The following is a 576,716-nucleotide window of genomic DNA, read 5'->3' as shown; positions in this document are numbered from 1 at the left end:
AGTTGCTTAGGAGACGGCGAGCTGTATGGAGCTGCGTCGCCCACCGCCCTCTGACGCTGCATAACCAACGAAAAGGTAATGAACGCACGTGATGCCGAATTTTTGAGCGCATAAGGCGTCGCCCAGAACTGCAGAAGTCTCATCTGTTACACCCCCGTTTTGCGTAATACTAGTGTCGATCGTCAATTAAAGCTCATGATATTCACATTTGCTACGTAAGTTAAAATCTGAAACGCGATGATTTTTCTGTTATATAATTACTGAGAAGCCACATCAGCCACTGTAATCTACGACAAGTTAGATAAGTAATTAAAGATGATTGAGGGTCACTGTAGACCATTTTGATAGATTATAGATGTGATATGGCATAGGTCATCCTTCGATCCATTGTAGAACTTGGAAACCCACTCAGGGAATATTCGTTCTCATTTTTGTTGAACGCAGTTGGCTTTTATCATCCTGTATTAAAATATTTCCTTTTATCAATAGTGCAATTTATAAACAATGTTTTGTGAGTAGAATAAAATTTCCAATGGTAAACTTAACTGCTTTTTCGACGTTATTTTACCAGCTAACTAAAAATAGGAGCCCGCATCTCGTGGTCGTGCGGTAGCGTTCTCGCTTCCCACGCCCGGGTTCCCGGGTTCGATTCCCGGCGGGGTCAGGGATTTTCTCTGTCTCGTGATGGCTGGGTGTTGTGTGATGTCCTTAGGTTAGTTAGGTTTAAGTAGTTCTAAGTTCTAGGGGACTGATGACCATAGATGTTAAGTCCCATAGTGCTCAGAGCCATTTGAACCATTTTTTTAAAAATAGGAAAGCCGTGAACCCCTTCCACTAAATTTAGTTAGTATTAAGATTCTTTTACAGGGAGTGCAGTGGAGCTGACGCTGAAATCATTAAGTATTTGATTATACCATCGCTAGTCTCACTGAACTCTTCTGAACTCTACATGTCATGTGTGGTCTGGCGTCTCCTTACCAGCAACAGGTTCCAGGTTCAAACTAGTCAATTCCCTAAAAAAAAAAAAAAAAAAAAAAAAAAAAAAAAAAAAAAAACGCGCGAAAGTGGTAGGGATACACGACGTATAAGAACAGACACCATGCAGAATGTTAGATGTTGTCCTTACCTTCGTACTGTCTTAACTGACACGAAAATGGCTTGCATGGCGTCACATCATTGGTGTAAGGCTATACAACTTCGTACAAAGGTATGGATTGGCCCTATGAGTAATCTGGAACTGTTGAAACAATTGTCGTACTTGCTACTGTTGAGATGGCTGTAGCGGCACGTCCTGAATGCTAAAATTTTGAAATGAAAAGCAGTTCACCTGGAAGACGACGTGGTTTTATCATTTGCGTGATACCATTGGATATAAGAAAGAGGATGGAAGTAGGCAATGTAAAAGAGCTTCTGCATTTTGTGAGCCGGCATGTTTTTCAGAGGTAGCGAAATTCAGTAAACTAGATACATGCGCACTTAGTTGTGAGTAGAGTGCAATCTGTTGCTTAAAATTATAGCGTTGGTCTTGTGACGCCTACTGTAGCAGCTTTAGTCATATCGGGCTAGTTACGGGAGAGCGGCTGTCTGCCGTTTCAAGACGTTGGTGCTGGTTTCGCAACACTGGAAGTGTTGCCAAGCAGACAACAAGAATGACTTAGAGTACTTTTGCTAATTACTTGCTTTCGATCACGTTTCTTCGTTTGTGAATACACAAGCTTCAGCCTGTTCTGTAACAAGTCCGAAATCCTGATCATTAAATATAATGTCTTGAACAAAAAACGCTAAACTTATCAGTGTAGAATGTTGTCGCGATGGACAGATCTGATTGTATATGTACAACGTTCCTAAGTAATAACCGTTCTCTTAGCTGAAATTAAATACGACGGAATTCTGGAACTTGTATTTGAACGAGGTGAAAAATGTGTCTTGCAGTTTCGCTTCTCAGGTATACTTTTCCCTTTAAGGCTCCAGGGAAATGCTGACAAAATACTCTAAAGGAGAAACTCCGGTTGTATACATAAATCTGCTACGAGCACTCTTGTTTATTAGGGAGAGAGAGAGAGAGAATAAGGGAGGAAATAGGTTTGCTCGTGGCTCAAGGAGGGCGGAAAGAAAGACAGAGCAAAGCAGATTCAAATTAAATAGGATTACTTTACGTAAATAGGTGAATCACTGACAGGTTTACGGCACTTCTGTTGATGTTACGGCTACATGTTAAAGTGGAAGACGAGATTTAAGAGAATTAAAATCGCCACGAGCATTTGTTCGACTAATAGTGGAAGAAAGTCGTAAAAGTAGAACAACGTTTCCAGAAAGGAAAAGAAGAAAAATAGCGAGGAAAATAAAACGCAAGAAACTCCATTCGCAATGGATTCATAAAAGTGTCACCGAAATAATTTGCTCTAAATGTAGCAGTCATTTTGAACATTACTCTAATTTATATTTAAGCCGCGAAAAAGGTGATAAATGTATCAATATTATAGCGGAAGCTCAGTATTTGATGCAGCTAAATCTCAGTACTCTCTTAACTACACAAGAGACTTCTTTAGTCAAGGCCACTCCAGGTACCTGGAAACAAATCAGGATATCACAAATCTCATTTCTTTCGTACTTGAATATAGAATATACAGACGTATTTATCCCTAAAGGAAAAGTTAATTATTCTCGATAATGAAGACTTGTTATTCCTGATATGAAGACCTAAAATGTTCCGTCGCCCATCTGCAAATGTGTCCGAAATTCTACTGAAGATAAGTTTAGGTGAGCTATATTTTACCACTATATTTGGCAGCAATAGCGTTGCCGCTAACATTTCTGCAATATGCTCCACTAGACGGCAATTTTGTAGCACTGGTCGTCAAACAGCGCCCCGTCACTCTCAATCGTATTTGACAATAATATCCATCTACCAACTAAAAGTTAAATTTGCAGAATTATCTTTTGAGTTGAGTGTATAGGAAGTCCAGGTGAGGTAGCAGGTCCTGTGAGCAAAGATTAGTCTGTGGTCGGAGAGACACCGCAGTGTGCAGTTCGGGAAGCTCTCATAGCAGTTGTGTGAAATAAGAGTTGACTGTGTAGGACGCTCAGACGCACCAACCAGCATTCCTATTTAGCCCACCACTTCATAACAGAAACCCTTATAACTAAGTAATAAAATAAGTAGTCGAATGAATAAGATTTGAGTCTCACCAGCGGTCTTCTAACGATGACTTTTATTTGACTCCTTCTTCTTGTCAGTTCATATCCATTCAGTGAACACCTAATGGCAAAATATGTTTCATGTTTCGTTAACAATTCCCTTCACCGCTTATCCGTACTGAGAATATACGAAACAAAACCTAACAATTGGATATTACACAATACTTGATATCAATGAATAACCAGCGCAAAGAGAGCACACTACATTTGTGATATGATACTTATACACACATCAAAAAAGGTTTTGCATCATCCCGGTTCCCAGAACTCCTGAAGATAGTCGTTGGCTCTGGATATTCAATCACAGACACAGTCCATTTGACTGTTCAGAGATGTCACGAAACCCGCCCAAAGACGAAAACAACCATTCATGAGAAGCGCCTATTAGACGGAGGGGTCCGAAAGCCGATCAGTTCCACTCAATCCACCAGGAAGGAAGTACACGGCTCGTGTTTTCTGTAGTTCAACCAAGCCTAGACGGTCAATACCGCAATTCGATCGCTTCCGCATTGTTACATTGTACCAGGAAGGGCTGTCAACAAGGGAAGTAACCAGGCGTCTCGGAGTGAACCAAAGCGATGTTGTTCGGACATGGAGGAGATACAGAGAGACAGGAACTGGCGATGACATGCCTCGCTCAGGACGTCCAAGGGCTACTACCGCAGTGGATGACCACTGCCTACGGATTATGGCTCGGAGGAACCCTGACAGCAACGCCACCATGTTGAATAATGCTCTTCGTGCAGCCACAGGACGTCGTGTTACGACTCAAACTGTGAACAATAGGCTGTATGTTGCGCTACTTCATTCCTGAAGTCCATGGCCAAGTCCATCTTTGGAACCACGACACCATGCATCGCGGTACAGATGGGCTCAACAACATGCCGAATGGACCACTCATGATTGGCATCACGCTCTCTTCACCGATGATTGTCGCGTATGCCTTCAACCAAACAATCGTCGGAGACGTATCTGGAGGCAACCCTGTCAGGCTGAACGCCTTAGACACATTGTCCAGCGAGTGAAGCAAGGTGGAGATTCCCTGCTGTGTTGGGGTGTCATTATGTGGAGCGGACGTACGCCGCTGGTGGTCATGGAAGCCGCCGTAACGGCTGTACGATACGTGAAACCCATCTTCCGACCGATGGTGCAACCATATCGGCAGCATATTGGCGAGGCATTCGTCTTCATGGACGCCAATTCGCACCCCAACGTGCTCATCTTGTGAATGATTTCCTTCAGGATCGACATCGCTCGACTAGTGTGGCCAGCATGTTCTCCAGATATGAACCCTATCGAACATGCCTGGGATAGATTGGAAAGGGTCGTTTATGGGCAACGTGACCCACCACCCACTCAGAGATCTACGCCGAATCTCCGTTGAGGAGTGGCACAATCTGGACCAACAGTGTCTTGATGAAGTTGTGGATAGTATGCCATGAAGAATACAGGCATGTATCAACGCAAGAAGTCGTGCTACTGGGTATTAGAGGTACCAGTGTGTACAGCAAACTGGAACACCACCTCTGAAGGTCTCACTGTATGGTGGTACACCATGCATTGTGTGGTTTTCATGAGCATCAAGAAAAGCGGAAATGATGTTTATGTTGATTTCTATTCCAATTTTCTGTACAGGTTCTGGAACTCTTGGACCCGAGGTGATGCAAAACTTTTTTTGATGTGTGTATTATCGTTGGTCGAGCAGTGGCGTGCTGCCAATATAAATAATTACCCCGGTTAACATATTGAACTGCCAGATCAGACAAGAAAATGAGTAAAGTGACACGTAGCGTGGTCCCTGCGGGATTAGAGCATGTCTGGGAAAGGGAGGAAATCTTTTATTGTCTCGTAAGTCCATACATGACGGTTGTAGTACTTTGATTGTTCAATATGAAATGTCAAATCATAACAACAATCAGCTGTATCTATTTCACATTTTATTTTACTTATGCCAACAGCTTCAGCGTTTCACTACACCATCTTCAGGCCCCCTGACCAACGTGCAGGAATAATCCAAACTCATGTGCAATAAAAATAGGGGCCAACATTCGATAAATAGATATCCGTAAACCTCTTTCTTAATAAGGTGATCACTCCTTTGATCGGCTGCAGACCTTTTGTTGTGTGTCTTCCAGCACTGACAAGTCATGGCCGCGCGAATCTTTATCGATCAGCTTCTGTGATATAAATTCTCACGCGGAAGGAACATGCGTTCGTGAACGCCCATTACACTGATGGCCATTTTAAAATGTGTTACGTATATGTAGAAAGGAACATTAAATTATATGAGACTGTTGTGAAACAGTGCAGTGAGTAGAAGAAAACTGTCATTTCAATCATTTATCAGACTTTAGGGCACTTAAACATTAGTACAAGTACTACTTCTACTGCATTTTCCGTCGGTGCTTGACAGAACATGATAATATTAAAAAACAAAACTCTTCCTAATGTTCTGCAAAATTATATTTATTTTGTTACGAATCGGCTTTCGGCTTCTCAGGCCATCTCCAGATACCATTATTAACAAAAGTGTTGTTCGCATACATAGTAAAACCAACAACACATCACTAATTCAGCACGCAACTGAAGTGTCACAACTGTGAGATCGCTGAGAGTGGTAACAATCTGAAACAGACCATAGTCAACACGAACCGTTCCGAATGGTGTCGACTTCTTACGATCAGTCCTTACTATATATCTAACTAGTACCTAATACGTTCACAGTTAATAATAGTAGGATAGATACATATACGGCCCGAAATGCCACACGACAATGTCAGTACTGGCTCTTGAGCAAAAAAGTTTAACAACCACTATTTTAAGAGTGTTGTAGACAGTTGCCGATGTATTGTTGCCCACCACGTATAGACAAATTTTCGTACTGCGGGGCCAAATCTATCTCTGTCCTTGTTTGTAAATACGTCGCTCTTGTTCTCGATTTTGTTTCCTACTTCTCTGACCGTCAGCGCTGTAGTCGTGTGTGTGAGTGGAAACAATATCGTTTCTATTTTGTTCGAAAATTTGCGAGAGCCCATAGTTACACAAAGCCTCATTAGTTTGCTGTGAATTTATTGTATCCAGCAATGGAGCAGTGAACAAACGAGAGAACTATGAATGTTACTAGTGCGAGTCTTCTACGACTAGAGCTATGGGACATCGAAAGTAATGTATACAATGATCGCAGTGTGAAAAAAGTTCAGTTGGCAATCTGTTCCAGATGAGCTAAGAATCACGTTTGATAAAGTACATCAAACGTTCTGAAGTCTTCGAACCTATGCCAAATACGAGGTAAAAACGTTACATAAGAAGAATGGAAACGCAGGTGCGTCTGCAGCCACCCGGTTTGCATTTGGTGCTATGAGTTTCGTAGTCTCTGACCTGAAACAGTTATTGATGGTGTAAGGAAGTTTGTGTACTGGCGAACAAAAGTAATATATAAATTATTTTCTTACTTCAGACATCCCACGATATCTTTAAAGTCCTTCTGCTAAAGTATTCCATATTTCTGGTGCCATGAAATTAATTGATGAATACTGAAATTTAGAGGTAGAGCACATTAAACTTCTGTACGAATCACTAGAACTACTAGTAAAAACAGAAGGCTCATCGCCCATCTGGTTGTGATTGGTACACACTATATCGAATTTCTATAGGGTTTTGCAGTTCTCGGACCAATTGCTAGTATATAATATTCGAAGTGGTGTTTCGACATTCCGGTAAAATTCTGTAACAGGTATGGATCCACCAATAGTTCACTAGTTAAATTTTCTGAAGCATTCTGCTTACATAACAAGAAGGAAAACATCCAAAAAGCCCGAATTCTCTTATTCTTTCTAATTGCGATCGCTGTGTGATGTAAATGTAACAGATCCGCACTCACTTCCACTAACAAGCGTTCGTCCATTTTGTGACAATAATCTGGCCCCTAGTAAACATTTCAGGCCCAGAAATGTATCGTCGCAAACATTGCTGGGCTGTAACGGCCGTTAAAGTCTTAGAACATGAGATTGTAATTCGTGCGCCAGCAGTGTTGCCAGACAGCGTTTCCGAGATACATTATCGACAATATGCATTTATTATGGCCCATCTAAACGTACATTTGTGAAATTTTAGCCGCAAATGTTTCACAGAAGATGGGGAACGCTTCCCGTTACATCTATATAATGACCCTTCATTGTTTTCCTCTGGAAACCACGCACAAAGACGTTTCGCAGTGGTGCCGTACGACCATAGATACATCTCGCCTGGACAAAATACTTTTTCACGTCCGTATTCCTCAGATCGAATACTGTCCTTAGATGAATTTGGCGAACTCCTTACTTTTTTTAGTGTTATGGTAAATTTGGATTATTTTTAGGATTCCGTCCCTCAGTCGGAAAACTGGAACCCTTATTCTGCCACCGCTGTCTTTTGAGTTTCTGTAAATGGTGCTCTACCTTGTATTGGATACAGCGCAGAGAATCATTTAAAATTGATTGTGCCATGATAATTCTTGTGACTCTAAGGCCATTATTATCCTTCACAGGATGCATCATCTAATTTTTTGCCGTAACCGTTGTTGTCGTTGTTGTTGTTGTGGTCTTCAGTCCTGAGACTGGTTTGATGCAGCTCTCCATGCTACTCTATCCTGTGCAAGCTTCTTCATCTCCCAGTACCTACTGCAACCTACATCCTTCTGAATCTGCTTAGTGTATTCATCTCTTGGTCTCCCTCTACGATTTTTACCCTCCACGCTGCCCTCCAATGCTAAATTTGTGATCCCTCGATGCCTCAAAACATGTCCTACCAACCGATCCCTTCTTCTAGTCAAGTTGTGCCACAAACTTCTCTTCTCCCCAATCCTATTCAATACCTCCTCATTAGTTACGTGATCTACCCACCTTATCTTCAGCATTCTTCTGTAGCACCACATTTCGAAAGCTTCTATTCTCTTCTTGTCCAAACTGGTTATCGTCCATGTTTCACTTCCATAAATGGCTACACTCCATACAAATACTTTCAGAAACGACTTCCTAACACTTAAATCTATACTAGATGTTAACAAATTTCTCTTCTTCAGAAACGATTTCCTTGCCATTGCCAGTCTACATTTTATATCCTCTCTACTTCGACCATCATCAGTTATTTTACTCCCTAAATAGCAAAACTCCTCATTTCCTAATCTAATCCCCTCAGCATCACCCGTTTTAATTTGACTACATTCCATTATCCTCGTTTTGCTTTTGTTGATGTTCATGTTATATCCTCCTTTCAAGACACTGTCCATTCCGTTCAACTGCTCTTCCAAGTCCTTTGCTGTCTCTGACATAATTACAATGTCATCGGCGAACTTCAAAGTTTTTACTTCTTCTCCATGAATTTTAATACCTACTCCGAATTTTTCTTTTGTTTCCTTTACTGCTTGCTCAATATACAGATTGAATAACATCGGGGAGAGGCTACAACCCTGTCTCACTCCTTTCCCAACCACTGCTTCCCTTTCATGCCCCTCGACTCTTATAACTGCCATCTGGTTTCTGTACAAATTGTAAATAGCCTTTCGCTCCTTGTATTTTACCCCTGCCACCTTCAGAATTTGAAAGAGAGGATTTCAGTTAACGTTGTCAAAAGCTTTCTCTAAGTCTACAAATGCTAGAAACGTAGGTTTGCCTTTTCTTAATCTTTCTTCTAAGATAAGTCGTAAGGTTAGTATTGCCTCACGTGTTCCAACATTTCTATGGAATCCAAACTGATCTTCCCCGAGGTCCGCTTCTACCAGTTTTTCCATTCGTCTGTAAAGAATTCGCGTTAGTATATTGCAGCTGTGACTTATTAAACTGATAGTTCGCTTATTTTCACATCTGTCAACACCTGCTTTCTTTGGGATTGGAATTATTATATTCTTCTTGAAGTCTGTGGGTATTTCGCCTGTCTCATACATCTTGCTCACCAGATGGTAGAGTTTTGTCATGACTGGCTCTCCCAAGGCCATCAGTAGTTCTAATGGAATGTTGTCTACTCCCGGGGCCTTGTTTCGACTCAGGTCTTTGAGTGCTCTGTCAAACTCTTCACGCAGTATCTTATCTCCCATTTCATCTTCATCTACATCCTCTTCCATTTCCATAATACTGTCCTCAAGTACATCGCCCTTGTATAAACCCTCTATATAATCCTTCCGCCTTTCTGCCTTCCCTTCTTTGCTTAGAACTGGGTTGCCATCTGACCTCTTGATATTCATACAAGTGGTTCTCTTCTCTCCAAGGGTCTCTTTAATTTTCCTGTAGGCAGTATCTATCTTACCCCTAGTGAGACAAGCCTTTACATCCTTACATTTGTCCTCTAGCCATCCCTGCTTAGCCATTTTGCACTTCCTGTCGATCTCATTTTTGAGACGTTTGTATTCCTTTTTGCCTGCTTCATTTACTGCATTTTTATATTTTCTCCTTTCATCAATTAAATTCAATATTTCTTCTGTTACCCAAGGATTTCTATTAGCCCTCGTCTTTTTACCTACTTGATCCTCTGCTGCCTTCACTTCTTCATCCCTCAGAGCTACCCATTCTTCTTCCACTGTATTTCTTTCCCCCATTCCTGTCAATTGTTCGCTTATGCTCTCCCTGAAACTCTCTACAACCTCTGGTTCTTTCAGTTTATCCAGGTCCCATCTCCTTAAATTCCCACTTTTTTGCAGTTTCTTCAGTTTCAATCTGCAGTTCATAACCAATTGATTGTGGTCAGAATCCACATCTGCCCCTGGAAATGTCTTACAATTTAAAACCTGGTTCCTAAATCTCTGTCTTACCATTATATAATCTATCTGATACCTTTTAGTATCTCCAGGATTCTTCCAGGTATACAACCTTCTTTTATGAATCTTGAACCAAGTGTTAGTTATGATTAAGTTATGCTCTGTGCAAAATTCTACAAGGCGGCTTCCTCTTTCATTTCTTCCCCCCAGTCCATATTCACCTACTATGTTTCCTTCTCTCCCTTTTCCTACTGACGAATTCCAGTCACCCATGACTATTAAATTTTCGTCTCCCTTCACTACCTGAATAATTTCTTTTATCTCGTCATACATTTCATCAATTTCTTCATCATCTGCAGAGCTAGTTGACATATAAACTTGTACTACTGTAGTAGGCATGGGCTTTGTGTCTATCTTGGCCACAATAATGCGTTCACTATGCTGTTTGTAGTAGCTAACCCGCACTCCTATTTTTTTATTCATTATTAAACCTACTGCTGCATTACCCCTATTTGATTTTGTATTTATACCGCTGTAATCACCTGACCAAAAGTCTTGTTCCTCCTCCCACCGAACTTCACTAATTCCCACTATATCTAACTTTAACCTATCCATTTCCCTTTTTAAATTTTCTAACCTACCTGCCCGATTAAAGGATCTGACATTCCACGCTCCGATCCGTAGAATGCCAGTTTTCTTTCTCCTGATAACGACGTCCTCTTGAGTAGTTCCCTCCCGGAGATCCGAATGGGGGACTATTTTACCTCTGGAATATTTTACCCAAGAGGACGCCATCATCATTTAACCATACAGCAAAGCTGCATGCCCTCTGGAAAAATTACGGCTGTAGTTTCCCATTGCTTTCAGCCGTTCGCAGTACCAGCACAGCAAGGCCGTTTTGGTTAAAGTTACAAGGCCAGATCAGTCAATCATCCAGACTGTTGCCCCTGCAACTACTGAAAAGGCTGCTGCCCCTCTTCAGGAACCACATGTTTGTCTGGCCTCTCAACAGATACCCCTCCGTTGTGGTTGCACCTACGGTACGGCCATCTGTATCGCTGAGGCACGCAAGCTTCCCCACCAACGGCAACGTCCAACCGTTAGCCTAGTATAATGAAATTTGCCAAAAAGCACGATTTCATAGTACAAGTAAAGGAAAAAATCCGAAAACTGTTAATTTTTGATTATATTTCACGAACGAAATATTTCTTTTGTCTTTTTTTATCCGACGTTAAACTTGAAATTAAAACAATCGTAACCTAGTCACACCAGTTTGCGAATGTTTGTTTCACATACGACTAGAAACGCCTTATCTACTTGCAGTAACCGCTCCTGTATACCTGACAATGGATAAATTCCGAAACGTGTCATATGAGCAATAACGTCATTCCTCCGTCTGATGTTTCACTTTTACCACTGCAACTCAGCTTGAATGCAGAACTGATGACTATTAAAACGGTCGCCTCCCTCCTCCATGATGTTATGTTACGTTTATACACTGAAGATCCAAAGAAACTGGAAACTTCCCTAACATCGTGTCGGGCCCTCGCGAGCACGCAGCAGTGACGCAACACTAAGTGACATGGACTCGACTAATGTCTGAAGTGGTGCTGGAGGGAACTGACACCATAAATCCGTAAGAGTACGTTGCAAGCCATCCCAGATACGCTCAATAATGTTCGTGTCTGGGCAATTTGGTGGGCAGATGATTAAACTCAGAAGAGTGTTCCTGGAGCCACTATGTAGCCGTTCTGGGCGTGTGGGGTGCCGCACTGTACTACTGGAATTGACCGAATCCGTCAGAATGCCCAATGGACATAATTGGACACAGGTGATCAGACAGGATGCTTACTTACGTGTGACTTGTCAGAGTCGTATATAAACGTATGAGGGGTCTCACATCCCTCCAACTGGACACGCCCCGCACCATTACAGAACCTCCGCCAGTTTTAACAGTCCTCTGATGACATGCAGGGTCCATGAATTCCTGAGATTGTTTCTATACCCGTACACGTCCATCCGCTCGATACAATTTGAAACGAGACTCGTCCGAACAGACAACATGTTTCCAGTCATCAACAGTCCCATGTAGGTGTTGAAGAGCCCAGGTGTGGCATAAAGCTTTGTGTCGTGCAGTCATCAGTCGTCGTTGGCCCCGTGCTCGCAGGGTCTTTTTCAGGCCGCAGAGATGTCGGAGATTTGATGTATTATCGGATTCCTGTTGTTCACTGGACATTCGTGAAATGTGCGTACGGGAAAACCTCACTTCACCGTTACCTCGGAGATTTTACGTTCCATCGTTCGTGCGCCGACTATTATACCACGTTCAAACTCACTTCAATCTTGATAACCTGCCATTGTAGCAGTAGTAACCGATCTAACAACTGCGCCAGGTCCGTATCTTATATAGGCGTTGCCGACAGCAGCGCCGTAGTCTCCCTGTTTACATATCTCTGTATTTGAATACGCATGCCTATACCAGCTTATTTGGCGCTTTAGTGTGTTATTGAAATTAAAATATGCTCTAAAAATCTTGGAAACCCTGGAAATAATATTTTGCCAATATCAATGTCGATAACACGCAGATGGTCGAGATTCGCGATTCCCAGAATGGAAGAACTCTCTATGTATATACGAGGATTGCCCATAAGTAACGCACCGCATTTTTTTCTTCAACAATTCTGTACTGAACAAAATGAGAATTACACATACGAAAGAATAATTTTTTATCTACACGTTTCTAGCATTTGTAGACTTAGAGAAAACTTTTGACAATGTTGACTGGAATACTCTCTTTCAAATTCTAAAGGTGGCAGGGGTAAAATACAGGGAGCGAAAGGCTATTTACAATTTGTACAACAACCAGAGGGCAGTTATAAGAGTCGAGGGACATGAAAGGGAAGCAGTGGTTGGGAAGGGAGTAAGACAGGGTTGTAGCCTCTCCCCGATGTTATTCAATCTGTATATTGAGCAAGCAATAAAGGAAATAAAAGAAAAATTCGGAGTAGGTATTAAAATCCATGGAGATGAAATAAAAACTTTGAGGTTCGCCGATGACATTGTAATTCTGTCAGAGACAGCAAAGGACTAGGAAGAGCAGTTGAACGGCATGGACAGTGTCTTGAAAGGAGGATATAAGATGAACATCAACAAAAGTAAAACGAGGATAATGGAATGTAGTCGAATTAAGTCGGGTGATGTTGAGGGTATTAGATTACGAAATGAGACACTTAAAGTAGTAAAGGAGTTTTGCTATTTGGGGAGCAAAATATCTGATGATGGTCGAAGTAGAGAGGATATAAAATGTAGACTGGCAATGGCAAGGAAAGCGTTTCTGAAGAAGAGAAATTTGTTAACATCGAGTATAGATTTAAGGGTCAGGAAGTCATTTCTGAAAGTATTTGTATTGAGTGTAGCCATGTATGGAAGTGAAACATGGACGGTAAATAATTTGGACAAGAAGAGAATAGAAACTTTCGAAATGTGGTGCTACAGAAGAATGCTGAAGATTAGATGGGTAGATCACATAACTATGAGGAGGTACTGAATAGGATTGGGGAGAAGAGGAGCTTGTAGCACAACTTGAACAGAAGAAGGGATCGGTTGGTAGGACATGTTCCTAGGCATCAAGGGATCACCAATTTAGTATTGGAGGGCAGCGTGGAGGGTAAAAATCGTAGGGGGAGACCAAGAGATGAATACACTAAGCAGATTCAGAAGGATGTAGGTTGCAGTAGGTACTGGGAGATGAAGAAGCTTGCACAGGATAGAGTAGCATGGAGAGCTGCATCAAACCAGTCTCAGGTCTGAAGACCACAACAACAACATCCTATTTTTCCACGTACTCTCCATCCGGTTCTATGACCTTTCTCCAGCGCGAAAGAAGGACGTGTATGCCCTGTCGGTACCAATCCTTGTCCCAGTAGTGGAGCCAGTGCTTCAGTGTGTGAATCACCTCCTCATCGTTCTTACAGTATCTTTCACGAATGGCATTATTTAATGGCCCAAACAAGTGATGTCTGAGGGGGCTAGGTCGGGGCTGTAGCGTGCATGAGGCAACACTGTCCAACTCTGTTTTGCGATATGTTCAGCAGTCCTCATACTTGTTCCGGGCCGAGAGTTATCGTGTTGCAGCAAAACATCTTATGGGATGCTGTGGCGCGGAAGACGCCGGAAGCGCTCTTGAGGTTTGTTAACGTTTTGACATACGCTTCTGAATTAACGGTATCGCCTCTTGGCATCACATCAATGAGAATCACACCTTCACAATCCCAGAACACGGTGATCGTGACCTTGCCGGCGGAAGCAGTTCCTTTGAATTTTTTCTTGTAAAGGGAGTGGGAATGGTGCCGTTCCATTGACTGTCGGGCTCAAAATGGAGAACTCAGGTTTTATCATCTGTCACAATCCGGGGCAAGAAGGCCTCCCCCTCACCCTCAAAACGTTGCAACAAATCTGGACACATGTTTTTTCTGTATTTTGCACACACTTTTGAAAATCCAAGAGTACGGATAATTGCATCCTCACTTTCTTTGCTGACTGACAGAAGCAGCGCCAACTGCCCAGTCGTAATGCGTCTGTCCTCTCAAATGACAATATTAGCTCGTTGCAACATCTCAGGTGTGACAGCCGTGGATGGTCTCCCTGACCGCTGCACACCGTGGAACTTCGCCGAACCGCCTCACCCTCCGTGCCCAGCGACTAACTGTATTTCTGTCCACAGCAGATGCTCCACAGACTTTGCACAAGCTTTTGTGAATATTCTGCACTGTTTCTTCCTTCCCAGTGAGAAATTGGCTAGTAACGTACATCACCTACACAGGACAGTTTGAAACTGTCCTGCAGCTACACCATCTGTCTGAAGTGACGGAAACTTAGTGAAGTGTTGGCAGAAGAGCCAACACCGTGTTGCTAGAGGAGGCCGAAAGGCACGCGTTTAATTACACGCAGACTGGCGTGAGGTCTGGAACAGGACAACGTCTTGAGAATAAAGTACGTAGATGATGTAATACTTAACTTTAATCCATAATTGGTGTACATCGCTCTCAACTGTACATGCTTCAATACAAATATCAATTGAATACGGCGCCTTGCTAGGTCGTAGCAAATGACGTAGCTGAAGGCTATGCTAACTATCGTCTCGGCAAATGAGAGCGTAATTGTCAGTGAACGTCGGCTGTACAACTGGGGCGAGTGCTAGTAAGTCTCTCTAGACCTGCCGTGTGGCGGCGCTCGGTCTGCGATCACTGACAGTGGCGACACGCGGGTCCGACGTATACTAATGGACCGCGGCCGATTTAAAGGCTACCACCTAGCAAGTGTGGTGTCTGGCGGTGACACCACACTTAGCATGCTCTCTCAGGAGGCTTCAAATAATACATACGTACCGTGTCGCGTTCGTAGCGTTGTATTCGACTGAGAAAAAAATTAGGTGCATTACTTTCTGGGCAACACTCGTAGTTAAGTTTGTACGGAACCCTCAGTGTCTGAGTCCTATTCGCATCTGGCCAGTTTTTATTTCTACCACTACTACCCACATGTCCAACGGATTCAGACATTCTTTAGGATATATGAACTATATGAGTAAAGAACCAGCGAGACAAGAAAGACTTTCATTTTGTACAGTAAATTGGCCTTAAGAAGCAATGATAAGTTGTATATTAATTGCCCAAGGCATTTTTTTTAATATACCGCAACGTCGCGTGGACGATGAGGTCATTAGAGAAAAAGCAAAAAAAAAAAAAAAAAAAGCTCGTCTTTGTGAGTATTACGATATGAAATTGACTATGTCTTTTCCAAGTAACCAAAGTAACCAACCCAGCGTCAGAAGAGTATTCAGGAAATCCACTGAGAACCTAAACGATCGTAGTTGACCAAGAAATCGTGTCGTTATTAAAATTGTAGCTTTCTGGACATTCAATGGTGACGTCAGAAGCCCCTGATGTATAAGAATTTTTCAGAAAGTTTAATGACATTATTATCCGGGATTTTCCATTGTTTGTTTCTGAACGTTTAACCATTTCATTTCACCTACTTAATGAACGCTTATTTCGACATTCCCTTGCGCACTATTAACTCAAGTCATCAGTTGCTTCCAAAATCATAATCAGCCTCAGTCGCTGTCCTGGGTCGAACTTTGAGACATGGTGCACAGGATATTAATTCATGTTATCTACCACTGCGTCCGTGAGGGAGAATTTAGGTTGTCAATTCAGATTTCAGCCACCTTCATTAATCAATATCAGGGGTTGGGTTTGTTGTTGTTTTGAATTAAAGATATTAATGATACAAGAATTTCCTCAATTACATCCTCACGGCATTATCATCATCCACCATCCTAGTGCTCAACTGGCTGACTTCAAGCATCATTGTTCCAACTGGATACAGTTTAACAAGTTACGCTGTGCTGGCGGAAGAAGACTTTCAGCTGAATATTAGTGAGGTTAGTAAGGGTATCTTGCTTATGATTGTGCTGCTAAAGTGAAAATCTTGGCGCCCATCAGTTAATTGATGACGGTAGGGGTTAGTTCAGTTTAGCACACCTCACAACAGAGTAATAATGGAAGAAGACTGATTGATTTCCTCCCATTCACCAGATGCATATTGCGAGAATGGTATATGGTGTCCACAAGTTCATCAACGCTATGGGTTCCGCACGACCTTGAACTGGCCCATGGGTAAGCAGACTTAATCAAAATAAGTTGTGATAAAAGGTGTTACTCAGCAATATGTCAATCTGCTGCCAGAATGAGAGAGTCGCATGCCTCTTTCTAGGCTTTGATAATCCGCTCAGTAGTAAATATGACAATTAAGGATTTGGTATAATAGCTGCTTAACCCATTTGTTTCCAGATGTGAATATAAATTAAGGACAGTTTGACCATCATACTGTGATCCTCTGTTGGTGTGTGAGCGTTCATCAGTATAATGTAAAAGCTTTACGTCGGGATTTAAGACGATGTGTCACTTTGTCGTGAATAAAACAAACAAAATTGTGTTAAACATTAAACCCTGTGGAAGTCTTTGTTCGTTGGCCTAGGGTCTGCTTCAGAATTCCTATTTTTCGTTTGTGAACAGCGATTTGTCAGCGAGTACTAGCAGCATCTTGTTCAGAGTTTGGAGTGTCTTCAGTTTCTTGGTAAAAATGCAAGCGTATTTTATCATATGTATTAATAACGATTAAGCTTATCCATTACGGGTATTCTAGAACCCGTGACTGTTAATTGAATGTAAATATATAAAACTGCAACCAGTCAGATTTTTTAATAGTTATTTATTATCCCACGAACCGTTTTCCGAACCTTTTCAGGTTCATCTGCAGATAGTTTTCTGGAAGTTACACCACTATTTCACCGAGCGAGGTGGCGCAGTGATTAGCACACTGGATTCGCATTCGGGAGGACGACGGTTCAATCCGGCTTCCGGCCATCCTGGTTTAGGTTTTCCATGATTCCCCTAAATCGCTTGAGGCAAATGCCGGTATGGTTCCTTTGAAAGGGCACGGCCGACTTCCTTCCCCATTCTTCCCTAATCTGATGAGATCGATGACCTCGCAGTTTGGTCTCTTCCCCCCAAATCAACCCAACAACAACAACAGCACCATTTCTAGCATAATGCTGGATGCTGGCTTGCGACAGTATGGGCAGCTTCTTTCTGTTAGTGTCAATCTGCCTGCTTCCATTTTGTTGGCCAGTTGGTACATCACTTCACGCACTTTTACACAACCTGTAAGCATTTGCACTGTGATAGCGAAACTTTGCCACCATCTAGCACATGAACAGAAACAAATACATAAACGATTATATACAGGGCGTTCCAGGAGGAACGCTTAACATTCAGGGACATGACATGGACGATCATACCAAGCAAGTAAGTGTAACAAGCATGGCCTCTAATTGCATACTTTAAGAGCTATGAGCATTTCTTCATCTCCGAATCTGTAAAACAAATATGTTCTACTCTCTTTGATTTCCGTATTTTGAAGAGGTGGTAGTACGGATCAAGACAAGGAAAGAAGTCCAGTAAACATAGCCCATAACGTGCTCACATTAAGAGTTTTATCATCTTGGCTGCTGTGAAACACATCTCTTCTAATGAACAAGTGCTCATAGGTCTTAAGGTATGCATTTTGGAGACCATGTTTACTAGACTTTTTTGTTTCGAATGATCGTTCTTGTGGTATCCATGGGTGCTGACCATTTCTCCCGTGGCTAGCTGTAATTACTTCAGCAGAAAAATTTAACTGATAGTCAACAACACTGTATTCTGCTTAGCTGGCTAATTGTAAAACTAATGTGTCAACTCACTCAGCTTTTAACTGCTCTACATCTACATGACTAGTCTGTAAATCACACTTAACTGCCTGCAGATCGTTCATCCAACAACCTTCACAATAATCCTCTATTATTCCACTATCAAATATCGCGAATAAAAACGAACACCTATATCTTTCCGTGCGAGCTCTGATTTCCCTCATTCCATTAGGATGATCATTTTTCCATATGTAGGTCAGCTCTGATTTCCCTCATTTCATTAGGCTGATCATTTTTCCCTGTGTAGGTCGGCGTCAACAAAACATTTTTCGCATTCGGAAGAGAAAGTTGGTGACTGAAATTTCGTGAGAATATCCTACAGCAACGAGAAATGCCTTTGTTTTAATGATGTCCACCCCAAATCCTATATTATGTCTGTGACACTCCCCAATTTCTCGATAACACAAAACGTGCTTCTCTTCTTTGATCCTTCTCGATGTACTCCGTTATTCCTATCTGGTAAGGATCCCACACCGAGCAGCACTATTCCAAAAGAGGATGGATGAGTGTAGTGCAGGCAGTCTCTTTAGTAGATCTGCTACATCTTGTTAAGTGGTCTGCCCATAAATCGCAGTCTTTGGTTCACCTTCCCCACAACCTTCTCTGTATTATTTCCAGTTTAAATTGTTCGTAATTATAATTCCTAGGTATTTATCTGAATTTACGGCCTTTAGATTTGATTGATTTATGGTGTATCCGAAGTTTGACGGATTCATTTTAGCACCCATGTGGATCCTCACACTTTTCATTACTTAGTGTCAATTGTCGATTTACTCACCATACAGATATCTTTTCTAAATCATTTTGCAATTGGTTGTGATCTTCTGATGACTTTATCAGTCAATAAATGACAGTGTCATCTGCAAACAAGACTACTGCTCACATTGTCTCTTAAACGCTTATATAGATAAGGAACTGCAGAGTGCCTATAAAACTACTTTGGGAAATGCTAGAAATCACTTCTGTTTTACGTGATGACTTTCCGTCAGTTACTATGAACTGTGACCCCTCTGACAGAAAATCATGAATCCAGTCGCGTAACTGAGACGATATTCCATAAGGACGCAATCTAATTACAAGCCGCTTGTGAGAAACTGTGTCAAAAGTCTTCTGGAAATCCAGAAATACGCAGTCAGTTTGGAAACACTTGTCGACAGCACTCAGCACTTCGTGTGAGTAAAGAGCTACTTGCGTTTAACAAGAACAGTATTTTCTAAACCGGAATCGACTACGTGTCAATAGACCGCTATCTTCGTAGTTTGTAATTCATAATGCTCGTACACTATATATGTTCCAAAATCCTGCTGCATATCGATGTTAATTATATGGGCCTGTAATTTAGTGAATTACTCCTACTGCTTTTCTAGATTGTTCGTGTGGCCTGTGCAACTTACCAGTCTTTTGAGTTCATCTTCCGTCGAGCGAGAGGCTGTATATGATTTTTAAGTATGGAGCTGTTGCATAGTGTACTCTGAAAGGACCCTAATTGGCATACAGTCTGGACGGGAAAAGTTGCTTTTCTTAAATGATTTAAGTTGCTTCACTACTCTGAGGATATCTACTTCTAAGTTACACATGTTGGCAGCTGTTCTTGATTCGAATTGAGGAATATTTACTTCGTCTTCTTTGGTGAAGGAATTTCGGAAGGCTGTGTTTAGTAACTCTACTTTAGCAGCACCGTCATCTATAGTATTTCCATGGCTATAGCGCCGAGATGGCATTGATTGTCTAGCCGCTAGCGTACTTTACATACGCCCAGAATCTCTTTGGATTATCTGTCAATCTTCGAGACAAAGTTACGTTGTTTAAACTATCATAAGCATCTCGCATTGAAATCCGCACTAAATTTCGAGCTTCTGTAAAAGATCAACAGTAATGGGGATTCAGCGTTCAACTGAGTTTGCAATGTTTTTTCGTTGTTTCAGAAACAGTGTTAGGGCTTGTTTCGTGTACCATGGTGGATCATTTCCGTCGTTTGTTAATTTATTTGGTATAAATCTCTCAACTGATATCGATATTATTTCTGGTCTACACTGTCTATATTGTTACTTTGGAGGAATGGCGATTGTCTCTCAGTAAGGTCTGAATGGAACTTTTATCTTCTATATTGAATAGATATATTTTTCACGTTTTTTTGGTGTATTTGTGGGTTAGTATTTAGTGTCGCTACGAAACCTTGCGCTCACTAATCGCTGTATCCGTTATGGTGCTTGTTATTAGCTCAGAATTAATTGTTGCTATGAGGTCCAGTGTGTTATCACAACTATTCGAGTGGGCTCGTGAACTAAATGCTCGAAATAATTTTCAGACAATGCGTTTAGCACAATTTCAGATGATGTTTATTTGTACCTTGGGATGTAAATATTTATTTTCGCCCACGTATCGAGGGTAAATTGAAGTCACCACCAACTACACTCCTGGAAATTGAAATAAGAACACCGTGAATTCATTGTCCCAGGAAGGGGAAACTTTATTGACACATTCCTGGGGTCAGACACATCACATGATCACACTGACAGAACCACAGGCACATAGACACAGGCAACAGAGCATGCACAATGTCGGCACTAGTACAGTGTATATCCACCTTTCGCAGCAATGCAGGCTGCTATTCTCCCATGGAGACGATCGTAGAGATGCTGGATGTAGTCCTGTGGAACGGCTTGCCATGCCATTTCCACCTGGCGCCTCAGTTGGACCAGCGTTCGTGCTGGACGTGCAGACCGCGTGAGACGACGCTTCATCCAGTCCCAAACATGCTCAATGGGGGACAGATCCGGAGATCTTGCTGGCCAGGGTAGTTGACTTACACCTTCTAGAGCACGTTGGGTGGCACGGGATACATGCGGACGTGCATTGTCCTGTTGGAACAGCAAGTTCCCTTGCCGGTCTAGGAATGGTAGAACGATGGGTTCGATGACGGTTTGGATGTACCGTGCACTATTCAGTGTCCCCTCGACGATCACCAGTGGTGTACGGCCAGTGTAGGAGATCGCTCCCCACACCATGATGCCGGGTGTTGGCCCTGTGTGCCTCGGTCGTATGCAGTCCTGATTGTGGTGCTCACCTGCACGGCGCCAAACACGCATACGACCATCATTGGCACCAAGGCAGAAGCGACTCTCATCGCTGAAGACGACACGTCTCCATTCGTCCCTCCATTCACGCCTGTCGCGACACCACTGGAGGCGGGCTGCACGATGTTGGGGCGTGAGCGGAAGACGGCCTAACGGTGTGCGGGACCGTAGCCCAGCTTCATGGAGACAGTTGCGAATGGTCCTCGCCGATACCCCAGGAGCAACAGTGTCCCTAATTTGCTGGGAAGTGGCGGTGCGATCCCCTACGGCACTGCGTAGGATCCTACGGTCTTGGCGTGCATCCGTGCGTCGCTGCGGTCCGGTCCCAGGTCGACGGGCACGTGCACCTTCCGCCGACCACTGGCGACAACATCGATGTACTGTGGAGACCTCACGCCCCACGTGTTGAGCAATTCGGCGGTACGTCCACCCGGCCTCCCGCATGCCCACTATACGCCCTCGCTCAAAGTCCGTCAACTGCACATACGGTTCACGTCCACGCTGTCGCGGAATGCTACCAGTGTTAAAGACTGCGATGGAGCTCCGTATCTACGGTCGCAGGTTCGAATCCTGCCTCGTGCATGGATGTGTGTGATGTCCTTAGGTTAGTTAGGTTTAAGTAGTTCTAAGTTCTAGGGGACTGATAACCACAGCAGTTGAGTCCCATAGTGCTCAGAGCCATTTTTGAGCTCCGTATGCCACGGCAAACTGGCTGACACTGACGGCGGCGGTGCACAAATGCTGCGCAGCTAGCGCCATTCGACGGCCAACACCGCGGTTCCTGGTGTGTCCGCTGTGCCGTGCGTGTGATCATTGCTTGTACAGCCCTCTCGCAGTGTCCGGAGCAAGTATGGTGGGTCTGACACACCTGTGTCAATGTGTTCTTTTTTCCATTTCCAGGAGTGTATAATTGTGTGAGTCCGGTACGTGTTTAAAATTGAACTCCAGTTTTATTTGAACCTTCAGCAATTGCATCATCTGGGTTGGGAGATCAGTAAAAGGATCCAATCATTATTTTGTACCTGTTGCCTAGAATGACCTCCGCTCATACTAACTCATAGGGACTATCGAATTCAATTTTGGTACAAGATAAACTGCTTATAACAGCAACAAACACGCCACATCCAACTGTGTTTAGTCTATCTTTTCTGAACACCGTTAGGTCCTTCGCAAAAAGGCTGAACTTATCTCCGGCTTTAGCCAGCTTTCGGTGCCTATAACGATGTGGGTCATCAGTGGTTACTGTCAGCGCTTGGAGCTCTGGTGCTCTCTCAATATAGGTACGACGATTTACAGTTGTTATACAGATGGTTCCTAGACTAGATCTACTTTTTCCGGTGTTCGACATGCACCCTTTCAGACTGAAGCACTTTCTGTGTTCCCTGAGGCCATAAAACCTAAAAGTGTCGCACAGCCCATGCCACAAAGCCCCAGCTATTCAGGTAAACGCCTGCTATGTATAATAAACTCCTGATATGATTAGTGGATCCCGAAACTCCACCACCATATCGTGCAAGACGAGGACTCTTCAGCCTACACTGTCGCAGAACCGGCTGAGCCTCTGATTCAGACTCTCCACTTTGTTCTGTACCAGAGGTCCTCAATCAGTCCTGTTGACTATGCTGCAAATGGTGAGCTCTGCTTTCATCTCGAAAGCGAGACTAGCAGCCTTTAGCACTTCTGACAGCCACTCGAAACCAGGGAGAATCTCTTTCGATCGAAGCGACACAAAACACTGGTAACTCTCTGAGCCACCATCTGCTATGTATCCAGAAAGACCCGTCCAACGTCTAGAATGACTCCACGCGGTATGCACATGGAGTACACACTGCTTTCTCCCTCTCCTTAGCAGCGATGTCCCAAAGGGGACTCACAATGCGCTAACGTTCGAGCTGCCAACTACCAGAAACACGACCCCTGATTTTGCAGGCTGAGAGGTTTCGTCTGAAACAGGGCAAGTGACTGCATCTGACTGAGGGACATTATTAGCCATAGACAACATATTTGTCAGACTAACCTGGCAGGCCTTACGATCGGCCCCAGGGAAGTCTTTCGCAGCCTGCAACACACCGAGGCGACCTCCCACTCGACCTCAATGCGAATAGTAAGTAGGCTGGCCACTGGTGCGGACAGATCCGATCGGCGGACATCCGTTGGATCCCCATGGCCGGTTCATAACAGTGATGCCCATCCACTGCAGCCTCAAGCTATGTAACCGAAGCCAAAAGAGCCTGGAGGTGAGAGCGCACACAGCAATCACAGTTCCTGTCCATATTAAAGACCATGGAAAATTACACTACACAGACAAACAAACGGCTATCGGCACACACTGCGGAACTCTACTATAAACACTGATGAAAATGCAAAAACTGTGTCTAATCAATTAGATTAACGCGCTGAGATACAAAAACTAAACTACCAAAGTACAAAGAGGAACTAAGTTATTCGTTGCTACACTATGTGATCAAAAATATCCGGACGCCTGGCTGAAAATTACTTGCAAGTTCGTGGCGCCATTCTTCGGTAATGTTCGAATTCAGTATGGTGTTGGCCCACCCTTAGCCTTGATGACAGCTTCCACTCTCGCAGGCATACGTTCAATCAGGTGTTGGAAGGTTTCTTGGGGAATGGCAACCCGTTCTTCACGCAGTGCTCTACTCAGAAGAGGTATCGATGTCGGGCAGTCAGGCCTGGCACGAAGCCGTCGTTCCAAAACATGCCAAAGCTATATGATTCAGGTCAGGGCTCTGGGAGGCCAGTCCATTACAGGGATGTTACTGTCGTGTAACCAATCCGCCACCGGCCGTCCATTATGAACAGGTGCATCGCCATCCCCGAATTGCTCTCCAACAGTGGGAAGCTAGAAGGTGCTTAAAACATCAATGTAGTGCCACGCAAAACAACAAGGGATGCAAGCCGCCTCCATGAGAAACACGACCACACCATAACACCACCGCCTCCGAATTTTACTGTTGGCACTACACACGCTGGCAGATGACGTTCACCGGGCATTCGCCATTCCCACATCCTGCCATCGGATCGCCACAATGTGTACCGCGATTCGTCACTCCACACAACGTTTTTCCACTGTTCCATCGCCCACTGTTGACGCTCCTTACACCAAGCGAGTAGTCCTTTGGCATTTACCGACGTGATGTGTGGCTTATGAGCAGCCGCTCGACCATGGTTCAAATGGCTCTAAGCACTATGGGACCTAACATCTGAGGTCATCAGTCCCCTAGACTTAGAACTACTTAAAACTAACTAATCTAAGGACATCACACACATCCATGCCCGACGCAGGATTCGAACCTGCGACCGTAGCAGCAGCGCGGTTCCGGACTGAAGCGGCTAGAACCGCTCGGTCACAACGGCCGACCGCTCGTGTGATGGTCTGGATAGATGTCTGCCTGTTGCACATTACGATCCTCTTCAACCGTTGGCGGTCTCTGTCAGTCAACAGACGACGTCGGTCTCTATGCTTTTGTAGTGCACTTGTCCCTTTACGTTTCCTCTTCACTATAACATCGGAAACAGTAGACCTAGGGATGTTTAGGAGTGTGGAAATCTCTCTTACAGACGTATGACATAAGTGACACCCAATCACCTGACCACGTTCGAAGTCCGTGAGTTGCGCGGAGCGCCCATTCTGCTCTCTAACGATGTCTAATGACTACTGAGATCGCTGATATGGAATATCTGGTAGTAGATGGCAGCACAATGCACCTAATATGATAAACATGTTTTTTGGTGGTGTCCGGATTGATTTGATCGCATAGTGTATTTGCAAACTCGTAAAATGTCACAGAATCGGTTACATCCCTGTTGCTGTGTTTCTCGGCCGGCGGCTCACCGGTACAAGCGGCCACTGCTGCAAAATTTGTTGCAAACAGAGTTAGCGGTAAACGAGTAATCAATTGAAACGTCGTGCCTGATGCAGAAGTTTTACTGCACGAACAGCGAAAACTTGGGGAGCGAGAGACTTATTTCCTTTCACCATTTTATCGAGGGGAGTCCAAAAAATGGTTCAAATGGCTCTGAGCACTATGGTACTTAACTTCTGAGGTCATCAGTCCCCTAGAACTTAGAACGACTTAAACCTAACTAACCTAAGGACATCACACACATTCATTCAGATTTATAACAAAAAGCTCTTCTCTCTCTTCTAGAATGCAGTCTAGTTTCCACATCTGAGTTTCAGCTTTTTTCCACCACACGAAGGGTGGATTAGTTCCAGTTTTCTGCAGTCGCTGTTCTTACTGCTTGTTCTGACAGTTCAAATAACTTCTGACATTGTGTATGTACCGTTTTTACGTTTTTTTTTTTTTTTTTTTTTTTTGCTGTAACGTTGCCAAACTAATTTGATAGTTTTACCTGAGTATTCATTGTCTGTCGGTTCATTTTCTTCAACGTTTTCTAGTAGTTTTTTCTTCAAGATACGCTCTTCAAAAGCGATATTTTTATATTTCAGCCATTCTGATATATCATGCTTATTGGTATTCGCATCAGCAGCCTTTTCTTTTCGGCGCTTTTCGGCGAGAATGGTACAGCACGCTATCAAGAACAATAACTGTTTTACCCTTTTTTCCGGAAGCCGTGGGAGAACATCATTACACCACTTCTCCAACGTATCGGCGCACATCTCGTCATGACAGTCTCCACTCTTTCTTGGAATCCAAAATCCACAAACAGCCTTCGACGAAACCTGCTTTGTTCCCAGTGCGGGAGATTATGACGCGTTTATCTCTGTCCGTTGGGCCCTTGTTTCTAGCGGACAATCCGGAGTGAAACGCTTGTTTAGAAAATTTTAAGGAGTTGTCTACCCTGACGTTAATTCGGCTATATCCTACATTCAACTATGTTTCGTCCAAATAGTAAACGGGTCTTCCTTAGTACATGGGTCTTCCTTCACTTAGACCTCTCAACAATTTAATGGTTCATAGATATAGCTCGCGCAGGGTACGGTGGCCGCTGCGCTGCGAACAGACTTCCTCCAAAGCGCTGGACGAGTTCATTCGTTTGTTCAGAAGAGCAGCCCGTTAAGTGTTTTGCGCCGGTCAGCGATGACAGAATAGAAGCGCGGACCATGCAACCTTTTTCAAATTTAACAGAAACTATAAGGTAGAAGAAAATCATTTTTGATTTACTGATAGCTTTGTATGTCAGGTTCATGATGATGTGCCCATCATTTCGTTAATGGTCATAGTTACTGTAATACATACGTGAAAGTAAGACAGTGCGCGGAATTCGGAAAAGGCTGCAATGAAAAATACACGTTGCTATGACTTTGCGTTTCGTGAATACTATATAATACGTTCTTGCGTATGAACTGTAGCTAACATATTGAATTTTTCTTTAGACTTGGCTAGAGGTATCTATCTGTTACCAATCGCGAGGAAACTGATCTGAATTAGCACACTCATTTGCGATCGCGCCGTACCAGCGATAAAGCCAGAGTGAAATATCCACAACATACCTCATATTTCATAAACGCTTTCAGATATCGAAATGAGATTTTGGTAAATGATGGCACGCAAAGAGGAGAGTATTTTACCATATTGATATTATGTGAAACTTCATTATCTAGCGCGTAATTACAATAACTACAAACTGTTTTGATAACGGAATGTAATTTTTTGAGGGTCGTCGACAATTGATGAAACGAGAAATGCTATGGGTTTTGGAACACGTGTGAATACATTACACGTTTTTTTTTGTATCAAGGATGTGTTTTTTCATAAGATACTGATTTTACGTTTCCTCAGTTCCACACAAAATAAACTTAATAAACCACTGTTTCAGAATTCTCTCGCATTTCTGCCTGCACAACATGTTAGTGAGGTGAGAGTGTGTAAACTCCGCTGTGTTTTGGCAAAAGAAGCAAATTTTGACGTGGCAACCAGAGAAATGTGTAGGCTTTACTCAAAATTCACCAATTATCACGCCTCTCTGAAATTTAAAAATGATTAACAAGCTAGGCGAAAAAAAATATCGCTGAATTTTCGGCGGAATTCTCTTTAGATTTGAATGAAAGAACGGTGACAGTAGATCTTTTTGAATGGTCACTTTGTGGGCGTAGTGGAGCCCCACTAAATATTTACAAAGAAATGTGAACATAGGCTTCAGTTTAGAGCGTCATTTCGTCTTAGGTGCTAGACATTTCCCTTACAGCGAGCTGAGTAAGGCTGGTATTACATTATCAAATTCCTTTGTCAAAGATTTGATCAAAGATGTGATAAAAAATTCGTCAAATATATTTGACAAAGTTCTTTGACGTGGCACTAAAAAGGGGTATTACACTGTCATATTTTTCGTCAAAGTTCAAGATGGTTGACAACAACAACATGTTATTAACCACAGCAGTTGCATGTACCACAATTGCACTGTGTGCACATACGGAAGAGAAGCGGGGAAAAATAATGAAACGTACCTGGGTGAAGCCGTGGGTTTCACGACGACACAACAGAAGCATTCAACAAAACTTGTTACGTGAGCTTATAGTGGAGGACGACAAGTCGTACATCAATTACTTAAGAATGGATGAGCATACATTTAAGTATGTGCTCAGTGAAGTGTATCCTCATATGACAGAGCACAATACTCACTTAAGAACTGCTATATCTGCAGAAGACAAGCTCACTGTAACACCACGATTCCTTGCTACAGGAGAGAGTTAGGTTAGGTTAGCATAGGTCTCCAATCTTCTTAATCTATTTTTGTATTCAGGGTGCCTCACGTTGTAAAGCGCCTAATCAGCTTCATACATCGCTATTAATTTAGTCGTTGTCAGTACACACCAATTGTATTTACCGTCAATGTTTATAAAAACACTACAGATGACAAAACGCTGCAGCGATGCTAGCGCTCCACGTGATAACGTATCACAATGCAGTGAACAGATGACAAGCGACTTCTTTGATCATATCTGCAGCGAGGCCTAGATTTGATCAAATTTATTTGACGACAGACGAGATTTGACAAAGTTCCCTATTACACCATCAAATTTCTTTGACATAGATATTTGCCAAAGATATTTGATAGTGTAATACCGGCCTAACCCCACCCCCCCTCACGCGCGCGCGCACACACACACACACACACACACACACACACACACACACACATACACAACTCCGCTCCACCCACGCTTCCCCAGACGACTGCGCTTCTAGCGACCACTGCACTTTGCGCGCACGTAACAAAAAACAAAAATATTCATGTTCTTTCCTTCTAACGCATTTCTATAGAACACATCAACACTTTCTGAAAGCTTCTGTGGTGATTTTTCTTTCTTGGGAGACTTCAAGAGAGCGTGTAGCCTTGTATTCATTTATCATAGGATACACTGAAGAGTGAAGAACACCTGTACATGTTTTCAGAAAAATGTCGGTCTCTGACTACAACAGCTCCGCTTTATACACATTAAGAACCGTGTGTTTTTCTGCAGAACTTAATGATATCTCTTGATCGTTTCTTGGGTAGACTCAAAACTAATATGAAGACATCGCTCACTGTGTCTGTGGAGGACGACATAACGAGTTTACTCGTAAGTGATAGTAATGAGAGAGAAAAGAACAGCTACTGGGTGGGCGCAGAATGAATGCTGAGTACGAACACTGATACGCTAAAAATCAAAAAGTCTTTCAAACGTGATGAACTTTACAATCACATTCTAAGATCACACACTAACGACTTACAGGCTACTCGCTACAATCACACTAAGTGAGAGCTCCCTGTGTTGTTCACCTCTCGACGGGAGCGCTGTTGTCACGCACCTTTATGTTTTCAGCTTGCCTCTCGATTCGGTGAATGGTGTTGTAATAACTTAGACGTAAACATAGAACATCAGCAACAGCCGACAAAATACCTGTTATCAGAGTCTTATTCCTGCTTCCTGCCAACATGCACCACGTCAGTGTTCAGTTGCATTATAGTGAACTGTAATTCTTGCCTGTCTGTCATTTGTGATACTTACTATTCAGCTTTATTATTTAAGGGGCTCCGGAAAGGCTCAAAATCATGAAAAGTTCAATTTTTACTTTTTTGCGTTTTCTGAATCTTTTAATAGATATATAATTTATTCAATTCCGAAGACTACAACTATTTTTAAATTTTTTTTGAAATGTGTTCTACATGGGCGTGACCCACTGTGGCGCTGTTAAACTGCTGTCAAATGGTGTTGTTATTAACGTCCGTGTTCATCAGGTACATTTTAGTGATGTGAGATAAAGTATGTGTTGTGGCTAACCTGTGATGGTTCAATATATATCGCTGGTGTGATTGTCGATTGTTTCATGTTTATTTACTCTGTCGTTATCTCGAAAATATTCGTAATTAATTCTGTTTCTTGAGTCTCTGTTTTGTTCAAGTATAATAATGAGTAAAAGTAAAGTTATTAGAAATCCTCTGAAGGCTTTTAAGAAAAGGAGAAATGTTGGAAAGCCAAAGGTATGTGTTATTACTGTAAACAATAAAGACGATGAAAATCCCCAACATAGCTTGTGTCCCAAAGAAGAAGACAGTTGGTGTAAATATAACAAAGGATTGCTAACTGATGAAGTGTACACTCATAAGCATAGTCTGCCTCATGCAATAATGGAGGTGATAAAACCTATTTTCAAGGACTTAGCAGCACCTGAACTGTTGAAAACGTGTATTCACGGAAAAACTCAAAACCCCAATGAAAGTGTAAATAGTGTTATATGGTCGAGAATCCCCAAGACTGTATTTGTTGGAATAGAAACACTTCACTTTGGTGTGTATGATGCTGTTGCGACTTTCAATGATGGCAACACTGTAAGGTGCAAGGTATTTAGAAATATGGGAATAAAGATAGGTTCTAACATGGTACGAGCGATGCTTGCTTTAGACAAGGAACGCCTTCGGGCTGCAGACAGGGCTGTAAAGAGTCTAGAAATACAAGCAAGAGTAAACAGGAGGAGGAACAAGAGGAAGCTGGAGGAGGAGTTAGCAGAGGATGAAGATAATCCATCCTATGGACCTGGAATGCACTAAAAAGTTAATCCAATCTTTGTCGCTCGATTCCCAAAACTTTTATTTTCTCATACTAATTACATGTTTTCTAAGGATCTTCCAAACATATTTGTTTCAAACTTTCAGTAAATGTTACACAGTACCTTCTGCATAATTTAACACAGCCTTTTTCCAAAAAACTGTATACTTTTGAATATATAAATAAAAAATTGCAAAAAATGTTGTGAATTTTCATTACAATTGAAAAAAAAGCATCTTTAATAACTGAACTAAAATTTTGTAAAATCCCTGTGTTAAGTTGTAGCCCATATTCCAATAAATAATCTGTAAAAAGTTCAACTTCCTACCGCAAATACTTTGTGAGGAAAGATGTAATTATAAGCGTTATTTTAACAATGCAAGTATAGGGCGTTCCGGAGCCCCTTAACATAATGTCTAACCTACTAATTTCGTTTTGGTTTGATGAATTGCTGTCCAGCACATCGCACCAAAAGGATTAATTACATAAGTTATTATTGGGGCTACGATTATTGTTCTGTCAGCCTGCATACTGTGTGACTGAATGTCCTGACATAATGGAAGGCGGCCGGAGTGGCCGTGCGGTTCTAGGCGCTGCAGTCTGGAACCGAGCGACCGCTACGGTCGCAGGTTCGAATCCTGCCTCGGGCATGGATGTGTGTGATGTCCTTAGGTTAGTTACGTTTAATTAGTTCTAAGTTGTAGGCGACTGATGATCTCAGAGGCTAAGTCGCATAGTGCTCAGAGCTATTTGAACAATTTTTGAACATAATGGAAGGTGACTAAATGTGTAATTTTTCTAATTCATTTCCTGATACTGGTAAATTGGCGTTGCTTTGTTTTCTATTTATTGGTGGAGATTGGCTATCTGTTTTTAATCTCCCAATGTCATTGCGTCTTTCAGTCGACCGCCTTTTTCAGAAATAAAACAAGAAATAACTTATTTTCTGTAATTAATTTTGCTATCGCAGCATTACGAACACACCGTTGGATACGGGAATAATAAAATCTATTACTAATAGACCGACCGCCATCTGTATGATGAGAAGATACCCACTGTATGGAGGAATTTGTGTAAATGTAAGTCTACGCAAAACTTCAAACAAATAAAAAGACACACTGCATAATTTACACGCCACAAAATGGGCAGCGTTTAATACTTAACAACATCGGTTTCTGTTAGGGTGCGACCCTAATTATGCTGGACTGCTATAGTAGCAAAGAGCCCTTTAGTGTTATAAACCATCTACCAAGTTCCCCTGCCTTAATGCCGTCATGCAAGTGCTTACGTAGTTAGCACTATGCTTTCCTTGCACGCCATACCTACCGGTACTTCTCGTTTTGAATATTATATGCTATGCAGCCGTAACGTTTTCCTCGCACAAAATCGAGGGATAATACCATAAATTTGTACCACTGGAAAGGAACCTATCATTAACCAGCTCTCTCTAAAGTAAACCTGATTCTTTCATGCTCACTTACAAGGGAACCTCCCCATCGCACCTCCTTCAGATTTAGTTATAAGTTGGCACAGTGGATAGGCCTTGATAAACTGAACACTGATCAATTGAGAAAACAGGAAGAAGTTGTGTGGAACTGTGAAAAAATAAGCAAGATATACAAATTGAGTAGTTCATGGGCCACATAGGCAACATCATGGACAATGTGAACTCAGGAGCGCCGTGGTCTCGTGGTAGCGTGATCAGCTGTAGAACGAGAGGTCCTTGGTACAAGTCTTCCCTCTAGTGAGAATTTAACTTTCTTTATTTTTGCATAGTTATTATCTGTCCGTTCGTTCATTGACGTCTCTGTTCACTGTTATAAGTTTAGTGTCTGTGTTTTGCGATTGCATCGCAAAACCGTGCGATTAGTAGACGAAAGGACGTGCCTCTCCAATGGAAGCCGAAAACATTTGATCGCAAGGTCATAGGTCAACCGATTCCTCCACAGGAAAACACATCTGATATATTCTATACGACACTGGTAACGGCATGTGTGTCACATGACAGGAATATGTTGTCGAACCACCTAACTTGTACACTTGGCGAATGAGTAAAAAGATTCTTCTACCTTGCCCGATTTAGGTTTTCTTGTGGATGTGATAATCACTCCCAAAAAAGTGATGAAAACATAAGAGTTTGTCACATAAACTGAAAATAAAAAAATTAAATTTTTCACTCGATGGAAGATTTGAACCAAGGGCCTCTCGTTCCGCAGCTGCTCACGTTACAACGAGACCACGGCGCTCCTGTGTTCCTACTGTCCTTGATGTTGCCTATCTTCCCATGAACTACTCAGTTTGTATATTTTGCTTATTTTTTCACAGTTCCACACAACTTCTTCCTGTTTTCTCAATTGCTCTGTGTTCAGTTTTTCAAGGCCTATCCACTGTGCCAACTTATAACTAAATCTGAGGGGGGTGCGGTGGGGAGGTTCCCTGGTGAGTACCTACACACGATGCGGATCAGCAACGCACTTATCTTTCATGACACGAGATGAAAAAAATAAGAAATTGCAATAAATCTGTAAATAAATATTGACCAGTGCGTAACGCATTCCAAACTGAGCGCAGACTATCAAAAAATGTGACATTTTCCTTCGCAAATGCGGTTTATCTTGGTGAACACATATCAATGATCATTTAAATAAGTGAATATGCATAATACAGTTGTTATAGGCAAAAGTAAGTTTCTGTCCGCGAGAGCAAGGATATGTTTGTGTTAGCGATAATGCTGTGTGATGTATCTCTGACGCTAGCTTGAATCGTATATGCCACTACTGTCCTATATCGATAAAAAGCATTTGAATACAGCAGAGCACCGTAGACACTGACGGCGCTGGATAATGTACGTTAATTTTAAATAAACTATTGCAGAAACATCTACGGCGCAATAATATCTGAACTGTGAAAATAATGTTCGGCATCACTTTGGAAAAGTAGAATTTCTAATGAGACCGTTGTTTGGTCAAATACGATGTGTACAATTTTACCATTGCCTTTGCCAGGAATATACAGGGTTATTACAAATGATTGAAGCGATTTCACAGCTCTACAATAACTTTATTATTTGAGATATTTTCACAATGCTTTGCACACACATACAAAAACTCAAAACGTTTATTAGGCATTCACAAATGTTCGATATGTGCCCCTTTAGTGATTCGGCAGACATCAAGCCGATAATTAAGTTTCTCCCACACTCGGCGCAGCATGTCCCCATCAATGAGTTCGTAAGCATCGTTGATGCGAGCTCACAGTTCTGGCACGTTTCTTGGTAGAGGAGGTTTAAACACGGAATCTTTCACATAACCCCACAGAAAGAAATCGCATGGGGTTAAGTCGGGAGAGCGTGGAGGCCATGACACGAATTGCTGATCATGATCTCCACCACGACCGATCCATCGGTTTTCCAATCTCCTGTTTAAGAAATGCCGAACATCATGATGGAAGTGCGGTGGAGCACCATCCTGCTGAAAGATGAAGTCGGCGCTGTCGGTCTCCAGTTGTGGCATGAGCCAATTTTCCGGCATTTCCAGATACACGTGTCCTGTAACGTTTTTTTCGCAGAAGAAAAAGGGGCCGTAAACTTTAAACCGTGAGATTGCACAAAACACGTTAACTTTTGGTGAATTGCGAATTTGCTGCACGAATGCGTGAGGATTCTCTACCGCCCAGATTCGCACATTATGTCTGTTCACTTCACCATTAAGAAAAAATGTTGCTTCATCACTGAAAACAAGTTTCGCACTGAACTCATCCTCTTCCATGAGCTGTTGCAACCGCGCCGAAAATTCAAAGCGTTTGACTTTGTCATCGGGTGTCAGGGCTTGTAGCAATTGTAAACGGTAAGGCTTCTGCTTTAGCCTTTTCCGTAAGATTTTCCAAACCGTCGGCTGTGGTACATTTAGCTCCCTGCTTGCTTTATTCGTCGACTTCCGCGGGCTACGCGTGAAACTTGCCCGCACGCGTTCAACCGTTTCTTCGCTCACTGCAGGCCGACCCGTTGATTTCCCCATACAGAGGCATCCAGAAGCTTTAAACTGCGCATACCATCGCCGAATGGAGTTAGCAGTTGGTGGATCTTTGTTGAACTTCGTCCTGAAGTGTCGTTGCGCTGTTATGACTGACTGATCTGAGTGCATTTCAAGCACGACATACTCTTTCTCGGCTCCTGTCGCCATTTTGTCTCACTGCGCTCTTGAGCGCTCTGGCGGCAGAAACCTGAAGTGCGGCTTCAGCCGAACAAAACTTCATGAGTTTTTCTACGTATATGTAGTGTGTCGTGACCATATGTCAATGAATGGAGCTACAGTGAATTTATGAAATCGCTTCAATCATTTGTAATAGCCCTGTATAATTACGTTACGACACACAGATCAAGATAGCAGCTGCTTTCGAAGAACTACTTTGACTGTACAATTTTAGTGTAGTTTCAGCATTAAAAGTAGCTTATTTAGGTACGTTTCTGTATCCTGAACACTAGTTTATACGAAAGACAGTTAGGCCTACCTAAACATATAATGTGATCAAACTTGGTACTGTTTCCTTACAGTAGTTTTTTTTTTCAGACTCTGAGGTTATTCTTATCGAAATCTGTTGTAATTCACGTACTACCGACACCACAAAATGACTGTACTGTCCCGCATTGTTACAGGTGCGTTAACTTAGTAACTGAACAACACAAATATGATTCAATGTGATTATTAACAAATGCACAAGATAGCTTCTTAATAGTAACGCCAAATAAAAATCCGATTACTAAACATATGGCGTTGAAGCTTATTACACAGGTAGGAAAGCTGTTATCTTCTGATATGTTACATTGATCCGAAATGTGAATGATTTCACCTGCCGAATAAAATACTGTTACCTTTTTCCGGTTGTTAGGCAATTTAACATTTGCTGTAACGTCGACGTGAGTACAAAGATGGCTCCCAGCAATAACTGTCCGACGCAGGCGGCTGGAATCGACGTTTTTAGTGTCTCTGCTCCCCGGCAAACGTTCTGCGTTGCTTGTTTCCGATCTTTACTGCTAACTCCGTCTCGAAAATAGTCATATAAGCTTTGCTGTCTCCTTTGTTGCTGCAGTCCAGTTGCGAAGCAAAAGTCTCCGAGAGAAACAGATATCCCTCTTGTCCACTTAAACAAACAAGTGCAGAAGGAAGGACTAGCTGCTGCTCGATATTTTATGCTGATTGACAAACGAAAATCGATTTCTACCATCACAATCGTCCAGAGTATCCTCTTTAGAAGAGTATAAACGACGCTGACAATTTATCATTACTTTTCACACGCACATTATTAAATTACTTACAATGACGTAATGAAGAAACCGTAATCATGTGCTGATTGACATGTAGAGTGTTGGATTACGTCATGGACACTATGTGATCTAAAGTATCCGGACACCCCCAGAATCATACGTTTTTCATATTAGGTGCATTGTGCTGCCATCTACTGCCAGATACTCTTAACAGCGACCTCAGTAGTCACTACGTCGTGAGAGAGCAGAATGGGGCGCTCCACGGAACTCACGGACTTCGAACGTGGTCACGTGATTGGGTGTCACTTGTGTCATACATCTGTACGCGAGGCTTCCCCACTCTTAAACATCCCTAGGTCTACTGTTCCCAATGTGATAGTGAAGTGGAAACGTAAAGGGACACCTACAGCACATAAGCGTACAGGCCGAACTCAGCAGTTGACTGACAAGAGACCGCCGACAGCTGAAGAGGGTCGTAATGTGTAATAGGCACACATCTATCCAGACCATCACACAGGTATTCCCAACAGCATCGGGATCCACTGCAAGTACTATGACAGTTAGGCGGGAGTTGAAAAAACATTTCATAGTCGAGTGGCTGCTCATAAGCCACAAATCACACCCGTAAATGCCAAACGACGCCTCGCTTGCTGTAAGGAGCGTAAACAATGGACGATTGAACAGTGGAAAAACATTGTGTGGAGTGAAGAATCACGGTACACGATATGGGATCCGATGGCAGGGTGTGGGTATGGCGAACGCCTGGTTAACGTCATCTGCCGGCGTGTGTAGTGCCAACAATAAAATTCGGAGGTGGTAGTGTTATGGTGTGGTCGTTTTTTTGCCTGGCACTATCACAGAACAGACCTACACTGATGTTTAAAGCACCTTCTTGCTTCCCACTGTTGAAGAACAATTCGGGTATGGCGATTGTATCTTTCAACACGATCGAGAACCTGCTCGTAATACACGGCCTGTGGCGGAGGGAGTGGTTACACGGCAATAACATCCCTGTAATGGACTGGCCTGCGCAGAGTCCTGACCTGAATCCTACAGCACACCTTTGGGATGTTCGGAACGCCGACTTCGTGCGACGCCTCCTCATTGCAGCACTCCGTGAAGAATGGGCTGCCATTCTCCAAGAAACCTTCCAGCACCTGATTGAGCGTGTGCCTGTGAGAGTGGAAGCTGTCATCAAGGCTAAGGGTGGGCTAACACCATATTTAATTCCAGCATTAACGATGGAGGGCGCCACGAACATGTAAATCATTATCAGACAGGTATCCGAGTACTTTTGATCACGTAGTGTATATAATGTAGGTTGCAGGTTAGTCTTTCTCGTGACTACGCGTTATTTCTACATTTACATCGCATTATTTACTTGTGCAAAAATGAGTTTCGAAGTAACAGCAGTGTCTGTAAGCCGCAGACCGTGGGGCTGTTCCCATCTGAGGTTCGAGTCCTCCCTTGGGCATGGGTGTGTGTGTTTGTCCTTAGGATAATTTAGGTTAAGTAGTGTGTAAGCTTAGGGACTGATGATCTTAGCAGTTAAGTCCCATAAGATTTCACACACATTTGAACATTTTCTTTTGAAGCCGCATGTTTTCCCAGTAAGTATTCTTGTTTGTTTACAATTAAATTTGTTTTCAGTTTCAGCGTCCTCAATAGCCTCACATATTAAGCTACACTGAGGCAAGTATTACCGAGATTTCTGTTACATTGAAATCGATAACCAGATCACCTTTGGTGCATGTGCAGTTAGGGGGAACTCACCTGCTTTCAGTGCCTTTCTTGTTCCTGCTTTCAGTGCCTTTCGTGTTCCAAAAAACAAGTCACTACAGAAATTCACTTCATTCTCAGGCACACTTATCTTTGGATACAAGGAATGCAACGTACTTTCGATAACATGATTTTCTTACTCGTTCATAGCGTATCTCAGATGCGCACTAATTTGAGCACGCTCCTACTCCGCTCCTACTCATTAACTTTATTTGTCGGTTTCTGAACTTCTTTTATAGTGTACTTCATCAAAATGCAACCGATACTGTAATTCTACAGACTTAAGGAAGGGAAGTGTCTCCAGTGAGGATCCTCATTTAAATTTGGTTTTTATGAACATTCTGTTTCCATATAATTTGTTTTTAAATTTCGATCATACACTCCTGGAAATGGAAAAAAGAACACATTGACACCGGTGTGTCAGACCCACCATACTTGCTCCGGACACTGCGAGAGGGCTGTACAAGCAATGATCACACGCACGGCACAGCGGACACACCAGGAACCGCGGTGTTGGCCGTCCAATGGCGCTAGCTGCGCAGCATTTGTGCACCGCCGCCGTCAGTGTCAGCCAGTTTGCCGTGGCATACGGAGCTCCATCGCAGTCTTTAACACTGGTAGCATGCCGCGACAGCGTGGACGTGAACCGTATGTGCAGTTGACGGACTTTGAGCGAGGGCGTATAGTGGGCATGCGGGAAGCCGGGTGGAGGTACCGCCGAATTGCTCAACACGTGGGGCGTGAGGTCTCCACAGTACATCGATGTTGTCGCCAGTGGTCGGCGGAAGGTGCACGTGCCCGTCGACCTGGGACCGGACCGCAGCGACGCACGGATGCATGCCAAGACCGTAGGATCCTACGCAGTGCCGTAGGGGACCGCACCGCCACTTCCCAGCAAATTAGGGACACTGTTGCTCCTGGGGTATCGGCGAGGACCATTCGCAACCGTCTCCATGAAGCTGGGCTACGGTCCCGCACACCGTTAGGCCGTCTTCCGCTCACGCCCCAACATCGTGCAGCCCGCCTCCAGTGGTGTCGCGACAGGCGTGAATGGAGGGACGAATGGAGACGTGTCGTCTTCAGCGATGAGAGTCGCTTCTGCCTTGGTGCCAATGATGGTCGTATGCGTGTTTGGCGCCGTGCAGGTGAGCACCACAATCAGGACTGCATACGATCGAGGCACACAGGGCCAACACCCGGTATCATGGTGTGGGGAGCGATCTCCTACACTGGCCGTACACCACTGGTGATCGTCGAGGGGACACTGAATAGTGCACGGTACATCCAAACCTTCATCGAACCCATCGTTTTACCATTCCTAGACCGGCAAGGGAACTTGCTGTTCCAACAGGACAATGCACGTCCGCATGTATCCCGTGCCACCCAACGTGCTCTAGAAGGTGTAAGTCAACTACCCTGGCCAGCAAGATCTCCGGATCTGTTCCCCATTGAGCATGTTTGGGACTGGATGAAGCGTCGTCTCACGCGTTCTGCACGTCCAGCACGAACGCTGGCCCAACTGAGGCGCCAGGTGGAAATGGCATGGCAAGCCGTTCCACAGGACTACATCCAGCATCTCTACGATCGTCTCCATGGGAGAATAGCAGCCTGCATTGCTGCGAAAGGTGGATATACACTGTACTAGTGCCGACATTGTGCATGCTCTGTTGCCTGTGTCTATGTGCCTGTGGTTCTGTCAGTGTGATCATGTGATGTATCTGACCCCAGGAATGTGTCAATAAAGTTTCCCCTTCCTGGGACAATGAATTCACGGTGTTCTTATTTCAATTTCCAGGAGTGTAGGTAAAAAAATTCGTTCACAGAAAACAAATCTTATATTCTATGTGTCCTAGAAGTACCTGACTTGACTTTGCACAATGAGTAAACGAATAGTTATTTCACTCGTATCCTAAGTTGAAGCTTATGAAAAACGTGGTTGTCAAAGTTGTATTGTTCTGCGAAGTATGCCTAGTGCATGGGACACAATTACTTTACCGAGGAGCGCATTGTGACGTGCGTGAGTGGGTGCACAAATGACCAAGGACAGGCAAACGGTGACACAGAAAGTTAAGTGGGTTTAGATATTGCTTTGGAACGTCCCCCGTGATCTAAAAAAAAAAAAACAGACTATTGCTTCAGACAGCGTCAAAGACAGGCTACTTCCTAGGCTAAGGAAACTTGAGAGGAAATGTGGGCCCACATCATTCAGTAAATAGAGTAGTCTCTAATGAAACCTGTCTTCAAAAAAGTAACTGAACTTGACGTACCGCGGTCAGCATTGAATGACTACATAAGAAACCGAAATCATGGAGACCAGCGATGCACAGACTGCGGGTCAGATGCTGCCCGCCTTTGATTTGATCTCGGCCCACCCGTCACCGTTCGTTACTGTAATATTTTTTTTTTTTACTTTACTCACATTTGATTCCCTCTCGAGAAGGAGAGAGCGAGCTCTTGTAAAATTTAATTCTTTCGTGCCCAGTATGGTTAATATTGGGGCAGGGGGATACTAATACGGAATAATAAGTTTTATTTTAACTTGCCGGAATTACGTAGTCACAGCGAGAAATTTGCGTCCCGGGTCGTAACACATCTGTACACCCCTGACGTAGACCGATTTTGGTGAATATAAATCGCGTGAATGCTGCGTCTTGCGCGTTCTGGCGAATGTGCGATGTGTACCGGTTCGTACAGTTTCCTGATCTATCCTCGTTATGTGCAAGAGATGGAATGGAACATGCTCATGCTCTGATACGTGCCACGCTGTCATCACGATATCTTTTCAGGCCACTTTTTCTGAAGATTTCGTGGATTGTCAGTTCTTATTACAGGACTCTTTTCTTGACCAAGGGGTTCGGGGACTTCCCGGACAGACTCTACAATCTCGCTTTAAAATTAGCAGAAAGTGCCTTGCCTGGTGAATGATCTGCTGAGCTGAGAGCTGAGGGTGAAGACAATAAAACACTTCGTAAACCTTAAAAACTATGTTTACCATTGCGATTTACATCTTCCAGCGGATTCTTTTTTAACTAACTTTTTACTAAAAGTCGTTGTATGTTGCATACTTCAAAGTGTAACGAATGCATAATTCTGCTTTTACCCCTCGTCGAAGCAAATTTGCTTCTAGCGTCAGACCATTGCGATTTACATCTATCGGAGATTTTTTTTAAAATTTTTTTTTTACATGTAACTTCTTGGTAAAAGACGTTGCATGTTGCATACTTCAAAGTGTAACGAACGCATAATTCTGCTTTTACCCCTTGTCGACGCCAATTTGTTTCTAGCGTCAGACCGTATATACTGATTGTGGCCGAAGACTCTTTGCACATGGGCATTGCTGCATGGAACTGCCATTATCGTTTTGCTGATTTACAAATCAATAAATAAATTAATAATGTCAATGAAATTATGAAAATAGGGAACCACTCATACTTCGGTACCGAACACTGGACTGAAATACCGTACAATCTCTAAAAAATCGAACACTTGACATCAAGCATGGAACACACACACACACACACACACACACACAAGTGTAAGCGCTGATGACGGCGCAGTTGAGCGCTCTAGAAACCGAACACAAGTGTAAAATGTGGAGAGTGCTAATTATAGCTCTTGGCCTGTAGGGGCAAACATTTGATAATGATAGATTGTGCATGTATTGGTACCGACTCCTCGACTTGCTACACACATTTTTTATCCATACCTTCCGTTTAGCATGTGAGGACGACGTCAGGAAATACTATATTTCTGAATCAAAGCTATATTCTAGGATAATCACTTAAGAAAGAATCTGCTCCAAGTAATAAAAATTTAGTTGGCAGATTTATACCTTTTCCGGGAGTCACTGTCCTCTTCTTTTCCCAAAAGCCGGCCGGAGTGGCCGAGCGGTTAAAGGCGCTACAGTCTGGAACCGCACGACCGCTACGGTCGCAGGTTCGAATCCTGCCTCGGGCATGGATGTGTGTGATGTCCTTAGGTTAGTTAGGTTTAAGTAGTTCTAAGTTCTAGGGGACTTATGACCACAGCAGTTGAGTCCCATAGTGCTCAGAGCAATTTGAACCATTTTTTTCCCCAAAATATAAAATATTTATTTTTACTTATATCCTTTTGATAGTTTTCTATTGTTTGAGATATTTCAATCGAACAAAAATGAAAGGTTTTTTGGAGAATTGAAAGAAAATTTCATTTTATTTAGTAAGGAAAGGTTGTAAGGTGTATGCTTCGCCGGCGATGGGCGAAGCATGACAGAATCTTTGACCAGAGAGTAGTTTATCGTTAGTTGTTGCTTGTCGCGAGTCTGCGCTAGTCTGCGCGAGTCGACGGTAGAAGTCAGTCTGCGCGAGTCCACAGTAGAAGCTAGTCTGCACGAGTCTGCAGTAGTAGTCAGTCGGATACAGTAGTAGCGAGTGGACGGACAGTAGTCTGCGGGAGTCAGCACGCGTCGGCTGTCTGCTCTGCTCGCGACTCTGGTCAGGATTCTGGACGATGAGTATTGTTGTAGAAGGTAAAGAAACAGCATTGCGCATATTTAATAATGTATGTTAATTGTAATTTAATTTGTTCAAAAAAAATGCCCCAATAATAATTTTTTTTGTAAAGTAAATCTTTTAAATAAAAGTAATCATTTCAATTTAAAGAATTTTTCCACTCTCTTGAAGAAAAAGCATTCATTTCAATTTAAAGAATATTTCCTATGCATTCCATCCAAGAATAAAAAAAAAAAATATACGTCAGCATTGCACGAAGCTGTGTCTATAAATAAGAGCAGACATATAGTTGCAGTTTTTATTGAGGTAAGAATTTTGCTTTTGTTATTCAGAATACAGGGCCGAAGGTCAGCGCTGCTGTCCTTATAAAATTTACCAGATATTATTATTCCTGTTGAGAGGTTACATTTGGTTCATGGTTCATTATTTGATTAATATTATTGTGTGGTTTTTGGTCAATTTTCATTCCTTAATTTTTGTGGGGAGTTTAAGCTTGGCTCGAATTTCACATTTTTTATTAAACATTATTCTGTTGGGAGGTTACATTTAGTTCCATTTTCAATTATCATTTAATTATTTACGTGTGGGGAGGTTACAAGATTTTCTGTTTGCCTCTATCCTACTCAAAATGTCCATTCAAAATAACACATCCCACCAAAAGACTATTTAGATATTCACGATATAAGATTTATCGAATCATTGATATTGTGTAAGTGAAAGAGACTCATCTCTGGACACCCCGTAGCTCAGATGCCTAATGGGTGATCAAAAAGTTTGCATTCGAAGGCTGTACAGTCCAGAATCGGTACGCCAATCAGCCAAAATCGTCTTGAGCAATGAGATTGAAGATACCCGTTTGTTAAAGCATCGTGTCCTGCTGCCTGGTGAAGTCCGTAACTGTCTGCTGCACATTCACGTCCTTTCAAGGTCTTTTCTAAGGAACCGAAGGAGTGATAATCGCATGGGGAGAGATTTGGACTACTGGGCAGGTGTTCGCCAGTCTCCAACGTCAGTTGGCGTTACGACATTTGAGGTATGTGGACGTGCGCTATCAAGCGACAGACCTGCTGCCCCATACACATTCTTCAATCTGCGATGGATGTCTACCAGTGTTCATCCTTCGGCAGCCAAGAAAACAACAACTACACGTTGGTCCTGTTTGGTCGCATTTGGTAATAATGTCAAATTTCCGCATTTACCGTAAGCACGTCGGATAGACACGAATGGCACACTGATCCCTTGCTTACACGTCTGTGCTCATAACCCGCCTCGCCGGCCGTGCGGTTCTAGGCGCTACAGTCTGGAACCGCGTGACCGTTACTAAATACGGTCGCAGGTTCGAATCCTGCCTCGGGCATGGATGTGTGTGATGTCCTTAGCTTAGTTAGGTTTAAGTAGTTCTAAGTTCTAGGGGACTGATGACCTTAGAAGTTAAGTCCCATAGTGCTCAGAGCCATTTTTGAACCCGCCTCGGGGTTGACTACGTTGCATAAACGCTACTGCAACGCCATCAGACGGAAAATGTTTGATTTCTCCGTGTACACGCGCATTAAGGAAGAAATAGGTTAACGAAACAGAAAATGGCCCTGTTATTTTCTAACAAATTGTCTTGGCATATTCCCGAAGTGAACCGAAGAAATATGGATTACCTAAACCTAAACGGCTGAATGAAGATTTAAACTCCGCAACGTCAGTATAGGTGACCACTGCTTTAACAACTGATCCACCTCACTCGGTAACACATGTTCCTGTTAAAAGTCCGTCTCAATCGAATACCAAATGCTCCACGTACACGAGAGATGTTCATAAAAAACCAGAGCATTATTCAGTATCGATGGCCTATATATCAGCTATAGATTCTTATTTACCCTGTAACAACATAAGTTCGTACAGTGAGCTTTGACTTCTTGCCATAGGTATAAAAACGCCTGGACTCCACTGTTAGGGGAAGACGGGCGGAACGGAACCACGTGACAGAACGGAACTATGGGTTTATTTTGGCTGCAAGGTGGAGCACTGCAGAATCACTTTCAGGAACTATTATCCATTCGACAAGCATGGTAAGAGGCCGTTGCAGAAATATTTATATTTCACTGTTATGCCAGTTACGTGTTTGAGCTTGTTTTTCGCTTGTATTTGCAATCCGCAGAACACTGTATCCACTAGTTTTAGCTCTCTTAAAATGTCAAAACGCAGGCCTTTTATTTTAGTGCGTTAAGACGATGTGTATTTTTCGAAGCGCTTTGTGGGTATGGAACTGTACTTACGTCACACGTTGCGGCGGAACGGAACAGTGCGAAACGGACTTAGGCTTCGTTCTGTCTCAGTTTGCGTACAGTACCGCGCTAGTGTTTACCCTTTAGTATTCATATTTATTCTAAAAAAAAAATGTTCAAACGTGTGTGAAATCTTATGGGGCTTAACTGCTAAGGTCATCAGTCCCTAAGCGTACACACTACATAACCTAAATTATCCTAAGGACAAACACACACACCCATGCCCGAGGGAGGATTCGAACCTCCGCCGGGACCAGCCACACTGTCCATGACTGCAGCGCTTTAGACCGCTCTGATATTTATTCTAACACGTCTTATGATACATTATTATATTTCATGTTTTTCATATTGTTACTAGTGACAATTCTTCTTTTTCCATAGATGGGTAGAAGATACGAACGCTAACTAATCGTTGTGCTTCTACTGAAACGTGGAAGAGGTAGACTGTTGCCAAAAACGAAATGCGACTTAGGAAAGCCACTATTTCGATCACCGTTCCTAAAACAACCCTTTAGAGAGCAGTACACAACAAACTTAAAAATGAGACCTTTGAAATTGACAAAGTGAAAATTTTGTCGTGTTTCCTCGAATGAACAAGAGCTAGAGCTTCTGGCTTATTTAAAAGCATGACATGAAAGTCAGACCGTTTGGATGGACAATGAAGGTGTTCAGAGCTTTAGCTTTTCAGTTGGCAGAGTAAAAACAAATTGAATCACCCGTTTAATAAAGAAGTGAACATCTTTCTTTCGAGGCATACTGATTTGAGTATTAGGAAGGTGGAGCTACCTCAAACGCTCGAGTAATGGACTGCAATCGTGCTAACGTTTCGAAGTTTTTTGAGCTTTTGGTTCGAGTTTTCGGTAATACAAGCTGTCTGCAGACGGTACTGTGATATGTGTCCCATAGGGGCATTCGATGTTAGCTGGTCCCCGAGGAAAGCAGTAGGCGTTCTAGGTCATTAGAGAGCGGAGAAATAGCAGCAATATGTGGCCAAGGTGCCTATGCCTACATACCTACCATGCTGATATTTCCCAGGAAAAGGATAAAGATGTAGAAGGAGTTCCAGCTGGGTCTTCCTAAGGGTGTCTGCGCACGATGCAGTGAATCAGGCTGGATGGACACGGAGATTATCACCAAGTGGTTTAAGAAATTAGTAGTGTTTTACAGGTCAACTAAAGAAAATGTGGTGGTATATTCTATATTACCACTCAACGCAGAGAAGGAAACTCCATGTCACTGACATGGCGACAGAACATTGTGTGGCTATGTTATGTCTTCTTCCTCATTCTTCTCATACATTTCAACCCCTTGATGTGTCCCTAAAGAAGCCCCATAGCTCACAGTATGAGCAAATTATTCGAAAGTGGCTCAGAACACACCCTGGAAAAGTCACACTGTAACAAGTAGCATTTTTTTCGTTTGGTCAACATTTCTAAATGCTGAAATGCTGCGAGCATGTGATCTGCTGTCACAGGAGTTGAAGCGACAGGAATCTGGCCTGTCAACATGGGTGTCTACATCGTGCAGATTTCTTACCGTCAGCACCATCTGATCAGCCTACGGAAGAGAAGGCGCCAAGCCCACCAACTTAGTCTGACACTGTCGTTGAACCAGCAGTGACTCCTCTCACTGATAGTTTCCCAAACCAGACTGCACCAGAAGACACAAGTAGGCTTGTCGGAGAAACAGTTTCAATTTCGAGTTCCACAACATTTCCCCATCTTTCTCCACAACATGTTGTCGACATTACAAAATTTAATGCGAAAGTAAGGAGAGTTTAAAAAAAGGGTAGTGCTGTGTTTCTGATTTTGTCTTCCCACAAGAATGAACGTCAAGCAGCTGTTGGAAGTTCTAAGAAAAAAAGGCAAGATCAGGATGAAAAGGCGAAAAAGAGACAGAAATTCATTCCTGAGAAAAGGAAAAGTACCATGAAAATTAGAAGTAAGAATAAAACAAATGGGGAAAGGGAGGAGACGGGACTGACGCTGAGTGTCTGTAGTGCAACGATTTATATTCAAGGTCGACTGAAGATTGGGTGGCTTGTGTTTCGTGTCAAAAATGGCCACACAACTGTTGTGCAAGAATTGACAGTGAAGATAAATTTGAACTCATGTGTGAATTGTGTGCCCGAAATGACAAACATTCTGCCACTCGCAAACTCACATGCCTATTGAGTTTTATGGGGGTTCCCCAGAAAGTACTGCACCGCATTTTTTTTCTTTTGCAATTCTTTCTTGAACACAATGAGAATTACACACACGGAAGAATGGTGTTTTATCTAAACACCCTATTTTTCCACGTAATCTCCATACCGTTTTATGGCCTCATCCAGAACGAAACAAGGAGTTGTATGTGCTATCGGTACCAATCCTTGTCCTGGTGGCTGAGACATTGCTTCACTGCGTGAATCACCTCCTCATCGTCCTCAAAATGTCTTCCACAAATGGCATCCCTTAATGCCCCAAACAATTGGAAGTTCGGTGAGGCTAGGTGAGGGTTGTAGGGTGGATGGGTAACACTGTCCAACCTTGTTTTCCGATGTGTTCAGCAGTTATCAGGCTTGTGTAGGGGCCGAGCGTTATCGTGTTGCACCAAAACATCTCGTGGATTGCTGTGCCACCGAAGTCGTCGGAATGCGTCTTCAGTTTTGTTAATGCGTTGACAAGTGCTGAGTTAACGGTACTGCCTCTTAGCATCACATCAACGAGAATCACACCTCACAGTCCCAGAACACGGTGATCATGACCGTACCGGCGGAATCAGTTGCTTTGAATTTTTTCTGCTGGAATGGTGAACCCAGGTTTAATCATCTGTCACAATCCGGGACAAGAAGGCATCTCCCTCAGCTTCAAAACGTTGCAACAAATCAAGACACATGTTTATTCTGTGCGATTTGTTATCCACCTTTAGACACCGCGGGACCCATCGTACACACACTTTCGAATATCGAAGAGTGCGGATAATTGCATCCAAATTCCTTTGCTGATGATCCACGGACGCAGCACCAACTGCCGAGTCGTAATGCGTCTGTCCTAGCGAATAACATCAGCTCGCTGCAACATGTCAGGTGTGACAGCCGTGGATGATCTCCCCGACCGCTGCAAATCGTGCAGCTCCGCCGAACTGCTTTTTGATGACCTGATCCTCCGTGCCCAGCGACTAACTGTGCTTCTGTCGGCAGCACAAGCGTTTTTTAAAATTCCCCACTTTTTCTTTCTCTGCAGTGAGGAATTCAATGAGGGCATGTTGCTTGCAACGTACATCAGCTACAGACGCTATTAAACTGTCCTTCAGATACGCTATCTGTCTGAAGTGGCGGAAACTTGGGGCGCCCACTCTGGAGACTTCAAATAATACATACGTAACGTTTCGCATTCGTAGCGTTGTTTTCGGATGAGAAAAAAATGCGGTGCATTAATTTCTGGGCAGCCCTCGTAGTACGTTTTAGGAAATATGATTAGATACTAAAGCTAAACTTATAAGGAAATAAAATTAATAATAGCCCTTACACTGTACAGGGTGATTCAAAAAGAATACCACAACTTTAAAAATGTGTATTTAATGAAAGAAACATAATATAACCTTCTGTTATACATCATTACAAAGAGTATTTAAAAAAGTTTTTTTTCACACAAAAACAAGTTCAGAGATGTTCAATATGGCCCCCTCCAGACACTCGAGCAATATCAACCCGATACTCCAACTCGTTCCACACTCTCTGTAGCATATCAGGCGTAACAGTTTGGATAGCTGCTGTTATTTCTCGTTTCAAATCATCAATGGTGGCTGGGAGAGGTGGCCGAAACACCATATCCTTAACATACCCCCATAAGAAAAAATCGCAGGGGGTAAGATCAGGGCTTCTTGGAGGCCAGTGATGAAGTGCTCTGTCACGGGTTGCCTGGCGGCCGATCCATCGCCTCGGGTAGTTGACGTTCAGGTAGTTACGGACAGATAAGTGCCAATGTGGTGGCGCTCCATCCTGCTGAAATATGAATTGTTGTGCTTCTTGTTCGAGCTGAGGGAACAGCCAATTCTCTAACATCTCCAGATACTGTAGTCCAGTTACAGTAGCACCTTCGAAGAAAAAGGGACCAAAAACTTTATTGGCTGAAATGGCACAGAAAACGTTCACCTTAGGCGAGTCACGTTCATACTGAGTTGTTTCCCGCGGATTCTCAGTGCCCCATATACAGACATTGTGACGGTTGACTTTCCCGTTAGTGTGGAAAGTTGCTTCATCACTAAACACAATCTTTGAAACGAAAGATTCATCTGTTTCCATTTGAGCAAGGATAAAATCACAGAAATCGATTCTTTTAATCTTATCAGCTGCAGACAGTGCTTGAACCAATTTCAGACGATAAGGTTTCATAACTAACCTTTTTCGTAGGACTCTCCATACAGTTGATTGTGGAATTTGCAGCTCTCTGCTAGCTCTGCGAGTCGATTTTCCTGGGCTGCGAACAAATGGTTGCTGGATGCGTGCTACATTTTCATCACTCGTTCTCGGCCATCCAGAACTTTTACCTTTGCACAAACACCCATTCTCTGTAAACTGTTTATACCAACGTTTAATACATCACCTATCAGGAGGTTTAACACCATACTTCGTTCGAAATGCACGCTGAACAGCTGTCGTCGATTCACTTCTGCCGTACTCAATAACACAAAAAGCTTTCTGTTGAGCGGTCGCCATCTTAGCATCAACTAACGCTGACGCCTAGTCAACAGCGCCTCAAGCGAACAAATGTACAACTAAATGAAACTTTATAGCTCCCTTAATTCGCCGACAGATAGTGCTTAGCTCTGCCTTTTGTTGTTGCAGAGTTTTAAATTCCTAAAGTTGTGGTATTCTTTTTGAGTCACCCTGTATTATAGTTTTCAATGTGATTTCGTTCCGCCCCAGGCCTTGTCAACCTTCTTTAACTTTTTGTATTGTTCGCCTGTGTGCTTTGACATCAGATTTCTTTGATTCACTGTTTAATGTATTTATTAAATATTACACTGCAATCATTGAACTATTGTCATTTTAATGTTAGGGTTATCGTTCTACCCCGGGTTCTCCTATATGATCTACATACGTATTTAGTCTTTGCAATTGGAAACCCGCTCTGGAATTGAGTCATTAGCGAACAACCTCTTTATTTGCTGTAATTTGTTTGCAAATCACGCGCTGCCCATTTGGCGAACGTTGATTGATTGCTGGTTGTTCCTCACTCGCCTTAAATACGGAGCACAGGTCAGTTCGTTAGTGATTAATGGCAGCGGATAGACTGGAAAACAGGCATATCGGTCACCACCAGTCCACAGAAAATAATTTGAAAGTGAATAAATTAATGTAACAATAATTAAGCCACCCAGTAGTTCGCAGGACCGTCAGTTATGAAACATTTGTTTCTTATACGTATTGCACCTGTATAACAGTCACGTCCTTCTTTTCTGAAGATGATACACAGGTCACGTAGCCCCAGAAACTGTACTACAAAAATCACCCATTTCTTTGTGCACTGCTTGGTTACACTTAATAGTTTGTTCATTGCCGAATATGGTTATGACTTATATTCACTACTATAAATGAAGCATTTAACAATGGGTTAATCGTCAAAAGTACCACCAATTATAATAAATGTTTTGTGATAGTTTACACTTTTAGAATGGTACCACTATTGTCATTTTATGTTGTATTAACTTATCTGTGGACTTGTTACTTCTTAAATTACATGACAAATTTTGCTTGCTTACTTACTTCTTAAATTACGTGACAAAATTTGCTTGCTTACAAGTCACTAATTACTGACAAACTACAAAAACATTTACTAAATTTTTGGTATCATGGTAACCGATGATTTTTCGTTCTGGTTATTAGCAACCAGTGTTGAAGATAGAAAACAAACAACTTTGCGCTAGATAACCGTAAATTATTATTTACCTCTTTAATTCAGTTCCTCCTTTGCGCATCGAAACTCTAATTTCAGCTAATATTGTCAATCATCTCATATATCTCTATCCGTCTTTCGTAAAGGATATAAGTTTTTCATGTATCATCACCATACCGAAAGTCTAGCTATTGACAGTCTTTTATATTTCTTTGCATTCTTTCAAACAGCATACTATTAAAAGATTAAATGCATAAGATGTTAAAGTGATCGTGCGGCATTCTCCAACTTAAAAATAAACTGCTCGAATGACACGGTTATCCAAGACGTGGTAGACTGAGAAATGTGTTGGCAGTACAGACTAATTAGCATAAATCATTCCATATTATAATATACCGTATATCTAATTTTTATTGATTACGGAGATACACTCGGTTGTTTTCATTTGGCGTGTTGGTACTCCGGTTGCTATGGGTTTATTTATGCCTTGTCCTTTTTGTTTTGAAGCTATACTTGAGATCACACAAATGCATTTTTAAAGTGTGATTGTGAATGGTAGGAAAATTCTAAAAATAAAGTTTAAGCATGTGGCACGTATTTACAAATACTGAGTATGACGATATGGTATTAGTGAATACGTTTTGTAATGAATACACTGCTTGTAGAGCATACGATAGACGACTCCTTCCAGTAAGATACATGAAAAGATACATATTTCATCTGAACGCGAAAATGAACACAGAGTTGATTTAGATAGAAGGCATAAATTCAGTTGATAGAACGAAGTAATTCATCAGTCGTATGCAGAAGTTCCACACGTAATACGAATATGATTTACGGCGGATTCAACATCTGAGGAAAGGAGCTGAAGTAGACGATTGGAATTCTGTCGTTGGCTAATTGCCGAGTAATCTCATTTGACGAATCCACCTTCACTTGTGACGGTAGCAATAATTCTTTTAACTCAGATCGGTGGTCCGACAGAAACCCACATGCTTTTGTGGAGACGCATGTTTTGAAACACTTCTCTGTGCCTGTATGATGTGGTATAACCGACAATAAGTAGATTGGACATGTTGTGTTCACACATCGTCTTACAGGGCCCCTTTATGCAGACCGGGGTTTCCCAAACAGTGCTCTGCGGAACACTGGGGTTCCGAAGGAAGTCAATAAGTTCTCTGCGGAAACTATTACTAAATTGGAGGGGCTCACCGACTTTTTGACGATAATTGTTATTTCTTAATCTTATTATGATATCTGTGCTATTAGTTACGATTTGAAATTGAAGTAATGGCTGAATAAAACAAGTATTTCTCATTTTTTAAAATTTTATTGACCTTCAAAATAAAGAAGATGCTGCTCCATCAGAGTATCAAGATTCTGAAGCCCGCCCGGCTAGCCGCGAGGTCTAACGCGCTGCTTCCCGAGCAGGAAGGCATGCGGGTCCCCGGCATGAATCTGCCCGGTGGATTAGTGTCGAGATCCGGAGTGCAGGTCAGCCTGTGGATGGTTTATAAGGCGATTTTTCATCTGCCTCGGTGAATGCGAGCTGTTTCCCTTTATTCCGCCTCAGTTACACTATGTCGGCGATTTCAGTGCAAACACTGTCTCCACGTACGCGTACACCATCAATTACTCTCCGCGCAAACATTTGGGGCTACACTCGTCTGGTATGAGTCGTTCCCAGGGGAGGGGGGGGGGGGGGCGGGGCGTGCACTGGAGGCCGAACCGCACAATAACCCTGGTGGGGCGGCGGTGGGGCGAGTGGACTGCTATAGCCTGTTGAGGGTTGTGAATCACTGAGGGCTACGGCGGGGACGAAGCCTCACCGTCGTTTCTAGGTCCACGGTTCAATACACACAATACACATACACACTAATATTCTCAAATTTTTTCGTCATACGAAACGTTTGGGAACGACTGATCTAGACTGTCTGGAAAACGAGCTTACAGCAATATTGGAAGAGGTTCCTTTGGCTACAAGGATGAATATATTAATCTAGCACGATGGGGCCAGTGAATATTTTTGTCGTCAGGTATCACATTATCTAAACCTAACATTTCGCGGGAGATGGGTCGGCACAAATGGTCACTTCACTTGGCCACCAAGCTCTTAGGACCTTGCCCGCATCTCGTGGTCGTGCGGTAGCGTTCTCGCTTCCCACGCCCGGGTTCCCGGGTTCGATTCCCGGCGGGGTCAGGGATTTTCTCTGCCTCGTGATGGCTGGGTGTTGTGTGCTGTCCTTAGGTTATGACCACAGCAGTTGAGTCCCATAGTGCTCAGAGCCATTTGAACCATTTCTTTGGACCTTACGATTCTAGACTTTTCCTTGTGAGAATAGTCGGCAGACGAAGTCTACAAAGTAAACACAAGGGACGAATTAATCTCATGGATTAGGAATTGTGACGAAGCACCCTTTATGGACAGCAGAGGATCCTAAACTGAGTAAGATGAGAAGGGTAACTACGAGGCTCACCCCAAAAGAAATGCACACTATATTTTAAAAAATCCATCTTATATTCTACATGTTTGAAAGTCTTACAGTGTGTAGATATATCCTTTAGGAACAATATTTTCATTTCTCCACATAATTTCCATCCCTCTCAATTGCCTTACGCCATCTTGGAACCAGGGCCTGTATACCGCACGGTAAAATTCTGGACCAACCTGTTGGAGCTACTGTTTGGCAGCGTGCACAAGAGGTCATCATCTTCAAACCTTGTTCCACGAAGAGAGTCTTTCTGTTTCCCAAAGAGATGATAGTCACATAGAGCCAGGTCAGGACTGTAAGGAGGGTGTTTCAGTGTTGTCCATCCGAGTTTTGTGATCCCTTCCATGGTTTTTTGACTGACATGTGGCCTTGCATTGGCGTGCAACAGCAAAATATCCTGCTTTTGCCGATGTGGTCGAACACGACTCAGTCGAGCTTGAAGTATCTTCAGTGTAGTCACATATGCATCAGAATTTAATGTGGTTCCACTTGGCATGATGTCCACCAGCAAGATTCCTTCGGAATCGAAAAACACCGTAGCCATAACTTTTCCAGTAGAAGGTGTGGTTTTGAATTATTTCTTCTTGGGTGAATTTGCATGATGCCACTCCATTGATTGCCTCTTCGTCTCTGGTGAAAAATGATGGAGCCATGTTTCATGACCTGTCACAATTCTTCCAAGAAATTCATCTCCACCATTCTCGTACTGTTCTAAAAGTTCGGCGCATATCGTTTTTCTTGTTTCTTTGTGAGCCACTGTCAACATCCTGTGAACCCACCTGGCACAAACCTTTTTCAACGCCAACACTTTCAGTATTCTGCAAACACTTCCTTCCCCCATCCCAACGTAGCGTGACAATTCGTTCATTGTGAAGCGTCTGTCAGCAGTCACCAATTCGTTAACTCTCTGTACATTGTCTGGAGTGAGTAGTACGAGGCCTGCCGCTCGAGGACAAACCTCCATATTGCCGTGCCCGCTTTCAACACGTAACCTGCTTGCCCACCGACTAATTGTACTGCGATCGACAGCAGCATCTCCATACACCTTTTTCAACCTGTTGTGGATGTTCCCGCTGTCTCGTTTTCACAGCACAGGAATTCTATGACAGCACGTTGCTTATCACGAACGTCAAGTGTAGCAGTCATCCTGAAGACATGCTGTGACGGCGCCACTCACGGGAACAGGGTGAACTAAGTTTGAACACAAGCGGGAAGGATGTATCTACACACCGTAAAACTTTCACACATGCAGAATGAAAACTATATTTTTATAAAAATAGTGTGCATTTCTTTTGAGTGACCCTCGTATTTAGTACATCAGGTGGTGCGAGGTCGTGACGCACGTATTTCTAGGGTGTTACCATGTGATAAGAAAAAAGTACCTGGGATGTTGACGTTGGAGATGTTACTTTGGAAACCAAAACACATTGGTCTGTGATATGCCCACTTTTTCGCCGATCGCTGTGGCCGAGCGGTTCTAGGCGCTTCCGTCTGGAACCGCGCTGCTGCTACTGTCGCAGGTTCGAATCCTGCCACGGGCATGGATGTGTGTGATGTCGTTAGGTTTAAATAGTTCTAAGTCTAGGGGACTGATGACCTCAGATGTTAAGTCATATAGTACTTAGAGCCATTTGAACCAATTGAACCCACTGTTCCAAATTACGAATGATTGCCGAAAATGAAGCAGACGTGCATTTATATCGAAAAGCGCGGCAGATTGTTGTGTGCAAGAAACAAAAAGAGTGTGGAGAGAAAAGTTTCACGATCGCAATCATGTTAAACTGAAGAAATTTTCCGCCATATTTAGAAACTTAAGAGAAACTGGATTGTTCAAGCCACTCAGAGATGAGGAAGTATGTCGACAAAGAAGTTTTGTTCAAAAATGGCTCTGAGCACTATGGAACTTAACATCTATGGTCATCAGTCCCCTAGAACTTAGAATTACTTAAACCTAACTAACCTAAGGACAGCACACAACACCCAGCCATCACGAGGCAGAGAAAATCCCTGACCCCGCCGGGAATCGAACCCGGGAACCCGGGCGTGGGAAGCGAGAACGCTACCGCACGACCACGAGATGCGGGCTGTTTTGTTCAAGGCTGACTTTACAAAGTTGGTGTGGAATTCTGTAGCAGAAGTTATCCAGCAATAACCAGTCATCTTGGCCGTGAAATACACGATTCAAAGCACAAAGTGGGGAGACTCTTGGCGGACCAGCAGTAAGGTCTTGATTGCGTTGCGCATTATACAATAAACAGGTACATTATCTGATCAACAGTATCCGAACACCCCTATGTAATGCGGAATTGACCACGAGATGTAACTAGAGGCAGTCCCACCAGTACAAAATTAGACAGGAACTGTCATGTAGTCAGTAGCGATGCAGTAAAGGCAGAATTCGTCGGTCAGCATAACTCAGTGGCCTGGTCGATGGATGTCGTCTACGTAACAAATTAATCAGTGATGTTTTGACCTTCTGAAGCTGTACAAGTAGTAGATGATGTGATTGTGAAGTGGAAATGCGAAGGAACAATCACAGCTAAAACAATACCAAGCAGACCACATGTACTGACGGACAGCAGCCGTCTGGCATCGAGCAGTACGCATCATCACATGAAATCAGCGGAAGGGTCGCTCGTGAGTTTCAAAGAGCAAGCAAAATGTCTGTGTGTAGGTAGTCAAAAAGAATGGGGGACAATTGGAGAGCAGCTCCTCGCAAGTCAAATATTTCTGTAGTCATGCCTAAGTGTCACTTGAGGTGGCGAAAAGAGCGACGACACTGGACGATGGATAACTGGAAAAAAGAGTGATTTGGAGTGATGAATCACACTGAAACCTGTTGCAGTTCGATGGAAGGTTTTAGGTGTGGCGAATGCCTGTAGAACGTTACCTACCATCATTTGGAGGACCAACAGTGAAGGTATTACGGTATGAGGGCGTTTTTCGTGGATAGGATGTGCTCATCTTACTGAACTTAAGAAAACGCTAAATGTCGAAGAACATGATGAAATTTTACAGTGTTCTATACTGCGTAGAGTGGAGGAACAGTTCGGAGAAAGTGACTGTTTTTGACAGCATTTAACATGCATCCTGTCATACAGCAGCATCTGTTGGGAATTATTTGTGGACGATAACATTCCTGAAACGGACTCGACTGCCCGAATCCCGATCTCAACCCAATGTGAAGCCTTTGAGATGGACTGGAACACCAGTATCACCCAGACCCCAGCGTCCAACGTCACCATCTTCCCTTGTCATTCGTCCACAGACATTCAGACATCAAATTAAAAGTGTCCCCAGCAGAGCCCAAGAATAAAGCCGAAGTTTGGACACTCCCCATATTAACGTCCACTAACAGATGTCCAGATACATTCTATCAAATAGTTTGTATATAAGTGAGACACAATATTATGCGTTATTTTGATGCAACGATGGGATGACCGGCGTCACTTAGAATCATTGCCATAAGTGGTTGCCGAAAGATGTGAGTTCTTTATTTCTGTTAGAAAGTAAATAATTCCAGATTACCGACCGAGGTGGCGCATTGGCTAGCACACTGGACTCGCATTCGGGAGGACGACGGTTCAATCCCGCGTCCGGCCATCCTGATTTAGGTTTTCCGTGATTTCCCTAAATCCCTCCAGGCAAATGCCGCGATGGTTCCTTTGAAAGGGCACGGCCGACTTCCTTCCCCGTCATTCCCTAATCCGATAAGACCGATGACCTCGCTGTCTGCTCTCCTCCCCCAAACAACCCAACCCAATCCAATTCCAGATTGTTATTACTTACCTCAAAGTACTCAGTTTTGATTCCATAACTTATCAATTTTAGTCCTAAATGTTTGGGACGTACTGCAGTAATCCAAAAAGCACTTCATCTTTTTTATTGCACTGTTACACTCGGAAATGTCGTTTAGTTAGGCTTTTTCTAATTGCAGTGCGGACGCATCTAACTGCGCTGCAGGATTCCCTATCACGGGTATTCGTTACGTGATGTCGTTTCTAAAATTTTTAAAAGCTGTGGAACACAGTCAACGAAAAACGCTTTGTTATTCCAGTGCGCTTCTTCTAATTGTAATTACAGAAGTGTATCACTAAAGTTTATGTAGACACACTTGCTACCTTTCCTAAAGCGGCTATTATGGATCATGAGTGTCCAGTGTGTATTCAGTGTATAGAGTTTTTGGAATGTGGCGATTCTTCCGCCATGAATAACATTTTGTAGAGTTAATAGGGCAGCTTCACTCCAGCGATCATATCATCCATCAATTTGTAATTGAAGCAAGTCTTCGACAGCGATATTATTCTAAAGCAGTTAAACGAAATCCGTGCGCGTTAATTATTACATGAAAATTTTTGAGAGACTGCTTGCTTGGAGAGTAAAAGCAATGTTCGAGTCGGTCGGGCACACAGTTTTAATCTGCCAGGAAGTTTCAAAAGCAATGTTGATGTACTGGACGAAAATGAATGTTCGTAGATAGCATGGTTGGCGCGCGGAAAAATGTGCTTATTTTGTGAGCTAAGGAGAAGGAGAAATTTCACGAGGAATCATTTTAACTTTCTGCTACCTTTACAGTACATCTTGCTAACTTTCTGCGTGTGATGATTTATATTACTGGCAGTCAAGATTGCCACCTGTCTCGATTTATAGGGAACATCCCTAATTTTCCATAATTCTTCCGTGTCTACATGAATATGATGGGACAATGTGTAGGGTAAACACTGTTAACTTTTCCTGTTTTAAGTTTCAGTATGATATTCGCAGTTTAGGTTGAGGATAAAATATTTGCACACTTATTATGTTAGGTGCTACCTATTGTTTTAAGGGTACCCAGTTTTGACTTGTTTAAGGCGACAAACCAAACCCACTGGCGTTGCTGTTACGTGAGTGTAAGTAAACAGTCATTAATTGCAATTTGTGACTGTTTTCGATACTGGGCCAATGATCTTAGTCCTGTTAGGCCGGTATTACAATATAATATTTCTTTATAAAAGTTGATGTGTCAAATATTTGTGTCAAAGAAATTTGATAGTGTAATAACGAACTTTGTCAAATCTCGCATGACGTCAAATAAATATGATCAATTCTAGGGCCTCGCCGTAGATTTGATCATAAAAATCGTTCGTCTCCTGTTCACTGCAATGTGAAATGTTACCACTTGGAGCACAGGCGTCGCTACAGCTATTTGAAGTATCTGTAGCGAGTTTGTAAATATGGCTACAAAATTGGTGTGTTAATTCGACTCGTTTTTTACTAAACTTGTTTCGACTAGGGTGGGGGGTGACCAAGGGGCACAGTGCATGTTATTAATTGTGTGTTGGTGGGCAGCTGGAATATGCTGCAGGCGTCTTCGTGTCCACAACCACAGGTACAGTCATCCACCTCTACATCTGGAAACATACAGCCACATTTTCAGCAAGCTGGAGTAGAGGATGTGGTCACACTGTAAAATAAAAAGTTCTTTCTTAGCTTTCCATGCTACTTCGTCTATTTTTTGAACTCTGGGGGCCACAGGGTAAAAAGCGCTTCATTTCTTTCGTACTTTGTATTAATTTTGTAGCTGCTGGAACACTAATTCCATTTTAATTAAATTATTCAAAAGTAAAAATAGTTCTTATTGCCCATATAGTATACTAAACATTTATGTACCTTCATATATTCCCCTTTTAGAGCTTTATAAATCGCTTCACACGTTTCTAAAACTATTTTGGTTAGTATGGAAATTGATATTCGAGTGCTGTGCTGTAAACTAAAGTAGCTCTCTCCTATATCAAGAAATCGCAGTGTCATTGTTTGCCTGTCTTCTGCACAAATAGCATTTCTCAAGAGAGTATTTTGTTTTATAATATGAGAAGACACTTTACTGAGCAAATACTGAAATACACTTTCATCCATTCGTAAGTCGGCTGGTTGGTTGAGCTACGTAATTTGCATATTAAAATTTCACTTTCTCCACTTGCAGCTCTCCTAACAAATTTTGCTGAAAGCTTTTATTATCTCGACGTAACAGCTATGGCTTTACCGAAGTTATGTTTCCTTTTTTCCGCCAGTTTTCATCCAAATACACACACAATGCACCTGTGGTTCTAGCGGTTGGAGAACATAATAACAATTTGTTGTCCGCCAGCTTGAAATTTGACGAAAAATATGACTACAGTGTAATACCCCTTTTTAGCGCAACGTCAGTGATCTTTGTCAAGGAAATCTGACGAATATTTGATAATATTTCTTTGTCAAAGACGTATGATAAGTGTAATACCGGCCATAGTTAAGCTGAAGCTAAGCGACAATGCAGATTGGTGTTAATTCATAGGCGTTCCGCAAGGGTGGAGCAAGTGCCTTCAACTCGCTTTGTCCACAGATCTTTATAGAGCCTACCCAACTAAAAATTCCCACGCATTTCCGTACAGCAATGGGCGAGGATAATCTCTGACAGGGGCAGCACTGTTGCCAGCTTTCAGCTGCGAAGAACCAACAACTGCAGGTGAAAACAATAGTCTGCTGTAGTGCGGCAGTAACAATGAAGTGTTGCCACAGAGACGTATACAAAAAGGTCTTCCGTGACTTTTTGAGATGAACGCGCAAAGCAGCCGTGCTAATCGCACTGCAGCTGTCTGGCGTATGATCTCTATGATCTCGCCGAGTTTACTGTAGCAATTATTGTCCGATTCTACTCAACTGCTTATGTAACTTTGCCTGACGTGGAGGGGAATTTCACTTGGCTTGTCTGCACAATAATGTGCCACACTGAAGAGACGAAGACCGCATTGGTTCAATCCCAGGTCGTTAAAAATCGATTATACTGGCGAATTTGAGTGTTGTTTACCGAGGCTTTCCATAACCTCCCAACTGAATGCTAGCTACCATTGGGTAAATTTTTCCCAAGCAACAAGGCATGAAAATAATCCATTAAATCAGTTAACATGGCTAGTGAAAAGTCTTGTACGTAAATTTTATAAGCGGCAGTAAGTTAAACAAGTGTATTCGAAATTAATTTCCGTTTCTTCACATTGAGATTCTTTAATAAGATAACTCTTGCTAATTGATACATTATAGAACGTTCGCAGTCATTACGAGTTTTTTTCAGTTTTTTGTTTTTAATTTGCAGTGTGAACTTACAATATTGGTTCATAAATATGAATGTTTCTTGTTCATTATGTAGTATACTCGTTAAATGCCCATTATTTAATCATAATAAGGATGAAATTTCATATCACTGAATCAAAAATGGTGGCATTCATATTCGTTTTAGTAATATAAACAAGAAAAGTACATTGCATAAACAAATAAAACAACTTCTTCTTAGGTAGGGTATCAAAGTAATTAACATTCTCTAAGTGGCTACTTAATCAGTCATTTGAGATATAATACTCTTTTGTGTACTTCCTGTTAAATATGGTTCTTAGGCCTTGATGCTTTCTCAGACTGCCGGGATCAGTTTTTGGCAACTGTAGAATCTTGCCCGACTTAGGTAAATTAATTAGGAAACTGATTTGTTAATTTGTGATGCAAGTGATATATGGAAAGACGGGTTACTCCAGATTTAGTCTGATGGGCTCTAACCAGTAGCTTTCTTCATAAACTTCAGTAAAGTAGACATAATAACTTTAATAAAAGGTGCGAGGCGGTTTACAAGATACTGAATTCGGCATTACTTATATTGTTACCACTTAGGTATTGTTTGACAGGACAAGATGCTACTCACGACGTATCATGTAGATCGGTGGTAGTGAGCCTAGTCCCTACCTCCCAACAGTCTTCTCGGCTTTCATGGTGGGCGGTAGCCAGTACTGATTTTAAAATCATTTTCATTATGTTTATTGTAAAATATGTTATTTGGTAAACAATTGTAATTGTTATATGATTTAACTTGTTGAAACTTTACACATTTTATAAAGTAAACTTACTTCCCTACCTTATAAATCACCATACTGTGGAGATAAGAAAGTAGCCGGTGGGTAAAAACGACTGATTGTCCCTGAGGTAGATGACATGAGGCATAAAGAGAGCAAAGTGACACTTTTCAGATTATGAGAAAATTAAGCTTTCAATGTTTACAGATCAGAATTAATTCTCGGTAAATGCTTCATTCTACAACTTTACATTTCTATCACAACTAAGGTTTTATTTATCTCTTTGCATATACGTAACGTTATTCAACCAATATCCACCCCGATAGCTGAGAGGTCAGCGCGACAGATTGCCGTCCTACGGGCCAGGGTTCGATTCCCGGCTGGGTCGGAGATTTTCTCCGCTCAAGGACTGGGTGTTGTGTTGTCATTCAACTGCTGCAACTAGATTCCTCATCAGACGCTATTTACACTCAAACAAGTCATGTCCTGTAGACCCGTGCAGCTGATTAGTACCGTTGCCAATCGAATCATTGACAAATTTCGGCGTTAACGATCCATCCTGACAATTTCACCCTCGAAATCTCTATGCTGCCTGACGCTGCAATTTTCGCGTACAAGAGTGTAATTTAGCAACGCCACAAGCTGTACGACGCCATGTAGCCGATAATTAGAACAGATGGTTGTTCACCGTCGCCTCTTTGTGTTTCGTGTTACAGTGTGATCCCGGTGTAGGCGTGGACGCGTTCTTCCACGCCCTGTACACGCAGAACTCGACTCGCACCGTCATGCTGCTGGGCTCCGCCTGCTCTGACGTCACAGAGAGCCTCGCCAAGGTCGTGCCCTACTGGAACATCGTCCAGGTACGGTAAGCGACTGATGTCTGCGCACTACGTTTAGTCTCATTGCCGCACAGCTTTCGAATTGCTATCAAACAGAATCTGCCATCAAACATAAAGTTCTGTATTACAAGTGGCTTAACAACTTAAAATGCTATATTTTTTATGTGTGAGGTACTGGAAGGATTAAACAAAATGTTCGAGCGCTAGTCATCTTTTTTTATTTAACTAACGCGTTTGATTGTGCTGAACATAAACTATTGCTCCAGAAGGTGGATTACTATGGAATATGGGGAGTAGCTCACGACTGGTTCACCTCTTATTTTAACGACTGACAGCAAAAAGTCATTATCCACAGTATTCAGAATGGCTATCATGTGGGGTCTGAGCGGGACACGGTTAAATGGGCGGAGGGCGGGGGGGGGGGGGGGGGCTGCCCCACGAGTCTGTACGGGAGCGACTCCTGTCCCTCATTTATATAAACGATATGCCCTCTAGTGTTAAGGGTGATTCTAAAATATTCCTGTTTGCTGATGTCAGTAGCTTGGCAGTAAAGGATGTGTGCAACTTTGGCACTGTTTCAAATAGTGCAGTGTGCAGTTCATGACATAAGTTCATGGATTGTAGAAAATAAACTAATGCTAAATCACAGTAAGACTCAGATTTTACATTTTCTAACGCACTATTCAACAAAATTTTAATTTCACAGAATGGGCATATGATTAGTGAAACTATAAAGTTGAAATATCTAGGCGTTCAAATTGATAGTAAGCTGTCGTGGGAGGTCCACGTTCAGGATCTTATTCAAAGACTTAATGCTGCCATTTTTACTGTTCGAAGGGTATCTGACTTAAGTGATAGTCCGACACGAAAAGTAATCCACTTTGCTTAGTTTCATTCATTTATGACGTATGGTATTATATCTTGGGGTAGCTTTTCCCGTTCTAAAAGGATATTTTTGGCTCAAAAACGGCCTGTTCGGGCAATAAGTGATGTAAGTTCACGAACCTCTTGTAGACCCCTGTTCATTAGCCTGGGTATTCTGACACTGGCTTCTCGATGTATATATTCTTTACTGTCTTTTCTTGTTAACAATATCAGCTTATTCCCAAGAGAATTAGCAGCTTTCACTCGGTTAATACTAGGCAGAAATCCAATCTGCATTTGCATCATACGTCCTTGACGTTTGTGCAGAAAGATGTGCAGTATACTGCTGCATCCATTTTCGATAAGCTACCATAAGAATTCAAAAATCTTAGCAGTAATCGACGCGCTTTCATGCCGAAACTGAAGAGTTTCCTCATGGGTCACTCCTTTTCTTCGGTCGAGGAGTTCCTTGAAAAATTAAGCTGAATCCTGTGTTATATTGTTGATAGCGTTTACTTAAACTTATGGCTTGTCTTTTTTGGGTTCATAAGCATTTTATATTATCTGTTATTACTTTTATGTTGTAATTTCATGTACTGACATGCTTCGTTACCTTGGAGATTTGCTCTTCAATTTGGTCCCACGGAACTAGACGTGAGACGTGCTTAAACAAAAAAAAAAGTAACTTCAATCAATATCTGAGGAGCGTAGTTGCAAATCGTAGTGGACGGATCATAATATCATAATTTTACAGGAAGCGGTAAAACGTTAGCGTCGTAACCAAACGAGGTAGGTCAAAATTCTCAACGGCAGGACCTAAGTATTTAGATTATGTTCCGCAATTAGTCATGACTGAAATCATTTACGAATGAATGAAGGCGCCATTTTAATATTTAAATTACACTTAAAACGTTTTGAACCAATTCGCTGAACAAAATGCGTTTTGATCCGATAATGCTTTCACATAATATGCTTTGAAAGCATCATTTCAGTTTTTTTATTGATTTTATTTTTATTCACAGTCCGTAACGCAAGAAAGAAAGTTGTGAACATGTTGTTGAAGGGGAAGGCCTCAGACACGGCCAACCGATTCGGCTCAGATTTGGCAGGTCGCTTGTGTACAACCTAAAACGAAGGAATCTAAGATATTTTGGGTCAACACCACCACGTTTTTGAGAAAATCGCCCCTGAAGGTTATGACGAGCGATCGACTCATAATTGGCGGGATCGATAGATAATTATAAATAGAGCATTTTTGACCATCAGGTATGGGGTCCGAAAACGCATACTTTTCCAGAAATCGAGCTAAGAAACTTTTACAACTGCCCCGTCTGTACCCACATGGTTAACGCCTGTCGCCGATAGCGCAACGGCCAAGGTAACTGGCTGGGAATCGGAAAACCGGGGTTCGAATCTCGAAGAAACCTAGCGGATGTTATTCTTCTCGTTTGTATTTTTCCATATCTCAATTGATAGGGATAGAAGGGTTAACAAGGTAAGTAAATCAATAAGGAATGATAATAATAAGGTAGGCAAACTAATTTCCCAAACGCCGTGAGTTAGTAAAGTATTAAACTTTTAAGCCTTGTCACATGAAAATAACTCCGAGTAAAAGTGCTGCGACTTCCTCCCGAGGGATCACAGATAGCCAACCGTGCGACACTTGTTTACAGCGAGGCACGGGATAGAATGCACGCGGGGAGAGTTACGTTGTCCCGGTTGCCTCTTCGTCATATCATAGGGAAGGAACAGTGTAGCTTCCGAAAGACTGCATTCATTAGATGCTCTTGGTGCCGTGAGTATATTTGTTTCGAATGTTTATATGACAGGTATCATCCATCTAGTTGTTAGAAGAAAAGTGAGGACACGTAACAGAGACTGGAAGAGCCATTGTAAAGTGACCTGGAGTAACATTTTAGTTGTTTACTATCCCAAGAGGTTTGAGCAATTTATTTGCCTGCCTTAATATAATTCCTTATTGATTTACTTACTTTATTAACCCTCCTATCCATATCAATTGAGATATGGAAAAATACAAACCAAAAGAATAACGCCCACTACGTTTCTTCGAGATTCGCATCCAGTTACCTTGGCCGTTGCGCTAACGGTGCTGTCGGCGAAAAGCGTTGACCATGTGGGTACAGACGCGAATAGTTCTAAAACTTTGTTACCTCGATTTCTGGAAAAGTATGCGTTTTCGGACCCCATACCTGGTGATGAAAAATGCTCTAGTTACAATCATCTATCGATCCCGCCAACTTTGAGTCGATCGCTCGGCTTAACCTTTCGGGGTGATTTTCTCAAAAACGTGGGGGTGTTGACCCAAAATATCTTAGATTCCTTCGTTTTAGGTTGTACACAAGCGACCTACCAAATTTGAGCCGAATCGGTTGGCCGTGTCTGAGGCCTTCCCCTTGTTAGTCTCTCTTCCTAGTGAAAGAGAAGGATCCGGTACCAAACTCTTATTGTTCAACAATAATGAGTTACTCAGCTCTCTGCTACAGAATGATGATGACGTTTCAAAAACAACGTAACGAGTCAACGCTTTAGTAGCAGTATTACAAACAACGCTGTAACCTATCTCATAAGACATAACTATGGAATTTCGACTGTGCTTCGCAGCTTTTCATCGTTTTGGAGATATAACATTCATTATATACATGAGTCAGCAATCTTGTTCCATTTTCTTCGGTGCTCCGTACTCCTATAGTTTTTGCTTTCTCCAGATAGAATACTGGGATGCTTGCACACTTGACTCTACCTTCTTTGTGATTACAAGGGGGCTAAACATTACTTTAATGTGGATCTCGGTTGAAGTCTTCTCAAGTCATAACTACACACAGTACGCTCAATCACAGCATTAAAACATGCAGTTATGCAATCTTTTCCACGCTAATAACACATCTCTGCACCGAAATTAGAAATTTGACTGAAAATGGATCATTCGCAAAGAACACCACGTGTTATTAGTTACTGAGCTTCCTTTTCACGCTGTTCTTAATTTCACAGCTCTAATTCTCATTGTACTTCCTTTCGATCGCTCCCACGCTGACAAACGGCCCCCAACCCTCACTTCCCATCCCCATTGGTGATCGAATGAGCAGTCATGCAATCAACACCACACTAAGCTGCAAGACCAAAACAGTAGGAACAGCCAACAAAAGAGCGGGCTACTAACGCAGACTGGAAATATGTTTCGAACATAATACATTTCGAACTGGAATACTCTTGAACAGAGACGTAAACTATTCCGACAAGGTCTATTAAGTAAGTTTCAAGAATCGACTTTAAATGATTACTCTAGGAATATACTGCAACCCCCTACGTACCGCTCACATAGGGATCGCGTGGATAAGATTAGAATAATTACTGGCCGGCCGCGGTGGTCTCGCGGTTCTAGGCGCGCAGTCCGGAACCGTGCGACTGCTACGGTCGCAGGTTCGTGTTGTGGACTGGCAGGAGCCAATCCACGGGGTTTGCAGGAAGCCGAAAGGCATGCGTTTAAGCTCACGCAGGATGGCGTGAGGTCTGGAACAGGACAAGGTCTTTATAGTAGCAAAAATAGTACGTAGCTTCTGGAATAATTAACTTTAATCCATAATTTGTGAACATCGGTCTGACGGTACATGAATCACAAGATAAATAGCAATTGATAATGGCGCCTTGCTAGGTCGTAGCAAGTGACGTGGCTGAAGGATATGCTAACTATCGTCTCGGCAAATGAGAGCGTAATTTGTCAGTTAACCATCGCTAGCAAAGTCGGCTGTAAAACTAGGCCGAGTGCTAGGACGTCTCTCTAGACCTGCCGTGTGGCGGCGCTCGGTCTGCAATCACTGATAGTGGCGACACGCGGGTCCGACGTATACTAGCGGACCGCGGCCGATTTAAAGGCTACCACCTAGCAAGTGTGGTGTCTGGCGGTGACACCACAGCTCGAATCCTGCCTCGGGCATGGATGTGTGTGATGTCCTTAGGTTAGTTAGGTTTAAGTAGTTCTAAGTTGTAGGGGACTGATGACCACAGCAGTTGAGTCCCATAGTGCTCAGAGCCATTTAAACCATTTTTGAAGAATAATTACTGCACGCACTGAGGCATTCAGTCATTCTTCACTCGCTCCATACGTGAATGGAAAAGGAAGAATCCCTAGTAAAAAAATGGCTCTGAGCACTATGGGACTCAACTGCTGAGGTTATTAGTCCCCTAGAACTTAGAACTAGTTAAACCTAACTAACCTAAGGACATAACAAACATCCATGCCCGAGGCAGGATTCGAACCTGCGACCGTAGCGGTCTTGCGGTTCCAGACTGCAGCGCCTTTAACCGCACGGCCACTTCGGCCAGCAAACCCTAGTAACTGGTACAATGGCACGTACCCTCAGCCATGTATGCCACGGTGGTTTGCTGTGAAAATTGTGATACGATTTTATCCGATTCATGTTTTTCAGCAATAAATTACAATTGCAAAGGATACCCGATCTAACTCAACAGAGTTAAAGAGCATACCAGAAGCGGGGTGAAAAAACATCAGACTGAATTTTGACCACGGCTGCATTGAATACGTTTTGAAACGACGCCCTTCACAGAGGCCGCGACTTTATCTGAAGGGAAAAAGAGCCGGTTTTGCAAGCCACTGAGTAATGCATGTACATATTATACCCTATTAGCCAGAGAAGTAAGAGGATAATTCAAGGCTTCTCTACGGATTACCCGAAGACGTTGGAGTTAACAGCTCAGATTCGAGGCCTTAGAGTTACATCAGATTCTTCAAAATATCGAAATCTCCTGTATAAAACAGCTTCAAACTTCTAATTGTTCTACAAACCATTTAATATGTCAAATACATGGTGTAATAGAAAGGTATGAGCAACCTTTCAGGGAACATTCATCACACGTGGAAGAAGAAAATACTTATGTCGTATGGACATGGATCCTGAGACGCTTTATTTCCCTGTTAGAGCTCAGTTTCTACAACTCTTCTACACATTAATCATGGGAAAGACATAGGAAAAGAACCTATCAACACAGTATGAAACACTTTCCTAAATGAAATTTACACCTTGTACTGGGGATCTGTACACAAAGTGCTTTCAAATGACCCCACAAATAAAAGTCTAGTAAGTTTGGAACCGGGAGCTTTCAGGCGAAGGGGTTGGGTCACCTCTACTTATCCATCATTCACGGACTCCGTTATTTAGAAAGCTACGACCATTGACACTGAGTGAGGAGGACTCCATCGAGGATGAAGTGCATGTTCTGTCGCTCCAGTAGAGGCACCTGTTCTAGCGGAAGAGGCAGAGTATTCTCTAAGAAAACGTTTGGCCTGGATGGAAGAACGTGAGGCCCTGACAAACAGTAACCAACAATGCCGCTCCTATAACTGACAGAAAATCTTTGTTGATGGCGTGATTGCACGATTTCATGAGGATTCTCGACTGCCCATACATGCTGATTGTGAAAATTTACAGTATGATCTCGTTGAAACGAAGCATAATCGGTGAAAAGGATATTGACATCGGTGCGAGGATTGACAAATCGTTGATTGAACCTTTTGCAGAAGTGAAAACGTCCAGGAAAATCACCTGGTAATGCCTGCACTCAGTACATGATACGTTTGCAGCAGTTTCGAGACATGTTATCAACATTACTTGGTACAGCTAATCGTCTTACGTTAACCCTCGGGTTGTCGCCTTTCTAAATCTCCTCCAGTCGCGAGTAATGATAGTTCAATGCTCCCTAAGACGACGAAAAATTGTTTCAAAGGTGTTCCTGTTTCTCTAGGAAAGCGTTTCATGCCGTACTGATACATTTTTCCTATGTGTTTCCCATGATAAATGTGCTGGAGACTTGTAGAGTCTACTAGGCTCTAACATGGAAATGACCATTTCCGGATCCATGCCCATGCAACATATCTTCTTCCTCTACATGTTAGGAATGCTTACTGAAAGTTTGGCCATACCTATTCGTTACAATTTGTTTTTGGCGTTGTCACCGGCCTTGCCGCAGTGGTAACATCGGTTCCCACCAGATCGCTGAAATTGAGCGCTGTCGGGCTTGGCTAGCAATAGGATAGGTGTCTGTCCGGGTCTGCCAAGCGCTGTTTGCAACCCGAACGCACTCAGCCCTTGTGAGGCCAACTAAGGAGCTACTAGATTGATAAGTAGCGGCTCCGTTCTCGAAAACTGACAACGGCCGCCGTCCGGGATGGCCGAGCGGTTCTAGGCGCTACAGTCTGGAACCGCGCGACCGCTACGGTCGCAGGCTCGAATCCTGCCTCGGGCATGGATGTGTGTGATGTCCTTAGGTTAGCTAGGTTTAAGTAGTTCTAAGTTCTAGGGGACTGAAGACCTCAGCAGTTAAGTACCGTAGTGCTCAGAGCCATTTGAACCATTTAACAACGGCCGGCAGACGTGAGCTGACCCCAAGTCCCCAGTATCCGCATCCCGTGATGCCTATAGGCTGATGATGGCACGGTGGTCAGTCGGTTCCGTTGGTCTTCCGAGGCCTGTTCTGACGGAGAGTGAGTTTGTGTTTGACGTTACGAATGTATCCGAGAAAAAGTTTGCAAAAGGTTTGAAATTAGATTTAAAGTTTGTTGCAAATCGCTCTCACTGTAAAACACTGCATGAATAGTAGCCTGGGGGTATTTGCGCTCCGTTTTAAACAAAAGCTAGTTTTCCATATATCTCAGTCTATGACGTCATATCTCCAGAATTACGTGTCGTACATATCATGTAGGTCTTAGGTACATTTAGTGTTGTTACATGTTGACAGTCCCTGGAAAACGTGTCGCGAATAGAGTTAGTTTTAAATGTACAAATGTGTGTGAAATCTTAAGGGACTTAACTACTAAGGTCATCAGTCCCTAAGCTTACACACTACTTAACCTAAATTATCCTAACGACAAACACACACACCCATGCCCGAGGGAGGACTCGAACCTCCGCCGGGACCAGCCGCACAGTCCATGGCTGCAGCGCCCTAGACCGCTCGGCTAATCCCGCGCGGCAATAGAGTTGATAATAAATTAAAAGGTCATGCGTGATGCGGAAGTTCTACTGCATGAACAGCGGAAAGGTAGCAATAAGCTTTCTTCCTTTTCAGCGGTTTGTGGGCCGTTCAGCGAGAAAAAGTGTCGTAAAGGATTTAACTTGTGTGTTATATTTGTTGGAACAGAGGACAAATATAGTCTGGGTAATTTGCACGGTGTGAATTACGCAGCGCCTTGGGCTCCTCTGTCTAAAGGCATGTACACAAATTCTGTTGACACATGTATTACAGTGCTAAATTTCTGACATAGGATTATGCTTTTTAATGAGGATATTATGACTGCATTACAAATTTTTGAATTCGATTAATAATTATATGAAATTTTGAAAATTAACTTTTGTTGCCCCAGGGAGCCGTTACAAAGGCAACCTATAAATATGACTGTGCACCGTGAACTATGAACCAGAAGTTTCTGCTCATCAACGTACGCCAAATACACAAATGACACATAGTAATGGAGCTCTAGCAGTCACCGATATCTGTAGCTAGTTTCCACTTTCGCCGAAAGTTATGTTAGTGCAAAGTCACCATAATATAATTTATCAGAACCTTCAGCACGAATAGTAATTGGTGGAACAGAAGCAAGTCGAATATAAAGCTTATTTCAATCAAAGCTCACATAAGCTGCGTATTTCCTTCCCTGATTAGTCACAGCCCATAAACAGGTCTTAGTCGATGGCTTCGACAAAGCAGACCAGAAGCCAGTATCTCCATAACGCTCCTACTAGAAGAGTCGAAGCCTTATGGAAATGTTGACCTCCAGCCCGCTTTGACAAAGACATCAGCTAAGAACAGTTTATCGATACTGTATGAAACAGTTTATGTAAGCACTGATTGAAATCGGACCGTGCACGACACTGCACGGTAGTGATACGTTCCAAGACTGCTGCGCGCGAATATGGTTCTATTGAACACAGATAAGGGACCAAGTATTTTGGATAGCCCTTGGCCTATCGGAAGAATGGGCATGTTGTTGCTATTCTTCAGTATAGGGTCAAAAATTAAACACACTTCCGTCAGCCCAAGCAAACTGAGTAAACCGGTTGGTGCTTTTGCATTAGGGGTGGTCTACGATGATATCCAGTCGGCTTATAAGAGAACCATTTCTTCATGAGCGGTTCCTGAGGAAACCCAGACAACCCACGATTTTTGGTGCGAGAATTACCAATTATGGGGTGGCCACTTCTATAATTTCCGTTCAAGACCGACAGTCGAAAATTTACGTTAGCTTCTTTAAATGAAAGTCTCCGGGAACATCGAAACTTTTCGGTAATCGTTATCCGTTACCGAGATCCAGAGATTAAGTTATCGTGCTTATACAGAAAACCACAAAAACCGTTTTTAGACGTTTTTGCACCGTGGGTCGCAATTATCTACACAGCAAATGCCTAAAAAAAATTCTGTGCGTTCTTTAGACATTCATCTATAAATGCCATTTTTGTAAATTTTATCCATTATCAACATACACCCGAAAAGCCGTGATTTTTGGATACGAAAAGTGCCTGTTGTTAGGATACCCATTCCTATAACTTCTATTCGTGGCACATCGTCGAACGTTTTACCACATACTCTTACGATGTTGTACGTGGGGAATCTTAAAACGTTTTACGTGAGCATTGTCCGCTACCGAGATCCAGAATTCAGAACTTAAGCATGTAAAATATGCGCGTAATATCCGTTTTGCGGCGTAAATGTAGTTTTAACTGACGTAATGAATGCATGGCAAGTGTTCTAGACTCATAACAAGACTTATGAGGCCACCAAACTACGTTTTTAGTGAGCAATGTTTCAGCAATAGCACTTTATGTCGCGCTGTCTCAGTGCAACGGACTCTTCACGCCTATACAAATAAGCGCAAAGTGGTACTGCAGTGAGAAAAGTGCGCTGAAAATTGTCTCAACATGTCTGAAAAGAACTTAAAATTACTGCAAAAAATATGTAAAACTATAAGGACTGCAAATTCTTTCTAACAACAATTCTGATCTTTTGAGATACAAATCATAAGTCGGGCCGAATTGCGATCACTGAGAAAGTATACAGAAAAAATGTAAAACAAATGATTTTGCGTTTAATTTACATTATGCATACGTATTTATTGTTCATATGGGTCAAAGTACGTAAATGTTTCGAAATAAATGAATAAACTGTCAAAACTTGAGTCGCCCACGGAATTCGTTTTATACGGTGTGTTTCACAATTCATGTTACACAATTCTGTAGGTTGTAGAGAGGACTTAGTACATCAACTGTTACATGGGAATTCATGTCCGTAAACATCATCCAACGTTACAAACGACGTTATAGAGCATCAAAGCTATAGGCGCCGGTGCCTGAGAATGTGTGTATCTATAGAGTGATTCCGTGATGATGTTACAAACTTTCAAGGATGACCGAGACGGATAAATGTATGAGTTTGAGGGAAGGGTCTCTGTACCGGCAACGAACGAGTCGAAATCTAATCTGATACTGCTGACAATGGAATACATGTACCGATACTGTTGTTCTAAGAATGTGGGATAATGCAACTTTCAAAGGGTGCAGTATGGACTAAGACAAGAACAAGTATCTGGTAGACATGGTCTCTAGAATGCATAAAGGAGCTGTGAGCCCTTGTTCATCTTCGCTAGTGTGAAACACATCCCCTCTATTGAACAACTGCTCGTAGCACTGAAGTTACGCATTTTAGACCCCATGTTTATAAACCAACACCTGTGAATGTTGCCTACCCTACAATCCTAGCAACAACGGCACTAGTAAAGGTATTCCACTGTAAGAGGTATTAGAATGATTTTCGATTATAACTTCCCACTCGTTCGTTTGCGGTACAAGGACGTTACCTGAAATTGATACATTTGTCCTGCTCCACCATGCCTGAAAGTTCGTAACATCATGGGATCACCTGTATAGACATACATTAGGGGCACCGGCACCCATATCCTTGACGCTCTGTATCGTCGTGTTGGATGACGTTATCGAATATGCGTTTGTTTGTAAGACTTCATCTAAGTGCCCTCTGTAACATCTAGAAATACGTAACATGAATTGCGAACACCCAGCATAATCATCAGACCCTGCTGCGACAGAGAAAGAAACGAAACCGCGCAAAAATGATGCCATCAGAGGGAAAAAAATGCGAGTGTGTTCCTACTTAAAAGACTGACAGAAAAGTGGGAAACTAGCTGTCTCATTCCTTCTCGCTCACCAAAAATTTTAGCTTGCGAACTTATTCGTGCTTAGAATGAGATTTTCACTCTGCAGAGAGATATTGGCGGAAGCTGTGAGGAGGGGGCGTGAGTTGTGCTTGGGTAGCTCAGTTGTAGAGCACTTGCCAGCGAAAGGAAAAGGTCCTGATTTCGAGTCTCGGTCCGGCACACAGTTTTAATCTGCCAGGAAGTTTCTTATTCGTGCTTTTTTATGTTGATACAGAATAGCAGAGAGAGAGTCAGGTGGAAGAGAAAGGAGATTGTGTAAATGAAAAACACAGATGAGCGGAGACCATACACAGGCTTGGGGGCTAGGACCACTGAACTTTAAGACATAGGTATAGGGGAGAGCGTATTCTGATCTGAAATTTTAAACGCGTTGGTATTGGGGGGTGGGGGGGTGGGAAATAAGCTGGGGCCCTTCAGAATATTTGAGCTGCCAAGGTGTGTTGAAAACAGTGGCGGTGGTAAAGAAAGACAAAAGGAGACGTGTGAGAGAGGAGAGTGTCACTGGGATACACTGTCTGTCCATGGGAGAAGAAGGAGTCAGTGAAAGAGAGACATTATAGACAGCGGCAGGTTGAGGGAAATGCTGAGTATGACGGCTTAGCTACAAAGAGAGTCTGTATAAAAGGATGTAGAACGTTGTGTTAAAAGAGTGCGAATTCGTCGGCCTGCCAAAATTTTTAGTGAGGAAGGCGGAATGAGGTTTCACGCAGCTGCTTCCCAACTTTTCTGTCAGAGTCGTTTAAAGAGTGTCATATTCACCTTTTTTGTGCTCCGACAGGGACATTTTTCAGCTAGTAAACTCAATACATAAAACAAACATGCTTGTTCATCCTCTTTGCCGCTAGCTAAGCAAATATTTTTAAGAATATAGTCACAGCATGCTACGTAAATGCCTTTGGGGGAGTCCCAAAGCGAATTTGGCGATTGTGGACTCCCTTTTTAACAAAACGTTTTATTCGAATATCATCCATGAGCAAGTAGTACACTGATGGTTATTTCTACAGCCTAGGCATACTGCCTAAGGGTAACGCAATACCCGTCTGATAAAGGAATTTATTTTTCATGCTTCGGGTCACACAAACAGTATCATAACCGGAACCGGGTTAGAATTTTAGCAAATCGTCGTCAAATGATCTGTTTAAAATGAAAGACAGAGGGGAATACTAAAATACTACGACAGCAAATTACAATATCAAACTAACTTCCTTACACAACTACGCGCACTTGAATATATTATATAGTAACCCGTCTAAGTACGCAGAATATTGACTCGGCAGACAACACAACAAGCCTCATTCCCATTCCTAGCCTTCTCAATTGCATTCTGACACGTTATATAGTTTTAAAGTTAATGTGATTATGTACAGAATTTGAAATTTAGTTTCCTTGTATATATTTTACTGCGCCCATTCGTCCTTTATAGACAGATCATCTGATGTTTAGATTATAAAGGTATAAATGGCTTATGATACCATTAACGTAATCCGAGGCTGGAAAAATAGAAGTGAAATAAAGGAACGTCGATTGCTATTTGTCCACAGCCCATCGAAATAAGAATCATGAAACAACAAAAAATATTAATCAAATATGGTACATGTGGTCACTTCATGTATCATTACTATCACGAAACCGTAGTTCTCACAAACGAGTTTGGTGAACGGGTAACTGTTAGGGTTTATTGTTATGTAAGACTAAACTGGACGAAACTGGTTTCCCACTCTCTGACTTTCGTTTATGTCTTTGTTGAACGTGATCCTGAGCAATGCAACATGTAGGATTACATAAACGCTGACTGATAAAAAAAGAGGCCTAAACTATCTGAAACTGTATCTGAATTAGCTTTTAGGTAACGCCAACTATACCTTAAAGAAGCTATACTGTGAAATTATTTATTGCGCAGCGTAGTAAATAGCGCTACAATGCGTGACGTCACTACGTATCTCTGCATTTCCAACACACAAAGCCAACAGAATAAAAGTTTTACATAAAATTACAGAAGTTAATTTTGAAATAATAACTGTCCAAAGTCCTTCTGTGAAAATGCCCTGTAAATTTATGTATGCTAATTGACTAAATAAAATTCTAAACATTAAACGACACACACTGCAACATTGCCATATAGGGATGAGACTTTCTGCATAAGAAATGAGGTTAGCGTTGAACTATACCGAAACTGAACCTGATAATAATTTTCAAATGCAATACTGAACTGTAAATCATCTTCTTGTGTCCTGCCTGTGATGCTAAACTGACGCCAACTAATTTTCATGGCTTTCCTCTGGCAAAATAACCTCGGTACTGCTGAAAAAGGGTGAAAAAAAATGTAGCGCAGCAGCAAAGCAGCTAAAGAAAAGAAACCCTTGTACAGTGGACTGCAAATATTCTAAGCACATTAAGCTTTGGCTGTGTCCCGCGAAATACAATGTGGCAACACAAAACTACAGCAAAAAACTTTCGTGTGGAGGTGGTGGAAGATATTTCGTTTACTGAATGATGCAGAAGTGACTAGGACTCCAAACTGTATTACGTTAATGAAACTCATTCCTTGACAGTTACTACCATCTCTACAAATATTACTTCTTATTAAAACACTATTATTCTGCCACGAAATTAGTTTATAGAATAACAGAGGATTGGGGGTCTACAACACCAAGCGCAAGCCATATCAACGAATACTCTTATGACACTTTTGTTTAAAGAGAAAATCACCGAAAACTGACCTTTCACAGACTTGTCACAAATTACGCGTGAGCAAGCAATGCAGCCGCAACGTTACCTGAAAATCTTTAGAGTTCTCAAATCAGTCTTTATTGAATCATTTTTTTCAAAATTCAACATCTTCTATGTTTGTATCTCTCTGCTGTGCTAGCTGCTTCCAGATCACTCAGTAGTGTGACGTACACTTACTCCTCACAGAATGCTACTGGCAACGACAATGCTCTCTCTCTCTCTATTCGTGTAGTCGGTTCCGACTCTTCGTGACCCCATGAACCAAGTCACGCCACTTTTTCCTGTCTTGCACTTTCTCCCGTAGACCTTCCAGGTTGGAACACATTGCTTCTGTGATGCCATCGATCCATCTCATCCTCTGACGTCCTCTTCTATCTTCCCCAGCATTAATGTTTTTTTCCAGCGAGGCATGCCCTCGCATTGTGTGTCCAAAGTAGGTCAGCTTTTGTTTTAACATTAGACCTTGCAGGGAGAAATCTGGTTTCATTTGCTCCAATATTGATCTGTTGGTTCTCTTTGCAGTCCATGGAACTCTAAGAAGTTTCCTCCAACACCACAATTCGAAGGAGTCAATTCTTCGCCGTTCGGCCTTTCTAATGGTCCAGGTCTCACATCCATACATCACAACTGGAAAGACCATAGCCCTCACAATACGTATCTTTGTTGCTAGTGTTATATCTCTGGACCTTATAACCTTGTCAAGGTTTGACATCGCCTGTCTACCGAGCAACAGGCGTCTCCGGATTTAATGGCTGCAGTTGCCATCAGCAGAGATCTGGGAACCGAGATAACTGAATGTGGTCACTACCTCCATGGTTTCTCCTGCTATATCCCACGAATTGGTAGGTGTAGTTGCCATAATTTTCGTTTTCTTCACATTCATCATTAGACCGCCCTTTTTCACTTTCGTCTTTCACCTTCAGTAAGAGTGTTCTCAATTCTTCTTCACTTTCTGCCAACAGGATCGTATCATCCGCGTACCTGAGGTTGTTTACATTTATTCCAGCTATTTTAATTCCTGTTTCTCCTTCATCTAGCCTCGCATTCCTCATGACATGTTCTGCATACAGATTGAATAAGTACGGTGACAGTATGCAGCCTTGCCGGAACCCTTTCTGAATCTTTATCCATTTCGTTGTTCCATACATAGTTCTCACCGTGGCTTCTTGGTCAAGGTATAAACTCTGTATCAGATGAATGAGGTGATCTGGTACACCCATGTTTTTCAGTACGTTCCATAATTTGTTGTGATCGACGCAGTCAAAGGCTTTGGCGTAGTCAATAAAGCAGAGGTACACATCTTTCTGGAATTCTCTCGCTTTTTCCATAATCCACCGAATGTTAGCAATTTGATCTCTAGTTCCTCTTCCTTTCCTAAATCCAGCTTGTTCTTCTGGTAGCTCTCGATCTAGATATTGGCGAAGTCTATTTTGTAAGATTTTCAACATAACTTTGCTAGCATGTGAAATAAGTGCGATTGTTCGGCAATCTGAGCATTCTTTAGAACTTTTCTTCTTTGGAATGGGGATGAATACTGATCTTTTCCAGTCTTCTGGCCACTGCTGCGTGATCCATATTTTTTGACATATTGAGTGCAGCACTTTCACTGCATCCTTTCCAGTGACTTTAAACAATTCTGCTGGTATTTCATCATGACCACTAGCTTTTATGAAACTTCCTGGCAGATTAAAACTGTGTGCCCGACCGAGACTCGAACTCGGGACCTTTGCCTTTCGCGGGCAAGTGCTCTACCATCTGAGCTACCGAAGCACGACTCACGTCCGGTACTCACAGCTTTACTTCTGCCAGTATCTCGCCTCCTACCTTCCAAACTTTACAGAAGTTCTCCTGCGAACCTTGCAGAACTGGCACTCCTGAAAGAAAGGATATAGCGGAGACATGGCTTAGCCACAGCCTGCAGAGTGAAAATCTCATTCCACTAGCTTTGTTATCAGCCATATTTTCAAGGGCTCACTGGATTTCGCTTTCCAAAATATCTGGCTCTAGTTCTAAATTAACATTAACATCAGCAGTAGGAGCCCTGTCATGATGCAGTTCTTTCTTGTATAGGTCTTCTACATATTCTGCCCATCTTTCCTTAACATCCTCGGCTTCACTCAGATCTTTCCCGTTTCTATCTTTTATCATTCCAATTTTTGCCTGGAATTTTCCTTTAATTTCTCTAATTTTCTTATAAAAATCTCTTGTCTTCCCCATTACGTTACTATCTTCAACTTCCTTGCACTGTTCATTAAAGAATATATTTTTATCTCTTCTAGCTAATTTCTGAAAATCTTTATTTAATTCATAGCTGATCTATCTCCCTTGATTTTTGCTTTCCTTCGTTCTTCTGCAACTTGCAGTGCCTCAACTGATAGCCATCTAGCCTTCTTACTGTTCCTTTTCTTGGGAATGTGTTTCTATGCGGCGTCCTTGACAGTATTAGCAACTTCTGTCCACATCTCTTGGGAGCTTTTGTCCTCCAGCTGTAATACATTAAATCTGTTTTGTACCTCTACAGCATAGTCGGAGGGTATAGAGTTAAGGTCGTATCTGCAAGTTGGGATACTTTTTGCTGCATTCTGAAGTTTCAGCCTAAATTTTGCAATCAGGAGCTCATGATCTGATCCGCAGTCAGCCCCAGGTCTTGTTGTAGCTGACTGAACCGCGCTCTTCCACCTCTGATTACAAAGTGTGTAATCAGTTTGGTTCCGGTGTTGGCCATCTGGCGAAGTCCAGGTATATAGGCATCCTTTTTGTAGTTGAAACAGTGTATTAGTCATTATCAATGAATTTTCTTGGCAGAATTCTAGGAGTCTCTGTCCAGCTTGGTTTGTTGTACCAAGACCATATTTCCGTGTTATATCTTCTACAGCTTCATTTCCCACTTTTGCATTCCAATCTCCAACTACGAAGACGATATCCTTTTTTGGTGTTGACAGTAGTAATTCTTGTAAATCTCCATAGAACTGGTCAATAATTTCCTTTTCAGCATCGGTTGTTGGTGCATAAACTTGAATTACTGTGATGTTGAGGGGCTGACCTTGAAGTCTGATGGACATCATTCTATCATTTTTATATTTGCATCCCATCACAGCTTTTCTCACTTTATCACTAACTATGAAGGCTACTCCATTACTTCTGTTGTTATCGTGCCCAGAATAATACACCACATGGCCATCCGAAGCAAATTCTTCCATGCCAGTCCACCTCATTTCACTTATTCCCAATATGTCGATGTTAATTTTCTCCATTTCTCTTTTCACTGTGTCTATTTTTCCTTGATACATGGATCTTACATTCCATGTTCCTATGCAGTGCTTCTCTTTGCACCATCTTACTCTTCGTGAAGCTCCTCTCAACCTGGTTCCCCCCGGAGATCCGATCGGGGAACTTGAAACTCCGGAACATTTTGAGCTGAGCGAAGCCATGGAGTTTTCTTGGGATAGTTCAGTGGTGGTTTCCCGTTGCCTTCCACTGTCCTCTAACTCCTATCTGCTCACCGACTCAGTTTCCCGCTGGGGTTGGTTACCCAACCTTCCGCTGAGTTGCTCGGCTTAACAGGGGCACTACGTGTAGGTAGGAAGTTGGAGGATTGAGGTGAAAGAGGCTGTGAGAACTCTCTTGCTGAGTTCTTGTAATCGCGTATCACCCCCATTTTATGCCAGAGTCTCATGATGTCTGCAGAGACCCCCCCAGGTCATTTCCTGGGCCCAACGACAATGCTACTGACCACCAAAGATCACTTTGGTTGTACTCAGAACCTCTGTGGCGTAGCATATCGACAACTGAGGATTTGTGTTTGAAAAATGTTCAGTACATGAATATGAAGCATGACACATGGAATAAAAATCGAGTTTACATCACTTTCATTGAATACCAAAAGATAAACTAGAAACCTTACTAACGCAAGCAGTGTTACATTGGCTGCCGAATCATTATTTAGTGTCTGTGAGAACTCTAGAAGGCTTCAACAAATGAAATATCGGAAGTGACTAGGCACTGACGGAAGTGAAGAGACCTTAACGAAAGTTATTTGACGGACTGATGGCAGAAGTATGAGATCCCTTTTGTTTGTCTAGACGCGTTGTGGTGTCATTTGGTCGTGTTTACATTTTACATGTTTCTGATACCTTTCGACAGCTCCAGAAAATCATTGGGATGATTTGTCCGAAATAGGTACCAGACGTTTAATTTCAGATACAAAGGACTGACAAACAACCAGTGGGTACAAGGAAAACTCCTGAGAAGTCAACGCTCATTTGAGAGACGTTTATGTGGAACATTGCGACAACAGAATTATACGAAGCAAATTCTCTGTCACTCGTAAGGTTAACGCTGTTCTTGTGCCTCCCTGACCCATGGTAGTCCTAACGAGCATGCAGTGTGATCTGATCTGGTAATGGTTTTTGACATCTGATTTCAAAGAGTGGCTGTTAGCACAAGGTCGTTTTTAGAAGATTGTTAGAGTTATCATGTAACTGTTACAGAAATCAAATTTTAGGTAACATGTTAATAGATTTAAAGTCTAAGTATCCAAAATTAAATACTAGTCCACTTAACCTTTCATTCATTCATAACATATTGTATTGGTAAACCACATCATGTGAGAGAGCCCTTCAGTTTTACTGCAGGTTTGGCAACAATAAAATTAGATGAATCCCTTTCCATTATCAGCTAGTTGCTGTCCAATCAACAGTGGGAAACTTCATGGCAGATTAAAACTGTGTGCCGGACCGAGACTCGTAGGGAAGGGCTCTTCCAACTGAGCTACCCAAGTACCACTTACGACCCATCCTCACAGCTTTAATTCCGCCAGTACCTCGTCTCCTACCTTCCATGACGAAATCAGGAAACATGCCATTTCAGTGAAAAATGATTAATTTTTGCCATGTAGACTAGGCACGGCTTCTTCCAGAAGAACTATACCACGAGATGATCGTAGAATTTTTCGACTGGCTTTAACGGATAGACAAACGAAGAGAGTTGAAATCCAAGCAGAGGATGCAGGCAGAGTGTCACCTATGAACGTCGAGAACTGTTTACAGGAAGCTGGTTTGATATATCGAGTTTCCATGCATCATTTACCGTTGTAACCCACCACCGAGATCTACACGACGTAGGACCAAAATGAACTACGGCAGTATGGCAATAAGTGGCATTCTGTGGTGCTGGAGTGTTTCTTCTATAGATGTACCTGTAAATGTTTGTGGGTTTGACATCACCGTTTTGCAGATAGAGAAAAGGGATGGGAAGGAGGGATTCTCGTGACTCATACGCTTCCTACAATCATGATACGGCGAGGTATTGTATATGACAACAGGACTCCTTTGGTAATCGATGGAGGGATGATGGTGATGCTCAACTGCGCGGTTATCGGCGCCCGTACAAATTCCCAATCTTGTCTCAGCCCAATATCGTCACTTTCATGAAGGAAGATGAAATGATGAGGACAACACAAACACCCAGTCATCTCGAGGCAGGTGAAAATCCCTGACCCTGACGGGAATCGAACCCTGGACGACGTGTCGATGAAGGGAGGCTGAATGTTCGCCAATACAGAGCAATAACGGTAAACACTTTTTTGTCATACCTTTTTTGTCTAGAGTGCCAAATTCCAGCAGGATACTGCGAGCCCCCGGGCTTCAATTAACATCACAAACTCCTTGAAGAATATTCAGATTCTTAATTCACATGCCCAGTACCTTAATTTCTCACAATAGAGCATTTTGGGGATGTGATGGGAAGGCTTATACTTTCATGCTCATGTCCACCCCGAAATCTTGATGAAAAGATGAAGAATGTGTTTCAGACATGACAAGGAATTAGGTATCATGACATTTGTAAGCTAATTACATCCATGCCACAGTGAATACAACAATGTATTCACAACCTTGGGAATCTCACCTCTTACTGTAGTTAATGATGGAAATCGTTTAATACCCACTATGAAACAAATAATTCCACGAAGTCTGATAAATATCGGACTGGTACTTCACTGCGTAACTACCGTCCAGCTCTGTTGTACTTGTTCCCGACTCTTCGCAGACTGCAGGGCTGATTAACAGGATTAATCGTTTTAGTGTCACTTCGCTTAGTGCCAAATGCGTATTTGGCACTCCATTACAAATTTACGATCTCAGGTACCTCCCTTTCGTAGACTGGAGCAGTTGTAGTCAACCTGGTCCCTACTGACCACTAATTAGAGCACCACATTTAATGGTGTGTGGGAGGCGGTAGCGATGCTAAAAGCATTTTGATAGATTTTCATAAAATTTTACATAGAGTATTTGGCAAGTAATTATTATGACCGGCTTTAAATTGCTTTAACGGTGCTTTACAAAAAAAATTACAAAGTAATTTACTTCCATATTTTAAATACTACCATTACTGTTTAACCGGTGGAAGGTGAGAAATTTTTAATACTAACAGAGGTACTAAACTGGTAGGTAGGTATAAGAGATTTACGCCCCTGTATTAGAGGTTTCAAAACGCTCCCTAAGAAAACTTAAGTGGATTAAAGGCTCGATATCTAAAAGGGGCAGTCAAATGAAGACGACACACACGGAAAAAGGAAATAAACTGTCTATTACTCCTAAAATAATAGCCATAATTGTTAGTAGGTTCATTTCACGGTAAGCTAATACACTCAAAGCCTTCAAGGAAAAATGCTTGCAGTGGTCTACGGAACCATTATTGCACCGAGGCGTGCATCTTTTCGTCCGAAGCAAATCGATGGCTGCGAATGTCAGGGTTACAAAATATGGAATAGACGTGAGGAGAGATCGGGAGTGTATGGAGGATGTGTAAGGCCTTCCCAGTGAATCTCCAACCGCTTTGTCGAAATAACAGGCACGTCAGCTCCAGGAAAGTCGTGGTCACCTTTTCCTTTGACTGCAACGGCGCGCTGCTGATTGACTGTCTGAAACACGGCGCCGAAATTCAAGCACAACGGTACGTGGACACTTCGGAAAAAGTGAGGCGCACTATGAAGTCCATACGCCCACGGAATGTTGATCAGTGACAACATTCTTCTGCAGTATAATGCCCGCCCACATATTTCCAAGGCTGTTCCGACGTTGCAGCAGAAGTTTCGCTGGGAAGCCCTAATACACTATATGATCAAATGCATCCGGACACCTGTCGGAAAATGACTTACAAGTTCGTGGTGCCCTCCATCGGTAATGTTGGAATTCAATATGCTGTTGGTCCACTCTCAGCCTTGATGACAGTGTCTACTCTCGCAGGCACACGTTCAATCAGGTGCTGGAACGTTTCTTGGGGAATGGCAGTCCATTCTTCACGGGGTGCTGCACTGACGAGAGCTATCGATGTCCGTCGGTGTGGCCTGGCACCAAGTCGACGTTCCCAAACATCCTAAAGATGTTCCATAGATTCAAGTCATGACTGTGTGAAGGCAACTCCACTACAGGGATGTTATTGTCGTATAACCACTCCGACACAGGCCGTGCGTCATCAACAGGTGCTCAATCGTGTTGAAAAAAGCTATCACCATCCCCGAATTGCTCTTCAACAGTGGGAAGCAACAAGGTGCTTAAAACATCAATGTACAAGCCCCTTCCATGAAAAACACGACGACACCATAACACAGCCGCCTCCAAATTTTACTGTTGGCACTACACACGCTGGCAGATGACGTTCAAATGGCTCTGAGCACTATGGGACTTAACAGCTACGGTCATCAGTCCCCTATAACTTAGAACTACTTAAACCTAACTAACCTAAGGACATCACACCACACCCAGTCATCACGAGGCAGAGAAAATCCCTGACCCCGCCGGGAATCGAACCCGGGAACCCGGGCAGGTGACGTTCACCGGGCATCACCATACCCACACCCTGGCATCGGATCGCCACATTGTGTGCCGTAATTCGTCACTGCACACAACGTTTTTCCACTGTTCAATCGTCCAATCGCTCCTTACACCAAGCGAGGTGTCGTTTGGCGTTTACCGGCGTGATGTGTGGCTTGTGAGCAGCCGATCGACCATGAAATCCAAGTTTTCTCACCTCCTGCCTGTCATAGAACTTGCAGCGGATCCTGACGCAGTTTGGAATTTCTGTGTGATGGTCTGGATAGACGTCTGTTCATTACACATTACGACCCTCTTCAACTGTCGGTGGTCTCTGCCAATCAACAGACGAGGTCGGCCTGTACCCTTTTGTGTTGTACGTGTCCCTTCACGTTTCCACTTCACTATCACATCGGAGACAGTGGACGTACGAATGTTAAGGAGTGTGGAAATCTTGCGTACAGACGTATGACACAAGTGACACCCAGTCTTCTGACCACGTTCGAGGTTCGTGAGTTCCGCGGAGCGCCCCATTCTGCTTTCTCGCGATGTCTAATGACTACCGAGGTCGCTGATATGGAGTACCTGGCAGTAGGTGGCAGCACAATGCACCAATATGAAAAACGTATGTTTTTGGGGTGCCCGGATACTTTCGATCACACAGTGTACATCCTCTACACAGCCCCTATCTCTCTACACGCGATTTAGATATTTTTAGAGCACTGAAGAAAGACATTCGTGGCCGCCGATTTGCTTCGGATGAGCAGGTCCACGCCTGGATACAATCATGTTTCCGCAAGCAAGCTCAAATATTTTTCCACGAAGGCACTGACCGTGTTGTCTCACAGTGGGATCTACATCTAGATCAACATCTACATAGATACTCAGCAAGCCACTGTATGGTGCGTGGTGGAGAGTACCACTCGCAAATAGACCGAGGGAAAACGACGGTCTGTGTGTCTCCGTATGAGCCCTAATTTCTTGTATCTTATCTTCGTCGCCTTTGCGCGCAATGTGTGTTTGTAGCACTTGAATCGTTCGGCAGTCAGCTTCAAATGTCGGTTCTCTAAATTATATCAATAGTGTTGCTCGAAATGAATGTCGCCTTCCCTCCAGGGATTTCCATTTGAGATGCCGGAGCATGTCCGTAACACTTACGTGTTGTTAGAACCTACCAGGTTAAATCTAGAAGCCAGCCTCTGAACTGCTTCGATGTCTTCTTTCAATCAGACGTGATATGGATCCCAAACACCAGGGCAGTACTCAAGAATACGTCGCACCAGCGTACTATATGCGGTCTCCTTTACAGGTGAACCACTCTTTCCTAAAATTCACCCAATAAACCTAAGTCGACCATTTTCCTTCCCTATCACAGTTTTCGCATGCTCGTTTCACCTCATACTGCTTTGCAGCCTTATGTCCAGATATTTAAACGACTTGACTGTGTCAAGCTGGACACTATTAATACTGTTCCATATGTCTTCGTTAACAGCCTGCAATGTGACACCGTGCCGAATGCTTCCAGGAAATATACACAAATCAAAAAAAGTTTTTCATCACCTCGGTTCCGAGAGTTCCGGAATCTGTACAGAAAATTGGAACAGAGGTCAACATAAATCATTTCCGCCATTTTATTGCTCATGAAAATCACACATTGCATGTTGAACCACCATACAGCGAGACCTTCAGTGGTGATGGTCCAGATTGCTGTACACACCGGTACCTCTAATACCTAGTAGCACGTCCTCTTGCATTGTTGCATGCCTGTATTCATCGAGGCATACTATCCACAAGTTCATCAAGGCACTGCTGGTCCAGATTGTCCCACTCCTCAACGGCGATTCGGCGTAGATCCCTCAGAGTGGTTGGTGGGTCACGTCGTCCATCAACAGCCTATTTCAATCTATCCCAGGCATGTTCGATAGCGTCCATGAGCGTCCATGTCTGGAGAACATGCTGGTCACGCTAGCCGAGCGATGTCGTCATCCTGAAAGAAGTCATTCACAAGATGTGCACGATGGGGGCGCGAATTGTCGTCCACGAAGACGAATGCCTTGCCAATATGCTGCTGATATTGTTGCACTATCGTTCGGAGGATGGCATTCGCGTATCATACAGCCGTTACGGCGCTTCCATGACCACAAGCGGCGTACGTCGGCCCCACATAATGCCACCCCAAAACAGCAGGGAACCTCCATCTTCCTGCACTCGCTGGACAGTGTATCTAAGGCGTTCAGCCTGACCGTGTTGCCTCCAAACACGTCTCCGACGATTGTCTGGTTGAAGCCATATGCGACACTCATTGGTGAAGAGAACGTGATGCCAATCCTGAGCGGTCCATGTCGTTGTGTCGTGGTTGCAAAGATGGACCTCGCCATGGAAGTCGGGAGTGAAGTTGCGCCTCAGGCACTTTATTGCGCACAGTTTGAGTCGTAACATGACGTCCTGTGGCTGCACGAAAAGCATTATTCAACATGGTGGCCTTGCTGTCAGGGTTCCTCCGAGCCGTAATCCGTAGGTAGTGGTCATCCACTGCAGTAGTAGCCCTTGGGTGGCCTGAGCAAGACATGTCATCGACAGTTCCTGTCTCTCTGTATCTCCTTCTTGTCCGAACAATATCGCTTTGGTACACTCCAAGATGCCTAGACACTTTCCTTGTTGAGAGTCCTTCCTGGCACAAAGTAACAATGGGGACGCGATTGAACCGCGGTATTGACCGTCTAGGCATGGTTGAACTTCAGACAACACGAGCCGTGTACCTCCTTCCTGTTGGAATGACTGGAACTGATCAGCTGTCAGACCGCCTCCTTTTAATAGGCTCTCCTCATACATGGTTGTTTATATCTTTGGGCGGGTTTGGTTCAAATGGCTCTGAGCACTATACGACTTAACTTCTGAGGTCATCAGTCGCCTAGAACTTAGAACTAATTAAAAATCTAACTAACCTAAGGACATCACACACATCCATGCCCGAGGCAGGATTCGAACCTGCGACCGTAGCGGACGCCCGGTTCCAGACTGTAGCGCCTAGAACCGCACGGCCACTACGGCCAGCTTTGGGCGGGTTTAGTGACATCTCTAAACCGTCAAAGGGACTGTGTCTGTGATACAATATCCACAGTCAGCGTCTATCTTCAGGTGTTCTGTAAACCGCGGTGATTCAAAATTTTTCTTTATGTGTGTAAAAGTATGAAATCTACCTGTGGTCCTACATCCACAGTTCTCAGCATATCACGTGGTAACAGTTATGGCGATAACTTTTGGAATAAGTAACAGTTACTTACCTTTTTTCCAGCTGTCTCGTTTTCACTGTCTCTTATAACCGGTAATGTCACATGGCCTGCACATACTTTGAAAGAAGAAAAAAAAAAAAAGAGTTGCATTTCGGCGTCTTCCATGAACCACATTTTCGTACGATAGAGCAAAGTATCTTCTTCTGTTGACGTCAGTAATGAAACATTCAAGATCAAATATATCGATCCAAGTGATAGCACGTATGACAGTGTGAGATAATAATCGATAACGTCACACCAGACAATGACACAGTACTTTTGTTGCTACCTATGCAACTGCGTGTGTGTAGTGAGTGATTTTTACGTCTTCTTGTGCAGATTATGAAAATTAATTCACTGTAACTTCGCTTATGAAATAGACTGTTCTTTGAATATGCTGGTCTTGCTTCAGATGACAAGTTTCACAAGTGCACTCACTGCTTATGGATTCATAGTAACAACGCATGCGTTATCTGCATGAGAAAGTGATGGAATTGCATCTGTGCACCACTCTCACAACAGTGTTTCGTGATGTTCCTAATGCAGTGCTGAATGTTGCATGGGGGCTTAATTAAAATAGAATGCAAATACTTTTAATTTTTCGTGATTTAGTAGCTGTCTGTTCGGTTACGAAGTCTCGTAACGGTTGGCCCTGACTAGTATTATTACGCTATCTGACTGCAAAGAACAACAACAAAGAATGAAATGGAAATTTTCATTAACACAATTAATTAATTAAGTCCCCAGCAACTATAAAACCTACGAAACCAAAGCACAAGTGTAACTGTTCTGTGTGTGGAAGTATGACTCAACGTACGCATCTGGCACGGTTCTTCTTCAACAACACAAGAAATTTTAAATATCATTTATACTGAATTAATTAAAGAAAATAGAAATACCATAATTACTCAAGAAAACCAGAATTACACTCTAATACAAGAACACAAGCCAGATGCTTTGTTGACTGAACCTTTAATGACGCATTATTCAGGACATTGAAATAATGAGAAAGAAAAGAAAAGTAGTTTGTTACCTTAATTTATATTGATGAAAAGCACTCTAGACATTACAATCTCTCCACACTGACTCGCTACTATCACATCTCAACAAGAACTTTTCAGTATCACATCTCAGCAAGCACTGCCTACTAGCTCATCTCAACAAACACTCCTCACTACGACATCTCAGCACTGACTACCACGAGTTCTCCCAAAGCACTGCCCACTACTAGTTCTCAATAATCACTGCCAGTGGAGGCGGCGGAACAATGCTCTCTAGCGCGATCTCTGGCGCTGTGGCTCAGTGTAGCCACCTTTCATATGCCCTTCCTCCACGGGCTAGAATTTGATGGTATTTATGCCAACATTGGTGGTGAAAATACCACCAAATTCGAAAAAAAATACAGACAAAAATAAAAGATAATATTCATGCGTAAATATCATATAACTAGATAAAATTTTGGCTTTGCGCTGACCTTTCAATAACCTAATATATAAAATACAGTAAGCAATACAAATTCTTTCATACATGTGACTTTACATAACAGTTTACACAGGTATTATGTGGTTAAACAGTTCAATCAATAGCGTCAGCAATGACGAATATGTGGAGGTAAGAGTCTCATAACCTTTCACAAACAGTAATACACAAAAAATCAGTTTATACAAATATTCACATAAACGCTTTCCATAGCTCAAGAATAAGCAGTTACAGTTCCATCAGTAGCACCCAGCAATGGTCAACAGGTGCAAATACCAACAAGTGACATTTTTTCAGTAGAAACAGTCCATCAGTGGCACACAGTAATGTTGAGCAGGTGCCGACACCAACAAGTGACATCATTTCGGTAGAAGCAGTCCATCAGTGTCACCCAGTAATGTTGAATAGGTGCTGACCGCAGTCCATAATATTCACTTTCACTAATCACACTGTTCATCAGCAGAAATTAAACATGTCCTAGTGGCACGAATCATGTAGAAAAAGTGCAAGTAACAGTCCATAATATTTACTATCACTGATCACACTGTTCATCAGAGTTTATAAGCAGAAATTAAACATGTCCTAGTGGCATCAATCATGTAGAAAAAGTACAAGTAACAGTCCATACTATTCACTATAACTAATCAGACAGTTCAGGCATGAACAATAGTTTGAATACACATACAATGCTTTTACACTAAACATACAAATCATAACAAACACACAAATGATATCAGATAATTTTCCTATTAACTATTACAATACACAAATACCAGTAAACCTATAACATTTATGGGTGTCAGTGCAAGCCACTACCAACAAATAAAATAATATTTAGGAGATAGGTGGGTAGGATTAGGAAAGGAAAACACACAAAACACACTCACTCATCTTTCATCCACATTAAGTACTACTGTGTAATTGAATAGTGTTAACTGTGTAAATGTAACTCTGTCCAAGATTTGATGTTCATCATGTGTACCAAGTAGTAGTGGCAGCAATGTATAACAGTCAATAATAGTTAAGTCCACGTCATAGTCAACATGTCAAGACCAATGTTTGCCAAGCCAGATCAAAATGCACGGTTGCTGAACAACTGTCAGTGTACCAAGATATGCAAATGCTTCCTCTCTCAAAAAAAAAAAAAAAAAAAAAAAAAATTCTGCTTTGTGATTTGACAAAGTGTGTGTGTAGACAATCTTCCTTCTACTTGAGTGTTCTAGTGGTTCAAGTGGCTCTGAGCACTATGGGACTCCACTGCTGAGGTCATTAGTCCCCTAGAACTTAGAACTAGTTAAACCTAACTAACCTAAGGACATCACAAACATCCATGCCCGAGGCAGGATTCGAACCTGCGACCGTAGCGGTCTTGCGGTTCCAGACTGCAGCGCCTTTAACCGCACGGCCACTTCGGCCGGCCTGAGTGTTCTAGTCTGCCATCTTCATCCTCCTTGTTCCATATGGACCAACAAAAAAAAATATGCTCCTCACTTACTTTACCTCTTATCCACCAAAACTCCAATAATCATCAGCATAGTCTCAATACTTCACTAATACCTCTTCAATACGTCGATACATATAAACCTTATCATCAATATCATTTACCTTACCTCTTGTCCACGAAAACTCCAATAATCATCACTTAATCTTAATACTTCAATAATACGTCTTCACTACGTCGATATATATAAACCTCAGCACCAATATCATTTCACTTCCATAACAACTCTTTCCTCTAGTCAGTCTCCTCGAACAAGTACAGACAAAATCCTAGTGCAACTTCAATTCATCATCCCATACAATCCGAAGACACAGTGTCTACACACAACCTCTGTGTAATCCATCTGACCCAAATCTTCTACTCATTATAAATTGTAAGATACATTTTGGTTCCTTGTCCATCATTAAATAAAAGAAATGCATACATGACCTCTAACAGACTTAGTTCGAATAACTCTCAGTAATTAAGTACGATTACGGAGTGTGAATGATCATAATATTTCACAGTGTGTACACCACTTCAAGACTTATGGCAAACAGAAGCAAACATGTGGAGTATTTCTTGTGTTAAATGTCACTTCCTATTTCAATTGCTCACGAAAAACGCAGTGTAATAACTGTCAATGGTCTAAACCTAGTTTTGGTATGTCATGTCGTTAGCTTCCTTCCTATTAGCATACATTTATACAGCTTTCATAAAACCTCCAGCTCATGTGACTTCTATGAAGTTTCTTGTACTAATGTCGTTTATGTCGAATTACTGCAGTTCATTTTCTTATCTTAAAAATATAAGGCACTGAGCATAAGCAAAACATGCAATAGCGAGTAAATATACCAGTAGAGAACTGAATGTCAACAAGTGGATGCAGCACAATTCCTACAACGAGGCTCTGCCAAGCGAACAATCTATAATTAATACCACAGTGTAACCTAAACTCTATGTTTGTACACAGTATATCAGCATTTCTATATACCAACTTATAGTTATGACAACAAAACAGAAGTGTGTAAATATGCAATCCATACGCACAGCAGCAAACATATATCTTACGTAATAAACAAGTTCAAAATGGTTCAAATGGCTCTGAGCACTATGGGACTCAACATCTTAGGTCATAAGTCCCCTAGAACTTAGAACTACTTAAACCTAACTAACCTAAGGACATCACACACACCCATGCCCGAGGCAGGATTCAAACCTGCGACCGTAGCAGTCCCGCGGTTCCGGACTGCAGCGCCAGAACCGCTAGACCACCGCGGCCGGCAATAAACAAGTCATTAGCATCATTCAGCATAAGCAAATAAATGTTCATATGTAATCTTAATAAGTAAACATGAAGGCGCAAGCAGATAAATCACAAAGTATAACTTACATACATAACCATATCAGCACAATTAATCAGGTGACAATTATAATTTTAAAAAAATAAGCACAGCAGGCACATAATAAAAAAAATATGACATCAGTGAAAAAGCAGTGCAGCCAAGCGATGCATAATATATACAAATAACAACCCTGTTCATTAATAAAACATTGACAAAAATCAGCAAATGTACGCAAGCACGTCGCTTCACAAGTAAATTCATAGAACATGAAATTAGCACAAAGTATGAATCACGTAATCGCGAGCAGCAAATTACGTCTAAAGTACGTACCTAAGTGGAATTATGTTACCTGAAAAATAAACTCAATTAATAATTACCCTTTTTAATTTATTACTTTTTTTTCGAAATTCCATTCTTCCTGAAATTTTCTCCATAGCAAGTCGTCTTAACGTCAGACACGCACAGAATTTACCTGAAGGTCTTAAATATTTTACACAACCGTATCCTGAAAAATACTGAACGTTAATAACATAATTTATGAAGTCACCATAGCTTTATACAGAATTTAGTCGGAGAAATTAGACTGTGTATTTGTTTACGGCTGTCAGTGCATTCACACTGAGCGCTCGATCAGCTGTAGGCGCGTGACATATGAAGTAATTGTTTGCGGTCAACGACTGCCTTTTGCGGCGCGCAGACTTCACTCTTGCTTTGAGTATCTGCCGCCGCCGGAACACGGCGCGGTATCCTTGCATTCTCCACCTGTTTACGTATAACTGTTGGTTTCTCAAAAGTATGTCATTCCACAAAAATTTTAACGTTAGATATGTGATGTATTCCCTTAGAGCGTCGAGATTTAAGAGTTTCTACTTCAACAGTGTTATCATGGATAATTTTGCGAATTCTGTATGGACCGTTATAAAGCAGAAAAAATTTGCGACATAAACCTTTTTCGTTTATGAGACAAACGATGAGACTTAATTAATACCTTCTGACCAACTGACAAGATTTTTAAATGACCAGGACGTTTAGCTGATTTCTCTCTTCTAGCAGCCGCAGATGCAATATTTTGTAGAGCCAGGTTGACAACTTCAGAATGCCGCAGTTTCCGTGAAGGCGGAAAAGGAACAATTTCAGAAATGCGATTAGTCGGTGTTTTGTTTTTTAATATCAATAGAGGCGGTAAAGAAGTTGAGTCATTAGGAAGTTCATTCAGAATGTTTTGAAAACTATGAAGATACTGATCCCACGTTCTGTGATTCTGATGACAATAAAGACGGCACAATTTATTGATTTCCTTCATCCATCTCTCTGAAGCATTAGATTGAGGGTGAAAAAGTGAAATGAAGATTGGTTTAATTTTACGACGCCGTAGAGTACGAAGCCAAATTTTAGAGCGAAACTGTGATCCATTATCTGATATAACCTTATCAACATGACCCACTTCTTTAAGAAAATGTTTGATGAAAGCATTAGATACTGAACGAGCTGTTGCTTTGCGTAACGGTGTAAAACACACATATTTTGATGTCAATTCCACTGCTACAAAAATGTACGCAAAACCATTAGTAGATCGAACCACTGGACCGAACATATCAACTGCAGCCATCTCCTTTAATTTCGCTGGAATGATAGGAAACAACGGTGCTCTGTGAGAACTTGTTGGCGGCTTAGCCTTTTGACATAATTTGCATTTGGCAAGAACAGATCGAATACGTTTTTCCATATTACTGAAGTAGCAATTTTCTCGTAATTTATGAAAGCATTTTCTGGGACCAAAGTGCGCATAACTAAAATGTGTGTACCAAATCAATTTATTGACCCACTCATCAGGAATACAAACTAACCAAACAGAGTTGTCGACCGATTTTCGTTTGAAAAGAATATCATTGCGAACTAAATAATACTGTCTGATCGCTACGCTTTCCTTTCTCCTCCACTTCTCCTTAATGTCCTTCCAGATTGGATCCTTATTTTGCTCCTTAGCGATGTCCTGGAGCGAAGATAAAATAAAGTTCTCAAACGCAACACCTTGAATGTACATCAAACAATAATGGTTTTCTTTGCAGTCCTCTTCAGCACTTTGTTTCAAACCCATAGGTGCATGTGATAAAGCATCAGCAACAATATTTGAAGATCCCTGTATGTAAACAATACTAAAATCAAATTCCTGTAGATACAGCGCCCATCGTGACAATCTGCCATGAGTTAATTTTGTCGACATAAGAAATTCCAAAGCTCAATGATCAGTGTAAACCTTAGTATGTCTACCAAACAAAAATGTGCGAAATTTTGTGAAAGCCCAAACAACAGCCAAAGCTTCAAGTTCCGTAATCGAATAATTCTTTTCGGATTTAGAGAGAACACGACTTCCAAATGCAATAGTCTTCTGTACTACAACGCCGTTTTCTTCTATCTCTTGAAATAAATGTGCACCTAGGCCTTTGTATGATGAGTCCGTCGCCAAACAAAAATCTTTAGATAAATCCGGATGTGAAAGAAGTGGAGCAGCAACTAAAGCGTCACGAAGTTGTTCAAATTCTGACTGAGCTTCCTCATCCCAACACCAGTTAGAATTCTTTCCAGATAGTTCACATAAACGAGGTGTGGCCAAATTGTCCAATCTAACAAAGCGTCTAAGAAAATTACAGACACCAAGGAAACTACGAACATCACGTTTTGTGGTAGGAACAGCATAATTACGAATAGCGTCTAGTTTTTCTGGATCAGGAAGAATACCTTCTGTAGAAATAATGTGACCGAGAAATTTCACCTGAGAACGACCAAATTCAGATTTTTTTTTAAAGTTCACTGTAATGGCAACTCTTGCAAAAATACGTAATAATGATTCCAAAATTTTGTTATGCTCACTCCAAGAACGTTTAGCAATAAGAATATCGTCAACATATGAAGTAATATTGTCACGAAGATAAACAGGTAAAATTTCATTTAAGCTACGAATGAATGCTGCTGAAGATACAGTAAGTCCAAACGGTAATTTCCGAAACTGGTAACAGTTACCAAAGGCTAAAAAGGCAGTATATTTTCTAGAATCAGGGTGGAGTTCTATTTGCCAAAAACTTGCGCGCATGTCAATCGTGGATAGAACTTTAATTCCATGGAATGTTGAAGAAGTTCATCTAAATTTTGTGGACGGTCAGTTTCAGGGATAATAATATTATTTATCTGTCTGGAATCCAGAACCAAACGAATTGATCCATCCTTTTTAAGAACAACGTGTAATGGGCTGGTATAAGGGCTGACTGCTGGCTCAATAATGCCCTGATCTAACATGTACTGAAGTTCATTCTTAACCTTGTCTCTGTAAGCCAAAGGAATAGCGTACGTTTTTCCGCGAAATGGTGTGTGTTCTTTTACTTTAAATAAATATTGTAAGCCTTGTATAGTTCCTGTGTGATGACTAAACACTGTAGCATGTGAAGTCAAAATATGGTGCAGCTCTTCTCTTGCAACGTCATCTGGCACTTCAGCTTTTTTAACTTTTTCATTAATTAATTCTTCGCTACTAATTATATCCTGCATCGCGTCTCTGTATCTATTGTCATTGTTATGAATAAACACACTGTCGTCATAATGCTCAACGAAAACATCAGAAGTAAGAAACCTTAAACATTTTGTATCTGATTCAGATCTTACTAAACACTCGAAAAATTTCAGACATTTCGGCATTCCGGCAACAGTCAAATTCACACTTCCTTCTTTAAAGTTCAAAATTGCCTTATGTGTGTTAAGAAACTCCATACGTAATATAATCTGTGTACTGAGTAATGGAACAATAATAAAATTAGCAGACAATTCGTATCCTTGACAAATGAAATTTAGGTTGGTCTGTTGTTTACCTTCCACACCTTTTCCAGAAATCGCTCCTCGAATTGTAGTTTTAGAAATAGGTAACACAGGACAGGCAATAGTTCTTTCACATATACGAAAAACTGATTCACTAATGACGTTCAATGGGCTCCCAGAATCTAGAACTGCAGTGAACTTATTCTTACCCACACATACTTCAATAACAGGATGTAAAAATGCGTCTACATTATTCTCCTTTTCGCCTAGCAAAATGTCTCTCATATCTTCCAGGCGTACGTAGTGTAAACTTGTAGTGTCATTACTTTCTGACCCGTCTATATTGCTGCCAGAAGCCGAAGCTGCTAGTCATTGTCGATTGTTTGCGTCACGTCTTTGATTATTCCCGACATTTCGCGGATCAATTTCTACTATTTCCACTTGTCTCTCTGAATTTCTGTCACGCGGAGGATGCCAATTAGGTCCTTCCTGTCTGTTAGATGCAAATTCTTGGTTGTGTCTGTTATTAAAATTTCTGTTTTCCTGTCTGTTTGCATAACTACTTCTTGTATAATTTCGACTGTCACTTCTGTAATTATTGTTGTATCTACTACCCTGGTCATTTCTGTAGTAAGAATTTCTATTATTGTATGGATAATTTCTGTCTTGATGATACCGATTACTGTTTCCGTATGATTGATCATTCCGGTAAGAATTACCGTTATTATAATTGTCTGTGTAATTTCTGTTAGAACGTCTGTTATTGTCATAAGGCTGGTATCTATTGTCCTGTCTGTTACGTCTGTCATTCTCAAAATTACCCATATAACGCCCGTTCCGATCACTATCCCTTTTCTCTGAAAATCTATCGTAATTACTGTTACTGAAAAAGTTACAAGAAGTCCCGTCGTCGTTGTCATACTCAAGTTCTTGTAACAAAGTCTTAAAAGTCTCAATGTCGTCTTTACATCTTCCGCCTAAAGCAATTTGTCTTATGGATTGTGGCAGCTTAGTTAAACAAATGCGAATTAATTCAGTCGGGCTATAAGGGTTGGAAAGGAACTGATTCTTTCGAATCATTTCTTCAAAATATTTCGCTGGCGTGCGGAACTCAGACTGTTTGAAATTACGCTGCATAATAAGACTGTTTGACTCTGTCTTGCGTGTTTTCGGACCAATATGCCGATAGAAATGCATGATAAAAATCATTCAGATTATTACAATCTCTAATGAGTGCGCGCAACCGCGTCGCCGGTTCATTTTCTAAATATCCACACATAAATTCCAGTTTGTGACTTAGTGGCCAATTTGGTGGGAGTGCATACATAAATTGATCTAACCATGCACATGGATGTATGTCATTCTTAGAATTGCGGAAGATCTTAAATTTCCCAACAGTCAAAAAGTGTTTATAGTCAAAGTTTTCGCCTCGTGGCGACAAAGACCTACCGCGTCTGTCCCAGTCCCAATGTTGATTATTGTCAAGTTCGCGCGCCTGGCTCTCCCTTGTTGCATCCCGTAAATGAAACAAATTATTTTCTTCAAACCCCTCCGCTAACTGTGATTCCAAATTTCTTTTGCTGTCCTTTCCTACGATTTCGCCTTCAATTTGTTTGACTTGCTTTCGTAATGCCTCAACTTCCCTTTTAACGCGTTCATTAAATTTTCCCTGATTTTCAACATGCTTACTTATGTTCTGGTACTCTTCGGTTTCTGCAAATGGTAATGGAGCTGTATCATCTGAATCTCTATCCCCATTTAAACTAAGACTTGTCAATTTATCTGAAATCTCCTCAACTCTTTCCGATAAGTCACCTATTTTTTCTTTCTGTTTACTTACGTCTTCCGTAAGTGTCGCGGCTCGGGTTTCAGTATTGACACATTTGTTAGTTAACTGTTCATACTGAATGAGATTTTCACTCTGCAGCGGAGTGGGCGCTGATATGAAACTTCCTGGCAGATTAAAACTGTGAGTACCGGGCGTGAGTCGTGCTTCGGTAGCTCAGTTGGTAGAGCGCTTGCCCGCGAAAGGCAAAGGTCCCGAGTTCGAGTCTCGGTCGGGCCCACAGTTTTAATCTGCCAGGAAGTGTCATATCAGCGCACACTCCGCTGCAGAGTGAAAATCTCATTCTGGAAACATCCTCCAGGCTGTGGCTAAGCCATGTCTCCGCTATATCCTTTCTTTCAGGAGTGCTAGTTCTGCAAGGTTCGCAGGAGAGCTTCTGTAAAGTTTGGAAGGTAGGAGACGAGATACTGGCAGAAGTAAAGCTGTGAGTACCGGCCGTGAGTCGTGCTTCGGTAGCTCAGTTGGTAGAGCGCTTGCCCGCGAAAGGCAAAGGTCCCGAGTTCGAGTCTCGGTCGGGCACACAGTTTTAATCTGCCAGGAAGTTTCAACTGTTCATACTGTTGTGTTGTATTATTTATTCTGTCATTTGGTACGGATTCCTCGATTCTCTCAAATATTTCTTCCTTATCATGTGCACGTTGTAAAATTAACTCTGAAAATTTTTGTACTATCACGCGATCTCTTTCCTCCTGTTCTCTATCCTGTTCCCTTTGTCTAATCTCTACTGCAATTAATCTACACTCCTGGAAATGGAAAAAAGAACACATTGACACCGGTGTGTCAGACCCACCATACTTGCTCCGGACACTGCGAGAGGGCTGTACAAGCAATGATCACACGCACGGCACAGCGGACACACCAGGACCCGCGGTGTTGGCCGTCGAATGGCGCTAGCTGCGCAGCATTTGTGCACCGCCGCCGTCAGTGTCAGCCAGTTTGCCGTAGCATACGGAGCTCCATCGCAGTCTTTAACACTGGTAGCATGCCGCGACAGCGTGGACGTGAACCGTATGTGCAGTTGACGGACTTTGAGCGAGGGCGTATAGTGGGCATGCGAGAGGCCGGGTGGACGTACCGCCGAATTGCTCAACACGTGGGGCGTGAGGTCTCCACAGTACATTGATGTTGTCGCCAGTGGTCGGCGGAAGGTGCACGTGCCCGTCGACCTGGGACCGGACCGCAGCGACGCACGGATGCACGCCAAGACCGTAGGATCCTACGCAGTGCCGTAGGGGACCGCACCGCCACTTCCCAGCAAATTAGGGACACTGTTGCTCCTGGGGTATCGGCGAGGACCATTCGCAACCGTCTCCATGAAGCTGGGCTACGGTCCCGCACACCGTTAGGCCGTCTTCCGCTCACGCCCCAACATCGTGCAGCCCGCCTCCAGTGGTGTCGCGACAGGCGTGAATGGAGGGACCAATGGAGACGTGTCGTCTTCAGCGATGAGAGTCGCTTCTTCCTTGGTGCCAATGATGGTAGTATGCGTGTTTGGCGCCGTGCAGGTGAGCGCCATAATCAGGACTGCATACGACCGAGGCACACAGGGCCAACACCCGGCATCATGGTGTGGGGAGCGATCTCCTACACTGGCCGTACACCACTGGTGTTCGTCGAGGGGACACTGAATAGTGCACGGTACATCCAAACCGTCATCGAACCCATCGTTCTACCATTCCTAGACTGGTAAGGGAACTTGCTGTTCCAACAGGACAATGCACGTCCGCATGTATCCCGTGCCACCCAACGTGCTCTAGAAGGTGTAAGTCAACTACCCTGGCCAGCAAGATCTCCGGATCTGTCCCCCATTGAGCATGTTTGGGACTGGATGAAGCGTCGTCTCACGTGGTCTGCACGTCCAGCACGAACGCTGGTCCAACTGAGGCGCCAGGTGGAAATGGCATGGCAAGCCGTTCCACAGGACTACATCCAGCATCTCTACGATCGTCTCCGTGGGAGAATAGCAGCCTGCATTGCTGCGAAAGGTGGATATACACTGTACTAGTGCCGACATTGTGCATGCTCTGTTGCCTGTGTCTATGTGCCTGTGGTTCTGTCAGTGTGATCATGTGATGTATCTGACCCCAGGAATGTGTCAATAAAGTTTCCCCTTCCTGGGACAATGAATTCACGGTGTTCTTATTTCAATTTCCAGGAGTGTATTATTGTGAACATTCAAAATCGGTTGTACTTCTTCTCTGATTTCTTTCTTTAATTCATCTTTCATGTTTTTGAAACATGTCCCTATTCGTGAGTCTAACCGTGTTTCCATTTTTCCCATCTGTGTTTTTAATTCAGATCCAAACCGTGTTTCCATTGTTCCCATATCGGTTTTTAATTCAGATCGTAAAGTTCCCATCTCTGTTTTAATTGTTCCTATTTGTGATCCCAGTGATTCCATTGTTCCCCTCTGTGTTTTTAATTCAGATCCAAACCGTGTTTCCATTCTTAATATAGCACTCATCAACTGCTCCATAGTAACTGATTCGAAACTCCTTTCGCCCCTAACATTTCCCGCAAAACCAGTTTCCTTCGTCATAGCTGTAAAGCTATCTGTGTTCGATACTATTTCAGACTCTTCTATCGTTAAACTCGTATACTGTGAATTTCCTGATTGAGAAAAATTTTGAAATGGTTCCGGACTATTTTCCCGACTTATTAAATTGTTTTCCACTCCATTATTCATCATACTGTTGTCCTGTGTTGGCGAGTTCGCCATGTCAACAATTTCGTCATTCTCACTGTCATCGACCGCGTAATCATTTACAAAACATACAAAACTCGTCACTATATGAAATTACACACAATGACACTTTATCTCCAACAATACCATTCACACGAAATGTTTCCCTCAAACACGATTAATCGAACAATTGAAATAATTGCACTAATTGTCAAACCCATAGACAAGACAACAGAAATGAAATTTTGCAAAAAAAAAAAAAAAATACCATTAGAAGAATGACAATTACCAAATCTACACATGCAAAATAGACTACAATTGCTAAACTACAAATTACTACAACAATACTACTGTCTACTATTTTTACAATCAGAAGATTCCAAGGGACGATCCGAAGCAGCGGTCGCCACGTGCATGGGGGCTTAATTAAAATAGAATGCAAATACTTTTAATTTTTCGTGATTTAGTAGCTGTCTGTTCAGTTACGAAGTCTCGTAACGGTTGGCCCTGACTAGTATTATTACGCTATCTGACTGCAAAGAACAACAACAAAGAATGAAATGGAAATTTTCATTAACACAATTAATTAATTAATTCCCCAGCAACTATAAAACCTACGAAACCAAAGCACAAGTGTAACTGTTCTGTGTGTGGAAGTATGACTCAACATACGCATCTGGCATGGTTCTTCTTCAACAACACAAGAAATTTTAAATATCATTTATACTGAATTAATTAAAGAAAATAGAAATACCATAATTACTCAAGAAAACCAGAATTACACTCTAATACAAGAACACAAGCCAGATGCTTTGTTGACTGAACCTGTAATGACGCATTATTCAGGACATTGAAATAATGAGAAAGAAAAGAAAAGTAGTTTGTTACCTTAATTTATATTGATGAAAAGCACTCTAGACATTACAATCTCTCCACACTGACTCGCTACTATCACATCTCAACAAGAACTTTTCAGTATCACATCTCAGCAAGCACTGCCTACTAGCTCATCTCAACAAACACTCCTCACTACGACATCTCAGCACTGACTACCACGAGTTCTCCCAAAGCACTGCCCACTACGAGTTCTCAATAATCACTGCCAGTGGAGGCGGCGGAACAATGCTCTCTAGCGCGATCTCTGGCGCTGTGGCTCAGTGTAGCCACCTTTCAATGTAGTGGTGCTTATTCTTCGGTCATTTGTAGCAGTTTCCAAAAATTCTTCTGCGCACTGTATATTGATGAGCAGTTCCTGCCCCGAAGTCCTAAGGTTGTCACATGTGTATCCCACACAATGAAGCGCGTTATCTCCTGATCAAAATATTTTCGCACATGGGATAACACTAGACACACTCAGGTGGGATACACAAATTCCTTCCCGACAGTGGTGACGGGCACAGCATCTCGATATCCTCTACCGCTAACACAGCCAAATCGAGAAATTTACATGCCAACGCCGTGAAGATGCGGGATAAGGTGAGTGAAAATAAGAAGAAAGCCTCCATAGCAGCCATTGGTGTGGCGTTTATCAACTAGAACGAACAACGCAGTGCAGTTGTAAATAGGACAAACAGGCCGGATTCTTACTTGAGCTATTGGCTGTTGGTACCGGTTACAGCGCTAAATTCACAAAACTCGGTACTGTTCACTCCGCCATTATCGGTAAAGCTTCTTAGGGTTCGCCTCGGCAGATGCGCGGTCAGCGTGGCTGATTGCTAAGCGATGGGACCTGGGTTCGATTGTTGGCCAGGCCGGTGATTTGCCCCTCTCGGGGACTGAGTGTTGCGATGTCCCTACGTTCTCAGCCATGTTAATAAAATATCGATACATCAATATTCCTCCAAAAAATGTGGATATACATCGGTTTCGCCCCCTGTACATTTCTGCCCCGATATAGTGACATCAAGATCCCAATATGGAGTGCTAATATTTTTATTTTATATTACATTCTTTTCACAGTTTGTTCTTCTGAAATTATAGTAGAACATAATTTTACTTTCACTGTGTGATGGAGTCTTACTTCTTTTTGAGCTTTCGTCACGTCCAATCTTTCTCGTTGATTGTGTTAGCAAGTATATGTGGCTCAATAGAAGAAGTTTGATTGCATCGTCGAATGGCGGTGTGAAAGGAATAACAAGATTTCCGACGTGAAGAAATAGACCATCACTTGCGTTAAAAAATAATTTTTTACAGAACTAGTGTGCCATTTCTTCACTTTGTCATTCTTCAAAAACAGTTGGTGAAAATGGCGAACATATATCTGAGTGACAAGATTGGTCTTTGTGGGTGGGCGGAGACGTGTGAGGGGAAATGCTGAAGTAATCGGCGCTCGGCGCTACCAGGAGAAGCTGCAACGTTTAGCTTCGCCACGCAAATTCGACACACAACTACGGGTTTACTGTCGTTGGCAGAAATGAAGAATCAGGAAAATCGACTTTCCGGACAAATCCGATCTGTGACGAAACACAACAATGGTCCCATTGGACACCTAATATTGTGCCACTTATATGTAGTTACCATTCTTAGCAGAGTGGTTATCGTTGAGCGTTAACGTGCATCCTTTTACTTTCAATTCTCGCTCTAACAGGGATAGGCAGATTGCCAGCTTGTTGATGTACAGAAAATCTAATAACAAATCAATACTTACTATACAGCTCTAAAACCGGCAGTATATTTACGAGGTGCATTCAAGTTCTAAGGCCTCCGATTTTTTTTCTAATTAACTACTCACCCGAAATCGATGAAACTGGCATTACTTCTCGACGTAATCGCCCTGCAGACGTCCACATTTTTCACAACGCTGATGCCATGATTCCATGGCAGCGGGGAAGGCTTCTTTGGGAATTTGTTTTGACCACTGGAAAATCGCTGAGGCAATAGCAGCACGGCTGGTGAATGTGCGGCCACGGAGAGTGTCTTGCATTGTTGGAAAAAGCCAAAAGTCACTAGGAGCCAGGTCAAGTGAGTAGGGAGCATGAGGAATCACTTCAAAGTTATCACGAAGAAACTGTTGCGTAACGTTAGCTCGATGTGCGGGTGCGTTGTCTTGGTGAAACAGCACACGCTCAGCCCTTCCCGGACATTTTTGTTGCAGTGCAGGAAGGAATTTGTTCTTCAAAACATTTTTTTAGGATGCACCTGGTACCGTAGTGCCCTTTTGAACGCAATGGGTAAGGATTACGCCCTCGCTGTCCCAGAACATGGACACCATCATTTTTTCAGCACTGGCGGTTACCCGAAATTTTGTTGGTGGCAGTGAATCTGTGTGCTTCCATTGAGCTGACTGGCACTGTGTTTCTGGATTGAAAAATGGCATCCACGTCTCATCCATTGTCACAACCGACGAAACAAAAGTCTCATTCATGCTGTCGTTGCGCGTCAACATTGCTTGGCAAAATGCCACACAGGCAGCCATGTGGTCGTCCGTCAGCATTCGTGGCACCCACCTGGATGACACTTTTCGCATTTTCACGTCGTCATGCAGGATTGTGTGCACAGAACCCACAGAAATGCCAACTCTGGAGGCGATCTGTTCAACAGTCATTCGGCGATCCCCCAAAACAATTCTCTCCACTTTCTCGATCATGTCGTCAGACCGACTTGTGCGAGCCCGAGGTTGTTTCGGTTTGTTGTCACACGATGTTCTGCCTTCATTAAACTTTCGCACCCACGAACGCACTTTCGACACATCCATAACTCCATCACCACATGTCTCCTTCAACTGTCGATGAATTTCAATTGGTTTCACACCACGCAAATTCAGAAAACGAATGATTGCACGCTGTTCAAGTAAGGAAAACGTCGCCATTTTATGTACTTAAAACAGTTCTCATTCTCGCCGCTGGCGGTAAAATTCCATCTGCCGTACGGTGCTGCGATCTCTGGGACGTATTGACAGTGAACACGGCCTCATTTTAAAACAATGCGCATGTTTCTATCTCTTTCCAGTCCGGAGAAAAAAAATCGGAGGCCTTAGAACTTGAATGCACCTCGTACAATGTTCAGTCGCTATATCGGATTCCAAATATTTTTAAAAATATCAACAGTCCTAGTTCGTAACGGCGAAATTGATATCCCACTCTAAAGTTCGCTGAATGGGCACATCACAAAATCCTCCCTCTCCCTCAACCCCCCACCCCTCAAAAAGAACTTGCAGGATACGAAAGCAGTGACCAGTTTTCGTCCAAGGCGGTGGGCTTGCTCATTCGTTTGTTCGACAAGAGGCCAATAACTGCTTTTCCACCTTTCCACCTTTCAATGACAGAATCGAGGCCATCACCTTGCAATCTTTCTCAAACAATTTTACAGAAACTATTCTGTTAAAAAATCATTTTTGCTTTACTAATAGCTTTGAATGTCAGGTTCGTGATGATGTGCCAATCATTTCGTTAATGGTCATAGTTACTGTGTTATTTACGTAAAAGGAAAACACTGCGCGAAACTCGGAAAAGTGTGCGATGAAGAATAGAGGTCGCTATGATTTTGCGTCTGGTGCACATTATATAATATGTTGTTGCTCAAGAAATTTAGCTAATACATTGAATTTGTCTTTAGACTTGGGTAGAGGTGGCTACCATTCACCAATCTGGAGGAAACTCATCTGATGTAGCACACTCATTTGCGATCGCCCGGCGGCTGCGATAATGCCGAAGTGAAATATCGACAACACTCCTCATATTTCATAAACGCTTTCAGATATCGAAATGAGATTTTGGCAAATGATAGCACGCAAGGAGGAGAGTATTTTACCACATCGTTATTACATACAACTTCATCATCTAGCGCGTTATCCAATAACTACAGACCTTTTTGGTGAAATAATGTAATTTTTAAGAGCCATCGACAACTGATGAAACGATGGGTTTTGGAACCACAAATGTGACTACATTATAGGTATTTTGTGTCGAGGATGTGCTTTTTCATAAGATACTGACTTTACTTTCCCTCACTAACAAATAAATCTATCTACAATCACAATATTCATCGCCCTGTGCAATAAAAAAAACTGAATGAAGTTCACTGATGAACTTGAAGGTGTGTCACGTGACGTCTGCCCAGACCAAAGGACGAGGGAGGTTCAGGACACTCTCTTGCCCTTCAGGTGAGAACCTGCTCCTAAAGGTGCAACAATCAGCAATGATCAATGGCATGAGGGTGCAGAAGGCAAAAGGAAACCGCTGGATTAAAGACACTTAATGTGTATCCATAGGACATGTGGCCTGTAATTAGGGCCAGTTCGAGAACATTTTTACAGAGAAACAAGTTATCATTTGGCGCTCCTCTCCTCCCCACCCCACCCCTCAATTTCCCTTAGTTTTCCCTACTAACAGTGATATGCACTACATATAAATCTTGCACTGGGGCCCCCTGTCGTCTTGGCACCTCAAGCACCAGCTTGCGTTGCTTGGCCCTTAATCCGGCCCTTCCTGTAATTGAAAAAGTGTCATGTTGAATCCTCCATTGGCAAAAGATTCCGGACTAGTTCCACATTCGGATGTCCTGGAGCCGACTGCCAAAGGGCAGGTGACCTGAACAACCAATGAAAGGGTAATGTTCTACAATATGGGGCGTGGAATAACAGAAGTTTGAACGTTGTAGGGAAACTAGAAAATCTGAAAATGGAAATACAGAGGCTCAGTTTAGACATGCTGGGGTGAGTGAAGTGGTTTCGTTCAAAATGGCTCTGAGCACTACGGGACTTAACTTCTGAGGTCATCAGTCCCCTAGAACTTAGAACTACTTAAACCTAACTAACCCAAGGACATCACACACACCTATGCCCAAGGCAGGATTCGAACCTGCGACCGTAGCGGTCGCGCTGTTCCAGACTGTAGCGCCTAGAACCGCTCAGCCACCCGGCCGGCGAAGTGGTTTGGGAAGAAGACCATTTCTGCTCAGATGAACATACGGTAATATCAACGGCAATGGGAGTAGGATTCGTTATGAACAGGAAGATATGGCGGAGTGCCACCTACTACAAACAGTTCAGTGATGGCGTTGTTCTCATCAGAATCAACAGCAAACCAGCATCAATGATGATAGTTCCCATATATATGCCAACGTCGCAAATGCAAGATGAAGTGATAGGAGAAATATATGAGGACAGTGGAACGATAATTAAGTATGCAAAGTAAGCTGAAAGTCCAATAGTCATGAGGGACTCGAATGCGGTTGTATGGGAAGGAGTAAAAGGGGTATGCGAGAATTTGGGCTTTATACTTGGAATGAGAGAGAAGGAAGATTAATTGAATTCTGCAATAAATTTCAGGTAGTAATAGCGAATACTCAGTTCAACAATCACAAGAGGAGGAGGCACACTTGGAAAAGACCGGGAATATGGGAAGATTTCGATTACATTACATCATGGTAAGCCAGAGATTCCAAAATCACTTAGTGGATTGTAAGGTGTACCAGGTTGGTTCAAATGGCTCTGAGCACTATGGGACTCAACTGCTGTGGTCATAAGTCCCCTAGAACTTAGAACTACTTAAACCTAACTAACCTAAGGACATCACACACATCCATGCCCGAGGCAGGATTCGAACCTGCGACCGTAGCGGTCGTGCGGTTCCAGACTGTAGCGCCTTTAACCGCTCGGCCACTCCGGCCGGCTAAGGTGTACCAGGGGCAGGCGTAGACTCATATCACAAATTTGTAACGATGAACAGTAGGCAGAAGTCTGAGAGGTAGCCAGGAAGAATCAATACTCAAAGAAGTGGGATAAGGAAGTATTAAAGAATGAAGACATACACTTGAAGTTCTCTGAGCTATAGATACTGTAATAGAGAATAGCTCGGTAGGCAGTTCAGTTTGAGGAGTAACGGACATCCCTAAAATGGCAATCACAGAAGTTGGAGAGAAAAATGTAGGTATAAGGAACGTAACAGTAAAGTAACCATGGATAATGGAAGAAATGCTTTAGTTGTTCGACAAAAGAAGGAGTGCAAAAATGTTCAGAGAAATTCAGGAATACAGAAATGCAAGTCACTTAGGAATAGAATAAATAGGAAGTGCAGAGGAGCTATGGTGAAATGGCTGCATGAAAAATGTAAACAAATCGAAAACGAAATGATTGTCAGAAGGACTGACTCAGCATACAAAAAAGTCAAAACAACTGTCGGTGAAATTAAGAGTGAAATGCGAATTCCACTTGAAACACGTATGTTGTGCGGCAGCGATGCTGAGACATTGTAGAATCTCTGACCAGAGCAGTTGCGCTCGAGGCGCAGTGCAGTACAGTAGTCTGTCGGCAGTTGTAGCCGGGTAGAGTCAGTCAGTCTGCAGTAGTCAGTCCTCAGTAATGCTTGGAGTCGGTTGCTAGCAGTAGCGGAGAGCAGTCGGCGGGCGCCGGCATCGCAATGGTCGAGATTCAGGACGAGGTATAATTTATTTAAATAAATAATCATGCAGCTTTGCGCTCATCAGATAATGTAACGAACACTCATTGTTATTTAACTTTCAAAAATCGCCCCCAATAATAATTTTGATTTAAAAGCAATTTTAGAGACAATCATTCAAATTTCCTTCCATTTCCTTTTAACAAAGATTTTTAAAAGGTACTTCCAATGCTTTTCATGCAAGCGCCAGAGAACAATAAGAGCAGAATTTTGACATGCAGTTTCACTAAGGTAAGAAATTTATTCTCGTTTCGCACAGGGCAAACACCGACTTTTCGGTTGAATTGAGTTTAGGTTATCATTACAGTTTCATTATCATGGAATTAGCGTTCATTATTTAATGGGAACTTGTACTTGAGTCAGATAGCGAGCTTTCATTTAATTGTCTTTGCCATTAATATTCTTGTGGGGAGTTCACACTTAGCTGTGGCTCCATTACTAATAAATATAGTTATTTTAAGAATTTGTTGTGGGGAGGTTACACTTGGCGACACCCAGTCCAGGATCGTATTTCGTGAGAATCTTTTGTAAAACAGTCAGATCTCTGCTCTTATTTGCTTAAATATAATTAGAATTTGGCGCAACGCTTTTACTAATCTTGTGACTTTCTTTCTACAGGTCAACGGCAATTCGTTGCTCTGTTGTATTTGTGTGTTGCTTTTGCATTGTGCTTATTTGTTTTGTGATTAATTGTGACTATTGTGAAAATGCCGCGAAAGACTGTGAATAGTGCATCGCGAGGTATTTTGAATGAGATTTCCGACTTAAACATGACCGATAGCAATTGTGACGCGCACAGTAGTGATGGCAATGCTGCGTTCACTAACAGTCAGTGCGTTCCAACCACTAATGATGACTTTTGTCTTAATGATGAACAAACGAACTCGGTTATGTCCTCTGTTGATTTGACGACAATCAATGACGCGGGGCGCTCTATTGTAATGAGCGCTGCCCAGCTTAACACACCCGGTTTGGAAAATTCAAATAACGTACAGACAAATTTGTCGAATGAAAATGATCAGTGTACTGAAAGTACGCCGGATTTATTTAATTCCGAAATTGTGTCTGACAATGTACATCCGACTGATAAACGTTTTTGTAAATTACAAAATGACCAAATGGTCACACAAAACGAGACAATTCCAGATCCAGCATTAATTAACACAGAGAACAGAAATACTAATTTTCTATCGGATCCAATTATGGCATTTTTGCAACAAAGTTTCAGAGAACAGAATGAAAATTTCAAACAGCTTAGTGAACAGGTCAAACAACAGAGTGAAAAACAAGACAAACTTAGTGAACAGGTCAAACAACAGAGTGAAAAACAAGACAAACTTAGTGAACAGGTCAGACAACAGAGTGAAAAATTAGACAACAATTCCAGGCAGCTTAGTGAACAAATTAGAGCTGTTGCCGCACAGTGTCATGACACTAAGGAACAGTTACGCGAAGAAATTGAGGCTGTTGCTCAGGAATTAAGGGAATTGCAAACAGCTGCAACAGAAACACTCAGAGACGAAATTAGCGGAGTCGCTAAACAATGCTCTGAAAAAGCTACACAATTACGCGACGAATTTAAAGCAATGACAGCAGAACTTTCGCGCACAGTAGATGCAAAGATTGACGCGAAATTCGAACAACAGAACTCTCAAATTAACGAACGTCTTAGTGTTCACATACAAAACAGTGATACGCGTTTCCGCAAATTTATTGATGATCAAAATAAAGTAAAACGTCAAGTAATGGAAACAATCACTGCTCAGAGACAGGAGGACAAACGCAAAATGTTTGCGAAGGCAAAAACATATGTAGACAATAATATTGCCACAGTGTCCGACGAAATTAATACATTCAAACAGTCGAACACAGAATTGCGTGACGAAATTTCGGATCTTAAATCAAAAACAGATACACACACAATAGATATTCAAACAGTGACCGACAGACTCGAACAATTAGAACTAACACAGGATTCCGACGTCGTCAAAGCTGACGTTAGAAAACTGAACGAAACTACACGTAAATTGCAAAACCAGATTAATGCCACAGACACTAAAACCGATGATCAGGTTAAAATACTGACTGAAAAATGTGATGAATTGGCCAGTCGTATTGACGTCATCGAAAGTACTAATGACAATAAATCAGATGATACTTCACCGGTTTCGTTTAATCAAACACCTGAATTTCAAAATTTACAGCAGACAATTAATGAAATTGATTCGTCCAATAACATGTTGCGCAGAAAGTTGTCTAGTTTACAACAGGAAGTAACAGAGATGAAAAGTATTTCAGTTAATAACGCATCACAGCAGACGCCATTTTTCGAACATTTTCCAGACTCACGCAGCGCGTGTAATTTGAGTAATCTACAGAGAGTACGGGACTTAGATTCCGAACAACCACAGCTCAACAGATTTTCTTGCAATCCTGATCCCGTTCCATCACACAGAGACGATAATTTCGATTACAAACATTTTCTGTCAGTAAGAAAATTTAAAGTGTTTAAAAACGACAGAACACAGATTCACCCGCTAGATTGGATCCAACAATTTAGCTTTGCTTTTCCACCGACTTGGCCTGTAACGCACAAACTGGAATTTATTTGTAGCTTTTTGGAAGGCGAACCGGCAACTCGTATGAGACCGATCGCGAGACAATGTTATTCAGTAGAGGAATTTCAGAATGCTTTTCTCTCAGCGTACTGGTCGAAGACGACACAGCGCGGAATTAAAGATCAGTTGATTAGTCTACCGAATTATGAGAACTCAAATTTTCCGAGCGTGACGCAATTCTTTGAGCACATGGTGCAACAAAACCAGTACCTTAGTGAACCCTATAGTGAATCTGCACTCATTCAATTATGTATCTCTAAATTGCCACGGTCATTAAGAGTTTCACTTCTAACAGGTCAACAAAAGGAAAATATTTCAGCATTCAGGGATCTGTTACAGCTCTTGGAAGTACAACAATCTGACTATTCCTTTGTAAACAAAAACTTTTCATATAATAACCAAGGTCAACAAACTTACAGCAATTATGATCAGACACGTAATTTTAATAGGAGAGGTAACAGACGCCTTAGGAACGACAACTACCAGAATTTAAATGACAGACAAAATTCTAATTATCGGGATCGTCAAAATTATGAGCAACAGGAAGCACATTTTGGTAACAATAGACGCTTTCCACCACAACAGCATGAAAGTCAACCGGTTAGCATACCTAACCAACAATGCAGTCCACAAGGTCAACCAGGCTTTAATGCTTCGCCGCGTACATGTATAGTCCCTGGTACAACAAATGGTAACGCACGGCAGCAAAGAAACAACTACGTACAGAAAACACAATACTTCAATTCCTATCGCAATGCACCGTATAGGAACGACTATTACGACAGACGTAGAAATAATGAGGACAATTTTCAGCGTACATGTAACAACAGTCGATCCTACCAGCAGCAAAATGATCAGCAACAACATATTCTTGTGAATGAACCCGATAGTAGGTATCATCCAGGGCGTAACACGTCTGGAAGAAGTAATCGAACTGTTCAAATTGTAGAAATGCCACAACATCCTCGTGATGATAATAATAACACGTCAGATAGAATCTGACTAGATACTGTACAGGACGCATCTTCCAATAACACAAGCACTAGTTTTGACACGCAAAATGTTGTTCACGAGAATGTAATTACGTTTGACGATATCAGAGACACTCTTTTACAGGAAAGACCAGTTGTTCAGAAAACCATTTCACATCCTGTCATCGAAATTAAAATTGGTTCATCGAAATTTTCAGCAGTAATTGATTCCGGATCACCTATGTCAGTTATTAATGAAGAAACTTTTAATGAGTGTAACAAAGAGAATACGTATCCCACATTACCATTAGGCAAAATGAAAGTAAAAGGAGCAGTATCAAGTAAAGGAGTAGACGTTAAATTACAGACGCATTTATCATTTTTTATTGGAGGTCATACTTTTCACTCAAATTTTTGGATTGTTCCCTTGTTGACAACAGACGTAATTTTAGGTACTAATTTTCTCGTACAACACGACGCAGTGGTTGATTTTCAAAATTCTTATTTAATGTTGAAGGACGAAAATGTGCAATTGGCTTTAGAATTTCAGCACTCATCATCATCAGAAGAGGAAACAATTAATTGTACAGAGGTCATTTCAGTATTGCGTAACATAGACTGTAATCCCACATTGTTCACGGATACGTACGTACATAACTATAACATTCCAGACGAAACCGACTACGACGTAATGCAGATGATTTCTGACAAAGTTAAACAAAGCAGTGCAAATACAGACGACGAACGAACACAATTACACAAAATTCTTTTACAGCAAGCTGCAGTTTTCGATAACATTCCTGGTACTATGTCCGGATTTATGTACGAATTTCAAGTCAAACAGCACGACACATTTAAAGCTAAGCATTACCCCATTCCGTATATTCATAGAGAACAAGTTAAAAAAGAGTTGCAGGATATGCTCGATCAAGGAATTATAGAACCAGCAGTTAGTCCGTACATAAACCCGCTACATATTGTTAAGAAAAAAGATGGCTCACTTCGGCTTGTACTTGATTCACGTCACATTAATGACATTATTATTAATGAAACAGATCGACCACAGACCTTAGAGGAACTTCTACAAAAATTTCACGGTACAGCTATTTATTCTACACTAGATTTAAAATCGGGATTTTGGCAAATTCAACTTCATCCGAATTGCAGAAAGTACACAGCTTTTCTCTGTTTTGGCGACTGTTATCAGTTTTGCAAATTACCATTCGGCTTAACCATTTCTTCAGCAGCTTTTATTCGCGGTTTGAACACAATACTTCCAACAGAACTTAAAGACAGAATCACGACGTACGTAGATGACATTCTTATTGCAGAAGCTAACTGGACTGAGCACAATCTGATTCTTGAACAACTGTTGCAAACTTTTCGTACACAAGGACTCACAATTAACCTCAGTAAATCGCACTTTGGGAAAACTTCTATAAAATTTCTTGGACACGTAATTTCAGCAGAAGGCATTGCGCCTGATCCGGAAAAACTTCAAGCTCTACGTGACATTACTGTTCCTACAACGAAGAAACAACTACGCAGTTTTTTGGGCTTAATTAACTTTTTTCGTAAATTTATTCATCACTCTGCTTTAGACACACCTAGATTATGCCAATTAACAGGTAAAAATACTATTTGGTCATGGGATAAGCAAGCACATTCTGAATTCGTGAACCTGAAACATGCTTTGTTGAATGCTCCACTTTTATCGCACCCAGATCTTACTCGAAATTTTTCTATTGCCACCGACAGTTCTAACACAGCTTTAGGCGTACACATTTTTCAGGAAATTGAAGAAGATGATTCTACAGCAATTAAAAACATCGCATTTGCAAGTCGCATTTTGTCACCTGCTGAACGAAATTATTCCGTTACTGAACTTGAAACATTATGTGTTGTATGGGCTTTTACGAGATTTCGGCACTTTCTTTATGGCAGACATACCACCGTTTACACAGATCACAGAGCTATTCAATTCTTACTTTCGGCTAAATTCACTCACGACAGGTTAAGTAGATGGAAACTGTATTTACAGGAATTTAATTTTACGATTGTTCACATTCCCGGCACACAAAATGTTATAGCAGACGCACTTTCTCGTTCTCTCAGCAACAATCAGCAAGACGTAGCAACCAACTTCTGCAAAGCAAATTTCAGTGTCATGTACATTCAACAAGTTGCATTTGAAAATTTTATTTCATCGTCATTACAGGACATAGCACGAGAGCAAAGCAAAGACAATGTGTGGAAAGAAATTAAACACCTTTGGCAAGATAAGAATAATGTTACGATTAGAAACCACTACACTGTACGCAATGACATTCTGTTTCGCCGCTCTCATCCAGACAGTAACAATTGGTTATTATGCATTCCTGACGAACTGGTTAACAAATTAATCTGGTACACTCATCTAAGTTACGCACATTACGGAGTCAGAAAATGTTTTCTGATACTGAGACAGAACTGTTATTTTGCCAGCATGGAAAAACGTATACGACGAGTTTTAGCGTCATGCAAAATTTGCCAGAAAGCTAAGTCTGACACCACTTCACATATTCCTCCATTATACCCCATTGTACCTGTTAAATTAAGACATATGGCCGCAGTAGACATTTTTGGTCCAATTCCGAGAACTAACAGAGGTTTTTGCTACATCTTTGTCGCTGTTGAACTCACTTCAAAATTTGTTACTTTCACTCCGTTACGTAAAGCTACTGCTAAAACTGTTTCGAAAGCATTTGTAAAGCATTTCTTATTTCATGTAGGGCATGTGATGAAAGTAATTTCTGACAATGGATCACAATTTCGTTCTGTCATATGGACACGCATGTTACGAGCTAGAAACATTTCTCCGATTTATATATCCAAGTACCACGCCTCTTCGAACCCTTGTGAACGACTAATGAAAGAAATTGGCAAACTGTGTAGAATATACTGCCACAAAAGACATGTTAATTGGGACACACACGTACACTCATTTCAAGATGTAATTAATTCCATTCCAAATGAATCCACTATGCTACCTCCGTCTGTTATACTGAAAAACGTTGAACCACCAAACAAAATCAAAGAATTAATAACATTTCCTACATCTCGTCGATTACGACACCACGAAATAATTGACATTGCGCTGAACAACATCAAACGTGCCGCAGAGCGCCGGAGAAGACAGCAAAAACAGGTTTGTAGACGTCGAGACTTTCACATTGGACAGAAGATATTAGTACGTACACACCATTTATCCAGCAAATTAAAAGGTAAGTGCAGTAAATTTGAACTTCTATACGCAGGTCCATATCGGATTCGCAGCATTCCTCACCCTAATGTTGTACACGTCGAAACTTTGAGAACCAGGAAAAGTAAGGGGAACCATCATGTGTCAAACATTAAACCCTTTATCGAATGAAACCACTTTACGATGTAACATGCTATGAGGCCGTTTACACATTTTATGACCACTTATGCAATTATATTCACATGACTAATTACTGATGATTATCGTATTTTTTCTTGGCAAGTGCCCGGCAAGGTAAGGTTAGCAGGTCGCTTTTCTTGTCGTTACATATCAGACCGTGCATATTTTTCAGATGAATTTACACATTTTATGACCACTTATGCAATTATATTGACATTACTAATTACTGATGATTATCGTATTTTTTCTTGGCAAGTGCCCGGCAAGGTAAGGTTAGCAGGTCGCTCTTCTTGTCGTTACACACTAGACCGTGCATTTTTTCAGATGAACTTACGCATTTTATGAATAATTATGCAATTCTCTATAATGACGCATTAATTTTATCAAATTCTCTCTCCATTGAAGTCTTTAATTATCGCATATATTAACTACACTACATATAAGCTGAACACAATGAATGTCACATTTTGTCTTTCTTATGTATGTACGATTGTTTTCATGTTTTGTTTGTATGCACTGTGAACTAGTTAAGGTATAACACACACCATTTGACTTTGACATTTTGCCTTGTGATATCTCAACATCGTGACTGTTTTACATTTTCCTTTTTTGCTGCTGCATTACCATATTCTCTGTACACTTTTTGCCTTTAAACACTGTCTGTGCTTTGAGATATTACGTTTTCTGTCATGTTATGTTGTATGCTTAATTGAGTCACCATTAACCAGTCACTATTTAATGGGTATATGATTTAAATGCAAGACATTAATCTTTGTTCATCAATTTCAGAAATAAATGATGCGTACAGGAAATGAATTAAACAGAAGTGGGAATTTCACCTATGGAATAAACGAAAGAAGATGCAATAAGCTAATGAGGACGAGTAAATGGATCAGAATTAACAAGCATTAACAAGAACATATTATACACATCGCAGAATAGCAGTCTTAACTAATTTTTTCTTTCAGAATACAAGGCGATTGATGCAAGCTGTCAGACAGAGCTACACATTTTAGTTTTAAGTGATGAAATATGCTAGGGATTAGGAATAGTTGTGTGATGAATAATGAAATGATTTTTGCAGATGATAATGAATGCTGATAATGAACAATGATGAAGAATATGGTACTATGAATAATGAAGTTTTTGTTTACAGGTGATGATAATGATGGAGTTATGATGATATGAATAATGAAGTTTTTCTTTACAGATGAGGATAATGTTGAAGTTATGTATTTATGCTATGTAGTTATTTAAGTATTTGTTGCAGTTTACTTTGACAGCAGGTGTTATATTGCGTAGTAGGATGACTGAAGGTTTTGGAAAGGACAGCTATGGAACACATTTTTTATACACATTTCACTACCTGTTAATTCGAAGTTCACTACTTTTCAGCATAGTCTGCGTTTCTTCTTTCAGCTCAATAATCCATTTTGTATTTTTCTTTCAGGAGAAGCTTTTTATGATACTTACTAAACTTGTTACTTATTATACCTGTTCTAGTACTTGCATTTTTCTTACCCACTTGTGTCTATCATTTATAAATGTGATAACCTTGCTACAACTGACTCATGACGAATGACGTTACACAATCTTTTCATTTATAGGAACAACCTAGAAGCAATTTTTTCTCTTATTTCTTCTTGCTTTCCCTTACAATTACCCAAAGCAATGCATTGCTAGCAGAAAAAACAAAATGTATTAACAGTCCCAGATAATGTCACTAGTTTATGATAATTCTGAATAACACTGATCAGCTCTGAATAGTATGTCACTTGAATAATGACTTCTTATTGTAATGAGACTACTTATTATGCCCATGCTTATTAATGCTATTAACTGATTTTTTAAATAATGATTTCTTAATGATATGAATAATACTGAATGATGACTAATGTTTTATACTATTCAATACTTGCTGGCCACTGAGTGCCCATAATTAATGTAACTTATAATGCCCATGCTTATTAATGCTAATAATGTTTTATACTATTCAATACTTGCTGGCCACTGAGTGCCCATAATTAATGTAACTTATAATGCCCATGCTTATTAATGCTATGACTGTAATTAACTGATTTTTCTAATAATGATTTCTTAATGATATGAATAATACTGAATGATGAATAATGTTTTGTACTATTCAATACTTGCTGGCCACTGAGTGCCCATAATTAATGTAACTTATAATGCCCATGCTTATTAATGCTATGACTGTAATTAACTGATTTTTCTAATAATGATTTCTTAATGATATGAAGAATACTGAATGATGAATAATGTTTTATACTATTCAATACTTGCTGGCCACTGAGTGCCAATAATTAATGTAACTTAACGTTTTGTTAGTGTTTTCAATGATGACTTCCCATATTAATACTGAATGATGATAAATATTTTGTACTAATCGAAAGTTGCTAGGCCACTGAGTGTTAATAGTTACTTGTAAATATGTCATTTGAATGAGGAAAAATGTTTTGTAATACTCAATACTTCATGGCGATTGATTACCACTCTTGTCTTTAAATTAATTAATGAACATTTTTCTGTAATACTACATTCATGGTACAGAAATGTTCAATGACTAGAGTATGGATACCGCAAACTACTTATGTAATCACTAATCAAGACTTGTGTGTTAGTTAATGTCCTTCACCTTCTGACCTAACTACCTGAAATTATTGTAACATCCATTTGTCTTGTCCATCCTCATTATCATGGAGCACTATATTTGGTTTTTGCACTAATTCTACGTTGGGGTGCCGCCTCTTAAAAGCGTGGTGTTGACACGACATGCTGTCCACCACTGTAGGCGAAGAAACTACTTATGTAATCACTAATCAAGACTTTGTTATGGAGCACTGTGTGCCGCCTCTTAAAAGCGTGGTGTTGACACGACATGCTGTCCACCACCGTAAGCGATGAAGACGTTATTCTGGTCCCACTGTTTGGTGTACCTGGTATACTGCCAAATGATAGTATGGAATACTACTACGACGTTTCACTGTCTTGATACTCTGATAAATACTTCTGGGAACGGAACTACAGATTGTATCACTTAGTTGTGATTCTGTGGAAAGATATGGACTTTCAGTGCAGCTATGTGCAAACTAAAGTGCTACAACCATGATGCAATCCTTCCTTTCCTATCCTAATAGTGAAAATCATTTTTTTACTAACACCATTTATGTTCATGGCCTATACATTTTTTCTCGATTTGTTGAACTCTAGTGCGAGTACACTTGTGTCACTTGTCGACATGATTTTTGCCATTTGTTGTCAAAATACTAAAGACATTTTCGATTTGTTTTGAAGTGCAGTATGTGTGCACTCTTGTCATCTATATTGTATATACTTTTTGTGATTTGATGATTTTTTCTACTCTTGCGTTTATTTGTTATAAAAATGTTCAAAAGTTTTCAGTGCATGTGCACTTATGTGAATATGTTTTCAACTGAACTACAGTGCCTGTGCACTCTTCTCAATTTTCGATATGATTTGTGTTCATTCTGTATACCTTTTATGATTTATGTCATTTGTTACTCTTGTATATACATTTCGTCTTTTACTGATATGTTCTCCACTGCAGTGCATGTGCACTCATGACACTTGTCAACATGATTTTTTTTTTTTTTGCCTGTTATGAAACTGCTAAAGAATTTTTCAGTGTGTGTACACTTTGTTATCTGTCAAATAATTTGTATATACATTTTTCCTGATTTGTTTTGTACTTATATTTTGTTTTGTCTGTAATATTTTGTAATCGGTGCATGTGCACAACATTTAATTCATGTGATACATCTAAATATTTTGTAAATGTTAATTAATTAAAAGAAAAATTTGTTACGATGGCAAGTCCAAATGACTCACCATCGCTGCCAAATTTTTGCCCCCCTAGTGGAGGGTTATGAAACACGTATGTTGTGCGGCAGCGATGCTGAGACATTGTAGAATCTCTGACCAGAGCAGTTGCGCTCGAGGCGCAGTGCAGTACAGTAGTCTGTCGGCAGTTGTAGCCGGGTAGAGTCAGTCAGTCTGCAGTAGTCAGTCCTCAGTAATGCTTGGAGTCGGTTGCTAGCAGTAGCGGAGAGCAGTCGGCGGGCGCCGGCATCGCAATGGTCGAGATTCAGGACAAGGTATAATTTATTTAAATAAATAATCATGCAGCTTTGCGCTCATCAGATAATGTAACGAACACTCATTGTTATTTAACTTTCAAAAATCGCCCCCAATAATAATTTTGATTTAAAAGCAATTTTAGAGACAATCATTCAAATTTCCTTCCATTTCCTTTTAACAAAGATTTTTAAAAGGTACTTCCAATGCTTTTCATGCAAGCGCCAGAGAACAATAAGAGCAGAATTTTGACATGCAGTTTCACTAAGGTAAGAAATTTATTCTCGTTTCGCACAGGGCAAACACCGACTTTTCGGTTGAATTGAGTTTAGGTTATCATTACAGTTTCATTATCATGGAATTAGCGTTCATTATTTAATGGGAACTTGTACTTGAGTCAGATAGCGAGCTTTCATTTAATTGTCTTTGCCATTAATATTCTTGTGGGGAGTTCACACTTAGCTGTGGCTCCATTACTAATAAATATAGTTATTTTTAGAATTTGTTGTGGGGAGGTTACACACTGTTAAATGCAGAGGAGAGAGTGGATAGCTGGAAAAAGTACATTGGAGGCCTCTGTGAATGTGAAGACTTGCCTGACGAGGTAATAGAAGAGGAAACAGGAGTCTATATAGAAGAGATAGGGGATCCAGCATTACAATCAAAATTGTAAGAGTTTGGAAGACTTAAGATAGAATAAGGCGGTAGGGATAGATAACGTTATACTAGAATTTCTAAAATCATATAGAAAAGTGGCAATAAAACGCCTATTCAAATTGGTGTTGTAACCTCCCCACAAAAATATTTGAAAGACAATACTTAATAGAAATGGAACCAAGCGTAACCTTCCCGCAAAAATATTAATGACAAAGACAATTAAACAAAAATTAGCAATCTGACTCAAGTATAAGTTCTCCACACAAAAAGTAAGATAATCCCATGACAATGAAACTACAGTGATAATCAAAACTCAATTCAACCGAAAAGTCGGTGTTTGTTGCCCTGTGCAAAAATTAGAATTAATTTCTTACCTTTAGTGAAACTGCATGTCAAAATTCTGCTCTTATTGTTCTCCGCCGCTTGCATGAAAAGCATTGGAAGTACCTTTTAAAAATCTTTGTTAAAAGGAAATGGAAGGAAATTTGAATGATTGTCTCTAAAATTGCTTTTAAATCAAAATTATTATTGGGGGCGATTTTTGAAAGTTAAATTACAATGAGTGTTCGTTACATTATCTGATGAGCGCAAAGCTGCATGATTATTTATTTAAATAAAATTATACCTCATCCTGAATTTCGACCATTGCGATGCCGACGCCCGCCGACTGCTCTCCGCTACTGCTAGCAACCGACTCCAAGCACTACTGAGGACAGACTACTACAGACTGGCTGACTGCTCGCTACTGCGAGTCGAGCGCAACTGCTCTGGTCAGAGATTCTACAATGTCTCAGCATCGCTGCCGCACAACATACGTGTTTCATAACCCTCCACTGGGGGGGCAAAAATTTGGCAGCGATGGTGAGTCATTTGGACTTGCCATCGTAACAAATTTTTCTTTTAATTAATTAACATTTACAAAATATTTAGATGTATCACATGAATTAAATGTTGTGCGCATGCACCGATTACAAAACATTACAGACAAGACAAAATATAAGTACAAAACAAATCAGGAAAAATATATATACAAATTATTTGACAGATAATAAAATGCACACACACTGAAAAATTCTTTAGCCGTTTCATAACAGGCAAAAAAAATCATGTTGACAAGTGTCATGAGTGCACATGCACTGCAGTGGAGAACATATCAGTAAAAAAAAACGAAATGTATATACAATGAGTAACAAGTGACATAAATCATAAAAGGTATACAGAATGAACACAAATCATATCGTAAATTGGGAAGAGTGCAGAGGCACTGGAGTTCAGTTGAAAACATATTCACATAAGTGCACATGCACTGAAAAGCTTTTGAACATTTTCATAACAAATAAACACAAGGATAAATAATCATCAAATCACAAAAAGTATATACAATAGAGATGACAAGAGTGCACACATACTGCACTTCAAAACAAATCGAAAATGTCTTTAGTATTTTGACAACAAATGGCAAAAATCATGTCGACAAGTGACACAAGTGTACTCGCACTAGAGTTCAACAAATCGAGAAAAAATGTATATGCCATGAACATAAATGGTGTTAGTAAAAAATGATTTTCACTATTAGGATAGGAAAGGAAGGATTGCACCATGGTTGTAGCACTTTAGTTTGCACATAGCTGCACTGAAAGTCCATATCTTTCCACAGAATCACAACTAAGTGATACAATCTGCAGTTCCGTTCCCAGAAGTATTTATCAGCGTATCAAGACAGTGAAACGTCGTGGTATCATTCCATGCTATCATTTGGCAGTACATCAGGTACACCAAACAGTGGGACCATAATAACGTCTTCATCGGTTACAGTGGTGGACAGCATGTCGTGTCAACACCACGCTCTTAAGAGGCACACCAACGTAGAATTAGTGCAAAAACCAAATATAGTGCTCCATGATTAGGAGGATGTATATGACAAATGGATATTACAGTAATTCAGGTAGTTAGGTCAGAAGGTGAAGGACATTAACTAACACACAAGTCTTGATTAGTGATTACATAAGTAGTTTGCGGTATCCATACTCTAGTCATTGAACATTTCTGTACCATGTATTTTAATATTACAGAACATGTTCATAAAAAGTCTTAATTATAGGCACTCAGTGGCCAGCAAGTATTGAATAGTATAAAACATTAGTCATCATTCAGTATTATTCATATCATTAAGAAATCATCATTAGAAAAATGTTAATTACAATCATAGCATTAATAAGCATGGGCATTATAAGTAATTACATTAATTATGGGCACTCAGTGGCCAGCAAGTATTGAATAGTATAAAACATTATTCATCATTCAGTATTATTCATATCATTAAGAAATCATTATTAGAAAAATGTTAATTACAATCATAGCATTAATAAGCATGGGCATTATAAGTAATTACATTAATTATGGGCACTCAGTGGCCAGCAAGTATTGAATAGTATAAAACATTATTCATCATTCAGTATTATTCATATCATTAAGAAATCATTATTAGAAAAATCAGTTAATTACAGTCATAGCATTAATAATCATGGGCATAATAAGTAATTACATTAATTATGGGCACTCAGTGGCCAGCAAGTATTGAACAGTACAAAACATTAGTAGCATTAATAAGCATGGGCATAATAAGTACTCTCATTACAATAGATAGTGGCAATTATGTTTTGGTATCATTAAGAAGTCATTATTCAAGTGACATACTATTCAGAGCTGATCAGTGTTATTCAGAATTATCATAAACTAGTGACATTATCTGGGACTGTTAATACATTTTGTTTTTTCTGCTAGCAATGCATTGCTTTGGGTAATTATAAGGGAAAGCAAGAAGAAATAAGAGAAAAAATTGCTTCTAGGTTGTTCCTATAAATGAAAAGATTGTGTAACGTCATTCGTCATGAGTCAGCTGTAGCAAGGTTATCACATTTATAAATGATAGACACAAGTGGGTAAGAAAAATGCAAGTACTAGAACAGGTATAATAAGTAACAAGTTTAGTAAGTATCATAAAAAGCTTCTCCTGAAAGAAAAATACAAAATGGATTATTGAGCTGAAAGAAGAAACGCAGACTATGCTGAAAAGTAGTGAACTTCGAATTAACAGGTAGTGAAATGTGTATAAAAAATGTGTTCCATAGCTGTCCTTTCCAAAACCTTCAGTCATCCTACTACGCAATATAACACCTGCTGTCAAAGTAAACTGCAACAAATACTTAAATAACTACATAGCATAAATACATAACTTCAACATTATCCTCATCTGTAAAGAAAAACTTCATTATTCATATCATCATAACTCCATCATTATCATCACCTGTAAACAAAAACTTCATTATTCATAGTACCATATTCTTCATCATTGTTCATTATCAGCATTCATTATCATCTGCAAAAATCATTTCATTATTCATCACACAACTATTCCTAATCCCTAGCATATTTCATCACTTAAAACTAAAATGTGTAGTTCTGTCTGACAGCTTGCATCAATCGCTTTGTATTCTGAAAGAAAAAATTAGTTAAGACTGCTATTCTGCGATGTGTATAATATATTCTGATTAATGCTTGTTAATTCTGATCCATTTACTCGTCCTCATTAGCTTATTGCATCTTCTTTCGTTTATTCCATAGGTGAAATTCCCACTTCTGTTTAATTCATTTCCTGTACGTATCATTTATTTCTGAAATTGATGAACAAAGATTAATGTCTTGCATTTAAATCATATACCCATTAAATAGTGACTGGTTAATGGTGACTCAATTAAGCATACAACATAACATGACAGAAAACGTAACATCTCAAAGCACAGACAGTGTTTAAAGGCAAAAAGTGTACAGAGAATATCGTAATGCAGCAGCAAAAAAGGAAAATGTAAAACAGTCACGATGTTGAGATATCACAAGGCAATATGTCAAAGTCAAATGGTGTGTGTTATACCTTAACTAGTTCACAGTGCATACAAACAAAACTTGAAAACAATCGTACACACAAAAAAAAAAATGAAAAATGTCCACAGTCTGATGTGTAACGACAAGAAAAGCGACCTGTTAACCTTACCTTGCCGGGCACTTGCCAAGAAAAGATACGATAGTCATCATCAGTAATTAGTCATATAATTATAATTGCATAAGTGGTCATAATATGTGTAAATGGCCTCATAACATGTTACATCGTAAAGTGGTTTCATTCTATAAAGGGTTTAATGTTTGACACATGATGGTTCCCCTTACTTTTCCTGGTTCTCAAAGTTTCGACGTGTACAACATTGGGATGAGGAATGCTGTGAATCCGATATGGACCTGCATATAGAAGTTCAAATTTACTGCACTTACCTTTTAATTTGCTGGATAAATAATGTGTACGTACTAATATCTTCTGTCCAACGTGAAAGTCTCGGCGTCTACAAACCTGTTTTTGCTGTCTTCTCCGGCGCTCTGCGGCACGTTTGATGTTGTTCAGCGCAATGTCAATTATTTCATGGTGTCGTAGTCGACGTGATCTAGGAAAATTTACTAACTCTTTGATTTTGTTTGGTGGCTCAACGTTTTTCAGTATAACAGACGGAGATAGCATAGTAGATTCATTTGGAATGGAATTAATTACATCTTGGAATGAGTGTATGTGTGTGTCCCAATTAACATGTCTTTTGTGGCAGTATATTCTACACAGTTTGCCAATTTCTTTCATTAATCGTTCACAAGGGTTCGAAGAAGCGTGGTACTTGGATATATAAATCGGAGAAATGTTTCTAGCTCGTAACATGCGTGTCCATATAGCAGAACGAAATTGTGATCCATTGTCAGAAATTACTTTCTTCACATGCCCTATATGAAATAGAAAATGCTTTACAAATGCTTTCGAAACAGTTTTAGCAGTAGCTTTGCGTAACGGAGTGAAGGTAACAAATTTTGAAGTGAGTTCAACAGCGACAAAGATGTAGCAAAAACCTCTATTAGTTCTCGGAATTGGACCAAAAATGTCTACTGCGGCCATATGTCTTAATTTAACAGGTACAATGGGATATAATGGAGGAATATGTGAAGTGGTGTCAGACTTAGCTTTCTGGCAAATTTTACATGACGCTAAAACTCGTCGTATACGTTTTTCCATGTTTGAAAAATAACAGTTCTGTCTCAATATAAGAAAACATTTTCTTGCTCCGTAATGTGCGTAGCTTAAATGCGTGTACCATATTAATTTGTTGACCAGTTCGTCAGGAATGCATAGTAACCAATTGTTGCTGTCTGGATGAGAGCGGCGAAACAGAATGTCATTGCGTACAGTGTAGTGGTTTCTAACCGTAACATTATTCTTATCTTGCCAAAGGTGTTTAATTTCTTTCCACACATCGTCTTTGCTTTGCTCTCGTGCTATGTCCTGTAGAGACGACGAAATAAAATTTTCAAATGCAACTTGCTGAATGTACATGACGCTGAAATTTGCTTTGCAGAAGTTGGTTGCTACGTCTTGCTGATTGTTGCTGAGAGAACGGGATAATGCGTCTGCTATTACATTTTGTGTGCCGGGAATGTGAACTATCGTAAAATTAAATTCCTGTAAATACAGTTTCCATCTGCTTAATCTGTCGTGAGTAAATTTAGCTGAAAGTAAAAATTGAATAGCTCTGTGGTCTGTGTAGACGGTCGTATGTCTTCCATAAAGAAAATGCCTAAATCTCGTAAAAGCCCATACAACACATAACGTTTCCAATTCTGTGACGGAATAATTTCGTTCAGCAGGTGACAAAATACGGCTTGCAAATGCGATATTTTTAATTACTGTAGAGCTATCTTCTTCAATTTCCTGAAAAATGTGTACGCCTAAAGCTGTGTTGGAACTGTCGGTGGCAATAGAAAAATTTCTAGTAAGATCTGGGTGCGATAAAAGTGGAGCATTCAACAAAGCATGTTTCAGGTTCACGAATTCAGAATGTGCTTGCTTATCCCATGACCAAATAGTGTTTTTACCTGTTAATTGGCATAATCTAGGCGTGTCTAAAGCAGAGTGATGAATAAATTTACGAAAAAAGTTAATTAAGCCCAAAAAACTGCGTAATTGTTTCTTTGTTGTAGGAACAGTAATGTCACGTAGAGCTTGAAGTTTTTCCGGATCAGGCGCAATGCCTTCTGCTGAAATTACGTGTCCAAGAAATTTTATAGAAGTTTTACCAAAATGCGATTTACTGAGATTCACTGTAAGTCCTTGTGCATGGAAAGTTTGCAATAGTCGTTCTAAAATCAGATTATGTTCAGACCAGTTAGCTTCTGCAATAAGAATGTCGTCCACATACGTCGTAATTCTGTCTTTAAGTTCTGTCGGAAGTATTGTGTTCAAACCGCGAATAAAAGCTGCAGAGGAAATAGTTAAGCCGAATGGTAATTTGCAAAACTGATAACAGTCACCAAAACAGAGAAATGCTGTGTACTTTCTGCAATTTGGATGAAGTTGAATTTGCCAAAATCCCGATTTCAGATCTAATGTGGAATAAATAGCTGTACCGTGAAATTTCTGTAAAAGTTCTTCTAAGGTCTGTGGTCGATCTGTTTCATTAATAATAATGTCATTAATGTGGCGTGAATCAAGTACAAGGCGAAGTGACCCATCTTTTTTCTTAACAATATGCAGCGGGTTTATGTACGGACTAACTGCTGGTTCTATAATTCCTTGATCGAGCATATCCTGCAACTCTTTTTTAACTTGTTCTCTATGAATATATGGAATCGGATAATGTTTTGCTTTAAATGTATCGTGCTGTTTCACTTGAAATTCGTACATAAAGCCGGACATAGTACCAGGAATGTTATCGAAAACTGGAGCTTGCTGTAAAAGAATTTTGTGTAATTGCGTTCGTTCGTCGTCTGTATTTGCACTGCTTTGTTTAACTTTATCAGAAATCATCTGCATTACGTCGTAGTCAGTTTCGTCTGGAGTATTATAGTTGTGTACGTACGTATCCGTGAACAATGTGGGATTACAGTCTATGTTACGCAATACTGAAATGACCTCTGTACAATTAATTGTTTCCTCTTCTGATGATAATGAGTGCTGAAATTCTAAAGCCAATTGCACATTTTCGTCCTTCAACATTAAATAAGAATTTTGAAAATCAACCACTGCGTCGTGTTGTACGAGAAAATTAGTACCTAAAATTACGTCTGTTGTCAACAAGGGAACAATCCAAAAATTTGAGTGAAAAGTATGACCTCCAATACAAAATGATAAATGCGTCTGTAATTTCACATCCACTCCTTTACTCGATACCGCTCCTTTCACTTTCGTTTTGCCTAAAGGTAATGTGGGATAGGTGTTCTCTTTGTTACACTCGTTAAAAGTTTCTTCATTAATAACCGACATAGGTGAGCCAGAATCAATTACTGCTGAAAATTTCGATGAACCAATTTTAATTTCGATGACAGGATGTGAAATGGTTTTCTGAACAACTGGTCTTTCCTGTAAAAGAGTGTCTCTGATATCGTCAAAAGTAATTACATTCTCGTGAACAACATTTTGCGTGTCAAAAGTAGTGCTTGTGTTATTGGAAGATGCGTCCTGATCAGTATCTAGTCAAATTCTATCTGACGTGTTACTATTATCAGGAGGATTCCGTGGCATTTCTACTATTTGAACTGTTCTATTACTTCTTCCAGACGTGTTACGCTCTGGATGATACCTACTGTCGGGTTCATTCATGAGAATATGTTCTTGCGCATGATTTTGCTGTTGGTAAGATCGACTGTTATTGTACGTACGCTGATAATTGTGCTCATCGTTTTTACGTCTGTCGTGATAGTCGTTCCTATACGGTGCATTGCGATAGGAATTGAAATACTGTCTTCTCTGTACGTAGTTATTTTCTTGCTCCCGTGCGTTACTATTTGTTGGCCCGGGGACTATACGTGCACGCGGCAAAGCATTAAAGCCTGGTTGACCTTGTGCATTCCATTGTTGGTTAGGTATGCTAACCGGCTGGTTTTGTCGCTGTTGTGAAAAACCTCTGTTGTTACTAAAATATGGCTCCTGTTGCTGAAAATTCTGACGATATTGATAATTAGAATCTTGTCTGTTATTAAAGTTTTGATGGTTGTCGGTCCTAAAGCGCCTGTTACCTCTCCTATTGAAATTACGTGTCTGATCATAATTGCTGTACGTTTGTTGGCCTTGGTTGTTATACGAAAAGTTTTTGTTTACAAAAGAATAATCAGATTGCTGTACTTCCAAGAGTTGTAGCAAATCTCTGAATGCCGAAATATTTTCTTTTTGTTGGCCTGTTAAAAGTGACACTCTTAATGATCGTGGTAATTTAGAGATACATAATTGAATGAGTGCGGATTCACTATAGGGTTCACTTAAATACTGGTTTTGTTGCACCATGTGCTCAAAGAATTGCGTCACACTCGGAAAATTTGAGTTCTCATAATTCGGTAAACTAATTAACTGATCTTTAATTCCGCGCTGTGTCGTTTTCGACCAATACGCTGACAGAAAGGCATTCTGAAATTCCTCTACTGAATAACATTGTCTCGCGATCGGTCTCATACGAGTTGCCGGTTCGCCTTCCAAAAAGCTACAAATAAATTCCAGTTTGTGCGTTACAGGCCAAGTCGGTGGAAAAGCAAAGCTAAACTGTTGAATCCAATCTAGCGGGTGAATCTGTGTTCTGTCGTTTTTAAACACTTTAAATTTTCTTACTGACAGAAAATGTTTGTAATCGAAATTATCATCTCTGTGTAATGGAACAGGTTCATGGTTGTAAGAGAATCTGTTGAACTGTGATTGTTCGGAATCAAAGTCGTGTGCTCTTTGTAGATTACCCAAACTACACGCGTTGCGCGAATCTGACAAATGTTCACAAAGTGGCGTCTGCTGTGATGCGTTATTAACCGAAATACTTTTCATCTCTGTGACTTCCTGTTGTAAACTAGACAATTTTCTACGCAACGTGTTATTAGATGAATCAATCTCATTAATTGTCTGTTGTAAATTTTGAAATTCAGGTGTTTGGTTAAATGAAACCGGTGAAGTATCGTCTGATTTGCTGTCACTATTACTTTCGATAGCATCAATACGACTGGCCAATTCATCATATTTTTCAGTCAGTATTTTTGCCTGATCATCGGTTTTAGTGTCAGTGGCATTAATCTGGTTTTGCAATTTACGTGTTGTTTCGTTCAGTTTTTTAACATCAGCTTTGACGACATCGGAATCCTGTGTTATTTCTAATTCTTCAAATCTGTCTGTCACTGTCTGAATATCTGCTGTATGTGTATCTGTTTTTGATTTAAGATCAGAAATTTCATCGCGTAATTCCGCGTTCAACTGTTCGATGGTATTAATTTTGTCGGACATGGTAGCAATATTGTTGTCTACGTATGTTTTTGCTTTCGCAAACATCTTACGTTTGTCTTCTTGTCTCTGTGCAGTGATTGTTTCCATGACTTGACGTTTTACTTTGTTTTGATCATCAATAAATTTGCGGAAACGCGTATCACTGTTCTGTATGTGAAGACTAAGACGTTCGTTAATTTGTGTGTTCTGTTGGTCGAATTTCGCATCAATCTTTTCATCCATTGTGCGCGAAAGTTCTACCGTCATTGCTTTAAACTCGTCGCGTAATTGTGTAGCTTTTTCAGAGCATTGTTTAGCGACTCCGTTAATTTCGTCTCTGAGTGTTTCTGTTGTAGCTGTTTGCATATCCCTTAATTCTTGAGCAACAGACCTAATTTCTTCGCTATTTTTCTTTGAACAAGCCTCAATTTCCACGCGTAACTGTACTTTAGTGTCATGACACTGCGTGGCAACGGCTCTAATCTGTTCACTTAACTGTCTGGAATTGTTATCTAATTTTTCATTTAGCTTGTCTTGTTTTTCGTTCTGTTGTTTGACCTGTTCACTAAGTTGTTTGTTATCTTCTCTCTGTTGTCTGGCCTGTTCACTAAGTTGTTGTTTGAAATCTTTTTTAAGGTCGTCTTGATTTTCAATAATATGGTTAACTCGTTGCAGCAATAGTGCCATAATTTGATCCGAGCCAAAATTAACATTTCTATTCTCTGTGCTGTTTAATGGTCGATCTGGAATTGTCTCGCTTTCTGTAACCAATTGGTTATTCTGAGATTTACAAAAAGGTTTATCAGTCGGATGTACACTGTCAGACACTATTTCGGAATTAAATAAATCCGGCGTACTTTCAGTACACTGATCATTTTCATTCGAAAAATTTGTCTGTACGTTACTTGAATTTTCCAAACCGGGTGTATTAAACTGGGCAGCGCTCATTACAATAGAGCCCCCCGCGTCATCAATTGTCGTCAAATTAACAGTGGAGACAATTGAGTTCGCTTGTTCATCATTAAGGCAAAAGTCATCATTAGTAGTTGGAACGCATTGATTGTCAGTGAACGCAGGATTGTCATCATTACACTGCGTGTCACTAGTACTATCGGTCACGTTGTTTAAGTCGGTAAATTCGTTCACTACACCTCGCGACGTACTATTAATAGTCTTTCGCGGCATTTTTACAATAGTCACAATAAATCACAAAACAAATAAACACAATGCAAAAAGCAACACTCAAATACAACAGAGCAACGAATTGCCGATGATCTGAGGAAAGAAAGTCACAAGTTAGTAAAAGCGTTGCGCCAATTTCTAATTATATTTAAGCAAATAAGAGCAGATATCTGACTGTTTTTCAAAGGATTCTCACGAAATACGATCCTGGACCGGGTGTCGCCAAGTGTAACCTCCCCACAAAAATATTTGAAAGACAATACTTAATAGAAATGGAACCAAGCGTAACCTTCCCGCAAAAATATTAATGACAAAGACAATTAAACAAAAATTAGCAATCTGACTCAAGTATAAGTTCTCCACACAAAAAGTAAGATAATCCCATGACAATGAAACTACAGTGATAATCAAAACTCAATTCAACCGAAAAGTCGGTGTTTGTTGCCCTGTGCAAAAATTAGAATTAATTTCTTACCTTTAGTGAAACTGCATGTCAAAATTCTGCTCTTATTGTTCTCCGCCGCTTGCATGAAAAGCATTGGAAGTACCTTTTAAAAATCTTTGTTAAAAGGAAATGGAAGGAAATTTGAATGATTGTCTCTAAAATTGCTTTTAAATCAAAATTATTATTGGGGGCGATTTTTGAAAGTTAAATTACAATGAGTGTTCGTTACATTATCTGATGAGCGCAAAGCTGCATGATTATTTATTTAAATAAAATTATACCTCATCCTGAATTTCGACCATTGCGATGCCGACGCCCGCCGACTGCTCTCCGCTACTGCTAGCAACCGACTCCAAGCACTACTGAGGACAGACTACTACAGACTGGCTGACTGCTCGCTACTGCGAGTCGAGCGCAACTGCTCTGGTCAGAGATTCTACAATGTCTCAGCATCGCTGCCGCACAACATACGTGTTTCAGTGTGTAGAATATATGAGTCCGGCGGTATACCATCTGACTTCCGGAGCAACATCATCCACACAATTCCGAAGACTGCAAGAGGTGTGAGAATTATCGCACAATCAGCATAACAGCTCATGCATCCAAGTTGCTGACAACGATAATATACGGAAGAATGGAAAATACAACTTAAGATGTGTTAGATGACGATTGGTCTAGCTTTAGGAAAGGAAAGGCACCAGAGAGGCAGTTTTGAGGTTGCGGCTGATAATGGAAGCAAGACAAAAGAAATATCAAGACATAATAATACGATTAGTCGAGCTGAAAAAAGCGTTCAATAATGTAAAATGGCGCAAGACGTTTGAAATTCTGAGGAAAATACAGTAAGCTATAGGCAAAGACATGTGATATACAGTATGTACAAGAGCCAAAAGGGAACAATAAGAGTGAAGACCAAGAAAGAAGTGCCCAGACTAAAAAGGGTTAAAGACAAGGATGTAGTCGTTCACCCCTACTGTTCAACAAACATCGAAGAAGCAGTGACAGAAATAGAAGAAAGGTTCAAGAGTGGGGTTCAAGCTCAAGGTGGAAAGATATCAATGATTCGATTCGCTATGACACTGCTATCCTCAGCGGAAGTGAAGAAGAATTACAGGATCTGCTGAGAGGAATGAACAGTCTAATGAGTATGGAATAGGAATTTAGAAGAAATGGAAGAAAGACTAAAGTAATGAGAAATAGCAGAAATGAGAGTAGCGAACAAGAACGTCCCCATACCTATGGTCAAGATGGGAGAGGGGGGGGGGGGAGGGTGGAGATCGCTGCGGGCTCTCAGGGAAAGGCAAAGATACAGTGTATTCAGGTGTTATTTTTTGAAGAAAACTATTTAAATTTCAGTTTTGCACAGGCTTTTAACTGGTTGGACTGGAAAGTTTTTATGTCTACTCACAAGTCCCGATTAGTCTTCCAAAATGTTAAAAATACACCACACTCACAGGTCTAGCACCCCCTCCCACCCCTGCCCCTCCCTAGCGTATAGGCGCCCTTGACAGTGACAAGCTTGAGGTCAAAACTGGGGAGCAAGAAATAGTCGTATTGGGACATTGGGCTCACAATTTCATAAATCTTACGATACGAAAGCATTGGTTCAAATGGTTTAAATGGCACTGAGCAATATGGGACTTAACATCTGTGGTCATCAGTCCCCTAGAACTTAGAACTACTTAAACCTAACTAACCGAAGGACATCACACACATCCATGCCCGAGGCAAGATTCGAACCTGCGACCGTAGCTGTCACGCGGTTCCAGACTGTAGCGCCTAGAACCGCACGGCCACACCAGCCCGGCTACTAAAGCTTTAAATACACTAAAAATTCGTTGGACAACGTATATTAAGACCAAATACGAAAGCAACGTGAAAATTTTTTCCGGCAAATATGTTGTTTACTTTATCTTTAATCCGCAATACCAAAGTGATTTTTTTTTTTTTTTGTGACGGATAAATCCGATTCGGTCATTTCAACTACATAACGGATAAACGTAGCAAACGCTCATTGTTTCGCTATACTGGTGAGAGGTTGCTGCGAGTGAAAAGTGTTTTCGTTCGTGCAAGTCTGGTACGGAACTTGCGCAGCCGTAAATACGAAATATATGGACTGTGAGAGAAAGGTTTTTCTCCTTTTACATGGACGAATCTCGTGCTTCTTTTCATGTCAGAGACCCCTCGCTGAGTTCCCCGAACAGTGGAAGCAGCTGCACTTGATCCCCGCGTCCACGTGGCCCTGTGAAGCCAGCAACAAAGCACCACACATACGTCACGTGGCCCCCACATGTTTGAATAGTTGTCTGGGGAGCACGTGCCGGCTTATCCCCTTTGTTTCTCCGGTGCTGGGTGTGACGTATGTGATGGCGCCGCTACCTTGCGCAACCCATGTCCCCCTTTGTGTGGCCCGACACACGTCTAGCTCAGCCCTCTAGTGTTGTCATAGGTAGGGAATGAATGGGATCATTTCTCGCTAATATTTGCTCAGATTACCACGACACAACCTGCCTGCTGGTGTTATGCATGTTCATTATTAGTGTTAAGGAAACAAGTGCAAAAAAAGATGAGAATTTGTAGGCGGAAACTCTGCAAAAAAAGTTATCAACTCCAGATGTGAAAATGTGTTACGGAATGCATGCGCAGTGTGTTTCAAGAGAAATAATCAATATTTGGCTGGGACGTAAGTTCGTAGCTTTTTTCTCTTGCATGGTGGTGTTCTGGTTGCTATGGGTTTATTTATCGATTGCCATTTCCAATTCGTAGTTCACTGTTGCTATTTGAGTTTACATATTGTCATTCTGTCATCAGAGTGGAGCTGTGAATGCTAGAAAATGGAATGCCAAATGGAGAAATCCGAGTTCAATAGAGGGGTACAGCTGTGGAGGCAGCCAGAAACATTTGCGTCGTGATGGGGATAATTCCACCGGACAGAGCACGGCAAGAAAATGGTGTTTTAGTTTTTTTTTATGGAGAATCGTTTTGACTTTAGTGACTCTCCACGTTCAGCAAGACCTTCTGGGTGTGATGAAGACAGTTTAAATGTATTAATCCACAATGATCCACGTTGGTATACTCGAGAACTGGCAGATGTCCGACATTTTCATGCAGTGGAGAAGGATCAAAAATCGTGTGTATGGGTACAGCACGATCTAAACCATAATCACAAAAATCAGCCATTGGTCATATGTGCATTTCTGTTTGCTCGTCATCTACTGGCTCCCGATAAACACCAACCATTCCTATCCTGTATCTTTACTGGTGAAGAGAAGTGGTGTCTTTATGTTAACATAAGGAGAAGAGAGGGATGGTTGAGTCCAAACAAAGCAACAATTCCCCTAACAAAGACCTACTCGCATCCATAAAAGATAAAGTTACGCATCTGGTGGAGCAGCGAAGCTGTGGGGCACTACGACATTTCCTGTCAAAAACTGAGACGTCTTGCAGACGCAGTGCAAGAACAACGACCAAGAAGTCTTCGTGAAGTGATTTTACTCAACGGTAACGCCCTCCCGAATTCTTCTAGGCAGACAAAATAACACTATACGGGAGCTGGACTGGGAAATCACTCTGCACCCACTTTATGTGCCTGATCTTGCTCCCTCATATTTTCTTCTTTTCCGCTCTGTATCAAACAACCTTCAAAGAACTTCCTTTCCGGATGAAAATGTGCTCCGGCCATGGCTCGACGAGTTCTTCGCCTCAAAACCATGAGATTTCTACCGTCGCGGGTCCGAAAAGTCACCCCAGCGTTGGCGGACTGTTGCAGATGGTGATGGAGAAAATATTATTGATGAATTATGTCTCTTGCGTGTGTCTGTTGTGTTTATTAAACTTGCGGAAAAGCGCTACGAACTTATTAGCGAACCCAATATTTTAGATAGTGGTGGTGTAGACTATTTGAACAATACATTCCGCATAACACATCATCAATATTTATTGGTTGAAGACATACAACTGGTTACAGAAATAGGTTTTCAGTTTGCTTGCTTATACTCCAGTTGCTATGGGTTATTTATCGATTCCCGTTTTAATAATGAAGCTCAAGTTGTGAAATGGTGCTTGAGTTTACAAGATTGAAGTTTTCAACTGTGATTGTATTTTGTTGAACAATTCTAAAGGATCATTTAAGCATGCTGCTCATATTTATGAATGATCAGCACGCCAATTTGATACTGTATATGGATTTTGCAGTGGAAACTCTGCTGTTGCCCACGGAGAATTAAGCAGCTGATTTCCTAACCACAGATTGCTGGATTCAAGAGAGCTGTTTCGTGTTTTCATAAAACTGCGTGAGATCGGTGCAGCGCCCAGAAGTCATGTTTCATCTGAACGTGCAGATAAACAGAGTGGATGAAGCAGAAAACTTTACTCAGTTTGCACAGTGTAATTCTCCTACTAGCACATGTAGAATTTCTACACATATTTTTATTCCACACACAAGAATATGAAGAACTTCCAATATGCACGGCCTCCATCCCTATCATTTACAACGGATCTATTACCTAAGAGAAGGAGGTCTAGATAGTTGACTGGATTTTTGTCGTTGGCTAATTGCAAATATCCGAGTAATATCATTAATCGTTGTGGATGCGGCAGCGTGCGTACCTAATATGTTCCAAACCGCCGCGCAGAAAAACGGGATTTTCAGGTGCTCATACCTCGGGTTCTGTTGGTGATAAAAAGTTAGGGTCAAGTGTTTTGAACAGAAAAAGTTCAAATGTGTGTGAATTCCTAAGCGACCAAACTGCTGAGGTCATCGGTCCCTAGACTTACACACTGGTTAAACAAACTTAAACTAACTTGCGCTAAGAACATGAAAGTGTTGTTAATAAAACTCCTCTATTTAAACTAGACTGAACTGCATGTGACTGCTTTAGTCTTTAATAAAACTTGCATCTGACTGCGTATTTAACTGAACTGAACTTTATCTGACTGCATGATAATATTGTTGGCAAAGTAATACTCAAAATACACATCTGACTGCATGAAAGTTTAGTCGTAAAAATAAATGAGAGTCACCAACTTGCATCTGACTGCGTCTGTGGGCTTAGCTCGTGCACTCCTTCCCGTTTAGCCGATAATAAAACATATATTTAACTCAGCCGTAGGCAAATGGCATAAAATTGTCATTCTAGATAACTTTACTCATTTTGGCCCTGTTTGTTACTTAATAAAAATTCTGTCATGATCTGAATAATTTGCCAACTGTGCAATGGCATATAGATTATTTTACTCCGATAAATGAAATTATTAGCTTTACTCATGGGAACTTTACTTTAATGTACCTTTTGTTTCAATGCAAGCACAGGATGCGGAGAACGACATAAGGTGTGAGATGAAACTCTAATTTTATCTAAAAAAAATATTTATTGTTCAAACTTTTAAGGCACATGTGAAAAACTAAAAAAAACTACTATAGCATGGATTTACGAGAAAGTTTCACAAAACGCTTATTGCATCAACAATGGGATTTCTATATAGCTTTTAGACATTATTTAACCAAAGAAAACCTATTTTATTAATTATTCTTTCTAGTTTCCCCAGGTATGTGCCGAGTTTCGCTCAGTATATAGCTTATTATGTGCGTAGAGCCAATTTTTACTTTGATGCTGTCACGACCCGGCTGCCTCCTGCAGGCATCTAGCTCCGACTCGAAACACGTCTGCTGTCTCTGCGCATCTCCTCACCACTACTCAAACTTTTACCGCGTGCACCTAGCTCTGTTAGCTGTCAAAGATCTTACTACTCGAAGATGTACTACTCGTCCAACCTTGCGGTTGGGAACTATCGACATTTTTCGCTGGCTCTATCCTGATCGAATCTCAGCACATACCTTTCAAACAGCACACACACCCACGCCCGAGGGAGGACTCGAACCTCTGGCGGGAGGGGCCGCGCAATCCGTGACACAACGCCTCAAACCTCGCGGCTTTCGAATAGATCTTGGGCTAGGGATCATATGTATATCCAACAGAAGGATCGCCTTAGTATGATTGCCCTACAGTACAGGGTCAAAGTATGAATACTACACGCTTCCTCCTGCTTAGGGAGAAAACCGGTTGTTTCATTTTGCATTTGATGTAGTCTACGATGGGCCTGATGGGACTTTCGGAGGCACCATTACTTGATGGTGATTTCTGGAAAAACCTCAAAGAGACGGTTTATTCACTATATTTTCGCCGTCACCAACGGACCAAAATCCAGCCCAGGATTCCAAGACGGCTGTGCACAGAAAAGGTTGGAATTTTTACGACATGTTCCTGAAGATCCCGATCCCGAATAACCTTGAAAATTTTCGTGGTATCTTTCTCCGTTTTTGAGGTACAGTCATTAAAAGTTACCCTAATTGTACCCATAAAACACGCACGTAAAATCCGGTGTGGGGTGAAAGCGAAGTTTATGAATTGACGCAGGACGTAGAAATACGCTAGTAAGTGTCTCCATTATCATCTGGGAACTCCATGCAGTGGTAGTGAAGCACATGCCAGTCCTTTCTGGATGTAAAATCCGGTCTGAAGTGTAAAATTATTAATGCGTTATTTCAATTTCACATAAGTGATATATTTAAATTTTACTGACCAACAGATTTCTTTTGATAAGATGCGCTGCTGCGGCAGCGAAAAGAAGGGAACCGAAGGAATAATGCTCCTATTTGAGCACAAAAAATACGAAAATGTTCTTGTTTACTTATAAGATTTAGACTAAAAATCTGGGTACCAGCTGCCTCATTTTACCTCCCTCCCAAAAATTTGGCTTGCGAACGTATTCCCTCTTTTTTACGCTGGGAGAGAAGAAGACAGTTGCAAAGAAAAGAAAAGTTAGTAAATACTGGAAGGTGTTACAGAAAAAGCGAGGGAGAGAACGGCAGTGTGAGAGAAACAGAGGCACAGTGACAGAGGAACGTAGTTGGCAGTGAGAGAAGTGATAGGAAGAGAGTGTAGGAGACAGTGCCAGGGGTGGAGGAGTAAGGAGAAAGAGGAAGTGGATGAGAGCAAGTGATAATGAGAGACAAAATATAAGACAATGGCAACGAGGAAGAGAGAGGTAGTGACAATGAGAATAGGCAGCAACATTAGGAAGAATGTAATGAGATGTGAACGAGAGCAATGGGTAGGCAGTGACAGGGAGGGGAGCCTGTAGTGGTACGACAGAACAAAGGGGACTATGGCTGTGACACGTGAGACAATAACAGAGAGACACAAAGAAAAACTGTCAACGAGTTGGGCAGACTGAGTGAGTGAGAAAGGGCAATTGGGAGTGGATGTGTATGTGCGACTTATAGCGATGGACTAGTGGGTGTGAGTAAATTGAGGTTACGGGACGTTGTGGGAGTCTGAGGTGAGTTGCATGATAAAAAAAGTGCGAATATGTTCGCATGCCTAAAGTTTTGGTCAAATTTTTTAAATCGCTGTGGAATATAGAATGAGGCACCTGACACTCCAGTTTTCAGTCAGAGTCTTTTATATAAATAGGAACATATTCGCATTTTTTGTGATCCCATCGGTGCACTTTCCTCTCGCACGATAATTACCTGACACTGTCAGTGTTGTAGGATGCATCTTTAAATACACTCCTGGAAATTGAAATAAGAACACCGTGAATTCATTGTCCCAGGAAGGGGAAACTTTATTGACACATTCCTGGGGTCAGATACATCACATGATCACACTGACAGAACCTCAGGCACATAGACACAGGCAACAGAGCATGCACAATGTCGGCACTAGTACAGTGTGTATCCACCTTTCGCAACGATGCAGGCCGCTATTCTCCCATAGAGACGATCGTAGAGATGCTGGATGTAGTCCTGTGGAACGGCTTGCCATGCCATTTCCAACTGGCGCCTCAGTTGGACCAGCGTTCGTGCTGGACGTGCAGACCGCGTGAGACGACGCTTCATCCAGTCCCAAACATGCTCAATGGAGGACAGATCCGGAGATCTTGCTGGCCAGGGTAGTTGACTTACACCTTCTAGAGCACGTTGGGTGGCACGGGATACATGCGGACGTGCATTGTCCTGTTGGAACAGCAAGTTCCCTTGCCGGTCTAGGAATGGTAGAACGATGGGTTCGATGACGGTTTGGATGTACCGTGCACTATTCAGTGTCCCCTCGACGATCACCAGTGGTGTACGGCCAGTGTAGGAGATCGCTGCCCACACCATGATGCCGGGTGTTGGCCCTGTGTGCCTCGGTCGTATGTAGTCCTGATTGTGGCGCTCACCTGCACGGCGCCAAACACGCATACGACCATCATTGGCACCAAGGCAGAAGCGACTCTCATCGCTGAAGACGACACGTCTCCATTCGTCCCTCCATTCACGCCTGTCGCGACACCACTGGAGGCGGGCTGCACGATGTTGGGGCGTGAGCGGAAGACGGCCTAACGGTGTGCGGGACCGTAGCCCAGCTTCATGGAGACGGTTGCGAATGGTCCTCGCCGATACCCCAGGAGCAACAGTGTCCCTAATTTGCTGGGAAGTGGCGGTACGGTCCCCTACGGCACTGCGTAGGATCCTACGGTCTTGGCGTGCATCCGTGCGTCGCTGCGGTCCGGTCCCAGGTCGACGGGCACGTGCACCTTCCGCCGACCACTGGCGACAACATCGATGTACTGTGGAGACCTCACGCCCCACGTGTTGAGCAATTCGGCGGTACGTCCACCCGGCCTCCCGCATGCCCACTATACGCCCTCGCTCAAAGTCCGTGAACCGCACATACGGTTCACGTCCACGCTGTCGCGGCATGCTACCAGTGTTAAAGACTGCGATGGAGCTCCGTATGCCACGGCAAACTGGCTGACACTGACGGCGGCGGTGCACAAATGCTGCGCAGCTAGCGCCATTCGACGGCCAACACCGCGGTTCCTGGTGTGTCCGCTGTGCCGTGCGTGTGATCATTGCTTGTACAGCCCTCTCGCAGTGTCCGGAGCAAGTATGGTGGGTCTGACACACCGGTGTCAATGTGTTCTTTTTTCCATTTCCAGGAGTGTACAATATTGTAGTCTCATATAGGAAAACATTTCATTTACCAATTTTGCAAGGAAGAATACATCGATTACAAGTTTCGACCAGTTAAATGGTCATCTTCAGCTCATATAGTAGAAACCAATGTATACATCGACTACTGAAGCAAGACGCTTTGTCAGAGTCATGTTTACAACACCGACCCCACAAAGGGATTAAAATATCTACCTATTCGATAAGCTGTGCACCATTTCATTGTGCAGCCGAGGTTTCCAAGGCGGCCATGCACAGCAAATGGATGAAATTTTTACAATATGTTCCTTAAATCCCGATCTCGAAAAACCTTGATAATTTTCTTGATATCTTTATCCCTTTCCGAAATACAGCGGTTAAAATCACCCTTCTTATACATATAAAATACGGACGTAAAATACGGTGTAAGGCGAAAACGAAGTTTATAAAGTAACGTATCACGGAGAAAAATGCTGATAAGTGTCTCCGCTATCATCTGGGAATCCCATGAAGTAGTGCTGGAGCACATGCCAAATCCTTTTACATGTAAAACAGAATCTGAGATGTAAAATTAGTTATCCGTTATTTCAATTTCAAATAAGTAAAATATCTGAATTTTACTGACCAACACATTTCTTTTCATATGAGTTAGATGCCCTGCTGCAACAGCGAAAAGAAGGGAACCAGCGGAAGAGTGCTCCCACCACAGCACAAAAAATGCGAATACTTCGTAATGATGTAATAGGATAGCATAAACAGTTGTCTTGTCTGATAACAGTATCGAATGAAGCTCTCCAGCTGTTGCCAATAGGTAGTCTGCCCAACACGCCTCTAATACCGTTTAGCGATGATACCACTTTTGCTCGTCACGTTATCAATAACATCCGTAACTCATATTGTTGGCCTGAAGAAAATCCAAATACCTTTGTGGACACACATGTTCAGGAACACTTCTCTGTAAATTTTTGCCGGCCGCAGTGGCCGAGCGGTTCTAGGCGCTTTAGTCCGGAACCGCGCGACTGCTACGGCGCAGGTTCCAATCGTCCCTCGGGCATTGATGTGTGTGATGTCGTTACGTTAGTTAGGTTTAAGTAGTTCTAAGTTCTAGGGGACTGATGACCTCAGATGTTAAGTCACATAGTGCTCAGAGCTATTTGAACCATCTTTGTAAATGTTTGGTGTTGTATGACAGTGAGCCATTTGAGCAAACCTGTTGAGTTTAAGTTTCATCAAGACTCTCTTGTAAACGAACTCGCAGCATTATTTGAAGAGATTCTTCTGTCTGCAGGGATAGTTATGTTCTTCCAACATGACGAGTCACCTGCGCAGGGTGGTGACAGAGAGGGTTCAAATGGCTCTGAGCACTATGGGACTCAACGGCTGTGGTCATCAGTCCCCTAGAACTTAGAACTACTTAAACCTAACTAACCTAAGGACATCACACACATCCATGCCCGAGGCAGGATTCGAACCTGCGACCGTAGCAGTCGCACGGTTCCGGACTGCGCGCCTAGAACCGCGAGACCACCGCGGCCGGCTGACAGAGAGGGCCTCCGGCCATCCTTTGCAAAATTGAACTCTTCCTGAACAGCATTAATGCAAACTCTACTACCAAGGTCTCCGCCATGTTATCCATCTTTGGAAAAGTGTGTGGCACTGAAGTGTGAATGTCGCCAAATTTCATAGATGTTTCGAGGTGACGGTCTATATCACTAAAACATTATCCTGGATGCCGAAAAATATTTAATTTTCAATATTTCGCGTGGTTATTGACGTAATTTGAAAAACTCCGATAATCTACTCATTAAGAGGTTCAGGGTGATATTTATTGAACTATATCAAAAATACGTAAATTAGTTACAAACTGGGGCGTGCACACACTTTATTCAACATGTAAATGTCACTGCAGATATTCAGTTATAGGTTATGACATGTTTGATGTGCCCGCTATCCTTGACGATGATGTGGCGCAGACGAATAGCGAATGCATAACCCGCTGAAGTGTCGGAACATCGATCCTGTCGATGACCTCCTGAATGGCTGGTTTCAGTTCAAAAATGGTTTTGGGCCTATTGTTATACCTTGTCTTTAACAAGCCCCCACAAAAAGGAGTCGCATGTGTTCGGATCCGGAGAATATGGCGGACAATCGAAGCCCCTGCTAGTGGCCTCTGGGTACCCCAGAGCCAGAATGCGGTCCCCAAAGTGCTCCTGCAGGACATCACTCTCCAGCTTATATGGGGTCGAGTTCCGTCTTTCAATAATCACATCTGGATAATGGGGATGAAATCATCTTTAAAACCTTCACGTACCGTTTGGTAGTCACTGTGTCATCAAGGAACATCGTCCTGATTATTCCGTGACTGGACGTTGCATAACACACAGACACCCGTTGAAGGTGAAGAGACGTGTCGATCGCGAAATGCGGTTTCTCAGTCCCCCAAATGCACCAGTTTTGCTTACTGATGAACCCATTCATACGAAAATGGGCTGCGTCGCTAAACCAAAGCATACATGCGCATACTAATTCCCATCATACCCCGTGGTCAACCGTACAGTTTGGACGTCCTAATGCAAAACGTTCAGAAGTTATGACGATTTTATTCCATATAGTCGAATAATTGTCGTTCTGTATAAACTTATGTTAAGAGTTAACTTAGTAAGACGAGTGTCACTTTGGAAAGTGTATGTTTATTTCGAGGCAGTGTAATTGACAACGCGCAAAATACGGACATCATCCATCGAGTGTATGAGAATGAGAGCACTTCTCGATTTACAAAAAAGTTATGCAGAATTTGAAAACTTAACAAAACTCGTTCTCCATGACACCCTTCCTCCTCCCAGAGAACTGTGAAAGGAAAAAAAGTTTAGTGCTCACTATAGGGGTGTCCAACATTTCGGCTCGCGGGTCATGCCCGATCCCCGAGTGCCAAAGTGTTCAGCCTCGTTTGACATTCTCCCCACAGCCACGCCGCTCTGTTTGATTGGGAGGAGGGAGCGAACGCGCTGCATTTAAATGACAGTACAGTCGTACTGCATAAGACTTAGTTGGTTATTTCATATTTCTCAACGACGTATGTCCAAATAAAACAAGTTCCCAGTACTGATTGATTATTTTTGGCCCACGGAAGGCATAATACAAATTTTATATGCCATGACTTAGTAAATTTCATAATCGGAAAAAGGTCTTTCACACAAATATATCGAGGGAAATAATGTAGAGCTTTTGCATCCTCACTCTGAAGACTTGGAAAATCTACCTGAGATGCAGTGTTTACGTCCCGGACCGTTTTAACGTGAATAGATTTGTAATTAAGACTGGAATAGCCTCGCAGATCAATCAATTACATTTGCACATGCACAATTTCGCTTTCGACTGAAAGGGCAACCGGTCTCGAAAACAGCCTGAAAACAGATCTAAGACCGACAGTGTCCTCGAAATCCTTATAAAACTATCGTAATTCTTGCAAGACCTCAACGAATTCTTCAAACTTCGCGCTCTCTTTAACGCCAGTGAGCTCGGGGAACTGACTGTTTTTGTCTGAATGTGTTCCTTCTACAACGCGATTTTATTTTTAAGTGCATCTCCATCAAATCAGAAAGAAGGTACCATGCACTGTCTTACTATAGTGAGTGTGCAGTGAAATCCACTTAAAATGCGATGTATGCAACACATTCCGGATATTCTAATTTTCGTTACTGCACTCCTTTTGCCGGCCGGTGTGGCCGAGTGGTTTTAGGCGCATCAGTCTGGAACCGCGAGACCACTACGGTCACAGGTTCGAATCCTGCCTCGGGCATGGATGCGTGTGATGTCCTTAGGTTAGTTAGGTTTAAGTAGTTCTAAGTTCTAGGGGACTGATGACCTCCGATGTTAAGTCCCATAGTGCTCAGAGCCATTTGAACCATTTTTTGCACCCCTTTTTCCTTCACAAGGTCAACAACAGCGAGATTTAAATGGAAAAACCGATCCAACATCCCGCTTAACTTAACCAACGCACTTTGTAGTAAAATTGAAGCCTCCATACCCTTCGTTCATTTGCACTGAAAAATGTTGCAACTGAAAACAATAATGGGTTAAACTTCAGAAATGTTACTATTCGTACCAGTAGTTTCTTCAAGTGCTCCATTCCCGCAAATTTAGGACAAAGTGCTTTTTGATGAACACAACAATGAATCCAGTCAGGCATCATTACAATTCTTTGCTCTCTCATTGTCATCTAAAAGTATAAATTCTTTCTTCGTGGTACTATAACGGCGTTTTTCTTTTCTGTCATTCCCATTCATTCTAAAGGATTGCGATGATAGGTTGCTAGACTGCCTCTTTTTGTGCTAACAGCCACTGGACCTGTGAACGTTCATCACAGCGCGAACAAATAGCGAAGGGTAAACAGCGATGACACCACGTTTCTGCATAACTCCGAGGGTTGCGCCGACCGCAAAATGCCACACTGCAATGCTAAATGAAATATCGCACTGGTGCGGGTATTTCCGAGAAGGACCGAGCAAAGCCGAATGACAGACCGGGATTTGGCCATCACGCGCCACACACATGCTGCACGTGTGAAGTACGGCACGTCGTGGACGGGCCTGGCTTACTACATTTTCACTGTTCATGCAGTCAAACTTCAAATCAGGATTGAGGTTTTAATTTCTTACTTCTCTGCTACTAATTCTACTCGTACCACACTTTGCACAAAGTACCTGCAAAATTGTATCATTGCACAATACATACACTGCAGAGCCAAAGAAACTGGTACACCTGCCTAAAATATTTTAACCCCCCGCGAGCATTCAGAAGTGCCGCATCTCGGTGTGGCATGGACTCAACTAATGTCCGAAGTAGTGCTGGAAGGAAATTACACTATGAATCCTGGAGGGCTGTCCATAATAGTACAAGTGGGTGGATATCTCTTCTGAACAAGACGTTGCAAGGCATGCCAGATATGCTCAATAATGTTCGTGTCTGAGGAGTCTAGTGGTCAGTGGAAGAGTTCAAACTCAGAAGAGTGTTTGTGGACGCAGTATGTAGCAATTCTGGACTTATGGGGTGTCGCATTATCTTGCTGGAATTGCCCGTCCGTCGGAATGCACAATGGACATGAATGGATGCAGGTGATCAGGCAGGATGCTTACGTACGTGTCACCTGTCAGTGTCGTATCTAGACGTATCAGGGGTCCCATATCACTCCAACTGCACACGCCCCATACCATTACAGAGCCTCCACCAGTTTGAACAGTTCCCTGCTGACATGCAGTGTCCTTGAATTCGTGAGATTGTCTCCGTAGCCGTACACGTCCATCCGATCGATACAATTTGAAACGATATTCAGCCGACCAGGAATCACGTTTCCAGTCATCAATAGTCCAATGTCGGTGTTGACGGGCTCAGTCGAGGTGTAAAGCTTTGGGTCATGCACTCATCAAGCGTACATGAGTGGGCTTCGGTTCCGAAAGCCAATATCGAGGATGTTTCGTTGAAAGGCTCGCACGCTGACACTTGTTGCTGGCCCTTTGCGGATGGGTTGCACTTCTGTCACGCTGAACGATTCTCTTCAGCCGTCGTTGGACTCGTTCTTGCAGGATATTTTACCGGCCGCAACGATGTCAGAGATTCGATGTTTTACCGGATTCCTGATACTCGTGGTACACTCGTGAAAAGGTCGTACGGGAAAATCTCCACTTCCTCACTGCCTCGGAGAAGCTGTCTCCCATCGCTCGAGCGCCGACTGTAACACCACGTTCAAGCTCACTTGAATCTTGATAATGTGCTATTGTAGCAGCAGTAACCAATCTAACAACTGCACCAGACACTTGTTGTCTTTTATAAGCGTTGCGGACCGCAGCGCCATATTCTACCTGTTTACATATTTCTGTATTTGAATATGTATCTGTTTCTTTGGTGCTTCAGTGTAGTTCAGGATATACGAGGGCTACTGGGAAAGTAAGGTTCCATCAGTCACGAAAATGGAAACCACTGTGAAAACCCTTTTTTTTTCAATGGTTAGCCACGCATTCCAGCTACTTCTCTATGTAGTCACATAGTCGCCGCTCCGACTTAGACATCGGTCGTACTGTTGTACAAACTTTCCAACACCGTCATCATAGAAGGCAACCGCCTATGTTTTCCGTAAATTCTGTACTCTGATCTACTGCTCGTCGTCTGCGTGAAAAGAGCAAAAATAAATCTCTCGGTGAGCCAACTGCGGTCTGTCTCACGGGCGATCAAACACTTCCCTGCGAAAACTCTGCAGTAGCATCTTCATTGCCCCTGCAGTGTGCTGTCGAGAATTTTCGTGAAGAAGGAAACTCTTGACAACTATGTCATGCAGGCTGCATGACATCAGGCGAAAGCTCTCACTAAGCTCGCACGCGTGATGAGAGGCACTACTTTCCAGGCATCTTTCCGTGTTCAGTATGCACTCAGAACTGAAAAGAACGACGTGACGTGATCGAGAGGCATACTAGAGAAACTGCCCAACACATCTGTGCAAAGGTCATCGGATTTTGACTGTTGTTTAAATTCCGCTCCCGATAGGACGTTACTTTCCGAACAGCTCACGTATGAAGACTCAACCACTGAGATGTGTGAGACACTAGCTTTTGCATAAACTGTAGCGCAATTTTCTCAGTTTACGTCTACAGGGTGAAAAGTATTTAAACTGGCAAACTCTGGGAGGTTGTAGGGGACATCAAAAGAAATATTTTTCCCTAATGTCATTTTTTCCTATGAGGAGTATTTAAACCGGTGGAGGCATTAGTACGCTCTTCAGTTGTTAGAGGTCGTATTTCGATCTTCAGTTGTTAGAGGGCGTATTACGCTCCTCAGTTGTAGGCAACTGCTGTCCACCAGTGTAGTAGTGCATTGTCTCTGTTTACTAATGCACCTGGAGTGAGTACACTGACATGCTTGGTGCGTACTACGTAGTGCAGCACAGCGGACGAGCTGCACAGCGGGTTTATCAACAACAATATCCTAATCGCCGTATCCCGCATCATACGACCTTTGCTGCTGTGTACCAACGTCTGCGTGAGACCGGGTTATTTAGCAGATTACCTGGACAGGGACGCCGTCGCACGGTAAGAACGCTGCAATTTGAGGAAGCTGCCTTGCAGCATGTGGAGCGGGATCCTTCAATCAGCACTCGTGCAATTGCACGTAACATGAGGACGAATCAGACGAATGTAAGAACAGTACTTCGAGAGCAATTGTTAGGTCCATTTCACTTACAGCGTGACCACAACCTGGAACCAGTTGATTGTCCACCCAGACCACAGTTTTCGCAGTGGTACCTGGGACACTGTGAAATGCATCCTACATTTCCATCCTCTGTGTTATTTACCGATGAAGCAACGTTCGGGCGTGATGGAGTCTTCAACATGCACATCTCGCATGTTTGGAGTGAGGATAATCCACATGCCACAGTTACTAGCGCTAATCAAGTGCGTTTCTTCGTTAATGTGTGAGTCGGTGTTGTTGGGGACTGTTTAACTGGGCCGTATCTGCTACCTAGGCCATTAAATGGCAGGCACTATTACAATTTTTTCACCAGAGCATTGCCAGAATTGCTGGAAAACTTCCCGCTCCCTACAAGACAACGCATGTGGTTCCAACATGACGGGGCGCCGGCACATTTCAGTCGTCGTGTGCGTCGATTCCTGGACCGACGGTTCCCAGAAACGTGGATTGGCAGAGGTGGTCCTGTACCATGGCCTGCTCGATCCACAGATATGTCCCCCCTGGACTTTTTTGTTGTTTAAATTAATTTGTCGCCAGAGAAATCTTCCTCTACCGGTTTAAATACTCCTCATAGGAAAAAATGACATTAGGGAAAAATATTTGTTTTGATGTCCCCTACAACCTCCCAGAGTTTGTCGGTTTAAATTCTTTTCACCCTGTATATTCGTCCAGTGATTCATAATAAGAGCACTTCGCGATATCCAACGATCTTTAAGCATTACTTCGAACCTTTCCTAAAGTTTTCTCGCTGAGGCACGTATGATTAATGGAAAATATTTACAGATTAACTCATTTGTAATCAGATGTTTGAAGCTGTTTTTAACATGGAAGTTCTAACAACCCTACCACAACAAAGGTCAAAATTTAATGATTGTGGTGTTGCTCACGCTGCTAAATACTGCATTTTTGGGAAACAACAGTCATACTATGTGGCAGGTGTCATTAGAGCACAGTTAATACAGTCATTTCATGTAATAATCAAAAAACTAGGCACTCATCTTTTTGTGTTTCCCACGCTGGTCTCGTATTATCACGGCTCAATCGTTGAAAATCTAGGTGATTATGATTTCAAGCTCGGATGCAAAGAGGCCTAGGTTTTATTCTGCTATATTCAATAGTTTTGTAGATGCGCTTCTCAAACCATTCTTGAAGATTACACTTTAGCAGGACAATGGTGATGTAAAGAATAATCAGCACTCCGAATTTAAGTTACACTTCCTTTTAATTGCTTTTATTGCAATATCACGTGACACACTAACATCACTTCACAATACAAAACATACTTGAAATCATCTTTCTCACAGTCACTGTTAAAGTTCAAATTTTATAAGCGGACTACAATACGCGTCTTTCCAACATGATGTCCACGACTTGACTTTCTCAAGGTCCGACTCTCTAACAAGTTAACAACTAACTAACACTCTCTTACGCGCCCAAAAATCAGAGTTACAAGTACGTCAAAGATCATAGTGACAAAAGAAAGAATACACATAAGAATAATATCATTGCAATATAAACATATCGATGTATGAAAAGTGAAATCAAATCTGAATGTTGTCTCAGAAATATGTTAAGTAGTTAACAGAAATACAGTAGAATATTACTGGTACCGAGAGGTTCAGGTGAGGTACCATAATGGTTACGTAATTCAAGTACCATTACAAAGTTATATTTTTTAAAGACTAGGGCTTTACTGGTTAAAACTATTTCATTAGCTCTCCTGTGTAGTTATCAATGTTGCTATATAAAGAGAGGTGGAAAGCCGTCGGTGGTGTAGCTGGCAGCTGTGCGTTGCTCGGGGTGAGAAGCAGGTTGGCGGAACAGCGAGGGGTGGCGAGGCGGACGCGGGGGGTGTGGGGTCGGGTCGTCCATTCTTAAAGAGGCTGTTAGCGGCGCGGCGGGGCGCGGCTGCTTTCCACCCACGCAGCGGCTGCTACTCAGCGTGTCTGTGCGGCCGCTTCTTGTGCGGCAGGAGAGCAGTGGCGTCCGTGGGGAGAGTCAGCTAAGCTACCGCGCCGAAGGGGGACGGTACGTTTACTACGCCCAAACAGCAAGTATTGTAGTGGCTACATATGAGGGGTAATATTAAAGCTCTAACCATCGCTTCGAAGCAGGTTCATACTACCATCAAACTGGGTGACGGTTATACGTATTCGTCCTTCAGTGCGGCACATTAACCCCAACGATGGACGACATTGCCGCCATCTTGTTTGTGTACTGGTGTCCAAAATTACAGTATCAAACCGCAATTTCCCCGTCTTGTGTCTAATTCGCGGTCTAATCGAACAAAACATCAACACATGTTCGTACAATCGTATTCTGCACGGAAGATGGCGTACCGGTTAACCGACAACCACGTCAAAAAAATGGTTCAAATGGCTCTGAGCACTACGGGACTTAACATCTGAGGTCATCAGTCCCCTAGAACTTAGAACTACTTAAACCTAACTAACCTAAGGACATCACACACATCCATGCCCGAGGCAGGATTCGAACGTGCGACCGTAGCAGTCGCGCGGTTCCGGACTGAAGCGCCTAGAACCGCTCGACCACCGTGGCCGGCACAACCACGTCAACGATGACCTCGGGGCACCTATCAAACAGGGCAGCATTTACTGGGTAGTCCCACATCCACAATCGCTGCGCATACAGCCACAGACGACGCAGTACGGCAAAGACACCTACCAGACTTTCTGCGGTGGAGGGCTAAAAAGAGAATAGAAACAGGAAAGTCGTTTCTCGGATGTGGCGACAATTTATAGAGACCAAAACAGTACCCCGAAGACCAGTGCATGGCCGTCACGTGCGATATGAAGAAGTTATTTGGCCGTAAGGGCACGACGGTACCACTCTACTACTGCACATCAACTAGAATCTGAACTCGCACCATCCACTGGACAAACGATGTACAGAAGGCTTCGGCAGAGTAGCCTTATTGTAGGAGACCTTACGTATGTGTACCTCAGGTGCGTCTTCACAGAAGGGAACGTCTAGAATGGAGTCGTCAACCTGCCATCTGGACCGTTGAACAGTGGGCCAATGTTCAAATCTCGGATGAGTTCCGATTTGGTCTGGAGAGTGACTCTCGACGTATTTGCATCTGGAGAGAACGTGGAACACGATTTCGGAAACCAATAATTGTGAAAAGAGTCCGATATCAAGGAGGATCCTTAACGGTGTGGGCAGGGATTATGCTGACAACTCGAACACCTCTTCATGAAACTGTATGGGTGAATAGGGAAGGTTTAATTGCTGTCAGGTATCGCGATAAGATATTGGGACCACATGTGCGGTTGTTGCGAGATGGTATGGGCACATTCTGCGTGTTGATGGACGATAATGCTCGACCTCATAGATCACTGGTGGTTGACGTTTTCTTGGAAACGGAAGATACTGCATGCATGTCGTTGCCTGCTCTCTCTCCCGATTTCAATCTCATAGATGTCCGGGTTGCACTAGGAAGCCAGGTTGCATCACGTTAGCATCAACCAACCAACCACTCTCCAAGACTTGCGAGCAGCTCTGCAGGGAGTATGGACGTTATTGCCTCAACATGAGATTGATGACAGCACCGTCGCTGTCAGGCCTGTATTGCTGAGCACATTAATCAGTTATTGGAATGTGTGTACAAAACCGTTAAGTTGCAAAAAAAAACGAAAAACATTTTTGTGTACCTTATGCAAGTTGCAGCAGTTTATGTTCTGTGTTCTCTACATTGTTTCTACCTTACCATTACCTGTTTACACTGTTTTGTGGCTACGTAAACGCAACCTCCCAAAATTTCCGTTTGTTGCTTTAATTTTGGACACCAGTGTAGACGTCCACCTGTTGGCCGTTCAGGGAAGGTCCCGGTGCGAGAAATGATGCGTTGTTGATCTCTAAAGTCTGCCACATAATGGTTTCTTCATCAGAGGATGAAGTCACTGCGAGCCCTGTCGGGAGAATACGGGTGTGGCGCAAAATTTCCTAGCTTAAGGATGCCTCATGTTGAGACTGAGTCCAGTGCAGAATGAACTGGAGTGTTGTCGGGGGCGAAAACATCCTTGGGTAACTTCCCACAATGCCTCGTCTCCACGTCGTCTCGTAAGATGCTCAGAAGATAATTCAGTAGTAGAGGAGGACACATTCATGAAGCAAGCAGCTGAAAAATGAGGACGATGTCTCATCAATAAAATTCACTACAGATTTTTACAACTTTTGTAATTCAATTAGATTCTCATTTACGTGACAATCACCGATGGCTACTATAACTTGCCTGCCTCGGTTCTAGGCGCTACAGTCTGGAACCGCGCGACCGCTACGGTCGCAGGTTCCAGTCCTGCCTCGGGCATGGATGTGTGTGACGTCTTAAGTTAGTTAGGTTTAAGTAGTTCTAAGTTTTAGGGGACTGAAGACCTCAGCAGTTAAGCTCCATAGTGCTCAGAGCCACGTGTTCTGAAATTCTGGATTTGTGCTGCAAGCCAAATAGGTTTGTACTCCAAATTATGCAGTCATTGACTCGGTTATCAGAGTATTTCAGAACGCAAATTACGCATATGTGCATTTCTTTCGTAAATATCTTAAAGACTGAAATATCTATATTTCCATGAAATGTGATATTTAAGTTAATTGTTAAATTTTGACACATCATAATTTCGTATTTGGAGAGTAAGGACGTGATGTAACCTGATGAGTTGAATAATCCGTGTTGACTGCCAATTCTACGGCTAAAATTCTATGTTAGCTATCAAACACGTAACATTGTATTGTAGCGGGAAATGTTTAGTAAAAAAAATTAGTAAAAGAGCTCTCCTGTGACGGTTTGCCGCCTACGCGTATAATCTGTTAGTACCACACCGCACCAATGGCAAAATGTCACTCAGGATCACCTTCCCAATAATGGTTGCGTCGTGTCTTTTTTCGGCGGTTGTAAAGCCATCACTCTTCCTAATAATCAGAGAGGTTCAGGAATTACACTCTAAATAAGTATTATAATAAAAGGTAGGAAAGACCCTCTTTCGGTTAACGTTCCCAGTAAGGAAATTTGTGGACACGGAAGTTGTTTAACTTACAGTAGAAAACAGCATATAGACAGACTGCCAGAGAAATTTTAATGGTATATCCTGGATCCAAAATAAAAGCTTTACGTGAAGCATGTAATAATTTCTGACAATGGTAAATACACTCCTGGAAATTGAAATAAGAACACCGTGAATTCATTGTCCCAGGAAGGGGAAACTTTATTGACACATTCCTGGGGTCAGATACATCCCATGATCACACTGACAGAACCACAGGCACATAGACACAGGCAACAGAGCATGCACAATGTCGGCACTAGTACAGTGTATATCCACCTTTCGCAGCAATGCAGGCTGCTATTCTCCAATGGAGACGATCGTAGAGATGCTGGATGTAGTCCTGTGGAACGGCTTGCCATGCCATTTCCACCTGGCGCCTCAGTTGGACCAGCGTTCGTGCTGGACGTGCAGACCGCGTGAGACGACGCTTCATCCAGTCCCAAACATGCTCAATGGGGGACAGATCCGGAGATCTTGCTGGCCAGGGTAGTTGACTTACACCTTCTAGAGCACGTTGGGTGGCACGGGATACATGCGGACGTGCATTGTCCTGTTGGAACAGCAAGTTCCCTTGCCGGTCTAGGAATGGTAGAACGATGGGTTCGATGACGGTTTGGATGTACCGTGCACTATTCAGTGTCCCCTCGACGATCACCAGTGGTGTACGGCCAGTGTAGGAGATCGCTCCCCACACCATGATGCCGGGTGTTGGCCCTGTGTGCCTCGGTCGTATGCAGTCCTGATTGTGGCGCTCACCTGCACGGCGCCAAACACGCATACGACCATCATTGGCACCAAGGCTGAAGCGACTCTCATCGCTGAAGACGACACGTCTCCATTCGTCCCTCCATTCACGCCTGTCGCGACACCACTGGAGGCGGGCTGCACGATGTTGGGGCGTGAGCGGAAGACGGCCTAACGGTGTGCTGGACCGTAGCCCAGCTTCATGGAGACGGTTGCGAATGGTCCTCGCCGATACCCCAGGAGCAACAGTGTCCCTAATTTGCTGGGAAGTGGCGGTGCGGTCCCCTACGGCACTGCGTAGGTTCCTACGGTCTTGGCGTGCATCCGTGCGTCGCTGCGGTCCGGTCCCAGGTCGACGGGCACGTGCACCTTCCGCCGACCACTGGCGACAACATCGATGTACTGTGGAGACCTCACGCCCCACGTGTTGAGCAATTCGGCGGTACGTCCACCCGGCCTCCCGCATGCCCACTATACGCCCTCGCTCAAAGTCCGTCAACTGCACATACGGTTCACGTCCACGCTGTCGCGGCATGCTACCAGTGTTAAAGACTGCGATGGAGCTCCGTATGCCACGGCAAACTGGCTGACACTGACGGCGGCGGAGCACAAATGCTGCGCAGCTAGCGCCATTCGACGGCCAACACCGCGGTTCCTGGTGTGTCCGCTGTGCCGTGCGTGTGATCATTGCTTGTACAGCCCTCTCGCAGTGTCCGGAGCAAGTATGGTGGGTCTGACACACCGGTGTCAATGTGTTCTTTTTTCCATTTCCGGGAGTGTATAAACCAAATTTCTTGTTGCAACATGTCGATACCGATACGGTGTCTTCCAGGAGGCTATCTGTTCGAAACATGAACCGAGCTTACAATGCATGCCGATGATGGCTGTATTATGTAGTGGGGCATACTCACCTGAGTTGCAATTTGACCCGAGGTAGAAATGGAAGGTACCATGACAGGTGTTTACTACGTGAACATTACTGCAGACCAGCTGCATCCCTATACACTTGATGACTTCCCAAACGCCGAAGGTATCTTCCAGCTTGATAACTATTCTTGTTACAATGCCAGAATCCTGTTACAGAGGCTGGAAGAGCATGGTAATGTTCTTGAGTTGATGTCTTGGGCGCCATTTGGCCTGTCGAGAACTCGATGGAAGGCGTATGTCACGGTATCGGGCGCCAGCTCTGAGCCCACAAACCATCGTCTCATAATTTACCAGAATTACGTGACCTTTGCGTTTGCATATGGTACCACATATCTCCGGAAAGCTTCGAAAGAACTGTCGAATCGTTCCTGTAGTGCTTTCGAAAGGTGAGCCAACACGCAATTAAAAGGATCGTCATAGAGTTATGTGTCGTAACTTTTGCTTTTATATTTTGAAACGTCCCCTTTGAACAGTTATACAGGACTGTGCTTAACCTGACACACAATATTTTTAGCGCAACGCAATCTGACTTTCAAAAATCCCTACAAAAGAATGGCCCTGACTAACATTAACCTATACCTTTCACAAATCACTTACCTCACCAAAAATCTTCGTTACTCGAACTACTGCAAAACAGCGAGCGCCACTACCGCCAGCTAAATAAAAGATTCAAACTACGGAAGGCACTAACTACTGATAGGCACAGTTAGGAAATGAAAGATTTTAGTAGAGAACAAACAATGTATTTACCTTAATAGTGTTGAAAAATCATAATATACATAGCAGTTCATGATATCCAGTATTACAAATTTCAAAACTCCGCCATCTCTCTCCCCACATCCACCACTGCTGGCGGCTCACCTCCAACTGCGCAACGCTACGCGCTGTTCACATCCATCTGCCCAACACTGCAATGGCAGACAACAATGCAAAATAGCCACAAACTGCACACAGCACATACAGAGCGCTACGTCGCGTTACCAATATAAAAACTTAACCAGCCTACTTACATAGCCCCCATGCTCCCCACAAAGAGTTTTGCAAATTGTTTTGGGCACTGGCCAATACAGATTTGAAAAAATTTTTCCTAACTACAATAACAAAGAAATCAAATGCACACACTTATTGATACAATGTTGGTCAAAAGCTAAAATTTTCTCACAGTCCATAAAGACAGTCCTGATCGTTCATCGCAGTAAAATAGCAGCGTTTTTCTCAAAGTCTGAGTAGTAGAAGAAAATGCACACGGAAGTAGTGGATTTCCATGCAGTCTTGAAGAAGTAGTGTTGTCCTTCCAACGAAAAGACAGTGCTGACTCTTGACATGCAGATAGGTAATGGGCCACAACAGAGCAAACCCACAGCAGAGTCAGTCGAAGTTTTGAAGAAAATTGGTAGGTAGGTCATCACAGAGTAGACCTAATGTAGTCTTTGTAGAGATTACGGTATTGGTAGGCCACCAGAGGTGCAGACCCACTGTAGTCCTGGTAGAGAGTATGGTATTGGTGGGCCACCAGAGGTGCAGACCCGCTGCAGTCCTTGTTGAAATAATGGTATTGGTGGGTCATCAAAGATGCAGACCCATTGTAGTCCTTGTAGAGATGGCCAGCAGCCATCTGTTGTGACTGTGCAGGTGATTGAAAAGTCTTGCGGATAATATAGCAAGTCCATAACCACCATTTGTGCACTCACAAAGTTTTTGGAATTGTCCTTAGAACCAGCAATGCTGTTATCCAGTCCCTTGCTGAATTTTTAACACACGTGCAAACACTAACAGTCCCTACTTCTCACATATTGTCCATATACTATGACCAACAGAAACGTGTGCAGTGAAATTGAACTTACAAGTTACTTAATTTGATGAACTGGTGTCAATTACAATTTTATAACATAAGAATACAATTAGAAAGGTACAAAATACATCATTAAAGAACATAACAATACAGATAACATTTGTAGTACGGGCTTTACAAAAGAATCGAAATAACATATACATCAGTGTTACAGGAATTATGACATAAGTTCATACATAAAAGATCAGAATAACTTTTGAAACTTCAACTTCACACATGAGCATTAAAACAAAACAGAATAAATAATGTCTAAACACCTTTACAAAGAAAATGACATATTATCAGAAAAATTCTACAACATTACTGTTATTAGCTAAACACATTAAGACAGGAAAAACACAAATTCACATAGTGTAATAACACAAAAATACAGTACAGGGTTTGTTTTCAGTGTGACATTTGGTACTGCAGTCCACCCCAAAACTTCATTCCATATATCTTTCCTCTTATTTCAACATTTGTTTCCACCAAAAAAATTCTATCCAAGCATGCTTTCTGTATTTATATGTTCACACATTTCTTACCTCATTATTTATTTTCCATTATCTTACCTCACCATTTATTTCCAAGAAAATCCTACCTAAACCTGTTGTCCCTAAACCCTACTTTTTTGGTTCATATCCTCTTTCAAAATACTTTTTTTGGCCAAACCATTTTCTTATAGCTTCTCAATTCATTTCTTCCGATTCATCATAGTTAGTTTCTTATATAATCTACCCCCTCTTAAGCTAACTTAAATCTACTGAGCTCAGATGCTAAACTAAGGGACGAGGCAATGCAGCAGTACAAAACAATTAACACAAACAGCAATGACAAAATATTCAAACTGGCCAAGCAAGCAGCAATATTACAACTAATATTACGCAATGAGCAGCAAACAAGAAAAATAAATCAGTAGTAAAACTGGCTTAACAGAGTAATGTAAAGTGAAATTTAGTAGTACTATGCCTGGCAAACAGCAGCAGCAAATGCAATAACTTATATCGAAACATGACAAAGCTCAAGCAGAAAAAATATTACAGTAAAAATGGCCATTTTTAATACCTATGTCACATCTTAACACTAGAGTGATACATCACGATAACTTACTCTACCAAAAAAAAAAAAATTACCAAGTAGTTGAAAAGAAAATTATGTGGGCATTTACTGTTATTAATCCCTTCTTATTGTTCTTTCCTTTCCAAGTGCTCGTTTTTCGAAGAATGTGGATCATAAAAATTTAATAGATCTGTTGACAGAAATTTTTCACATTAGCAAATGCATTTAATTTTATTTTATAAAACCAATGCTGCAACACAGCTGGAAAACAGATACCAAATAAAATAAGCAACTATGTACAAAGCATAAAAATATCATTCAATAGTCATGTGGCACTTCATAAGTTAGTAGAAATTCTCTCATTTCTTGTAGAAAGACGTTTGTCATAATCAGGTGTGCAGATGTAAGTATCTTTCCAAGTAATGAGCGTGTCATATTTGCAATGCTTTCTACAAAGAAATGTCAATAGCGAGGATGGTTCAAATGGCTCTGAGCACTATGGGACTCAACTGCTGTGGTCATCAGTCCCCTAGAACTTAGAACTACTTAAACCTAACTAACCTAAGGACATCACACAACACCCAGCCATCACGAGGCAGAGAAAATCCCTGACCCCACCGGGAATCGAACCCGGGAACCCGGGCGTGGGAAGCGAGAACGTTACCGCACGACCACGAGATGCAGGCCAATAGCGAGGATAATGGCCTCTTTCTTCTCCACCTAATGGCTTTTTCTCAAGGCGGCTGGCACACCTGGCCGCTCACAACGCATTACGTCACGGTCACTTACCTTTCTTACCGAAATATTTACGACACCAGTTTGCAATACAGTGATAGTTTCATATAAAAAATGTCACAGGACTAGAATTTGCGTTACAAATCTGTAGAAACAAAATCCTGTAAATATAACAGTGTCCAAAAAATTTTCGTAGGCATTGTGGTACATTCACGCATTTACACACATTTCATAACTCTTAAAGTACGATTCTTGGTTTCCAACATCCTTTTTCACAAGTCCGAGTCCCTAACCACTACTCATTATTCCTTACCCTATTACACTTATACATATTCGTCGACACTTCTTCAATATTTCATCATAATAAATATGTAGCATAAACAAATTCCTCATATAGCATCAGCTTATTGATCATAAACATACCTCAGCAGCATAATACACATAGTCATCGTAATAATACATCATAACATCTCAGTCAACTCTCAAAATCGTCGTAGCTTCCTCCAGTTATTTCAAAACCTAAAAAAATTCTCTGCTCGTTTCAATAGTGTCATCTACCTCAAACGTACTTTAAAATCATGATCCCATACCAAATACATCATTCAAAGCTCTCATAGTATCACAATGGTCCTGAAAAAATATGAAGAGTTCACAAAGTACAGACAAAATACAATTTCGTAAGTGTGAAGTTATCCAACTGTGTAATTACGTAAACATCTGTCACTGACGAAGTAAAAAAAAAATTTTTTGTCTCTCTCAGTTAAGTAATCAGATAGCTGTGTAATTCTCTGTCAGAGAAATATGGTACCGATGTGTAAAGTTGTATAAGCAAATAACATATTAGCTAGGGCCCCTTGTGCTTGCCAAACACATGGTACACAAAGTAGGCGTGTACCCCCCTGAGGATTAATGTAATTATACCCTCAGGTGTTACAGATTACAGCAATAGAATGAAACGTATCACGGAAAACCTTTGTATCATTGTTCTTCAAATATCTTTAAAAATAGATGATTTAAGTACAAAATTAATCACTCAAATACGTGTCCTGTAGCGCTAAATGTGCATCTTGCTGTAAGATAATGTCTGTGGAAGTGTCGTAGTTATCGTCCTCCAAAAGCTACGTTCTGCAGAATCCAATGTACTTACCTCATGATAAAAAAAAAGTGAAATGCTTTGCGTATAGATATCTTAGTTATTACGCTTATTGCCGTGATGAAGAAAGTGCTGTGCTGTAACGTATTGTTGTGCTATGGAAAAGGCAATCTGATTGTAGCTATTCCACAAAAATTACTACTAAAACATGTTTTACTTTCCAGAATAATGCAGAAAAACTGTGCAGATATAAAACAGATACACCGCAAAAGCAACATTGTAAATTGTCACTCATTAGTAGCGTCGTGATAAAATCGTGTAGCTGTCACAGAAACCAAATACTAAGTCATCTTTAATCTCACACAAACTACTTCAAATAAGGAATGTCTTTTCAAGTAAACCAAAATGTTGCATTAAAATCTCATTAGCAGTATATGTTCTAAGTATGTAAGCCTTATAGTCGTTACGTAATCGGGCAACTAACAAGCAAGAATGTACACACAATAACACTGTGTCGTCTGTTCACAATAACAATGCATTCGTAATTTCTGTTTAAAAATGTTCCCTAGGTTCTAGACTGGATATTTAACTTCAAACATTGTTGCATGTTAACAGTTTCTTACTCTAACAAAGCATACTAGTAATCTAAAGAGAAAAATTTTATGGCAAAGACTAAGTTAAAAAGCAGATTGTCTTTCAATAAATGGTTTTATATGCGAAATGTGGTGCAAGCCTTTACTCTTCCTAGTGCTCAGCGTTAACTTCAAAGCAATTATCATGTTGTATACATCGGTAAGGAACACCGGAATTTTTCTCAAGGTTAGCTTATGTTATTTTTCTCAAGCCCAGCCGGCGCACGTGGCTCTCTGCCGGTGCGAGTCATTGTCTGTTTCTTTGTTGGCGCGCATCGTTATTGGGATTAGGAGACCTAACTTCTACAAATTCACCTTGACGAGAAGGCCCTGTCCTGTTTGAAGCTCGCCAGTTCTGATGAAATTCAGGTCTGTCGTTTTGTCGGTAGTTTACATAATTTCTTGTTTGTCGGTCATGTGGTGGAGAATTTCTCCCGGAATCGTAACTGCGTGGTGGACCGTTGCGTCTGAAGTTATTCTGTCTCCCTTGATAATAATTATTTTGGTTCCCATATTGTCTGTTTCTCTGAATGTCTCTGTGATAGTCATTACCGCGGAGAGGTGATCTTTCCCTGTAATTATTACTACTCTGCCAACGTTTGTCATACGGGTGGTGTCTGTTTTGGTCACGATTTACGTTGAAAGAATAGCCGTGTCGTGTATTATTTCTGTCATCGCGGAATTGTGACGGATGTGATCTGTAATTGTTGTGCCTCTGTTTTCGCGTTCCGCGATTGTCAGTGTCAATTTCCAGTTCTTGTAACAGTCTCTGAAAAGATTCAATGTCGTCTTTGCAACGTCCTGCTAAAATAATATGTCGTAAGTATTCAGGCAATTTGATTAAGCAAATGCGGATGAGTTCTGAGGGGCTGTATGGGTTTGAAAGATACTGATTCTTATGCAACATGTCTTCAAAATATTTGACAAGACTGGAAAATTCAGATTGTTCAAAGTGTTTCATAATCATGATGCTATGTTTTACTCGGTCTTGTGTAGCTTGAGACCAATATGCTGAGAGGAAGGCATGGTAAAATTCTCCTTCACTGTGACAATCGTGAATGACCGATCGCATTCTTACAGCTGGTTCATTCTCTAAATAGCCACACATAAATTCTAATCTGTGTTCTAACGACCAGTTGGAAGGAAAACAATGAGATAATTGATGGAGCCATACTTGTAGATGAATGTCGTTGCCAGAATTCTTAAATGTTTTGAATTTACGTGTAGTAATGAACAGCTTATAATCAAAATCACCGTGTCGGCGAGTAGCATATCGGTCATTGTTACGTCGTGTCGGCGGTTCCATCTCAAAATTCGGTGCACCTTGCCAATTTCTTTCATAATTTCCGAAATGCCCTGTGTTATTATTTTGTGTCTTTTCCGTATTTCTAAGTTCCTCTTCCCGTGATGGAGCGCGAGTACCCTCTGAAATATGAAATTTTTGTATTACTTGTGCCAACTGATCTTGTACTTCCCGGATTTCTCTTTTGTATTGCGTATTAATTTGATTCTGATTTTGTTTCATTTTCTTAATTTGTTCATACTCTTCTGTGTCAGTGATGGCTACAGGTCTTGTGTCATTCAGATCATCATCTACCTTTGCAGATAAGTTAGTGAACTGATGCGAAAGTTCGGCTACTTTCTCCGATAGTGTACTTATTTCCTCAGTGTGTTTTTCTGAACCAAGTTTCAGAGTGTCCATTTGTGTTGAAATCGTATCTACTGTGTCCTTTAAGTTTTCTTGAGTTTTTGCAAGTTGCGTAACCGAATCGGTAGATGCAAGTGAGTCAATTTTAGCTTGCAAGGTGTCGTGATTTTCATGAACAATAGTTTGCAGTTCTTTTATGGCTGCTTCGTGATTCTGTAATGCATTTTCATGACGCAAAAAAAAATAGGTTGGAAATGCTCACAAATTTGTGTTTTTACGTCATTACAGACTTTTTGACATTTCGATTCGATGTTATGTAACTCAGTAGTTAAATCTTCACGTGTTTGTTCAAGCGTGGTGTCTAACTTATGAAGATTTTGTTCCATTGTGTCTAACTTTTTAAGATTTGGTTCCACTGTGTCTAACTTTTTAAAATTTTGTTCCACTATGTCTAACTTGTGAAGATTTTGTTCCATTGTGTCTAACTGTTGCTGTGTTTGTCTCTGGTGTTGTTCCATTGTGTCTAACTGTTGCTGTGTTTGTCTCTGGTGTCGTTCCATTGTGTCTAACTTTTGAAGCCTTTGTCCCATTTGTCTCTGATTTTTTTCCATTTGTTGCATTAATTGCAATAATAATGTATTAGTGTCTGGAATCTGTTTCTCTATGCTTTTGGCAGTGCATTTTCACCGGCAACATTCACATTTTGACAAGCAGAAAATGTGTCTTGACTCATTTGAGAAAACGGTGAGGACCCAAAACCTAAGTCTACAGTATTTGCAATATTGTGTTTTGTCATTTCGGATTCCTGAGGCGAGCTGTTGCCGACCGATCGATCGATAATGCTTCCTTGTTCACTACCTGTTTCACTGTCTACACCATTATTTGCCGCCCGCTCCATTTCCCTATGCACAATTACCAAAGTACTACTTCGAATGTCTGTTAATTCACTACACAGTGGTGCTGATAAGCTACGCTCATCGTCACTATTATTTCTCAGTTTACTTTGAAACCTAGTGTTACGTTTTTCACACGCCATTATTGTCACAATATTTCACACGATAACACAGAAAAGCACAATTTGAAGAGCAAAAATAAGAGAACACATTAACATAGCACTGAAAATAATATGTAGTTAATTGCAAGCGCAGCTGCGAAACACTTGGTGCAAATCTACATGCATGCCACAACTGTTTTACTGTACAACAATGAAAGACTGCAACTACAAAGGAGATTCTCTCTACAATTACGCGCTAGCAATAAACAATAGCTATTGTGTCTGCATACTCTGAGAGGAACCTCATTGGTATACCATCTGGACCGGAAGACTTGCCTTTCTTAAGTGATTTGAGTTGTTTCGCCACAACTAAGATATCTACTTTTATGTCACTCATGCTAACAGCTGTTCTGGTCTCGAATTCTGGAATATATACTTCATCTTCTTTCGAGAAGGAATTACGGAAAACTGTATTTAGTAACTCAGCTTTAGTGGCACCATCATCGGTAACATTTCCATCGCTATCGCGCTGTGATGGTATTGACTGTTGTGTACTTTACATACGACCAGAATCTCTTTGGGTTTTCTACTATATTTTGAGGCAATGTTTCATTGTGGAAACTGTCAAAAGCCTCTCGCATTGACGTCCGCACTAAATTTCGAGCTTCCGTGAAACTTATCCAGTCTTGGGGATTTTGCTTTCTTCTGAATTTGGGATGCTTTTTTCGCTGCTTCTGCAACAGTGTTCTGTCGTGTTTTGTGTACCATGGTGGATCAGTCCCGTCTCTTATTAATTTATGCGGTATGAATCTATCTATTGCTGTCGATACTGTATCTTTGAATTTGAGCCATATCTGGTCTACACTTACATAATTAGCTTGGAAGGAATGGAGACTCTCTCTTAAGAAGGCATAAAGCGAATTTTTATCTGCTGTTTTAAATAGATATATTTTGTGTTTATTTTTAGTGGTTTTGGTTGATACGGTTTTGAGCCTCGCTACTCTGACTTGTGTTCACTAATCCCTGTATCCGTCATGACGCACTCTATTAGATCAAGATTATTTGTGGCTAAGAGGTCAAGTGTGTTTTCGCAATCATTTACAATTCGTGTGGGTCATGAACTAATTGTTCAAAGTAATTCTCAGAGAAAGCATTTAGTACAATTTCGGAAGATGTTTTCTGTCTACCACTGGCTTTGAACATGTATTTTCACCAACAAATCGAGGCTGGATTGAAGTCTCCACCAATTATATCTGTATGAGTGGGGTACTTGTTCGTAATGAGATTCAAGTTTTCTTTGAACCTTTCAGCTATTACATCATCTGAGTCGGGGGATCGGTAGAAGGAGCCAATTATTATTTTGGTACGCCTGTGAGTATAACCTCTACCCATAGTAATTCGCAGGAACAATTCAAAAATGTGTGTGAAATCTTATGGGACTTAACCGCTAAGGTCATCAGTCCCTAAGCTTACACACTACTTAACCTAAGCACAAACACACACACCCATGCCCGAGGGAGGACTCGAACCTCCGCCGGGATCAGCCGCACAGTCCATGGCTGCAGTGCCTTAGACCGTTCGGCTAATCGCAGGAACTATCTATTTCAACTTCACTACAAGATAAACTACTACCAACAGACACAAACACACCACCACCTACTTTATTTAATCTATCCTTTCTGAACACAGTTTGCGGCTCTGTAAAAATTTCGGCAGAATTTATCTCCGGCTTTAGCCAGCTTTCTGTTCCTATAATGATTTCAGCTTCAGTGCTTTCTATCAGCGCTTGAAGCACTCGTACTTTTCCAACACAGCTACAGTTTACAACTACAATACCAACCGTTGCTTGGTCGATTCTTGTCGTTTCTGTGCCCTGTACCCTTTGAAACTGGAGCCCTTTTTGATCTTTCCCGAGACTGTGTAACCTAAAAAACTGCCCAGTACACGCCACATAGCCCCCGCTACCCGTGTAACCCGCCTCCTGTGTGTAGTGGACACCTGACCTATTTAGCGGTACTCGAAACCCCACCACCCAACTTTGGAGATAAAAAAACGTCCGCAGGGAACAGGTCTGGAGAGTACGGAGGATGAGGAAGCACAGTAATTTAGTGTGCTCTTGACTCATGAGCCGTAGAACGAACTTGACGCTAAAACGATGCATTCCAGGATGCTGTGTCAAGATTTCGTGACATGATCCAACTGAAATGTTACATTCTTCTCAAATCGCTCGAGAGTCAGTCTTCGATTTCCACACACAATTTCGTTAATGCTCCTAACGTGAGCGTAGTCAGTAGATATCGAAGGACATCCCGATCGAGGGTCATATTTAACTTCCGTCCGGCCATGTTTAAACCGTGTGAGCCATTCGTAACACCGAGTGCGGCTTAAGCACTGACCGTCGCAGGCTTTCTGCATTATTTGGTGTGTCTCTGTAAGGGTAAACGCAAAATTTAATGCAGACGTGTTGTATCTCTAGCTCTGCCATCTCGTATAGACCTATATCTCTGACGTCGATCTGTTGTAGAATTTTAGAACATGTTTTTTGCTCGAGTATCATGTCGTTTTTGGAAACCCAGAATCTACTATGTAGGAATCAACATGGATTCCGGAAACAGCGATCGTGTGAGACCCAACTCGCTTTATTTGTTCATGAGACCCAGAAAATATTAGATACAGGCTCCCAGGTAGATGCTATTTTTCTTGACTTCCGGAAGGCGTTCGATACAGTTCCGCACTGTCGCCTGATAAACAAAGTAAGAGCCTACGGAATATCAGACCAGCTGTGTGGCTGGATTGAAGAGTTTTTAGCAAACAGAACACAGCATGTTGTTATCGATGGAGAGACGTCTACAGACGTTAAAGTAACCTCTGGCGTGCCACAGGGGAGTGTTATGGGACCATTGCTTTTCACAATATATATAAATGACCTAGTAGATAGTGTCGGAAGTTCCATGCGGCTTTTCGCGGATGATGCTGTAGTATACAGAGAAGTTGCAGCATTAGAAAATTGTAGCGAAATGCAGGAAGATCTGCAGCGGATAGGCACTTGGTGCAGGGAGTGGCAACTGTCCCTTAACATAGACAAATGTAATGTATTGCGAATACATAGAAAGAAGGATCCTTTATTGTATGATTATATGATAGCGGAACAAACACTGGTAGCAGTTACTTCTGTAAAATATCTGGGAGTATGCGTGCGGAACGATTTGAAGTGGAATGATCATATAAAATTAATTGTTGGTAAGGCGGGTACCAGGTTGAGATTCATTGGGAGAGTGCTTAGAAAATGTAGTCCATCAACAAAGGAGGTGGCTTACAAAACCCTCGTTCGACCTATACTTGAGTATTGCTCATCAGTGTGGGATCCGTACCAGATCGGGTTGACGGAGGAGGTAGAGAAGATCCAAAGAAGAGCGGCGTGTTTCGTCACAGGGTTATTTGGTAACCGTGATAGCGTTACGGAGATGTTTAATAAACTCAAGTGGCAGACTCTGCAAGAGAGGCGCTCTGCATCGCGGTGTAGCTTGCTCGCCAGGTTTCGAGAGGGTGCGTTTCTGGATGAGGTATCGAATATATTGCTTCCCCCTACTTATACCTCCAGAGGAGATCACGAATGTAAAATTAGAGAGATTAGAGCGCGCACGGAGGCTTTCAGACAGTCGTTCTTCCCGCGAACCATACGCGACTGGAACAGGAAAGGGAGGTAATGACAGTGGCGCGTAAAGTGCCCTCCGCCACACACCATTGGGTGGCTTGCGGAGTATAAATGTAGATGTAGATGCAGATGTAATTCGCAAACCGTGTGACACAAAGTTCTACTCAATACATAAATGACCTTGTGGATGACATTGGAAGTTCACTGAGGCTTTTTGTGGATCATGCTGTGGTGTATCGAGAGGTTGTAACAATGGAAAATTGTACTGAAATGCAGAAGGATCTGCAGCGAATTGACGCATGGTGCAGGGAATGGCAATTGAATCTCAATGTAGACAAGAGTAATGCGCTGCGAATACATAGAAAGAAAGATCCCTTATCACTTAGCTACAATATAGCAGGTCAGCAACTTGAAGCAGTTAATTCCATAAATTATCTGAGAGTTCGCATTAGGAGTGATTTAAAATGGAATGACCATATAAAGTTGATCGTCGGTAAAGCAGATGCCAGACTGAGATTCATTGGAAGAATCCTAAGGAAATGCAATCCGAAAACAAAGGAAGTAGGTTACAGTACGCTTGTTCGCCCAGTGCTTGAATACTGCTCAGCAGTGTGGGATCCTTACCAGATAGGGTTGATAGAGGAGATAGAGAAGATCCAACGGAGAGCAACGCGCTTCGTCACAGGATCATTTAGCAATCGCGAAAGCGTTACGGAGATTATAGATAAACTCCAGTGGAAGACTCTGCAGGAGAGACGCTCAGTAGCTCGGTACGGGCTTTTGTTGAAGTTTCGAGAACATACCTTCACCGCAGTATATTTCTCCCTCCTACGTATATCTCGCGAAGAGACCATTAGGATAAAATCAGAGACATTAGAGCCCACACAGAGGCATACCGACAATCCCTCTTTCCACGAACAATACGAGACTGGAATAGAAGGGAGAACCGATAGAGGTACTCAAGGTACCCTCCGCCACACACCGTCAGGTGGCTTGCGGAGTATGGATGTAGATGTAGATGTAGAGTAATTAACAGACATCAAACAATGAAACTTCCGGCAGTTACAGATTAAACACAGGCGTGTGCATGGATGCCAACTGCATTTCGCCCCAACACTCTATGGGCGCGAAATTACGAATGGTCCGATTATTTTTGAAGAGACCTCGTAAACACGAAGTTTCCTTAACAAATCGAATGGAAAACACGATGTGGCAGATTATTTCAAAAGAATGGCTCTGAGCACTATGGGACTTAAAGGTCATCACACACATCCATGCCCGAGGCAGGATTCGAACCTGCGACCGTAGCAGTCGCGCGGCTCCGGACAGAGCGCCTAGAACCGCTAGACCACCGCGGCCGGCCAGATTATTTCGATCTAACGTAGCTTGAACAATACTTAAAATTCTAGCAACGTAAATGAAACTTTAACGCATGAAGCAAGCAGCTATCTCACCAAATCATTTGAACAACATGTGGGATTCTTTTGTTAAAACACACAGCAAAAGGGTCTGCCTTAAACCCATTCGACGGAGAAGCAGCAGCCAGTGTCTGGAGCAGAGCCGAAGCAAGACAAAGTGCCTTGTTCCACAACATGCTGTCCCCTAACTGAATTTTGGCGTCCAGTCTCCTGGTTGGCTGTCAAATGTCAAAGCCCTGCGAGCGACAAAGAGATGCCCAGTTTTGCCGTGCAAAGACACACCACGCTGGTGGACAAATTTGCCAGCAGCTGAGATTCTATGATGAGATAAGTGACTGTGCAGGAAGCGGCTGTGTTTCAGTTCATTTAATTATCCTAACTTTTTAACGTATGATGTCGTGGGGGGTAGTTGCGTACGTTTTCAGCCAAAGTTTACTCTTTCCAGTTTGAACAGCGGCGCACATACGTCGACTTTATACTACGCGAGCCATCACAGTGTGACGAAGAATGCAACATATGAGTGTTAGTACTACCACCTATTACTCTTGTCGTACGGAGATAAATTTTCTCGCACGGCAGCGAAAGAACGAGTGACTTGAAATGACATACAGTAAAATAAATACTTACACATTCTATTTCGCACTTGTCCCTGCAAAGTAACAAAACTACCTCGACTCCTTTTTTAGCGCACTTTGTAAATATGACCAGGACAACGCACCAGTATAAGCCAACTGACAGACGCTATTTTGTCTGTTGGTCGTTACAAAATATAATATTTCATTTATCTACAAGTGGTCAATTTGCAGGTGGAAAAATTTCGTATTATGTTGGCTTTTTGTCTAGCACAGTAGCGATACATTTTGGCGGATTGCTGGCCCATACACTTATTGTCAGGTAACGTTTGAAGCACTTACACCATCATTCAAATGATCTTAGTTCTTTTCTTTATTTTAATGTTTACTATCATGTAGATCTCAAAAATAAAAAATAAAATAAATGGCTCTGAGCACTGTGGGACTTAACTTCTGAGGTGATCAGTCCCCTACAACTTAGAACTACTTAAACCTACCTAACCTAAGGACATTACACACATCCATGCCCGAGGCAGGATTCGAACCTGCGACCGTAGCGGTCTTAGCGGCTAGAACCGCTCGACCCCGTAGATCTCAGGTTTTAGCAGTACACACAGCAGTTTCAACCAATCCCTGACTTAGTATTAGGTGGTCATCACCGTAGGATTAAGATCAACGCTACACTTCTATTTGTGAGGAAGACAAAGAAGGTACAGACAGCATTACTTCGAAACATCTGTACTAGTTTCTCCTGAGCTTGATGTTCATGTGTGTCTCTACATGGAAAAGGATTGTCGGAGTTAGCTAACCATAGAACACATATGGGTGGGATGGAAGTCTGAAGTCGGTGATACCGAAAGAAATATAAAACTAAAACTTTTTTTTGCTGGGCTGACAGGTGACAGTTTCAATGGAATTTAACCCATAGGTACGGAGGTGACATTAGGAAGTGGTGGGATTTAAAACATAAGTCCTGAAAACTTGTTCCTTTTTTAACCTAACTTGATATAGAGGGCGTTTATAAATTTGTTAGGCAGAAGTAACCTTTAAATGTGAAAAAAGGTAAATAATTTAGAAAGATGTTACTACATCATAGAATGCAGTATAAATTTAAGTTTTATTTATAAGTGTTCAGTGTGGGTACCATTTGTAACATAATAAATTTCCTCTCTGTAGTCAGATTCCTCCTAAATCATATGAAGTAGATCTTGATGTAGAGTGGCAACTGCTTGTGTTATCCACTGTCGCAGCTCGTCAACGTTTACCGGAAGCGGAGAAACAAACACGCTGAGTTTAATGTACCACCAGACACAGAAGTCCATTAGGGTTAAATCAGGTGATCGTGGTGGCAAAATATTGTTCCATCACGTCCAATGCAAGTCGGCACATTCCTACGGGGATATATTACAAATTCTCGATGGTACTGTCGTGGCAGGGCCATCCTGCTGGAAAATAACTTCTGTGCCCATACCCTGGTATGACTTTGGCATTACATAATGCTCAAGCTTTTCCATGTCCAATATGCTCAGCAATTTCTCCACGGAGGTTACTGTAAACCGGCACAATGAGATTTTCTGTAAGCTATTGCCCTTTCTGCTCACCGATTGCTTGTTTAATGAGATATTCTCTTCAGGATTATGTCACAACAGCTACTGCAAGGTGATTTTGTGCAAATTGTATTGTGTTTCGGCAAAAGAAGCAAAATTAAACCTGTCAACAACAGAAATGTAGCGTTACTCATAACTGATGGTACTTCTTCAAATAAGGAAGGTTAACATTTCAGGCAAAAGTAAAACGCCAATTATGTTGAAATTTTGGTGGAATCGTGTAACCCATCATATTTTTAATAGTGAACATCTGCGGTTGAAACTTAACAAAGAATTTTCTTCCTGTTCTTCATTTGAGAAATATGAAAATAATTCAAAGCAAACATTGTACCATCTTCCCGTTCGTATATCCATTAAGAATCAAGTAGTGAATGTTTTCACCTAAACTATCTTTTGAAGTGTCAAAGCTAAATTATATATATTTATAATTTATTTTAAACATAAAGAACTGTCTAAAGCGGTTTATAAAGTAATGACTGTCTTGTTTCCGTAACCTTATTAATCACAGATAAACAGGCATCAAATGCGTTATTTCTAATAGGACAATTCCGCATTTTTGCTGCAGACTAGAACTGACCCAAAAAAACTCTTTCGTACCTCTTATGCTATGACGAAACTGACAAGTTGCTGAACCTTACCAACTATTCGTCAAAGTCGCTTTCACTGACGAATTAGAGATATTTATAGTAAGAAGATTCACTCCCTCACTCTCAACAGGGATGGGAACAGAAAGATGGTATGCCAATTTCTATAACTCTTCATTTGTCAAAGATAACTGAACTGCAGAAAGTCTCGATCTGTAAATTTACAGTGACATAAGGAATTCCATGTTTTTCATACTAGCAAAACCTCTTTTCACTAGCTGCCCATGACTCTTAAAAAACTGCAGTACTGGTTTGAAAAATATAAAATAAAGACTGTAGCTTCTGCTATATCGCCGTAAATAAAGTTCTGTATATTCACCATATGGCAAAATTCTCTCCTCTTTTACTGCTATCATTGACCAAAATCTCGTTTCGACATCCGGTGTGAGGGATGCTACGAATATATCATTCTCCTGCTCGTTCGATCCGAAATGAACATGCTACCGGAAACACAGTTTCTCGAGAATGGAGGCAGTGGAGACCTCCTTCCAGGTCTGAAGAAAAATTCTGGACTTTATCTAAATTTCATTCGCAACAACATATGGTGTAATAAGCACCAAACACAAAACCTTAGCGTCCCTTATTTTCATTACAACATTTTCCAAGTTGTTATTTCTATAGGAAATATTACTATAACTATGACCAGGAACGAAATTATGGGAATTTCATCATGAAGCTGACTTATAAGCTACAAGTAGCGTTCAAATCAAGTATTTTTACCGAATGAATTCTGTAAAATCGTTTGAGAAAGACAGCAGGGCGTGCGCCTGGATTTTGCAAGCGCAGCGCCTCGCTAAGGCTGGCCCGCTCTGAGCGGCCGCGCAATTTTCCATTTGCGATGGTGCCTTGAGTCCCGATCCTATGTGATACACTGCCGGTTTCCGTAAAACGACTGTACAAATTAATAACAGTTTGTCTTTCAGGTGGTAGCTTGCGATATTTAGTCCTGAATCTTCTCGGAACTGAGGTAGCGGATTTGGATTCATGAAATCGTAAACAATTCTGTACACGCAGTGCGCCATAATACGACCCCATGATGACTGTTGAAATAATTTATTCGCGCAAGCCACCTAACGGTAACATCAGGAACTAGCAGTGAATAAAACTTAAAGATATATTTCAGTGCTGTATCATACATTTCTGTAAGTTATATACCCTTTTCGCAGTCAAAGGTTATTTTCTTATAACTAATTTATTAACGCACAGAACATCAGACAATCTAGGAATATGGTTGGGGCTACGGGAGGGAAGTGGTTAACATGTAAGCAGAACTTTGGTGTACTCAACGTATATAAGTCTTTCGATACAATGATAGATCAAGAAGTTATCATCGGTTTACCATCAGATTTTTTAAAGTCTTTCCAGCTCATTTACTACCACATCTTTTCGTACTTAGCGTAGCGTCTGCAATTACGTTACTACGGGGAACCGACCCACAAAAGCTCTGAAGTGACCCCAACTGTATGTAAGGCTGGGCAAATTCACTGAATCTTAGTCTTATTAGGAACCGGAGAAGCGTACTCATTGTTAACTCACTCTTTATTCCACACATCTCAATTTTCGCAATTTGTAGTGAGACTTGGGTTCTCCATAATGACCAGCACATCCCTTTAGAACTCTACACTGATCGAAAAAGAAAATGCAACACCAAGAAGGGACTGAGCGACATAAACGAAAACTGGTAGGTTTGCGTTTTCATCTAAGAGATGATGTCAATTCAGATCGCTCGACTAGAGTGGCCAGCATGTTCTCCAGACATGAACCCTATAGAACACGTCTGGGAGAGATTAAAAAGGGTTGTTTATGGACGACGTGACCCACCAACCACTCTGAGGGATCTACACCGAATCTCCATTGAGGAGTGGGACAATCTGGACCAACAGTGCCTTGATGAACTTGTGGATAGTGTGCCACAAGTATTTGTGGTTACATCTAAGAGATGTGTTTACATCTAAGAGATGATGTCAATTCAGATTTAGCGCCAGTCACGTAAAAGTGGCGCCAGTAGCGCCACTATGAGCAAGCAAATCAGGTTTGTTTTATTTGCGACTTCAGCGGCGTCAAGCGATAACCCATTGGAGGGCAGGGTGGAGGTCTGCTGTGTTTTCTAATGGAAGCTGGTTCTTCCACGGTGGCAGCGACGGCTGTATGTTGGTTAGAAGGAGGTCAGTTGAGGGACTGCAACCAACCTGTTTGTGTGCTGGACACAGTGGACCTACACCTGGAGTTACAGTCAAGGGTGCGAATTCGAATCACAGCAGGAGCGCTCTTGTGGTTATCCTACGCAGCCTGACTGGAAATTTTTATGTGAATCCGGTGTTTCGACCTGGGGATGCTTTCCAACGGGATAACGTTCACCCATATATGGCTCCTGTAACTCAACATACTACAAAGTGCCGACGTGCTGTCTTTGCCTGCTCGATCGCTAGATCTGTCTCCAACCAAGCACACATGGGACATCATCGCACAGCAGCTCCTGTTTCTTCCACAACCAGCTCTAACCGTGTCTGTATCGACCAATCAAGTGCAACAGGCATGGAACTCTGTGCCACAAACTGACATCCAGAACCTGCATAACACAACACATGCACGTTTGCATGCTTGCATTCGTCATTCTGGCAGTTACACCGGTTGTCAATGTACCAGAATTTCAAATTTGCAGTGGCTTATTTCGCTCTTACAGAAACCTGTAATCTTGCAATGTCAATCACTTACATATGCCATGTAGACGAATCTGTTCTTGAAATTTCGTTACTCTACATTATTTTTGTTTTGTTTTGGTGTTTCGATTTTTTCCGTCAGTGTATTAAATACTGGAATAGATACCACATCGCCATACGTCTCCTACTTACAACTTCATGCTTCTTACTTAAGAATAATTTCATCCATGAATTTTTTAATCTTACACCTGTAAGATAAATTAAAACTTTTGTGTCTAGCAAGGTTTGGTTTTAAATTGATGTTACAATATACCAGTGTAGCCATTCCTACCTGGAGTCCATTTCAATAAAATCCTTTCAGGTACGTATGATCGCATCATCTGTGACAAATTTTCCAAAGTTTCAGCGGATGTTACAAATAGCCTTCATTAGTAGAATAATAATGGAAACGTCGGTAGTTTTATCACATATTAAACAGTCACTTATCTAGAAGGATTTTATTGGAATGATGTTGTAATCAATTTGTAAAAATAATTTGCTTTGTAGTGTACACACATCAATAAAAGTTTTGCATTACCTCGGTTCCCAGAGTTCCGGAAACTGTACAGAGAACTGGAATAGAGATCAACATAAACATCATTTCCGCCCTTTTTATTTCGCATGAAAACCACACAGCGAGACCTTCAGAGGTGGCGGTCCAGATTTCTGTACATACCGGTACCTCTAATACCCAGCAGCACGTCCTCTTACATTGACGAACGTCTGTATTCGTCGTGGCACACTACCCACAAAATCATCAAGGCACTGTTGGTCCAGATTATCCCAGTTCTCAACGGCGATTCCGCGTAGATCCCTCAGAGTAGTTGGTGGGTCACGCCGTCCATAAAGAGCCCTTTTTGAATCTATCCCAGGCATGTTCGAAAGGGTTCAGGTCTGGAGAAAATGCTGGCCACTCTAGTCGAGCGATGTCGTCATCCTGAAGGAAATCATTCACAAGATGTGCACGATAGGGGTGCGAATTGTCGTCCATGAAGACGAATGCCTCGCCAATATTCTGCCAATATGGTTGGACTATCATTTGGAGGATGGCATTCACGTATCGTACAGCCGTTACGGCGCCTTCCATGACCACCAGCGGCGTACGTCGGCCCCACATTAAGCCACCCCAAAACAGCAAAGAACCTCCACCTTGCGGCATTCACTAGACAGTATGGCTAAGGCATTGAGCCTGACGGTTTTGCCTCCAAACACGTCTATGACGATTGTCTGGTTGAAGGCATATACGAAACTCATCGACGAAGAAAACGTGATACCAATCCTGAGTTGTCCATTCGACATGTTGGGCCGCCCTGTACCGCGCTGCATGCCGCCTTGGTTGCAAAAATGGACCTCGCCATGGACGTCGGTAGTGAATTTGCGCATCACGCAGCCTATTGCGCACAGTTTGATTCGTAACACGACGTCCTGGGCTGCACGAAAAGCGTTATTCAACATGATGGTGTTGCTGTTAGGTTTTCTCCGAGCCATAATCCGTATGTAGCGGTCATCCACTGCAGTAGTAGCCTTTGGGCGGCGTAAGCGAGGCATGTCATCGACAGTTCCTGTCTCTCTTTATCTCCTTCATGCCCGAACAACATCGCGAGTCCTTCCTGGCACAAAGTAACAATTCGGACGTTATCGGACCGCTTATTGACCGTCTAGGCATGGTTGAACTACAGTCAATACGAGCCGTGTGCCTTCTTCCTGGTGGAATGACTGGAACTGATCGGCTTTCGAACCCCTTCCGTCTAATAGGGGGCTGCTCATGAATGGTTGTTTACATCTTTGACCTTTGGGCCGGTTTAGTGACATCTCTGAACAGTCAAATGGACTGTGTCTGTGGTAGAATATCCACAGTCAACGGCTGTCTTCAGGAGTTCTGGGAACCGGGGTGATGCAAAACTTTTTTTGATGTATGTAGGTTGAAAGGTCTCTGATTCCTTTCATGTTGATTTCTTAAATCTGTTGTCATTTACGGCATAAATTCCTCTTCTAAATTTACTGTGGCGTTTCTGACTATCTGGGAGGAGACTGAGTAGTGTAACGTGTTACTTTTACACATAAACAAGAACGATCTGTCACACTACTACACTTTAAAACACAGTTTTTATGTAATTCGTGTCACACAGTCTCATACGGAACCTACATCCGCTTTCTTTTATATACTGTATATGATAAGATACTGTCATCCCACTTCCCTTCTGTGTGAGAGGATGAATGAGCAAATGTATTTCTAGTTGCATGCTTGAGGGTAGCAGACAAGCCTGTCTGCTAGAGAACAGTAGGACCAACGTCGGAACAGGTAGCTACGCTTTCTAAAAGCTGAGAGGTTTCTATTCCTAGTATGGTCCTGTCCGTCGCTTGTCATGTTGGTATAGGAAGCTGCCTCTCTGGCGACTTCCGTTTGTATTTGTGAGCCACCCTCAGGAAGGGTCCACGGAAGTCGGTCCGCGGCGAGCGTCTGAGTGGTAAGATCTCCGGCTAAGCGCGTCTCTGCTAAGTCCGTAGGACAATGGATTTCTTAAGTTCAGCCTAACTGAAAATTTAATCACCTTTATTTCAGGTTTAGCTCTAAAATATCTAATGTTATCATAAATTGCAATGCAGTGTAATTCGAGTGTGAAGTTCAGAATATATTCCGGTAGTTGCTTTGTCACTACTTTGTGAGTAAAGTGGAACCACGTGTTGATCAGTAACTCTAAGTTCATCAATCTTAAATGCAAATGTGCGTGAGATTATAACGTCTCGTCTTGACAATATTTTTCAATATAGCAACTTGTCTTTATGTTCAACCCACGTGGGGTGTACTTTGTGAGACCAGTACCACGTGCTTATACAATTGTTTGACCCATCAGGTTAGTAGTAAGACGATAGTAACCAGTTCGAGGTTTTTCTTTTGTAAATTGCTTTTCGATGTAATTTATTTTAATTGGCAAAATTATTGTGGAGTACACTCTTTGTGTAAACCAAGTTGACCACGTGAAGCATGTGGTGTAATCATCAAAGTAGCCCTCAGCAGTTAGTATGAATTTAGTATACCAGTGTGTGGTAATTTCATGACGGACAGGATTGCGCTACGAACGTAACTTCTTTGGGTGAAAATTGAATCGGTTGGTTGTGGTTAATTTCCTCTTGCATATGTTTCAACGTTCTTTGTGTGTTATTTTATGAATGCAGTGTTGTATGCAATATCCCAATCTTGACTCCATATTTGATATGTTCTGTAAGATTACAAACTCACATTTTCACAATCCTAAATAAGGCACCAGTTTAGTTATGAATCAACTTTAATATGTTGAAATTTCAATGATCAATGTTAAAATAAATTTCCAAATATAAAGTGATTTATTTCTTTTTATTTAAATTCTCTTTTTCATATATATATCACCAGTTGTCGTATGACTATTAAAAGATTGTAATTAATGTTAGTCTGGTTGGGAATTTGGTAAGCTAGACTGGATACCTGGTGAAACAGTTGCGCAGTAATGCAAGGTTAACTTCCTCACATAGCTCACAGCTTTTAACCCACTTTTATGGTCTTGAATAGCAGCACCGTAATCAGAACAAATTAAAGCAACAATATTACAAGGTATATACTGTGTTTACAGCTTTGAACTGCGTTAATTATCAATGTTTATTTTTAAACTGTAAACATATTTTATTCTCGTTACTAATACAAGGTTGAAATGCAGTTTCGTCAAATAAACACACGTTTGGAGAACGTGATACATTTATTGATGTGTGCAGCAACAACTAATAGCAAACTCGTTTTGGTTTACAAAAATTATACTGCACCAAATACTTCTCTTTGTGCTTGTTTATGATGTAACAGCCGAAACCCGGTTCGTGTAACAAATAATAAATATTGTGGAACATTACACCAATGTTGTGTGTATTGCATTCGTGGTAGATATATTTACCTATGGTGAGTGGAACTGTTTGAAGTCTGTGACAGTACTATAAATTTATCAAAAAATTTTTATTAGCTCAGTAACTGTTTGCAAATATTTGTAATGATATAATGACAAGCTAGAAACTGAAAATGTAAATTTCTTCAAAAATTTCTCTTGTGTGGAATGATGGTGTTATTCATACAATGAGGTAACTTAAAAGAATTGTCTTAGCTTATGCTTATAATCAAGAAATAAGAAATTAACATTCATTTAATACATGGCATAACATAAATTAGTTTATGTTTCTTTTAGTTTATGGTATCCGATTGTTGTATCTCACAAAGGAAACTCCTCATTGCTCCGCCCTCAGATTTAATGGTAAGTTGGCCCATTGGAAAGTCCGTCAAAAACTGAATGCAGATCAAGCGTGAAAACAGGAAGAAGGTGTACTGAACTGTGGAAAACAGAAGAAAAATAGAAACAGTGAACGGTCGAAAGTTAATACGTGGAGGAACGTACACTAGTAACAACCATCGTGTGTGGTTGTGTGGTCCCGGTGTTGGACTGTGATGAGGGAAGTCTGGGTTTAAATTTCACTCGGTCCTAACTTTTCTTTTTAACAAAATTATAAACTTTTCGTCCGGTCATCGACGTATCTGTTCGCTGTATTCAAATCTGTGTATGTGTCGTGGCGTAATGTCAGTTTGCAACAGCGACGTGTAGCGAAGGGACCTCCAGACGTACCTACCTCCTATTTGTTCCACACAGATATCACGTGCTATGGCTCTTGCGTTCCTTTCGGGAAGTTTCGACTCTTGAATTCATTCATTGTAACATAGTTCACACCAGTTTATTTGTTGTTTTCATTGCTGTGACAGGTCTATGTGGCATTTCGCCAGCTCTCACTAACTATTCATCACAGAATATGAGTCGCAAGTAAATGTGATGAATAGCATCAGCAGGTTGTTGCAAACTGACATTACGCCGCGACACATACACAAATTTGAATACAGCAAGCACACACGTTAACGACTGGACGGAATATTCGTAATTTTGTGAAAAAAAGAAAACCTGGGACCGAGTGGAAACTGAAGCCGGATCCCCCCCCCCCTCCCCCCGTCGCAGCCCAGCACTTTGACCACACAACCAAGAGACGATGGTAGTTAATGGTATTCATTTTTGCACATATTACCTGTGGACCGTTCACTGTTTCTATTTTTCTTCCTTTGTTCCACATTTCAGTATACCTCCTTTCTGTTTTCGTGTTTGATCTGCGTTCAGTTTTTGACGGGCTAGCCAATGGGTCAACTTACCACTAAGTCTGAGGGGGATGCGATGGGGAGTTTCCCTTGGCAGTATCTGAAAAGAGGTTATCTTATCAGTTAAGTTCTCTGAAAGCAAAGCAGCTGAATGTGAAAGTTTAAATAACGGTGATGTATTTCGTACTGTGCTCTATGTGCAAGACAAATTTCCATCAAAAATGTAAGCAAATACACTAACGAATTTATTTAACTGCACAAATCACTCAGGTACACACTGAAATAACTCTGCCTTTCTGCCCAGAGTCAAGTTTTGTTACATAATCTCACTAGCACATCAGCCGGCCGAAGTGGCCGTGCGGTTAAAGGCGCTGCAGTCTGGAACCGCAAGACCGCTACGGTCGCAGGTTCGAATCCTGCCTCGGGCATGGATGTTTGTGATGTCCTTAGGTTAGTTAGGTTTAACTAGTTCTAAGTTCTAGGGGACTGATGACCTCAGCAGTTGAGTCCCATAGTGCTCAGAGCCATTTGAACCATTTGAACTAGCACATCCGTAAACAATGCTGTTCTTACTGCAGATTAATGTACATGTAGCTTTAATGCTGCTGGTGGTGGCAGCATGCTGCTAATAAATAATGGCGAAAAGTAACTGAAGCAATAAAAATTGATTCATAAGGCATAACAAATTTTGGGTTAGTCCTGGGTACGATCAACAGATCTTCACCAAATAATCACGCAGTGATGGTTAATCAGCTAATCTTTAGAGGGTAAATCACTTAAACATTGTACGTCTTTTGTTTCCTGAGTGGCTCGAGGTAACGAATTGTGGTTTTCGGCAAATGGTACTAGGCAGAGACGTTCCGGATGGATGCCTGTCTACCGAATGACAACACGTCGCCGCTTGTCGGAAACAGTACATATTACTCTCATCAAACTGATGGCCGCCGCTAATGCAAATTGACTTCTTGTCTTTGTCACAGAGATCAGTCCTCTGGGTCCGAAGTACAGAAGCGGAGTGTACCTTCACTGAGAGCTCTATGTTGTTAGGGAGCATTTCTGCTTCCCATACAGAGACGAGCAGCCCGCACCTCGCCGTGTAGACACTAGAGGCGCCGCCTTTGACCGCCCTCCTGGCACGACGTGACGTGGTTGTGGTTGTGGTTACTGTCGCAGGTGTCGTTCGGGTCGACGTCTCCGGCGCTGAGCGACCGCAAGGAGTTCCCTCTCTTCTACCGCACCGTCGCGCCGGACTCTTCGCACAACCCGGCCCGGCTGGCGTTCGTGCGCGGCTTCGGCTGGGACACGGTGGCCGCTCTCAGCCAGAACGAGGACGTCTACTCACTGGTGAGTGTGACCTGCCGGAGGTGACCAGCATCTCACGGCGATTTTAAGGCAGTTTTAAGGAAGTGTGCTCGCAAGAAATTTCAACTGCATGACTACATCGAATTTTCTCGGAAATGGTGGGGCAGTGGAGATATAAATGGTCATTTTGTTAAAAGGGCAGATGTCCATCAATGAATTTCCAGATATGGAGAAAAAAATATGTATTACTACATTTCATGAGTTTTCTCCGATTTTTCCATTCCAGGAACACAATATTACCACTCTTTTATGTATTGTGTTGTATGTTATATGTTAACGGGAGGGGGGGGGGGGGCTAGAAACGACAGGAGAGGCTCCGTCCCCGCCGCAGCTGCAGGGGTCCACAACCCCACGACGACTACCACAGTCCACTTCACACCTCCGCCGCCCCACACCGAACCCAGGGCTATTGTGCGGTTTGGGCCCCGGTGGACCCCCCAGGGAACGTCTCACACCAGACGAGTGTAACCCCTATGTTTGCGTGGTAGAGTAATGGTGGTGTATGTGTACGTGGAGAACTTTTTTGCGCAGCAACCGCCGACATAGTGTAGCTGAGGCGGAATAGGGGGAACCAGCCAGCATTCGCCGTGGCAGACGGAAAACCGCCTAAAAACCATCGACAGACTGGCCGGCTCACCAGACCTCGACACAAAACCGCCGGGCGGATTCGTGCCGGGGACCGGCGCCCCTTCCCGCCTGGAAAGCCTTACCATTCTTAATGAGTGCAATTGCGAATACGAACAACTATCAGCTTCATAAGGAAATGACAACAGTGAAAATTTGTGCCAGACTAGGACTCGAATCCGGATTTTATGTATTTCATAACAGCTCTGGTCGCCGTAGTATCTCTCCGTTTGAATGACGATGACGGTGGTGATGATGATGTGGGTTTGCGGGGCGCTCATCATCAAGGTTATCAGCCCCTGTACAAGTTCACAATCATTCCAGTTACAATCTCGCCACTTCCAGAATAATGATGACATGAGGAGGACAACACAAACACGCAGTCCCCGGACGGAGAAAATCCCCAACCCAGCCGGGAATCGAACCCGGGACCCTGTGATCCAGAGGTTGCAAGGCTAGCCACTGGACCACGAGCTGCGGTCTGTCCTGCCCGCATCTCGTGGTCGTGCGGTAGCGTTCTCGCTTCCCACGCCCGGGTTCCCGGGTTCGATTCCCGGCGGGGTCAGGGATTTCTCTGCCTCGTGATGGCTGGGTGTTGTGTGCTGTCCTTAGGTTAGTTAGGTTTAAGTAGTTCTAAGTTCTATGGGACTTATGACCACAGCAGTTGAGTCCCATAGTGCTCAGAGCCATTTGAACCATTTTTGCGGTCTGTCCATTTGGACATGCATGAATCTCCGAAAGAACTTTGCATTGTTCTTATGAACAACACAAGCGTTGCAGTATCGTATTCATGCGCCGATACCAGGCAGAGGCCTACAATTAAAACGCCCTCACCTATGTGGAGATTACATAATGTGTGTACGAGTACAGGTTGTGACGCAGGAGTGACGACATATGGAAGTTTGGGTTTGGTCGGAAGTCGTGCACGGATTGCCGAAGCGTTGAAGGCAATCGCTCCCGTAAAGCGGGAAAACTGTTTTAAGTCCCGGTCGGAAACACGTTTTCATTGTCGTCATTCCCCTAAGCACCTGATGGTTGCCTGTATTCGCAACTGCGAATACATTTCATGTTATTTCATAACGACAGTAGTCGCCGCAGTGCCTCTTCCTTCAGACATGCATGCACGTCAACAGAGCGATTGCATCGTTCTTCTTAACACAGGCAGTGCAGTATCGTACTCTTGATAAGTATGGCTGACTTGAAATGTTTTGTATTGAACAGAATGATAATGTTATTACATTTCGAAAACTCCTGACTTATGCTCTTTTAACAAATTTTCAAAAATATGAAACATATAAATTAAAAAAAAAACATTTTATGGGATTTTTAAAGCTTGTACAAGACCCCACTTTCTATTATTTTTGGAAAAGAAATTAAAAAGAATAAATGTGAAACAAATTGACAATAATTCTCTACTTCTGTATTTTTTCCCACCAAAGCGTCCTTCAGAATATTCAGATAAAATTCACTGCAGTTATCTTCCACATACTGAATGATTTCATGAAAATCCTCCATTTATTGGGTTTTGTGCGCTCTTTACCGAAGGCATAGCATACGTTTCTAGGTCGTTCAACATGCTGGCTTAGGCCAACATCAAAAGTATGTTTGACATTAAAAGTATGAATGGCAGTCCCAAACTATAGCCAGAGTTGTTGGAATAATAAATAAAGTCATGTAGTGTACTTACACTAAAGTGAATTCTCTCACCCCTCTGTTTGAATGATGTTTCTAGGGAGACAACTCTCCTCTTGTAGAACTGATTTAACATTTATTCCTTTTTTTGTGTCATCAGTATTCTTACTGGTTTGATGCGGCCCACCATGAATTCCTCTCCTCCGCCAATCTATTCATCTCAGAGAAGCACTTGCAACCTACGCCCTTAGTTATTTACTTGGTGTATTCCAATCTGTTTTCCTCTACAGCTTTTGCCCTTTACAGCTCCCTCTAGCACTGTGGAAGTTATTCCCTGATGTCCTAACAGACGTCCTGAGGGACAAAAATACAAAATAATGTGAAAGTTCGAGCACTCTCCAACAATTATTTTGGCGTCTATATTCTTTGCAGATTCGTTCTTATGAGATGCTTCTCTGTCATGCTTGCTTTATTATATTTCTCTTCTAGCTGTGTGGATTTGATTTTCTTTTCGTACAGTAAAATTTATACAGAATAATGCAGATTTTATAGTGCATTGTTGAGCTTGAGCTAAAATGGACTAAGTGTTGTCAACTACGATAACGTCAACTACGTATAATGTATTGTTGTGCTTTCCACTAACGGGCGCCAAAATACATAGAGGACTCAATAACAATATGCCATGAAGTATTTTGTTAAAAAGGCAAATGTCTAGGTCATTTGACCCTTTCAGCAAAATACGAGTAAATAACAGCATTTTAAACTTCCTTGGAATTAAGATATTACTGTCCTTTTGACATAGAATGAGAGGCCTGTCTTTAGGGTCCAATATTCACAGAGAAAGTCAAAATCATAAAAAATGTGCCGTCTGCCCTTTTAACAAATGACTATTCAAATATAAAATAAACTGGCATACTTTGCTTACGTTTACATATTATGTCATAGAGTGTCATATACAGAGAGAGAGTTTTTAAAGTGTGAAAACATGTAATAAGACTAGTTTATGGCGTAAATTGAGAAGTGAGTATCACATTCAGTTGTTCTAAATATGTTTGACACTCGTGTAATATATTTTCTGACATGTTCCACATTTGCAAAGATACCCTCATTTGTGGGCCGATGGAATGACAAATGAATCTAATCTGAACAAAACAATTTGTTTTCTCATGGCACATAATACTCAAATCTGTTCAAACAAATTTCGGGCTTGCAGCCGGTCGTCGTTCAATACTTCGCACGATATTTCAACTGGGCACCTGCCAGTCATCTTCAGGTGAGCCGTCGCAGACTGGCGATAAAGTTCTCCGCTCCGCAATATATAGCGTACTGTAACTATTCTGCGCATGCGTCGAAAACTTGATAGTTGAACCAACACTGCCCGCCGGCAGCGCCCTCGCTGGTGGAATAGCGGAACTCAGTCGCCCTCTGCGTTGCTGTTTGCCACGGCCGTCGACGCACTCTGTCGTCTTCGATTTGAGCAAATCGTGGAGATGATGGGATTCCATGCACAATACTCAAATCTAATCACAATACAATTTAACGGATTTAGACGTGTACATTATCTGTACCCTGCAGGAAGTTGTTTACATTTACAGATTAGAGTTATGGAAAACGTCATTCAATAATTTATTTCCACTGTCTATACTTCTGTAGCTGATGTTACAGTGTCCAGTCACATTAATGTGGCCACATGTCTAAAGTCAGAATACCCACCTTTTGCAGCAGAGACCGCTGCGAAACACACAGGAAGAGAGTCAGTGAGGTTCTGGAGGGTACCAACCGGTATGTGGTGCCATACTGACTCGATTGCCGTGGCCAGCTGCACTAGTTTCCGTAGTTGAGGATTCATGATGTGAACAGCGCGATAAAGGTGTCCTCACAGATTCTCGATCTGGTTTAAATCCGAGGAGTTCGGTGGCCACGGGAAAATGGTACACACATCGTCACTATGGAAGGAGTATATAGAGGGTCTATACAAGGGCGATGTTCTTGAGGACAATATTATGGAAATGGAAGAGGATGTAGATGAAATGGGAGATATGATACTGCGTGAAGATTTTGCCAGAGCAGGAAACAAGGCCCCGGGAGTAGATAATATTCCATTAGAACTACTTACAGCCTTGGGAGAGGCAGCCCTGACAAAACTCTACCATCTGGTGAGCAAGTTGTATGAGACAGGCAAAATACCCTCAGACTTGAAGAATATAATAATTCCAATCCCAAAGAAAGCAGGTGTTGATAGATGTGACAATTACCGAACTATCCGTTCTAGGCGCTTCAGTCCGGAACCACGCTGCCGCTACGGTCGCAGGTTTGAATCCTGCCTCGGGCATGCATGTGTGTGATGTCCTTAGGTTAGTTAGGTTTAAGTAGTTCTAAGTCTAGGGGACTGATGACCTCAGATGTTAAGTCCCATAGTGCTTACAGCCATTTGAAGCATTTTTATTTTTTTTTTTTTGTCTTGCGATCTTGAGTGCTATAATTAATTTCGGAGATTATATTTTGATCTCTGATTTCTCCAATAATGTTTTCAAAAATAACGCCTAAAACAAAGATGAAATGCTTTGCCATCTGATAATGATTTTCTTCCTGTTAAGATGGCCTGAGAGACCGTATGAAACGTCCCCTTTTAACAATTTATACATGACTGTGCTTAAACTGACACACAAGATTTTTAGCGCAACGCAATATGACTATCAAAGATCCCTGCAAAAGAATGGCCCTGATTAACATTAAACTATACCTTTCACAAATCACTTACCTCACAAAAATCTTCATTACTCGAACTACTGCAATACAGCGAGCACCACTACAGCTAGCTAAATAAAAGATTCAAACTATGGAAGGCACTAACTACTGATAGGGATAGTTAGCAAATGAAAGGTATTAATAGAGAACAAACAATGTATTTACCTTAATAGTCATAATATATATAGCAGTTCATGACAAATTACAAAACTCCGCCATCTCTCTCCCCACATCCACCACTGCTGGCGGCTCACCTCCAACTGCGCAACGCTACGCGCTGTTCGCATCCAGCTGCCGCTGCTCAACACTACAATGGCAGACAACAATGCAAACTAGCCACAGACTGCACACAGCACAGCCAGTGATTTTCATACAGAGCGCTACGTAACGTTGCCAATAAGAAAACATAAACAGCCTAGTTACAACCGAAACCGGTGGAGAATAAAGGTTTATGTCTACAGCTGATGGTTAAAAATGCAGTGATTTAATTTAGTCGGAAGCTGACTTTTAAATAAAGGAAGGTTACGCCGTTGATTGACAATAGGAGCTTACAAGATGGCTTTAGACAAAATTTCTAGCTGATGTGATGAATGGCAGGTAGCTTCAAATGTAGAAAAGTGTAAGTAAATGCAGATAGGAGTAGCTAAGAAAATTGATGATGTTCAAGTACACCATTGTTAATGTCCTGCTTGGCACACTCATGTAGATTAAGTATCTTGACGTGAAGTGGCAGTGCGACCTTACATGGAACGAGAAGTTGAAGGCAGTAGTAGGAAAAGCGAATGGTCGACTTTGTTTTCTGTAAGGGAGACCGAATATACAACACCAGCACAGTAATGCGACAAATTCTTCAATACTGATCGAGTATTTGGGATCCACATTAGGTCGGCTTAGAGGAAGACATCGAAGCAACTAAGAGAAGAACCACTTGGTTTGTTTTTGGTAGGTTCGGTCGACACGCGAATGTCACGAAGATGTTTATGTACTCGAATGAGAATCGCTGGAGGGAGGGTGACGTTTCGTCTGCGAATCTCTATTGACAAACTTTAGGGAATAGATATTCTAAACTGACTGCAGAACGATTCTGCTGTAGCCAACAGACGTTTCGCGTAAGGACGACGAAGATATCTTACTGAATACTGAATTTCTTTTCGCTTGCTCTATTTGCAAGTGCAACAGGAAAAGAAATGACTGGTAGCGGTAGAAGGTATCCTCCGACATGCACCATACGGAGGCTTGCGGAGCATGTATATACAGGGTAAGACAAAAAGGACCTTACAGTTTCGGAATGATGTTGTTGTTGTTGTTGTTGTTATGGTCTTCAGTCCAGAGACTGGTTTCATTCAGCTCTCCATGCTACTCTATCCTGTGCAAGCTTCTTCATCTCCCAGTACGTACTGCAACCTACATCCTTCTGAATCTGCTTAGTGTATTCATCTCTTGGTCTCCCTCTACAATTTTTACCCTCCACGCTGTCCTCCAATACTAAACTGGAGATCCCTTGATGCCTCAGAACATGCCCTACCAACCGATCCCTTCTTCTAGTTAAGTTGTGCCACAAATTTCTCTTCTCCAAAATTCTATTCAATACCTCTTCATTAGTTATGTGATGTACCCATCCAATTTCAGCATTCTTCTGTAGCACCACATTTCGAAAGCTTCTATTCTCTTCTTGTCCAAACTATTTATCATACATGTTTCACTTCCATACATGGCTACACTCCATACAAATACTTTCAGAAACCCTGACACTTAAATCTATACTCGATGTTAACACGTTTCTCTTCTTCAAAAACGCTTTCCTTGCCATTGCCAGTCTACATTTTATATCCTCTCTACTTCAACCAACATTAGTTATTTCGCTTCCCAAATAGTAAAACTCCTTTACTACTTTAAGTGTCTCATCATCAGCATCACCCGAGTTAACTCGACTACTTTCCATTATCCTCGTTTTGCCTTTGTTGATGTTCATCTTATATCCTCCTTTCATGACACTGTCCATTCCATTTAACTGCTCTTCCAGGTCCTTTTCTGTCCCTGACAGAATTACAATGTCATCGGCGAACCTCAAAGTTTTTGTTTCTTCTCCATGGATTTTAATTCCTACTCCAAATTTTTCTTTGGTTTCCTTTACTGCTTGCTCAGTATATAGATTGAATAACATCGGGGAGAGGCTACAGCCCTGTCTCACTCCCTTCCCAAACACTGCTTCCCTTTCATGTCCCTCGACTCATAACTGCCATCTGGTTTCTGTAAAAATTGTAAATAGCCTTTCGCTCCCTGTACTTTATCCCTGCCACCTTCAGAATTTGAAAGAGAGTATTCCAGTCAACATTATCAAAAGCTTTCTCTAAGTCTACAAATGCTAGAAACGTACGTTTTCCTTTCCTTAACCTATTTTCTAAGATAAGTCGTAGGGTAAGTAATGCCTCACGTGTTCCAACATTTCTACGGAATCCAAACTCAGGTCGGCTTCTACGAGTTTTTCCAATCGTCTGTAAAGAATTCGTGTTAGTATTTTGCAGCCATGACTTATTAAACTGATAGTTCGGTAATTTTCACACCTGTCAACACCTGCTTTCTTTGGATTGGAACTATTATATTCTTCTAGAAGTTTGAGGTTATTTCGCCTGTCTCATACATCTTGCTCACCAGATGGTAGAGTTTTTTCAGGACTGGCTCTCCCAAGGCCGTCAGTAGTTCCAATGGACAGTTGTCTACTCTTGGGGCCTTGTTTCGACTCAGGTCTTTCAGTGCTCTGTCAAACTCTTTACGCAGCATTATATTTCCCATTTCATCTTCATCTACATTCTCTTCCTTTTCCATAATATTGTCTTCAAGTCATCGCCCTTGTATGGACCCTCTATAAACTCCTTCCCCGTTTCTGCTTTCGTTTCTTTGTTTAGAACTGGATTTCCATCTGAGCTCTTGATATTCATACAAGTGGTTCTCTTTTCTCCAAAGTTCTCTTTAACTTCCCTGTAGGCAGAAACTGTCTTACCCCTAGTCATATATGCCTCTACATCCTTACATTTGTCCCCTAGCCATCCCTGCTTAGCCATTGTGCACTTCCTGTCGATCTCATTTTTGAGACGTTTGTATTCCTTTTTGTCTGCTTCATTTACTGCATTTTTATATTTTCTTCTTTCATCAAGTAAATTCAATATATCTTGTGTTACCCAAGGATTTCTACTAGCCCTCGTCTTTTTACCTTCTTGATCCTCTGCTGCCTTTACTATTTCATCTCTCAAAGCTACCCATTCTTCTTCTACTGTATTTCTTTCCCCTGATTCTTGTCAGTCGTTCCCTAATGCTCTCTCTGAAACCCTCCACAACCTCTGGTTCTTTCAGTTTATCCAGGTCCCATCTCCTTAGATTCCCACCTTTTTGCAGTTTCTTCAGTTTTAATCTGCAAAAAAATTCAAATGTGTGTGAAATCTTGTGGGACTTAACTGCTAAGGTCATCAGTCACTAAGCTTACACACTACTTAACCTAAATTATCCTAAGGACAAACACACACACCCATGCCCGAGGGAGGACTCGAATCTCCGCCAGGATCAGCCACACGGTCCATTACTGCAGCGCCTGAGACCACTCAGCTAATATCGCGCGACTTTAATCTGCAGTTCATAGCTAATAGATTGTGACCAGAGTCCACATCTGCCCCTGGAAATGTGTTACAATTTAAAATTTAAAACCTGGTTCCTAAATCTCTGTCTTATCATTATATAATATATCTGAAACCCTCTAGTATGTTCAGGCCTCTTCCATGTATGCAACCTCTTTCATGATTCTTGAACCAAGTGTTAGCTATGATTACGTTATGCTCTGTGCAAAATTCTACCAGGCGGCTTCCTCTTTCATTGCTTACCCTCTTTCCATATTCACCGACTACGTTTCCTTCTCTTCCTTTTCCTACTACCGTATTCCAGTCACCCATGACTATTAAATTTTCGTCTCGTTCACTATCTGAATAATTTCTATTATCCCATCATACATTTCATCAATCTCTTCGTCATCTGCTGAGCTAGTTACCATATAAACTTGTACTACTATGGTTGGTGTGGGCTTTGTATCTATCTTGGCTACAATAATGCGTTCACTATGCTGTTTGTAGTAGCTTACCCGCATTCCTATTTGTTATTCATTATTAAGCCTACTCCTGCATCACCCCTATTTGATTTTGTATTTATAACCCTGTATTCACCTGACCAGAAGTCTTCTTCCTCCTGCCACCAAACTTCACTAATTCCCATTATATCCAAGTTTAACCTATCCATTTCCCTTTTTAAATTTTCTAACCTACCTGCCCGATTAAGGGATTTGACATTCCACGCTCCGATACGTAGAACGCCAGTTTTCTTTCTCCTGAGTAGTCCCCGCCCAGAGATCCGAATGGGGGACTATTTTACCTCCCGAATATTTTACCCAAGGGGACGCCATCATCATTTGACCATACAGTAAAGCTGCATGTCCTCGGGAAAAATTACGGCTGTAGTTTCCCCTTGATTTCAGCCGTTCGCAGTTCCAGCACAGCATGGCCGTTTTGGTTAGTGTTACAAGGCCAGATCAGTCAATCATCCAGACTGTTGCCCCTGCAACTACTGAAAAGGCTGCTGCCCCTCTTCAGGAACCACACGTTTGTCTGGCCTCTCAACCGATACCCCTCTGTTGTGGTTGCACCTACGGTACGGCTATCTGTATCGCTGAGGCACGCAAGCCTCCCCACCAACGGTAAGGTCCATGGTTCATGGGGGGTTTGGAATGATACATGTAACTTGAGGCTGTTTGCTAAAAAATGACATATCTACCGATTATTTGAGTTATCTCAATAAATTTTTAGAATGATACAGAAACTTATTGAGGTAACTCAAATTATCGGTAGATACGTCATTTTGTAGCAAACAAGCTCAAGTTAGACCCACATAGTAGTCCTTTCCGCCACCGGGAGCGTCAGTGGAGCACAAAGTAAAATTGCTACTTTCACTGGTGCGTTTCGTGAAACGAACTTATGAAATTTCCCCTTTGAACAATTTTACACGACTGTGCTTAAACTGACACACAATATTTTTAGCGCAACGCAATCTGACTTTCAAAAAATCCCTACGAAAGAATGGCCCTGACTAACATTAAACTATACCTATCACAAATCACTAAATCACTTACCTCACAATAATCTTCGTTTCTCCCACTACTGCAATACAGCAAGCGCCACTACTGCCAGCTTGATATCATCATATATATATATATATATATATATATATATATATATATATATATATATATATATATATATATATATATAGCAGTTCATGACAAATTTCAAAACTCCGCCATCTCTCTCCCCACATCCACCACTGCTGGCGGCTCACCTCCAACTGCGCAACGCTACGCGCTGTTCACAGCCAGCTGCCTAACACTACAATGGTTGAGTATTACAACAATGCAAAGCAGCCACAGACTGCACACAGCACAGCTAGTGATTTTCATACAGAGGTGGCGTTACCAAAAAAAACCTAAACAGCCTACTTACATAGCCCCCATGCTCCCCACAAAAAATTTTACAAATGGTTTTGGGCAGTGGGCAATACATATTTGTTAAAATTTTTCATAATCGTAATTACAATAACAAAGAAATCAAATGCACACACTTATTGATACAATGTTGGTCAAAAGCTAAAATTTTCTCACAGTCCATAAAGACAGTCCTGATCATTCATCAAATTGCAGTGTTTTTCTCAAAGTCTGAGCAGTAAAAGAAAATGCACATGGAAGTAGTGGATTTCCATGCAGTCTTGAAGAAGTAGCGTTGTCCTTCCAACGGAAAGACAGTGCTGACTCTTGACATGCTGACAGGTAATGGGCCACAACAGAGCAAACCCACAGCGGAGTCAGTCGAAGTTTTGAAGAGTATTGGTGGGTAGGTCATCACAGAGCAGACCCACTGTAGTCCTGGTAGAGATTACGGTATTGGTGGGCCACCAGAGGTGCAGACCCACTGCAGTCCTTGTAGAAATAATGGTACTGGTGAGTCAGCAAAGACGCAGACCCACTGCAGTCCTTGTAGAGATAATGGTACTGGTGAGTCAGCAAAGACGCAGACCCACTGTAGTCCTTGTAGAGATAATGGTACTGGTGAGTCAGCAAAGACGCAGACCCACTGTAGTCCTTGTAGAGATAATGGTACTGGTGGGCCACCAGAGGTGCAGACCCACTGCAGTCCTTGTAGAGATGGCCAGCAGCCATCTGTTGTGACTGTGCAGGTGCACAATCACCATTGAAGAGTCTTGCGGATAATATAGCAAGTCCATAACCACCACTTGTGCACTCACAAAGTTTTTGGAATTGTCCTTAGAACCAGCAATGCTGTTAACCAGTCCCTTGCTGAATTATTAACACACGTGCAAACACTAACAGTCCCTACTTCTCACATATTGTCCATATACTATGACCAACAGAAACGTGTGCAGTGAAATGTAACTTACAAGTTAATAATATGATGAACTGATGACAATTACAATTTTATAACATGAGAATACAATTACAAAGGTACAAAATACGTCATTAAAGAACATAACAATACAGAGAACATTTGTAATACAGGCTTTACAAAAGAATCGAAATAACATATACATCAGTGTCACAGGAAATATGACATAAGTACAAACATGAAAGATCAGAATAACTTTTGGAATATCAACTTTACACAAGAGCATTAAAACAAAACAGAATAAATAATGTCTAAGCATATTTAGAAGGTAAATAACATATTATTAATGCCAATTATATTTGAGGATAACAGTATTCCTCATCATAGTGAATGTAGCTTAGTATTAGAAAAATTCTACAACATAAGTCTTATCAGATAAACATATAAATACAGGAAAAACATAAATACACAAGGGATCACAAACACTTAGTGGGATAACACAAGGAAAGGACAGGGTTTCTTTTACTGCAGTATTTTGCAAACAAAACTTTCTTTACTTCTCGGAGATCTCCCTTCGTTCCTCACTATTTCCAAAAAGTCCTATCTATACCTGTTTTCTGTATTCTAACCATATTTCTTTCAAAATAATTATGGCTCATTGTACAATACTCATTTTGGCCCAAATCTTTTTTTATATACCTTGTCAATGCATTGCTTCCAATTCATCGTAGTTAGTTTCTAATATAGTCTACCCCCTCTTAAGCTAACTTAAATCTACTGAGCTCAGATGCTAAACTAAGGGACGAGGCAATGCAGTAGCACAAAACAATTAACACAAACAGCAATGATCAAAAATACAAATGGCGAAGCAAGCAACATAAATTACAACTAACATAAGGCAATGAGCAGCAAACAAGAAAAATAAATTAGCAGAGTAACACAAATTAAAATTCAGTAGCACTATGCTTGGCAAACAGCAGCAGCAAAAAAAAAAACTTATCTCTAAACATGACATAGCTCAAGCAGAAAAAATATTACACTAAAAATGGCCATGTCTAATACCTATGTCACATCTTAACACTAGAGTGATGCATCACGATAACTTACTCTACCAAAAAAATTACCAAGTAGTTGAAAAGAAAATTATGTATGCAGTTCCTGTTACTAGTCCCTTCTTATTGTTCTTTCCATTCCAAGAGCTCCTTTTTCGAAGAATGTGGATCATAAAGTTATTATTTAATAGATCTGTTGGCAGAAAGTGTTCACATTAGCAAATGCATTTAATTTTATTTTATGAAACCAATGCTGCAAGACAGCTGGAAACCAGATATCAAATGAAATAAGCAATTACGCAAACCAAAGCATAAAAATATCATTCAATAGTCATGTGACATTTCATAAGTTAGTAGAAATTCTCTCAACTCTCGTAGAAAGACACTTGTCCTAATCAGGTGTGCAGTTGTAAGAATGTTTCCAAGTTATTATTAGCGTGTCGTATTTACGATGCTTTCTACAAAGGAATGTCGATAGTGAGGATAATGGCCTCCCTTTTTTTTTCTACCACCCAATGGCTTTTTCTCACGGTGGCTGGCACACCTGACCGCTCACAACGAATTACGTCACGGTCACTTACCTTTCATACCAAAATATTTACGACAGCAGTTTTCGCTACAGTGACAGTCTCATATAAAAAATTCACAGGTCGAAAATTTGCGTTACAAATGTGTAGAAACAAAATCCTATAAATATAACAGTGTCCAAAAATTTTTCGCCGGCATTGTGATACATTCACGCATTTACACAAAGTACGATTCTTGGTTTCCAACATCCTTTTTCACAAGTCAGTGTCCCTAACCGCTACTCATTACTCCTTACCTTATTACACACACACACACACACACACACACACACACACACACACACATATATATATATATATATATATATATATATATATATATATTCGTCGACGCTTCTTTAATAATTCATTATATGAAATATGTAGCATAATCAAATACCTCATATAGCATCAGCTTCTTGACCATAAACATACCTGAGCAGCATAATACACATCGTCGTCGTAAAAATAACATCATAACACCTCAGTCAACTCTCAAAATCGTCGTAGCTTCCTCCAATAGTATCAAAACCTAAAAAAATTCTCTGCTCATTTCAATAGTCTCATCAACCTCAAACGTACTTTAAAAATCATGATCCCATACCAAATACATCATTCAAAGCTCTCATAGTACCACAATGGCTCCGAAAAAATATGAACAGGTCACAAGGTACTGACAAAATACAATTTCATAAGTGTGAAATTATTCAACTGTGTAATTACGTAAACATCTGTCACTAATATAGTAAAAAAATGTTTGTTTCTCTCAGGTAAATAATCAGATAGCTGTGTAATTTGTGTGTTAGAGAAATATGGTACCGATGTGTAAAGTTGTATAAGCAAATACCACATTAGCTAGGGTTCCTTGTGCTTGCCAAACACATGGTACACAAAGTAGGCGTGTACCCCCCTGAGGATAAATGAATAATACCCTCAGGTGTTACAGATTACAGCAATGGAATGAAATGTATCACGGAATACCTTTGTATCATTGTACTTCAAATATCTTTAAAAATAAATGTTTTAAGTACAAAATTAATCACTCAAATACGTGTACTGTAGCTTTAAACTGTGCGTCATGTTGTAAGATAATCTCTGTGGAAGTCTCGTAGTTATCGTCCTCCGAAAACTAAGTTCTGCAGAAGTCAATGTACTTACCTCATGATAAACAAAAGTGAAATGCTTTGTGTATAGATATCGTAGTTATTACGCTTATTGTTGTGATGAAGAAAGTACTGTACTGTAACGTATTGTTGTGCCACGAAAAAGGCTGTCTCATTGTTGCTATACCACAAAAGTTACTACTAAAACATGTTTTTCTTTCCAGAAGAATTCAGAAAACTGTGCAGATATAAAACAGATACACCGCAAAAGCAACATTGTAAATTGTCACTCATTAGTAGCGTCGTGATAAAATCGTGTAGCTGTCACATAAATTAAGCACTGTGTCATCTGGTATCTCACAGAAAGTACTTTAAAATCAGAATGTATTTTCAAGTAAACCAAAATGTTACATTAAAATTCATTAGCAGTACTGGTAAACGTCCTAAGAATGTGAGCCTTATAGTCGTTACGTAATCGTGCAACTATCAAGCAAGAATGTACAAGTAACAACACTGTGTCGTCTGCTCACTATAACAAAGCATTCGTAATTTCTGTTTAAAAATGTTCCTTAGGTTCTAGACTGGATGTTTAACTTCAAACATTGTTGCATGTTAACAGTTTCGTAAGTCTGACGAAGCATACTAGAAATGTAAAGTGAAAAGTTATATGGCAAAGACAAAGTTAAAAAGCAGATTATTCTTCAATAAACGGTTTTACATGTGAAATGTGGTGTAAACCTTTACTCTTCCTAGTACGCAGAGTTTCAACTTTAACGCAGTTATCATGTGGTATACGTCGGTAAAGAATGCTAAAATTTTTCTCAAGGCTAGCGGCTTATGTTATTTTTCTCGGAGCCAGCGGGCGCACGCGGCTGCCTGCTGTGCGAGTCATTGTCTATTGTCTCTTTGTTGGCTCGCGTCGTTATTGGGGTTTGGAGACCTAACTTCTACAAATTCACCGTGACGAGAGGGCCCTGCCCTGTTTAAATCCCGCCAGTTCTGATGCAATTCAGGTCTGTCGTTACGATCATATCGTCTATCGTCATGTCGGTAGTTCCTGTGGTTTCTTTCTTGTCGGTTAAGTGGTGGAGAATTTCTCCCTGAATCGTAACTGCGCGCTGGATCGTTGCGTCTATTCTGTCTCCCTTGATAATATTTATTTTGGTTCCCATATTGTCTGTTTCTAAGGTAATCTCTGTCACATTCATTACTACGGAAATGCGATCTTTCTCTGTAACTATTATTACTCTGCCAGTGGTTGTCATATGGGTGGTGTCTGTTTTGGTCACGATTTGCGTTGTGAGAATAGCCTTGTCGCGTCCAGTTATTATTTCTTTCATCGCGGAATTGCGACGGATATGATCTGTAATTGTTGTGCTCCTGCGTTCCGCGATTGTCAGTGTCAATTTCCAGTTCTTGTAACAGTCCGTGAAAAGCTTCAATGTCGTCTTTGCAACGTCCTGCCAAAATAATATGTCGTAAATGTTCAGGTAATTTGATTAAGCAAATGCGGATGAGTTCTGAGGGGCTGTATGGGTTTGACAGGTACTGATTTTTGTGCAACATGTCTTCAAAATATTTCACAAGACTGGAGAATTCAGATTGTTCGAAATGTTTCATCATTATGATGCCATGTTTTACTCGGTCTTGTGTGGCTTGAGACCAATATGCTGAGAGGAAGGCATGGTAAAATTCTCCTTCACTGTGGCAATCGTGAATGACCGATCGCATTCTTACAGCTGGTTCATTCTCTAAGTAGCCACACATAAATTCTAATCTGTGTTCTAACGACCAGTTGGGAGGAAAACAATGAGGGAATTGATGGAGCCATGCTTGTGGATGAATGTCGTTGGCAGAATTCTTAAATGTTTTAAATTTATGTGTAGTAATGAACAGCTTATAGTCAAAATCATCATGTCGGCGAGTCGCATAGCGGTCATTGTTACGTCGTGTCGGCGGTTCCATCTCAAAATTCGGTGTGCCTTGCCAATTTCTTTCATAATTTCCGAAGTGTCTTGTGTTATTATTTTGTGGTTGTTCCGTATTTCTATGTCCCTCTTCCCGTGTTGGGGCGCGAGTGTCCTCTGAAATACGTAATTCTTGTATTACCTGTGTCAGCTGATCTTGTACTTCGCGGATTTCTCTTTGGTGTTGCGTATTAATTTGATTCAGATTTTGTTTCAGTTTCCTAATTTGTTCGCTCTCTTCTGTGTCATTAAAGACTACCGGTTTTGTGTCATTCAGATTATCATCTGCCTTCGTAGATAAGTTAGTGAACTGATCCGAAAGTTCGGCTACTTTCTCCGATAGTGAACACATTTCCTCAGTGTGTTTTTCTGAACCAAGTTTCAGAGTATCTACTGTGTCCTTTAAGTTTTCCTGAGTTTTTGCAAGTTGCGTAACCGAATCGGTAGATGCAACTGAGTCAAATTTAGCTTGCAAGGTCTCATGATTTTCGTGAACAGTAGTTTGCAGTTCTTTTGTGGCTGCTTCGTGATTCTGTAGTGCATTTTCATGCCGCGAAAAAATAGGTTGGAAATGCTCACAAATTTGTGTTTTTACGTCATTACAGACTTTTTGACATTTCGATTCGATGTTATGTAACTCAGTAGTTAAATATTCACGTGTTTGTTCAACCGTGGAGTCTAACTTTTGAAGATTTTGTTCCATTGTGTCTAACTTTTGAAGCATTTGCTGTGTTTTTCTCTGATTTTGTTCCATTGTGTCTAACTGTTGCTGTGTTTGTCTCTGATTTTGTTCCATTGTGTCTAACTTTTGAAGCTTTTGTTGTGTTTGTCCCATTTGTTGTATTAATTGTAATAACAATGCACTGGTGTCTGGAACATGTTCCTCAGTGCTTTTCGGCAGTGAATTTGCACCGGAAACATTCACATTTTGACTAGCAGAAAATGTGTCTTGACTTATTTGAGAAAACGGTGAGGATCCAAAACCTGAATCTACAGTATTTGCGAGATCGTGTCGTGTCATTTCGGATTCCTGAGGCGAGCTATTGCCGACCGATCGATCGATAATACTTCCCTGTTCACCAATTGTTTCACTGCCTACGCCATTGTTTGCCGCCCGCTCCATTTCCCGATGCACAATTACCAAGTTACTATGTTGAACATTAGTTAATTCATTACACAGTGGCGCTAACACACTGCTTTCGTCTTCGCCGTCATTTCTCAGTTTACTTTGGAGCCTAGTGTTACGTTTTTCACACGCCATTATTGTCGCAATATTTCACACGACAACACAGAAAAACACAATTTGAAGAGCAAAAATAAGAAAACACATTAACATGACACTGAAAATAATATCTAGTTAATTGCAGCTGCGAAATACTTGGTGCAAATCTACATGCATGCTACAACTGTTTTACTGTACAACAATGAAAGACTGCAACTACACAGGAGATTTTCTCTACAATTACGCGCCATCAATAAACAAAATCTACACTAATTACACAAACTACAAGAAAAAAATCAGAAGATTCCAGTGAGGTATCCTTGGCTAAGGGTCGACATATGAAACGTCCCCTTTGAACAATTTTACATGACTGTGCTTAAACTGACACACAATATTTTTAGCGCAACGCAATCTGACTTTCAAAAAATCCCTACGAAAGAATTCATATATATATATATATATATATATATATATATATATATATATATATATATAGCAGTTCATGTCAAATTTCAAAACTCCTCCATCTCTCTCCCCACATCCACCACTGCTGGCGGCTCTCCTCCAACTGCGCAACGCTACGCGCTGTTCACAGCCAGCTGCCTAACACTACAATGGTTGAGTATTACAACAATGCAAAGCAGCCACAGACTGCACACAGCACAGCCAGTGATTTTCATACAGAGGTGGCGTTACCAAAAAAAACCTAAACAGCCTACTTACAAACTCTGCAGCAAGTGTTCGGCGTGAATTTCGACCGAATACGCTAAAGAACCTCCAAGCAGGCCTATGATTTACTCATGGCAGAAGAACATTGTTGAGTTATGTTGTTAAATGCAATATGGTAAATCATCAGGTCGCCAGCGTGTTGATCATTTTGTCGAACAGGTTAGAAAGAACTTTGCCCGAAGTCCACAGAAGTCTACGCGACATGCGTCTCGCGAGACTGGCATTCCACAAAAGACTGTTTGGCGTGTACTGCGTATTCGTTTACGTTTGAAACCATACAGGTTCACAGTGGCACAGCACGATAGTGATGCAGGTAAGACTACTCGAGTGGAACCCTTCGCGGAAATGTTGCATCTGATAGAGGACGACGAGACATTCCTGAACACAATAATCTTCAGTGAGGAGTAAATATTTCACATCAGTGGCATGGTGAACAACACAACTACAGAAAATGGCGCAGCGAAAATCCACAAGCAACCCTGAAACATTCGTGACAACCACAAAGTTAATGTGTTTTTGGCCCTTAGTAAATTGAAAGTGTACAGCCCTTCCTTCTTCTTGGAGAAAACTGTCACTAGTATTGTGTTTCTGGATATGCTTGAAAAGTTTTTAATTCCAAATATTGATGAAGATGACCGAGATGAGGTAGTGTACTACAGTAGAAGCCATGAATAATGGTGGTCCGTGCAGTCCAGAGTCACAGACGTGGATTGCAGTGTTGCCGGTTGCAAACAACACCTGCGGTATGTGCATAGAGATGTAGACGCCAAACAGTTCGCAAGCTTGCGTTTAAGGGGCAGCGAGCAGCAGGGAAAGTTATTCGGTGAAATTTTATTCTTTTTGTTGCGATTTGTCAGAGGGTTAAGCTCCCACCACCACATTGTCACTGTGAGATAGTCGGACCGAAAGGAATGAGACATGCAGTGTCGTGTGGCACAGCGAATTGTGATGGTTCGTCCCGAGCATCTACGTACAGGGAAGTATGAATGCTTGTGTCCAATGACTAAATAAAAGTTTATAGACAATTATTGTCGTAAAACACCAAAAGATTGCTTTCATATACAATGTTTAACTACTTCCAACGTAGACACGATCTACCACAAATCACATGTAATACTGTATAACATTCTGAATGAAATAATTTTAATACCACAAAAATGTTGTATGTAATATTAGAACATTTTCCGTCTTTTGCCACTGTGACAGATTTCGCTTTTTTTTACAGCACCACTATCAAAACAAAGTTGATTAATTGCACAAAGTCAGTTGTGGACACATAAAAACATAAAGACTAAAATTATTGAGTGCTATATAGTAAAGTGCAATGCGCCTAAAAACAAACTTATTTGAGTGTGTCTTACACTTACAGCAATTATTTACTAAAATATAGATCAACCGAGACAAACGTTGGATATGGTATTATAACGGCACCGATGCACAAAACTACAACAGGTAATCAAGTGGCAGTAGAGAAGCCAAAATACTGTTCACTGAAGATGCTTCAAAATGAAGCAAAATGCGGCTGGTGCAAATAAGACTTTTATTACAGTCGCAAAAGGCAGAATGTGTCTCAATATCACTGGTAAAACTGCAACTGCGGAAGAGAAGCTATAGAACAAGACAACGTGATGTTGTATGCGTGACTCACCTTCGGTTGCTTTCAACCGTGTCAGTGTACGACTCGTCTGGTCTTAAAGCGATGAGGATGGGATCGAGCATATTGTCCAAATGTCCATATTCCTGTGCAACACAATCGATTTCGTACACTTCCACACAAGACTTATGAAGTCCTACAAGATTTAACGATTCAGTCCTAGTTTGACTGGCAGTGTGCGGAATCTTCTTAATTGTAAATAACTGCGTGGTATCGGCTTTTTTGTACTTCTTTTAGGAGCATTGTCAACAACTGAGTTTGCAGGCAAGAAAGGGAGAAACTGTTTCCTAAATCATAATTTAAATGTCTTTGAGCTCATTTCAGAATGATAATCACCTGAATTGCCCTTTGCTGGCCGCGGTGGTCTCGCGGTTCTAGGCGTGCAGTCCGGAACCGTGCGACGGCTACGGTCGCAGGTTCGAATCCTGCTTCGGGCATGGATGTGTGTGATGTCATTAGGTTAGTTAGGTTTAAGTAGTTCTAAGTTCTAGGGGACTAATGACCACAGCAGTTGAGACCCATAGTGCTCAGAGACATTTGAACCATTTTTTTGAATTGCCCTTTTTTCCCGGAACACTAATTTACTTTCTGGAATGAATTCGGAAGCAGAAACAGCGTGAAGCACAATTATTCGTCCCCATTTACCAACTGGTACTTTAAAACACCCGAAGTATCACTCAGTTTCGAACACGCGTTTTCTTGTATGATTTTGGTTTACCCATGTTTCGTCCAAGTAAAGAAAAAGGTTCCGATTGCCAGATTCTTTTCTTTTCAAGAATACTCCTCAAAAACTGTGCCCTTTACGCAGCGATATCACAACGTTCCATCAAAAATATGTATCCGTCCTTTGTATTTATATATTTTAACCCAATGTCTTTCAGTATCCTTTGCATTGAGATAACACTGCCTTTGAAATCTACAGTTTGACGCATTTTCAATGTAATTTTTAACAGTAGGAAATTCACCTGTCTTATACACATTTAACAAAACTTGCCTTAGAACACCTCTGTCAGAATCGTCTAAATTTGTGACAGGCTTCTCACGACTGTGATGTTTTCCTGGCGAGCTGAAAACTGGGCTTCCACTTGTCTGGACGGATAAATTACCTTCACTAGCAATCCGCTGAACAGTTCTCAAGCTGATGCCACTTATGCTGTGCTTTACTGAGATCTGGCAACATCTGTGATAGGTCTACCTTTTGAAGAAACCGTGTATACTGAAAATTGTCTCTCGGTTGCTTATGGAGAATTTGTCGCTTACCACCACCATCAGCCATGACAAGTCGCAACAAACCGAAGGAAACCTCACCGAATAACTACCACTAACAGGTTTAACACTCGCACTGACCAAGACGTTCACAGCGGAGCGCTGAGAAAGCTACTGAAAGTTCATTGGCTCTCAGAGAATGACGTAACGTCAGATGCGCAGAACGAGCCTAAATTCTACCGCCGTTGTTCATGGCTCCAATTTTAATAGCAAGACGGTGCACCACCCGACTTCCTCAAGGGAGTTCCGAAGTTTCCTCGATAACCGCTTCCCAGGTCGGTGGATTGGCCTTGAAGGGCCAATTGCATGGTCACCTCACTCTCTATACTTGACATCACTGTATTTCTTTCTCTGGGGTTTCATTAAAGACCTTTTGTATGTTCCTCCTCTGTCAAACAATTTGACCGACCTGAAAATTCGAATCTGCTGTGCCATTGCACAACGTCCGATTTTCTGCAACGAATGTGGGAAGAAACTGATTACCAGTCGGATGTTTGCCATGTCACAAATGGTAGTCACATCGAACCAAAATTGCACTTGACGGTTTTATGTACAACTTGAGGTTTTTTTAAAAAAACGACACAAATGCTATTCTCAAGTTATCTCAATTTCTGTATCATTGCGAAGTTATAAAGGCCTTTTTGATTCATCCTGTAGAAGACGTACCGACGTTGTCGCAATAGCTACTGTCTGCAAGCAGCGGCCATATATCTCCGCTCTCAACGACTATCGAAAATCGCTTTAAAGTCTAAGTCTTTTTTTTCCGTTTTGCGTCCGAAGTCCGGTTTCATGCAGCTTGCCACCCAAGTATATAATGTCCAAGCCTCTTCATCTGCGTACGACTGCTTCAACCTACATACATTTGGACCTCTTACTCTATTCATCCCTTTGTCCCATTTCCATTATTTTGAAATCCTCTCGCCTCTCCCGAAACACACACACACCTTTCTTCTTCCTACTTTTAGTGACTCATTTCCTAATCTAATTTCCTCAACATTGCCTGATTTAACTCGGCTACTTCCGTTACCTTCCATTAGTTCTGTTGATGTTCATTTTATAATCTGTTATGAAAGCATTATCCATTCTATTCAGGTTCTCTCCCAAGTCTTTTCCCGTCTCTAACAGTATTACAGTGTCATCTGCAAACATCAAAGTTTTGTTTCTTGTAGATGAATTTTAGTTCCCTTTTCAAATTTTTCCTTCGTTTCCCTTAATGTTTGCTCAATGTACAGACTGAATAACATCTGGGATAGGATACAACCTTACCTTACTCTCTTCTCAACTACTGCTTCCCTTTCATGTCTCCCGACTTTCATATCGACAGTCTGGTGTCTGTACAAGCCGTATACAACCTCTGTCACCCTGTATTTTAACCACGCTAGATCCAGAAAAGCTCTCTCAGCAACTAAAAATCATATAAAACTCTGAAATAATATACATTATTCACTGATAAGACAAAACATTATGACCACTGCTCAACGCGACGTTGGATGCCGCCTGGAGGCGTTCTGGACACGTGACGCGGTAACAAAAGTACGTAAGCGGAGCAGACACGGACGGGGGAGCAACCTGGCGAAGATATGAGCTGAAAATGGGAAAACCTGTTGCGATAAGCGACTTTGACAAAGGACAAGTTATTATTATGCAGGGCCTGTAAACGAATATTTCGAAAACGGCGAAGCTGGTAGAATATTCACGTGCTACTCTCGTGATTATCTACGGAAAGGGGTTGAATGATTGTGGAACTACCACTAGGCGCTATATGGTTGGACGTCCACGACTCTTCACAGCCTTGTCTGCTCTGTAAAGTAGGACAGATGATGATCTGTGGCATCTCTGCTGAAAGAGCGTAATGCTGGTGCACACACAAGTATTTCGAAGCACACCATTCGTCGTGCATTGTTGGATATGGAACTCCGCAGCAGACCACCTTTAAGGGGCTCCGGAACGCCCTATACTTGCAATGTTAAAATAACGCTTATAAATTACATCTTTCCTCACAAAGTATTTGACGTAGGAAGTTGAAATTTTTACAGATTATTTATTGGAATATGGGCTACAACTTAACACAGAGATTTTACAAAATTTTAGTACAGTTATTAAAGATGATTTTTTTTCAATTCTAATGAAATTTCACAACATTTTTTTGCAATTTTTTATTTATATATTCAAAAATATACAGTTTTTTGGAAAAAGGCTGTGTTAAATTATGCAGAAGGTACTGTGTAACATTTACTGAAAGTTTGAAACAAATATGTTTGGAAGATCCTTAGAAAACATGTAATTAGTATGAGAAAATAAAAGTTTTGGGAATCGAGCGACAAAGATTGGATTAACTTTTTAGTGCATTCCAGGTCCATAGGATGGATTATCTTCATCCTCTGCAAACTCCTCCTCCAGCTTCCTCTTGTTCTTCCTCCTGTTTACTCTTGCTTGTATTTCTAGACTCTTTACAGCCCTGTCTGCAGCCCGAAGGCGTTCCATGTCTAAAGCAAGCATCGCTCGTACCATGTTAGAACCTATCTTCATTCCCATATTTCTAAATACCTTTGGCTTTCCAACATTTCTCCTTTTCTTAAAAGCCTTCAGAGGATTTCTGATAACTTTACTTTTACTCATTATTATACTTCAACAAAACAGAGACTCAAGAAACAGAATTAATTACGAATATTTTCGAGATAACGACACAGTAAATAAACATGAAACAATCGACAATCACTCCAGCGATATATATTGAACCATCACAGGTTAGCCACAACACATACTTTATCTCACATCACTAAAATGTACCTGATGAACACGGACGTTAATAATAACACCATTTGACAGCAGTTTAACAGCGCCACAGTGGGTCACGCCCATGTAGAACACATTTCAAAAAAAATTTAAAAATAGTTGTAGTCTTCGGAATTGAATAAATTATATATCTATTAAAAGGTAATAGTCTGCAGATTCAGAAAACGCAAAAAAGTAAAAATTGAACTTTTCATGATTTTGAGCCTTTCCGGAGCCCCTTAAGTGCTCACATGTGGACCCGACGACATCGTCAAATACGACTGCAGTGGGCACGGGACTATCGGGATGCGACCGTCAATCAGTGGAAACGTGTCGGCTTGTCCAGTGAATCGCATTTTTGCTAGTCTAGGCTGTTGGTCGTCTCCACAAACGCCATCATCGATGGGAACCGTGGCTCGAAAAGTGCAGCACGCCACAAATGCAGGCTGGTGGAGCAGTATTACGGTATGGGAGACAGCCTCCTACGCTTTTACGGGACCGGGGGTAGTAATCGAAGACATAATGACAACTGTGAACCACCTGCATCACTCCATGCTTCATGTCTCCCCCGACGGCGATGTCATCTTGCAGCAGTAGTCTATAATTGTCCGTGTCTCGGGGCCAGAACGATGCTATAGTGGTTTGTAGATCATTATAGTGAACTCACGTTGATGCCTTGCCGATCAAATTCGTCTGATGTATATCCTACGGACACATGTGTGTCGCTTTCTGGTGCCATAACCGGATATGCAGATCAGCGGCCCGTTATTTACTCCAATTACATGGGATGTGCGCAGACATTTTATGTCACATACCTCCACAAACCTGCCAAGAAACTATCGCATCCCTGATACGCAGAATCAGTGATGTATTTCGTTCCAAAGACGGACAAACGAGCTATTAAGCAGGTGGTCATTATATTTGGCTCCTCAGTTTACATCACTAGATTTTATTGCAGTCAGATAGGGTATTTAAACATATCGATTTTTCTGTAAAATCGCCAGGAAAGTGAATTGGTTGTGGAAGTCGAACATTCTGGCCTCCACGTTTCCCGTAGCTTAGTGCACTACATTTTTATGTGTGGGGACACTTGAAGGAACAATTTTATGGTGCTCCACCCATGGATGTGCACGACCTAATAGCGCTCATGTGCACGCCGCTTCGGCAACTGTAGTTGCAGATGTCTTGCGTAGGGTCCAACTACTGTAAAGTGAACGTCTCTCGTACGTGTTTGTACAAGCTCTTTCAAGATAACCTGGACATCAAATGTACAGAATGGAATTACTGTGTGGAGCATAATGAGCAATATAGTGTAGCCTAACTATTGTGTTTTTTCGAACCTCACTGGATACAGACAATGTTACTTCATCCATTATTATTTTCTATTGGCTTTATTTGTGTCATGGACGAAACAAAGTGGTCGTTTAAGTCTCTAAGAAGTTCATATTATGTCTTAATGTTTAAATAACAGTATCAGTAACAGAAAAAAATACACAAGATACCGCATTGCAGAGGTATAAATTGGAAATAATATGATGCTTTAGCTGAAAAAAAAAAATCGTTTGGCACGAACGCGACTCGAACGCTGGTGAGCCTGCGTATCCGTTCCCCACGGATACGCAAAACCGAATTCATGCTACCTCTTTTGGCCATGCTGCACGCAGTTACAGTGTTGCCAGATCCTAGTTTTTTAAATAACATTTCTGTTAAACCTTTTGGCAGAACTAGGTTTTGCTAGGTGCACTGGGATGAGGAATCGTATGCTGACTACGAAGTGCGGCATTTTATTTCTCCATCCTCTATATGGATATTAAAAGGTACCAACAATGTTGCTTAGGACACAAATGAAGTTGCTTCTACTTCTGTAGATGGCTCACCGTTCAAGATAATATTCTTTGTCTTCCCTACTATTTTTCTCTTCTCTTCTCTACACATATAAATTGAAGCTCTCTGGTCGCTTGTGTCCGTACATTCGGCCTAATCTGCAGGGATTTTGGTCCAGTTTGGTTAATAGGCAGGTGGGATTCACTAGGACGGTAGTGTATAAACTCTAGTTAATGATCACTGAAAGAACACGGAACAGAATTGGACTACTGATCTTATGTCCCGAAATACATGGTTTCCATGCTATAGACCATTTATTCAATCATATATTGTTACAGAGACTACGCGTTGTACCACGCAGCCATAGTTACAGTATGTGTAGAAACTGATTTCCATGTGCCGCAATGCAAGCTATAACATTACAGCAGCATTTACGTAGCTTATTCAATCAAATACCAAGTTTGGCTTAGTACATACGATGCCCCAACAGAACAATTAGTCCTGTCACGGAAAAGCCACGTATAACACTCCACTCTGCTACTGCTACACCATAACCTTAAAGTAGGAGTCAGTTTGCAAAACAGAATTATTTTGTTATAGTAATTATGGTATAACGCATCAGAACAGTGTTACCCTCTGAGAGGAATTTTGTTGTTTGACCGTGTTGTACCTAACGGAGGTGGCTTATCGGAAGTGAAAGTCAGAATTACGTAAATATTCGAAGAGTAACAAACAAAATTTTGTTTATCTGCACTGTTTAACTGATAATGGAAAACGGTCGCCAGCCTAACTAGGCAAAAGAATGATTAACATTCTCGTTGAAGAAAATAGTTATTAGTAATTTTAACGGATAAACACAACCTATACTTGGCCATACGCAAGTGCAATGAACTCTGACACACTCATATGTTTACGGTAAGATTGAAACTAACAGTTGGAACAGCACAAACTATTAGCAAAATTATAACAGCTACCGAAACACACTATTACTTTCAGGGCTTACATAAAGTGAGTGGTCTTTATACTGTTAATATGCACACAAGAGAGACAAACACTTAGTAATCATGAACATATAATTTCCTACTATGCAATTTTCCACTTTTACTACCATGAGACATAAAATTAACATTTACGTAAGATACTAACTCACTTTCTGCGATTAACAACAGGTAGTAATGTGATCATTTACTAAGCAATTTGAATTTGGCAACAAAAACATTAATAGTCAGTTTTACTAGGAAAATTATTTCAGCAATCATCATTAACTCTAACTCACTCTCTTGCCACATTAACTTTAACTTTACTCTGTCCAATAGGCATTAATTAGCAAACTGGGTTTTAACGTACTTTCAGTAAGGACACTCGGTAATCACTATAGTTCAAACGGAGAGGACCCTGAGAGGTGTTATGATGAGGAGAAAAGTCAAGGTAGGTACATAAATTCAGATATAAATTACCTTATATTTCAGCACAATAACACATCCATTAAGCTGATCCTTCACTGTACATCATTATAGTATTACGTTACAGTGATTGTGCAACGTGGTGGCAACTGCATGTTGGTAGGTGGATTCGCAGACTGAATTGCTGGACTCTGTCATTTCTTGGTGGCGACGACAGATACAAATTCCAGAATAGTTCCAGCTATTTATCCATCCATCCGAGGCATTGGAAAGTAGCAGGAAACGCCTCTCTCGGAACCAGCACTATCCAACTTTTACATGGCAATGCACAGACTCGTAGCTCGTCTCCGACTGCTGGCTCGTCCCCGACTCGTAGCTTGTTCACGACTTTTTCTACATAGGCTAACCACAATTTGCGCGCGCTACACAGTTCCGTTCCCGAGGGGAACCACTACACCTTTTATACACAAAATTACTAAGATTCCTAAGTGAGGATCAGCAGTTTACATAACAGTAAACAATCATTTTAAACAAAACAGAACATTTGCACATATTGACATTTCTACCAAAAATTATTCACACAAAATTACAATCATATACAGTAAGTTTTGTTCCCTCCAAATGGGTCAAAGCATTTAAACGAGAGATATGCTACACAGCATACAATCAAATCATGATATCAAAGCTTGTACAAAGAAAGGAGTATACAATTTTGTATTATCTTTCAACCAAACAATATTTACAGAAGCTCAATGATGTAACATTAAATGAAACAAAGGCAAAATAAATCAGTAGGGCATTAGAGCCATGGTGTTACAAAGCGTGTATGCTCCGTAGCTCGTTCTGTCTCACACGTTCACCTGGTCCCCGCTGTATCCGAACAGTGTCAACGGCAGCAGGAATACGCCGCTGCAGGTGTCTCCACACCTGCAATGTGCTCTACACACACGATACCTTTCAGTTGGCCCCACAACCTGAAATTGCGCGGGTTGACATCCGGTGAACGAGCAGGCCATACAACTAGTGCCCCTCGTCCGATCCAGCGACCGGGGAAGACACGGTTGAGACGCGTCCGGACGTTAACGACGAAGTGAGATGTAGCAGCCACATGACCCTTCGAATCATCAATGGCAATCTTTCCAGCAGGAGAGGTAAAGTCATCCGCAAGAAATGCCGACAGTTCCGGCCTGTTAGGTGACGTGGAAGAAATATGGTGGCCGGTTATCCCGGCCTACAGATTCCGGCTGCACCGATGCTGATGATTCGCTGTCACAATAGCATGGGGGTTGTGCATACTATGCCACAGATAACTGTTATGGAAGTTGAAGATACCACTCTGTGAACAGGATGGATGACACAAATCCCGGAATCGTCGTTGCTTGGTGAAGAAAACGAAGAAGAAACAGCTCCAAATGTGGAGAGTCTGTCGTTAGTAAGCCGTGCACACTTTGCAAGTGATAAAGCTAGTAACAACTGTCGTGGTGAATGTTCCACACATTCGTCAGGCTCACACTGTACTGGCGGGCCAATTGCCTGGTACTGACACGGCGGTCGTCTTCCACAGCGTTAATCATATTTTCCTCCAAGTCTGGTGTCCGAACATTTCGGGTACGTCCTTCATAATTTCCTGCTTCCTGAAACGACCCTATCTCATACAAGCGGCGAAACCCTGTTGTAAACATTGAATGCTGTGGCTGTCGGCGGGGATGGGTCTCCTGATACAACCTTGCTGCCCGCCGCCAGTTGCCATTTGCCTTTACGTAAGTGAACACTATGTCGGCAAGCTCTCGATTTGAATATGAAACCACTGTGTACAACGCTGTATCAGATCCACTACAAGGTGAGTCAGCAAGAGAAGTGAATCGGACACAACATTACCAATTACTATGGCAGGAGAGGGCGCTAGGGCATCACGTAGGAGGAACTGTACCACCTGGTAACAGGAAACCATGCGTACTGTAAATGTGGCTGCCTGGTACAGCTCGTATTACACCTGTAACAAAGTACGATTCAATAAATGGTCTCTAGCGTGGAAACCATGCAATTCCGCGCATAGGTTCATTAGAACATTTTTATTTCGTACCCTCTCATCGATCCATTCCTAGAGTTTGTACACGCTGGAAAAAAATCACCCTGTGTAATTTCTATCAATATTTCGCGGAATTTTGCTGAACTATGATGAATTAAAGTCCCCCGCCGTTGTGAAAACTATGGCATTGCCATCTAGCGGTAAGGCTGTCGCAACAGCAGGCAACAGGGAAAGTCGGGCATAAACCGAATCGGGCCTGGTGGTCTGCCAGTAGAGCGTGTGCCGGGAAACCCAAAAGTCGCGCGATCGAATTCCGACCGCACCACTGGGATCTCACTGTCTTTTAGCTACGCAATCAGCGCTCCATGATACAGAGATTCGTCAAAAATGAAACGTGTTTCAGATTCTACGTTAAACTGTCGCTCGTCTTTTCCCAGTTGTCAAAGGAGACACAGTTCACCGAAGTGACGTCCATTTTCAGACATTTACGCCGAGACATTGAGAATCTGTACGCAGATTCTCCTTCTATACACTTTATAAATTAAAGTCTCACGCCGGCTTTTTCGTCTGCATTCCTATCTCAGCCTAATCCCAGCAACACTTGTAGGGAAGTTGTAAATAGATGCATTGATTCACGAGGAACGAACTCACTTTCCTATAATTTGTAAATTTTTGGTCAAAACTTGCTAAACTATATTGAATACAGTTCCCCGCCCGCCCCGTTTTTCTGTCTGTGTATTTGAGGGCGTACGGATTTTGATTCCCGCGGCATTTGGTGCGACCGCCCTGTGCAGAAACGAGCGGCCGTTGAGCCTTTGTTGTAACGGTAGCATTGTTAGCGGATTGCGGTCGGGCAGTCCACCCCCCCCCTCCCCCACCCCCCCACCAATTAGGCGCTACACTGCGCCACCAAACGACGTGTGCTGATTAAATCGTTTGATTTAAATTAAGATGATTGTATCTCAGTTATCTGACGCGTAGTTACCGCGATTATTAGTTGTAACACCACGTAGTGACCCGTTAACAAAATTACCGCAACGCCAGACAAGTCACGTGGTCGTAGATACTTAGTCAAACCCGTCATAATCATTCTTCCTTCTTGTGAATTATTTAAGTAAAATATTGATTATAAAGAATAGAATAGGATGATTAGAACTGAGAAAGAGCGATTGTAATTTTTTACGGGAGTAGAACAGTATCGGCGTGGATTGTATTGGCGGCTTGTCTTTGTCCTGACGCTGCGTGACCGTGAAAATATTATTAAGAATTTCAGTTTCTATATTGACTTTGTGGAAGAGTGATCCAAATGGTTCAAATGGCTCCAAACACTATGGGACTTAACATCTGAGGTCATCAGTCCCCTAGACTTAGAACTACTTAAACCTAACTAACCTGCGGACATCACACACAACCATGTCCGAATCAGGATTCGAACCTGTTGTAGGGAAGCAGCATACTCACGCCGTATAAAATTCACATCAGTCTTTCCATTGTGTGCCATCCTACTCCGCTGTAACTAGCTCTGATATCATAAATGTTGCGCAATACTTTAAAAATCAAGTAAATAACCTGGAACGTTTCTAGCATGTCATGAGTAATACTAAATCAATATGTGTTGAATATCAGTTCAATAACTTTAACCATTTTCGAAATTTGGACGTTCTTCTGTAAAAATCATAGGCGCAACAGAAAAGAGCTAGAAACTTAAAAATTTATATTTAGATTCCTTTTGCATAATAATTTAGTAGAAACAGTATTCTGGATCTGACAAATTAAAATTTTAGTTGAAATTCATGATTTTCTGGTTTTTGTCTTAAAAATTAAGGAAGCAAGATAGATTAAGTAGGCGAATAAATAAGGCTAGGATGTTTAAATTTAAGTAGAATGGAGATCCGCTACAATCATAAAGATGTGAGAAGTTTCAACTGAATAACTAAAAAACTATAGCGATAGCGTATCTCCAAAGGGCAAGTTCAGAGCTCGTCTACTGCGTGCAGTGTAATTAAATGAATTCTCTCGCCCAAAATGTTTGACTTAGCCACGTCAGACTTTTATTATGATTACTTACCTGTGTGCTGATTGTACATTTAAATTGAGAGCTTCATCGGCCATCAGCAAAGGAAGAACTGATTTATTCAATAACTTAATGTGGTGCATTACTAGCCCAGCGGCTAGTCAGGCGTTCCCTTAGGCGTCCCCACCGCGGCTTTATAAAAGAACGCTGCGCGAGAAAGAAAGGCCCCAGTTCTCTCCAGACGCTGATTAGCGCACCACCTGTGCCGGGAGTCGCGTCGCGTCGGTATCGTGGCTATAAACAGCCTGGGATGCCGTAATAAGTTACTCGGGATACGCGTAACTATGAAATCGTTTTCGAGTAAAGTCTTAACTCTGGGATGACTTGAATGATCTATCTTCAGTTTGCGTATGTCGTATTTTCACGTGCCGTCGCAGGACAGACATTCTACCATTATTTAGCGTGACGTTTGATGAACATTATCATCAAATTATGGCGAGCATTCACTTAAACATTTAATTTGAACAGTTATAGTTGCATCAGCGCATTAGACTCTGAACTGCTCTGGTAGTTGGATTGTGTGGAATCTTTTGTGGTCTGTGACTTTCAGAATATAGTGAACATTTTAGAGAAAATGGTTTTTGATTATGAACCCCAGACAGTCTCCTAATTCCTCAGAGCTATAATCTGTAGTTATAAATGTATTTCTCAGATGAAGTGGGCACTAGGAATTCTAATTACAGGCTTCACGTTTTGCTAATCACTTTCTGGCTGCCAATATTGTAGTTAGAGAGCAGTGTTGAGAACGGCAAACTGCAGCATAAATAAATAATAGGAACACTTTTATATAACAATTATTCCACCCACCGCCCCACACTGCGACCTTAGCAGCAGTGCGGTTCTGGACTGAAGCGCCTAGAACCGCTCGGCTACAGCGGCTGGCGAAGAAGGATTATTCAAAATAATATCAGACCTTGTGGGGCTAAAATCTAAGTGACTGCAGGTTCTAACACTGACCGTGCAATATGCAGTTACAGCTGCGACAATGACGGCTGATAAACTGCATCATTGTACTAAGACGACTGACATAGAACAATTAATTTTATAAAAAAACATTTAAAAAAGATTAGGGCAACGTATAACCAAATTACAAACGACTGAAGTAAACATTCGTAATATAACAATTTAAGACAAATTTTTCGTCACAAAATTGCACAGCCTTCTCCGGCTCATCCGTTCAGAAGGAACGCTCCCAAGCTAGAGAAGAGACTACGATTCTGAGGCACCAGTATCTTTCTTTAGAAACAAGCCTCTAATGAAAATAGAGTCAGAGGACATACCTAAGATACGGGAAGCTGTGTGGATGATAGTAAAATGTGGGACTGTACAGTCGCTAGTTCTCCAATAAATTTCGTTTGATAACACGTATGATCGTATTTCCGTTAATAAGCGTTGTTGTGATATTGAGTGAAATGCTTTTTGAAAATTAAGTAACAACTAACTGCCTTGATCCCTGAATTTTAGACTGTCTTTGAGAAAGCCACAAGGTGAATTCTGCGCGTCCGATGTCATCGAAATCCATGTTGCGTGGAAAGAGAAAATCTTTCTGTACAAAATATATTTAATGTGACTAGAAACCTTAAGATTGTGCTATACAACCAGCTTCCCCCCCACAGCTAAAATATATTTTTGATGGATTTGTTAAAGGTTATTACTGTTATAGTACAGTACATCGCCTGCGAAATGTTTGTGTTAGATGTATGAGGAGAGCACCGTATGTCTGCGATTTTGCATTGTTAACACAACAGTGTTGGGTGATGACAAAACTTCTCATAACACGACAGCCGTAATGCCTGTGGCACTCAAAGAAAAGATGATCTTCATCATCCCCTTTTCCACAAGAACAAACAGATAGGCCTACGATGTCTCTGTGCAAATGTTTACGAAAATGGTCGTGCTGTAATCCGAGTCTAGCTATCAAAGACGTCTGGTGGCTAGAGCTTGAGTGGGCGTGGGATTTAACGGACTGAGGAACTGTTTTGGCAGTTGTTTTAAAGTTCTTGGCTTTGTGTAATGTTGTCTGTTACAATTCTGATTATCTGTCTTCTATCACGTCCGTAAATCTGTCATCTGTTCTTAGAACTTCGCGGCAAATTATGTCCGCGGTCACCTGAGTTTATTTCATTAGGAGCCAACAGTAGAAATATCGATAATATTTCATTTAAGCGAAGGTAAAAGATTTACTCTCTTCGCCCAGCGACTCCAACACTTCAGTGATCTTGTATGCAATGGGTGTCTCCATCTCAGTAACACTAAAATTCTTCAGCCGGATCTTAATAGCTTGCTACCAGTGCTACACCAGAAACCTTTGGTTCAAATGGCTCTGAGCACTATGGGACTCAACTGCTGTGGTCATCAGTCCCCTAGAACTTAGAACTACTTAAACCTAACTAACCTAAGGACATCACACACATCCATGCCCGAGGCAGGATTCGAACCTGCGACCGTAGCCAGAAACCTTTGCTCGAAGCCAACATTGCTTTGGTAATTTCCGCAGCTTCAGTAACTGACCACAGATTCTATAATTTCTCATAGGTTCGGCTGTATTTATCCTGTCCTGCTGTGGAGGCTGCCTTCTACTATGAACAAAGGAGCGTCCATTTTTGGGTGAAATCCAAGCCCCCTTCGCCTGTCGCTTCTGTATGATGTTCCAGACATGCTTATCTTCCTTTCGATGTCAGTTTTCCAATTTTCTTTCCATTCCCAGATGGCGAATTTTCTTTTGCCATCATACGTATAATTGGAGTGACTTCTTTTAGCCACCACTCTCTATGGTTGTAGTGAAAACAACATTTACGTCTGGAGCAGCTGTTCCCTTTGTGTCTTAAACTCTGAGGGACAGTATTTATCATCTCTAACACACTTTTTTCCTCTTCCGCTATTTTTACATACAATTGTGTAGCCTTCAAATGGTTCAAATGGCTCTGAGCACTATGGGACTTAACATCTGAGGTCATAAGTGCCCTTGACTTAGAACTACTTAAACCTAACTAACCTAAGGACATCACACACATCCAAGCCCGAGGCAGGATTCGAACCTGCGACCGTAGCAGCCGCGTGGTTCCGGACTGAAGCGCCTAGAACCGCTCTGCCACCAAGGCCGGCAATGGTGTAGCCTGATTCGTTACATTTTCCTACTCTCTGCCACTGAGTCTGTACATTACCCAGCTGCTTCTTCGTCACAATCTGTACACAATTTTTCCCGCGAAGACCAGCGCATTTAAGTAGTTATGTTAAATCCACAATAAGCGAATAATCGGTCAGAAACTACAGTTTCAATAGGAACTGTTTGTACAGCTGGTGCAAATTTTATAGCACAATGGCTTTTGCACGGTTTGAGCCATTTCTAGTGGTGCTCACCTGGATTTTTCGTCGTCGTACGAGCCTTTCCTTTTCTCCCACGTTTCCCTTTTTAGTATTCACTTCCAATTCACTTTTCATGTGAAGTATGTGGTGGTAAAATAATTTAGATTTTGTTCGAAATACAATAACACAGGGTGTATCAAAAAGAACCATCCGATTTGGCATGTCTATATTTCTGAAAGTAATAACCATGTACAATGAATTTTGTTTTTTGATGAACGGTAAACACAAAATGTTTTGTTTTTCACACGTTTTCATAGATGCTCAATATGCCCCCCTTGAGATGCACGGCATAGGTCAATTCGGTATTCAAATTGCTCCCACACTGCTGCGAGCATGGCTTGAGTTACAGTTTCCACAGCTGCTGTTGTGCGATGTCTCAGTTCATTCATTGTTGCTGGTAACTGAGGCACATAACCCCAGAGTCTTTTATAAACCCCCCACAAGAAATAATCAGATACAGTCAGATCCGGTGACCTTGGAGGGCAGGAATGTAAGGCGGAATCGTTTGGTCCAATGTGATCTATCCATCGTTGAGTAATCCTTTGATTTAAAAACTCCCGCACTTCCAGATGATAGTGTGGGGGTGCCACATTCTGTTGGTAAATGAAGCGTTAGAATCAGCCTCCAGCTGTGGCAAAAGGAAGTTCTCAGAAATATCGAGATATGTAATTCCCGTAACAGTATTCTCGGCAAAGAAAAATGGACCATACACATTTTCCCGTGAAACTGAATAAAACACATTAAATTTTGGGGAATCCCTCTCATGTTGTACACCTGCACGTGGTTATTCCGTATCCCACATTCTCACATTATGGCGGTTCACCTTTCCATTTAAATGGAGTGTTGCCTCGACACTACACACTATGGAAACTGTCATCCTCCATCTTGCCCAGAACGAAATTACAGAACTCCACACGTTGTTGTTTGTCACCTTCACGAAGAGCTTGCAGTAGCTGAATTTTGTACGGTTTCATGTATAAACGTTGACGCAACGCGCGCCAGACAGGCATCGGGGGCATGTTGAGCAGTCGAGCTGCACGGCGATCGAATTTCTGTGGACTCCTTGTGAGACTATGGCGGATGCGTTCGACGTCTTGTGTCACTCGAGGACGGCACAGCGATTTGCCTGTACACAAACAATCTCGGAATTGTTCATGCCATCGTCTAATGCTCTGTGCTGTAGGAAGATCCACACCATACCTAGAACGAAAGTCACGCTGAACAGTTATATAGACCGTCACTGCGCAAAACGTAGAACACAAAACGCTTTCTGTTGTCCCGACACCATTTGGGCGCACACTGCCGCTACCTAGCGCGAGCCATGTAAAAAAAAGAAAACTCAAACTTGTAACTAACACGGTAATACCTTCTTTTTCTTCTTAAGGAATTATAACACTGTGTATGTCTTACCCACCTCTACAAATTTCCTCCGTCCTGCCCTCTGCAGTGTGGTTCTTCACTATCATCTGATAGTTTTCTCTGATTCCGCAGCGTCTACATACTGCTTTCGTGGTCTTCCTCCCTGCCTTCTTATAGAGTAGTTAGCCGTCATTCCTAAATTTTTCCCGTTCTTCCAGCACACACACTAAGAACACGCCCAAGCTGGGCTATTCTCCTCCTTTTTATTAGTTTTGTAATTTCACCTCTTTGTATAAGACGGCCCAATTCAGCATTTGATTTAGAGTAAAATGGTTCAAATGGCTCTGAGCACTATGGGACTTAACATCTGTGGTCATCAGTCCCCTAGAACTTAGAACTAATTAAACCTAACTAACCTAAGGACATCACACACATCCATGCCCGAGGCAGGATTCGAACCCGCGACCGTAGCAGTCTCGCGGTTCCGGACTGAGCGCCTAGAACCGCTAGACCACCGCGGCCGGCATTTGATTTAGATCTCGACGTACAATTACTATCCTGAACTGATCCGTAGATATTGCGCAGCACGTGCGTTGAAACATTCTGAGAGGCCTCTCATCAGTATTCGTTAATGCTCATGCGTCATGACTGTACTGATCGTGACCTTGTGGATTTGCAGATTAATTTTTCTGTTTAATACCCAGGAGACCACTATCATTTCACATGTGTGGACGCATCAGTTACCCTTACGAGATACGATTTTATTTCAGTTGATCTGAAATTTCCCCTGTTGATATTAAATCTTAGATATTCAAAGCTCTGCACCCGTTAAATATTGAGGCTTTCTTCTGATGATCAATTCAGGTTAGTATTTTTTTTTTTTTTTAGGTGAGCATCATGTACTTGTTTTTATTACCTTGATAGCATGATCTCGAGATTGTTTGTTACACAATGGACATTTGCACTTGCATGATAGAGTTAGTGCCTGTTTAATCAGGTATTTGGAGTTTGCGCATAGCTGCTTCAGAGTAAGCCTGGAAAGTATTACAAATAGGGCCTTCCCTTGTCTGGCAGAGTTACTAGCGCTAAACCTAGTGCCCAGCTCTCCACCCACTTGCACAACATCCTTGATACAATCAAGGGTTGAAACTTCCTGGCAGATTAAAACTGTATGCCGGACTGAGACTCGAACTCGGGACCTTTGCCATCGCGGGCAAGTGCTCCACCAACTGAGCCACCCAAGCACGACCTACGACCCGTCTTCACAATTTTACTTCTGCCAGTACCTCGTCTCCTTCCTTCCAAACTTCACAGAAGTTCTCCTGCGAAACTTGCAGGACTAGCACTACTGGAAGAAAGGCAAAGGTCCCGAGTTCGAGTCTCGGTCCAGTACACAGTTTTAATCTTCCTGGAAGTTTCAAATCCAGCGCACACTCCGCTGCAGAATGAAAATTTCATTCTGGATCCAGGGTTCCTTGAATGATTGTGTCATAATTGCATGATGTATCGAGTCGTACCGTTTTATTAGCATTTCCGCCCTGTTAAAACTATCAAAGGTCTCCGCACAAATGCTCGTAAAGATTGTATTCATGTTGTTGTTGTTGTGGTCTTCAGTCAAGAGACTGGTTTGATGCAGCTCTTCATGCTACTCTATCCTGTGCAAGCTTCTTCACCTCCCAGTACCTACTGCAACCTACATTCTTCTGAATCTGCTTAGTGTATTCATTTATTGGTCTCCCTCTACGATTTTTACCCTCCACGCTGCCCTCCAATGCTAAATTTATGATCCCCTGATGCCTCAGAACATGTCCTACCAACCGGTCCCTTCTTCTTGTCAAGTTGCGCCACAAACTCCTCTTCTCCCTAATTCTATTCAATACCTCCTCATTAGTTATGTGATCTACCCATCTCATCTTCAGCATTCTACTGTAGCACCACATTTCGAAAGCTTCTATTCTCTTCTTGTCCAACCTATTTACTGTCCATGTTTCACTTCCTTACATGACTACACTCCATACAAATACTTTCAGAAACGACTTCTTAACACTTAAATCTATACTCGATGTTAACAAATTTCTCTTCTTCAGAAACGCTTTCCTTGCCATTGCCAGTCTACATTTTATATCCTCTATACTTCGACCATCATCTGTTATTTTGCTCCCTAAATAGCAAAACTCCTTTACTACTTTAAGTGTCCCATTTCCTAATCTAATTCCCTCCGCATCACCCGACTTAATTCGACTACATTCCATTATCCTAGTTTTACTTTTGTTGATGTTCATCTTTTATCCTCCTTTCAAGACACTGTCCATGCCGTTCAACTGCTCTTCCTAGTCCTTTGCTGTCTCTGACAGAATTACAATGTCATCGGCGAACCTCAAAGTTTTTATTTCTTCTCCATGGATTTTAATACCTACTCCGAATTTCTCTTTTGTTTCCTTTACTGCTTGCTGAATATACAGATTGAATAACATCGGGGAGAGGCTACAATCCTGTCTCACTCCCTTCCCAACCACTGCTTCCCTTTCATGTCCCTCGACTCTTATAACTGCCATCTGGTTTCTGTACAAATTGTAAATAGCCTTTCGCTCCCTGTATTTTACCCCTGCCACGTTTAGAATTTGGAAGAGATTATTCCAGTGAACACTGTCAAAAGCTTTCTCTAAGTCTACAAATGCTAGAAACGTAGGTTTGCCTTTTCTTAATCATTCTTCTAAGATAAGTCGTAAGGTCAGTATTGCCTCACGTGTTCCAACATTTCTGCGGAATCCAAACTGATCTTCCCCGAGGTCGGCTTCTACCAGTTTTTCCATTCGTCTGTAAAGATTAAGCGTTAGTATTTTGCAGCTGTGACTTATTAAACTGATAGTTCGGTAATTTTCACATCTGTCAACACCTGCTTTCTTTGGGATTGGAATTATTGTATTCATATGTCTTTCCATTTAAGTGCCTCATGACAAATGTCTGATCTGTTGTTGATCTATTAGCTCGAAAGCCACACTGACTTCTCCCAAAATCTATTCTGCATATGGTTCTTGTCCACTGATGATAATAATGGACAAAATTTTGCAGACTATACCAATGTTTTACAGTTCAAGTAATTGCATAAAATCTGTCCCGGCAACGGTCCTTATTTCACAACAACGATGCCAACCGATTAGAGATACCATATTTTGCTAACTTCTCTCTCTTCTTCCTTCAAATCAAGCAACATCTTCTTAAGTTAAAGGACCAGTAAGGAAAACACATACTTCACGTTCTCACCTAGTATATTCCAATGGTTCTTCTTATTATAGTATTCAGGTGACAAATATTACTTCTTACAAGGCGAAGCGATGTAACAGATGACAGACGTAGCAGGGAAACAACCTCTTCCCTTTCCTCTTCTCTATTTAGTTAACAACTGATAAAAGATGAATATCGCTTACGAAAGATCTGTCACTATGAAGATTGCCAACGGGTAAAATGCTGAATTAGCGTGCTCCTTGTCTAATGCAGTCACTGGCGTCACAAAAACAAGGATAAAAAATTAGGTAAATGAAGAATAAGTTTTCTGTCGTCGTCGTCGTGGGCCACAGCTATCGATGCTTTACTGAGCTGGTAATCTTTTTTCCTAATTATTATCTTTTTTAACGATGGCTCGCCCTTTCAACCGTGCTGCAATTGCACGAATAGTCTTCACGATCAGTCAGTTCTTTGAAATATTTCTTCGTTGTTGCGATATCTGCCGTCCAAACGAAAGATATGTCTGCATACTAGAGGAATTTTATTTCGGTTGGGGTAATGACGAAAGCAAAATCTAAAGGATCATATCGTTCTGCGCTAAAAGTGGCGCCCGAGCAGCCACGTGTAATGACGCGTTCAGACGGCGGAAGGTTCCCGTGACCGACACGTGGCCCAGAGAAAGGCCTCTGACGTCTGCGTGATGAATGATGAGTTATTAACCCATTTTGTCAGCGCGCGCTGAAACCATCGCTAATTAATTGAATACTGGGCCCGGCGCTCTGAACGAGGAATGAGGCCAGCAAATAACAAGGCGCAGAGTCTTCCGCGTTCCCGGTGATATGTGACCAAGAAACGTGTGTGCTCGGAGATACGCCCAACAGCGTGATCTCTTATAAAAGGGGTAGACTTACAGCTTCAGTTATCACCTCGAGGGACAAAGATACGTAATTATTTGTTTGTTTGTTTTCAGACACATGTCAGCAGCCATGGCACACATTGTATCCCTGTGCCACAGTACCGTAGCCCGCCGTTAGAGGAATAAAAGAAAAGGACCCAGCTCAATGATATGGTGGAGATGGGTCGCTCAGTTTTGCATTAACTGGCTGTAGCGACTTGGTAAGGGAAAGTAAAGCGGGGATTTCAGTACGTGCCAGGCCTACTGACGTACCTGCACTAAAACAAAAAAAAATAATTACATAACTCAGTTTTTCGAAGTCATGGCTACTCCTCTTATTTCTGGAGTAAACAGGTGCAGCCTTACATGTACTCAGAGAAAATACAAAATTTGGCAGTCTGTTTTATTCTTCAATCCAAAGAAATGTTATGAAAGCGTAAGGAATAAAGAAGCACAAAGTGTAGCGGCTTTCAAGCATTTCCAGAGCAAACCATTTCCTTTCTGAGCAAGCACTTAGCATGGACAGCCATGTCTCAGGACTCTGTCTCACAAGGGTAGAAAGCTGCTGCGTTACTTCGGGTCAGAGTGGAATAAATGTTGTGCAGGATGTAGTCTTGCTCTTTGTGAAAGTTAGAGGCGGGTCGGACAGACAAGAAAAAACAAGAAGGTAATTGAAACTAATTTCATTTTCACGTATACAGAGTGCTCCACTCGGAATATTCAGTATTCAGGGTTATAACAGTAACGACCGCTCCATGCAAAGAAGTCCAGTATACAACGACTTTAAAACGCATACCTCAAAAGCTATGAGAACTGCTTCTTCGGTACTGTGAAAGAAATTTCTTCTACTGCAAACTCTTTGCTTTCCATATTTTGGAAAGAGGCATTATGGACAAGAACAAGAAACAAAAACCGAGTAAAAATGGTTCTAAAATCGTTACCTTAAGGCAACATTGCCCTCAGTCAGCCTATAAAATAAGAGACTTTTACGATTTTTCTTGAAAATAGTAATGAAACAATCAACGTAAATCTTTTTCACATTATTTATTGATTCTTGGACGTCATTTTCTGAATTTTTTAAAAAATTCAGCCATCTTTAAGCTCCCGATTAGAGGGGTTAAAGTTGCTCAGTCCAAAATGAGATGTGCGCATGACGGAAGTCCTACACTCTACAAATCTTATCTGAAATCAAAAAACAAACAATGTTCATAATCTACAAAATATTGCGCTCACAGGTCTTTCGAATTTGGGAGATTAATAAAATTGCGGACGTTTGAAACAAAGAAGTAATTTTGTCGTGTGTTTTCTGTCATGTTTCTTTCTGATGACTAATGAATAAATTAAAATAAAATATAATAAGCACTCCCCGCGAACATCCCTGGGTCGTAATTCAGCCAAGTTTCAGAAAGATATCTTTACTGATGTGTCTGCAATCCATTCCGTCAGCTTGAGGTATTTATAGTCAGTATCGTGAATCCATAGACGTCAATGCCTCCAGTAACAGGCAATTGGCAGTTCTGCTTGTATGTAATTACGGCGGTGTTGAAAACCTAAGAACACGTACTCACATGATCCATTTTACTATACAGGATGTCCGAAGAGGAATGGTCGGTATTCACAGATATGACAAGAGCGACCATTCGAAGCAAAGTTGTTAAATAAACACGGGCTCTAAGGGACTCTAGGGGACTGATGACCTCAGATGTTAAGTCCCATAGTGCTCAGAGCCAATTGAGCCATATACTCATTTTAAATTTAAAATAAATGTGCAGTACTTAGAGACAACCTGCCGATTAGGTTTTTATTTATGTTAATGAACGGCGATGATTCAGTGGGAAGGAAATGAAAAATAAACAACAAAAAGCCCTAACAGCTACGAGCACTTGTTCATCTTCACTAAGGTCAGACGCATCTCTACCACCGAAGAAGTGCTCCTAGCTCTTAAGGTAGGCATTTTACCGCCCAGATCATTCAACAATTTTTTGTTGTTTTGGCCCGTACTACGTCCTACTAAAATATGGAAAGCAAAGATCCTGCCTTTACTACGTCCTCCCAAAATATGGAAATCAAAGATCCTGCAATAGAAGAGTTTGTTTCACAGTATCGAGGATGAAGTGCTCATGGCGCTTAAGGTAATCTTTTTAGTTGCCATGTTTACTACACATTTTGGTTTCGAATGATCGTTTCTGTCATGTGCCTCAATACTGACCATTCGGCTCGGGACGCCAAAAATAGTTGAAAAAGCCTCTAAAGCCTTAAACGTATTTATACAACCAAATTTCCTTGTACTTAATCAGTCTATGCCTTCTGCGGTATCGTTAAAATATTTTGTAGTCTTTCCCAGAATACTGTGGAGACAGGAGCATCTTCTTGCTACCTATTCATATGTAATCGATACAGCACTAGTAATTATGCTTATCATAATTGTAGTGTTAAGTCGGCACGCCCTGGACTTCTTCACATTAAATGCGTCAATACCCCGTCATTACAGCGTGGTGACATCCATTTTAATTGTTCCAGGCTAGGTCGTCACTGTCTCTTCTACACTGTCTGCTGAGCCAATACTCTTGACGTCCCACCCGCCGTTTAAAAATTATTATCCAGTGTGATTGACGATATTTTAAACTGTCGTTAGCAAAGAACGCCAGAACATAATAATTATTCCTACCAAAAAATTGCATACACATTAAGCGAGGAACAAATGCTTCATATCAAGGGTCTTACAATTACGGCTCTGGCAGCTGTACACCGAAGTTGAACATCATCATTTCAGGGCAGGTGCATAGAATAATTTCAGTAAATTTCTTCGCTATATACCAAGATTTCGTTTATATGATTATTTAGTATCAGAAGAAAGGAACGATTGAGACTGGAGGAGGAACGATTGTGGTTCTCAAGGAGGGTCCAAACAGGATGCTGGAAGGAGAAGTTATTTAAATTAACAATACCTAAAGCTTCATTCTACTTTATATAAATGTAAAAGACAGAATCTATACTCATTTTGCCGGCTGCGGTGGCAGAGGGTTTCTAGGCGCTTCAGTCTAGAACCGCACGACTGCTACGGTTGCAGGTTCGAATCCTGCCTCGGGCATGGATGTGTGTGATGTCCTTAGGTTAGTTAGGTTTAAGTAGTTCTAAGGTCTAGGAGACTGATGACCTCAGATGTTAAGTCCCATAGTGCTCAGAGCCAATTGAGCCATATACTCATTTTAAATTTAAAATAAATGTGCAGTACTTAGAGACAACCTGCCGATTAGGTTTTTATTTATGTTAATGAACGGCGATGATTCAGTGGGAAGGAAATGAAAAATAAACAACAAAAAGCAGAAGTAAATGTTTGCGACTTCTGTGTTCTTCCGTAAAATTATACCACAAGGCCTAGAGTTCAGTAAGAATGCGCTGCCAATAGAATTAAGAAAGAAGTGATTTGAAACATGTGATTCAAAGAAAAAACCTAAGAGTCATGGACATTTCCAATGCGCTTTTGCTGTAGCCTCGCTAAGAGTAGTACGTACAGTGTTAAAGCTGCCTTGCATAAAACTATTGAGTAGACCTCGCTGCAAGAATACCCAGATTAACTTAGTAGTAACGATGCTTATATAATAACTTACTACGTTCAAGAACGCTTAAACGTTACATTGTTTATATTAACGGTTTCAGCAACTGACTGCCATCTCCAATTGTGGTTAATCCGCTGACAACTTCCTCAGGATTTATAAAAAATTCCAGTTAAGCATTCTGAGCAGCATCAAATCTGTAAGATATCTTAGTGAAGTACACAAGCTGAACATAACTGCAAAATGGCTCTGAGCACTATGGGTCTCAACATCTGTGGTCATAAGTCCCCTAGAACTCAGAACTACTTAAACCTAAATAACCTAAGGACATCACACACATCCATGCCCGAGGCAGGATTCGAACCTGCGACCGTAGCAGTCGCGCGGTTCCTGACTGAGCGCCTAGAACCGCTAGACCACCGCGGCCGGCCTAAGCATAATTTCTAAACTATGTTGCACATAACAAATTATTACGCAAACATTGAGAAGGTCGTGTACTCCCACTTCGGAATATGTCAATTTTTCAAAACTCGTCACCGCGCTCCAAGATGCCTTCTCCACATTCAGTATTTAAACGTCCTCTAACCTCAGTGAAAAGTTTAGTCTCCAGCAGTTGTGATTCAGGTTAAGCATCAAAGTATAACTGTAATAGAGTGAGATATTCACTCTGCAGCGGAGTGTGCGCTGATATGAAACTTCCTGGCAGATTAAAACTGTGTGCCCGACCGAGACTCGAACTCGGGACCTTTGCCTTTCGCGGGCAAGTGCTCTACCACTGAGCTACCGAAGCACGACTCACGACCGGTACTCACAGCTTTACTTCTGCCAGTACCTCGTCTCCTACCTTCCAAACTTTACAGAAGCTCTCCTGCGAACCTTGCAGAACTAGCACTCCTGAAAGAAAGGATATTGCGGGGACATGGCTTAGCTCATTCTGGAAACATCCCCCAGGCTGTGGCTAAGCCATGTCCCCGCAATATCCTTTCTTTCAGGAGTGCTAGTTCTGCAAGGTTCGCAGGAGAGCTTCTGTAAAGTTTGGAAGGTAGGAGACGAGGTACTGGCAGAAGTAAAGCTGTGAGTACCGGTCGTGAGTCGTGCTTCGGTAGCTCAGTGGTAGAGCACTTGCCCGCGAAAGGCAAAGGTCCCGAGTTCGAGTCTCGGTCGGGCACACAGTTTTAATCTGCCAGGAAGTTTCATAACTGTAATAGTTGCAAATAAAGCTCATTATCCGTACACACGTAGTTGTATAGCTGTATTTCCCTGACTGTTAATAGTAGCAGACAAATCGCGCTTTAGGGGAAAGAAGCTAAACAGCCGTTGACAGCTCTTTTATTATCTGCAGGCACTGTTTACCGTGTTTCCGAAGTGATGCGCAAACTCTACGCGCTATTGCAAAATTTGATGAAACTTTTTCGGTGGAAACTTTCAAATGGTTCAAATGGCTCTGAGCGCTATGGGACTTAACTGCTGTGGTCATTAGTCCCCTAGAACTTAGAACTACTTAAACCTAACTAACCTAAGGACATCACAAACATCCATGCCCGAGGCAGGATTCGAACCTGCGACCGTAGCAGTCGCACGGTTCCGGACTGCGCGCCTAGAACCGCGAGACCACCGCGGCCGGCGGTGGAAACTTTCCCGTTACTAGTTCTTTATACTATCTAACGTGTATGTACTATGAAATATTCCAGTCATAACCACATCCTGATTTGTATAATGGAAACCTGTAAGTTCTGTAATTAATTTATAGTCAGAAATAGCAGTTATTACAAAAAAATAATATGGGAACAAATAAGCCCTCGGTCACAAATATTAAGTCAAAATGGACCTGGTTTCGACCCTACTATGAGCGTCGTCTTCAGAATTAGACTAATTGTACTAAAACATATTAGGTATATAGTAAATTAATAAAATTAAAATTTGTACTGATTCGAAAAGATGCAGTACTTACAAGTCACATATTAAAAAAAGATCTAAGCCGGAAAGGCGACGGCATGAACATTTGTGAGATGGAGAGCCGCTAAGGGTTGCTCGTACTGTGAACAAGGGTTGCAACAAGACTGAGGTGCTCGCGTTAGAAAGTGTGGGCAAGTAAACATGGTGTTGCTACGAGCGCCATCTAGTAGCCGCAGAAACAACTACGCTACTGTACATTCAAAATTAGACACATGAAATTGTGATGCAGCTAATTCAGGCATAACGTAAGCATTAATAATAACAGGATGAAGTTGCATATTTATCTGCTGTAAATAGAGATACATTTTGTATCGTAAAAAACGTTAGTTATGAGATACAAGAAAACAGCAAAGATGTGACAGGAAAACAACATTTCGGTAAACTACGTGAGGAAATCTGAATCAAAGATCAAGCAACGGCTTTATACAGTCAAAAAAAAGTTTTTATTTCGCTGCTGCAGCTTGTCGTTGAGAATGAGACCATCATGACAAGTGAGATGTTTGAAAATCTCCAATTCTTCTAAGACATCTAACCTACGCCCCTTCTTTTCGGTATGCAGAATATTGCTATCGCCTACGCCTTTAGGCACGTGTCCAGTAATTAAGAGATGATAGGCAAAGAATGAATTTAGGGGACTGGTGCCGTTCTTTCTCAAAAGATGTTCTTTATATCTGATGGTGAAAGCACGTCCGGTTTGCCCTATATAATAGAAGGAGCAGGTATCGCAGATGATCTTATAAACGCCAGAACTTTCTGTAGGGGAGCAAATGGATTTCAAATTATGAATGAAGTTTCGTTTTAGATTATTATTAGTAGAGAAGGCAACATTGCAGTTGTATTTCTTGCGAAGCATGCGCCGAATCTGATAGGTAATGAGTCCTATGAAAGTAATAGAAAAATGTTGTTTTGGGTTAATTTCAGTGCATGAGGTGTTGAGCGTGGTAGTTCTTGCAGTTTTCTTTTTTAGGATATCTTCCACTATATTAGGCGTATATTCATTATTGACTGGTATGGTTTTAAGTAAATTAATCTCCACATTAAACTTTTCTGTTGAAAGTGGTATGGAGGTGGCTCGGTGGACGGCAGAGTGAAAAAAAGGCCATTTTTTGAGACTGTGGATGAAAAGAGGAAGCAGGCACGATTTGATCAGTATACGTTTCTTTTCGAAAACTATTGAAGGTGATGTTAGTGTCTTCTATTGCAAGCGTCAAGTCTAAATAATTTAATTGGCGGTTATCATTTTCGAGTTCAATAGTGAAAGAAATTTTTTCATGGAGGTCGTTAAAAGGTTTAAATATAGGATCAGTTCTATCGGCGGGTCCGTTACTGATGACTAGAATAGTCTAAAAAAGAAAACTGCAAGAACTACCACGCTCAACACCTCATGTGCTGAAATTAACCCAAAAAAACGTTTTTCTATCCCTTTCATAGGACCCATTTCCTGTCAGATTCAGCGCATGATTCGCAACAAATACAACTGCAATGTAGCCTTCTCTACTAATAATAATCTAAAAGGAAACTTCATTCATAATTTGAAATCCATTCGCTCCCCTACAGAAAGTTCTGGCGTTTATAAGATCATCTGCGATACCTGCTCCTTCTATTATATAGGGCAAACCGGACGTGCTTTCACCATCAGATATAAAGAACATCTTTTGAGAACGAACGGCACCAGTCCCCTAAATTCATCCTTTGCCGATCATCTCTTAATTACTGGACACGTGCCTAAAGGCGTAGGCGATAACAGTATTCTACATACCGAAAAGAAGGGGCGTAGGTTAGATGTCTTAGAGGAATTGGAGATTTTCAAACATCTCACTTGTCATGATGGTCTCATTCTCAACGAAGAGCTGCAGCAGCGAAATAAAAACTTTTTTTTGACTGTATAAAGCCGTTGCTTGCTCTTTGATTCAGATTTCCTCACGTAGTTTACCGAAATGTTGTTTTCCTGTCACATCTTTGCTGTTTTCTTGTATGTCATAACTAACGTTTTTTACGATACAAAATGTATCTCTATTTACAGCAGATAAATATGCAACTTCATCCTGTTATTATTAATGCTTACGTTATGCCTGAATTAGCTGCATCACAATTTCATGTGTCTAATTTTGAATGTACAGTAGCGTAGTTGTTTCTGCGGCTATTAGATGGCGCTCGTAGCAACACCATGTTTACTTGTCCACACTTTCTAAAGTGGGCACCTCAGTCTTGTTGCAACCCTTGTTCACAGTACGAGCAACCCTTAGCGGCTCTCCATCTCACAAATGTTCATGCCGTCGCCTTTCCGGCTTAGATCTTTTTTTAATATGTGACTTGTAAGTACTGCATCTTTTCGAATCAGTACAAACTTTAATTTTATTAATTTACTATATACCTAATAAGTTTTAGTACAGTTAGTCAAATTATGAAGACGACGCTCATAGCAGGGTCGAAACCAGGTCAATTTTGACTTAATATTTGTGACCGAGGGCTTATTTGTTCCAATATAATTCTGACACGGTCACTGATCCTTAGCAGCTATGTTCAAAGTTTTACAAAAAAATAAATTCCAATTGTTCCAAGGAAAGCCTGCTTTCCGAGACTTTATAAATTTTAGAGAAGACCTATAATTTCAGTAGGTAGATTTCCCCGATTTCGAATCTGAATCGTCCTCCAAACGGTCGAGAAATGTGCAGGCAATCAGGACGAGTTCCAGGCTGCAGGTGTCATAGCGGTTGGGGTAGGCGTCTGCGGCAGCCTTTGATGTCACCAGAGGCAGGAAGGGGGCTCGTTTTAATCACAGCGGCTGGATTTCACCGAAGAGCGCCAATACTGGAACCGCAAAGTGGTTTCCGCGTGACGTGCTGCAGCCACAGTACCAGTTCTGCTCGCTGCAGGGCAATACCATGCGTACGGGCATTTTTCTGCGTTCTTTACAAGTAGACTGGTTTCCACATTTCTTGAAAAATCAAAATACTAAAATTCACTTCGTTATATGTACCGGAATGTGAACTGCAGGCTCAGATATACAACGATTGATTTATCAATAACCATAAGAACCCAATGCTAGGAAAATAATTTCTATATTGACGTAGAACAGAATTGAAATGTGCGAGGTGAGTGAAAAAGTACGATGTAGCACATATAACGTGGATAAGGAATATACCCGCTACCAGTGATGAATGTGCAGTGTAATTATGGTGTATAGAAGCTACATGGGAAATGAATATCACTCTATTTGTAGATTTCCTGCCTGCCGGTGTGGCCGAGCGGTCTGGAACCGTGCGACCACTACGATGGCAAGTTCGAATCCTGCCTCGGGCATGGATGTGTGTGATGTCCTTAGGTTAGTTAGGTTTACGTTGCTCTAAGTTTTAGGGGACTGATGACCTCAGATGTTAACTCCCATAGCGCTAAGAGCCATTTTTTGTAGATTTCCTCCCAATACCTTGAATGTTTGAGAAAGGGGACAGAGTCACCTATAGAAAACGAGACGGCGCTGACGAGATTCATCGATAAAACAAGTCCTCCATTGCTGAGCATTCTTGAGTGAAAAGATACAGTCGTTATACAGGGTGATGCCATGATGATGTTACGAACTTTCAGGTTCAAAATGGTTCAAATGGCTCTGAGCACTATGGGACTCAACATCTTAGGTCATAAGTCCCCTAGAACTTAGAACTACTTAAACCTAACTAACCTAAGGACATCACACACACCCATGCCCGAGGCAGGATTCGAACCTGCGACCGTAGCAGTCCCGCGGTTCCGGACTGCAGCGCCAGAACCGCTAGACCACCGCGGCCGGCAGCTTTTAGGGATGATGGAGAAGAGTAAGTGTATCAATTGTGCATAAGAGACCTTGCTCGGGAAGCGATGGAGTCGAATGTCAGATATGTAAATCGTTCTGATACCTCTGACAGTGGAATACGTGTACCGGTTCTGTTTTTGCCAAGATTGTAAGGTAGCGCTAGTGAGGACCAAAACAATTCTAGCTTATTTTGCTATCCCTATAGACAATCTGAAGATGCTTGACGAAGACTAAACGCATTGTTCATAAAAGACCGTTTTTATTTCAAACGAGAAAAATATGTGACATAAGATGGGAAATAGTTCAGTCACGTGCCCGTTCGTTCGTCAGAGATGTATGACATCGTACACAATGGTAAGGAGAGGCTGCTATACAGTGATATGGCAGCTGCCGTCGGAGGAAAGCTATACAGGAGCAGAAATGATCAGTGAAGAAGTTAACACAACAAACAGAAGATTTACGTAATCTGTATTTCTCCAGGCAAACGAAGATATTACAAACAATGAGACAATAAGCAGAGTTCGGCTCTCAGTTTCAACGAGGAAGTGTCTCTCTGTGGTGTAGCACAAACGATGTCGGCTGTGCCGTGCGATGTGGCTCTGAGCGCGAGTGTGCCGCATCGCTACCGCTGGCTGTCTTATACTACGGCGACAGAGGGCACTCGCGGTACCGACCCACTGGAGGTGTGGCTCAGCAAGCACGCACCATTGGGTCCACCAGATCATATGAGGACGGCTATCGGCGTCAGGCGGAAGCTTGCAATTCCATTGCTAACACGTCCATGAATTTATACGCGATAAAACGAAAGAAATAGCAATTAAAGTGTTTCTCCACTACTAATAATCACAACCATGACTACTGCCAGATCAGCAGAGGAGCCCTCGATCAGTCCTGAGCACATGAAAAAAGTGAAAAATACGTTCAATTTCACATTACAAAAATCAACGAAAATAAACCATGTATTTTGGTAGTCGTCTATTCTGCAAGATTAGATATATTCCGTGCTTAACAATCAATGAATTTTTGTGGACTTTGATTAACACACAGCTAAATGTATGAGCTGTGCTCGCAAAGAAAGAACCTGCCTACTCCGCAAAAAATCAACTTAACTTCGAAAATCTCTACACACAATAATTACGCGCTGAGAGGGCAGATATTTACTGAAGGTCTGTGGAAGAATAAACTTGATTCCTGCCATCGGTTGTGTGGAGTTATGGCTGAACAAAGTTACGTCCCACAAATCATGAAAAATAAAGAATTTATCCCATGTTATGCACAATAATTGTGCAAAATCTGGTGCTGATTTTTCAATTTTTTTTAACTTTCGTTTTTTGTTTACTTTTTACATACTTCACTTTACTAACCTTACTGAACACCACATGGTTTCAAACCTACTAACACGTGAAATATGACCGAGCGAGGTGGTGCAGTGGTTAGCACACTGGACTCGCATTCGGGAGGACGACGGCTCAATCGCGCGTCCGGTCATCCTGATTTAGGTTTTCCGTGATTTCCCTAAATCGCTCCAGGCAAATGCCGGGATGGTTCCTTTGAAAGGGCATGGCCGACTTCCTTCCCTAATCCGATGAGACCGATGACCTCGCAGTTTGGTCTCTTCCACGAGAACAACCCAACAACACACGTGAAGTACTTCCTAGCAAACACTTACTTATAATCATTACACGCACGAAATTATCCCTACAATAACTAACGTGATTTCCCCCTAATATCCAAACTGCTGAATGAAATCCACAGACTTGTGTCCGAGACACAGTGGAAGAATGCCCCAGACAGGTAACCACTCTCAGTCTTTCAGTTTGAAGGGGTAGGCACTCCAGAAACGTACTTAGTTTACCTGATCAAACACCTGTTCTGCCTTTCCACCTACGTTACTACTATCTGGCACAACTGCGGTAGCAGACTACACCTGCCAGCTAACCTTAACGTGACTCACATTCACGCAGTTACGCATAGTCCATTAAATTATAGGGAAAGTTTGTAGGAAAGGCACAGATTCACGAACATCAGTGCAAAAACTTCGATTTACTACCTGTTCATACGGATAGCGTGTGGCAAAACAACACGGAAATGACGTTGAATTATTTCGCTGATAAAGGGTCTTCAGCATGGTGTGACTTCGGAAATTACAGAAACACAGTGAGAACTTTTATCATCACAGTCGGTTCGATTCACTACAGTTGTAGAAACAAAAGGTAGGGGCTACTTTGCATGAGCATGTCTCAGATTGAGAATTATCGCCAGGTGCTGACAGGAAAATTGAGACAGATGGCGAATCACCTCGATCTGCAGTGCTACACATCTTTTCAGTCTATAGTAATGTCGGAGCTTCGACTCTTTGTGCTTTAAATCGTTGATTAATATTTAAGGCCTGAGCGTTAGTGGGAGCTTCTATACTCTATGTTGTACGTATGTTCTGGAGATCATGAGTCAGAAGAAGAGCGACGTCGCTTCCTGTGTTCAGCGTGCAATTTTAAAATTGTCAGATTAGAGATGTTGACGTCTTGTTGCGTCCTGTCTAACGTTTGCGTTGCACCAAGCTTTTCTCGCACTGGGTGACTTACACATGTTTTGGCATTAAGTACAGGAACGTTGCATACGATACTTACTTTGTTATAAAAATTGTTCTATCCCATGACGGCAGACTGTTACAGCAACCTCATCATAAGTTGGTTGTAAGAACAGTGGTAGGTTGAAGATTTGTAATTTGTTTATTACACATTTTGCACGGCTAAGGCTTCATCAGATAATTTGTAAGTTCACGTGGGGGGGATTATATTCCATGCTACGAAGACTGTTTAATAGCTTAAATACTGGAAACAGATGAAATATAAAACGCTGGAAACTCACGTTAAAATTGATGCCGGGGACATATGTAACATTAAAATTAACACCAACGGCGTACGTCACATAGAGAAGAACACCAGAACGGAAGATTCTAGAAATGAAGAATAAATAAACGTCATTTGAGCGATGTGAAAAGAGAACTGCACACGTACATATGAAATACAAGAAAGACAGCATTACTTAGTTACAAAGACAAAAGCCGTCATAGCAGTAGAAAATACGACCATTGCCACCAAGAATCAGATATATTATGATCATATGTTGTCCATTTTTTAATAAGTTGTAGTTATTCTTCTCTCACTTTTTATGCTTCATGCGCCTTACATATCTACCTTAATGCTTATTAAGGTCACTTTTTTATGCCTAAACTCCAAGATGTAAGGCTCACACCCACATAGGGGCTTTTATGCCCCATTTAATATTTTTATATTTAGAAATTTGCACCTGTTGTTCCCCGCCTTTGCAAGTCTGGTTTTTATCATCAGCGGCTCCCGTTCTTCGGGATGCCGTATGTGGTGAACTCTGAGTTCTTCTCTCTGCTGTCGGACCTGAAATTACGAGTAGATGACTAGTTAGACTGTCCCACACTAAGAGCCAACGACTGCTTGAATCAATAATGAAATGAAATCAAACAACAATGGTTCGTATGTAAGGGGCTCAAGCATGAATGTACTCGTAAAAGATTGCTTATATGATCGAAACATGAAAGAAATGTGTTTATTTTTGTGTTTACACAAACCAAAACAAAATTATAAATATCAGGGCTGATTTGACTGGGCGTGGGCACGACTCACTTACTAAGGGGAAGGAGGAGGGGGTGGACGAATCTTCTCACCACTGTTCGTTATTGTTCGTCGTGTAATACTGTCGGCGGCAGGCGCTGCTTCGGTACGGCGCGCCGCCCCCGTCAGCAATCGCAGCTTTGCCGCGACGCCCAGTTACGATCTCCACGTAGTCTGCCCATTGTCGGTTGCGTGGCCGAAGCTGTGCGATCCCGGTATCGGAAGGATATGTGGAAGAGCGTCAATGTCCTCTCGCTTCCGCGTCGTCTTTACGATTCCCCTTCTCGCTTCTCCATCCATCTCTCAGCTCAGCTCCTCGTCGAAATATTCTTCCTTTCGGCGTTGTCACCGGCGGAAGAAATTTTCAGTGCAGCCCAATAACAGATCGCCGTTACATCGCCGCGCCTCTCAGTGCGGGGTGGAAATTTCCTATCTGGCGTGGGCTGGCGTGTGCCTCCTGAATTGCCATCTTTCTCACTATTTCACATTCTTGCGATGTTTTCCTGCATTCCGAGGCTTTTGTGAGAGCCGCTACGCAACACTTCTTTGTAACCGGTCTCTCTGCGCGAGGCCTGGACAGACTCATGTTTGGGCTCCGTCTCAAAATCTGCCGGCGTCCGTGATTTGTAAGGAACGTCCTTACTGTCAAGAAAAACATCTTAAGAACGCTGACTTCTTTCACACACCTCCCTGAGCCAATTCCCTGCGCTTTGTGTACGCGACTGCCCGTGCCCATCGGGTGCTGGAACTGGTGGCGCATTCCTGCTTTCTATGGCAGGTAAAATGACTGCCGCCGGGACAGAAGAACTCACATGCTTTCACGCGTACATTCTTGGCGTTTCGTCCTAATGGTTGCAGGTGTCCATCAGTTCTCGGCACGCTTCTCTTTGTCAGATAGGCCCTTCGCAACGTGTCCCTCCTCGACCAAGGCAGGGACGTCTGCCCGGCTTTTCGCTGCATGCTTGCAGAATGACTCTCCTCGGTAGCACACCCTAGGGTGTCTATTTTCCTCCTCCTCCTCATGTTGGAGAGAGTGGTGGCTGTCGGACGTATTGCACCTTACTTTCTTTATACTTCTTGTTCACTACATTTTAGCGATTTTTTACCTTTCCTTGTTTATAATTTGACTACACTATTTATTTATATTTTTTACTCACCCAAGTATTAATCTTATGTTCCTGGCATTTACCCTTATTTTGTATAGATTTAATATATTCATATATTTTATACATTTAGTTAGCCCAATTTTCTGATATCTCGATTTACGCTGGTTTCAGTATGTTCTTTTTCCTCTGTTCAACTTTAATTGTCTACTACACTTACTACACCATGCTGTGAAGCCTCTCTACTTCCTTCTACGCTAACTAAGTCTCTAGCCCATGCTGCTACATCTATGTTATGTGTGTCATTTACAAGAAGGGAAGACAAGCGTTGCTGACTGGCATGGTGGCAGCTTCATACACTGAGGTCATTACACATTACAGATGGCGGTAGTATCGCGTACAAAAGGTATAAAAGGGCAGTGTATTGGCGGAGCTGTCGTCTGTAGTCAAGTGATCCACCTGAAAAGGTTTCGGACGTGATTGTGGCCGCATTAGCGGAATTAACGGACTCTGAACGCGGAATGGTAGTTGGAGCTAGACGTATGGGGCACTCCATTTCTGAAATTGTTAGGGAATTCAGTATTCCGAGATCCACAGTGTCAAGAGTTTGCCGAGAGTAACAAATTTCAGGAGTTACCTGTCATCACGGACAACGCAGTGGCTGACTGCCTTCACTTAACGACCAAGAGCACCGCCGTTTTTGTAGTCAGTGCTGACAGACAAGCAACACTGCGTGAAAAAACCGCAGAAGTCAACGTGGGACGTACGGCGGACTACGAAGAACGTACCCATTAGGATAGTGTGGCGAGATTTGGCGTTACTGGAATATGGTAGCCGACGACCGGAGCGATTGCCTTTGCTAACAGCACGACATAGCCCGCAACGCCTCTCCTGGGTTGGACCCTGTTGCATATGCCTTCCACCAGACAATCGTCGGAGACGTGTTTTGAGGCAACCCGGTCAGGCTGAACGCCTTAGACACACTGTCCACTGAGTGCAGCCAGGTGGAGGTTCCCTGAATTTTGGGGTGTTATTATGTGTGGACGACATACGCCCCTGGTGGTCATGGAAGGCGCCATAACGGCTGTACGATACGTAAATGCCATCCTCCGAGTGATATTGCAACTATATTGGCAGCGAGGAATTCGTCTTCATGGACGACAATTCGCGCCTTCATCGTGCACATCTTGTGAATGATTCTTCAGGATAACGACGTCGCTCGACTAGAGTGGCCAGCATGTTCCCCAGACATGAACCCTGTCGAACGTGCCTGAGATAGATTGAAAAGGGCTGCTTATGGACGACGACCCACCTACCACTCTGAGGGGTCTACGCCGAATCGCCGTTGAGGAGTGGGACAATCTAGACCAACAGTGCCTTGATAAACTTGTGGATAGTATGCCTCGACGAATACAGGCATGCATGAATGCAAGAGGACGTGCTACTGGGTATTAGAGGTACCGGTGTGTAAAGCAGTCTGGACCACCACCTCTGAATGTCTCGCTGTATGGTGGTACAACATGCAAAGTGTGGTTTTCCTAAGCAATAAAAATGGCGGAGACGATGTTTGTGTCGATCTCTATTCCAATTTTCTGTGCAGATTCCGGAACTGTTGGAACCAAGGTGATGCAAAACTTTGTTCGATGTGTGTATTAGCTGGGAGGTTACCAAGTCCTTGAGTGAACCTGTGCCCCAAATTATTCAAAGAATATAAGGGTGTCGCACCTATGTATACTCTGCGTATGTGGCGTAATAGAGGCATATACGTGGCGTATGTACGGCTTCGCGACAGCGCAACGCCGCCTTTACGGTCGTATTACGCCGGTATTACACTGGAGTCTAAAGACATGTTATGTCAGTTCATAATTTGTTGCTGGGACCCATAATTAATTTATATAATAAAATGAAACACCGGTAACCGTCGTTTTTACTTTATTTTATTATATTGCAACCAACATTTGTGACTCAATACACCATATTCAGTCACCGAAACTGCTTGCAGTATAATAAAGTGACATAGAAACTGTGGCGGCAGAAGCAGAGCGGTCTAAGGCGCTGCAGTCATGGACTGTGCGGCTGATCCCGGCGGATGTTCGAGTCCTCCCTCGGGCATGGGTGTGTCTGTTTGTCCTTAGGACAATTTAGTTTAAGTAGTGTGTAAGCTTAGGGACTGATGACCTTAGCAGTTAAGTCCCATAAGATTTCACACACTTTTTTTATGGCTGCAAATATTTCATTTTACTGCGTAAGTTAACGGCCGAAGTCCCGCAGATCATCAATCACAAGGAAGGATATAGTGAAATATAATTAATGTAGTACTCATAAGTAAGTGTGTTATTACTAGCTATGAGCTGTTGCCGTCAGTTCGAGGCCTGTGCTTTATGATGAGACCTACTCATATTTACAAAATATCACTCCACAAAATATCACTCCACTACCTCATAGAAATATGGGTTAACGTGACTACTTCTACAGGGTGGTCCATTGATCGTGACCGGGCCAAATAGCTCAAGAAATAAGCGTCAAACTTAAAAACTACGAAGAATGAAACTTGTCTAGCTTGAAGGGGGAAACCAGATGGCGCTATGGTTGGCCCGCTAGATGGCGCTGCCATAGGTCAAACGGATATCAACTGCGTTTTTTTTTTTAAATAGGAACCCCCATTTTTATTACATACGCGTGTAGTACGTAAAGAAATAAGAATGTTTTAGTTGGACCACTTTTTTCGCTTTGTGAGAGACGGCGCTACAATAGTCACAAACGTATAAGTACGTGGTCTCACGTAACATTCCGCCAGTGCGGACGGTATTTGCTTCGTGATACATTACCCGTGTTAAAATGGACCGTTCACCAATTGCGGAAAAGGTCGATATCGTGTTGCTGTATGGCTATTGTGTTCAAAATGATGGACGGGCGTGTGCTGTGTATGCTGCTCGGTATCCTGGAGGACATCATCCAAGTGTCCGGACCGTTCGCCGGATAGTTACGTTATTTAAGGAAACAGGAAGTGTTCAGCCACATGTGAAAGTCAACCACGACCTGCAACAACTGATGATGCCCAAGTAGGTGTTTCAGCTCCTGTCGCGGCTGATCGACACATCGGTAGCAGACAAATTGCGCGAGAATCGGGAATCTCAAACAGTAGTCAGGAAGAAACAGTGCGCAAAGAAGTGGGATAGGGAAGTGCTGATAAACTTTTTAAGTTCTCTGAGGCTATAGATACTGCGATAAGGAATAGCTCAGTAGGCAGTTCAATTGAAGAGGAATGGACATCTCTAACAAGGGCAATCACATAATTTGTAAAGAAAAACGTAGTTACACAAAAATTATTGCGAGGAAACCTTGGGTAACGAAGAAATACTTGAGTTGATCTACTAAAGAACGAACTACAAAAATGCGCAAGGAAATTCAGGAGTACAGAAATATCGGTCATTTAGAAATGAAGTAAATAGGAAGTGCAAGAAAGATAAAGCCAAATGCCTGCGCCGGCCGAAGTGGCCGTGCGGTTAAAGGCGCTGCAGTCTGGAACCGCAAGACCGCTACGGTCGCAGGTTCGAATCCTGCCTCGGGCATGGATGTTTGTGTTGTCCTTAGGTTAGTTAGGTTTAACTAGTTCTAAGTTCTAGGGGACTAATGACCTCAGCAGTTGAGTCCCATAGTGCTCAGAGCCATTTGAGCCAAATGCCTGCATGAAAACTGTGAAGAAATCGGAAAAGAAGTGCTTGTCGAAAGGACTGACTCAACATACAGAAAACTCAAAACAGTCTTCGTTGAAATTAAAAGCCAATGTAGTAACTCCACTGTCAAATGTAGAGAAGAGAGCAGATAGACGGGATGAGTACACTGAAGATCTCTGAGGAGGAAGACTTTTCTGATGACGTGTTAAAGAAGGAACAGGAATCAATATAGAAGACGTAGGGGATCCATTATTATAATCAAAAGATTTAAGATTGAATAAGACAGAGGAGGTAGATAACATTCCATCAGAAGCTCTGATATTATTGGGGAAATGACATTAAAACGACTGTTCATCTTGGCGTGTGTAGAATGTGTTAGTCCGGCGATATCCCATCTGACTTTCGGAAAAACATCAACCCTCACAATTCCGAAGATTACAGGAGCTGGTAAGTGCGAAAATTATTTCACAATCAGCTTAACAGTTCATGCATCCAAGTTTCTGACAAGAATAATATTCAGAAGAATGGAAACGAAAATTGAGGATGTATTAGATGACGATCAGTTTGGCTTTAGGAAAGGTAAAGGCACCAGAGACATAATTCTGACGTTGAACTTGATAATGGAAGCAAGATTAAAGAAAAATGAAGACACATTCATAAGATTTGTCGACCTGGAAAAAATTCCAAATGATCCAGAGGTTCGAAATTCTGAGAGAAATAGGGTTAAGCCTTGAGGAAAGACGGGGAATGTACAATATGTACAAGAGCCAAGAGGGAACAATAAGAGTGGAAGATCAAGAACGTAGTCTTCGGATTAAAAAGGGAGTAATGAGCAGTCTATACACAGAAGGAGCAATGTCGGAAATAAAAGGGAGGTTCAGTGTTGTTGTTGTTGTTGTGGTCTTCAGTCCTGAGACTGGTTTGATGCAGCTCTCCATGCTACTCTATCCTGTGGAAGCTTCTTCATCTCCCAGTACCTACTGCAACCTACATCCTTCTGAATCTGATAGTGTATTCATCTCTTGGTCTCCCTCTACGATTTTTACCCTCCACGCTGCCCTCCAATGCTAAATTTGTGATCCCTTGATGCCTAAAAACATGTCCTACCAACCGATCCCGTCTTCTAGTCAAGTTGTGCCACAAACTTCTCTTCTCCCCAATCCTATTCAATACCTTCTCGGGACTGATGACCTTCGCTGTTTAGTCCCCCTTAAACATCCCAACAACCACCACCAACGACAACAACAATACCTCCTCATTAGTTACGTGATCCACCCACCTTATCTTCAGCATTCTTCTGTAGCACCACATTTCGAAAGCTTCTATTCTCTTCTTGTCCAAACTGGTTATCGTCCATGTTTCACTTCACAGACGTATTTAGGGCAATATGGAATTAAAATTCAAGGCTAAAGGATATCAGTGACAAGATTCGTTGATGATATTGCTATCCTCAATGAAAGGGAAGATGAATGACAGGATCTGTTGAATGAATTAAACAGTGTAATGACTACGAAATATGGATTGAGGGTAAATCGAAGTAAGATGAAAGTACCGAGAAATAGTAGAAAATAGTAGAGGAAACCAGAGACTAGAATACACCCAACAAATAACTGAGGATGTAGGTTACAAGTGCTACTCTGAGATGAAGATGTTGCCACAAGTTAGAAATTCATGGCGAGTCGCATCAAACCAGTGAAAAGATTGACAACTCAAAAAAAAAAAAAAAAGAGAATATAGATTTTGGTTTGTTCTACCAAATCGCCATTTTTCGGATTTGGCTTCCTGCCGAATCATAAAGCTTGAACATATTCCATGTTTTGCATCCTACCAAACTGCCATTTTTACAGCCAAATCCACCAGCTTCCGGTTCTGGTGTCATTCGATTAACATCTCGCGGAATATGCCGTAACACCACACACTGTGAAGTGTGAAAGTATTTTACCTCAAGATTTGTTTTTAACTCTGCTTCTGGCTACAGCACATATGGTTACCAGTGGGTCACATGATTGACTGGTATCAGTTGCACACCATTCACGGCATTCTGAAGCTGTCATTATGCTCTTTGAAGGAGGCGACTAATGTTCAATTAAGTTTCGGTTGCGCAGCGACAAGAATTATCCTTCTTCTTCTAATATTTCGGCTGAATAGTGTTCAGCCATCTTCAGACTGACCCGCAAGTGTTGCGGCTCACTCCGAAGATGACTGAACGTTATACAGCCGAAACATTAGAAGAAGAGGAAAAATTATTGTGACTGCACACCCGAAACTTAATGGAACAGTCTTTTCGCCACCAAAACCTGAATACATACAACGAGGTGACTAATATTTTATCTGGTAACCTTTTTTACGTAAGAGTATTATCAGACAGTCCACCGCCAAACTCGGTGCGCATTACCTCTACCGTACATTTATACTGCCAGTAGACACCTATCAACCACATAGAAAGGGTTCCGGTACTTCACAGACGTATTTAGGGCAATATTACAGCGTTGAACTTCATCAATACCATGTTGTTTCCCAGATGTTGCTCATGACATTCTGTTCTCTCCTCGCAGGCGGTGAACGACCTCGTGACGGAGCTGGAACAGGCTAACATCACATGCAGCGCCACCATCACCTTTGCAGAGTCCGACTTCGAGGACCAGATGCGCATGCTGCGGGTGAGTGGCTTAGTTACTGGAATTACAGGTACCGTAGTGGTAACAAAGCCATAACACCACAATTTGCGTGAAGTTTACTTCATAACATAGCAGTTCGCCATTACGATCAATTGCTGAACTTTCTCCAGGCTTCAGTGGTATGATACTGTGCATGAATACTTCATGCTGGATTGTGGAACTTATGTTTTTCTGAAGAGTTCGCAAGACACTGATTTTGTGGACCATATTGTCAAAAACTGCATTTTCTTGGGACTTTAGTCTGCATTTTCATCTACAACGTGTGTGGAGATACACATAGCCTCCAATTATCTGAAATTCAGGTAGTCACGCTTTAAATAAACCAACGGCCTTTCCATAGTGGTAACACCGGTTTCCGTCAGATAGCCGAAATTAAGCATTGTCGGACTGGGCTAGTACTTGGATGGGTGACCATCGGGTTTGTCGAGCTCTCTTGGCAAGCAGGGTGCACTCAGCCCTTGTGAGGCAAATTGAGGAGCTACTTGATTGAGGAGTAGCGGCTCCGGTCTCGGAAACTGACATACGGCCGGGAGAGCGGCATGCTGACCACATTCCCCTTCATATACACATACAGTAATGCATGTGGGCTAAGGATGACACGGCGGCCGATCGGCACCGTTGGGCGTTCATGGCCTGTTCGGGCGGAGCCTAAATTTTTATGTTTTAAGTAATATTCTAGTATCTTGGTTGCCATCGTCATATTTTTCAATGGCCGCTCTAAGAAGTTCTTCTGCCTCCTGCTCTTTTATGATACTGCATAGAAATACTCGCATGAAAAGTTCGCCTTTTGCATCTGTCATCAAATGAATTATGACGTATTTCTGCCAGAAATGAGCTACATTAATAAACTACCGGAAAAAAATGCAACACTGTTTAGGACAAGACCATTATCTTGACACTGGACTCGCATTCGGGAGGACGACGGTTCAATCCCGCGTCCGGCCATCCTGATTTAGGTTTTCCGTGATTTCCCTAAATCACTCCAGGCAAATGCCGGGATGGTTCCTCTGAAAGGGCGCGGCCGACTTCCTTCCCCATCCTTCCCTAATCCGATGAGACCGATGACCACGCTGTCTGGTCTCCTTCCGCAAAACCAACCAACCAACCATTATCTTGACAAATATTGTGACACGCAGTTCATGATTGTAGGATCATATGGTAACAAATTAAAATCCATCCGAGCAGTCCCCGGAGCACTAAATCGCTCCGACCGACCGCCGTGTAATCCCCAGACGATAGGCCTCACTGGATGCGGGTATGGAGGGACATCTGGTCAGCACATTGCTCTCCTCGCCATTGTCAGCTTTTGTGACCGGTGCCCGCTACTTCTCAATAAAATAGCTCCTCAATTGGCCTCACAAGGGCTGATGCACCCCACTTGCCAACAATGCTCGGCAGACCTGGATGGTCAAACATCCAAGTGCTAGCCAGGCCCGACAGAGCTTAACGTCGGTGATATGAAAAGAAACGGTGTTACCACTGGGGCAAGGCCGTTGGCTATATGATAACGAATTCATACCAAATACGATGCACATGTTACAGGAAAGGGTACCCAAACTGTCGCATCAGTACACAGTGTACCGCACTCTGGCAGCAACTCATGTGTGTATTTTCGCATGTAAACCATCGTGAAGATACCGAATGGCATTCTGCGGTTGACTGTCCCAACCACCTTGCACCTTTTGTTGCAATTCGGCAATTTCTCGCAGGCTCCGCAGAAAAAGTAAGCTCCTGATCCACCATGTCCTGATGGTGAGGGCTCTGGTGATCTCTCTGGTCAGGGCAGTTGTAGTACAACATGAATGGCACGTGACGTCAGGGCAGCCTTATGTAGATGTGCATTGTCCTTCTGAAAAATCACTTCACGTTCCTGTCGAAGAAACGGCAGTAGAACGCGGATACCAATGCGTGCAATGTAGCCGGCACTGGTTACTTTCCCTCTCAGAAGCACCAAATACGACGGCGAGTTGTAACTGACGTCCCTTCTCATCATGAAGCCGGGAGTGGGACGTCTGTGTCGTCAGCGAATACAATTCGGAATAGGACACTCACAGGGTCTACTACACTGTACACCTGTACATCCACTACTCAGGTCCTCACAGAACTGCTTTCGTCAATGAAGACAGAGTGCCATTCCGCTCTTAAGTTGACTGTTCAATGACAGCAGAGTAGTTGTGGTCGGCAGTGTTGAGGTGTCAATGTCAACCTGGCCAGAGCCATACTAATTTTAGTCCTGCTGTAATCAGGCGGTTGCCAATGGTCGCTGGTGACACGTCAGGTGCAACACACGAGGGTTAGAACTTAAACAGTGGTAACTATTTATTCACAACCGATACAAGAGAGTCACATGTTTGCACCTGTTACTGTTCTTCAAAGTAATCACCAGCGTTGTGTAGAATCCATTGCCAGTGATGCGGAAGGCGTAGTATACCGTTAGCAGAGCCTGTTCTGTTGATGGTGCGACTGGAGCGGTATATTGCGCTTCGAATCTCAGGAACAGTTCTGAACTTCGTGGCCGAAGTGGTTCCTTCATCTTCGGAATCAAATCAAAGCCACAAGGACTTAAGTCCGGTGAGTGTGGTGGATGCACAGTACGTCCCAGTCCCATCGACCGAACAGACTAGTCACAGATTGCGCTGTATGCGCCCGCGCATTGTCGTGCAAAATGATGGATGGGTTGCGAAGAAAGTTTAGCCGCTCCTTTCGCAAAGCTGGTCCCAGGTGATGTTCCAAAAACGAACAGTAATAGCCTGCTGTGCATTTACGGTCTGCTGTGGAGGAACGTAATGCGTTAGGATAACACCGTCACAGTCTTACACGAGAATCACCATAACTTTATACCGCTCCATTCGCAACATCAACAGAACAGGCTCTGCTAACGGTATACTACGCCTTCCACATCACTGGCAACGGTTTCTACACAACGTTGGTGACTACTCTGAAGGACAATAACAGGTGCAAACATGTAACTCTTTTGTATCGTTTATGAATAAATAGTTGCCACTATTTGAGTTTCAACCCTCGTATGTCCATACTTCTTCCCTGGATGGTGTTCGTTCGGCCACTGATTCATTCGGTGCGTTTGTATTGATGTGCGTGTGTACTGTGTGGATGTCCAGAAACTGGTCCACAGTTGTGAGAGTGTTCTACGAACCACTGTCGAGAGTAGCGCCACAGCCGACTTTACGTCCTGCCACCTTCCCGAAGGACCGTAATGCAACCCTGTTGAAATGGCTGAAGTGGTTCAACAGAAGGACATACTCGTCATGTCTGGTATGATTTTTTTTTAGTAATTTAATTGAAAGCTTTGTTGCTTTGGTAAAAATAAAATTGGTTCTTTTTGTCGTGACAGAATAAATTACTATTTTATTCACACCAGATTTGTCGGAGAACAGTAGCAACATGTGTAATTGATCCAGCTTTAAGAAATTCTATTACCTTTTAGCGGAAAATTCGTGCGGTACTCTCCGACATTAGAAAAGTCGTGGTGTTCCGTTCGGAGCAGGAGGCGGCTGTCTTTTCTCATTCGCGATATCGAAAATTACTAAAAAAATCAAAAGGTTTTTTTTTTTTTTTTTTTTTTTTTTTTTTTTTTTTTTTTAGGATGATCGCGCGGAGTAAACAGACAGAAGTTACATGAAAGAAACCTAAGGGGCCAACTAATTGGATTTGTACGAACATATAAACGGAACTGAAAGAACTTGGAATAAATACTATAACGATGTCGTCACGACAGCCTCCTGTTCCGACAGAACACACGCTGGATCATAAGCTGCATAAATCTTTTAAACAGAAAAGATTATCACAAGTATAATTAATGAAAATAAGGTTGAGAGATTTTCTTTGAAATTAAATAAACTTCAAGGCTTCAAGTATTAGATTATGAAACGGAAACTTACATTAACATGGCCACCCAATGTGGCGGTGGAGCGAATTTTCATGACACACATTCTCGCTTGTTTGTGGCTACATATATTTTTTAATCACTTAAACTCTTAAAGTTCCAATAAAATGATTATATCAGTATGGAGCACAATAATTTTGCGTCCGATTCGCAACACATTCACAGAAGAACAGCTAGAGAGCGGCGCGGCTCCCTGCAGAAGTAAAAATTGGCAATTGTTATTTTTAAACATAGGTGCATCGTTTTTTTTTTTTTTACTGATCGATAGCAGCGTATAACAGTTTATAGCTATCGTGATATTCTGCGCTTTTCAGGAGCGCGGCAAAGATATCTGGTTACAACATTCATTGGTATATGTTAAAAGTTCGCACATACTGACGCGAATACAGAAAAAAACTTTTACATGTTAAAAATCGCAGTGATAAAGGCTGTAATGTCACACATCGGAGCATGTTGTACCCTACAAGGAATGTGGCACGCCGTTCACCTCTAAACTCAGCACTCTTACTGCCTGCAGAGTCGAAAGAAAAGGAACCAGACAGGCCTCCAGAATGCCGTATGACCGCTGATCGCTGACGACCGTGACAAATGAACCACTAACAGTGCAACCACTGAGTAGGCCCTCGTGCCAGTCAACATCGTCCTTGAGGGTGCTGTGTAGACTTATTTTCTTTCCGTGAGTTTGAAAGAATGTGTAATGAGTGTGTTGCTGTAATCTTACCTGACTCTCAAAATCGCGTTCTTGAAGTGCTAATCACCCCCTGGCCAGCCCGTTGTGTATTATTTTGCAATTTATCAAGGCTGGAAGTGGCTTCTGATCAGTAACGGCTATAGAATATCCGCCAAGCAAGTAGAAGCGAAACTTGTAAACTCCATACCATGGCAGGTGTTTCTGTGACTGTGTTGGTCAGTGCGCAGCTTGCACAAGCGGTAGTATGGTGTTCGCAGACTCGGTTAACTTGAACCAATTAAGGCACTTCAGAACCAAAAGCATAGTCGCTGCAGTCTGTACCAATGTAAAAATTTTACTTCAGATCAGGACAGTGAAGTATCTGTGCCTCACAGTGTTTTAAACCAGTTCAAGCACCTCTTGATATTCCTGATCCTTTTCCATTATATATCTTTCTTTAAAAGTTCCATGAGCACAGGTGATGATAGACGGACTCCTGGAATGAACTGACAATAGAAACCGCAAAATCGTGGGAAAGTTTGCATTTTTACGGCATTTTGGAGTGGGAAAATTTCTTACTGTTTGGATTTTCATTGAATCAAGCTAAAATCCACGTGGAGAAAGTGTGTGGCCAAGGAATTCAGTCTATGATTTTGTGGATTCTGACTTGTCTAAGTAGACTGTTGTTCTAATTCTCCTAAAGGCTTGTAGCACTCGACATAGAAAGTCTAAGAGTCTTCCCATGAGGAGCTGATAGTGAGAATATTGTCTACATAGAAGGTTACATACTTAATAATTCCTCGCCCAGAACTTCATACAGAGCTCTCATAAAGGATGCTGATGAGATTGGAATGACTTCTCTTAATCTTGTAGCATTTTCCGTTATGTAAAAAGGCCACATACTTCCTGCTAGTTGTGTTGTCTGAAATTGGTGGCATCTTCTGTGCTCTAAAAAAGCCGTGTACTTTCTGCTAGTTTCATCTAACAATAGTTGTGCTGAATTACCTATTAGATCGAGGATGGTTACATATTTTACCCCTTTAAAAGTTTGTAGAAGACATTCAATATTTTTGGTTGGTCACGTTGCGGGAGAATACCATTCTCTGGACTGTCGATGTCTACACGCATTGTCCAGCCGTTCTTTCTTACGGTGTGGATCGGGTTAGAACGTTCGCTGTCTGATAGTTTAATTAACTGAGTGTCCAATTCATTACCTTCTTTATTTCTTTATTGACTGCTCCTTTCTTGGCCAGAGATATTGGATATAATTTACTATAAAATGGTTCATAATGCTTTAATTTTGCAGATGCATACCTTGATCGAATAATTCTATAACTGTGTTCGTTTACCTTCATGCAGCTCCACTAACGCCTGAATCTTGTTTTGAAAACTAGTCAGAGCATTTTCATCATTATTATTGTCTTGTTGTTCAGTATCTTCTTCTGAATTATTTGAAACTGCAGATTCCTCTCCTCCTAATCGCATTAATCTTATTTTCATTCACGAAGCGCCCATGTTAACCTCCGCTGAGAAAACCTTTGAAATTCAGTTTCTTATCTCTATCATTTAACTTCAAATGAAGAAAACTCTTTCAGAATTCAGTTTACATTTCATCTTTGCAATCAGTCAATACCAAGAGCTATACCAACGTCAGGAGAACCAACAATCAAGACGCTCTGACCATACTCACGTCCCTGATTCCTGAATTAATAGTGCCTGGCCTTTGATAGGTTCATATCGATTTTATATATCACTGACAATATGCACGCCATTAACAGGAAGTGTAGAGAACGCAACAAGGTGATTCAGTTGCAAAAATAGATTTTTCAAGGTAGCATTTCTCTCATTCACTGAATCCACAAAAGCGTCCATACTTAGGCCCCAGATCTCCAGTTCTACAATGGGCATCAAATTGCCTGTATCAGGCTCTTCTCCCGTTCTGCATAGGTCTTCCTTCACATCTGTTGTACGTTCGCACTTAATGACATTCACCGTGATTTCTCTCCCGTTCCCCATCGTTTCCAAGACTTTATTTAATTTACTGATGAATGGCCTTGTGGATTACAATCGCTGCTCCCAGGAGTTTCCGGCAACTGATTCTCTGCTCTGCTTCCTTCATGGATTAGTCGATTTTGTTAATGATTTGGGTTAAATCATTAGCGGGCTATATTCGTCCCTCCTTCGCAAGCCATCCCGTCATCAATCGGATCTACTTGATCGTTCATAACTCTGAAATTCATCTCACAGCGGCACAGCATTCCGATTTTGACGGTTGTCACTATTTATTTCCCGGTTTACCCGTACCGCTGTGAGGGCCTAAACTCGATCGATCACCTGCTCCATATTCAGATGCGATGTATGTGCCACCTTCTCACGTACCACGAGTATTAACTTTTGTGTTAGAATTATCATTAATTCTTCCTCTTTAACTGGATCGCCATTCCAGTATTTCTGCGTATACTCTCGCACAGTACCATAAAGTCTTACGTAATAACAATCGCCTCTACAGTCGCTTAGTAGTGGAAAGGCATTCGGACCAGATGAGATACCTATAAGATTCTGCAAAGGTTGTGCAAATGAGATCATCTGCGCTCTGGGTAGAAGTTTATCGTAGATCGCGGGAGCAGTGAGAGGTATCTAGCGAATGGAAAAGAGCGCAAGACATGCCCATTTTCAAGAAGGCCCGTAGGACAGATGCACACAATTACAGACCTCTGTCGTTGACGTCAATCTGTTATAGAATTATGGAGCACTTTTAACGTTTAAGAAACATTACGCTTTCGGAGAACGAAATTTTCCTCTGTAAAAAATCAACATGGATTCCACAAACAGAGATCTTGTGAAACTCAGCTCGCTCTTGTCCTCCATAACATCCATAATACAATGGACAACTGCGCTCATACTGATGCCCTGTTCCTTGATTTCGGGAAGGCATTTGACATCGTCCCACTCGCCGTATAGAGGAAACATTACGGGCTTACCGAGTATCGGACCAGATTTGCGACTGGATTCAAAACGCCCTATAAGATAGTTATAGCCTAATGGTGTAATGGTCAACTAGATTAACATACTGAAACGCCTGTTTAAATCCGCAGGACAGAACAGGTAGTTGGAGTTGTGGAAAGGGGCTAAAAATGAGGGGCTGTCAGTTACGCTCGAATACATATAAATTTATTTAGTTGCCCAAACATTACAGCGCAAATTTCCGAGCTTAACTATCGACTGAATATGTCACACAATCTTATGGCTTAAGACAGGGCCGGACAGAAATTCTGCACGCGTGCGGTGCTCCTGCACGCCGCAGCCGTTAGCGTTCATGTAGTGCATGTTTCTGCCCACAGATGTCGCTTTATCCAGTTGCTGGGATACTCTGTACCGGCGCATTCTAGTGCTCTTTCCACAGCTTGCAAGCCAACCATGGGAAGGTATTTCACGTATTAAACATTTAAAATACTGTCACAGTCTACTCATTGAGACGTCTACTTTTATGTTAACAGTTTAACCCAGTAAGACAAGTAATTCAGTTAACAACAGTGGGTTTTTATTAAGGCAGCTTGATTGACGGCACCGTGCGGTTAAAGGCGCTTCAGTCTGGAACCGCGTGACCGCTACGGTCGCAGGTTCGAATCCTGCCTCGGGCATGGATGTGTGTGATGTTCTTAGGTTTAATTAGTTCTAAGTTCTAGGCGACTGATGACCTCGGAAGTTAAGTCGCATAGTGCTCAGAGCCATTTGAACCATTTTTGATTGACGGCACGTAAATACGCGTGATGTTTTTGAGCTAGTATTTAAGAAGGTGAGCACTTAACGACTTTCAACGAACCTTACTCATGATTTCAAATAACATTAAACTAATGCAAGGTTTCCTATAACTAATTCTCGGTGCTCTCAGCTACACTCACATAATTTCTGTCTCACTGACCTCTGAACAGAATGATAACCGCAGACCTCTCGCTGATCACCTTTTATTTCAATACCATTATTGCTATACCTTTCATCAGTCCCGTATGAAAACTGCATAATAACCGACAATTAGATGAATGTTATGTTTTATCGACTTGAGCTGAGCGTAGCCCTTCACATATTTTTTAAAAAACCTAAATGTAAGTATACATTGAAACAATCGGTTTAATGACCAATTTTCCTCTTGCTTGTACCACATAAACAGGGAAGTGGAGCCGCCGCCGTTCATTTAGGACACATGTCTAATAACAGATGTCGCTGTCGCTCGCTATCGCACACGTGCGCACATGTGCAGCACTTCCGTACGTATGCACACTGTGCAGCGTTTGGCCGGCTCTGGCTTAAGAGCACAACCTCTTTAATTTTTAAAACGGCTGAAGGCCCACGATTTAAAACACAACTACAACAAATTTTCAAAATGCAGAAGCGCAAGGTTTTATCCTTAAATAATATTTCAAATGAGGCTGAAAGCACAAACAATCAAAGACTCGACATGTAAGGAATTTTAATTTTAAAATGGCTGAAGGCCCATTATTTAAAACCCAACTAAAAGCATATAAACTCAAGCCTTCGGCTATGAGCCATTAAAATACACAATCGAACACCAATAAGAAGAGGCAGTACAGCCAGCTGGACGAGCTGTTCTAGGCACTACAGTCTGGAACCGCGCTACCGCCACGGTCGCAGGTTCGAGTCCTGCCTCGGGCATGGATGTGTGTGATGTCCTTAGGTTAGTTAGGTTTAAGTAGTTCTAAGTTCTAGGGGACTGATGACCACAGCAGTTAAGTCCCAGAGTGCTTAGAGCCATTTGAACCATTTTGAGAGGTAATCGGCCCAACTATATCCGATCCGCCGGCAACCCAACCGACAGACCGTCAACAGATCTATGCTCAAGGTGAGTTCCGCTCCACACTTGCACCAAGGGTCCGCTCCGCACTTGCACCAAAATTCCACCGATGCTGACAGCAAAGACCGTGGAACCGAACCAAAACGGATTCCATACAACCCATAAGGGCCGGCTACGGTTGCCGAGCGGTTCTAGGCGCTTCAGTACGGAACCGCGCGATTGCTAGGTCTCAGGTTGGAGTCCTGCCTCGGGCATGGATGTGTGTGATGTCCTTAGGTTAGTTAGGTTTCAGTAGTTCTAAGTTCTAGGGGACTGATGACCACAGCAGTTAAGTCCCAGAGTGCTTAGAGCCATTTGAACCATTTTGAGAGGTAATCGGCCCAACTATATCCGATCAGCCGGCAACCCAACCGACAGACCGTCAACAGATCTACGCTCAAGGTGAGTTCCGCTCCACACTTGCACCAAGGGTCCGCTCCGCACTTGCACCAAAATTCCACCGATGCTGACAGCAAAGACCGTGGAACCGAACCAAAACGGATTCCATACAACCCATAAGGGCCGGCTACGGTTGCCGAGCGGTTCTAGGCGCTTCAGTACGGAACCGCGCGATTGCTAGGTCTCAGGTTCGAGTCCTGCCTCGGGCATGGATGTGTGTGATGTCCTTAGGTTAGTTAGGTTTCAGTAGTTCTAAGTTCTAGGGGACTGATGACCACAGCAGTTAAGTCCCAGAGTGCTTAGAGCCATTTGAACCATTTTGAGAGGTAATCGGCCCAACTATATCCGATCCGCCGGCAACCCAACCGACAGACCGTCAACAGATCTATGCTCAAGGTGAGTTCCGCTCCACACTTGCACCAAGGGTCCGCTCCGCACTTGCACCAAAATTCCACCGATGCTGACAGCAAAGACCGTGGAACCGAACCAAAACGGATTCCATACAACCCATAAGGGCCGGCTACGGTTGCCGAGCGGTTCTAGGCGCTTCAGTACGGAACCGCGCGATTGCTAGGTCTCAGGTTCGAGTCCTGCCTCGGGCATGGATGTGTGTGATGTCCTTAGGTTAGTTAGGTTTCAGTAGTTCTAAGTTCTAGGGGACTGATGACCACAGCAGTTAAGTCCCAGAGTGCTTAGAGCCATTTGAACCATTTTGAGAGGTAATCGGCCCAACTATATCCGATCCGCCGGCAACCCAACCGACAGACCGTCAACAGATCTACGCTCAAGGTGAGTTCCGCTCCACACTTGCACCAAGGGTCCGCTCCGCACTTGCACCAAAATTCCACCGATGCTGACAGCAGAGACCGTGGAACCGAACCAAAACGGATCCCATACAACCCGTAAGGGCCGGCTACGGTTTCCGAGCGGTTCTAGGTGCTTCAGTACGGAACCGCGCGATTGCTAGGTCTCAGGTTCGAGTCCTGCCTCGGGCATGGATGTGTGTGATGTCCTTAGGTTAGTTAGGTTTCAGTAGTTCTAAGTTCTAGGGGACTGATGACCACAGCAGTTAAGTCCCAGAGTGCTTAGAGCCATTTGAACCATTTTGAGAGGTAATCGGCCCAACTATATCCGATCCGCCGGCAACCCAACCGACAGACCGTCAACAGATCTACGCTCAAGGTGAGTTCCGCTCCACACTTGCACCAAGGGTCCGCTCCGCACTTGCACCAAAATTCCACCGATGCTGACAGCAGAGACCGTGGAACCGAACCAAAACGGATCCCATACAACCCGTAAGGGCCGGCTACGGTTTCCGAGCGGTTCTAGGTGCTTCAGTACGGAACCGCGCGATTGCTAGGTCTCAGGTTCGAGTCCTGCCTCGGGCATGGATGTGTGTGATGTCCTTAGGTTAGTTAGGTTTCAGTAGTTCTAAGTTCTAGGGGACTGATGACCACAGCAGTTAAGTCCCAGAGTGCTTAGAGCCATTTGAACCATTTTGAGAGGTAATCGGCCCAACTATATCCGATCCGCCGGCAACCCAACCGACAGACCGTCAACAGATCTATGCTCAAGGTGAGTTCCGCTCCACACTTGCACCAAGGGTCCGCTCCGCACTTGCACCAAAATTCCACCGATGCTGACAGCAAAGACCGTGGAACCGAACCAAAACGGATTCCATACAACCCATAAGGGCCGGCTACGGTTGCCGAGCGGTTCTAGGCGCTTCAGTACGGAACCGCGCGATTGCTAGGTCTCAGGTTCGAGTCCTGCCTCGGGCATGGATGTGTGTGATGTCCTTAGGTTAGTTAGGTTTCAGTAGTTCTAAGTTCCAGGGGACTGATGACCACAGCAGTTAAGTCCCAGAGTGCTTAGAGCCATTTGAACCATTTTGAGAGGTAATCGGCCCAACTATATCCGATCCGCCGGCAACCCAACCGACAGACCGTCAACAGATCTATGCTCAAGGTGAGTTCCGCTCCACACTTGCACCAAGGGTCCGCTCCGCACTTGCACCAAAATTCCACCGATGCTGACAGCAAAGACCGTGGAACCGAACCAAAACGGATTCCATACAACCCATAAGGGCCGGCTACGGTTGCCGAGCGGTTCTAGGCGCTTCAGTACGGAACCGCGCGATTGCTAGGTCTCAGGTTGGAGTCCTGCCTCGGGCATGGATGTGTGTGATGTCCTTAGGTTAGTTAGGTTTCAGTAGTTCTAAGTTCTAGGGGACTGATGACCACAGCAGTTAAGTCCCAGAGTGCTTAGAGCCATTTGAACCATTTTGAGAGGTAATCGGCCCAACTATATCCGATCCGCCGGCAACCCAACCGACAGACCGTCAACAGATCTACGCTCAAGGTGAGTTCCGCTCCACACTTGCACCAAGGGTCCGCTCCGCACTTGCACCAAAATTCCACCGATGCTGACAGCAAAGACCGTGGAACCGAACCAAAACGGATTCCATACAACCCATAAGGGCCGGCTACGGTTGCCGAGCGGTTCTAGGCGCTTCAGTACGGAACCGCGCGATTGCTAGGTCTCAGGTTCGAGTCCTGCCTCGGGCATGGATGTGTGTGATGTCCTTAGGTTAGTTAGGTTTCAGTAGTTCTAAGTTCTAGGGGACTGATGACCACAGCAGTTAAGTCCCAGAGTGCTTAGAGCCATTTGAACCATTTTGAGAGGTAATCGGCCCAACTATATCCGATCCGCCGGCAACCCAACCGACAGACCGTCAACAGATCTATGCTCAAGGTGAGTTCCGCTCCACACTTGCACCAAGGGTCCGCTCCGCACTTGCACCAAAATTCCACCGATGCTGACAGCAAAGACCGTGGAACCGAACCAAAACGGATTCCATACAACCCATAAGGGCCGGCTACGGTTGCCGAGCGGTTCTAGGCGCTTCAGTACGGAACCGCGCGATTGCTAGGTCTCAGGTTCGAGTCCTGCCTCGGGCATGGATGTGTGTGATGTCCTTAGGTTAGTTAGGTTTCAGTAGTTCTAAGTTCTAGGGGACTGATGACCACAGCAGTTAAGTCCCAGAGTGCTTAGAGCCATTTGAACCATTTTGAGAGGTAATCGGCCCAACTATATCCGATCCGCCGGCAACCCAACCGACAGACCGTCAACAGATCTACGCTCAAGGTGAGTTCCGCTCCACACTTGCACCAAGGGTCCGCTCCGCACTTGCACCAAAATTCCACCGATGCTGACAGCAGAGACCGTGGAACCGAACCAAAACGGATCCCATACAACCCGTAAGGGCCGGCTACGGTTGCCGAGCGGTTCTAGGCGCTTCAGTACGGAACCGCGCGATTGCTAGGTCTCAGGTTCGAGTCCTGCCTCGGGCATGGATGTGTGTGATATCCTTAGGTTAGTTAGGTTTCAGTAGTTCTAAGCTCTAGGGGACTGATGACCACAGCAGTTAAGTCCCAGAGTGCTTAGAGCCATTTGAACCATTTTGAGAGGTAATCGGCCCAACTATATCCGATCCGCCGGCAACCCAACCGACAGACCGTCAACAGATCTACGCTCAAGGTGAGTTCCGCTCCACACTTGCACCAAGGGTCCGCTCCGCACTTGCACCAAAATTCCACCGATGCTGACAGCAGAGACCGTGGAACCGAACCAAAACGGATCCCATACAACCCGTAAGGGCCGGCTACGGTTTCCGAGCGGTTCTAGGCGCTTCAGTACGGAACCGCGCGATTGCTAGGTCTCAGGTTCGAGTCCTGCCTCGGGCATGGATGTGTGTGATGTCCTTAGGTTAGTTAGGTTTCAGTAGTTCTAAGTTCTAGGGGACTGATGACCACAGCAGTTAAGTCCCAGAGTGCTTAGAGCCATTTGAACCATTTTGAGAGGTAATCGGCCCAACTATATCCGATCCGCCGGCAACCCAACCGACAGACCGTCAACAGATCTATGCTCAAGGTGAGTTCCGCTCCACACTTGCACCAAGGGTCCGCTCCGCACTTGCACCAAAATTCCACCGATGCTGACAGCAAAGACCGTGGAACCGAACCAAAACGGATCCCATACAACCCGTAAGGGCCGGCTACGGTTTCCGAGCGGTTCTAGGTGCTTCAGTACGGAACCGCGCGATTGCTAGGTCTCAGGTTCGAGTCCTGCCTCGGGCATGGATGTGTGTGATGTCCTTAGGTTCGTTAGGTTTCAGTAGTTCTAAGTTCTAGGGGACTGATGACCACAGCAGTTAAGTCCCAGAGTGCTTAGAGCCATTTGAACCATTTTGAGAGGTAATCGGCCCAACTATATCCAATCCGCCGGCAACCCAACCGACAGACCGTCAACAGATCTATGCTCAAGGTGAGTTCCGCTCCACACTTGCACCAAGGGTCCGCTCCGCACTTGCACCAAAATTCCACCGATGCTGACAGCAGAGACCGTGGAACCGAACCAAAACGGATCCCATACAACCCGTAAGAGCCGGCTACGGTTGCCGAGCGGTTCTAGGCGCTTCAGTACGGAACCGCGCGATTGCTAGGTCTCAGGTTCGAGTCCTGCCTCGGGCATGGATGTGTGTGATGTCCTTAGGTTAGTTAGGTTTCAGTAGTTCTAAGTTCTAGGGGACTGATGACCACAGCAGTTAAGTCCCAGAGTGCTTAGAGCCATTTGAACCATTTTGAGAGGTAATCGGCCCAACTATATCCGATCCGCCGGCAACCCAACCGACAGACCGTCAACAGATCTACGCTCAAGGTGAGTTCCGCTCCACACTTGCACCAAGGGTCCGCTCCGCACTTGCACCAAAATTCCACCGATGCTGACAGCAGAGACCGTGGAACCGAACCAAAACGGATCCCATACAACCCGTAAGGGCCGGCTACGGTTGCCGAGCGGTTCTAGGCGCTTCAGTACGGAACCGCGCGATTGCTAGGTCTCAGGTTCGAGTCCTGCCTCGGGCATGGATGTGTGTGATGTCCTTAGGTTAGTTAGGTTTCAGTAGTTCTAAGTTCTAGGGGACTGATGACCACAGCAGTTAAGTCCCAGAGTGCTTAGAGCCATTTGAACCATTTTGAGAGGTAATCGGCCCAACTATATCCGATCCGCCGGCAACCCAACCGACAGACCGTCAACAGATCTACGCTCAAGGTGAGTTCCGCTCCACACTTGCACCAAGGGTCCGCTCCGCACTTGCACCAAAATTCCACCGATGCTGACAGCAGAGACCGTGGAACCGAACCAAAACGGATCCCATACAACCCGTAAGGGCCGGCTACGGTTTCCGAGCGGTTCTAGGTGCTTCAGTACGGAACCGCGCGATTGCTAGGTCTCAGGTTGGAGTCCTGCCTCGGGCATGGATGTGTGTGATGTCCTTAGGTTAGTTAGGTTTCAGTAGTTCTAAGTTCTAGGGGACTGATGACCACAGCAGTTAAGTCCCAGAGTGCTTAGAGCCATTTGAACCATTTTGAGAGGTAATCGGCCCAACTATATCCGATCCGCCGGCAACCCAACCGACAGACCGTCAACAGATCTATGCTCAAGGTGAGTTCCGCTCCACACTTGCACCAAGGGTCCGCTCCGCACTTGCACCAAAATTCCACCGATGCTGACAGCAAAGACCGTGGAACCGAACCAAAACGGATTCCATACAACCCATAAGGGCCGGCTACGGTTTCCGAGCGGTTCTAGGCGCTTCAGTACGGAACCGCGCGATTGCTAGGTCTCAGGTTCGAGTCCTGCCTCGGGCATGGATGTGTGTGATGTCCTTAGGTTAGTTAGGTTTCAGTAGTTCTAAGTTCTAGGGGACTGATGACCACAGCAGTTAAGTCCCAGAGTGCTTAGAGCCATTTGAACCATTTTGAGAGGTAATCGGCCCAACTATATCCGATCCGCCGGCAACCCAACCGACAGACCGTCAACAGATCTATGCTCAAGGTGAGTTCCGCTCCACACTTGCACCAAGGGTCCGCTCCGCACTTGCACCAAAATTCCACCGATGCTGACAGCAAAGACCGTGGAACCGAACCAAAACGGATTCCATACAACCCATAAGGGCCGGCTACGGTTGCCGAGCGGTTCTAGGCGCTTCAGTACGGAACCGCGCGATTGCTAGGTCTCAGGTTGGAGTCCTGCCTCGGGCATGGATGTGTGTGATGTCCTTAGGTTAGTTAGGTTTCAGTAGTTCTAAGTTCTAGGGGACTGATGACCACAGCAGTTAAGTCCCAGAGTGCTTAGAGCCATTTGAACCATTTTGAGAGGTAATCGGCCCAACTATATCCGATCCGCCGGCAACCCAACCGACAGACCGTCAACAGATCTACGCTCAAGGTGAGTTCCGCTCCACACTTGCACCAAGGGTCCGCTCCGCACTTGCACCAAAATTCCACCGATGCTGACAGCAAAGACCGTGGAACCGAACCAAAACGGATTCCATACAACCCATAAGGGCCGGCTACGGTTGCCGAGCGGTTCTAGGCGCTTCAGTACGGAACCGCGCGATTGCTAGGTCTCAGGTTGGAGTCCTGCCTCGGGCATGGATGTGTGTGATGTCCTTAGGTTAGTTAGGTTTCAGTAGTTCTAAGTTCTAGGGGACTGATGACCACAGCAGTTAAGTCCCAGAGTGCTTAGAGCCATTTGAACCATTTTGAGAGGTAATCGGCCCAACTATATCCGATCCGCCGGCAACCCAACCAACAGACCGTCAACAGATCTATGCCCAAGGTGAGTTCCGCTCCACACTTGCACCAAGGGTCCGCTCCGCACTTGCACCAAAATTCCACCGATGCTGACAGCAAAGACCGTGGAACCGAACCAAAACGGATTCCATACAACCCGTAAGGGCCGGCTACGGTTTCCGAGCGGTTCTAGGTGCTTCAGTACGGAACCGCGCGATTGCTAGGTCTCAGGTTCGAGTCCTGCCTCGGGCATGGATGTGTGTGATGTCCTTAGGTTAGTTAGGTTTCAGTAGTTCTAAGTTCTAGGGGACTGATGACCACAGCAGTTAAGTCCCAGAGTGCTTAGAGCCATTTGAACCATTTTGAGAGGTAATCGGCCCAACTATATCCGATCCGCCGGCAACCCAACCGACAGACCGTCAACAGATCTATGCCCAAGGTGAGTTCCGCTCCACACTTGCACCAAGGGTCCGCTCCGCACTTGCACCAAAATTCCACCGATGCTGACAGCAAAGACCGTGGAACCGAACCAAAACGGATTCCATACAACCCATAAGGGCCGGCTACGGTTGCCGAGCGGTTCTAGGCGCTTCAGTACGGAACCGCGCGATTGCTGGGTCTCAGGTTGGAGTCCTGCCTCGGGCATGGATGTGTGTGATGTCCTTAGGTTAGTTAGGTTTCAGTAGTTCTAAGTTCTAGGGGACTGATGACCACAGCAGTTAAGTCCCAGAGTGCTTAGAGCCATTTGAACCATTTTGAGAGGTAATCGGCCCAACTATATCCGATCCGCCGGCAACCCAACCGACAGACCGTCAACAGATCTATGCTCAAGGTGAGTTCCGCTCCACACTTGCACCAAGGGTCCGCTCCGCACTTGCACCAAAATTCCACCGATGCTGACAGCAGAGACCGTGGAACCGAACCAAAACGGATCCCATACAACCCGTAAGGGCCGGCTACGGTTTCCGAGCGGTTCTAGGTGCTTCAGTACGGAACCGCGCGATTGCTAGGTCTCAGGTTCGAGTCCTGCCTCGGGCATGGATGTGTGTGATGTCCTTAGGTTAGTTAGGTTTCAGTAGTTCTAAGTTCTAGGGGACTGATGACCACAGCAGTTAAGTCCCAGAGTGCTTAGAGCCATTTGAACCATTTTGAGAGGTAATCGGCCCAACTATATCCGATCCGCCGGCAACCCAACCGACAGACCGTCAACAGATCTACGCTCAAGGTGAGTTCCGCTCCACACTTGCACCAAGGGTCCGCTCCGCACTTGCACCAAAATTCCACCGATGCTGACAGCAAAGACCGTGGAACCGAACCAAAACGGATCCCATACAACCCATAAAGGCCGGCTACGGTTGCCGAGCGGTTCTAGGCGCTTCAGTACGGAACCGCGCGACCGCCACGGTTGTAGGTTCGAATCCTGCCTCGGGCATGGATGTGTGTGATGTCCTTAGGTTAGTTAGGTTTAGGTAGTTGTAAGTTCTAGGGGACTGATGACCTCCGATGTTAAGTCCCATAGTGCTCAGAGCCATTTGAACCATTTGAACAACCCATAAAGGATGGACGGCCCGAAAACCCACGTCGTTTAATCAAACGACCGCCTAACTCAGAGGCAGAACGCCGACAATCTTAAACTTGTCAGTGAAAATCACACAACTACACACAGCCCCACGAACATCTGCTTGAGGACTAGACGATGCCCACGGCAGTGACTGTGCAATAACGAGGACGAACCACGGGTCGGCGGACACAGCCAACCCATCAGCACTCGCCAGCCACATACACGTCGTCTAACAAGACGACCGACCGACGGTCAACCAATGTCGTCCCCACTGAAAATATGTGTGTCGGCAATAGTCGGGTAAGTGATGTCTATCCGCACCTTCCTGACGCTGTACGCCCCACTGGTGCTACGTCACGACTGCGCCAACTTGGTACACATCAGCACGGAAACAGCACTAAGATAACTGGGCAGTCGACATCACAAGCTAGACACAATATCACAGACACTAGGACGAAGAACGCGACCAATGGTAAAGACAGTGACTATGCAGTGACGGGGACGAACCACGAGTTGAGACACACACATCTCCAACCCACAAACGATCGGCGAGCAATCACGTCGTCCGGTAAGACGACCAACCGACGATCAACCGTCCCTATTGAAACCATGTGTGCCGGCAACGGTCGGGCGAGTGATGGCTATCCGAACCTCACTGCCGCTCCAACCCGACCGTCTCCTGCCGCGTCCCAACTGTCCGACTGCCAGGTGCGAACTCCACTGCTGGCGCTTTGCAACACTCTGCCAGATACGAACGAACTTCTCAGCACACGACAACCGGGAAGTAACAGCAGTCCAGCAGAGATAATACGGCGGGGCATATATCGATAAGCGCTGCTGCTACCCCTCACGGGCAGACAAGGCAGCAACTCAATAACACCAGTAATTGAATTAACGAAACGAGGTGGCAGTACAGTAAAAACAGAATGTAAAAAAAGAGAGAGATGGCACGAACGCGAGCCACGCACGGGTCACAGACATCTTTGCCATTAGATTATCTCTTTCGATCGTACAAATTAATTGGGGATCGGAGCGTTAGTTGGCAGCATTTATTTTCGACCTACCGCTTCCTTAGCGGTTTAGTTTTCGTTCTAAATTGAGGACGAATGTTGGTTCCTCCATATATCCTATATGTTGATTATCTTATGACCTGAGATATATGTTCATCTCAAGACGTGGTTCTGAGTCCAATAAGAAGAATTTTCATACAGCTGAAGTGTTTTCCTAATTTCCAAGATACATATTTGAAGCTGAGATTGCCCTGACTATATAGTCTTTCGCATACATGATTAAATTATATGGAGATCTAAATAGATTTAGGTAATGTACTGTACTCTACACTTTCTCTTAACTTTCTTGAACAACTACTCGACATTCGACGTAGAGTAAGATGTTTACATATTGATGGCCTCTGAATTTGGTTCTAAAAGGAACATTGCCCTATTTTCGCTTTTTTGCCACTTTTATAGAGACGGAGACAGGCTGTATCCCTGCCTAATTCTCTGGATTATGTGGAATTCTGATGATAACTGTTTTGCACTGCCTGTGACAATGCTGGTATTAGTATAAGGACTTGGAAGCACTCGGGTCAAGTGCCTTAATGTGGAACCATTGCCACTATGGGATCACCCATTTTGGAAACCAGTCTGCTCTTTAACTTAATTAGAATGAAATTATGCAACGTTACGTACTAGCTGTACTTCTGACATCGTGACTCTCAAATGATCCCATCGATCTGTCACGCTCCTGATCTGAAAAGTTTACCATATCTTAAAAATGAAAATATGTAGGGCAGCCAAAAGTCGTATGTAACATTTTCTTTATTTTTACGTGTGTAAGTTTCCCACTTTGTGTCTCTGTATGAAATGCAGCCAAAATTTACCTTCCACTCTATAAAAAGTCTACGTTTTATCAAAACTGTGTACCCACAGACTGTTCTCCAACTTAAACTCATATGCTACCCATTGACTAAACAGAACCTAATTTGAATGAACTTTAACTGACCTGAGTATAACTTGTCTTCATATCGAACGCCCTAATAATAATTTCCACTTACCTCGCGTCTTGACAACATTACTGCAGTTTTCTTGAAAGCACAACAGCAAACAGCAAGCAGGCAGCGACTAAGCTAGATTTCTATTTCTAAAAAAATTTCCAAACAGTATTCAAACTGTTCCTTACCACGTGGTGCACTATGGTAATGCTTAACAATAAACCTTGTTTAAGCAGTGGTATGGGGAGAATAACGATTCCTATGAAATGGCCCGCATCTCGTGGTCGTGCGGTAGCGTTCTCGCTTCCCACGCCCGGGTTCCCGGGTTCGATTCCCGACGGGGTCAGGGATTTTCTCTGCCTCGTGATGGCTGGGTGTTGTGTGCTGTCCTTAGGTTAGTTAGGTTTAAGTAGTTCTAAGTTCTAGGGGACTGATGACCATAGATGTTAAGTCCCATAGTGCTCAGAGCCATTTGAACCATTTGAACCTATGAAATGATATTACGAGACAACAATTTTAGGATGAAGTACGTATTAAAAAAACTGAGTAAAACTTCGTGTACTCTTCACACGTAACAATGGTCTGTACAGTACTATCATTAACAAAGTGAGTAATGATTAGAAAAGGGTACAATGGTAACGGAGAATTTCTGTAAAACCCAAATTAGTTTGTATGTTAACGCATGACTCAGGCAAATGGGGTGGTGTTTCTCTCAGCTCTCAGGGACAAACCAGCTGCGTAGTGCTGCAGTCTTATCTCTGACTTCTTCTGTTTAAAAAAATCAAAATTTATATTTTTTTCCGGCTTTCAATATATACATCATATTCATCTAACACATACAATCACAAGTTAACATAGCACTACTGAATACGTCCCTCACCGACCACACTTCAGCTAAGAACGTATCAGACTGCGCAGAGTCCACGACTGTGCCACAATAAGATCAAAGATTGTTTAAGAGTAACATAACTTGCTCTCTCTCTGACGTACACATCGATAACGCATAAAAATAGAAATGTTATGCCCGCCGTACACATACCTATTTCACTCGATTTACTCCATTTTATGTATGACTGCGGCGTTATACACACACCGATGTTTGTAACTTGTGGCCCTCATCTAGGTAATTTTTGAAGATGCTCACGCTAGTCGAGTGACACATGTACAAACAGAGAAAAAGTTACATAAGACTTGTGACTGTTCTACGGTCGCTGTTCCCCTGCCGGTAAATGCCTGCGCCCGCTGAGCTTGTCATTCTTTTTATGCCTGTGACTCACCCATAACCATTCTGCACGATTTGATCATACTCCATAATTATATGTTTTGGTTTGAAACTTTCACTATTGCAAGTCGTATATGATATGTAGTTCCAGCCGAAACTCTTGCAGGATATCGTAAGTTTTTTGGCATGTCTCCATCTATTACTCTGCAGATTTATTGCCAATCATAACCAGTCTTCTGCTTCATACTGTTTCTGCTACCTCACCTCCTGCGCCTCCTCCAGTTCCTGATACAGTGCCTCCCGCACCTCGATTTGTCTCTCCAAGTAGGTCCCCATGCACATACTCTTTTCTTCCAATCTTGCTGACGTTTCTACTTTGCTGCTTCGTTGACCTCACAGCTGGGCTAAGCACTGAATCTTCTCACTTTCGTCCCTGAACACTAGTTCGAATACGTTCCACAATACTTTTGTCTTTTTCTGAATCGCTCAATCGCTGGCTGACAATTGCTTTTATGTCACACATTACATTCGCTGCCAGTTAAATACAGTAATTTCATTATTTCAGAGCTGGTTGTACCCATTACAGTAGATAATTTCACCAGTGCCACAAAATTTTTGTTGAGTCAAACTACAAATGTCATTGCCACTTCCATCTGGTTCGAGATACTGTTCTGCCATAATTTGTCCTTTGGTATCGTCGTATATCTCCATTGTGTTTCTGTGGTGATAGCCATATATGAGTACCCATAAACCATCCCGTTACTAGGTTGCAGATGTGCATTGCATCTTCCAAATAAAAGAATAAAAGTTGCTACATTTACATCTACATCTACATCGATACTCTGGAAATCACATTTAAGTGCCCGGCAGAGGGTTCATAGAACCACCTTCACAATTCTCTATTGTTCCAATCACGTATAGGGCGTTGAAAGAACGAACACCCGTATCTTTCCGTACGAGCTCTGATTTCCCTTATTTATATGGAAATGATAGCCGGCACTGCGGCTACACGATCACAAAGTATGTTAATTCACAAAACCACTTTAATTGTTACTTCCCACTCACTCTCGCGCCATTACAACGACCGAACTACTGTTATTTAATTACGCACATCATCTCATAGTCTGGACTGCAAAACAAAGTAGTCATCGCGCTGAAGAGTTGTTGTTTACAAGAGACATACGCCGCTCTTTTCTACGCCGAAATGCTGTATTCCACTCTTATAATATCCATCCTCATTTACACAACAAAATAATACAGGATTTCGCAAAAGTCACTGGACTGTTGGTTAAAAGAAAACAAAAGTAACAGCAAGACGTAGTACAGGAGAAAGTTTTAACTCCTTTAGCTGTTACTAGCAAATGGTTGTAATTACGTCTTGCCAAGTTTGTATACAATGTAATGAAACACAATAATGAAAGTAGTGAATTGTTGAAAATGCGATCTGTGAGACGTGGATGCAGCTGTAGTTTTCCGAATTGTCGCGATGTTAGCGAAAGAAGAGAGGAATTTCGCGTTAAAAACATTTTATAAAAGTGGTGCTGCTGCAGTTGTTAATGAATGAGGACGACATTTTAGATCAAAACCACCGTCTAGACAAATAGTATACGACATACGAGATAGATTTGAAGAACCACTAAATCAACCTGGTGCCAGTGTTCGGGTGGCAATATCATCATTTGGCGTACCTGGACCATATGTTTTTGAAGGAACAGTGTCAGGAAATAGCTTTTTGGATATGGTTCAGCATTGTTTGGCACCAAGACTTGTAACGTGTGCTGAAAACTTTAGAGGAATTTACTTGCTACAAGGTGATGCTCCACCACATCACGCCCCTGCCGTCCACGATTATTTAAAAGAAACTTTCCGAAGAAAAATGATTGATCGAAGGGCAGGTATTGACATGCCTCCACGATATCAGGTACATGGATTCCTTTTTCTATTGGGTTTGTTTATTCTCAAAAGCCTCAGGCCATTGCTATACTAGAAGACTACATACACGATGCATTTCATGGTTTGGACAGTGATACCACACTACGCCATAGAACATTTAACAGTGTTCCAGGAAGACTTCAAAGATGTGTTAATGTGGACGAAAAACTGTTTGAACATAAAAAATAATTTAAGTGTTGTTTGTATGTGTAGTCAAACCTAAATTAAATCTCCTGTTTAAATCCCTGCCAGTGTCTACTGACTTTTGCGCCACCCTGTACAAATCGCGTAAGCTGTTATTTCACAAAAGGTATGACCGTGATCGTGCTACTAATGCCGAGTTTAGGAAATAAGACACAAAGTTAATTATTATTCCCATAAACACACCATAATCAGTGGATAAAACACTTCGGATAACAAATAGTTTCTCTTAGTTGAAGCAAATCTGTAATGGTGTATTGTACCAAGATAGCATTATGATCGCTAATCCCAAACGTACATACGTTTTAACGAGTATTGAAATTGCAATAACTGAACCAAAAATTTCAATTATTAACTGTCTGTATTAAGTATTTCGTGAGAAAACTATTGAACCAATTTTTACGTTAAATAGCGATCACGTCATATGTTTTGGATAGGTTCCATGGAGACTTTAATCTAGCATCAATTGACTGGGAAAATTACACGTTTATCACAGGGGGCAGAGGCAAAGTTATCCTAGGAGCGCTCTCAACATACAACCTTGAGCAATTGGTTCGAAAACCAACTCGAGATGGGAACATATTAGATATCTTGGCGACAAACAGACCTGATCTTTTTGAGGAAGTTAATCTAGAAGAAGGTAGTAGCGATCATAATGTCGTTGTGGCTTCTATGTCAGTGGAAGTTGCAAAAAAAAGCAAAGAAACAGCACAGAGTTTTCTTGTTTCGGAAAGCAAATAAAAGTGTCATTAATGAATATCTTCATAGTCAGCTCCAAGCATTCACCCACAAAGATATTGAGCATCTTTGGTCGGAATTTAAAGGTATTGTCCACCATGTGCTAGAGTAGTATGTGCCTAGCAAGAGTACAGGGGAGGGAAAGGATCCACCTTGGTACAACAAACATATCAGGAAGTTGCTGAGAAAGCAGAGAATTTTGCACAGTCGTTTTAAACATAGTCACTGACAAACAGAAATTATGCGAATTAAAGCAGTTGTCAGAAGGACAATGAGAGACTCTTTTAACGAATTTGAAAGCAATATTTTATCTGCAGATTCTAAAAATAACCCCAAAAAATTTTGGTCGTACGTAAAATCTATGAACGCTACAAATAATTCAATACCTTGCTGACAGTACGGGTAATGTAACTGATGATGATAAACAGAAGGCCGAAATTCTAAACCTAGCTTTCAAAAACTCGTTTACGATAGAGGACTGCAGCACCATTTCCCCTTTCAATTATCAAACAAACGAAAGGATGGCTGACATAGTGTTTAGTGTATCTGGGATTGTAAAACAGTTAAGATCATTAGACGCCAGAAAGGTATCTGGACCAGACGGTATCCCCGTAAGATTTTATGTTGACTATGCTACAAATATAGCACCATTTTTCTCCGTCATCTATCAGATAGCACTGGAACGGCGGAAAGTTCCACGGGACTGGAAGAAGGCCCAGGTCATAGCAATCTACACTCCTGGAAATTGAAATAAGAACACCGTGAATTCATTGTCCCAGGAAGTGGAAACTTTATTGACACATTCCTGGGGTCAGATACATCACATGATCACACTGACAGAACCACAGGCACATAGACACAGGCAACAGAGCATGCACAATGTCGGCACTAGTACAGTGTATATCCACCTTTCGCAGCAATGCAGGCTGCTATTCTCCCATGGAGACGATCGTAGAGATGCTGGATGTAGTCCTGTGGAACGGCTTGCCATGCCATTTCCACCTGGCGCCTCAGTTGGACCAGCGTTCGTGCTGGACGTGCAGACCGCGTGAGACGACGCTTCATCCAGTCCCAAACATGCTCAATGGGGGACAGATCCGGAGATCTTGCTGGCCAGGGTAGTTGACTTACACCTGCTAGAGCACGTTGGGTGGCACGGGATATATGCGGACGTGCATTGTCCTGTTGGAGCAGCAAGTTCCCTTGCCGGTCTAGGAATGGTAGAACGATGGGTTCGATGACGGTTTGGATGTACCGTGCACTATTCAGTGTCCCCTCGACGATCACCAGTGGTGTACGGCCAGTGTAGGAGATCGCTCCCCACACCATGATGCCGGGTGTTGGCCCTGTGTGCCTCGGTCGTATGCAGACCTGATTGTGGCGCTCACCTGCACGGCGCCAAACACGCATACGACCATCATTGGCACCAAGGCAGAAGCGACTCTCATCGCTGAAGACGACACGTTTCCATTCGTCCCTCCATTCACGCCTGTCGCGACACCACTGGAGGCGGGCTGCACGATGTTGGGGCGTGAGCGGAAGACGGCCTAACGGTGTGCGGGACCGTAGCGCAGCTTCATGGAGACGGTTGCGAATGGTCCTCGCCGATACCCCAGGAGCAACAGTGTCCCTAATTTGCTGGGAAGTGGCGGTGCGGTCCCCTACGGCACTGAGTAGGATCCTACGGTCTTGGCGTGCATCCGTGCGTCGCTGCGGTCCGGTCCCAGGTCGACGGGCACGTGCACCTTCCGCCAACCACTGGTGACAACATCGATGTACTGTGGAGACCTCACGCCCCACGTGTTGAGCAATTCGGCGGTACGTCCACCCGGCCTCCCGCATGCCCACTATACGCCCTCGCTCAAAGTCCGTCAACTGCACATACGGTTCACGTCCACGCTGTCGCGGCATGCTACCAGTGTTAAAGACTGCGATGGAGCTCCGTATGCCACGGCAAACTGGCTGACACTGACGGCGGCGGTGCACAAATGCTGCGCAGCTAGCGCCATTCGACGGCCAACAGCGCGGTTCCTGGTGTGTCCGCTGTGCCGTGCGTGTGATCATTGCTTGCACAGCCCTCTCGCAGTGTCCGGAGCAAGTATGGTGGGTCTGACACACCGGTGTCAATGTGTTCTTTTTTCCATTTCCAGGAGTGTATAAAAAGGGTAGAAAATCGGATGCACATAATTACCGGCCAATTTCACTGACATGGATTTGTTGTAGAATCATGGAACATATTTTTTGTTCTGACATAATGACATTTCTAGACTCTGAGAAGCTCATCTGCAGAAACCAGCACGGTTTTAGGAAACAGCGGTCATGCAAGACACAGCTGGCCCTCTTTGTGCATGATATACGACAGGCTCTAGTTACCGTCTCCCAGGTTGATGCCATATTTCTCGACTTTCGAAAGGCATCAGACTCAGCTCCGCACTGTCGCTTGCTACAAAAAGTGAGCGCTTACGGTCTATCCAATGACATATGCGGTTCGATAGAAAGTTTTCTAAAAGACACGGAGCAGTATGTCGTCCTGAACGGGGTAACTTCAACATAAACAAGAGTAACTTCAGGTGTGCCCCAGGAGAGCGTAATAGGTCCTCTGCTTTTTACGATTTACATAAACGATCTGGTTGATGGTATTGACAGCGGCCTTAGACTGTTTGCCGATGATGCTGTAGTCTACAGGAAAGTAGTATCACACGAAATTTGTGAACAAATCAATGAGGATTGGCATAAAATAAATGTGTGGTGTAATGACTGGCAATATTAGTAAGTATAAAAATGTTTCAAATGGCTCTGAGCACTGTGGGACTTAACATCTGAGGTCATCAGTCACCTAGAACTTAGAACTACTTAAACCTAACTAACCTAAGGACATCACACACATCCATGCCCGAGGCAGGATTCGAACCTGCGACCGTTGCGGTCGTGCGGTTCCAGACTGAAGCGCCTAGAACCGCTCTGCCACACCGGTCGGCGGTAAGTATAACCTACTGCGTATAACAAGGCGAAAATTCCCATTAATGTATGAGTAGAAAATAAATGATCACTCTTTAGAAGCGGTAACATCAGTCAAGTATCTGGGTGTGGCTATTCGAAATGATCTCAAATGGAATGATCAGATTACATAAATGACGGGTAAGGCGAACTCTAGATTGTGGTTTATTGGTAGAATCCTGAAGCGATGCAGTCCTTCAACGAAGGAAATAGCTTACAATACGTTAGTTCGCCCAGTCTTGGAGTATTTTTCGTCTGTATGGGACTCTTACCAGTTGGGTCTGATTCAAGAGATTGAGAAGGTCCAAAGAAGAGCGACAAGATTCGTGACTGGTACATTTAGCCATCGCGAGAGCGTCACAAATTTCATGGAAAGTTTGAAGTGGGACACACTTGCAGATAGACGACGCGCTAAACGGAAGGGGCTGCTCAGTAAATTCCGAAATCCAATCTTCACCGAGGAAGTAGAGCATACATTATTACCACCAACCTTCAAATCGCGTAATGATCATCATTCAAAGATAAGGGAAATAAGAGCTCGTACTGAGGCGTTCAGACAGTCGTTTTTCCCTCGCGCGATCCGCAAGTGGAACAGAGGGGGGGGGGGAAATATGACTTTGGCGCGAATTGTGCCCTCCGCCACACACCGCTTGGTGGCTGTCGGAGTACATATGTAGATGCAGATGTAGAAAAACACAGTTTTGTTTTTTAACCTAAACATGTTTCACTGCAGTTGCAGCATCTTCAGTGGGCTTTTATTTTATGGCTGAGGCTGCAACTGCAGTGAAACACGTTTGGCTTACCAAAAAAAAAATTGTGTTTTGCTAAAGGCGGACCCTATCCAAAAACATATGTATTGTTAAAACAAACACGGAAAACAGAGCTTCAACCGCAAGATGATTACTGATCGCGTCCTTAACCGAGACAAACTATTTAACAAGCAAATCATTCCATCATATGAACGGTTACGAAAAGTTTCTGTGTGGTTTGGAACAAAGCTACCTGTGAAATAACAAAGGATATTAATCGGCAGCGGTAATTTTTATTTTCGCGTAGATGTTCCATAGTCATAAATACACATAAATGAAGATACACTCGTCACAATTTGCAAACACGAAATTTCAGAATTTATCTTGAACGTTTGTTGGACAAGACCGTCAGGCTAGTATTACTTTCAGAGGAATAACTGACTTTTCCTTAAACTAAAATAGTATTACAATACTGCGTAACTGGCTGCACGACTTAACTAGAATTGACTGGTAAAATATTTATTCAAGACAAAAGCAATTTCTGAAAGCCCAAGTTAAGAACGTAACACAACTTTCTATCTAAAATTAAAACGCTAAGTTAATTTTTAGGGTATAGTTCAGGAACCTACCACAGGCAGCATGACTCGGAATAACGCGTGTGCACGCGTAAACTGAACTATGTTGATAAACGGCCACAATATTTATACTGGCCCACGTGATTTACAATGCTAAAGGAAACGCTACATTGCTTGGAGGTGATGTTGCGAAGTCCTACGTGGGCGTCGTAGAATACAGAGTAGTTTCAGCCAGAGAGTTTGCAAGGCTCACACATGACTCTTCTTCTAAGTAACAATTGTTATGGAACACTGCTTAAACATCCCACACCTTTAATATCGGAACCAGCGACCTTCAGTTCGTCGACCACATACATGGACCAGAAATCCACACAGCACGTCCACAGATGACATTACATGTAGAGAAATTTCGTTCAAAATAAGAAATGAAGAGGCACAATGGCATAATATACGTGAAATATAGGCAAGATTTTATAAATAACTGATAATGATAATGATTTAGTCTTGGTACTCGCTGACTTCGCTTGGCTTCTGTACGATATAGTTACTTTAACAGCCTACGTATTATGAATGGTAACGAATAATTGACAGTTCTGAAAGGTTCAAATGGCTCTCAGGACATCACACACAGCCATGACCTAGGCAGGATTCGAACCTGCGACCGTAGCGGTCGCTCGGTTCCAGACTGTAGCGCCCAGAACCGCACGGCCACTCTGGCCGGCCGACAGTTCTGACTAAGATTTATCATTTCGATGTACTGCTGTTCATACGGACTTCACCTTTTCTAACCAGATAAATAGTCGTAGGGACATAAGGAAAAGCGTCTTTATCCACGCTGTGGAGTGCAAAGTATCATCACTGTATACGTGACTAATGTTGTCTAAAAACGACAAAAATGTGCATGCATTTATCTCATAAAAGTGGAATGTACATTAAAATCCCGGGACACGCGCCACAATAAGGGAAATATTTATTAAGAGTACAAAGGAATGAAATTCTTCGAAACTGGACCTCCGTGCAGAATCAAACACTTGATGAGCAATTGTACCGTACGGAGGATTATTAGCCGTACCTTTAACAGTTATTTCAAATTATTTTCCAAATTGTCTGGAAAAAATCATTTTTTACTTTCAAAACATATTTCAAGATTCAAAAGATTCTCCACTTCATACAATATCAGACGGCAACTGTCTCGCTAGCATTAAAAGTTTCCAAATGTTTCTCTGATTTCCCCGCTAGAAACGAGTTAACACTGAAAATTAAACGTAATCTCAGATTCCTTCCTTTCGCCCTAACGAAATCGTGAATTTCCAGCGCAGACATCAAAGGAAGTCCTGTTCTCTGGCAGTCGTTTGATAGCGCATGCCAGATTACTGAAGTGTGATTTTACTGTCACAAGCTACAGCCGAAATTTTTCTTTCAGAGACGCTTTAATTAAAATCTTCATGCTGTCAATTCTACGGGTTTAGGGCAAGGAAAACCTTGTGACCAATGTTATAATATGATAACTATGTACATTCTGCAGTTGGTGCTGATTATTGTCGGAAATCGGTCTATATTGCCGTCATCATTACAACGTATCGAACGCAATTTAGCATGCGATTGCTCCTACAGCAGAACATAGTCGAAACCAATATAGTCATAATATTACTTTGCAAGTTCCTAACTGCATTATGCTTTATTGATGTTCCAGCTCATGGACGTCTGCATCGCTCAGTCAGTTTTCCGAATATCTTCTACCTTTTTTTCGTTATATGGAAAGGACAGCGAGAGCTATTTATCTAATAACACAAGTTTATCGTCTGTCTTCATCTGACACTTTGCTGCACTGTTTGCTACATGTTTCAGTATGAATTTCTGGTAGCTTATGCAAACAATTCTAGATCAAAGAATACACCCAGACGTCTTTGCAAGTAAAAAATAAGTCGAAACATTTTAAGATGGGCCCAAGAGACCACGATGCAATTCAGTTAATAACAGAGGGACGTTACGATAAATTTACAAGTTCGTTACGTTATAATTATCCCAGACAATTCCGAATACGAAGTGGGAAAATCTAGTGCTCATAATGCAATGGTTTTCGCCTCCACTGAAGCAGCTGGTGAAACTATTGATACCTGCAACTACACCAGTCAAAAATCACGTTGTACCACAATCAGCTGTTATGAAAATCTTTATTATTACTGGTAGATTCGATTGGTAATCATCAGGCGCACTAAGTTTTTCAGTTGTAGTAACTGCATGGATACACGTATGAAATTTCATTCCACTCTATAAAATGTGAAAAACTCGAACTGGAAAGCAGATGCATTGTACTATGATGTTATTGACACGTTGGAACATTTCAACAATATTTAAATTCTACGTATTGAATTATATTGTCCAGTTCGTGATAGGACAGGTCGAGATATTCGAAAACATGTCGGAGAGTACAGGTGAGTATGAACTGGATCATCAACAAAATCGCAAAATCGCAAAATAATAACATTGTAATAATAAAATTACTACGTAGGAGTCTTCCATTGTGAACGATACTTGATTCATTATTAAACACCAGAAACCCGCCTCGATTGCTAAAAAAGCACCTGGTGTTAACCTAGGTTTCGGCGTAGATAACTACACCTTCTTCAGAGCAATAAAACCCACAAGTGCCTAAGAAGACCTTTGTCAATGATTAAATTTATAAACGATAAAAAGGAAAACACAAACAGTACAAATGTACAAAGTCTAAGCCGTTACTTAACTTAATTGCTGACGCGCTGCGATGTTGAAGGTTCTTAGATACCTGATTCGTTGAGGTGTAGGTGTTGACCGAGGTCCATGACATGGACTAACCATGTTAACTGATCAACTTCTCATGGTCGGGGTTAAGAGACATGTAGCATTTTGTGAACATCATCTTCGCAGTTGAGTGCAGAAACTATTTGTTACACAACTGCACTTTGGTCTTTGGGCTGTTGTCGATTGGTACTGCAAAATATTTTGCTTCAGCATATGTGAGACTTTAAAATCTTCCGACGTGTATGTTTTTCTTGAGGATGACGTATTTACATGTCGGAGGATTTTGAAGTCTAACATGTGCTGAAGCAAAATCTTTTGCAGTACCACTCGAAAATGGCCCAAAGGTCGAAATTGCAGTTGTGCAATAAATAACTGCTGCAGTCAACGACGAATATGACATCTTTTCAGAGAGAAAAAATGTTAACAGAACTGGGAATCGATATAGTCCCAATATTATTTTCTGAGTTTTTGAACGCAATGAACATTACAGTGCCAACTGCATTCGCGTCTGTTCTAACTTGACATGACACACATCGACATATAAGTCGAACTTGTGTCTCTGATTCGTTTCGGAACAGTTCCTACACTTCCTTCAATGTGTGTTTGAGATAAAAGTTAAACATCAGTGTGATAATCGCTTTGATCAATATCTTGCCATGTCCTACCTCCACCCCTCCCCACTCCCCACTCCACCCATCGTCCGGCTGTATTCTAACTAACCCTAGTACAAATCCGACTTCTTGTAATGAAATGCGAGACGAGCAAAGAGAACGATGCTCTGGCCAATTAGATCTTGTAATCTACCAGAGACCGCGTTGCGACACAATAGCCTAATGAAATGCTCACCGTGGTGAAGTTCTTTCGCGCTCAGCAAGGCCTGGTGATTAGTGTAGCGCCCTCCTGACCACTGTGGCCTGCCATGCACCGATACGTAGGCTCCCTGCTGGTGTAACACTTAGCCTAAAGCCGTCCTGTCAAGGGACGTAAAAACGCACGTGAAACAGAAGCCGGTGACGCCACAGCGTGGAATTCCAAGTGGCACTACACCGCGAAGTGTGAAATAAAGAATCTGGCGTGCTAGATTTTAGCCTCGTGGAGAGAAACGTGGCTAACGAAGACAACAACTCGATTTTTTTCCTCCCAGTGGCCAGAAATCTTAACATGACTGCTCGTTTATGTCATAAAGCAAACACAAGTTAAACACTGAAAGTATTTGCTATTACAAAGCTTCATGTAAGAGTACGTGATGTTACCTAAAAATTACGACAAAAAACAGTAATTTTCTTCAGAAGTACATAATCTTGCCAAAAAATTACGAGAATACCAAATCATTCTTAGCTTCCAATCATGACATACTTTGGGGCGGAGGGTTAATAATAATAATAATTAATATGTCATAAGAAAATATTAGAATATTTGAAATGTAGTTCGCAGTCTTTTACGAGAGCCTAGAAACTATTTCTGTGGTCAGACAGAAAGCGATGGAGAACATACTGACCATATTTGTCAGTCTGAAAGTCCACATTCTTGTCCATCGCACTGAAGGAAATGTTTCTGTTCTTTATTTGTTCAGCGGGATCACGACTATGATTATAATGAAGATTTTGAGTTGTAATTGATATATATATATATATATATATATATATATATATATATATATATATATATATATATATATATATATATACTCCTGGAAATTGAAATAATAACACCGTGAATTCATTGTCCCAGGAAGGGGAAACTTTATTGACACATTCCTGGGGTCAGATACATCACATGATCACACTGACAGAACCACAGGCACATAGACACAGGCAACAGAGCATGCACAATATCGGCACTAGTACAGTGTATATCCACCTTTCGCAGCAATGCAGGCTGCTATTCTCCCATGGAGACGATCGTAGAGATGCTGGATGTAGTCCTGTGGAACGGCTTGCCATGCCATTTCCACCTGGCGCCTCAGTTGGACCAGCGTTCATGCTGGACGTGCAGACCGCGTGAGACGACGCTTCATCCAGTCCCAAACATGCTCAATGGGGGACAGATCCGGAGATCTTGCTGGCCAGGGTAGTTGATTTACACCTTCTAGAGCACGTTGGGTGGCACGGGATACATGCGGACGTGCATTGTCCTGTTGGAACAGCAAGTTCCCTTGCCGGTCTAGGAATGGTAGAACGATGGGTTCGATGACGGTTTGGATGTACCGTGCACTATTCAGTGTCCCCTCGACGATCACCAGTGGTGTACGGCCAGTGTAGGAGATCGCTGCCCACACCATGATGCCGGGTGTTGGCCCTGTGTGCCTCGGTCGTATGCAGTCCTGATTGTGGCGCTCACCTGCACGGCGCCAAACACGCATACGACCATCATTGGCACCAAGGCAGAAGCGACTCTCATCTCTGAAGACGACACGTCTCCATTCGTCCCTCCATTCACGCCTGTCGCGACACCACTGGAGGCGGGCTGCACGATGTTGGGGCGTGAGCGGAAGACGGCCTAACGGTGTGCGGGACCGTAGCCCAGCTTCATGGAGACGGTTGCGAATGGTCCTCGCCGATACCCCAGGAGCAACAGTGTCCCTAATTTGCTGGGAAGTGGCGGTGCGGTCCCCTACGGCACTGCGTAGGATCATACGGTCTTGGCGTGCATCCGTGCGTCGCTGCGGTCCGGTACCAGGTCGACGGGCACGTGCACCTTCCGCCGACCACTAGCGACAACATCGATGTACTGTGGAGACCTCACGCCCCACGTGTTGAGCAATTCGGCGGTACGTCCACCCGGCCTCCCGCATGCCCACTATACGCCCTCGCTCAAAGTCCGTCAACTGCACATACGGTTCACGTCCACGCTGTCGCGGCATGCTACCAGTGTTAAAGACTGCGATGGAGCTCCGTATGCCACGGCAAACTGGCTGACACTGACGGCGGCGGTGCACAAATGCTGCGCAGCTAGCGCCATTCGACGGCCAACACCGTGGTTCCTGGTGTGTCCGCTGTGCCGTGCGTGTGATCATTGCTTGTACAGCCCTCTCGCAGTATCCGGAGCAAGTATGGTGGGTCTGACACACCGGTGTCAATGTGTTCTTTTTTCCATTTCCAGGAGTATATATATATATATATATATATATATATATATATATATATATATATATATATAGTTTGGCATGCACATCATCGTAATATTCATTATCCTAATACTAATAATAAATCTCTCTACCCTAAGTACCACTATGAGCAGTTCAGAGGCGACCTCTATGGTAAGTTCCTATTAAACTGTTTTTAGCCCTGACTTTTGATAATAAAAATAATTGCTCGCCGCAAAAGTGGAAAATAACTGTCACCACTTGCCACGCGGTCATGGTCATCAGTCCCCTAGAACTTAGAACTACTTAAACCTAACTAACCTAAGGACATCACACAACACCCAGCCATCACGAGGCAGAGAAAATCCCTGACCCCGCCGGGAATCGAACCCGGGAACCCGGGCGTGGGAAAAAATGGTTCAAATGGCAATGAGCACTATGGGACTCAACTGCCACGCGGTTTTGTAACATTACGGGCAACACACTAACAGTTACTTCCGTGAAATCTAAGCGATCCAGGATGGTGTACAGTCTCCGCGATTTCATTTCCTATTTGTTCCGAAAACATGAGTTAAGTTGCGATCTGGCTGTGGCGTCATCTGAGGCAGTGCGAAATCCTGCGTTTATTTGACGCGGACAGTACGGTAGCAGGGTGCGAAGTGAAGACTTGTCAAAATCTAAACGATCCAGGACGGTGTACATTCCTCGCGAGTTCACTTTTTATTATTCCTGAAAATACACGTTTAGTTAACATCCTGTCTCTGACGTGATCCGAGGCAGCGCGTACTCCGGCGTTTGACTGGCGCGGATCCTACGGTGGCTGGGTGCGGAGTGAAGATTCTAGTCTTGCCTCTGAGGCTGTTTTTATCTACGGGCGCTGCGGACGGCCAAGGGAACATCTACTGTTATCCGCTCTATGCTCACGGTAGCAGCCTCTAAACGACCGCGTTCTCAGACGCATAACATTTCATAACACGGTTGTGTATTAATTTAGAATTTTCGTAATTTTTTGTATGAATATAGTCGTTTAAAATCAGAGAAAAGTTTTAGCTCGCCTGCATTTAAACTTTGCCGGCTAGAATTTTTAGTAGAACATGCCCTCTGAACTACAAGTTTAGGAGACCTTGTTTTGGTTGTTATTAACATCAAGGCCTTGGAACTTGTTATAGATCTATTATTTAATAGGTTTCATCACGTGCTGTAACCAAAACATTCTGGCATTAATATAACAAATACTTAATCCACTTCTAATAAGGACGTTTTTGTTCCAAATTAAGTTTTCAGCAAATTACTCGGAAACTATTAGAGGTAGCTCACTGGGGTTACAAAAATTCAAATGTGTGTGAAATGTTATGGGACTTAACTGCTAAGGCCATCAGTCCCTAAGCTTACACACTACTTAACCCAAATTATACTAAGGACAAATACATGAATCCATGCCCGAGAGAGGAGTCGAACCTCCGCCGGGACCAGCCGCACAATCCATGACTTCAGCGCCTAGACCGCTCGGCTAATCCCGCGCGGCATTGTGGTTACATAATTAATACTTTTATACTAAACTGAAGCTTCATAAAAATTTTCATATTTCTAAGTCTAATATTTAGCGCCTTCAGTTTTTCTTAAAATTTGGCTTGTGACCAAAATATTGCTTTAATCACGTTGAGACTTGTACCAGTTAATTTTGACTTACATCTGCGCCTTATGACCAATTTTTGGGTTCCTAGCTTTATTATTTAACACCAGTAATATTTTTCTTAAAAAGAGGTATTTAGGGAAAAATATTCATCTGATCAATCTGAGATCTGACAGTTTAAACATTAATACACTAAAGCACATGTTGACAAAGTTTGGAAAATCAACTTTAACACTGAAGTTCATTCTTAAATTGTGGTGCAATATTTGTGTGCTACGCACAGACGCGTTACGGTGACGTGGCGCTAGTAGCAGTGAAGTGGGGTAAGTCCTTGTATAACACTTCTGCCTGCCACTGTTATACCATAACCTCAAAGCTGGAGGTAGTCCGTATAAATGAAATCATTTTTTGTCAAAGCAATTACAGTATAATGAAGCAGATCAGTGTTACCCTCTGAAAGGAATTAAGTTGTGTTGACCGCAATATACCTAACGGGGGTGGCTTATCGGAAGTGAAAGTTGGAATTACGTAAGTATGTAAACAGTAACAATATCGTACAGAATTTGACTTGAATAGCAACAGTAATTAAAACTTTCAATAATTAAGTAACTTTGTGCATTTGAACTACTTTCAACGGAGGGAGGCCCTTAATCTTGGCCATTGTAGCAGAGCAAACTAAACACTCTATCAATACACTAAAGAAACAAGCCCTTAACAAACATGAACATGTAACTTTCAACAGTAATAGTTCTCAACTTTTACTGCAGTAGAACACAACTTGATGTGGTTATAAGACAATAGCTCACCTTTGGGAGATTTTCAACAAACTGCGCTGCAGTCATTTAATTTACAAATCTCTATGAGCCAGTTTTGAGAACATTCACTTTAGAAGTTGGCAACAAAATGTTAATAAGCAATTTTAATAGAAAAATTATTTTAAGCAAGCATCATATACACTCCTGGAAACTGAAATAAGAACACCGTGAATTCATTGTCCCAGGAAAGGGAAACTTTATTGACACATTCCTGGGGTCAGATACATCACATGATCACACTGACAGAACCACAGGCACATAGACACAGGCAACCGAGCATGCACAATGTCGGCACTAGTACAGTGTATATCCACCTTTCGCAGCAATGCAGGCTGCTATTCTCCCATGGAGACGATCGTAGAGATGCTGGATGTAGTCCTGTGGAACGGCTTGCCATGCTATTTCCACCTGGCGCCTCAGTTGGACCAGCGTTCGTGCTGGACGTGTAGACCGCGTGAGACGACGCTTCATCCAGTCCCAAACATGCTCAATGGGGGACAGATCCGGAGATCTTGCTGGCCAGGGTAGTTGACTTACACCTTCTAGAGCACGTTGGGTGGCACGGTATATATGCGGACGTGCATTGCCTTTTGGAACAGCAAGTTCCCTTGCCGGTCTAGGAATGGTAGAACGATGGGTTCGATGACGGTTTGGATGTACCGTGCACTATTCAGTGTCCCCTCGACGATCACCAGTGGTGTACGGCCAGTGTAGGAGATCGCTGCCCACACCATGATGCCGGGTGTTGGCCCTGTGTGCCTCGGTCGTATGCAGTCCTGATTGTGGCGCTCACCTGCACGGCGCCAAACACGCATACGACCATCATTGGCACCAAGGCAGAAGCGACTCTCATCGCTGAAGACGACACGTCTCCATTCGTCCCTCCATTCACGCCTGTCGCGACACCACTGGAGGCGGGCTGCACGATGTTGGGGCGTGAGCGGAAGACGGCCTAACGGTGTGCGGGACCGTAGCCCAGCTTCATGGAGACGGTTGCGAATGGTCCTCGCCGATACCCCAGGAGCAACAGTGTCCCTAATTTGCTGGGAAGTGGCGGTGCGGTCCCCTACGGCACTGAGTAGGATCCTACGGTCTTGGCGTGCATCCGTGCGTCGCTGCGGTCCGGTCCCAGGTCGACGGGCACGTGCACCTTCCGCCGACCACTGGCGACAACATCGATGTACTGTGGAGGCCTCACGCCCCACGTGTTGAGCAATTCGGCGGTACGTCCACCCGGCCTCCCGCATGCCCACTATACGCCCTCGCTCAAAGTCCGTCAACTGCACATACGGTTCACGTCCACGCTGTCGCGGCATGCTACCAGTGTTAAAGACTGCGATGGAGCTCCGTATGCCACGGCAAACTGGCTGACACTGACGGCGGCGGTGCACAAATGCTGCGCAGCTAGCGCCATTCGACGGCCAACACCGCGGTTCCTGGTGTGTCCGCTGTGCCGTGCGTGTGATCATTGCTTGCACAGCCCTCTCGCAGTGTCCGGAGCAAGTATGGTGGGTCTGACACACCGGTGTCAATGTGTTCTTTTTTCCATTTCCAGGAGTGTACTATATTACTCAGTTCTGCTACATTAACTTTAACTTAGTTTCTTCTTAGCCGGCCGGTGTGGCCGTGCGGTTCTAGGCGCTTCAGTCTCGAACCGCGTGACCGCTGCGGTCGCAGGTTCGAATCCTGCGTCGGGCATGGATGTGTGTGATGTCATTAGGATAGTTAGGTTTAAGTAGTTCTAAGTTCTAGGGGACTGATGACCACAGATGTGTCCCATAGAGCTCAGAGCCATTTGAAAGATTTTTCTTCTTACTATCTTCAAGTGGCATTAATTAGTAAAACACTGAACTTTAATGTTCTTTCAATAAGGACACTCTGTAATCACTTTATCTTGGGAAGGATCCTAAGTGGAAATGTGACAGAGGATAAATCGAGGTAAGTTATCATAAATAGTCTTTTGGTTACCTTAGTATCGAAAACAAATAAATCATCCACAAGAGCTGATCCTTCACTGTACATTTTTGTAATTCCTTGGTTCCTTTTCAGTGATTGCACAACGTGGCGGCGAGTGCCTGTTGGTGGGTGGATTTGCAGGTAGAATTTCTGGACTCTGTCATTTCTTGGTGGCGATGATAAATACCAATTTCAGATTAGTTCCAGCTCTTTATTCATCTATCCGAGGCATTGGAAAGTGTCAGGAAAAGCCTCTCTCGGAACCAGCACAATACACAACTTTTACATGAGCAATTGATAGTTTGGTAGCTCGTTCCCGACTGACTCTTTCTTCCGCCTTTCCATACATGCCAACGACATTTTGCGCGCGCAACGAAGTTCCGTTTTCGAGGGGAACCACACCACCTTTTACATACAAAATAACTAAAAACCATAAGTGAAGGTCAGCAGTTTACATAACAGCAACGAAACATATTAATTAAAACAGAGCATTTGCACATACTGACATTGCTACAAAAAATTATTCACGCAGAAATTACAATTATATACAGTAAGTTTTTTGCCTCCAAGTGAGACAAGGAATTTAAATGATAGATACACTACACTGCATAGAATCAAACCATGACATCGGAGGTTTTAGAAAGAAAGGAATATGCAATTTTGTGTTATCGATTCAATCAAATAACATTTACAGAAGCTCGACGAACAAATGTTGAACAAAACAGAAAGCAAAATGAATCAACAAAAGGTATGTAGTGTCTAATCTATGGTGTTACACTTGCATACTTGCTCGTCTCTGTATCTCTCAAAGGATACAGCGCTTCTTCGCCACAATACAACGACTAAAATTCCCAGTTGCAAACAGGAGACATTACTTACTAGTTTAGATTAATTAAAACGTGTTACGTGAAACACGCGCTAACCAGTTCACGTCACATGTAGTAATTATGATTAAAATGTCCATTAAAACTCTATGAAGGACATGTGTATGGCTGTTAAACATCTCGGTGTCCTACTGTCGGCAGAACAAATATTGACCTCTGTTTCCTCACATTCTGCAATCTGCTGGCGTTGGAATAAGTTTCAGAAAACTTATCATTATCTTCGATTTTTTATGTGAAGCACGCTAGTTACAATCTGACGCAAAACTTCCTACCAACGCCACCTGAGGGGTGGAAGAAATATGACCGTCTCGGATACGTGTGTGTGTAGACTTGTATCGTGTTTGTTTTGGTCATGGCAATGATAATGATGAGGAGGAGGAGGAAGACGAGATGGAGGAGGAGGAGGAGGAAGAGAGAGAGAGAGAGAAAGGAGCGGGAGAAACTTGCTGGCAGCGCACAGGCTGCTCATCTCGAATAGCACAAGTGCGACCTCTGAACTTGCGTTCACTCCTGCGATAAATTTAGACCTTTCCTACACCGTTTTATGAGCGCAGAAAAGTACGAGTAAACTGTTGCGGTATTTTCGTTCATTCGCTTGTAGGTTAAATCGCTTTGTCCTATATTCAGATATTCATCTAGCATGTATAGCGTATGCCGAGAGAGGTTTCATTGGCGATGTTTATAAACTTTTACTGCGTCCAACATAGTACTTCCATCTTAGTGCATATCTTCAGATAAATTCGTTCACTTAGATATATCACGTTAGTATGTTCTAAGATCTAAAAAATACAAACTTATCATTAAATTAACAACATTGATTTATCGATCTTCTGCGACTTGAGGTCACTGTTGAGGATACATTGTATTTTTTGTTACAGGATCTTGACACGAGGATCATCATCGGCAGTTTCTCGCAGCAGGTGGCTCCGAAGATTTTTTGTGAGGTACGAAACATGCTTTTCTTTTCTTTCTTATCTTACCTAGCGCAAGAATTTCATGGTTGGTTGGTTGATTTGGGGGAGGGAACCAAACAGCGAGGTCATCGGTCCCATCGGATATGGGAATGAAGCCAGCCATGCCCTTTCAAAGGAACCATTTCAGCATTTCCTTGATGTGATTTAGGGATATAACAGAAAACCTACATCTGAATGGCCGGAAGCGTCCTCCTGAATGCGAATCCAGTGTGCTAACCACTGCGCCACCTCGCTCGGTCTCTATTTGTTAATTCTAGTCTCATCAACAGGCTTCAATAACACAAACAAGATCCCATGGGCTGATGGCAGCAGTATTGACAAATGAAAGCGGCAGTTTCTCCTTCTGTGATTTGAAAGGAGAGTTTGAGAGAAAAAATTCAGGTACACTTTCCAGAGTCCACCCGCGCCCCAAGCCCCCATAAGAAAGACTATGGTGGGACTATCTTGTGAAATACCCTCCTGAACTTCAGTTCGTTGGCCGTAGCTCTGCTAAAAACACCATGTCTTTCTATAATTGCTAACTATATAACATTTTCATTTATATTCTTCTGTATGTTATTCTGGTGAAAAATTTACAAAAGCAAGCTGTAAGCTGATGTTTGCCTTCTTTCAGTTGCATTACGATTAGGTCTGAACTATAATCTGTTGATAAATCTGTAGTGTTAGCAGTGAGCCAACACTACGCACACTACTTGGTTGAGGAGGCCGAATGCACGCGTTAACTCACGCAGGATGGCGTGAGGTCTGAAACAGGATACGTAATGAATGCTATAAAGAAAAGTACGTAGCTTCTGGAATACTTAACTTTAATCCATCATTTGTATACATCGTTCTTGATGAGACGTGCTTCATACGATAACTATCAATTGCTATGGCGCCTTGCTAGGTCGTAGCCATTGACTTAGCTGAAGGCTATTCTAACTATCTGCTCTGCAAATGAGCGAGGCTTCGTCAGTGTGCATCGCTAGCTCAGTCGTCCGTACAACTGGGGCGAGTGCTAGTCCGTCTCTCGAGACCTGCCGTGTGGTGGCGCTCGGTCTGCGATCACTGACAGTGGCGACACGCGGGTCCGACATGTACTAATGGACCGCGGCCGATTTAAAGCTACCACTTAGCAAGTGTGGTGGCTGGCGGTGACACCACAGAATCTCCTTTTTAGCGGAAACTGGCCCGCATATCAGATTACTAACCTGTAATGATGTTTTATACACGTGCAAAACCTGGCTACATTTAAGAACTGGAGGATGGGGAAGCCCTTAATTACAGCTTAATGAAGATTAAGGGAACCAACCATGTCATACCCCAATTCCTAGTCCATATGTTCACGCCGCAGAGCTGTTAGGATCAGTGAGGTAACAAACGTGACTAGTACCAAGTATGCCCAAAAAGCCACACTGCTAGCGGTGTCATTAGTTTGTTACCGTCTGAAGTAAGTGTATAATGGATGACGTAATCATTTGCAGACTACTAAATGAAAATAGTGATATGATGTCTCTACTGGAACCTGATCAACACGCGGTCGGGTCGTGTGTTTCCAAACTGAGAGATCTAAAAACAGGCGTAGGATGATAATGTTGTGAGAATGGCTCGGCCGAGTCTTAGCACTTGCTGTTTACATGCTTAGACGAACCCCTACACCATGGCAGAAAGGCGAAAGTGGGAGTAGACTGGCGGATCTCCGGTATTCGCTTCAGACCCGCTAGTCCTGTGTTCTCGCTTTACTTCGCGAGTTTTGACTGAACAGAGAACAATATGGACCATAGGAACCCAGCTGCACCTCTTGATTGATATTTGGAGACAATAAATTAGAGATTTTCAAAATCCAATCCCCCCCCCCCTCCCCCCGTCGGAGGTTCGAGTTCTCCCTCGGGCATTGGCGTGTGTGTTGTCCTTAGCGAAAGTTAAAGTTATATTAAGTAGTGCGTAAGCTTAGGGACCGATGACCTCAGCAGTTTGGTCCTTATCGTGATTTTTAGGAATTCATTACTCAAATCCAAATACCAATATAGGTGTAGTCATGGTTTTATAAAATTTCAATTTTGTTTCCTTCCATATTTTGTTCTCTAATGTTTTATTTATCATTCGACGTACTGACTGATATTTGTTAATGTTATTTTGTGTGTCCTTGTCCATGTCATGGATTACATCACATCCTACAAAATTTAACTTTGAAAGCTGTTGAAATGGTGTATTATATGTTATTATTTTTGAGTATGTGGGGTCTTTCCCACGATGAGCCATTATTTTAGTTTTCTTTATTGATATTCCATGGTTTTGTCTTTTCCCCGACTTACGTAATTTATAGACTGATTTTTGCAGCTGATCTTCACTTTTTTGCAGTATGGTAACTTTACCTTCCTGAAAGATGTTTACATATTTTATTAATGTGTATACCCAGATTTATTTCCTGTCTGCAATTTTTAATCAAATAATCTATATAGCCATTATTAAGGCTAGTGACAAGCTACAGCCTTGTTTGATTCCCTTACTGGCATTGATCTCTCCAGTTTTATTATTACAAACTTTTATTATCATTTTTCCGTCCCTGTTTAACCTCTTTATAGTTCAAAGAAGATGTCTAGAATATCCAGCTTTAATCATTATATCTCATAGTTCCTTTCTGTTCACACCGTCAAAAGCTTTTACGAAATCAATAAAAGCTATATGTGTTTCTAAATTGGATTAAACACAAGTTTAATCATTGGGGGGCGGGGGGGGGGGGGGGGCGAACAGCAGGAAAAAGTTCAGATGTATGGTTGATTGTAAACAAGGCACTTAAAAATAATATTACAGACACTGAATAAATCACACACAGTTAGCAAGACTTGTTTAATGAAATATACGGATCTATGGTCACCAGCATGACGACATTCCGACGTAGTGCTATAAGATCTTTACAAAGAACAAATAAAACTAACAACTGACTGCTTATGCCACAACATCATAATGGGCAGAGGGGGCAGGGATAAATAAAAATTCACACAAAGTATGGATCTTCAATGGGAGACTTTGAACGTGTTAACGTGTTTCTAAGGACAGGGATCATGTGTTAGTAAAATTTGTCGAAGACAACGTGCTTGTCCTTAACACATTCTTCCGTAAGGAAAGAAATAGAAAGTGAATTTCCCAAGGACCAAATGGCACTAAAAATTAAATCGTCTAAATGACGATTCTAAACCATAATTTGTAAGTTGCCAAAGACTCGCAGTATACACAGTAAAAATAATCCATAACCTGCAAGATACAGACTCAACAGGCAGTAATTCATCAAATTGCAAGAAATTTCTTAAGCGTTACGTACCAAGCGAATCGGCCTACCCTTGGTTAGCCGCTCGCATTTGGAAGGACTACAGTTGAAATCCCCGTCGCGCCATTCGGTTTTAGATATCCAGGGCCAGTTACAACAGCTGTAGGGCAGCTGCCACAGAAGAGGGTACAATGGCTTTATGACTCCCTTCCCAACCGAATCAGTCCATACATCCAAGCCAATGGGGGTTTAACGTCACGATAGTGGGAAAGCTCATACTGCCCATTTCTTTGGAAATCTGACACGACTTTGTAATCACTGAAATAACATTCTATACTCTCTCAACACGCGAAGTACCATTTTATTTCCTGCTCCTGTTCTGGGAGTTTCACTTTTTTTGTCAAGCAGTGTAATAATGGGTAACCAGACAGCACAGTAAAATGCGAGGTAATCAGATAATATGCACTCACTTACATTATGTTGTATCAACAACTACGTTACGCACATTTCACACTTTAGTGGTTCCCCCGCCGTATGAGAAAACAATGGGTTACATCTTTGACGTGTTGGGGGCCTCGTCTTCTGAACGTCATGGCCAGAAGGATATAAGCCACAGTTGACCTGTAGATGTGAGTGACCGCAGCACTTTGCACCCTACTCCCAGCTGCTGAGCTGCCCACAACACCTGGCCCTCCTTGTGAGGAACGATGTAACTGCTTTCAGGGGGCTCGAGCAAAGGGGCGCATCACCGACAGAAAGGCTCGTTGACATTCACATTCTTTTGCTTCTCAAGACCTTGGTACCCAACGCGAAATTATTACCTTCTTCACTTACTTTCGTAAGAAAGAAGAACGCTTTAGGTAATTTGGACAATCTTGGCTGGTGCGTACATTTTTCCAATAGCCTCGAGCATTTTGAGAATTGGAGCACAGGTTCATGCCACAATTTCGTCTTATCTGTTGTATCCATAGGATAGCTAAAATCCGTGTATATCTGTATCAATACAGAATGTTGCTGAAGGAATCTTCTCATTGAGACAGTAAAAACACTATAAAATATGCCGAATTAAACGAAACTGCTCGGAAATATCTTGGAGGGGACGTAAGAAGATACAATGATTACTTAGTAGTAGAAATAACTGAAAGCTATAAGAGTATGAATGAGCTAAAACTGACACTTATGTTGTTTAAAGTCGACATTTTACTACAAAAGACCGCAAACAGCTCAGTAACTAACAACAGAGGCAAAATTGTTCTGCAAGAGTTCTTTAAGTCTTCCTGTGGTTCAAGAGGTGAATCAGGAACACATTTAGTAAGAAAAGCAATGACAGTCCTATCAATGCCACAAGAAGGTTTATCAAGCCTTTAGGGATATGAAGATATGAAGGTGTCATCAGATGATTAAAAATGCTCAAGTTATAGATTGCTGATTGACCAGATAATAATAATGTCTGACCAAGATACACTACTGGTCATTAAAATTGATACATCAAGAAGAAATGCAGATGATAAACGGGTATTTATTGGACAAATATATTATACTAGAAATGACATGTGATTACATTTTCACGCAGTTTAGGTGCATAGATCCTGAGAAATCAGTACCCAGAACAACCACCTCTGGCCGTAATAACGGCCTTGATACGCCTGGGCATTGAGTCAAACAGAGCTTGGATGGCGTGTACAGGTATAGCTGCCCATGTTGTTTCAACACGATACCACAGTTCATCAAGAGTAGTGACTGGCGTATTGTGACGAGCCAGTTGCTCGGCCACCATTAACCAGACGTTTTCAGTTGGTGAGAGACCTGGAGAATGTGATGGCCAAGGCATCAGTCGAACATTTTCTGTTTCCAGAAAGGCCCGTACAGGACCTGAAACATGCGGTCGTGCGTTATCCTGCTGAAATGTATGGTTTCGCAGGAATCGAATGAAGGGTACAGCCACGGGTCGTAACACATCTGAAATGTAACGTCCACTGTTCAAAGTGCCGTCAATGCGACAAGAGGTGACCGAGACGTGTAACCAGTGGCACCCCATACCATCACGCCGGGTGATACGCCAGTATGGCGATGACGAATACAGGCTTCCAATGTGCGTTAACCGCGATGTCTCCAAAGACGGGTGCGGCCATCATAATGCTGTAACAGAACCTGGATTCATCCGAAAAAATGACGTTTTGCCGTTCGTGCACCCAGGTTCGTCGTTGAGTACACCATCGCAAGTGCTCCTGTCTGTGATGCAGCGTCAAGGGTAACCGCCGCCATGGTCTCCGATCTGTTAGTTCATGCTGCTGCAAACGTCTTGGAACTGTTCGTGCAGATGGTTGTTGTCTTGCAAACGTCCCGATCTGTTGACTCAGGGATCGAGGCGTGGCTGCACGATCCGTTACAGCCATGTGGAAAAGATGCCTGTCATCTCGACTGCTAGTGATACGAGGCCGTCGGGATCCAGCACGGCGTTCCGTATTGCCCTCCTGAACCCACCGATTCCCTATTCTCCTAACAGTCATTGGATCTCGACCAACGCGAGCAGCAACGTCGCGATACGATAAACCGCAATCGCGGTAGACTACAATCCGACCTTTATCAAAGTCGGAAACGTGACGGTACGCATTTCTCCTCCTTACACGAGGCATCACAACAACGTTTCACCGGGCAATGCCGGTCAACTGCTGTTTGTGTATGAGAAATCGGTTGGAAACTTTCGTCATGAATAGATAATCATTTGCTTATCACAGCATCTTCTTCCTGTCGGTTAAATGTCGCGTCTGTAGCATGTCATCTTCGTGGTGTAGCAATTTTAATGGCCAGTAGTGTAATTTCCAACATACTAGGTCAACAAGTAAAGCACACTCAACGAAACTATGGTGCGTCGGCCCGGTGTGTGTCTTTCAGTGAAAGAGCTTCAAACTGGAGTGATTCGAAGAGAAACAACAACTTTGTATGTTTAATGTCTGCCGAGGGTGATAATTTCCCAAAACTGAAATCATGCTTCAAAAGAAAGGAATGAGGCGATATTTAAATAACTTACTGACGTACCAGCTTGATCTTCATAATGCAGAAGTTATTCACTAAAGTAACCATCAACCGCGTAGAAAGTGGTATCAATTTGCCCCAAGCAAAGCGAAATTCTCGCTTCGGAAGAGGATGCAGCACAGCGGACTACACTTTACACACATGACATCGAACCAACATACGGTAACGTAATGCAAGAGATTTACATAAAGGTACCGAATTCATTAACATCACCCAGGATAGTTTAAAATTCGGAATTAAAAGAGTCAGGGAGCTAGTTTCTATATCACTAAATGTGCTGCCCAACAGGAAGTTTAATTGGGTGGAACGAGGAGAAACACAGGTTAAAGGAACGAAACACAGAATCTTCGTTTTAGTAATACTGTTTTCTCTGGTGCTGAGAATCTTCGGTTGCTAACAGAAGAACTGAACAAAGCACTTTGAGAGTCAACTGAAAAAAAAAATCACCTACAGTGACCCAGAATTAATGAGAAATGGAGGCATGCAAAGCAACATAGCACAAATTAATAATGATGTCCAAGATGCCGTTGCTAAGTTCTTTTATTTAGGCCAGGAGAAGTCAACAACAGAAATGACAGGCAAATAACTAATCAAAGCGTATTAGTGGCTGGTGTTCTTTTGATATCTTACAGAACGCTTGCAAAACGAATTTTCTAATGTGTCTGAAACGGAAAATTTGTAATTTGTGTATAGCTTTTGCTGATGGCTGTGATACTTGGATCTACGATGGGAAAAATATTCAAGAACTGGTGACTGTTTAACGTGCAACGAGGAAAGGCATACTGGAACCACTAGGAAAGAGACGGTGAAAAACACGTTTGTCTGACAACCGAGTGACACATTTCTGACGAAATTAATATTGTAATGAAATGGAAATGGTGGTGGGTGGGATTGCAGCGATTTTTAAGCCTGTCACGTTGGCTGTTTTTTCCAGAAGATTGACTTGCACAACTGCATCTGCCACGCGTTCCGCAAGTGTGGCAATATCATCCCTAAATGCCTGGCAATTTATTGCGCAACCTTTGTCCTTTCTTCCTAGCACGACTGGCGAAATTTGAAGATTTTCCTTTTTTCATTCAGAATTATTACAATTTTCCCATTACACAGATGAAAAGAAGAAAATTACCTTGTCTGTGACCTGTAGATTTGGCGTTTAAGATTGCGTCTGTCGGAGTTCCTCGGATTCGTTTTAACAACTTAGTAATAATACCAAATCCATGGAGTACCTTTTCTAGGGTTTCGTTTATCGACGGTGTCAGAAGCTTTGTTAAAACCAATTAATGTCACAGTGCGTTTACAGTTTATTAATTTGTGACGAATTAGGGTTTTCAGGTTGAAAATCTGTTCTGAGTAGGATCTTTCCCTTCTAAACCCTTCTTGATACCCAGTTAGCAATAAAGCGTAGATCGTACTCTGTTATTATTGCAGAGAATACCTTATAAGCAGCTGGTAAAACGGATACACCCTTGCAACTGTAAACATCTTGACATCTTGGGTTGTCGGGTGTTCTGCCGGATATCAGCGTCGTACTTGCACGATATTTCGGTCACGTAGCTCGTAACCTTCATCAGGTGCGACCTGAGACTGCTCCTCGAGTGGACCTGGTCCAGTATTTATGCCTATGGCCTTCCCCCTCCACCAACGGCTGCAGGCGCTTCCTCTGTGGTTCGCGCCCATTCCCTGCGACCTGCTGGAGCGTTGCTGCTCCGTTTTCCGTCCGCTGCGGTTCTAGGTATTCCCTCTGCGGTCCGCGCCCACCAACCCCGCTCCTGGGGGTTTCATCTACGTTCTGGGGTACCAAGCGTTCCCCCTGCGGTCCGCGCCCGCTCACCACGACCTGTTGGAGCGTTGCCGCTCCGTTTTTCGTCCACTGCGGCTCTGGATGTTCCCTCTGCGGTCCGCGCCCACCAGTCCCACTTCTGGGTGTTCCATCTTCGGTCTGGTGCTCCTGGCAGTCCGTCAGGGGCTCGTTTTCCATCTCCATGTCTCTGGTTCTTCTGTTTGTGCAGTGTTGCAACTGGCCCCGTTGCTCCTTTAACAATTCCAGAGCCGGATCCCAGGCTCTACTTAGCTGGTACCTTGTGTCACGGTTCATAAGATCGTCAGCCATTTTAATTTCTATCGATTCTCTTATAACACTGTCCCAGAATCTGGGTGTTTGTGCTAGAATCCTGGTATCCTCATACTTCATGGCATGATCTAGTTCTAGGCAGTGTTCAGCAATGGCTGACTTAGTCACCTGTCTTAATCTAGTGTGCCTCTGATGTTCTTTGCATCTGATCTCCACAGTTCTGGTCGTCTGGCCAATGTAGGAACTGCCACATTGACAAGGTATATTGTAAATCCCTGGTTTTCGTAACCCCAGGTCGTCTTTGACACTCCCCAGCAGTCCCCCAATCTTGTTGGATGGACAGAAAACACACTTGATATTGTGTTTACGGAGGATCCTACTGATTCTGGCAGAAATAGAGCCAGCATAGGGCAGATATGCCACCTTCTTTGTTTCATCTTGGTCTTCTTCAGGAACCTGTGGTATGGTGGCTGGTTGGAGTGCCCTCTCAATTTGTCTGTCCGTGTATCCATTCTTGGAGAAAACTGTTTTGAGACGTTCTATCTCTATAGGTAGATTCTCTTGGTCTGACAGGGCATGTGCTCTGTGGACCAAAGTCTTCAGAACCCCATTCTTCTGTGCAGGGTGGTGACAGCTGCTGGCCTGCAGATATAAATCAGTGTGTGTTGGTTTTCGGTACACACTGTGGCCAATTGATCCATCTGCTTTCCTCTGGACTAGTACATCCAGAAATGGCAGCTGGCCATTCTTCTCCAGTTTCATGGTGAACTTGATATTAGGGTGGCATGAGTTAAGGTGTTCAAGAAACTCATTGAGCCTGTCCATCCCATGTGGCCAGATCACGAGGGTGTCATCCACATACCTAAAGAAGCATGTGGGTTTAAATGTGGCTGTCTCCAATGCCCTCTCCTCAAAACTCTCCATAAACATGTTGGCAACGACAGGGGACAGTGGGCTGCCCATAGCTACACCTTCAGTTTGCTCATAATATTGGTTTCTGTACAGGAAATACGTGGATGTCAGTGTATGACTGAACAGGTCCAACAGAGCACCGTCAAATTTCTCTGCAATCAGTTCTAGTGAGTCCTTCAGTGGGACCCTGGTGAACAGCGATACCACATCAAAACTGACCATGATGTCCGAATTTGTGATGTGCAGTTGCTTGAGGCGTTGCAGGAAATCTTCTGAGTTGCGGATATGGTGAATACATTTGCCCACATATGGAGACAGGAGACCTTTCAAGTACTTGGCTGTTGTGTACGTAGGTGCCCCAATATTACTGACAATTGGACGTAGGGGCACGCCCTCCTTGTGTATTTTAGGCAGACCATACAGTCTAGGTGGCACTGGCGCTTTTTCCCGTAGTTGTCTGATGATCTTATCAGGCATCCCTGTTTCCTTCAAGAGAGCACTAGTCTTCTTGGCCACCTTGTCCGTGGGGTCACACTCCAGAATTCTGTATGCAGGGTCCTCCAGAAGTTGGCGTACTTTCTCATCATAATCCACCCGCTGCAAGATGACAGTGGAGTTCCCTTTGTCTGCTGGCAGTACCACAATGCTGTTGTCTTCCCGGAGTTTCTTGAGTGCAAGCCTCTCCTCGGTTGTGATGTTCGATTTCGGCGGCCTGGCCTTGGTGAGGGCCCTGCAGGTCTCTCGGCGGACTTCCTCTGCCACATTAGGTGGAAGTGTGGCTGCAACTTGCTCTACTGCACTGACGAAACCTGAGATGGGTACATTTCTAGGGGTCGTAGCAAAGTTGAGACCCTTGCTGAGTACCTTTAAGGTTGTATCATCAAACTGTATGCCACTCAGATTCGTCACAGTGCATGTCTCTTCCATCTGCTGTGCTTTCTTACTCATGCGGTCAAACTTTGCAGATTGGCAAGATGAGGCATTCCTTCTAGCACACTCAGCTAAAGACCAGGAGGCACGGTCTACCCAATCCCAATCTTCTCTTGTTAAGGAGGCTGCCATGTACAGATGAATGTGTAACAGCTCCCTGGCCACAACATCTAACCTGTGGCGCATATCTCGAATCCTCTCTCTAACCAGTGCCATGCTGGCTCTGCGTTTTATCTTGTTCGCCGCTCTGGAGTTGATGTGATGTTTGATTCTGGCAAATACTGGTACCACTTCTCCATCTCGACACCTCAGCAAAAAACTGAGAGAACTCAGCATCTTCCCTGTCTTCTGCCGAAGCTTGTCCAGCTTCTTGATATTCTGATACATCTCCTCCCCGTAGAGACTTTTGATGTAACTCTTCAGGCTTTCCCGGCGATCTAATGACATCTTGGGTTGTCGGGTGTTCTGCCGGATATCAGCGTCGTACTTGCACGATATTTCGGTCACGTAGCTCGTAACCTTCATCAGGTGCGACCTGAGACTGCTCCTCGAGTGGACCTGGTCCAGTATTTATGCCTATGGCCTTCCCCCTCCACCAACGGCTGCAGGCGCTTCCTCTGTGGTTCGCGCCCATTCCCTGCGACCTGCTGGAGCGTTGCTGCTCCGTTTTCCGTCCGCTGCGGTTCTAGGTGTTCCCTCTGCGGTCCGCGCCCACCAACCCCGCTCCTGGGGGTTTCATCTACGTTCTGGGGTACCAAGCGTTCCCCCTGCGGTCCGCGCCCGCTCACCACGACCTGTTGGAGCGTTGCCGCTCCGTTTTTCGTCCACTGCGGCTCTGGATCCAGAGCCGCAGTGGACGAAAAACGGAGCGGCAACGCTCCAACAGGTCGTGGTGAGCGGGCGCGGAACGCAGGGGGAACGCTTGGTACCCTAGAACGTAGATGAAACCCCCAGGAGCGGGGTTGGTGGGCGCGGACCGCAGAGGGAACACCTAGAACCGCAGCGGACGGAAAACGGAGCAGCAACGCCCCAGCAGGTCGCAGGGAATGGGCGCGAACCACAGAGGAAGCGCCTGCAGCCGTTGGTGGACTACCCAACACACCGGAAGACGAAGTTAAAACAGCACTTACACAAAAAGGCCACCAAATCGTGTCCGTTTTCGAACACAAAAAGAGGGACAGAGAGACATACCAACTCATCCCTCAGGGAACGTACCAAATTGCAACGCCACAAATCAAAGAGGCCGACAAACTGTATGACATACGTGGCTTGCTGGGGATGGTGGTACGTGTGGAGGCATACAGGGCGAAAAACGGTCCTGCACAGTGCCACCGATGCCAAAGACTAGACCACACCACGAACTATTGTCAGCTACCAGCACGATGTGTACGCTGCGCCGGACTACACCACTCCAAGGACTGTCAGAAGCCACGATCAGAACCACCCACCTGCGCAAACTGCAAAGGGAGCCACCCAGCAAACTTTAAAGGGTGCGAACACTACCAAAAGAGGCTACAGCCATTCAGACCAACCCAAAACGTGACCCGTCATGAATATACAAGAACCGAACTACAGACAGACTCAGCAAGATACAACGACAGAAGACAGACAGCGGCAAATACCACCATCACAAGAAGTATGCGGGTAACCGACCGAACTTACGCAACTGTAACCACACCCCCACAGCATCACCCACAACACGACAAAACCGAGGCCCCAGGCACTCCAACCCAACTACAACTGGGCGCCCCACCACAACATCAACCACCAGCAGATCACAGGCCCACTGAACTGGGAACAGCACTGGCGGAAATACTGTCGACATTACAACTCTTCAATAAACAAAACCTCGTGACAACTATCATTACTACGGCCAACAAACTCCGCACAGCAAAAGACAAAACGGCAAAGGCAGTAATACTGCTGGAAGCAGCCATAATGCTCACGGAGTAAAAATGGCGGGACACAGGAGGCAAAAACGTGACATAACCATCTGCGTCTGGAACGCAAATGGCATCAAACGCAAGAAGATCGAAACTCAAGCGTTCATAACTGAAAAAGACGTTGACATCATGCTAGTTACGGAAACCCACCTGCGGCCATCAGACAACTTCCGACTCCGAAACATGACTTGTTACAGAACTGACCGACGAAACCAACGAGGTGGAGGCACAGCAATATTCATTAAGAACACAATAACCCATGACCCAGTGAGCTGCCCAGAACTGCAACAAATGGAAGCCACTCTCGCCAAAATAAACACCGACGATGGGGCGATACTAATCGGGGCCACATACCTCGCCCCAAACCGCCAGCTTCTAGAAGAAGACTTACGAACAGTACTAGATCTCCACCCCAGAATTCTTCTAGGGGGAGACCTAAACGCAAAACATCCCTTCTGGAACTCGCGGATAGTGAACCCGAAGGGAAATAAGCTGCAGTCACTGGAAGAAACACTCCAGTTTATCGTCCAAGGGCCAGACGACCCCACACGAACACCACTCCTACCCCAACAGAAACCAGATGTCCTTGACATTATTTTAACCAAGGGCCCAATAGGCAATGCAACAATGACAGTCTGCAACAACCTGACATCCGACCATCACCCAGTACTCGTCAACATCCGCAAGATAAGACCACCATCTCAACCACAAACGAAAACCATTAACATAAACTGGGACCAGTACAGAACAACATTAACAGCCTCCTCTCGACCAACCACCGACCTCACTACAGTCAACAAAGTAGATAAAGCAATACAGAAGCTAACAAAAGACATCCAAACAGCCGCCAAAAACGCCACCACAACAACAACAGTCGAAAAACAGCAAGAAAACCTTCCCCCACTACTGCAAGACCTCCGACACCTGAAAAACATGGCACGAAAGCGATGGCAACGAACACGCGACCCTAGGGACCGCAGAGAAATGAATAAACTAACAAGAGAACTGCAGAAACGTCTCACAGAATGGCGCGCCGAAAGTTGGAACGACCTCATGGAAACATTCAGGCTCCAAACACAAGACGAATGGAGATTAGTCAAGAACCTAAAATGCCAACCAACAGGAAAGAGGGCCCTATCAGGCCAACAAGGCACCGTATTCGATGCCCTGGCAAGAGCCGAACTACTAGCTGACACTTTCGAAGACCAAAACTCCCTACCCCAGTATGACGTTCGCACGCGGGAAGACCACGAAAAAGACAACATAATGCGCCGAGAAACCGAAGCACTCAGAAATACAGTACCAGCCATACCACCAGAACTAGCCACACCCAGCGAAATACGGAAAGAAATACGAAAACGAAGCGGAAAAACAGCACCAGGTCTCGACAGAATAACGCACATGCATCTCAAAAACCTCCCTAGAAAACCCCTTGTCCTCCTGACCAGAATAATAAACCGATGTTTACAACTGAATTACTTCCCCACAACTTGGAAAAAAGCTAAACTGATAACAATCCCAAAAGCAGGAAAAAACCCCAGCCTACCAGCCAACAACAGACCCATAAGCCTCCTTCAAACCATGGGGAAAATTCTAGAAAGGGTTATCCTAAACCGCATCCAGAAAGCCCTCGCTGAAGACAACACCATCCGGGCAGAACAATTTGGCTTTCAAAGGAAAGTCTCCGCTGAACTCCAAGTACTCCGGTTAACTGAACATATTGCCCAAAACATGAACTACGAAAATTCAACAGCCGCCATTTTCCTTGACTGGGAAAAAGCATTCGACAAAGTATGGCATCAGAACCTCATATGGAAAATCCTCAGACAAACAACCATCCCGGCCACCTACGTCAAAATTATAGACAGCTTCCTGACCGACAGACACTTCGTAGTCGAAATTGACGGAAAACACTCATCCATACGACCGCTGACTGCAGGAATTCCTCAAGGATCAGTTCTCTCGCCGACCCTGTTTAACATCTACGCAAACGACATCCCACTAGAGCCAGGAGTAAATATCGCCCAGTTCGCTGACGACACAGCCTTTTTCACAAGCGGCAAACGTCACCTCACCAATATCAAAAGGCTGCAGCGGCAAGTGTTCCTAGTGGAAACATGGTGTCGCCAAAATAAAATGCAACTGAACGCAGGGAAATCAGCCGCAGTTTACTTTACGAGAAAAAGACCAATCCTTGAAGAAAACCTGCGACTAAATGCGCAAGAACTTCCGTGGAGGGACGAAGTAAAGTATTTAGGAGTCATTCTGGACAAAAAACTGCTCTACCACCGGCACATTAAGGAAAAGAAACAAAAAGCCCAAAACCTAGCAAAGGCCCTCTTCCCCATTTTCAAAAGCAAAAACTTAAAGCAAGAAACCAAACGAACATTATACAAAACCGCAATCCTCCCGACGATGACGTATGGCTGCACCTCGTGGGGCACTGCAAGCAGAACCACCAGATACCAACTACAAATCGTCCAAAACAAAGTGCTGCGCTGGATCCTAGGGGCCCCACTATGGGCACGGACCAGACACCTCCACGAAATCATGGAGATGGACATGTTAGACGAAACAGTCAAGAAATTAGCAACACGGGTTCACAACAAACTAGATATTATAAGAGACAACTGTAGGCATCTGACTAACGTAGGCACCAGCAAACCCAAACATTGGCACAAGCAACGCGTGCCACGTAGCATAATTGACGAACCAGCAGACCAAACCGACGACTAGTACAATAGAACAGTACAAATGCTGCAAATAGGTCAAAATCATCAGCCACCCCTAGTAGATTAGAATTAGCATATAATGAATAGTTAGATTAAAATAACAACCACCTCACAATATAAATGCTTAACTAGAAAACCCATAGCTCATAAGGTTATGTAGGATTAGAAATTAAATGTGTGGAAAATTATAGCGTATAAGGATAGGTAGAATTAGCATTATAAAGAACTAAGAAACTAGGACTCACATCCACAACCAAAGTACGACAACCCAACGGCAAGCACCTAAGAAGAAACAAGAAGACAACGAGAACCACACAACTCCTGAAGAGGAAGAGCAGACCACCACCCAAGGAGGCGGATTGGCGGACACAGTCCGGAAAAAATAATAACATTCCTGTCCCCCAAAGTCGAATAAATAGTGCCACCACAGCACAACCACCCAAACATACACAAAAATACACGGCGAATCGGCAAAGCCGATGGGCCTTTCTTCAACAAAGTGACACAAAAAAAAAAAAAAAAAAAAAAAAAAAACTCGAGGAGCAGTCTCAGGTCGCACCTGATGAAGGTTACGAGCTACGTGACCGAAATATCGTGCAAGTACGACGCTGATATCCGGCAGAACACCCGACAACCCAAGATGTCATTAGATCGCCGGGAAAGCCTGAAGAGTTGTAAACATCTTGCTTGTTACCATTCATAACCACTTTTCATTCGTCTTGAATCTTTCCTATTTTCAAAATTTTTTCAAAGATAATTTGTACATTTTCTATAATTTTTGCTGCAGACTGTTTCACAAGTTCAGCTGCTGTGGCGTCTTCCCCGCTAGATTTCGTTATTTTTAGGGTTACATACCTTAATCAGTTAAACGGAACCCTTACAGTATTACTTTTTTCTCGGTCTTTCTGTCTGTCTGACTGTTAATGATAGTTTTTCTCAGGACTGGAAAGACGTATCAAGCTGAAATTTATTACACATTCTGAGGTGTATGGTCACTTGGCGGTGTAAAATGTCTAAGCTTCTATGTCGATGTAATGAAAATTTACTGCCATTTATGTAACATATTTTAATACTCGCAAACTCACTTATCAAAACCCATAGGGCACTTTTCGTTGACCTTCAATCATTTTGCGTGAAGTGAGGTTTCACAATACAAATAAAGGGAAAAATCCTAAAATTGCCAATGTGACATTATATCACACGAATATATATATATATATATATATATATATATATATATATATATATATATATATATATATATGTCATTTGTTATCCGGCTTTCTGTCTTTCAGTCGGTCAAGACCTCTTATTCTCACGAGCAGGTAGACGTATCGTTTATATTTATGTCCAGAGCCCCTTGAAGGTGCAAAGAATCGAAGCTTCATAGACAGTGCAGCCAAAATATATGTCTGTTGGCGTCAGATTTTGATACTCGCAGACCCACTCAGCAAAACCTATAGGGTACTTCCCGCTGACCTACGGTCATAATGTTTGGCAAGAAGCTAGGTTTCACAGTAAAAGTAAAGGAAAAAAAATCCAAAAATATTTAATCTGTAATGGTAACACGTAAAAATATCTTTTCACCATTACCACTTACATTCCATTCGCTATAGTTCAAAGCGTAATAGAAAAATATTACGCCATGCGGATGTTAAATGTAAGCTGTAGTCACGTTTTAATAAATAAATAACAAAATTTTATTAACTCTTCTCTCTCTACATGTGTAAACTGGAGTCCCTTGTTCGCTTCTTCTTATATACCCATGATGGTCTCAGGAACATTGCACAGATTTTGATACAGTCTTAGAATTCATGATCACTATCCTGCTAGTATAGATATCGATAACAAGCAAGAACTGTCGAGATTCTCTATTTCTGGGATGGTTTTTCCCTTTTACTGTTAATTCATTTATAAATGAGAAGAAAAACAAGAAGCGGAAAAGCGAGATATTTACAATGAACATAAAACTTTTGAAACGTAATGGGAAGTTAAAAGGTATAACTTCTTGCACTTGTAGTTAAAAACAGTAATAGTAAAATTTAAAATGAAACACAATAAGAGCACATTTAAAAGTATTTAAAACATGATGCCGGGTTAAACGGAGCACATTCCTGGCACTAAAACCGTTTGGGAGTCTGTTGTTGAAGGGGAAAGGTTCGTCGATACGGACGGTAGGAATGTGGCGGTATAAGGATGGAAGACTGGTACATAGTATCGATGGCATAGGAGTGGGTGTTGCGACAGAAGAGGGGATGGAATTGAGGGGGATAGTGGTGAGGCTAAAAGTTAATGGGAAAAGGGGGCTTGGAAAAGAAAGGCAGACAGTGAAAAAAGGGGGTAAGAAAATATGGGGAGTGGAGGGAGAGGGAGCCCTGATAAGGTGGAATAGGTGAGGTGGACTTAAAGCTGGTAGGGTCGGGTCAATATTGGGATGGAGTTCCTGTTCTGGGAGGGGCAGATGGTTGAAGTTTCGTTGGGAGAGTACGTGTGGCGTGTGTAAGTATTCAAGATTATTGGTGTCGAGTTTCCGGATGGTGTAGGTTGTTCGAAGGTATTCAGTGTGGTTGAGAAGAGACGGGAATTTGATGTGTTCGTGAAGGATTCTTATGGGGAAAGGTAAAGGATGCGGTAAGCGAGGCTGAATGCGTTGGGTCCGAGGGTCTGAAGGGACTTACAGAACTGGGGTGGGGTAGAGATCCATGCTACATTGCATAGCAAAGGAAACTTCAGTGCACGATTCTTACTTGCACTTGGTAACTTCTTTAAAAAATGAAACTTCATGTGTGGGTCATCAGCGTGGGACAGTGTCTGTTCACTGAATAGTACTGTAACAGCAGCCGTTATTTTGATATTCTTTTTTTACACGACGAGTTTCGACGTTCGAATAACATCATCTTCAGGCCCGTCGCATGAATGGCTCTGAGCACTATGGGACTTAACATCGGAGGTCATCAGTCCCATAGAACTTAGAACTACTTAAACCTAACTAACCTAAGGACATCACATACATCCATGCCCGAGGCAGGATTCGAACCTGCGACCGTAGCAGTCGCGCGGTTCCAGACTGTAGCGCCTAGAACCGCTCGTCCACCCCGGCCGGCTGCCACATGAATGACACCAGGTACCACTGGCGCATGTCTAAGACAAGGGACCAATATTTTTACCTGGTTTATTTGGGTAGAGGTGTTTGAGCCTCGCGTGCGCTCTGTTGACAACGTATTCAACTTCATGAGGATGTGTGCTCTTCACACATGCGATGGACAGTTGCTTCACTTGTATGAAGAACACACATGTTCATGAAGCTCGGGTATCTACGCAGCCATATATGATTATTGTAAGAGGTGGAGACCTCCATGCCCACACTGGCTTGATAGGCAACACAAAAGGTCTAGTACCATATCTACATAAGGGTTAATTTTCACTACAGTGAGGTCTGGCAGGATAGGGGTACTGCGATGTTTGCGTACGTCTCGTTAAGGTTAACCATTAATACATGCTCATCTGGAGATAGATCGGGTCTGAAATTGAACGAACGGATAGCGGTTTGAAGGGCACAGGAAAAAATAGTGCCAAGGCAAGAGCCAAAAGAAAAAAAAACCGCTGCGATAGTTGGGTCGGGTTGTAAGAGCAGTAGCGGTTTTCTTGCTGCCTGCGACAGGACGTGCAAGAAGGTTTGTTAGCAGTGGATATCATGCAGGTCGATACCTTTGGCGTTGTGCGATGCTGTTAATCGGCGACTGGTCCTGGGTGCCGGTGTTGGCTTCTCAGTCAGCGTCAGCATACCTGTAACAGTTAGGTTCATCATCATTTTGTTTCCCATAGGTCGTATACCAGATTCATAGTGTAGGGTAATTTTGGCGGTTTGTCTGTGCGTCACTGTGCGAGCTCGTCGGCTTCCCTGCTGTAGCCTGGTGGTCGGCTTTAATAGCAGCTGGCATACCGAGTCAACGTTGCTGTTATGCAGGGTCTTGCGACGTTGTCGCTTGCGGGTGTATGTTAGCTTGCCATAGGTGGTTATGCCCTAGTTAATAGAGTCTTTGGCCGTTCATGCTTTCACCTATGGTTGTATGAAGATAGTAACTGTTCTGAAAGAACAGATACCAGTGAGGACCATGCAATTTCTCTAGAAAGAAATGATAATCGAAATCCTCAACTGTCAACAGGTGTTGTATGTACCTCAATGGGGACAGCTGAAAATATGTGCCCCGACCGGGACTCGAACCCGGGATCTCCTGCTTATATGGCAGACGCTCTATCCCTCTGAGCCACCGAGGGCACAGAGGATAGCGCTACTGCAGGAACTTATCACTTGCACGCTTCCCGTGAGACCTACATTCCAAACTGTCGAAAACATATATTCGTAACATTCCTAAAGAATATTTACCCATTCACTCATTACTCGCGCCAACTAAGATGACGATTCCCGTAAGAGTTCGGGCACAAATGGGCAAATATCCTTTAAAAATATTACGAATATAGGTTGTGGACAGTTGGGAAAGTGGGTCTCACGGGAAGCGTGCAAGGGATAAGTCCCTGCACTCGCACTGTCCTCTGTGCCCTCGGTGGCTCAGATGGATAGAGCATTTGCCATGTAAACAAGAGATCCCGGGTTCGAGTCCGGGTTGGGGCACACATTTTCAGCTGTCCCCATTGAGGTATATCAACAACACCTCTTGGCGGCTAAGGGTTTCGATTAATTTTCATTTATTTCTACCTTTGGTTGTGATCATAGTTTCCCAGAGTTAGGATGAAAGGATTGTTAGAGTGTCTAGAGTTCCAGTATAGTCTTGTGGCGTGTTTTTTGAATACTTCCTTGAGGGTTTCAAAGTGATATTCATTGTGAAGATCCACAGTGCGTGTGCAGCGCGGAGCGTTGGTAATGATTCGTAGGACTTTGTTCTGTATGATCTGCAGCCGGCGCAAGCGTTTAGGAGCTGCGTATCCCCATACGGGAGCTGCGTACGTCATCATAGGTGTAATCAGTGTCACGTATGTGGACCTCGATATCTTCCTATTCAGTAAACTTTCCCTGTTGAGCATTGGATAGAGGTGTTTGAACCTCGCGTGCGCTCTGTTGGCAACGTATTCATTGTTGTCCCCTCATGTAAGTTTCCGGTCCAGCCAGAGACCGAGATATCTGACTTTCTCTCGGAAACGTATTGGGCGTGCATGTACTGTTACCTGTCGACAGTGTTGATGTTTGCGCAGTAGCTTCGGTCTGCGTGTGAACAGAAATGCTTCGTACTTGTGGAAGTTTACTTTAATACGTCATCGTTCCAAACAAGGCTAGGCAGTTCTGAGTGCTGTCTGTATTCGTGAATTTATGGTCGACGGTTTCCAGTCTTGCGCGAGGACGGCGGTGTCATCCTCGTAAATGGCTAACGTCGTGTTTTCTATTGCAAAGCCGGCCGCGGTGGCCGAGCGGTTCTAGGCTCTTGAGTCCGTAACCGTTCGACCGCTACGGTCGCAGGTTCGAATCCTGCTCGGGCATGGATGTGTGTGATGTCCTTAGGTTCTAAGTTCTAGGGGACTGACGACCTCGGATGTTAAGTCCGATAGTGCTCAGAGCCATTTGAACCATTTTCGTGTTGCAAATAGCTTCGAATATTGGTCGCTTGTCTTACACATGCACGAGTGGTACCTCGTGTCATTCATGTGACAGGTCTAAGACGATGCGACTGGGACGTCGAAACTGGTTGCCGAACAAAACAATGTCAAGACAACGGCAGTTGTTACAGTACTAGTACGATTTATTTAGAGTTTTTATTACTTCCTCTATTTCTTCAACATTAAGTGGTGCATCAGCTTTTAAACTGCTGACAGGCTTGACGTGAGTGGTGCGGTGTTGCAGGCCTACCAGCTGGGCATGTTCGGCGGCGACTACGCGTGGATCCTGCAGGGCGGCCCTGACAGCCGCTGGTGGCGCAACGCCTCGGCCCCCTGCCCGCCCACGCAGCTGGCCGCCGCCGTCGAGGGCCTGCTGCTCGTCTCCTCGCACAACCGCCTCGTCGGCAGCGCGCCAGCCATCTCGGGCATGGTGAGCGGCTGCGGCGCTCAGCCGAACTGTCCAGTCTTCCTGGTGATAGGGCGAATACAGACCGATCTGCCAAGTTTCTTTACCGTCAAAAGCGAAACTTTCAACCTTCAGCAGAGGACCAGTAGAAACTATATCATTAAAGAGACCTTTCCAAGTCTCAAACATACATGATGTGTACATGCAAATAAAGCGACGATTGAAATTTTGTACCAATGCTGCGTTTCGAACCCGGGTCTCCTGATCACTGGGCAGTTACACTACTGGCCATTAAAATTGCTACACCACGAAGATGACGTTCTACAGACGCGAAATTTAACCGACAGGAAGAAGATGCTGTGATGTGCAAATGATTAGCTTTTCAGAGCATTCACACAAGGTTGGCGCCGGTGGTGACACCTAAAACGTGCTAACATGAGGAAAGTTTCCAACCGATTTCTCATTCACAAACAGCAGTTGACTGGCGTTGCCTGGTGAAACGATGTTGTGATGCCTCGTGTAAGGAGGAGAAATGCCTACCATCACGTTTCCGACTTAGATAAAGGTCGGATTGTAGCCTATCGCGATTGCGGTTTATCGTATCGCGACATTGCTGCTCGCGTTGGTCGAGATCGAATGACTGTTAGCAGAATATGGAATTGGTGGGTTCACGAGGGTAATACGGAACCCCGTGCTGGATCCCAACGGCCTCGTATCACTATCAGTCGAGATGACAGGAATCTTATCTGCATGGCTGTAACGGATCGTGCAGCCACGTCTCGATCCCTGAATCAACAGATGGGGACGTTTGCAAGACAACAACCATCTTCACGAACAGTTCCAAGACGTTTGCAGCAGCATGAACTATCGCTCGGGGACCATGGCTGCGGTTACCCTTGACGCTGCATCACAGACAGGACCGCCTGCTATGGTGTACTCAACGACGAACCTGGGTGCACGAATGGCAAAACGTAACTTTTTCGGATGAATCCAGGTTCTGTTTACAGCATCATGATGGTCGCATCCGTGTTTGGCGACATCGCGGTGAACGCGCATTGGAAACGTGTAATCGTCATCGCGATACTGGCGTATCACCCAGCGTGATGGTATGGGGTGCCATTGGTTACACGTGTCTGTCGCCTCTTGTTGGCATTGACGGCACTTTGAACAGTGGACGTCACATTTCAGATGTGTTACGACCCGTGGCTCTACCCTTCATTCGATCCCTGCGAAACCCTACATTTCAGCAGGATAATGCACGACCGTATGTTGCAGGTCCCGTAAAGGTCTTACTGAATACAGAAAATGTTCGACTGTTGCCCTGGCAGCACATCCTGAAAAAAAGGTTCAAATGGCTATGAGCACTATGGGACTTAACTTCTAAGGCCATCAGTCCCCTAGAACTTAGAACTACTTAAACCTAAATAACCTAAGGACATCACTCACATCCATGCCCGAGGCAGGATTCGAACCTGCGACCGTAGCGGTCGCGCGGTTCCAGACTGCAGCGCCTAGAACCACTCGGCCACCCAGCTGGCAGCACATTCTTCAGATCTCTCACCAACTGAAAACGTCTGGTCAATGGTGGCCGAGCAACTGGTTCGTCACAATACGCCAGTCACTACTCTTGATGAACTGTGGTATCGTGTTGAAGCTGCATGGACAGCGTACCTGTACACGCCATCCAAGCTCTGTCTGACTCAATGCCCAAGCGTATCAAGGCCGTTATTAAGGCCAGAGGTGGTTGTTCTGGGTACTGATTTCTCAGGATCTATGAACCCAATTTGCGTGAAAATGTAATCACGTGTCAGTTTTAGTATAATATATTTGTCCAATGAATACCCGTTTATCATCTGCATTTCTTCTTGGTGTAGCAATTTTAATGGCCAGTAGTGTATATCATTCCAGAGACCTTTCCAAGTCTCAGACATCTATAATGTATACATTCAAATGTATCGACGAATGAAATTTTGTTCCAATGCTGTGTTTCGAATCCGGGTCTCCTGCTCACTGGGCATTTACATTAATCACTAGCTACCCTGCAGAGAGACTCTGCACAGTTGCACGGACTACCCTAGCGCACGTCACTCCGCCATGAAAATTCCCGTTCACGCCCCAACGAACTTTGTATCCCCTCTAGACACTAACAGCATTGCAGAGGATATCCTAGCCACTGTGGCAGGGAGGTGTCACAGTTAGCACATATGTCTAGTGAGCAGGAGGCGCAGATTCTAATCCCAGCCTTAGTACAAATCTTCATTCGTTAATTCAGTCTGCAGATATACCCCACACATGTCTGAGACTTGAAAATATCTCTGGAATCATACGGTTTCATTTAATTAAAACAGCTATGCCATGGTTTAAAGCAGGATCCCCTCCCCCCTTTCCGTTCGATGTTGTAGCGCTATCCCAACACAGTTAGAGGGCCTCTGTAATGCCGTTCAAGATTAGGGGAATACCAAGTGAGCTGAGGTGTGAGTTAGAATTTCGACTGAGGAGAGAGACCGTGCAGCTGTGCAAAGCTACTGTGTCAGGGTGTAATAGTAGCTGGCGCATCTGCCTAGTAAGAAGGAGACTCAGGTTCAAAACCAGGCCTTGGTACATATTTCCATTTGTTGGGGTCGTCTGCTTATACAGGGTGGTCCATTGATCGTGACCGGGCCAAATATCTCACGAAATAAGCGTCAAACGAAAAAACTACAAAGAAGGAAACTCGTCTAGCGTGAAGGGGGAAACCAGATGGCGCTATGGTTGGCCCGCTAGATGGCGCTGCCATAAGTCAAACGGATACCAACTGCTCTTTTTTAAATAGGAACCCCCAGTTTATATTACTTATGCGAGTAGTACGTAAAGAAATATGAATGTTTTAGTTGGACCACTTTTTTCGCTGTGATAGATGGCGCTGTAATAGTCACAAACGTATAAGTACATGGTATCACGTAACATTCCGCCAGTGCGGACGGTATTTGCTTCGTGATACATTACCCGTGTTAAAATGGACCGTTTACCAATTGCGGAAAAGGTCGATATCGTGTTGCTGAATAGGTATTGTGATCAAAATGCCCAACGGGCGCGTGCTGTGTATGCTGCTCGGTATCCTGGACGACATCATGCAAGTGTCCGGACCGTTCGCCGGATAGTTACGTTATTTAAGGAAACAGGAAGTGTTGAGCCACATGTGAAACTTTCACGCAGCTGTTCGCAAATGGCTCTGTGACGAACAAGTGATTTTCTATCGACGAGGAATTGTAGGGGCTGCAGAATATTCCGGCGTTGTCTATAAGAAGTTGGTAACACGCTGTAAAAGCATGTCACGTATCCATGTCACTCTGAAGTGTAGTGCAGCTTTCAATAAAAATTACTTGGCCTGGCATAATAATCCGTATGCGTACGGCACGATGCGTAGCTAATATGTTCCAAAACGACGCGCATTAGAACGGGATATTCCGGTGCTCGTACCGCGGGTTCTGTTGGTGATAAAAAGGTAGGGTCAGTGTTTTGGATAGCCCTTGGGATAGGAACGATTTGTGTACCCAACAGAAGTCCATCTTAGTCTCACTATCCCACAGTACAGGATCCAAATACGTGTACTGCACACTTCTTTCTGCTTATGCAAACGGAGCAAATCGGTTGTTTTTTTTTTTTTTTTTTGCATTCGATGTTGTCCACGATGGAGTTGATGAGACTTACAGAGCCACTATTAATTCATGAGTAGTTTTTTTTACTATATTTTAACTGTGGACAGTCAACTAAATTTGAGCCGAGCATTCGAAGACGGCTGTGCACACCAACTGGCTGATATTTTTGCGATATGTTTCCAAGATCCCGATCTTGAATGAATTGAAAATTTTCTTGATATCCTTATCCGTTTCCAAGATACAGAGATTCAAAGTTATGTACTTGTACACGTAAAATACGTTCGTAAAATCCGTTGTGAGACGAAACCGTAGTTTATCAAGTGACGTGGCACTGACAAATATGCTCAACAATGTCTCTATTATCGTCTGGGAACCCCCTGTTGCGGTGCTGAAGCACACGCAGATTTTTTTGCACGTAAAATTCGGTCTGAGCTGCACAATTAGCTTTGCGTTATTTCAATTTCACATAATTAAACTATCTAAATTTTACTGACCAATACATATTTTCTTTTCAAATGAGTTACATATCCTGCTACAGCAGGGAGAAAGAAGCAACCAGCGGAAAAATGCTTGTATCGAAGCACAAAGAAAAATATATGTTCCTGTTTATTTAAAAGACTCTGCATGAAATGCGAGTACCTGGGCCTCATTCTATCAGCCGCACCTCGTTGAAAATTTTTCCCAAAAATTTAGGTATTCCAGCACATGCGCGGTTTTTAATGCTGAAAGAGAAGAAAACAAAAATTAATAAATAGGAAGGTAGCTGACAGTGGTTGCTTTAGAGAAAGGACGAAGGAGGCAGGGGCAGTGTGAGAGGAAGAGTAGGACACAGTGGCGGTGGAATGTAGCTGACAGTGAGAGAACAGTGATAAGAAAATAGTGAAGGAGGCCGTGTCAGAGGCCTGGTGGGGCGGGGGGGGGGTGGCGGGGCGGGGGCGAGGGGGATGAATAAAGAGAAAGAGCAAGTGCGTGAGAGCCAGTGACAGTGAGAGACAAAATGTAAAAGAATGACAACGAGGAAGAGAGAGATAGTTTTAAGAGACAGCAGCATTAGGAAGAAAGGAATGAGATGTTAACAGTAAGAGAGGGTTCAAATGGCTCTGAGCACTATGGGACTTAACTGAGGTCATCAGTCCCCTAGAACTTAGGACTACTTAAACCTGATTAACCTAAGCACATCACACACATCCATGCCCGAGACAGGATTCTAACCTGCGACCATAGCGGTCGTGCGCTTCCCGACTGAAGCGCCTAGAACAGCTCGGTCACAGTGACCGGCGTAAGAGAGGGTAACAGGTAGAGAGTGGCAGTGAGAGGAGGCTGCAGTAATAGGGCAGTATGAAGGAGACTGTCGCTGTGACACAAGAGACAATGAGAGAGAGTACCAAAAAATAATGACAATGAGTTGGGCTGAATGAATAAGTGAGCGAGGGGAACAGGGAGTGGATGTGTATGAGCTACTTGCGACTGACTATTGGGTGTGAGTGAGTTACAGTTAGGGTTGCTTGTGGGAATTTGAGCTGACTTGTTTCTTAAAAATGTTCTAATACGTTCGCATCCCTAAATTTTTGGGAAAATTTTGAAAAGGTAGAATGAAGCAGCTGTTGTATTGTATTGTTGTTGTTGTTGTGTTTGTTGTGGTCTTCAGAGACTGGTTTGATGCAGCTCTCCATGCTACTCTATCCTGTGCAAGTTTCTTCATCTCCCAGTACCTATTGCAGCCTACATCCTTCTGAATCTGCTTAGTGTATTCATCTCCTGGTCTCCCTCTTCCATTTTTACCCTCTACGCTGCCCTCCAATACTAAACTGGTGATCCCTCGATATCTCAGAACATGTCCTACCAACCGATCCCTTCTTCTAGTCAAGTTGTGCCACAAGCTCCTCTTCTCCCCAATTCTATTCAATACCTCCTCATTAGTTATGTGATCTACCCATCTAATCTTCAGCATTCTTCTGTAGCACCACATTTCGAAAGCTTCTATTCTCTTCTTGTCTAAACTATTTATCGTCCACGTTTCATTTCCATAGATGGCTATTGTATGTTAACCGGCGACCTAGAAACGACGGAGAGTCTCCGTCCCCGCCGCAGCCGCAATGGTCCACAAACCCCACGACGACTACCACAGTCCACTTCATCCCTTCGCCGCCCCACACCGAACCCAGGGTTATTGTACAGTTCGGCCCTCGATGGATCCCCGAGGGAACGTCTCACACCAGACGAGTGTAACCCCTATGTTTGCGTGGTAGAGCAATGGTGGTGTACGCGTACGTGGAGAACTTGTTTGCGCAGCAATCGCCGACATAGTGTAACTGTGGCGGAATAATGGGAACCAGCCCGCATTCGCCGAGGCAGATGGAAAACCGCCTAAAAACCATCCACAGACTGGCCCGTTCACCGGACCTCGACACAGATCCGCCGGGCGGATTCGTGCCGGGGACGAGGCGCTGCTTCCAGCCCGGAAAGCAGTGCGTTACACCGCACGGCCAACCGGACGAGCAAGCATCTGTTACTCTGCTTTTCAGTCAGTCTTTTAAATAAACAAGAATATATTTACACAGTTTTGTCCTCAGATAGGAGCATTTTCCCGTTGATGTGTATTTTTTGAGGTACCCTGGCAGGTAGACGAGTTAAAGGGCTAACGGCCAGCTTGTGGTGTCCGCCTGCCGGCAGACGAACGCGCACTTCGTGGAGGAGTTCTCGCGGCGCGCACTGCCCGTGTCGCCGTACGCGCCGCAGACGTACGACGCCGTGTGGGCCATCGCTCTGACGCTGCGCGCCGCGCACCGCCGCTGGGCAGGCGCCACCTCCGTGCGCCACTTCGACTACTCGCGCCGCGACATGGCCCAGGAGTTCCTGCGCCAGATGGGCCGCCTCAGCTTCCTCGGAGTCTCGGTAAGCTCGCCGCCCGCATTACGCAATCGCTAACATACCCCACCTAGTACCGACTGGCCAAAACAAAACTTGTTCAGAAAGTGCAGAACAAATACCGACCTCAAAGTTATGTATGGTGGTCACTCCAAAACAAATGCACACTATTTTTGTAAAAATAGTTTTCATTCTGCATGTGTGAAAGTCTTACAGTGTGTAGATACATCCTTCCCGCTTGTTTTCAAACTTAGTTTTAGTTCAACCTGTTCCCGTGAGTGGCGCCGTCACAGCCTGTCTTCAAAGTGTCTGCTACACTTGACGTTCGTCTCTTCGACCATAAATACACTCCTGGAAATGGAAAAAAGAAAACATTGACACCGGTGTGTCAGACCCACCACACTTGCTCCGGACACTGCGAGAGGGCTGTACAAGCAATGATCACACGCACGGCACAGCGGACACACCAGGAACCGCGCTGTTGGCCGTCGAATGGCGCTAGCTGCGCAGCATTTGTGCACCGCCGCCGTCAGTGTCAGCCAGTTTGCCGTGGCATACGGAGCTCCATCGCAGTCTTTAACACTGGTAGCATGCCGCGACAGCGTGGACGTGAACCGTATGTGCAGTTGACGGACTTTGAGCGAGGGCGTATAGTGGGCATGCGGGAGGCCGGGTGGACGTACCGCCGAATTGCTCAACACGTGGGGCGTGAGGTCTCCACAGTACATCGATGTTGTCGCCAGTGGTCGGCGGAGGGTGCACGTGCCCGTCGACCTGGGACCGGACCGCAGCGACGCTCGGATGCACGCCAAGTCCGTAGGATCCTATGCAGTGCCGTAGGGGACCGCACCGCCACTTCCCAGCAAATTAGGGACACTGTTGCTCCGGGGGTATCGGCGAGGACCATTCGCAACCGTCTCCATGAAGCTGGGCTACGGTCCCGCACACCGCTAGGCCGTCTTCCGCTCACGCCCCAACATCGTGCAGCCCGCCTCCAGTGGTGTTGTGACAGGCGTGAATGGAGGGACGAATGGAGACGTGTCGTCTTCAGCGATGAGAGTCGCTTCTGCCTTGGTGCCAATGATGGTCGTATGCGTGTTTGGCGCCGTGCAGGTGAGCGCCACAATCAGGACTGCATACGACCGAAGCACACAGGGCCAACACCCGGCATCATGGTGTGGGGAGCGATCTCCTACACTGGCCGTACACCACTGGTGATCGTCGAGGGGACACTGAATATTGCACGGTACATCTAAACCGTCATCGAACCCATCGTTCTACCATTCCTAGACCGGCAAGGGAACTTGCTGTTCCAACAGGACAATGCACGTCCGCATGTATGCCGTGCCACCCAACGTGCTCTAGAAGGTGTAAGTCAACTACCCTGGCCAGCAAGATCTCCGGATCTGTCCCCCATTGAGCATGTTTGGGACTGGATGAAGCGTCGTCTCACGCGGTCTGCACGTCCAGCACGAACGCTGGTCCAACTGAGGCGCCAGGTGGAAATGGCATGGCAAGCCGTTCCACAGGACTACATCCAGCATCTGTACGATCGTCTCCATGGGAGAATAGCAGCCTGCATTGCTGCGAAAGGTGGATATACACTGTACTAGTGCCGACATTGTGCATGCTCTGTTGCCTGTGTCTATGTGCCTGTGGTTCTGTCAGTGTGATTATGTGATGTATCTGACCCCAGGAATGTGTCAATAAAGTTTCCGCTTCCTGGGACAATGAATTCACGGTGTTCTTATTTCAATTTCCAGGAGTGTATAACAGACTGGCCCTGCCGTAATTTTCATGGCACCAAAATCTCTGGCCTGAAGTCACGTGAATGTTGGCAAAACATGGTTGTTTCGCGTTGCGCTTATGGCTGTACTCAGCGTTTTGTCGGGGAAATGGCATTACATTTCACGTGTATGTGTTTCTATGACAGTGCAGATGCGTTTATTGAAATCTGCTGAAGTGACTTCTATCTGTTTTTTACACTTGAAATAGAGTATCACGTAAATTAAAGCGTTCAAAGTGATGCCTGTAAAGTCAGACTCATATTACATTTTGGAAAGTATCTGTGATAATTCGGTTACAGAAGTAAGTATAACTGTTTATCGTTCCTACTCATAGTTTCCCTAATGATGAAAACCGAAGGCAGCTTTGGATACAGGCTCTGAGACGGAACAACTTTAAGCCATCTGCACATCCGTGCCTTTGCTCGTAGCACTGCGAGGAGAAGGGTTTTGATAGGTTGGTTATTATTTACAATGTATATTTATAATTTATTTTTACAAAGTTTGTCAATTTTAATCCTGAGGCTTTTATAGGGCTAAGACTGGAGGGAATTGGCTAAGTAGTGATGCTTTCCCGACGCTGTTTGATTTTCCGGAGCATATGAAATCAAAGAGGCCTAAGCTCCGTAAGTCACGCACTAGAAGGCGTTCGTTAGATGATGCCTCGTCTTCTGAAATCTGTGCTTCCAATGCCTGTAAGTCTGAATGTTGTTAGAATGTGTGTGATAACTGCGAGTTAGTAAAATATTGTATTACAATAGAACTGTAGCACATTACGTTTTTTTTTAAACTGATAGTTTAAACTTTTGTAAAAATAGTGGGAACTGAACGTTTGAAGTGCACCTAAAATTAATACTCTAAAATGGACCTGCTCCTAAAGTCGACGATTTTGGCACCTATAGTTGATATAATTCCCATATCCCATTTTTTTTTATAAGTGACTAGAGCTCAAAATGCGACGAATCCAATGTTTAAAGTTTTGACACGAGCCCACTCTTACTGTTTAAAAGAATTTTAACGACATTTTACTTTAATTGATAGTTTATAGTAATTTCGTCCCGGAGCCCACCAGAGTGGCGTTCGATGTATTTGTTAGATTTTATAAATGGTACTGTGAACAAATCCGTGTTAAATGTAGTCATGGCATAATTTTTCGCAAATAAAAGAGTAACTTTTGTTGGAAGCGTTTGGCGGTCAATTGAGAAATGTGGGGAAAATACGATACAGACATAGGATGGCAGACCGCTGATTTGAAATCCCGCCACGTTTTGCCAACAGTCACGTGGTTTATGTTGGAGCCACACCAGCCCTATAGCTTCTGCACAGCAAGGCCAGTCTACTAGTATCTATGGTCGAAGCTTGCGTCAGAAGCAAGTGCTGTCATAGAATTCCTGTGCTGTGAAAACGAGACAGTGGGAAACATCCACAAGAGGTTGAAAAGGGTGTATGGAGATGCTGCTGTCGATCGCAGTACAGTTAGTCGGTGGGCAAGCAGGTTACGTGATGAAAGCGGGCACGGCAATATGGAGGATTGTCCTCGCAGCGGCAGGCCTCGTACTGCACACACTCCAGACAATGTGCAGAGAGTTAACGAATTTGTGACTGCTGACAGACGCATCACAGTGAACGAATTGTCACGCTACGTTGGGATAGGGGAAGGAAGAGTTTGCAGAATACTGAAAGTGTTGGCGTTAAAAAACGTTTGTGCTCAGGTGGGTTCCCAGGATGTTGACAGTGGCTCACAAAGAAACAAGAAAAACGGTATGCAGCGAACTTTTGGAACAGTACGAGAATGGTGGAGATGAATTTCTTGGAAGAATTGAGACAGGTGATGAAACATGGCTCCATCATTTTTCACCAGAGACGAAGAGGCAATCAATGGAGTGGCATCGTGCAAATTCACTCAAGAAAAAAAAAATCAAAACCACACCTTCTGCTGGGAAAGCTATGTCTACGGTGATTTTCGATTCCGAAGGACTCTTCCTTCTTGACACCATAAATTCTGATGCATATGTGACGACTCTGAAGAAACTTCAAGCTCGACTGAGTCGTGTTCGACCACATCGGCAAAAGCAGGATGTTTCGATGCTGCACGACAATGCACAACTACATGTCAGTCAAAAAACCATGGAAGCGATCACAAAACTCGGATGGACAACACTGAAACACCCGCCTTACAGTCCTGACCTGGCTCCATGTGACTATCTTCTCTTTGGGAAACTGAAAGACACTCTTTGTGCTGCCATTTGTTACTGAAATTGATCCATATGACATGAAAACAGGTCACCGTTATCATGGAACAAGAGATAGCTCAGACAAACACCGTTATCATACATTTTCTTTTCGTTTTCCCGACTGAAGACGTGGAATCGACATCTGTGGCTGCTGAGAATAATTCTTATGGAACCAACTTGCCTGGCTCTTCTTGAAATTCTGAATCTTGCACTGATCTGTCGAATTGTAGTATAGCGTGTAGGGTCATGTGTGTAGCCTTCAGTGTACTAACGTAGACTGAGTCAGTGGGCTGTTTCTCAAGGCCTGTTGCCCGCAGATTCTGTTGAAACTGCCCAAAACCGTTCACAGAATCTGCAAATTCCAAAGCGCTGGTTAATACAGAGGTCGAAAAATGTTGCATATTTCTGAAACTTTAATATTAAACATTTTGGTCCAGAAATACGTAATGATATTAGTACCACGGTTTGTTTGTAACGTAATTCTAGAGGAAACAGTCAATGTATCTATCGTTTGGGAGCAGTATGTACACTCCATGGCAACCAGGACACCTCTAAACATTGCAGTATTCATACTGTGTGTCATTACGAGAACTTCAGGATTTTTCGAACTCCAGTCCTCGTAACGTATGATCAGACACTCCGTAAAGTCATTCTAATTTAGCAGGGAACGAGACAAGTCGACGTGTCAGCGAATGTCGCTTCAAAGTGATGTCTCTAGGATATGGAACAAGTTTCTAGCGACAGGATCAGAAAAAAATGTTCAAATATGTGGGAATACCTAAGGGACCAAACTGCTGAGGTCATCGGTCCCTAGACTTTCCCTCTACTTAAACTAACTTATACTAAGAACAATACACACACCCATGCTCAAGGGAGGACTAGAACCTCCGACGGGAGGGGCCGCGCAATCCGTGACATGGCGCCTCAAACCACGCGGCCACTCCTTGTGGCAACACAGGGTCAGTTGAGGATCGTCACAGAAGTGGCCACGGAAGAAAAACATGTGTGCAGCATTGATATCTGCGTGTAACAACAAGCTGACATCCTCAACACAATGCTACACGTCCACGATGGCAGTTCTAACTTTTACAAGAGTGCAAGTGTCGAAACAAACGACACGAAATGGGCTTCATTAGCAGAGTTTACGTGCCAGAAGATCTCTTGAGGCCATTCCTCTAAATTGGGTTCGGGGAGGGACTCGTATTTCATGGGCTCGAAGCCACTCTTTGTGGACTAGACAGAAATGGGGCACAACGCTCTTTTCTGGTGAGGCCTGAATCAGCATCCATGCTAGAAATACTCATATTCATGTGTGGAGGTAACTAGGACAATGTTTGCGCTGCAACTGTGTTGCAGATGGCCACACTTATTAAGGTGGTTCAGTCATGTTTGGGGTACAATCATGTATGGCCACGTGACATCCCTTGTGCCAATAGAGAAAAGGATGATTGGTGTGAAGAATCGGGACGACAACCTTGCACTCATTGTGGCTCCAGTTGGTGAACACATTGGAACGGGTTTCACGCTGATGGACGACAGTACATGCCCGCATTGTCACAAACTTGTGAACATTTTCCTAATGTAGCGTAGAATCCAACAGACAGAGTGGCCTGCATATTCTCCAGATCCCATTTGCTTTGAGGATGCATGGGCCATGCTAAGAAGACAAGCTTTCAGTCGCCCTGTTGCACCAGACACACTACACAGCATCATGGACGCCCCTCTTGAGGAATGGGACAATATACGAAAGTCTTATCTGGACAATCTGGTAAGGAGTGTACCTAACCCCACTCAAAGGTGCCTCCTCTCTAACTGAGCAATACGTAGAAAATAGTTACTCTTGTATATAACAATGCTGCCCCTCTCTCTATGAAGCTCAGACTTCGAATGAAGAGGCCCATATACAGTTTATAAATATTGTGTTATGCAAGATGAAAGTGAGAAGAAACTGTAAGGTTTGGAATTAAATCTTACATAAAGATTTTCTTTTGCTGTTCTATATTTTTAAGCTTTTATTTGTGTAGGTGACAGAAGAAAGCCAGTGTTGTTTCGTATTTTGTCCAGTACTGATATTAAAGCACTGTGCAACATTTATTTTGATCGCTGTACTTCCATAGTTTAACATTTTACCTACCGCTGGGACGTATATGTGCCACTGTAGATTATTAAAGAATCAGCGGGAATGTGCTGCCAATGAGGCACGGGTGAAACGAAGCCTGCTGATGGTTTGCAGAATTCTGGTAGTTGTAGATTGCATCTATAAGTTGCGCTGTCGTCAAGTTTTATTGTTAACCATTTGCTCACTAGACGTCTCGCCACGAAAACAATGCCGTCGATTGATTTTCTTATACCACTTACAGAGGAAATGATTAAATTAGGAAAGAAAAACGCAGTTGTCAAAGGAAAGAGAACTATTAGACGCCTAAGCGCTGCGTACAAATCAGTGGTGACTGTTGGACGACAATCAACCAGCTGAAGGTTAAAACAAGAAGAAGGTGCGCGGAATTTGGCAAGGAAAAGAAAGAAACTACCATTTTCATATTGCTTTGTGCAAAAGTGTCTCACGCAATATCATCAGTAGGAGGAGCAATGTGATTGTCACATGAGACACTCGAATTTGCGCGTCATGGTAAAGAGATTGCCATCTGGAATAATCTACTGATATGTCAAATGTTTATAATCTCTACTACCATGTAAAGACAGGTCATAGTTTAATGTTGTTAGCAAAAATCTTGCAAACCTCTTGATCGATATATTTCATATTCTTACACGATAATCTAATAAACGTTGGGACGGACGTACGCTACACATTTTCTTTTAAATATACAAATATGTGGTGTATAAACATGTATCTAGTGCATAAAGGGAAATGTTGTAGCCGAAATTCTCGAAATGTTTTTGACCGATTTAATTTTTAGACACAACACTCTAACAAAAGCTCTGACGGACAAAAATCACACTTTTTAAATGTATACAAAACAAGAAACTAGAAAGATTGTTAACAAAAATTTCGAAAAGTTCTTGACTGATTTATTTCCAGTTTTCATTTTTTGCACGATATTCTAATAAACCTTCGGAGGGACACAGGCTACATATACTTTAAAGAATCCCTTCGCGTTCGTGCTTTTCAAATATGACATGAAGGACATTGAATGACTTGAAAAACGTAAGGACCAAAAGAGCAATACATCCAAGCTCAAACAGCAATAAGTTGAATCACTGATAGCCCAGGTTATAAGTGCGATAGAGGAGATCGCAAAGCTAAGCCAAAGATCATATAGCCAAAGACAAACTAAGATTAAAGTGAAGTACAACGTCACATTATAACAGAATGGTATAGAACAGTTGGAAAATTAGCTATTGATCGAACAAAGATTGTAATCCTGTACAGCTTCTTTATGAAATTTCTTACAGGCTTAAAGAAGTACAATAAAAATAACTTTTAAAAATTAAATTTTTATGCCATAACGACAATAAGCATTACTCAACAAAAGTCACTGGAAAATAGTGTCAGCCACATCTATTAGCCGGCCGAAGTGGCCGCGCGGTTCTGGCGCTGCAGTCTGGAACCGCGAGACCGCTACGGTCGCAGGTTCGAATCCTGCCTCGGGCATGGATGTGTGTGATGTCCTTAGGTTATTTAGGTTTAACTAGTTCTAAGTTCTAGGGGATTAATGACCTCAGCAGTTGAGTCCCATAGTGCTCAGAGCCATTTGAACCATTTGAACCACATCTATTAAAATAAGAAATACTTTTGCATTTAAGCCTACGTAATATCACATCATATTAAAATCTTATCAAAGAATAAAACAATGATTCACGTAGTGTAAAAACTAAATGGCGAAGTATATATGTTATTATGTCCCTGCATGTAACAGTTAGACTGTACAGAAAAGATCGTGAAGATAATATAACAAACATGGCACAAATGTCTTGTCTAAGTACAAACGTGAAGGTCAGGGGAACCAAGAGAAACAAGGTTTACATCCCGTATGAGTATATCGTACAGTGCCGTGGAACCAGAACCAGATTTTACATCATGGCTGATAGCAAATATTTCCGTCATTTTAGTTCAGTAAGTCTTACTGATGAAATGTCCTTCATGCCACGTTTGAAAAGCATGAATGCAATGGGATCTTGCCTTTGTAAAAGATATATTTTGTAAGTATTTAAAATTTTCATTTACTATTTCCCATGAGAATTATATTGCGATTTCAAAGTTCACTATGTTGTGTTGCTTTTATGTGCACAGCACTGTGAAAATACTTATGACTGAAACCAGTCGTGAGTAAATTGAGTTACAAGACAGCATTATGTTCATCATACATTTCTTTTTTGTTAGATGGTTTTCATTGATACCTTTAATTTCTCTCCTTTTCATGGACTTTCATTATTTGTGTATAATTGAGAAGATGTGTTATTTCTTCTTTCAGACTCTTCACAGTAGATTATTTCACCACCGAACACAGCTGGTATTCCACGATTCGTGCATTATTTTTCTCTGAAGACGACCTCCTTCCCCCCCCCCCCCCCCCCCCGTAGAGTTCACTCTAGAAATTTCGTTCCAGCCATATGGATTGTCGTCCATCTCCTTACCGATTTCCTCGTCCTTTGCAATCAGTATCCCAATATCAGTTCTCCTTCCCAGTGGGTAGGAAGCCCTTTTTAATATTCAATCTCTCGCGGCTGTAGCTTCACTGCTCACTATAGATCCAATGGAAGTGAGGTCGCTGACATGAAAAATTAATGGAAGTCCTACCTCATCATCGGAAATATTATCATCCCCATCTCTAAAGTAATAGCATATGAGATGGATTAAAAAGCATAAAAAACTCACAAATATGTGATATGCCAAGCAGCCTTGAAATGCAACAACAACTAGATATAATGGTTAGCTTGCTAATTGCAAATTATTTTAGGTAATACTTCGTATGATGCTGTTCTGCAAAGGTTTTATTTAGGTGTTTCACTGGTAGAAAATTATTCAGTGAATTTCGTGCCGAATATCTTAACTTTTGCCGATTGTCTTCTACTTTAGATACACCAACACATCATAAAAATTCGTACTTCTAATTTTAGTTTCGATACTTTCGCTTTGGTGAGTAAAACACTTTAGTATCACTGTCAACATGTATATTTTTATGTCTACTTCACAATATATTATAGTCTAACGTGGTCAGGTTGGAGAAACGCGATCTATGAGAATGTTATACGTTAAAATGTTTTTTCTATACAATACTTTTAGAAGTCCAGAAAACAATATATTAACAGTCATTGTTTAATATTTTCGAGTAAGTAATTCACTGTCTTCAGATCAATTAATTAAATCAGTGCAGTGTCTTATTACAAGTTAGGATGAAGACAAATTGCCATCAGAGTAACGTAAGTATTGCGATTTATGCTGTTAAAGGACTTTATACAAAAATCTTCAACGTTTAACAGTTTACAGTAAGTGCTGAAGGATCCTTGTTACTGCAACACATTTACACTTCTTTCTCCACACAAAAATCGTAATTGTAAGAATAAAATTTGCTAATGTTACTAACCATTTTACTCATTTTATTAGTCTTTTTACTGATGTCATACAATAAATTGATAACGAATATCTTCTCCGTATATCTACGAGTAAATGACCCATAGATACCTTTCTTGCTACGGATTTTCGTTAAGTACTCGAGTTACAAAATCCCGCTAGTTCGAACTGTCCAGCACTGATTGCTACATCTGCATCTGCATCTACACTCCGCAAGACACCGTACAGTGCGTGGCAGAGGATACCCTGTACCACTACTAGTCATTTCCTACCCTGTTCCGCTCGCAAATAGAGCGAGGGAAAAACAACTGTGAACATGCCACCTCATGAGCCCTAATTTGTCGAATCTTATCTTTGTGGTCCTTACGCCAAATGTATGGCGGCGGGAGTAGAATCGTTCGGCAGTCAGCTTCAAATACCGGTTCTAAAGCTTTTTCAGTAGTGTTCCTCGAAAAGAACGTCGCCTACCCTCCAGGGATTTCCATTTGAGTGTCAGAAGCATTTCCCGGAACACTTACGTGTTGACGACCCTACCTGTAATGAATCTAGCAGCCCGCCTCTGAACTGCTTCGATGTCATCCTTCAATCCGACCTGGTACAGATCCCAAACACTCGTGCGGTACTCGAGAATATCCGCACCAGTGTCCTATGTGATCTCCTTTACAGGTGACCCACTCTTTCCTAGAATTCTTCCAGTAAACCTACGCCCACCATACGCCTTCCGTTCCATAGTTCTCACATGCTCGTTCCATTTCATATCAAAACAAATGGCTATCAGCACTATGGGATTTAACATCTGAGGTTATCAGTCCCCTAGAACTTAGAACTACTTAAACCTAACCAACCTAAAGACATCACACACACCCATGCCTGATGCAGGATTCGAACCTGCGGTCACGCGGTTCCAGACTGTAGCGCCTAGAACCGCTCGGCCACTCCGGCCGGCCATTTCATATCGATTTGCAACGTTACGCCCAGATATTTAAACGACTTGACTGTGTCAAGCAGGACACCAGTAATATTGTATTCGAACATTACAGGTTAGTTATTCCCACTCTTAACTTACATACACTCCAGGAAATTGAAATAAGAACACCGTGAATTCATTGTCCCAGGCAGGGGAAACTTTATTGACACATTCCTGGGGTCAGATACATCACATGATCACACTGACAGAACCACAAGCACATAGACACAGGCAACAGAGCATGCACAATGTCGGCACTAGTACAGCGTATATCCACCTTTCGCAGCAATGCAGGCTGCTATTCTCCCATGGAGACGATCGTAGAGATGCTGGATGTAGTCCTGTGGAACGGCTTGCCATGCTATTTCCACCTGGCGCCTCAGTTGGACCAGCATTCGTGCTGGACGTGTAGACCGCGTGAGACGACGCTACATCCAGTCCCAAACATGCTCAATGGGGGACAGATCCGGAGATCTTGCTGGCCAGGGTAGTTGACTTACACCTTCTAGAGCACGTTGGGTGGCACGGGATACATGCGGACGTGCATTGTCCTGTTGGAACAGCAAGTTCCCTTGCCGGTCTAGGAATGGTAGAACGATGGGTTCGATGACGGTTTGGATGTACCGTGCACTATTCAGTGTCCCCTCGACGATCACCAGTGGTGTACGGCCAGTGTAGGAGATCGCTCCCCACACCATGATGCCGGGTGTTGGCCCTGTGTGCCTCGGTCGTATGCAGTCCTGATTGTGGCGCTCACCTGCACGGCGCCAAACACGCATACGACCATCATTGGCACCAAGGCAGAAGCGACTCTCATCGCTGAAGACGACACGTCTCCATTCGTCCCTCCATTCACGCCTGTCGCGACACCACTGGAGGCGGGCTGCACGATGTTGGGGCGTGAGCGGAAGACGGCCTAACGGTGTGCGGGACCGTAGCCCGGCTTCATGGAGACGGTTGCGAATGGTCCTCGCCGATACCCCAGGAGCAACAGTGTCCCTAATTTGCTGGGAAGTGGCGGTGCGGTCCCCTACGGCACTGCGTAGGATCCTACGGTCTTGGCGTGCATCCATGCGTCACTGCGGTCCGGTCCCAGGTCGACGGGCACGTGCACCTTCCGCCGACCACTGGCGACAACATCGATGTACTGTGGAGACCTCACGCCCCACGTGTTGAGCAATTCGGCGGTACGTCCACCCGGCCTCCCGCATGCCCACTATACGCCCTCGCTCAAAGTCCGTCAACTGCACATACGGTTCACGTCCACGCTGTCGCGGCATGCTACCAGTGTTAAAGACTGCGATGGAGCTCCGTATGCCACGGCAAACTGGCTGACACTGACGGCGGCGGTGCACAAATGCTGCGCAGCTAGCGCCATTCGACGGCGAACACCGCGGTTCCTGGTGTGTCCGCTGTGCCGTGCGTGTGATCATTACTTGTACAGCCCTCTCGCAGTGTCCGGAGCAAGTATGGTGGGTCTGACACACCGGTGTCAATGTGTTCTTTTTTCCATTTCCAGGAGTGTATTTTCTAACTACAAATTCTGTCTAAGACGCCTTGTATCTTCCTACAGTCATTCAACTTCGACACCTTACCGTACACCACAGCATCATCAGCAAACAACAACAGGTTGCTACCCTCCCTAACAGCCAAATTGTTTATGTACATAGAGAATAACGGCGGTCCTAGCACACTTCCGCGGAGCACACTCCTGACGATGCCCTTGTCTCTGATGAACACTCGCCGTCTGGCACAACATACTGGCTTCTGTTACTTAAGAAGTCTCCTAGCCACTCACATATGTGTGAACTGATTCCATATGCTCGTATCTTCGTTTACAGCCTGCATGTGGGAACCGCGTCAAATATTTCCCGGCAATCTACAGATACGGAATCTGCCTGTCGCCCTTCATCCATACTTCGCAGTATATCATGTGAGAAGGGGGAAAGCTTAGTTTCGCGTGAGCCAGGCTTTCTACAACCATGCTGATTCGTGGACTTAAGCTTCTCAGTCTCAAGAAAGTTCGTTTTCTTCGAGATGGGAATATGTTCAAAGATTCTGCAGCGAACCGAAGTTGTGGATATTGGTTCGTAGTTTTGCGGCTCCGTCCTTTTACCCTTCTTTTATATTGGAATCACCTGCGCTTCTTTCAGTTTCTTGGGTACTTGTACTGTTCCAGAGATTCACGATAAATGCATGATAGGTAAGTGCCCAATGCTATAGTATACACTTTGTAAAGATGAACTGGGATTCTGTCCGGACCTGGTGATTTATTTGCTTTCTAATCTTGCATTTGTTCCTCTATGCCAGGGATGCTTATTACGATGTCCTCCATACTGGAGTCTGTCCTTTGGTCAAATGATGGTACGTTTGTTTCTTGAACGTGGAAGCCGGCCGAAGTGGCCGTGCGGTTCTAGGCGCTACAGTTTGGAGCCGAGCGACCGCTACGGTCGCAGGTTCGAATCCTGCCTTCGGCATTGATGTGTGTGATGTCCTTAGGTTAGTTAGGTTTAATTAGTTCTAAGTTCTAGGCGACTTATGACGTCAGAAGTTAAGTCGCATAGTGCTCAGAGCCATTTGAACCATTTTGAACGTGAAATTTAAAACTTTGTTTGGCTTTTGTTTTCCTATCTTCAACTGCCGTACTGTACTAGTCAACAACAGTCTGAATGGAGGCCTTAGACCCGCTTAGCAGTTTTACTTATGACTTAAATTTTCTCGAGTTCTCTGCCATATCTTTTGCTAAGATGTGACGGTGGTTGCTGTTGTATGTTTCGCGCACAAATCTCTAGTGATCTTTTAGACTGTCGGCAATTGTGTGTTCTCTGTTCGACTGAGAGTGCAACAGTCTCTGCTTCCTCAGCATCATCCGAATTTCTTTGTTGAAACATGGTGGTCTTTTCAATCCTTAATCAACTTACTAGGCACATATCTCTCCAGACCACGATTTGCAGTCTGCTTAAACTTTTCCCACAATTCCTCTACGTCCATCTTACTGGAACTAAGTGATGTCAGTTCACTGTCTAAGTGAGATGCTGACAACTGCTTATGTGCTTTATCTAGCAGAAACACGCTAGTATCTTTCTTGGCTGTTTTATTAATTTTCTTAATCTAGTTGGTGTAATGACATCATGGTCACTAATCCCTGTTTCTGTACTGACACTATCGATAAGGCCAGGCCTGTTTATAGCTACAGGATGTAATATTTCCATTGCTTGTGGGCTGCAGAGCTAGCTGCTCAAAACAGTTATCAGAAAACGTGTTCAGATGTATTTCGTATGACTGTCTGTCTCTACCCCTGGCAGTGAATCCATAGATATTCCAGTCTTCATAGTCGATAGGTTAAAGTCGACTCCTACTAGTATAGCATGCTCTGGTAATTTCATTTGACTAACTCTACAGCTGCCATAGCGGAGTTGCGTGACAGGTAAAAACATCCAACGGTGAACTCTGTTTGATCTACACCTGTTATAAGCTGCAAGATAACTTCACTGTCACACTCAACTTCGATCTCAATAGAGATAATATTTTTGTCAACTGCGATGAACGCTCCCCTTCCTGGGGCCTCCAGCCTGTCTTCCCGATACAGGTTCCACGGCCCGCCAAATATCTCAGAGCTTTCCACAACTTGCAGCTCCAAAGATGTATATCAGCCGAGAGCTGGAGCCTGACTGCTCATTACAGTTTTCTAATAATCTACTATCGTATTGACGGATACAGCTTTCTGAAGTCAGCCGTGGCGGTTAGTCACCGTACAAATATTTCCTAGATCTTGTAAAGCAAATCGCACGTAACATAAATTCTTAATAGTTTTTTCTTTCTTTATTAGTGAATTACTGGCTATAGACAACCATGTACCTGGCATTCTTTGATTTTCAAAAGGCCTTCGATTCCGTGAAACATAAAGTGCTCTGGCAGGTGTTGCGGAAGTATGGCATACCACAGAAGATCTTAAACACCATAAAAGATCTATATGATGGCTACGAATGCTGCATACTCCACAAGGGAAATATGACAGAGCCCATAAAAGTAACAACTGGAGTCCGGCAGGGTTGCATTTTGTCACCAACACTTTTTCTACTCATTCTAGACTCTGTTATGAGAAGAGTCACAGCAGGCAGGAGACGAGAAATCCAGTGGGGGATCCACGAACGTCTGGAGGATTTGGATTTTGCAGACGACATCGTTTTATTAGCTCCAAGGCTGACTGATATGCAAGCTAAATTAAATTTGCTGAAAGAAGAAGCAGAGACTGCTGGCCAGAAGATAAATACAGACAAAACAAAGGAAATAAGAGTAAATTCAGGTAACATGGAGGTGCCCCTGTTAATAGGTGAGCAGCGAGTGGAGACTGTCAACTCATTCCTGTATCTGGGTAGTATAGTGGCGGAAGACGGTGGAGCTGGAGATGACGTGAAAAACCGCATTAAAAAGGCAAATGCTGCCTTCATACAATTGTATCCAATATGGAAAAATAGAAATATCACATACAAAACAAAAATCCGTATTTTTAATACAAATGTGAAGGCTGTCCTTCTGTACGCCAGTGAAAGCTGGAAAATGGATAAAAAGATAACAACCCAGTTACAAAGCTTCATAACTAGATGTCTTCGACGCGTCATGAATATCTGGTGGCCAGAAAAAATATGTAATGAGGAGCTCTGGCGAATAACAAACCAGATACCTGTAGAAGACCAGATACGAGAGAGAAAGTGGGGCTGGTTGGGGCACACCTTGAGAAAACCAGATGGAGCCATCGAAAATAAAGCATTGGAATGGAATCCCCAGGGAACAAGGAGGAGAGGCAGACCAAGGGGCACATGAAAGAGGACAGTGGAAGGGGAAGCAAAAAGAGTTGGCAAGACCTGGGCAGAATTGAGGCAAATGGCCAAAGACAGAGACGGATGGCGAGTTCTCCTGGATGCCCTATGCCCCCATAGGGGCCAAAGGAATTAAGTCGTCAAGTCACTGGCTATAGACAGCCCTCACTATCTGTAATTTCATGATATTGTATCTGATTGTCAGACCGTAAACCATGTAACATGGTAAAATGTTGATGAATATCGCATAGTTATCGACACGTATGCGTTTTTATTTGCTTCACTAACACAATGTGCGTTATGAAGAACAACGTTTCGGACACCTATCTCTTTCGTTCCAAACAGACCACTGACAATGGTAATGCATTTGGGTCCACCTTTTATTTATCCCACAGTGATTAATATGCAGGGAAGTTACGAGTTCCTAAAAGGTGCAATCTCTTGTGTCCCATCAGGCACTCATTGTTTTTACGACAGCAGAGAAGCTTCAATGGCGTGCGACGTCACGTATTCTCATGTTAGTACACGCAAGGTTTTCCTCTACAATCCCTGCTATAAAAGAGGTGCCTGAATAGTGCTTTAATTTTCAACCTGAGCCTTTATAAACATTTTGAGCAAAGTGCTTCTGTCATATTCTAGAGGAAAGATGTCTCGTAAAATTTTGTACATTGTGCTTTCTAGTACATATTTTGACGAGATATTTTATGTTGGTTATTTGTCTCTTTCAGAATTTAAGATAGAAGTCCGCTGAAACGCTTTTTAATCACTGGCGCGGAAAAATTATGTACGATGTAGGTAACTGTTAGTTGTGGAACTGAACCACAAGCGCTGATTTCTTACAAGGTATTATACAGGGTTATTACAAATGATTGAAGCGATTTCACAGCTCTACATTAACTTTATTATTTGAGATATTTTCACAATGCTTTGCACACACATACAAAAACTCAAAAAGTATTTTTAGGCATTCACAAATGGTCGATATGTGCCCCTTTAGTGATTCAGCAGACATCAAGCTGATAATCAAGTTCCTCCGACACTCAGCGCAGCATGTCCCCATCAATGAGTTCGAAAGCATCGTTGATGCGAGCTCGCAGTTCTGGCACGTTTCTTGGTAGAGGAGGTTTAAACACTGAATCTTTCACATAACCCCACAGAAAAAAATTGCATGGGGTTAAGTCGGGAGAGCGTGGAGGCCATGACATGAATTGCTGATCATGATCTCCACCACGACCGATCCATCGGTTTTCCAGTCTCCTGTTTAAGAAATGCCGAACATCATGATGGAAGTGCGGTGGAACACCATCCTGTTGAAAGATGAAGTCGGCGCTGTCGGTCTCCAGTTGTGGCATGAGCCAATTTTCCAGCATGTCCAGATACACGTGTCCTGTAACGATTTTTTCGCAGAAGAAAAAAGGGGCCGTAAACTTTAAACCGTGAGATTGCACAAAACACGTTAACTTTTGGTGAATTGCGAATTTGCTGCACGAATGCTTGAGGATTCTCTACCGCCCAGATTCGCACATTGTGTCTGTTCACTTCATCATTAAGAAAAAATGTTGCTTCATCACTGAAAACAAGTTTCGCACTGAACGCATCCTCTTCCATGAGCTGTTGCAACCGCGCCGAAAATTCAAAGCGTTTGACTTTGTCATCGGGTGTCAGGGCTTGTAGCAATTGTAAACTGTAAGGCTTCTGCTTTAGCATTTTCCGTAAGATTTTCCAAACCGTCGGCTGTGGTACGTTTAGCTCCCTGCTTGCTTTATTGGTCGACTTCCGCGGGCTACGCGTGAAACTTGCCCGCACGCGTTCAACCGTTTCTTCGCTCACTGCAGGCCGACGCGTTGATTTCCCCTTACAGAGGCATCCAGAAGCTTTAAACTGCGCATACCATCGCCGAATGGAGTTAGCAGTTGGTGGATCTTTGTTGAACTTCGTCCTGAAGTGTCGTTGCACTGTTATGACTGACTGATGTGAGTGCATTTCCAGCACGACATACGCTTTCTCGGCTCCTGACGCCATTTTGTCTCACTGCGCTCTCGAGCGCTCTGGCGGCAGAAACCCGAAGTGCGGCTTCAGCCGAACAAAACTTTATGAGTTTTTCTACGTATCTGTAGTGTGTCGTGACCATATGTCAATGAATGGAGCTACAGTGAATTTATGAAATCGCTTCAATCATTTGTAATAGCCCTGTAAGCATCGTGATACGAATTGCAAAAGCCCGGGTTCCCGGGTTCGATTCCCGGCGGTGTCAGGGATTTTCTCTGCCTCGTGATGGCTGGGTGTTGTGTGCTGTCCTTAGGTTAGTTAGGTTTAAGTAGTTCTAAGTTCTAGGGTACTTATGACCACAGCAGTTGAGTCCCATAGTGCTCAGAGCCATTTGAACCATTTTTGAACGAATTGCAAAAGCCTGTCGATCAGGAAATGATTTCGAATCTACAGGATACCCTAATTATAAATAACCCTACCAAATAACAGTTCACAGTCACAAAACCAATGAGCGAAATCCGTTAGAAACTGATCGAGGATGCGGTTCGTGCCTTAATTCCAACTGTGGTCCATGGGTCTGACACATGTAATCTAACACGCATAGTACTAGCGTGAGGTAAGGAAAACTTGGGAGTAGAGCTCTCCTTGAGGTAGCACTCATACTCAGAGATCAACGTCATCTTTTCGTCTGGCACTGATACGAGATCACGTTTCCCTTCTAACTGGCTCATAAAGGAGATGGCCTCCAAGTCTACTACGGGACTGCCGAACGGCAGACGTAGTTGGGGATATTCCTGCCAAAGTGACATACTCCAAGTCGTTGTTGACCTGCAGTCGCTGTCTGGATGTGGAAGCTGCATGATTACACAGACGATGTGCGGACCTCGGCTGCAGCGCAAGACAGTGTCAGTTTGTGTTTGATGGCAGTAGCTCTTTCTCCATCGGACCTTACACCATGCCCTTAGGCCAGGTCTCGAATTTCGCCTTAGTTTGGGGATGCATATCGTAGTTTGCTGCGAATCTTTCGGTAATGACTGATGATGCTGATCGGGCATCTCGTGCTGGGGTTTCGGAAGAGGCGGCGAAAGGCCACTGGATTTTTGCAGCAGCTATTCCGTCAATGAAATGCGGGTCTGCACGCGATCTAGACGAATACTTGCCAGTCTTGGCATTTAGGGAATGGTGGCAAGTCTCCAACATAGCGAATGTCCGTCTAAGACCTGGAGCCATGCCGAAACTGTGGGCGCTGCCGGAAGTCTTGAGCGTGTAGTGCTGATCGGAGGTTGGTTGGTTGGTTGGTTGGTTGATTTGGGTGAGGTGACAAAACACCAAGGTCATCGGTCCCATTGGATTAGGAAAGGATGGGGAAGGAAGTCGGCCGTGCCCTTTCAGACGAACCGTCCCCACATTTGCCTGCAGCGATTTAGGGAGGTTTGAACCGTCGTCCACCTGAACGCGAGTCCATTGTGCTAACCACTGCGCCACCTAGCTCGGTGCTGATAGGAGGAGGCTGAGCAGTGTGTATTGAGTAGTTACGTCCAAGAAGGACGTCCACTGAGCTGGAGGTAGACCTCAAAACATTCATAAACATCTTCAGTGCGATTACCTTGGAGTGTGAGACTAGAGTTTTCTTCATTTTGATTGTGAAAATTCGAACAATGCGGTCTACTTCTCCGTTTAATTGAAATGCAACGATAATGACTGCTGGTGGATTATTCTGTTCCTACGACTAAACTAAATAAAAGCACTTGCAACTGAAAGCGCCTAGTTGAGTGTTACTCTCACTTGTCCCTCAGTAATAAAACTCTTGGCTAACAAGGCGAGGCCGCCAATTGTGAAATTCAGATTCGATTCATACTGCGCATAATAATAGCTCATGGCCAGAGGTGTAATGTGGCAAAGCACCAAGATGCACTTCTCAGCGGTTGTCGAGAAAATCGACAGTTAAAAGAAATCGTTGCGGTGAAATGCTCTCTACGATTAATATTGTTCTACAGCGTCGTGGCGCAGCGGTAAGAGCTCGGGTTCGTAATCCGAAGGTCGCCGGACCGAATCTCGCGCCCTGCAACCTTTTTTTTTTGGTATTTGTTTTTTGTAATTCAAATATATATATATATATATATATATATATATATATATATATATATATATATATATATATATATATATATTATAATTCCCGGCAATCAGTTGCAACAATTATGCATATAATAAGTTGTTGAAAGTCGTTTCTAGTGGAAAAACTGGCGACTTCGAACATCATTACGTTTTCCGCAAACAAAGTTGTATTTCACAAATGTTATTAATTGTCTTCATAATGTTAACCACGTATAGTTAACGGAAGACATAGAAACGATATTCCGAAACGAATACGTATAGCGTAAGTCAAACGTTCGAATTAGAACAGAGAACCCCACGAACACAAATTTGCTGTGGCAGGTATGAAATATAAACTCCGTTACTCGCTCGTTACACTTGAAGGACAGATGTTGAATGGGCCGAAACGAGCAGCCGCATAACAGCGTAGTTGCCTGCTAACTTCGAAAGAAGGTAGATGCGGTCCCTAGCGCAACTTATAACATCGTCGAAAATCAGTGCGGACGGGAGAGCTTTGCTACACCCTGTTAAACAAACGGAAAAATGGAGGCGGTACAATTGGAGAGCGATCCGCCTTCACCAACATGCATGAGCAATTCTTTAATAGTTTATATATATATATATATATATATATATATATATATATATATATATATATATTACAAAAAAAGTAATAAAAAAATTTGCATGCCGCGAGATTTCATCCGGCGACCTTCGGATTACGAACCCGAGCGCTTACCGCTGCGCCACGACGCTGTAGAACATTATTAATCGTAGAGAGTATTTCACGGCAACGGTTTCTTTTAACTGTCGATTTTCTTGACAACGGCTGAGAAGTGCATCTTGGTGCTTTGCCACATTACACCTCTGGCCATGAGCTTTTATTATGCGCAGTATGAATCGAATCTGAATTTCACAATTGGCGGCCTCCCCTTGTAAGTATCTGACCACTGGTGCACTAGACAACTAGAAAAACCTTGACAGGGTGCTGACCTCTTCAAATCATTTTGCTGCCAGAAAAGGAAGTCAATATAAAAAGGTGATCCCTATATTGCTGTAGCTTCTGTCAGGCTGACATTATACTGGCACTACAGAATAGCCATATGCTTCTGTGAACTCGATATAGATAGAGGGCGTTACCAAATGAATGTACGTGTTCTAAGGCTTTGAAGCATTTATTACATTCAACTTTCAGTTATAAATAAAACGTCAAATGAAGGAGCAGCTGTAACAGTTTCTCTTATAAGTGTTCACTTAGGTGAAATGTCAAGTCATCACCGAAGAACAAACTATCCAGAATATCTTCACCGTCATGCAGCAACGTTGTTTTTTGCAGAGTTGACACACACCCCTTCACTGTAGGCCTTTTACAACTTGTAACAGCTGCAGACGATAAGGACATGGTTGTAACCGTCTCCTTAAAGGTCTCCACAGAGACGTCACTGGAAATGCTAAATCACGACCAGCCATCGGAACTGATTTCATGGTGCTACGTGCGAAAGGCTCTCACTCATTCAGTACGTTCTTCAGTCACTCTTGGTCGTTCGAGTCTCTTCCCTTTGCCTACAGGTATACAAGCAAAACGGTTTCAATTGCTCTTTCATTTGATGTGTTACTTATATTTGTAAGGTGAACGTAATAAACGCTACAAAGCCTTAAAATCCGTATATTCATTTCGAAACATCCTGTATCTATGATCATTACTGTGTCTCCCTCAATACATAACTCGCTGGACTCTTCATTCTTGACTTGTCACATTCTATTTTGAGCAAGAAATGTTTGTGCGCTCTCTGAGCGTAAGAACAACAGGATAACGTGTCACAAAAATTAACATGTGCTCAGATGGAGCACATGTACAGTGGATTATGAAGTGAGCACATACGTGTGAGCGTGAACTGTGATGTTCCATACTATCATAAAAGTGATTATGTCGCCAGGTCCAGTACATTTCGAATCGAAAATCGAGTTCCAGCCTAACAGGTTGAATGCGTGGCACTACTTTATACATTAATCTGCGAGTTCATAAGAGACTATCACCCAGGATTTGAATTCCCTCTATATAAAATCTGACCCATATGTGAAAACCACATTTTGAATAACATTTTAAAAAAAATTGCATAGCGAGAAGCACTTTCTCATAGCACAACGGAAAAATTAAGGGACTTTTTAACAGAAGTTAACCCAAGACAAAACTGTAACCATAATTCTTACAACACATCTCGTGTAGCTACTCAGTATATGTGTATATGAATTACACCTTGTGGGAGTAATTCGTGCGACGCAAATGTATTTTCACTCTGTATGCTAGCAAATGGTAAAGATCTGAGCTAGTGTGATAGCAGAAATTTCATCGCAAACTCTCCATCTCTGCAACCACCTATGTTGAAGTTCCACAGCAACTTAATCTTACCTGGATAACTAAAAATATAATTTCAGTAAAAATCACTGTTGAAGGGAGTTTATTTATTTGTTTATTTACATGAATTGGCCAACAAAGGATCGCGTTACAAATTCTACTTCATGTTCACTTTTTGCTTTCTGCTCCGGCTGCTCTTCTGCCTGCTGCCATTTTTGCCGGATGTTCAGCTGTCAGTTTCCTGTTGATCTTCGGTTTTGGAGCCTCCTGAAAAACCTCGAATTCAGTTATTGCCTTTCTGTACTTGTCCCTATTTATTGCGTCCATTTCTGTAAGTCCAAGTTCACCGAGGTCTTTCTTTATTCCTTGTAACCAAGAGTTGGAGGTTTTCCTCTGTTGAATTATATTGAAGATTTTCTTCGTTAATCTGCCATCATCCATTCTCACCAGATGGCCAAAGAACATCAGCCTTCTCTTTCTCATTTCCGTTGTGACTGGTTTAATAAATTAGTAGATCTTCTCATTGCTTATCTTTACCCATTTTTCACCTATTTTTAGTGTCCACCAAGATTCATCAGAATTACTTTTTCCTTCTTCTCGAGCTCATCTATTAGTCCTTTGTTCTTGGGGAGAGTGTTTCTGCTGCATACGGAACTTCTGTTCTCGTCATTGTATTGTAGTGTAATAACTTTGCATTTCGTGATAGGAATTTTTTGTTGTTCAGCTTCTATGTTAAAATGTTTGCCCTCCTAAGTTAGCTACTCGTAGTTTGACAGCTTCTTTTTCTACGTCAGTATCCATTATTGTTTCTCCAAAATATTTTAAGAGTTTGACCCTTTCGATACATCCAATAATTGTATGCAATTCTGTTATTTCCTTACGTTTGTTGGACTGAATTTAGTTTTTTCTTCTGATATCTGTAAACCAAATTTAAAAGCATGCTTTGATAATATTTCTATTTGTTTAGTTGTATCTGCTGTGTTCTGGATAGGAGAGCAATATCATCTGCAAAAGTTAGTGTGTGTATCGTAAGGCCTTTAACTCATCCTCCAAAGAAAATTCCCTTTAAATTTTGTTGTGTGTATTCCTCCAACGTCTACCTCATGTTCTTTTCCAAATTGATGTTGAATATAATTGGGGAAAGTCCATCCCCTGGTCTCAAACCCGTTTCAATTTTAAAAGGTTCAGAAATCTTGCCTTGAAAATTAACTTTGGATTTGGTATCTGTCAGTGTTTGCTTTGTTATCTCTCTAGTTTTTCTGTCAATTCCAAATTCCTACAGAGTTCTAATGACGCTTTCTGTGTCTATGGAGTCATATGCTTTTCTATAATCAATAAACGTCGTAACATGTGGTTGACCAGCACGTGTTCTAATTATGTTTTTAAGGTTAATTATTTGCTCCGAACAGCTCCTCCCTTTTCTAAATCCACCTTGGTATTCTCCTATCTGTGCATCGAGAACTGGTTCAATCCTATTTATTAATATCTTGGAAAGGACATTATATGAACGTATAGAAGGGAAATCCCACTGTAATTGTTCACATCTGATCTCTCAACCTTTCTGTGAAGTGGATGTATATGTATCGTCCTCCAATCTTCTGGGTTCTTGTCGGTTCTCCTAATTTCCTTAATAATTGTACTGAGGTAGTGCTACTTTTTCCTCACCTAGTTTCAAAAGTTCAGCTGTGATTCCATCTACACCAGAAGACTTGTTGTTTTTGAGGGGTTTTATTGCTTACCACACTTCATTTAGATTTGGTGGATGTGATCCTGCAGGGATTTATTCTGGAGTTTTTAATTCCGGTTTCTCTGGAGGCGCTTTACAGCTGAGAAGATCTTCGAAACAGTATGATAAATGTTGCAGTTTTCTTGGTCGTTTGTACCTAATTTCCCTGATTTGTCATGAAGAACCTTTCAGGTGTCTTTTGAAAGATTGGTAATAGTATCTGTATTTGTTGAAGGGATAGTCTTTCATACAGTCTCTTTTTCGTTTCTGATTGTATAGGAGGCTATTTTTCTACGTCCTCTGAACCTTTCCAGGTTGCTTTGTGTCAGACTCTACTGAAATTTTTGCCAAGGCTTTTGTCTGTTTTCCAAAGCTTCATTGCACTTTTCATTTCACCAGATATTCTTCTGTTTAGTTTTGGTTGGAAGAAATTGTTCTGCAGATTTGATTATTTGAGACTACATTTTGTCACATGTGTCACCTTGCAATTTTCACTTGAAATAATTTTGAGTAAGTGCCTCAATATTCCTAGTTTCAAAATGCTTTCTCATATGTTTATTTACATTTCTTCTTGAATTTGGTATGGATTTAATTTTAGATTACATTACATTTATCGATTTCCATGGATCCCCTGGAACGGAATCTCTGGGATGTGGAAAGAGTCAAAGTTTGTTTGTTTGTTTATTTTACCCAGATACATGGATACTGTACAATTTTTTCTACTCATAATTCATAAAATTTGTGGTAGAACTATCAACAGACTTTAATGATAGGCAGAGTACAAGTGTGCCTGAACACACAATGCACAGAACACGTGTAACGATGGGGCTCCTCAGCCGACGACCCACGCATGTGCCACTGTTAACACAACGACATCTGCAACTATGACTGAGAAGGGCACGTGACAATCGCTACTGGACGCTGGCGCAGTAGCAAAGCCTTGCATGATCCGAGAAATGCAGATACTTTCTTCATCATGCCGATGGGAGGACGCGAATCCGTCGCCTTCCAGGGGAACAGTTCCTTGATGCTGTACGGCGGGACAGAGCCAACAAGCTGGCGGTGTCTCTATTATGCTCCGGCGAACGCTCACGTGGGGATCCATGGGTCCAGTGGAGCTCCTACAAGGCACCATGGCATATCATACACTGGTTGCAGACCACGTACACTCTTTCGGGAGAATCATCCTTCCCGACGGCATTGGTATTTTTCAGCAACATAATGCGCCATGTCAGAAGGTTCGGTGTGTGATCGAGTGGTTCGAGGAACACAGTGGTGAGTTTCAATTGCTGTGCTGGCCAGCGAACTCGCCAGATATTAACCCGATCGAAAACATCCCGCTCGCCAAGGTTTATGGGAATTAGTTTACTGTGTGTCGTGCGTGCAGCGACCTACCAAGGCCTCATTGGTTTCATGTCACGACGTATTATCCGTATGAGCTGTCAGATAAGTGGTCGTAATGTTGTGGCTGATCAGCACATGCCCCATTCAACGATCACACGTCTTTACATGACCTTCCATACACATAAGATAAAGAAAACCACCCTTCTCAAGATGTAGTGTGGTAAATAATCTGAAAGCTCAGACGACTCATTGAAAGTTGTGTTCGAATCATGCTCTGAATTCGAACAAAGACTGAACGTTATCTACGTTAAAACAAACTGCAAAGTATCTCTCTTACAGAATTCTGATGTTCCAAATATCTGAATGGCTCCTCAAGTCCAGCCACGCAAAGGAAGCGCTAGTAACTAACCTTCAGTACCGAGTCACCTCAATGTGTCCTTGCCAGTATTACCAGAGAAAGGTCTATGATTAAAACATCATCACAATCTTGTATCACGGGGAAGCAGAAGGTGTCTTACTGAAACTTCTTAGCAGATTAAAACCATGTGCCAGACTGGGACTGGAACTTGGGACCTACACTTTGTTGTTGTTGTGGTCTTCAGTCCTGAGACTGGTTTGATGCAGCTCTCCACGCTACTCTATCCTGTGCAAGCTTCTTCATCTCCCAGTACCTACTGCAACCGACATCCTTCTGCATCTGCTTAGTGTATTCATCTCTTGGTCTCCCTCTACGACTTTTACCCCCCATGCTGCCCTCCAATATTAAATTGGTGATCCCTTGATACCTCAAACATGTCCTATTAACTGATCCCTTCTTCTAGTCAAGCTTGATCCCTTCTTCTAGTCAAGCTGTGCCACAAACTCCTGTTCTCCCCGATTCTGTTCAGTACCTCCTCATTACTTATGTGATCTACCCATCTAATCTTCAGCATTTTTCTGTAGCAACACATTTCGAATGCTTCTATTCTCTTGTTTTCTAAACTATTTATCGTCTATGTTTCACTTTCATACATGGCTACACTCCAAACAAATACTTTCAGAAAACACTTAAATCTATACTCGACGTTAACAAACTTCTCTTTTTCAGAAACGCTTTCCTTGCCGTTGTTATATATCCTCTCTACTTCGACCATCATCAGGTTTTTGCTCCCTAAATATAAACTCATTTACTACTTTAAGTGTCTCAAGGTCCTAAACTAATTCTCTCAGCATCACCTGATTCAATTCGACAGCATTCCATTATCCTCGTTTAGCTTTTGTTCATGTTCATATTAGATCTTCCTATCAAGACACTGTCCATTCCTTTCAAATGCTCTTCCCGGTCCTCTGCTGTCTCTGACAGAATTACGTCATCGGCGAACCTCAAAGTTTTTATTTGTTCTCCATGGATTCCTCTTATGCGCTGGGTATTCTCCAATGACGTTTTTGTGTTTCTTCTCCTTCTATTTTCCTTTTGTTTCCTTCACTGCTTACGCAATATATATTTAGACTGAATTACATCGGGGATAGACTACAACCCTGTCTCACTCCCTTCCCAACCACTGCTTCCCTTTCATGTCCCTCGAGTCTTATAACTGCCATCTGGTTTTTGTACGAACTGTAAATAGCCTTTCGCTCCCTGTATTTGATCGCTGCTACCTTCAGAATTTGAGAGACAGTATTCCAGTCAACATTGTCAAAAGCTTTCTCTAAGTCTACGAATGCTAGAAACGTAGGTTTGCCTTTCCGTAATCTATCTTCTAAGATAAGTCGTAGGGTCAATCCAAACTGATCTTTCCCGAGGTCGGATTCTACCAATTTTTCCATTCGTCTGTAAAGAATTCGTGTCAGTATTTTGCAGCCGTGCCTTATTAAACTGATAGTTCGGTAATTTTCACACCTGTCAACACCTGCTTTCTTTGGGATTGGAATTATTACATTCTTCTTGAAGTCTGAGGGCATTTCGCCTGTCTGCTACATCTTGCTCACCAGATGATATAGGTTTGTCATGGCTGCCTCACCCAAGGCTATCAGTAATTCTAATGGAATGTTGTCTACTCCCAGGCCCTTGTTTCGACTTAGATCTTTCAGTGCTCTGTCAAACTCTTCACGCAGTATCATATCTCCCATTTCATCTTCATATATGTCCTCTTCCGTCTCCACAATATTGCCCTCAAGTAAATCGCCCTTGTATAGGCCCTCTATATACTCTTTCCACCTTTCTGCTTTGCCTTCTTTGCTTAGTACTGTTTTTCCATGTGAGCTCTTGATATTCAAACAAGAGGTTCTCTTTTCTCCAAATGTCTCTTAAATTTTGCTGTAGGCTGTATCTATCTTACCACTAGTGATATATGCCTCTACATCCTTACATTTATCCTCTAGCCATCCCTGCTTAGCCATTTTGCACTTCCTGTCGATCTCATTTTTGAGACGATTGTATTTCCTTTTGCCTGCTTTATTTACTGCATGTTTATATTTTCTCCTTTCATCAATTAAATTCAATATCTCTTCTCTTACTCAATGATTTCTACTAGCCGTCGTCTTTTTACCTACTTCATCCTCTGCTGCCTTCACTATTTCATCTCTCAAAGCTACCCATTCTTCTTCTACTGTATTTATTTCCCCCGTTCTTGTCAATCGTTCCCTAATGCTCTCTCTGAAACTCTCTACAACCTCTGGTTCTTTCAGATTATCCAGATCCCATATTCTTAATTTCGCACCTTTTTGCAGTTTCTTCGGTTTTAATCTACAGTTCTTACAGTCAGAGACCACATCTGCCCCTGGAAATGTCTTACAGTTTAAAACCTGTTTCCTAAATCTCTGTCTTACCATTATATAATCTATCTGAAACCTTCCAGTGTCTCCAGGCCTCTTCCGCATATACAACCCTCTTTCATGATTCATAAGTTAAGTGTTTGCTACGACTAAGTTATGCTCTGTGCAGAATTCTACCAGGAGGCTTTCTCTTTCAGTCCTTACCCCCATTCCACATTCGCCTACTACTTTTCCTTCTCTTTCCTGCTGAGGTCATCAGCCCCTTAGAACTTAGAACTACTTAAAACTAACTAACCTAAGGACATCACACACATCCATGCCCGAGGCAGGATTCGAACCTGCGACCGTAGCGGTCGCACGGTTCCGGACTGCGCGCCTAGAACCGCGAGACCACCGCGGCCGGCTATCATCACTGGGCCATACCGGTGAGCAGCAGAGTGACAGCATAAATGAACTCTTAGGAACCCGTGGTTCTAGTCTCATCCCGGCTAACAGCTTTAAAAAAAATGGCTCTGAGCACTATGGGACTTAACATCTGTGGTCATCAGTCCCCTAGAACCTAGAACTACTTAAACCTAACTAACCTAAGGACACCACACAGATCCTTGCCCGAGGCAGGATTCGAACCTGCAACCGTAGCAGTCGCGTGGTTCCGGACTGAGCGCCTAGAATCGCTCGCCCACCGCGGCCGGCAGCTTTAATCCGCCAGGAAGTTTCAGATCAGCGCATACTCCGTTGCAGAATCAAAATTCCATCTGGAGGGTGTCAATTGTCACCTGATAGTGCTATCACACTGATTCTGCTGGCAAACATTTCAGTTGTTCGGCTCGTGTCAAAGTTCTGCGCACCCGATAAACTCAAAGTTTTGACTGAACGATGAGCTACCCTAGCAGACGGAGAAGAGCTTTCAGATACCTTGAGACAGGGAAGTGCCGACTTTCAGTGTTTACGAACGGGCGATATAAACGTGTGATAGGCAGCTGAAAATGTAACGTAACTGACGACAAAATAATTTTCTGATGTCCGTAGATTTTCATACGATATTGCAGTGTCTGTGTTATTCTGATGACAATGCTCTGCGGCGACAACAGCCATTACGAAACACGTCAGATGAATTCACAGTTGCTAATAATGACCATCGGCTGTAGAATGTAACGACGACAATCATCAGAATAACACAGGAACTGCAATATCGCACTTATCTGCCAATGCCGGGCATGCGACTTTCAATGGCAACTTCTGATCTGTACGGGATTACACATAATGGATGTGTGAGTACAGATCGTAGACGTATGGTTGACGACATATGGAAGTTTGGATCTGGCCGTGAGTCGTGCTCGGTTAGCCAAATGGTCAGTCGTCTTTCGGCTGTGGTCGCGTGCGGACCGGTTCCGCGCGCCGGACAGCGCACAACAGTTGTTTACTTCTGCGTCGCGGTATTTCGTGTTGTGTAACGTCTGTTACTATTGCACTTCATGGCGCACTGCTACTGCCAAGCGACACTTGTAACATTCCAATCCGAACATGCGCGACCACGCGCTTATGAAACTGAACAATTCATTCGCAAAGAGCTACGTCTGGACCCCCAGGAAGTGATAGGTATTCACTTCTCTATCACTAGCAGTATCGTTCATATTAAGATGACGACGGAGGAAGCATGTGCTGAGGTAGTTCGACAACACGCACACGGACACAAGACCAAGCATTCTGACGGGAATATTGGAGAGGTAACGATAGATCACGCTGGTTTCGATCTCCGAACAATTCGGGTCTTTGAGCTCCCCTTCGAAGTGCCACAAGACGTGGTGGTCGAAGCTTTCCGACCCTACAGCAATGTTGTGGGGCACATCGCAGAAAAATGGCCGACGTTCACGACATACCACGTGTTGAATGGTGTCCACCAAATCAAAATAGAACTCTCCAAACGTGTACTATCCTATCTGCTGATAGATGGCGTGCGAGCCACCATTATGTATGATGACCAGCCACATACGTGTGCCAGTTGCGGACAAGAGGGCCATGTTCAATCAGACTGACTCCGTCGACATTTGCTCCAGCTAACAACTAGTGACTCATCTCCCAAAGCGACGGTCACTTCTTTACCAGACAGCTACGCCACAGCCTGATGCAGCCCCAATGCGGCACTTCAGGAAGTGCCTGTTCTCCCACTGGCACTCCCCACTGGAAATGATGGTGCTGCCATGGCCTCACCAGCACCATCTCCTCCGATGGCTAGTACACCACCAACTCTCCAGAGCTCGATGACCAGCCCATCCGCTGTGATGGACATCGATGTGAGTGTGGCGCCTACTTCTGCTTTTCTTCAGATGGACGCGACCTCGGACATTCAACGTCCACATACTGACACAGAACAGCACCTCCGAAAGCAAAGGTCGCCCCGAAAATGGCAGAAGAGAAGTCAAACGCCGTCCGACGACACACTTCTTTATGTGGCATCACAGGCAGTGGAGCGAATTCAAGACAACGATCTCCCTTCGAGCGCCCTGCCGACAGGAGTGGCCGCCCCTGATGTACCATCTGAGGAACGATCACACCCGACAAGGATGGATTCCATGGAGCGCGAGTCCGTGGACCCCACTACAGCAGCGTCACTGCAACTCACCCTCGATGAGTGTGACAGTAGCTTGCCACCTGTTCCGGTCTCCTAGGCTGATGTCGACGATGGAGCAGATCGCGATGGTGGCCTCCCGTCAGGCAGTGCCCCTTGAAGGTGCCTGACCCACCTTCCACCAAGTAATTGCGGCTACAGTGACTGCACCGTATGTTCCACGCCAGCCGGACATCTCTGCCGGAATATCTGTGCCAATGGTGGGAGCACGCCCACAACAATACCGCATCGCGACGATGAATCTTGCCACCATTCGGGCTTCCGACAAAACGGCAATGTTCCGAGGGACTATTTATGCAGCTGATGTCGACATTGCCCTCCTCCAAGAACTGATCGTCGCTCATTTCTACACCCCACTGGCTACACAGCACACATCTCCCATGCTTCTGACAAGGGAAGTGGAGTCGCCATCCTCTCCGTTCTTGACTCCCTGCTGAAGATGAACCTTCCTTATGCTAGATACATTGCTCTCATACTGTTCGGCGTCCTCATCCTCAATGTATATGCGCCGTCCGGCTCCAGTCGACATCGTGACCGACACAGCTGCTTTGCTGACGAGGTAACGCCACTTTTTGAGGGTCCCCAGGATGAAATGGTCCTGGGTGGCGTGCAGTGTGTGCATCCCTCTCTGGCATTATCGACAGACTTTAGCTTGATGAAACATGGACAGAGGTTTATGGCACCCTTGCAGGTTTCACATACTATACGGCCCATTCGTCCAGTCACCTCGACCGTATATACCTAACATTTTCCCTTTCTGCCAATACCTGACATGCCGAAGTTTGGCCTCTGGCTTTCTCTGACCACGACACCAAAATTTTCTATGTCGTCCTCACCTGCCAACAGATCTGGCACAGCGGTGGCCTGTGGAAATTAAACATTTCCCACCTGACTGTCCCCGATTGCCAACGGATCGTCGAAGATAAGAAGGACCTCTGTCGTCGACGTCGCCCTGCATACTCATCCATCCACCTTATCCTGGTGGCTATCCCGCGCGAATCCAGCTCTACGCAGGACACTGATGGGATGTAGCAAAGACTTCAAAGCTTTGCAAGCGAGCATCATGGACTTTTATTATGCAGTGCTTCGTGACTGCACTTCGATGGCATTCTCTCCTGTCCACCAGATGATAGTGCATCGTGCTAAAGCGCAGATCACTTCACGCACGCGACGACACTTGGAAGGGACCCTTGTCAGATCCTGCACGCGTGACCACATGCCTAACGAACGTCATCGATGTAGGACCTCATCACAGAACGCCGACGTCGTCGTTGAGCTCTCATCAACGACTTCACCGATGCGGAAGGACGACGATACACTACGCAATGCGCCATTGATCACGCTTTTTATCCTCATTTCTGTCTGCTGTACGCTGCCGTCCCACACTCCCCGACCTTAACTGAGGAGATAGCAGCACTGACTGTCAACACCATGCCAGAGGATGTGGGTCAAGAACTTCAGGAACAAGTGACCTCCGATGAAGTCCTAGATGCTATCAAGGCGGGAGCTGACAGTAAGTCCCCTGGAACTGACGGCCTCCTCCTCGAATTTTACAAGTGTTTTAGTTATCTTTTGGTACGTACTTGGACGTCCATGTGTCGTGAACTGATGTCACCCACCACGACGATCCCAGCCACTTTCCTTGATAGGGTCATCATCCTGGTCGCTAAGCCACATGGGTGATCACGGATCTGTGGTTACCGACCCATCACTCTACTCAACAGTGAGATGAAAGTTTTTACCCTTTTGTTGACCTCACGACTCAAGAAGACAGCAAGATACGTCACCTCCCCTGATCAGACTTTAATGTGTGGTGACAACATTCATATGGCTCTTTGCCGTTACAGGGACATGATAGCGTTCACGCGGTCGCAAAATTTACCTGGCGCATTAGCATCGCTTGACTTGAGTCAGGCATTTGACCACGTCGACCATACCTTTCTGGAAACGGTCCTCCGGCTTGTATAGTAACAGTGATAATGCGCCTCACTGCGCCTCTAGTAGTCGAGCGCTCTGTCCGACAGGGTTGCCCACTTTCCACGATACTGTATGCTTTGGCATTAGAGCCCCTACTTCAGGGGCTTCGCCAACGCCTGGTGTTCATTACATCGTATGGACACCGCTTCTGTTGTACAGCGTTGGTTCAAATGGCTCTGAGAACTATGGGACTTAACTTCTGAGGTCATCAGTCCCCTAGAACTTAGAACTACTTAAACCTAACTAACCTAAGGACATCACACACATCCATGTCCGAGGCAGGATTCGAACCTGCGACCGTAGCGGTCGCGCGGTTCCAGACTGTAGCGCCTAGAACCGCTCGGCCGCCCCGACCGGCTGTACAGCCTATGCTGATTATCTAGTCCTCTACTTCCGCAATGCAGGCGATGTTCGCGCTGCTCTAACTTGGGTGGCGATATATGAGGAGGCATCGGGCAGTTCTCTTAACTTTTCCAAATCGAAGGTTCTGCCCGTTGGTGAGGGTCTACCTGAGAGATATGTTACTCCTCTAAGTGTGGCCACCAGCGTCCGCTGTTTGGGCATTGATTTTATGAATGACATCCGTCGTTCAGCGGCAAGCAACAGTAGGCGTCTCCTCCAAACGATCAGGGCTGGCCTTGTAGAACATCAGCTTGGATCCCTCGACATTGTACAGCGTACACAATACGTGAATACCAGGATGTTACTCCTCCCTTGCCCTCCCACGGTAGCGTGGCGGAGTGGGTTTATTCCATGTGCCAGACAGAGTAACGGCACTTTGTTTTAGCTCCCAGCTGAAAGCCTGGCGTAGCTGCCCGACAAGCCCGAACGGACTGCTTTTGCATCAACACGCGCTAGTCTCCATGTCAGCCCCAGTCATGTTATCCGACATTCCACCCTCCTTTTATCAATTTCGGCACTTCTTTCTTGAATAAAGTTACCACCTGCGTTCCCTACCCCTTCCACGTATACTCCAGACAAAGGCTGTACATGACACATTACAAATGTATCGAACCCACAACCTCATCGAACACAAGTTTCCCAAGATAATAAGGCGTCGTGTATGGAAAGCGGTGCATGCTGATTGTCTGCACACCAGCGTTCAGTCCAACTGGTATATCACCGTCAATAGCGAGCAGGTCAACCAGTTTCGTTTGCACCACATCCGCGTCGCTGACACACCCCTCTGTGTTCACTGTGGTGTGGAGGACACAGACGCTCATCGATTATCATGTGGTCCGTCGTCTGACGTCTGGAGGATCGCGCAGCATATCTTGGCTTTCCTTACCGGACAGACACCTGCTCAGATCACTTTCCTGACGCGTTTATTCCCGCAGGTGATTCATTATCCCACAACAAAAACTAATGCTGTGAATTGGACACGCGGTCATACGGTCCGCTGGAACAACTTCTTTCTTGAATAAAGTTACCACCTGCGTTCCCTACCCCTTCCACATATACAACACATATACTGGAACAACACTTAGTAAAACACAGTTCGGATTTCAAAAACGCTGTTCCACTGAGACAGCAATATACAATTTCAATGTCCACATAATAGACTCTTTAAATAGTAAAATGTCACCAACAGTAATTTTCTGTGACTTGTCTAAAGCATTTGATTGTGTGAACCATGACATTATGTTACAGAAATTACAATTCTATAGTATAAACGGAATATCATATGAGTGGGTTAAGTCATACCTACAGAACAGGAAGCAAAACGGTTCCTTGTATGGGTCAAGTGATTTAAATAAGTTTGCCACTTCATCTAATTGGGGTGAAATTACATTAGGTGTTCCACAGGATTCAATCGTGGGTCCCGTTCTGGTCTTGACGTATGTGAACGACCTCCATTCCTATCTGAAACCGGAAGCTGAAGTGACCTGTTTGCTGATGACACAAGCATCATTATTAATCCAGTAAAAGAAGGTCCAATTGAAAATGATACAAATAAGGTCTTTGGAAAAGTCATTAATTGGTTTTCTGCAAATGGGCTTGCTCTAAACTTTGAAAAAACACAGTACATCCAATTTTCTGCTGGAAAAACTACAGTTCTTTTAATAAATATAACACCTCAACAGAAGTCAGTAGACAGGGTAGAACATACCAGTTTCTTGGTTTACATGTTATTGTTGTTGTTGCTGTTGTTGTTGTGGTCTTCAGTCCTGAGACTGGTTTGATGCAGCTCTCCATGCTACTCTATCCTGTGCAAGCTGCTTCATCTTCCAGTACGTACTGCAGCCTACATCCTTCTGAATCTGCTTAGTGTATTCATCTCTTGGTCTCCCTCTACGATTTTTACCCTCCACACTGGCCTCCAGTACTAAATTGGTGATCCCTTGATGCCTCAGAGCATGTCCTACCAACCGATCCCTTCTTCTCGTCAAGTTGTGCCACAAACTCCTCTTCTCCCCAATCCTATTCAATACTTCCTCATTAGTTATGGTATCTACCCATCTAATCTTCAGCATTCTTCTGTAGCACCAAATTTCGAAAGCTTCTATTCTTTTCTTGTCCGAACTATTTATCGTCCATGTAATACTTCCATACATGGCTACACTCCATACAAATACTCTGAGAAACGACTTCCTGACACATAAATCTATACTCGATGTTAACAAATTTCTCTTCTTCAGAAACGCTTTCCTTGCCATTGCCAGTCTACATTTCATATCCTCTCTACTTCGACCATCATCAGTTATTTTGCTCCCCAAACAGCTAAACTCTTTTACTACATTAAGTGTCTCATCTCCTAATCTAATTCCCTCAGCATCACCCGACTTAATTCGACTACATTCCATTATCCTCGTTTTGCATTCGTTCATGTTCATCTTATATCCTCCTTTCAAGTCACTGTCCATTCGGTTCAGCTGCTCTTCCAGGTCCTTTGCTGTCTCTGACAGAATTACAATGTCATCGGCGGACCTCAAAGTTTTTATTTCTTCTCCATGGATTTTAATACCTACTCCGAATTTTCCTTTTGTTTCCTTTACTGCTTGCTCAATATACAGATTGAGTAATATCAGGGAGAGGCTACAACCCTGTCTCACTCCCTTCCGAACGACTGCTTCCCTGTCATGTCCCTCGACTCTTATAATTGCTATCTGATTTCTGTACAAATTGTAAATAGCCTTTAGCTTCCTGTATTTGACCCCTGCCACCTTCCGAATTTGAAAGAGAGTATTCCAGTCAACTTTGTCAAAAGCTATCTCTAAATCTACAAATGCTAGAAACGTATGTTTGTCTTTTCTTAATCTATTTTCTATGATAAGTCGTAGGGTTAGTATTGCCTCACGTGTTCCAATGTTTCTACGGAATCGAAACTGATCTTCCCCGAGATCGGCTTCTACCAGTTTTTCCATTCGTCTGCAAAGAATTCGTGTTAGTATTTTGCAGCTGTGACTTATTAAACTGATAGTTCGGTAATTTTCACATCTGTCAATACCTGCTTTCTTTGGGATTGGAATTATTATATTCTTCTTGAAGTTTGAGGGTATTTCGGCTATCTCATAAATTTTGCTCACCAGATGGTAGTTTTGTCAGGACTGGCTCTCCCAAGGCTGTCAGTAGTTCTAATGCAATGTTGTCTACTCCTGGGGCCTTGTTTCGACTTAGGTCTTTCAGTGCTCTGTCAAACTCTTCACGCAGTATTAAATCTCCCATTTCATCTTCATCTACATCCTCTTCCATTTCTATAATATTGCCCTCACATATCTCGCCCTTGTATAGACCCTCTATATACTCCTTCCACCTTTCTGGTTTCCCTTCTTTGCTTAGAACTGGGTTTCCATCTGCGCTCTTGATATTCATACAAGTGGTTCTCTTTTCTCCAAAGGTCTATTTAATTTTCCTGTAGGTAGTATCTATCTTACCCCTAGTGAGATTTTAACTGGAAAAATCATATTTTGGAACTCCTAAAGCGACTAGGTTCAGCAACATTTGCGATCAGAATAATTGCCAATTTTGAGGATATAGAAATTAGTAAGCTAACATACTTTGCATACTTTCACTCTATGATGTCATACGGAATAATATTTTGATGTAACTGAACATTTAGACAAAAAGTATTCGCTGCTCAAAAGAAATTGGTTACAATAATGTGTGGTGTTCATAGTCGCACATCTTGTAGGCATCTTTTTAAAATATTGGGAATTCTTACAACAGCCTCACAATACATCTACTCACTAATGAAATTTGTTCTCATCAACATGGACCAGTTTGAAAACACAGTGACATTCATGATTATAATACCAGAAAAAGGAAAGACTTACACTATCCTTTGCTCAACCTATCTTTGGCACAGAAAGGGGAAAACTATGCTGCTATAAAAATTTTCCATAAATTACCATATGAAATAAAGTGTCTAACAATCAGCAGTAATAGATTCAAAAAAAAAAAAATTGAAATCATATTTCTTTGACAACTCCTTCTATACCATAGATGAATTCTTGAATAGGACTAAATAAATCTATAAATATAGTATATGCATTTTGTGCCATTTAAGGGAATGGGGTAAATAATACAAATATTACTCTTTACCTCTGTATTGCAAGATATATACATTAAAAATCTTGTTTCATATGTGCATTTCTTGTGCACTTGACACGTTCCACATCAAAACGGCTACCGTACCGTGGAATTGATCAATGGAACACGCAATTAACTAACTAACTAACTAACCTGTCTGGCCCCGATGAGAAATCAGAACTAGGTTGTTGGACGTAACTTAACGATCGACACTGCACTTGTTCGCAACCCCAGATACGAGCATTTCTTTTTCAATTTCTACTGAGCGCCTTTCATGACCCGCCTTCTAGCTGAAACGTCCAAGCCATGAGACGCTGACGCTTTTTTGTTGACATGATGTTCTGAACGCACTACAAACGGAATTTCCATTAAAATTTCGAGAAGCGACGTTTGTATGTTGAGCCAATCGGAAGGCGCTAGCGACTCCTGGAATTCTGGGACATAGACTAAAATAACGAAAAAATTAATAAATAAACAGCATAAAAAGAATTAAAAAATAAAAAATAAATTAAAAATGGTAAGGCGACAGCTCGCGATAAGCAGGAAATCTGTGTTCGAGGCCTCGGTCCGGCAGAAATTTTCATTGTCGTCATTCCATTCTACAGCCGATGGTCCTTGTTATTCGCAATTGCGAATTCATCTGATGCGTAGGTTTTTATTGTTCACGCTTGCCATATAGCTGACTCAGTACTTACTGCAGCTTATTGCTAAACTAGTTGCTCGCCTAGCTCTTAAGCTAATGCGTCGTTGTTTTGTTGCAGGGTCCAGTGTCGTTCAGCGGCGCCGACCGCGTCGGCATCTCAGCGTTCTACCAGGTACAAGGTAAAGTAGCAGCGCTCATCGCGGCTGCTTACTCTGTTCTTATATGTATCGGTGGTCCGGGATTCGAGCCAAATAAAGGTAACTTAGCGTTCCAAGGCCGTATGCCAATCTGGGAAATCGCCGTGAGCATTGAGGCAATAATGCCACCAACGCGCCAAGTTGAAAATAACTGGTAGAACACTGTCTCCTGCTGCGTGAAGAGGGCCGTAACACCTTTTACACATCATCCTCCGACAGGACTCGTCGACCCTTCAAGGCCGTTTTCAAGGGACATCGGAGGGGGGGGGGGGGGGGGGGGGCGTGCTCAGGCCTATAGGGTGGGTCCTCGAGTCTCCCTTCAGTTGGCATAGCCTTTGTGCTGTAGCATTTGCGATATGTGGACGTGCGTTACCATGAAGCAACAGTATCCAGCACAGAACTTCATGCACCGTTCGACAAATGTGATTTTCGATCGACATGGTGCCCCGTACACGTTCTTGATTCTCTGATGGTTGTCTGCAGGTGTTTGTCCATCGGCAATAGAGAAAAGAGTAACCGTATGTTTGGTCTGTTTGGACATCGCCATAGTTCAAGTTTCTGCATTTACCGCACGCACGCCGGAAAGACACGAATCTCGCACTAATCCCTTGCCTACATGTCGATGCTTACAAACCCGCATAGGAGTCGCGCTACGTTGCATATACGAGGTGTGGCTAGAAAAAAACCGGACTAGTACTGGTGAAACAATAAAACGAATGCAATAAGGCTGAAAGTCGCGTGGCCTGTCACGTGACTCTCGCTCCGCCTACTGCTCGAGTTTCATCTGCCTCCTGCACTCAGTCTGCCCGTGGCGTCTGTTTTAAGTAGTTGACGTTTTGTCTGTGCGTCGGAAAATGTTGAGTGTACAGAAAGAACAGCGTGTTAACATCAAATTTTGTTTCAAACTAGGAAAATCTGCAAGTGAAACGTTTGTAATGTTACAACAAGTGTACGGCGATGATTGTTTATCGCGAACACAAGTGTTTGAGTGGTTTAAACGATTTAAAGATGGCCGCGAAGACACCAGTGATGACACTCGCACTGGCAGACCATTGTCAGCAAAAACTGATGCAAACATTGAAAAAATCGGTAAACTTGTTCGACACTTTCCTTGTCAACTCCTGTTAACTCAGACACTGCTCTGATTGTTAAACGGCGATCTTGTCGAACAAGTTTACCGATTTTTTCAATGTTTGCATCAGTTTTTGCTGACAATGGTCTGCCAGTGCGAGTGTCATCACTGGTGTCTTCGCGGCCATCTTTAAATCGTTTAAACCACTCAAACACTTGTGTTCGCGATAAACAATCATCGCCGTACACTTGTTGTAACATTACAAACGTTTCACTTGCAGATTTTCCTAGTTTGAAACAAAATTTGATGTTAACACGGTGTTCTTTCTGTACACTCAACATTTTCCGACGCACAGACAAAACGTCAACTACTTAAAACAGACGCCACGGGCAGACTGAGTGCAGGAGGCAGATGAAACTCGAGCAGTAGGCGGAGCGAGAGTCACGTGACAGGCCACGCGACTTTCAGCCTTATTGCATTCGTTTTATTGTTTCACCAGTACTAGTCCGGTTTTTTTCTAGCCACACCTCGTACGCTAGACAACACCCTAAAACCGAAAATTTTTGGTCACCCCTTTTATTTGAGACTTTTCCGAGAAGCGACAGTGTGTTAAGCTCATTTTACGTATCCGTCGCATTTCCAGCAAGCAGACATACCTGGTGATCAAAAAGTCAGTATAAATTTGAAAACTTAATAAACCACGGAATAATGTAGATAGAGAGGTAAAAATTGACACACATGCTTGGAATGACATGGGGTTTTATTAGAACAAAAAAAAGTTCACCAAATGTCCAACAGATCGCGCTGGACAGCAAAACGTCAGTGACTGCGCATGACAATCGTGTATAAAAGGAGCTGTAATGAGAGAGAGAATCAGATGCGCCAGTAGTCGCAGCATGTTGACGTTACCTGAAAAGGCGCTTTGAATGAAGCTGCATTATCAGAATGAGGAATGTGCTACATCAGCGTTACGATCCTATCGCCATAGAAAGGGGATTCGAACGGGTAAAGGTCCGTTGACAAATGCAGCTGTGGCGAGAATGATTTAGAAGTTCGAAGCCACGGGTTGTTTAGACGGTAGACCCCGTAGTGGCCGACCGAACACAAGGCGTAATGCTGCTGAGACAGTTCAGGAAGAAAAGGAGACTGTAGCGGGTTCGTCTACGCACGGGGAAGTAAGCGCTCGTGGAGTTGCACGTCGCACCGGCATTCCATACACTACTGTTTGGTTGGCACTTAGGCGTACCCTCCGATGCTATCCGTACAAAATCCATGAGCATCATGAACTGTTACCTGGTGATTTAGTGAAGCGCAGGGCATTTGCGGTGTGGGCGTTTCAAAAGATGGCGGAAGATGACGATTGGTTGAGTAACGTGTTGTGGACCGACGAACCTTATTTCACGCTCCGAGGTTCTGTCAACGCCCACAACTGCAGAATTTGGGCTACCGAAAATCCAAGAACTGTCGTGGAAACTCCGTTGCACGACGAGAAAGTCACGGTATGGGTTGGATTTGCCACATATACCGTTATCGGGCCTTTTATCTTCGAGGAAATGGGTGATTCTGGTTTTGTAACTGCTACCGTTGCGGGTGAGAGGTACGCCGATATATTACAGAATCGCATCATCCCCAGCCTGGCTGATAAACACCTACTGGAACGTACGATGTTTATGCAGGATGGCGCACCACCTCATATTGCTAGACGCGTGAAAGATCTCTTGCGCGCGTCGTTTGGTGATGATCGTGTGCTCATCCGCCACTTTCGTCATTCTTGGCCTCCCAGGTCCCCAGACCTCAATCCGTGCCATTATTGGCTTACCTGTAGTCGCAAGTGTATCGTGATCGACCGACATCTCTAAGGATGCTGAAAGACAACATCCGACGCCAGTGCCTCACCATAACAACGGACATGCTTTACAGTGCTGTTCACAACATTATTCCTCGAATACAGCTATTTTTGAGGAATGATGGTAGACATATTGAACATTTCCTATAAAGAACATCATCTTTGCTTTGTCTTACTTTGTTACGATAATTGTTGCTATTTTAATCAGATGAAGCGCCATCTGTCGGACATTTTTTGAACTTTTGTATATTTTTGGTTCTAATGAAACCCCATGTCATTCCAAGCATGTGTGTCAATCTGTACCTCTCTATCTACATTATTCCGTGATTTATTCAGTTTTCAAATTTATACTGACTTTTTGATTACCCGGTACTTGCACGTCTAGTCACTTATATTCACTAGGTTTATGGAGGGATTCACGTCACAGAATATAACCCAAATAAATAAATAAATGTTAAAAATTTAAAGGCGCAATAAAACAGAATACAATACCGTCACTCAACTGTTCTGGCTCCCATTATCTTCATCTCTTTTGAGATTCGCTAACACTCCGTTTGCTTAATGGCTCTTACATTAAAAAAGTTAAACTGCCATCAACTCGGAGGTTGTTTTGAACACCTCATTGCTTTACTAGGTATGACCCTGTCAGAGGTGGTATGCCTTGCCCTCCGACGACCTTTCAACTGACTTACACTGGCAGTTACAGGAGGAGGTACAGTTTAATTTGGTCTCCGAATCAGGATGCTATTACGTAACATTCGGTACTCTGCAAATTCGCATTCTGTAAACATGCTCGTTCCAGAATATTTTGAATATTTTCGTTCTTCATTAGCGCAGAGACTCGATAGGTCGAGTATCCGTTGAATTAACGACCTTCACCGCTGCTTGTGAAGTTATTTTCATGCAGTAATACTTAGCTCTTAGCAATAATGTTATCTTCATCCCACGCTAGAATATATGAGTTCTCAGGTTTTACGACCTACGCTTTTTCAGCTACACGTATTTCTGCAACAGTTACTGTACTGCTATCTCCGTTCTGGATAATTCAATACTCTCTGTCGCATTCCAGGGACAATACATTCCAGGGACAATACATTAAACTAAAAAAGAAGCGCGAACCATATTCTAATACTTTTCAGATTTTGCATCGTTCATTTCAGCTTCTCTGTTTTCCATTGCTTTGTAGATTCAAAACATTTCTTACTTATTTTAGTAATTTCTCAAACTCACTGCTAAGGCAGCCGTGGGAACAAAACAACGATTAATTGTTTCCAAATTGAATTTTCTTTCTGCAGCGAACTGTGCACTGATGTAAAACTTCGTCGCAGATTAAAACTGCATGCCTGGCTGAAATTCAAACCTTAGACATAAGGTACTGGAGAAAGGAAAGCTGTGAGGACGGGTTATGAGTCGTGCTCGGGTAGCTCAGTTGGTAGTGTTGTGTCTAGACCATACAGCCCAGACACAATGCTGTAGCCGATAGGGCACGCAAGGCTAACGCAGACGGGCGTGAAGTCTGGAACATGAGACTTATAAATGCACTAAAGAAAAATACGTAGCTTTTTTAATACTTAACTTTATTCTCTTGTTGGAATACATCTCTCCTGCATACTCGTAAGCTATTGGCACTGATACAAATGGCGCCTTGCTAGGTGGTCGCCATTTAACTTAGCAGAGGGCTATTCTACTGTCTATCTCTCGGCAAATGAGAGCAAGGCTTAGCACGTCCAATCGCTAGCTATGTTGTCCGTACAACTGGGGACGAGGTCTCCTCAGTCTCTCGAGACCTGCCTTGTGGTGGCGCTAGGTTTGCGATCCCACAGTGGCGACACGCGGGTCCGACATGTACTACAGGACCGCGGCCGATTTAAGTTACCACCTAGCAAGTGTGGTGTCTAGCGGTGACACCACAGGTAGGGCACTTGCCCGCGAAAGGCAAAGGGTCCAGGTTTGAGATTTAATCTGCCAGGAAGTTTCGAACGATTAATTACAACAGCGAAACTTTGAATAGTGAAAGTTATAAATTACAATAACTTAAGTATTCAGGATGACGAATAAATACTATTACAAAACAGTTTTTGTAACTGAATTATATGTCGAAGTGTATCGAGACCGTTCGTGGGTTTCATATTGTCATAAACGTGGCAAGCGCATCTCTCGATGATTCCAAAGTGCGGTTTTATGTAGGAGTGCGTTTCGTTACCTCCATCACGTGCCGAAACTACCGTCTTTGCGAAATAGTTACTGTCTTTAGGACGATAACTTATGTAATAACGCACAGGAGTGGTGCACAAACGGAACGGCGGAAAGTACATGGCTATTACAAATGATTGAAGCGATTTCATAAATTCACTGTAGCTCCATTCATTGACATATGGTCACGACACACTACAGATACGTAGAAAAACTCGTAAAGTTTTGTTCGGCTGAAGCCGCACTTCAGGTCTCTGCTGCCAGAGCGCTCGAGAGCGCAGTGAGACAAAATGGCGACAGGAGCCGAGAAAGCGTATGTCGTGCTTGAAATGCACTCACATCAGTCAGTCGTAACAGTGCAACGACACTTCAGGACGAAGTTCAACAAAGATCCACCAACTGCTAACTCCATTCGGCGATGGTATGCGCAGTTTAAAGCTTCTGGGTGCCTCTGTAAGGGGAAATCAACGCGTCGGCCTGCAGTGAGCGAAGAAACGGTTGAACGCGTTCGGGCAAGTCTCACGCGTAGCCCACGGAAGTCGACGAATAAAGCAAGCAGGGAGCTAAACGTACCACAGCCGACGGTTTGGAAAATCTTATGGAAAAGGCTAAAGCAGAAGCCTTACCATTTACAATTGCTACAAGCCCTGACACCCGATGACAAAGTCAAACGCTTAGAATTTTCGGCGCGGTTGCAACAGCACATGCAAGAGGATGCGTTCAGTGCGAAACTTGATTTCAGTGATGAAGCAACATTTTTTCTTAATGGTGAAGTGAACAGACACAATATGCGAATCTGGGCGGTAGAGAATCCTCACGCATTCGTGCAGCAAATTCGCAATTCACCAAAAGTTAACGTGTTTTGTGCAATCTCACGGTTTAAAGTTTACGGGCCCTTTTTCTTCTGCGAAAAAAACGTTACAGGACACGTGTATCTGGAAATGCTGGAAAATTGGCTCATGCCACAACTGGAGACCGACAGCGCCGACTTCATCTTTCAACAGGATGGTGCTCCACCGCACTTCCATCATGATGTTCGGCATTTCTTAAACAGGAGATTGGAAAACCGATGGATCGGTCGTGGTGGAGACCATGATCAGCAATTCGTGTCATGGCCTCCACGCTCTCCAGACTTAACCCCATGCGATTTCTTTCTGTGGGGTTATGTGAAAGATTCAGTGTTTAAACCTCCTCTACCAAGAAACGTGCCAGAACTGCGAGCTCGCATCAACGATGCTTTCGAACTCATTGATGCTGTGCCGAGTGTGGGAGAAACTTGATTATCGGCTTGATGTCTGCCGAATCACTAAAGGGGCACATATCGAACATTTGTGAATGCCTAATAAACGTTTTGAGTTTTTGTATGTGTGTGCAAAGCATTGTGAAAAAATCTCAAATAATAGAGTTATTGCAGAGCTGTGAAATCGCTTCAATCATTTGTAATAACCCTGTACTGTTGCTGGGAACCATCATAAACGCCTTACAGTGGCCGGTTTTTATGTGGAATTCACATATAATTTGACTGAAATCGTGTTCACGGCGTTTACATGAGCTGCTGAAATACGAGGCGTGTGTTTGATGGAAATATCGTTTTGAAATAAAAATAAAACAAGTAAACTTTTCTTAGCAGTTCTATTTTTACATGAAAACCTGCACTTTATTCTACTTTTCTGCGAAACCCCCACCAATATTAAGGCACTTATCGTACCGTGCAACCAGCTTTGAATAACATCCTCGTAGGAATCCGCTGCCTGAGTACAACTTTCGATAATTTAAAGGTTCTGTAACAATTGCATAAAGCACATTTCTTTACACTTCTGACCGAAGAAATCGTACCGAAATGGGTGACAGCTTTAAAAGGTGGAAGAGGAACGAAGTGGGCTATTTTCAATCATTACTGATGATCGGGTGCAGAAAATTGATGAAAAAATGAGGGAGAACAGATTCTTTACGATTTCGACGTTATGTGATGAGTTTCCTCAGGTGTCAAGAAGTGTGCTTATGCAGTTGCTACTGAACGTTTAAATTGTCGAAAACTATGCTCAGGCGGTGGATTTGCAAGAGGATTGTATTCAAAGCTGGCTGTAAGACCCGATGTTGTTGTTGTTGTGGTCTTCAGTCCTGAGACTGGTTTGATGCAGCTCTCCATGCTACTCTATCCTGTGCAAGCTTCTTCATCTCCCAGTACCTACTGCAACCTACATCCTTCTGAATCTGCTTAGTGTATTGATCTCTTGGTCTCCCTCTACGATTTTTACCCTCCACGCTGCCCTCCAATGCTAAATTTGTGATCCCTTGATGCCTCAAAACATGTCCTACCAACCGATCCCTTCTTTTAGTCAAGTTGTGCCACAAACTTCTCTTCTCCCCAATCCTATTCAATACCTCCTCATTAGTTACGTGATCTACCCATCTTATCTTCAGCATTCTTCTATAGCACCACATTTCGAAAGCTTCTATTCTCTTCTTGTCCAAACTAGTTATCGTCCATGTTTCACTTCCATACATGGCTACACTCCATACAAATACTTTCAGAAACGACTTCCTGACACCTAAATCTATACTCGATGTTAACAAATTTCTCTTCTTGAGAAACGCTTTCCTTGCCATTGCCAGTCTACATTTTATATCCTCTCTACTTCGACCATCATCAGTTATTTTACTCCCTAAATAGCAAAACTCCTTTACTACTTTAAGTGTCTCATTTCCTAATCTAATTCCCTCAGCATCACCCGACTTAATTTGACTACATTCCATTATCCTCGTTTTGCTTTTGTTGATGTTCATCTTATATCCTCCTTTCAAGACACCATCCATTCCGTTCAACTGCTCTTCCAAGTCCTTTGCTGTCTCTGACAGAATTACAATGTCATTGGCGAACCTCAATGTTTTTATTTCTTCTCCATGGATTTTAATACCTACTCCGAATTTTTCTTTTGTTTCCTTTACTGCTTGCTCAATATACAGATTGAATAACATCGGGGAGAGGCTACAACCCTGTCTCACTCCTTTCCCAACCACTGCTTCCCTTTCATGCCCCTCGACTCTTATAACTGCCATCTGGTTTCTGTACAAATTGTAAATAGCCTTTCGCTCCCTGTATTTTACCCCTGCCACCTTCAGAATTTGAAAGAGAGTATTCCAGTCAACATTGTCAAAAGCTTTCTCTAAGTCTACAAATGCTAGAAACGTAGGTTTGCCTTTTCTTAATCTTTCTTCCAAGATAAGTCGTAATGCCAAGAAAGGAAGGAAAATATATTTGCTTAACAAGAGTGATAGGGCACAAATCGCAGAATATCTGAGTGACCACCATCAAACGTTCATTTCTGAGGAAGAGGATGTGGAACAAAAATGGAAAAAATTCAGAATCATCGTCCAGTACGCCTTAGATAAGTTCGTACCGACTAAGGTCCAAAGCGAGGGGAAAGATCCACCGTGGTATAACAATCATGTACGAAAGGTACTACGGAAACAAAGAAAGCTTCATCATAGGTTTAAGAGTAGTCGAATCATAGCTGATAAGGAAAAGCTGAACGAAGCGAAAAAGAGCGTAAAGAGAGCAATGAGAGAAGCATTCAACGAATTCGAACATAAAACATTGGCAAACAATCTAAACAAGAACCCTAAAAAGTTTTGGTCATATGTAAAATCGGTAAGCGGATCTAAATCTCCTATTCAGTCACTCGTTGACCACGATGGCACCGAAACAGAGGACGACCGAAGAAAGGCAGAAATACTGAATTCAGTGTTCCGAAACTGTTTCACTGCGGAAAATCGTAACACGGTCCCTGACTTCAGCCGTCGCACGGACGCCAAAATGGAAAATATTGAAATAAACGATATCGGAATTGAAAAACAACTGCTATCACTTAGTAGCGGAAAAGCATCCGGACCAGACGAGATACCCGTAAGATTCTACAGTGATTATGCTAAAGAACTTGCCCCCTTTCTATCAGCAATTTATCGTAGATCTCTGGAAGAACGTAAAGTACCTAGCGACTGGAAGAAAGCGCAGGTCGTTCCCATTTTCAAGAAGGGTCATAAATCAGATGCGAATAATTATAGGCCTATTTCGCTTACGTCAATCTGTTGTAGAATAATGGAACATGTTTTATGTTCTCGTATTATGACGTTCTTAGATAATACAAATCTCCTTCATCATAACCAACATGGATTCCGCAAACAGAGATCATGTGAAACTCAGCTCGCCCTATTTGTCCAAGAAATTCACAGTGCCGTAGACACTGGCGAGCAGATTGATGCCGTATTCCTGGACTTCAGGAAGGCATTTGATACGGTTCCGCACTTACGTTTAGTGAAAAAAATACGAGCTTACGGAATATCGGACCAGGTTTGTGATTGGATTCAGGATTTCCTAGAAGAAAGAACACAACATGTCATTCTTAACGGTTCAAAATCTGCAGATGTAGAGGTAATTTCGGGAGTACCGCAAGGAAGCGTGATAGGACCTTTATTGTTTACAATATACATAAATGACTTAGTTGACAACATCGGTAGCTCCGTGAGGCTATTTGCAGATGACACGGTTGTCTACAAGAAAGTAGCAACATCAGAAGACTCGTACGTACTCCAGGAAGACCTGCAGAGGATTAATGAATGGTGCGACAGCTGGCAGCTTTCCCTAAACGTAGATAAATGTAATATAATGCGCATACATAGGGGCAGAAATCCATTCCAGTACGATTATGCCATAGGTGGTAAATCATTGGAAGCGGTAACGACCGTAAAATACTTAGGAGTTACTATCCGGAGCGATCTGAAGTGGAATGATCACATAAAACAAATAGTGGGAAAAGCAGGCGCCAGGTTGAGATTCATAGGAAGAATTCTAAGAAAATGTGACTCATCGACGAAAGAAGTAGCTTACAAAACGCTTGTTCGTCCGATTCTTGAGTATTGCTCATCAGTATGGGACCCTTACCAGGTTGGATTAATAGAAGAGATAGACATGATCCAGCGAAAAGCAGCGCGATTCGTCATGGGGACATTTAGTCAGCGTGAGAGCGTTACGGAGATGCTGAACAAGCTCCAGTGGCGGACACTTCAAGAAAGGCGTTACGCAATACGGAGAGGTTTATTATCGAAATTACGAGAGAGCACATTCCGGGAAGAGATGGGCAACATATTACTACCGCCCACATATATCTCGCGTAATGATCACAACGAAAAGATCCGAGAAATTAGAGCAAATACGGAGACTTACAAGCAGTCGTTCTTCCCACGCACAATTCGTGAATGGAACAGGGAAGGGGGGATCAGATAGTGGTACAATAAGTACCCTCCGCCACACACCGTAAGGTGGCTCGCGGAGTATAGATGTAGATGTAGATGTAGAAGGTCAGTATTGCCTCACGTGTTCCAACATTTCTACGGAATCCAAACTGATCTTCCCCGAGGTCGGCTTCTACCAGTTTTTCCATTCGTCTGTAAAGAATTCGCGTTAGTATTTTGCAGCTGTGACTTATTAAACTGATAGTTCGGTAATTTTCACATCTGTCAACACCTGCTTTCTTTGGGATTGGAATTATTATATTCTTCTTGAAGTCTGAGGGTATTTCGCCTGTCTCATACATCGTGCTCACTAGATGGTAGAGTTTTGTCATGACTGGCTCTCCCGAGGCCATCAGTAGTTCTAGTGGAATGTTGTCTACTCCCGGGGCCTTGTTTCGACTCAGGTCTTTCAGTGCTCTGTCAAACTCTTCACGCAGTATCTTATCTCCCATTTCGTCTTCATCTACATCCTCTTCCATTTCCATAATATTGTCCTCGAGTACATCTCCCTTGTATAAACCCTCTATATACTCCTTCCACCTTTCTGCCTTCCCTTCTTTGCTTAGAACTGGGTTTCCATCTGAGCTCTTGATATTCATACAAGTGGTTCTCTTCTCTCCAAAGGTCTCTTTAATTTTCCTGTAGGCAGTATCTATCTTACCCCTAGTGAGACAAGCCTCTACATCCTTACATTTGTCCTCTAGCCATCCCTGCTTAGCCATTTTGCACTTCCTGTCGATTTCATTTTTGAGACGTTTGTATTCCTTTTTGCCTGCTTCATTTACTGCATTTTTATATTTTCTCCTTTCATCAATTAAATTCAATATTTCTTCTGTTACCCAAGGATTTCTATTAGCCCTCGTCTTTTTACCTACTTGATCGTCTGCTGCCTTCACCACTTCATTCCTCAGAGCTACCCATTCTTCTTCTACTGTATTTCTTTCCCCCATTCCTGTCAATTGTCCCCTTATGCTCTCCCTGAAACTCTCTACAACCTCTGGTTCTTTCAGTTTATCCAGGTCCCATCTCCTTAAATTCCCACCTTTTTGCAGTTTCTTCAGTTTCAATCTGCAGTTCATAACCAATAGATTGTGGTCAGAATCCACATCTGCCCCAGGAAATGTCTTACAATTTAAAACCTGGTTTCTAAATCTCTGTCTTACCATTATATAATCTATCTGAAACCTGTCAGTATCTCCTGGCTTCTTCCATGTATACAGCCTCCTTTCATGATTCTTGAACCAAGTGTTAGCTATGATTAAGTTATGCTCTGTGCAAAATTCTACAAGGCGGCTTCCTCTTTCATTCCTTCCCCCCAATCCATATTCACCTACTATGTTTCCTTCTCTCCCTTTTCCTACTGACGAATTCCAGTCACCCATGACTATTAAATTTTCGTCTCCTTTCACTACCTGAATAATTTCTTTTATCTCGTCATACATTTCATCAATTTCTTCATCATCTGCAGAGCTAGTTGGCATATAAACTTGTACTACCGTAGTAGGCATGGGCTTTGTGTCTATCTTGGCCACAATAATGCGTTCACTATGCTGTTTGTAGTAGCTAACCCGCACTCCTATTTTTTTATTCATTATTAAACCTACTCCTGCATTACCCCTATTTGATTTTGTATTTATAACCCTGTAATCACCTGACCAAAAGTCTTGTTCCTCCTGCCACCGAACTTCACTAATTCCCACTATATCTAACTTTAACCTATCCATTTCTCTTTTCAAATTTTCTAACCTACCTGCCCGATTAAGTGATCTGACATTCCACGCTCCGATCCGTAGAACGCCAGTTTTCTTTCTCCTGATAACGACGTCCTCTTGAGTAGTCCCCGCCCGGAGATCCGAATGGGGGACTATTTTACCTCCGGAATATTTTACCCAAGAGGACGCCATCATCATTTAATCATACAGTAGAGCTGCATGTCCTCGGGAAAAATTACGGCTGTAGTTTCCCCTTGCTTTCAGCCGTTCGCAGTACCAGCACAGCAAGGCCGTTTTGGTTAATGTTACAAGGCCAGATCAGTCAATCATCCAGACTGTTGCCCCTGCAACTACTGAAAAGGCTGCTGCCCCTCTTCAGGAACCACATGTTTGTCTGGCCTCTCAACAGATACCCCTCCGTTGTGGTTGCACCTACGGTATGGCCATCTGTATCGCTGAGGCACGCAAGCCTCCCCACCAACGGCAAGGTCCATGGTTCATGGGGGGGAAGACCTGATATGTGCCTTAATATTGGTGGGAGTTATGCAGGAAAGTGGGTTAATGTTTAGACTTTCAGGTACAAGTAAATCTGCTAGGAAAAGTCTACCTGTTTTATTTTTATTTCTAAACGTTACTCCTTAAGAAACACAACTCACGTCAATTGGAATATTTATAGTTTATGGACAACCTAGTAACAGCTTCTTCAGTACCAGTAAATTTAATCTCAGGACACTGCACAAAAATCTTAGTAACACAACATGTTCGGAAGCTTATTCTTAATTCACCATATGCGAAAATGAATTAATCTCTAGCTCATCTTTCCGATCTGACGATGACAGGAAGTAATCGTGACATAAACGTCACGGATGATCAGCCTGAGACTGCCGTCATACGAACGCCGAAACGGTCACCACCAACATCGTTCTAAGGCTGCTACTTTTTACAAATCAGTATGGCAGAATGTTAGAGAACTGGGACAGAAGGAATAGGCCACCTTCAGCCAGATTTTCTAAAATCATTGGGGGAAGTGGCAACAAAAACACCATTGACGTTGGTGTATAAAATGCATGAGTGTGGCGATATACGAGGTGCATTCAAGTTCTAAGGCCTCCGATTTTTTTATAATTAACTACTCACCCGAAATCGATGAAACTGGCGTTACTTCTCGACGTAATCGCCCTGCAGACGTACACATTTTTCACAACGCTGACGCCATGATTCCATGGCAGCGGCGAAGGCTTCTTTAGAAGTCTGTTTTGACCACTGGAAAATCGCTGAGGTAATAGCAGCACGGCTGGTGAATGTGCGGCCACGGAGAGTGTCTTTCATTGTTGGAAAAAGCCAAAAGTCACTAGGAGCCAGGTCAGGTGAGTAGGGAGCATGAGGAATCACTTCAAAGTTGTTATCACGAAGAAACTGTTGCGTAACGTTAGCTCGATGTGCGGGTGGGTTGTCTTGGTGAAACAGCACACGCGCAGCCCTTCCCGGACGTTTTTGTTGCAGTGCAGGAAGGAATTTGTACTTCAAAACATTTTCGTAGGATGCACCTGTTACCGTAGTGTCCTTTGGAACGAAATGGGTAAGGATTACGCCCTCGCTGTCCCAGAACATGGACACCATCATTTTTTCAGCACTGGCGGTTACCCGAAATTTTTTTGGTGGCGGTGAATCTGTATGCTTCCATTGAGCTGACTGGCGCTTTGTTTCAGGATTGAAAAATGGCATCCACGTCTCATCCATTGTCACAACCGACGAAAAGAAAGTCCCATTCATGCTGTCGTTGCGCGTCAACATTGCTTGGCAACATGCCACACGGGCAGCCGTGTGGTCGTCCGTCAGCATTCGTGGCACCCACCTGGATGACACTTTTCGCATTTTCAGGTCGTCATGCAGGACTGTGTGCACAGAACCCACAGAAATGCCAACTCAGGAGGCGATCCGTTCAACAGTCATTCGGCGATCCCCCAAAACAATTCTCTCCACTTTCTCGATCATGTCGTCAGACCGGCTTGTGCAAGCCCGAGGTTGTTTCAGTTTGTTGTCACACGATGTTCTGCCTTCATTAAACTGTCGCACCCACGAACGAACTTTCGACACATCCATAACTCCATCACCACATGTCTCCTTCAACTGCCGATGAATTTCAATTGGTTTCACACGACGCAAATTCAGAAAACGAATGATTGCACGCTGTTCAAGTAAGGAAAACGTCGCCATTTTAAGTATTTAAAACAGTGGACGCGGCCTCATTTTAAAACAATGCGCATGTTTCTATCTCTTCCCAGTCCGGAGAAAAAAAAAATCGGAGGCCTTAGAACTTGAATGCACCTCGTACTACCTGACTTTCGGAAAAATATCATCCACACAATTCCGAAGACTGCAAGAGTTAATAAGTGCTTGCTGACACGAATAATATACACCACACTAGAAAAGAAAATTGAGGATGTGTTACATGACTATCAGTTTGGCCTTTGGAACAGTAAAGGAACCAGAGGGGTAGTTCTGACGTTATGGTTGATAATGGTGCAAGATATTCTAAATTCTGAGGAAAATAGGGTTAAGTTATAGGAACAGACCGGTAATACAGAACTTGTACAACAACCAAGAGGGAATAGAGTGGAAGACGAAGAATGAAGTTCTTGGATTAAAAGGGGTGTAAGATAGAGATGTAGACTTTCGTCCCTACTGCTCAATTTATACAGCGAATAAGCAATGTTGGAAATAAAAGAGAGCTTCAGGAGTAGAATTAAAATTCAAGGTGGAAAATATCAGCGATGAGATTCGCCGATGACATTGCTGTCTTCAGTGACCTGCTGAACGAAATGAATAGTCTAATGACTACAGAATATGGACCGAGAATAAATAGGAGAAAGACGAAAGTAATGAGAAGTAGCAGAAATGAGAACTGTGAGAAACTTATCATCAGGACTGATGGTCATGAAGTTGATGAAGTTAAGGAATTCTGCGATCTACGGACCAAAATAACCCATGACGTAAGGAGCAAGGAGGACATAAAAAGCGGTCTAGCACTCACAAAAAGGGCATTCCAGGTCAAGAGAAGTCCACTGGTATCAGACACAGACCTTAATGTGAGGAATAAATATCTGAGAATGTACGTTTCTAGCTCAGCATTGTATGGCAGTGAAGCGTGGACTGTGGGAAAACCGGAACAGAAGGAAATCGAAACATCTGAGTTGTGGGGCTACAGACGAATGTTGAAGATTAGGTAATCTGATAAGATAAGGAATGAGAAGGTCCTGCACAGAATCGGAGAGGAAAACACTGACAAGACGTCAGGGAATAACGTCTATGGTACAAGATCAAGCCGCAGAGAGTAAGAACTTAGAGGAAGACAGAGATTGGAATACATCCAGCATGTAATTTAGGTCGTAGGTCTGCAAGTGCTAGTCTCAGATGTAGAGGCTGGCACAGGAGAGGAATTTGTGGCGTGCCGCATTCAACTAGTGAGAACAATGATGACTAAAGAAAAAAATAAATAAATCATCCGAGCGCAACCGACTTTATCGGCTGACTTTTCCGACGTCGCACGGTGTCTGACGAAATTCGAATCTTCTTCGACCGTTTCTAGCGATGTTACCTTGGAGCACGAGATAAATTAATGGAAATTACTACTCCCGTTTTGCTGGTGTTAAACCATTCGAATATAAAGATAAAACTATATTCAATATGTTCTGGAGACAACTTGTAAGACATTACTTTTCTTATCGAAGAAAGAAAACTCTTCGCACGGTGTTTCACGTCACACCGTTTCGCAATTGATTTCGCGTCAAAAATTCTGTTACTTCACGTTTGGTAGTGTGACATTTTTTAGCTATGTAACGAACTACTTAACTGGTGACTATTTACCACTCTCATCGTAAAATCTCATTTTTAATCAAGCACATTCACTTTAAAACTGAATCCTTGCTTCTAATTGACGTTCAGTGATTACATTCCTGCGGCTGGTACACCTAATCGTTTCATTTGTTATTGATTTCAAACACAGTTCTCTATAGTAGAACTGATTTTAATTAGCAAATCTGATTACTGTATATTACCTTGTCATACTGCAACGTAATAAATCCATCATCCAAGAAAGTGGGCTTGCAAGAGGCGCCCCTCTGTTTTACTGACTTTCCAGCATGTACATCACGAACTTCGAGCATTAATATGTTCACCAATCCCCGGAGCGCAGTGAGAGGATTAATTTGTATTGTCGATACGTAGTTGATGTATATCTGCTACATAGAGCGTCAAACAACGGATCAAAATAACTCATGACGGACGGAGCAAGAAGGACATAAGAAGCGGGCTAGCCCTCGCAAAAAGGACATTCCAGGTCAAGAGAAGTCCACTGGTATCAGACATAGACCCTAATCTGAGGAATAAATTTCTGAGAATGTCCGTTTGTAGCACAGCATTGTATGGCAGCGAAGCATAGACTGTGGTAAAACCGCCTGAACTCCCTGCGGGATGAAAAATAACTTTCAGTGGAAATTAGTGCGCATAATTCCTTACCGTGTTTGTACCTACGAATAAGTTTGGAAGAAGCTACTTTCCCTTCTGATGTTTTCCCGAAGTCGCCTACTACTAGTAGAACGCTTATCCATCAACCCTTTAATCTTCCTGTGAAGTACAAAATAGCAGCTTATAGGACACTGTTATTCCGCTTACACAGCCTACAGCTCAGAAAGGAAGCATTTCAACGAGAATAACGCACTATTCAGTATACAGGAAGATTCTTATTAACGCTGAAGAACCTCCGAAGCTGCGTATATGACGTTGAGACAAGTAATTTCATACGAAACACATGCAGTCGCAAATGTCGGGACATACACCAATAATGAATGAGAAACGTTAAACCCTGTGACGTCACCAAATGATATACATGACTGGCCATTAAAATTGCTACACCAAGAAGAAATGCAGATGATAAACGGGTATTCATTGGACAAATACATTATACTAGAACTGACACGTGATTACATTTTCACGCAATTTGGGTGCATAGATCCTGAGAAATCAGTTCCCAGAACAACCACCTCTGGCCGTAATAACGGCCTTGACACTCCTGGGCATTGAGTCAAACAGAGCTTGGATGGAGTGTACAGGTACAGCTGACCATGCAGCTTCACAAGATACCACATTTCATCAAGAGTAGTGACTGGCGTATTGTGACGAGCCAGTTGCCCGACCACCATTGACCAGACGTTTTCAATGTGCTACCCAGGGCAACAGTCGAACATTCTCTGTATCCAGAATGCCCTGTACAGGACCTGCATCATGCGGTCGTGCATTATCCTGCAGAAATGTAGGGTTTCGCAGGGATCGAATGAAGGGTAGAGCCACGGGTCGTAGCACATCTGAAATGTAACGTCCACTGCTCAAATTGCCGTCAATGCGAACAAGAGGTGACCGAGACGTGTAATTAATGGCCCATACCATCAGGCCTGATGATACGCCAGTATGACGATGAGGAATACAATCTTCCAATGTGTGTTCACCGCGATGTCGTCAAACACGGATGCGACCATCATGATGCTGTAAACAGAACCTGGATTCATCCGAAAAAATGACGTTTAGCCATTCGTGCACCCAGGTTCGTCCTTGAGTACACCATCGCAGGCGCTCCTGTCTGTGATGCAGCGTCAAGGGTAACCGCAGCCATTGTCTCCGATCTGATAGCATGCTGCTGCAAACGTCGTCGAACTGTTCGTGCAGATGGTTGTTGTCTTGCAATCGTCCCCATCTGTTGACGCAGGGTTCGAGACGTGGCTGCACGATCCGTTACAGCCATGCGGGTAAGATGCCTGTCATCTGGACTGCTAGTGATACGAGGCCGTTTGGATCCAGCACGGCGTTCCGTATTACCCTCGTGAACCCACCGATTGCATAATCTGCTAACAGTCATTGGATCTCGTCCAACGCGAGCAGCAATGTCGCGATACGGTAAACCGCAATCGCGATAGGCTACAATCCGTCCTTTATCAAAGTCGGAAACGTGATGGTACGCATTTCTCCTCCTTAGACGAGGCTTCACAACAACGTTTCACCAGGCAACGCCGGTCAAGTGGTGTTTGTGTATGAGAAATCGGTTGGAAACTTTTCTCGTGTCAGCACCTTTTAGGTGTCGCCACCAGCGCCAACCTTGTGTGAATGCTCTGAAAAGCTAATTATTTGCATATCAGAGCATCTTCTTCGCGTCGGTTATATTTCACGTCTATAGCACGCCATCTTCGTGGTGTAGCAATTTTAATGGACAGTAGTGTACCTCACCAACAATAGTGAAATGGTGTCTCTATCGCTGTTCCAGGCTGTTGCGGATCAAATGCCAGTCACATTGAACAACGTTTATAACCTGGAACGAAAACATGGCGCGCAATTAACAAATGTTCCCTTCTCATGTAGAAATTAAAGTGCATTTCTTTCAATGGTTTATATGTTATTTCTCTTCCGAATGTCCTTAAAAACGTTTCCACAAAGTTTCAATGTCATGATATCACTCGTTTTTTATGGATGTCACCTCAACCAGCGGAAGTTTCATTATAACCAACCTGTATCAGGCACTAGATGTCTATGATCGATCAAGCATTTCCCGTAAATTACTGATCGGTTATTTGCGGAGGTGGTGTTGGAACCGCATGGCGTCCTACATGTGTTCCTTCGGGTTCATATCAGCTGAAAGTTTAGTCAAGATATCAACGTCAGTTCATTATATTGCTCATCGAACCAATGTATCACGACTCTGGTCTTGTGACACGGACAGTTATACTGCTAGAAGACGACATCATATTTGGGTGGAACATCTACCAAGAAGGGGTGCAGGTAATCCGCAACAACGTTCACGTAGTCCACAGCTGTTACCGCAAGTTTCAAGGAAGACCAAGTGCCGTCCCCCATAGTATTAGTATAACATCGCGCCGTGTACGTTTGAAGCATGTGTTCCCCCACATGCGATCGTCGACCTGATGTATCAAGAAACGTGATTCACCAGACATGACGACGCGTTTTCATTGATCATCGGTCCACTCTCTGTGATCCCGCGCCCTTTGCAACCGTAGTTGACGATGCCTTTAGGTCAACGAGGGAACACGTTGGACTGACTGCTGTGAAGACTCATGTTCGACCCATGGACGACATCGTAATAAGCATCCCTGGCGTAGAGAAATCACTGAAGGAGAAGAAAACCAATACGTCACCAGCTCCGGAGAGAATCCCAGTTCGGTTTCCCAGAGAATACTCTACAGCATTGGACCTTATCTTACAGTAGCTTGCATTTATCGTGAATATCTTGATCCTGCCCAGCGCAAAGAGCCAAGCAACTGGATAAAAGCGCAGGTGACTATCTATCAAAAGGGCAAAAGAACGGACCCGCAAAATTACAGACCAATGTCCCTACATTTGTTGCGGAATCCGTAAACAATTTCTCGGTTCGAATATAATAAATTCTGTTGAGACAGAAATGCTTATGTCCACGAATCAGCATAATTTTTGAATGCATTGCCCATGCAAACTCAGATTACCCTTTTTTCACGTGACATACAGCGAACTATGGACGAAGGACGAAATGCGGGTTCTACATTCCCAGAATGAGATTTTCACTCGACCTAGGGACATTTTCCTTTCGTGGGAAAGTGCTCTACCATCTGAGCTATCGAAGCAAGACTAACGCCCCGTCCTCACAGCTTTACTTCTGCCAATACCTCGTCTCCTACCTTCTGCAAAGTTTGGAAGGAAGGAGACGAGGCACTGGCAGAAGTAAAGATGTGATGACGGGGCATGAATTGTGCGTGGATAGCTCAGATAGTAAGGAACTTCTCCACAAATGGCAAAGGTCCAGAGTTCGAATCTCTGTCCGGTACACAGTTTAATCTGCCAGGAAGTTTCATATCAGCGCACACTCCGCTGCAGAGTGAAAATCTCAGTCTGGAATCATCCTACAGGCAGTGGCTAAGCCATGACTCCGCAATATCCTTTCTTTTAGGAGTGCTAGTTCTGCAAGGTTATCAGGAGAGCTTCTACATAGTTCGGAAGATAGGAGAAGAGGTACTGGGAGGAGTAAAGCTGTGATGACGGGGCGTGTATCGTGCTTGGATAGCTCAGATGGTAGAGCACTTGCCTGCGAAATGCAAAGTTACCGAGTTCGAGTTTTTGTCCGGCATACAGTTTTAACCTGCCAGGAAGCTTCATATCTGTGCACATATCGACTCAGAGTGAAAATCTCATCCTGAAATAATCCTTCATTCTGTGGCTAAGCCATGTCTCCGCAATATCCTTTCTTTCAGGAGTACTAGTTTTGCAGGGTTCGCAGGAGAGCTTCTGCAAATTTTGGAAGATAGGAGATTAGGTACTGGCAGAAGTAAAGCTGTGAGGACGGGGCGTGAGTCATGCTTAGGTAGCTCAATTGGTAGAGCACTTGCCCGCGAAAGGCAGAGGTCCCGAGTTCCAGTCTCGGGGCGGCACACAGTTTTAATCTGCCAGGAAGTTTCATATCAGCGCACGCAGTCAATATCTCATTCGGGAATCATCCCCCATTCTGTGACTAAGCCATGTCTGCGCAATATCCTTTCTTCCAGTACTGCTAGTACTGCAAGGTTAGCAGGAGAGCTTCTGCAAAGTTTGGAAGGTAGGTGACGAGGTACTGGCCGAAGTAAAGCTGTGATGACGGGGCGTCAGTCGTGGTTGGGTAGCTCAGTTGGTAGAGCACTTGCCCGCGAAAGGCAAAGGTCCCGAGTTCGAGTCTCGGGCCGGCACGCAGTTTTAATCTGCCAGGAAGTTTCATATCGGTGCACACTCCGCTGCAGAGTGAAAATCTCATTCTGGAAACATCCCCAAGGCTGTGGCTAAGCCGTGTCTCCCCAATATCGTTTCTTTCTGGAGTGCTAGTTCTGCAAGTTTCGCAGGAGAGCTTCTGCACAGTTTGGAAGGTAGGAGACGAGGTACTGGCAGAAGTAAAGTTGTGATGACGGTGCGTGAGTCGTACATGGATAGCTCAGGTGGTAGAGCAATTGCCCGCGAAAGGCAAAGGTCCCGAGTTCGAGTCTCGGTCCGACACACAGTTTTAATCTGCCAGAAAGTTTCAGGTTCTATATCTCTTGATTTTCGCAAAGCGTTTGACGCAGTGCCCGACTACAGGTTATTAAAGAAGGAACTAGCATATGGATGACATTCACAGATATGTTAGTGGCTCGAAGACTTCTTAAATTATGGAACCCAGTATTTTGTCCTTGATGGCTTGTGTTCATCAGGGAGAAGGGTATCATCCGGAGTGGCACAGGGAAGTGTGATAGCACCGCTATTATTTATTATATACATAAATAATTTGGCGGACAGGACGGGCAGCAATATTTGACTGTTGGCGGGTGATGCTATGCAGTACCTCCAAATGTCGAAGTTGAATGACTGTAGGGAGATACAGAATCACTTAGCCAAAAAATGCAGAAAAGTGTAGGCTAATGTGGATAAGTAGGAAGAACAAAACAGCAATGTTCAGACACAGCATTAGTATTGTCGTACCTGACACAGTCACCTCTTTTAAATATCTGGACGCGTAGTTGCAAAGCGATATGAAAGGAAACTACCATGTGACGTCTGTGGTAGGAAAGGCAAATGGTCGACATTGTTTTATTGGGGTAATTCTAGGAAACTGGGGTTCATCTATAAAGATGGGCGAATATAGGACGCTAGGGCGACCTATTCTTGAGTACTGCTATATTGTTGGGATCCGTACCAGGTCATGTTAAAGGAAGACATCGATGAAGTTCAGAGGGGGGCTGCTAGATTTGATACTAGAAGGTTCTAACAACACCCAAATGTTACGGTGAAGCTGCGGGAACTCAAATGGGAATCGCTGGAGGGAATGCGACGTTCTTTTCGAGAAACACTATTCAGAAAATTGGAGAACGGCATTTATGGTGACTAATGGAAGATTCTACATCTGCTAAAATACGTTGCAAGTAAGGACCGCGAAGATAAGAGCAATTAGGGCTCATACGGAGGCATGCAGTAGTTTTATCCTCGTTCTATTTGCGAGTAGCACAGGAAAGCAAGTGATTAGTCGTGGTACGGGATAAACTCCACCATGCGTCTTAAGGTGGATTCCGGAATGTCGATGTACATGTAGGTATATATACAGAGTAAACTGTGTGCTCTGAAACACATGTGCCAGCACCAGCATTAATCTCTGACGTCAGAGCTGCTGCTGGCATCGGCCTGTGCATAGCAGGCAAGTCACCGTCTGTGATGAGGCGTGGACGTCCAACCCCTTGTCGCCTACTCACGGATTCACTGTACTACAGCCGCTTCGTACGGATCCTCACAACAGTAGCCTGAGTAGAGCCGACCAGCTTTGCCGTTTCCTGTGTAGTCGTTCCCAACACTGACAATTTGCCCTTTGACAAAAGTTGATTTGTCAGTGGATTTCACCATTCGTGTTCTGTATCGTCACTAGAAGGATTCCCCCATCGTCTATGCTGTACTTATAAACTTTACTTTCCCGCCAAGTGCCCGCAACGCCGCAATGACGTATTCAGTTAAAACAGTGCAAGCAGAGGTAAGGTTATGACTCGTCAGCAAAGTCAAACATTCTACACTAATGGTGTCAACAAATGGGTCTCTCGTTGGGAGAATTGTCTTTGTCACCAGGGTGACTTACGTTGCGAAACAAATATGTAGAATAAAGATGTAGAATCGTAATGAAGTTTTCTATATTCTCAAAGCTTCCAAAATTTTTCTATATAAAGCTCGGAGGCCTTACTTTTCAGTACCCCCTCCTATGTCCAAGTGTGAGAACGTTTTCTAAACCTTTGCGTAGTGTGTGCCTGCAGCGGGACATTGGTATCCGTCCGGTATTTATCTAGTTTGCTGTGAGAAACCGCCTGAAAACCATATCCAGACTGGCGAGTTCACCAGCCGTCGTCGTTAATCCACAAGTAGTGTTCTATACTTGGCAGGCTCACCTCCCCAAAACCCAGAAGCGGTGCATTAACGGGCCCAGTTATATCGGCTGGTCATAACTCTACATATAGGGTGCTTCGTTGGCGATTTTACAAGCCCTTAGGGATAACGTAGAAGGCTAAATGTATCGATTTATAGGTGAAGAACCCAGACCCGGAAACGTTTGTGTCGAAAGCTTAGCGAAAATCGACCTACTATATTTGACAGTGCAATACATGTACCGCTACTCTTGTCCCTAAGATCGTAGAGTAGGCAACCTTAGAAGTTGGTAAAACTAAACTGAACTCCGCCCGAACAGACCATGAAGCCCTAACGGACCGACCGGTCGCCGTGTCATCCTCCGTCCACAGACGCCACTGGATGCAGATATGGAGGGGCATGTGGACAGCACACCGCTCTCCCGGCCGTATGTCAGTTTAAGAGACCGCAGGCGCTTCTTCTCAATCAAGTAGATCCTCAGTTTGCCGCACAAGTCCTGAGTGCAGCCCGCTTCCCAATAGCGCTCGGCAGACTGGAAGGTCACACATCCAAGTGCTAGCCCAGCCCGACAGCGTTTAACTTCGCTGATCTGACGGGAACCGCTGTTTTATAAGTTGATAGCATAGACAAAAACAAGAAAAAAAGTCTACTAAACATAGGCTGTAAAATACATACATTAAGAGCTGTGAGCGCTTCTTCATCTTCCATACGATGAAACACATGTCTTCTACTGAAAAGTCTTTGGTTTCCATAACATTGGAGGAGGAGATATATACCAAACAATATATACCAAATATCTAGGAAATATGGGCTCTAAAATGCATGCCTAAAGAACTAGGGACCTTGTTAATCTTCGTAGTGCCGGACGAAAAAACTGTTGAGACATTCGCTTAGACACTGTAGTGGGTTCTTGCAAGCCCAAACTTATATATGGATGCGGTCGAATGGATACCACAACCAGCAAAAAATATTAAATCACTTTATTAAAACATGAACAATCTGAAATACTGAACTTCAAAAGAATCCATGTCCACTGGAACGACATGTGTATTTGTTACTGTCGCTAAACGCTGTCACTAAACACTTGGTATAATGCAGAATGATGCGACTCGCGTTGCTGGATGTGAAATAGGACGATGGTATCCTTGTAGGCGATGATCAGTGAATGGGTAAGTGGGACTGTGCTGTTACGTTAGTAAACTTCCGGCTGTGGCTGCATGTGGAATTTCTTGAAGGCGTGTCAAAGCCGATGTCTCTCACTCACTGCTGTCTGAGCAGAGACTGTCCTTAATTGTTCAAATGGCTCTGAGCACTATGTGACTTAACATCTGAGGTCATCAGTCCCCTAGAACTTAAACTACTTAAAAACCTAACTAACCTAAGGACATCACACTCATCCACGACCGATGCAGTATTCGAACCTGCGACCGTAGCAGTCGTGCGGTTCCGGACTGAAACGCCTAGAACCGCTCGGCCACAGGGTGCGGACCTTAATTGTGGCTCCGTCATGAGGTACCAACTTTGACATGGGACCTCACACTTCGGACAAGACAGGATGAAACACATCTCTTTTATTGAAAGAGGGTCCCACAGCACTTAAAAGTATGCACTTCAGAACTCTTGGTTACTGGACTTTTTGTTTCTTTGTTCCATACTACTTCGTCTATTGCCACAGGGAGTCTTAAAATCAAGTCTATATTTGAAGAGCTCTCTGCGCATGCGCAACAAATCTGAGCAGAGTGGGAGGGAGAAGAGGGCGGGGGGGGGGGGGGTGTATGTTCATTGCTTGCTTGGCCTTTAGGAATACAGTCGATATGGAGGACTTCTCGGGAGGGGACAGCGCGTTCTTTATGCGAGAATTTTACAAAAACGATGATGCGGCGACTGTGCGGCGGAGGAAGTTTTGCAGTGATCGTGGATTGCATAATGTAAATGATGCGCCAAGTGTTCCTCTTGTTGTTGTTGTTGTTGTTGTTGTGGTCTTCAGTCCAGAGACTGGTTTGATGCAGCTCTCCATGTTACTCTATCCTTTGCACTCTTCTTCATCTCCAAGTACCTACTGCAACCTACATCCTTCGGAATCTGCTTAGTGTATTCAGCTCTTGGTCTCCCTCTACGATATGTACCCTCCACCCTGCCCTCCAATACTAAATTGGTGATCCCTTGATGCCTCAGAACAAGTCCTACCAACCGATCCCTTCTTCTAGTCAAAGTGTGCCAAAAATTTCTCTCTAATTCTATTCAATACCTCCTCATTAGTTATGTGATCTACCCATCTAATCTTCAGCATTCTTCTGTAGCACCACATTTCGAAAGCTTCTATTCTCTTCTTGTCCAAACTATTTATCGTCCACGTTTCTCTTTCATACATGGCCACACTCAATACAAATCCTTTCAGAAACGACTTACTGACACTTAAATCTGTACTCGATGTTAACAAATTTCTCTTCTTCAGAAACGCTTTCCTTGCCATTGCCAGGCTACATTTTATATCCCCTCTACTTCGACCATTACCAATTATTTTGCTCCCCAAATAGCAAAACTCATTTACTGCTTTAAGCGTCTCATTTCCTAATATAATTCCCTCAGCATCACCCGATTTAATTCGATTACATTCCAATATCTTCGTTTTGCTTTTTTGATGTTCATCTTATATCCTACTTTTAATACACTGTCCATTCCGTTCAGCTGCTCTTCTTCTTATCCGGAAATGAATCAAAATGTTTGAGTAGACCGGATCTACACTGGCCAAACCTAAATGTGGGCGGTCAAGGTCATCGAGAACGGGCGAATCCGTGGAAAGTGTAAATCGGCCTGTTCGTGATTATCCTAACGTCTCCATTTCTAAGCGTGCAAGTACTTTAAATGAGCATAGATCATGACTTCACCGAATTCTACGGAAAGAACTTAAACTGCGCCATTACAAAATCCAGTTGGTGCAAGAATTAAATCCCCAGGATGCCGGACATAGGCTACAGTTCTTTAACAACACCTAGTTTTCTGACGAGTGTCATTTTCACCTGCGTGGTCAGCTCAATAGGCAAAATTGCCGCTACTGGAGTTCAACGACATCTAAAACGAAGCAAGAGAAACTTTCGCCAAAAGTTACTGTATGGGCTGCTATGTCAGTTCGAGGAATAATTAGCCTGTAGTTTTACAAGGACGAGAGCGGTCGTGCAGTTACAGTGAATTTGGCACATTGTTTGTCGATATCAAGTTTGTGCCTGAACTGTAAAACTGTCATGGTTACAACGAAAGAACGTGGTTTGAGCACGACGAAGGTACAGCACACACAATCGTGACATTTTCCCTGGTAAATTGATTTCCAGTAGGCGTGACATAAACTGCCCCCAACGCAGTCCACATTTGAGTCCCATGGATTTCTTGTTATGGGGATACGTCAAATCACACTTTAGATTGATAATCCGACTTCTCCACAGTAATTGAAAAATATATCTGAAGACAAATGGCGGCTATAGCAGTATCTACCCGTCACGCAAAATTTTGTTCATCGTTTAAATGAGTGTCGTAGTTGTGCTGGATTGAATGTAACCCCCTAATGCCGAGAGTCGCGAATTCGCATCATATCAACGCTGCGCTAATAACTGCAAGGTTAACTGTTTTTGAATGCCGCTGCCGGTAGATGCTGATTCTTCATGGAGCTACTAGTGCTTCCGACAAGTGCTGCACTCTAATGAGTATTTCGAGTACCTTTAAAGCTTTCGAACATGTCATGACACTGAACGGCACTAACTGTATTTTATTAGTACTATCCGTTTCGGCCCTAAACCATCATTTGGTGCGAAAATATCACTTAAAACATTTAATTTGTCATTAATATTGAAACAGAAAGCTTTGGATATTTTATTTCACATGAAACGTGTATTAAAAAACTCATTCATAGAATTTAGAAGTGCAGCAATTGTCCTAGTCATATGAGATGTCAAGGACATATCCCATATGAATAGGAAGACTGCTGCACTTGTAAATCCTGTGAATGAGTTTCTTATTAAATGTTTCATTTGGATTAAAATAATAAATGTCAATGCTTTTTGTTTCAGTACTCATGACAAATGAAATGTTTTAAGTGATTTTCATACCAGATGATGGCTTACGTGCGAAACCATTAGTACTAATAACCGGCCAGTGTGGCCGAGCGGTTCTAGGCGCTTCAGTCTGGAACCGCGCGACTCCTACGGTTGCAGGTTCGAATCCTGCCTCGGGCATGGATGTGTGTGATGTCCTTAGGTTAGTTAGGTTTAATTAGTTCTAAGTTTTAAGGGACTGATGATCTCAGATGTTAAGACCCATAGTGCTGAGAGCCATTTGACCCATTAGTACTAATAAAATTCAGTTAATGGAGTTCAGTGTCAGGAGTTTTTGAATCATATCTCAACTGCTGAAAATTGCCTGAAAAAACCTACCTCTAAAGCACCACGATTTTTTATTTTTATGTTTCATCTAGAAATTTAATCAGACATTAAGGTGTTAAATGACACTATTTTTAAGAAGTAGGTTCCGAAACAGTATATTTCAATAATAAATAAAGATTTTATCGATATACTTCAACCCCTGTTTTATTTTGACACATCAAATTAGACTTTCTTTTGAGACGCCATACATTTATATCAAAGGGCTTGCAGTAGAAGAGAAGTGTCCAGAATGAGAATTTCACTCTGCAGCGTAGTGTGCGCTGATATGAAACTTCGTGGCAGATTAAAACTGTGTGCCGGACCGAGACTCGAACTCGGGACCTTTGCCTTTCGCGGGCAAGTGATCTACCAACTGAGCTACCCAAGCACGACTCACGCCCCGTCCTCACAACTTTACTGCTGCCAGTACCTCGTCTCCTACCTTCCAAACTTTACAGAAGCTCTCCTGCGAACCTTGCAGAACTAGCACTCCTGAAAGAAAGGATACTGCGGAGACGTGGATGGCTTAGCCACAGCCTAGGGGGATGTTTCCAGAATGAGATTTTCACTCTGCAGCGGAGTGTGCGTTGATATGAAACTTGCTGGCAGATTAAAACTCAAAACAGTAGTAATCTGCCAGCAAGTTTGAGAAGAGATGTGTACCACAGTGTCGCAGATGAACAAGAGGCAATAGCTGTAAAGGTATGCAATTTAGAGGCCAGGTGTACTAGACATTTCTCCCTTGTTTTCGCCCGTGCAACACATCTGAGAGTTGACGATCCTACACAGTATCTGTAGCAAAATGATTTTCACTTGTAACTTAGGACATGGTCGTTTCCGGTCCACGGTCCCCCACCTCAGATCGATACATTTACCCTTGTCCATCGTCCCAGAGCAGCGACAACACTGGTGTACCGTGTATTACGTTTGTGTGTGTTGCGTCGCCCGGCCTCTGGGCTGGCAGCGAGTGTTGTGAGTCGCGCTGGTGCGGCAGGTGGCGAGGTGGTGACGGTGGCGCTGTTCGACCCTGCGACGGGCGCGCTCGACTTCGGCTGCCCCGGGTGCGGCGCGGTGGCGTGGCAGGGCGGCCAGGTGCCCGTGGCGCGGCGCGAGTTCCGGCTGCGCGTCGTCACCATCGAGCCGGCCGCCTTCCTCAGCGTCGCCTGCCTCGCCGTCGTCGGCATCTCGCTCGCCGTCGCCTTCCTCGCCTTCAACCTGCACTTCCGCAAACTCAAGTAAGCCCCGCCTGCCGCAACTCCGCCGCAGTCTGCACCAGTGATGCTGTCGCCTAAATAAACCGTGTGCCACAACTGTGAAGCCAGCAATGGCAAGAGCTTACTCTAGTAGCAAGAGAATGTGTAACAGCTCAAACGTCCCCTTAGAAAAATTATTCATGACTGTGCTTAAACTAACACACAATATTTTTTAGCGCAACGCAATCTGACTTTCAATAATCCCTACAAGAGAATGGCACTGACTAAATTAACCTATACGTTTCACAAATCACTTACCTCACAAAAATCTTCGTTTCTCGAACTACTGAAATACAGCGAGCGCCACTACTGCCAGCTAAATAAAAGATTCAAACTACGGAAGGCACTAACTACTGATAGGCATAGTTAGCAAAAGAAAGATTTTGATAGAGAACAAACAATGTATTTACCTTAATAGTGTTCAAAAGTCATTATATATATATATATATATATATATATATATATATATATATATATATATATATATATAATTGGTGTTTTGCCCTTAAAGAGCGCATTTGGACTATATATATATATATATCAGTCCATGATATCCAATATTACAAATTTACTCTTTCTGATGGACACACGTCCAGATCGTCCGCTCTCAAACTTCCGCCATCTCTCTCCCCACATCCACCATTGCTGGTGGCTCACCTCCAACTGCGCAACGCTACGCGCTGTTAACAGCCAACTGCCCAACACTACAATAGCAAATTCCAACAATGCCACCCAGCCACAGACTGCACTCAGCACAGCCAGTGATTTTCATAAAGAGCGCTACGTGGCGGTGGCGTTACCAATGTAAGAACCTTAACAGCCTACTTACATAGCCCCCATGCTCCCCACAAAAAATTTTACAAATTGTTTTGGGCACTGGCCAATACATATTTGTTAAATTTTTTTCACAATTACAATAACAAAGAAATCAAATCCACACACTTATTGATACAATGTTGGTCAAAAGCTAAAATTTTCTCACAGTCCATAAAGTCAGTCCTGATCGTTCATCATAGTAAAATTGCAGTGTTTTTCTCAAAGTCTGAGCAGTAAAAGAAAATGCACACGGAAGTAGTGGATTTCCACAGCCAACTGCCCAACACTACAATAGCAAATTCCAACAATGTCACCCAGCCACAGACTGCACACAGCAAAGCCAGTGATTTTCATACACAGCGCCACGTGGCGGTGGCGTTACCAATATAAGACCCTAAACAGCCTGCTTACATATGTCGCCTAAATAAACCATGCCACAACTGTCGAGCCAGCAATGGCAAGAGCTTACTCTAGTAGCAAGAGAATGTGTAACAGCGTCAAAATACTCGCTGTTATTTCGTAATCTACGTACAGATAACTTTTCAGTCTACGTTACACAGTTTTTTATTTGCTTCATTTTTCCGTGTCCATAAAGGTAAATAAGTAGAGAAACGTATATTTTCTAGACCTGTTTCGGTTGAGGGACACCCTGGCATGTTTTTTTTTTCTTTATTGATTTTCAATTCCCCCCGAAGGGGGCGGGCTAGCAGCAGCTTACTACGCTGTTCTACAGCCTACAGACTTTTTTTAAAGAAAGGAAGAAGAAAGAAACAAGGTAAAACAGGCGATAAAATGGTGATTTAAAGTGTAAAATGGCGTAAAAATGCTGAAAGTTAAAACAGAAAGCAAAAGGGGTTGGCAATGTAGATAAAGTACACAGGAATCATACAAGTAACATAGTAGACACACAATTAAAAAACACGGCGACAGTCTGGTTTCTGTTCGCAAGAGATAAAAGGCACACCCAGTGACAGTATGATGGCCGTTCGCAACAAGTCCCAAAAAACACAACACGGAACACTCACTGTAAAACACGCACTGTAGAACACTCACTGGAGAACACTGCACGAAAGTGGCAGCACAAAGATGACACTCCCGAGCCAAAGGCAGATGATGACACTCCCGAGCCAAAGGCAGATGGGGGGGGGGGGGGGGGGTCCCTGGCATGTTTCCGCAAAACCCGCTGGGCACAACAGATGATTAGGATTGTGGAAAGGTCCAAATAAAGTGTCGGTTAGGTTCACGTAAAACTGTAATTTATTGTAATTTAATAACACCTTTAAACCAAATCGGCACATAGCCGAACCTTTAGAACTATGAGTTTCAAAAGGCAATTATTTCACGCCTGAAGGCCTCCAAACAAGGAATCTTAAAGCAACAACTTAAATCTCAAGTGGTAACAACATGCAGTTAAAGCGGCAAATAAAATAATTAACATACGTATATACACAGCGAGGCTGAGAGCCTCACGGCAAGGGTGAATTGACAAACAAGAGGCAATACAAACGGCTGAACGCCCACAATAAAATTGCCAAGATTTTGAAATAAATTACCATAACATTTCAAAGGCAGAAGGCCGCAATTTTTACTAGAATAAGGATTTAAGTGGCTGATGGTCCACAATTGATGCTCCAAAATTCAAAAATACATAAAATCCAGTAAAGACAACCATTTTTTAAATCAATGGCTATGATAGATTACTGTCACACCATTGGATGAGCTAAAATCGTTGATCTGTTCGACAGTTTCATTGTTCATTCGCGTAATCCCTCTACTGTGGGCTGTGGCCATTTTGAGAGCATTGTGATGTCGTTTCAAAGACTGCTTGCACAGGACGAATTTATTTGTGGATCCTTATACGAGCTGTGTAGCGTACAGCACCAGTCCTCAATCTTTTTCGTGACAGAGACATTGTCGCCTATTTTTGAAGCGAGGATCAATGACTATTGGACATTGTGTTTGAAATACAAATTTTTTTATAGTGCACTAAAATAAACAAAATCTGTTTTATGTTCATTCTTTTGTTGTAATCATTTAATGAAAATCATACGAAAATAGGTACATTATATCCGACTGACCTCTACAACAATATCCGTTCTAAAATGATTAAATTATTTACATATAATGGGAGGTATGGAGTTGTTTATTTTTTACCAACTTTTAATGTCAGGTTTGACAGAAAAAAGTTGACAACGCATGTGTGGTGTGCGTACTGTAAGACCTTCGGTACACACACCATCAGATTATTTGACTTGTCGCTCTAACGAAGTAGGCGAGTGTCAGCAATATGTCTCGTGGTCTTATCGTGGCGTGTTTATCTTCTGCCGTTAGGTCAGACGATAGAAATGCCACTTCCACTCTTAGAGTAGCAGATTGACGGTAACCAACTTGAAACAGAACTTGATTAATTTTCACACACATTTATTAAAATAATAAAAATCGTATACCTTACTTAAGTTGATTCTAGATGCTGTTTACAATTGGCAATCTGAAGTTCCTTTGGTCTTGGTACGTTAATCTTATTTTCACATATCTCTGATACTTGACAAAGTGTCTATACACAGGAATATGATAATCTTATGAGGTGCAGACTGAAACTTGACTACAGACTAATGCAGACTAAGGCAGACTGACTAATCGGAGGTCTGTACACACGTTATAATACCTCGAGCGTTCAGGTATCACTGCGCGAGTGTGATCCGCGAGGAGAAAAGTTTCTACGTTAGCAGCAATCTCATTGGCTGCATTACATATTAATACGCGGATCGGCGGAAGCAGAATTTGGTCCGTCTCCAAGACAGCGCCATCTCGTAGTGCGGAGACGGACGAGCGCTGCGCCTGCGCTGTTGTGCTTAGCGGGGCGCGCTCTAGTGGGAAAGCTGTGAACGCGCTGACTACGCGGAACTATGTACACAACAATTACAAACAGACAATTAAACACCGGTGAGAAGAACAATAAAGGAAACGGCACTCAGAAGCCACCATGGAGGTCGGTCTGCTCTCGTTCACTTAGGTGAGACAGGTGGTGAGACCAAGTACACTTGATCCGTCGGAATCCAACCAGGGGAAAGCCACGGACCGACCGACAAAACGACTTACTTGCCAACAATCGCTACATGAGAACTCAAACACCAAAAGTCACGAACGTGATTATCCACAATGAAATATGTATTAAGCTGTCAAAACTACACACCATGTTGGACAGCGACAACAGGTGAGGAAAGGACGCTGCCTCAAATTACGTTAGTGGCCAGATCAGGTAACCAGAACACTAACGGCCACAAGGCAGAAAATTCCGCTGGTGCAGTTGAATTGTAGTCAATCAATATAGTTAATTGCACCGCATGGCGGCTAAATTTCAGCAATAGAAACACTCGGTGTTGCTCACAGGAAAACCTTCCCAACAGCGAACCACCGAAACTAAGCACACAATATGAATGGACGTGGCTTGGGTAGTTGAAACGACTACTGAACTTTGACGTCCTGGGTCGGTGAACCACAAAGCTCGTAGCGATCGGACAGCTCCACACACGCTCCGACACTGTGCAGGGACCGCCAGTGGACCCAGCCGACTGCACCGCGCGGAGATAACTTCCCTGGTCCGCAGCAACCGACCTACTCCTCTCAGAATGCCGACAACTTCTAAAATAGTCGTCAGCTCAGATAACATCAATTACACACACACAACCTGACAAACACTCGTAACAAGACCTGAACGATACCCAACAGTAACTAAGCACGTACGAAGACAAATCGGGGGTCGATGCACACACACACACACCGCCGAACATGAACGATCGTCGAGTCAAAACGCGTCGTCCGGTAGGACGACCGACCGACGATCCACTAAGACCGTGGCCCAGCTCAAGTGATGCGTGGCGGCAATGGTCGGGCGAGCCATTTCGACGGAGACCTCACTGCTGCTCCAACCCAACTGCAACTCCCTGACTGGGAAGTCCGGACTACGCTCCAGACGCGTTCCAACTGCCTGGCAGCCCGAACTCGCGATCCGAACTCACTTACGACAGACAACGACCGGGAAGTAATAGCAGTCGAGCAAAGACACTACGAGAGGGGATATATCGATACGCGCTGCTAACACCGCTCACGGTCAGGCAAAGCAGCAACTCAGTGACAGTAGTAATTTAAATTTACGTAGTGAGGTGGAAGTAAGTTAAAAACAAGGTGTAAAATAATGATGGCGGGAAAACGAAACTCGCACGGCTGAATAGTTTCACGAAGTTCCGATAGGTGGTGGTGCTGTACTTAAATTTCAAAATGGTGTTTGTAAATGAGGTGTGCTCCAAGTGGAGAGCTGTCATTGAGTGTCTTTTGACAGAAAACCTGAGCCTCACAGATATTCTTGGCCGCTTGCAGAATGTCTACCAACATCTGGCAGTGAAGAATATCACAATGACTCAGAGGGCGAGGCATCTGTTATCATCGCAACAAGGTACTGCAAACCTATCTGATCTCCTGCGTGCCAGTTTGCTGCACAGAACTGTTTCCAGAAATGCTGGAACGTGCGGACACTCTCATTCCATGTGATCGACGGATCGTAATGAAACAACTCACTGCTCAACTGGACGTCCCTGTTGATAGTGCTGACACATTCCTACACCAGCTGGAGTAGTCAAATGCATACATAACAGAAAATCATAAAAGACAACTAATCACCATCTGTGCAGAATTACTTGTGCATTACGAGGCCGATGGTGACAATTTTTGTCGAACATCGTCACAGGTGATGAAACTTTGGGTTCATCTCTTCCAACTGGAAACAAAACGACCATCCATGGACTGGCGCCACGCTTCCTGTCCTCCTAAGAAAAAACTGAAAGCCGCACCCTCACCCATCGATGATCTTCTAGGACGGGTTATTCTATTTGGTGACCTCCCTCATAGTGCAAAGATCAATTCTGGAGTGTTCAGTTCAGTCGTCAGGAAAATGAAGAAACGACTTGAGCGTGTCTATCGCCATAAAAATGCAAATGTACTACTCCTTCTCCATGATAACATAAGGTCTCACACAAGTCTGCTCACTCGAGAGGAACTCTGAAAACTTCGTAGAACTGTTCTTCCCCATCCGCCCTACAGCTCGGATCTCGCACCCTCCGAGTCCCATTTGTTTAGCCTGATCAAGGATGCACTCTGCTGGAAGCAGTAAGTGGAAGATGGGAACGTTGCTGATGTAGCAGGATGTTGGCTCCGACATTGCCCTGTAGAGTGATACCATGCAAGCATACAGGCCCTTCCAGTAAGGTGGCGTAAGGCCATCCCATGGAAAGGAGATTGTGTTGGAAAAAGGTATTTATACTTAAAATAGTGGGGAATAATGTGGTGTATTGGAATTCCGAATACAACCAATCTGCTTTCATAAAACATGTGTTGCATTGCTTATTGAATGCCCGTCGTAGTTGTCCCCAAAGAATTGCGACCAATGTGTCCTGATTCTTCTTCATATATCTTGTGCCTCGGTCTGACACCAGAGCAGGACCAGCATGGTTATAAACGGATTTGACGTGGTTCATTTAATGGTTCGCAAGACGCATTTCGGGTCACCACCCCATTACCTCACCCGCCATCCCAGCTGTCTACATGTACCGTTATTCCTTTGACAGTGAGCGAAAGTTTTTCTAAATATTTGCGAATCGCGTAATTGAGGTATAACTTGGGTAGTGGTTCGGTATTCAGCTAGTGAGATGTAGAGAACAGCCTAAAAATCACATCCAGAGGGCCGCAAAACCGACCATCGTCGTTAATCCGCATGGTGGATTTGATCCGCAGCCGGAAACCCCCCCCTCCCCCCCTCCCCCCCCCCCGTCCTGGAAGCCTCGCTTTAACGTGCACGAATATCCGTGCGGTTGCCGACAAGGCTTGATTATTAACTTTAAAATGATCTTGTGGTGTGCAAAATTTATCCAGTATGCGGAACTGCAGCATGTGGTGTGGATCTTGCAGCTCGTTACACTTGCAAGGAAGATATGCTTCAACCAGTTGGAGGTTCCACTTCTGCTCGCTGATCTTGCACTGCAGCAATTCCAGACTCATCCCGTTCAAAGTTCGCCACTCTAGGTTGGAAGCTCGACCACCTTAATTATTCTAACCCGGCAGTTCATAAGATACCATGGCTCTGGGTCATCAACTGAAATGTTATGTCTTTATACGACGGGATGACGTGCACTACGTCAGACGGTCACGTGATATATCTTCAATGCTATACCGTACGGACACTCCAAACTCGGGTGTGTGGCGTCTTCTTGGAGCACCAGAGTCACGCTGCTGACCATGAAGTTTCCCCTTACTCTAAGCCGTCGCTTAATTGTGGCATAAAGGGTATTCGATAGAGTCGGACGTTGTGGATAACGATCTTGATAAAGACGACGAGCAGCTCTTCCATTACAGTGAGCTTCTCCATAAAGAAGGATTATGTCGGTGTATTCTGCAAACGTGTACTCCAGTACGTTGCTTTAACTCTCAAAGACACGTGAATGCTTTCGAACTAGGTCAGAGAAGTAGGATAGACATCAAATGCCATTAGCCGATCCGACGTAAACGCTCCCCACCATATCGACTTTGTAGCATACCTACTTAGCAGACATGTTTTCAGACGACTGTAGGACGCGAAAAGTACGCTTCCGAACATGGGTTCCTATTCAAAATATTGTGTACTAACTTCGCCCTACAAGTCCTAGAAGTTTGTAACGGGAATTTCCGAACACCCTATGTTGCTATTTTCTTGTCTTTCCGTGAACGTTTTTGTATTTCCTTCTTTCATCGATTGTTTGAAGTATTTCACCTGGTACCCAAGGTTCCTTCGGAGTTACCTTCCTTCTACTTATGTTTGTCTTTCCAACATCGGTGATTACTATTTTTAGAAATGTCCACTCCTCTTTAACTGAAATGCCTACTGTGCTCTTTCTTATCGGAGTATCGTCATTTTTAGCGAACTTCAAATATGTCTCATCATTCGTCAGTTCTTTACTGTCCCACTTCCTTCTGTACTCATAGTTCCGTACGATTCTCTTAAGCGTGAACAGTGTATGCTATTACTATCTGTAATTCATTGTAGAACTCAATTACGCTTTCTCGTCTTCTATTCCCGATACCATGCCCGTATTCTCCAGTAACTCTTTCTTCTGTTTCTTCCGATACAACTACATTCCAGTCTGCTATGGTTATTAGATTGTCATTTCCTTTCACCTACTGAATTATCCTTTGAATATCCTCAAATACTTTCCCTACCTCTTCATCATCTCCTTTCGAGTTCGCCATGTATTACTCAAATATTGTTGTCGGTATTCGTTTGGTATCAGTTCTCAGGAGAAATACCCCGTCACTGAACTGCTTGCAGTAATTCACTCTCTGCCCTACATTCATACTCATAACGAATCCGACTCAAGTTTTACTGTTTTCAGCTGTAGTTAATATGACCCTACATTCATGTGACCAGAGATCCTTTTCTTCTTTCTGTTCCACTTCACTGACTCCAACAATGTTCAAACTGCGTATTTGAATTTCTCTGTCAGGTTTTCTAGCTTCCTTACCACGTTCAAACTTTTGACATTCCATGTTCCGACTCGTAGAATATTACTTATTCATTGTTTATATCATCTTTTTCTCGTGGTCACATCCCCATTGGCAGTCCCCGCCCGGAGGTCCGAATTCGGGGACTAATTCGGACTCTTTTGCCTGTGGAGAGATCATCACTGCCCTTTTTCAATTAAAAGCCTCATGTTCAGTGTGTGCACCTTTGTTTCTTTAATCCAGTGGTTTCCATTGTCTTCCACATCCTCATGTCGTATATCATTACTGATTCTTTCATCTTTCAGGGGCTGGTTCCCACTACAAGAGGAAATGAAAGCCTCGAGCCTTTGGACAGCTTCTCTGCTCTCTTTGACAAAGCTGTTGGCAGAACGGGCGTGACTTGTGATGCCGGAAGTCTTCGGTGACCATTGCTGATGCTTTTTATTCAAAACTAGCGGCACCTTGTGGTGGTTCTTTTTGTGTTATGTATTTTGGATTTTATATGTTATGAGAAGTTGGATTTAATATTATCCTGTCTGATTCACAGCTGGAAAATTATTTGCATCATTGACTCAGTTATGGTACTTCTCGAAGTTTGTTTGCCAGACATGCTGTTTTTACATTAAAAGACACCACCAACACACAATATTCCGGATAAACTGCCGAATTATTTATTTAATTATTTTCGTTACGGTCATCTATGGGATACGTTTACACAACAACAGCTGCATAATTAGTTCTCTATTTTACTTTTGTGAACAGGCAATGCTGAGCAGATTGTCGCAATTTCCGTTACTTGGGGATCAAATAACTTACTGAAATATGATTTAATATTGGAAAAACTGATTACTTTTACTGTTTTAAAGGAAGAACCGCTAATCAAGAGAAATCTGCTACATTTAAATTTCTTTTTACTTGTCAAAATTAGCTGATATTAGATATTTATACGACTCTGGCCTGTTGTCATTTAGAACAATGGCGTTGACCTCTGCGGTAATGTTCCCCTGTAAAATTAGCGTAAATCATTGACATATATCATTTCATAAATATAGGAGTTGTTACAGAAAAAGATTAGCGACACTTTTCAGTAATATGTGATTCTATTTAGTCTAAATATTACATGAAACTCACATGTTTTCGTACCTTGTCACAAAAAGGCCTCTTACACTACCAAGAAACAAAACGGAAGTGTGTGCGATCCTTATTCAAAAGGAACAGAGATTACGATAACCAGTCGCAGATCATATTAGTTTATTACATAGTCTTTGCGATTTTTCTGCGGCAATATTTATTTCGTTTTGTCGTCAGTTTTGGTATATTTGAGAAATTCTTCAATATTATTTTTTTTTCACATTATGCGGCGTAGCGGCACTATCTGGCCACGCTTTTCTGTGGCTCAGTGCTTAAAACTTTCCTGTGTGCTGATAAAGTATCACTATTGTAAGAATTAGGTACCTAAAAACACGCCCGTATTAGAATTCAACGTTGTCTCAGAATTTCAAAGCAGTCGGTCAAGAACGTTTGGAGTTACACGATTTTGAACAAACGAACATTTATATTTTTCTTTTCATAGATTTAATCAATGGCTAGGATGCAGTTTGATTTCCACTCAAAGACGCTATCCCTAGACCACGGGTTGCGTAAAGCCGTTATTAAAACGTCAAAAATTTATTGTCAACAAAATACATCGACATTCAGGCAGCCAGCGTTGGCGTGGCCACCGGTCGAGTTCCGCCGCGGAATGCGCCGGTCAGCAAGCGGCATGCAGTCCAGCTGCACATTGTGCCAGCTACAGAGCGTCCGCGCCAAATGCGCTGCACACAGTTTGAGCGAGATGGTAACCAGGGCTGCCATGAGATCGTCGCAGGAAGGGTGTGCACCCATTCTGCTCAGAGTGCGTGAAATCATGCACAGAATTTCTGAGACCTCCCGATCGTAGAGAGTTCGTCATCATCGAAGCATGCCACAAGAATGGACGTGGTTGGCAGCAGTGGCACGCCCCCTCGATGGCGATCTGCTCCCAGAGTCTGCTAGTTTCTTTGACTTATTAGCCTTCTAACTGCTTTGATGTTGCCTGTCATGCATTCCTTTCCTGTCTGTCCTGCCTCTTAATCTCAGAGTAGCACTTGCAACCTAAGTGCTCAATTATTTTCTGCGTGTATTCCAGTCTCTGTCTTCCTCTACAGTTTTTACCGTCTACAGCTCCCTCTAGCCCCGTGGAAGTTATTTTCTAATGTCTTAACAGACGTCCTATCATCCTGCCCCTTCTTCTCATCAGTGTTCTCCCATATATTTCTTTCCTCACCGATTGTCTGGAGAACCTCCTCAGTCCTTACCTTATCAGCGAGTTGTGCTGCCTCTCGTGTTGATGCTGTTTGTAGGTCTCCGCCCTCTGCTGGAGGCCAGGCGGATCGTTTAGTTGGCATGGTTGTGGTTGTTTGTCTTCTTCTCGTGTTGACTGGCGCCACTCGGTTTCGCAAGCGTTGCCTGTCCACTAGTGGCAGCAGCGGCAATTAGCGATATGTAGTAACTGTTGTCGTATCTTTGGGCGACGTCGCTGTTTTTTCGGGTGGTGTGAGTGGGCCAGTTAGGTTGGGGACTCAGGAGTAGCCAGGTCAGCGCAGTGCGAGAACACGCCAGGACTGCTGGCGGCACGCGTGGACTGTTGGATGGAAGGGCTGTGGGCACATGGGTGCACGACCTCGCCGTAAACCAGATCCAGCAAGCTTTAAGATGAGTGCATTTCAATCCAAGTAGAGAAGCCTCCACCATTGTGATATCTCGCGAATCTCCAGTGAGTTTCGTTCGTCTTGCTGCTCGTAGTGTCGCCGAGGCGAAGTGCAGGGGTGATTCTTCTACATTGGTGGTAGTGGTACCTTTCTCGTTCTGGGCGCTCTAAACACAGTATTCTGGGGACATAGGGCAGACCACCGATTCCGACTTTGGCGTATTGTTCCATCGTTGCATTTGGTTTACTGGACATCAGGTAGCTTCAGCAATATTATCATTAGTCATTCGTTAGGATGTCACTAGTCAGAGCTACCATCTTGTGAAGTGAATGCAACTCTTGGCTGTCTATCTAATCACTCGCGAAAGCGTTTGTTGCCGGTCCTTCACAGTGTTCAATTCCTGGAGCACCGTCTGGATCAGTTTCTTGTTTTTTTTTAATTAACTTTTACTATTGTATTTGCTGTTTTACAATAGATTTCAATTTTTTTTATATTAATGCCGTTTCTGGCCTTCGGCCTTGATTGTGGTCATTTGCTTTAAAATTATAATTTGGTATTTTTATTTTCGTAGCAAGCCTTAAAGCCTTATTTACTGCCATGCCTGGCGTCAGATACCGTCTGCTGTGTTTGTGGCGACTTGGCTTCAAAAATGGTTCAAATGGCTCTGAGCACTATGGGACTCAACATCTTAGGTCATAACTCCCCTAGAACTTAGAACTACTTAAACCTAACTAACCTAAGGACATCACACACAGCCATGCCCGAGGCAGGATTCGAACCTGCGACCGTAGCAGTCCCGCGGTTCCGGACTGCAGCGCCAGAACCGCTAGACCACCGCAGCCGTCCCGTGGCGACTTGCCTTTAATATTTCAATACCTGTAATTTGTAAGCTGCAGCGTGTTTTAAGCAATTCTTAATTTATTGCCATTCTGGACGTGTAAGGCCTTCTGCCCGGATCACACTGGCTTGCTTTTAAAACATTATCTGTTGTATCTGGATTTAGTGGTGATTTGATAAATTGTAACTCACCGAAAATTCTATTATTTACACTGTTGTTTATTCCTTCATGAATAACGTGTGGTATTTTTTATTTATTGTTGAGTCTGGAATTACTGAATTAAAATAAATTGTGTGTAACTGTAAAAGGCAACCAATAGTAACTGATTACTGCCCCGTCTACAATCGTAACCGGATCCTGCCTTCCCTTGACTACCAGGTTTTAATCAGTCTACCCAATTTTCAACATTCTTCTGTAGCACCACGTCTCAAATGCTTCAATTTTCTTCTATTCCTGTTTTACGACAGTCCATGTTTTACTACCATACAACGCTCTGCTTCAGACATACATTCTCAGAAATTCCTTCCTCAAATTAAGGCCTATGTTTGATACCAGTAGACATCTTTTGGCCAGGAATGCCATTGTTGGCAGTGCTAGCGTGCTTTTTTATGTCTTCGTTTCTCCGTTCGTCATGCGTTGTCTTTCTGTCTAGGTAGCAGGATTCCTTAACTTTATTAGCTCCGTGACCACCAGTCCCGATGTTTAAGTTTCTCACTCTTCTCATTTCTGCTACTTCTCATACGTTTATCTTTCTTCGATATATTCTCAACTCATATTCTGTATTCAGTAGACTGTTTATTCCATTTAGCAGATCCTGTAATTCTTTTTCACTTTCACTGAGGATAGCAATGTCATCAGCGAATTTTACTATCGATATCCTTTCACCTTTAATTTTAATTCCACTTCTGAAACATTCCTGTGGTTCCGTCAGCGCTTCTTCGGCGTATAGAGTGAACAGCCTGACACCCTTTTTTCATCCGAGAATTTCCTTCTTGATCTTACAGTGTTACTGTTCCCTTTTGGCACCTGTACGTATTGTATATTATCTGTTTTCCCCTATAGCTTACCTCTATTTTTCTCAGCGTTTCGAACATCTTGCACCATTGGTCATTGTCACACGATTCTTCAAGGTCGACAAATCCTATGAAAGAGTCTTGATTTTTCTTCAGTCTTACTCTCACTATCAGCCGCAACGTCAAAACTGCCTCGGTGGAGCCTTTACATTTCCTAAATCCAAATTGATCATCATCTAACACATCATCAATTTTCTTTTCCATTCTTGTGTAGATTATTGTTGAGGACAATTTGGATGAATGAGCTATTAAGCTAGCTCTGCGATAATTCTCGCACTTGTCGGCTCTTGTTAGTCAGTAATCCAGGAGGCCTGCCGGATGGTGGTGTCTACAGCTCCCCATCGGCGTCATTCGGCAGTGGGCTGTGCAGTTCACGGCTTCTTATTCCTTCCAGGCAGTACTTCCTCTTCCATAGAAGATCGACGACGAGCAGACAATCAGAGCCACAACTAACATTGGCTTCCTCTCCCGGCTGTAAACTGAATTCAATCCCACCACAACAGAAGTAGTATTAATACACAACTGTCTCGGGCAGTAGCTATTTACAGAGAGGGAGAATGTTGACAAACACATGAGAAGCAAGTACGGGAGTTAATTGTGCTTTCGCGATCACTGACCGACTGTTATTTATATTTTTCAAGTTTCCTATTAAAAACCTTAATCTTGTTTCAGCTTTTCATTATGCCGCTGGTAATTGCACATTTTATTTCATTCTGTGTCACTCAGGCCTCACTTGCAGCAGTTATAATTATCTTTTAAGTCCCATGGCTATAGACGGTGAGGTGGTTCAATATTAGATTTGATAAACTGTTAGCTTAATTTTTTGCGATTCACTAATTTACTTTTTGCGTTCGACCTACTTACCTCTGCCTTCATAAAACGATATTATATAGTACCATGCAGCCTCCCACTTGTCTGTCAGCGTTTTCCTTGACAAATCAATGCGATTTGATGTAGATTACCACCGGTCATGATGCACGTGCACGTATTAGCACGTAGCTGTAGCAACTTCACGGAAGCTTCAAAACTCTTTGCTGCAACACCCTTCTACTTAATATTTTCGTAACGTAGCATTTTAATCAAGATTCAGCGTGTCAGTGACGAAATACTCACGCAAATCAAACGAACTGTGTGAGTGAAAGTGGAGTGCTGAGGAATCTTTGCGCCTGTATATATGAATAGCTTACTAAAAGTTTTGCAAAATTCTCCTGAGTAACAGATTTTCTACTCCACGTAAATGATCCAGGGTGTCCAATGAGGACTCCCTGATTTTAAAAATAAATAGATGGAAACAAAGATCCTAAGAAGAAAATAACAAACCATAGATTTACTTTGAAAGCTCTGAGAATGTGATACAGGTTTCTAAGTAGTAGTTATAAAAGCTGCTAATAGATGCCGCTCTAATCGCAATATGAAGTGTGTACAAATAGTTTACTGAATCACATAGCGATCAGTTTCACCGTTCAGATATGAAAGGAAGTTGACCTTAACGAAGAAAGACATTTAAATAACGTATTTCATTAAACAGAGTGTGCTTCTCGTTATGGAATATCATAGTTTAGAGCATTGTTTTGCGGCAGAAAAATGTGTTTTTCTAACAGTCTTTAATGTTCCCGATCCGAAAACCATTCGCAAGCTCTTCCCCAAGTTTGGACAGCCAGTGTGGTTGATGATCTAGTGAAGAATGTTGGCCCCATGCCAAGTGTAGTTTCCTACAAAAATGTCGCCAGCGATTCTGGTCTTATTCAACAGTATCCCAGGGAATCGGTTCAAAAAATTTCCGTTCAAAATACAACGTCACTAAATGAAACTGTACTTGCTATGCGATAAATGTTGATTTTACGAACTACACTACTGGCCATTAAAATTGCTACACCAAGAAGAAATGCAGATGATAAACGGCTATTCATTGGACAAATATATTTTACTAGAACAGACATGTGATTACATTTTCACGCGATTTGGGTGCATAGATCCTGAGAAATCGGTACCCAGAACACCCACCTCTGGCCATAATAACGGCCTTGATACGCCTGGGCATTGAGTCAAACCAGTTTAGGATTTGGCGGCACCTTCTCTATTACTAGTACGTGCGTGTGCAGAACTGAATGTCTGGAACTTCAGTTTGGCGTTTTAGTTTTTATTGGTGAACTATTACTGTTTAACCAGTCACTGCCACTCGGCTCCACCCGTACAAATATTGATACAATTACTCCAACCGGGATGGTTTATTAAGAAAAATTGTTAAACAGTTGGCAGCAATGTAAACATAAACGAGTCTTGTTTACGTCGATATCGTATAATTATCGGCCACATAGCCAGTTGACTCATCCTATTGCTGAAGTCGACAGACTAGTTCTTGTGTGATACAGCCTGCGTCATCGTTAACTGGGCACAAAACAGTGTCGTCCAAAAGCAGCACTGAAGAAAGATGCTCAGCAGCTTTTTCATGGAGCATACATCGTGTTACGTCTGTCACACATGTTTTCTTGTTTTAAATTCTCAACGATAGTGTGCATTTCGCCCGCTTGTACAGTGCGGTATCTAGCAAAATACGATGCCTCTGTAGTGTTTCCATAAACAGTTTGGGTCTAATACGTCGTAGATTTTTGACTTTTTGGTAGTTGTTCTTTCTTACGTACAAAAAATTCTTCATTCTTTTCTTTGCAAGCGGTGTGTTTAGTTTCTAAGTGTCAATGCATCTTATCAGGTAGCATGGAACTATTTGAAAGTACCTTGCTGCGTAAAATGCACAGAGGTGAGTCTTTAGAACCGAAAAATCCGAGATTGAGGTAAGTTTCGCCGTACTTTCTTTTTTTCACTCACAGTGAATCATTAGAAATCTTACTGCTTGGAACTATTAAGCGTGAGGTCGTTACGTCACCTTCTTGCATGTCTTTGACTTGATAGGAAATATTTGCTCCGTACTAGTTTATAATATTAAGAGTTTAATTTTACAATGTGACAAACATAGAACAAAATCCCCTCAGGATACTGAATTTTACATCTGCAGTCAATAACAAACACGAATGAAATATTCTGCAGTCCAAGAGCGGTGCGCGGATTTGCGATGTCATACTGGATTGTGCACTGCGTTTCAAACTCGAGTAGAAACTGTACTCCGTGTTGCAAGGCGCGGTTTTATATAGCCCTGGGCGGTTAAACATAGACTGCAAAGCGACGAAATCCTTCTAGGCGCTGCGAGATGTTTCTGAATGAAAGAGACACGGAGGGAGGGCAGTGGAATGTTCACAGCGTGCACATACGAGACCAGCGAGAGTGAGAGAGGAGAGAGAGAGAGGGGGGGGAGGGGGGCTGAAGGAGAAAGCGTCAGCAAGGCCGCTCCGTACTTGCGTAGCGATAAGTATCGAGTCGTCACATACTTACTCGTACAAGCCAATCTCTTTTATTTGCTGTTTTCATCGTAGCATTATTGTAGATTTATTAAGCTGTTTGTCAACTCAATTTCGGCCATACGTACTGAGAGAAAAAAATAACACTTTTATTAAACTAACACTTATATGGTATTTTTAAGATTAGTCTTTTTCAGTGTGCAAGAAGTTTTGATATTCTTTGTCCTTTAGGATGATATTATTTTGACGGAGCCCTCACAGAGGCCTTGCGACGTCCTGGACCTCCGAGGAGCACGATTTTAGAATCGCTGCTGTACAAAATCGTCTGTTAGCAGCTTTTGTACCTAGTGTTTTGAAAGGATTTCGTATGAAATATACATACGATCTGTTGCATACTTTTAGTGACCTTTGTTTTCTTGTTATTTAATTTTAAGGGAAGTGAGTCCTTTTTTGGGCACCGTCTAGCAATGTGTAATGTCTCCAGGAGAACAGTGGTCAAAATAAACATTACATATTGCTTCATTGTCGATACTGAACATAGTAGGAAATAAAACTGGTGTCTTTCTGTCACGTAAAATCATAAAACAATCAAAATAAAGAAGATAAACACATTTACAATCGATAAACACAAACAATAACAAAAACAATACCTTACAAAAGGGAACAAACTGGTGACACTTTTGAATGCGGTTAAGCATACTCCTTGCCAAATTATCGAAATAAAACTGTGGGAAATTTTCCATTCCTTCACAGTGACCGCTGTGATGGCCTGCAATGTCTCTGACAGGACAAGACGATTCCAAATCGGTCGTTTTAGCATGGTACACGCATTCTGAAAGCCGCTGGGATCTCTAGAATATGGAGGCCGTTTCATCCCATTGATTCTGTGCTCCATTAGAAAGGTGTTAATAAGATTGTGATGATGGGGACAAGCGTTGTCCATCAGCGTCAATACCACTCGAATATATTCACCAAATCGAGTCACAGCCCGTGTAGGAATGTCGTCTAGACACTTCACACCATTCATTATCCCAAGTATTGGCACAAAGGTTGCCCTACCGCAATAAATGATGCCACCCCAAAACGTTCTTGTGTGTACATCCTTCTGATTGGGGGTTTGAGCGACTAGGGCCGCTCACTTATGTCATAACTGGAACACCTACATCTGACCTTACGTCGTTATTTATCATACTGTTACCAGTTTCGGTGCTTCATCGGTGGCCAACATCTGAGAAATGGTTTCAAAAAATTGTTCAAATGGCTCTAAGTACTGTGGGGCTTAACATCTAAGGTCATCAGTCCCCTAGACTTAGAACTACTTAAACCTAACTAACCTAAGGACATCACACACATCCATGCCCGAGGCAGGATTCGAACCTACGACCGTAGCAGCAGCGCGGTTCCGGACTGAAGTGCCTAGAACCGCTCGGCCACAGCGGCCAGCGAGAAATGGGTTTCGCCGACTACCTGTAACAACGATGTTAGAGAGACAACATCGCTGTGACACAATATCGTTGTCACACGTAGTCTGCGCAAAGCAGTTAATAGATATTGGCCACTGGTGAATGGCCTATACGACTGGAGTTAATCCTCTCAGCATCAATTAAGACCTGAAGATGGTGTACTGAAGCCTCGAAACTGACTGTCATATAATAAAAAACATCGTAAGGACGACTGTAGGTGATCCATTTTACGGTATTCTACATTATGGTGTAAAAGTTGTCCTAGTTGCCTCCACAATCGAATCAGGTTGAAGACTGACAGGAGTCTCTACAGAAAAGGGCGTTGTGTCCCACTGATGCTTAGTCCACAAAGAGTGCTTTCATGTTCATGTGATATGAGCCCCTCTTTGAACCCAATTTAGAGGAGGAGCCTTGAGTGGCCTTCTGACACGTAATATCTCCTCATGGAGCCTCTTTCGTATCGTCTGTGCCGACACGGACACTCCTGTAGCTGTTTGGAACTACCGCTTCGACGCGTAGCATTTTGTCGACGGTTTCTGCTTCTTCTTATACGCAGATACCAGTCCTGCACAGCTGTTGGTTTTCTTCTGCGGTCTCTTTTGTGACGATCCTCAACTTATCTTATCGCTAGGAACTTATTCGAGATTGTAGAAACATCACTTCGACTCACAGCGGCATTCGCTGCGACGTTCACCCGTCTCATTCCCTGCTCCATTAGAGTGACTTGGCGGAGCATCTCATAGTAAGTTATTGTCCTGCGAACCATTCTAAAGTAACACAACCTTCGGAATGACATGCTGCAAAAGTGTTGCAATGTCTACATAGACATAGGCCGTACAAACTGACACGGTAGAAATATTGTCTGTTTCCGCCAGAATTACATTACAAACAAACCAATGTATTGATATCATAACGTGTTTCTGGATCACAATGTTCAATATTAAAGTTTCAGCAATATGCAAAATTTATTTTTTTGTCTTGACAGCTCTTAAGAGCCCGGTGACTCATTTCATGACACATAGGGGCATGATGGAATTAATTTTGTACTTTTTCGAAAGGAATACTGTGTACTGTAAGTGCTTACTCCTAAACTTTCTCACCATGTATGTATCTGATTAATGTGCACTGCCCTGTGTGCCTTTGGTAGACACTAACTAGCACGAAGCATCGCTTTGTCCTTTGTTGTTGTGCACTCGCACTTGACAGCTCGCCCGCCGGCAGGTACATCAAGCTGTCGAGCCCTCGCCTCAACAACATGGCGGTGGTGGGCTGCATCCTCGTGTACACGGCCGTCATCCTGCTGGGCCTGGACCACGCCACGCTGCCCGCCAGCACGCACTTCCCCGCCGTCTGCACGGTAGGCAGCCCGCCGCACGCAGCGCCGCTGCACGCACGCTGACACGTCAGGCGCTGCGCTGGCCGCAAGTAGCCAGTTCAGGCCGGTTATAATTAAAAAGCGGTTACTCACGGAAGTCCATTGTGAGCTCTAATTATCATACGGCATAGAAACTTGGTAAATATGTTAATACGTTAATATGAAACCGCTTTACGCTGGAAAAAAAAAAAATTAGTTCCAATTTTTACTACCAGGTGCAAATTTGACGCTGTACATCATCCCGTCGACATCATTGGTGCTGATATTGGGGAAAACGCAAAAGTGACAACTAATAATAAAATCACCAATAGGCGTTACTCAATTGTTTGACTGTTTATGCCTATGTCCTGTTCGTAAACCATTACATGTGAAAACATTTCTGTACCTCTATATTGCATTTACCGTACCAGGATTCAACCTAGTGTCACAAATTTGGACTAATTTTTTCCATCGTAAATCGGTTCCACATTAATGCATTACAATATCCACCAAGTTTCGCTGCAGTACGATAATTACAGCCCACACCAGACGACTATGAGTAGCTACACTTTATAATTATAGCCACCTGAAGTCAAAGCATGTCTCCATAAACTCGACAAAGTCTCGACACTTTTTCTCAGCACAAGAAGCTCGAATCTTATTTCGCTGCTAGGAGGCACACTGAGAATTAAGATAGTTTTTCATTTCACTCTGTAGGGCAATGGACCCAGTCTGAAACAATCGCTTGGGTCTTTATATAGTGCCATATGAAACGGCACACAATGCACTTCATTACAGCCATGTCGTAGGTTGATGTGAATGAGAGGAAATTTCAGTACTGAACAGTACTTCTGCATCTTGATAGCAACACTGCCTGACACGAAATGTAAAGCAGCCATAAGTCGAGGAGAAAACGAAATGAAATTTCACCAGCTGAGATGGTTTGTGATGTTACTGCAGTGATAACAAAATCGGGACTTGGTAGATTAATCTGCCACGAGTAATGAGTATGATGGGCAAACATCTATTAGGCGCACTACGAATGTAGTGGTGTGGACATGTTGGGAATGTGGATCTCACGGGGAGCGTGCAAGGGATAAGTCCCTGCGGACGCATTATCCTCTGTACCCGCGGTGGCTCAGATGTGCAGTCTGCTTTAGGCGGTGGCGCGGCACGGACCTGCTGTCCCGGCCGCGGGCGCGCGTGGACGAGGAAGTGTTTACACCGCCGGTACTCGCGTGTGTTGTTGTCTGACTCGATCGCCATGGCACACAATTTTCGAAAGACTACGCTCCAATCTACGTTCGACAACGAATTTGCCAGACCCAAAGCTTTCGAAATAGAGCGTTTCTTGAGGGAAGAAGTTCGTTTACCTGCTGCAGACATAATTGGAATACACCTGTCCATTGTAAGCAGTACAATGTACGTAAAGATGACCGATGAAGATGCGTGTGAAAGAACTCTCTCCGCTGCTCAAAGAGGATTTAAATTTCGACACTCTGATGGCCATATCAGCGATGTAACAGTAACTCCTTCAGGATTGGGTGTGAGGGTCATTCGGATCTTTGAATTGCCGTTTGAGGTGCCAGAATCGATGGTTACTGAATCGCTGCGACCATATGGAACGGTACTTAGTCATACGCCTGAACGCTGGGCAAGTTTTAGTACCTATCCTGTGCTAAACGGCGTGCGACAGGTGCGGATCGTCCTTAATAAACATATCCCGTCTTATTTATACAATGGCGGATGTCGAGCTATTGTGATCTACGATGGCCAGCCACGCACCTGTTCTGGCTGTGGTGGAGAAGGACATATCCGCTCGGAGTGCATACAACGCCGCGTCGTGCAACTGCCACATGGAGAAGCGTCACAGCGAGAAGTTTCTACGCAACTGCCAGTGACGTACGTGTCGGTGGCCCGCCGGGAGGTGTTGCCAAGTTCGGAGCGTGACAAGGACGTGTTTATGCAAGAGCAGACCTAGTTACGGGAGCATGGAAGTGACTCGGAGAATGTCCCTACACCCACGTCACGTCAGTTGAGGGAGGAACATTCCGAAAACTCACATGTAGCACGCGGCGTGGAAGTAGAGATCGAGACAGTGGCGCCGGCAACGGACCAACGAACGATCGATGAACACAGTGAGGCAGCAGAGGGCAGGGCACGCAAACAGCGATCGCCGAAGCGTCGCAAAAAGCGTCGCCAAAGTTCCGGTGACAAGTCCCCCCCTAGCCCAGGGGACACGGAAGGTATCCTAGCCGAAGAACTGTCTGACACAGAACACGTGCTTTTAGAGGACGCTGACAGGATTCCGTCAGATGGTGACCGGATGTCCTGCCTTTCAGATGGTCACTCTTCATTGACACCGACTGACCCAGCGCTGCCGACGAAGGAGTCAGGGACACCATTGTCCCGGCAGCCACGTCGAAATACATCAGAGGACGTTTCTCGGATGGATGACCACTGCGACTGGGCGGAACCAGTCGAAGACATACAGGAATTGCCACCCCCAAATGATGACCACTCACCTACAGGATGCACATCACGGAACGACAACAAAGGAGGGCAGCCCGTTGGCGGGCACACCTCTGTGCACGAATAGTGGACTACAGCCTTTGGAGTTCTCAATGACATGACACGAGCATGACAACGACAACGAACCAAGCATATAAGGTGGGCACCGTGAACATTAACACCACACGTTCGTTAGCAAAGATGCAACTTCTCCGGGATATGATTTACGCCACAGACGTTGATATTCTGCTGATGCAGGAAACCTGCAATGCTGCTTTTCCCGACGTGCATGGATACAACACTTACCTAGCGCCGACTCCAGATGGAGGACGTGGCACAGCGATACTAGTCAGGGAAGGGATTCCGATGTGTGACCTCGATTACCTTCCTTCGGCTCGGGGTTTGGCTATGACCGTGAACGGCATTCGTATCGTCAACATCTCTGCAACCTCCGGATCTGACAGTCGACAGGCGCGTGCACGATTCTACTCGGAGGAGATTGCCCTCCTATTCCGTGGGAGGTATGACCACATCTTGGTAGGGGGGGATATTAACTGCGTACTCACACCGAAGGATCAAACACCTAATTTCAGCTCCTGCCACGCATTGAACACGATCTGCCGGGACATGGCCCTTATGGACACGTGGGAAAAGATCCATGGGCAGCGAGAGGGTTACACATATTTTACTAGCCACTCGGCGAGCAGGCTGGATCGGATTTATGTTTCTGACGGATTAAGAGATCACGTGTTGGCTGCTGAACGTTGGCCCACAGCTTTTACGGATCACCTTGCATATTTATGCACGTTAACCCTCCAACAGCAGCGGGTCTGGCGAAGTCGTAGTTCCTGGAAACTTAATTCATCCTTATTGGTGGATCTCGAATGTCGCCAGCGGATCGAAGAAACATGGCAGACTTGCACTCGCCGTCTGCCGCTGCACCGTACGGTTCTTTCGTGGTGGCTGCAGTGTACAAAACCGGCGATACGAAGAGCTCTCATAACGTATGGCAAGGAAAAAGCGAAATCGCTCCGAGATACAGTTGATTATTACTACATGGTGCTCCGCGACCTGTCCTCCAGGGCCCCATCGCCCGAGCGTCAAGCGGAAGTCCATCGCATTCTGGCCTGCATTTTATCGATCACGAGACGTCGACTGGAGGGACTTTCGATCCGTGCTCGGTCCTTGGACAACGTCGATGGAGAACGTATTGGCATGCATCATGTGTCCAAGGGACATGCGCGTAATCGCCGATCCCTAATCACAGTGCTCCATGATGACGATGGTCGGCCCTTGACATCACAACAGGACATTGCTGCTGAGTTTCTGGAGCATTACCGCCTCCTTTTCACTGGGACGCCGACGGACAATCTGACAGGAGAAGAAATTTTGCGACAGATGCAAACGGAGGTGGATGGTCCGGATGCAGAGGCGCTATTGGAACCCCTAACGGAAGACGACATCCGGGGCGCACTCGCGAAGGGTGCGGTGCATAAATCCCCTGGGCCAGATGGGTTGACACTCGAATTTTATCGCGCATTTGTGGATTTAATGATGTCCCAGTTGGTATTGATATATAATGAGCTATTGAGCCCTGACACAGACGTTCCGTCGCAGTTCATGGCGGGACTGCTCATACCAATACCGAAATCGACAGCGAGTGACAATTTAGACCTCTCACGATGCTCAATACTGACTATAAGATCTTTGCGCGAATGTTGGCGGCAAGGCTCAAGACTGTAATATCCAAGACAATACCACCAGACCAGGCTTGTCTAGGGGTTCGGAGCGACATACATTCTATCCTCGGCGAATACCGTGACGTAATTTCCCTGACGGAAGTTTGTCGCATGCGAGCGGCGTTCGTATCGGTGGATTTTCATCGTGCCTTTGACAGGATCAACCATGATTTCCTTGACCATGCGACGCATGGCGATACCACTGGATTTTATTACCGTCCTCATGCGCCTCCTTCGCGGCGCTTCTTCGACGGTGAGAGTCAATGGCAGGGAGGTAGGAACGATTCCTGTTTGCAGCTCAGTTAAGCAAGGATGTTCCTTGTCGATGATACTGTTTACAATAGCGCTCTAACCATTGATGCAGACTCTTAGACGGACTCTAACAGGCGTCCGACTCCGTGCGAGCTCCTTCACGTGTCGTGCATATGCCGACGACTTGATGATACTCGTCCGGTCGGAGAACGAAGTAAGTCAGGTGGTTACCCTTCTTACTACGTACGGAGTAGCTACGGGAAGCAGGGTCAACATGAATAAAACCAAGATCATGCACATCGGTCGAGGGCTGGACGCTCTGCACAGTCCGTTTACGACGGTGGACATCTTGCGACGCTTTGGTGTGTTGTTCACCCGATCGCTACGGCAATCAGCGGCGGCGAGCTATCGACGTCTCCTCCAGAACGTCCGACTGCACATACGCAACAATTCACTCCGAACGCACGACCTGTTCCAAAGGGTGGACTACACTAATGTTCACCTGGCCTCGCGACTGCCGCACCTGGCACAGGTACTGCCAATGCCACATGGTATTGCCGACAGATTAATGGCGGCCTTTGGATACTATGTCAGCCAAGGAATGTTGTTTAAGATCAAATACGAGACTTTGACTCTCCCACACCATTCAGGAGGACTTAACCTCACGGATGTGCGGAACAAGGCTCTAGCTCTATACCTGCGAGCGACGCTACGCACTTGGAACCAACGGCAACACGCCATCACGTCGGCCATCCTGGATGTGCTTCTTCCGACGTCTTTTGAACCACCACGCACCGATGACACTTTATTTTTCCCTGACGCTGTCTTTTTCCCCTCACGAAAAACTTCGGCAATCCGATGGATTGGAAGACACGCATCGCACTACGTGCTCTCGCGGACCTTGATATCGGGCATGGACTATTGGCATTATCTACTAGAACAACACGAAATCATCCGACGCCACTCTAAATATAAAACGCATTTTGCGAACTTTCTAGGCAGCATGTTTCATAACCCCCCCGAAGCGGTGGGGAGTCCCAGGTTACGACGCGCGATTTTTTGTTGATTTTATTTATGTACAGTTACAGATACCTTCTACAAGAATCCCCACTACCCGTGAGATATATCGATACTTGCGGCGTCATCATGGCAGCAATGTTGTCGAACTTCAATACCCAACACGAAACAGGCGACAGATTTGGCGAGCTGTCCATACACCTCTCCTCACCACAGCAGCGCGATCGTCATGTTATACACTAATCAACCACAAGACAGTCAACCGCCAACGATTATACGACATTCGCATGGTAGACTCCCCGCTCTGCCTTATATGTGGCATGGAGGACACCGTCGAACATTCTCTGCGGTGCGGTGAGGCAGAGGATGTTTGGCGGCTGACGCAACGCATCATGGCACTCCTCCGACGCGCGGACGAATCCACGATCACGATGGACGCTTTATGTTTCCCTGACGCTGTCTTTTTCCCCACACAAAAAACATCGGCAATCCGCTGGATTGGAGGACACGCATCGCTCTACGTGCTCTCCTCACCAGAGCAGCGCGATCGTCATGGTATACACTAATCAACCGCAAGACAGTCAACTGCCAACGATTGTACGACATTCGCATGGTAGATTCCCCGCTCTGCCTTATATGTGGCATGCAGGACACCGACGAACATTCTCAGCAGTGCGGTGGGGCAAAGGATGTCTGGCGGCTGACGCAACGCATCATGGCCCTCCTCCGACGCACCGATGACACTTTATTTTTCCCTGACGCTGTCTTTTTCCCCTCACAAAAAACTTCGGCAATCCGATGGATTGGAAGACACGCATCGCACTACGTGCTCTCGCGGACCTTGATATCGGGCATGGACTATTGGCATTATCTACTAGAACAACACGAAATCATCCGACGCCACTCTAAATATAAAACGCATTTTGCGAACTTTCTAGGCAGCATATTTCATAACCCCCCCGAAGCGGTGGGGAGTCCCAGGTTTACGTTGTTTCGAGGGATAGGATTTACTCCCAGTGAAGTGACGAGGATGTCACATCAGCCCTATATTTCTTTCCCTTCTTTTTTTATATATGATTTTTCTTTTGGGACATTGAAATTAAATGAATAAATAAAGTATTATTGTTACTAACAAAGAAACTACAATGCGCAATGTTTCCTTCCTATTGCCTCTCCCTTATGTATTCTGTCAGAAGACGGGGTCACGGTGGCCAGGCCTCCAAGTACGACCCCTGCTCACTCTGCCCCCTGACTGTCATCAATTCTGTCATTACCTTACATTAAAAAAAAGATGGATACAGCGTCTGCGATGTAAGCAGGAGATCCCGGGTTCGAGTCCCGGTCGGGGCACATATTTTCAACATGTCCTCAATGAAGTACATCAACGCCTGTTTGCAGCTACGGTGTCCATTTAATTATCATTTCATTTACTCTCCAAAATACTTGAAGAAAGGATATTATCCCGAGGTCGCTGCCAGACTAGCTGATGATGGTCAGCTGGGGTAGAGCAGAACTGCGGTTCAACGCTGAATACAGAGTGAAGCCATTCATCAACCGTCCATGCTATCTGGGCATGGTACCATTTCAAATACAGTCTTTCGTGTTGTGGTGTTAACGGTAGCTTACGCATGGGGCGGTGATTTTAGAGTCCAGCTGCAGTAACTATCCAACCAATTGCTCGAGATGGCTCAGAATGTTGTAGGGAGTACCTTACTTGTTCTCGGATGTGTGAGAAAGTTACAGAATTTTTGGTGCACAATATGGCTATCATGTCTTATCAAACTTGGGAGACCAGAACCTTGATCACGAGTACGTCTGACGTCACATTATCAGGTACTGTCACACTCGAATGGCCCACAAGGTTTGGTGTTGCACGATTCGATCAGCCGGCCAAATGGAGACTCACAATCAGACTCATTTGAAACTAAGTAAGGAAGTGACAATGAAGTCTCACATGAATACACAGCACCTCCGTGTCCTTCACTATTCAGGGCCCTGGTATACCCTACCAGGCCTAGAAACAATATCAATCATGATCAACACTTATGCACTCTGCTGACATTTCTGCACGTCACAAAGGATTACAACTCTGATTGTTTAGCCACCTTCCGATGGTGTGCACGAATGCGCGGATGTATACTGAAATCCGACCACGTCTTGGATGCTTTACTGTCTTTCTCAGGCTGTGTATTTGTACTTTTAACTAATTGCAAAAGCCAAGTATCCGTGCCATATCAAACTGAAACGACTAATCGTTGATTATATCTCACACACCTACACAATTGTGGAGATGTTGATTGCGCCGTTTCACACACGGCTCCAAATTGTCCCAGACATGTTCCACGAGACTAAGATAAGGTGACTTAGCGGACTAACTGAGTTTCGATAAGGTACCAGAGTGGGTTGTGAAACCAGAGGTTGATGCATGCAGCCCTGTGAACACAGCGTTTGTCATCTCCGAAAACGGGAGCGTTCACATCATGCACATCATGATGAGAATCGCGCAGTCATACCATCATTTGATCATCAGACAGATTCCCGTATGGACTACACAGGAATAAGCGTAACTGACGTAGATAAAGAACTGAAAGCATTGAAAGCAAATAAACCATCAGGTCCAGACAGAATCCCAGCATAAAGTCCCAAGCGACTGGGAAAAAGCGCATCTAACTCTAGAATATAAGAAGGGTAAGAGAACAGACCCGCAAAATTACAGACCAATATCGCTAACTTCTGTTTTCTGTAGAATCCTAGAACATATTCTCATTTAGGATATAATAAACTTTCTTAAGGCCGAGAAGCTTATGTCCTCGAATCAGCATGATTTTAGAAAGCATTGCTCGTGCGGAACTCAGCTTGCCCTTTTCTCACATGACACACGGAGAACATTGGATGAAGGGCAACAGGCAAATTCCATATTTCTAGATTTCCAGAAAGAAGTTGACACGGTGCCTCATTGCAGGCTGTTAACGAAGGTACGAGCATCTGCAATATGTTCACAGATATGCATCTGACTCGAAGACTTCTTAAATAATAGGAACCAGTACGCTGTCCTCGGCTCAAATGGCTCTGAGCACAATGGGACTTGACATCTGTGGTCATCAGTCCCCTAGAACTTAGAACTACTTAAACCTAACTAACCTAAGGACATCCCACACATCCATGCCCGAGGCAGGATTCGAACCTGCGACCGTAGCGGTCACGCGGTTCCAGACTGAAGCGCCTAGAACCGCACGGCCACACCGGCCGGCTCGCTGTCCTCGGCGGCGAGCGTTCGTCAGAGACTAGGGTATCGTCAGGGGTGCCCCAGGGAAGTGTGATAGGACTTCTGTTGTTCTGTTTATACATAAATGATTTGGTGGACTGGGTGGGCAGCTATCTGCGGTTGTTTGCTGATGATGCCGTGGTGTACGGTAAGGTGTCGAAGTTGCGTGACTGTAGGAAGGCACAAGATGACTTATATAAAAAAAAAGTGATAAATGGCAGCTAGCCGTAAATGTGGGAAAATGAGAGTTATTGCGGATGAGCGGGAACATCAAACTTCTAATGTTCAGATATAGTATTACTGTTGTCCTGCTTGACACGTCAAGCCGTTTAAATATCTGGGCCTGAAACTGAAAAGCGATATGAGATGAAACGAGCATGTGAGAGTCGCGGTATGGAAGGCGAATCGTCGACTTCGGTTTATTTTGAGAATTTTAGGAAAGAGCGGTTCACCTGTAAAGGAGACTGCAAATAGGACGCTGGTGCGATTTATTCTTGAGTACTGTTCGTGTGTTTGGGATCCGTACCAGGTCGTGAAGGAAGACATCGAAGCAATTCAGAGGTGGGCTACTAGATTTGTTACCGTTAGGTTCTAACAACACGCAAGTGCTGCGGAGATGCTACGGGAACTCAGATGAGAATTCCGGGAGGGAAGGCGACGTTCGAGAAACACTGTTGAGAGATTGTAGAGAACCGCCATATGAAGCTGAGTGCCAAGCGGTTCTACTGCCGCCAACATACATTGAGCGTAAGGACCACGAAGATAAGATACAAGAAATTAGGGTCATACGGTGGCTTATACTCGGTCGTTATTTCCTCGCTCTGTTTGCGGGTGGAACATGAAAGGAAATGACGAACGCAACGTGTGGTGGCTATGGGTGTATCTACGTAGATGTAGCTGTAGAAGTAGAAAAAAGAGTAACAACTGGTCACTAAGGATGGTGAAATACATATTCTGGTTCGTGTTCGCGTGAATCTGAATGAGTGAGCCCCACTCCTGCTATGTAAAACTAATGCAAACCATTACAGACTCACCTGCACCTTTACTACACTGTACGCACACAGCGAGTAAAACGCCTCATTGGATCGTCTGTGCACTGGACACCTAGCGTTATTTCAAAAGAGACAAAATCTCAATTAGTCGGATCACACTACATACCTCCAGTCAGATACTGAGCGGGCTTTGCATTCTTTGGTCCACTGAAGCGGTTCACGGTTATATTCCGCTGTAAGCAATTAGCTTCTGCAAGGTACCCGACTCTAAAACGTCATGGTACACAAATGGTTCAAATGACTCTGAGCACTATGGGACTTAACTTCTGAGGTCATCAGTCCCCTAGAACTTAGAACTACTTAAACCTAACTAACCTAAGGACATCCCACACATCCATGCCCGAGGCAGGATTCGAACCTGCGACCGTAGCGGTCGCGCGGTTCCAGACTGTAGCGCCTAGAACCGCTCGACCACTCTGGCCGGCTCATGGTACACAGTTTCCTTCGTAATGTTCGCTCTGAAACTGGTTGGGATGGATGTGCGTTCGTTCACTGGCATCAGGCCTTTTTGTGGGATATTTTTACGGTAAATGCTCTCACGCAGTGCTCCACGGCCGCGACCACGGTTTCTTGTAGACATTTTGGGCAATATGTGTCGATACACCAACGCATAGAGAAACTTCATTTAAGATGTGGTCATGGACACGTTCTTCTCGCTTAGCTCGTTTCAGCCATTCCGTCTCGACTCCCTTTCGACTGCACCGATTCGTTACAGCCGACTTGCACATGCACACGATTTCATTGGCATGACGTAGTTATGCGATCGAGAGTCACGTGACTCCCTTAACGTCAGTTCTGCACCACTTATAAAACTTAAAAACTAGCAGTGAGCTCTATTAAGGTGCTGACTTGTAACACGGTTGACCTCCTGTCGGTTATTTTATGAAAATGGTTTATCAATTTAACTCTGATACAGAGAAGTACATCGGTTTACACCAAGAGGAAGAGTCAGTCCAATATTCATTTGTGGAATTTAGACAGCCAACAACTCGCATCTGACGGTTAGCGGATATCTAAAAGGTGGCAGGACTTAATTTCGACATGGACGACATTCTTCCTTGAAGTCCAACTGCAGACTCTCGCCCAGTTAAAACCACCTATCCTGACCTACGATGTAGTTGTGGTTACGCTGCACTCCCATCTATCCTCCTTGCTCAACCATGGATGACTACAATAACACTATGAAATAGGTCAGTACACCATTAACGAAAAAGTAGAGTAATGTGGTAAAATCAACTATATTGTCGAGACCCTTTGTCCTCCAGTGAAGTAGTTGTACAAAATTTACAACATTTAAGTGAAGTTGACAATAGCAGAACCCAGAGAGTTTGCGAGACTGAAACTAGTTCCTATGGACAAAATAATTCCGCCACACCGAATCTAGATACTTGCACATAACATTACTATCACTTTCTTTCTCTGCAACGTGGGTCTTAGGCACGAGCAGCCAGGATAGTTTCAGAATATGCCGGTAATAACACACACGATTTATTCAGAACACCCCATTCTCGACCATATGGCCATCTTCAACATCCCACAGCAACTGATAATCACTCTCGTCCCAATTATCGACGGTTGGTCGAGTTATGGAGTATGATGCGCCATAAGCTTCGCTCACTTAAACTGTTTCTGGCTGAGTCTGCAGATTTTCTCGCCAGCAAAAATTTCGTTTGAAGCACTGCGAATGTGACTTTAAGTGTTGGGTGGACTGTCATCTGACATAGGGCCGAACTCAGTCATGCCCTGGTGCGTTCTCCTCAACATTAATGCTCTGCCGGTCCTGTTTATAACTTTTGAGTCTGCTGCGACGACAGGCAAGCCACGTTATCAATTATTTTTCCATCAAAATTATCGGGTCCTACATCGGTTCCTCCAGCGGACAATCTTTAGGGACACTCTGTGGAATCACTGTCGCCTCATTCTTGTAAAATACGTTTTTCGGGTGAACTTTTTTTTTCTTTTCTCCGTCGTCCCTTCCTTGTACTCGTCCAGCTGGTGGTGTACAGGAGTTGTATGCCCACAGAAATTGCGTCCTACTTTTAGTTTGTGCCTTTTCGTGTCCTTAGCCGTCCTTCCGAAACTTTCCGTCACGACTCTTTCCAGCCCGCCACGATGACGTGACGTCATTGGGCGCACAGAACTTAATTAAAATTGAAGAACCTCGTGATGAACCCCTCGGATCGCGATGGTGTTTGAACCAAACTTGCTGCAGTGAAGTTCTGTCTACATCTATCTATGACCGCACGTGATTATTACTCTCCTTCATCATTTTAATCTAATAACTTAATAACTAGTAATGCGATGAGCGTGTGCAGTGGAATGACCTATCACGGCTGCGTCTCAGGCGTCTATAGTATTTGTTGAGCTTAGATACTAGGGATGACGTAAAACAGCGAATGAACATTCACAAATTTAATTGACGAAGCAAATGAACTATCTACTAGAATACTGTGGTGTACCGCTACGTTATAGTACTCTGTGGAAAGTGTTCTGGTCAGTATAAGCAACAAGCGTCAAGAAATAATCTTTATCATTGTTTTACATTACCAAAAGCACCACTGTGTGCTATTAACTAGTACGCCCTGCTGATAAGAGGTTTCCTAGTCATATCTTTCTGTACATGACAGTTTTGATTTATAGCTACTTAAACCGCACAGAGTTTCTCGATATTCGTCGAAAGACAAATAAAGGACTGTTATCAAAAACAATACATCACTGAAGTAGTTGCAGCTAAAAGTGTGACAAAGATCTGATACATCAATACGATGTGGATTCGTTCATTACCAGCTTCATTGTCACTTGGAACTTCGCGTCTTATAGTACAATAAAAGTTGCTCACAAATTAGAAAAAAAGTTTCTTTGTATATGTCAGACTAAATTCAAAGCAAGATGTATATATGGAAAAATAAGCATAACATTAATGCCAAACAGAATTTTATGCTTATAAACATTTGATGTTTCTTGCAAGTTAATTCAAATACAGCATTAATAATGTGTCTATGCCAATTCTGGCTCAAACAGCACATTGATTAAATATTCCGGGATATAAACCAAAGTTTTTTCGGCATAGATAAATTTTTGGTTGGGCAATACAACGAAATTGAAATCTTGGTTTATATCCTGAAATTTTTAATCAAGGTGCTCTTTGAACCAGAATCGGCGTTGGATATTACTAGCATTCAATGTTACTTGTGGCATATCCAGCGTATATTCGAGAAGTTGAAAGATGTGGCTCGGTCAGGTCACGTTCAGAAATCTTATAAATGAAGTAAATAGATTGTTGCCAAAAATGAAAGAACTCGAATTTGTCAAGAAACCTGTTTATTTTCTAAGAGATGCAAGACAATTAAAGTAAGTTTTGTAGGTTGAATACTGTCTTTTGCCACAGTGGGCCGCGGGGGATTAGCCGAGCGGTCTGGGGCGCTACAGTCATGGACTGTGCGGCTGGTCCCGGCCGAGGTTCGCGTCCTCCCTCGGGCATGGGTGTGTGTGTTTGTCCTTAGGATAATTTAGTTTAAGTAGTATGCAAGCTTCGGGACTGATGACCTTAGCAGTTAAGTCCCATAAGATTTCACATACATTTGAACTTTTTTTTTTTTTTTTTTTTTTGCAACAATGATTAACTTGTTACTCACACCACACGCGTTTCGCTGTATTTCGAAGCAAACCAAAGACTGCGTTTTATTGGCAGGACACTTAGAAAATGTAACATACCTACTAAGGAGACTGCGTACACTACGATTGTCCGTCCTCTTTTAGAATTCAGCTGCGCGGAGTAGGATGCTTACCAGATAGGACTGACGGAGTACATCGAAAAAGTTCAAAGAAAGGCATCAAGTTTTGTATTATGGCGAAATATGGGAGAGAGAGAAATGATACAGGATGTGGGCTGGACACCATTAAAAGAAAGGCGTTTCTCGTTGCGACGGAATCTTCTCATGAAATTCCAATAACCAACTTTCTCCTCCGAATGCGAAAATATTTTGTTGGCACCGACCTACATAGGGAGGAACGATCATCACGATAAAATAAGGGAAATAAGAGCTCGTACGGAAAGATATAGGTGTTCATTCTTTCCCCGCGCTATGCGAGATTGGAATAATAGAGAATTGTGAAGGTGGTTCGATGACCCTCTGCCAGGCACTTAAATGCGATTTGCAGAGTATCCATTTAGATGTAGATCTTCCATGGTCACTCTACCAATGTGAGTTATTGCTCATGATTTGGTACTCCTTTCCTAATGTTCTTCTAGACACAGGCGTTGGATTTTTAGCACACAAAAATACACTGTATGTGTATAGGGCTTGTGTGACCCCAGACACAAGTTTGGACACACACACACACACACACACACACACACACACACACTGCATCTGCAACAGCATCCTGAGCAGCATTTGGCACCATAATGACACAACGAACTGTTACAGATCGGCTACTTCAAGGACAGCTGCGAGCCAGACGCCATATAGCTTGCATTCCACTGACTCCAAACCACCGACATTTGCGACTTCATTGGCGTCGCCCGAGAGCTCATTGGTCGGCAGGGTCGAAGTCTGATGAAAGCTGCTTCTATCGTGGTGCCTGTGATGGCTGCGTGCTGTTCAGGCGGCCCGTTGAAGGCTTGAAACCAACTTGTATGCGTGCTGGACACACTGGACCTACACGTGGAGTTACGGTCTTGGGTGATATTCAGTATGACAGCAGGAACACCCTCATCGTTATCTCGTGGGTCTTGCCTGCAAATTTGTACGTCAATCTATTGCTTAATGAGCAGTATTCCAGGGGGTGTTTTCTGAAAGAATAACGCAGTGTCGACGTGTTGTTTGGCCTACTCGATCACCAGATGTATCACGCATCGAGCACATATCGAACATCATCGGAAGACAGTTCCAGCGTCATCCACAAACAGTATTAACCATCCTTGTATTGACCGACGAGGTGTAACATGCATGAAACTCTATCCCACGAACTGACGTCCGGCACCTGTACAGGACGCAAGAACGTTTGCATGCTTGCATTCAACAATCTGGCGTTACACTGATTATTAATGTATCAGCATTTCACATTTGAAATGGTTTATCTCACTTTTACATTAACCTGCGATCTTGTAGCGTTAATCACTTATTTTTTGTTGTTGCAATTTTTTCCGTCAGTGTATTACTGAGGGGAAAGGTAAGAAAAAGCAAAAACGCATCATGTGTTATTAAAGCAGTAAAGACATGCACAACGCAGAAGAGGAGAAAGTGTATTTCTACTTTCTTTTTTAAGCAACTTGTAGCCGGGAATTTACATGTGGAGTAACTTTAGTATAGTTACCTAATGTACATGGTGTGATATGAGTATTAACAGTTCCGTGCTCTTCACGTTGCAGGCACGGGTTTACCTGCTGTCAGCTGGATTCTCCTTGGCTTTCGGCTCCATGTTTACGAAGACGTATCGTGTGCACAGGATATTCACCAGAAGTCGCAGCGGAGTCGTAAAGAATAAGGTAACTTAGTTTTCTTACTTATTCTGAGTGTGGCGATCTCTTGACGGACACCGATAGTTACTCACTAGCTATGATAAGAGAAATATACTTCCATTAAGTACTGTATAAAACGTAGGAAGTCAAAACACTTAATCGACAGATCTCATTGAGCATTAATGCTTCTTACTGCGGACATGTATCAATACGGCGGAACTGCCGCATGTGACGAAACAAATTACTTTGGATTTACAGCTGTTCTAAGTCTCCTCATTTCTTCCGATATCCTAATTTTTCGCTGGCATTAACAGAACAGTTAATGTTTTCTCATTACTTTTTAAATGTTATTCGTTGCTGTATAACCAAGTAAGTTGTTAGGAGGAACAATTATTGTTATCGTGATTTCAATGTAGCTTGTGGAATTGCAAGGGTTACATGAAATATCCTACGCCTGCACGGGTGTAGTTGGCTCTAAAATTAATTTAGTTTTAGATGTAGTCCCCTTTTATGCAAGTACATGTTATCCAACATTTTTACAGTGAATAGACAAGCATATACAGGGTGGTCAATTGATAGTCATTGGGCCAAATATCTCACGAAATAAGCATCAAACGAAAAAACCACAAAGAACGAAACTCGTCTAGCTTGAAGGGGGAAACCAGATGGCGCTATGGTTGGCCCGCTAGATGGCGCTGCCATAGGTCAAACGGATATCACTGCGTTTTTTTAAAATAGGAACACCCATTTTTATTACATATTCGTGTAGTACGTAAATAAATATGAATGTTTTAGTTGGGCCACTTTTTTCGCTTTGTGGTAGCACTGTAATAGTCACAAACGTATAACTAAGTGGTTTCACGTAACGTTCCGCCAGTGCGGACGGTATTTGCTTCGTGATACATTACCCGTGTTAAAATGGACCGTTTACCAATTGCGGAAAAGACCGATATCGTGTTGATGTATGGCTATTGTGATCAAATTGCCCCATGGGCGTGTGCTATGTATGGTGCTCAGTATCCTGGACGACATCATCCAAGTGTCCGGACCGTTCGCCGGATAGTTACGTTATTTAAGGAAACAGTAAGTGTTCAGCCACATATGAAACTTCAACCACGACCTGCAACAAATGCTGATGCCCAAGTAAGTGTTTTAGCTGCTGTCGCGGCTAATCCGCGCATCAGTAGCAGACAAATTGCGCGACAATCGGGAATCTCAAAAAGTCGGTGTTGAGAATGCTACATCAACATCGATTGCACCCGTACCATATTTCTATGCACCAGGAATTGCATGGCGACGACTTTGAACGTCGTGTACAGTTCTGCCACTGGGAACAAGAGAAATTACGGGTCGATGACAGATTTTTTGCACGCGTTCTATTTAGCGACGAAGCGTCATTCACCAACAGCGGTGACGTAAACCAGCATAATATGGACTATTGGGCAACGGAAAATCCACGATGGCTGCGCTAAGTGGAACATCAGCGACCTTGGCGGGTTAATGTATGGTGCGGCATTATGTGAAGAAGGATAATTGACCCCCATTTTATCGATGGCAATGGTGCAATGTATACTGATTTCCTACGTAATGTTCTGCCGATGTTACTACAAGATGTTTCACTGCATGACAGAATGGCAATGTACTTCCAACATGATGGATGTCCGCCACATAGCTCGCATGCGGTTGAAGCGGTATTGAATAGCATATTTCATTACAGGTAGGTTGGTTGTCGAAGCACCATATCATGGCCCGCACGTTCACCGGATCTGACGTCCCCGGATTTCTTTCTGTGGGGAATGTTGAAGGATATTTGATATCGCGAACCATCGAGAACGCCTGACAACATGCGTCAGCGCATTGTCAATGCATGTGCGAACATTACGGAAGGCGAACTAATCGCTGTTGAGAGGAATGTCGTTACACGTACTGCCAAATGCATTGAGGTTGACGGACATCATTTTGGGCATTTATTGCGTTAATGTGGTATTTACAGGTAATCACGCTGTAACAACATGCGTTCTCAGAATTGATAAGTTCACAGAGGTACATGCATCACATTGGAACAACCGAAATAAAGTGTTCAAGCGTACCTACGTTCTGTATTTTAATTTAAAAACCATACCTGTTACCAATTGTTCGTCTAAAATTGTGAGCCATATGTTTGTGACTATTACAGCGCTATCTATCACAAAGCGAAAAAAAAGGTCCAACTAAAACATTCATATTTCTTTACGTACTACACGAATATGTAATAAAAATGGGTGTTCCTATTTTTAAAGAACGCAGTCGATATGCATTTGACCTATGACAGCGCCATCTAGCGGGCCATCTACGGCGCTATCTTGTTTCCCCCTTCAAGCTAGACAAGTTTCGTTCTTCGTATTTTTTTTTTTTTTTGTTTGACGCTTATTTCTTGTAATATTTGGCCCGGTCACGATCAATGGACCACCCTGTATACAACTGACTACATAACATTTTAGTTAGTGCTACTCAATTAGTCTCACACGGTTACAGTCTCAGTGTAGGTGAAGTCTCGCTCTGTCAGAGGGTGAACGATAGTTCGACGCACACAGTTCTCATAACGCAAAGAGCAACATCTACCTGAGATATAGCACTTTTATCGTAATCACTTTACATAGCTTTTAGCAACGTAGTTACGAGTGCTAGGCCACTTATTAGAGCCTGAGATTGTTGTACATATATTTCTCTCTCCAAATACGGCACATAACTCAACATCGAGCTTACAGGGGGGTTCCTCTATCCTAAAAATCGGCGTTTGCAGACCACTCGTCCTCTGTCAACCGAATGGCTGCTTCCTGTAGTACACAGCTGTTCCTATGTGTAGGTGCACTACAAATTTTTGGCCCATAATGGAATTTATAGCGTCCAAGATCCTTACAGAATCGTCTGAGCTCTTTTGATACCGCCCACCATCGGTTCTAGTCCAAAGGTGCAGCTGATTCTAGGATCGGTGTTGCACGTAGACAATTTCAGATGAGGGTTTCAATAGTACAATGCGATCAAATTGAAGGCTTGATTATTTTCCAAGGAAGAAACACTTAAATAAGATGGTGTTAAAGGTCTGGAGTAGGTGATTCAGTAACTGATGGCAGTGCAGGCTGTGATCAGCGTTGGCGACCCGTTCTATAGTCATGCGGAAGCTCCTTCTCATACAGTATGCGGTAGAGGAAAGTGTTGCACCATGAACATCGTGATCGAACGTTACGAAACTCATCCTTTACTGAGGCATGCTGATCAACATTTCTTCTTTACGCGAGATTATTTTCATTATTCCTACTGCATAAAAAGTCAGATGGCACGGACGAAAAAGGTATGACTACACGATGTCTATTTGGTGTGTCTAGCCCTACTGGAACTTTTCATCCACTTCGCAGCACTTCATGCCCAGAGGACGTGTTCCTGCAGTTTATGGCGATGTTCTGCACTTTGAGATAGCTCGAATCACTGACATGAGGGGCGTGGGAACACTGACCTCGCGATTATGTACCATAAATGTTCTATGGAATTCACGTCGGGTGGCAAAATTTTTCGAAAGAATTGTCCTGAATTTTCTTCAAACCGACCGCGGACAGTTGTGGCCCGGTGACATGGCGCAATGTCATCCATGAAGCATGATTCCGATGACTGGCTGAAAATGGTCTCCATGTAGCCAGGCATGACTGAAAGTGTCAATGATAAATTTAGTTCACCCAGAGGACCCAGTCTGTTTCAGGTAAACACAGCCCACGCCATTACGGAGCCACCACCAGCTTACTCGGTGTCTTGTTGACAACCTGGGTCCATAGCTTCGAGGGGTCTGCGCCACGACTCGAACGCTACCGCAGCTCTTACGAACTGAAATCAGGACCCACGTGCCCAGATCACGATTTTTCAGTCGTCTAGAGGCCAATCGAGGTGGTCACGAACCCAGGAGAGGCGCTGCAGGCGATGTCGTGCTGCTATCAAAGGCACTTGCGCCGGTCGTATGCTGCCATGACCCACTAACGCGAAATTTCGCCGCACTCTTCTAACGAATACGTTCGTTCCACGTTGATTTCAGCGATTATTTCGCGCAGTGTTGCTTGTCTATGACCACTGACAACTCTACGCAAAGGTCGCTGCTCTCGGTCGTTAAGTGAAGGCCGTCGGCACTGAGTTGCCCTCTCACCAACACCTGAAATTTGGCAGTCTCGGTGTACTCTTGACACAATGGATCTCGGAATATAGAAATACCTAAAAATTTTCCAAATTTTATGTCCCTTGCGTCTAGCTCCAACTACGATTCCGTGTTCAAATTCCGTTAATTTCCGTCGTGTGGCCACAATCACACCTTAAATCTTTTCACATGAATCACTTGAGTACAAATGACAGCTCCGGCAATGCACTGCTCTTTTATACCTTGTGTACACAATACTGCTACCGCGTGTATATGTGCATATCGCTGTCCCATGACCCGTCACTTCAGTGTAGTGTTGATAACGGGCTATATTTACAAAAGTATTAAAAGTTTAATAATACACTACTGGCAATTAAAATTGCTACACCAAGAAGAGATGCAGATGATAAACGGGTATTCATTGGACAAATATATTATACTAGAACTGACATGTAATTACATTTTCACGCAGTTTGGGTGCATAGATCCTGAGAAATCAGTACCCAGAACAACCACTTCCGGCCGTAATAACGGCCTAGCTACGCCTAGGGCATTGAGTCAAACAGAGCTTGGATGGCGTGTACAGGTACAGCTGCCTATGCAGCTTCAACACGATACCACAGTTCATCAAGAGTAGTGACTGGCGTATTGTGACGAGGCAGTTGCTTGGCCACCATTGACCAGACGTTTTCAATTGATGGGAGATCTGGAGAATGTGCTGGCCAGGACAGCAGTCGAACATTTTCTGTAACCAGAAAGGCCCGTACAGGACCTGCAACATGCGGTCGTCCATTATCCTGCTGAAATATAGGGTTTCGCAGGGATCGAATGAAGGATAGAGCCACGGGTCGTAACACATCTGAAATGTAACGTCCACTGTTTAAATTGGCGTCAATGCGAACAAGAGGTAACCGAGACGTGTAACCAATGGCACCCCATACCATCACGCCGGGTGACACGCCAGTATGGCGATGACGAATACACGCTTCCAATGTGCGTTCACCGCGATGTCGCCAAACACGGATGCGACCATCATGATGCTGTAAACAGAACCTGGGTTCATCCGAAAAAATGACGTTTTGCCATTCGTGCACCCAGTTTCATCGTTGAGTTCACCATCGCAGGCGCTGCTGTCTGTGATGCAGCGACAAGGGTAACCGCAGCCATGGTCTCCGAGGTGATAGTCCACGCTGCTGCAAACGTCGTCGAACTGTTCGTGGAGATGGTTGTTGTCTTGCAAACGTACCTATCTGTTGACTCAGGGATCGAGACGTGGCTGCACGATCCGTTACAGCCATGCGGATAATATGCCTGTCATCTCGACTGCTAGTGATACGAGGCCGTTGGGATCCAGCACGGCGTTCCGTATTACTTCCTGAACCCCCCCGATTCCATATTGTGCTAACAGTCATTGGATCTCGACTAATGCGAGCAGCAATGTCGCGTTACGAAAAACCACAATCGCGATAGGTTACAATCCGTCCTTTATCGAAGTCGGAAATGTGATGGTACGCATTTCTCCTCCTTACACGAGGCATCACAACAACGTTTCACCAGGCAGCGCCGGTCAACTGCTGTTTTTGTATGAGAAATCGGTTGGAAACTTTCCTCATGTCAGCATGTTGTAGGTGTCGCCACCGGCGCCAACTTTGTGTGAATGCTCTGGAAAGCTAATCATTTGCATATCACAACATCTTCTCCCTGTCGGTTAAATTCCGGGTCTGTAGCACGTCATTTTCGTGGTGTAGCAATTTTAATGGCCAGTAATGTAGAATATCGTTACGGGATAAACATTTCCACAAGATAGACAAATATCTGACTCGTCCTGCTTGGTGTAACTGTCTCCGTTACCATTACTCCCTTTTAGGAAGCATAACCCAACGAAATTACGCTGACAAACTTTTTTTTGCATATTCTTTCTCGTTATCTGTTAAGTTCCATATCCAATGCACACTTGTAACTGCTGTGCGTCATTCAGAGGCCGAGCTCCGCCCTGTATGCGCCTCTCTGGTGGTGTCCGCACAGTAAGCGTACTCTGTGTGTTTTGGCAGCTGCTGCAGGACACGCAGCTAATATCGCTGATCTGCGTGCTGCTGCTGATCGACGGTCTGATCGTGACGCTGTGGGTGATCGTGGACCCCATCCAGCGCCACCTGCGCAACCTCACGCTCGAGATAAGCGCGTCCGACCGCAGCGTCGTGTACCAGCCACAGGTGAGTCTCCCGCTTCCCCCAGTCTCGCACGGCACGCACAGTGATTTGGTCGTAGTCTCCTCACCCTCATTAGCTGACTCTGTAGTATAACTGGAAGAATGTCTCAGGGTTAATCTTCTCTCTACTACAGCTGACTTTGATTGTAAAAGTCTTTCTGTGTCGGCGAGTTAGAACTGAATTGTCGAAGTGATTACTGACACTGTGGGAGAAAGACCTGACGTTCTGATACAGGTTCCCCACTGATTCTGTGAGCCATTTGGGGCATGGGTACGAAGGTTTTTTTAGGTCACGAGACTTGCCCTACTAAAGCTCAGAAGAAGAAAGTGCTCGGTTTACTATTACAGTTTCTTAATAGAGCAGTGTTAAATGAAGCAACGGATTTATGATTTGAATGTGGTTTCAGCAGCGAACGTAATCAATATACAAATTTATTTTGTTGTACAATATAAGATGACGAGATGGAAGGAGCCTATGACGGCTGTGAGCAGACAATTCAGTGTGCAAAGGGAGATGTGAATGTGATAGTCACGTGAGTCTGACCCTACAAAGGGGGGGGGGGGGGGGGGGGGAGGAACACGGTGCACGCTTACGGGGGAATACGAGCTCGGAAACAGGAATGAAAGAGGAGCTAGACACACAATCTATTAGAATCAAAGGTACTGCTTGAAAGTAACGAGAGCAGGCAGTTTACTTTAAAAACAACTGTAGATGCAGGAGAAAAATAACTGGATTCCTTGATCGTGAAACGGTGAACTAAGTTGCGCTTTCAAATAGAAATTGAAGAGTTTCCTCATGCGTCATCCCTACTATTCTGTCGAGGAGTTCTTTGAAAAATTAAGCTGATTCTTGTTTACTGTTGACTGCGTTTACTTACACTTATGGCTTGATTTTTTTATTTTTATCTGTTATTACTTTTATGTTGTAATTTCAGGCACTGACACGTTCCATGACCTTGTAGATATGCTCCTCAATTAGGTCCTACGGAACTTGACGTGTAAATAAATAAATAATAAATAAAAGATGATAATCTGAAGCTTAAGAAACTGGGCAGTAAGAATCATCTTCCAGGAAGTTCGATAGTGAAGTACTGCAGAGAAAACGTGAGATCCACAGATGCGCGACCACAGCCTTTTCCACAAAGCCTCAAGTTTTTGAAACTTCCTGGCAGATTAAAACAGCGTGCCGGGCTGAGACTCGAACTCGGGTCCTTTGCCTTTCGCGGGCAAGTGCTCTACCAACGGAGCTACTCAAGCACGACTCACGCCCCGTCCTCACAGCTTTACTTCTGCCAATACCTCGTTTCCTACCTTCCAAACTTTACAGAAGCTCTCCTGAGGTTCGTTAGAGCACTTGCCCGCGAAAGGCAAAGGTCCCGAGTTCGAGTCTCGGTCCGGCACACAGTTTTAATCAGCCAGGAAGTTTCATATCAGCGCACACTCCGCTACAGAGTGAAAATCTGATTCTGGAAACATCCCCAGGGCTGTGGCTAAGTTATGTCTTCGCAATATCCTTTCTTTCAGGAGTGCTAGTTCTGCAAGGTTCTCAAGAGAGCTTCTGTAGAGTTTGGAAGGTAGGAGACGAGGTACTGGCAGAAGTAAAGCTCTGAGGAAGCGGCGTGAGTCGTGCTTGTGTAGCTCAGTTGGACGGCGCTTCTTCGACGGTGAGAGTCAATGGCAGGGAGGTAGGAACGATTCTTTTTTGCAGCTCAGTTAGGCAAGGATGTCCCTTGTTGATGATGCTGTTTACAATAGCGCTCGAACCAATGATGCAGACTCTTCGACGGACTCTTAACAGGCGTCCGACTCCGTGCGAGCTCCTTCACGTGCCGTGCATATGCCGACGACTTGATGATACTCGTCCGGTCGGAGAACGAAGTAAGTCAGGTGGTTACCCTTCTTACTACGTACGGAGTAGCTGTGGGTAGCAGGGTCAACATGAATAAAACCAAGATTATGCACATCGGTCGAGGGCTGGACGCTCTGCACAGTCCGTTTACGACGGTGGACATCTTGCGACGCTTTGGTGTGTTGTTCACCCGATCGCTACGGCAATCAGCGGCGGCGAGCTATCGACGTCTCCTCCAGAACGTCCGACTGCACATACGCAACAATTCACTCCGAACGCACGACCTGTTCCAAAGGGTGGACTACACTAAAGTTCATCTGGCCTCGCGACTGCCGCACCTGGCACAGGTACTGCCAATGGTATTGCCGACAGATTAATGGCGGCCTTTGGATACTATGTCAGCCAAGGAATGTAGTTTAAGATTAAATACGAGACTTTAACTCTCCCACACCATTCTGGAGGCCTTAACCTCACGGATGTGTGGAACAAGGCTCTAGCTCTATACCTGCGAGCGACGCTACGCACTTGGAACCAACGGCAACACGCCATCACGTCGGCCATCCTGGATGTGCTTCTTCCGACGTCTTTTGAACCACCGGTGGCGGTAGGCACAATCTCGCCCTCTTTTTCTCACGACGCGCGATTTTTTGTTGATTTTAGTTATGTTCAGTTACAGATACCTTCTACAAGAATCCCCACTACCCGTGAGATATATCGACACTTGCGGCGTCATCATGGCAGCAATGTTGTCGAACTTAAATACCCAACACGAAACTGGCGACAGATTTGGCGAGCTGTCCATACACCTCTCCTCACCACAGCTGCGCGATCATCATGGTATACATTAATCAACCGAAAGACAGTCAACCGCCAACGATTGTACGACATTCGCATGGTGGATTTCCCGCTCTGCCTTATATGTGGCATGCAGGAAACCGACGAACATTCTCTGCAGTGCGGTGAGGCAAAGGATGTTTGGTGGCTGACGCAACGCATCATAGCCCTCCTCTGACGCACCGACGAATCCACGATCACGACGGACGCTTTATTTTTCGCTGACGCTGTCTCTTTCCCCTCACATAAAACATCGGCAATCCACTGGATTGGAGGACACGCATCGCTCTACGTGCTCTCGCGGACCTTGATATCGGGCATGGACTATTGGCATTATCTACTAGAACAACACGAAATCATCCGACGCCACTCTAAATATAAAACGCATTTTGCGAACTTTCTAGGCAACATGTTTCACAACTCCCAGAAGCGGTGGGGAGTCCCAGGTTTACGTTGTTTCGAGGGATTGGATATTACTCCCAGTGAAGTGACGAGGATGTCACTTCGGCCATATATTTCTTTCCCTTCTTTTTCATATATGATTTTTCTTTTGGGACATTAAATTTAAATGAATAAAGGAAATAATGTTGTTAATAATAAAAATATTACATACATGTAAAATGTTTCCTTCCCGCTGCCGCTCCCTTATCCTCTCAGGAGACGAGGACACCGAAAAAAAAATTAAAATAAATAAATAAAAAAATTGGTAGAGCGTCTACCATGTAAGCGAAAAAAAAGTTGTTAGACTACTTGCCAGTGAAAGGTAAAGGTGCAGAGTTCGAGTCTCGGTCCGGCACACAGTTTTAATCTACCAGGAAGTTTCATATCAGCGCACATTCCGCTGCAGAGTGAAAATCTCATTCCCTCCAGTTCTTGTCGGTAAGAATACCCCCAAACTCTCGTATCTTGACAAGTCTATAAGCCATTTCAGTTACGGAATTAATATTTTTGTTGTGGTCATCAGGCCAAAGAAGGGTTTGATACAAGTCCACATGGCATAGTATCCTGACAAAGCCTCTTCATATCCGCATAGCTCCTGCGACCTACATCCTCTTGATCCTGCTTATTGTAGTGAACTTCAATCCATTACCAAATTAACTATTCCTTTTGCCTGTGGACGCGTCCTGCCAAATGATCCCTTCTTTCAGTCAAACAGTAGCATAATTTTTTCCCATTTCTCTTCAGCACTTCTTAAACAATTAAAAAACCAAGCTCCGTTCGAAAAGGCCTCGGAAGGCGCAACGGCCGACCACCGTGACATCCTCAACCAAAAGACGTCGCCGTGTACGAATATGGAGCTGTGTTGGGTCGGCACACCGCTCTTCCGGCCCTTCTCACATTTCGTGTGGTGACCTGCAACCGCTACTTCTCAAATCGGTAGTTGCTGAATTCGCCCCTGCAGGCCTGACCCCCGCTTGCCAACAGCGCACGACAAACACGGACGACCACCAAAGCAGGTGCTAACCACTAAGCGCTGCTTAAAGTCGGTGATCTAACGGAATTGGTGTATCCACCGCTACAATACTGTTGGCACTTCATCAGCTACACGAACAATTTATCTAATCTCCAGCATTCCTCTGTAGAACCACAGTCCGGAAGCTTCTCATTTCTTGTCTATAACGCATATCGTCATCGTTGCACTTCCGTATAATACTACACCCTAGACAGATACTTCCAGAAATTGCTTCCTAACGCTCAAGTGTGTCATAGATTTTAGCAATCTTTTTCAGAAATGCTTTTCTTCCTACTGAAACCACGTTTTATATTCTCTCTACATCGACCCTGTGGCTGTGGGCTAATGGGTAGAGCAATAGAACTGCGCCCTGAATGTCCCGGTTTCAGTCTTCAGTGAGGGTGGTGACTTTTCCTCGTTCCAGTTCCGTCCAAGAGGGTCCTAGATAGGCTGCTGTCAGAATGAGTACTGGGGATCTTTCCTTTGGGTGAAATGTGACTAGAGCAACCGGTTCGCTATGACTCCCCCTCCTAGCGCCGCGGCGAATAGAAAGGGTGCACGCTACCTGGAGTCAGACCGATAAACCGTCCACGGGCATGCGCCACAGACTTCACCTATATACAAGGTGCGACAATAAAGTAATGAGACTCATGTGAAAAAAATGTTGCTTACCGTTTTAGTCAAGTTTAGTGTTGTCTCCGTCAAAGTAGTTCCCTTCTGATTGCACACACTTTTTCCAGCGCTTCTGCCATTGATGGTAACATTTCAGGAACTCATCTTCTGTAATATCCTCCAAGACCCTCGTCACAACTGATTGCACATCTGTGTTGTTTGAAAATAGTGTCCCTTGACCGCTGTTTTGATTCTTGGAAATAGAAAAAAGTTGCATGGAGCGATATCTGGTGAATAAGGTGGCTGTAGCAGTACTGAAATTTCTTTTGAGGTTAAAAGTAGCTGTACTGACAGAGCAGTATGGGATGGCGCATTATCGTGATGCAGAATCCAATTATCAGCAATGTCGGCACGCACACGAAGAACTCTTTTACGAAGTCTTTCTAAAATTTCTTTGTAGTAATATTGGTTAACTCTTTGTCCAGGAGGCACCCACTCTTTATGAACAATTCCCTTGGAACCAAAGAAGCACACAAGCAAGCATTTCACTTTTGAATTTGACACGTGAGCTTTTTTAGGCTGGGTGACCCCTTTGAGTACCATTGCAGACTTTGGCGTTTTGTCTCTGGATCGTACTGAAAAAACCAACTTTCATCACCAGTGATAACACGGCTCAATAATTCTGGTTTGATTTCCGTTTGCTCTAACAGATTGGCTGCCACATTTTTTCTGTGTTTCTCGTTGTTGGGGTGTGAGATCTTTGGGGACCATTTTTGCACAAATCTTTTTCATGCCACGATCTTCAGTTATTATTAGACGAACCATTTCTCAATTGATGTTCAGTTCTTCTGCAATAATTTTCACGGATAACCTACTATCAGATCGTACGAGTTAACGCACCCTGGCCAAGTTGACATCTGTCCGTGAGGTTGATGGTTGTCCACTGCAGTCTTCATCTTCTCAACATTCGTCCTGCCTTCACTAAACATTTATGCCAACGAAAAACTTGAGCTCTTTTCATAACTTCCTCTCCAAAAGCCTTCTGAAGCTTTCCGTAAATTGTCGTCGCGTTTTAACCCAATTTAACGCAAAAGGATATGGCTTACCGTTGCGCAATATTATGCCGTTCCATTTCCGTGTCGAGAGATACAAACAGGCGTTAACTTATTACAGCACAACTCACTTTTGAGCAGTTGCATCGATGTGCCGCTTGGACCAGAAGCAGCTTATAGACCAACGTCAAAGATATTGTGCCTACGCAAGCCTGCAGGGTTGCCACACCATACTCTATTGTCGCACCTCGTATTTCACCTACAACGGCCACCATGACTTTTCTGTACCAATAGCAAAGCTCTTATGTTAATATTAATGTCTCATTTCCTAATCTAATTCCCCCACCATCATCTGAATAAATTTTAGTACACTCCACTCCATTAAGCTTATTTTACTTTTGCTGGTGACCGCTTTGCTATGGTCACTTAAACGTTCGCATACATTCACGAAAAATACAGGAGAGATATTGTTAATTTCATGATTTGCTACTGCTTTGTAAATAGGTTTATGGAAATAATCTAGTTTTCTTACTTAAGATTTTTTCAGGAAAATCTTTACCACCTAAAGAACACTATGTGTGTATTTTCGTAAACAGTCCTACATATGTGCATGTGAAAGTGACAGTAACCTCTGCTCCAGCAGGCAATAGTATATTCCACTGTCCTGAGTATAAGGATTCGCCCAGCTGTAGAGCCCTTTACACAGTTCCGACTCTTTGGCTGGTGTTCGCCGCTGTTTCAGGTGGAGGTGTGCCGGTCGCAGTACACGCACTCGTGGCTGGGCGCGCTGTACGCCTACAAAGGTCTGCTGCTCGTCGTGGGGGTCTACATGGCCTGGGAGACGCGGTAAGCCAACCATCTGATCACCACAGTACTCAATTCTGCCTCTCTGTGATCAGCGAAACTACGTCTACAGCAGTGATGCAGCTCAATCACCTTCTGTACCTTGCGTACATATTAAACACGAACAAAACCGAACATACGAGGCCTGTTCAGAAACTAAGCTCCGATTGATTGCCAAATTGAAACCACAGTGAACATCAGAAATGTTTTACTTGTAACAATTAGCTACACCATTCAGCTACTTCTCTACGTAGTCGCCGTTCTGACTTAGACTTTTGTCATAGCGTTGTACCAACTTTTCAATAGCCTCATCATAGAAGGCAGCCGCCAGTGCTTTCCGCCAATTCTCCACGCTGGCCTACACCTCGTTGTCTGTGTCAAAATGTTGTCTTCAAAGACAGCGGTTCATGTGACCAGTGATGAAACCCAGGGGGAGACAATTGCGAACTGTATTGTGGGTAGTCTCACACTTCCATTTGAAAACGATGCAGGAGCATCTTCATTGCCCCTGCAGAATGCGGCTGAGAATTGTCTTGAAGAAGAAACAGCACGACAGTTATGTAATGTTAGCTGCATAGCTTCAGGCGAAATTTCTCACCAGGCCCTCGTACTTGGCGGCAGACACTATTTTCTAGACATCTTTACGCACTCACTGCGAGCTCAGAAATGAGAAGAGCGACGATATGCGTACTGGGGTTATACTAGAGACACTACCCAACACATCTGTGCAAAGCTTTATCGGATTTTCATAGTCGTTTCCATTTCGCGACCGATCGGAGCTTTCTTTCTGAACGCCCTTCGTATTATAATAAAAAATTATTCGTGAAAAAGGGTAAATAGTCTTAAAAGAACCTTGATATGTACTGTCGCTGTATGCCACAAGTTTACAACCAACAACTTTCAGTCGGATAATAGCCTAAGTTCAGGTGCATATACAGGGTGGTCCATTGATAGTGATCGGGCCAAATATCTCACGAACTATGCATCAAACAAAAAAACCACAAAGAATGAAACTCGTCTAGCTTGAAGGGGTAAACCAGATGGCGCTGTGGTTGGCCCGCTAGATGGGGCTGCCGTCGGTCAAACGGATATCGACTGCGTTTTTTTTTTCAAATAGAAACCCCCATTTTTTATTACATATTCGTGTAATACGTAAACCGGCATAATATGCACTATTGGGCAACGGAAAATCCACTATGGCTGCGACAAATGGAACATCAGCGACCTTGGCGAGTTAATGTATGGTGCGGCATTACGGGAGGAAGGATAATTGGCCCCCATTTTATCGGTGGCAATCTAAATGGTGCCATGTATGCTGATTTACTACGTAATGTTCTACCGATGTTACTACAAGATGTTTCACTGCATGACAGAATAGCGTTGTACTTGCAACATGATGGATGTGTGGCACATAGCTCGCATGCGGTTGAAGCGGTACTGAATAGCATATTTCCTGACAGGTGGATTGGTCGTCGAAGCACCACACCATGGCCAGCATGTTCACCGGATCTGACGTCCCCGGATTTCTTTCTGTGGGGAAAGTTGAAGGATATTTGCCATCGTGATCCACCGACAACCCCTGACAACGTGCGTCAGCACATTGTCAATGCAAGTGCGAACATTACGGAAGGCGAACTACTCGCTGTTGAGAGGAATGTCGTTACACGTATTGCCAAATGCATTGAGGTTGACGGACATCATTTTGAGTATTTATTGCGTTACTGTAGTATTTACAGGTAACCACGCTGTAACAGCATGCGTTCTCAGAAAAGTTCTCAAAGGTACATGTATCACATTGGAACAACCGAAATAAAACGTTCAAAAGTACCTACGTTCTGTTTTTTAATTTAAAAAACCTACCTGTTACCAACTGTTCGTATAAAATTGTGAGGCATATGTTTGTGACTATTACAGCGCCATCTATCACAAAGCGAAAAAAGTGGCCCAACTAAAACATTCATATTTCTTTACGTACTGCACGAATTCGTAATAAAAAATGGGGGTTCCCATTTTAAAAAACGCAGTTGATATCCGTTTGACCTATGGCAGCACCATCTAGCGGGCTAACCATAGCGCCATCTTATTTCCCCCCTCAAGCTAGACCAGTTTCGTTCTTTGTAGTTTTTTCATTTGACGCTTATTTCGTGAGATTTTGTACCCTGTCACTCTCAATGGACCACCCAGTATACAATGAAAAAAAGTCATAAGTAGGCACAGTGATAACAAATAAAAACAATTAGCATACACTTCTAAAATATTCGTCACGCAACACACAGCATGACCACAAAACTGAAGCAACCGGAAGACATGGTCGGATGCCAATGCAACTTCGCAGACCTACACACGACTGGCGGGTATACGAATATAAATGACTAAGACCTGCAGTTCTCTATAACATGTAGAAGGCCTAGCAGAGAGCATATGTGTTGTTCGAGTTTAGTGTTGTAGGGTGTATATGAGTCAGGTGTTCAGTGATCACTGTGTAGGGCATGGAGAATAGCGCTATTAGCAACTGACATAGCTTGAAAAGAGCTTCATTGTGGGGTCACCATTCGGCTGGCTAATCGAATAGTGCACTATCAAGGTTAATCCGACATTCGAATGTGCCAGCAACGCGAAGTGAGACTGCTTGGGAACTTGGGAGCAACCACACTCATCGTCAAGCTTCCGGTCGGTCACATCTGACCACCAAAAGACAGGTTCATCATTTTGTCCACCAAGCTCATCGTAACACATTCACATCTGCTCCTGCCGCCCGTGAACAAATAAAGGACTCCTGAGAGGGCAGCAGCTGGAGTAGGGGTTTACCGTCCCTAGCGTAAGCTGCCGTTAAAACCACAACACAAACGGCTGAGTTTGAAGGGTACCCTGACCGAGACGTATGGAATGCCGAAGAATGGCGCCACATTATGGGCAGTGTTGAATCGCAGAACTGTACTGCCCAGGATGACCGTCTTCTGCGAGGGTGGCGGCGATCTGGATAGAGGCGCCATCGTTCCAAGGTTTTGTCTCTACCGCAGTGGTGTCTCGCTTGACCTCATGATGTGGAGAGCCATGAGGTATGCCATTACGTCACCGCTGGATGCGACTGAAGGAACTCTCATGGCACAGTGGTACAAAATGGACATCCTGTAGCCTCATGTGTCCATCTGATGTGACTGTATAGGGGTGCTATTATTCAACACCACAATGCTTGTTCACTTACATTTCTCTCTATTAACTGTCTGCGTAATTTTGAGGTGCTCCTGTGTCCAAGAAGAACCAGAAATTGGAAATTTGTGACAAGTTCCTATGGGACCAAATTGCTGAGGCCTCAGTCCCTAGACTTACACACTACTTGATCTAACTTAAACTAACTTACGCTAAGGGCAACACACACACCCAAAAGAGAGGGAGGACTCGAACGTCCGATGGAAGGGGGGGGGGGGGGCAACCGCGCGAACCGTGGCAACGCGCCTAAGACCGCGTAGCTACCCCGCGCGGCGAAGAACCAGAGATCTGTCCCCGATGTAGCATTCGTGAGAACAGCTCCGGCAGTCTCAGTATCCAGGATATGAAGGACCAGTTCGCCTCACAAAAAATATGTATTTTAAAGAAACAGCAGAAAGAGGAGAGCTCCAAATATCGTTTTAAATGACGAAAAACAAGTCGAGCAACAACCAGGCACTCAAAATTCTAAAAACCGCGGTTTCTCAATTCATTATTTAGGCGAAACCTATGAGAAAAGGGTCTTGGAAAAGATTGCTTACGAAATTCGTTGTCTCAAACCGCAGCCAGCTTTCAGGCGTACAAGAGACATCTATAGCAAAACGTAGATCTCAGTAGACGCCAAAATGAGACACGACAACACAATCATCAGGCCATAGTGTCTTTATAGGGCTGAGACACTCACTTTAAATAGAAACAGACAAAGTAAAGAAAATCGAATCGAAGTTGAGAACGTTAAGTAGTTCGGGAAAATTTTAGATAGAATTTATGCTGAAGAAGGAGCCTACTGACTAAGAGCAAATAAACAAATTGTTAAGTGTTCCAGCATGTATTCGGACATGTAAAAACGCTAGCTAAAATTCTATGGGCATATTAAAACACGGCTACCAACCTTATTAACTAGACAGATTGTGGAATTCTACGAAACTTTCAGTAAAGGAAAAGTTGGATGTGGGCAGTAAAAGAATAACTGATAGAAGAAGAAATAAGAAACTATGTATAAACAACAGGAGAATACACTCCTGGAAATGGAAAAAAGAACACATTGACACCGGTGTTTCAGACCCACCACACTTGCTCCGGACACTGCGAGAGGGCTGTACAAGCAATGATCACACGCACGGCACAGCGGACACACCAGGAACCGCGGTGTTGGCCGTCGAATGGCGCTAGCTGCGCAGCATTTGTGCACCGCCGCCGTCAGTGTCAGCCAGTTTGCCGTGGCATACGGAGCTCCATCGCAGTCTTTAACACTGGTAGCATGCCGCGACAGCGTGGACGTGAACCGTATGTGCAGTTGACGGACTTTGAGCGAGGGTGTATAGTGGGCATGCGGGACGCCGGGTGGACGTACCGCCGAATTGCTCAACATGTGGGGCGTGAGGTCTCCACAGTACATCGATGTTGTCGCCAGTGGTCTGCGGAAGGTGCACGTGCCCGTCGACCTTTGACCGGACCGCAGCGACGCACGGATGCACGCCAAGACCGTAGGATCCTACGCAGTGCCGTAGGGGACCGCACCACCACTTCCCAGCAAATTAGGGACACTATTGCTCCTGGGGTATCGGCGAGGACCATTCGCAGCCGTCTCCATGAAGCTGGGCTACGGTCCCGCACACCGTTAGGCCGTCTTCCGCTCACGCCCCAACATCGTGCAGCCCGCCTCCAGTGGTGTCGCGACAGGCGTGAATGGAGGGACGAATGGAGACGTGTCGTCTTCAGCGATGAGAGTCGCTTCTGCCTTGGTGCCAATGATGGTCGTATGCGTGTTTGGCGCCGTGCAGGTGAGCGCCACAATCAGGACTGCATACGACCGAGGCACACAGGGCCAACACCCGGCATCATGGTGTGGGGAGCGATCTCCTACACTGGCCGTACACCACTGGTGATCGTCGAGGGGACACTGAATAGTGCACGGTACATCCAAACCGTCATCGAACCCATCGTTCTACCATTCCTAGACCGGCAAGGGAACTTTCTGTTCCAACAGGACAATGCACGTCCGCATGTATCCCGTGCCACCCAACGTGCTCTAGAAGGTGTAAGTCAACTACCCTGGCCAGCAAGATCTCCGGATCTGTCCCCCATTGAGCATGTTTGGGACTGGATGAAGCGTCGTCTCACGCGGTCTGCACGTCCAGCACGAACGCTGGTCCAACTGAGGCGCCAGGTGGAAATGGCATGGCAAGCCGTTCCACAGGACTACATCCAGCATCTCTACGATCGTCTCCATGGGAGAATAGCAGCCTGCATTGCTGCGAAAGGTGGATATACACTATACTAGTGCCGACAATGTGCATGCTCTGCTGTCTGTGTCTATGTGCCTGTGGTTCTGTCAGTGTGATCATGTGATGTATCTGACCCCAGGAATGTGTCAATAAAGTTTCCCCTTCCTGGGACAATGAATTCACCGTGTTCTTATTTCAATTTCCAGGAGTGTATTTAGGCGGAACATTCCCGACTGAACAGATGGCTTGGCAGACAAACGCAAGCAGACGGGAACAGCTTAGTGTGACGAGCGGAACCAATCCCTTTCTGAGACACAATAAAAAGCTAAAATGAAACTCTGAAAATGCCCCGTGTTGTACATCGCGTGGTCAAGGATGGCCCAAACCTAAAACTTCGATCGAACATAGATTACAAATCTGGACTTGTGCATGGTAAGGTATCTCGCAGATTACCAATGCACTTGCATCACTAATTTAACCAACTCATATTTATTAGAAAATTATCATGTGGATGAAAGAAATTTCCTGTATCGAGTTATTTCGCTCTTTTACATCGACTATGATACTTCAGAATACTATTGAAAGAAACTGATGAACCTTAAGCTATGCTCTCATGTCATGCTTTGGAGAATTAGTTCATGGAAGATCGCCGGCCGCAAAAATGTTAATAATGCTGGGGATGTATTCTAAAACAAAGCAAGTACGAAAATATGAATCTCGGAAAGAAAGTTAGAAATTTAGATGCAAGTAAGAATATCTTTATGGCATGAGACGAATAGTTTCATACGATTTTGTGTAGTACATACTTCTATTATGCGAAAATTTAGGTTATGATGAAAAAAGCGCGTATTTTGCAAATAACTTGGTTAGGAATAGGTCTAGTGCTTGCAACTGGTGTCCTGATTAACGAAAAGAGCGGAGAATGCAATTGAATGATATCACAGCAGCAGTAGGCCATGTTTACTTACCCCCTGTATTGATGAGGTGGCACAGAGATTAAGACCCTAGACACGTATCGGGTGAAAAAGAGGGAATCATTTTGGCTAGGTCCTCGAGTTTGGATACAATGCACGTGAGTTCGTCCAACTACGGGTCAGTGATGCTGCATTCTACTGATACGCTAAATGCTAACACTCTTCCTCTCTTTCCAGGTCTTCTTCTTCGTCTTCACTTCATGTATAAGAAAAATTGCCTGCTACGCTATTCAATGTCTTATAAGGCCTTCTCACACTTCTTCTTCCAGTGCATTTATAACTAAGAACCTTTGTCGAGAATCTTTCTCCACCCATGAGGGCTATATGTTCTTTTCATTTTCTCCCGTTTTACTTTTTTTTTTGTTAGGTTATACGAAGTGATTTGCTGATGATGTTTCAGGGGTGGTAGATAAGGGTAAATGAATAATTAGGAGGTAAGGGATCGTGGTCCAGAAACAACAGAGTCAAAAGATATAAGTGAAGGTGAACATGGGTTTTAATGTGCTTACCGTAAGAGCTATGAGTACTTTTTTACCTTTGCTGCTGTGAAGCACATCTCATCCACTAACCAAGTTGTTACTTCCACGGTTTTATAAAACTTCAGCTGGATTTCTTTCCTGGCTTTCTTCTTCAGATTATTTACAACAGTTCCACATAAGGAAGTAACTTTTTTGAATTTTTGGCCGCCACGAGGTTGTACTCACATGTGACGTCGCATCTCAGATGTTTAGAGTATTTGATTTGCTTCAAGATTTTATTATTCAGTACTATGCCACCACTTCCTCTTTATCTGTAGAAAATTGTAGGTGTGTTCTTAGCTTACCTGCAAAAACTAACACTCTTTCATCTATCCAGCTCCCCATCCTCTCTGCACGTGCCATTACCAAGGCACCTGTTCCCACATACTTTCGGAACACCCCCACTAGCCGACCCCTTCTTTGGTAGTCATTTTCTACAAATTTTTTCTCGCTAATCCCAAAATAAAAAGTAATATTAGGATTTAGTCTCCCTTCAACGATGTGGTTATTAGAATCCGAGTACAAGGAAGGATGGGAAAGGAAATCAGTCCTTTGCAAGACAAACAATTCACCTTAATCTGTTTAGGAAAGCACAATACACCAACATCCGGATAATTGGGAGGGATTTCGATCTATGGTCCTCATAATTCGAGGCCTGTGTCTCAGCCTCTGCACCACCTGGCTCGGTAACTTTTCTGCCTGGAAGGTGTGGGCTTTTCTGCCCGTGGTGTGACGCACCTGCTCAGCAGTCACAGGAGGCGCTCACGCACGCAGGCACGTGAAGATCCCGGCGCTGAACGACTCGCAGTACATCGGCATGAGCGTGTACAGCGTGGTGATCACCAGCGGCATCGTCGTCGTGCTGGCCAACCTCATCTCGGAGCGCGCGACGCTCGCCTTCGTCACCATCACGGCGCTGATCCTGACGTCGACGACGGCCACGCTGTGCCTGCTCTTCCTGCCCAAGATGCTGGCCATCCTGGGTCGCGCCGCGCACGCCGACCCCATCGTCGAGAGCATGGGCCTCAAGATAGAGTGCAACACCCGCAGGTAATGCCTCATACACTCTACCCTGCTCCAGCCTCTTACCGTCGTGTTGAGCAACACGCGGCTCGCGGTGTGCTTCTGCTGGAGAACGCACCACCGCTGAGACGAATATTTGGTATCGACGCTTCATGCCACCTACTTTAGATTAGATTCAGCTTTCGTTCCATGTTGTTGTTGTTGTGGTCTTCAGTCCTGAGACTGGTTTGATGCAGCTCTCCATGCTACTCTATCCTGTGCAAGCTTCTTTATCCCCAGTACCTACTGAAACCTACATCCTTCTGAATCTGCTTAGTGTATTCATCTCTTGGTCTCCCTCTACGATTTTTACCCTCCACACTGCCCTCCAGTACTAAATTGGTGATCCCTTGATGCTTCAGAACATGTCCTACCAACCGATCCCTTCTTCTGGTCAAGTTGTACCACAAACTCCTCTTCTCCCCAATCGTATTCAGTACCTCCTCATTAGTTATGTGATCTACCCATCTAATCTTCAGCATTCTTCTGTAGCACCACATTTCGAAAGCTTCTATCCTCTTCTTGTCCAAACTATTTACCGTCCATGTTTCACTTCCATACATGGCTACACTCCATACAAATACTTTCAGAAATGACTTCCTGACACTTAAATCTATACTCGACGTTAACAACTTTCTCTTCTTCAGAAACGCTTTCCTTGCCATTGCCAGTCTACATTTTATATCCTCTCTACTTCGACCATCATCAGTTATTTTGCTCCCCAAATAGCAAAACTCCTTTACTACTTTAAGTGTCTCATTTCCTAATCTAATACCCTCAACATCACCCGACTTAATTCGACTACATTCCATTATCCTCGTTTTGCTTTTGTTGATGTTCATCTTATATCCTCCCTTCAAGACACCATCCATTCCGTTCAACTGCTCTTCCAAGTCCTTCGCTGTCTCTGACAGAATTACAATGTCATTGGCGAACCTCAAAGTTTTTATTTGTTCTCCATGGATTTTAATACCTACTCCGAATTTTTGTTTTGTTTCCTTTACTGCTTGCTCAATATACAGATTGAATAACATCGGGGAGAGGCTACAACCCTGTCTTACTCCCTTCCCAACCACTGCTTCCCTTTCATGTCCCTCGACTCTTATAACTGCCATCTGGTTTCTGTACAAATTGTAAATAGCCTTTCGCTCCCTGTATTTCGTTCCATAGACCCAACAAAAGAGATGATTCTCGTGGGTGTGGAACATGTCAGAAAGTATAAACATAACACCCACTACCCTGATTATTTGCCAGGAGATTGTCAAAATAGGTGAGTATATTACAGTAAACTGGAATTGCTAATATTTACAGAATTAATACGCAGTCAGAATGAAATATAATTACGCACTTTTAATAAATTTATCGTACACAGAATACCTAATCTTGACTGTTGTGACCAAGTGCTGTCAAAGCTGAGATGTAACAGACATATTTACATAAGCAGATCTAACAGTCCCAATTAAGATATTCATCTATAGAGTGGAAGGAGTCGCCTATCAAAACGTCTTTCAAACTCTGTTTAAACCGTGCTTTAGCTGAAACCACCGCAGTGTCAATGTTACTGAATGTGGCGCACGGTGCACCGGTGGCTACTACCTGAGTTCTCTAACGGCAAAATCAAAATAAACGACAACATACAGCTGTGTCTGTATCCATAAATTTATTTACCATTACTAGTTCTGATATCAGAACCTGACAATCTGCACGTAAATGTGTAGTACCTAATATCCTAAATTATAAACATTATTTAAATAAAAACTGTTTATTATAACACGTTTTTAAAACGCACTAAAAGGTATAAAATAATTTCTCCTATCCTCAGACGGATTCCTGATTTGTGCTCCTAAAATTTTAATAGCTATGAAAATACTTGTAGAATTTAAAACGATAAACGTGGAAGCGCTCTATAGATAATAGTGCGAAGGTGAACTATTCATGTATCCTCTTCTCCCTCTTCTTCTTATTCCTTCTCTCCTGCGCCTGCAGTTTACATAAGGTCATAATACATCTTTTTTATACTTTTACAAAATTAGATACTAATACTTTATTTCTCACTGTTCTTACAAATACACAAGGCAAGCTTGTTTCTGCACCTGTCCTATTTTCAAGAGTTCCTGCTGACTTCACATTTATAAATCCAGCGTCATAAGGAACGCTGCAAAATGGTACAAATCCAGAGACAAGTTTGTCTAGTACCTTTGTAATAACAGCAAGATATAAAATATTTGCATCCAATTTTGTAAAAGTATAAATAAGGTATTCGTGTATCAGTTATGTATTCATGGACCCCACGCTTTTCGTTTTAAATTCTACAACTATTTTCACAGCTGTTAAGGATTCACAATCACAGACTTTCTGGAGTATTTGTATAGGGTTAGAAATCTGTATGGGGCTAGAAGAACTAATTTTATACCTTTTAGTCCGTTTTGAAAACAAACATATTATATTAAAAAGTTTTTTGTTTAAATAATTATTTTCTGCTCTTTACGCACGTTTTCCATGCTGTTGTGTGCATGTGTGTGTGTGTGTGTGTGTGTGTGTGTGTGTGTGTGTGTGTGTGTATGTGTGTTTCTACTGATAATTTTTCAATCGATTTTTGATGAGATTAGAACAGAGACTTGTGGTAAATATCAAGACATTTTCAATTTCTCTTGACCTAACTCAACCAATAAATTGCTTCCTCCTACGATTATCTCAGGAAAGGATCTTGGAAGCAAAAATTAGAGAGGATTGAGCTCACAAGGGAACTGATTATAAACCGCTCTTACCACGAAACTTTCGCAAGCGGAATAGGAAATGTAGTAACGAGCGGTAGTGCTACAAGTACCCTCCGCTACACACCAGACACGAAAGCGGGTTAATATTGCATTGTTATCGAGTTTCAGCTATACTGAAAGTATCAAAAATGTAGCTCATCGGGAAGTACTTTTAAAATTAATTGAAAATTTGCACCGAACAAACAGCCAAAAAACGACCTATTAAAAACGTGAAAAAAGCTATTTGCTAACGTTTCGCAACGTAAATAAAAACTACTTTTGCAGTATTGTAGATTAATAACAGTTTTTGTTTATGGTATTAATTATTTTCATTATCAACTATAAACGGGCGACAGAAGAATTTATCCAGCATATTGATAGTTATTGGTTAAGTCTTAAATTTTTAACATAAAAGATATTTCTGGTGCATTTTTGGATGCTGATTTCCAGTAAAGTGCGTATAACGATCAATCACAAGCAGTTTTGACACAAATTGAGTATTTCGCTGAGGTATTCAAAATGTACTCCTGTGATCATCATAAAAGCAGTATTGTTTCATGATTTTTGCAGTTTTACCTGCTACATGAAGTTGTTTTATTTCATAGTTTGTGATACAGTTGCATCCCTATGGGACATCCGTGCAAAAGAATAAATCTGGCCTAGTAGAACGCATGAAGTTGGAGGAAAAAACGTAGTATTCGATTCTTTGGTGGCCCAAGAAGTACTCCTGCCTCTGCTTCACGTAACATTTGAATTTATGAAGCAATTCATTCAAGTACTAACGAAAGACAGTAATACTTTGAAGTAGGTGGGAAGCAGGTTTGCAAGGCTACGGATGCCAAGCTGAAAAAGGGAATTTTTGTCGGTACTGGCTTTCGGAAACTAATGAACAATGAAACATTTGAAGACCAAAAGCATTGAAAGATCAGCTGCGATATTTATTAAAGAAGTTGTCAAGAAGTTTCTCGACAAAGACACTTATTACAAAAATATAGTATAAACAGGAACTTACTTTATAACGTCTAAGCATTCCCTCAGTGAGCTGGGACCTGCGCTTCTTGCGCTCCCACACCAGCTATTATGCAGAAAACTAGGTGGTGTGAGTGGAAAAAGCATTACGTTACATCAAGAGGGTAAAGAAGTGGAACGAAGGTACCAAGTCCGATGCGATGGTTGCATGGTAGCTGACTATCCCTGGAGACTACACAGGGACTGCACTCAAGAAAAACTCAGAAATGGAGTTTTGAAAGGAAAAATAGGAGACACTAAAACTGAGGCCTTTTTATTACACCGAAGAGCCAAAGAAACTGGTACACATGCCTAATATCGCACTCAGAAGTGCCGCAATACAACATGGCATGGACTCGACCAATGTCTGAAGTAGTGCTGGGTGAATTGATACCATGAATCCTGCAGGGCTGTCCATAAATCCGTAAGATTACGGGAGGAGGAGATTTCTGAACAGCAGGTTGCAAGGCATCCTAGATATGCTCAGTAATGTTCATGTCTGGGGAGTTTGGGGGCCAGCGGAAGTTCCTAAACCCAGAAGAGGGTTCCTGGAGCCACTCTGTAACAATCCTGGACGTGCTGGGTGTCGCATTATACTGCTGGATTCGCCAGTCTGTTGGAATGCATAGCGGACATGAATGGATGCAGGTGATCAGACAGGATTCTTACGTACGTTTCACCTGTCAGAGTCGTATCTAGATGTATCAGGGGTCCCACACCACTCCAAATGCACATGCCCCACACCATTACAGAGCATCCGCCAGCCTTAACAGACCCCTGCTGACATGCAGTATCCATGAATTAATGAGGCTGTCTCTTTGCCCGTACACGTCCATCCGCTGGTTGCAATTTGAAACGAGATTCTTCCGAGCAGCCAACATGTTTCCAGTCCAGTGTCAGTGTCGACGGGCCCAGGTGAGGCCTAAAGCTTTGTGTCGTGCAATCATAAAGGGTGCACGAGTGCGTCTTCATCTTCGAACGCCCATATCGGTGATGTTTCGTTGAATATTTCCCACGCCGACATTTGTCGATGGCCCAGCATTGAAATGTGCAGCAATTTGCGAAAGGGTTGCACTTCTGTCATGTTGAACGATTCTCTTCAGTCGTCGTTGGTTCCGTTGATGCAGAATCTTTCTCCGGCCGCAACGATGTCGTAGATTTCATGTTTTACCGGATTCCTGATCTTCAACGTACACACGTGATATGGTCGTACGGGAAAATCCCCACTACAGATGCAGTGCCCCATCGTGTGCCGACTATAAAACCACGTCCAAACACACTTAATTCTTGATAACGTGCCATTGCAGCAGCAGTAACCGATCTAATAACAGCGCCAGACACTTGTTGTGTTATATAGGTGCTGCCGACCGCAGTGCCGTACTCTGCCCGTTTACATGTCTATCTGAATACGCATGCCTATACCAGTTCATTTGGCGCTGCAGAGTGATACTGAAGAGTGTAATCCTTCAATATAATGTTAGGACTGCCTTATTTTGCCACATATTTTTCAATAAAGGTATTTTGTAAATTACACTGTTCAGCCAGAACATTATGACGTACCTAACAGCCGGGACGTCCACCTTTGGCACGGATAACAGCGGCGACGCGTCATAGCATGGAAGGAATGAGCCCTTGGAAGGTCGCTGGAGGGTGTTTGCGCCACATTTGCATATCCAAGTCACCTAACCCCCGTAAGCTCTGGGAAGGGGGCGATGAACTCTGACGCCACGTCAATCACATCCAAGATAAGTTCCATACAGTTCAGATTTGGTGAGCTGTGGGCCAACATATCAAATGGAACTCGCCACTGTGATTCTCGAACCACTCCAACACACACCTGGTCTTGTGACATGGCGCATTATCTTATTGAAAAATGCCACTGCCGTCAGGAAACATGATCGTCATGAAGGGGTCATTTTTAGTTCCGCCACAGTTCGCCGTCTGTCCTGTTTTACCAGTGTGCCCAGCCTACGACGTCCGACATATGTAATGAGCGATGGCCGTCCAGCCCCGCAGCGTCTAGACGTGGTTTCACCGCGCGTTGAAGACACTCACCGTAGCACTCCTCGAACATCCGACAAGTCGTGCACTTTGCGAAATGCTCGTGCCGAACCTCCATGCCATCACAGTCTGCCCTCGGTAGAACACAAACAGATCGCGCATCTACCCACTGTACACACGAACAGCACGGTCGCTGGTATTACGTTCATCGTGCGTGTGTCTGACCAGCAGTCATTCCTCGTCAGGTGACGCTGCTATCGCTTGGACGCGTGTATATCGATAGCAGGTCGGTGCTCATAATTTTCTTGTTGGTCAGTGTATGTGATCAGTGTGGATTTTCCGAATATCATCATTAAATTGTGAAAAATCCTTACGTGTTACTCAGAAACTCTTGGTATTTCTGAATTTAGCATATGGAAAACATGAGTATCACCTAAAATGATTAAAAAACTGCAAAGTATAAAAATGGAGACATGCGTAATCTGACAGAAACATTAAAATTTAAAGAAAATTAACGAAGTCCTTTAATGCCTAGATAAAATTTACATGAAACAATGTTTCCGTGTCTAGACGGCATATACACTGCTGGCCACCGTAAATGCAACACCCTGAAGGAAGCATCCGAATCAAGTGAAATTTACACCATGGGTTTGCAGCGATGAGATATGCAACTGATTAGTATTTCAGCGCAGACGCACATCACGCGCGCCTGTGGCGCCACCTCATAGCGCCATTTAAGGCTTGGCGATTTCGTCAAGTGTACGTTCGGCACGTGGGTTTACCTTGTGGTTGTTTCACAAGACGATCAGTTATGCCTCGTAGACAACAGCGAACATCTTTTGATCAAGTATCCGAGTTCGACAGAGGAAGGCTAGTGGCTTACCGAGATTGTGGATTATCATACAGAGAAATCGCTAGTCGTGTTGGACGAAACCAAACAAATGTAATGCGGATATGTGGCCGTTGGATGCAGGAGGGTACGACGGACCGACGTGGTCGATCGCATTCACCTCGGTGCACCACTGCACGTGCTGATAGGCAAACTGTGCGCATGGCAGTGACGGATCGCTCAGTGACATCCCGAACCATAGCACAGCACATTGCGTCTGTAAGCATCATCCAGTGTCTGCGCGTATCATTCGACGCCGTTTACAGCAGAGTGGTCTGTCCGCAAGACGTCCATTGCTTCGTCTACCATTGACGCAGAACCACAGACGTCTCCGTCGCCAATGGTGTGATGACAGACGGATGTGGACGGCAGAATGGAATGACGTTGTCTTTACTGACGAGGCACGCTTCTGTCTGCAGCACCACGATGGTCGGATTCGAGTGAGGAGACACCGTGGAGAGAGGATGCTGGACAGCTGCATTATGCACCACCACACTGGTCTTGCACCGGGTATTATGGTATGGGGCGGTATTGGATATTACTCTCGCACGCCTCTAGTACGCATTGCCGGTACTTTAAATAGCCGGCGCTACATATCCGAGGTGCTGGAGCCAGTTGTCCTTCCTTACCTTCAGGGCTCGACCACAGCCATATTTCAACAGGATAATGCGTGACCACACGTGAACGCATTGTCCAAAGGTTCTTCGTCAATAACCAGATTGAATTGCTTCCCTGGCCGGCTCGCTCTCCGTATCTTTCGCCGATAGAAAACATGTGGTCCATGGTTGCTCAACGTGTGACCCAGATTACATCCCCAGCTGCCACACCAGATGATCTTTGGCAACGTGTGGAAGCTGCTTGGGCTGCTGTACCCCAGGAACACATCGAACGTCTCTTTGACTCAATGCCGAGACGTGTGGCAGCGGTGATCTCCAACAATGGCGGCTACTCTGGCTACTGATTCTGGCAGGAACCACATATCACAGACGTCTGTAAACGTAATCATTTGATACTTGGTCAACATGTTATCTACAAAATAAATTTTGTTGTGCTACCTCTTGTCTTTCTTGGTGTTGCATTTACGGTGGCCAGCAGTGTACATCAAACAACAACATACCACCTCCTTCCATATTCCGGCCTGTGTCTGAGTTTCGGGTAATGGGAAATTTCCGCTCGCATCACTGTCGGCATTTGATTACGTATCATTATTTTTTCTCGTAGGTAGAGCAGGTCGCGGACTTCGGTTTATTCGTAGAATACCAGAAAAATGCAATCAATCAAATGGCTCTGAGCACTATGGGACTTAACATCTGTGGTCATCAGTCCCCTAGAACTTAGAACTACTTAAACCTACCTAACCTAAGGACATCACACACATCCATGTCCGAGGCAGGATTCGAACCTGCGACCGTAGCAGTCCCGCGGTTCCGGACTGAGCGCCTATAACCGCTAGACCACCGCGGCCGGCTGCAATCAATCTCCAAAGGAGATTACTTGCGAAGTACCCGTGTAAATCATCCTACAATTTTGCTCAAGTGTATGGGATCCGTATCACCTAGCGATTCCGAAGATATCAGACAAAGGCAGCAACAATGCAGCAAAAGTAACATGGACATGCTCAAGAAACTGAACTGGCAGTCGCTTGGAGACACAAACTGCTTACAAAGTTTCAGGAACCAGTTTTAAGTAACGAATCTAAAAATATACTACAACGCCCTAATATCTCTCCTGTAGGTAGTGCTTGAATAGTACAGTTTCTTGAGTTTCTGCGCGTAAATTTAAAATCTAATAGCCACAGTTCTCGCGTTTTCGTTTGCGTTAGAAAGGAAACCGATTTTGTGACATATTACAAGTTCCTAATCACTGGCGAATTATTTAGTTTCACCTGAGTGCTTCGGTATTTAGGTTTTTAATATCTCCGTATTACTAGACACAGTTCGTGCGTTTTCGTCAGGGTCTACAGTAGAGCTGCGCAGCACGTGCCGATATCCGTTTATCTGCGTAGTTTAGTTTTCCACGGTCTTTAGTATGGATAGGGACTGCGACTGTTGTGTGCGGATGCGAGCCGAGTTGCTGACACTTCTCTCTCAGCTTCAGGCTGTGATGGCTTCGGTTACACAGCTTGAGGCTGCAGTGGATGGGCACCACTGTTGTGGGCCTGCCGTGGGGATCCAACGGACGTCCAGCGCGTCAGAATCCTCCGATCGGTCCTCACCGGTGGCCAGCCGAGCTACTGCTCGTACTGAGGCTGGCCCCTCACCTGTGGTCGAGTGGGAGGTCGCCCCGGTGCGAAGCAGGCGGCGAAAGACTTCCCAGGCGGCAGCACGTAAGGCCTCCTCGGTTTGTCTGACAAACAGGTTCCAGTTGCTGTCTGTAGCTGACATTGTCGCTGCGCCAGATTCTGTCACCTATCCTGTTTCAGAGGAAATCACTCAGCCTGCAAGATCCGGGCAATCGCAGAGGGTGGGATTATTGGTATTTGGGAGCTCCAACGTTAGGTTGAAAATGGTTCAAATGGCTCTGAGCAGTATGGGACTCAACATCTGAGGTCATCCGTCCCCTAGAACTTAGAACTACTTAAACCTAACTAACCTAAGGACATCACACACATCCATTCCCGAGTCAGGATTCGAACCTGCGACCGTAGCGGTCCCGCAGTTCCAAGCTGTAGCGCCTAGAACCGTTTGGCCACACATGCCGGCTCCAGCGTTAGGCGCGTTATGGGGCCCATTAGGGACTTGGCTGACAAGAAGAGTAAGAAAACTAATGTGCACTCCGTGTGCATACCAGGTGGAATCATTCCAGATGTGGAAAGAGTCCTCCCGGATGACATGAAGAGCACAGGGTGCGGCCAACTGCAGGTGGTTGCTCACGTCGGTACCAATGATGTGTGTCACTTTGGATCAGAAGAGATTCTCTCTGGTTTTGAGCGGCTAACAGAAGTGGTAAAGGCTGCCAGTCTTGCTTGCAAGATAAAAGCAGAGGTGACCATCTGCAGCATAGTGGACAGGACCGATTGCGGACCTCTGGTACAGAGCCGAGTGGAGGGTCTGAATCAGAGGCTGAGACGGTTCTACGACCGTGTAGGCTGCAGATTCCTCGACTTGCGCCAAAGGGTGGTTGGGTTTCGGTTTCTGCTAAATAGGTTAGGTGTCCATTATACGCAGAAGGTGGTTACACGGGTAGCAGGGGCTATGTGGCATGGCCTAGTTGGTTATTTTAGGGTAGAGGGTCTCGGGAAAACACAAGAAGGGCTTCAGTCACGAAGGGAGCAGCGAAACACAGGAAGAACGTAGATAAAGGAACCATTGGTATAACCGTTGTAAATTGTCGTAGCTGTGTTGGGAAAGTACCAGAGCTCCAAGCGCTAATAGAAAGCATTGATGCTCAAATCGCTATAGGCACTGAAAGCTGGATAAAGCCGGACATAAGCTCAGTCGAAATTTATGCGAAGAACCTAACGGTGTTCCGAAAGGAGAGGCTAAACACGGTTGGCGGTGGCATGTTTGTGGCTGTCAGAAGTAGTTTGATTTGCCGCGAAATTAAAGTAGGTACTTCCTGAGAGTTAGTATGGGAAGAGGAAATTGTTTGCAACTGGAATAAAATAATAATTGGATCCTTTTACCGACCTCCCAGTTCATATAATACAGTTGCTGAAAGGTTCAAAGAAAACTTGAGTTTGATTTCAAACACGTATCCGACTCATACGATAATAGTTGGTGGTGACTTTAATTTACCATCGATATGTTGGCGGAAAAACATGTTTAATTCCGGAGGTACGCATAAAATATCACCCGAAATTGTGCTACACGCATTCTCTGAAAATTATTTCGAGCAGTTAGTTCATGAGCTCACACGAATAGTAAACGGTTGTGAAAACACACTTGATCTCTTAGCAACAAATAATCCGGAGTTAATAACGAGCATCAAAATCGATTCAGGGATTAGTGAACACAGCGTTGTCGTAGCGAGATTGAATATTGTAATCCCCAAATCCCCGAAAAATAAGTGAAAAATATACCTACTCAAAAAAGCAGATAAAAATTCAATTGACGGCTTCCTGAGAGACAATCTCCACTCATTCCAAATTAATTATACAAGTGTAGACCAGATGTGGCTTAAATTCAAAGAAATAGTATCGGCAGCAATTGAGAGATTTATACGCAATAAATTAAGAAACGACGGAGCTGACCCTCCTTGGTACACAAAACGGTTTAGAACGATGTTGCAGAAACAACGAAACAAACATGCCAGATTTAAACAGACGCAAAATCCCCAAGATTGACGATCCTTTTACACAGGTTCGAAATTTAGCGCGGACTTCAATGCGAGATGCCTATAACAGTTTCCACAACGAAACGTTGTCTCAAAAACTGGCAGAAAATCCAAAGAGATTCTGGTCGTATGTGAAGTATGTCAGCGGCAAGAAGCAGTCAATGCCTTCTCTGCGCTATAGAATGGAGATACTATCGAAGACAGTGCTGCCAAAACAGAGTCACTAAACAGTCTTCCGAAATGCCTTCACAAATGAAGACGAAGTAAATATTCCAGAATTCGAATCAAGAACAGCTGCCAACATGGGTAACGTAGAAGTAAATATCCTCGGAGTGGTGAAGCAACTTAAATCACGTAATAACAGCAAGTCTACTGGTCCAGACTGTATACCAATTAGGTTCCTTTCGGAGTATGCTGATGCATTAGCTCCATACAATCATATACAGCCGTTCGCTCGACGAAAGATCCGTACCGAAAGACTGGAAAGTTGCACAGGTCACACCAATATTCAAGAATTGCGTGCTTATGGAATATCATCTCAGTTATGTGACTGGATTTGTGATTTCCTGCCAGAGAGGTCACAGTTCGCAGTAACTGACGGAAAGTCATCGAGTAAAACAGAAGTGATTTCTGGCGTTTCCCAAGGTAGTGTTATAGGCCCTTTGATGTTCCTTATCTATATAAACAATTTGGGAGACAACCTGAGCAGCCGTCTTCGGTTGTGTGCAGATGACGCTGTCGTTTATCGACTAATAAAGTCATCTGAAGATCAAAACAAACTGCAAAACGATGTAGAAAAAATATCTGAATGGTACGAAAAGTGGCAGTTGACCCTGAATAACGAAAAGTGTGAGGTCATCCACATGAGTGCTAAAAGGAACTCGTTAAACTTCGGTTACACGATAAATCAGTCTACTCTAAAAGCCGCAAATTCAACTACATACCTAGGTATTACAATTACGAACAATTTAAATTGGAAGGAACACATAGAAAAATTTGTGGGAAGGCTAACCAAAGGCTGTGTTTTATTGGCAGGAAATGTAACAGACCTACTACAGAGACTGCCTACACTACGCTTGTCCGTTCTCTTTTAGAATACTGCTGCGCGGTGTGGGATCCTTACCAGATAGGACTGACGGAGTACATCGAAATAGTTCAAAGAAATGCAGCACGTTTTGTATTATCGCGAAATATGGGAGAGAGTGTCACAGAAATGATACAGGATTTGGACTGGAAATCGTTACAAGAAAGGCGTTTTTCGTTGCAACGGAATCTTCTCACGAAATTCCAATCACCAACTTTCTCCTCCGACTGCGAAAATATTTTGTTGACACCGACCTACATAGGGAGGAACGATCACCACGATAAAATAAGGGAAATCAGGGCTCGTAAGGAAAGATATAGGTGTTCATTCTTTCCGTGCGCTATGCGAGATTGGAATAATAGAGAATCGTGAAGGTGGTTCGATGAACCCTCTGCCAGGCACTTAAATGTGATTTTCAGAGTACCCATGTAGATGTAGATGTAGGTATTGCGCATGCAATATAAATGGCAGGGCACACAGAGGCGTTCAAACAGTAATTCTTCCCGCGCTCCGTTAGTGTCTGAAACGAGACGCAGCTCCAGTAACTGGTACAGTAGGAAGCATCCTCTGCCACGCACTTCACAGTGGTGCAGAGAGAATAGATGTAGATGTAGAAGTAGATACACTTTTCTAACTGTCGCTGTTTTGACCTCTCCTTGTATATAGATCGTCCTTCTGAAGTGACACTAGCAGTTTGCAAAGTGTCGGGTGTTCCTTTCTATAATTCTAATTATATGGAGTATAAGACGACGAATGGCGTTACAACGTGACTCTTCCTCGGCCTGTTTATTTCTTGGTGCCTGAAGCTAGGAAGTGCGTCTCGTTCCAATCTACTCGGTTTTGAAAGCTGATGCAGTGCTTTTACGGACTGTTTCACAGAAAATGAGGACTCACATTTCCACCCTCAACGCATATATTCCTGGCTGGTGTAGCATGCTTTTCTTCCTCCGATTCGTTTCATGTATTGTGACTGCACTCACTCTTCGTATTGGACATGGTCTGCCATGAAATAAACATTAATTATATCGAAAAAAATTACTAAGGAGATTTCAGTTTAGGCAAAGCGAAACGACAACACCAGTTACATGCCAAAACCCACTGTTACATTTAACAACTGCGCACTTTTGGTTTTCTTGCGGCAACGTGGCTTCTGCTAACTACTCAGGCATCGTCCTTCATTGGCTGGCTTTTTGTGGTCGCTAGGCAATGAAACAATGCTACCGAGCAGTCATTAGCAGTGACTAGTTTCCGACACTAAAGGATGTTTTTCCCCAGCTATTAACAACCTTCTCTCTCCAGTTAAGTCGGCGCACTGGTACATTTAAATGGAAACTTTCACTTATTGAAACTGTGGAATACATATCGTAGCAGGACTCGAACTCTTGATGTGTTCTTCGTGCCATGGCAACAGACTGGGTGACTTGAAACTCCTGCTTCTCATTATAGTTGCCATATAACTGCTTTTGTTCGACAGTTGTACAAGTAACTATCACATTTTACAGAAACGCATAGCTCTTTAATATTCCGACCCTGATGCGAATATAAAGTCACTATGTATCCAATGCTTGATAATGTTTTACTTAACTGCTTTGTCGCTATGCTGCAGCAACAGAGCTAACTCTAGGAGGACACAATTGCAGGGAATGACAAAAATAAAATTATGGTAAACAGCTCTACCTTACATTTATGGATCAGATGTTATGTAGTTTAGCACAAGGTAGGAAAAGATAGAGAACGGATAAATTTCATTAGTTCTCGTTAAATCATGATATGTCGTTAATTTGCAGATAAAATATTGCAAAACAAAGTTCTTTACCAATTTCTTACTCGTGACTAATTATGGGCAATTACCAGATTCTGATCTCGACCGTTCTATTTCTTTGGTGCCTCTGCAACCACAGCCAAGGTATTCTTCCCTGATGTTCCTCTAGAAGAAATTCTTCGTTATACAGCTTTTAGTAAACTGTTGGTCCCTCAGTTGTATTGTTACATTACTTCTTGCTTGTACGATTAATCAACTTAAGCAAAGGATGCGTATGCCTATACGTGGACTTCGATCGGCTTTATTTCACAATCTGTTATTGCCATACACTGTCGCCATATTGTTTTGGTGAAATTAAGTCGACATGTGGAAGCCTTGAATACTATAATAACCTATCACTTATAACTCCGATTTCTGATTCTTGTGCTTTAGAATACATTAACAATGCATGGGATGTAATTGTAAGGCAAGATAAACAAATCAACATAAATTTATGATTCACGCACAAGATTCACTCAGTGCTTATTTCCACGTGAAAATTTTGTTTAACCTTCTATAGTATCGTAATTAGCTTCATAATGCTCTGCCGAATCACAAATTTAAATAATATTTATGTCATCCTTCCGTGTGACAAGTTGTTTCTACGTTTTGGATGGCAAAGCTGTTGTAAGGAGTTTAGATTTGCATGAAAAGTACACACAGGTTGGTTATTGTTAAACTTTCGTTACATGAGAGGGCCGCCATGGAAAACGAGTCATCGTAGGACAATGAAACTATGTGGAAACCATTGTAAGGACATACGGGTGAGAGATAACGGATAAACCAGTGAAAGGAACACATTTTAATTTCCGCATGAGAGGGTCACGTTTGGTAACTTCATGCAGTGTTTACTTCCAAGAGACAAAAGTTACTCAATATGACGCCCTTCTGCATCCACGGCAGCCTGAAACCGCACTAGAGGTACCATTTCACAACCGTTCGCAGCACTTTTCGAACGGTGGATCATGGAATGTTCAGCTGTGGTGGCACAGCTCGCACACTGGCTGAAGACCGCGCATTCCGCCCAGCATTCTTAGCCATGGCAACAGCAACGTCAGCAACTTGTTGCGCAATTGGCAGTTTGGCCTCTCCATGAGCATTTCCCAAATCTCCAGCAATTTTGACGTTCCCAAATCATGTTCTTCAAGGCCTGTGCGGAAAGAGCAGTTCTCCGTATCCCTTGAATGCGTTGAAGCTCGCGAAGAGAAACAGAACTACTGCTGTTGTTTTTATGAAACGGCTTTGAGGGTAAAGCTCTGTTCACCTTTTCCAGAACAATGTTGATTGTCTACAAGTGTAATGCACACTGGTGACATGTTTCAACCCTGCATAGCCCTATCAGCACCAGCACCATACCCGTCTTCCCATCCGTAAGGAAGTGCGTATTTTTATCACTAAACGCATTTAGTTGTGTCGATGCAAAACGTGATCAATGACGCGTAATTAAAGGAATTTAGAATCTGGCTTGCTTTCTAAATCTAAAAACATTTCGTCACAAAAGACGTAGATTTTACATATGATATTTTACGTCCGATTTTTGCACAGATAACGAAATGTTGTATCTCTGCATATTTTTGAGGTATTCCCTCGTTTGGTACTGCTGTTTGTTGCGCATTGCAGCAGATTTGGTAATGTTTCCTTGCAACCAATGTTGATGTTTTATATCAATAAAATTAAATGCGTTTGGTGACAAACGTCCGGACGTTTTACTAATTGCACAAATGATTTTAAAGTACTGTCAATACATATGTCTTAATTACATGGGAAGTGTTTCGTATTTGTAAAAGAAAAAAAATGGTTCAAATGGCTCTGAGCACTATGGGACTTAACATCTATGGTCATCAGTCCCCTAGAACTTAGAACTACTTAAACCTAACTAACCTAAGGACATCACACACATCCATGCCCGAGGCAAGATTCGAACCTGCGACCGTAGCAGTCGCGCGGTTCCGGACTGAGCGCCTAGAACCACGAGACCACCGCGGCCGGCTTCGTATTTGTAAGTTAGAGTTAATCAACATTGTTCAGTTAGAGAGTGTCGAACTCCTGTTTCCAACATAACTTATAAAACGTTCTCAGTATCTTTACGTAAATGATATTAGCGTCCAAACATTATGCGACCAGCATGTAGAGTAGGCTGAATTGGGCATCCTTCGAAAACACTATTGTGCTACCTGAGGACTCCAGCATCGTCTTTCCGCTATCCAGTACGCTCTGAGGTATTTGTAATTAGTGAACAGCGATACCTTACGCAATGGCTAGCGTGCCGTTAGTACATCTAGCACCAAAAGCCGCCGAACACTTAATAAATACACGTCCACACCTGTAGAAGTGCAATAAGAACGAGCCATTACTGAGTACTTAGGTGTGAGGTTCAGTCGAACGTGGTGGAAAATATGGAAGACGCTCCGTCCTCTGATCACATTGTGTGGATCAGACCTCGCTTGTCGCTGTTCAGGATCCAAATCTATCCTCTAGTTTCACTTGAATTATCTGATCAAAAGTACCAGGACGCCTATTAGAGGAAATTAATATGGCGTGTGTCTCCATCCGCCACCTTCTGGGTGTGTTCAACTTTGATGGGACACTTCCAGTGAGGCATCTGAATGTCTGTGGAGGAACGGCAGCCCATTCGTCCTCAACTGCTGAAACGAGTAAAGGTAGTGTGATGCTGGACACTGAAGTCGACGCTCTGTACCAAACGTCTTCTGCTGGGGTTGGATACGAATGTTATTGCCCACAAACCGTTGCTGCAGAGATGCCGCTTTATGACAGAGTCCACTGTCGTGTTGATACACATAATTATTGTCTCCATCGCCTCTGAAATTTTTCCTACTCTAGACAGCGCACAACACTTGCAAAATGTGTTCATATCGCCGGCCGTGGTGCCCCAGCGGTTCTAGGCGCTACAGTCTGGAACCGCGCGACCGCTACGGTCGCAGGTTCGAATCCTGCCTCAGGCATGGATGAGTGTGATGTTTGGTTTTTGCACTTGGAACCTATGTCCTCAATTATTTGCTTGACGTATTCCCATCTCTGTCTTCCTCTACAGTTTTTGCCCTCTACAGCTCCCTCTAGTACCATGGAAGTCATTCCCTCATGTCTTAGCAGATATCCTATCATCCTGTTCCTTCTCCTTATCAGTGCTTTACACATATTCCTTTCCTCTCCGATTCTGCGTAGAACCTCCTCATTCCTTACCTTATCGATCCACCTAATTTTCAACATTCGTGTATAGCACCACATCTCAAATGCTTCGATTCTCTTCTTTTCCGGTTTTCCCACAGTCCATGTTTCACTACCATACAATGCTGTACTCCAGACGTACATTCTCAGAAATTTCTTCCTCAAATTAAGGCCGGTATTTGATATTAGTAGACTTCTCATGGCCAGAAATGCCTTTTTTGCCATAGCGAGTCAGCTTTTGATATCCTCCTTGCTCCGTCCGTCATTGGTTATTTTACTGCCTAGGTAGCAGAATTCCTTAACTTCATTGACTTCGTGACCATCAATCCTGATGTTAAGTTTCTCGCTGCTCTCATTTCTACTACTTCTCATTACCTTCGTCTTTCTCCGATTTACTCTCAAACCATACTGTGTACTCATCAGACTGTTCATTCCGTTCAGCAGATCATTTAATTCTTCTTCACTTTCACTCATGATAGCAATGTCATCAGCGAATCGTATCATTGATATCCTTTCACCTTGTATTTTTATTCCACTCCTGAACCTTTCTTTTATTTCCATCATTGCTTCCTCGATGTAAGGATTGAAGAGTAGGGGCGAAAGGCTACAGCCTTGTCTTACACCCTTCTTAATACGAGCACTTCGTTCTTGATCGTCCACTCTTATTATTCCCTCTTGGTTGTTGTACATATTGTATATGACCCGTCTCTCCCTATAGCTAACCCCTACTTTTTTCAGAATCTCGAACAGCTTGCACCATTTTATATTGTCGAACACTTTTTCCAGGTCGACAAATCCTATGAAAGTGTCCTGATTTTTCTGTAGCCTTGCTTCCATTATTAGCCGTAACGTCAGAATTGCCTCTCTCGTCCCTTTACTTTTCCTAAGGCCAAACTGATCGTCACTTAGCGCATTCTCAATTTTCTTTTCCATTCTTCTGTATATTATTCTTGTAAGCAGCTTCGATGCATGAGCTGTTAAGCTGATTGTGCGATAATTCTCGCACTTGTCAGCTCTTGCCGTCTTCGGAATTGTGTGGATGATGCTTTTCCGAAAGTCAGATGGTATGTCGCCAGACTCATATATTCTACACACCAACGTGAATAGTCGTTTTGTTGCCACTTCCCCCAATGATTTTAGAAATTCTGATGGAATGTTATCTATCCCTTCTGCCTTATTTGACCGTAAGTCCTCTAAAGCTCTTTTAAATTCCGATTCTAATACTGGATCCCCTATCTCTTCTAAATCGACTCCTGTTTCTTCTTCTATCACATCAGACAAATCTTCACCCTCATAGAGGCTTTCAATGTATTCTTTCCACCTATCTGCTCTCTCCTCTGTATTTAACAGTGGAATTCCCGTTGCACTCTTAATGTTACCACCGTTGCTTTTAATGTCACCAAAGGTTGTTTTGACTTTCCTGTATGCTGAGTCTGTCCTTCCGACAATCATATCTTTCTCGATGTCTTCACATTTTTCCTGCAGCCATTTCGTCTTAACTTCCCTGCACTTCCTATTTATTTCATTCCTCAGCGACTTGTATTTCAGTATTCCTGATTTTCCGGGAACATGTTTGTACTTCCTCCTTTCATCAATCAACTGAAGTATTTCTTCTGTTACCCATGGTTTCTTCGCAGCTACCTTCTTTGTACCTATGTTTTCCTTCGCAACTTCTGTGTTGGCCCTTTTCAACTGTACTGCCCTTTTCAACTGTACTGCCTACTGCGCTATTCCTTATTGCTGTATCTATAGCGTTAGAGAACTTCAAACGTATCTCGTCATTCCTTAGTTCTTCCGTATCCCACTTCTTTGCGTATTGATTATTCCTGACTAATGTCTTGAACTTCAGCCTACTCTTCATCACTACTATATTGTGATCTGAGTCTATATCTGCTCCTGGGTACACCTTACAATCCAGTATCTGAGCCAGCCGAAGTGGCCGCGCGGTTCTGGCGCTGCAGTCTGGAACCGCGAGACCGCTACGGTCGCAGGTTCGAATCCTGCCTCGGGCATGGATGTGTGTGATGTCCTTAGGTTAGTTAGGTTTAACTAGTTCTAAGTTCTAGGGGACTAATGACCTCAGCAGTTGAGTCCCATAGTGCTCAGAGCCATTTGAGCCAGTATCTGATTTCGGAATCTCTGTCTGACCATGATGTAATCTAATTGAAATCTTCCCGTATCTCCCGGCCTTTTCGAAGTATACCTCCTCCTCTTGTGATTCTTGAACAGGGTATTCGCTATTACTAGCTGAAACTTGTTACAGAACTCAATTAGTCTTTCTCCTCTTTCATTTCTTGTCCCAAGCCCATATTCTCCTGTAACCTTTTCTTCTACTCCTTCCCCTACAACTGCATTCCAGTCGCCCATGACTATTAGATTTTCGTCCCCCTTTACATACTGCATTACCCTTTCAATATCCTCATACACTTTCTCTATCTGTTCATCTTCAGCTTGCGACGTCGGCATGTATACCTTAACTATCGTTGTCGGTGTTGGTCTGCTGTCGATTCTGATTAGAACAATCCGGTCACTGAACTGTTCACAGTAACACACCCTCTGCCCTACCTTCCTATTCATAACGAATCCTACACCTGTTATAACATTTTCTGGTGCTGTTGATATTACCCGATACTCATCTGACCAGAAATCCTTGTCTTCCTTCCACTTCACTTCACTGACTCCTACTATATCTAGATTGAGCCTTTACATTTCCCTTTTCAGATTTTCTAGTTTCCCTACCACGTTCAAGCTTCTGACATTCCACGCCCCGACTCGTAGAACGTTATCCTTTCGTTGTTTATTCAATCTTTTTCTCATGGTAACCTCCCCCTTGGCAGTCCTCTCCCGGAGATCCGAATGGGGGACTATTCCGGAATCTTTTGCCAATGGAGAGATCATCATGACACTTCTTCAATTACAGGCCACATGTCCTGTGGATACACGTTACGTGTCTTTAATGTTGTGGTTTCCATTGCCTTCTGCATCCTCATGTCGTTGATCATTCCTGATTCTTCCGGCTTTAGAGGCAATTTCCCACCCCTAGTTAGGTTAGTTAGGTCTATGTAGTTCTAAGTTCTAGGGGACTGATGACCTCAGAAGTTAAGTCCCATAGTGCTCAGAGCCATTTGAATCATTCTTGTGTTCGTATCCTTACGTATTTAGTGTTTTCTTAAGCAGAATAGCGGGACCATACCGTACTCATGAAAAGCTCCCCCACGCAGTAACATCACCTCCTCCATACTTCACTGTTGGTACTAGACATGATGGCAGGTAACGCTCTCCAGGCGTTCGCGAAACCCAGAACCTTCCGTCAGATTTCTGCAGGTTATAGCGTGATTCATCACTCAAAATCGTTCCAGTCATTCACCGTCCATTGGTGTCCGTCTTGACACCATGTCAAGGGTCGCTTAGCATTCACTACAGAAGTGTTTAACTTAAGAGGAACTAGTCGACTACTGTACCCCATTCTTTTTTAATTCCCTACACACAGTCGTTGTGCTAGTTCGATTGCAGATAGCATTATGGAATTCACGAGTGATTCATTCTATCGATTTTGTGCGAATTTAGTACGACCCTCCGCAATATTCCACGATCTATATCCGTCAGTACATGTAATCTACTTGGTCTTGGTTGAGCTGTGACTGTTACTTCTTGATTTCACTTCACAATCACGTCAACAGTCAAACTGGGCCACTTCAGGAGAGTTGAAATGTCTCTGGTGGATTTGTTACGAAGGTGATATCCAGTGACGAGTGTTAAGTCCAAAGTCATTCGGATCTGATAATATACCTGTCGCTATTGTTCCAGCATGTCCTCGGAAGTCACGATTTGAAAATGTGTTTCCTGGAGACGTATGCTCGGCCCCTTATGAAGTCACCCACTAATATTGATCCCTTCGACATGAACGTCGCGTACTTCACTTCCTTTGCCGTTTCCACCTCTTGTTACTCGTCGTCAGTGGCATTTTGGCTTAGCAGTAACCTTCTCAGTTCTGATGTTGCAGAGGACGCCTCTGTGTGCCACAGAGTTCTCCAAAGTTTAAATAATTTAGTCGCTGGTATACTGTTGTACATTTTCTTGAGTATGGAGTCATTAGGGCCAGAAAAATATGTTAAACTCAATTGAGAAAAAAGGATTTAGGTTGTATAAGATTCATCTCAGAAGGATATAAGAATTAATCCTTGTGCTATTCTGGCAATGAATGATCAATGATAGTTACCCAAAACTGGTGCTTAATTACTAAGCCAGAAGGTTATCTAGTAAATGAGAGGACAGAAAAGAGGGAAAGACCAGAATCCTTGAAGGGGAAACACGTCATGTGAAAGAATGTTTGTGCCTTTGAGTGTGATGGTAAACAGATTTGGGGAAGAGACTGTGGAGTTGTATTTCCAGCTTGTGAGCTGTCGCCGGTGTGTGGACGTGAGGTGTTCCTTGTGGCAGGTTCGTGACGGACGACCGGCGGGAGCTGTACTACCGTGTGGAGGTGCAGAACCGGGTGTACCGGCGGGAGATGGCCGCGCTCGACCTGGAGATCGGCCGCCTCAAGCGGCAGCTGTTCGACTCCCCGGCGGCCTCCTCCGCCGGCTCAACCTCCTCCGTGGGCACCAAGCGGGTGAGTCGCGGCGCCGCTGCCCTGCTGTAAGCCAAGCGCCTGTCTCTGCATAAGGCCGACAACTCGCATAAAACTATCCCCGAAAAATACCCAAAGTACCTTCGTGTCCCATGAGAATGCTGACATACCATGAACATAATGTATTTCCATTTCAGCCAAGCCGGCCGGAGTGGCCGAGCGGTTAAAGGCGCTACGGTCTGGAACCGCACGACCGCTACGGTCGCAGGTTCGAATCCTGCCTCGGGCGTGGATGTGTGTGATGTCCTTGGGTTAGTTAGGTTTAAGTAGTTCTAAGTTCTAGGCGACTGATGACCTCAGAAGTTAAGTCGCATAGTGCTCAGAGCCATTTGAACCATTTAGCCATTTCAGCCAAAAAGGTGTAAACACGAATGGACATAGTGAGGAAGCTGACAGGTAGTACACGGGCAGCAAATACGTCTGTTCTCCGAGGAACAATCCTTACATTTGTACACTTTGCAGCAGAATATTGCACTTCAGTTTGACTCCACAACGATCATATGAAAAAGGTGTTCATTTGAATGAAACTGATGGGAACCATTAGTGGTACACTCAGGTCTAGACGTTCATGCTGGCTATCAATACTATGGAACATTTTTTATGCTCACCTTCATCTACAGGCGGCTCTCTACAACATTTGCCAGCAAGTTTCTAAAAATGAATTAGTCCCTGTTCACGAAGATTTACCCTTTCTGCCTAGGAATTGTCCCAAATCCAGAAGTCCAACACATGAAGGATGATTCCTGATATTCTCCAGGGGGTTCAACAGGGACTCGGAATGAAAAAGTGAGTGGCAAGCCGCGAAAGCCCGGAACTACGAAGTTATTGACAATCTTTAGTATTTTATCCATTCTTAGCAACTGTAGTCGTATATAATGAATTAATAAGCAACCAGCTGCATAAGAAATTTAATTTCTGTACAGGTTTCAGGCACTTTGTGTGCTTCCTTAGAAGGCTATTGTTGTTACATTATTTGGAAGTGTCAACAATAAGAAGCATACAGCAAAATGCCATGATCCTAAAATTATACAGGAGCAGTAAGTAATACAATACTGAATCCCTTCTTATTTCTTAGGACCATGGAATTTTGCTGTATGCATCTCATTGTTGACACTTCTAGATAATGCGACAGGTATAATCTTCTGAAGAACAGTACTAAGTGCTCGAAACAGGTAAATAAGCTAAATTTCTTTTATGCAGCTGGCTGCTTATTATTTCATTATATTATTGACACTCCATCTTTCACGTTCCTGGCTTTCACCATCCTAGAGAGCTGTGGTTACAGCTTAATAGATTCCGGAGTGGGTAAGGTATGTGGAGATGCAACATGCACAAACGGGACTTTTCCATTTAATTTGTCAGACACAAGAGAAGAATCAATAAGTAACAACATTGTCAAGAAGACAAAATGCAAGATATGTATTTTTTATGTAGAGACTCACAATACTATCAACAAGTATAGCAAAAAGCCTGGCAGTTAACACTTCTCCACACATTAGATAGGCCAGAAGTTTCTCTCCCTAGACACCCATACTCCTCCCGAACAGGCCATGAAGGCCCAACGGTACGGACCGGCAGCCGTGTCATCCTCAGCCCATAGACGTCACTGGATGCGGATATGGAGGGGCATGTGGTCAGCGCACCGCTCTCCCAGCCGTTTGTTTCCGAGACCAGAGCCGCTACTTCTCAATCAAGTAGCTCCTCAGTTTGCCTCACAAGGGCTGAATACACCCCGCTTGTCAGCAGTTTTCGGCAGACCGGATGGTCACCCATCCAAGTGCTAGCCCATTCCGACAGCGCTTAACTTCGGTGATCTGACGGGAACCGTTGTCATCACTGCGGCAAGGCCATTGACTAGACACCCGTTCGGTCAGCTTAAATTCTGCCGTTTACTTGGGGAGGTGTTTTGAGGGCATGTGGTGAAATGGAAAAGCCCCAGACGAGACCTGTCAGTCTCTCTGAGTATTAACGTTGATTAATAAATACCTCGCAGCTGCCAAGAAATTGAGGATGACTGTTTAAATTAAGCATTTGCTCTTCAAAATGCCCACCAGCATTAGCATGCTACTGAGAATTCCATGAAAGTTCATCTAATAATAATATACTGATGCAAGGAAATCGAAAATAATAATATTTTTGCAATTGTACCCATTGTTTTTGTTGTTGTGGTCCTCAGTCCTGAGACAGGTTTGATGCAGCTCTCCATGCTACTCTATCCTGTGCAAGCTTTTTCTTCTCCCAGTACCTACTGCAACCTACATCTTTCTGAATCTGCTTAGTGTATTCATATCTTGGTCTCCCTCTACGATTTTTACCCTCCACGCTGCCCTCCAATACTAAATTGGTGATCACTTGATGCCTCAGAACATGTCCTACCAACCGATCCCTTCTTCTGGTCAACTTGTGCCACAAACTTCTTTTCTCCCCAATCCTATTCAATACTTCCTCATTAGTTATGTGATCTACCCATCTAATCTTCAGCATTCTTCTGGTCAACTTGTGCCACAAACTTCTTTTCTCCCCAATCCTATTCAATACTTCCTCATTAGTTATGTGATCTACCCATCTACTCTTCAGCATTCTTCTGTAGCACCACATTTCGAAAGCTTCTATTCTCTTCTTGTCCAAACTATATACCGTCCATGTTTCACTTCCATACATGGCTACACTCCATATAAATACTTTCAGAAATGACTTCCTGACACTTAAATCTATACTCGATGTTAACTTATTTCTCTTCTTCAGAAACGCTTTCCTTGCCATTGCCAGTCTACATTTTATATCCTCTCTACTTCGACCATCATCAGTTAATTTGCTCCCCAAATAGCAAAACTCCTTTACTACTTTAAGTGTCTCATTTCCTAATCTAATTCCCTCAGCATCACCCGACTTCATTAGACTACATTCCATTATCCTTGTTTTGCTTTTGTTGATGTTCATCTTATATCCTCCTTTCAAGACACTGTCCATTCCATTCAACTGCTCTTCCAAGTCCTTTGCTGCCTCTGACAGAATTACAATGTCATCGGCGAACCTCAAAGTTTTTATTTCTTCTCCATGAATTTTAATACCTACTCCGAATTTTTCTTTTGTTTCCTTTACTGCTTGCTCAATATACAGATAGAATAACATCGGGGAGAGGCTACAACCCTGTCTTACTCCCTTCCCAACCACTGCTTCCCTTTCATGTCCCTCGACTCTTATAACTGCCATCTGGTTTCTGTACAAATTGTAAGTAGCCTTTCGCTCCCTGTATTTTACCCCTGCCACCTTTAGAATTTGGAAGAGAGTATTCCAGTCAACATTGTCAAAAGCTTTCTCTAAGTCTACAAATGCTAGAAACGTAGGTTTGCCTTTCTTTAATCTTTCTTCTAAGATAAGTCGTAAGGTCAGTATTGCCTCACGTGTTCCAATATTTCTACGGAATCCAAACTGATCTTCCCCGAGGTTGGCTTCTACTAGTTTTTCCATTCGTCTGTAAAGAATTCGTGTTAGTATTTTGCAGCCATGACTTATTAAACTGATAGTTCGGTAATTTTCACATCTATCAACACCTGCTTTCTTTGGGATTGGAATTATTATATTCTTCTTCAAGTCTGTGGGTATTTCGCCTGTTTCATACATCTTGCTCACCAGATGGTAGAGTTTTGTCAGGACTGGCTCTCCCAAGGCCGTCAGTAGTTCCAATGGAATGTTGTCTACTCCGGGGGCCTTGTTTCGACTCAGGTCTTTCAGTGCTCTGTCAAACTCTTCACGCAGTATCATATCTCCCATTTCATATTCATCTACATCCTCTTCCATTTCCATAATATTGTCCTCAAGTACATCGCCCTTGTATAGACCCTCTATATACTCCTTCTACCTTTCTGCTTTCCCTTCTTTGCTTAGAACTGGGTTTCCATCTGAGCTCTTGATATTCATACAAGTCATTCTCTTATCTCCAAAGGTCTCTTTAATTTTCCTGTAGGCAGTATCTATCTTACCCCTAGTGAGATAGGCCTCTACATCCTTACATTTGTCCTCTAGCCATCCCTGCTTAGCCATTTTGCACTTCCTGTTGATCTTATTTTTGAGACGTTTGTATTCCTTTTTGCCTGCTTCATTTACTGCATTTTTATATTTTCTCCTTTCATCAATTAAATTCCATATATCTTCTGTTACCCAAGGATTTGTACTAGCCCTCGTCTTTTTACCTACTTGATCCTCTGCTGCGTTCGCTACTTCATCCCTCAAAGCTACCCATTCTTCTTCTACTGTAGTTCTTTCCCCCATTCCTATCAATTGTTCCCTTATGCTCTCCCTGAAGCTCTGTACAACCTCTGTCTGGTTCTTTCAGTTTATCCAGGTCCCATCTCCTTAAATTCCTACCTTTTTGCACTTTCTTCAGTTTTAATCTACAGGTCATAACCAATAGATTGTGGTCAGAGTCCACATCTGCTCCTGGAAATGTTTTACAATTTAAAACCTGGTTCCTAAATCTCTGTCTTACCATTATATAATCTATCTGATACCTTCCAGTATCTCCAGGCTTCTTCCATGTATACAACCTTCTTTCATGATTCTTAAACCAAGTGTTAGCTATGATTATGTTGTGCTCTGTGCAAAATTCTACCAGGCGGCTTCCTCTTTCATTTCTTAGCCCCAATCCATATTCACCTACTATGTTTCCTTGTCTCCCTTTTCCTACTTTCGAATTCCAGTCACCCATGACTGTTAAATTTTCGTCTCCCTTCACAATCTGAATAATTTCTTTTATTTCATCATACATTTCTTCAATTTCTTCGTCATCTGCAGAGCTAGTTGGCATATAAATTTGTAATACTGTAGTAGGTGTGGGCTTCGTATCTATCTTGGCCACAATAATGCGTTCACTATGCTGTTTGTAGTAGCTTACCCGCATTCCAATTTTCCTATTCATTATTAAACCTACTCCTGCATTACCCCTATTTGATTTCGTGTTTATAACCCTGTAGTCACCTGACCACAAGTCTTGTTCCTCCTGCCACCGAACTTCACTAATTCCCACTATATCTAACTTCAACCTATCCATTTCCCTTTTTAAATTTTCTAACCTACCTGCCCGATTAAGGGATCTGACATTCCACGCTGTAGAACGTCAGTTTTCTTTCTCCTGATAACGACATCCTCTTGAGTAGTCCCCGCCCGGAGATCCGAATGGGGGACTATTTTACCTCCGGAATATTTTACCCAAGAGGACGCCATCATCATTTAATCATACAGTAAAGCTGCATGCCCTCGGGAAAAATTACGGCTGTAGTTTCCCCTTGCTTTCAGCCGTTCGCAGTACCAGCACAGCAAGGCCGTTTTGGTTATTGTTACAAGGCCACATCAGTCAATCATCCAGACTGTTGCCCTTGCAACTACTGAAAAGGCTGCTGCCCCTCTTCAGGAACCACACGTTTGTCTGGCCTCTCAACAGATACCCCTCCGTTGTGGTTGCACCTACGGTACGGCTATCAGTATCGCTGAGGCACGCAAGCCTCCCCACCAACGGCAAGGTCCATGGTTCATGTACCCATTACATAAAAGAAAAACCTTAAAATATGAATTTTTTATGCTGGGGTGTTGTTCGTATGATAGCTCGACTTCCAACCAGTCATATCTACCATTGTATGCTACACGATCATTTTCCATGTTTTATCTTTTTTTTTTTTTTTTTTACTTTTGGTGTTTCCTTGAAAATCACTACATAGTCTTATACGATTTGCCCAAGATGGAGTTTATTAATATTTACCGTAAACGGCAGTGGTAAACTCCACAACATTTCAAATCACAGGAATTCGCAATTGTTTAATGCATGTTATAGCAGGATGATGTGCCTGGAAAGCTTAAAGAATGTACACAGAATCGTATCGAAACAAGTGGCACCCTGGAAGACACTTTTCGCAATGAAAAGAAACTGGGGCGTTCAGGCTCAGAGCTGTGTAAGATAACAAAAAAAGAATAGTTCGGACAGCTGAATTATAGAACGTGGTGTTTAATCTCTTGGTGGAGGATTTATCAGTAAGCACCAGTCCAAATTAACGTCCCTTCCCTCGGGGCATGACGGGCTAGCGCGACCCAAATTTTCGTTGACTGCTATTCACCCGAAAAAACATGGCCGCAAGTGCTATGATGTCACAGGAAACTGTGAAAGCTCACGCTTCATATGAAATCTGTTCGATTTTGAGTCAGTTGTCTCTGGTATGTCAACAGCATGTTTTGTAATAAAATTACGAGAGGATGGAATTCAGAGGTTTCTGGATTTATATGGAAATAACCATTGTTTCATATAAGTTTTGGGACAGGGTATACAAATTCCAGATACTTCACAGAGTCACCTGAGGCTAAATAGTTCAAAGTCTCCAGGAATTTTGGTTTTGGAAATACTGCCACTCAAACTTCAATACCTAATGCAGATATCAGCTGGCACCCTAACCAGCACCTGCTTTGTGCACTCCTGGCCACTATCAGCGTTGAAGGATGAGCTATCGCCACTGTAGGTGACGGCAAGGCATGGCTGACTATCGACGAGGTGGTGTCCAACCCAGCAGTCAACCGGTGTGGGCAATGGCTGCCGCTGCTGCTACAGTTGGCACGCATACCAGCACTTGCGACACACGCTGCTTACTTCAGATGCTAAAGGGCGAAATGTTGCCATTGAAGGTTCAAATGGCTCTGTGCACTATGCGACTATACCTAGAACCGCACGGCCACTCCGGCCGGCTGCCATTGAAGGTGATGACACTAGTGCAGCTGAGGATGAAGGAGGCGATGCACAACCCAGCAGCAGCGTTGGCCATTGGGCTGCCAGTTATGTTAGAGTTGGCACACTTGGCAGCACCTGCGACGTTCACTAACTGTTTACGTTCGATGTTACAGGGAGAATTCTCGCTGGCGGGGCGACGGCGCTAACACAATTGAGCATCGACGAGGTGATGAAGGCTAACCTTAACGGCTGAGGTTTGGGCTGAGCTGCTGATTCTGTTACAGTTGGCACACCAGCCAGCACCTGTGACACATAGTATCTACTCGCGATGTTACAGGGCGAGCTGGCACCGCTGAAGGTGACAGTGCTGGCGCAGCTAAGGATCAAGGAGTTGATGCTCAACCCAGCGGATGGGGTGGTCTTTGGGCTGCCATGATGATACAGTTGGCACACTTGCCAGCACCTGTGACACACATTAAGTTTACTCTCGAAGTTGCAGGCAGAATTGTCGATACTGAAGGCGACAGTGCTGACATGTCTGAACATCAACGAGATGAAGATGGCCAACCTACCGGCTGGGTTGTGTGTTGGGCTGCTGCTTTTAGAGCTGGCACACTTGGCAACACCTGCGACACAAACTATCTGTTTACTCACGCTGTTACAAGGCAAGTAGGCACCCTTGAAGGCGACGGCGCTGTCACAGCTGAGGATCAAGGAAGTGATACTCCACCAGCGGGTGGGATGGGCGTTGGGCTTCCACTGATGGTACAGTTGGCACCTTGCCAGCATCTGCGACACACACTAACTATTTACTCTCGATGTTACAGGGCAAACTGTCGCCATTGGAGGCGCCAGCGCTGACACGCGTGAGCGTCAACGAGGTGCCGATGTCCAACTCAGCGGCTGGGGTGTATGTTGGGCTTCTGCTCCTGTTACAGTAGGCACCTGCGACACAGACCAACTGTTTACTGCCTGTGTTACAGGGTGAGCTGTCGCCGCTGGAGGCGACGGCGCTGGCGCGGCTGAGCATCGACGAGGCGATGCCCAACCCGGCGGCCGGCGTGGGCGGCGGGCTGCCGCTGCTGCTGCTGTCGGTGCTGCCGCCGGTGATCCCGCGCGCCAGCTGGCCCTCGGCGGACCGCGGCCAGCTGCCCATGCGCCGCCAGGTCACCTTCAGCTCCGAGCCCAAGCTGGACGACAACGTCGCCTCCGCCGTCTGCTCTCAGCCCGCGCCCTCCGCCCACGGCGACTACGACGACGTCGCCAGCTTCGACCACGACGGTGACGTCGACCCGGATGTGGAGGGACTGCACGGTGCCAATCGGAAGCAGGGAGTCTTTGGCCGCATCTGGAGCTTCTTGGGGAGCAGTCGCCCTTCCAGCCGGAAGGTAAACTATTGGCACAATTAACCACGATATACTGATATTTTGCTGTCCTCAACTTTCCCCTCGGATCTACCAATTTATCTTTGTAGACATTCAGTGGGAGTGAACGGAAATAACAGTGAACGGAAGTAACACCTAGTTTTTTGATCCTATAGTAAGATCATCAACAGGACACGCCATTCATTGTTTCCAAGGCCTCACTAGTAACTAGGCTCTCTCAGACTGTTGGCATATTTGCACTCACGTACAGGATTATAAAACGCACTGATTGCTACATAGTGTGTATTTAAAAATATCTCTGTTTTTGTTATCTTGACCAAAGCGTAATCACAGAGACCAGAGACATATTCGACAACTAAAGGAAGGCAAGTACCACTCACTGTGTTTCATATGTTTTCTTTGGGTCAGCAGTCTTGCGACTCATTTTATGAGGCCCGCCACAAATTTCCCTCCTTTGCCAAACTCCCTATCTTAAACTTTGCACCGAACGACCCTATTACCTGATGGATATGTTTCAACCTCCGTCTCCTCCTCTAGTTTTCATCCTCAACAGCTCTCTCAAGCACCATGTAAGATATTCTTTAATGTGTTATAACATATCCTGTTCTCCTGTCCCTTCCTCTTGTCAATATTGTGAGTTAACGAGCATTGCGCTCTCATTTAAATATGTGGCCGAAAGAGTCAGCCTACAGGAGCTGTCGTCGAGGACCGTGTGCCACAATGGGCCCAGGTTCACCACGAGATGGGGAAACTCACAGAAGTCTATTGTGTATTGAGCCTAAGCGCTGTAGTGTGCGAGTGAGACAGACGACAACCTACGTCATAGGGAAACCCAGCAGGAGCCGTTTGTGGCCAACGAGACGTAGCAGTGTCAAATATGTCGGACCTAAGATCGGCCATAAAGGGAAACATTTATGGAAACTATTTAACTCTGTAGTAATGCAGGGAATGAAGCCACAGTAATTTTAATCTGCCGTCCTCAATGAGTTTTTTTGGTGGTCCCAATAAAACTTAAAATATTGATCATGTCTACAATAGTTTAGGATTTACTGTTAAAGTGAAATTAACAAGTTTTGTAACACAGACCTGAATGCTAAAATCTGAACGCTTTGGTCGATCTTAACGATCGACATTTCATGTAGGAGCGCATCATTCAAGTGGTTCAAATGGCTCTGAGCACTATGGGACTTAACATCTGAGGTCATCAGTCCCCTAGAACTTAGAACTACTTCAACCTAACTAACCTAAGGACGACACACACATCCATGCCCGAGGCAGGATTCGAACCTGCGACCGTAGCGGTCGCGCGGTCCCAGACTGAAGCGCCTAGAACCGCTCGGCCACACCGGCCGGCTGAGCGCATCATTAAAACGACGAAAGTTGTAAATATCAACTCTGTAACTTTATTTGTTTAAAAGATATAGAAAATTTAAATTATCAGTACTTTCAGTTAAGCATCAGATCATCGTTTCCTCCACACAAAACATATTGAACGATGACAGCATGACACCTTATTGAATCATTAGGTAACAGAATATTTGTTGTAAAGTTTAGGGCATAATAGTTACTTTTGTTCTTTATTTATTTATCAGAAAGAACATTGGTGCAAAGCTACTGGCTGTGACATTCAAAGTTAGGAAGGAAATTTTATTGGTTTTATGTAAAAGAATTTAACGTTTATTACGTAATGGATGTTCTTGTTGCTTTATTTAGAACGTGAAAGTGGTCAGGTTTGATTATTTATATATGTTAAAAGTAATGTAGAATAAGCTGTAGCCAATCAGATGGCTGCGCTAGTCAGTTGAGGGAAGATGTTCGGCGCGCGGGAAACGCGGTCGGAGACGGGCTGAGGGCAGTTCTGATCGAGACACCAAAGGGGACAGTTCGGATGTAGACACGAAAGCGAACAGTTCTGCTGGAGATACCAAAGGGCACAGTTCGATCTAAGGCGCGGAGGCGGACAGTCGGTCTTTTGACAGCTAGGAAGTGCAACGACTTAGAAAATGTCGCGTTTTGTGGTATCGCGGGACTTAGTCTCTGAGCGGTGAGCGGCCGCAGCGCCTCGTGTGAACTCTGACTTTTCGCGTAGGTAACGAGGTGGACTTGTATTTTGCGATGAGATTGTGAATGATCGAACTGTGTCAAATGGATATAACCTCGAGTGTAACAGTAAATCTAAATACGGGCAGTTTCGCTATTAGTTTGCTTTCTGAATAAACATTATTCTAACAAATCGCAGCAGCTCTGTGGCCTACATCATTTATGGGTCGTTAATTTAATTCCCGGTATTAGTATTACTGTTATTATATGTCATATTAACTTCATACAATTTCGCAAACTTGCTATCAGCCGGACAATTTAACCAAAGGGTCAGAAGTGTCAAATTGAGGGCGTGTAATGCGACACTTGCGGTTCAACCCCTAGACGATTTGAGCCAAGACATTTCGACTAAGAGGAACCGCATGTGTGCCGAACATCTTTGGGATGTTAGCTCGCAATATTTTCCAAATATTCCTGCCTTCGCCGCTTCTGGGAAGAACCTAAATTCACAGCTTTCCAGTACACGAAATTTTTCAACATCTTTGTGTAATACCACATCTCAAATGCTTGCATTCCAGTCTTTTCCGGCCTGTCTACTGATACATCAACAGCAGTTGAAATAGACAGATCTCTGGATGCATGTTGCACTCCATACCAAGCTGATTATGGCGACAGATTTCATGTTGCGAACGCAAAGGGCAACTAGAGGTGTTCTTTTTTTAAGCCATCCAAATCCATGAACGTCTATCAGCTGGCCAAAACCCATTCTGGGACTGACTGGAGTTGAGTGATTCGCTTGTGACACAATTTGGAAGAGCTGAAGTGGTGCATGGCTTCCTGAAGTTACAGGTCCCTCTGAATTGTTGTAGGAGAACAAACGGAGAGAGAGACGATTTCTTTTGTCTGTCCAGTTTAACCTCATGTAAATTACCAAAGTGATCAGGGACCTGATGGTAAGAAGGATGCATAGCCTCATATGATTTCCGACGTACTCCAAGTTTGATGTCAGCGTGTTCTGTGAGTGGTGTCATTCACTATCCTAAGCGTATTGTACAAAAAATTAGTTACTTCTGGGAGACACCACGTTAATATCGTGTAACGCCGCATCCACCATGGATAATGGCCTCAGTGTGATGACGAAGAGAACCCATAAGTTTCTTCAGGTAAGCCACATTCAGCAAAGAGCACGTATTGATTGCTGGAGCCTCCAGATATAAAAAGTTAGGCAGATGGTACTTTCTACGAATATGTTTCACCTGGTGTTTCAAATAAGCTCAAACTTTTTGTTTGGAAAATAATTTTGGTCATGTTGAGCAACTGAGTTGATAGTAATTTTAATGCGTGAAAAAAGAGAAATTTCGACTTCAGAGGCAATCGGCCATAGCATCCAAATGGCGGCAAGTGAAAATCTATGCTGGACCGAGATACGAACGCGGCATTCCTGCATATTGCGAGCGGTCACCTGAACCACTATCCCGCCCAAACCAAATTCCCATACGTCGCACACTACATTCATTGTGTCCCCTGTCCATTACCCTCATTGCTGGCAGCCTCACTTGATTCCCACAAGAGTTCGAGCGAAGAGTGCATCCGCTCTGAAGGTATGATTATTTGCCATCGTGATGCGTATATTTATATGTGTGGTGTCTGTTCTTTCGGACGAGACCAAAAGAACAAATAACACACTTACACCTTCAGATCAGATGCAGTCTTTATTCGACGAACTTGTGTGAACGAAGAGTCCCCACATATATAAACTAATTTTAATGATTAATGAGAACCACGTCAGCTGTATTATTGTATTTATGCGTTACGATCAGTTTCCTCCATAGAACATTTTCAGGTTGCCTGCAGTTTAAAAAAATTAGGCTAAGGCTGTAGCATCATAACGAATAAAACATGCAACTCACAAACATTAAAGAAACTGGCATAAGCATGCGTATTCAAATACAGAGAGATGTAAATAGGCAGAATACGCCACTGCGATCGGCAAAGCCTATATAAGACGAAAGGCGTCTGCCGCAGTTGTTAGATCGATTACTGCTGCTACAATGGCAGATTATCAAGATTTAGGTGAGTTTGAACGTGTGTTATAGTCGGCGCTCGAGCGATGGGACACAGCATCTTCCGGTTAGCGATGAAGTGGGCGATTTTCCCGTACGACCATATTACGAGTGTACCGTGAATATCATAAATATGGTAAAACATTAGATCTCGACATCGCTGTGGCTGGAACAAGATCCTGCAAGGACAGAACCAACGACCATTGAAGAGAATCGTTCAAATGACAGGAGTGCAACCCTTCCACAAATTGCTGCAGATTTCAGTGCTCGGTTATCAACAAGTGTCAGCGTGCGAACCATTCTACGAAACATCCACGATGTGGGCTTTCAGAACCGAGGGCCCACTCGTGTATTCTTGACGACTGCTTGACACAAAGTTTATCTCTGTCACGGAAAGGTCCCGTCTTGACAGTCCAGTCTAGTGTACGCATGATGCCGTGCATGCTCGCCACAGTCTTTGTAATCATCGTTTCTGGATTTTCTCTTTGACATTACATACTATAACCAGACCATTTATGTAATGACTTAAACACAACTCGAGGAGGGTTTTCTACGCTGAAGAGCCAAAGAAACTGGCACACCTGCCTAATATAGTGTAGGGTCCCCATGAGCACGCAGAAGTGCCGCAACACGACATGCTATGGACTTGACTAATGTCTGAAGTAGTACTGGAGGGAACTGATGCCATAAATCCTTCTTGGTTGTCCATAAATCCGTAAGAGTACGAGGGAGTGGATATCTCTTCTGAAGAGCACTTTGCAAGGCATCCCAGATCTCAATAATGTTCGTGTTTGGATAGTTTGGTGGCCAGAGGAAGTGTTTAAAGAGTGTTCCTGGAACCACTCTGCAGCAATTCTGGACTTGTGGGATGTCGCATTGTCCTGCTCGAATTGCCCAAGTCGTTCGGAATGCACAATGGACATGAATGGGTGCAGGTGATCAGACAGGATGCTTACGTGCGTATCACCTGTCAGAGTGCGGTGGCGCGATTCCTTTCTTGGATTAAACCAGCACCTACTTGTGAACTCGTTGCAGCAGACAGCCGGTAGAAAAGCCGAACAGAAACCTACCGTACTGCGACTCGCACCAGGCTGCATACAACGTAACTATTCTAAAAATCGTGAAAGCGTCTTAATTTTGAATGAAAGGTGGAAATTCTGGCAAAACTTCGGTATATTCAGAAGTTTAGAATTACAAGTTCACCGCCAAGCCCGTGCTAATCCTAACACAGTCATTCACAAACCCTTTCATTCACGTTAGCAATTTTATGGTAAGGGAGCTACAGAAATCTGAACAACTACTAAACACGGATTGTCCTTAAATGAAAATTCTCGCCACACTATTAAGTTTATCGGTGTGTAATGGACTCACGTTTTTGGTCACCGAACTGCTCAATATCCCACGCGGAATTACTATCTTTCCTCATACAAAAAATTAGTTAAAAAATCCGTACTTTCTAAAAAACAAACCGGAATAAATTTGCCTTCACTTTAAAATACTTTTGAGGCATTTAGCAGAACTAAAACCGGCAAACTATAACTTCCTTCAGAGCTCATACTACACCCTACCGTACCATTGAAAGACTGGGCTCCGACTCTTTTGACGGCTGCAAGCATTCTCTATCTCCAAGAGAAAAGACGCGCGAAGAATACTCCGTTCTGATTGTTCAGTTTTCTTTAAGGACAATAGAAAAATTTTATTCTCCCTCGTTAGTCCGCACTTTTCATGACTAACCAATCAACAAATAACAGACTTTCGAACTGTACTGCTTCCCAAAATAAATATTTAACATTCTGATATTTTATTTATACTTTACGTTATTAACTATTTTTATTTGCACTCGAATTAGCTTTCCTTTTACAACAAACTCACTTAACATATTACGATACAAAATTGCCCATCGTCTACATTCACACTGTCTTAAAAATTTCTCAGGCTAGGTCATACAGCGTTTGTCAGTATAACAATGATCTACGTATTTACTTTAGACCACGTTCACGCATCATTCACACTACTAAAAACATATACAAAACTGTACAAACATAAATAATCGAAAAAGCCTTTAAAAAATAAACAGAACAATTCACAAAAACATTCTGTTGACCTGTTTTCTGACTGTCTCTGTCCGCTACTGTACTCTCGTGCATGAAAATTAGAACTTCGTACTCGACTTAACCCACTTCAGGCCATTTGTCACTGTGCACGCATGATTCACTCTCCCGATACACAGGATCCAGACAGGGGCGATATGAAGGCGTCAGGCCTCAAGAGTCATATAGAAACTTATCAGGGGTCCCATATCACTCCAACTGCACACGCCCCACACCATTACAGAGCCTCCACCAGCCTCAACAGTCCCGTCCTGACATGCAAGGTCCATGGATTCGTGAGGAGGTCTCCATACCCGTATCCGTCCATCCGCTCGATACAATTTCAAGCGAGACTCGTCCGACAAGACAACATGTTTGTAGTAATCAACAGTCCAGTGTCGGTGTTGACGGGCCCAGGCGAGGCGTAAAGCTCTGTGTCGTGTAGTCATCGAGGGTACACGAGTGGGCCCCGCGGCTCCTAAACCCCATATCGATAATGTGTCGTTGTATGATTCGCATGCTGACACTTGGTGATTGTTCACTTTGTAATCTGCAGCAATTTGCGGAAGGGTTGCACATCTGTCGAGTTGAAAGATTCTCTTCGGTCGTGTTTGGTCCCATCCTTGCAGGATCATTTCCGTGCCGCAGTTATGTCGGAGATTTGATGTTTTACCGGATTCATGATATTCACGGAGCATTCGTGAAATGGTCGTACGAGAAATTCCCCACTTCATTTCTGCCTCGGAGATGCTGTGTCCCATCGCTAGTGCGCCAACAATAATACGACGTCCAGACTCACTTAAATCTTGATAATGTGCCATTGTAGCAGCAATAACGGATCAAACAAGTGCGCCAGACACATGTTGTCTTCAATAGGCGTTGCCTACAGCGGCGCCGCATTCTGCCTGTTTACGTATCTCTGTATTTGAATTCGCTTGCCTATACCAGTTCCTTTTGCGCTTCGGTTACTGGTGACGTACCTGCTAACATCTTTGCCTCATGGTTGTTATACACAGGGCCTTATAGAGGGCATCATGCATATTGTTATAGGTTAACAACTTGTTTTCTTTCCTTTTACTCAATTTTAAGTTTTATGTTATGGTTTGATGAAGCTTATTGGTATTTTCGATACTGGACGTACATGTTGTACACAACTAATAGTATTTAGGCTTTATTTAACGTCTTTTATGTGCAGTGACTGACAATGATGTAGTGCGGGAGACGGTGGGTGGAGATTCCGCTACTTAAGCTATGTAAATTTCATGTCATGCAGCAGTGGATATACGCCTCCTAGAGTGGCGCCTGGTAATCGGCAGTTTCAGCAGACCCCCATGGGTTTCAGCTTTCTTTATTTTACGTATTCGTTGATGTTCCGTGTTTCTTTTTGTGCTTGCAGTTTATTTTCCTCTAATTATTTCCTCGAATTACATATATAGTATTCTCTCCACATAGTAAATGGTCTGATGATGACTAGAACAGTGGTCGAGACTGGTCACCAGAAAATAAACAAACATCTTTATGCGGTTGAGACTGTTATATTACATAAAAATATTTAACATTTGTTAGGGCAATCAGAGATTCATTTCGAAGGTCGTACATTCCACAATGTGTATGGAAATAGCGCAAAATCACCTTCAGCATTGAGAATATAATCCCACCGATGCGCAGATTGACGATACCCGTTTCTTAAAAGACTGTGTTCCGCTGCGTGAAAAAGTCAGCAACTGCCTGTTGCACATCTTTGTCCGGTAGGAATCGTCGATCCTTCAAAGCCTAGTTCAATGGACCGAAGGCGTGATAAATCTCATGGGGAGGCATCAGTACTATAGGGCGAGAGTTCCTGTGTCTCCCACTTGGGTTGTCGTAACTTCTACACTACGACATTCGCGATATGGAGACGCAAATGCATCCGTTGCCGCAGTTCTTCCGGGCAACTGTGGTTGGGTTGTTTTTGGGGGAGGTGACCACACAGCGAGGTCATCGGTCTCATCGGATCGGGGAAGGAAGTCGGTCGTGCCCTTTCAAATGAACCATCCCGGCATTTGCCTGGAGCGATTTAGGGAAATCACGGAAAACCTAAATCAGGATGGCAGTACGAGGGGACAACTATGGTTTGCGAAGGACTTGCTGCCCCATACACAGTGAAAAGGTGCTGACTTTTAATTGCAAATATAAGACTGACATTTTCACAACATAAAACTGATTGTGAGATACCCGTTTATACAAGTGAAAACTAGTAAAACATTACGCAACTGCTGGTATACGCAAGCTAGATGCACACTAGAAGCGACCTAAATGACGCCCTCTTATAGACGTGACTCGTAAGTGGAAAACTGGCCAGCGGAGTTCTTAAGGGTGAACTAAAGAGGGAGAACGAGACTTCTGTCAAATCAAGCTGCTATCAGAGAAGTTCGAGCCCTGGAAAACGAACCCCCAACAAAAGTAACAGAAAAAAAAGAAAAACAGGGAAAAGAGGCATCATAACGGATCAGAAAATCCTTAGAATCAGGTTCTGTTACGGAAATCGATTTGTACATTGTTCATTTAACGACTAATGTGGGTATTAGTCCCCCCCCCCCCCATGAACCATGGACCTTGCCGTTGGTGGGGAGGCTTGCGTGCCTCAGCGATACAGATGGCCGACCCGTAGGTGCAACCACATCGGAGGGGTATCTGTTGAGAGGCCAGACAAACATGTGGTTCCTGAAGAGGGGCAGCAGCCTTTTCAGTAGTTGCAGGGGCATCAGTCTGGGTGATTGACTGATCTGGCCTTGTAACACTAACCAAAACGGCCTTGCTGTGCTGGTACTGCGGACGGCTGAAAGCATGGGGAAACTACGGCCGTAATTTTTCCCGAGGGCATGCAGCTTTACTGTATGGTTAAATGATGATGGCGTCCTCTTGGGTAAAATATTCCGGAGGTAAAATAGTCCCCCATTCGGATCTCCGGGCGGGGACTACTCAAGAGGATGTCGTTATCAGGACAAAGAAAACTGGCGTTCTACGCATCGGAGCGTGGAATGTCAGAGCCCTTAATCCGGCAAGTAGGTTAGAAAATTTAAAAAGGGAAATGGATAGGTTAAAGTTAGATATAGTGGGAATTAGTGAAGTTCGGTGGCAGGAGGAACAAGACTTCTGGTCAGGTGACTACAGAGTTATAAACACAAAATCAAATAGGGGTAATGCAGGAGTAGGTTTAATAATGAATAGGAAAATTGGAATGCGGGTAAGCTACTACAAACAGCATAGTGAACGCATTATTGTGGCCAAGATAGATACGAAGCCCACACCTACTACAGTAGTACAAGTTTATATGCCAACTAGCTCTGCAGATGACGAAGAAGTTGAAAAAATGTATGATGAAGTAAGAGAAATTATTCAGATAGTGAAGGGTGACGAAAATTTAATAGTCATAGGTGACTGCAATTCGGTAGTAGGAAAAGGGAGAGAAGAAAACGTAGTAGGTGAACATGGATTGGGGCTAAGAAATGAAAGAGGAAGCCGCCTGGTAGAATTATGCACAGTTTACAACTTAATCATACCTAACATTTGGTTCAAGAATCATAAAAGAAGGCTGTATACATGGAAGAAGCCTGGAGATACTGGAAGGTATCAGATAGATTATCTAATGGTAAGACAGAGATTTAGGAACCAGGTTTTAAATTGTAAGACATTTCCAGGGGCAGATGTGGACTCTGACCACAATCTATTGGTTATGACCTGTAGATTAAAACTGAAGAAACTGCAAAAAGGTGGGAATTTAAGGAGATGGGACCTGGATAAACTGAAAGAACCAGAGGATTTACAGAGTTTCAGAGAGAGCATAAGGGAACAATTGACAGGAATGGGGGAAAGAAATACAGTAGAAGAAGAATGGGTAGCTTTGAGGGATGAAGTAGTGAAGGCAGCAGAGGATCAAGTAGGTAAAAAGACGAGGGCTAGTAGAAATACTTGGATAAAAGAAGATATATTGAATTTAATTGATGAAAGGAGAAAATATAAAAATGCAGTAAATGAAGCAGGCAAAAAGGAATACAAACGTCTCAAAAATGAAATAGACAGGAAGTGCAAAATGGCTATGCAGGGATGGCTAGAGGACAAATGTAAGGATGTAGAGGCTTGTCTCACTAGGGGTAAGATGGATACTGCCTACAGGAAAATTAAAGAGACCTTTGGAGATAAGAGAACCACTTGCATGAACATCAAGAGCTCAGATGGAAACACAGTTCTAAGCAAAGGAAGAAAAGCAGAAAGGTGGAAGGAGTATATAGAGGGTTTATACAAGGGCGATGTACTTGAGGACAATATTATGGAAATGGAAGAGGATGTAGATGAAGATGAAATGGGAGATACGATACTGCGTGAAGAGTTTGACAGAGCACTGAAAGACCTGAGTCGAAATAAGGCCGCGGAGTAGACAACATTCCATTGGAACTACTGACGGCCTTGGGAGAGCCAGTCCTGACTAAACTCTACCATCTGGTGAGCAAGATGTATGAAACAGGCGAAATACTCTCAGACTTCAAGAAGAATATAATAATTCCAATCTCAAAGAAAGCAGGTGTTGACAGATGTGAAAATTACCGAACTATCAGTTTAATAAGTCACAGCTGCATAATACTAACGCAAATTCTTTACAGAAGAATGGAAAAACTAGCAGAAGCCGACCTTGGGGAAGATCAGTTTGGATTCCGGAAGGGCAAACCTACGTTTCTAGCATTTGTAGACGTAGAGAAAGCTTTTGACAATGTTGATTGGAATACTCTCTTTCAAATTCTGAAGGTGGCAGGGGTAAAATACAGGGAGCGAAAGGCTATTTACAATTTGTACAGAAACCAGATGGTAGTTATATGAGTCGAGGGGCATGAAAGGGAAGCAGTGGTTGGAAAGGGAGTGACGCAGGGCTGTAGCCTATCCCTGATGTTATTTAATCTGTATATTGAGCAAGCAGTGAAGGAAACAAAAGAAAAATTCGGAGTAGGTATTAAAATCCATGGAGAAGAAATAAAAACTTTGAGGTTCGCCAATGTTATTGTAATTGTATCAGAGACAGCAAAGAACTTGGAAGAGCAGTTCAAAAAATGGTTCTGAGCGCTATGGGACTTAACTTCTAAGGTCATCAGTCCCCTAGAACTTAGAACTACTTAGACCTAACCAACCTAAGGACATCACACACATCCATGCCCGAGGCAGGTTCGAACCTGCGACCGTAGCGGTCACGCGGTTCCAGACTGTAGCGCGTATAACCGCTTTGCCACCTCGGCCGGCGGAAGAGCAGTTGAACGGAATGGACAGTGTCTTGAAAGGAGGATATAAGATGAACATCAACAAAAGCAAAACGAGGATAATGGAATGTAGTCGAATTAAGTCGGGTGATGCTGAGGGAATTAGATTAGGAAATGAGACACTTAAAGTAGTAAAGGAGTTTTGCTATTTGGGGAGCAAAATAACTGATGATGGTCGAAGTAGAGAGGATATAAAATGTAGACTTGCAATGGCAAGGAAAGCGTTTCTGAAGAAGAGAAATTTGTTAACATCGAGTATAGATTTGAGTGTGAGGAAGTCATTTCTGAAAGTGGTGGTGGTGGTGGTTAGTGTTTAACGTCCCGTCGACAACGAGGTCATTAGAGACGGAGCGCAAGCTCGTGTTAGGGAAGGATTGGGAAGGAAATCGGCCGTGCCCTTTCAAAGGAACCATCCCGGCATTTGCCTGAGACGATTTAGGGAAATCACGGAAAACCTAAATCGGGATGGCCGGAGACGGGATTGAACCGTCGTCCTCCCGAATGCGAGTCCAGTGTGCTAACCACTGCACCACCTCGCTCGGTTCTGAAAGTATTTGTATGGAGTGTAGCCATGTATGGAAGTGAAACATGGACGATAAATAGTTTGTACAAGAAGAGAATAGAAGCTTTTGAAATGTGGTGCTACAGATGAATGCTGAAGATTAGATGGGTAGATCACATAACTAATGAGGAGGTATTGAATAGGAATGGGGAGAAGAGGAGTTTGTGGCACAACTTGACAAGAAGAAGGGGCCGGTTGGTAGGACATGTTCTGAGGCATCAAGGGATCACCAATTTGGTATTGGAGGGCAGCGTGGAGGGTAAAAATCGTAGAGGGAGACCAAGAGATCAATACACTAAGCAGATTCAGAAGGATGTAGGTTGCGGTAGGTACTGGTAGATGAAGAGGCTTGTACAGTATAGAGTAGCATGGAAAGCTGCATGAAGCCAGTCTCAGGACTGAAGACCACAACAACTCTTTAAAGTTTATCCAGGTTATATTCTTGCGAGCTTTCAAAAAAATAAATAAATAAATAAATAAAAATAAAAAAAAAATTATTAAATGGTAGTGTGGTGGACCTCAACTACGTACCCTCAGACTCATGGTTGAAATAATGAACTTTTTGGCTGGTTACGTTGTCTAGGGGCTAGGATATGTAGTTGCCGCATTACAAGCCAAATACTGCTGAGTCTACAGTATACAATATGAATATACACATGAATCGAATGGTCAAAAGTTCCTATCTCTTGGCAACTGCAAATTTTGAATGTGACATAGAAATTTATAAATGAAAGATTCCAATTAGATTAAACTTGCAGGTACCATTTTTAACGACTTTAAACGACGAGTACGATAGCAGAAGTACCTTTAAGAATGCCGTTTATTACTGCAAGACACTTATTGGTGTCGATGGTCCAGCAATTAAATAAAATATAAGTTGAATAACAGGGAAACAATAGATTCCTACTTCACGTAACTACTGTAGTTATAAACAACATAGCTCGCGAGATATTCACTTCTAAACGCATACTATATCTTCACTGCAGAAGCCACGGAAATCTCACAAGTGCACAAGTTGGCCCTACGAAATATTTCTATCTCCCACGAACATGTGCAAACTGCTCCACTCTCAAAGTCTTTCCCGCGACTGTCCGTCCAGTACTTTCCGTCCAACACCTCCCGTGTCCTGTGCCGTACTGTCCCACATCCATGCAGACTCCCCAATAACGAGTGCTGTGACTGGCTAAAGCGCTCCCGCCATGTCTTCAAGCCATTGCACGCTCAAAAACATATTGAAACACATACGAAATACTGGATTTAAATAACTTGAAATTAAATAAATATTCCTACATCTAGACCATAAACACGCTCTAACACACATTTTTAAATACATAAACAAATTAATTAAACATATATCAAAGGAATAGAAGCAAAAGTAGGCCAGTAGCTAAATGTCTCTGTGCTTCCTAAAACACAGTAAATATTTGACCAATTTCTTCATGAATAGTATATATCGGATATAAACAAAGACATAGACGAATAAATACATGGTGTTACAAAAAGGTACCGTCAAACTTTCAGGAAACATTCCTCACACACAAATAAAGAAAAGATGTTATGTGGACATGTGTCAGGAAACGATTAATTTCCATGTTAGAGCTCATTTTAGTTTCGTCAGTATGTACTGTACTTCCTCGATTCACCGCCAGTTGGCCCAATTGGAGGAAGGTAATGTTGACTTCGGTGCTTGTGTTGACATGCGACTCATTGCTCTACAGTAGCATCAGTGCTCTAGCATCAAGCACATCAGTACGTAGCATCAACAGGTTAGTGTTCATCACGAACGTGGTTTTGCAGTCAGTGTAATGTTTACAAATGCTGAGTTGGCAGATGCCCATTTAATGTATGGATTAGCACGGGGCAATAGCCGTGGCGCGGTACGTTTTTATCGAGACAGATTTCCAGAACGAAGGTGTCCCGACAGGAAGACGTTCGAAGCAATCGATCGGCGTCTTAGGGAGCACGGAACATTCCAGCCTATGAATCGCGACTGGGGAAGACCTAGAACGACGAGGACACCTGCAATGGACGAGGCAATTCTTCGTGCAGTTCTGACGATAACCCTAATGTCAGCGTCAGAGAAGTTGCTGCTGTACAAGGTAACGTTGACCACGTCACTGTATGGAGAGTGCTACGGGAGAACCAATTGTTTCCGTACCATGTACAGCGTGTGCAGGCACTATTAGCAGCTGATTGGCCTCCACGGGTACACTTCTGCGAATGGTTCATCCAACAATGTGTCAATCCTCATTTCAGTTCAAATGTTCTCTTTACGGATGAGGCTTCATTCCAACGTGATCAAATTGTAAATTTTCACAATCAACATGTGTGGGCTGACGAGAATCCGCACGCAATTGTGCAATCACGTCATCAACACAGATTTTCTGTGAACGTTTGGTCAGGCATTGTTGGTGATGTCTTGATTGGGCCCCACGTTCTTCCACCTACGCCCAATGGAGCACGTTATCATGATTTCATACGGGGTACTCTACCTGTGCTGCTAGAACATGTGCCTTTACAAGTACGACACAACATGTGGTTCATGCACGATGGAGCTCCTGCACATTTCAGTCGAAGTGTTCGTACGCTTCTCAACAACAGATTCGGTGACCGATGGACTGGTAGCGGCGGACCAATTCCATGGCCTCCACGCTCTCCTGACCTCAATCCTCTTGACTTTTATTTATGGGGGCATTTGAAAGCTCTTGTCTACGCAACCCCGGTACCAAATGTAGAGACTCTTCGTGCTCGTATTGTGGACGGCTATGATACAATACGCCATTCTCCAGGGCTGCATCAGCGCATCAGGGATTCCATGCGACAGAGGGTGGATGCATGTATCTTCGCTAACTGTAACAAAGTGTTTGAAGTCACGCTGGTACGTTCTGTTGCTGTGTGTTTCCATTCCAAGATTAATGTGATTTGAAGAGAAGTAATAAAATGAGCTCTAACATGGAAAGTAAGCGCTTCCGGACACATGTCCACGTAACATATTTTCTTTCTTTGTGTGTGAGGAATGTTTCCTGAAAGTTTGGCCGTACCTTTTTGTAACACCCTGTATATTGATAAGCACGCTGCTACCGTTTCTTCATATAACTGTGGAGCACTTATGGCCTGACGCGATTAATAATAATCGGCCACTTTGACCTCCAATAACTCATGTATTATTCTAGTTACATGGCTGTAATTCATACCAATTTAAGTTTACACTAATAGCTTTCTAAAGACACGTCGATCGACAAAATCGGGCGAACCGTTTAGATTTTGGAAGCTCGTTGCTGGTAGTTACTTGTCAGATACTAAACTTTAAAGTAATAAAGATATTGAAAATCTGATTACACCATCAGAACCGTCATGGAAATAATAATAATGTACATGATTATTTTTAAGGTATCATGATTCCTCTGGCTATTATTAATTTGTACATGAGCTGTCTAATGTCTGCCATTATGGCTTCACGAAGTCCGCATCTTTGGCACTCCGCGGCCTACAAATCTCCTTCATCGACACAAAGTCCATTCTGCGACACAGCGTTACCACGGAATTCCCAGCCACGTGGTCGGCCTGGAACACACGCTGGGGCTACCCCTCTTGCTCTGGCTGACGTACGGCACCACGTGGTCGCTGACGAGCCCCGGCTTGCCTAGTGACTTGCACAGCCACGCCATCTCCGAACTTACAATATCTTCAGGGCGCCACAACTCGCCCGTTACCTCACATCATTAATGAACACCAAGGAAAATTATTAAACATGATCGATTATTGTTTAATGCCGCTAAAAATATGAAGATGTTGATCTAATTGTACCACTGTCCTACGCATTTATTTTAAAAGGAGCACCAATAGGTGTTTTATTAATGATCACGTTACAGTGGTCCCTAAAGCTCACATCAAATGATCTGTCCATTTGCCCTACGTAACATTTCAGACAGGCGCCAGATTTTACCTCATACACGATCATTGTATTCTTGTAAGGCAATGTGCCTAGGGTGTTTATTTATTGTATACTCGTGTTATGAAAGCTTGTGGCTCGTTGCAGTCGCATAAGGATTACAATGAAGTATAATTTGGTTTTATCTCAGTATGTGGCATTCCAGATTCGGTTTCCTCCTTTAGTTCTTTGAAAGTCATCGTCATTGACTTTGATGGTTAAGATTACTTATTTATATAATCCATTATTGCAATTTCGACCATTCAGCCACTTACAGATGGAACACAGTTAAAATTTCGTGCATTAGTACATGTCAAAATGTTATCTGTCATCGTGTGAAATATAGGCTGATCATTTAACGTTATTCGCATTTCTGGCACAAATAAAACGAATGATCGTGTTCACAGTTGGATGGCAAGTGAGGCTGTTTTTACCATCAGTTTTTTTTGTAGGAGTTCCGTTTCATGCCTTACTTCTTTACGATTCCCCTAGAATCCATGTGTTTATGATGTCTGATACGTATCTACTTTTTCCCTTCATTGCCCAGCAGTCACTCTTATAGTTATTGGAACCAGAAAGTTTGTCAGGAGTTCATTTTGTTCTTCTTTCAAATGTTAGGAAAATATTTTAATGTGTCCAAGCTGAGAGCGTTACAGAAAACGAAAGTTGTCAATAGGAAAGTGCCCTGCGTTGAACTATCAATCAGCATCCAAGTTTGAAATGACTAGTGTCCGACAAGGTTCCATCCTAGGGTCCTTCCGTCAGTAACATTACAAGATGCCAAGTCTGTATTGTTTGCAGATCGCACAAACATTGCAATGAATAGAAAATTGACTTTGGTTGAGAAATATCTGTTAACGAAATTTTCATGGACATTAATAAATGTTTTCTAGGCAGTTCTTTGTCATTACCCTTTGAAAACACACACTACGTGCATTTCTGAACTTGTAACAGGTTTTCTTCCAGTATACTACAGCCAGGTAGAAGTGGTTGACATTGCAAAATTCTTGAAAAACCAAGTTCAAAGTAATTCCATTAAAAGGCCTGTAGAGGCTAAACAAATATGTACGAACTTCCAGCTTGCTGGAGTAGCTTGGATCGGAAACTTCTGTTAATAAATGCAACGAAAAACCATTAAAAGTTGCAAATATTTTATTTCTTAATTCTATGACGAGTGACCGGCCGCAGTTATCTGTATACACTGTAAGTGTAAATTACACGTTTTTTGACATCTTTGGAAATGCCATTTTCGACTTCGTTGCCGGCCGGAGTGGCCGAGCGGTTCTAGGCGCTGCAGTCTTGAAACGCGCGACCGCTACGGTCGCAGGTTCCAATCCTGCCTCGGGCATGGATGTGTGTGGTGTCCTTAGGTTAGGTAGCTTGGAGTAGTTCTAAGTTCTAGGGGACTCATGACCCTAGAAGTTAAGTCCCATAGTGCTCAGAGCAATTTGAACCATTTTCTCGACTTCGTTACGTTGATTTGAAAACGGATCTCGGACCAAATCTAGTCATCGAATGAAAAATAAAATATTTGACGCTTGGACTGGTTTCTTGTTCTATTGATAAAGAAATATGTGATTGCAATGCTGGTGTTGTCAGAGGTAGGTGACACAGAAACCTAAAAGCTAACATACTTTGAATGCTGTCATTTCATGATGCCAAGTGGATTCACTTTTTTGGGGTGATTCGTCAAGACAATCAAAACATCACCAAGTGTAAAAGTGTTCATTACGAATTACTTGTGACGTCAACAAAAGGAACTCCTCCAGTGGCCACTTTAGTGTACTGGGATACTGACTAATTCATCTCAATATACAGGGTAGTCCATTGATCGTGACCGGGCCAAATGTCTCACAAAATAAGCGTCAAAAGAAAGAACAACAAGAAACGACACTTGTCTGGCTTGAAGGGGGAAACCAGATGGCGCAATGCTTGCCCCGCTAGATGGCGCTGCCTTAGGTCAAACGGATATCAACTGCGTTTACTTAAATAGGAACCCCCATTTTTTTATTACGTATTCGTGTAGTACGTAAAGAAATATCAATGTGTTAGTTGGACCACTTTTCTCACTTTGTGATAGATGGTGCTGTAATAGTCACAAACATATGGCTCACAATTTTAGACGAACAGTTGGTAACAGGTACGTTTTTTAAATTAAAATACAGAACGTAGGTACGTTTGAACATTTTATTTCGGCTGTTCCAATGTGATACATGTACCTTCGTGAACTTATCATTTCTGAGAACGAATGCTGTTACAGCGTGATTACCTGTAAGTACCACATTAATGCAATAAATGCTCAAAATGATGTCCGTCAACCTCAATGCATTTGGCATTACGTGTAACGACATTACTCTCAACTGCGAGTAGTTCGCTTTCCGTAATGTTCGCACATGCATTGACAATGCGCTGACGCATGTTGTCAGGCGTTGTTGGTGGGTCACGATAGCAAATATCTTTCAACTTTCCCCACAGAAAGAAATCCGGGGACGTCAGATCCAGTGAACGTGCAGGCCATGGTATGGTGCTTTGACGTCCAATCCACCTGTCACCAAATATGCTATTCAGTACCGCTTCAACTACACGCGAACTACGTGCATCATGTTGGAAGTACATCGCCATTCTATCATGCAGTGAAACATCTTGCAGTAACATCGGTAAAACATTACGTAGGAAATCAGTATACATTGCACCATTTAGATATCCATCGATAAAATGAGAGCCAATTATCCTTCCTCCCATAATGTCGCACCATACATTAACCCGCCAAGGTCGCTGATGTTCCATTTGTCGCAGCTATCGTGAATCTTCCGTTGCCCAATAGTGCATATTATGCCGGTTTACGTTACCGCTGTCGGCGAATGACGCTTCGTCGCTAAATAGAACGCGTGGAGAAAATCTGTCATCGTCCCGTAATTTCTCTTGTGCCCAGTGGCAGAACTGTACACGACGTTCAAAGTCGTCTCCATGCAATTCCTGGTGCATAGAAATATGGTACGGGTGCAATAGATGTTGATGTAGCATTCTCAACACCGACGTTTGGTGAGATTCCCGATTCTCGCGCAATTTGTCTGCTAGTGATGTGCGGATTTGCCGCAACAGCAGCTAAAACACCTACTTGGGCATTATTATTTGTTGCAGGTCGTGGTTGACGTTTCGCATGTGGAAGAACACTTGCTGTTTCCTTAAATAACGTAACTATCCGGCGAACGGTCCGGACACTTGGATGATGTCGTCCAGGATAGAAGTAGCATACATAGCACCCGCCCGTTGGGCATTTGGATCACAATAGCCATGCATCAACACCATATCGATCATTTCCGCAATTGGTAAACGGTCCATTTTAACACGGGTAATGTATCACGAAGCAAATGTCGTCCGCACTGGCGGAATGTTACGGGATACCACGTACTTATACGTTTGTGACTATTACAGCGCCATCTATCACAAAGTGAGAAAAGTGGTCCAACTAGAACATTCATATTTCTGTACGTACTACACGAATTTGTAATAAAAAATGGATGTTCCTATTTAAAAGAACGCAGTTGATATCCGTTTGACCTATGGCAGCGCCATCTAGCGGGCCAATCTTTGCACCATCTGGTTTCCCCCTTCAAGCTAGACAAATTTCGTTCTTTGTAGTTTTTTAATTTGATGCTTGTTTCGTGAGATATTTGGCCCGGTCACTATCAACGGACAACCCTGTAGTTATTCCTTAATAAATATCTCCTCTTCATCCACGGATTCATGTTCATTGTTAGGAGCCAACTGAGGCACTTGTTTCTTTCAGTGTCCTTTCAGAGTCTGCTTTGATGATTTACCTCTTTGCGATTGCCCTGGAGCCCGTCAGTTCATGGTGCCAAATTCATAAATCTTTTATCCGTCGTTGCCCAGCATTCAGTGTTATCGAGGAAGTTATTCGAGATAGAAAGTTAAAAGCGGTGTTTTTAGTCCGTTAATATCAGAGCAGATCTCTGTGAGCGTCCGCCGTCAGACCCACTGTGCAAACGTCGTGCGCGCCTCCGTCAGTGGAGTCACAGCCCGCTTGGCTACACGGCCTGTCGGCGCGGCCTGGCCTCCATGCTTAACAGCCGCGGGTAATTACAGTAATGGGACCCTTTGTGCGTGTTTCTGTCGAGGAAACTCGTGGCTCCCAAATTAATTAAAACCGTTTAATCGTTGCCGGGCCACCGGCTGAAACAGACCTGCGTACAACGCGTAAGTTCACTAAAGGTACAAATTGCGAACGGTTTTCAACTCAATGGGGCGGTATGTTTGCTGATTAAACATTCCTCGAGGTAGTCGATACGTCAAAAGGGCGACGAATCTGTTGTTGAAAAACTTTGTTTCTGAGTAAACAATTAATGCGTGATCATCGAATGATCAGATAACAGAAAAATTAGAAACATCGTTTGTAATTCACAAAAACCAGTTTTTAATTAAGGACATAGAAAAACATTACCCAATATCAAAAAATCTATAATTTTCCTCGCAACAATACAAGAAGACATAATGGACTGTATGTTACTGTGGTGCATTACTTATTTTATAATTTAGTTCGTGTCAGGCCAGTCTGTGGGTTGAATAAAAGTAATCCAGTGCAAGAGCCTGTTCATGTCCTGATAACGACTGCGACTTATATGAATCTGGCCGGCCGCGGTGGTCTAGCGGTTCTAGGCGCTCAGTCAGGAACCGCGCGACTGCTACGGTCGCAGGTTCGAATCCTGCCTCGGGCATGGATGTGTGTGATGTCCTTAGGTTAGTTAGGTTTAAGTAGTTCTAAGTTCTAGGGGACTTATGACCACAGATGTTGAGTCCTATAGTGCTCAGAGCCATTTGAACCATTTATATGAATCTGAAGCTACTTACCGTATTCATCCGTTGGTCTCCCTCTGCAATTTTTAGCCCCCACTTCTGGCATTAGGAACTCGCTTATTCTGTATAAGAAATAGTAGTAAACAATAATGGTGATGCTGTAACTGTTAGTTGGTAATATTTACTGACAAAATGCAACCTAACGGTAGATTCCGTACGTACGGCTATCCTGTGTGGCCGTTTTTTAGTATGAATTAAAAAGAGACAGAGATTATTGACTGATCTCCGATGCGTCGGTTCTCGATTGTGTTCAGGAGACGTACGGATTGATTCCGCGAAGGGGTTTTCTTAATTGACCTTTTGACCCGGATTGCCTTCACGCAATCAGAATCTTCGATGAAAATACCTAAGGGACCTATTTGAATATAAAAATGGAAATGAAAGCAAATTAGTGGAATTTCGTAGGATATATATTAACGGATCGGAAGTTGAACGCATTAGTGGTTTCCCAAATATAATCGAGACACCGCGATAAAGAGCGAACCTGTAACAAAGCTCGTATACAATTTGAAAATCATTTCTGGTTAGTGACAGAAAAGAATAAGAAGAAAATTACTGTATCTTAAAATATTATATACTTTGAACAAATTGGCTTTAAACTTCTAGACATTGATAAATACACAATAAGTGCATGACTTAAATCTGATATTTCTTTTGTACACGGCGCAGTCCAATAATCGCTGCTTTGTCAGTCCGTTCCTCCTAAAAATTAAATGTCCTTGCGTGTGCGTAAGTACATTGTATCCACACCCGAGTTACCGAAATGTTTCTTCGTCGTTTCACATAGTTTTTACACAAAATAAAAATACAACTTGTAGCAATGCTATGTAGTACGTCTTAACATGTCAGCGACCAAACGTATCTTAGCAAAAGATATATTGTTTTTTCTTCTGTTTCGCAGCTTCTTGCCATCAAGCGCTGCGGCAATGATTTTAAATATTACGCCCAGCGGGTCACAGTGTTTCTTTAGAGTATTTAAACGCTGGACGCGCGTCTTGGTATCGGCGCACATTAAAAGAAAATATTTCGTATCTTTAATCTCGCGCTGTGATGCTCAGCATGTTTACGAACTACAGCTTGTTGGCTGTCCTTTTCTTTTACGACAAATATGTCATATGCAAAGTATCTGAAATCCAATAATATTACACACTCTTCCCTTCTTCACTAAACTGACTAATCCTTCATACCTCAAATGACTCGTCAAAAGATCCTTCCGTTTAGTCAAATTACGCCACAAATTTATTTTCTCTCCAATTAGTTGCTCGATCTAACCATCTAATCTTCAGCACTCTTCTGTAGTAGCGTATTTCGAAAGCTTCTATTCTCTTCTTGTCTGAACTACTTCTAGTCCACATTTCACTACCGTACATGTCTACGTTCCAGAAAAATACAGGGTGAAACAATCAAACGGTAAGTTGACCGGCTTACAACAGAGTCAAAAGGCTCTGTAAACTGATTTAGATCTGAAGATGATCATTACTGACTGAAACCGGTCGCAGTCGAAGCACTTTATATTGTGATCAAAGACTGGAATGAAAAACATTTGACAGTACCTGGATTTCTGTTCGTATTCATGACTATGTCGCAGCTTGTGAAACGGTAAGTCTATAAAAATTCGACCAAATTGGCCATTTAAACTAATTTTAGTTTTTTAAGACGAATCTAGAGCACGTGAGTGTAAATTAACAGCTGAACCTGAAAATACCTGTTTTTATAGATGGTATCACTCAGATGGCGTCCTTGACTTCACACACATTGTCAGACTCTGAGGGTGAAACCGCACATGACATTGCGTAGCGTCTCCAACGGAATGTTGTTCATTTCTTGGCAAATTCATGTCCTCAGATCGTCTCTTTTTTCTGGACTGTTTCTTGGCGAATCCATGTATTCAATCCACTCGGTTTCTTGAATGGTTTTCGTGGAAACATCTAGAGTCTAGGTGGCCCCAAAGGAAAAAGTCTAGAGCCGATAAATCTGATGAACGGGAAGGCCATGAAACATGGCCAATTTGTTGACGAGACGACCAGGAAATGCGAGTCTAAGTAAATCAACTGATGCTAAAGCAATATGTCTTATTGCACCAGCCTGCAAGAGGAATATTTCTTCATCTCGATAACAGGCATCGAGTTCTGGCAGAGGAATGATAACATATGACCAAAACGTTTAGGCTTTAAGGCCACCATGTTACCATCTTCATCTTTAAAGAGGTCGGGTCCTGTTACTGCCCGAGATGACATTGTGCACCAAACTGTTACATTTTGTGAATGGAGAGGGCTTTCTTGCAAACGATGTGGATTTCTGTTAGACCAATTGAGAAAGATCTGCTTTTCGACAAAACCTCTAAGGTGAAATTGGGTTTCATCGGTCATCCACTGCTGTCAACTTTCTCTTCATTTTCTCTGATAACATTTAACATCGCTTGGCAAAAGCGTATGTGCTTGGTCTAATCTTGAGGTTGGTGGGCTTGCTCACTCTACTCTTGTAGGGATGATGTTGGACATTATTTTTCAAGATCATTCGTACTGACCCATCAGTTTCCGCATTGTACCATTCAGTTTATTTGCGCGGACTTCGTGAAGCTTTAAGAACGCTATCAGTATTCTCTTGGGTCCAACTTGTTTTTTCACTGCCACGTCTTTTCTGCCAGCGGCTTCTATGTTTTTCACGCAGAGGGTGATGACATTGGACGATAACACGGGAGCTGTGGGGTAAATTAAACTCTAGGCGCATATCGTGTTGAGCTCCAACATAATTATACGAGTTTTTCTAACCTAAGGACATCACACAACACCCAGTCATCACGAGGAAGGGAAAATCCCTGACCCCGCCGGGAATCGAACCCGGGAACCCGGGCGCGGTAAGCGAGAACGCTACCGCATGACCACGAGCTGCGGACCGCTCCGTGGAACTCACGGACTTCGAACTTGGTCAGGTGATAGGGTGCACTTGTGTCATACGTCTGTACGCGAGGTTTCCATATTCCTAAACATTCCTAGGTCCACTGTTTCCGATGTGAGAGTAAAATGGAAACGTGAAGGGACATATACAGCACAAAAGCGTACAGGCCGACCTCGTGTGTTGAGTGACAGATACCGCCGACACTTGAAGAGGGTCGTAATGTCTAATAGGCTGACATCCATCCAGACCATACTTAGGAATTCCAAACTGCATCATGATCCACTGCAAGTACTATGACAGTTAGGCGGGAGATGAGAAAACTTGGATTTCATGGTCGAGCGGCTGCTCACAAGCCACACATCACGCCTGTAAATGCCAAACGCCGCCTCGCTTTGTGTAAGGAGCGTAAACGTTGCACTACTGAACAGTGGAAAAACGTTGTGTGGAGTGACGAATCACGGTACACAATGTAGCGATCCGATGTCAGGGCGTGGGTATGGCGAATGGCCGGTGAACGTCATCTGCCAGTGTGTGTAGTACCAACAGTAAAATTCGGAGGCGGTGTTGTTATGGTGTTGTCGTGTTTTTCATGGAGGGACCTTGAACTCCTTGTTGTTTGGCGCGCCACTATCACAGCACAGGTATACATCGATGTTTTAAGCACCTTTTTGCTTCTCGCTGTTGAAGAGCAATTGGGGGATGGTGATTGCATCTTTCAAAACGATCGAGCGGCTATGATAATGCACGGCCTGTGGCGTGGTGGTTACACGACAACAACATCCCTTTAATGGACTGGCCTACACAGAGGCCTGACCTGAATCCTATAGAACACCTTTGGGACGTTTTGGAACGCCGACTTCGTGCCAGGCCTCACCGACCGACATCTGTACCTCTCCTCAGTGCAGCACTCCGTGAAGAGTGGGCTGTCATTCCCCAAGAAACCTTCCAGGACCTGATTGAATGTATGGCTGCGAGAGTGGAAGCCGTCATCAAGGCTGAGGCTGGGCCTACACCATATTGAATTTCAGCATTACCGATGGTGGGAGCCAGAACTTGTAAGCCATTTTCAGCCAGGTGTCGGGGTACTTCTGATCACATAGTGTATGTCTTAGGGTTAGTATTGCCTCACGTGTTCCAACATTTCTCCAGAACGCAAACTGATCTTCAATGTTGGTTTCTGCCAGTTACTCCACTTTATATAAATGACTCGTGTTAGTATTTAGTAACCGTGACTTGTTAAACAGATAGTTCGATAATATTCACATCTGTCAGCAGCTGCTTTCTTTTGAACTCGAATTACTACATTATTCTTGAATTCTGAGGGTATTAACCTGTGTCACATATTTTACATACCAGATGCAATAGTTTATCATGGTTGGCCCTCCCACGGGTGTCAATAATGGTTGGGGGAATTTCGTTTACTTCAGGAGCCTTGTTTCGACTTAGACCTTTCAGAACTCTGTCGAATTCTTCACGCTGTATTATATCCCCTAACTCATAACTTACTTCTTCTTTCACTTCAATAATATTGCCTTCGTATTCATTTCCCTTACACAACCCTCCTAAATATACCTTCGACCAGCCTGATGGCTTCTCTCCCGGGTTCTTCGTCCGACATTCGTCTGACGATTTTTCTGACGTTTCGCCAGCACAAGTGGCTGGCATTGTCAAAGCTTCACCTTCCATATCTGGTGACGGAGGGTGAAGCTTTGACAAGCCAGCCACTCGTGCTGGCGAAACGCCAGAAAAATCATCAGACGAACGTCGGCCAAAGTACTCGAGACAGAAGCCAATAGGCAGTTTGTCAACAAGTGGCCACAAAAGCTTTAATAGTTTTGTTCTGGACTACCATGTCACCTCTTGATATTCATACAGCTGCTTTTCTTCGGAAGTGTCTTTAATTTGAATGGAGGTGACATGTATCTTCCCTTTAGTTTGGATGCTTCTACATCCTTCCATTTCTTTTCTAGCCATTCCACTATTGCCATTTTACCATTTTACACTTTCTGTATATCTCATTATTTAGTCGTCAGCATTACCTTTCGACTGCTTCATGTTTATATTTTCTAATTTCGTTAGTCACAAGCAATATCTTTTGTGTTATTCAAGGATTTCTTCTGTTCTTCGTCTTATTGCCAATTGGATTCTCTGATGGTGTCACTATTTCATCTCCCATACGTTTTGTATTGTGCCCAGGCCGCATGTTTCAGTCAAAAGTTGTCTAATGCTCCCCATTATGCTTAAGCCGCCTTACGGTGAGTGGCGGAGGTAACTTCCGGAACCGCTATTATGTCCTTACATTTTTGATCCATTCGCGAATGGTTCGGGGTAAAAACGGTTATCGCTAAATCTTCATATGAGCTCTACTTATTCTCAATTTGTTTTAGTTTCATTTCACGAGACATATGTGCAAGGAAGATTCGTCTTCGAACGTACGCTCTAGGAATTTAGACTGTAGACTTAACCATGATACAAAAGTCCTGTGTTGTTGTGTCTGGACTTTGGAGTTTCTTCAGCATTTCCTCAACGCTGTCACGCCGACTACACGATCACAAACTCATTCGCCAGCAAGCATGCAACATATATCGGAAATTTGCTTCCATTTCAGGTACTTCTAATGACAACGAGCAGTGCAAATAACGTGTCCACAAATAAACACTCTACTGGAATTTGTATCTTCAAATGTAGAAACGTTTATGCTCATCATTACTTAATTTTCAAATTTTCTTTTAAATGAGAAACTTAAGCTAACAGCTTGATATCGAAAGACACTGACTGCCAACTGCTGAATCTACCAGCAAAGATGTTACAGTTTTCAGCTGTCAACTCACAAGGGTTGGGTGAGAGACGAATGGTGGGAGTGGAGTACCGAAATAGGCCGCTCACAGTTTCTTCAGTACATCAGAGCCATGGTGGGGTTACTGGCTTTTCCTGGGAGCCTGTAACCTGTATGCCCCTCCAATTTTAACCTCCTTTATTACCCTGCTGGCATACTCCTCCCATTCCCAGCTCTCCAGCGTGCGAAGTAATCATGGACCAGTTACAAGCTAACTGATGATTCAGGGACATAACATATCCAAACTATAGCGCAGGAATGTCACCAATTGACTTTATTACTGTGAAAAGAGTTAAAGAATATTTGGATGACTTTCATGTCCAAATGCGATAAGTGCAGGTGCACGTCTGTTGACGTAAATTATGATTCGTTATGAGTGAAAAATGTGTTTTTTATTGCTTTAAGATCAGATAATGTCAACAAAAGCTTTTGGCTAAAATTTAACTAAGACACTCGCATTGGTACAATCTACTTCAATAACTAAATATCTATATGGTCAAAAATCCTATAAATAATTTATATAGGGGAACTCGGGGCAGAACGGGATAGCGGGGGCACAATGGGAAATTCCTCTTTTCTAGACTGGACAGTGTTGCAACCTGTTGTATGGGTATGTAACTATTTATCCGAATGGAAGTGAGGGCAGCCATTCTGATTTAGTTTGAAGTGCGAGATCTAAGTGAACTCTTGTCCGTCACGTTACCGCTTGCGTTGTTCTACCGTTTGGTGAATTTCAACGCCAGGTAAGCTGTTAATTGTTAATTGTATACCCTAGAATGACACATTCCCTTACAGTGCATGGCATTTGTTATACTTTAGTTATTTAATGCTTTTAAATACGTCAGTTATTACACTCCATGAAAGTTGTTAACCTCAAAAGTGCTCTTGGGGAGGAACGGGACGGGGCAGAATGGGATAGTGTCCCTCTCTGCCCCGTCATATTTTGATGCAAGTATAAAGCAAACCCAGCCTGTATGTTCATGGATGCCAGACTCTCCCAACCAGCTATGTTCGCCGAACAACTCAGCTTTCCAGATATCGCCCGAGGCTGTCATTCCAATCCCACTAATCTGTCAAAATACTCGGCGGACTACAAGACGAAAAGGAAAAACCATCGTATTAACAGATTCTCCTTATAAGAAGGAACTGCAGAATGCTGTCGCACGTAAAGTAGGCCTACAGAAAAGAGGAGGGTGCACAAATATAAACAATGTCAGGACAGAGACGTCAGGAGCAGTGCAACGTAAGGCAAAAATTTCAAACTGTACACACAAAAAAACCAAAACAGAGGACATCAAAGCGCTTACGAATAATAAAAGGAAGAAGATGATGGAGAAGAGAGAATCAGAGAGAGAGGATGCTGAGTGTCTCTACTGTGGTGGTTTCTACTCCGTTTGTAATGAGGGCTGGGTCGCATGCCAGAGGTGTTTCAAGTGGGCACACAATTCAAGTGCTGGCTTAGACAGTGAATATGAAGAGGAAATACTGATTTGTGACTGTTGTCGAAAGGACTAGTACTTAGCAGTTTGGTGGTTATTAAGCATTGTACATTTTTCAGAATGACATTATAATGTTTTCTTATTTTGAAGAATGACTTTTTAATTGTTTTAATTACACATTGCGTAGTCTGAATTGCCTGTTATACAATATTTTGTCATAGTTTAATACGATATTCTTAATTCAAATTCAACGTTTATGCAATAAGTTAACAAAAAATACCCTTATCCCGTTCTGCCCCGTGGGTGGGGCGGAACGGGAAATATGCAAGACTTTCTTTGAAAAGTTGTAAAAAATGCCAAATGTATTGTTTTAAGTGATTTTAAAATAAGGTACATTAGGCTACGCTACAAGATGTTTTTTTATCACTTTAAGAAATGTTTCCTTGTGTTCCCTTATTTTATAGAAATTGTTAAACATTAAGTATCCCGTTCCGCCCCGAGTTCCCCTATATATCATCAGCTTTTCGCTATATTAGCAGGTCTTTTGCCTCTTCATTTTCTGTGATCCATTGCTTCCTTCTTAAGGCTGCTGTATGTTGTACCGTCCATCACGTCATCCATATTTGAAATCTAATAATTATCAAGGAAAAAATTCTATACTTTCTGCCGTTTCCGAGTTAATCAACTGCAATTGTCAAATTAATAATTTCTACAGTCAACGACGAATTTAATGTCCTTTAAAAAGCATCGAATTTTTTTCTTAACAATTATTTCTGCAACTCCCATACAAGCTTTTCAGACTGTTTCTGACCATCCAGTACCCACAGCTACACCTAGTGAGTTGCACTAACCTTGCATGGAATATACTGTGAAGTTCCTGGGACTCATCTGTCGTATATCAAAATGTAAATAATAGTCACGTCCTGTCCAGCTGTTTCCAGCAGCCTGGCGTCCAAATTGTACGCAATTCCTGAACTTCAAAATGAGCCGATAGGTGAATACGAAATAGCCCACCAGAAACAAAGCTTCTTCCCCTTGTGACAAAACAATAATATATTTTAATTTTTTACTCGAGATGTACGTCCCCCTTCATTTGGAATCATTACCTTTTTTTTCTTTTTATTCATTAAGCGAGATCGGTGACTCTGCTAATTACTTGTAGTCATAGAACGCGCGGTTACTCACCGCGGCTGGCACCACAACTACAATGTGCGTTTGAACATCTCCCTCCTCTCGATGGTTTGTGGGTGGGAGAGATTGGCAATTTATTCAGCAACGGTTGTTTCGCGAAAGGTATCCCTGGAAGACGACACCTTTGGTGTTGGCCGGAAACTGATTCCACCAAACCGGCGGCGTGGATGCTGACGCTGACGCTGTAAAGAGGAGCCTATCCTTGGCTCGACGTGGTGCAGTTTGGACACAATTTGTCATTCCCGCGGTTCCTGTAAAAGAGAGAAAGGTATATTACCACTCTTGTTGATTGTCCCTACTAGCTGGTGTAACCTCAAAAAGAGAAAGACACACTCTGGTGGGGTATTAGCAAAACTTAATCCCTAGGCAGGTCAGGCCAATGCGTGGTTGGCTTGTGAGAAAACTGGCGGCGTGGCTGGCTGGATATACAGGGTGTTTCAAAAATGACCGGTATATTTGAAACGGCAATACAAACTAAACGAGTAGCGAATAGAAATACACCGTTTGTTGCAATATGCTTGGAACAACAGTACATTTTCAGGCAGACAAACTTTCGAAATTACAGTAGTTACAATTGTCAACAACAGATGGGGCTGCGGTCTGGCAAACTCTATAGTACGATATTTTCCACATATCCACCATGCGTAGCAATAATATGGCGTAGTCTCTGAATGAAATTACCCGAAACCTTTGACAACGTGTCTGGCGGAATGGCTTCACATGCAGATGAGATGTACTGCATCAGCTGTTCAATTGTTTCTGGACTCTGGCGGTACACCTGGTCTATCAAGTGTCCCCACAGAAAGAAGTCACAGGGGTTCATGTCTGGCGAATAGGGAGGCCAATCCACGCCGCCTCCTGTATGTTTCGGATAGCCCAAAGCAATCACACGATCATCGAAATATTCATTCAGGAAATTAAAGACGTCGGCCGTGCGATGTGGCCGGGCACCATCTTGCATAACCACGAGGTGTTCGCAGTGTCGTCTAAGCCAGTTTGTACCGCCACAAATTCACGAAGAATGTCCAGATAGCGTGATGCAGTAATCGTTTCGGATCTGAAAAATGGGCCAATGATTCCTTTGGAAGAAATGGCGGCCCAGACCAGTACTTTTTGAGGATGCAGGGACGATGGGACTGCAACATGAGGCTTTTCGGTTCCCCATATGCGCCAGTTCTGTTTATTGACGAAGCCGTCCAGGTAAAAATAAGCTTCGTCAGTAAACCAAATGCTGCCCACATGCATATCGCCATCATCAATCCTGTGCACTATATCGTTAGCGAATGTCTCTCGTGCAGCAATGGTAGCGGCGCTGAGGGGTTGCCGCGTTTGAATTTTGTATGGATAGAGGTGTAAACTCTGGCGCATGAGACGATACGTGGACGTTGGCGTCATTTGGACCGCAGCTGCAACACGGCGAACGGAAACCCGAGGCCGCTGTTGGATCACCTGCTGCACTAGCTGCGCGTTGCCCTCTGTGGTTGCCGTACGCGGTCGCCCTACCTTTCCAGCACGTTCATCCGTCACGTTCCCAGTCCGTTGAAATTTTTCAAACAGATCCTTTATTCTATCGCTTTTCGGTCCTTTGATTACATTAAACCTCCGTTGAAAACTTCGTCTTGTTGCAACAACACTGTGTTCTAGGCGGTGGAATTCCAACACCAGAAAAATCCTCTGTTCTAAGGAATAAACCATGTTGTCTACAGCACACTTGCACGTTGTGAACAGCACACGCTTACAGCAGAAAGACGACGTACAGAATGGCGCACCCACAGACTGCGTTGTCTTATATATGTTTCACATCACTCGCAGCGCCATCTGTTGTTGAAAATTGTAACTACTGTAATTTCGAAAGTTTGTCCGCCTGAAAATGTACTGTTGTCCCAAGCATATTGCAACAAACGGTGTATTTCTATCGCTGCTCGTTTAGTTTTTATTGCCGTGTCAAATATACCGGTCATTTTTGAAACACCCTGTACATATACATGCCACACACACACACACACACACACACACACACACACACACACACACACACACACCACGCGATCTCGTTATCTTGCTCCATGACGTCTGGATGTTAAATCACTACATCTCGCTGTCACAATGAAACAAAACTAATGTTCATGACGGAAGAGAAAATACGACATCAGCTGCAGCCGGACACTGAAATAAATCCATTCGACAAGTGAAAATTTTTGCTCGACTGGGACTCTAACCCAGTTTTCGTGAGCGGCTGCCTTAATCCCTTCGACTATGTGATCACGCTTCCCGTCCAACCCAAAATCCCCTACCTCGCACATTTCATATGGTACTGGCCATTAAAATTGCTACACTACGAAGATGACGTGCTACAGACGCAAAATTTAACCGACAGGAAGAAGATTCTGTGATATGCAAATGATTAGCTTTTCAGAGCATTCACACAAGGTTGGCGCCGGTGGCGACACCTACAACCTGCTGACATGAGGAAAGTTTCCAACCGATTTCTCATACACAAACAGCAGTTGACGGCGTTGCCTGGTGAAACGTTGTTGTGATTCCTCGTGTAAGGAGGAGAAATGGTAACCATCACGTTTCCGACTTTGATAAATGTCAGATTGTAGACTATCGCGATTGCGGTTTATCGTATAGCGACATTTCTGCTCGCGTTGGTCGAGATCCAATGACTGTTAGCAAAATATGGAATCGGTGGGTTCAGGAGGGTAATACGGAACGCCGTGCTGGATCCCAACAGCCTTGTATCACTAGCAGTCGAGATGACAGGCATCTTATCCGCATGGCTGTAACGGATCGTGCAGCCACGTCTCGTTCCCTGAGTCAACAGGTAGGGACGTTTACAAGACAACAACCATCTGCACGAACAGTTCGACGACGTTTGCAGCAGCATGGACTACCAGATCGGAGACCATGGCTGCGGTTACCGTTGACGCTGCATCACCGACAGGAGCGCCTGCTATGGTGTACTCAACGACGAACCTGGTGCACGAATGGCAAAACGTCATTTTTTCGGATGAATCCAGGTTCTGTTTACAGCATCACGATGGTCGCATCTGTGTTTGGCGACATTGCGGTGAACGCAGATTGGAAGCGTGTATTCGTCATCGCCATACTGGCGTATCACCCGGCGTGATGCTATGGGGTGCCATTGGTTACACGTCTCGGTCACTTCTTGTTCGCATTGACGGCACTTTGAACAGTGGACGTTACATTTCACATGTGTTACGACCCGTGGTTTTACCCTTCATTCGATTCCTGTGAAACCCTATATTTCAGCAGGATAATGCACGACATCATGTTGCAGGTCCTATACGGGCCTTTCTGGATACAGAAAATGTTCGACTGCTGCCCTGGCCAGCACATTCTCCAGATCTCTCACCAATTGAAAACGCCTGGTCAATGGTGGCCGACCAACTGTCTCGTCACAATACGCCAGTCACTACTCTTGATGAACTGTGGTATCGTGTTGAAGCTGCATGGGCAGCTGTACCTGTACACGCCATCCGAGCTGTGTTTGACTCAATGCCCAGGCGTATCAAGGCCGTTATTACGGCCAGAGGTGGTTGTTGTGGGTACTGATTTCTCAGGATCTATGCACCCAAATTGCGAGAAAATGTAATCACATGTCAGTTGTAGTATAATATATTTGTCCAATGAATACCCGTTTATCACCTGCACTTCTTCTTGGTGTAGCAATTTTAATGGCCAGTAGTGTATTTGTACGTGTGGTGTCGGATCTTTCGGACGTAGCTGAAAGAAGAGACACAGCACATATAAAAATTCTAATGTCCATCGGAGACTTGTGGGCCTCATGCCTGACAGTGTTGCGTACCTTGTCTCTGCAGGCGTCGGCGACATCGTTCAGCGGCGGCGGCGGCGGGGGCGGAGGCGGCGCTGGGATCGCGTCTGCGCTGCGGCTCCACATGGGCTACCTGTCCGGCCTCGTGGCCGGGGGCGGACCCGGGGGCCACCACGGCGGCTCCGGCGCGTCCACACTCAGCCACAGCCAGTGCGCGCTCGGACCAGGGGTCAGCCTCCACTCTGCTCATAAATGGCCTAGTAGATAGTGTCGGAAATTTCATGCGGCTTTTCGCGGATGATGCTGTAGTATAAAGAGAAGCTGCAGCATTGGAAAATTGCAGCGAAATGAAGGAAGATCTGCAGCAGATAGGCACTTGGTGCAGGGAGTGGCAGCTGACCCTTAATATAGACAAATGTAATCTGTTACGAATACATAAAAAGAAGGATGATTATATGATAGCGGAACAAACACTGGTAGCAGTTACTTCTGTAAAATATCTAGGAGTATGCGTACGGAACGATTTGAAGTGGAATGATTATATAAAATTAATTGTTGGTAAGGCGGGTGCCAGGTTGCGATTCATGGGAGAGTCCTTCGAAAATGTAGTCCATCAACAAAGGAGGTGGCTTACAAAACACTCGTTCGACCTATACTTCAGTATTGCTCATCAGTGTGGGATCCGTACCAGGTCGGGTTGACAGAGGAGATAGAGAAGATCGAAAGAAGAGTGGCGCGTTTCGTCACAGGGTTATTTGGTAAGCGTCATAGCGTTACGGAGATGTTTAGCAAACTCGAGTGGCAGACTCTGCAAGAAAGGCGCTCTCTGCATCGGGGTGTAGGTTGCTGTCCAGGTTTCAAGAGGGAGCGTTTCTGGATGAGATATCGAATATATTCCTTACCCCTACCTATATCTCCCGAGGAGATCACCAATGTAAAATTAGAGAGATTCGAGCGCGCACGGAGGCTTTCCGGCAGTCGTTCCTCCCGCGAACCATACGTGACTGAAACAGGAAAGGGAGGTATAAATGTAGATGTAGATGCTTCTGCTGCAGCTTCTGTTGTCCTTGATTCATTGCTGGTGAAGGCTCAGAGAAGATTCCTTATGATGTTTGTCAAGAGGAAAAGAACGGAACCTTTCCATCTGAAAGAAATCTTCCACAGTACAGCTCTCCCGTTGTAGAGAATTAAAGGGCTTGTCGCTAGCACCTATGTAGACCACTACCAAAGCTCCATTGGAGGGGGGAGGGGGAAGATCTTTTGTTTGCAAGCGGCTATGCAGAAATATAGGTGGACAGACTCTTGCACACACAAGAACCACAGGATATTAACTGCAGAATGAGTAGCCAGCATCAGATATTCAGTGATGAGGACGACGATGTGGAGCACAAATGGAAAAAATTTAAAAGTCTCGTTCAGTATGCTTTGAACAACAATATTTCGAGTAAGGTATTCAAAATGGTTCAAATGGCTCTGAGTACTATGGGACTTAGCATTCGAGGTCATCAGTCCCCTAGAACTTAGAACTACTTAAACCTAACTAACCTAAGGACATCACACATATCCACGCCCGAGGCGGGATTCGAACCTGCGACCGTAGGAGTCGCGCGGTTCCGAACTGATGCGCTCGGCCACAGCGGCCGGCCGAGCAAGGTCTTAATGCAAGGGAACGCCACACCGCGGATGAACAGCAGTGTTACAAAACTTCCACGTAAGCAACGAGAGCTTCATCACAGATTCAAGAGAAGTCAAAACCTAGCTTAAAGCAATAGCAGAACGATGCGAAATTGTACATTAGTAGAGCAGTGAGACAAGCGTTTAATGACTTTAAAAATATAATTTTGTAAATAAAATCCTAAGAGGTTTCAGTCTTACGTAAGATCAGTAAGCGGTTCCAAATCCTCTCTATTGATTCACCCATTGACCATAATGGCACCGAAACAGAATATAACAGAGGCCAAAATACTAAATTCGGTCTTTAGAAATTGTTTCACCGTGGAGTCTAGTGACACGGTCCATTCTTCTAATCGTGGCACCAAAGTCGAAATGACAGATACTGAGGTAACCGATAGCGGAAGAGGAAAGCAACTACAATCGTATAACAGTGGAAATACATCAGGACCAGATGAGATGAGATTCTATAAAGATTATGGAAGAAAAATTGCTCACTTTCTAGCAGCAGTTTAACGTAGGTTTCTGGATCAAAGAAGGATTCCTAGAAACTGGAAAAATCCGCAAGTCATTTCCGTTTTCAAGAAGGACTGTAGGACATGCATATAATGATAGGCCTATATCGTTACAACTATCTGTTGTACAATTATGTAACATGTTTTATGCTCAAGAATTATGACATTATTGGAGAACGAAAATTTTCTCTCTAAACATATGTTCCGGCCGGCCGCGGTGGTCTAGCGGTTCTAGGCGCTCAGTCAGGAACCGCGCGACTGCCACGGTCGCAGGTTCGAATCCTGCCTCGGGCATGGATGTGTGTGATGTCCTTAGGTTAGTTAGGTTTACGTAGTTCTAAGTTTTAGGGGACTTATGACCACAGATGTTTGAGTCCCATAGTGCTCAGAGCCATTTGAACCATTTTTGAACATATGTTCCGAAAACAGACCTTCCCAAAGTCAGCTCGCTCAGCTCCTCCATCAGATCCATAGAGCTGTAGGCAACGGCGCTCAGTTGATGCCTAGACGCCTAGACGCCCATGATCAAGTCTATCACCCATAACCCTGTACCACGGCAGTCAAGAAGTCCTTAAACCTTCCCATTTGATTATCTCACCATGTACCCTCAGAAATGACTTTCTAACACTTAAATTTACATTAGATGTTAACAAATTCCCCTTTTTCAGAAATGCTTTTCTTGTTACAGCCAGTCTACATTCTATATCCTCCCAGCTCTCCCCATCCTCAGTTATTTTGCTGCCCAAGCAGTAAAACACATGGATTACATTCTCATTTCCTTATCTAATTTCTTCAGCATGACCTGACTCTTGCTTTACTTTTGTTAATGTGCATCTTATAACTTCTTTGCAAACGCTATCCAGTACATACGATTGCTCTTCCATGTCCCTTGCTGTCTCTGAGAGAATTCCAGTGTCACCAGTAAACTGAAAAGTTTATATTTCTCCTTCCAGAACTTCAGTTCCACTTTCTAAATTTCTCCTTCTCCTCGGTTTCCTTTACTGCTTGACCAGTGTACAGTATTTAATAACATCGCCAATACCCTTACAATCCTTAATCACTCCCTGTTCTACACGACTTACCTTTCATGTCCTACGACTCTTACAAATGCCATCTGGTTTATGTCCAAGTTGTAAATAACCGTTTACTCCCTGTATTTTACCGTTGCCATCTTCAGAGACTCAAACGGTGTATTCCAGATAACACTATCAAAAGCTTTCTCTATAAATGCTATAAAAGCTGGTTTGCCTTACCTTAACCTGTCTTTTAAGACACACTATGTGATCAAAAGTATCCGGACACCCCAAAACATGCGTTTTTCATATTAGGTGCATTGCTGACACCTACAGCCTGGTACTCCATATCAATGACCTCAGTAGTAATTAGTTATCGTGAGAGAGCAGATTGGGAGGCTCCGTGGAAAAAATGGTTCAAATGGCTCTGAGCACTATGGGACTTAACATCTATGGTCATCAGTCCCCTACAACTTAGAACTACTTAAACAGAGCTGTAGGCAACGGCGCTCAGTTGATGCAGTGTTTCTTGACTATATGAAGGCATTTGGCACCGTAAAAAGTACGAGCTTATCGAGTATCGGACCACATTTACGACTAGATTCAAGACTTCCCTGCAGACAGAACTCATCACGTCGCTGTTAACGAAAAATAATCGATAGATGTAAAAGTAATTTCCGGAGTACCCCAAGAAAGCGTGACAGGACCGTTACTGTTTACACTGTATCGGTATGCATGCGTTTCTATGAGAAGGAATAACTGTATATGAGGCAGAAAGAATGAAGTGCAGTAAGTCTCATACATGGATAAATATAATTATGTTCAAGAAAAATGAGTGCAGACCCTGCAGCTTTGTGTCCTGTGTCCATGTGTGGCCGGTAATCTATATCTTAAAGCTTACTAATCTCGCTACAAGTTTATTTACTTACATGTGTTTCTTCCCCTGTATCAAATACAGGGTGATTCAAAAAGAATTCCACAACTATAAAAATGTGTATTTAATGAAAGAAACATAATATAACCTTCTGTTATACATCATTACAAAGAGGATTTAAAAAGGTTTTTTTTCGCTCAAAAACAAGTTCAGAGATATTCAATATGGCCCCCTCCAGACACACGAGCAATATCAACCCGATACTCCAACTCGTTCCACACTCTCTGTAGCATATCAGGCGTAACAGTTTGGATAGCTGCTGTTATTTCTCGTTTCAAATCATCAATGGTGGCTGGGAGAGGTGGCCGAAACACCATGTCCTTAACATACCCCCATAAGAAAAAATCGCAGGGGGTAAGATCAGGGCTTCTTGGAGGCCAGTGATGAAGTGCTCTGTCACGGGCTGCCTGGCGGCCGATCCGTCCAGAACTTTTCCCTTTGCACAAACACCCATTCTCTGTAAACTGTTTATACCAACGTTTAATACACCACCTATCAGGAGGTTTAACACCATACTTCGTTCGAAATGCACGCTGAACAGCTGTCGTCGATTCACTTCTGCCGTACTCAATAACACAAAAAGATTTCTGTTGACCGGTCGCCATCTTAGCATCAACTGACGCTGACGCCTAGTCAACAGCGCCTCAAGCGAACAAATGTACAACTAAATGAAACTTTATAGCTCCCTTAATTCGCCGACAGATAGTGCTTAGCTCTGCCTTTTGTCGTTGCAGAGTTTTAAATTCCTAAAGTTGTGGTATTCTTTTTGAATCACCCTGTATAATGGATCATGTTAATACCTAAAAGCACAAAGAAGTATTGAAACACAAAGCACATCGCGAAGAATCGCTTGAGTTCTTCCCGCAAACCTGCAGTAAAAGTAATCTGAAGAAAGCAGCAGTTGAGGCAGCACATCAATTTCACACCGTAAAACATCATCATAGCTCGACGGATAGTACCAATAGGCCGGATGGGAAGGCTTTCGATGACTCCATAATTGATGGAAAGTGATTACATTAGCAAATTAGTCATTACATTAGCAAATTAATCATTACATTAGCAAATGGATGTGGCTGAACTAAGTTGGTTAACTCCTAGCAAAGGACTTGATTGAGACAATGTAGAAAATGGTGTAACCTATTTGAGAAACATAAATTTTCTTGTTGATGACAGTGAATTATTTGATGAAGTACATGGCCTAAAAATGTTTCTAACTGAACTGCTCAAATCGGAACCCAGATCAACATTTCTAGAGAAAACTGTCTCTGGCAGGTGGTGTAATTTCATGAACAATCGTTTTGAAAATGAATGTTCGTAACTTTTGGAATGTGTGCAATAGTTTTTGCAATCCCTGCTCACCAGGCAGCTGCGAAAAGGATATTTTCCTTACTAAATATGTCCGCAGCTCATGGTCTAGTGTATAGCGTTACTGCCTCTGGATCACGGGGTCCCGGGTTCGATTCCCGGCCGAGTTGGGGATTTTCTCTGCCCAGGGACTGGGTGTTTGTGTTGTCTTCATCATCATCATCATTCGTGACAGTGATTAGAGTGAACTGTGTAAAAAGGAAATTGGACTGCGTAAAAATTGGGACTTTGTACGGGCGCTGATGACCACGCAGTTGCGCTCCCCACAAACCAAACATCATCATCTTATTAAATATACATTCGACTGATGAAAGAAACAGACTTTCTGTACAATGTGTAAATAATTTGTTCATTGTCAGTTATAAAGATCTTATTTGTTCTGAATACTACGATGACATAAAATCCAAGAAAGAGATACTTATCAGGATTCTTGCAAGGGAACCTCCCCATCGCACCCCCCTCAGATTTAGTTATAAGTTGGCACAGTGGATAGGCCTTGAAAAACTGAACACAGATCAATCGAGAAAAGAGGAAGAAATTGTGTGGAACTATGAAAAAAATAAGCATAATATACAAACTAAGTAGTCCATGTGCAACATATGCTACATCATGGAGCGCCGTGGTCCCGCGGTTAGCGTGAGCAGCTCCGGAATGAAAGGTCCTTGGTTCAAGTCTTCCCTAGAGTGAAAAGTTTAATTTTTTATTTTCAGATAATTATTATCTGTCCGTCCGTCCGCTATATTTGCTGGATTCATATTGCCCACGGAATACATCTCACGTATTTCATGCACTCTAGTCCCAAGTGGCGAACAGTCAACTGCCAGCCAGGGAGCCTCCTTAGCAGGAATACTCTCTCTTGCGTGTGCTGTAGTCGACTGACGTGTGTTTCGGTGTTTGTTTAGGTGTAGCGTCCCCATACTACGGCGCAGTTACCTCGCATCGGACGGACAGATAATAATTGTCTGAAAATAAAAATTAAAATTTTTCAATCGAACGAAGAGTTGATCCTAGGACCTCTTGTCCCGCAGCTCCTCACGCTAACCGCGGGACCACGGCACTCCTAACCTCGCACTATCCTTTATATTGCCTATCTTGCGCATGGACTACTCACTTTGTATATTTTGTTCATTTTTTCATAGTTCCACACAACTTCTTCTTGTTTTCTCGATTGATCTGTGTTCAGTTTTTTTAAGGCCTATCCACTGTGCCTACTTATGACTGAATCTGAGGGGGGTGCGATGGGGAGGTTCCCTTGTTGCAAGCAAGAAATATGTTTTGTAAAAATGTAAGCCATTGTGGCTCACATGAATATTGTTTCTAATACCTTCGCTTTTTCCGTTTAGAAATATGGAAACCCTCTATTGACATCCCTACGCTGACGCTGATAAAAAGTATTATTGTTATTATTGTACTTTTTTCAGTATGGTATTGTTTCAGTAGTGAAGCTATTGCAGATGTGAGCGGACAGAGTTACGGTGTTTAGGGGGAGCTTCCAGAAGCATGTGCATCGACGCCCACAGACGGGACAAACGATGTCGGAGGTAATGACTGCGTGCAGAGATTGGTTTCGCAAGGCCACATTTCGTAAAGTAAGCTTGCTTGATTGGAAGAACCGTGCGCTTGTGTCTCGCAGTATCAAAGGGAGATCATGTCGTGGATCCAGCAGTAGATGTTTGTGATGTTTGTTGCCGTCGCTCAATCGGATGAGCAGTCTCCAATGAAATCCATTCGCAAAAATTCAGCTAAACTTTAATTACCGCGCTCCACAGTGCATGACCTGAAAATGAAATGTTTAGACCAATCTCTGTAAATAAATTGCTTGACAACGACATGGAGAATCTAGCTGCAGCATACCGTGCGTCGATGGCAGAATTTCGAAGTGTCGCGTCTCGCCGTATTATTTTTAGACGAACTTGCCAAACATAATAGTTCACACAAGAAAAGGGGATTACTGGTCTAATTAAACTCCCCATTATGTGCAAGAGTTGGAAACGAAGCAGTCTTAATTTATATGCGTCAGACTGTCGTCACGATACCTTACCTATTTGTACTACACTGCTGGCCACCGTAAATGCAACACCCTGAAGGAAGCATCCGAATCAAGTGAAATTTACACCATGGGTTTGCAGCGATGAGATATGCAACTGATTAGAATTTCAGCGCAGACGCACATCACGCGCGCCTTTGGCACCACCTCATAGCGCCATTTAAGGCTTGGCGATTTCGACGAGTGTACGTTCGGCACGTGTGTTTACCTTGTAGTTGTTTCACAAGACGATCAGTTATGCCTCGTAGACAACAGCGAACATCGTTTGATCAAGTATCCGATTTCGACAGAGGAAGGATAGTGGCTTACCGAGATTGTGGATTATCATACAGAGAAATCGCTAGTCGTGTTGGACGAAACCAAACAACTGTAATGCGGATATGTGACCGTTGGATGCAGGAGGGTACGACGGACCGACGTGGTCGATCGCATTCACCTCGGTGCACCACTGCACGTGCTGATAGGCAAATTGTGCGCATGGCAGTGACGGATCACTCAGTGACATCCCGAACCATAGCACAGCACATTGCGTCTGTAACGCATCATCCAGTGTCTGCGTGTACTGTTCGACGCCGTTTACAGCAGAGTGGTCTGTCCGCAAGACGTCCATTGCTTCGTCTACCATTGACGCAGAACCACAGACGTCTCCGTCGCCAATGGTGTGATGACAGACGGATGTGGACGGCAGAATGGAATGACGTTGTCTTTACTGACGAGGCACGCTTCTGTCTGCAGCACCACGATGGTCGGATTCGAGTGTGGAGACACCGTGGAGAGAGGATGCTGCACAGCTGCATTATGCACCGCCACACTGGTCTTGCACCGGGTATTATGGTATGGGGCGGTGTTGGATATTACTCTCGCACGCATCTAGTACGCATTGCCGGTACTTTAAATAGCCGGCACTACATTTCCGAGGTGCTGGAGCCAGTTGTCCTTCCTTACCTTTAGGGCTCGGCCACAGCCATATTTCAACAGGATAATGCGCGACCACACGTGGCACGCATTGTCCAAAGGATCTTCGTCAATAACCAGTTTGAATTGCTTCCCTGGCCGGCTCGCTCTCCGGATCTTTCGCCGATAGAAAACATGTGGTCCATGGTTGCTCAACGAGTGACCCAGATTACATCCCCAGCTGCCACACCAGATGATCTTTGGCAACGTGTGGAAGCTGCTTGGGCTGCTGTACCCCAGGAACACATTCAACGTCTCTTTGACTCAATGCCGAGACGTGTGGCAGCGGCGATCTCCAACAATGTCGGCTACTCTGGCTACTGATTCTGGCAGGAACCACATGTCACAGACGTCTGTAAACGTAATCATTTGATACTTGGTCAACATGTTATCTACAAAATAAATTTTGTTGTGCTACCTCTTGTATTTCTTGGTGTTGCATTTACAGTGGCCAGCAGTGTATATCTTTAAGAGTACGTGGATGGAAATTATTTAGACATGTTGTAAACCTGGTTAATATCTGAAATCCAAGAGGGAATTATACACTCCTGGAAATTGAAATAAGAACACCGTGAATTCATTGTCCCAGGAAGGGGAAACTTTATTGACACATTCCTGGGGTCAGATACATCACATGATCACACTGACAGAACCACAGGCACATAGACACAGGCAACAGAGCATGCACAATGTCGGCACTAGTACAGTGTATATCCACCTTTCGCAGCAATGCAGGCTGCTATTCTCCCATGGAGACGATCGTAGAGATGCTGGATGTAGTCCTGTGGAACGGCTTGCCATGCCATTTCCACCTGGCGCCTCAGTTGGACCAGCGTTCGTGCTGGACGTGCAGACCGCGTGAGACGACGCTTCATCCAGTCCCAAACATGCTCAATGGGGGACAGATCCGAAGATCTTGCTGGCCAGGGTAGTTGACTTACACCTTCTAGAGCACGTTGGGTGGCACGGGATACATGCGGACGTGCATTGTCCTGTTGGAACAGCAAGTTCCCTTGCGGGTCTAGGAATGGTAGAACGATGGGTTCGATGACGGTTTGGATGTACCGTGCACTATTCAGTGTCCCCTCGACGATCACCAGTGGTGTACGGCCAGTGTAGGAGATCGCTCCCCACACCATGATGCCGGGTGTTGGCCCTGTGTGCCTCGGTCGTATGCAGTCCTGATTGTGGCGCTCACCTGCACGGCGCCAAACACGCATACGACCATCATTGGCACCAAGGCAGAAGCGACTCTCATCGCTGAAGACGACACGTCTCCATTCGTCCCTCCATTCACGCCTGTCGCGACACCACTGGAGGCGGGCTGCACGATGTTGGGGCGTGAGCGGAAGACGGCCTAACGGTGTGCGGGACCGTAGCCCAGATTCATGGAGACGGTTGCGAATGGTCCTCGCCGATACCCCAGGAGCAACAGTGTCCCTAATTTGCTGGGAAGTGGCGGTGCGGTCCCCTACGGCACTGCGTAGGATCCTACGGTCTTGGCGTGCATCCGTGCGTCGCTGCGGTCCGGTCCCAGGTCGACGGGCACGTGCACCTTCCGCCGACCACTGGCGACAACATCGATGTACTGTGGAGACCTCACGCCCCACGTGTTGAGCAATTCGGCGGTACGTCCACCCGGCCTCCCGCATGCCCACTATACGCCCTCGCTCAAAGTCCGTCAACTGCACATACGGTTCACGTCCACGCTGTCGCGGCATGCTACCAGTGTTAAAGACTGCGATGGAGCTCCGTATGCCACGGCAAACTGGCTGACACTGACGGCGGCGGTGCACAAATGCTGCGCAGCTAGCGCCATTCGACGGCCAACACCGCGGTTCCTGGTGTGTCCGCTGTGCCGTGCGTGTGATCATTGCTTGTACAGCCCTCTCGCAGTGTCCGGAGCAAGTATGGTGGGTCTGACACACCGGTGTCAATGTGTTCTTTTTTCCATTTCCAGGAGTGTAGATCATGTGTGGCTACAGCGTGTCGCAGCTCGCGCGTGCTTTGCTATTCAGGCACGAGAATTCCTCGATGAACACGGTCCGCGCGGCTTCCCCCGTCGGAGGTTAGAGTCTTCCCTCGGGCATGGGTGTGTGTTGTCCTTAGCGTAAGTTAGTTTAAGTTGGATTAAGTAGTGTTCACATTAAAAGGATGACAGCCAGAAACAGTTGCAGGATAAAATGTGAAGAATTTTAACAGTTGATGCTGCAGCCATGTTTAAAATCTTGAAATTAAGTAGTGTGTAAGCTTAGGGCTCGATGACCTAAGCAGTTTGGTCCCATAAGACCTTACCACAAATTTCCAAATTTTTCCTCAATGAACAATTACGAGGTTGCCGGATTCGGCGTGGTTCAACGATATCTCCAGCCGCATTGCTGACCACTACGAAGCCTTTCAATGCTAGACAACCATTTATGTGAAACAATCAAGCCCCATATCTCTCAGCGTCGGTTCAAGACTAATAAAAATTATGCAGAAGTGTTTAGGATGCCTTTCGAAGATTAACATCTGGGATGCTCCGCAAGATGACAAAGAGGAAAGGAAAATGTGTAAGATACGGTGGTTCACACACCGATCTGATGGCTACAAAGTTTATCTCTGGAAATGTTGCAATATCTGTAAAATGTTCAAAAGTGTGTGAAATAATATGGGACTTATCTGGTAAGGTCAACAGTCCGTAAGCTTACACACTACTTAATCTAAATTATCCTAAGGACAAACACACACCCACGCCCGAAGGAGGACTCGAACCTCCGCTGGGACTAGCCGCACAGTCCATGACTGCAGCGCCCAAGACCGCTCGGCTAATCCCGCGCGGCCGCAATATCTATACATACCATAAATTTAATGGCGCCGCCGTGTTTTTTTTTTTTTTTTTTTTTTTTTTTTTGTGTGTATGTGAAGCCTACTCTCCGGAACTACTATAGGGGTCTTGATACGGTTTTCTTAAAAGGAAGTCTGACGGTCGGATTTGTGTATGTAATTTGTAAGTATAGTTACGATGAGTGTGGAATGCACGCATTGTTCCCTGTTACACATTTAATTGGCGTTTGGAGTGATATCTCGTTTCAGTCTTGGGAGCTACGTGCTGTTCAACTACAGAGGAATCGGTATGTAGCGGGAAATGCAGCGAACAGCCACTGAAACCCAATACAGCAGCGAAGCTCGACAAGAATTTACACTTATCTATGTCTATATACAGAGTGGTCAGAAACAGCAGGAAAAGCCTGTAAGTGTGTTGCAGGGTAGGCTGTGGTGACAAATATTTGTTAAGAAAAAATTTCCATACGTTGTGCCGTTTCCGAATTCATTAGCATTCAAGATAGCCAATTAGGCCGTTGCACAAAGAAATTCAAGCGCCCCAAATGGTTCAAATGGCTCTGAGCACTATGGGACTCAACTGTTGAGGTCATAAGTCCCCTAGAACTTAGAACTACTTAAACCTAACTAATCTAAGGACAACACACACATCCATGCCCGAGGCAGGATTCGAACCTGCGACCGTAGCGGTCGCGCGGTTCTAGACCGTAGCGCCAGAACCGCTCGGCCACCAGCGGCCGGCCTCAAGCGCCCCACCAGAGACAGTGTCACCAAACGTATCGTTCATTTGATTTTCTAAAAACCGAGCAAGAGAGTGATACAAAAATTGGACGTGAGACGGTAGTAAGGAGCAAAGGCCAAAGGCTGAGCAGTCCCGTGCACTGTCATCTTCGCTTTGGGAACAACTGGCGGTCCCCTTCAGTTTGTGCGCAACGGTCTGATTAGCTAAGTTCATTGTTAGTTAACTTGGAACGGTGCATCATATCGAATTCTTTTCTTAACAATTATTTCTCAGCATAACCTACACTGCAACGCACTCACAGGCTTATCACACTGTTTCTGATCACCAGGTACTGGATGGTTATAACCAAAACAGAACTACTCAGAGGTCCAATGCGGGCAGTAATTATCGTATGGTAGCGAAACTAGGTAGATACGCTTTTGTGTTAATGCGAAAGCAATTTATTCCGGAAAAAAATTCGTCATAATTTTGGCAACCAGGTGCAAATGTGGTGCCGCGAATGCAAGAAAAACGTATGTAAGTGTTTCCATATGTAATGGGAATAAGTGAGAAAGGCATAATGTTGATTTTATTATTAACCGCCACTAATACAGTTTGTTCAATATGAGAGTCAAACGTGTCGACGAGGTGCTGCATCCGCAAAGCGACGTAATGAACTGCTGTTGGCAGGTGTTGTGGTGGAATCTGAGCTACGTTTCCTGTATAGGCCTCTTCAGATCAGATCGACATCGAAATTGTGCCTGGTGAACGCTTTCTTTTAGATGTCCCCAGAGCCAAAAGTCACATGCATTCATATCAGATGAACTTGCAGGCCATGCATCTGCAAAATCTTTGGAGATAACACGTGGAAGGTTGCATTAAGCAGATCTATTACTGGTCGAGAGACGTGAGGTGTTGCCCCATCTTGCATGAAAAAAGTTGTTTCCACACAATTGCGCTCTTCCAAAGCAAGGATCACATGCCGTACAAGCAGGCCTCGATAACGTGCAGAAGTCTCACTACACTTGAGAGGTCCTCTGGGCGACTGCAATGGCTCTTCGTGCACAAAACGTGGTTTAACAGTGCTCCAGATTCGGCAGTTCTGTTTGTTCACTGTACCCTGTAGCGTAAATGGTGCCTCGTCTGATCCGTTCCAGAAACCTAAGAGCAAATTCAGAACATTGCTGTGGATCATGAGGTTTCAGTTGCTGCAACGTCTGTGTCGCATACTGTTAGCAGTGTTCTCGATAGCCATACTGTTTACTCAAGTTACACTCCTGGAAATGGAAAAAAGAACACATTGACACCGGTGTGTCAGACCCACCATACTTGCTCCGGACACTGCGAGAGGGCTGTACAAGCAATGATCACACGCACGGCACAGCGGACATACCAGGAACCGCGGTGTTGGCCGTCGAATGGAGCTAGCTGCGCAGCATTTGTGCACCGCCGCCGTCAGTGTCAGCCAGTTTGCCGTGGCATACGGAGCTCCATCGCAGTCTTTAACACTGGTAGCATGCCGCGACAGCGTGGACGTGAACCGTATGTGCAGTTGACGGACTTTGAGCGAGGGCGTATAGTGGGCATGCGGGAGGCCGGGTGGACGTACCGCCGAATTGCTCAACACGTGGGGCGTGAGGTCTCCACAGTACATCGATGTTGTCGCCAGTGGTCGGCGGAAGGTGCACGTGCCCGTCGACCTGGGACCGGACCGCAGCGACGCACGGATGCACGCCAAGACCGTAGGATCCTACGCAGTGCCGTAGGGGACCGCACCGCCACTTCCCAGCAAATTAGGGACACTGTTGCTCCTGGGGTACCGGCGAGGACCATTCGCAACCGTCTCCATGAAGCTGGGCTACGGTCCCGCACACCGTTAGGCCGTCTTCCGCTCACGCCCCAACATCGTGCAGCCCGCCTCCAGTGGTGTCGCGACAGGCGTGAATGGAGGGACGAATGGAGACGTGTCGTCTTCAGCGATGAGAGTCGCTTCTGCCTTGGTGCCAATGATGGTCGTATGCGTGTTTGGCGCCGTGCAGGTGAGCGCCACAATCAGGACTGCATACGACCGAGGCACACAGGGCCAACACCCGGCATCATGGTGTGGGGAGCGATCTCCTACACTGGCCGTACACCACTGGTGATCGTCGAGGGGACACTGAATAGTGCACGGTACATCCAAACCGTCATCGAACCCATCGTTCTACCATTCCTAGACCCGCAAGGGAACTTGCTGTTCCAACAGGACAATGCACGTCCGCATGTATCCCGTGCCACCCAACGTGCTCTAGAAGGTGTAAGTCAACTACCCTGGCCAGCAAGATCTTCGGATCTGTCCCCCATTGAGCATGTTTGGGACTGGATGAAGCGTCGTCTCACGCGGTCTGCACGTCCAGCACGAACGCTGGTCCAACTGAGGCGCCAGGTGGAAATGGCATGGCAAGCCGTTCCACAGGACTACATCCAGCATCTCTACGATCGTCTCCATGGGAGAATAGCAGCCTGCATTGCTGCGAAAGGTGGATATACACTGTACTAGTGCCGACATTGTGCATGCTCTGTTGCCTGTGTCTATGTGCGTGTGGTTCTGTCAGTGTGATCATGTGATGTATCTGACCCCAGGAATGTGTCAATAAAGTTTCCCCTTCCTGGGACAATGAATTCACGGTGTTCTTATTTCAATTTGCAGGAGTGTATATTCATACAGAGTCCAGCCCCAGACTTGCACCTAGTGGCCAAAATTGGAACTAATTTTTTCCAGCGTAAATCCGTTCCGCATTAACGCACTAGCATATCTACCACGTTTTGTTGCCATACGATAATCACAACCCACACTGCACCTCCGTCAGTAGCTTCCCTTTAATTATAACCAGCCGCTATATACACAAATAAATTTTTTTTTTGCATCACCCCAGTTCCCAGAAATCCTGAAGATAGACGTTGACTGTGGATATTGTATCACAGACACAGTCCCTTTGACTGTTCAGAGATGTCACTCAACCCGTCCAAAGATGTAAACAACCATGCATGAGCAGCGCCTATTAGACGGAGGTGGTCCGACAGCCTATCAGTTCCAGTCACTCCACCAGGAAGGAGCTACACGGCTTGTGTTGTCTGTAGTTGAACCATGCCTAGACGGTCAATACAGCGGTTGGATCGCGTCCCCATTGTTACTTTGTGCCAGGAAGGACTCTCAACAAGGGAAGTGTATAGGCGTCTCGGAGTGAACCAGAGCGATGTTGTTCGGACATGGAGGAGGTACAGAGAGACAGGAACTGTCGATGACATACCTCGCTCAGGCCGCCCAAGGGCTAATACTGCAGTGGATGACCGCTACCTACGGATTATTGCTCGGAGGAACCCTGACAGCAATGCCACCGTGTTTAATAATGCTATTCGTGCAGCCACAGGACGTAGTGTTAAGACTCAAACTGTGTGCAATAGGCTGCATGATCTGCAACTTCACTCCCGACGTCCATGGTGAGGTCCATCTTTGCAACCACGACACCATGCAGCCCGGTACAGGTGGGCCCAACAACATGCCGAATGGATCGCTCAGCACCGGCATCACGTTCTCTTCACCGATGAGTGTCGCACATGCCTTCAACGAGACAGTGACCGGGGACGTGTTTGGAGGCAACGCTACCAGGCTGAACACCTTAGACACACGGTCCAGCGAGTGCAGCAAGCTGTTTTGAGGTGGCCGCAGGTGGTCATGGTCATGGAAGGCGCCGTAACAGCTGTACGATATGTGAATGCCGTCCTCCGACCGATAGTGCAACAATATCGGCAGCATATTGGCGAGGAATTTGTCTTCATAGACAAAAATTCACGCCCCTATCGTGCACATTTTGTGAATGATTTCCTTCAGGATAACTAAATTGCTTGACTAGAGCGGCCAGCATGTTCTCCAGACGTGAACCCTATAGTATACGCCTGGGATAGTTTGAAAAGCGCTGTTTATGGACGACGTGTCACACGTGCCGCTCTGAGGGATGTACGCCGAATCGCCATTGAAGAGTGGGACAATCTGGAGCAACAGTGCCTTGATGAAGTTGTGGATTGTATGCCACGACGAATACAGGCATGCATCTACGCAAGATTACGTGCTACTTGGTATTTGAAGTACCGGTGTGTACAGCAATCTGGACCACCACCTCTGAAGGTCTCGCTGCATGGTGGTACAACATGCAATGTGTGGTTTACATGAGCAATAAAAAGGGCGGAAATGATATTTGTGTTGATCTCTATTCAAACTTTCTGTACAGTTTCCGGAACTCTCGGAACCGACGTGATGCAAGACTTTGTTTCGTGTTTGTACATATTGTAAGTTAAAGACACTCACTGTATTTTTCTGCCTGCACGTGAAGACTAATCTCCGGAACTACTGTAGGGTTTTTGACGTAGTTTTCACTATAAGGTAAACTGATTCACGAGGAAGGTACGTAATTTATCACAGCTATGCCAGTCAAGTTCGGTGGTACTTTCTTAATGCTACCTGTGCGAAGCTGGAGCAAGTCGTTTGTACATTATAATATACAGTGTAATTTTTTGACCTAGGGCACGAAGAATTCTTAGACACACTGCGGGTTCTTGACGAAGTATGTAGTAGAAAGAGAAGTAGTATTTTTCTATACCAGTGATACTGCAGAATGTTTTCCGCTCACTTCGGTGTAAAGATATTGTAGGATGGGTGACATCTATACTGGATGATGGAGGAATGTGACCTTCACAGGCTAGTCCCACTTTACTTTGCATACATATTCTTGCTCTACGTTAGAATTTACCGACTACAGATTTCCTTCTCTTATCACGAATCCATTTTAAAGGTGATGAGACCCAGAGTCAGCGAAGCATCTGGTTTCATGAGCTTTGTAAGATTCACGTCGTAAGCGGTTGGCGGCTGAATGCTGTCACGCCGAAAGCTGCTGAGCTGATGTGCTGACTTGTCCCATATGGATTTCTGTGGTCTGCTTCCGTAGCTGTCAGTGTGGCTACTGCCGTGTGGAGGACTAGGATTAAATTACGCTAATTGACGAGCTACTTCATTAAGAAGTAGCGGCTCTGAGGTCTGCAAAGTCGACAGCGACCGGGAGAGAGGTGCGCTGACCCCAAGCTCCTCCACACCGCATCCAGATGAAGCCATTGGCTCAGGATAACACGCAGAGCGGTCGGTCCCGATTGGCCAGTCTGCGTCCAGAACGGTCGCGCTAACTTGGGGCTGCTATAGTCGGTGATTCCGTCGGAGATGAAAACACTCGTTTCAGAGTTTTTTGTATTCCCGCCCAAGAGTGATATTGAAATGGATGCTATAGATAGTATGGGCATGCTGGTGCCCTCGGCGACTGAGAAATCCACTGTCCAGTCACATTAATGGGACCAGCTGTGAAAAGATTCAGTAACCATCTTATGCAGCGCAGGACTTGCAGGAAGAGCGTCAGTGAGGTTCTGGAAGGTACTGTCAGGTATTTGGAGCTATGACGACTCCAGCGCCGTGGTCAGAAGCGCCAGGTTTCGCGACTGGCGATCCATAGCGCGAACAGCCCGATCGAGGTGATCTTACAGATTCCCGATAATGGTTAAAATCTCTGGTGTCTGGAGACCAGGGGAGTACGGTAAACTCATCATGCTGCTCTTCGAACAATGTACGTACTCTGCGACCTGTGTGACACGTTGAGTTGTCCAGTTTATAGATGCCATCGTGCCGAGGGGAAACAATTTGCATGCCTACATAGTCTCGAAAGATAACCATCTCCTGGTTGCAGGGTGTTTCTTTTTATCTACATCTACATACATACTCCGCAATCCACCATACGGTGCGTGACGGAGGGTACCTCGTACCACAACTAGCATCTTCTCTCCCTGTTCCACTCCCAAACAGAACGAGGGAAAAATACTGCCTATATGCCTCTGTACGAGCCCTAATCTCTTATCTTATCTTTATGGTCTTTTCGCGAAATGTAAGTTGGCGGCAGTAAAATTGTACTGCAGTCAGCCTCAAATGCTGGTTCTCTAAATTTCTTCAGTAGCGATTAACGAAAAGAACGCCTCCTTTCCTCTAGAGACTCCCACCCGAGTTCCTGAAGCATTTCCGTAACACTCGCGAGATGATCAAACCTACCAGTAACAAATCTAGTAGCCCGACCCTGAATTTCTTCTATATCCTCCCTCAGTCCGACCTGATAGGGGTCCCAAACGCTCGAGCGGTACTCAAGAATAGGCGTATTAGTGTTTTATAAGCGGTCTCCTTTATAGATGAACCACATCTTCCCAAAATTCTACCAATGAACCGAGGACGACTATCCGCCTTCCCCACAACTGCCATCACATGCTTGTCCCACTTCATACCGCTCTGCAATGTTACGCCTAAATATTTGATCGACGTGACTGTGTCGAGCGCTACACTACTAATGGAGTATTCAAACATTACAGCATTCTTTTTCCTATTCATCTGCATTAATTTACATTTATCTATATTTAGAGTTAGCTGCCATTCTTTACACCAATCACAAATCATGTCCAAGTCATCTTGTATCCTCCTACAGTCACTCAACGACGACACCTTCCCGTACACCACAGCATCATCAGCAAACAGCCGTATATTGCTATCCGCCCTATCCAAAAGATCATTTATGTAGATAGAAAACAACAGCGGACCTACCACACTTCCCTGGGGCACTCCAGATGATACCCTCACCTCCGATGAACACTCACCATCGAGGACAACGTACTGGGTTCTGTTACTTTTCTGACGTTTCACGCCGTACACGCCAACGACCATCTGTCCGATAGAACATAAAATGTGATTCATCAGAAAAGATCACTTGTCGTCACTCAGTGGACTTCCAGTTGTCGTACTGGCGTGCGAATCCCAGCTTTCATCGCAGATGAATAGCAGTCACCAAGAGTGCATGAACCAGGCATCTGTTGCGGAGCTTCATACGCAGCAACGCTCGCTGAGCGGTCATTGAGGAGACACTGTTGGTAGTCACATGGTTCATCTGGGCTGTCAGTTACTTAACAGTTTACTTTCTCCGCAGCCACCATTCACCCGTGTCATCGGAACGTGAGACAAATAGCTCTGTTTCCGTATTACGTCGAAGACTGCACTGATTTCCGCGTTCCCCCCTCACTGCTAGTGTTGCCACATGTCGTCTGTGAGTGGCTATGGTATGTTGACGTCGAACACACGCGGTTACCTCATTAATGTGAGTGGGCCATGTAGAAGGGTCTAGCTTGTGTTCTTAGTATTTCTGGCACCTGACTTCAGCAAAAGTTACTGTTAGTGATTCGGTTCCCAAACTGCCCAGTGAATTCGCTAAGTCACGACAACCATGGGTGAACAGTAGATGGTACCGAGTTTGATGGCACAGTGATGAATGCGCTGGACTCTCACTCCTGAGTACGGATATTCAAAAAGCTGTATAGACCTACGCTTTCTTATTTAGACACAATCACAAAATACCCTGCCAGCCCAAAATGTTTCGGAACTGGATTAAGAACAAAACTTGAGTAACGTTAAGATGATGGTTCTAAAGCTTCATGTGTTGTACATGTCTCCTGCCACCTAACTATAACGCACAGAACGTTCATATAACCGTCTGAGAGTGCTGGAAGAGTCCTTCCTTGGAATGTTGTTCAACAAGTGCGTCGCACTAGTTTCAATATCAGTTATGTCCCCAAAGCGTTTACCATTCATGTTAATTTCTGCATTTTGTAGTTCTGTGGCAGGCTATTATCGATAACACCAAGTCTCTTCACCCGTCATAATTTTTTCTAGAAAAAAACAGTCAGCGATTTGCATTTCTGTCAGGTCGCAACAGCCTTAGTTCAAATGGCTCTGAGTACTAGGGGACTTAACATCTGAGGTCATAAGTCCCCTAGAACGTAGAACTACTTAAACCTAAGGACATCACACACACCCATGCCCGAGGCAAGATTCGAACCTGCGACCGTAGCAGTCACGCGGTCCCGGACTGAAGCGCCTAGCATCGCACGGCTACCGCGGCCGGCCGCAACAGGCGTCCACACGTCATTTTGTTCGGGTGTCAAAAGTGTCCGAGACAGCCCTTGATTTAGAGATATTGCTCGGTTGCAATCTGTGATAAAGCGAAGTTCACACTCTACTAGCCCACGTCCATTACTGAATACTGCCTGCTGGCAAATGATTGGTCGAATGAACGTCTGTTGTTTACAGTTGTTAGTTCAAGTTGCCACCGTAGTTACCGTGCTGACGTTGCTTATACGTCTGGAACAAAATCAGCCTCGAAACTTTCTGGACGGGCGGTGTATAATTAGACACATGACCGGTTTTGGCATTGTCGTAGTCATCTTCAGGGGCCTCATGCCATAGCCAGATGTATTTCTTTGAAACGCTTTCTCTTCGCTAGCACCACTGTCTGCAGATCAGGAACAATTCAGGAGTGTGACCACTCCCAAATAGTCTGCTTACAGTGTTAGCTCACGATGGCTGCAAATATAGTGTTGTATTGTTACTTATTTCAGTTGTCCACTTAAACCTGCTCAATGAGTTTCTACACGTCGTACTTATCAGCAGTTTTTACTACTCCTCTCAGTTCTTCAGCTCTGTTGGCATAGTTGATTACTTGCAACTACGACAGTAATGAATAAGATCTCATTCCGTGTAATGTTTTTAGTGTCCAAATTATATACACCGTAAGGCTTCTTTAACTGAGTGTTCTGAGATAAAGAGCCAGTGGTGGAAATAAGCAACGGTATTAAATGGAGAATGCACGTGAGGCTCATGTTGGTAAATTGCTTATGTTACAAAACAATCAACTGCCTACCACATCGCAGATAACGACTGTCTTAAAAAAGTTATGCACAGTGGTCTGTGATATATCCGTCGCCGTGGAACTGGCTCTGTTTGTAGCTTATGACTGTTATCAAAGATAGGGCGTCGTTACAGGAACTTCAGGCATGCATTTAATATGCAGCACAGCAGGGTGTGGAACTCGATAAGCCGAATTTTTGAAGAAATTTATCACCGTAAATAGAAACTTTCGAGAGACTGTGACTTTCAAGCTATAAAGGATTGGTTATAGTTTTCGACAAAAAGTTGCTCGCACTGTAGAGTTTGAGGAGACAGTATCGCTTCGTGTGGGAGAACATGCATCACGAAGCATCCGCGGACGTGCTTGTGGAAAGGGAACTACTCACTATGTAGCTTGAAAAGTACTGGTGCAGCAGCTATCACGTATAATGTGAGCCACCAACGGTGCAAAATGAATTTGAACCCAGAGTTCAAGCTTGTTAATCGATCACGCTACATACTGGATTATAGCCCAGCTTCATAATGTTTGCATTGTTCTAAAGGGTTGCAGGTTACCATCTAATGATTATTGATGGAATTTAAAGTTTAGTCATAATCTACTCTTTAAGAAGTGTAATCATACTTTAAAGGTTTAACACAATGAGACTAGTAGTAAAGCTAAAATTTTTTTATATCTCTTGAGGCAGTGTGACTCCCGCGCACAAGATATACAGACCGTATTCATCCACTATTTGATAATGAAAGCACATTCCAACTTGACACATAATTTCAAACCTCGTTGAGTTCTTTTATCGCTGACACCCCCCACAATACAGGGTGTTTCCGTAAGAGCGTGAAGAAATGTAACAGGACACAGAGAATGCTCCACTGAACCGTTTAAGGTAGGCATCTGGGGTGGGACATGCCAGGGTAAGGAGATATAATGGTAAACCTGTCTACCGCTTTGTCTAGCATTTCTGTTTTCCATATTATTTACAACTGACATGCGTACAAGTTTATGCGTATTGTGATGTTTATTTACATGTACATTCTTTATTTCCTGCAAGTAAACAAGGAGGACGAGCCTGATTACTAGGCAGTCATGATGCAGGTTTTGTTTACTTTACTTGTGGCTCTGTTGTATAGTATTTACAGTGCTTCATGACGGAACGTGCTACGAAACAACGACAGACCCATTCCTTACTCAGTTCGGTTCAGAGACATACAGTACAATACGATGGAGCAGTACCGGTACAATATTTCCTGGTCGCTGGATTCCAAGGGGAGGTCCTATTTATTCCATGGCCTACGAGGTCACCTGACCTGAATCTACCACTCTGTCTAGCATTACTGTTGCTCAGCTTATTTGCAACTAACATGCGTCCAAGTTTAGAAGTACTGTGCTATTTATTTTACATGTACATTCTTTATTCCCTGCAAAGAAACAAGGAGGACGAACGTGATTACTAGGAAGTCGTGATGCAAGTTTTGTTTACTTCATTTGTCCATAAGGTGGATCTGTTGTATCGTATTTACATTGTCACGTGCTATGAATCAACTACAGACTCATTCATTACTCAGTGCTATTCAGAGACGTACAGTGCAGTACGATGCATCAGTACCAGTACCGAACTGAATGACATGCACATTGTGTATGGGAGAGTACGTTGCAATGCTATCGGTATTGGAAGGCTGTACAGGGCACTATTTCCGTCACGACAGGTTTTTAATTCTCTCGATCGACGGATACGGGGGACTGGTTCACTGGTAAGAAGAAACGAGAGAGCTGGCAGCATGAGGACCACTCGCACACCCAATTTTAACGAGGAGGTGCTGGAACGTGTTATAGCGGACCCTCTACCAGTACTCGTCGTATTGCACATGAAATGGGCGCTGCACATACTAGCGTGTGGTGAGTACTCCACGAACAGCTGTTCAACCCACAATGAGTCCATGCAGTGCTTGTAACTGACTTTGCACCAAGGATCTCCTTGTGTCAGTGGATGTTCTGACAAAGGACTGATCAACCAGATTTCCTGTTCGCTGTTTACTGATTAGACCTCATTTGATCGTGATGGTATTTCGGTCATCAGGAATAGCCACTTGTGGGATGAGGAAAACCCTTACGCTGTAGTGGAGTCACACGATCAAGTACGTTTTTCTATGAATATCTATGCCGGCACTGTAGGCAACAGTCTCATTTGGCCAAATGTTCTACCTAGCCGTCTGAATGGCCACCTGTACTTGAGGTTCGTACAAAGAGTTGTACCTGGGTTACTGGAGAATGTACCCTTGGTTGCTTGTGAGAGGATCGGGATACAACTTGACGGTGCAGAACTTCTCTTCAGTGTGGATGTCCGCAGCCATCTCAGTGCTGTATTTCCTAGTCTGTGGATTGGAAGAGAAGGTCCTACGAGGCCTGTCTAAAAAGTATCCGACCTTTGGCAGAAAAGATATTTCGAATACCAGACGGGGTTGGGACCCTAATCCCCTTCAAAGTACGCCCCTTGTGCTTGCACACACTTTGCCCACCGATCTTTCAACTTCTAGAAACACCTCTGGAAGTCTTCTTTTGGAATGGTGTTCAGCTCCGTCGTCGTGTTGCGCATTATCTCTTCTCTACTCTGAAAACGGGATCCTTTCAGTGGAGTCTTCAGTTTTTGAAACAACCAGAAATCGCAAGGAGCCATGTCTGAAGAGTAGGGAGGTTGGCGAACGGCTGTAATTCCATATCTGACCAAGAAATTTTGGATCAAGTGGGATGAATGTGCGGGGGCGTTGTTGTGATGCAGTTGCCAGTTTTTCGCCGTCCACATGTCTGGTCTTTTGCGCCGAACTGCGTCACGGAGTCGCCAAAGAAAATCTTGATAGTACTCCTTTGTCACTGTTTGTCCTTCCGGTGCCTATTCGTGATGCACAGTTCCACGGACATCAAAGAAGACAGCACACCTTCATTTTGCTTCGCAACTGTCGCACTTTCTTCGGCCTTGGAGACTCGAGATGCTTCCATTACGACGACTGTCTTTTTGTTTCGGGGACATACGCGTACACCCATGACTCATCTCCAGGTATCACAGTCTTCAGAAAACCAGGATCAGTGTTGGTGGTGTCCAGAAGGTTCTGTTCAGTGTCTAAACGGAGGTCTTTTGGTTCCAGCGACAACAACTTGGGCACGAACTTCTCAGCCACTCGGTGCATGCTCAAATCATGATGCAAAAATGAATGTGCAGAATCTTTACTCACCCCAACCTCTTGGGCAATCTCCCGTACGCTGAAACGACGATCTGCCATCACCAAATTTTGCACCCTCTCAACAGCAGCTACACTCCGAGCAGTTTGGGGCCTGCCAGAACGCTCGTCACTCTCCGCTGATGTGCTGCCATCTTTGAATCGGTTGAACCACTCCTTAATTTGTGTTACACCCATCGCATCTTCTCCAAATACCTGCTGGATCTTACGAATTGTTCCGCTTTGATAACCACCAAGCGTTTGACAAAGTATGATGCAGTACCTTTGCTCAACACGTTCAGTCATCTTGAGAGAATCGGTAATCCGACGAACACGCTGTGTGGCATCTTACTCAGCGACCGACAGGCAGCGATTGACGCGCTGGAAGGCGGGGACAAAATTGACGCATGCGCATAAAAGTCTCTTCCTTTACTGTGTACAGTGGTGCCACGCTGCCTGTATTTCGCGTGGGAAAATCAAAGGTCGGTTACTTTTTAGACAGACCTCATATTCCATGGCCTGCGATATCATCTAACCTGAATCCCCTTGATCATTTCCCATGGAGATATCTAAAGTCACTTGTGTATGAGACCCCAGTGGATATAGAGATGCAAGTAGTTGCCATAATTGTAGCTGCCTGTGCTATGATTCGAAAAACAGCAGGGATGTTTGTCAGGGCACATCAGAGTCTTGCATTGTGGTTGATGGCCGTCAGCTGCATAACATTTTGTAAGGTACAGTACAAATAGTAGTTCATTTTATCAATGATGGTATTTGCAGTTAACTATAACTAAAGTGAATAGAAAAGTACACAGTAATGTGATTTTATTCCTATTTTCTCCTTAAGCTGGCTACTCCGACCTCAGGTTCCGTACCACAAACTGTTCAGTGGAACATCCTCTACATGCTGTTAAATATTTGAACGTTGTACGAAAACATCTTGTACACTACTGGCTATTAAAATAGTTACACCACGAAGATGACGTGCTACAGACGCGAAATTTAACCGACAGGAAGAAGATGCTGTGATATGCAAATGATTAGCTTTTCAGAGCATTCACACAAGGTTGGCGCCGGTGGCGACACCTACAACGTGCTGACATGACGAAAGCATCCAACCGATTTCTCATACACAAACAGCAGTTGACCGGCGTTGCCTGGGGAAATGTTGTTGTGATGCCTCGTGTAAGGAGGAGAAATGCGTACTATCACGTATCCGACTTTGATAAAGGTCGGATTATAGCCTATCGCGATTGCGGTTTATCGTATCGCGACATTTCTGCTCGCGTTGGTCGAGATCCAATGACTGTTAGCAGAATATGGAATCGGTGGGTCCAGGAGGGTAATACGGAACGCCGTGCTGGATCCCAACGGCCTCGTCTCACTAGCAGTCGAGATGACAGGCATCTTATCCGCATGGCTGTAACGGATCGTGCAGCCACGTCTCGATCCCTGAGTCACCAGATGGGGACGTTTGCAAGACAACAACCATCTGCACGAACAGTTCGATGACGTTTGCAGCAGCATGGACTATCAGCTCGGAGACCATGTCTGCGATTACCCTTGACGCTGCATTACAGACAGGAGCGCCTGGGGTGGTGTATTTAACGACGAACCTGGGTGCACGAATGGCAAAACGTCGTTTTTTCGGATAAATCCACGTTCTGTTTACAGCATCATGTGTTTGGCGACATCGCGGTGAACGCACATTGGAAGTGTGTATTCGTTATCGCCATACTGGCGTATCACCCGGCGTGATGCTATGGAGTGTCATTGGTTACACGTCTCGGTCAACTCTTGTTCTCGTTCACGGCACTTTGAACCGTGGACATTACATATCAGATGTGTTACGTCCGGTGGCTCTATCCTTCATTCGATACCTGCGAAAACCTACATTTCAGCAGGATAATGCACGACCGCATGTTGCAGGTCCTTTACGGGCCTCTCTGGATACAGAAAATGTTCGACTGCTGCCCTGACCAACACATTCTCCACATCTCTCACCAATTGAAAACGTCTGATCAATGGTGGCCGAGCATCTGGCTCGTCACAATACGCCAGTTACTACTCTTGATGAACTGTGGTATTGTGTTGAAGCTGCATCGGCAGCTGTACCTGTACACGCCATCCAAGTTCAGTTTGACTCAATGTACATGCGTATCAAGGCCGTTATTACCACCTGAGGTGGTTGTTCTGGGTACTGATTTCTCAGGATCTATGCACCCAAATTGCGTGAAAATGTAATCACATGTCAGTTCTAGTATAATATATTTGTCCAATGAATACCCGTTTATCATCTGCATTTCTTCTTGGTGTAGCAATTTTAATGGCCGGTAGTGTATATCACTGGACGAAACGTAGTGCAGGAGATAAGACGTCATAAACCTTGTGATGGGTGAAATAATGGCTCCTCTGAAAACGGAGTTGCTTTTCCTAATCTTCGAGGAATCGGGGTTGGAGGAGAGGGTAACTACTGGTATCAAACTGAAAGTTTATTTCCTCCATTTAGTTCATTATTTGAATGCACTATGTTTAATTCTCTTCCTACTGCACAATTTTGACTCTAGTGGATTTGGACAGTCTCGATTATATTGTTATAAACGTGTTTCGCTGGACACTGTACTTACCGCCGGCAGCTCACACCACGGCAGGACTGGTCGCGGTTGCAGATGGTGCCGGCGTCATCCCGCGAGCTGCACCCCCTGAAGAAGCTGAGCAGCGGCGGCATAGCCACGGGCGGCAGCGGGCCCATCATCAGCGTCACCTCCAACGACGACGCCGACGACGCCGACGCGGGTCGCCGCAAGTTCTCGCTCGGCATGTGTCTCTCCAGGGACCTGGACGGCGGCCCCGTAGGTGCGTGCCGTGCTGCCGCGCTCCAGAATCTTGAACCGTGTACTCGCAGTAGAGAGCAAAATAGCAGCAGATACCAAGACATTTTTTGTATGCTTTCGGGTCTTCAAAAGATTTCAAGACCCCGATTTTCAGCACGATATTCCGAGGACAGAACCAGTTCTCTTATCAATGAGCTGCGAGATGATTTACCATGCGCACTCAATGCCTGGTCAGTGTCCAGGTAGTGAGTGAGCTTAATAAGTCCACACACAGCGCCTTGAGAAGACTATTGTGTCGGTCGTCGGAATATCGGGCAGAAAATGGGGACCATCAACTCGGTTGAACATCCGAAACCACACCTTTCATCTCTAAGAGCACTAAAACCCGAAATATGGCAGGAACACATTAGGTTTTCCTTGCGTTTACTGATGACATACCAATTGGTATTGAATTATGATAACTATTAGTGTGTTAGTTCTAAGAATACTGGTAATCGTGTGTTACAATACCAGCAGATCAAACTTCACTGAACTGAAATGGGTACAATCATTCGGGGTGAAATCACAGAAATGCAAAGACATTAAATGATATCTGTGACACCCTTGTAACACGCCTAGGGGTACTAATGGAGAGGGCCACTTAAACTGGATTCTCGCTGCCGCTTCTCCACCGTGCGCTCTGTCCACACCACGTACCTGATACTCCCGCGGCGGTCGTATTATTCTGCTCCAAACTGCTGCTGGCTTGCCTGAAATTATGAGTCTAAATACACTCCTGGAAACTGAAATAAGAACACCGTGAATTCTTTGTCCCAGGAAGGGGAAACTTTATTGACACATTCCTGGGGTCAGATACATCACATGATCACACTGACAGAACCACAGGCACATAGACACAGGCAACAGAGCATGCACAATGTCGGCACTAGTACAGTGTATATCCACCTTTCGCAGCAATGCAGGCTGCTATTCTCCCATGGAGACGATCGTAGAGATGCTGGATGTAGTCCTGTGGAACGGCTTGCCATGCCATTTCCACCTGGCGCCTCAGTTGGACCAGCGTTCGTGCTGGACGTGCAGACCGCGTGAGACGACGCTTCATCCAGTCCCAAACATGCTCAATAGGGGACAGATCCGGAGATCTTGCTGGCCAGGGTAGTTGACTTACACCTTCTAGAGCACGTTGGGTGGCACGGGATACATGCGGACGTGCATTGTCCTGTTGGAACAGCAAGTTCCCTTGACGGTCTAGTAATGGTAGAACGATGGGTTCGATGACGGTTTGGATGTACCGTGCACTATTCAGTGTCCCCTCGACGATCACCAGTGGTGTACGGCCAGTGTAGGAGATCGCTCCCCACACCATGATGCCGGGTGTTGGCCCTGTGTGCCTCGGTCGTATGCAGTCCTGATTGTGGCGCTCAGCTGCACGGCGCCAAACACGCATACGACCATCATTGGCACCAAGGCAGAAGCGACTCTCATCGCTGAAGACGACACGTCTCCATTCGTCCCTCCATTCACGCCTGTCGCGACACCACTGGAGGCGGGCTGCACGATGTTGGGGCGTGAGCGGAAGACGGCCTAACGGTGTGCGGGACCGTAGCCCAGCTTCATGGAGACGGTTGCGAATGGTCCTCGCCGATACCCCAGGAGCAACAGTGTCCCTAATTTGCTGGGAAGTGGCGGTGCGGTCCCCTACGGCACTGCGTAGGATCCTACGGTCTTGGCGTGCATCCGTGCGTCGCTGCGGTCCGGTCCCAGGTCGACGGGCACGTGCACCTTCCGCCGACCACTGGCGACAACATCGATGTACTGTGGAGACCTCACGCCCCACGTGTTGAGCAATTCGGCGGTACGTCCACCCGGCTCAAAGTCCGTCAACTGCACATACGGTTCACGTGCACGCTGTCGCGGCATGCTACCAGTGTTAAAGACTGCGATGGAGCTCCGTATGCCACGGCAAACTGGCTGACACTGACGGCGGCGGTGCACAAATGCTGCGCAGCTAGCGCCATTCGACGGCCAACACCGCGGGTCCTAGTGTGTCCGCTGTGCCGTGCGTGTGATCATTGCTTGTACAGCCCTCTCGCAGTGTCCGGAGCAAGTATGGTGGGTCTGACACACCGGTGTCAATGTGTTCTTTTTTCCATTTCCAGGAGTGTATATTCGGAGATAAAGTCACAGGTTGCACTGTTTGCACTCTAAGTTGTAATTTTTTATACCAATTAACGTATTGATGGTTATCTGTCCACAATATCACTTGGACGAGCGTACACGTAACCGGCACGCGGGTGATTGTTGAAGATGCGGAGGTCGAATGATCGAATGAAAGTTCTTACGCTCGTCACGCATACACAGATAGTTAGTACCAGTACTCCTTGTCTCTAGTAATAATACAACACTGTTCATAAAAATTAAATTTTCAGTTCTCAGTTCACTTGTAGGAGCGTGCACGTAACCGTCACGGACCGGCTGATTGTTGATGACGCGGAACGAGATGACCGAACGAACGTTCTCACGCTCGCTACAAGACACTTGCACTTAAATGCTCCCTTTTGTGGTAAATAGTATTACTGATTGACATTAGTTCATCTGGGAGACCGAACACAGCGCGGATGATTGATGCTGTACGGTACGACACGCTACGAGTGGATACTCAAATGAGTTATCGGCGCCACTGCTAATAATTAAGTTGTTGTTGTTGTGGTCTTCAGTCCAGAGACTGGTTTGATGCAGCTCTCCATGCTACTCTATCCTGTGCAAGCTTCTTCATCTCCCAGTACCTACTGCAACCTACATCCTTCTGAATCTGTTTAGTATATTCATCTCTTGGTCTCCCTCTGCGATTTTTACCCTCCATGCTGCCCTCCAATACTAAATTGGTGATCCCTTGATGCCTCAGAATATGCCCTACCAACCGATCCCTTCTTCTAGCCAAGTAGTGCTACAAATCTCTCTTCTCTCCAATTCTATTCAATACCTCCTCATTAGTTACGTGATCTACCCATCTACTCTTCAGCATTCTTCTGTAGCACCATATTTCGAAAGCTTCTATTCTCTTCTTGTCCGAACGATTTATCGCCCATGTTTCACTCCCATACATGGCTACACTCCATACAAATGCTTTCAGAACCTCCATAACAATGCCTTTTACTTGTAGAGCTACCGACAGCACAGCATAACAGCTCCGTGCCCCGTGATCGACTCTGCAAAACGCAGCCGCTCGCAAAGATACTCCGCAACCAAGGCAGCGATATGACAGTATGCTTACACCCTTTCTGAAATACTGAAACGTGCAATGTAAAAAACATATCGTGATAAATGGATTTTATGGCGGCCTGCTACGGGTAACTTGTTTTTAGTCTTACTGTCTTTTGACGTTTTTATATATTTTATGCTATGTATATTGACGGCCAAATTTTGTATGTTTCGTTTACTAGCTTAGGAAGGCAGACATGTCCCATGTTGATCATATGGATCGAAACAGGTCATAAATTTAAAAAAATTGTAATCAGAGACTGTTTTAAATTCCAAATATTTTTCTTAAATCCTGTGACCTCATATTAATTCATATTCTTTCTTCCTTCTCTTATCTATATCTCCGCATTTCTCATTAATCCATCTTTTCCCTGTTTTTTCCTCCCTATCCAGCACTTTATTCGCTGCTCTGTCACGGCTGTCTTCACAGTGTGCCACACTTGCTTCATGTCTCCATTATCTGTTTACCGTATTTTTCACAAACTAGTGTACTCTCAACCATCCTTCAACAGTAGAGAAATTTATACGAAAAGAACTAAAACTCATCGCCTAACGGCAAAGAGTGCTCACTGAACTTCCCATTTGTCACTGGATCTAGCCCACGCAAGTATCTGTTGTGTGTCGTGTGGTATTAGTGATGCAAGACGCATGGCAGCTTCATTTCTAAGCGCATTTCCCAAAGGATCGTGGTGACACTCTGGCTGTAACCTCCAACAGTATTTCAGGTTTCGGCATCTGTGTATTCGTAAGAGCCAGTCGACCAACCCTGTGATCTTCACGTGGGGTACTCATTGTAATACGCATGACTGTTTTTCGATTCTGGTCAGAACGCTTACGCTGTGACAAATATCATGAAAATCGACGGAATCAATGACAGTGGACGAGCCACAGATATGTTCTCATACTCTGCTGGGAAACGTCACGTACGCGATATCATGATATAATTTGAAGCTCTGCTTCCGCACTTGCAGAAAATAATAACTAATTGAATAGGGTACGCCTTCTTGCAAGACGACAGTTTTTTGTTTTTTTTAGTCCCTTCAAACATGATTTACCACAGCTAGGGCATTTTCGGTGTTTTTCTTTTCTTTTATTGTTTCTAAATGCAATCATACAAATTTTATATACGTTAGGAATATTTTGACGCCAGATTTCGTTGTTGTTTGGCAGCCAAAGGATAACATAATCAAGTTGAGAAAATAAGAAAGGTATAGTTCGTATGTAATCTAAACAACAACAAAATCCAGTGTCAAGATATTTCAAACCTACACAAAATTTGTCTGTATGCAGGGTGTAGACGATTATTGTTTACAGCGTGCGACAATGTTGTAGGAGAGGTCCAGACGAACAATTTGATATAAGACACATGTGACGTATCAAGTCGTGAAACAGCGTCAAATCGACCTACAAAACCCACCCAAAGCTACATGGCGCAACTGTGCTTGTAAAGGTTACATATAAATCGAATTGGAAATGTAAGTAGTTTTAGCGTAATATGACGAAAAGTCTTTTTCATTCATTACCCTTACAGGAAAGGTCAACTTATTAACATTAAAGAAAGCCGGTGGTATTCGAGGGCGAGATGACATTAATAGTTCAGTGGGGTGTCATCTTGAGATAGTTTCCCTACGTAACAGACCTCAAGTATCTTATAGCAAATTCTTCATCTCGACTTTCGCTATGTAATTAAAAAAAATCCACTGCAGATGTCACAACTGTGGTGAAACGTGTGCCTTCTATTGGTCTAAATGCTTTTGTGTGTTATTTCCGGAGAGACGGAGACACGGCACTGGGGCTCTTCTGTGTTAGCCTTCCACTGAAATCAGAGTTCTGTAGTAAATTGCTCATCTACTGCCACTGGGCTGATCTACGAGTGGTGTTCTGTACTGACTTACATTTTATTTTTTCCCATGACTGATCATTCTTCATTTGACTAGTCATTACTGTTGCAAGTATGTAGCACTTCAGTCCAACCATAGATGGCAGGACAATCAGTGGAACTGCACAGTACATAAAATTTTCCCAATCGCTGTCATTACATCAGTGGACAACATACAGTGTGATCATCAAGAACAGTGCTGAAAGACGTAGTTTCTTTGGAAGGAGGGTGTAAACACTGCGGATGTTCACAGGGAATCGGTAGCAATGTGTAGAAGGTGCGAACTTCCGCGAAAAATGCTGTTGCAACGCCACATCACTCCTCCCAATACGAACCGGAAAACCACAACTGCCGTCAGTGAAATGGTGTTCCAGGTACTGCCACACCCACCTCATTCTCCTGTCTTGGCCCCTTAATCTTCTTCAGCCCCTCTTCGAACCACTTTTCTGGAGTCTGCCATACTCACTGCAGGGCGGTTACTTGCAGTTCCTGGAAGTCTAGAAATTGATGTATGTGCAGAGATATCTTCATAGCCCCAAATCAGAAGAGGCCACGTAAAGAAAATACCGTGGGTGTTGCAGTACCTTCTAACAATACCACCACTTGCAAATTAGGTTAGAAATCAGATTAATAATGTTGCTCACGCAGCATATGTTCGCTTTATGGGGCAACTACAAAGTTGTTGACTGTGGATGGTATCGTCAGAATGGAAATACTGAAGTCACTGTAAAAAAGTCATTAATTTTGGATTCCCACGTAGATTTCGTCGAAGTTGTTATGGCTCATCTTGTTGATTCTAGAGTGATTCCACTTTGACTGCTAGAAGGTCCAGAACGGTATTTTAGCAATATTTGAAGACCTAACAAATGCGTTTTTCAGGAAATTCTTAATGATTAAACAATCCCAGATCAGAACAATTGTATGGTGGAAATAATTTTTGACTTGGTGTTCACGATCCACATTTTTATTAAACTTCTTGTAAATTCACATATGTTGTTGTTGTGGTCTTCAGTCCTGAGACTGGTTTGATGCAGCTCTCCATGCTACTCTATGCTGTGCAAGCTTCTTCATCTCCTAGTACCTACTGCAGCCTACATCCTACTGAATCTGCTTAGTGTATTCATCTATTGGTCTCCCTCTACGATTTTTACCCTCCACGCTGCCCTCCAATACTAAACTGGTGATCCCTCGATGTCTCAGAACATGTCCTACCAACCGATCCTTTCTTCTAGTCAAGTTGTGCTACAAGCTCCTATTCTCCCTAATTCTATTCATTACCTCCTCATTAGTTACGTGATTTACCCATCTAATCTTCAGCATTCTTCTGTAGCACCACATTTCGAAAGCTTCTATTCTCTTCTTGTCCAAACTATTTATCGTCCACGTTACACTTCCATACATGGCTACACTCCATACAAAAACTTTCAGAAACGACTTCCTGACACTTAAATCTATACTCGATGTTAACAAATTTTTCTTCTTCAGAAACGCTTTCCTTGCCATTGCCTGTCTACATTTTATATCCTCTCTACTTCGACCATCATCAGTTATTTTACTCCCCAAATAGCAAAACTCCTTTACTACTTTAAGTGTCTCATTTCCTAATCTAATTCCCTCAGCATCACCCGACTTAGTTCGACTACATTCCATTAGCCTCGTTTTGCTTTTGTTGATGCTCATCTTTTAAGACACTATCCATTCCGTTCAACTGTTCTTCCAAGTCCTTTGCTGTCTCTGACAGAATTACAATGTCATCGGCGAACCTCGAAGTTTTTATTTCTTCTCCATGGATTTTAATACCTACTACAAACTTTTCTTTTGTTTCCTTTATTGCTTGCTCAATATACAGACTGAATAACATCGGGGATTGGCTACAACCCTGTCTCACTCTCTTCCCAACCACTGCTTCCCTTTCATACCCTTCGACTCTTAATTCTTCTTAATTGTCACATCATCAAGAAAACAGTTTTGTATCAATCTTCATATATTTAATTTCCACTTTAACCAAACACAAGACTTGACTGTTCTTTTACAAAGCGAAATAACAACTTAACTTCTGCAAAGTGATACAAAAACTGCCCTGTGAGCATTCACCTCAAAACGATTATAAGTAACTCAAAGTTTATGACTCACAGAAATGAATACACACAAGAGCCATATCACTGTAATATATCGACACATCGGAGTACCTAGACATTAATAAAACCAAATGTGACTATTGTCAAAAAAATATGTCTGTTACTTCGCAGAAAAGTAGTACGATATTAGTGGTATCGAGAACTGGGGTTGGAGTGCCGTAATGGTCACGTAAATAAAGAACCATTACAACCTGGAACTACATTTCAGCTCGTATGGGGACGAGTGTAGTGATGTTTCAAGTGCCGGCTGGAGTGGCCGAGCGGTTCTAGGCGCTACAGTCTGGAACCGAGCGACCGCTACGGTCGCAGGTTCGAATCCTGCCTCGGGCATGGGTGTGTGTGATGTCCTTAGGTTAGTTAGGCTTAATTAGTTCTAAATTCTAGGCGACTGATGACCTCAGAAGTTAAGTCGCGTAGTGCTCAGAGCCATTTGAAACATGTTGCAAGTGCCACTAATCGACTGTGAATACTCAGAGTGTTTACGCTTTTTTCTGCAGAAACCACCATCTCCAGCGCTATCTTTGGTAGTCCATGTTATCCTCTCACGTAATGAGAGCAGTTGAGAAAATTGGCTATCGGAGATTATACTTCTAGTGATTGGCCGGCCTCCTGCATTTAGACGTAGCTGCTACTTACTGGCAACTGTAATGATGAGTCCAGTGCCGCACCGTGAATGATGCGAAATAATAATCCTATTTGGAGGGGTCTGCGATGAATGGATTTCAAGTGCGAGTGGCGGTACCCCGCCTTGAGCGACCCTCCCTGCCCGCAGGCAGCCCGTGCGTGCTGTCCAAGGAGGCGCTGCGGCGCGCCAGCGCGGGGGCGTCTCCGCGGCCGCGCGCCGGCATCCACCACCAGCACTCGCAGCCCAACCTGCCGTTCCGCGAGCGCGCCAAGGGGTCGCCGCGCTTCCCGCACCGCGTCGTGCCCACCTGCAGCCTGACGGCGCTCGACAGCCGGCGCAAGAGCAGCGCCAGCTTCGCGCAGCTGCTGCAGCAGCAGTACCAGCTGCAGGTGCAGCGCCGCCGCAGCAGCCACCACCACCACCTGCACGTGCGGCAAGGTCACCAGCGCGCAGACCTGCTCGACAAGTGCCGCTCGCTCGAGGACGCCCGCTCCTTCCACTGCGGGTCGGCCGCTGCGCACGCTGCCGTCCACCAGGTACACCTGCAGCGCCTAACAAGCCTCCGAACGTGCCTTTCTATGACATCTTGATGTATCGGGTATTCTGCTAGATATCAGCGTCGGTTTGCGCCATATTTCGATAGCGTGCGTCGTCCTCTTCATCAGCTGCTACGTCGTTGAAATATCGTGCAAGAACAGCGCTGAAGTCAGACTTAATACCAGAGACCTCAAGACGTCAACAGGACGATGGGAAAGTATTAAGAATGCGCTGGTGTCCAAAATTAAAGCAACAAACAGAAATTTTGCGAGGTTGCGTTTCTTTTGCCCCAAAAAACACAAGCACCTCGCAGTAAAGCACACTACTGGCCATTAAAATAGCTACACCAGGAAGAAATGCAGATGATAAACAGGTATTCATTGGACAAATATAATATACTAGAACTGACATTTGATTACATTTTCATGCAGTTTGGTTGCATAGATCCTGAGAAATCAGTACCCAGAACAACCACCTCTGGCCGTAATAACAGCCATGATACGCCTGGGCACTGAGTCAAACACAGCTTGGATGGCGTGTACAGGTACAGCTGCTCATGCAGCTTCAACACGATACCACATTTCATCAAGAGTAGTGACTGGCGTATTGTGACGAGACAGTTGCTTGGCCACCATTAACCAGACGTTTTCGGTTGGTGAGAGATATGGTGAATGTGCTGCAGTCGAACATTTTCTGTATCCAGACAGGACCTTTAAAAAGCGGTCGTGCATTATCCTGGTCAAATGTAGGGTTTCGCAGGAATCGAATGAAGGGTAGAACCACGGGTCGTCACGCATCTTAAATGTAACGTCCACTGTTCAAAGTGCCGTCAATGCGAAGAAGAGGTGACCGAGACGTGTAACCAGTGGCACCCCATACCATCACGCCGGGTGATACGCCAGTATGGCAATGACGAATACACGCTTCCAATGTGCGTTCACCGCGATGTCGCCTAACACGGATGCGACCATCACGATGCTGTAAGCAGAACCTGCATTCATCCGAAAAAATGACATTTTGCCATTCGTGCACCCAGGTTCGTCGATGAGTACACCATCGCAGGTGCCCCTGTCTGTGATGCAGCGTCAAGGGTAACCGCAGCCATTGTCTCCGAGCTGATAGTCCATGCTGCTGCAAACGTCGTCGCTCTGTTCGTGCAGATGGTTGTTGCCTTGCAAACGTCCCCATCTGTTGACTCAGGGATCGAGACGTGGCTGCACGATGCGGATAAGATGCCTGTCATCTCGACTGCTAGTGATACGAGGCCGTTGGGATCCAGCACGGTGTTCCGTATTACCCTCCTTAAGCCACCGATTCCATATTCGGCTAACAGTCATTGGATCTCGACCAACGCGAGCAGCAATGTCGTGATACGATAAACCGCAATCGCGATAGGCTACAATCCGACCTTTATCAAAGTCGGAAACGTGATGGTACGCATTTCTCCTCCTTGCACGAGGCATCACAACAACGTGTCACCAGGCAAAGCCGGTCGACTGCTGTTTGTGTGTGAGAAATCGGTTGGAAACTTTCCTCATGTCAGCACGTTGTAGGTGTCGCCACCGGCGCCAATCTTGTATGAATGCTGTGAAAAGCTGATCTTTTGCATATCACAGCATCTTCTTCCTGTCGGTTAAATTTCGCGTTTGTAGCACGCCATCTTCGTGCCGCAGCAATTTTGATGTCCAGTAGTGTAGAAACAATGTAAAGAATACAGAATGGAAACAATTGCAGCGTGCATAACGGTAGACAAAAACGTTCTTCGTTTTCTTCCAACTTAACCGATTTGCACACACACATTTCAACTGGTTAATGTGCTCAGTTGGGGGTTCACCACCTCTGGCAGCAATACAGGCCTGACGACGACGGGACGTGCTTTGAATGATGTCACCAATCTCAGGTTGAGGCAATAACGCCCATTCTACCTGCAGAGCTGCTTGCAAGTGTTGGAGAGTGGTTGGTGCATGCTGACGTGATGAAACCCGTGTCCCTAGTGTATCCCTAATTTTCTCTTCTTCTTCTTCTTCTTCAGTATCGCTACAGCCCTTGGTGAGCTTTGGCTTCAACAATCTTCCTCCACACTTCTCGGTTATTTACTGCTCTTTTCCACCCCTGGACTCCCATACTGGTCATGTCCATTATTACCTCATCGATCCATCTTCTTCTAGGTCTCTCTTTTCGCCTAACTGAATGGATCATACTTTTCATCATTTTCTTTGGGATTCTATCCTGTGCCATTGTCCATAAGTGTCCAAACCATCGTATTCGCTGTGATTTCACAAATTTTACTATGTCCCTGCCTTGTATTAACTCTTGTAATTCGGCATTGTAGTTTATTCTCCAGCCTTCTTGCTCCCTTATTGGCCCATAGATTTTGCGTAGTATTTTCCGCTCAATGGTTCTCAGTGCATTATTATCGCGTTCTGTCAACGTCCATACCTCTGAGCCGTATGTGATAACTGGGCGGACTATGGAATTTTCTCTATGGGATTCAACTCAGGAGAGCGAGCAGGCCACGCCATGCGTGAAAATTCTTCCCTTTCAAATAAAACAGCAACCACCCGTGCTCTATGAGTTCGAGCATTATCTTCCATCAGTACAAAGTCTGGCCCCATAGCACCTCGCAACAGCGCGCCATGAGGTCTCACGCTCACGTCACGATGCGTGAAAGGATTTAAACCTGGACGAATAAATTTCATGAAGAGGTGTTTGAGTGATCCACGTAATCCCTGCCCACACCATTAGGGACCTCCTCTATATCGATCTCTTTCCACAATGTTTGGCTCCAGACATTGTGTTCCTTGTTCCATCCAGACGCGAAACCGTCGAAACTCACTCTTCAGACCAAATTGGGACTCATCATCAGTGAAAAGACAATTGGCCCAGTGGGATGTTGACAGCTCCACCATTAGACGTTCCCTTCCATGAGGACACGTCAGAGATACATATACAGCAGGTCTCCGACAGTAAAGGCCACTCTGCCGAAGCCTTCTGTACACCGTTTGCCTCCATAAATACGTCCAGTGAAAGCGCCAGGTCAGATACCAGCTGCTGTGCTTTACTAAGGCAGTACCGTCGTGCTCTTACAGCCAAATAACGGTCCTCTCTTTCTGATGTCACATGCGGTCGCCCTGCCCTGGTCTTCGCAATACAGTTTCGGTCTATATAAACTGTCGCCACATCCGAAAAACAGGAGAACGATTCACGTTAAGCCATCGAGCCACATCGGTTTGCGACTGTCCTGCTTCCATTCTTCATATGGCCCTCCACCGCAGAGAGTCTGTAGGCGTCTTCTCTGCGCCATACTGCACCGTCTATGACTGTGTACATGGCGATTGTGGACGTGGGACTACCCATCAGACACTACCACGATTGATCATACAATGTAGGCTTTCACGGCCGGTGTTGTCTTCACTTAAAAATTCCAGGCTGATGGGCCGTGGTCGATGTATAAAGCTCATCCCTATCGACATTGACAAACACCGTAATAATTTTAACAGGAAAGACGAAGGTGTTAAACTGGATAAAATTTGGCTGTCAGAATTGCACCGTAAGCGTGACGATCAATTGCTTTCAATCGAGGATGTTGGCATTACCAGAGACAGTCTCATAGCCAACGCCACATGATGGACAGTGGCGCCCTCTGTACTGCCTATATAATCAGCAGTTCCTCGAGTTCTCTTCGCAATTTGCCGCTTTACCTCGGAGGATGTCTCCCGCAGTCGGAGACGAAACGTCAGGGGAGAGTTTTACACAACGACGACGGCCAATCAGACCGGAAGTTTCAAGTGAAGACTACCACGATTGATAGGTGCCCCGACGCCATCATTGGCAAGGTTGTCCGTTGAACCGAAATGCCATCTTCCGTGGAGAAGACGATCTTAGACACATGTTGACACATTGTGTGGTTATATTGTGAATTAGCCACATGACGGGGAAATAGCGATATGTTGCTTTAATTTTGGACACCATTGTGCATACCATTTTATGTTGCTCGGGCTGACATGAAGTTTTCTTAATATTCTATGCCACTGCAGTGAAGAATGCACAGGTCAAGTTATTCGTACTGCTGACAAGTCTGTGGAACCTTGCCGCCGAACAATATTACAAAGCTCGAAAGAGCTACACTGAAGCCCACACGCTTTTTCAAATACGAGGGTCACTCCAAAAGAAATGCACACAATTTTTTTGGGAATCCATCTTTTATTCTACATGTTTGAAACTTTTACAGTGTAGATGCATCCTTTAGGAACAATATTTTCATTTCTACGCATAATTTCCATCCCTCTCAACTGCCTTACGCCATCTTGGAACCAGCGCCTGTATCCCCGCACGGTAAAGTTCTGGACCAACCTGTTGGAGCAGGGTGCACAAGGGAGTCATCATCTTCAAACCTTGTTCCACGAAGAGAGTCCTTCAGTTTCACAAAGAGATGATAGTCACATGGAGCCAGGTCAGGTCTGTAAAGCGGGTGTTTCAGTGTTGTCCATCCGAGTTTTGTGACCGCTTCCTTGGTTTTTTACTGACATGTGACCGTGCATTGTCGTGCAACAGCAAAACATCCTGCTTTTGCCGATGTGGTCGAACACGACTCAGTCTAGCTTGAAGTTTCTTCAGTGTCGTCACATATGCATCAGAATTTAATGTGGTTCCACTTGGTATGATGTCCACAAGCAAGAGTCCTTCGAGATCAAAAAACACCGTAGCCATAACTCTTCCAGTAGAAGGTGTGATTTGGAATTTTTTTTTTCTTGGGTGAATTTGCATGATGCCACTCCATTGATTGCCTCTTCGTCTCTGGTGAAAGAAGATGGAGCCATGTTTCATCACCTGTCACAGTTCTTCCAAGAAATTCATCTCCACCGTTCTCGTACTGTTCCAAAAGTTCGCTGCATACCGTTCTTCTTGTTTCTTTGTGAGCCACTGTTAACATCCTGGGAACCCACCTGGCACAAACCTTTTTTAACGCCAACACTTTCAGTATTCTCCAAACACTTCCTTCCCCTATCCCAACGTAGCGTGACAATTCGTTCACTGTGATGCGTCTGTCAGCAGTCACCAATTCGTTAACTCTCTGCGCATTGGAGTGTGTGCAGTACGAGGCCTGTTGCTGCGAGGACAATCCTCAATATTGCCGTGCCCGCTTTCATCACGTAACTTGCTTGCCCACCGACTATCTGTACTGCGATCGACAGCAGCATCTCCATACACCTTTTTAAACCTCTTGTGGATGTTTCCCACTGTCTCATTCTCACAGTTCAGGAATTCTATGACAGCACGTTGCTTCTGACGAACGTCAAGTTTAGCAGCCATCCTGAGGACATGCTGTGACGGCGCCACTCACGGGAACAGATTGAACTAAGTTTGAATACAAGGGGGAAGGATGTATCTACACACTGTAAAACTTTGACATATGCAAAATGAAAACTGTATTTTTACAAAAATTGTGTGCATTTCTGTTGGAGTGACCCTCGTACCTTGGGGATCAAGAGGCGGTTTCAACTGTATTCAATCTTTCTTTTTATTATCAGATCGCAAACGGCTTAGTACCACTGAAAACATCATCCTCAGGCGACATCTACATAGCAACGAATCATGAAAAAGTAACAGGCGCTAAAATACTCACCAATACATAAAACAAAAAAAACAAAAAACAGACGAAACTGTGCTCACCTAATTAATGTACAAGAAATTAAGTAGCCCGGAACTTGGAACCGAACATTCGCTGTCAGACCAAATGGTGGTATGTCAATGAATCTGATGAGAGGATCGTTTAAAGAACAGAGAGGGTACTTCCTGTGCAGTGTCGCAGTAGCCCAAAAAGTTAGACCACGTGTATCGAGCAAGAATCCTATTAACGAAGAAGGTGATGTAAAGAAAAGAAACACCTAGCACAACTCCATTTTGTGCGCATTCCCGGAGCACGGTACTTGATCTTCTCATTCCCTATTGGTTAGCCTCTTGTTTGATACACATGGTCCACTAATTTTGGGGCAATTGCGCAACTTCTATCCCGTCTGCGCTTTAAACTAGCTGCTCTTCAAGTTTCTATAAGGTTTTTTAATGTGTGTTCGCGTTACCAGTCTACTGCCATGACAATGATGACACAAGGAGCGCCCTAGGGAAGTGTGATAGGACCGTTGCCACTTTCTGTACACATTAGTGATCTGGCAGACAGCGTGGGCAGCAGTCTGCCGCTGTTTGCTGATGATGTTGTGATGTACAGGAAGGTGTGGAAGATATGTGACTATAGGTTGATACGAGATGATCTAGACAGAATTTCCAGTTGGTGTGATGAATGGCAGCTAGCTCTCAATGTAGGAATGAGGATGAGTATGAAAAACAAACTTGTAATTTTCGGATACAGTATTAGCAGTATCCTGCTTGACACAGTCACGTCGTTTAAATATCTGGGCGTAACTTTGCGAAGCAATGTGAAATGGAAACATCATGTGAGGATTATAGTAGGAAGACTAATAGTCCACTTCGGTTTGTTGGGAAAATATTAGGAAAGGACGCTAGTGCAACCTATTCTTGAGTACTGCTGGAGTGTTTGGGATCCGCATCAGGTCGGATTGAAAGAAGACATCGAAGCAATTCAGAAGCTAGCTGCTAGATTTGTTACGGTAGGTTCGATAAGCATGCAAGTGTTATCGATATGCTTCCGTAGCTAAAGTGGGAATCCCGGGAGGGAAGAAGACATTCGTTTCGAATAACACCACTGAGAAAGTTTAGAGAACCGGCTTTTGAAGTTGACTGCAGAACGATCCTACTGCCGCCAACATATATTTCTTGTAGAGATCACGAAGATAAGATACGAGAAATTAGCGCTCATACGGAGGCGTATAGATAGCCGTTTTTCCCTCACTCTGTCTGCATGTGGAACAGGTAAGGAATCTACTAGTTGTGGTTCAGGGCACCCTCCGCCACGCGCCGTACAGTAGCTGTCGATATATGTATGCAGATGTAGATGTAATACGTTTACTTCCAACCGAATGTTGTGGACTTGTATCCATACGTCCCAATGATTTTTATTCATTAACTAGCGCTATTTAGAAGTTTTCTTAGCGTGGTCTGACAACGAATGTGTGGTTCCATGTTCCGGTCTACTTAGCTCTGATGACTTAGTTATGTGAGTACAGTTTTCTCTATTTTACATGTTTTTAAAAGATTTTAAAAATTAAATTATTTTCATACTAGTGGGTATTTTAGGATCTGTTACTCTTTCATGATTAATTATTATGCAGATGTCACTTGAGGGTTTTTCCAATGTGATCTGATAATTTAAAAAACAGACTAAATACAGCTGAATCGGCTTCTTAATCCTCTAGATGATTGCTCACAGCTCTGATTGCCTTGTCTATTTTTTTTTTATTTTTTTTATTTTTTATTTTTTATTTTTTTTTATTTATGGTGATGACACATTTGTGGTCTGAACACACGGGAGTGAAAGGCTTCAGGACTTTCTCCGGCATTTCAACTCTCTGCACCCAACAGCAGATTTACTATAGGCGGAAGCGAATGACGAACTCCACATTTGGGACGTCCTAGCCAAGCCCGAAGCTGACGGCACTTGCTGTTGTATGGGGCAACCAAGCAGATTATGGTGGCCTTGAAGCATTTCCAGATGCTAACATCTTGGCTTGGAAGACGTGGAGTATAGCTGAGACTACAGGACTCTTGGCTAAACAGACTTATGGAACACTTGTTCCAAGCATGCCATTCTGGAGAAAAGATGAACGTTCGGACTTTAGTCTCGTGAAATCCTTTGTAAACTCCACTCGTGCATACTTGACCATTGATGCAGCGGCTTTCTACTCATAAGTCGATAAGTGCCGTGACATTCGCCGATAAACAGTGTACAGAATAACGAAACGTTTTTCTGATATTGTTTGTGTGGTATATGTAACATACGGCAGCGATCCTACCCAGTTGTCAGGGTAAAATAAGATTGGCAGCAATCAAGAAGGTACGTTTATGGCATTTTTAGCTGGCATAATGACGTATATTGACTTGACACCAATCTGCTTCCGCTGTTATCCGTAACCGTTGGTTACAAAACTTTTTTTCTCTTTTGCTCCACTTTCGTAAATGGCTCTCCTACTACCTTCATAGTATAGTTCCGGAGTTCAAAACTATTTGCATGCCCATATATGCGCGATTTTAGTTGACGGACATTTTTCTACCTTGTAGCAAAACCACACTGTAGTTAATTATTGTGCCATAATGCTTGATATTATGCAGTAATTCCCGATACCATCATTCTACGTAGTTTTTTTAATTCGCTTTCGGAGCGTGCCCATCAGCATATCTAAAGAATATAATGTGTTTTGACGATACGAACGTAAGGACAACACAACACCCAGTCTCCGAGGGGAGAGAATCTCCGACCCCGTCGGGAATCGAACCCAGTCCCCTTCACTTAGCAATGAGCCGTGTTGATCGCGCAGTTACCTAGGCGGACAATCGTCGTAGTTTTGAAGCACATAGAAAATGTTGCGGGGGGAAGGCTAACCAAAGACTGTGTTTTATTGCCGGTATACTTAGAAAATGTAACAGATCTACTAAAGAGCCCGCTACACTATGCTTGCCCGTCCTCTTTTAGAGGTGTGGAATCCTTACCTGATAGGGTTGACGGAGTACATCGAGAGAGTCCAAAAAGGGCAGCTCGTTTTATACTGGCGCGAAATAGGGGAGAGAGTGTCACTGAAATGATACAGGATTTGAGGTGGACATCATTAAAACGAAGCCGTTTTTCGTTGCGGAGGAGTCTTCTCACTAAATTTCAATCACCAACTTTCTCCCCCGAATGCGAAAATATTTTGTTGTCGCCGACCTGCATTGGGAGAAACGATCACCATAATAAAGTACGAGAAATCACAGCTCGCACGGGAAGATTTAGGTGTTCGTTTTTTTCCGCGCCCTATACGAGATTGTAATAATAGCGAATTATGAAGATGTTTCGATGAACCCTCTGCCAGCTACTCAGATGTGATTTTCAGAATATCCATGTAGATGTAGATGTAGGTATGACCTAATTGAAGCTGCTCCATTGCCGAGTGGTTTGCAGTCTGACTATGGGCAGGAAGCTTCAAATAAAGACATCTCGCGTCGCCGAGAATACTTTACACTTAAATACTTCCGCGAGAAAACTGAATGACGTGTTCCATCAGCTTCTGGAAATATTCGGATCCACTCATCTCGACATTCCAGAAAATGACAATTGAAGATGACAAACAAATGCCACCCGAGGTAAAAGGTACGCGTTTCGAACCATCTACCAGCGAATTACTCGAGAGTACCGTTACTGAAGCAGATTACATCGATTTAAAAATGTATAGTATCGAATAAAACGTTTCGGTAAGGCAATTCCGACCTCGAAGTCGTTGTCACCGACCTCAAAATACTTTACACCTGAAGTTTTACTGCCCGCATCTCGTGGTCGTGCGGTAGCGTTCTCGCTTCCCACGCCCGGGTTCCCGGGTTCGATTCCCGGCGGGGTCAGGGATTTTCTCTGCCTCGTGATGGCTGGGTGTTGTGTGATGTCCTTAGGTTAGTTAGGTTTAAGTAGTTCTAAGTTCTAGGGGACTGATGACCATAGATGTTAAGTCCCATAGTGCTCAGAGCCATTTGAACCATTTTTTTGAAGTTTTACTCGAATTTGCTAAATTTGTAGTTTTTGATCCGCCGAATAGAATCCGCCATTTGGAATTTAGTAATTCCGACACTGGATTCGTAAACAGCGAACCCAAAAATCTGAAAATAACAGTTTTTTTAGGATTTTATATTCGTTTTTTTGTTATGTCCAAGTTTTGAAACGAGTAGGCCTATTGTGCGGCAGGAGAAAAATACGACGTGCTTTCAGGTAGAACATACAGGCCGAGCAAACAGAACAAAACGAGGAGAATAAGACAAACTGCCGGACGCCGGTAAAATATTGAACAAATTCGGCTGAATCTTGGTTCGATATAACGTTACATGTGTTTTCCACCCACATACGAAAACGTGTGCACTATTAGGCATATTGAAAGATGAGTAAGTGTTAAAAATCCATTGAGACGAAGTAATAAAACTCACTGACCGTGATACTGATACAAGCAGCAACTTAAGTGATTTATGTATTAACAAATACCATGCCAAACGTAAATATTAAATCTACAGGAAACACGCTACAACTGATCTTACAATCATCAGCACTTCATGTGATCCATATTAATGTAAAACCGCTTTTTAAAATCAATGTTCGATGATAAGAATTTCGTCGGCCGGTGTGGCCTAGCGGTTCTAGGCGCTACAGTCTGGAACCGCGCGACAGCTACGGTCGCGGGTTCGAATCCTGCCTCGGGCATGGATGTGTGTGATGTCCTTAGGTTAGTTAGGTTTAAGTAGTTCTAAGTTCTAGGGGACTGATGACCTGAGAAGTTAAGTCCCATAGTGGTCAGAGCCATTTGAACCATTTGATAAGAATTTCATTGTATGCCAAAGATTAACTACAACAACTAACACAGTTAAACTCATTAAATAACAAAAATAGGTCCACGTCTACAACAAAAGCGCTTACCAAAGTTCCGATCCCCGCCAACTCTGTCAAATATGTCTCCGTTTTGCCAACATGTCCTATCAGATTGCGAACACATTACGTGCTAAAACATCCAGATTGCTTTATTCATAAATAATAAACTAAGTCATAACTTACATTTAAAGAATGAAGTACATCATGTGACCGACATTTATAAACCGAATTTTTCTCTGTGCCCTAAATTTTTTATTGCCCATTGAGTTTCAACATAAGGTATGGATATCTACATCTACATCTACATTATTACACTGCAATTCAGATTTAAGTGCTTGGCAGAGAGTTCATCGAACCACAATCATACTCTCTCTCTACCAATCCACTCCCGAACAGCATGCGGGAAACCTTTCTGTTCGACCTCTCATTTCTCTTATTTTATTTTGATGATCGTTCCTACCTATGTAGGTTGGGCTCAACAAAAAATTTTCGCATTCGGAAGAGAAAGTTGGTGACAAAGTTCGTAAATAGATCTCGCCGCGACGAAAAACGTCTTTGCTGTAATGACTTCCATCGCAGTTCGCGTATCATATCTGCCACACTCGCTCCCCTACTACGTGATAATACAAAACTAGCTGCCCTTTTTTGCACCCTTTCGATGTCCTCCGTCAATCCCACTTGGTAAGGATCCCACACCGCGCAGCAATATTCTAACAGAGGACGAACGAGTGTAGTGTAAGCTGTCTCTTTAGTGGACTTGTCGCATCTTCTAAGTGTCCTGCCAATGAAACGCAACCTTTGGCTCGCCTTCCCCACAATACTATCTATGTGGTCTTTCCAACTGAAGTTGTTCGTAATTTTAACACCCAGGTACTTAGTTGAATTGACAGCCTTGAGAATTGTACTATTTATCGAGTAATCGAATTCCAACGGGTTTCTTTTGGAACTCATGTGGATCACCTCACACTTTTCGTTATTTAGCGTCAACTGCCACCTGCCACACCATACAGCAATCTTTTCTAAATCGCTTTGCAACTGATACTGGTCCTCGGATGACCTTACTAGACGGTAAATTACAGCATCATCTGCGAACAACCTAAGAGAACTGCTCAGATTGTCACCCAGGTCATTTATATAGATCAGGAACAGCAGAGGTCCCAGGACGCTTCCCTGGGGAACACCTGATATCACTTCAGTTTTACTCGATGATTTGCCGTCTTTTGCTACGAACAGCGACCTTCCTGACAGGAAATCATGAATCCAGTCGCACAACTGAGACGATACCCCATAGGCCCGCAGCTTGATTAAAAGTCGCTTGTGAGGAACGGTGTCAAAAGCATTCCGGAAATCTAGAAATATGGACTCAACTTGAGATCCCCTGTCGATAGCGGCCATTACTTCGTGCGAATAAAGAGCTAGCAGCGTTTCATAAGATGTTTTCTGAAACCATGCTGATCACGTATCAATAGATTGTTCCCTTCGAGGTGATTCATAATGTTTGAATACAGTATATGCTCCAAAACCCTACTGCAAGGTATGGAAAACACATGTATGCAGTCAGGCTGAACTCCCGCTGCCTGTATCACAGGGAAGATGCCGCATGAGACATTGTTCAAATGTTTCAAATGGCTCTGAGCACTATGGGACAACTTCTGAGGTCATCAGTTCCCTAGAACTTAGAACTACTTAAACCTAACTAACCTAAGGACATCACGCACATCCATCCCCGAGACAGGATTCGAACCTGCGACCGTAGCTGTCGCACGGTTCCAGACTGTAGCGTCTAGAACCCCTCGGCCACCCCGGCGGCCGCATGAGAACTCGCTAAGCGCTGTTTGCTGTAGACGCAGTTCTCAACACATTCTTATAAATGTATTCAAAATATTTGAGCACTGATCAAGCAGTAATGGAAAACAACAAAAAATTTGGAGTAGGAATTAAAGTCTAGGGTGAAGAAATAAAAACTCTGAGGTTTGCCGTGTAATTCTGTCAGAGACAGCACGGGACTTGGAAGAACAACTGTATGGAATGGACAGTGTTTTGAAACGAGGATATAAGATAGACGTAAACAAAAACAAAACAAGGAAAATGGAATGTAGTCGAATTAAACCACTTGATGGTAAGTAAATGAGATTAGGAAACAAGACACTTCAAGTAGTAGATGAGTTTCGCTATTTGGCCAGCAAAATAACTTATGATTGCGCAGAAGAGAGGATATAAAATGTAGACTGGCAATGGAAAAAAACCATTTCTGAAGACGAGACTTGTTAACATCGAATACAGATTTAAGTGTTAGGCAGTCTTTTCTGAAGATATCTATCTGGAGTGTAGCCAAGTATGGATGTGAAACATGGACGATAAACAGTTAAGACAAAAACAGCACAGAAGCTTTCGTAATGTGGTCTTACAGAAGAATATTGAAGATTAGGTGGGTCGATCATTTAACTAATGAGGAGTTACTGAATAGGATTGGGGAAAAAAGAAATTTGTGGCACAATTTGACCAAAAGAAGGGATCGGTTAATGGGGTACATTCTGAGACACCAAGGGATCACCAATTTTCTGTTTAAGGGAAGTTTGGAGGATGGAATCGTAGAGGGAGACCAAGAGATGAATATAGTAAACAGATTGAGAAGGATCTAGTTTGCTGTAATTATTTGGAGATGAAGAGGTTCGTACAGGATACAATAACATGTAGAGCTACGTCAAACTAGTCTTCGGACTGAAGACCACAACAACAAGAACATTTAAAAGATAAGATTTTGCCACAGATACTCCGCAACTCTTCTTCTCAACGTAACATGTACTGCTTGTTTGTCACTCCTGATCATTTGCAAAGTATTTTGCTAACCCTGCAAATCACATTAATTATTACTTGGTGTTTAGGACTAGCGATTTCAGCTGTCTGTGTAAAAATTCTGTAAAAAAAAGCTTAACACTCAGTACCACATACGAGGGGCTTTTCAGAAGTCCGTGCTAAGTCCGAGAGGTGGCAGCAGCGGCACGTATCGAGGTTATGTTTAGTTAGTAGCATCTTTGGAAATAACGCTCACCAAGTTTCAGCCATATTGGTCTATTTCTTTGTGTTTGGCATTTGTGTGAATCAAGGAAGTCGAGTTATTGTCAAAAATGAACGAAAAAGTATTTCGTGTGGCGATTAAACATTACTTTTCGAAAGGCAAAACGCCTCAGGAGACTAAAGAGAAGCTTGATAAGCATTACGGTGACTCTGCACTTTCGATTATAACAGTTTATAAGTGGTTTCAAAATTTTCGGGGTGGCCATATGGGTACAGGTGATGCTGAACGTTCTGGACGACCTGTGGAGGTTACGACTCCAGAAACCATGGATAAAATCCATAATATGGTGATGGATGATAGAAGAGTTAAGCTGAGTGACATTGTTAGTGATGTGTGCATCTTAAATGAACGGGTACATAATATTTTGCATAAACATTTGGACATGAGAAAGCTATCCGCAAGATGGGTTCCGCGATTGCTCACGCTTGACCAAAAATGGAATCGCGTGAAGTGTTGTAAGGATGGTTTGCAGCTGTTCAGGAAGAATCTGCAGGTCTTTCAGTGTCGTTTAGTCACTGTGGATGAAACATGGAGACATCACTATGCTCCTGAGGCCAAATAACAATCTAGACAATCGGTTACCAAGGGAACATCTGCACCAAAAAGGCGAAGACCATTCCTTCGGCTGGAAGGTTATGTCGACTCTCTTTTGAGATTCGCATGGAATAATCCTCACAGACTATCTGGAAAAGGGTAAAACCATTACAGGTGCATATTATTCATCGTTATTGGACCGTTTGAAAACCGAGCTGCAAGAAAAACGCAGGCGATTGGACCGTAAAAATGTCCTTTTCCATCACGACAATGCACCAGCACACACCTCAGCAGTTGTGGTCGCAAAATTAATGGAAATAGAATTCCAACTCGTTTCACTCCCCCCTGTTCCCAAGGCTTGGCTCCCTCGGACAACTATTTGTTCCCCAATTTGAAGAAATGGCTGGTGGGACAAAGATGTTATTCAAACGAGGAGGTGGTTGCAGCAACTAATAGCTATTTTGAAGACTTGGACAATTCCTATTATTCGGAAGCGATGAACCAATTAGAACAGCGTTGGACGAAGTGTATAAGTCTAAAAGGAGACTGTGTCGAAAAATAAAAATGGTTTACCCCAAACACCTAAGTAACTTTTATTTTTGCACGGACTTTTCAAACGCCCCTCGTAAATGCATCCAGCGGTTCTTGGTACGGAAGCTCTTTTACCAACAGTAAGTTTATGAAACCCGGTCATACGTTTGTTTCAACTAACCTTTTTGCTTCCATTTCGTGATTGCAGGTGTCTGGGTCGAACTGGAAACCCCGTGCTGCCAGTTACAGCCCCAACTGTGACGTTTGGGGGACGGCGGAGTTCGGCATCCCTCTGAGTGAACTGGCCAACAGCAACCGCGGGCGAGACCGCGACAGCGCTCCCAACGTCAAGGACTAGAAACAGTACCACCTGCAGAGCTGGAGCGGCTACGAACCACGTGCGTCTGCCACGCCCCGTCTGGTCGCTCGACTCCATCTCTTATCACCGCCTTGTCTAAGGAGATTCTTGGTTACCACGTCTTATAATCGAAGCACTTCTGCTTGCCCAGCTCTGAGGCCACTGTGGTCGCTACAGCCTGTCGTCGTCCCAGCGGCCACACTCTGGCTGCGACGGAGAAATGCAGTTTGCTGCTCCCGTGAAGCTACAGTCCTCATCCACGATGCGTTGTTAGTGGCTGATTTGATCAAAAGTGTCATGATCACGTGTAGATCCCAAATAAATGTTTCCCGTATCTCTCTTGAAACTTCCCTAATTATCTTCTCATCTCAATTTATGTCACAGCTGCTACAACAGCATACTTAGATTACGTGATTCATCATCAAAGTAACGGAACGTAGCTACAGATAGAATGACTCAATACGACGAGGTGGAGATCATCTCTCAAAGAACTGGTCTCTGTCGGAAAAACGTCCAACACTTCACGTAATGCGGCATGCCACTGAACAATCTCAGTTCGAGGATCACATCCTACATAATAATAAACTCCTGGAAGGAGATTAAGAGAGAAATTGTTGGTTCAGACAAGCAATACCCAAGAAGAACACTAGTCATGCAACCAAGTTTTCTCAGCTAGAATAATGTTAACAGATCTCATCGGCGTCGAAAGCTACATCCTGAAATTTTTAATTCAAATTTCCACGTGTAGTCTCCCTCTCCAGTCGTCTTCTGCGTAACATTACGTGTTGTGGAATTTACTTATAACGTGTTATTGCGTTTCAAACTCTACTAAACTCACGTGTGATGTTTATATTTTTATTTCTTTGGAAGAGAATGTGAAGCTTCATCCTCCTTACGGACCATTTTTCACTTAACGATTCTATATTTCTGCCTGCGGAGCGAAAATACGAAAAGGAAGTCAATGGGCGTAGTGTAATTCCAAGGAGTCGGAAATTCTTGGTTTGCCGCTGGTATCGTTGCTTCTCCCCTAAAAACGTAAATTTCGACACAACGCTTGTAATTTGCTAATTAACTGTACACATTTTGTGCAACGTTACGCTACTTGTACGCTCTGGTTAAAGAGTAAATTCGTACCAGCACAAAATAGTGCGTACGTAATTGCAATGACGCTTTCAACCGTATCAAACGCAAGCGTTGCGCTACATTTGGCCAATAACTGCTTTCAGAAAATCTTATGAAGGATTCCCACACCAGCAAATGACTTTTTCTGTACTGTCTGACCGAAAAACAGTTACCACGACAGAAGGTGAGAATAGAAGTGAAGCAGAGGAAATAATTTGATTGGGAGTTGAAGTTAACTTAAATTTCATTCACTCTAAATGCAAGACTGGACTATGACTCGCTACAATGGTAAATAAGTTTTCACAGCATCCTTTCTTACTTTGTATGTTCTTACAATAATATGCTGTAGCACTGACACACGCTATGTTGCGTGTGCGAACATGGTAGTAGGTTTTTAACTGTACGTTCTCAATGATTGCGTCCCGGAGAAGTGTTTTTTTTTTTCTCACTCAGTAATAGTAATATCTGATGGACATTATAAACATCAGAAAATTTAAAATTAGCAAAATAAGTACTGCATTTCTGGGGCAACTAAGACAAAGAAAACGGACTCTTCCTTGTTATGTAATATGTTAGACCTATTACTGAAACACTATTTCCATGCAGAGTAGTACATCTGCATAAAACTAGGGACATTTTAATTATTTGTTTTTGTTATGTCATATAGTCAGTGTCGTCTACAGACGCATGAGCGGTATGGTCTTCCTGAATATCCAGTCAGTAAAGCAATCTATTCTGTTTAAACATCATTACACTATAGTGAACAAAAACAGAAACTTTATACTAGCGAGCAAGTAAACTTTGTCGAAGTGTCATCGCAGGAATGGTCAAGGTAAATCTTCACATTGAGAAAATTCACATGATACGATGCTGTTTCAAGAGTCGTCCTTAATGACCCTGGAACTCTGAGGACGCCAATATATTAACGTCATTTAATGAGACATTTACGGAAATTACACTATAATAAATAGTTTCTAATTAGTCTGTCTATAAGAAAAGAAAATTGGACTATAAAATATGAATTTCATGTGCAAATTCATTGACAAAATGTCGTTCAAAAGTTAGATGGAAGAAAGGAGACAAACAAGAAGTCCAACCACATTAATTTTATTCGTTTATCATCTGGAAGGGGATGGTTTGTATTTGTAACATTTCTTCTAACCAACATGTTTTTGGCGATATTTTTTTGCGTAAAACTGAAAAGAATGAAACAGTTTTTCTTTAAGGGATGCTGTTTAATTATATATTTTTTGTGAGCCTTTACTTTACGTTTTAATCAAATTAAAGACAAATTTTTGTTTTGAAACTTCCTGGCAGATTAAAACTGTGTGACCGACCGAGACTCGAACTCGGGACCTTTGCCTTTCGCGGGCAAGTGCTCTACCATCTGAGCTACTGAAGCACGACTCACGCTCGGTACTCACAGCTTTACTTCTGCCAGTATCTCGTCTCCTACCTTCCAAACTTTACAGAAGCTCTCCTGCGAAACTTGCAGAACTAGCACTCCTGAAAGAAAGGATATAGCGGAGACATGGCTTAGCCACAGTTTTAATCTGCCAGGAAGTTTCATATCAGCGCACACTCCGCTGCGGAGTGAAAATCTCACTCTGGAATTTTTGTTTTGTTATCAATAATCTGAGCCTATTAATTCTTTCGTAGGAATATATCTTTCCACCTTAGAGAACATTTAGCATGAAATCTGTGTTCGTACATCCTTGTAGCAACTTTTGGATGATTCTTTCAAGCCATTATTACACCACGCATATCTTTCAATAAAGTTATATTTTGTGACAGTGACATTCATGATATCATGCGTAAATGATATTTTGTATACTAATGTTTATCTTTCGTTGTGCGAAAGTAAATGAACGATGGTTATGGTAGAAATATATTTTAAGTTTAAAAATATCTGATGTCACCCACAAGAAAATTTCTTCCACGGTTTCTACGACTTTATTTTGTAAAATGTTTCTCGGTGAGATAGTTCTTAAGCGATCCATGCTCATAATACCGGTACTCTTAATGAAAACTAGTATGTCTCATGACGAATGTTTCTCTCAGCCGTGTCCAATGAAATACTTGATCTATTTTCGGAGATATTTTACATGTGTTGTAGTGAAATAATGGCTTATCCTTCTACATTCAAAGCCCTTGTTGTTTAGATCTGTATAAAACGTTAGAACTACCTTTAATTTTAACCCCTCGCCGAAGGTAATAATGTGTCAAAAGACTCTACATGTAACTCGAAGATGAGCAATAAACTTTCCATTTTCATTGTGCAATTAATGTATAAACTGAAAGGCAATCATATTTCATGTGATCTATATGAATGTTAAACGCTTCTTCTCTCTTGGCACTATTGTTTCTGTAGACCTAAGTGAACTGATGTCAATATATTTTCCACTTTATAACATGTGGGAAGCATTTCTCTCAAGTGCCAAGCAGTAAAAATATTACTATTTTTTGTTCTGTAGAATATAACTAAGTCTATTGCTGTTGATTGATGAATAGATTATTAAAAGGAGCATCGTTTTTGTAACTCTGTGTTCGTCATTTTACACCTGATTCCTCTTATGTGACTTAGGCCCTACTGAGGTGTTAATCTGATGGAGATGCAGATGTAAGAGCTGTAAGATAACTTCCATAACGCGATCTCCGATTTAGTATTACTCTCCCTCTGTTTACAGGAGGAGTTAATAAGTAGCTGCAGTGATACTGCTAAAGGAAAACTATCAAAATCTTCATGTTTAAGTAATGGAACTCCAGTAGCGGAATAGGTATTACCTCTGTTTTGTTATTTTTATTATTACTAAGCAGAACAACATCGATTGATATTTAGCAAATCTATTAGTTCGCTAAAACACTGCCTAATGATCTAAAGTTCACTCGAAATTAGCGCGAATTCTTAAGTGTCAGATGCCACAAAATATTGAAAGTCCCGACTGGTTTAAACAAAGTTAAAAGTCCAGTGGCACTGTTCCAGATTGAATCACCCGAAAGTGGTGAAAAAAAAATCAGAATCCAACCTGACCATATCAGAAACTAAGTCCTGTTGGTATCCCAGAACACAGTTCGGAATGCTCAAAATGGTTCAAATGGCTCTGAGCACTATCGGACTTAACTTCTGAGGTCATCAGTCCCCTAGAACTTAAAATACTTAAACCGAACTAACCTAAGGACATCACACACATCCATGCCCGAGGCAGGATTCGAAACTGCGACCATAGCGGTGGCGCGGTTCGAGACTGTAGCGCCTAGAACCGCTCGGCCACCTAGGCCGGCAATGCTCAAACAGAAGCAGAGTCGCATAGCAGGGCTTTAGTGGCTTATTATGGAGGCAATCGAATGGAAACAGAATTCTGCAGCTACGATTTTGCAGCGAAGTCCCGCTTCCTTACAGAAACAATCACCAAAAGACAAAACGCGCGAAAAACATTATTCCGTACTGTGTTCCACACCGAAAATACCCCAAGCCCGGCTTGTGCGCGAAAACTCCTGTCTTCAGTTTGCGCACAGACGCAAAATTCCAGCAAGACAGGCCTGGCGTGGGAAATGCATGCGGAAATCTGTCCCCGAGCTTTGTATCCCATTAAATACCCTCGTCTCATAACTGATTTCCATTGATCACCACTTCTTTGCATAACATTTTACATAGAAGAGTAGTCTTAAGTCTATTTCCACCATTATATGCGCTCCCAAATTCTCATAAGAAAAACTTAAATTATACGAATTTTTACCTGCAGTAGCTTGCACAGAATTTGTGTTTAAATGTTTTTCAATTGTCTTCGCAGAAAGGAAAAATAGTTTTTGTTCATTTGTGCCACTAAATAACATTACAGTGCTTTATAAGGCACCAGTTTTCATAGAGATTTGAAGCGCTCAGTCTGATACCCCGATCAGAATTTACGTATATACGAAGGTTAAAAAAATATGGACAAAACTATGCAAAAATTATTAATAAAGAAAGGTAGCATAACGTAATAATTACAAATATCAAAAACTAAGCAATTTGAAATGTGTATAACGCCATCCGCTATCATACGTTGCCTTGCTATTCGTATATCTATCGTATTCGTGGTGGTTTCCCGTTGCCTTCCACTGATGATAATGAGGACAACAGAATACCCAGTCCCTGAGCGGAGAAAATATCCGACCCAGCCAGGAATCGAACGCGGGCCCCTTGGCGTGACAAGCCATCTAGCTAACGACTCAGCTATCGGGGCGGACATATTGGAGGAAGGAATGACTTTTACCCCACACATACAAGATAGAAAATTGAATACTGTGAAGATGATCCGAGCACTCACGCCGTTTTTCTCGAGAGGGAATCTAAACCCATCAACGAAATTAAGACTTTATAGAGCAGCTATACAGCCCTCCCTGCTGTACGGCTCGACATTTTGGAGAACAACATGTAGCTGTAATATATACAGTTTGCAACTACTACAAAACAGGTGTTTGAAGTGGAGTCTAGGCGCCCCAAGGTGGGCCAGGATGAGAGAAATACACGAACTGACTGGAGAAAAATCCGTCGCTGAAAAGATAAAAGACCAGGCAACTCGTCTTTTTCACAAATTAGACGAGTATCGGGGAAATGTCTGCCAACTTGTGAATGTGGGCCAGGCCCTACCACAACATTGGCACAAATACAAGGAGCCTCAAGTCATTATACCACACCCATATAACCATCCAAGATGCCGCTATGATCAGTTATTCGGTATCTTACATGTAAATAGTTACTGTCATTCACTCGTACGACAACCCAACTAACACCCTCAAAGGAGTGAAGGACTCACAGAGAGCCCAAGTCCCCTGCAAGGGAATACGCAATGAAGTGAAAATATCAAAACTTGCTACCCCAGAAGAAAAAAAAATCACCAAAGGCGAGCACTCTTTGGGCACAAAATACCCCACCGGTCGCCGTGCACGAGGCCTTTAAGCGCGACCCGCGATCAAACTTCTCTCCCCATATGACAGCAGATGACTGTCGTGACACAAAACGTTCTGCTTACTTAGAATATGCACAGAATAAAAAGAAAAGGGAATGATAGAGAACATAGGATTAAACTGACGTTGCAGTTGGTAACTCGTCACATGTAATACAAACGTGGTGACCCATGAAAACTGTGTATGTTCTTGATGCTACTTTTCAGAAAGAGGCAAACGCACATCTACTAGAGCGCACAACGTTCTGCATTGTTACTGCACACAATTAAATTTATACACTGAGGCACCGAAGATACTGGTATAGGCATGCGTGTACAAATACAGAGATATTTAAACAGGCAGAATACGAATCTGCGGTCAGCAATGCCTATATAAGACAACAAGTGTCTGGCGCAGTTAGATCGGTTACTGCCGCTACAATGACAGGTTATCAGGATTTAAGTGAGTTTGAAAGTCGTGTTATACTCGGCGCACGAGTGATAGGACACAGAATCTCCGAAGTAGCGATGAAGTGTGGATTTTTCCAGAACAACCATTTCACGAGTGTATTGGTGACAGAACAGCACGAAATGCCTGGGGTATCAGGCCAGAGCGAATTAGGTTGTGGAAAGGGGCCAAAATCAGTTGTTGTCAGTTTCACCCATCATACAAATTTTATTTATCAACACACAATATTACAACAAGAATGCAAAACACTCAGAACTTTAATCTACCTCCTTTGATTAACTTTAGATCGGCTGAAGGCCACATTCAAAATCCAAGACACAAGTCCTAAGCAAAATTTAAATACAAGGTTCTTCTTGAGGTTTCACCCAAGAATATTTTCTAAATCTTCAATCTAATCGGCTGAAGACCTTAGCAATTTAATTTTAATGAAACTAGGTCGGAGGTTGCATAATGAGCAATAAGAAAAGTTTCAGTCAAAAGGCAGAAGGCCTTACCTTAAAAATTTCAAGCAAACAAAAGCATCACAATCTTATGCCTTAAGGGCAATACAAGAACATTAATTTAAGAGATATCAACACTCGGCTGAAGGCCGCACATCAGCAAATAATTTAATGGCTTAAGCCCTAAAAGAAAGGTTTCAATTTTAAAAGGCAGAAGGTCGTACCATAAAACATTTCGCATAAAATTGAGAATAACTATCTCATGCCTTAAGGGCAAGACAAGAACATTAAGTTAAGAGATATTAATACTCGGCTGAAGGCCATATATCAACAAGATATGCTTAACGGCTTAAGGCTTACAAAGGAGTTTCAATTCAAAAGTCAGAAAGGCTTATCTTAAAACGTCTCATAAAGAAATTCGGCTAAAGGCCCTATATAAAAGATAACAACCACATAACGTAAGGGCAAGACAATAGCATAAATTCAGGGTATATTCAATCTCGGCTGAAGGCCACGCATTAACCAAAATACTAAAACTCAAACAGGGAAGTTACTATGTAACAGACACGGAACGGCGCTCAGAAGTATCCAAGGGTCGGCCTGGGATAGTAACACTAACGCCCGTTTAGGCGAGACAGGCAGCCTGACAAACAATCTCTAAATCTGGAGGCAACCCAACCGACAGACAGCCGACCGATCAATCAACCAAATCATTTCCACTCCATGCAACCAATAAAACGACCACAAGATTTGAATACAACCACACACAGAATATTGGCGCCCACGACGACGAACAACATCTCAGCTGTCGAATTACACACTGTGCTGGACTGCAACAACACGACGAGGAAAATACACTGCCTAAAATTACGTCAATGACCAGGGCAGGTAACCGGAACGTCAACGGACGCAGGGTAGAAGATACCGCTGGTGAACTTAAATAAAAGGAATAAATCAAGTTAAATTAAATTCCACAGGAAGACGGCTGGAATCTTAGCCGACTTAAATACACACACTTTGGTGCTCGCGGGAATGTCCCAAAGCGACAACCAGGATCAAACGAAGAAATGTAAACAGCTGAGGGTGGACAGTAAGTTAAGTGAAGACTCAACTTTCATGTCCACTGGGGGACGAACTTCGTAGCACTCGCAAGCAGAACCTCACACTCCAACCGCGCGTGCACGCCGACAGCGGCTCCAGACCGATTCCGCGCCACGGGGGCTTGCTTGCTGCTCCACGTCAACCGACCGACTAGACTGCTGGTCCGTCCGCGACCGCTGCTCCGTGCCCGACTGCACTGCTGGTGAATCTCCAACTCACTTCTTTCTTCGGACCGACGACGTCCCGGAGACACAGGCTCGGACCCAACCATGCAGAGGGAACACAACCGACATCTCTGCACAGGAAGGAACCGACCCAAACACACATCGTCGATGAGACGATCGACCGAACGACCAACCAACGGTCGTCCGCGCTGGTATTGGTAATTTTTCATAATTACAATAACAAAGAAATCAAATGCACACACTTATTGATACAATGTTGGTCAAAAGCTAAAATTTTCTCACAGTCCATAAAGACAATCCTGATCGTTCATCACAGTAAAATGGCAGTGTTTCTCTCAAAGTCTGAGCAGTAAAAGAAAATGCACACGGAGGTAGTGGATTTCCATTCAGTCTTGAAGAAGTAGTGTTGTCCTTCTAACGGAAAGACAGTGCTGACTCTTGATATGCAGACAGGTAATGGGCTACAACAGAGCAAACCCACAGCAGAGTCAGTCGAAGTTTTGAAGAATATTGGTAGGTAGGTCATCACAGAGCAGACCCACTGTAGTCCTGGTAGAGAGTATGGTACTGGTGGGCCACCAAAGGTGCAGACCCACTGCAGTCCTTGTAGAAATAATGGTATTTGTGGATCATCAAAGGCGTAGACCCACTGTAGTCCTTGTAGAGATGGCCAGCAGCCATCTACTGCGACTGTGCAGGTGCACAATCACCATCGAAGAGTCTTGCGGACAATATAGCAAGTTCATAACCACCACTTGTGCACTCACAAAGTTTTCGGAATTGTCCTTAGAACCAGCAATGCTGTTATCCAGTCCCTTTCTGAATTATTAACACACGTGCAAACACTAACAGTCCCTACTTCTCACATATTGTCCATATACTATGACCAACAGAAATGTGTGCAGTGAAATGGAACTTACAATTTAATAATATGGTGAACTGGTGTCAATTACAATTTTATAACATAAGAATACAATTACAAAGGTACAAAATACATAATTAAATAAAACAACAATATAGATAACATTCGTAGTACAGGCTTTACAAAAGAATCGAAATAACATATACATCAGTGTTACAGGAATTATGACATGAGTACATACATAAAAGATCAGAATAACTTTTGAAACATCACCTTCACATGTGAGCAACAAAACAGAATAAATAATATCTAAACATCTTTACAAAGTAAATAACATATCATCAGAAAAATTCTACAACATAACTCTTATTAGCTAAACACATTAAGACAGGAAAAACACAAATTCCCATAGTGTAATAACACAAAAATACAGGACAGGGTTTGTTTTCAGTGTAACATTTGGTACTGCAGTCGAACCTAAAACTTCATTCCATAGATCTTTCGTCTTATTTCAACATTTGTTTCCACCAAAAAAATCCTATCCAAGCATGCTTTCTGTGTTTATATGTTCACATATTTCTTACCTCATTATTTATTTTCCACGAAAATCCTACCTAAACCTGTTGTCCCTAAACCCTACTTTTTTGGTTCATATCCTCTTTCAAAATACTTTTTTGGCCAAACCATTTTCTTATAGCTTCTCAATGCATTTCTTCCAATTCATCACAACTCGTTCTCTCATATAGCCTACCCCATCTTAAGCTAACTTAAATCTACTGAGCTCAGATGCTAAACTAAGGAACGAGGCAATGCAGCAGCACAAAACAGTTAACACAAACAGCAATGACAAAAAAATTCAAATTGGCAAAGCAAGTTATATATAAGTTAGCAAAGCAAATGCAACATTATCACTAATATGAGCCAATGTGCAGCAAAAAGAAAAATAAAGCAGTAGTAAAGCTGGTTTAACAGAGTAATACAAAGTGAAATTCAGTAGCACTATGCCTGGCACACAGCAGCAGCAAATGCAATAACTTATACCTAAACATGACAAAGCTCAAGCAGAAAAAATATTACACTAAAAATGGCTATGTCTAATACCTATGTCACATCTTAACACTAGAGTGATTCATCACCTTGACTTACTCTAGCAGGTAAGTTACCAACCTGTTGAAAAAATTATTTTGGCAATTCCTGTGAAGGGAAATGTCTATTTGTGCTCTCTTTTATACGAAAGCACATAAAAAATTATTCTTTACTGGGTTTGTAGACAGAAAATAGTGATATTAGTACATCTATTTAATTTTATAATAACCAATACTGCAGTGCAGCTAGAAACTAGATATTAAACAAAATGAACAAACTCTCAACTAGAAAGACAATAGACGTAAAATGTTTCTCATCATTTCATTAGGCATTTTAGTAAATATCATAAATTAAAAGCTCCACAGGATAATCATGTTTTCAAGTTTGAGCGTGTCATATTTGCGATGCTTTCTACAAAGAAATGTCAATAGCGAGGATAATGGCCTCTTTTTTTTTCTCCACCTGTGCCTCTGAAAGGCACACACTAATGGCTTTTTTCCAGGCGATTGACGCGCAGCTGGGTGCCCACGACGCATTACGTGAAGGTAGTCACTTAACTCTCTTACTGAAATATTTACGACACCAGTTTGCATTACAGTGACAGTCTCATATAAAAAATTTCACAGGTCGAGAATTTGCGTTGCAAATGTGTAGAAACAAAATCCTATGAATATAACAGTGTTCAAAAAGTTTTCGTCGGCATTGTGATACATTCGCGCATTTACACACATTTCATAACTCTTAAAGTACGATTCTTGGTTTCCAACATCCTTTTCCACAAATCAGAGTCCCTAACCACTATTCATTACTCCTTACTTTATTACACATATATATATTCGTCGACACGTCAATCTTGCGACGACGCTTCAATATTTCATCATAATAAATGCATAGCATAATCAAATTCCTCATATAGCATCAGCTTATTGATCATAAACATACCTCAACAGCATAATACACATCGTCGTCGTAAAAATAACATCATAACAACTCAGTCAAATCTCAAAAACGTCGTAGCTTGCTAAAATAATCTCAAAACCTAAAAAAATTCTCTGCTCATTTCAATAGTGTCACCTACCTCAAACATACTTTACAATCATGCTCCCTTACCAAATACACCATTCAAAGCTCTCATAGTATCACAATGGTTCCAAAAAATATGAACAGTTCACAAAGTACAGACAAAATACAATTTCATAAGTGTGAAGTTACCCAACTATGTAATTGCGTAAACATGTGTCACTGATGTAGTAAAAAAAATGTTTGTCTCTCTCAGTTAAATGATCAGATAGATGTGTAATTTGTGTGTTAGAGAAATATGGTACCGATGTGTAAAGTTGTATAAGCAAATACCGTATGAACTAGGGCTCCTTGTGCTTGCCAAACACATGGTACACAAAGTAGGCGTGTACCTCCTGAGGATAAATGTAATTATTCCCTCAGGTGTTAAGATTACAGCAATGGAATGAAATGTATCACGGAAAACTTTCTTTGTACAAAAAGCTTGAAAAATAAATGGTTTAAGTACAAAATTAATCACTCAAATGCGTGTTCTGTAGCGCTAAATGTGCGTCTTGTTGTAAGATAATTCTGTGGAACTCTCGTGGTTATCGTCCTCTGTAAGCAAAGTTCTGCTGAAGTCAATGTGCTTACCTCATCATAAAAAAATGGTTCAAATGGCTCTGAGCACTATGGGACTCAACATCTGTGGTCATAAGTCCCCTAGAACTTATAACTACTTAAACCTACTAAAACATGTTTTACTTTCCAGAATAATACATAAAACTGTGCAGACATAAAACAGAAACACCGCAAAAGTAGCATTGTAAATTGTCACTCATTAGTAGTGTCGTGATAAAATCGTGTAGCTGTCACATAAACTAACCACCGTGTCATCTGGTATCTCACAGAAAGTACTTTAAATCCAGAATGTATTTTCAAGTAAACCAAAATGTTGCATTAAAATCTCATTAGCAGTACTGGTAAATGTTCTAAGTATGTGAGCCTTATAGTCGTTACGTAATCGTGCAACTAACAAGCAAGAATGTACACCCACAATAACACTGTGTCGTCTGTTCACAATAACAACGCATTCGTAATTACTGTCTAAATATGTTCCCTAGGTTATAGACTGGATAGTCTATTTTAAAACATAGTTACATGTTAACAGTTTATAAGTGTGACAAAGAGTACTAGTAACATTAAGTGAAAAATTTTATAGTAAAGACTAAATTAAAAAACAGATTATCTTTCAATAAACGGTTTTACATGTGAAATGTGGTGCAATCCTTTACTTTTCCTAGTACGCAGAGTTTCAACTTGAACGCAATTATCTTGCGGTATACGTCGGTAAAGAATACTGGAATTTTTCTCAAGGTTAGCGTCTATGTTATTTTTCTCTGAGCCAGCCAGCGCACGTGGCTGCCTGCGGTGTGAGTCATTGTCTGTCTCTTTGTTGGCGCGCGTCGTTATTGGGATTAGGAGACCTAACTTCTACAAATTCACCTTGTCGAGAGGGCCCTGCCCTGTTCGAACCCCGCCAGTTCTGATGAAATTCAGGTCTGTCGTTATGATATCGTCTGTCGTCATGTCGGTAGTTGCTGTAATTTCTTTCTTGTCGGTCATGTGGTGGAGAATTTCTCCCGGAATTGCAACTGCGCGGTGGACCGTTGCGTCTGAAATTATTCTGTCTCCCTTGATAATAATTATTTTGGTTCCCATATTGTCTGTTTCTCTAATTGTCTCTGTGATAGTCATTACCGTGGAGAGGTGATCTTTCCCTGTAATTATTACTACTCTGCCAACGGTTGTCATACGGGTGGTGTCTGTTTTGGTCACGATTTGTGTTGTGAGAATAGCCTTGTCGTGTCCAGTTACTCGTATTATTTCTTTCATCGCGGAAATGCGACGTATGTGACCTGTAATTGTTGTGTTCCTGTTTTCGCGTTCCGCGATTGTCAGTGTCAATTAATAATTCTTGTAAGAGTCCCTGAAAAGCTTCAATGTCGTCTTTGCAGCGTCCTGCCAAAATAATATGTCGTAAATGTTCAGGTAATTTGATTAAGCAAATGCGGATCAGTTCTGAGGGGCTGTATGGGTTTGAGAGGTACTGATTCTTGTGCAACATGTCTTCAAAATATTTCACAAGACTGGAAAATTCAGATTGTTCGAAATGTTTCATCATTATGATGCTATATTTTACTCGGTCTTGTGTGGCTTGAGACCAATATGTTGAGAGGAAGGCATGATAAAATTCTCCTTCACTGTGACAATCGTGAATGACCGATCGCATTCTTTCAGCTGGTTCATTCTCTAAGTAGCCACAAATAAATTCTAATCCATGCTGCAATAACCAGTTGGGAGGAAAACAGTGAGAGAATTGATGAAGCCATGCTCGTGAATGAATGTCGTTGCCAGAATTCTTAAATGTTTTGAATTTACGTGTAGTAATGAACAGCTTATAGTCAAAATCATCGTGTCGGCGAGTCGCATGTCGGTCATTGTTACGTCGTTTCGGCGGTTCCATTTCGAAATTCGGTGCACCTTGCCAATTTCTTTCATAATTTCCGAAATGCGCTGTGTTATTATTTTGTGGCTGTTCCGTATTTCTATGTCCCTCTTCCCGTATTGGAGCGCGAGTGTCCTCCGAAATATGTAATTCTTGTATAACTTGGGCCAACTGATCTTGTACTTCCTGGATTTCTCTTTTGTGTTGCGTATTAATTTGATTCTGATTTTGTTTGAATTTTCTAATTTGTTCATACTCTTCTGTGTCAGTGATGGCTACGGGTCTTGTGTCATTCAGATCATCATCCACCTTTGTAGATAAGTTAGTGAACTGATCCGGAAGTTCGGCTACTTTCTCCGATAGTGAACTTATTTCCTCAGTGTGTTTCTCTGAACCAAGTTTCAGAGTGTTCATTTGTGTTGAAATCGTATCTACTGTGTCCTTTAAGTTTTCCTGAGTTTTTGCAAGTTGCGTAACCGAATCGGTAGATGAAACTGGGTCAATTTTAGCTTGCAAGGTGTCGTGATTTTCATGAACAATAGTTTGCAGTTCTTTTATGGCTGCTTCGTGATTCTGTAATGCATTTTCACGACGCAAAAAAATAGGTTGGAAATGCTCACAAATTTGTGTTTTTGCGTTATTACAGACTTTTTGACATTTCGATTCAATGTTACGTAACTCAGTAGTTAAATCTTCACGTGTTTGTTCAAGTGTGGTGTCTAACTTCTGAAGATTTTGTTCCATTGCGTCTAACTGTTGCTGTGTTTGTCTCTGGTAGTTCTATTGTGTCTAACTTTTGAAGCTTTTGTCCCATTTGTTGCATTAATTGTAATAACAATGTATTAGTGTCTGGAATGTGTTTCTCTATGCTTTTTGGCAGTGCATTTTCACCGGCAACATACACGGTTTGACAAGCAGAAAATGTGTCTTGACTTATTTGAGAAAACGGTGAGGACCCAAAGCCTGAGTCTACAGAATTTGCAATATTGTGTTCTGTCATTTCGGATTCCTGAGGCGAGCTGTTGCCGACCGATCGATCGATAATGCTTCCCTGTTCACTAACTGTTTCATTGTCTTCACCATTATTTGCAGCCCGCTCCATTTCCCTATGCACAATTGCCAAATTACTACTTTGAATGTCTGTTAATTCATTACACAGTGGTGCTGGTAAGCTATGCTCGTCGTCACTATTATTTCTCAGTTTACTTTGGAGGCTAGTGTTACGTTTTTTAACTCGCCATTATTGTCACAATATTTCACACGATAACACAGAAAATAAGAGCACACATTAACATAGCGCTGAAAATAATATCTAGTTAATTGCAAGCGCAGCTGCGAAATACTTGGTGCTAATCTACATGCATGCCACACCTGTTTTACTGTACAACAATAAAAGACTGCAACTACAAAGGAGATTCTCTCTTCAATTACGCGCTAGCAATAAACAAAATCTACACTAATTAAACAAACTACAAGAAAAATCAGAAGATTCCAGTGAGGTATCCTCGGCTAAGGGTCGACATATGAAACGTCCCCTTTGAAAAATTGTACATGACTGTGCTTAAACTGACACAAAATATTTTTAGCGCAACGCAATCTGACTTTCAAAAATCCCTAAAAAAGAATGGCCCTGACTAACATTAACCTATACCTTTCACAAATCACTTACCTCACAAAAATCTTCGTTACTCGAACTACTGCAATACAGCGAGCGCCACTACTGCCAGCTAAATAAAAGATTCAAACTACAGAAGGCACTAACTACTGATAGGCATAGTTAGCAAATGAAAGATTTTAATAGAGAACAAACAATGTATTTACCTTAATACTGTTGAAAAATCATAATATACATAGCAGTTCATGACATCCAGTCTTACAAATTTCCAAACTCCGCCATTTCTCTCCCCACATCCACCACTGCTGGCGGCTCACCTCCAACTGCGCAACGCTACGCGCTGTTAACATGCAGCTGCCCAACACTACAATGGCCAACAACAATGGAAAGCAGCCACAGACTGCACACAGCACAGCCAGTGATTTTCATACAGAGCGCTACGTGGCGTTGCGAATAAGAAAACATAAACAGCCTACTTACAACCTCTATGTGCAGTTTGTTTTTCCTCAGCACGATGGCATCTACCAGCAGAACAATGCAACGTGTCTGACAGCACGCTGTGTACATGTGTGGTTCGAAGAGGACCTGGATGAGTTTATCGTACTCCCCATAGACACCAAACTCACCGTACTTAACACAGCCGCTTATCTGTTGGACACCTCGATCTGGGCGTTCCCGCCATGGATAGTCAACCGAGAAATATAGCGCAGCTGGCCACTGCACTGGAGTCGGCATGGCGCCATTATCCTGACGTCGCCTTCCACAACCTCGTTGACTCTCCTTCTCGACGTCTCGCAGAGTTCTGCGATGCAAAAGGTTGTTATTTAGGCTTCTGACAGGAGGTTACATTAATGTGACTCGAAACTACAGAATGACGAAAGGAAGATTCTACGTGGCATCCCGTCGACAACGAGGTCATTATAGACGAAGCATACCAGTAATCTGGGATGGGCATGAACAGGAAGTGAAACAGACCCTGACTTTTAGAAACGAACAATCCCGGCATATTCCTCATTGCATTTAGGATAACCTAAACCTGGATGGCCACATATGTTTCTTCGACATTCCAGTGGAGTGTCTTACCACTAAGCCACTTCGCTCAGTGGACGTAGGGAACGCTGTCCCGCTAAGTACCGAGGGAAAACAAAACAGAAATGGTGTGTTAGATTAGACACCAATTCGTCTCCAGTTATGATGTCCTTGTAACAATTCTTAAACAGGTCTGGCGAGGCGTGTTTGGCACATGAAATTTGTGTGTCACACGTGCTTATTAGTGTATCGGTCAGCCTTTAATTAATTCAGCGTGGCATGGACTCTATGAGTCCTCGGTGCCGTAGGTTTCTGGAGGTATGTGACATCAACCGTTTACATACAGGTCACGCATTTCTCAAAAATTACGGGCCACAATATTGTGAGTACAGAGATCGCTCTGCACGACAGATGTGTTCCAACTGATTGATAGCAAGCGAAGTATGAGCCATGTTCACTATCATGTTCCTCAAAACGCTGTTGCACGGTTCTGGCCTTATAGCAGTTATCGTGCTGAAAGATGCCATTGTCGTCGGGGAAGGCATCAAACGCGATGGGGTGCAGATGGCCAGCAGTAATGTTCAAGTAGTCCACAGCCATCATGTTGGCTTCACTTACTACCGCAAGTCTCACTGAAGCCCAGGTAAATTGCCTGTCCTTCATTCAGCGCATGTTTGAGGCAGCTGTTCGGCTAAATGACAGAGTATCCGGAGACAGCTTAGAGTGTAGAGTACCAAGAAACATGATTCTTCCGACCAGGCAAAATGTTTCCAATGATCTTTGGTCCATTCATGATGATCCATTGCCCACTGCAGTCGCAATGCCCGATGTCACTGAGTCATCATAGAAACACATAGAGGTTGTCTAGTGCACAGCTCCGTGTTCGACAATGTGCGCTGACGGGTGTACCTTGAAACACTTGTACCTGAAACCACTGTTGTGCTCTGCTGTCACCTCTGCCACATATCATCGCCCATCCATCTCTAGAGAGTGATCAAGAGGACATGTCTGAAAGAACAAACAGTTATCATAGCGTTACGTATACATGATGAAATGAAATAGATTCTGACTTCGGCCACTAACTGAGCATTGAAGTGAACTCAATGGCGACAAGAAAAAATTTGTGTAGGACCGGTGCTCGAAACCGGATTTCCCACTTTCAGCGAACAATCGCATTAAGCTTGAAACGTTCCCTTTGGAAAATTATGAATGACTGTGCTGGTAAACCTCTTACGTTACTTGTTTTTCAAACAGCTGAGCAAAACTGAACGTACTCAGACATTTCTCTCTTGACTTATTCTGATCATCACTAAACTGACACACAATATTTTTAGCGCAATGCAATCTGACTTTCAATAATCCCTACAAAATAATGGCCCTGATTAACAATAACCTATACGTTTCATGAATCACTTACCTCACAAAAATCTTCGTTACTCGAACTACTGCAATACAGCGAGCGCCAATACTGCCAGCTAAATAAAAGATTCAAACTACAGAAGGCACTAACTACTGATAGGCATAGTTAGCAAACGAAAGATTTTGATAGAGAACAAACAATGTATTTATCTTAATAATGTTCAAAAGTCATCATCATATATATATCAGTCCATGACATCCAGTCTTACGAATTTCCTTTTTCTGACGGACACACATCCAGATCGTTAACTCCTAATAATCTCTCAAAACTGTGGCATCTCTTTCTCCACATCCACCACTGCTGGCGGCTCACATCCAACTGTCCAAAGCTATGCGTTGTTCACATCAAACTGCCCATCACTACACTCGCGAATATTCCAAAAATGAGTCCAACCAACCACAGACTGCACAGCACAGTCAGTGAAAGCAGAGGTGAGGTTGTGGCTCCATCCAAAAGTGAAACATTGAACAGTGATGGTATCAACGAAGTGACGTCTCATTGTGAGACATGGTTTCTTCGCCAGAGTGACTATGTTGAGAAATAAATATGAAGACATGAAGAATAAGGACATATAATGTTAATAAAGCTTGTGTTATTTAAAAATGTTTAAGAATTTTCACATAAGAAATTCGGAGGCATTACTTCTCTGCCCGCTCTCGCATATAATGGAACATTAGAAAATATCTTGAAATTTTAAAGTTCTGTTACAATAATACGAATGAAAATGGCAAGTACAATTGGCGACGGTCCTGTTCACAGTACTAAGAGCTACTCTAAGTCAAAAATGTAATACTTAATTACTGAAATACTGTACAGAGCAATTGTTCTTGGGTATACATAACATTAAATCTGTGCATGTACTAAGTCTTCGTCAATGAAGTAGGAATAACGGATTGGGAAGGGAATTAATCGTGACAAATGTTTCGTTATATTAATATAAATGAGACTTACTCCTACTCTAATTGTAACAACTCCGTTTCTCGTGGTTGCCGAGTGGCGAAACCAAGGATGGCATGTAATCTGTTACTGAATCGCACAGTACAACGTGCTTTTGATTTTTACCCAAGAAAAATCATCATACAGCAGTTTCCTTTCAGACGTTATTTATTTTTATGTGATCAGTTTCGGCATCTCAATAATGCCGTCTTAATCCCTTTACGCAAGCATTAATGCCCCTGGCATTAATGAAATGTCGAAGGTGGTAGTGTAAATAAAATAAAAATTTCTGAGATCACACTCCTGTTCAGCGATTCCTCCTTGGTAAATATCTGACCGACCGCTGTCCCGTGTGCACTATGGATTAACAAAAATTACCTCTGATGTCGTGGTCCACGTCTATTAACTATCTGCATTCAATCTGTGCTTTGTCTACTATGAAAATTACTGTTTGGTAGCGAGCTGCAGCCTTTTCGCCAGTTGGTCTGTCCCTCATACCAACATGCCCTGGTAGATGTAGCAGTCGACACAGCTCCTTTGCTCGACTGATACTGCTTAGAATATCGTGTACCAAAGGATCTACTATCTTCCCTCCGGCTGGTCTCGTGAGAGATTGAAGATCGACAAGTATTCTGTAGACTTAAAGGTCGACTGTGTAAAGAATAGCATCGGTCCACTATGCTGAAACGTAGTAAACTTACAATTTTTTGCGCACTTCACTGCTAGCTTCAAACATTCCGTTATGTAATGGAAACATGACACACAAGGAAATCACAAAGAGAAAATTTATATCAACAGTTTGTTCCCGGCAGAAATTATCGTTCGCCGTGGACTGGCAGCAGATGGTCCAAGCAAGTTCGTTCTCCGATTCCGTGGTTGCTAAGGTATGCTGTCAGCTACCGACCACTCTTTTTGATCTAGCTATAAATAATATAAAGAGCCAAGTCACTGACGAGGCAAAGGCTGACTTATTTCCTATCCTTGTCCAGCTGAGCTTCTTATTTGTCTCCAATGATCTCGTTGAGATACCAAGGTTACGTTAAAACCGAGATCACTACTTTTGTATCAGTCTCAACTTAGGCATGCAAATTACACCCACATCTACGAGGGTAAGTCACAGAGTCATCAGGTCATCAGTCCCCTCGAACTAGAACTACTTAAACCTAACTAACCTAAGGACATCACACATATCCATGCCCGAGGCAGGATGGGAACCTGCGACCGTCGCGGTCGCGCGGTTCCAGACTGAAGCACCTAGAACCGCTCGGCCACACCGGCCGGCAGGAAGACCTTGTTTATTGGCAAAATAACATTATAAAAACAACATTTCTCCATATACTCTCCGACAACCTCTACCCACTTTGTATATATTTTTACAAGTTTCCTAATTTCGTCTTGGAGGAAGCTTTTTGGCATCGTGCACATGCACGCTTTCCACAGCCTCCACAAGCTCTTCAACCAAAGAACGCTTTGGTTTACATAGAGGCAACTTCATTGAACGAAAAATATGACATTCATATGCAGCTCAACTCAGGACTTTATCGTGGGTCCTCCAGCAGCGCTCTAAATCAAGATCTCTTGATTGCTCTACATTATTTGTTTCCCAGATGCATGACGGCTTGGGACAAGGAACGAGAGAGGAGAAAGACTGAGTTCTGTAATAAATTTCAGCTCGTAATACCGAATACTGTGTTCAAAAAAATGGTTCAAATGGCTCTGGGCACTATGGGACTTAACATCTGAGGTCATCAGTCCACTAGAACTTAGAACTACTTAAACCTAACTAACCTAAGGACAGCACACAAAACCATGCTCGAGGCAGGATTCGAACCTGCGACGGTAGCGGTCACGCGGTTCCAGACTGAAGCACCTAGAACCGCTCGGCCACACCGGATGGCACTCTGTTCAAGAATCACAAGAGGAGCAGGTGTACTTGGAACACGCCGGATGGAACAGGAATATTTCAGTTAGATTACATCTTGGTCAGACAGAGATTCCGAAAACAGATATTGGACTATAAGGCTTACCTAGGAGCACATACAAACACAGGTCACAGTCTAATAGTGATGAAGAGTAGGGTGAAGTTTAAGAAATTAGTCAGCAAGAATAAATACGCAAAGAAGTGGGATACGGATCTACTAAGGAATGACGAGATATGCTTGAAGTCTAAGCCTATAGATACAGCAACAACGAGTTGCTCAGTAGGCAGTACAGTTGGAGTGGAATGGACATCTTTAAAAAGGGCAATCAAAAAAGTTGGACAGACTCATAGATACAAAGAAGGTAACTGCGAAGAAACCATGGGTAACAGAAGGAATACTTCAGTTGATCGATGAAAGAAGGAAGTACAAAAATGTACATGGAAATTCAGGAATAGAAAAATACAATTCACTGAGGAATGAAATAAATAGGAAGGACAGGGAAATTGAGACGAAATTGCTGCATGAAACATGTGAAGAAATCGAGAAAGATATGATAGTGTGAAAGACTGACTTAGCATATAGGAAAGTCAAAACAACCTTCGGTGAAATAAAAAGCAAGGATGGTAACATCAAAAGTGCAACGAGAATTCCATTGTTAAATGCAAAGGAGAGAGCAGATAGGTGGAAAGTCTACACTGAAGACCCCTGACGGGAAAGATATGTCTGATGAGATAGAAGAAGAAAAAGCAGTCGATTTAGAAGAAATAGAAGAGCCAGTATTAGAATGAGAATTTAAGGAGCTTTGAGAGCACTTAAGATCAAATAAGGCAGAAGGGATAGATAACATTCCAACAGAATTTCTAAAATAATTGGGGGAAGTGGCAACAAAACGACTATTCACTTTGGTGTGTAGAACGCATGAGTCTGGCTGCAGACCATTTGACTTTCGGAAAAATAACATCCACACATTTCAGAAGATTGCAAGAGACGACACTGGGGGCCGATCCGCACAATAACCCTGCGTTCGGTGTGGGACGGCGGCGAGGTGGGTGGGTGTACTGCTGTGGCCTGTTGTACGGTTGTGAAACAATGTGAGCTATTGCGAGACAAAGACTCTCAGTCGTTTATAGGTCCGAAGTTTAATACACAATACACAATACAGACACACAGATAAAATTTATACCTCACAGTTTGATTAATTTCCTGCAATTTATACAGGTTCTTGACCTCTTGTGTGTATCCTCATACGATATCACTGGAACAAAATTAACTGGAACAGATTATACAGTATAAAACAGTGAAGTAGAAAATGTAAAAAAAAATTCGACTGTCACTTCTTTTATTGTCTCAGAATTCGAGCATTCGTCTTTTATTTTTCATTTTTTCGTGTAGGTGTGTAGTTTAACTTTTGTAATGAGACAGCGAAAAATGTTGTAAATATTTTACTTGTTTACATAAAGCAGAAGGGTAAATCAAGAGAAATTGAAAATAAAACTGGATAAGTAGGTGATGCAAATCGCTTACCGTATTTACTGTTACAGTTTCGTAGTTCCATATGCTTTGTTTTCGTGACACTTCGGCACGGTCTACAGTGTCATTGTAATGTAATTAATTGGCAAAGAGATTCGACAATATGAATCAGTGCAATGGAAAACGGAAAACAATGTTGCTGACTGTCACTTCTTATCCTGTCGCCGAAAAATCGTAAAAAATTGGAAAACAGCTATGATACTGTGGCTAGAAAACATAGTACCTTTGACCTTCACATTTGTAAGCCAACTTCAGTTCCTGGTGTCAGACTGTTTAGATGTCTGTTAAACCAATATACAAAGTTTCATTGTACTTCTGAAGATAATCATCCGTAGTGGGGAAGTAATAACGCTCAAAATACACTAAGCGCCATATGCGTTAAAATTCACCGTCCCAAAACTCAGGTGCATTGAGCTGCAGGGTATGTTGCTGACAGAATTCTCATTCTACGCATCCGATGGTCACTTCATAGATAGTTTTACTGTACGGCTGTAACTGGTGTGGTGGGCGAGGTAATCTCTTTCGCTACGGATGTAAGCCGATGCGGTGTCTAGAGGGAAGACACATGGCGTTTGGCTCAGGCTGTGTTTTGCGTGTGACAAGAGGCGCAGCGAGCGAGGGTTAACACCGGTCGCCAACTGGAAAGAGACTGTCAGACCCCCAGTCTCTCTCCCTCCTTCTCTCTCTCTCTCTCTCTCTCTCTCTCTCTCTCCGTCTCTGTCTCCGTGTCTCAGCTGTGTACGGATGTCAGTGCTGCAGTGGGATCCGCAGATGCTACGTCGTGTCAACCCAGTTACTCAAGTGAATGTATCCTCCTGGTGGTGCTGTCGACTGTGGTTTCAGCCACAAGTATCGCGCGAGTCAGAAGTCTGTTCGCTACCCTTTGGTTGCCGTCGACTGTTCTACTGTGACCAGCAAAAGGTATTTAAGTGACGTTTTCTGCATCTCAACTCTGCTGGAGTCATCGCAATGGTTTGCTCGCTACGTTCAATTGGTGACGTCGTTACTCAGTGTCCTCCTCTTTTCACAGTATTGTCAGTTGGTTGTTTGTTTATCGGCCACAGTTATTTATTTTCTGGAATGTGTTAACCTCGTAGGATAAAAAGTGCATAACTTACTGTATCTTTTAATGTGGTCGTTAAGGTAGTGGTCGAAAATACCACTCCTATTGTGAGGCAGCTTTCCTACCCACCGCACGACTGCTACGGTCGCAGGTTCGAATACTGCCTCAGGCATCGATGTGTGTGATGTCCTTAGGTTGGTTAGGTTTAAGTAGTTATAAGTTCTAGGGGACTGATGGCCTCAGCAGTTAAGTCCCATAGTGCTCAGAGCCATTTGAACCATTTTCTTACCCAGAAACTACACTACTGGCCATTAAAATTGCTACACCAAGAAGAAATGCAGATGTTAAACGGGTATTCATTGGACAAATATATTATACTAGAACTGAAATGTGATTACATTTTCATGCAATTTGGGTTCATAGGTCCTGAGAAATCAGTACCCAGAACAACCACTCTGGCCGTAGTAACGGCCGTGATATTCCTGGGCATTGAGTAAAACAGAGCTTGGATGGCGTGTACAGGTACAGCTGCCCAAGCAGCTTCAACACGATACCACAGTTCATCAAGAGTAGTGACTGGCGTATTGTGACGAGCCAGTTGCTCGGCCACCATTGACCACACGTTTTCAATTGGTGAGAGATCTGGAGAATGTGCTGGCCAGGGCAGCAGTCGAACATTTTCTGTATTCGGAAACGCCCGTACAGGACCTCAACATGCGGTCGCAGGGATCTAATGAAGGGTAGGGCCACGGGTCGTAACACATCTGAAATGTATCTCTATGGCAATGATGAATTCACGCTTCTGATGTGCGTTCGCCCTGATGTCGCCAAACATGGATGCCATTATCATGATGCTGTAAACAGAACCTGGATTCATGTAAAAAAATGACGTTTTGCCATTCGTGCACCCAGGTTCGCCGTTGAGTACACCATCGCAGGCACTCCTGTCTGTGATGCAGCGTCAAGGGTAACTGCAGCCATGGTCTCCGAGCTGATAGTCCATGCTGCTCTAAACGTCGTCGAACTGTTCGTGCAGATGGTTGTTGGCTTGCAAACGTCCCCATCTGTTGACTCAGGGATCGAGACGTGGCTGCACGATCCGTTACAGCCATGCGAATAAGATGCCTGTCATCTCGACTGATAGTGATACGAGGCCGTTGGGATCCAGCACGGCGTTCCTTATTACCCTCCTGAACCCACCGATTCCCTATTCTGCTAACAGTCATTGGATCTCGACCAACGCGAGCAGCAATGTCGCGATACGATAAACCGCAATCGCGGGCTACAATCCGACCGTTATCAAAGTCGGAAACGTGATGGTATGCATTTCTCATCCTTACACGAGGAATCTCAACAACGTTTCACCAGGCAACGCCGGTCAACTGCTGTTTGTGTATGAGAAATCTGTTGGAAACTTTCGTCATGTCAGCACGTTGTATGTGTCGCCACCGGCGCCAACCATGTGTGAATGTTCTGAAAAGCTAATCATTTGCATATCACAGCATCATCTTCCTGTCGCGTCAGTAGCACGTCATCTTCGTGGTGTAGCAACTTTAATGGCTTGTAGTGTATTTTACCGCAGGTAGATACACGCTGCATTTAAAGCGATTTATAAACTAGTTAATTTTTCGTTCACTTATACAGCCATCAACATTCTGTAGTTGCATAGAGGGAAAAATCTCTGCACTTTTAATACTTTCACAGGACAGACTATTAATCACTCCCTTCATTTATTCCTTTGTGCGTTCACACAATGGGACGCTCGTAATAAAACAATGTGAAATCGTTGCGAATGGAGCAATTTACTGAGCAACACAGATAAAGCACAAGAACATCAGTCAGTTTAAGGCACTGCACTGTTTAGAAAGTACTGTGAGAAGAAAAGCCTTGAATTATATACTAGCCCACATACACCTATATTCCGAAAGTGACTATACGGTGTGTGGTGGAGAGAACTTTCTGCACAAGAAACATTTTCCTCTCTTCCTGTCTTATTGCTGTATGCTGGATGGGCCGGCGCTTGTGGCCGAGCGGTTCTAGGCACTTCAGACTGGTACCGCGCCACCGCTACGGTTGCACGTTCGAATCCTTCCTCGGGCATGGATGTGTGTGATGACCTTAGGCTCCTTTATGTAGTTATAAGTTCTAGGGGAATTATGACCTGAGATGTTAAGTCCCATAGTGATCAGAGCCATTTGAACCATTTGATGCTGGATGGTACACGATAATAAATACACTGCCTGATGAAAAATATCCAGACATCTGGTAGTGGACATCAATATGGGACATGTCCACCATTCGTTTTTATGACCACTTGAACTCAGCTGGTGACATTTTCAATGAGGTGCATGAATGTCTGTGAAATAACGGTAGATTGTTCTTCCAGAAGAGCCGAAACCAAGTTGTGAAAATCGATGCTGGGGCTCGAGCGATGTCGGTGTACTATCTGGTCCCAAAGGTATTCCATCGTGTTCGGACGAGGACTCTCGGCAGGGTAGTCAATGTCAAGATTGTTATTTTCCACAAACAGCTACCTCACTGACGTTAGTTCATGACAAAGTGCGTTGTCGTGCTGATAACAATCATTGTCTCTGAAATTTTCCTTCACTGTATTGTGTTTAATGTGGCAAAGAGTGTTTATATCCTTCCGCAGTTAACGCTCTCTTAAGTGCAATGTGGGTGTCACATCCTAACCCCCCCCCCCCTCTTTTATCGTAACACCTCCACCTACGCCCTTCACTGTTAGTGTTATACATTGTGAAGGGTTTGTTCTGTTTTTTTAAAGTTGTTGTGGTGGTGTGTATGTGTTATTGTAAAACGTATCAAAATGTAGCAGCAAGAATAACAGTATTATTTAAAATAAATGAATTATCTCTGATAATTCTTATTTATGTGCTGTTGAGCCCTACTATAATGAATTATTTTTTCATACTTTATCACTATAAATAAACATTGAAATGCTCTTTCATTAATTCAGTAAGTGACATTAAAATGTATGCACCAAATGAATAAGATGTTATCGGGTTTCCAACCTCGTCTATTGCTTAAAACTACACGGGCTTTCGGCCAAGCACTCCTTGGCCATTGTCAAGTGATATGACTGCCAGTGGGCTGTTGGTGCACCCGTATATACGCTAGCTGCCGGCTGTGACGTCACTGGTGCCCGTGACATTGCTATATATGGGCAAGTTTTGAGTAGGCATTCGATGTGCCCTCTTCAACCGCGCGATCGCTGGATCCCACGCAGCGCTGAGCAGCAAGCCACCGTCTCTATTCAGGGTGTTTGCAGTAATTTCTATTTCAATAGCTTCCTTTATTAAACTGTCCCACAAGCCGTTAGTGCGAGACACGACAGAGGTATAATCAAATTTTATGTGGTGACCGTTTTCTAACGCATGCTCAGCTAACGCAGATTTCTCTGGATAGCGTAGGCGATAATACCTCTCATGTTCTTTCCTGCGTTGTTCCACAGTCGTTGGAGGCCTGAAGATTGATTTGATTTTGTGTCTTTTCAACAGGCGGCTTATCTTTCCCGACACAGAGCCACAGAATGGCAGCAAAACAAAGCAAGCAATTGACGTGGTTGGAAACCCGAGAACTTTTTATTCAATGTTATCGCCGCGAGACTCTGAATTCATACATTATGCACCAAATGATTAATATATTACACCACAACCTCTTCCCATAGCAACACTTTTTTTAAAGGCATTGATTAAAATCTCTGAGAAAAAATAATCTTAAGCGCCAGCCACAAAAATTATTTCATTTACGTTAAATCGGAGATTGTTCTACTGAATGTTGTTTACACTGTTTGAATAGAAAAATAATAAATTTCTGTGGGTTCTTGTCGTCAGAGTTCAAATATTGTAATATCGATCGAAAGAATTAAAATTACCGCTCCATACGCTCATGTAATGGCGCAGACTGGACTGGATATTCTTACCAACGTAATTTTTCGTAGAAAATCAATAACATCAACCTTTCCCTTTATACTGGATTAAATGTCAGAATCCTGCACCGTTCTGACTGTCCACAATTTCAATATTATTCACCAGTTACCAATTATTCAGTATTGCCGGATCACGCGCTAATGGTCGTTTTCCTTTTTGCTGCGGACAGAAAACTTAAAACATTCATAGTAGGTTATCTAGTTACAAATAAAAGTCCGTACACTAGAATTCCATTTAGTAAATTGTACGCTACATTTTAGATTACTTGTACCTCACACGACACGATTATTTTTTACAATATTTGTAAGGACAGACCTCAGTTTAATTTTTGACCTCAGTCGCTTCATACATCATAGAGAACAATAGAAGGAAAGACATTTCACAGACAATACAATGTCAATACATTCTTTTAGTGCTATTATCTTTTTTTATATGATTATTCTTTGTAAAACACTGTTTATAAATGTAATAACACTTATTGTTGTTGGAAATTATATTTCACAATATAATAACAAGTCTTTTCTTTATCAGTTTTCACATACAGGGTTAAAAGTCATTTCTGCAAAAGTATTCAACACTTCGTAAATCTGGAGCACTCTCGCATACGCTGATGACACAAAAATAGTGGCGTTGACATTACAGTGTGATGGGGGGGGGGGTATTCGTGAAACTCAGTATCTTCCATCCGATTGCCACAGGTTACAGCGTAATCAATCACTCTAAATCACTCATTTCCAGTCATCCGTACACCAGTGGCGTAGGTTTTTACACCATCTCAAATGTTGTTTAGCACTGACTGTATAAATTAGTAGCTTATGAGGTGATGCCTGACTATCGTATTCCATTCTTTTTAATCCAGTATGTTAAGTCCCATAGTGCTCAGAGCCATTTTAATCCAGTATGAAACGACGGAATTCTCACGAGTGATTGTTACAGCTGATTTTATGCGATATTTTGGACTTTCCTCCGCAACGTGCGACGGTCTCTGTGCATCAGTACGTGTATATGAGGTCTGGCACGTCTTGATTTAGCTGTGTGTGTTCCTTTGCATTTCCACTTTACAATTAGATCACCAACAGTCGACTTAGGCAACTATAGAGGACTTTAAATGTCCCTGGTGGACTTTTTTTATTCAGGTGACATCCAGTGACTGGTCCACCTTGGATGTCAGTGAGATCTCCTGATCGACTCATTCTTCTGTTAACTGTTTCTCTACTGACACCACAAGAGTCGATGCCTCCTTTATACTTGATGGTACGCCTCTCCTGATATCTAGAGCTCAATTCCGCATTACGTAGTGGCGTCCGGATACTTTTAATTAGATAATTTATGGTTGTAGTTACGCATACGACAAAATCTTTTTGATTTTGCCCTCGTGAGCAATACACCAGAGTAAATAGCAATGAGTAGTATGTTTATTGATCGGATACGGAGCGCGCATGCTATGAATGTAGAGAACAAAACTGTACGCGTGGCGACAGCGTATTATTTGTAGCACCTCTCACAGGCTGTTGTTTCTGTGACACTCCCGTGCGAAGTAAACAAACCTTTTTATCGTCTCTCTCTACCGTTAAGAATCCCAAGCAGACAAACACCACTCACGTGGTCGAACAATGGTCTTTCACGCGAACCCCTTCGTGAGTGAAATACAGTTCCATGGCTGTCTGTTTCTCTTTGTGAAGCCTCAGTGCCACAGGATCCTCCCTATAAATCTTAAACTGTTGTCTGACTCTCCCCGACAACATTTGTCGCTCCACCTCAAATGGTTCCAAAGATCCTCGTAGAAAATGGGCGCTTGTGATTGACTGAAATGACTTCGTGATTCATTATCTGGTCAAATGGTGTCTGATGTTTTCGTTTGATTAAGTGCATTATTTAGGATAAAAGTCTACTGCCAGTCTTTGAAACAAGCGCTCATTATCTTCATCATTTCATAACAATTTTCCAACGACCTTCTGTTACGTCTGGTGTCCATAAGGTCTCACCGTCACTTTTGAAAATCATAACTTGAGACCTATTAGATTATCGTGGTTTGTTGTAAAACGTTTAATAACTTTCAGTGTTTTATTTTCCTGTTATGCCAGATCATCAGTAAGTGCCTCATTTATGGCTCCTAGAACTACGAGGGTTGCCCAGAAAGTAATGCACCTCATTTTTTTTCTCAGCCGGAAACAATACTACGAATGCGAAACGTTATTCATATATTATTTGAAGTGTACTGATTGAGTGCGCCAAGTTCCCGTCATTTCCGACAGATAGCGTAGCTGTAGGACAGTTTCACAGGGGCGTCTGCGAGTGATGTACGTTACAAGCAACGTGCGGTCATTGAATTTCTCACTGCAGAGAAAGAAACTGTCGGAATATTCACAAACGCTTGTGCAAGTCTATGGGGCAGTTAGTCGCTGGGCACAGAGGGTGAGGTCGTCAGAAGGCGGTTCGGCGGAGCTCCACGATTTGCAGAGGTCGGGGAGACCATCCACGGCTGTGTCACAGATGACATGTTGCAGCGAGTTGATGGTATCACTTGTTTGGGCCATTGAAGGATGCCATTCGTGGAAGATATTTTGAAGTGATTCAGACAGTGAAGCACTGGATCCGCCACCAGGACGAGAATTAGTGTCGATAGGGCATACACACCCTTGTTTCGCTCTGGAGGAATGCTATGGAACTCAATTGGATGGAGATTATGTGGGAAAAAATAGGGTGTGTAGATAAAGCACCATTCTTCCGCGTGTATAATTCTCATTGTGTTCAATAAAGAATTGTTGAAGAAAAAAATGCGGTGCATTACTTTTCGACAACGCTCGTAGAGGATATCCGAACGGCTGTTTCACAATGTTTTAACGATTTCAAATTTTAATATCGCAAAAACTAATGGCGAAACAAAGTTGACAGTTTTATAGAAGTACAATGTTTATTCAGATTCACTCATGAATTAATCGGACAAATGACTACTATGATCATAGTCCAGGTGTTTCACCTAGTTTTTGAACGTATCTTTCGTAACTGCTAAAATAATTCTGGAAATTTCATCCCGAATTCGATTTTTAACTGTCGCAAGATTCTCAGCCGGTCAAGGTACAATGTCGTCTTCAAATACTCACATAGGCAAAAGGCTGTCACAGTTAAATCAGGCGAGCGAGTCGTCCATTTGGCATACACGCGTTTGAAAATTATACGGCTACCAAACGCTTCACGGAGAACTTGCAAGGTCTTGTCGAATGTGAAGCATGTCACGCCATCTTGTTGGAACTTTTTCGTAACGTTTTCGTCGCGAACGATTAAAGCCTGCCTATAAACTTCACGTTCTCAGAGTTCGGACATTTTTCCGAGGGCGGGTTGACATTCGATTCTAAGCACTGGCAGTTGCGCGGAAATTTCTTATCAAATTCAGTATTGTTCCACGAGCAGGAATTGCATATTGCGGCTAAATCATGAAATTGTTACGAAAGACACGTTTCAAGCATACAACAAATTTACCGCGAACGTACGATGCAGTTGCTACCATCATGACATAATTACTGACCAGGAAACGGGATGGAACTTGACACTACGCACTACTGATATACGGCGCTACGTCGCTGTATCTTATTTTTAGAGCGCGTTATTCAAACTTGAAACTGCCAGAACATCGTTTGACACCCTGTAGTTCTAACCATGTACTGCTCAGCATTGCTTCATCGATACTTTAAAGTAGAGTAGTCATGTCACTGACTGGTTTTGTCTACACGCGAAACTTAGCCTAACCCCAGGAAAAAAGGTCTAACGGCATGACATCGAAAGAACGCCGGGACAATGTGACGGCACCATCTTGACCCATCCAACTCTCTGGAAATGTCTCATTCAACGTAAACCACACGTTCAAACTACATTGTTGAGGTACATCAGCTTGCTGGAAGGTGATGGACGGCTACAGCTCTTCAATTGCATAGTAGCAACTAACCGAACATAACCAGCTAAACATTTCCCGATGTGGTTTTCTCTGCGAAGAAAACAGGATCTCTCACCCTCTTGTGCATTAGGTCGTACCACACATCGGGCTATCAGGAATGTGTTCCCGTGTGTTGTGTGGGTTTTAGGAGTCCTGACTCCTATTGTTGTGATGGTTCATATGTCCCGAAATATGGAGTGTAGCTTCTTGTGAAACAGGCACTTTCTGGTTAGCAATTGTCAACATGAAACATGTGAATGCATACCACATACGACGATCGTTTAGCTAAAATGCCTGGACCATTCGCACTTTGTACGGAAAAAGGCCTAAACGCTTATACAGTTGTAAGTAGGCTGTTCATGTTTTCTTATTGGCAACATTACGTAGCGCTCTGTATGAAAATCACTGGCTGTGCTGTGTGCAGTCTGTGGCTAGTTTGCACTGTTGTCTGCCATTGTAGTGTTGGGCAGCGGCAGCTGGATGTGAACAGCGCGTAGCGTTGCGCAGTTGGAGGTGAGCCGCCAGCAGTGGTGGATGTGGGGAGAGAGATGGCGGAGTTTTGAAATTTGTAAGAATGGATGTTATGAACTCCTATATATATTATGACTTTTGATGACTATTAAGGTAAATACATTGTTTGTTCTCTATCAAAATCTTTCATTTGCTAACTATACCTATCAGTAGTTAGTGCATTTCCCTATGCACAATTACCAAATTACCACTTTGAACATTAGTTAATTCATTACACGGTGGCGCTAACACACTGCTTTCGTCTTCACTGTCATTTCTCAGTTTACTTTGGAGCCTAGTATTACGTTTTTCACACGCCATTATTGTCACAATATTTCACACGACAACACAGAAAAGCACAATTTGAAGAGCAAAAATAAGAGAACACATTAACATAGTACTGAAAATAATATCTAGTTAATTGCAGCTGCGAAATACTTGGTGCAAATCTATATGCGTGCCACACTTGTTTTACTGTACAACAATGAAAGACTGCAACTACAAAGGAAATTCTCTCTATAATTACGCGCTAGCAATAAACAATAGCTACACTAATTACACAAACTACAAGAAAAAATCAGAAGATTCCAGTGAGGTATCCTAGGCTACGGGTCGACATATTTTAAAAATTTGTATACGACTGTGCTTAAACTGACACACAATATTTTCAGCGCAACGCAATCTGACTTTCAAAAATCCCTACAAAAGAATGGCCCTGACTAACATTAACCTATACCTTTCACAAATCACTTACCTCACCAAAAATCTTCGTTACTCGAACTAATGCAATACAGCGAGCGCCACTACTGCCAGCTAAATAAAAGATTCAAACTACGGAAGGCACTAACTACTGATAGGCATAGTTAGCAAATGAAAGATTTTGATAGAGAACAAACAATGTATTTACCTTAATAGTCATCAAAAGTCATAATACACTGCTGGCGCTAGCTGCGCAGCATTTGTGCACCGCCGCCGTCAGTGTCAGCCAGTTTGCCGTGGCATACGGAGCTCCATCGCAGTCTTTAACACTGGTAGCATGCCGCGACAGCGTGGACGTGAACCGTATGTGCAGTTGACGGACTTTGAGCGAGAGCGTATAGTGGGCATGCGGGAGGCCGGGTGGATGTACCGCCGAATTGCTCAACACGTGGGGCGTGAGGTCTCCACAGTACATCGATGTTGTCGCCAGTGGTCGGCGGAAGGTGCACGTGCCCGTCGACCTGGGACCGGACCGCAGCGACGCACGGATGCACGCCAAGACCGTAGGATCCTACGCAGTGCCGTAGGGGACCGCACCGCCGCTTCCCAGCAAATTAGGGACACTGTTGCTCCTGGGGTATCGGCGAGGACCATTCGCAACCGTCTCCATGAAGCTGGGCTACGGTCCCGCACACCGCTAGGCCGTCTTCCGCTCACGCCCCAACATCGTGCAGCCCGCCTCCAGTGGTGTCGCGACAGGCGTGAATGGAGGGACGAATGGAGACGTGTCGTCTTCAGCGATGAGAGTCGCTTCTGCCTTGGTGCCAATGATGGTCGTATGCGTGTTTGGCGCCGTGCAGGTGAGCGCCACAATCAGGACTGCATACGACCGAGGCACACAGGGCCAACACCCGGCATCATGGTGTGGGGAGCGATCTCCTACACTGGCCGTACACCACTGGTGATCGTCGAGGGGACACTGAATAGTGCACGGTACATCCAAACCGTCATCGAACCCATCGTTCTACCATTCCTAGACCGGCAAGGGAACTTGCTGTTCCAACAGGACAATGCACGTCCGTATGTATCCCGTGCCACCCAACGTGCTCTAGAAGGTGTAAGTCAACTACCCTGGCCAGCAAGATCTCCGGATCTGTCCCCCATTGAGCATGTTTGGGACTGGATGAAGCGTCGTCTCACGCGGTCTGCACGTCCAGCACGAACGCTGGTCCAACTGAGGCGCCAGGTGGAAATGGCATGGCAAGCCGTTCTACAGGACTACATCCAGCATCTCTACGATCGTCTCCATGGGAGAATAGCAGCCTGCATTGCTGCGAAAGGTGGATATACACTGTACTAGTGCCGACATTGTGCATGCTCTGTTGCCTGTGTCTATGTACCTGTGGTTCTGTCAGTGTGATCATGTGATGTATCTGACCCCAGGAATGTGTCAATAAAGTTTCCCCTTCCTGGGACAATGAATTCACGGTGTTCTTATTTCAATTTCCAGGTGTGTATATATAGGAGTTCATAACATCCATTCTTACAAATTTCAAAACTCCGCCATCTCTCTCCCCACATCCGCCACTGCTGGCGGCTCACCTCCAACTGCGCAACGCTACGCGCTGTTCACATCCAGCTGCCGCTGCCCAACACTACAATGGCAGACAACAATGCAAACTAGCCACAGACTGCATACAGAGCGCTACGTAACGTTGCCAATAAGAAAACATAAACAGCCTACTTACACAGAGTGGGGCAAAAAAAAAAGAGGCCAGGACGAGTGGATACGATTGGACATGTATATATGTGTATAGGCACACCCCGTGACCCACACTTACTTCCAACAGGATGGAGCAACTGCCCGTACATCCGGCCGAACCTTGGAGCACGTTTACACAGCCTTCACGCCTGACACAGTTCTTAGAGTTTGCTGCCCTGCTGGCCACCAAGGTCAGCTGATCCGTCAGCGTGGGATTGCTCTGTGTGGGAAGCCCTTAGGTCTAATGTACGTCGCAAAAAGCTTCACTAACTAAAGCAGAATATTTCGGATGATACTGCAGCAATTCCAGCAGTCCAGTTTCGATCCGCCTTCAGAAACTTGCTGACTGGGGCCCAAAAGTGCCAAGTGGTGAACGGTGGTCACTTTCAGCATCTGCTATAGTCACGTTAGTACTGTATTTACTCTGTCTGCTGTGTTCCTTTGTACCCTAGAACTCTGTTCTGTCTGTCAGTTTTATTTGCTACACGCTGTACAACCGTTTATGGACAGTTGATCTTGAATCCTGCAGTCCACATGGTCCAAGACGAGTTGACTTCTGGGTGCTGCATTGAAATCCTATTTGCACTTTACCAACGCTTACTTTATACACAGAGGAAAGTCCACTCTCAGTTCGGGGAAGGTGTTTAACAATGGTTGTCTATTTACTCTTTGTTCCGCAGCTCGTGATGTAGTGGCTAGCGTTTCTGCCTCGGAAGCACAGGGTTCCGGGTTCGATTCGCGGCCGGGTCGGGGATTTTCTCCATCCAGAGACAGTATGTTTGTGTTGTCTTCGTCATTTCATCATAATTCGGGGAAGTGGGGAGACTGGACTGTGCAAAGATTGGGAATTCGTACAGGCGCAGATCAGCACGCAGCTGAGCGCCCCAAAACCAAATATCATCATCTTTTTACAGATTCTGAACCGCAACTATCTGTTTTTCTTCATATGTCCTCCCATATTTGCGTCGATAATTCCTATTTACAGTTGTCACTGATTTGGATTCTGCGTACCAAATGACACATTGCTATTTGTCCTAGTCTGTCACCATTTTGATGCACTCATAGTCATGTTTATAGCAAAGGACAAAAGCAAATAGCTCTGAAAGCTGCCTAATCTTTTAAAACAAACCGCGATTCTCTGTCTCTAATAGTTTCCAATTTATTATTTTTTGAAACGACAGCAGGATTTTATGGGCAACATGTACATCGGCGAACTGAAACGCCGGCCGGAGTGGCCGTGCGGTTAAAGGCGCTGCAGTCTGGAACCACATGACCGCTACGGTCGCAGGTTCGAATCCTGCCTCGGGAATGGATGTTTGTGATGTCCTTAGGTTAGTTAGGTTTAACTAGTTCTAAGTTCTAGGGGACTAATTACCTCAGCAGTTGAGTCCCATAGTGCTCAGAGCCATTTTGAACGAACTGAAACGTTGTCTGCCAGGAGGGTAAAAGTTATTGTTAGAATTGCAGTGATATCACGTACACCTGTAGCCCCTATCTACAGACTCAATAATGAAAACTGAAAGTACTTTGTAGACGGTAGGCAAAAATAAAGTCGTGATTGTCGCCAGGACAGTTCGTTGACAACATGTTTTGTGTCGTCACAAATAACGACAACCGAAACCGTCCAAAATTGTGTTCAAAGTTATAAAGCAGTGACATAACGTATCCGAACGGACACATGCATTAAGAAACATCAGTCAATAACGTACTCCAGACCCTTTGAACACGTTCTCCACAGACGGGGATGGAATGTTTGAACGTTTTCAAAGTATTAAGCGCTTTACAGCACAATAGAACGGATTATTTCAATAACTTTACGGCTTCCAGTGGGAAGTTCCATTTTATCCTCTTCTCTGTGCAAAGTTGTCACATATACCTGGTGTAACCTGTTTCAACGTTCCTGCTAACATTACACGTGTTCTTCGGTATCGTGGACAACGACTAGCATCTGATGTTATTACATTTTACATTATACAACATTTGTTGCACAATTTCAGGAGCTAAAAACAGTTTAATAAACAGTATCTATTTTTAGCATCATCTTTAGATTCAAACGCAATGGTTAAATGTTTCCCGTTGAGGTGCTTCAGACACACCTGCACAACCGAACGAGCTAGACTGAGATTGTGGAGCTGCTGAACTACTAGAAGTGTGTTTTGGAGGACCAGGATTCGAAATCGGTCAACATCCGGATTTAGATTTCTTTTTCTTTTTTTTCAAAATCTTTCGAATCTATTCGTTCCTTTCGATACATACGCTGGCGATTTCGTTCCTCAGGTAAACCTCTCCTTACATAGCTGATCTTTTGCTTCTCTTAGAATGAGATCATTGCCGGCGAGACATTAACCGCTAATCATCACAACCACATGACGGCAAATGACATATATGATTTCAAATGGCGTGTGAGTTCAAGTGGCGTGTGTAGCTAGATGCCTTTCATGCCGCGTATGCAAGCGCAAAATGGTTCAAATGACTCTGAGCACTATGGGGTTTAGCTTCTGAGGTCATTAGTCCCATACAACTTAGAACTACTTAAACCTAACTAACCTAAGGACGTCACACACATCCATGCCCGAGGCAGGATTA

The 576,716-nt window shown here is 43.3% G+C and overlaps 1 protein-coding gene and 2 non-coding genes across 3 annotated transcripts; 1 reads left to right on the top strand and 2 right to left on the bottom strand.

Annotated features, from left to right (window-relative positions):
* Positions 1-176,459: 176,459 nt before the first annotated feature.
* LOC126195486 (gamma-aminobutyric acid type B receptor subunit 2-like) lies at positions 176,460-543,703 on the top strand. Its single transcript, XM_049934114.1, has 20 exons — positions 176,460-176,504; positions 176,765-176,935; positions 237,183-237,287; positions 277,766-277,831; positions 298,587-298,772; positions 305,060-305,281; positions 342,756-342,816; positions 371,291-371,531; positions 390,570-390,705; positions 405,913-406,029; positions 412,210-412,371; positions 418,910-419,013; positions 426,712-426,987; positions 448,440-448,611; positions 456,322-456,726; positions 489,779-489,961; positions 516,446-516,632; positions 524,661-524,860; positions 524,918-525,049; positions 539,916-543,703. The coding sequence occupies exons 1-20, from the start codon at positions 176,460-176,462 to the stop codon at positions 540,063-540,065; spliced, it is 3,321 nt and encodes a 1,106-aa protein (XP_049790071.1). The 3' UTR covers positions 540,066-543,703.
* Positions 296,937-297,011, bottom strand: Trnai-uau (transfer RNA isoleucine (anticodon UAU)). The gene has a single exon. It is a non-coding gene; the product is annotated as a tRNA-Ile (tRNA).
* Trnaa-cgc (transfer RNA alanine (anticodon CGC)) lies at positions 468,668-468,740 on the bottom strand. The gene has a single exon. It is a non-coding gene; the product is annotated as a tRNA-Ala (tRNA).
* Positions 543,704-576,716: the final 33,013 nt, after the last annotated feature.

This window comes from Schistocerca nitens, chromosome 7, assembly GCF_023898315.1.
Source record: "Schistocerca nitens isolate TAMUIC-IGC-003100 chromosome 7, iqSchNite1.1, whole genome shotgun sequence".
Classification (NCBI taxonomy): domain Eukaryota; kingdom Metazoa; phylum Arthropoda; class Insecta; order Orthoptera; family Acrididae; genus Schistocerca; species Schistocerca nitens.
The sequence above is the reverse complement of the archived record's forward strand: the minus strand, read 5'-3'. Positions and strand labels throughout refer to the sequence as shown.

Coding starts and splice junctions, on each gene's coding strand:
- LOC126195486 (XM_049934114.1), top strand. CDS start 176,460: ATGCCTGTCTACCGAATGACAACACGTCGCCGCTTGTCGGAAACA. Junction 277,832..298,586: donor CTCCGAAGATTTTTTGTGAG/GTACGAAACATG, acceptor GCGGTGTTGCAG/GCCTACCAGCTGGGCATGTT. Junction 412,372..418,909: donor GCGTCGTGTACCAGCCACAG/GTGAGTCTCCCG, acceptor CCGCTGTTTCAG/GTGGAGGTGTGCCGGTCGCA.